This window comes from Diabrotica undecimpunctata, chromosome 4 (assembly GCF_040954645.1).
Source record: "Diabrotica undecimpunctata isolate CICGRU chromosome 4, icDiaUnde3, whole genome shotgun sequence".
In the NCBI taxonomy this organism is placed as follows: domain Eukaryota; kingdom Metazoa; phylum Arthropoda; class Insecta; order Coleoptera; family Chrysomelidae; genus Diabrotica; species Diabrotica undecimpunctata.
Window position 1 is genome coordinate 62328772 of NC_092806.1, and position 576716 is coordinate 62905487.

At 33.3% G+C, this 576716-nt stretch overlaps 9 protein-coding genes and 1 long non-coding RNA gene across 23 annotated transcripts in view; 4 read left to right on the top strand and 6 right to left on the bottom strand.

The window, feature by feature from the left end:
- The first annotated feature begins 36529 nt into the window (after window positions 1-36529).
- On the top strand, window positions 36530-381622 carry LOC140439581 (uncharacterized). 5 transcript variants are annotated; one of them, XM_072529582.1, is made up of 7 exons: window positions 36530-36711; window positions 169953-170085; window positions 335338-335611; window positions 345559-346019; window positions 365572-365769; window positions 378234-378471; window positions 380979-381622. In XM_072529582.1, exons 2-7 carry the CDS (start codon window positions 169977-169979, stop codon window positions 381613-381615), a joined length of 1917 nt encoding a protein of 638 aa, XP_072385683.1. In that variant the 5' UTR covers window positions 36530-36711; window positions 169953-169976; the 3' UTR covers window positions 381616-381622. The 5 variants fall into 5 exon arrangements, with proteins under 5 accessions (XP_072385683.1, XP_072385681.1, XP_072385682.1 ...); XM_072529580.1 differs by lacking the exon at window positions 36530-36711 and adding an exon at window positions 119790-119930; XM_072529579.1 differs by lacking the exons at window positions 36530-36711; window positions 169953-170085 and adding an exon at window positions 262493-262958.
- LOC140438254 (uncharacterized) lies at window positions 218594-244734 on the top strand. Its single transcript, XM_072527949.1, has 4 exons — window positions 218594-218731; window positions 231593-231725; window positions 237154-237445; window positions 243145-244734. The coding sequence occupies exons 2-4, from the start codon at window positions 231617-231619 to the stop codon at window positions 244625-244627; spliced, it is 1884 nt and encodes a 627-aa protein (XP_072384050.1). The 5' UTR covers window positions 218594-218731; window positions 231593-231616; the 3' UTR covers window positions 244628-244734.
- Window positions 259784-261320, bottom strand: LOC140438255 (uncharacterized). The gene is made up of 2 exons (XM_072527950.1): window positions 261184-261320; window positions 259784-260350 (listed from the first exon to the last, which is right to left on the bottom strand). The coding sequence occupies exon 2, from the start codon at window positions 260195-260197 to the stop codon at window positions 259784-259786; it is 414 nt and encodes a 137-aa protein (XP_072384051.1). The 5' UTR covers window positions 260198-260350; window positions 261184-261320.
- LOC140438256 (uncharacterized) lies at window positions 303900-305436 on the bottom strand. The gene is made up of 2 exons (XR_011950470.1): window positions 305199-305436; window positions 303900-304672 (listed from the first exon to the last, which is right to left on the bottom strand). It is a non-coding gene; the product is annotated as an uncharacterized lncRNA (long non-coding RNA).
- A 10471-nt stretch (window positions 381623-392093) lies between the features above and the next one.
- LOC140438257 (protein CutA homolog) lies at window positions 392094-392926 on the top strand. 2 transcript variants are annotated; one of them, XM_072527951.1, is made up of 2 exons: window positions 392094-392362; window positions 392431-392926. In XM_072527951.1, the coding sequence occupies exons 1-2, from the start codon at window positions 392319-392321 to the stop codon at window positions 392834-392836; spliced, it is 450 nt and encodes a 149-aa protein (XP_072384052.1). In that variant the 5' UTR covers window positions 392094-392318; the 3' UTR covers window positions 392837-392926. The 2 variants fall into 2 exon arrangements, with proteins under 2 accessions (XP_072384052.1, XP_072384053.1); XM_072527952.1 differs by having other exon boundaries at window positions 392094-392265.
- Window positions 392927-406577: 13651 nt separating this feature from the next.
- On the bottom strand, window positions 406578-480968 carry LOC140439582 (uncharacterized). Of its 4 annotated transcripts, none has more exons than XM_072529588.1 (9): window positions 480876-480968; window positions 446410-446704; window positions 430655-430819; window positions 428105-428301; window positions 420734-420858; window positions 415850-416064; window positions 413681-413809; window positions 409517-409701; window positions 406578-406789 (listed from the first exon to the last, which is right to left on the bottom strand). In XM_072529588.1, exons 2-9 carry the CDS (start codon window positions 446603-446605, stop codon window positions 406592-406594), a joined length of 1410 nt encoding a protein of 469 aa, XP_072385689.1. In that variant the 5' UTR covers window positions 446606-446704; window positions 480876-480968; the 3' UTR covers window positions 406578-406591. The 4 variants fall into 4 exon arrangements, with proteins under 4 accessions (XP_072385689.1, XP_072385687.1, XP_072385688.1 ...); XM_072529586.1 differs by lacking the exon at window positions 480876-480968 and adding an exon at window positions 447826-448009; XM_072529587.1 differs by lacking the exon at window positions 480876-480968 and adding an exon at window positions 447245-447782.
- Window positions 453906-480882, bottom strand: LOC140439583 (uncharacterized). 2 transcript variants are annotated; one of them, XM_072529589.1, is made up of 2 exons: window positions 480592-480882; window positions 453906-458886 (listed from the first exon to the last, which is right to left on the bottom strand). In XM_072529589.1, the coding sequence occupies exons 1-2, from the start codon at window positions 480791-480793 to the stop codon at window positions 457919-457921; spliced, it is 1170 nt and encodes a 389-aa protein (XP_072385690.1). In that variant the 5' UTR covers window positions 480794-480882; the 3' UTR covers window positions 453906-457918. The 2 variants fall into 2 exon arrangements, with proteins under 2 accessions (XP_072385690.1, XP_072385691.1); XM_072529590.1 differs by lacking the exon at window positions 453906-458886 and adding an exon at window positions 466797-468038.
- Window positions 480969-481256: 288 nt separating the features above from the next.
- Window positions 481257-491249, top strand: LOC140439584 (translation machinery-associated protein 16 homolog). Its single transcript, XM_072529591.1, has 4 exons — window positions 481257-481449; window positions 484537-484613; window positions 484679-484968; window positions 490968-491249. Exons 1-4 carry the CDS (start codon window positions 481447-481449, stop codon window positions 491123-491125), a joined length of 528 nt encoding a protein of 175 aa, XP_072385692.1. The 5' UTR covers window positions 481257-481446; the 3' UTR covers window positions 491126-491249.
- Window positions 491250-498230: 6981 nt separating this feature from the next.
- On the bottom strand, window positions 498231-514447 carry LOC140439585 (BRISC and BRCA1-A complex member 2-like). The gene is made up of 5 exons (XM_072529592.1): window positions 514242-514447; window positions 513870-514186; window positions 511124-511305; window positions 504738-505132; window positions 498231-499881 (listed from the first exon to the last, which is right to left on the bottom strand). The coding sequence occupies exons 1-5, from the start codon at window positions 514336-514338 to the stop codon at window positions 499694-499696; spliced, it is 1179 nt and encodes a 392-aa protein (XP_072385693.1). The 5' UTR covers window positions 514339-514447; the 3' UTR covers window positions 498231-499693.
- Window positions 514448-530872: 16425 nt separating this feature from the next.
- The window catches only part of LOC140439587 (protein wings apart-like), a 103022-nt gene continuing 57178 nt past the window's right edge, over window positions 530873-576716 (bottom strand). For 4 of the 5 annotated variants that reach the window (XM_072529594.1, XM_072529593.1, XM_072529595.1 and 1 more), the window contains 10 exons: window positions 575787-576143; window positions 572243-572491; window positions 567584-567832; window positions 563759-563974; window positions 558182-558404; window positions 557206-557321; window positions 556789-556888; window positions 548908-549081; window positions 548515-548705; window positions 534571-545229 (listed from right to left, as the gene is read on the bottom strand). In XM_072529594.1, coding sequence (XP_072385695.1) covers window positions 545068-545229; window positions 548515-548705; window positions 548908-549081; window positions 556789-556888; window positions 557206-557321; window positions 558182-558404; window positions 563759-563974; window positions 567584-567832; window positions 572243-572491; window positions 575787-576143 — 2037 coding nt within the window. In that variant the 3' untranslated portion in view covers window positions 534571-545067. Of the gene's footprint in view, window positions 531235-534570; window positions 545230-548514; window positions 548706-548907; window positions 549082-556788; window positions 556889-557205; window positions 557322-558181; window positions 558405-563758; window positions 563975-567583; window positions 567833-572242; window positions 572492-575786; window positions 576144-576716 lie in introns of those variants that run through there. The other variant, XR_011950655.1, reaches the window with a different exon arrangement.

Consider the following 576716-nt stretch of genomic DNA (forward strand, 5'->3'; position numbering starts at 1 on the left):
CTTTTAAAAAGTGGAAAAGCATTAAGAATATCAATGGCGTGAGTGAAAAAATACTTCTGGCGTATTTTTCTGAAAAGTCGAAGAAAGCGATGCCATCGTCATTATGGTCGTATTATTCGATGCTGAAGCGTACGTTGTTGGTGAAGGAAAATTGTGACATTTCTAAATCCAACAAGTTAACCACCTTACTAAAAAACCTGAGTGGAGGATACAAAGCTAAAAAGTCCAAAATCCTGGAGTCAGGTGACATTATTAAATTTATGACAAAAGCTCCTGATGACGTCTATTTGTTGATGAAGGTTATTGCTATTTTTGGTGTGCATGGAGCCACTAGGTCCGATGAATTGTACAAGTTAGAAGTGTTTAACGTGGACGACAGAAAATCGGTGATAATCATTTCATTATCTGATACTAAAACCAAGCAAGAAAGGTCGTTTTGTATTACTGACAAGAAAAGTGGACTGAGTTTCTTGGAAATTATGAGAAAGTATATTGCTTTGCGCCCCAAAAACGTACCTCACAGTAAGTTTTTTGTAAAGTAAAGGCCTACGCCCTCAAGATCTCCACATCTTTCAAAATTCTTTTTCTGGAATACTTCTGGGGCTGAGCAGATACCGAGAGCCAGTCTATTAAATTGATACCTATCAAATGGTGTGCCGAAAGTGATTAAATCTGCACTTTCATCATCCAGCTCCACTTGCCAATAACCATCCTTTATGTCTAAAACGGTGAAGAACTGTCCTCTACCAAGTAGAGTTATAATTACAAGACATAGCCTTAAGTCACCATTTGGCTTTTCCACAATGACAAGTGGGTGAACCCACTCTGTTGGTTTATCTACCTTTGTTATGACTCCTTGCGCTTCAAGATCACGCAGTTTATTTTTTAAACGTTTTCGTAAAGCATGTGGAACCCGTCTTATGGTGCTTATTCGAGGTTTGGTATCGTCTCTCAAGGTTATATGGTGTTTTGTTGGAAATTTTCCTAGACCTTCAAACACATGTGAATATTTTGTTACTAGATCATTTAAATTGTTAAATCTAGAACTTACTAATGAATCTACCTGTTTGACTAAATTTAATTCTAGACATTCCTTAAACCCCAGCAAAGGAACCTGATTTTTTGTAACTACAAAAGATATATCTTTTTTATCATTTTTAATAACACCAGTTAATGTAACTCTACCTACAGTTTTAATTTTGAACTTTGAATCACCATATGATACTAATGATATATTAGAGTTACGGATGTGCTGTTGGGGCTATTTCTTTGAGAATACTTAAATGCAATGTGCTTACCTCAGCTCCAGTATCTAATTTAAATGACACAGGCTTATTGTTAACACAAATATCAACTGACCACATATTTTGTCCAACCTCGTGTTTACATTTAGAGTTTACTGACCTGACAAAATAGTGATACTCGCTACCTTCACTCTCACTTCCAGAACTGTGCACATCACTTACACTAGCTTCTGTTACTTGATGCACTTTCTTCTTCTGCTCTTTCATCGCCTTTCTTGGAATTTCTTGTTTCCTTCTCACATTGCTCAAACTAGGTTTATGGTCTCTACAAACTTTTGCAAAATGGTTATGGCCTTGACACTTAGCACATGTTTTACCCCAAGCAGGACATCGATTGTCCCTCAAATGATTATATCCACATCTGGTACACACACGATCACATCTTGGTTCTCTTCGTTGAACTACATTTATTCATGAATCATTTTGTAACATTTTAGACTGGTCTTTACTTATTTCGATCGCTCGACATATGTCAACTGCTTTCATTAACGTTAACTCTGATTCTCTGAGCAGTTTTTCTCGTGTTGCTTTGTTGTGTATGCCCATTACTATTCTATCTCTGATCATCTGGTCTTGTTGGCTATACTCTGTTGTTTTAATGGCTTTCCGTAGTTCTGTAACAAACGAGTCAAATGGTTGCCCTTCTTGCTGGCTAATACTATTAAACTTAAATCTTTCAAAAATGACATTTTTCTTTGGCGAACAATACTCTTCAAACTTCTTTTTTACGCAAGTTACTGTTCTGTCTTTATTTTCGTTAAATGTGAAGGTGTTGTACAGCTCTAATGCTTCGTCATTCACCAGACTTAAGAAAACTGCCAGCTTTTTACTTTCTGGTTTAAAGGTTAGGTCAGTAGCTATCATAAATAGATCAAACTTTTGGCTAAATTTGCGCCAGTTTTCAGATATATTCCCATCTAATATCAGAGATTCAGGTGGCTTAAACGTGGATTCCATGATGATACCAAAAAATGATACTCACGTGTTACAAGGTTACAGTTGAGTACCTATCCAAACAAGAAATGGTTTTACCACGCAAAGATTATTACACCTGACACCATGTATAGGCCTGATGGAAGGTGTAATAAATAAAACAAATACTAGATTGAGTAATTGTATAAGCAACAAGTATATTAACTTCACATGCCAGTAACCTAACCTAACAACCTTGTCTAACCTAATAATCTATCGCTGTCACCTCCTGCCATGCCATGTTGTTACCAATATGACTAATATGATTGTCACTTAACTAGTTGTCATACAGACATCCTCTCTTAAACTGTTGTAGAAGGGATGATACACTGAAGGTATGTAGGGTAATATTATTCTCACATTTTCGAGTTTCTTTTTGCAATCCTAATGGGCTTAATATACGTCTGTTGTAAATCAGATACAGAAAGCACATTTGAAAGTCCCTTCTTGACAACAGTAACGGGGTTGTAGGTACCATTCACAGAATGCTTTTCTGTTATCACTCTTGAATAAAAAGGAAACATCCAAAAATTGCTGGTCATCAGTGCGAGTACTCTTTTTAATGTTCTCTAAGAGTGGTTGTACATTGAGAAAATCTTCCTGCTCAATAACAGTTAAGTTGACGGGCTTCTTTGTATTAGATTCTTTTATAATTTTATGCCTCCTCAGGAGAGTATACAAGCGGAGCATACTTTCTATGTCGGTTTTCTATAAGAGCAAAATGCCTGTCAGAGGAAAGGTGAGTGTGTCCGCTGACCAAAAAATGGTGTGTAATAGACTTAAACTTTTGTTCCTTCACTAGCTGGAACCATAAAGACATTAAAATCCAGTTTTTGTTTTGCCCGGGACAATTATACGTTAGGAAAACGAGATGTTCTACTTTACCTATCTTTGAGCTCAGAAATTTTATGAGTATTGATGCAATTTCATCACTTCCTCTTTTGGCAACGTTTTCCGTTCAGACAAACATATGACCAGCGCAGCGTATTTCGTACAATTATGGATTCCTAGATTATACATTCACATTTTCCTGCAATAAAATGCAGGACCAGTGGTTAATTTGGGAATCGGTAACGCTTGCTGCAAGTCAAACGATATAACACATGTCTTATCAATTTTGGAGCGGGCTGTTTCGCTCTTCAGTAATTGTTGCATTACCTGAGCCTTACACTTGTGCAAGTTAAGTATTGTTGTTAATTCGCTATAATCTTTTTGATTTTGCTGACTCTATTTGGATATTAATTTCATCGCATGCCTTGCAAGTGTCTGATTTTGGTAACTTGAATCCAATATTATACTCGGTACAGAATATCTTACGGTAAGTATGCTCCTTAACTGGTTCAATTTCCGCTTCTTTACACCAAGGGACATATCGATCCAAATAGTTATGGTCTATAAATACTCGTGTTATGGTCCAAGTAAACTTTATTCATGTTCTGTTGTCGACTGTATTGACTTTGATACTTTGAAATCGAATGTATGTGGTAACACAGTATTTCTGAATCAAATATTTTGTTCACACGGTTTGTATGCTTTCCTCTGTTCTCTCTTTCTGGCACTAGATTTCCTTCTATCTTCTTGTAAATAACGTTATTTACTCTGCCCTTGGAAGCTTCAAGTCCATGGATATTTAAAAATTCTGTTTTACAGACACGTGTAGTTTCACCATTAACATTAATGGAGTAGACTGCATTACTCGTTCTATGCGATTCTTGATGTTTTTGCTTCTTTCGGTAGGACCTTTTCTTCTTAACGATATCTATACATCCGAATAAGTAGCTATTTTGAAACTCCCATAAACCAAAGTTCCAAAACTCGTTAAAAATATTGCTCTCGTGGCCCTGAAGCTTTTCCCTACACTTCTTAGTGCAACTTCAAGGCGGTCCCAATTCTCGACCAGGCACATTTTTTTCATTTTATCGCTTACATATAGTTGCTCTAAATTTCGTCGAATTTTTCTTTTTGATCTTGAATAACAGTGTTCATTTCTTTGTCTCTATCCACTTGTTGGAGTTTTGTTGGGTGTGTTTGGTTTTGTCCTTTTTCTTGGCGGACCTTGTTCATTAAGTTACAAGAAAATGCAATAATATAACAAGTCATGTCACAAGCTACTACAATCATACTTTAATCTTGAATGTTAAAAATGTGACAAGCCACATTTAACAAAAAAATTACATAGCGCTGTATTTTCATCAATTGAGTCACTTCTAGTAGATTGTACATAGTCAGGATTACGGTCACTGTCATCAAACGTCGACTCAACTTCAGTATTTTTCTTGCTAGAATCGTCAAAACTCACAGAAATACCCCGAATCGCTTTCGCCCATGTTCGCCATTTTGATGTGGCTTGTCATTATGTCGAGTAGATACTAAGACAAATTAGAACCGAGCTGAAAATAGCTGAAATAGCTGAATAGAGCTGAAATAAATGTTTAGTGGCTTGTTATACTATTACTTTAACCGAGCATAGCATTAACTCTTTTTGAACTTATGTGTGGCTTATCATTGTTTCACATTAAGCCCTTCAATTATTAATTAATTATAAAGTTATTATTATAAAATCTAATTATTAGAAATACAAAAAAAAAACAGTATTCACTCAGAAAATACAATCTAATAACCAAAAGTACTTAGCCATTAAATGAAAAGTATGTAAATCAGCCCTTCTACAAAGACTACCTAATGGTCCCATTAATTATTTATAAACTAACTTTTCTAGCTATATAAGACGTAAAGTCAATAATTTTGCTGATATCAATTTTTTCAAAGAATTCGGATTCGATAGTGATGATGGCAAAATCTGTAAGTCTTTCTTGTGTCGTATTATTTCTTAAGTAATTTTTAATTTACTGAAACTTCTTTCGCCTGAAGCCTCAGAAACAGGAGTGGAGTTAGCGAAGTAACAAGAGAGTATCAGGGTCAATTTTATAATTAAATGAAATTGAAATCGGTTTATTAAAATTTAAGAGCAATATTACATTTTTATACAATACAATATTAGGGAAGAAGCGATATTTATAGTTGGTTTGTTTCATACGGGTAAATAATTATTTTCAAGAATTTATTTTGTTTTATCAATTTTATTGAAATTCATTTTTTCAGTCAGTTTTTATTTAATATATATATATATATATATATATATATATATATATATATATATTTATATATATATATATATATTTATATTTATATATATATATATATATATTATATATATATATATATATATATATATATAATATACGATACCAAACGTCTGGTATCTAGCCGACAACACAATTAATGAACATGCATAATTTTATATTGTGGGAACATTTTAAATGTTATTGTCATTAAATGGCATCGTTTATCTTTCGTGTTTTTACTGCTCCGCCAACAAGCAACATGCATATCTATGTCCGAATATTACGGTTTATATATATATATATATATATATATATATATATAGTATCCTAGAGACCAAAAGATGATGCCTACCGAAGCAGAGGTCGTCCACCAACACGTTGGACTGACGATCTAAGACGTTGTCATAGGAATTGGATGCAAGAGGCACAAGATCGAAATAGATGGAAAATTATGAGGGAGATCTATGTCCAGCAGTGGATAAGCGAAGATTGAATGATGATATATATATATATATATATATATATATATATATATATATATATATATATATATATATATATATATATATATATATATATATTGTTGTGATCTGCTTTACGATGTTTTATTATTAATTAACACTAATTTAATTAATCCAATTATTTAATTAATTAATTCACTAATTTATGCAGAGTCATACAAATCAATTACTATTAAAAATTCTCAGGGTGCCTTTTTAATTTTACTTTAATCAGTTTATATATCTCTTCTAGTGGGTTCAGTATCTCCTAGTTGCTCATAATCGGGATAGAACAGGAAACGGAACTAACATTAAAACAACATAAATATGCACACAAATTATTATTTATTTTCAATAAGCAATACGATGAATATTAATTAATATCTTTTGTGGGCAATTATCTTTAACAACAAACACCTATACCCTAAATTTAATTTTAATTACAAACTATCTATTGATCTGTTTTATAATAATATCTACTAAAAAAAATGACCATATAAAAATATAATTTATTCACAAAAAAAATAACTCTTTGAAACTTGGAATCTTAGTTCGTATGCTTATATTTGATTTTATCTTTAGAATATCTTAAAATTTTCTTTCATTCAAATTATTTGACTGACCTTTATTTTTTTACACCAATGATCTCCTCTCGATCAAACTACAGTTCCTTCCTTGATTGATTATGTCCGGCTACCATCAAATCTTTTCCGTTCTCAGCATCGATCCAAACCGCATACCAGCAAACTACTCCTCCGAAAACACAAGCCCAAGCCTCTTTTGACCGGTACTCTTTATTCACAAATTCTCCTTTCTTTCTTAATTATATCTCGTAGACTATGCAGACTCAAAAGAGGTATTAATCTTCTCGATTTTGATCTGCTCTCAGCTTTCACCTTTTTCACTAACAAACGAAAACACTGGTACTCAGATTGACTACACGAAAACACGTCTTCTCTTCTGGTCTGCCGGTAACATAATAATTCTTTCAATCTCTCCCAGACAACCTTCTCAACTCTCTCATTCCCACCATTCCTTTTTAACCAATCATAAGCATTCATCTTTCCCACTTATTTTCGATTAGAACATTTCCAACATGATATTTAAAACGAATAAACTACTTTCACTCAAATTACTTTTCAGAAACCATTAACAATTTTTGCCTTTTTCAACAGAAATAAGTTTCCAAATTCTTGTTATCTCATATCTAAATCTAATTCTTATTTACTTTCGAAAAATGCCCACCGCAAAATACAATTACAAGTTTATTCCTAAATCTATAATTATACGGGTTCCATTGTCCTTTCACTATTCACTCAATTGACATTTGAAAGAATTTTGTCAAAATAATGTCACGTATTTATTTAGAATAATTAAGTGTTTTTGGATTTACAGTAATTTTTTTAAAAAATTTTTAAACATGAAAATTGTTTTTTTATATATTAAAAAAGATGAGAGACTATGATAAATTTTATCAACATAATACATCTTCTTTGATACAACCTCATTAAGTTTGTAAGTAGAAACAATTTTTAATTAATTATACCAACGCCAACAATTTATTAATTACATTTGTAGCTCCCTGATGAAGGACATAACCAATGTCCGAAAGCTTGGAATAAAAATTTAAAAGAGTACACGTTTCATTTTTATTGCTGCAAACCCACTATTTAACGTTTACTTCCTTACGTTGTCAGCAAATACTTCTGGTTCATTTATATATATATATATATATATATATATATATATATATATATATATATATATATATATATATATATATATATATATATATATATATATATATATATATATATATATATATATATATATATATATATATATATATATATATATATATATGTTGTTATGATTCATTTTATCAGCCAAGAAGAAAAATAAAAATTAATAAATAGACCATTTCAATAAATTTTCAAGACATCCTGGTAAACAAAATTTATGTATTATATTAAGATAAAATTAGATTACCTAACAGAAAGTTTTGCCTGTCAACAACTGATTTTTAAACACTCACAGCAGGTAAAATCTTTTTATATAGAATTAGAAAACCCATACTCATTATAATCTTTTCATTGTTTGTATATGAACTCGGATTAAGATATTTTAATTAATCTTTTGTTATAGGAATGAATTATGTATTTTGTAACCAAAGGGAAGCCAGTTTTAAAGCAAAAATTTTAGTTTCTCTGGAAACAGTAATGGGGTTTATTCTTAATTATTATCAACAAAATAAAGCTTTTTGATTGGACAGTTTTTTTTTTAATGGGAGAATTGATAGTCGATGTAGGTCGAATGGATCGAAAGAAAAGGTCGCGTCTCGATAGAGGGTGTGTTCGTGAGTTTGGATACCGGTATTGTGAAAGGAAGTTAGCAGAATTGTGGAAGGAGATTATAAGTCGATGAAAAGATATCCTTGGATGTAAAGTGGGCAGTTTTTGGAATACGTAGGAAATAGTTTGGCGGCACCAAGTTGACAGAAAGAGGTCCTTGCGTCATTGATAAGTAGCTGAGTGTTTTGGAGAATTAAATTTAAAGTGTAAATTGTTGGAGAATTGAGTCAGGTGTTTCGTACAGTCGCTGTAGGAGGATTGCAGATACGAAATGAAGAAAGCCGAGGCGAATAGTGGCAGATCACATTGCTGTGGGGCGTGGACGATTCTGGGTATGGTCCAAATACGATCTACGAAGGAAAGGTCAGTGATTTTCTGTTCAGAATTGAAAATTTTGTAACTGTGAATGAAGTTTGTTGATATCATTGTCGCTACCATTTTAACTCAAGAGTAGACTTCATTTGTAAAATGTTTTAAAGTTTTGTTTTTGCAATAAAGTAAATATTGAATAATCAGAAAGATAAAAAGTTTTAAAGATATTCATTGAAATTGGCTTTAAATTGGTTTTGTCTTCAAGAAGACTTCAAATATTCTTTTTGTGTAAATTTTATTGTATTCATTTACGCTGATTGATAAGATAACGGCAAAATTTGATAATTGTTTTATTCTTCTTTAAACAAAATAAAGAATACTATTTTTATTATTATCCTTTTTTCTCTATCCCGATAAAGGACAACTAGGAAATCTTTGGACCCACACAACATAGGTTAATATAAGGAGATTTTTCACCCTGAGAACAATTAAGTTATGTTTTTGATTTGATCAATTAATCAAGTAAAAATAATAATACATAATAATATATATATATATATATATATATATATATATATATATATATATATATATATATATATATATATATATATATATATATATATATATATATATATATATGTGTGTGTGTGTGTGCCTTGCGTGTGTGCCTTGCAAATGTGTATATATTTATATATATATATATATATATATATATATATATATATATATATATATATATATATATATATATATATATATATATATATATATATATTGTGACAATTAGGGTTTATAGAAAATAATTTATAAGTTATATACTACATAATATTAGATATAAAAAAGTATTTGATTATTTTAAGAATTTATATACTAGAGAATTTAATAAAAATATATTTATGTGAGGGCATTTTTAATAAATTAGCATATAATAATTGTAAAAAGTTGTATTTTAATATTGTAAATATATATAAGTGAGCCATGTGCATAGGCAACCAAAAATACTCTCGGAGTAATTTGACAGATAGAAATTAATCATAAGGGAATATAAAGTGGGGTTATATAATATATTGTTTGAAATGTGTATTTTATTAAATTAGAGTGTTAGTTACTAATTTAATTATATATTCTGATCTGAAAAGCCTAAATGTAAACAAAATTATTAATAGAAAAGAATGGAATTCTCTGGATCTCCGGAGATGGCCATGTTTGCGAAATGGTTTGTTCCAGAAAATTCAGACAAGTATTTGATAGAACAAATTGGAACATGATATCTTACGAGATGGTTCTAGAAATCCAAAAACATATAAATACCCGTGATTTGGATTCAAGATGGCAGTTTTTGAGAGTTTTTGGAAGTTTTTAGTCAGAAGTCAGGCCAGTTTATTATGAAAGTTATTAGACACATTTAGTGAAGTAAATTGTTCAGAAATTTCAAGAAGTCAGTCAGAAAAGTTTAGTAAGAAATATGAAAGATTATTTGGAGTCAGAGAATCAGGTACAAATAGTCAAATTGTTTAATATAGTGAGTTAAATGAAGATTAAAAATTATGCATATAATTAATGCACATTTATAATTATACACAAATAATTATTGAAGATTATAAAAGTATATTGGAAGAAATTAAATTATATTGTGGTTGGAGATTAGTATAAATCAACTTATAATAATTGGATATTGGTATATTGAAAAGAAGAATAAATATAAATGCTGTTTGCTGGTTTGGTTGGTGGTGTATAAATGCTGGTGAAGAAAACTATATCTTAAATTGGTAGAAGCTGATAATTGGAAAAAGTAATTTCACAAAAAAACAAGGATAACTGAAGTACGAAGACATTCAGTGGTGATTAGGATCTATATACTTAGTGGAAAACAGTTCATTTAGGCATTCAGTGAAAGAAAGGTACAAAATTTTGTTAATATAATTTAGTTAGTGTCATAACAATTTCAATTTTGAAGATAGTTTGTTTAAATTTTAGATTGTCTATAGAATTTAATTAGTTTTATAAGAATATCAGTTTAAAGATAGTTTATTTTAAATTTACATTGACTAGGTTAGATATATATGTGTGTTTCATAATAGTTATAATAAAGATAATTTAAAAAACTACTTACAAGCTAATTCTTTGAGAACCGCGATAAAAACCCTATATATATATATAATATTAAAAATACTCATTGCTCATAATTCAAACAAAAAACACATCATAACAATTTGGCACCCAACGCGGTGGCTCTCTATTTAAAAGAATTAGTTTGGGAAGATAAGTGCTCTCATATAATTAAATTAATTTTCATTAGAAAGAAAAAATTATAGATTTTATTTTTAATTATATTTGAACAAGTAAAGTCTCAAAATGTCTCAAGGAAAGAAAGGTACAAGAAGCAAAAAGAATGAAGAAGATGTGGAAGTAGAAACACAACCTATACAAGAGGAGAGTTTAGTTCAAGTTCCACAAGATACTGCAGAAATGAATCCAGAAAGAGAGGAAAATGTCAATATGGCAGCTTTGATGTCATTAATGATGCAGATGAACAAGACAATGGAAGAGAATACGAAAAAAATGGAAGAGAATTTAAAAGAAGTCAAAGAAGACATAAAAAAAATAGAACAGAAAATGGAAGAGAATACGAAAAAAATGGAAGAGAATTCAAAAGAAGTCAAAGAGGACATGAAAAAATGGAACAGAAATTGGAAGAGAATTATAGAAAATTAGAAAAGAAAATAGAAGATAATAATAATAAAATTGTAAAGCAAATAGAAAAACAAATGGATAAAAAACTTGAAACTGCAGAGAAAAAAGTAGCAAATGAAATAAAAAGTATACGGAATGACTACAAGAAAAGGATAGACAATGAGAGGACAGAAGTAAAGAGGATTATTCAAGATAATAAGATAGATATAGAACAGAAAATAGAGTTACAGAAATGTAACTTAGAAGTAAAAATTAACGAAGACAGGAGAAACACAGAAGAAAAATTAGACGATATACAACAAAATATCCAAATAAATTGTAATCAAATAAGAAATGTGGAACAGAGAATAGATGATATTTCACAAATGAGAGACATAGGGAGACCTTACTTAAATTTAACAAATGAGACTGGGATTAAATTCTCTGGTAATATAAAAAATTTGCATCCTAGAGTATACATAAATAGTTTAAAACATAAATTAAGATTTGTGAATAATATTAATGATATTAAAGATTATATTAGAATGACATTAAATGACAATGCAGCAACTTGGTTTGCTAGTATTGAAAATGATTTAGATAACTTTCAAACATTTGAAAATAAATTTTTAAATTATTATTGGGGTGAATTAGAGCAAGCAAAGTTTAGAGAAATTCTATATTTTGGAAAGTATAATCAAAATTTAAAATCAAATATGGTAGATTATGCATTGAAATTGATAACAGTTGCAAAATATTTAGAACCACCACTTAGAGAGGATGAAACAGTCTTAAATGTATCTAGACATTTTGATGCTGATGTTGTGCAAACCGTAACTGTACAAAATATTCAAACAATAGATAGTTTTATTAATTTTATTCAAAGAATACAAAGAGGCAATATGACAAGTAATAATAACAACAGAAAAAACAATAATAACTTTCAAAATAATAAAAATGATAATCAACAATATAGACAATCATATAATAGATATGGTAATAATTTACAAAATTTTAATAATAATAACAGTAATTATAATAGACAACATTTTAATAACAGTACTAATAATAATAGACAAGATTTTAACAATAGAAGAAATACAGAGCGACCTAACTATAACAGACAGGTAAATTGTGTTCGAAGGAATAGAAGCTGCGAAGACAGGGAACGAAGTACTACAAGGCAGGAAAATGTGAGTAGAAGTCATAGTAGGGAAAGACATAGTACATCAGATCCAAGTGGTCAGATACAATCTGACAATTCTAATAATCAAAATTTTGTGCAGTAAACTTTCTGAATTACAAGTTAGGCCATTGCTATTATGAAAAACCTTCTGAATTTATTTCTCTAGATGAAGATAAAATTATTGAATCTATTAATTTAATTTATATAAATGCTTTGGCCAAAAATAAAATGATTAAGATTATGATAGATACTGGTTCAGAAAGTACTTTAGTCTCGGAGAATTTTATTTTTAATACATTAAAATTATCAGATATAATAAAGATTCCAAAAATTAAAATTGTTGGTGCAAATAATAAGAAGTTGGGTGAAATTGATAAACTAGCCAATTTTAAAATTATTAATATTCTTAATAAAGAAATTAATATGCAAGGATTTATTGTCAAGGATTTATGTGTTGATATATTAATGGGAAATGATGAATTGGAAAAGAAGAAAGTAAAGATAGATTTTGAAGAAAAAATGGTAACTTTGGAAGGGCAAATAATTAAATTTATGCAGAAAGATGAGGTAGAAGAAGGAATAAAAGTTGATAGGATATTATTAAAAGAAAATAATGATGTTTATGAAGAAGAAATGTATTTTGATGATAGGGAAATGTCCCAAAAGAATGTAAAGAATAATTATTGTAGTGAATATTTAAGGAATGGAAATTTTAAGCAGATGGATGCCTACGAGGCGGAGTGCGTAAAATTGGAAGCAAAGAATAATGAGTACATAATGAAGAATAATTTTATTTGTAAAGAAGAAGATATGATGAAAGTTTTAAATTGCCCTGAAGAATATAAATCAATAGTCATTTCCATATTGCAGCAACACAAGGGACTTGTCAATAAAGAAAATAGAATTGCACAGAATTATATCCATAGTATAAGAGTTAAGGAGGAAAAAGATTTTAAAACAAAATCATACCCAATACCATATAAATACAGAGAAGAAGTAAACAAAACAATTAATAATATGTTAGAAGATGGGATCATTGAGAAGGCAGACACACGTTTTATTAACCCCATAGTAGTAGTACGAAAAAGATCAGGTGAAATCAGGTTATGTTTGGATGCAAGGAATATTAACAAGATTACTGAAAAGCAATTTGAAGCACCAATGAGTATAGATGGAATATTAGGAAGAATTACAGGAATGTCATTTTTCACTAAAATCGATTTACAGCATAGTTTCTGGTTAATACCTCTAGAAAGAAAAAGTAGACAGTATACAGGATTTCAGATAGATGGAGTAGTATATCAATTCAAAGTAGTACCATTTGGACTTCAATCATCTTGCAGTGCTCTATGTAGATGTCTTCATGATATTTTGGATCAATATGAACATTTTGTAATTCACTACATTGATGATATATTAATTTTTTCTAAAACTGCTGAAGATCATGAGAAACACCTAAAAATTATAATAAATAGATTAGACAAAGTTGGACTAAAAATAAATCAAGAAAAATGTACATTTTTTCAAAAAGAAGTCATATATCTAGGTTATAAACTTAACACTAAGGGAATCGAAATGGATCCAGAACGGACACAAGTCATTCAAGAATATAAAACACCACACAATTTAAGAACTTTAAGAGGATTTATTGGAATAATTAATTATTATAAAAGGATGATACCAGATCTAAGTATAAAAGAAATTCCATTACTTGAACTACTGAGAAAAGGTGTAAAATGGAGATGGGATCAGAGAAGAGAACTAGCATTCCAAGAAATTAAAAACATTTTTCTGTCAAATTTGAAAATATACTATCCTGACTACACACAGCCATTCATATTAAGAACAGATGCATCAATAGAGAGATTATCAGGGATATTATTACAAATACATGATGGGGTCGAATACCCAATACAATTCATTTCAAGAATTACAAAGCCACATGAAAAGGGTTACTCAGTTTCAGAATTAGAACTAGCAAGTATAATACACTGTGTCACAAAATTAAGATTTTATTTGTTGGGTAATGAATTTACAATAGAAACAGATCACCAAGCTTTAACGTCTATATTAAATAACAAATATGGAAACAGTAGAATACATCGGTGGAGTCTAATACTTAGTGAATACTGCTTTGAAATCAAATACATTTCTGGAAAATCCAATATAGTGGCAGATGCTTTATCAAGGTTAGAAAATACACCACAAAAAGGGCAGCGAACAATAAAAATTGGATTAAATCAATTAGTAGAAAGTACTGGATTATATTCTAAAGAAGAAATTATAAGAGATCAGATCAATTTGAGTGAAAAACAAAAAGTCCTTAGGAAAGATGGGGTATATTATAAAATAATAAATGGCATAGAAGTATATGTAATAACTAGAACTTTAGCAAAGAAAATATTGAAAAATTTACATAACAATTATATGCATATTGGTTCAAGAAAGCTATGGATGCTATTTAGGGACAATTATTTTGCAAAGAATGACATAAGTATAGCAAAAGAAATTACTACCCAATGCCCAATATGTCAACTAAACAAAGAAAAGAATTTAAAAAAAAAACTTACTGATAGATCCATTTCATAGATAGATGGTAGATTTCTTTGTTGTGAATAAATTTGACATCATACTTGTTGAATTTTGTACATATGGAAATTGTTTGGTACCCTAAAAATCATAATTTGGGGTTAGATACAGAATTGATTGTGTAAATGTCTTTATAAAAAGTGTAAAACTTACCAATTTATATTGATGAAAGTTATTTTGAATGGAAATAATTCCTAGATTTTGTCTATAAATAAACATAACACAATATAGATTATATTTTTAATTAAGGTTATATTTTATTCTCTGATATAGATATAGCATCCATTGCTTCATTTGACATGACAGTTTGACCATAGAATAGCCGAACTGTGATCCGTTGTTCTCTGCTTTGATATAGACAGCGAACAGGGATGTATTTAACACATTTTAAATAAAAAAAAAAAAATTTGATTTATTAAATTTAATAAGGTATGAGAAAATTAATATTTAAAAAAATAATAAGTAAATTATTTATTTTAAATATTATTTTTGGGGTATTGTGACAATTAGGGTTTATAGAAAATAATTTATAAGTTATATACTACATAATATTAGATATAAAAAAGTATTTGATTATTTTAAGAATTTATATACTAGAGAATTTAATAAAAATATATTTATGTGAGGGCATTTTTAATAAATTAGCATATAATAATTGTAAAAAGTTGTATTTTAATATTGTAAATATATATAAGTGAGCCATGTGCATAGGCAACCAAAAATACTCTCGGAGTAATTTGACAGATAGAAATTAATCATAAGGGAATATAAAGTGGGGTTATATAATATATTGTTTGAAATGTGTATTTTATTAAATTAGAGTGTTAGTTACTAATTTAATTATATATTCTGATCTGAAAAGCCTAAATGTAAACAAAATTATTAATAGAAAAGAATGGAATTCTCTGGATCTCCGGAGATGGCCATGTTTGCGAAATGGTTTGTTCCAGAAAATTCAGACAAGTATTTGATAGAACAAATTGGAACATGATATCTTACGAGATGGTTCTAGAAATCCAAAAACATATAAATACCCGTGATTTGGATTCAAGATGGCAGTTTTTGAGAGTTTTTGGAAGTTTTTAGTCAGAAGTCAGGCCAGTTTATTATGAAAGTTATTAGACACATTTAGTGAAGTAAATTGTTCAGAAATTTCAAGAAGTCAGTCAGAAAAGTTTAGTAAGAAATATGAAAGATTATTTGGAGTCAGAGAATCAGGTACAAATAGTCAAATTGTTTAATATAGTGAGTTAAATGAAGATTAAAAATTATGCATATAATTAATGCACATTTATAATTATACACAAATAATTATTGAAGATTATAAAAGTATATTGGAAGAAATTAAATTATATTGTGGTTGGAGATTAGTATAAATCAACTTATAATAATTGGATATTGGTATATTGAAAAGAAGAATAAATATAAATGCTGTTTGCTGGTTTGGTTGGTGGTGTATAAATGCTGGTGAAGAAAACTATATCTTAAATTGGTAGAAGCTGATAATTGGAAAAAGTAATTTCACAAAAAAACAAGGATAACTGAAGTACGAAGACATTCAGTGGTGATTAGAATCTATATACTTAGTGGAAAACAGTTCATTTAGGCATTCAGTGAAAGAAAGGTACAAAATTTTGTTAATATAATTTAGTTAGTGTCATAACAATTTCAATTTTGAAGATAGTTTGTTTAAATTTTAGATTGTCTATAGAATTTAATTAGTTTTATAAGAATATCAGTTTAAAGATAGTTTATTTTAAATTTACATTGACTAGGTTAGATATATATGTGTGTTTCATAATAGTTATAATAAAGATAATTTAAAAAACTACTTACAAGCTAATTCTTTGAGAACCGCGATAAAAACCCTATATATATATATAATATTAAAAATACTCATTGGTCATAATTCAAACAAAAAACACATCATAACAATATATATATATATATATATATATATATATATATATATATATATATATATATATATATATATATATATATATATATATATATATATATATATATATATATATATATATATATATATATATATATATATATATATATATATATATGTGTGTGTGTGTGTGTGTGTGTGCCTTGCAAATTGACTGCAAACGTCTGGTATCTAGCCAACAACACAAATAATGAACATGCGTAATTTTATATTGTTGGGAACATTTTAAATGTCATTAAATGGCACCGTTTATCTTTCGTGTTTTTACTGCTCCGCCAACAAGCAACATGCATATCTATGTCCGAATATTACGGTTTCGCAAACGGAGCCTTATGAAAGTTATTTCCCATGCTAGTGAATTCGATAAAAAGGGGTGAGGGGTAAGTTCATTGACTTAGGGTGGTGTTAGGTATAGCACGTGTTGTCTTCGATTCAGTGAACGAACTGTTGAGATCCGCGAAAGGTTTTATATAATTTAGGTATTTAGATGTTTAATATTTTTAAAAGTTGTATACGAACGATGAAAGTGTTTCCACAAATGAGGTAAACATTTAATTTTATATTTTTATATTATATAAGTAACAGCATTTAGAAAATTGTGAGGTTATAAAATATTACAGATGTTTAAAAATATGCAAACGTCTAGTTTGAGTTAGGTTAGGTACTGTTTATGGCATTGAATATTTTTTATGTAGACATTTAGAATTTTTGATGAATTATTAATTTACAGATAAAATTGTACTTAAACTATTTCAAGAAAGCTCACAGAATAATGTAGCATATATGCATAATATATATATATATATATATATATATATATATATGCATATATATATATATATATATATATATATATATATATATATATATATATATATATATATATATATACTGAAATACTAATATAAAATTAGTATTTCTTGGGTTTAGGTTCAATAAAATATATATTACATGAGGAACTAGATTTTATTTTCCATAGCAATCAACGTTTCGGCAGGAAACCCTTGTCTTTGTCAAGGTTCTAAAATGTACATGTATAGGAACAAACAGTTAGTGTAAAATATGTATATGACTTACCAAAACGTAAAACGGGACACAGACATTAATGAACTGACAAATAAAAGTTGATATCTGATATCTCATGGTTTACTGTCATTAGTATATAATTATTTTTATATGAGCGTATCATTGATGTTTTCGAAAAAGGTAAAGTGGAGATATGTTATGACTTTAAGAGCTTTTTATGGTGTTATATTTATTATTACTTAAATCAGATTGAAATATATTTTATTTAGGTTTTGTGTATCTTGTTTGTCAATTATTGCGTTGGTATTTCTTTTTATTTCTATTGATTCGTATATCCCCCTCTTCTTTTTGTTTATTTTTGTTTTTAAAATTTGGATGTTTTCAAAATCAAATTTATGCTTCTTTCCACTTTCATGTTTTGTGAGCGCAGTGACGTTGTTCTTGTCATATTTGTGAGAACGAATTCTGGATTGAAGCAGTTGACTAGTTTGATCGATATAGACACCTTCACAGTTAATACATGGTATCTCGTAAACAACATGTGATTTTTTAAGTTTTGGAGTTTGTGTTTTTAGTTTAGTGAAATATTTATTTAAAAGGTTGTTGCCTTTGTGGGCCACTGTTATATTATGTTTGGCTAAAAGATTTGACAATTGTTCGGATAAACCTTTTATATATGGAAGAGTTGTGTGATTAGTTTTGATACTGTTGGGTTTGTTGTTATTTGTGTTGTTATAAAATTTATTAAGTTTTGATTTGAAAATAGTTTCGATTAGATGTTCGGGATATGCATTCTTTAGAAGGGCATTTTTTGCTTTTTTTATTGCAGTTGGTCTATATTTTGGATCTGTTAGTTGTATAGATTTATCTGCAAGACTTATAATTACAGACTTCTTATGGGAAAATGGATGATGAGAATTGTAGTTAAGGTATCGTGAAGACCATGTTTCTTTTGTAAACCACATGGTTTTTACTGTATTGTTTATGCGATGTAAGGTGATATCCAGAAAATTTATTTTATTATTTTGTTCAATTTCTATAGTAAAATTTAGTTTTGGATGGTAGCTGTTGAAAATATCTAAAATTTCGGTTATTTTATTTGTTGGAATAGCACAGATACAGTCACCGATATAGCGGTAGGAGAATGGTATTAAAATCTAAATGACTCATGACAGATTCTTCTAAGTCTTCCAGAACCAGTTGGGCAATGACACTAGAAATACTTGCACCCATTGCACATCCATCCATTTGTTGGTATATTTCGTCCTTATATAAAAAGTATGTTGAGTTTAACGTTAACTCTACAGATGATTGGAATTCTTGCAATGGGATGTTAGTGTACTCTTTTATGTCATTCCACGTCTTTTTAATGATGTCAGTGGCCAGTTTGTATAGCAAGAATATACCTCTACGTCCTATCGTTTCCTGCATTCAATCACCCTTCAAAAATCTTTCAAAGTTCTTGAAAAACATTATCTCTAATATCACACATAAAAATCCTTATTATATTAAAGATTCCAATGACCTTATTTCTAAAATTAAAAACATTCACGTACCAGATAACCATAAATTAATATCTTTAGATGTCTTTTCACTATACACTAACATCCCAATAAAACTTGCCACTGACATCATTAAAAAGAAGTGGAATGACATAAAAGAGTACACTAACATCCCATTGCAATAATTCCAATCATCTGTAGCGTTAATGTTAAACACAACATACTTTTTATATAAGGACGAAATATATCAACAAATGGATGGATGTGCAATGGATGCAAGTATTTCTAGTGTCATTGCCCAACTGGTTCTGGAAGACTTAGAAGAATATGTCATGAGTCATTTAGAATTTAATATACCATTCTTCTACCGCTATATCAATGTTTTACTATAGAAATTGAGCAAAATAATAAAATAAATTTACTGGATATCACCTTACATCGCATAAACAATACAGTAAAAACCATGTGGTTTACAAAAGAAACATGGTCTTCACGATATCTTAACTACAATTCTCATCATCCATTTTCCCATAAAAGGTCTGTAATTATAAGTCTTGCAGATAAATCTATACAACTAACAGATCCAAAATACAGACCAACTGCAATAAAAAACGCAAAAAATGCCCTTCTAAAGAATGCATATCCCGAACATCTAATCGAAACTATTTTCAAATCAAGACTTAATAAATTTTATAACAACAAACCCAACAGTATCAAAACTAATTACACAACTCTTCCATATATAAAAGGTTTATCGGAACAATTAACAAATCTTTTAGCCAAACATAATATAACAGTGGCCCACAAAGGCAACAACCTTTTAAATAAATATTTCACAAAACTAAAAACACAAACTCCAAAACTTAAAAAATCACATGTTGTTTACGAGATACCATGTATTAACTGTGAAGGTGTCTATATCGGTTAAACTAGTCAACTGCTTTAATCCAGAATTCGTTCTCACAAATATGACAAGAACAACGTCACTTCGCTCACAAAACATGAAAGTGAGAAGAAGCATAAATTTGATTTTGAAAACATCAAAATTTTAAAAACAGAACAAAACAAAAAGAAGAGGGAGATATACGAATCAATAGAAATAAAAAGAAATACCGACGCAATAAATGACAAAAAAGATACACAAAACCCAAATAAAATATATTTCAATCTGATTTAAATAATAATAAATATAACACCATAAAAAGCTCTTAAAGTCATAACATATCTCCACTTTACCTTTTTCGAAAACATCAATGATACGCTCATATAAAAATAATTATATACTAATGACAGTAAACCATGAGATATCAGATATCAACTTTTATTTGTCAGTTTATTATTGTCTGTGTCCCGTTTTACGTTTTGGTAAGTCGAATATATACATATTTTACAATAACTGTTTGTTCCTATACATGTACATTTTAGAATCTTGACAAAGGCAAGGGTTTCCTGCCGAAACGTTGATTGCTATGGAAAATAAAATCTAGTTCCACATTGTAATATATATTTTATTGAACCTAAACCCAAGAAATACTAATTTTATAATAAATATAGTACGGTTCAAGAAACTCAAAACTTTTAGAAAATAATAAAAAACTCTGGGACTCGTTAACTTTTAAATTTAAATGTGCGCTTTTTAAACATAAATTTAAATGTACAGGTTGATCCACGCAAGTCTGGCATAGTCCATAATCCTTATTTTTAATGAAGCACCCTGTATATTTTTATGTTTTTAAAAGATTTTTAAAAGAATATGATTAACAACCTGATTTCAACGAACTATATCATGTAGGGTCTATAATGAATAATACAAGGTGAAATTTTGAAATTACTAATTTATCACGTGTTATGGTATTATTTTAAATATTAGCTAAATACAGACAATACACTTCTACTCCTAGTGTCAGTACCCGTTTAGTAACCGTGTTAACATTTTTTGTCATGAATAGGTAAAAACTGTCTAGATAGTCTGCTAATTAAACTAAATCGGTAAATAATGCGGATTGTTATCAATCAGTTGTTGGTGTGTTGACATTTTACATTAAAATAATAAATTCCTAATTAGAAGCTAATTTCTTGCAGAAATAAAAATGAAATATTTAACTGAGACCCACTGAATTGAGATTTTAATGATGATCGGTTAAGGGGAGAATTGTAGAAGTCAAGTTGAAGTAGCAAACTTATTTAATCAGAGGTATCCTCAGTTGCCTAATATTGCACAAGGTAATGTGTCTAAAATTTATGCACAATTCAGAGAACTTGGACATGTCAAGCCATTAAAAAGAAAACCTAACTTCGTTGAAGATGAGGTGAAAGTGGATATTTTGTTAAGTGTCGCAGAGACTCCAACGTCAAGTTCACGTCAAATTGCACGTCAAAATAATGTGAGTCGCACAACTGTTCTAGGGTGTCTCTATGAAGAAAAACTTCATCCATATAAATTGACTTTCGTACAGGAGCTAACACAAGACGATCCAGATCGTAGAATGGATTTCTGTGAAAGAATGATGGATAAAATTAACACAAATGAAATAGCTCTTGGCACAATTCTTTTTTCTGATGAATCAACATTTACATTGAACAGAAAGGTAAACCGACAAAACTGGAGATATTGGTCAGCGGAGATTCCTCATTGGATGCGTGAGACACACACTCAGTATCCTCAAAAGTTGAATGTTTGGGCAGGCATTATAGGAGATCATATTATTGGTCCTATATTTGTAGATGGTAATTTGACAGCGGAAAAATATTTAAGCATGCTAAGAGACGATGTTCTTCCTCAGTTGGCTAACTTATATCCCAATCCAATAGATCTGACCCTACCGCATAAAACTGTCTGGTTCCAGCAAGACGGTGCAACACCCCATTATGCTTTAATGGTGAGAAATTACTTGAATGAAATCTTCTTCAATAAATAAATTGGACGAAGGGGTACTATTGAGTGGCCAGCTAGTTCGCCAGAACTTACGCCTTTGGATTTTTTTCTGTGGGGTCATCTCAAGAACAAAGTATATGCAACACAACCAACTAGCATTGAAGACCTCAAAGAAAGGATAACTACAGAAATACGGAATATTTCACCTCAAACTTTAAACAAAGTTCTGGAAGAGTTTTATAGGAGACTGTGTTATTGCCAACAACAAGGTGGAGAACATTTTGAGCATTTATTTTAATGTAATCCAATCAATTACCTCGGGTATTGTATGAATTAATTCTCTTGAAGAAAATTATACTTAATTTCAAAATTTCGCTTTATATTATTCATAATAGACCCTACATGATATAGTTCGTTGAGATCAGGTTGTTAAGGAGCTTTTATAAACATAAAAATGTAGAGGTTGTAGTTTATTCGTCTTCCGGGTTTGGACCGTGTCATTTGTGAGTGACCCAAAAGTGGGTTCATCTCGACGTTTCGCTACAATTGTATGTAGCTTCTTCAGGAGAACAAAAAAGAGAAAAAGAAAACAAAAGACAGGAAGATGGGTAGTTAGCAACGGTAACTCAGTTACTCAACGCACCCAGAGGCGAATACTAACTACCAAGATGGGCATTTGGTCACAGTAACTCAACTACTTAACGCAGCCAGAGGTGAAAACCAAATGCCAGGACAGGGATTCACGTCCAACAGCTCAGAACACTAACGCGTCGAGAGGCGGGGAGTGAATCCGATGATTACTCCGCTACCGCTCTATTTATAGTCGCGGTGACCTGTCGTGTCGGGACGTATCGGTGTGCCGATACGTGTGCCGATACGTCCCGACACGACAGGTCACCGCGACTATAAATAGAGCGGTAGCGGAGTAATCATCGGATTCACTCCCCGCCTCTCGACGCGTTAGTGTTCTGAGCTGTTGGACGTGAATCCCTGTCATGGCATTTGGTTTTCACCTCTCGCTGCGTTAAGTAGTTGAGTTACTGTGACCAAATGCCCATCTTGGTAGTTAGTATTCGCCTCTGGTTGCGTTGAGTAACTGAGTTACCGTTGCTAACTACCCATCTTCCTGTCTTTTGTTTTCTTTTTCTCTTTTTTGTTCTCCTGAAGAAGCTACATACAATTGTAGCGAAACGTCGAGATGAACCCACTTTTGGGTCACTCACAAATGACACGGTCAAAACCCGGAAGACGAATAAACTATAATTCTGACTCTGGCCGTGGAAGCCTACGATTTCATATGTAGAGGTTGTTTCATTTAAAATACAGATCTAAAATAACGACACAAACAATTTTATTCCATAAGTGGTTTCCACACTGTATATTATATATATATATATATATATATATATATATATATATATATATATATATATATTTATATGAAATATATATATTTATATATGAAAATTACTTAGTTCTCGGGAAGAACCGCGTTGAGAATTTATTACTCGACGTTTCGGCACCCATTTTGGAGCCATTATCAAGAGTGATACGGTTCGGTTCGAGTTCGGGGTCTCAATCTGCCTACTCCCCTCACTCGAGACGTACCAGTATCGTGTTCTATATTGCAAGAACTGTCTCTCGGCACTGAGGTCTTAATCTGCCTACTCCTCAGTGTCGAGTGACAACCGGTCTTACCCTCTGTGGCTGCTTTTATACTCGCTGTATGCGCGGGAACGGTATGCGCTGACGTGGTCTGAACGTACGTAGCCTGAGCGGTGTGGGCGGGAGTTCGCTGAAGCAGGGGTCGCCGTGTTGCCGGCAATCGTTTCGCGTCATCGCGCGTGTTCAAACTGTTAGGCCGTTTGTCGATTTAGATAGCTTCACGAATGATTCTCGATTTTAAGGAGCGGATGGGGGCGATGGTTTTTTGCTTTTTCGAAATCTATTTTGTGGCCTGTTTGAATATGATGTTGGGCTAGGGCTGAAGTAGTATCGGAATGTTTGACAGATATAGAATGTTCGTAAATACGGTTATGGATTCGTCAGTTTGTCTGTCTGATGTATGTACGTGGGCAACTGGAACAGGGTATCTCGTAGACACCATGGTCTTCATTGGGGATTTGGTCTTTTACGGATCTGACGAGATTGGACAACTTAGAGTGAGTAGTGAAGATGGTTTCGATATTTAGAGGAAGAAGAGTTCTACTGATCTTATCAGTGACACCTTTAATAAAAGGCAGAAAGATTTTGGGTTGATCCGGCGGCAAGGTTTCTTTTTTGGATGGAATGGGGTTTAGATGTTTTTGAATGCTCTTATTGATTGGGTTTTGTGGTAGCCGTTTTGTAAGAGTGTTTGCCTTATTGAATTAATTTCGGATGACCTATGATTGTTGTCGCTAAGTCTTATGGAACGAGAAATGAGAGTGTTGACAACTGAATTGAGTTGGGTGGGGTGATGATGTGACTGGGCATTAAGATATCGGTTTGTATGAGTGGGTTTCCGGTACACGGAATAGGAAAAACTGTGAGGTAAGTTTTTCTGAATAAGAACATCAAGGAATGGCAAAGACGCTTCAGACTCAACTTCCATCGTGAATTGAATACTAGGATGTATTCCATTCAGGTGGGAGAGGAAGAGATCTAACGTGTCTTTACCATGAGGCCAAATGACAAAAGTGTCATCAACATACCGTAACCAGCAGGTGGGTTTGAGATTTGATGACAACAGGGCTGCTGTTTCGAAATGTTCCATGAAAATATCAGCTATTACGGGAGAGAGGGGAGATCTCATTGGGGCACCTTTGATTTGACGATAGAAATGATTTTGGAATGAAAAGTCTATTAGACATGCAGTGTTTTATAAGAGATAGTGTGTCTTGGGGGATTTGATGTTTAGAGTCCAAGATGGAAATGGTTTCATCGATGGGAATGTTGGTGAACAAAGAAACAATGTCAAAACTAACTAGTATATCTTAGGGTGAAATAGAAATATTTTATTAGAAGATCAATAAAATGAAAAGAGTTTTTGACAAAAGACGAAGCTTTTTCGTCTAATGGTTGTAAGGATAAAGCGAGATGTTTTTCCAATTTCTGAGTGGGGCAATTGTATGCACTGACGATGGGTCTTAGGGGAACATTGGGCTTATGGATTTTTGGACGGCCGTATATCTTTGAAATTCGGGATGATTTTTTTCTGGGTATAAGAGATTTTTTGATGTCTGAAGGTAGAGTAGACTTATTTATGATGGATTTGGTCGTTTTTTCCAGATAGATGGTGGGATCGTTTGGGACGCGTTTGTATTCTGTGGAATTGAGAAGTCCGAACTATTTGTCGAAATAATTAGAAGAGTTAAGAATGACGGTGGCATTACCTTTGTCGGCCGGAAGAATAACAATGTCAGGGTTGTTATAAAGTTCTTTGAGGGCGCGTCTTTCTGAAAGACTGATATTTGACGGTGGGGGTTTGGAAGTACGGAGAATTCTGGCGACATCTTGTCTGGCGACTTCGGCTTGGTCGGAAGGAAGATGAGAAATAGCTTCTTCAGTTTGACAAATGATTTTCTTAGTTACGTTTGAAAGAGGTGTGACAGAAAAATTGAAGCCTTTTGATAGAGCTTTGGTAGCTGAATCGGATATGTGGATATCTGAGAGATTGCGGACAACAGTAGAAGGTTGTTGATTCGAAATGGGCTTTGGATTTTGTTGAGAGATAAGTTGGTCCAGTTTACGTTTCTGGGCTTGGGTTTTGTTGTCAGAAATGTGTTGGGCTTTTTGGTGAGAAAGACGATCGAAAGTGTCCCATAATAATGGATGGATATTCAAAGAGTGGATGTCATTGTAAATTTTAAGAAGTTGGGAATTTGTTGTATCTAAGTTGCGTCGGGTGGAATGAATTGAATTTCGAAGAAGCGAAAAACCAGTTGCTCTAAGAATTTTGGAAATTGATGAAGATTTAGTATGATGTTTAACTTGAAGAGATTTTGGAATTACTTGATGGTCTCGACACGATTTAAGAAAAGCAAGGTCACAAAGAAGACGGTATTTGCGTGTTAGAAGATTAGAAAAAGATTTAGTAAGAATGAAAAATTCCTCCCCGTAGAGGGGAATAAAATGTTCGGATAAATGTATTATGTATTACTTACAATGGGCTATATCTCACGAACAAAAGCTGATGTTGAAAAATGCTTAAAACCGTTTCTAGGATAGTAAGGGAGAACTAAAATGAAATGAAAGAGAACTCATCCCCATCAACTACCTAGGCCCCACCCACCACAACCAAAAAAGTTTAAGTTGCAAACCCCTACTTGTGATACATCCTTGAAAAGACTATAAAAAATGCTTTCCAATGGTATAAATAATAATTATACAGGATGAATCAATAATTGTGAAACTTTGGCTTAAATGGAAAATTTAATGAGATTTTTGTTGAACTACAAATTTGTTAAAAATGTCAATTAAGTAAATGTTCAAAGTGGGTTCCGTTGTTTTGTAAACAATAATACAGCCTATTTTCAAATTCTGCACGAACTTTGGCAAATGTTGTTTTAGTAATAGCGCGACATGCTTGCGTAATTGTGTTTGCAAAAACGGCAAATTTTTGTGATAAGTGCCCACGAAGGGCACTTATCATTAAAAATAATATTCCGGGAGATAGCATTACAAATACAAAAGTCATAGTAAGCCGGATGATATTAATAGCCTGTTATTATTAAACAATAAGTATACAGGGTCTTCAACAGAATCAACAAAAACCTCATTAAATTTTTCATTTAAGCCAAAGTTTCACAAGTATTGCTTCAGAATTTGGTTTAATAAATTATATTCCTAGACTTGTTCTTTTTCACTGCCATTTGTAGTGATACTTTTAGGATCGTCGGTGTTTGTTAATGTTTTTGTTTTTGTCATATTAATTTTTAGACTGAGGTATTAGCAGCTGTCTGCAAGTTCCTCCATCATAATTAGTAATTATGATGACATGAGGTGGTTTAACTTGTTGCCATTAACGTTGATGCCATATGTAGACCAATTTGTAGTTTTGCAGACGTCTTCTAGGGCTAGCTTAAAAAGCTTTGAAGATATTACTTCACCTTGTCTCATTCCTTTCTGAATGGGGATGAGATTTGTATTTTTGTCATTTGCCTTCTGTATCAGTGCTCTTATTATTAGCAGATGGTCTGATGTACAATATCCTTTGCGAAGACCAGCCTGTTTAACGGGTTGGTAATTATCCATTTTGTAAGTCAACTGATTGTTAATAACTCTCATAAACAGTTTGTACATATACTTGATTGAGCAACGATATAGGTATATCATTTTTTAGGTCATATTCGTCTCCTTTTTTGTGTAAGAGTATTACTATACTCTCGTTCCAGTCTTTAGTAATTTGACAATTATGGAAACATATATTAAATAGCTCTGTTAGTATAGGTATTATATATGGTAGTACCTCTGATCCCACGTCTTTTATTGTTCTTTTGACGTTCTCCTTTGTTGATTCATTAGGCTGGCTTTGCGAGCTGTACAAGGTTTTGTACAGTCTTCGTACGTCTTCGATTATCTTTGTTATTGTATATTTGTTCTTCTATTCCTTATTATTGGTGTCTTAAATTTTGATAATTTTTTTAACACCCAGTATTGGTCTTAGACGTTTTAGGGCTTTGTTGTTTTCAATGACTTGCTCTATTAAGTTCTCGTTTCATTTTTATATGCGTGTTTTAGATCTCTTCTAATTTTTTTATTTTTATTTTTTTTATGTTTAAGTGTGGCGTTTGTTTGGCGCTAGTAGTTGTCTTCTTTCCTTTATTAGTCATTTAGTTTCGTTGCTTATTTTGTCTTCTTTAGTTCTTGTTTTCTTTGTGACAATTGTGACATGTAGTCCGTCTTCGAGAAGGTTTTTATTTATGTTGTTAATGTCGTCAATTTGGTCTTGAACTTACTTGATAAGACCTTGTGGAATTCCTCTCCATTTGTTCTTATTTTGAAGACATTTATCCGCCTTGTTTTTTAATCCTTTTTCTCTCTTCTTTCATGTTAATATTTATTTTCGCTCTAAATATACGATGGTCACTACCAGTAGTTATGTTGTTTATTGTTGTGACGCCTTTAAATATTCTTTTGTTGTTTGAGAGAAAATAGTCTATTTCATTTTTGGTAGTTGTGTCAGGTACGATCCATTTTAGGAACTGCTGGGCTATAACAGAAAAAGAAATTTATTTTCCAAAAGTAAGAAACTAAAATATATCATCAACGGTATATTTATCCAAAATTTTGAAGTTATCCAAGCTATCCAAATATTAATTAATCGCTTTTCCCATTGTTTCACTGGATGAGAATTGTTTTCGAATTAATTGAAAAAATGCCTGGTTTAAGGCAACAAGCAGAAACATTTTACAGCAATAACGCTGATCTTGAAGATATTTTGAAAGCTGGTACTGTGCAATATTGTTATATGGAGCTGTCAGAGATATACAAATAAATAAATTGAAAAAAATCGAAGATTTAAAAAAGTATTTTGTGTATATACAATATGATTCCTTTATTAAGGCTAGATGCCTTAAATTATATTAAGAGAACGTATTAGCAATTACAAGTGTGGTTTGGCAATAAAAATATTCGTCCAACTGATTGAAGGTGGAAAATTATTGAAACATCTTGCAACCCATCAAAATGTAAAAGGCCTACAACAGAAGAAGTTATAAAAATTATTTTTTGTAATTCCAAAAAAAGTTGTGCGTCATGCAGCTGCCGAAAAGTTGGGCTTTTTTTGCAATCCATTTTGTAGTGAATGTTCGGGAGAAAATAGTTACGTAGTGCTCCAATACTGAATGTGTACTGAAAATATTCCTGAAAATTATACACTCTAGAGTACACAGAAAACTGGAAATGGACATCAATAATACCCAGTTTGGATTCCAAAATGGACTTGGAACAAGAGAGGCGTTGTTTGCACTGAACGTTATGTCTGTTATGTGTTTTATAGATTACAACAAGGCCTTTAATAAAGTGCGGCATGATCACCTAATCAGACACCTGACAGAAAAGAATTTAGATAAACGAGACATCTGACTAATAGCAAATATGTACTACAATCAGAAAGCAGTAGTGAGAGTAGAGAATAATACCACTGAAGAAATTGAAATAAAGCGAGGTATGAGACAAGGGTGTATACTGTCACCAACCCTGTTTAATCTCTATTCCGAAGACGTAATGAATAGAACACTCTCTGAGCAATCCGTAGGTATTAAAATAAATGGTGTTAGATTAAACAATCTGAGATTTGCCGACGACACCATTCTGATGGCAGAAACACTTGAAGAGCTACAGACACTGGTGAATAAGATAGCAGACTGCAGCGAAGAAGACTATCTTTGAACATAAAGAAAACTAAATTTATGGTAATATCGAAATCAACACAAAATGTCCAAAATTTATATTTACACAATGAAATTATCGATCGAGTTAGCAAATACAAATATTTAGGCACTTTTATAAATGAAGACAACGATAGCTCAGAAAAAATCAAAATAAGAATAGAAAAAGCCAGATCCATATTCACTAAAATGAAGAGAGTGTTCTGCGTAAGAGATTTGAGCCTTGAAATGAAACTTCGCCTGATGAGATGTTACGTACTTTCTGTGCTGTTCTACGGAATGGAGTCATGGCCGTTGAAAAAGATTGATACCAAAAAATTAGAGGCATTTGAACTGTGGATGTATTGCAGAATCCTGAGAATATCATGGACCGAGAGAGTCACAAATGTCGAGGTCTTGAGAAGAATGAATAAAGAAAAGTAAGTCATATTTACGATCAAAAAACGAAAACTGCAATACTTGGGACACATTACAAGAGGCGAAAGATATGAACTGCTTCGAATAATTATGCAAGGGAAAATAGCAGGAAAAAGGTCCATAGGAAGAAGACGAAACTCCTGGCTAAAGAATCTACGGAAATGGTATAGCTGTAGCAGCAACGAATTGTTTCGGTCAGCAGTTTCGAAAATACGTATAGCCCTGATGATCGCCAACCTTCGGAACGAAGATGGCACTTGAAGAAGAAGAAGTGCTCCAATTGCAGATCAAACAGAGGAATAGATTGATAGTGACGTTCCCAAGATGATTTATGATTTTGTATTTGTAAATATTTATGAAAAAATTTGTGGATTTAATTTACAACTATTTTTTAATATAAATGTTTTTGAAATGTAATAAATTATTTAAATATGCCATTGAAGAATTCTTTATCATTTTATAATAAGTTATAATAAGGGTGATTGTAGGAGTTGATTAATTACTCGTATTATAAAACCTGCTGTATGGCACAGGGTACATGTTGAAGTACAGAGTAAGTTGAGCAGAACTATAAATTAATGTTCATGCCTTTTAAGGGTGGCAACGTTAAAACTCAGGGTTGAAAACTTACAATACAAAATTAATGACGTTTTAATTATAATAATTATAATAATTGTATTGCATTGTAATAATAAATTAATTAAAAATATCAGTAAAATAATACTTTTTTACTTTAGTCCTAATAAAGGTTATTTTTAAAGTTTTGGCATATTAATAAAATTGGTAAATTTTATTTCAGAGTACCTGAATAGGATCTGGTTCTAGATCCTAATCCAGATCCTAATCAAAGTCAAATACCAAAAGTCCAAAATGTAGGCTTAGAAGACATCCCAGATATAGCAACAGAGGAAATAAAAAGAGCTCTGTTGGAGATGAAAAACAATAAATCACCTGGAGAAGATGAGATAGTCATAGAATAAATCAAATAAGGAGGTGAAACGTTAATAAATGTGTTGAAAAAAAACTTTAATCTTTGGTTGACAAGAGGCGTAACCTCCTCCCAATGGCATAATGCAACAATTACCATAATGCAAAAAAAGGTGACATTTCAGACCTAAAGAAGTACAGACCTATTAGTTTGCTCTCTCATACACACAAACTATGCATGAAGATAATAACAAGACGACTTGTGAACAAACTAGATAGTTACCAACCTTGTGAACAGGCTGGGTTCCGTTCCAGACACGGAACAAATGATCATCTACAAATTAATAAAATGCTAAAAGAAAAGTACACAGAGTACAATAAGCCTATCTATCTATATAAAAGGCTAGGACTATAAGACTTTCCATCTAGGTCCAAAAATCTGTCCAAGTCCAAGTGTATCTAGGAAAAAATCTGAACTACCAACTGATATTTCAATCTACTGAATCAATAATATTTTGTTCTTGAAACGATACGTATAATTAATCATACTAATAATATTAATTACATATTAATATAATTAATAATACGATTATTTTTGTCGCAAAATTGCTGTAATTTTAAGATAACATTTAAATCTAAACTAACATAAAGCTTTAAATTATGTTGTTAACACCCAGTGTCACCAACGAAAGAAATCTGAACTACCAACTGACATGAATAAACTGACAGATAAAATGTAAAATATTTATTTGCCAAATAAAGTACCGAATAAGAAGTTATCTGGAACGTAAATTGTGTTTATTGTGGGTAAGAGACATGGATCCGGTATTAAAAGATTTAATTCGAAGAGTATAATGTTTAATGTTTATATACTTAGTACGAGAATATAATATTTGAGGCAGAATCGACCATTTTAATTTTTGTAATAATAGAGACGTTTTTAGGAGGTTTAGATTAAGTAAACTGACAGTGATCTGTATTTTAAAAATATATTGTAAATAGTTGTTAATAAAAGATTATAAAAGTAAGTATTCTACTTCTTTTTCTTCACTTAGTTTAGTCATTCAATATAATCTTGATAATTAAAAAAAGAAATTAATCATTCGTCTTCCTATGGATCTTTTAGCCTTGATTTTACCTTGCATTATGAGCCTTAATATCTCATATTTTGCACCTCTAGTAATGTAGCCTAAATATTCCAGCTTTCTTGTTTTGATGTGCTTTATGACCTCGAAATCCTTTTGTAGCCTTCTTAACACTTCTGCATTTGTAACTCGTTGGGTCCATGATATTTTCAAAATCCTTCTATAGCACCACATCTCAAATGATTTCAACTTCTTTATATTATCCACTTTTAGTGTCCAGCTTTCCATTCCATACAACAAAGTCGAGAACACGTAGCATATTAAGGCTCTTATCCTCAGCTCCAGAGAAAGGTCTCGATTAACAAACATTGTTTTCATTTTTATAAATGCTTGTCTTGCAATTTCAATCCGTGTCCTTATTTTTCTCTACCTTGGTTATTGTTTTCATTTACCGAGGTTTCCAGATATTTGTAGTTATTCACTCTTTCTACTTGTTTTCCTTCGATATCTAGCCTTCCTACTGTGTGTTGTTTAGAAATAATCATGCACTTGGTTTTCTTAACGTTCATTTGTAGCCTATATTTTATAACGACTTGATATAATCTATTTACTAAGCGTTGCAGTGCTTCTAGACTGTCTGCAAAAACAGCGGTATCATCTGCGAATCTTATGTTGTTCAAGATTTTTCCGTTTATTGATATAATCTGTTGTTCCTCTGATACTGCTTCCTTAAAAATAGCTTCGCTATACAGATTGAATAACAATGGCGACAGCATGCAACCCTGTCTAACACCTCTTTTGATTTCTACAGTTTCTGTATCGACATTTTCGATTCTAACCTTTGCTTTTTGATTCCAGTATAGATTGACAATAACCTGTATATCTCGACTATCCACATTCTTTTGTTTTAACAGTTTTACGAGTTTCTGATGTCGTACTCTATCAAAAGCCTTTTGATAATCTATAAAGCAGACATAGAGATCCTGGTTCATATCTAGTCGTCTTTGCGCGAAAACGTTAAAAGCGAACAGAGCCTCTCTCGTTCCTAGTCCTCCTCTGAATTCAAACTGGATGTCATCTATATATCTTCTTCTATTTTTTTGTATAGTCTTCCATGTATTATTTTGCGAAATATCTTAAGTGTGTGGCTTATTAAGGAAATTGTTCTGTACTGGGAGCATTCTGTCGCATGTACTGACTTTGGTAGTGTTACAAACGTGGACAGCAACCAATCTTGGGGTATTACTCCTATTGTATATACTCTGTTATTAGCCCATTTAATTAGCCCAGTGGGTATCTGATCTGGGCCTACTGATTTTGCAGTCTTTACATTTCTAATTGCCTGTTCTAATTCGCACATTATTATTTTCGGTCCTGTTTGTTCCTGTAGTTCTTCTTGTATCATCCTATCATCGTCGAATAGCTTCATTATGTATTCTTGCCAAAATCTTAGTTTATCTTTCGATGTCTGCAATGAGTTTACCATTATCATCTTTGAATATCCCATAGTGTGCTCGGTTTTTGGTATATGTTAGTTCTTTTATTTTTTTATGCATATTAAAGCTGTCGTATTTTCCGTCATACTCTTCTATTTCTATGCATTGATCTGTTAACCACTTTTTTTGGTCTTTTTTATATCTACTTTAATTCTACTTAAGAAAGTTTAAATGGAGATAAATCGGTTGTAACTGGTTATACAGTGAAGCCATTTTTAAGGAGACCACTAAACAATCTATGAAGAAAATTTCTATAATGAATTCCATATCAAAACCAGGTATATAACAGAACTTTTTGTTTACGGAAGAAAAGGTTTAGGTACTATGTTAGCCAATGGAAGTGGCTGTAAAATTGAAAAGATTCAACCGTTCTAATCTACAGCAACATTCTATAACCTAGCAAGAGATCAAAATAAAGACAATTTAGTCATTTCTTCTTCGTTATTAAATTTTTCTTTACATAATTTAATTTATTCCTGTCACGACAAACTGTATAATTAAAAGAGATATTAAAAATTAGTGGGATTTCTTTGAAAATTAATCAAATATCAGTGTGTTCCGAACTAAATTTTACAATTATCTTACAGTCAAGATACAGTGAAGATAACTATCTGTCAGATAGGACAATATTTATCGGGAGGTAAAAAGGCCGGCCCTTTCATGCAAGAAGTTTATTATTTTAAAAATTTAATTTTTAACTCTTTTGAAAGGTTGTTGATCCTAATATCATACGAAACTCGAGCTTTCCCACCAAATGAATTGCCAAACTAGAATAACTCTGGTTTTGTTCGTAGATCGATTTCATAAGACGACTTCAAAAGTTCGCAAAAGTTCAGCGATTCTCCAAAAGTGACTTATTTGTTATGAAAGTTGTCCAACAGACTATAATATCATTTTGTTTAGATTCTAGCCTTAAATAGGAGAAAGTCAGAAAAAAAATAAGTGGAGTGACTGTAGATGGCAATTCATTGGATCCCCCGTCGTATGGTGACGGGCAAAATCACGAGTCTTTCTTATATTCATAGACTATGAAAAGGCGTTTGATACTGTAGATCATTATAAAATGCTTCGAGTATTGGCTGAATGCCGCATCGACTACCGATACATTGCCTTGATTAAGAGTTTCTACGAAATTCGTACAGCTTGTGTCCGACTTCATGAAGAACCAAAAAGTTCCGAATAGAATGTGGAATTAGACAGGGTGACACTATCTCCCCGAAATTGTTTGCAGCTGTACTCGATTATATGTTCAAGCGAATGGTATAAAAGGATAATATGGGAATCAATAATAATGGAGGGGATCTAAAACCATCTAAGATTTGCAGATAACATCGTTATAATATCTGATCGTTGATAAAACTACAAAAATGCTGGAAACGCTCTACGAAGCATCAAAAACAATTGATCTTAAAATTAACACCTCAAACACAAAATGTACGACCAACCTTGTAGTCAGCTATAAAATTCAAATCGAAAATCATAGCATCGACAAAGTAATAGCTTATAAATATCTAGGGCATGAGATTCGCTTAGGCCGAGATAATCAGACGGCTTAAATACACAGAAGTATAAGTCTCCCATGGGCTGCCTTTGATATATTAAACAACATTTTCAAGTATAATATTTCAGTTTGTTTAAAAAGAGCGGTTTTTAACCAATGTGTTTTACCTGTCCTTGCATATGATGCAGAAACTCACTCTGACAAAAGGGACAATAAATAAAATAAAAGTTACACAACACGCTATGGAAAGATCAATGTTAGGTATTACCATTAGAGATAAAGTACCAAACCTAGAAATAAGAAGAAGCACAGGAGTCACGGATGCAGGTGAAAAAATAGCCATGGCTAAATGAACTTGTGCCGGACATGTTGTCAGATTGACGGATGATAGATGGACCAGAAAGATTCTGTAATGGCGACCAAGACTAGAGCGATATCGAAACAGAAGACGACCACCGACTAAATGGACTGATGATATAAAGCAAATCATCACAAATCGGATGCAAGAGGCTCAAGATAGAAATAGGTTGAAAATTTTACGGGAGGCCTACATTCAGCAGTGGAGACATATAGGCTAGTTGATAATGATGATTTCAGAGTATCAAACAATCTTTGTCCGACATATTTTAGCGTTATTCATTTGTTGTAAGCTTTACTTTTAGCTTATATAAATTTGGAAAATAAGGGGTAGCTTTCACCCTAAAAAGTAATTAGTCCATATTGGCATAAGGTAGATTTTGAAGTGGAGGGTACATTGAGCTTACTCACAAATTTTCATGCAAATCGATAAATATTTACTAAACAGAGGTTTTATACTATTTTTACCGTCTTATCATGGACTAAAATCAAGTTTTAAATAATTATTATTGTCGAAAATGTCGGGTAGAATTTGTTTGAATTTAACTAAAAAAAAAAAACACTTGAATTTAGAACGATGTGTACTTGGCCAGAGCCAATCTAAGACTATATTCTAAATTCTATACCTTTTTCTAACTTATTAAAACACCCCCGTAGTGTACCTACGAGTATTAGCGCTTCTAGAAACATAAATAAAATTCTCTTTTTGGCCTTGTTTATTCCACACAGCCTGATGTTTTTAAAATCATCATTATTAGCCAATCTTGATGCTAGAAATAATTGAATTTTGTGATTCCATCTCTAAAAGGCCGGTCGATAGAGTTTCTCGGTTCATTTCGGAATTTTCTTTCATGGATTTGATACTCTCAGATGTTTATTTAGTTGGCGGTGATTCTAGCAGAAGCAGAGCAAAGCAAAACGGAGACTCGACTCAACTCGGGGAGAGTGCAATCCATGGCGCAATTCGTATGCAGTCATTGCAGTCTCGTAGCTGCAGTTGCACAGCCAACGCAAGGGCAGTTGCGTGTCGGCATTAGGTTCTCGCACTTTGGGCGGACCGGGGAATTCAAGGACGTTTCAAAGTGGTTAAAGAGTAACATTCATGACAATACAAGTTTTGGTGAATTTTACACGGTAAACGCGGAACGTCGCATTCTTCCAGGATAAATGATCACATGTAAGTAAGTGTGCTTAAAATAACGTAACTTTGCTAACGTTTTAAGTTTTTTACTGAAAGCTTTGTCTTAATTTAAGTTACTTGTATGAGTAAATAGGAATTGTAGGCGAACGAAGACAAACATTTTTTTAAACAGAAAATTCTACAGTATGTTCATTCTTTCCGTTTTTTGTATGTGTTTATATTATATTAAAACAACAATCCAATCGTTAAACATGCTTAATATCCGAACTCTCTTCAAACTTTAAAACACTTTTTAAGGCATGAAAATTATAAAACAATATGTATTTAAAATATTTAGGAGGTAATTTTGATTTTTGTAAAGATTTTGGCGATACTTCATGAATATTCATGTTTTTTTTGGTAATATGCTCGTGCAAATTTAGAATCATTCGTAGTTGCAGTTGCAATTCATCACGGTTTTCGACAATTTTACATATATAAGCCCATTTAAAGGAAACATCTTATTGTTTGCCGTTAACTGGGATTCCCCGCATAATGGCCAATATAGATTCGTCTCTCAAATTCGATAGGTATATATTAATAGCAAATTTTTTCTCATGTACTAAAAACTTTTATTTTGCAAATATACAGTTTTTTAGGACAATAATTTATCTAAATGTATGCTGAGCTACTTTACTTCTTATTGTAGTATTTATTGTTTACTGTTACTACATCCAGGTGTACTATAATTACGGTGACCATAATATTTTTTGAAAAAAAAGTAGAAAAATACAAAAATGTAGTAAAAACACAAAATGAATCTTTTTATTGGACAATCATAACTTTTTGGCATTGAAAATAAAGAATAAACTATGCTAAACATTCAAACAATATGTTGCTAAACAATAAAAAATTATATCAAATAAACTGAACATTATTATTAACTTAGAAAAAGTAAAAATCCTGTAATTAAGAGTTTTTACGATGGATTTTGACAGAAAATCGTAAGCGACAAGAAGAAAATTTTACAGGAATTGATTTTTGTGAATAACTATTTTTTTTTAAACTGAAATTTAATAAAAATTTTGGGCAATACGCAATTTAGTACACTCTAACCTAACCAAATATATTTTCCTCAAGGCACCGCGTCACAGTGTTGCCGTATTTATTTTAGTAAAATATGTATATGAATGTTACAAATGAGTCCGCTAGATGCAAAACTTTGTATTTACTGTATAAGTCAAACTGAGTTATTTGCAAAAAACTGATAAATTTTGCAAAAAACCTTAGACATAATAAATGGCACTTTTTTGTGATAGATAAATGCTTTATTAGGTAAAATATAATGATTTTTTTCTTATAAAAGTTATTGGGTTTGCTAAAAAAGGAAGAAAAATATTTGAAAATACCGAGTTTTGCAAGTGAACTATGTAAATACAGATTTATGCAACTAACATTTGCAAATACATGATAATAGTCAACCATTAACGATATTAGTGGTTGTTATATTAGTCTGTTTTCTAAACCTAGTGTGTTAGGAATAAGGAAGAAAGCATGTGGAAGTAAACTTTTAGTGAAGTTTATTTTTATCCAAAGTACAAAAGGTATTACAAATTATAATATGTATATATTTATATTAATTCCTAAACTCTAAGTTCCTCTGAGTCCTCATCATCAATATGATCATTTTCTGCAGCACTCTCGTTATTATTTGCTTGTACGCCAGTATCTATAATTTTATAAAATTTGAGATCCGGCTGGTCTCTCCAATTTTCACCAAAATGGTTTCTAAGGAGAGTGCCTATGGACGATTTATCTCCTTTCAATGAACATCCAATCTGTTGTAACTTTGGTTTCAATAAAGAAATCTTTTTCCCTTTTCGTATTATAGACTTGCTGAACCCTATATCAGAACGATAAAATATTTCCCCCCTTACCGTAGCCATATAATCTTTGTCCTTAGAAAATATAAATCGTTTCGTTGCATTACATTTAAAATGCCACTGGGAAGGTTTTTTAACAGCAACGTCACTCGTCTTTCTCCAGTCTGATATCTGCCACTCTTTACCAAGTCTCAGCACCTTTGAGCGTTTTCCAATTATGTCTTCATATTCTTTTCTGTTTATTACAACGTTCTTCTTTTTTATCTCCCTTTCTATCATACCGAAAATCCTATCTGGTGGCAAAAAGGAATGACCAACAACAGGAAACGTAAACTCCACTTCCTTGATGTGACCAGGTGCTTCATAAACCAACCAGTAGATTATCATAGACATCATCGTGCTATTTTTGTTCTGTCCACCACATCCATCTGCAAATAGGTGAACTTTTTCGATTTGATTTTTAAAGTTGAATTTTATGAGAGTATCATGTACAGCAGAGGCAACAGCATTTGAATCTTTTGGATGTTCAAACTCCAGCCACACATATGACGTCACATTTGCAGAAGAAAGATGGGATTTCGAATTTCCAGCCACGATGGTGAAATTATAAAAATTTATTTGCTGTGAGAAATAAGCCGCCTGGTCGGGAAGCTTTGGCAAAGAAAGATTTTTTTGACAATCAAAAGAAAATATTTGTATGTTATGATTTGATTCATTTTTTAACAAAGAATAAAAGGCTTTAGCTCTTAACGTATGAACTCTCTGCTCTGTTATAACCTTTAACTTTTCTTCTTCTGAATTTTCTTTTCTCAAAATTTCCTTCGCTCTGAGACACGCAGAACAAGCATCTACTAAGGGAGTGCCGAATCATATGTTGTAGTGTTTATTAACGTATGTTCGGAAATATGATAACTTTACGGAATGATGTGGATGACGTTGACAATACATTCTGTAAAGCTTTGTAAAATTCAGATCACATGGTAAATACTATCTAGTCGATCGTCCTCTATTATAATGACTCTCTGCACCGTTCAAACGCCCCATAAATGTTTGGATAGATAATTTTATTGGATCAAATCTACCTTTTGTTGTATCTCCCCCTCTTCTCTCTTTTGGTATTTCACCCCGGATAACAAACGTTCTTACAACACGCTCTATTCTTTCAGAACTTAAATGAGTTATTCCAAGAAATGCTGTCTTGCATACTCTTAAAAGTCCACCCTCTACTGTAGGAACAAAATATTTAATTGAAATTCCATGTAGGTTTGTACCTGATCTCTTGGGCTTTTGACCTTCACAAAATTTCAGCAAAAAAATATCTTGTTTTATTTTGTCAGTTGTTGAATACAGATTATTATGGAAACGCTGAATGTCTCGCATCTTTAAATCTATACAACAATACACTTTCTTTGTATGGTTACAGGTGGGAAAACCTGGTAAATCCTTAGGTTTATGCCTAAAAATATTGACAATAAGTCCCAAACCTATCTAGTTAATTGTAGACACCTCTTACCTCTTAAGTTTCATTACATTTCGTTTCCATTTTTCTGTTTGTACAACTCGTTTTCTCCCTTTTCCTTTTTCACAAGGTCTAATATGCACATGAAGATCCATAATGTGAATTATTTGCAGTAAACTTGGTGTTTTTAGTACTCAAATAACAAACAGTGAAACCGGTAATGTCGAATGATGGAATAATTGACATGTGCACATGAGACGTGTCATGTGACTCAAACAATGTAAGCGATTGGCCAATTGCAATTACACAGTTATGCAACTGGCATAGGCTGACAAATACAGAGTTTTGCGTCTGATTCAAGATTTCTAATGCTTTTTTCTTAGTAAATACCTTACTTTGCTGCTGAATTTCTACATCAGCAGATAGCTATAACATGTGACAAATAACTGTCAGCTAAAACTCAATTTTTACAATTTTTGCAAATACAGAGTTTTGCATCTAGCGGACTCAAATATAAAGTTACTTTTACGAAATAATTTGTGTTATGAGAAGCCACAAATTTTAAATAAGTATAAAACTTGCCATATTTTTTTTATAAAATGTATATGAAGGTTTAAAATATAAGTTACTTTTACGAAATTATAATTTGTATTATGAGAAGCTACAAGTTTTAAATAAGTATAAAATAAATATTTTCTGCTACTTTAAATGCAGTTATTGTAAATTAGCACTTTAATTATACTTTTTTAATTAAATAATTTAATTAATACTATTAATTTTTTATATCATTTTAATCAATTTTATTGTATATGCATTTGATTATTATCTTTAATTTAACTAAAATCTATGAATTTTTATATGCATTTCTATAATATTATGTGAGAGTATGAAATGGAGACTTGGCAACTCTGACACCATTTAAGGGTATGTTAAATGTCATATAAAAGCTTGGTTAGGTTAGAGTGCCCTGAATTGGGTATTGCCCAAAATTTTACAGTAGGTTTCTACATTCCCAAGAATGTCACTGTTTTGACATAATTTCCTCTCATCAATTTCTTTTAAGTATTTAAAAATAACTGTACTTATTTCATTACTACCACGATTACCATCTCACCGATTACCGTTTCACCCAGAGGTAGCAAAAAGCGTCTTTGCTTCCACTTTCATAGACAGTTTCGTTGTACATGGCATATTTATGAGAATACTACAAAAGTAAGTTGTCTCCGTGAGGGGTGTTTAAAACTTTTTGAAGATCAAAACTAACACATAAATAACTAGTATCTTGCTTTGAAAGTTTTTGATCTGAAAGAAATTGTGATTTGCATTCATCTTTATCTTTCAAATGGTTGTCATGTTTTGCTATTTCTTCTGCTGTAAACGTAATATCTTTATCCTTTTTTGACTCACACATGCTACATTTGTCCTTCTTTGGTAAATGAAAACCAATATTGAAATCCTTATGAAAAATGTCACGAAATACTTTTAAAGAAACAGTTTTTCTTTGCAGATTATGGTTTTCTTGCTGATCCTTTACGAAAATTCTATATAACAGAGATACTTTTCTTAACTCAGTAGGCAAATATTTTCTAGATGTACTTGCTCTGCAGTAATGAGAGGGTACTGCTGGTAACTGCTTTATAAATTCGTGAACATAATTTTTATCTAGAGCTTTAGTTTTATGAGCAGGATCATGTCTGCCTCTTTCATCCTTTTTAGCAAATGTTTCGGCAATTGCATTATCTTTGGTGTATCTTAATGTCATTTGGGATATGCACACTGTTTTTAAGAGGAATTGTTGGCATACTGCGACTTTTGTTCCATCCCATTCAATAAAATATTTAAATGTTCGATTTCTTCTTGATTCGGTGCCTGTTCGCCTTCTTTTAATTGTTTTTTCTTTCATACACAGTAAAAGATAATCCCTTTGTTTTTGACAGCTACCCAACCCCCAGTAAAATTCAAAGATCTCATGACGTTGTTCAGTGAAATTTTTGCCACATGAGTTTTGACAAGCTTTGTTTTTGCATGGGTTTTCCTGAATAGATTTTGTGGCACCAAACACCTTTCAAGCAGACTTGACATGGTTTTTATTGTTATTTTTTTGCTTTTTTTACACCAGCATCGTCTACCTTATCTAAAAATTTAGCAAAAATGTCGTGATCAGAATCAGAGCTTGAAAAGAAAAAATCAGAATCCTTGTTTTCTTGGAAAGAATAATCGGAGTCAAACCTTTTAATTTTTTTTGATTTCTGGGAATTATTGGCAAAAGGCAGAGATGTTTCCGAATTAGAACTCGAATAACTTACCAAACGTCTTTGTTTGGTGTTTTTTATAAGTTTCTTGATCTTGATTTAGATCAATTTGATTCAACTGGTAAATATCAGATTTTTCGGAATTTTAGCAATGTTAACCAACTCTTCTAAATCCAATGGATTACTAGGAGTATATGTCTTATCAAGATGATTAGAAATATTTAAAACAGGGCAATCAGTCTCGATATTTTCAATAATGGCAGAATTATCATTGTTTTCTAAAGGTTTGGCAACACTGTTCTTTTTAGCATTCTCCAATGCCATTAGGATTTTATAACCTCTTGAAGAATATGCCATACTTAACCTACAAAAGTGTTGTACAATAACAATCAATAAAATAATAATTATTAAGCATTTAACTCACCAGAATAATAAAAAATGGCATACAAATAATCTTGTAAATAACCACCATAACAATAATAACGATTAATTTGTAAAGTTTTATGTTGATACACTTTATACGCGTGGTTAGTACCTACTACTAACTGTTTTATTTCGGCGAGAACTATTATCAGCAATCCAGAGTCGGGTATCGTAAACGCCTTCCACTCCATCGTATCCGACACGAATTCATGTCGCATAAGATGTATTGTAGGGATCAACTGGTGCTTACGATAATTTTCGGTTCAATTTCTTAGAACAGCTTACCGAATAGGCGCTTACGATACAAAACAAAACATTATTGTGCTACGTCAAGTACGTTTAGCTTACGATGTTCTATGAGGACTGATGTAGAACAACCCCAACAATCGTATGAAACCAAAAAACATTTTATACTTTATTGTCGCTTACGATGTTCTGTCAAAAACCCATCGTTTAGATGAGGGACCTGGAATAGCCTCTCATCTTCTTCCGGTTTTTTGTATCATTCATAATTTTCGGAACTTAAAATTAATTTAAGAAGGTCCGGCTTTGACTGAATCAAATGAAACATTTCATTACAAGTCTCATCAAAATTTACATACACCTGCATCGCCGCCTTAAGAGTAGAAATGGACATTTGTGACTTTTCCGACGTCCAATAATTATTTATTATAGAAAATAAACGCTCGATAGCTGCACTAGTACCCGGAAGACAAAGAATAAATTCGCATAATATTTGTTTTTCAGTTTGAATTGATCTACATACTTAAAAACTTCAAGCTATCGATTCTCACTATTTTTTTCTTCTCTGTTCAACTCGGCAATTTTTTCACTTGTAGCCACGTCTTTCAATATTCCCAGTTCTTCAAAGAGTTAATCTTCATTTAAAATAGTTGCCTGTATATACAATTTAAAAGCTTTGAGAGAATAACAAACATCTTTCCATGTTATTTCACTTCTTAGATCTATCCATTTGAACAGTTTAAATTCATGTAGATTTGTACTCCAATTTTCTAGGTAGTTTACACATCTTGTATAAAAATTGTGGATGACTTCAGAAATTCTAGCATTAATGGAAGAGAGGAGAAAAGCCAAAGGGAGAAATGAACCAAAATATCAAGAACTACAAAGTAGAATTAAAATAGAGATAAAAAGGCCAAGGAAAAGTCGTTAACAGATCAATGCATACAAATAGAAGAGTATGATAGAAAATACGACAGCTTTATTTTGCATAAAAAAAACGGGTGTGGCAGTCCAGTGGGACTGCCGGTAGAAGTTATACTTCTATACACGCGTTCGCCGTTAAAAATTTATATAGGAGTCAATCTGCACAATCATTACATATGTAATGCTACAGGTAAGAGAGAGCAGAAAGAGAAAAATAATTAGTTATATAGGTATATGGTGCATCGTTTGCTGTATATAAACATTTGACCTGTAATAGGAGTATAGTAAATGAAAAATTGTATCTTATTTTTATATATTTATAAAAGGAGTTGAATGCAAAAAAAATTTACACATACTCTGCAGTAAAATTCATTGTTTTTTTTTTGTTATTAATATAAAAACTACAATACAATAAATACACTGCAACATAATTAAATATATTAATACAATATAAATTAAAAACATTAGTTGATTAAACAAAGAGATATACATTTAAATAAATTTAATATTCTATTAGAACAAAAAAATATAAATTAAAATGTAATATTCATAAGTATTTAAAACTGCCAATATACATATAACTTACTTTACGAAGATAAAAATAAAAAACCAACAACTCGGATTATGTTGTAAATTTTTATTTTATTTTAAAATTTATGTTTTTGCGTATATTACATATATTTAATAAGATTAACGTGAGGTTTTTAAATATTTCAAAAATAAAAAAGGAAATTCATAATTGGGATTCGAACTCACAACCACCAGCGTATGAACCAAACACGTAAAGGATTTGCCAATTAGACATGACACTAACGGATTTCAAAATTGACAGTTCCCGGTAAAACAGTGATTATTTTGAAATACAAAAGCCTAAAATAATTATAAACGTTTAATTTTAAATAATACAAAACATATAACATAAATAATAATATTAATACATATTATATTATATGTAATATTATATATATACAATATTATATATAATATATATAATATTAAATATATATACAACAGGAACATTTTTATTCTCGAGAGAGGAAGAGAGAGAAAATATATCTTCTGTCTCTCTCTTACTCATTATCTTACATATGTAATGGTTTCACAGATTCACTCTCATGCAAATTTCCAACGCCGACCGTGCGTATAGAAGTATAACTTCAATAAAAGAACAAATACCAAAAAGCGAGCACACTATGGGATACTTAAAGATGATAATGGTAAACTCATTGCAGACATCGAAAGATAAACTAAGATTTTGGCAAGAATACATAATGAAGCTATTCGACGAGGATAGGATGATACAAGAAGAACTACAGGAACAAACAGGACCGAAAATAATAATGTGCGAATTAGAACAGGCAATTAGAAATGCAAAGACCGCAAAATCAGTAGGCCCAGATCAGATATCCACTGAACTAATTAAATGCATTGACGACGAAACACTGCATATACTTTTAGATCTGTTCAACAAAGTATATACAACAGGAGTAATACCCCAAGATTGGTTGCTGTCCACGTTTGTAACACTACCAAAGTCAGTACATGCGACAGAATGCTCCCAGTACAGAACAATTTCCTTAATAAGCCACACACTTAGGATATTTCTCAAAATAATACATGGAATACTATACAAAAAAATAGAAGATATATGACACCCAGTTTGGATTCAGAGGAGGACTAGGAACGAGAGAGGCTCTGTTCGCTTTTAACGTTCTCGCACAAAGACGACTAGATATGAACCAGGATCTCTATGTCTGCTTTATAGACTATCAAAAGGCTTTTGATAGAGTACGACATCAGAAACTCGTAATACTGTTAAAACAAAAGAATGTAGATAGTCGAGATATACGGGTTATTGTCAATCTGTACTGGAATCAAAAAGCAAAGGTTAGAATCGAAAATGTCGAAGCAGAAACAATAGAAATCAAAAGAGGTGTTAGACAGGGTTGCGTGCTGTCCCCATGGTTATTCAATCTGTACAGCGAAGCTATTTTTAAGGAAGCAATATCAGAGTAACAACAGGGTATATCAATAAACGGAAAAATCTTGAACAACATAAGATTCGCAGACGACACCGCTGTTTTTGCAGACAGTATAGAAGCATTGCAACGCTTAGTAAATAGATTACATCAAGTCAGTATCAAATATGGACTACAAATGAACGTTAAGAAAACCAAGTTCATGATTATTTCTAAGCAACATACAGTAGGAAGGCTAAATATCGAGGGAAAACAAGTAGAAAGGGTGAATAACTACAAATATCTGGGAACCTGGGTAAATGAAAACAATGACCAAGCATTTATAAAAATGAAAACAATGTTTGTCAATCGAGACCTTCCTCTGGATCTGAGGACAAGAGCCTTAAGATGGACACTAAAAGTGGATAATATAAAGAAGTTGGAATCATTTGAGATGTGGTGCCATAGAAGGATTTTGAAAATACCATGGACCCAACGAGTTACAAATGCAGAAGTCTTAAGAAGGCTACAAAAGGATTGCGAGGTCATAAAGCACATTAAAACAAGAAAGCTGGAATATTTAGGCCACATTACCAGAGGTGCGAAATATGAGATATTAAGGCTTATAATGCAAGGTAAAATCAAGGGTAAAAGATCCATAGGAAGACGAAGGATTTCCTGTCTGAGAAACCTAAGAGAGTGGTATAGTTGCAGCACAGTAGATCTTTTTAGAGCAGCCGCCAATAAGGTACGGATAGCTGTGATGATAGCCAACCTCCGATAGGAGAAGGAACTACAAGAAGAAGTGTAAAAATGTTTCACTTGTACAGTGAAAGTTTTCAGTAGCGGCTTGCCCGTCTTCAAGTTTACCAAGACATTCCCTCACTTTAAGCGGCAAAAATAATGCGTACAACCGATGTTCTAACTTGTTTTTAAGATTAAAGTATTCTTGAGCAGCATCTGTCGCATTTGTTTTATCACCTTCTACTTTTAGAATAGCTTCATGAAACTGCGACACCACATTATGAACGAGCCACATCCACATCTCTGCAATGCGATCATTGAAAAATTGCCTCAAAATTGTGGGACAATTCTCAGATGATAGAAAATAGGCTTTAAATGGTTAAAAAGTTTGTAAAATCCGTTCAATTGCAGGCATCATGTTTAGAAATCGTGTTTTTGAAAATGATAACATTTTTTTGTATTCATAATTAACCGATTCACAAAATGACTTTAGTTTATCAACTCTAACAGTGTAAATATTGTTAAATATGTGAGCAACACATCCAATGCCAATTAAAGGTCTCCCGCAAGAATTACTCAATTTAGTGAATAAATTATTAAATTTATATAAGGTTGAATGCTCGAATAAATGAACTTTGATAAAATGAAAGGCAGATATCGAGCACACTTTTCTTAATTTAATCTTGCCCAAGTACTTTCGCTATCTAAAGCATCATCAGGGGCATTTTGTCAATTTTGAGCTATCCAACAAGTGCAGAATGTAATAAACATAACGTTAAACATAAAACTGTACAAACACCACACTAAACAAGGACAAACAGTTTAAAATTATTTAAAAAATTGGTCGAAGCTACATTCTTGTCGGCAGAGGCATGTCCAGATAATTTTTTAATAAAATAGTGGCTGCTGAAACGGGAGTACTTAATTTGACTTTTTATTTGCATGCCTTTCTGGTCAAAATATGTCAAAATCTTTAATTCTTCATCGCTTTGATTTTTTGTCAAATTTGATGACTCTGGGTCTTGATTTTGAAAATTATTTTTTAAATTTAAATTACTGGACACTTCTTTTATTTTATGATCAATTTTATCACCATTTGAACTTAAACCAAATCCTAACTTCTTAAAACGCGGATCAAGAAAAGTTGACTTAGCACATAAATGTTTGGTTTCCATCATGCCTAGTCTTCTACTTATAACCTCCAATAGACGGTCTTAAAGAGATTGTCCAGAGGGTGTTTTTGGCTTTCTTACCTTTAAAGCGTGTTGAACTCCTCTTACAAGGGGAATAATTCTCGACATTGTAATATATTTTTCTGCTGATAGTTCGGTCGGCATCATATCTGCAGGCTTTAAGACTGGCACCAAGTCACTAATTATTTCCCACTCTGAAATTGTTAAAAAAGGAGGTGCTTTTGGAAGTAACACAATTATAACTGACAGTGACTCCTTTATTAACAGCAATCTTTCCATCATTATTAATGTAGAATTCCATCTGGTGGAAACATCCTGCTTTACTTTAAGTAGGGGGAAACCCAGTTCTTGCTGCATCGACTTTAGTTTTTCTGAAGCCACTACACTATGCTTAAAATGTGACACGATTGACCGAAATTTTGTTATTAATTGTTTAATAGTTTAGTCTTTGAAAAGAGATTCTTCAACACTTAGATTTAATGTGTGTGCAATACACGCATGATGACGTAGTTTTAAATGACCTATTATTGCGTTTTTTATGTTAGCACCATTGTCACTTGTTGTGGTAACTGTTCAATGGAAAACGGAATTTTGAATTCTTTCAGTTACTTGTTGCATAATATTATTAGGACTTCCCGTGGTTTTAGTAAAGAACTCAAGACCGTAAATGAAAATGTTTAATCCTCTTATGTAAACGATATAATATAAAAAAAACTTGATGGTTTGTAATAATGAAAATAAAAAATGTAACAAATATAATAATTAATACATGTTGTTGGCTCGATGACTTGAAACAGAATGTGTTTGTCAGAGCAGGGTTGGTTTTAGCCAGGTATCTTCGAAAATATGCCGTAACGGGACTTCTTATCTTGCCTTCGCGACAAGCTGTCGCCGGGATGCAGAATCCGACAGGGGCTTCGTCAGGTCATTTAGGTTTTAACAGTCACTAACAACAGCTAAAATTTTTTTGTCAATATTCCATTCTTTAAAAATTGACTTATATTCCCAACTTATATCATCAACAATTTCTTCATTTTCTGGAATAACGAAAGAAAGATCTGTCACTTTTGCTGCAATGAAATCAGAATCTTGAAAAATGTCTGTTAACCGAAAATATGCCTGTTGTCTAAAAACCTGATAAAATGTTTTTTATGCTGAAAGCTTTCTGATATGCCTGTCCAACTATTTGAGCAATTTCATATATGGAAATTCTCTTCCCAGGATTGAAAAGCAGCCAAAGGCGGCATTCCTCATTGTAATATTGTTTTAGTTAATAAATAGTTCTGTCAATAGGTTGGACTCAGTGACTTGGAGGGAAAGTTAAAAGAATAATTTCGGTATTTTTAGCCAGTAATGTGCTTGCATATGTTATATGTGCCTTAAGGTTGTCCATTAGTAATATCACGGAAGCTTCCTTGGAAGAAGAAAAAACTTCTCGATTAAGTATAAAATATATTTTTATTCATCCATCACAAAACTGATGCCGTTCCTAATGTCTCAGGACGAGCACTGTGAATTATGTGTGCCTTAAAATTAACCCTAGGAAAAATTATCAAAGGCGGGATTGCATTTTCACAAGCATTAAGGCAACAGCAAACGGACACCAAGTCTCCACGTTCTGTTGACGTTATTTGTCAACATTAAACACCTGATGAGGGTCAATAAATGTTTGCTGAAAATATATATTAGATTATCATACAATGCGTTGACAACAGGCTTATTAAAACTTATAGCACGTGCTAAGGATGTATCCTCTGGAATACGCAATGAAATATCTTTGTCTCGTTTTAAAAACGTTGTAAGAACTTCCCCAGCACATTGATCTCTTCACCAATTTTGAGCCATTTTTTGTTATTCGCTTCAGCAAAGTCATGTGCTAATTTGCGCGCCATTGGTGGTGGAAGTCCTTGATGTAGTCGACAAGATTTTTTCAAATAATCAACTAGCAAGCCTTCCTCTTCGTCAGAAAAAATTCTCAGGATAGTATAATTTGGACCTAACTTAGGAATCGATTTAATTGTACCTATATTCCAAGCTATTTGTCGTTCTTTATATTTTTTGATCTAGTTAATGTTGTTCTTGCAACAGAAAACTGCATTACAGTACGTTTAATAGACCATCCGCCATCAATTTTAAGACCAATTTTCGTTTTCCGCTTTCTGTTTTTCACCATAGTTTCCTAAAACAGTTTATATAAAACAAAGGAATTTTCTGATGGTCGCACAGTGGTCACTCCTTGCACTATGAGAAAGTAATGACCACTAGAGATATTTTAAGGTGACCATTGTACCTCTATGACCATTGTATCCCGGCCTCCCTTGGTCCAATTAAGTGGGCACTATATGGTAAACTGTACTGAGTGTATTAGTCTCATTTATTAACTTTGTTTATTATAAAAATGTTCTAACACTTAGTTTATTTAAAGTCTTTATTTGTACAATATAACTAATTTATTTCACACTAATAATTATATAATTTATTTACATTTATTACAATACGCGCGTTACATTTTAAAAACTCGACGCGATATTATCTTCAGACTGCCCCATACAATGAAATTCCCGCTATATATTTCCAAAACAGCCGTTAGCATGAAATCTCTCGAAGCCCATGGTTGTTGACCTGAATTGCCTCGAATGAACGGGAACCCAGACTGGTTTTTATAGCGGTTCGGAGAATTTACGAGAACAGAAGTGAGAATAAACTGTAAACTGTAAACAACATGTTTACAGGTTAAATATGAATCATATATTTATCGCAACAAAACTTTTTTAGTTTGATAAAAAAAGTTATTCTTTATCAAAAGTTCCAAATAATCTAAAACCCATAATATAATCATCAGATATTAAATTTTTCCAGTCATATACGTCAATTCTCAAAAATATGAATTTTATGTAGAACATGCAGAACTTAAAGAACAATTTTTACATAACCACAAACAAAAACTTTTTTAAACACTTTCCCAAAATTTGTATAATAATCTTTTTGAAAACAATTTATGGATTAGAAATCGAAACGTCAAAACATTAGTTAGATAAAAATGTGATTTTTATCACAATCAATAATTATGGATTCTTCTCATATAAACATAATATTTAAACCAAATTACAAACTGAAACAATTACAATAATCGTTGTACACTCTATTTACAAGTATTCTCCAAGTACTTCTAAAGAAATCAAGGTCAATATTTTACTACCGTTTAGAATCATTCTGTTCATTGGAGATTGTTTAATAAAATTACACCTATGAAACTTAACTGTAAAATTTAAAAGCATTGTCGATAAGAATTATTGAAGGTTATACTTTAATAACTGCTTTTTAAACCAGTGTATTATTCATTTCTCCATGGTAATCAGATAGTTTCATAGTTTGATTTTTGAAGAATGTATAACTTGTGCACCGTCAATAAATCCATCCTCACTACCAGCACTGATTATAATATATCTGTAAAAAAAAAAATGAATAATAAACCTAACGCTTTTTTTTATTTTGTTTATGTGTCGTCTTTTACCGAAGGTTGGCGACCATTCAAACGATAGGTTTTTCTGTTTTGTGCCGCATGTATTATGTTCGCAGCTTTTGGTATTTGAAACCATTCTCTCAAGTTTCTCAGTCAGGATTTCTTCTTTCTGCCCAAACCTCTTCTACCTTCAATCTTGCCTTCCACGATAAGCTGTAGCAGACTGTACTTATCATTACGGAACACATGGCCCAGATATGACGCTTTCCTCCTTTTAACAGTTGTGAACAATTCCACCTCTTTACCCATTCGTCTTAATACCTCTGTGTTGGTCAGTCTGTCTGTCCAAGGTATTGTCAGTATGCGTCGATACAGCTACATTTCTAGAGCCGCTAACTTCTTTATAGTTGCTGCTATTAACGTCCACCCTTTAACTCCGTAAAGTAGCGTAGAGAGTACGTAGCATTTCGTGGCACGCCATCGGAGGTTAACGCTTAGGTGGCGGTTGCTTAAGAGCTTTCTCATTTTGATGAATTTGGACCTGCTATTTCAATTCGGATCTTAATGTCTACGTCTGGATCCCACTTATCATTTACCTTATATCCCAGATATTTAAATCGGTGTACTCTTTCATTACGTTCGGCTTCAATATTCAGGTCGATATGTTGAATGTTATTTTTACTGATCACCATAAATTTAGTTTTCTTTCTATCGATCTTCAGTCCAAATTGGTTGCCAGTTGTATTTACTCTATTTAGCATCATCTGTAAATCTTCGATGTTATCGGCCAGTATAACTGTATCATCTGCATATCGAAAATTACTTATTGGTACGCCATTAATCTTGATGCCCTCGTACTCTTCCAGTGAATCTAGAAATATTTATTCCGTGTACAGGTTGAAAATCAGTGGTGAAAGAATACAGCCCTGTCTAACCCCTCTCGAAATGGTTACGTTTTCACTCACCATATGTCCATTCTTCATGTGGGCTGTTTGATTCCAATATAGATTTTTTATAATCTGGATGTCCTTAGTGTCAAGTGCTGTAAGATGTAATAGTTCTATGAGTTTGTCATGTTTGATATAGTATCGAATGCTTTCTCATAGTCATAAACATCTTTCTGTTGATCCACACATTTTTGAATCAAGACTTATATTGCAAAGAGCGGCTCTCGAGTTCCAAAACCGCATCTAAAACCGAACTGTGTTTTACTTATGCTGTGTTCTAATATTGCTCGTATTCTGGAATGGATAATACGCAAGAATACTTTAAGGGTGTGACTCATTATAGCCCAGTCTGGTTAAAAAAAAAAGGTGGAAAAATGTTTCGCAGATATCTGAAGCTTTTAAGACATAGGTGGGGGATACTAGATGATGAATAGATGAAAAGATACTCCTAGTTTTACCTTGCGTTTTTTTTAAGCAATAATTTATGGTCACAATTTGATTTTTTGTCTATAAATTTTTTCCCTTATATTTTAAATAAACAGTATTTATGTCATTTTTTTATGTCAAGAATATCTTTATTTTCCCGTTTTTTTAATTAAAATTGATAAATAATTTACAGAGATATTTGCAAAAAGCAGTTTTTTTATACTAATTTATAAATTTTATTAATTTTTTTATTATCAAAACAAAATGGTATTAATACATTTAAACATCAAGGAATTACCATCTTTTAGATTTGTGCGACATTTCCCCCCGATCAGTCAAATATTTTATAAGTTATTTAATTTGTTTATCCCTGAGGCTAATTATTTAAACTATTGAGCTTGCCCTATGCATGATGCTAGACACATTCAGCAAATTTCATAGGTTTCTTTAAGACTTTGACTATCTCAGAAGTTAAATGCATATTGAGTTTTCATCGAAATTATTTACAAAATAAACGTTTGAAAAAGGGGTATGTTTTTTACTTATAAACAATTATAATTACTTCTATATTTTTCAAGTTACAGACTTGTACGTACAACCATTGGATAGCTGGTAAAAAAGCTCACCTTAAAAAATAAAAAACCTTCTATGACCAATAGGAACGAAGTTAGTGACTATTTTTAAAAAAATCATATCTCCATTGTTTATAAACATTAAGAAGTAAAATTTGCACAAATTTTGAATAAAAATCTAAACTTTATATTGAAACTTATAGCCATAAAATTTATCTAATTTTTCGAAAGATCGACATAGGAAAGTGGAGAGGATATCTGTTTCAGCTCCGTTTTTTTTTTCGGCATCTGAACTTCAAATTGCAACACGTAGGAAAAATTTACATTATCTCGGCTTCCTTTGCAGCTGCAAGCCTCTTTTTTTTATTCTGGGCTAGCTCGTCGAAATATGAATAACTACATAGTTTTCACTGGCCGGAAAATATGGGAAAACTCGGAAAAATTGAGTCCATTTGAAATTCACCCTAAATACTTACTTTTTTTTAATTTGCTCGAATAGTCTGTCGCAGTATTAATAATGATGACATAATTTTCACCCCCCATAAATCTCGGAAAATCCCGGAAAATCAACATATTTTTTCATTTTATATCAATGATGTAATAATACTTATATATATTTTATATTTATATAATATATTTTATAAATTAAATTTCAGGTAATTTTTTACACATTATATTATTATATTCCTTATATTAATTATAATTGTTTGTATTTTTATAATTAACAATATTGATTTTTATTCTATTTTTCTTACAAATATGATATACAATATTAATCTAATCTGCCTTACTGCTTTGATAAAATAAGTAAATTTTTTTATCACTTGCCTTATTAAATTTTGCAATATCTATTGAACTTTACTTTTTTTATTTTCTTTACATACATTGGTTTAAAAGTTAAAATTTGGTTCACTTATTCGACTTCACTGTCAGGTCTGAACCTTTTTGTTGCAGGTTGTTTGTCTTCACTTATTAAGTCAGTCTTTCCATACATTAACATATTAATGGGCGATCTTAATGCCAAGGTGGGTCAAGGTAAGGTAGGAGAACAAGTAGGAAAATATGGGCTTGGAAACAGAAATGACAGAGGAGATTGATTGATTCAATTTTGCCAAAGTGAAGACTTCGTAATAACAAATACCTTTTTCAAATTACCTCCTCGACGGTTATATACATGGACATCTCCACAACATACCAAAGAAAAAATAGTGAGAAATCAAATAGACTACATTATGATAGCAAGGAGGTATCATAATGCTGTTAAATGTACTAAGACGTACCCAGGAGCTGATATAGGCTCAGATCATAACCCGGTAGTTACTGTGATAGAGGCGAGACCAAAAAAGATTAGAAGACCACACAGAAAGTCACTAGATTTAAATAAACTTAGAAACAAAAATATACGACAAGAAACAGGAGAAGAAATAAATGAAAACCTCCGTTCAGTGAGGCAACAAATTAACGATACAAACAACGTTAACCAAAAATTAAAGTACCTACATAAATACAGCTATACAAACAGCAGGAAAGAAACATCTTACAAAAACAACAACAAAGAATAAGGGGTGGATGACACAAGATATACTAGACTTGATGGAACAAAGAAGAAAGATGAAGAATTGCCCAGACAAATACAAAGAAATAAATAAACACATAAAAAAGAGAATAAAAGAAGCCAAAGAGGAGTGGATTAAAGAACAATGTGAAAAAATGGAAACCTATGAGAAAAAGTACGATGCGTTCAATATGCACAAAAAAGTAAAAGAGATAACAGGAAGCATAAAGAAATGCCAAATAGGTAAACTTAAAGACAAAGATGGAAATCTTATTGTAGATCTAGAGAATAAAATTAAAAGATGGACAGAATACATGAATGAATTATTTGAAGACGATAGAAACAACTTAACTCAATACAGATAATCAATGCAACTGGGCCAGACATATTGAAAGAAGAAGTAGAATACGCAATAAGAAACGCTAAAAATGGAAAAGCAAATGGACCTGATGAAATTCCTACAGAACTGTTGAAGCTTTTGAATGATAAATCCGTAACCATAATATTAAATTTTGCAGCGAGGAGCTAAAACAGTTTCCCCTCCACTTTCCTATGTCGATCTTTCGAAAGTAACTTCGTTTCGAAAGGTTTTAAGTTTCGAAAAATTGGATGAATTTTATAGCTATAAAATTCAATATAAAGTTTAGATTTTCATTCAAAATTTGTGCAAATGTTACTTCTTAATGTTTATAAACAATGGAGATATAATTAACAAAAAAATTGTCGCTAACTTCGTTCCTATTGTTCATAGAAGGTTTATTTTTGTTTGTTAAATGTGAGTTTTTTTACCAGCTATCTAATGGTTGTACGTACAAGTCTGTAGCTTGAAAAATATAGAAGTTATTACAATTGTTTATAAGTAAAAAACATACCCCTTTTTCAAACGTTTATTTTGTAAATAATTTCGATGAAAACTCAATATTCATTTAACTTCTGAGATAGTATAAGTCTTAAAGAATCCTATGAAATTTGTTAAATGTGTCTAGTATCATTCATAGGGCAAGGTCAATGGTTTAAATAATTAGTCCCAGGGATAAACAAATTGAATAACTTTTAAATTATTTGACCGATCGGGGGGAAATTTCGCACAAATTTAAAGGACGGTAATTCCTCAATGTTGAAACGTATTAATAACATTTTATTTTGTTAATAAAAAAATTAATTAAATTTATAAATTAGTGCAAAAAAACTGCTTTTTTGCAAATATCTCCGTAAATTATTTATCAATTTTAATTGAAAAAACGGGAAAATAAAGATATTCTTGATATAAAAAAATGGTATAAATATTGTTTATTTAAAGTATAAGGGAAAAAACTTATAGATAAAAAATCAAATTCTGACCATAAATTATTGTTTAAAAAAAACGCAAGGTAAAAATAGGAGTATCTTTTTATCTATTCGTCATCTAGTAACCCCCACCTATGTCTTAAAAGCTTCAGATATCTGCGAAACATTTTGCCGTGAAATCGATGATTTTTGTATAACCAGACTGGGCTATTAAACTTATAAGGCGATACTACACGTCTTAGAATTCGATTTCTTGGGAAGGGGCACAAATGTAGATTTCAACCAGTCAGATGGAATTCGACCAGTATCGTATATCTTATTAAACAGTTCCAATACTACATTCAGGTTGTTCTCGTTAAAAACTTTTAAAAATTCGACTGGTATTTCATCGCATCCTGTTGCTTTCCCATATTTCGTTTGATCTATAGCTTTTATCACCTCACTTTTCAATATTTTTGGTCCATTCAGATCAAGAGTGTTCGTAGAAATATGACGATAATCCGTAAACAAATCTTTTATGTAATTTGCCCAAGTCTGTAACTGTTCTTCTTTATCTACAATAAGTTTGTTGTTCTCGTCTATTAACCTACCAAACTGTTTTTTCTTGTAAGTATAAGTAAACTCCTTGATTTTTTTATTCATATTAAAATTATCGTGTCTTCATTCTAGCTCTTCTATCTCTTGACATTTTTCTCGTACCATTTCTCTTTGGATTCTTTTATCTTTCTGTTGACAGTTCTATCCAGTTCTTTATATTGTTCGGGATTATTCCTATTTTCCCTCCTTCTGTCCAAAAGGTGAAATATTTCATCTGTCATCCATTAGTTCTTCTTCTTTCGCTCGTAGTCACCAATGACTTCTTTCGCTCCGTTGCATATAGCGTCCCTTATGTTGATCCCGTCCCTTTCCGTTACACGGAGCTGCAAAAAAAGACAATTATTCAAATTTAAAGACAGATCGTAGGATACGCGGATGATCTAGCATTGCTAGTGCGTGACATACAAAAACCAAAAGAAACAGTCCTAACGTTGATAAAAGAAGCAAAGAACAGAGAATTAATAATTAATCAGAATAGAACAAAATACTTAATAAGTACAAGAGACTATGTAAACAGACCAACAGAAATAATAATAGGTAAAAATAAATTCCAAAGGGTAGATTACTTTGAATACTTGGGGGTGTTACTGGACGGCAAAAATGGAAGGGTGCATAAATAAGCGAAATAATTAAAGCGGGGAATGGGATGTATTGGATATATCAGCGACTACTTAAAGACAAAAACCTGAGCAAAAAAACAAGGACAAAATTATATAGAGCTGCAATTAGACCAGTGATAGCATATGTTTCTTACAAAAAAAGATGTGAAAAACTAAGAATAATTTAAAAAAAATACGAGAAAAATACACGACCCAATAAATGCAAACTGGAGAGAAAATATTCAGGATCGGAGAGAGTGGAAAAAGATTGTAGACAAAGCAAAGACACATACTAATCTTTGAGAAATAGAATAAAAGAATATATGGGGACTAATCCAACATATTAAATGGATTAAAAAAGCTTAAGGAATATTAAGCGACCTATTGTATAGTCGGACAATTTTCAATTAAAGGTGACTAATCTACAAATTGAACTAAACGGTAGCGGCAACCATGTATAATGTCAGCAGTCTTACCGGGGTCATTTTTATTGTGTATCCTTCGCCCATGTAAATATGTAAAAAAGTAAGATAGTCTCATAAAAATTTGCCCCCGTAACAATATAAATTGGTGCGATTCACGAGTGTATAGTGAGACAAGTTCATTGAATAGTTTGAAACATCGGTAAACTTATCAATATTTTGCTGGTCTATATATATTTACGTTCTTAGAAAAAATATGAATGAGAGAAATTTGATATTTTAGTTTATTCGTTATACATTAAATATGTGCATAGGCGTGGTGTAAGTTTATTCTTTATATAGTATTAACCCATTACCGGCCTCTCAATATAAAAAGAGAAATTTGACAATTAATTTATTAGATTGAAATAAAAACGCATAAGTTAAGACTAATTTACAACCAAAAAGATTTTTTTTCGCATTTTCAAGGAAAACAGTACAATTTTTAGTAAAGGAACATATTGTATCTTAAATGTAAATTAAATTTTAAGGTGTAGTTGCATTCTATACCTTTTACATAAATAAATAGTATTACTTTTGCATATCCTACATTCTTGCACTATCGTCTCTTTTTATAATGTGTCCAATATTGTCGAATCTGGTTTCATCTGGTAAAGCAAATTTAGATTGACGTCCATGTACTAAGTTTGACACTGACGTAGCGGTTTCTTCACTATTATAAATTATAAATATAAATCTATGTCGGCTCATGCTTTCTTTTATTATAGGGTTATTCTGCGATGTATAAATATTTGTAAAATATAGAATGCTCTCAATTACTTTTTTATCAAAAAAGAGTGAAAAAACTTCAATATATGACTTGCCTCCATGTTTTTATATTGTCTAAATATTAATCAGACTGATGTTGAATTACTACTGAGCACGAAGGAATATCTGTTGTTACAACTTGAGACAAATTTGGATTTACTATTTTTGCCTGGTTTTTCAATCAATGTCTTCTACATCAGAAACTTTCTAATCTAATCTCGGCGGCAAATAAACCACATTAAGTGAGTCAGCATTTTCACAATCTGAGTCTTCTTCTAACAAAGCTATTAACTCTTTAGTAGTTAGTGCCGTCTTCATTTCATATTTCGAGAATTTACTGAAATAAACAAATGCACTAATATATACACGTATTCACATAATAATAGTTTAGCTTACTTCATTTTAATTTATATGAACTTCATACTATATTTTTATATTTATATAAACAAATAAACACAAGGAAACTTTAAATTAAGAAAAACAAATACAACGTTTACAGCGCACAGCAATTCTATAAATAGAGAATGATGTGTAATGACGAGATCGTATGTTAAAATTTCAGATTGTTTAGTCTAATGAAAAAAATAAGTATTTTCCAAAGTTTTCTGTTTTTTGAAGTTCTGTATTAGGTTCTCTCTAATAAGAATAAAATTTTACTTTAATTTGTAATATACATAGTAATATACATTTATTTGTAATACATAAGATACCTGTCAAAAGACACATGATAATTTAATAATTATATTGGTCTTAGATTTAATTTTTACGTAATTATTATAAATTCTATATTAGCAATTCTATAAATAGAGAATGAAGTGCAACGACGAGATCGTATGTTAAAATTTCAAATTGTTTCGTCTAATGAAAAAATAAGTATAATATAAATAAATAACTGCATTAGGTACTCTATAATAACAATAACATTTTACTTTATTTTGTTAGACAACTATAAGATACCCCTTAAAAGACACATGATAATTTAATAATTATATCGGTCTTAGATTTAATTTTTACGTAATTACTTGTGTGTTTAAATAATTAATTAAAAATTTTTTTGGTACGCCTCTGCAAAATTGATAAGTGGAATATGATTTCGTTGAAAAGTTATCGTTAAGGGCTTCGTTAAGTGCGATGTTGCCTAGTAATCACCTTCAATTAAAAATTGTTTTAGTATACCAAGTGTCATCGGTCAATATATATTAAGGGAAGTCTAGGGGTGGCACCAGTTGTTGGCAAAATGAGAAAGCATAGGTTAAGATGGTTTCTTTATGTTTAACGTAGAGTTTTTAATCACTTAATACGGAGAATTGCTGATCTGCGGGTTCCTGAAAGTAGTAGGAGATGAAGACCAAAAAAGACCTGGGGAGACGCTTAGGCATGACATGTTAGTGAAGGGGATAGATATTGATATGACCCAAGATAGAAACTTATAGAGAACTGTAATTAGGGAAGCCGACTCCATATAGGGATAAAGACAAAGAGAATTATGAGTCATAAAAAGTAGTGAATAATGATTATTCACTGCTAATAGCGCCTAAAAATGTTTTTTTATAAAGTAGTGTACAAAAACATTTTTTGCGTTTAACTTATTTACCAAATATCATATTGAGCTAAGCATTTATTAATTGAAATTAAAAATATACCATTTGTATCTCTTTTATTTCCGGCAATGTAATAACCTTAATTGAAAGTTATTGCTTTTATCTAAATGAAACGAATGCGTTCGTTGCATGTGATCAGCGAAGCTTGCACTATCGGTTATTAGTATCTAAAACGCTGTTCAGTGTTCAAACATGGGAGCGGCTGAACTTCATTGGCATATAGTCGATTTTATTCATATTAAAAAACTAACAAACAAACGCTATACATCAGTCTATCTGTAAAAAAATAATCTTCATGTAAAAATCTTATACAGGTTTTTTAAAGTTCTAAAAGGTATATGAGAGATATCTGATGATAAATCCATTAAGACGTACAAGCTTATTTTGCTTTGTTTTTTTAAACAAGCATAGAAAGCGAAAAAACCATTTTTTGTCTAAAAAACGTGTCCTATAAATTTAAAAAAAAAACACTACATTTATGCCTTTTAAAACATTCAGAAACCTGTACAAGGTTTTTTTACGGGCCTACTAGGATCTATAATTAGTTTGAGGTGGAAGAAATTAGGGATTGGCTTGAGTGAAATAAGTTTTTTCTAACGTGAAGTACTCAAATTGTTGCGTGAAAATGTTGTTTCTAATTGACAATAATGGCACAAGCGTATAATAAATATAAATTCGAATACAACAGTAATTCACTTAATGCGCATAAACATGCACTAATTTACCCAAAAATATGTATTAAATATGCATTTTTTTAGAAAATATGCATACTGTCAATGGAAACATATATTTATTAGTGGTATATTAATTAATGTTTATTTTAATAATTAGAAAACAATATAAATAGATTTAAAAACTAAGTAGGTAATTGTAATGTAGTAATTAATTGTAATGAAAGTAGTAAAAAAGTAGAATACTATTTCTTAGAATTAAGGAAACAATAAACGACCAAATGTTTTTCAAAATTTTCTAATAAAAACTTACAGCTTATAGCTGTGTACATATATTTGTAAATTGAGAAACTTCTTTCCACATCAACGGACGTAGTGGGAGCATATTTTAATTTCACAAACATATTTGGTTCTAAATCTATTTCTTCGCAAAAATTATCAACAAGAACGTCTGCTACCTCAGTAAGTTTCTAAAAACCATTGTTTTTTTTTAATTATTGTTTTAAATTTTAAAATTTAAAGATGCCTTTAAAGTAAGAACAAATGAAGACTCCTATACTCTACCAAGAGTCATCGGTCAATATATCTTAGGGTAAATCTAGGGGTGGCACCCTACACAAAAAAGGGAACAAATGTGATCTACAGAATTATAGACCTATATCGTTGCTCAGTCAAGTATACAAACTATTTATGAGAATTATTAACAACTGGTTAACCTACAAAACCTAGCCCTAGAAGACGTCTTCAAAACTACAAATTGGTCAAAATATGGCATTAACGGTAATGGCAACAAGTTAGACCACCTCAGATTCGCTGACAACATAGTGATTATAGCGAGCACATTCGAGGAACTGCAAATTATGATGGGGGAACTAGCAGCCAGCTCCCAATACGTCGGCCTAAAAATGAATATGAAAAAAACAAAAATAATGACAAACACAGATGACCCCAGACGTATAACTATAAATGGCAGTGAGAGAACAAATCCAGGAATATATCTACCTAGGCTAAATCCTGAGACTTGACAAAGAGAACCAAAGTGCGGAAATTACTAGAAGAGCAAGACTAGCAGGAGCAGGATTTGGAAAACTTAGTTGGATACTTAAGAACCGCAAAATACCCCAATACTTGAGGAGCAAAATGTTCAACCAATGCATCCTTCCTATCATGACATATGGGTGTCAAACCAAGGCAAACATGAATAAACTAGCCACAATAGAAAGATCAATGGAAAGAGCAATGTTAGGTATACGACTGTCAGATAAAAAGAGGAACGACAAATTGGAAATATGTTGCTCAGGATAGAGACCGATGGAAGGAGTTGGGAGAGGCCTATGTCCAAACATGGACGACAGAAGGCTAAGAAGAAGAAGAAGTTTAAAATTTTTGAAAAATATCTTTTCCAGTGTTACCTTTAACATTTTGACAAGCTGATCTAATTTCTTTTACTAACACGGTAAATGCCACGAGAAGCAAGTGTGCATCTCAGTCACTGAACTTACTGGCGCCATGAGATGCATCGTTGCATCTCATATCCTTAGTGTATTTTAGGCTGAGTGGTACATCAAAGCTTCACAATACCCATTCATTTATTTGGAATACAATTTCTCAATAGCCTGATAAACTATTTTATATATTTATTCTGCATAGACCAACAATATAAAAGAAATTTTACAGATAACGCACGAATATTATACAAATCTCTATAAAACAGAACAAAAACCAACCCAACAAATCCGTACTCAGTTACAACTGAAAATAAAGAACGTTAACTCTGACCAGAAATCAGTAAAAATGAAATAAAAAAGGCACTCAAAGAAATGAAGAATAACAAATCTCCTGGGAAAGATGGAATAACCGTGGAAATGCTAAAAAATGGAGGGGAAACTACAGTGGAAGTCCTTTATGTACTCATGAATAAAATATTGAACACAAAACAAATACATACCACATGGAACGAGGCAATAACACTATTACTATTTAAGAAAGGCGATAGAAAACATCTGAAAAACTATAGGCCCATAACGCTACTGAATGTAATGTACAAACTGTTAACTAAACTACTAACAAACAGATTAACAACTAAGTTAGGTAATTACCAGTCAAGAGAGCAAGCCGGTTTTAGAAAAGGATTCATTACAAGCGACCATCTGCTTACGATAAAAATATTAATTGAAAAGGCCAACGAATATCAAATCTCAATGTATATGGCATTTTTAGACTTTGAAAAAGCATTCGATAAGGTGGAACATTGGGCAGTAAAGAAGTCTTTACAAAATGGGAGAATAGACTATAGATATACGGACTTAATTTCCAATATATATGATCAAGCAACAACATCCATCAAAATAGTTGAACAAACGGAGCTCATTAAGGTACGGCGAGGAGTCAGACAGGGTGACACTATATCACCCAAACTATTCAATCAAGCTTTGGAAGACAGAAGTATTAACATAAATGGCCAATACTTGAATCACTTGAGATATGCAGATGACATTGTATTAATAACAGATAAAAGGGAAGAATTACAAAATATGATGGATAAATTTAATAGCGAATCAACAAAAATAGGTCTACAAATGAATTATAATAAAACGAAAATTATGACCAACCAACCAGAATAATTAATAATTACAATTGCACAAACAACTATAGAACAAGTAAAAGAATATGTATATTTGGGACAACTAGTTAAATTAAATAAAGAAAATCAGACCGGAGAAATAAAGAGAAGGATACGGTTGGCTTGGGTTCCTTCGGAAAATTTTCCTAAGTACTAAAAAATAGAAAATACCCCCAATATTTAAAAACAAGAGTCTTCAACCAATGTATACTTCCTGTTCTCACCTACGGTCCTCAAACTTGAACGTTTACAAAGGAAAACATGGAAAAAATAGCAAAGACCCAAAGAGCCATGGAAAGGCAAATGCTGAACATCAGACTATCAGACAAGAAAAGAAATACTTGGATCCGCAACACAAGTGACCGATGTATTAACGCAGATAGCAAAACTTAAGTGGAAGTTCGCTGGACATACCATAAGACAGAAAGACGACAGATGGAATAAGATAATTATACACTGGAGACCATATAGTTACAAACGAAAAAGAGGAAGGCCACAAATGAGATGGTCAGATGACTTGAAGAAACACGCAGGCCCGAAGTGGATACAAACTGCCTACAATAGAGAGACGTGGAAGAAGGAAGAGGAGGCCCATGTCCAAAATTGGACAGCAAGGGCTGTATAGATAGATGGATCCTGCATTTTTAGGATACTAGTGGTGAGCAATATAACAATATGTTATTATGTAGCTTGAAACTAAGTTTAATTTGTATATAACATAAACACCTATTTTTTAAATGCAAAAGACCAGTAAATGTTATTTAAAATTAGCAATACATGTTTCTAGTTAAGAAATAAATGAAAAATATAATATGTATGCATATACAAATGTCTATAGATTACATGAATGAACCTCGCAAAAACACGTGATACAATAGAATTTTGGGCGAACGAGAAAAGGTACTTTTAGTCTGTGCAAATTTTCTAACATTATCTGCTCTATATTTTGCGTAACATGTGACACATCTTGTTTTGACTGAACTCTGCATTTCCTCTATATGGTGACCTTCACGAGTATTAGGCATCTGTTACTCTGGATTAGTTAGTCTAGAGAAATCTACCAAAAGAGTTTAGTTGGTCGGATATATCTATAGATTCGAAGAATTCGATAGTCGAAACAGAAACTGGCTTTTCAACTATTCCTCCCCTTTGATGGACGTCTACCATTTCAGCAGTATGCTTCGTACTCAGCATAAGCACTTGCGTTTGTCCTTTCACTTAATTACTACTACACCTATGTTACTCTCCATCCCAATAACCTGTTCTTTCTTTAATTTTCCACCTGAAACTTCTTTTGGTTTAAGTTTTCTGTTTTGCCTCAAAGTTCTCACCAAATTTGTATTTATGTTTATCAACCTATGGGCTAATGTAACGCTAGTATAACAATTGCCTGTGTATATAGTACGTCCAACATCTAATAGGTTATGAGCTAAACGAAACACAACACTATCCGAAACTGACATATTTTCAGTTTTATCATTACCGCAATAAATTTGTGGATCATATACAACCTCCATCCAAACAGAGTTTGTATATCTTCACCCCGAATTTATGACTCTCTTTTTGATATACTGCCTATACAGTCCCTAAAATGATGCCTTTATTAAATAATTATAATTCTTATGACACATTTACCTTTGTCAATGCTGTTAGGGGAATGCAGTGACCAAATGATTATGTTTTGATTTCTCTAGATGTGGTGTCGTTATTTACAAACATTCCACTTAATATGGTCACGGACATTATAGAATCAAATTGGAACCTTATAAAAGACTACACGAAGACTACATTATTCAAAGGCAATTTTTTGCAAATTCTCAGATTCATTTTTAACAACCCACAAGGAATCTAAGTTCCTGTAGTTTGGCTGTATACCATATATAACAAAAAATTTTAAAACGTTTTCGGAATCGATGTTCCATCATCAGTGCACTATAATCCGTTCACAAATTGTTGAGAGCACGAAATGTGCCTCAAAGTCATAAAACGGTCGTAAAATTTGTATCATCATAGGCGTTCCTGAGGTATTTATTCATTAAAATTAATGCGTTTTACATTTATTTTTCTTTCCAAAATATTTATCAATATTAATAATGTTTTAATACTAATAAATTTAGCAAAAAACAGTTAAAACTGTCACGGCTAATGTTGGTTATTATATTATATAATAAAAATAAGAATTTAACCATTAACAATTTTGTAAATAAGAATACCTTATCTCTTTGGATATTTCAATACTTCGCGTTTAATCACTTTACTAGAAAACCTGGAATTCATATCCGAAGGTACTATTCGTTGCAAGATAATTAGGATGGAATTCCCCAGATTTTTAATAATATAATGGGTATAATGATGCCGGCTATGGCCACGTGCCTCGTCTGTTCAGTTTATATTTGAAAATAATGAATGCCTTAACTTGAAAGGGTGAAGTTATTACGAACGAAAACAATTTTTTTGTCGTCATCCTCCGTCGCCTCCATTGGAGTCATACGTCGCCATGTTACAAAATCCACTGGTAACTTTAACATCTTAGAATTTATCACAATATAATGTAAAACAAATTTTAAAACACAATTTTTAACGGGTTTTTACCCGCATATTTAGTGGCTCACTACATGTATACCCACCTAGTGCACTGATGATGGAACATGGATTCCGAAAACGTTTTGACATGATATAGCCCGATTGGGTTTTTTTAAATTATTTACCTTTTATAAAGGATTTTTAATAAAAATTTTTATTTTTAACAACACTTTAGTTTCATTGATAAATTATACTCTAAAATTTTTGGAACACTGATTGGGTCTCCGATTAGTCTCCTTGCAACTATTGTTAGTGATCATCTCTTAGATAATGTGATTGGGCAATTACCTGTTGCATTACCGTTTATTTATAAATATGTCGATGACATATGTGCAGTTCCATCGTATCACATCAATACCACACTGAACATTTTTAATTCATTTAATAAACATCTTTAGTTTACAATTGAAACTGAGACAGATTTTAGTATACCATTTTTAGACACGAAGGTAATAAAAACAAATGACAATCTTTTGGCATTGGATTGGTACCAAAAGCCGGCAGCATCAGGCAGGTATATAAATTATTATTAAAATCATACCACCCGTCAAAAATATAATACCGTATTGGGTATGAAAAGCAGGATAATGTCCATTGTTGATGAGAACCTTTTACAAAAAAATCTGAACATATTATACAATATTTTTCGTAACGGCGGCTATCCTAAACAAATTAAAAAAAAACTGATTTACAGCAGTAATTTCTATGATGGTTCCGTCCATGATTCTAACAACAAATCAATCAAGTGTAAAAAACTCCCCTTTATTAATGGTCTAACTCATTCTGTCATTCTGTCTGCCATATTTAAATATGTTCCTAATATTAGTATAGCTAAATATAATACCATGAAGAGAACTATTTTCAAAAATCAAAGACCAGTACCAACCTCATATAGAAGTAATGTATATGCAATACGTGTCTACATTGGACAATGTAGCTTTTTTGACAGTTAAGTACAACAGTGACAACGGAGTGATAAGTCCAGATTTGAAGTGTGTGTGTGTGTGTGTGTGTGTGTGTGTGTGTGTGTGTGTGTGTGTGTGTGTGTGTGTGTGTGTGTGTGTGTGACAGTAGGAGTCGAGTCATTCGCAGGAAAAATGAAGCTTTCCATCCCGACTGTCTGAAGAGAAAAGTCAAATTTCCTGCATCTGTCATGATCTGTGGCAGCATGTCGTCTAAAGGTGTAGGAAAGTTACATTTTATCGATGGGATTGTAAACACGGACAAATATTTGAATATTTTAGAAGAATCTGTTTTACCGATTATGGAACACCGTGTAACATCAGCGGAAGATTTTGTCTTTCAACACGGAGCAGGTTGTCATACATCAAAAAAGAGTTTAAAATGGATTGAAGACCATGGCATACCACTTCTGGAATGGGTTTCTAACTGTCTTGACTTGTCCCCGATAGAGACTTTGTGGCGCGAAATGAAAAAAGCTTTGAGACAACATCCTGCCATCCAACAAGGTCCGTCAACAAATTGAAGGAAAAATTGCAAGAAATATGGGATTCGTTTACATTAGAATTTTGTCAGAACTTGGTAAAAACTATGCCTGGAAGAATTGTGGATGTCATTAAAACTAAAGGGATGTGGATGTCATTTATTTTGATAATATTACATATTCCATGCGTTTTTCTTTTATATTTATTATTATTCTGTTCTGTAATCAATAGTTTTCATTACTTTATAAAATATTTTCTATAATTAGGAAATTCAGAAATGTTGTTCGATACATTAAAACTTCTAAAATTTTCGCTGCGCTTTTATTTTTGTTCTCTAAAATTTAATTTTCTTATCAATCTACCGTTGGGCCAACTGATATGGGAAGGGACTCGTTATAGACTTTTTTAAATATCAGTAGTTTTTAATATCGTATTATGTATACTATTCCATTTTCTTTAGTTCCTACGTTTATATTTACGTTTTGCGCCAATTTGATCAATTTTTTCTGGTTCTCACCAACAGTGTAACATCCTTAACATAAGTAAGACGCCGGTAACTTCAGTTACGTAAGTTAGTCGGTTTCTATATTAGAATGGAAGATTAGTCGCTCACAACATTGTCTTCCTTCCATTAAGACTTTTTTCATCCCTATTTTTATCGTTTCTGTTAATAATGATACATTAATAACGAGGACTTAAAATTTATATATGTATGTACTCTCAAAAACCTACAACCCCAGTAAAAACGATCGATAATGCTCTCTCTTGAAAGTTTAGGGACAATATTTTGGAACTGAGCCAAACTAACATATTTATTTCCAAACTGTTTTTGCGTCGGTTCGAACTAGGTCAGAAATAATTTTGTATTCAAAATAGTTTTAGCAATTAGTTTTATTTTTATTTTGTTCATATAGTATACATCTAGAAGAAAGTTTCACTTCTAACATATTTCTAAAATATAAAACTTTGTACTAATAAATTTGTGGAAAACTAAGGCATCTGTTCATCATTTTGATTACATTTTTGTACCTCATAATAAAAAATACCATACGATTTCATTTTGTGAGATAATTTTAAATATTATCATATGGCAGGTAATAAAACTCCTTTCAAGTTTTTTTCGACGATAAATTTATAATTGTAAGTTTTATATATATATATATATATATATATATATATATATATATATATATATATATATATATATATATATTATTTTTACATAATAATACACTCAGATGCAGAAAAAACGCAACGAAGAAAATTTTGGTCAAATTCAAAGCATTTCAATTTTTTTATTTTTAGCCCTATTTTGATGATTTTTTAACACACTGTGTATAATGTGTTAATGTGTGTACGGGGTTAATTAAAACGTGGTTTTATTATCCTAACTTTGAAACATCATGTGGAATAAATCCGTTTGCGAATTTTCGTAAAACGAAATTTTTCGGTTGCAACTATGTCTCCTAAGCATTGTGTTTTTTGTTTTATGTCAAAATATGTCTTGGTTCATTTTTTATAGCCAAATGAATTTGCCACCTACAATTTAGGACTTTTTTAATTGAAGACACAAGTGCATAAAGGATCTATGTAACATAAACAACTTTTCAAGTAAAATGAATTCAAAGTTTTTTAATTAGAACTTTATTATAGTGTATTTTTATGTATGAGAGAGTAATAAAACAATAAATTATGTATGCAAATCCCTAAACTGTTGATACGGGTGACTCAATGAAAAACAGATATTTGTCAACAAGTTTACAGAAGTATATAGGAAAACAATTTTAAATTGAGTATGACCACCAGGTATAAAGGTTGGAGCAGAATAGAATACAATAGTTGTGAGGGTTACTAATCCCTAAATAAGGTTGCCAGTGTCGGAGTGATGGAGGTTAACAGGTACTAATGAATTTGCAAGAAATGTAAGATGTTTATTTTATAATAAAAGTTTAATAAGTACCTACCTATTTGCAAAATAAAGTTTAATTCTTTAGATAAAATAAAACGTTTTATTTTATCTATTTGCAAAATAAAGTTTAATTCTTTGCCTATTTGCAAAATAAAGTTTAATTCTTTAGATAAAATAAAACGTTTTATTTTATCTGAAATGAGTGCATTCCACGAAGTAAGGGTTTCAACAAACAAACATTTAATTCTTTAATTCCAGGAATCTACGACAGTAATTGACTAGATAATTACCTTCTAAACTTATTCCACAGAAAATGTGATAGTGGGTTTTCCATTTTGTATATAGGAAGGTCCAAGTGGCGTATTCAAAATTCTTAACAGTTCACTAAAAGTAGGTACTTCAGTTGCAAGGTGCAGTTTATTGTGTATACTAGTGTTATGGAAAATTTGGAAGTGCCGTGTAAACGCCGAAAAATTGGTCATCTAACAGTTAATGAAAAAACATTAATATTTAATTGTTTTAAATCATTTACAGACAAACGTTTATGTGAAAGTGTTGATGAGACCGTTGAGTTAGTTAGCAGTACACTTGGTGTTGGGAAATCTACGATTTACAGAGTTATTAAAGAAGAGAAATGTGGTAGTTTTCAAATGCCACGTAATGCTCCAGGGAAACCAAAATTTCAAATAGAATATCATTTTAAAGAAGGACTTCGACGGAAAGTGCATGAATTCTTCTTTAGACAAGAATTTCCAACATTGGATAAAGTTCTTGTCTCAGTTCGAGATGATAAGGATTACCCAGAAATGAGTCGAAGTACGTTATGGAAACTTTTAAAAGAAATAGGCTTCCGCTGGAAAAAGAATCCCAGAAAGTCTATTTTATTAGAAAGAAGCGATATTGTCATATGGAGAAGACATTTTCTAAGAACCATAAAGGAAATGAGAAACCAAAAAAGAAAAATATGTTATCTTGATGAAAGATGGATCAACGAGGGTCATACACCAAATAAATTTTGGCAGGATGAAACTGTTACAAGTCAAAGGCACGCTTTTGTAAATAACTTATCTACTGGTTTAAACCCACCATCAGGAAAGGGACGCAGGCTGATAATAGTACACATTGGCAGTTGAGACGGTTTTGTTGAAGGTGGTTTATTAACTTTTGAATCAACTCGTACCGGTGACTACCATGAATATATGAACGCTGATGTCTTTCAAGAATGGTTCGAACAAATGATAGATCTTCTTCCTAAGAACTGTGTAATAGTAATGGATAATGCAAGTTATCACTCCAGACTTATAGAAGGACTGCCCACAACCAAGTGGTTAAAAAAAGACTTGCAGAATTGGCTGAGTTCAAAAAATATTACGTACCATCCCGGATCTATAAGAAAGGAACTTTATTCGTTGTGTGCCCTTCATAAAGAAAAATTAAAAAAATACGAAATTGATGAAATTGCCAAAAATCGTGGAATGACAGTACTTAGATCCCCACCATATCATTGTGAATTAAACCCGATTGAACTGGTATGGGCACAGATAAAGAGTGAAGTTTCAAGAAAAAATACCACTTTTAAAATTCATGATGTTAAACAGTTGTTTTTGGAGGCCGTAAATAATGTAAAACCTGAAAACTGGGAAAAGGCAGTAAATCACACTATTAAAGAAGAGGAAAAAATGTGGAAGCTGGACAATATTACTGATAAAATGATCGAGCCAGTTATTATAAATCTTGATTCTGAAAGTTCATCTTCTGAATCTGATTTGGATTTGTAACAAGTAGCTGTAAGTTTTATATTAATATTTTTATTCATCTATTTAACATACCTTAGACGGTTTTAAAAACTCTTTTTCTCTTTTGTAATTTTTAAAAATTAAAAAAAATGTGAATTTTTTAAAACCCTTTTTAATGTAGGCCAGTCAGTTCTAATATAGTGTGTGATAAAAGAGGTCACTTTTGTTTACATACACATAACACTTTATAACACTGAAATAATTAATTTATTTTTTACAATTATTCAAAGTAATTTTTCAATTAATCTTGAGCACGCCCATGGAGTGGTCGGAGCTAGCAGTTAAAATTATGCTAATTACTCTCTCGTTCATAAAAATAAACTATATTAATAAGCCTAGAATGATACAATTTTGAAGAAACTTAGACCTTAAAGTACATTTTTTAATAATGATAATTTAACAATAATAATTCACAACTAAAGAAAAATATTTAATTATAAATGTACATAAATCCTTTATTCCCTAAGTAACTTAGGCAAACATTTTTAATTCAAAATGCATAAAGGATACAAGAAACAATAAAACGATGTAAAACCAAATGTTATTTCTAATTCGTTCTTCTTTTTTTTTATTTTTTTATTTATTTCATTTCCGATTTCTGCGCCTTCTTTATTTTCCCATAGACGAGTAAAAAAATGTCTATAAGTTTCCTCTATAAAACAAAGTTGTTATTTTAAATTATTAATTTTTTCAACGGACAGAGTATTCGTTTTGTTTGGTATAACTTTTAATACCAAACCTTCTCCTCAATTCGCCCTTACATTTTTTATTATATCCACTTTTAAGAACGGCGTGTTTGGGTCTAAGGAGTTTTTGTAGTAATATTCACCGTAGCTATCCACACGTATCCATTTGATATCATCTCTAAAATTTATTTTATCTCCACAGCAATTCTTTTTTCTATTTAATAAGTGTAATTTATTTTCTATGTCTGCTATATTTTTAAAATGGTCGGTCATATTTATAATAACAGAACCTTTTTTACTTGATTCTCTTATAATATCTCTATATTGATCTGCGGCATATATGGTCTCAACTTTTCGTAATTTCTTTTCAATTATTCCAAAATCTCTATCAGAATCTAAGAAGGAATGCCCTACTTCTTAAAATTTATGGTCTATTATCTTCACGTATCCCTTTAAAATTAAGTACTGATATAGGCATATTAGGTTAAAAAAAATTTTCTGCCCTGCACACGAGTCAGACCATATGAGAAGATGGTTTATTTCTTTCTTTCTGCTTGTTAAAAGTTGAACAAATGTGTGAAAGCTACTGCCAACTTCAAGACTGCCCTTCGTTGCTACATCTTCGGTCCAATTAAAAAAGTAGGCTTTATCACCCTCTGACGTTATTGAGTGGATTCCAAAATTATAGAACCACATCTGCCTCAAATAAAATGCCTTAGAAGTAGTAAGGCGTGGTAAAGGCATGGTCTGTTGTAGGTCCATGGTTAAATAGCATATTTCTTTATTATTATGTGCCCGTTCTCTATCGACTTTTTCTTGCTCAAAAGCAAATTTAAATTTTTCTTTGTGGATCTCATTCCCTAAATTGGCATCGCACATACTGCATGTATCACTTTTGGGCTGGCCAAAAGACAAATTAAATTCTGATGAGAAAATGTGCGTATAAAAACTTTTTGAAACCAAAAACCGTTTGTCCATCTTAGTTTCTTGAACATATTCTTGATACAATTCATGCAGTTTTGTTATATTTAACAAGGTAGACAAATACGTTTTATTGGCATTTTTGTTTCGCGAATAGTGTGAATGTTCTGCAGGAAAAGAAAGAATGTGTCCTTTTACAGCATCAACCACATCTTTTTCTATTTTATTTGGTCTTTAATTATGATGCCCCCTTTTATCTGGTGAAGGAGCTGTAGTCCCTGATTTTAATTGATTCTGAATGAGTTGCACCTTTTTATTTGATATTTGGTAAAGGGAGATAAAGGCAGTCTTACAGACAGTTTTGATACGTGTCTGACACGTTATTGTGTAACCAAATGTATATGATTTATTTTTACTAATGTTTTTTCTATGGCGATTAACTGGCATAATCGAAACAGATTTAAAAAGTAATGAGTTTTTTGCATTTTGATCTAATGCGTAAAACTTACGAAATATTGTTTCCCTATCAAACTTGTTAAATTGCTCATCACATTTCTTTTTGCAATTTTATTTTTTGCATAAAGATCCTAATTCGGGACTTTTGCTTGGCATCTCTTTTTTACTTTTTAATGACATGTATGTCTCACCTCTCTGTCTCGCTAAGGCAGTCTTATTCTTCTTCCATGTTTCAGGACGGCGTTTCCTTATTCTTGATTTTTTTTTCTGGCAAATTGAATACCTTCTCTTAACATTATGTCTAGATATTAAAAGACTTTCCTTCCTGTCCAATAGATTTTCAGTATTTTCATGTTGAGTTATAAGTAAAACTGAATATTTTGCTGTGACATGTGGTACTGATACGGGATGACTTTCATCCTCACAATGAGAATCTTCAAAACTTTCGCTCGAATCAGTACTATCTGGATTGTAGTCGTCTGAAGTATATTCTGGAGAAATTACTTCATCTTCAGATATAGAATCTACAATTAAAATTTTGTTTAAACATAGGGTAGGTAGGTTACTTTATAATTTTTATCTGTAGACCAAAACCTTTAAACAATTTAATTTTAGAATGAATATATACCGTTAAATGTATCTTGCAACTCCGGTGAAGATATCTGCTTTTCATGCAGGATATTCTCGATTCTTGGTGGAGTTTTATCTTGTTCAGGTAAAGTTTCGGCAATATCTACGACAATAAAGTTATGCTTAATCTCTTTTTATCTGATCAAGTTGTTCTACAATGTTTAAATAATAAAAACATTGCTCAAAACAAGATTTATGCAGGTATTTTGTTACCGTTCCGGTAAACTATTAACCTCAAATTAATATTAAGAAGCATATTTTAGTAAAAAACAAGACTTATTATTAATTCAACATACCTTCATACTGTCCCAGATTAAGTAAAAGTCTACTTCTTGCTGACATTTTCGCAACTTATTTCACTATTTTCACTATAAAAGTACACAGTACGATTTTAGATATAAAGAACAACATAACCTAACTTTAGGGATCTATGTAACATGGCATGACAACAGCAATCCGTTTGGTCAGACATAAAAGATCTATGTACAATATTGAGCACATGGATCTTTTATGCACTTTTGTAATAAAATATTGCTTGGTACATAGATCCTTTATCCCCTAAATAAATCGTTGCTAAAAGTTTTTAAGCCAAATAAATCTTCTGAAGCAAATTTAGGGGTTAAAACAGACCTACTGAGGCTAAAAACTGATTTTTTTTAAAAATGTTACATAAATCCTTTATGCACTTGTGTCTTCAATTATGATTATTTTGGAGGTATTTTATAATACGACGAGGTGGCTTTGGTGACTGTTATCATTATGTCATATTGACACTTACATTTTATTTACCTATGATTGATCATGGTTCTTAGAAATTATGAATATGTTAGAGTGCTACTCACTCATCCAAAGGGTAGTGAAACGTTTTATACGAACTGGAACAAACAAGCGTAAAGCGGGAAGTGGCAGGAAGCGCAAAACTACCGCTTTAGATGATCGTTTTATACGAGTCAGCGCTTTGTGGGATCGTAATTTAACAGCGGTGCAAACAAGAAATCAGCTTCAAGAGGTTCGAGGCAAAATGTAAGTGTATTTACAGTTCATCGAAGATTACATGAATTTGGTTTAAAAAGTTGCAGACCAGCAACTGGGCCCAAATTACTTCCACGACACAGAGTGGCTAGACTACAATTTTCCAGGGAACATTTACATTGGAATTTAGGACAATGGAGTAATGTTCTTTTTACGGATGAGTCGAGATACTGGCTTCACTCATCAGATGGGAGAGAACAAGTATGGCGTCGAACTGGAGAAAGATTTGCGGAGTGCGCTTTCAGTCCCCGCGTTAGCCATGGAGGGGGTTCGGTGATGGTATATGCAGGAATATCCCGAGAGGCGCACACTGAATTCTGAATTGGTATTTATTGAGGGTTCGTTGACTGCACACCGGTATATTAAGGAAATTTTAGCGAATCACGTAGTAAACTTTTCTCAATACATCGGCGATGATTTTCTATTAATGCAAAAGTCGCACCAGCTTCAATTAACGAACTTCGCTTGGCTCTAGAAGAGGAATGGCAAAACATCCATCAAGATGATATACGCAACCTCATAGACAGCAAGAGCCGACGTCTACAGACAGTTATAGAGGCTAGGGGAGGCAATACAAAGTATTAAGTTATTTTTTAGTACTTTTTCTTTGTTATTTGCGTACTTAGGTTAAGTTACATTTAAGTTGTTTTTTTTATGTTCCTTCCTCCTTATGACTTTCCTTCGATATCAGTCACCAAAGCCCCCATCCTCGTATTACAAATTAATACAAAAGATAATGGTAATAATAGGAAAAGTCGTAAATTGTGGGTGGAAAATTCATTTCGGTCCTAAACAAACCAATCCATATTTTCAAATAAAATAAAAAACATAATACTAAGAAGACATGATTGCAACCAACAGACAAGGTTTTACGAAAATCCGCTAACGGATTTATTCCACAGGATGTTTTAAAGTTGGGATAAAAAACTACCTTTCGATTAACCCCGTATAATACGTCAAATACAAAATTTTATTATTTAATTTAATTAAAATTTATAAATTTTTACACGGTGTGCTAAAAAAACATCAAAATAGGGCTAAAAATAAAAAAAACTGAAATACTTTGAATTTGAACAAAAATTTTCTCACTTGTTTTTTTTGCATCTGAGTGTAATAGACTAATAGAAGTAAAAAATTACTTAAAATATTAATTTAGACAGTGTGGGACAGTTAGAATAGCCATCTCAAAGAAAAAGATTTGTCCAGATTAGAAAAAGAAGCTGACAAAAACAGAACGAACGTCATCGTAGCTGTATACGACCTGCAGGTAATCATGTAGGTTCCCAAAGGCCAACGTTATATAAACGTTATTTTTGGGATGAGACTCAAGCCAAGCGTGGTGCCACTGAGATAGGTAGTTGCGTTCTTAATTGCATTCAAATGGTACTTAAAAAGAGTGTTCCTAATACTGACGTAGATATTGTATTCTACAGTGATAATTACTGCAGGTAACAAAAAAATAAATACTTATTACCTGTCTATGCTTATGCAGTCCATAATCTAAGAGTTAATTCGATAACCCATAAATTTTTGATCCGCGGACACTCACAAAATGAAAGGGACAATATTCACAGTGTCATAGAAAAACAGATAAAAAGATATTTAAGGTCTGGCCCTATTTATTGTCCACAGCAATATGCTACATTAATTCGCACTGCCAAAAAAACAGGAACGTTTTATCTGGTAGAAGAGTTAACATTCTATAATTATAATAAGATTAATAACATTTTTACGAGCTTAAAGTTCTTCAAGAATCTTGAGGCAATAATTTCAATACAGATGAGGGCAATAATCAAGTCAAATGGCATGACAACAAACAGATACGCGTTGAAAAGCAACATCCTCTAGCTTTCTTCTACAAAACATCGTATGAAGATACCCAGTTTAATAAAGTCTGTGTACGAAATCGTTCAAGGCGGTTCAAAGACCAAGATTTTTCTCCAATGTTGATTAAAGCATATCCTCAAAAGCCGTCTTTAGGCGAAAATAAAAAAAAAAGATATTAAAGAGCTAATTGAAAAAAATATAATATCCGCTACATAAGACTGCAATAGAATAGTTTATACCATCTAAAAAAAGTTCCTAAGGCGTTAGTGGTGTAAGAAGCTTTTTTCATTTTTATAACAGTTATTTTTATAAAAAAAATATTGTTTACTTTTAGATAGTGAATATACCAGTAGTTTAATCAAATTTGTGATGTTGATACATAAATGATTCTAAGAAGACTTTAATAAGACTGTTTAAATTTACTTAATTAGTAATTACTGGTATATAATAATAATACATAATTAATTATATATTTTGCAATATATAATAGGTACTCAGTAAATACTAAGTTTTTGTAATATGCCATTAATAAAATACTACAGAGATAAACTTATTCATACTTATGTGATAAAGTAAAAATAAGTATTTTGTTGTGTTATTGTTTAGAACTAGTTTTTATGTTGGTTAAAACTGAAAAAAATGACTTGTGTGTTTCTTATTTTATTGTTTGGTCTTACATTTTTTGTTTGTTTAATGTAAGTAACCCTATGGAAAAAATATAAGTTGTTATTTTAGTATGTTTTGGTGTTTTATTTTACTGTAAATGTGTAAGAAATAAACGAATACGTCGTTATTGTAAATTAAATCTCCATCAACGAACAGTAAAACTCGAAATAATTATTTTTTTTTAGTGAAGTCATTTCGTAATAGTGAATTAACTCAAACAAGTTTAAATTTTTTTTTTATTTACTTATTTTTACCTACCTTTTTTTTTCGTCTTAATAGAGGGGGGTCTGGAATCTTCAAAAGACACCTCAGTCCAGGGCGCCGCCTGACTAACTTTAGTGCAGGATTCGTTCTTCGTACTCCCGGCGAGATAGTTCCCGAGGTACTTTAAAATGCCCTCTCGTCGCCGAGTCTACGCCGAACGCCTACCTGCTAAACCAGACCCTCCTCTGTCATCCAGCGATCCGGAAGCGGAATGGCCGCTGTAAGGCCGGCATCACTTCCGAATCACTACCTTTATTCATTCATTCTCCATTCATACACATCCACACTCTATTCATCAGCAAGGAGGTTCCCTGTCTCGTTCCAGGTAGCCCGTAGAAGACACTCATCGCTCCTAGTTCGGCATTATTTCCAGATGGGCATTTTCTCCTTCCCCACAGTCTGACTCACGCATTCCAACTCACACAGTGTGACCCACTTTTCTAGCTTCACCTTTCAGCATCATTCACTCTTACCTTTAGCGTTGGTTTAGCAGTCTTTCTTCCTCTTCCTTTTTCTTGATCACTGCACGGATATAGCTGTGTATGTTAGTCCAAACTAATTTATTTTCAATCATTCTCTCAATCATTTCTCTCACTGTAACAAAATTCACACCTGTCTCTCTCTCCATTCTGTTCCTTTCCACTATCCATCTGCTGCAATCTAACATCGTATGTGTCACAGTGTCCGAGTATCCACAGTATAGGCATTCATCTGTATCAGCCTTTCCGATCCTACAGAGCTAGGCCCTAAAACACCCGTGTCCTGTGAGCACCTGCGTCAGGAAATAATCCAGTCACCTGTGGCCACAGTCCACCCAATCTCTTATGTTAGGGATCAGCATTTTCTTCCACTGTGCCACGTCTTCCGTGTTGTTCCATTCTTCTTGCCATCTTTCAACTGACCTTTCCCATTCCTGTCTTTTCTCTGCCACGGTAAGGTTTGGACCTCTTCTCTCATAAAGCTCTTTTCTTTCCACCGCCAAAACATGCAACGGAACACATCCAGTGATGGTCCATAAGGCTGCCGCAGACACAGTCCTGTAGGCGCATGCCACTCGCAACAGACTTGTTCTGTCTACTCGTGTCATGAGACTCCTACAGGCAGTTATCTCTACGGCCTCGCTCCAGACTGGTGCCGCGTAGAGGACGATCGATTGTACAACACCGTGTAAGACCCTCCTCCTTTCGGATTTGAGTCCTCCAATGTTCGGCATCACCCTCCCCAACGCAGCCGTACTATTCGCAGCCTTCCGGACCACCTCCCGCACGTGCTCTCCCCATTTTCCATTCTGGTGCAATGTCACTCCTAGATACTTTACATGTTTCTTAGGTGTTAGACATGCTCCCGCACATTTTAATTCAATATTTTGCCTATTCCTTTTCCCCTTCAGAATGATGGCTTCGGTTTTCTCTGTCGCAAGTTTCAGTCCGTGCTGCGACATCCATTTCTTTACGACGCCGCCTGCGTTTCTAACCCGGTATTTGAGATCTGGCTCATCCCGAGCCACTACCAGTATAGCGAGGTCATCCGCGAATGCGAAGGGGGTTGTACCCTCTCCGTATTCACAGTGCATAACCCCGTCATATGCCAGATTCCATAGCGTCGGGCCCAAGACAGATCCCTGGGGTACCCCGGCCGTCACGTCCACGATCGTGCCCTTTTCCACCATAATCCTTCTCTCCATCCAATCCTCCAATCTTGCTTCCCTCCATCGCTTCTTTAATGACTCTCTCCAGGCTTTCCACTGTCGGTGATTGACCCTGCATTATGCTCACTCTCCATTTAATTAGTTCCTCGTATACTTTCCAGTCATTCCCATCGCCGCATCTGCCCATCGACGTCCCGGATGCACGGATCGTGTTAGTGGTCGCCTTTCCAGTTATCGAGAAGTCAATGTATTGATGTTCAGTTCCAGTGTAGTCTGGCAAAACCTTCCAACCTACTGCTTTCGCCGCTATTTCTTGTGTCGCCATGGTCACGTCGATGTACGTACCTGTACCTCTCCTAACAAACGTAGGTTCCAGACCTGTGTTCAGAACCACTAGGTCTAGAGCACCCACCCAGTCAGTTAGTATCCTGCCGCGAGCATCGGTGATGGGAGATCCCCAGTCCGCTGCTTTTGCGTTAAAATCTCCCAGCACTACGTATTCTCCTCCTGTGTTTCCCACTTCCTGCATGATCTCGTCTATCTTCATCTCGTACTCGCCCACCGTCACGTTTGGAGAAATATAACAGCAGACCAGTCGCACCCCCTCCATCCGAACAATCACATATCCTTCTTTCGGCTTAATTTCATACACTCGCAGTTTCCTATTGTAGATTCGTACAGCAGCTCTCCCGGTCGTATCTACAAACCATCCTCTTCTTTTCACCGCTGTTGGATTTGGTTCCGCCGTCACTAGCACATCAATGTTCTTTTCTACTGCGGCAGTCTCAGCAAGATCATGTGCTAGTCTTGCCGTTCCCACATTAGTTTGGAGCACTCTCAGCTCTCGAGTCATGTTTTCTTTGTTTGCCATTTCTAAACCTTGGATTTCTTTCGCGCTCTCTTTTACACTCTCATACTCTTGGGACTAGTCCTCAGTTATTTCTATTTTCAACCAGTCGGTTGAACTTTGGGCATATTCTTGAATTTGCCACATGCCCATTCACGTCGCAGTTGAGGCATCTGGTTGTTTCTTCCTTGCATTCCAGCGCTATGTGACCCTCTTTGCCACATCGGAAGCAACATTCTCTTCTGTTCTGCCCCTTGCAGTGCCATTGTTTGTGTCCAAAGGCAAGACATCTCAAGCATCTCTGTATTTCTAACCTTGATTTTATCACTCGGCAGGATGTGTAGTCTACTTTTATTCTTTTCATTTGCAAGATCTTTTCGGCAACATCTTCATCCACATCGATCACGGCACTCATCATCCCTCTTACTGCGCCTCGTGTCTCGGTCCAAATTTTTATAATGTCACAGACCCGCTCTTTTCCAGCTGCTTCCTCTGTGGCCTTTTGGATCTCTTCCTTTGTTGTATTGGGTGTGATTTCCTGTACTAAGATTCTTCTCTTCACGATGCCTCCTTTTGCCACTGCTCTCGACACGCATGTATTATCAGAGAGAAGTTTCTTCACTTCCTCTGCCTTTTCCCGTCCTCCGACCAACTCCAGTGATATTCCTTGGTCTCTAGTCTGTCTGATCCTTTTAATGTCAATGTCCTTTCTTCCTGTCAGCTTGTTTTTTACCTCTGTCATTAAATCCACAAAGGATTTTTCTTTGGTTTTATTGATGATTACGACTCCATTTTGTTCTTTGGACTTGGTGTTGATATTGGTCCACCTTCTTGTTGTTTTTTTTACCTAGGAGTGTGATCATTACATCTCTTCCTCTTGCAGCCCATTCCATAATTTTTCTCGATGTCTCAACTCTCAGTGCTGCCGGTTATTTTTACCTACCTAACTATTATATATGCAGTGCATTCTTCTCATTAAATGTTTGGAACCTTACCAATTACTCTGATATAACATGACATACCAGTTTTTTGTCAATTCTGAAAAATGAGCTATTTGGACTTAGTGCAGTGTTGTTCTAGGCATGCGATATAATAAAACGAGGAGGTCCCTGAACTTATATGCACTAATTCTAAAAATGTTTAAAAGATGGAGATATACCACTAAGGTTTGATTTTAACTTTAGGTAACAAATTGTAAACTAAAAAAATGTTATCAGTAAGTTATCAAAACCACAATGTCAAAGGTTTTAAATTTTCTTAAATTTAAAACCTTTGACAGTACTGTACCAAAAATATTACGTACACAGTTTTTATGGCCCTGACTTCATCTTTGAATACAGTATTTTTAGCCTTCTCTATAATGTGAGTCTGAGTCTGAGTATTCATATTTTCCCATTAACACTTGTACATTCCTTTCTTAAACACTCCACTTACGAGCGATTTTACATAGTCCTTCAAAATTTAATTAGTTCTAGCCTAATTAAGATAAAAATTAGGATTTTCTCATGGGAACCAACTAATATTATAAACATAACCATACTATCCCTCTCAAAATTTAATTAGCTTTGCCGAACGAAAAAATCATACCACCCAATGTCGAGTCAGTTCTTAGTTTTCTATCGAAATGGCTTCAAATATCGATCTAATATAAAGTTTTGCGGTGAAACCTGCATTTTATGCGGTAAGATTAGCCATTTTATTCTTAATTTATTCGATTTAAAGAAGTATTTTCTTTATCTTCATAAAGGGCCCTTCTTTGAAGCCTATAACGGGCCTGTCAACCTTTTTTGTTGTTTGTTTTATTAAGAAGGGCTATATACCGTTACCTAACCAAAAGCGGGATAACCCTATGTGTTCCGTTTAAAGTCTGCACCCTGATATCTATGGATTCCTTTCTTTGGCTTCCGTGTACGGAGTTCCCTAGAAGGCAATGACCTGTTTATGTAAGTGCCATAAATAATATTGATACTTTGTTTTTTTGTGCTGTTCATCTCCTTTTTTTTACGGAACTTTTTTTATAAATATTTTAATTGCATCTCAGAATCGTCGAAAAATAAACACTTAAATTCCGAATAAAAAGACATACTATGAGTGTGGTTCCTCACAGAGCTTCAGAGCACAAAAGAAAATATGGAGAATGATCATAGGACAAAGAAAAGAGATGAACGAACTAATAAAAACGTCTTAGAGTTGCTTCCTAAGACAGAAAAGATTTATTTCACGTTCAGAGCGTTTGCGAAAGCCGTTCTGATGAGGCCTATTGGGCCGAAATACGTATAAACGGATGCGCAAGCTCCCTGTACGTGAAATAAAATCTTAACTGTCTTTTCCTTTTTAATTCTCTTAGAGTGTAGATGATTTACAACGTATGCTGCGCCAATTTAATATAACCGCCAGAAAATGTAACATGTTAATTTCCCCAAAAAAGACAAAATGCATGGTTATAACAATAAATTTACTAAGACGTAAACTAAAAGCTCGAAACAGAAGTGGAAGATCAAGTGGATAGAGCAAACAGGGCCGCAGGTTGCTTGAATGAAGCATTATGGAGAAATAAAAATATCGGGAAGGAAATGAAAGGCAGAATCTGCAAAACAGTCATCAGACCAATAATGGCAGCAGGCCAATAATGACGGAACGCGGCAGAAACACGACCTGACATAGAGAGGACAAAAAAGATGTTAGAAATAGCAGATACAAAAACAAAAAAATTGATAGTAAAACACTATGGGACAGAACTAGAAGTACAGATATAGGACGTAGATGTAATAGATGTAAGGTGGAAAATATCAAGGACTGGGTAAGAAATAAAAGAGTAAAATGGGACGACTATATAAGCCGAATGACAACAAATAGAGTAGTTAAGACGGCAAGAGACGGTTCATCAAGAGGAAGACCATGCCAACGATGGAACGACAACTTACTGGAGGCACATTGAAAAACCGTCATCAGAGAGAGTTTGTAAGAAGACTCGAGTCTTCTTACAAACTCTCTCTGATGACGGGTAGACCCAGAAACACGTGTTAGGGAGTGGTAAGAGACTTAAATTAAATCGAAACGCAACCGTCTTCGTATATATTCAAGATTGTTTTGGTTGGGATTATCTAATCCTGAATGGCAAGTAGAAGACCCTCCGTTTCAAGAAATATCTTTTCTGGTGTCATTTACTCGTAACACTTCATCGTTGTATTATCGACTTCACTGATATATTGCCCATGCACAGGTTTTCCCATCCATATGCGCATTATTTCTTACTTAGAACTATGGTTTATATGCATGTCTTGTTCCCTCAGTTTAAGCGTTGTTGTGTCATATTATGAGCAAGTTGTGCGATGTAAAATATGTCTCAACCTGCTTCTGAAAATAAGATCTTAAATTAGCATCTGCTCACCTTTATCCACATATTCTCTTCCTACTAAATATCACGACATTGTAGTTCTTTCTACTGCAGTGCTAGGATGACGTTTCTGTGTCTTTCTGAGTGTTCTCGCATTCGACTGAAGACTTTCTATATCCGTTTTAGATCACTTAACAATACCAAATGAGTAGTTTCTACAATTTTTAACATCTGATCTAGGTGGCTTCGGGTGGAAACAACTAATTTCAAATCTTCCATATACAATAATAGATGATAAAGCTTCGTCAATACAGTATTATTATTTTTTATATTAAAACCTGAGTTAGAGGAGGTGAGTAGTTGGGATAAAGGTTTAGTCGCTAGACAGAACCACGGTGGACTTTCGTTCACTGTGATGGATGAGTTCTCTTGGAATAGGCAACGATTGATTGGGACATTTTCATTTTCGATATTGTTTTCACCCAGTATTGAAGGTAACTTTCTTTATATGATTTAAAAAGGTCACTCTATATTATCACTGATTTTATATATTCTTAATATATCTATGTCATTTATGCGGATTGAGTCAACTGCTGTGTTGTTATCAATAAATGTAGTAAAACATTCATTTTTTTGTGTATGCCTGATTAGAGATGAATAAAAATCATTTGCAGCAAATAGAACCATTAGCTCATCCTGTCTGTTGAGGCTCTATAATATTGTTTAGAACTCACTGGACTACACAGGATGTGATCAATTTAAACAAATTTACAAGTAATTGAACGGTACCTGGCTGGCTGGATCTTGGGTATTGTGTTGATCTTCTGTATATTGTATTAAATAAGTTGTTCTTTGATTATGAAATGATGGTTTTTCCTGCAGATTAGAAATAACGTTATTAATTAAAAATGCCAAGTACTCATGAGTACTCCACAACTTCTTAAATCAGAACTTGTGTACTTCGTCTGGTCCTGGTGAATTCTAATCATGAAAATCATTGATAACATTCGCAACTCCTTCACGTCAAGGCTTCGCAGAGAATATGACTGTAGTCTTGACAGGCGGGATTCGTTTCTTTTGTCCACCCAGTAAGAGTAGTGTTGTTGAAAGTTGATTTTGCCAAACCGATGAATTTCTTCCTAGTTTGGATACGATTTCTTTACAGTTTCTACAGTAAAATTATGTTTACAGTAGACGACTTCTCTAAATGCATTTCTAGTAGTTATTCAATTTGTATCTCCTTGTACGGCCTATAAATAAATGGGGAGTTTTTATTGTTTTAATGTATGGGTATCTAGGCACTGTTGAGCTTGTTATCGCTTAGATCAGGTTGTGTGTGTACGAAGTGTTTAGCGTTATATGTTCAGTTCGCTTGTTTAACATTCTAGTTCTTACTCATGGGTCATTTCTCCATTATCCTTATGCAGTCATTTTTCGTATTTTATGTCAATTAATTCCTCTGTATATTTTATTCAATTGATCCAAACGGTAGGTTTAACTGTTTTTAAGTTACTATTACTTTTCCAGTATACTAATTTTACAATATTCAGGTTTAATTCAAATACACATTAATTAACCAAGAGCCGTAGCTAACTTGATTTTACGAGCGTACTACATTAACAATGGTTTTGACAAAGTTTAAATATTATATTTTTAGTTACAAAAGTTGATTAAGCAATCTATGTTAATACGGAAAGGTTTTTTTCCATTAATTTAAAACATACAACAAGAAATTTAAATGATCAAATTTGATTGGTCTTAAAGAAGTTATGAAAAAGTAATTGTTTTAGTTTAAATTTAAATTTTCCTAGTTTACTTTCCTTTATATTACTGGGCAGCTTATTATACAATATCAGAGATTTGAATATATGCTCCTCTGCTTAGTATTATAGTCATGTACCGGGTTTCTCATTATATTTTGACTCCCACTTATTTTTCTTAATTTCGGGAATACAAAAAAAAATTCAAATAAAAGTTGTATTATTTTATCTGTACCGACCAACAATGTAGCAACAGACCAAATTTTGTATACAGGGAGTGTCCAATGAAATACATCTTCAATATTTCAAATGGGACACCCTGTATTTTTTATAGTTTTGAGTAGCCCTGCATTTCCTAATTACCAATAAATAACATTATGTAGCATTAGTTTTGTTCTATAATTGCATATGGTACTACAAAAGGGTAACCGTAGGTGGCTATGCAACTGACATTTCAAAATGAAACAATTATTAATTTATTATAAACTGTCAGTCCTCATACCGAAATGGTTTATACTGCAGATGAAAAAGTAGATATATTCTCAATTTATGTAAAAAATAATAAAAACAAGCAAGCGGCAAGAAGAGAATATAGGCTGATTTATCCAGATCGACATACTACTTCTGCAAATACATTTTTATATAATTATCGTCATGTCATAAATGAAAAAATGTTTAAACTCAAGAAATGTACTATCGTAGGAAATGATGATGAAGATCTTAATACTCTGCTTTACTTTGAAGGTAAAAATTAAATACTTAAATAATAGTAACATTTTTATTTTAGAAAATTCCGAAACTAGTCTAAACAATGCTACTAATGCATTAGAGAAAAGCCGTGCGATACATAGAGTTTTTAAAAAGTACAACTATAAGCCGTACAAAATATTACCGGTACAAGAACTTAATGATGTTCATAAGGATAAGCGTTTACAGTTCTGTCAAGACATACTTACAAATTTGAACAATGATCCTAATTATTTTTATAACATTTTATGGACAGATGAATCAAACTTTTCAACTTCAGGCATGTTTAATAGAAGAAATAGGTATTCGTGGGAACAGAAAAATAATAGAAAAAGAAAAAATAAGCAAATAAAAAAGTTAGGAAGAACATCAATAAATGTGTGGTGCGGAATATTTTAAAACAAAATAGTTAGACCATTGTTTTATGATTATAAATTAACTGGGGAATCATATTTTGACACAGTCATTACAGAAGTGGATGAGTTATTAAATCAAAATTATACACAAAATCAATTAAATACTATGATATGGCAACAAGATGGAGCACCGCCACATAATGTCGTAGCCGTTCAAGAACATTTAAATAATCAATTTAATGTATGGATCGGCAATAAGGCACCAAATAGTCCCGACTTAATACCATGTGATAGCTTTTTATGGGGGTTTTTAAAAGAAAAAGTGTATTTTGATTCAAATACAAATATTAACTTAATTACTATTTAACTGGGAATAAGCCACAATTAAAGGTTAAAATACGTTTATTGACGTTTCAATTTCCACTTCGGAAATCGTTCTCAAAATACAAACATTAGTAAATTAAACGAATTTTGTTTTTGTTACTTAGTGAAAAATTCTTCTATTAATTTAATTTTATCTGACTCATCTATATTGACAATTCAGACATACATTATACATTTTAAAGTAGACGACTTTAAAATAATATTGCCAATATTGTTGAGTTGCGTTCCTGGGACGACTTTACTTATAAGATAGTTCATTCGATTACATGAAATCAACTTTAACTTGAGAATATCCGTCAGAAAAGATCATAACATGTAATTCGTCTTTAAAAAGACAAATACATGCCATGATGACAGTAAAATTCTCCTGTTAGTGATTCCATAGTAACCGCGAGCCGAACGGAGTGTATCTGTACACAATTGATCATGACTTACTTTTAGTGCTTGAGCAATACGGAATAACTGGAATGGCTTTAGTCTGGTTGAGGTACTATTTGAGTGGCAGAGTATAAAACGTGCTATGTATCAATGTGCTAAGCTAAGCAGAAGATAATACATGTAGAGTTCCTCAAGGGTCTGTATCGGGACCAATATTTTTCCTGATTTATATGACTTCAATATCCAATTTACAGCTGCAGTCCATGGTATATCTCTATGCTGTGGATACTGGTCTTCTGTATGTCAATAAAGATCCCAGAAAATTAGAAACTAATGTATAACAGGACTTAATAGAAATATATGAATGGCTTATGTATCACAAACTCTCACTTAACATAAATAAGTGCAGTTATATGATAATTTCAAATGTCGATGCACATTAGGGAGATGCAGTTGAAATTTGGAAAATTCAAATTTAATAAAAAGGAGATGATCAAGTATCTTGGATTGTATATATAAATAAATGACTTACTTGGGAACAACCCATATTCCATATATGTCATAAAATGCATCCATCAGTGTGCATGCTAGGAAGAATTGCTAAATTTATAAGTCTGACTCATCTCAACATGGTGTATTATTCTCTAATAAACTTACATCTGTCTTATTTGTCCATTATATAGGGTAATACCAATCACAAACAGCTTCATCCTCTTAGGGTATTACAGAACAGGGCAATTAAATATGTTTTTTAAATGCCACGTCTTCATCCAACAGAAGATCTGTACTGTCCACAATGACCGAAGATGTAAAGGGTTTCTCATTATATTTTTTTACCCCCCATTTATTTTCCTTAATTTCGGGAATACAAAAAAAAGTTTCAAATAAAAGTTGTATTATTTTATTTGTACCGACCAACAGTGTAGCAACAGACCAAATTTTGTATACAGGGAGTGCCCAATAAAATACATCTTCAATATTTCAAATTTGACACCCTACATTTTTTGATAGTTACGAGCAGTCCTGCATTTCCTGATTACAAATATATAACATAGTGTAGCATTAGTTTTGTTCTATAATAGCGTATGATACTACTATACTATACTAAGATAAGAAAAAAAATATATTTAGAAAGTCAACAAAATTAATGACTTACAATACTACATTTAAGATTACAATAGATGATCAAAGTGCTCTCCATTGTTATTATAGTATTGTAAGTCATTAATTTTGTTGACTTTCTAAATATATTTTTTTTCTTATCTTAGTATAGTATAGTAGTACCATCTATTATAGAACAAAACTAATGCTACACTATGTTATATATTTGTAATCAGGAAATGCAGGACTGCTCAAAACTATCAAAAAATGTAGGGTGTCAAATTTGAAATATTGAAGATGTATTTTATTGGGCACTCCCTGTATACAAAATTTGGTCTGTTGCTACACTGTTGGTCGGTACAGATAAAATAATACAACTTTTATTTGAAACTTTTTTTTGTATTCCCGAAATTAAGGAAAATAAATGGGGGGTAAAAAAATATAATGAGAAACCCTTTACATCTTCGGTCATTGTGGACAGTACAGATCTTCTGTTGGATGAAGACGTGGCATTTAAAAAACATATTTAATTGCCCTGTTCTGTAATACCCTAAGAGGATGAAGCTGTTTGTGATTGGTATTACCCTATATAATGGACAAATAAGACAGATGTAAGTTTATTAGAGAATAATACACCATGTTGAGATGAGTCAGACTTATAAATTTAGCAATTCTTCCTAGCATGCACACTGATGGATGCATTTTATGACATATATGGAATATGGGTTGTTCCCAAGTAAGTCATTTATTTATATATACAATCCAAGATACTTGATCATCTCCTTTTTATTAAATTTGAATTTTCCAAATTTCAACTGCATCTCCCTAATGTGCATCGACATTTGAAATTATCATATAACTGCACTTATTTATGTTAAGTGAGAGTTTGTGATACATAAGCCATTCATATATTTCTATTAAGTCCTGTTATACATTAGTTTCTAATTTTCTAGGATCTTTATTGACATACAGAAGACCAGTATCCACAGCATAGAGATATACCATGGACTGCAGCTGTAAATTGGATATTGAAGTCATATAAATCAGGAAAAATGTTGGTCCCGATACAGACCCTTGAGGAACTCTACATGTATTATCTTCTGCTTAGCTTAGCACATTGATACATAGCACGTTTTATACTCTGCCACTCAAATAGTACCTCAACCAGACTAAAGCCATTCCAGTTATTCCGTATTGCTCAAGCACTAAAAGTAAGTCATGATCAATTGTGTACAAATACACTACGTTCGGCTCGCGGTTATAAGAATACGACCGAGGCCAGAAAGCCCTGCCTGTCGTAAGAGGCGACTAATGGGTAGGAATCGAGAGGTGGAGAGCCGTCGCTTGAGGTGTCGGGTCTGTAGAAACGCACTCGGGGCGCTTAGGAGTCACGGTCACCGGTCTACACCAGTAGTATCCGAGACGAGACTCTCGTGGGACCACTCTACTCTCATTCCAAGAGAACCAGGTGAGGTTGAACGAGCTGAGCTCGAACGCACCTCTTTTGGTCCACACCACAATTAGGAGTGCCGGTGTCTCGGCACGTACCCACCTGAAGATTAAAGAGTGGTAGAGGAGAGATCCTCGTCGGCGACCTACGTGCGAGGTGGAATTCCTCTGCCTGCGCCACCTGTCCGCCCTTGGGGAGGATTAACGATGGGTATGCGTAATCGCAACACAGGTACTACGGGGAGGGTGGAACCCCACGATGCTTCACCGACATTTTCAGCTTCAGCGTCGTAGCCCTTTGTCTAATTTGTTGTATGTGTATGTAATTAAGTCAATAGCAACAGAGACTGCTTGAATCATGTCTAAAACCATATTGCTTGTTAAACCAATAGATAGCTGGATGAATTAAAGAATTGTACAAAGTACAATTGTACAAAGTACAAATCTTGTAAAGAATTTGGATATTTACACATGATTCCAAGATCTTTGACATGGCTTTTAAAGAGATATTAGCTGATAAGTTCCAGGTTAATTTGAGTCCTCTCCTTTATAAAATGGTACCACTATCGCAGAGTTTTGGAGTAATCTAGTGATAAGAGAGAAGTTAACTAACTTAGTTATAATCTCTAGCAGCTCCTCTGCAACCTCTCTAATAATATCCACACTAAAGCCATCGCAGCTTGGAGATTTTCCTTTTCTTTTTTAATTTTCTTATGAACTCTCTAAGACTTGAGAGCACTGAGGTGGTATGATATTTGTTAGAGATTTTCCTACATGTGCAAAGTGTTCATTTAATTGATTAGATATGTCTTCAGCTCTATTGAATGTAGAATTATGATTTTATAATTCATAAATTGTTACTGTCTTTTTTGTGTGTTTTGTCAACCATATTTTTTGCTGTTGTTTTGTCCTCTGGTAATTTATTGTAGAAATAATATTTTTCTGCTTTAGCCACTGCATCAATTAACTCTTTTTGTGCAGATTTATAGGTATCCTAAAGAAACTTACTATTTGGAAACTGTATATGCTTCAGGATCTTCCATTCTTAATTTGGATTTCATGAATCTCTAGATTACAGGAATATTCTTTAATTTCTAATCCGCAGATTTGGATATTTACTTTCTTCATATCTCGCAGTTCTTTTAGTGCACTTTGGCTTTCCAACATCAGACAATCAAATTTACCACTTAAGAAAGTAAATGAGCCAATCCAACAAGCCTTGTTCTAATCTTACATAACTTTTATAATCCGATTTCCGGGTTTTACATATTATGGTAATTGTAAATCTACTATGACATTATTAGTATTCTTTTTCAATACTTCAAATCAACTCAGTAATTCAATAATAATATTACAGTATTATCCCGAATTACAGTAATTCGTATTCGAGATTGGTATTGACAGCAATAAGAAGGCAATTAATTCACAGGCTCACATGGAAATTTCACATAGAATATATGTTAAATAATTGTGAAAAAGGCCTAAACTGTCTGAAAATGACACTTGGTGGGGAACAGATGTTCAGACTTCCTTACTTTTTTATAGAACGTACATTCTTTCTATCGTAAATTATGGATGTTGGTTATATGGATCTGCCAGCAAGAACTTACTAAACAAATTAAACATATTTATAAACCAGTGTTTGCGGATCTGTATTGGCTCCAATTTCCCTTAGAAGACATTTCTTGGCCGAAGAATGATTACTGAAAATTAAACACCAGAACACTTTCCTTTATACCGAATTAATAAATTTAAACAATTATGATTTAACGAATAAATATTGGATAAAGAAAAACTCTTTAACCCTATATAAAGATCTTAGAGAAAACACAGTTCCTGTTAATGAAGCTATTAATTTAAAATCACACACAGATATAAATGATTTTGAAACTTTTTTTATAGCGGTAAATTTAATAAACCAAATTATGTAAATACTGAAAGAGCAAATAACAACATTATAACAAGCATATTATCCAATTGGGATCACTACAGTACTATCTACACGGATGCCTCCAAATCAGAAGACGGTACAGGATGTGTCTTTTACATCCCCATGGAGAAGGTAGAAAAAATGTTCAAATTAAAAGCAAATATTTTCATATTTAGTGAGGAAGCAATTGCCATAATATCAAGCCCTACTTTTTGTTTCTAACGGGGAATCCTCCGTTGTTATTGTTTCAGATTCCATGTCAGTTCTCACAGCCATTAACCAACCTTTTTTTCCAATCACGTACTCCAATCCCTACATATGTAACATTAATTAAAAAATTAGTGAAACACTTTAAAAAAATTTAAAAAAAATTGATATTTATATGGGCCAAAGCACACAGTGGAATTAAACATAATGAACATGTGGACCAACTAGCCAAATTAAGTATTTATTCAGTGGATACCACAGAATATCTATCCAGTATTTCTGATTTGGTTGCTTCATGCAAGGCAGTTTTGAAATATAAATGAGTGATGTATGGTCTGAGTTTTGTTTTACCAACCCAAATAGATACACTTCTTTACTCACAACTGTCCCTGTTACACATTGGCATAGAACTTATAATGTCCCTAGGCGTTATATAACAACCATATCTAGGCTAAAATTTGGATATGCTTGTTTTCCTGCTCATCTTGCAAGAATTCATGTGATCGAGAGTAAAAACTTTGTGGAATGTGGAGTAGAAGGTGACCTAGATCATGTAATTTTTGGTTGTGCCAAATATAATTTGGAATACACCTTATTATACAATAATATAGTTCATACTAGCGGACCAACTCGACAACGAGTTTTTTAAATGAAATTTTTATTTTGCGAGAAAAATATACAATATATAAAATGACCGGAAGTAAAAATATTTTTATCAATAACTCAATAACTATAAATGATAATTTCGTGAACTTACATTTTTGAACTCTACGTTGAATTCTCTATTGATTTGACTAATAAAAACGAAACCGGAAGTCGACCTCAAAACCGGAATGCAATTTTTAGTTCATCAAATGTAACATGGATATCATTTAGCACTTAATTTTGCATGCTGATCACGAATCCGGTGTCAGATTTGCTCTAATTTGACGTTTTATGCGCGTTTCGGGTCTCTTCCGGTGTCGGATCGCAACCGGAAGTACATATTTAGATTCGTCTCGACGAGACCTTTTGATCCATATATACATTGAGGGGTCTAAAACTTAAAGTAAAATTTAACTTCCGGTCATCTCAAAACCGGAAGTGAATTTTTGTACCAAAAGTATATCTTGACAATCTCCTACGTAATACTAATAATATTCCGAAAAAATATTTTAATTATCTAATATGGTTTTTAAGTCAAGTGGTGGACAAGAAAAGGGCTTAGCGTTTTAGTATATAAGATTACCGGTAAATCTCCGTTTAACGTTTTATCTGCCCTAGCGACTCAAAATAGATTAATTTACGATTGCATAATCGATTTTTTGACCAAATGTAATATTTTTCTACTACTTCTACTAAGGATTTCCACAGTTTTCACTGTCTTCCTTCACTCAACCGTTTTCTCCAATTTTCCCTGTCATTCCAGTCTCCATCTCGCAGGGTTCTTTTCTCCATAGCCTCGTCGATTTCATCTCTGAATCACCTTCGGGGTCTTCCTCTCTTTCTTCTTCCAATCGGGCTCCATTCTGTGATTTTGTTTATCCAGCGTCCTCTGTCCGCTCTTCTGACGTGGCCGTACCAGGATAGTCTCTTCTCCTCTATATAGTCGATTATGTCTGATTGCACTCCCATTCTCCGCTTAATCTCTGCGTTTTCAATTCTGTCTCTTTTTGTAAGTCTACAGCTTCTCCTCAGGAACTCCATTTCTACTGCTCCTATTCTACCTCTATTTCTCTTGTTTATTGTCCAGTTTTCGGACCCATATGTCAGGATACTTCTTGTCAGGGTTTTATATATTCTCTTTTTTGTCTTTATCGTAATGTTCTTATCCCACAACACTGAGTTTAGTTGTCTTATACAGTTTCTTGTTTGTCTCAGTCTGTTGTTTATATCTTCTTCTGTTGTTCCCTGATTCGATATTATGGTTCCTAAATACTTGAATTTATCTGTTCCATTTATTTGTCTTCCCTCGTCTATCTCTAGGTTTCTCATATCCTTGTTTTCTGTTGTTAGGTATTCGGTTTTCTCTAAGTTTATTTCCATTCCGTTGTTTTTATATTCTTCTTCTAGTTTTCTGAGCATAAAGCTGAGATCTTCTTCATATTGTGCGATGACTACTTGATCGTCGGCAAAACTTAAGGTGTATAGGTATTCGTCTCTTACTGGTATGCCCATTCCTTCGCACTTTCTCCTCCATGGTTTGAGTGTCTTTTCCAAGAATATTTTAAACACAGTAGGGGACGTAGCACAGCCTTGTAGAAGTCCTTTTGTCGTCTTAAATGGATTGTAGGCTTTATTTCCACATTTAATAGCTACTTTGTTTTCTTTGTATAGTGTTTTAACTGCTTTTATTAGTGTTTGTCGGATTCCGAGATCATTCATTGCTTCCCATAATTTGACTCTAGGTATTGAGTCATATGCTTTCTTTAGATCAACAAAGGCCAGATGGACCGGTCTACCTTTTGCCATTTTCTTCTAATCTTTTCTCTAATATTTTTCTTTAGTTAAAAAAAATTTTGCTTTTACTTTTTACCTTTGTTTTCTCTCCTTTATATGTTTATCCTATTTACCGTGGCCTAGTTCTCCTGTGTATGTTATATATTATAATGTCCTGATGGGCCCCTGGACGTGAAGCGAGTGACCCATGTTAATTGTATGTGTTTATGGATATATATATATATATATATATATATATATATATATATATATATATATATGTGTGTGTATGTATATATATTTTTCTCTTCTTTTTATTAATTCTTGTACTGATTTCCCAACTTTAAATTTAACTATTTTAGTCTATTCGATTGCAAATAATTCAATAATTCAAAAAGGCAATTATTTGACTCTATTGATTATAATACATTATTTGTTTGTTTTTAACACGTTAAGCATTTCTGACTTATTAAACGATTTTCTTGTATTCTTCTTATCATTGTATCGTGTCAATTTCGTAATTGTTTCGATATAATATCGATTATTGTCTGCATCAAAACGGAAATTAGCCAAGCGTTACCCAATTGTGACCAGTCAAATGCTAAATTTAAGGCACAAAGGTCATTATCAAATTTTCTGTTTTATATTAAGGTTTACTTAATCATTATCGACATTTAATTAAAAATTTAAAGTTATGAGTAGAGCTCGGGAAATATGCATTTAAAAAAAACCTAAAATATGCATGCAAATATGCAAATAAAACAGTTAAAATATGCACTAAAATATGCTTTTTGTGCTTTTATGCATTTAATGTATATAAATGCATAAAAGCAATGCATTTAATATAAAAAACGCAGTAATTGAAGGTATTTACTTTATTTTATGCTAAAGTTACAAAAAATATTTATTGAAATTTGTGTTATCTACATCATTATATTCATTTATTCTTTGATTCATCATCATGCATCATCATCACTCTTTATTATAATATTACTACAGTTAAAACTATATATTTTTAAATGTTTCTCTAAATTTTCTAGAGAAAAACTGTGCCGTCTATCTGATAATTGTTTATATACTGAAAAACTTCTTTCTACTTCACATGAAGTTAAAGGGGCAAACTTAAAATATTGTATAATTGAGGGTTCTACCTGTAAAAATCGTCACAATTCCCCATCTTAATAATATTATTATTATTTTTTGATATCCCTCATTTTTCTCTAACACTACGCAGAATTTTTGATACACTTTGTTGGTTTTCCCAAGGTGTTCCCCCAATAAATATGTGCCAAATTACTTTTTAATAATGGTTTTTTTAAAACGTCCACACATTTTTTTATAGCTCCTGAGCTATCTACATCGAAACTACAAATAACGTCTCTAATTCCCTCAAAATGATCAGTTATGTAATTTAATGAATTTAACCATGGTCCCCATCTAGTTATTAACGGTTCAGGTGGTAAAGGTACATTATGTAAAAGATCTTTATACGCCTGTACTCGCAGAGGAGCTTTTAAAAATATTTTTTTTTATATATATTTGATACAAGGGTAATGACCTTTGGAAACTGTGTCGGAAATTAGGAAAGATGTAAGAAGATATAATACTAATGTAATTACTCAAACAGTAGGAGAGAAGGTTTAAAGATAATGAAAAGAAAGCTCACACAAAGTAAAAAAGAAATATAGAAGCTGAGAGATAAAGACGGAAAGGTAACAACAGATAAACAAAATATTCTGAAAATAACCTCTGAGAGTTTTATAAAGACCTCTATACCAGCCAAAGACCACAAGACAATTTCCAGACACGAGTAAAGACTCTCATAAATCAGGGATCGAAAATACTTTTACCCATTACTGTGTAAGAAGTAGAGCAGCTTTAAAGGAAATGAAGAACCATCGATCGCCTGGTGATGGTGGACTCGTTATTGAGGCAATAAAAGCAGGAGCAGAAATTCTATTAAAATATTTCATTCTATTAAAAATTCCAAAAGATTGGAACAATGCAGTGATAGTCTTGTTACACAAAAAAGGCGATATTACTAATATAGAAAATTATAGATCCATCAGCCTCTTGACACATATGTACAAACTTTTTATGACAATTTTAACAAAGATAGTGTACAAAAAGGGTGTACATATGTGAAATTATGAATATAATTTCAGTTAATGAGGACTGTATTACATAGGGCTGGTTCAAATAAATTAGGATATGTGGTAAAAGGTTATACAGATTATAGCAAATTAAGTTTATACAAAGTCTTACCAATTCTTCTGCTGCACACACACACACTCGCGGTATTTAGAGGCTTTCAGTCGCGGTTGTTCTTCATACGGGGAAACTGTCCGGTTACCGGTTTCTGAACACGTGTTTCGCGGTACTAACAATGAGATCACGAGATATAGCACATTTGCGTCTGTACACGATTTAAAATAGTATTTGCGGTATTTTCGCGTAACTATAAGCGAGAGAGATAAATTAGAGTGAAACAGGTTAAAGAGATTATACGGCTGCCTAGCGATACTCTGCAGACGAAAAGAGCGCACGACTGTCCCTAGCAACAGTCAGCAATCAAGAGAGACCCTTGTCACCAAACGATAAACAACAGGGGAAAGAGAGTGTCCGTTATCATCGATAGACAACAGGGAAGAGAGAGTCTTTCTTGTTTACTATCTTACAACTGTCTGTATTTCTAATGGAGTAGGGTTAAAATGTGAGTAGGAAGGGTTGGAGAACGGGAAATAATTGTAAAATTGTGGTAGAATGGTAGCTAGTAATACAGCGAAAAATGACATGATTTTTCGCATGTGAAAAAATTGAACAGATAGTAACACCTAAACTTGATTTCTGTCAACCCAAAGAACAGGCAGGCTTCAGGGCAGGATATGGCACAAATGACCATTTGCATACCATAAAGATCTTAATAGAAAAATTTTGAATAAAATCCTTTATAAAAAGGTATATAAAAAACCCAAACCCTTTTATAAAGGATTTTATTCAAAATTTTTTTAATATATGGTATACAGCCAAATACAGGAACTTTGTTTCCTTGTGGATCTTAATAGAAAAGTGCATCGAGTACAACATACCACTGATTCTTGCATTTGTCTACACGTACGACTACACGAAGACACAGAAAAATTCAGCTTAGGTCGAGGAGTTAGACAAGGAGACAATATTTCACCAAAATTGTTCATGGCAGCTCTAGAGTCAATATTAAAGAACACTCAATGGCAAGATATGGGCATCAATATAGATGGAGAAAAATTAAATCATCTAAGGTTTGCAGATGATGTTGTATCAATCGTAGATAACTTACAGGATACAGTTTCTATGATACATTCGCTTAAAAGTCTGTCTGAATGAGCAGGATTAAAGATAAACTTTGAGAAAATTAAACTTATGACAAATCTCGTAATGAGTGGAAATATAACTATAGACAATAATACCATACAACAAACAGACACTTGCAAATATCTGGGACACGAGATCAAAATCAGCAGAGACAATCAAACACATGAAATACAGAGGCGAATAGGCCTGACATGGGCAGCATTTGGCAAATTAAGCCATATTCTAAAAAGTTCAATTCCCATGTGTCTCAAGCGAAAGGTTTATAACCAATGTGTTTTACCTGTACAAACTTATGAAGCAGAGACTCACATAACAAACCAACAAGTCAGGAAAAGATCAGGAGTTCAAGACGTCATCGAAAGAACCACGACGCTTAAGTGGAACTGGGCAGGTCACTTAGCCAGAACACAAGATGGACGGTGGACAAGACGTATTATGGAATGGAGGCCCAGAAACTATAAAAGAAGCCGATAGTGGACAAGACCGATGATATAAAACGTGTAGCGGGAAACTGGCTACAAGCGGCCCAGTGTAGGGAATACTGGAAAGAACTGAGGGAGGCCTATGTCCAGCAATGGACGCGATTGGCTGATTGATGAATAACCATTGGAAACATGTAACGTGTATCAAATTTGGAAAAAATATTTTTAAATGCTGTCCAGCTTTGATCATACATAGCGCAACATCACTTAACAATAACACATTTTTTTCAGTTGTTATCGGTTGAGGTAAAAAAAAGTTACTCAGGCATTTATTTACCGTTTAAACTTCCTATAACCAAATTTACAATATACCGTCCTTTAAGATCAGTCGTCTCTTCAACAGATATCCATATTTGATTATTTCCAATTTTAGTTTTAATTGCTTCAACAGTAAATTGCATGCTGGAATCTATATATTTTTTTTCGTAGAGTCGTAGCAGAAGGAACTTGTACAACATCATTATTGCAGTACTTTTTTAAAAATTGTTGGAAAGATTATCCAATTTTGCAATTGGAATATTGCAACTAATCAGCAAACTGCAGAGATCCTTATTAAAATTTTGTTGGTAAGAAACTTTAGTTTTGTTTGTAGTTATGAGCTGCTGAACCGAACTTTGAGGCTTTTGTGCAGGAGATTTATGCGTTGCAGTGTCCAAGTGTTAATCAACTTAAAACTTTTTTGCACATACAATCTGAAAATTGGAAATAAAAAAGTTAACTAATAAACTTAAGTAGTACTTCGCCACTTTAAAATTAATATTATAATATATCATAATTTAATTTGTTTCACATCTATTAAAATTTTATATACAAGATATTCAGACAAAGGGCGATTTCCTTAGTCAATTTTAAACGGACAAAAAACATTAATCAAGCACACCACATTTTACAATTTTATAAAACTTGTTTCTCGAAATATCTCCTATATAAACTATTTTTTGAGTATTGATCGTACAATTTTTCTTCAAAAATATCAGAGGTTTTAGTAAATTGTCACATTTTTATACGATCATCAAGTCCTCATAGACACTTTGTCTCAGGACCAGCAACTTCATGTATAATCGGTTCACAATTTGTCGATAGCTCACTACAAGTTTAACCCTTTTTAGAGAACTGAAATATAGAGAGGATAGGTAATACGATATAATAGTAAAAACCAACCTGACACTGACGGTTTAAGATGTTTTCGACTAACCCACCTTGTATCTGAAGGAATACAATACCTTATAATCCTATTACGAAGGTATTTTGAATGTTTACAGATGACCGACCAGTGTCGTAGAGTATATGATTGAAACATTTATTTGAACTAAATAAATATATTTTATAAATTGTACTTATGCAAATTGTATTTTTTAATAAAACTTCTTTATTTTATTCAAAAATAAAAAGTTTCTTGCCATTTGTAAAAGAGACATTTATTTAATTAAGGGGAAAGGGGCGAAATTTCGCCTGGCCAAATTTCCAATGTGTTTTAAATGTATCCATTATTTTCGAATCCGGAGAAAACTAATAAATATTTTTGATAAATTTAAACGCAGAATGAAAGATTACATTATTACTGAGGGCAGAAAGTCCCTGAAAACTTCTACAATGTTTATTTTAATATGTTATGTAACAGGGGTGAAAATAAAAGAGAAAATATAGTATAATTTTTAATTGAAAATATTGCATGCAAAAGAAACTTTTTATTTATTCTAATAAATATTTCATTCTGCCTTTAAATTTTTCAAAAATGCTTTTTAGTTTTTTCAGGGTTTGAAAAAAAATGGATACATTTAAAACACATTGAACATTTTGACAGGCGACATTCTGCGCTTTTCCCCTTTAATACGTTACGATTACAACTACTATTACTTACCTTATATAATTACGATTAGAAAACTATTCAAATTCAAAATAAATAGGATCAACTTCGGAATCCGGGTCGTCTTGAGGGTTAATAATTAGCGGTTGTGTCTCTACGGTCGCATCAATTATGTTATCAAGATCCCACATTTTTTGTTCTTCTTCTATTACATGTCTTACTGGATCTTTCCAGTTTTGTTCTGTAATATGTTGTAAAGACTCGTATAACAATTCACGTACAGCTTGTATTTTATATGACGTATTTTTTCTAGCCACATAACTTTTCATTTGTGCCCAAATGAGTTCAATTGGATTGATTTCGCAGTGGTAGGGTGGAAGTCTAAGGACTGTGATGTTTCGCCTTTCCGCCATTTTGTCAACTACGTATTTCTTGAACGTAGATTTGTATTGCCGGCAATTTTTAAAAGTTCTGCTTTTACCATTCCATCTTCGTAAGGCAGATACTTATTCCGCAGCCAGTCAAGAATATCCTGTTTCTTCCACGCAGTCGTTGGAAGTCTTTCTACTAGTCATGAATGATAATGTGCATTATCTAATACTATAATTGAATTTGGTGGTATGTGTTCAATCATCTGCTCAAAATACTCTTCGAAAACATCAGCTGTTTTATTTAATAATAAATTATTATTATATAATAAATAATTATTTAATAATAATTATTAATCTACTGCCTTTACCAGAAGGTGGGGAGATACCAGCAGACCAACCTTCCATAAAGGCTTGCCTGGAGCTTAATATATTTTTAGCTGACCAAATTTTTTTTAGAGCATGACCTGAGTTTACCCACGTTTCATCCTGGTAGAAGATTGGCCTTCCTTCAGCCCGGAATTTTCGTATGGATCTTAGATAATTTCTTCTCCAACATATTATCTCCTCCCGGTCAATCAAAAGTGATTTTCGGTCTGATTTCTCCCACCGGAAATTTAATTCTTTTAAAACTTGCCATAATTTAGTTCGTCCGATATGAGGCAAATTCTTATTTTTATTATTATAATATAATAACCAACATTAGCCGTGAAAGTTTTAATTGTTTTTTTGCTAAATATATTAGTATTAAAATATTATTAATATTATATATAACAGTATTAAAACCTTACTTTATTATTTAATGAATAAACACCTCAGGAACGCCTATGATTTACGACCGTTTTATGAGTTTGAGGCACATTTCGTGCTCTCAACAATTTGTGAACGGAGAATAGAGTCTTACGTTGCCATGTTATCAAATCCACTGGTAACTTTAACATCTTAACATATAAGATCGAATTATGTAAAATAAATTTAAACCAATAACTTTTAACGGGTTTTTACCCAGATATTTAGTGGCTCAAAACATGTACACCTAGACACTGATAATGGAATATGGGAATATGGGAGTATATCCGAAAACGTTTTGTTGTTGTGATATAGCCGGATTGGGTGTTTTAATTAGATACGTTTTATAAAGGATTTTAATAAATTGTTTATATTGATTTATGATTTTATTTAATGCCGGCAACGGGCTTATCGCGTTTTACTGTTCATATTGTCATATTATTATGGGATATTTTTACCTACCTCACTAAATTGCATTACTTGCGTTCTCAGATATTTGTCGATATTGTCGTATACCTGAAAATATGCACTTTTAATAAATGCATATACACTTATACACTTGATCCAAAATATGCAAATATGCACTTAATATGAATTTTGCATATTTCCCAAGCTCTAGTTAGCGGGTATTTTTTGCCCGATAATAAAGTGTATGACACAATTCAATATTTGTACAGTACATTTTTAACTTTTCATATTATTTAAAATATTCATAAGAGGCGGATCCATGAATATTGATTGGTTCATAGCACATTTACAAAATCTAATATTAAATTCCAATACAAGTGTTTATATTACTTTTGATGATAACGAATAGAAATCTTAATGGAAATGCTCACGCAAACTTGACAAACAAGGATAATTTTCTTTTTTGGTTGATATACAAATATAATATATCCTACCTTACCAATGATAAATTGTATAACAACGCTACCGACTACAATAAAACGTTATTTTTGAATGTTATTTTTTAAATTTGGTTTAATAATTTTTGTTACTTTTTTTTTTATTTGAGTCTCGTTCGAACCTTCGTACTGTAAACACGTTATTATTTATAGAAATTAGTGATAATCGATTTTTAATATTAACGAGTTTAACTTAAATCATAAATTGTGAACTTAAGTGATACATTTTTCACAAACTGTAAGTGTACAAACTCTTTACATAATATTCAGTTAAACTAATATAAAGTCAACCAGATTGCAATTATTTGTTATTGTTGCCAATAAACAAATTCAGTTTTATCAGCAAAATCACATCTCTTAGTAAAGGCCCAATGTACTTGTTTTAGCAGGTGTGTAGAGTCGGATTTAGTTTCCACGTAATATTTATCGAAATGGAATCAAATATGAAATCAAACAATAATTTCCCTCCAAAGAACAGGCAATTATTTTTAGTGTTTTAGTGCCGTAGAAAATACCTACCAAACTTCAAGACTACCTTTTGCTACCTTCTCCCAATAGTAAATAAAATTCAAATATATAATTTTATCTTCTAGATTATCTAATAATGGCATATGTAATAATAAAACACTGAAAACTTTGTTTTCAAAACATCCACAAAATTTATTTTAAATTCTTATCACTACAGCTGTTTCGGCTGATTGTCTTTCTCAAGTGATCTGTTTTTGGCATGGGTTTATATACACTTTATAGTCTCTAATGACCGTCGAATCCATCAATTATTTAAAAGAAGTCAGTACAGGACTTTTGATCATATTTTTTCAAGATTACTTTTGAAACGTAGACTGGCGACACAAAACATCTGGTTTTTAAATATGTGTTTACAAAATAAAGTGTTCCCTGTGGTGTTCCCGAAATATATTCAGTTAAAAACCAAGAACCACAGCCCCGCCGCACAAAAAGGGATACATCACGGCCAGACCAGATAACTGAAAGACGACAGAAAATACCAATACAAGAAGCGATATATCATAGCTGTTTATCTTAAGGTATGTCACTCAGAATTAAATTATAGATTAAATAATATAGAATTTGACATCCTAGATTCTAACGTGAGAAATAATATAGATAATATAATAGATAAAAAATTCAATACACAGTGTAAAAAACTAAATAATCTAATTTGCAATAGTAAAAAACCCAATATTCATTATACAAGAAGTTTTTCGAACCATAATTTTTTCAATAGATTTATAAATTTAACAGATACTAAATTTAGTAATAGCGAGATACAACTTTTAGAGAAAGGATCTAAACACAACTTGCTCCAACATAATAATCAGAAAACTATAGAATATTTAGGTGTAGAATGTGAAGTAGCATTAAACAAAACTGCTAACAATATCGAAAAAAGTATAATTGCAAAATCTATTACAGATGTGTGTAGTGAAACCAAAAATTCCTGTTACAAAGAGAATAAAACAGCCATTTCAATTAAAAATAAATCAATAGAAAACAACATAGTGTTTACAAAAGTAGACAAAGGTAACACTACTATTGCTATAGATAAAATAGAATATAATAACAAAACAATAGAATTTTTAAATAATCAAAACATTGAAACGTTAAACAAAGATTCAACAGAAAAGTATCAAAAACAAATTAAGCTAGCGTTAGAAAATTCAAAATCAATAGTAAATCCAATAGAACAGAAATACCTCAGTATCATGAACCTACAGCCTCCTAAATTATACTCTTTCATTAAACTACACAAACCGGATCACCCAATAAGACCTGTAGTTTCTTTTTATACAGCTCCGTCATATAAACTTTCAAAAAAACTGTTAGAGATTATTTTAGAACACACTAAGTTTTCACCTAAATTTACCATAAAAAATACAATAGAACTAGTTAATAAAATACAACATTTTCAGTTACCTAACAACACCAGATTAAGAGCGTAGGCGCAAAATTTCGGGCCAATGCTTTATAAATGCATTCATTTTTTTTTCGAATCCTGAGAAAACTAACAAATATTTTTGAAAAATTTAAACCCAGAATGAAAGATTACATTATTACCGAGGGCCGAAAGTCCCTTAGAATAAACAAAATGGTTTTTTGAATGAAATATTTGAAATTAAAAATCACACTAAATTTTCTCTTTTTTTTTCACCCCTGTAACTTATTAAAATAAACATTACAGAAGTTTTCAGGGACTTTCGGCCCACGGTAATAATGTATTCTTTCATTCTGCGTTTAAATTTTTCAAAAATATTTATTAGTTTTCTCAGGATTCGAAAAAAATGAATGCATTTAAAAAGCATTGGCCCGAAATTTTGCGCCTACGCTCTTAATTTCATTTGACGTAAAAATTCTTTTTCCTAGTATCCCTCCTACAGAAACTTTTATTCTAGTAAAAAACCTTTTAGACCAAAATAGTACAAATCCAATCATTACATCTGAAATTTTACATCTTCTTGAAGTTTGCATAAACCATTCTTTAATCTAAGACCAGGACCTACTTTGAATTTAATAATGAAATATATACAAATAACAGTGCAGGACTTTTAATGGGCAATCCTCTAAGCCCATTGCTATCAGATATGTTTATGGATCATCTAGAGACAAAGATTTCAAAACATCCCATATTCAAACAGTTTTTATATTGGTGGAGATACGTAGACGACGTACTGGTATGTTTCACAGGAACTAACAGGCAACTCGACCAATTTTTATCGTATATTAACTCACTTCATAGACATATTGAATTTACAATAGAAACAAAACAAAATCAATCCATAAATTTTGTAGATTTAAAAATTATCAGACTTAAAAATAAACATGACTTCTCCATATTTCATAAAACTACCCATACTAACACGACTAATCACAATTCATCATCCCATCCCACACAACATAAACTGGCAGCCTATCATAGTATGTTACATAGATTAACAGAAATTTCGATGTCAAAATACAATTTTGAAACAGAATTAAATATCATTAAGCAAATAGCAGTAAACAATGGATACAACGAACAAACAATTAATAAAATGTTAAATCAAAAACTACACAAGAAAGCCCTGAACTTAGTGTTTCCACCACCAGAGAAAAAACCCAGTACCTTCTGCTCGATTACATATACAGGCAAAATATCAAAAAAAATAGCCAAACACATAAAAAAGAAAGGAATAACACCAGCTTTCAGAACAAATAACAACCTAGGCAAATATATTAAAAACAACAAGAGCCAACATAAAAAACACTTTCACAGTGGTGTGTACAAACTTAAATGTGGCGACTGCCCAAAAACTTACATTGGTCAAACTGGTAGAAATTTTAATAAACGAATAGCAGAACATAAAAGTGCTTTCAATAATAGAAAAACAGATTCTACATACGCACTTCACCTTCTAGATCATAAACATTCTTTTAATGACGAATTTAAAATTCTTCACATTCAAAATAAAGGCCTTAAGCAATCTTTGTTAGAATCTAGTGAAATCAACAAATTAAAAAACACAGATATAATTCTGAATGACCAGCTTGAGACAAACAGTTCTCCCCTCCTCAACCTATTTCATTAGAGACTATAAAGTGTAAACTTATGCCAAAAACAGATCACTTGAGAAAGGCAATCAGCCGAAACAGCTGTAGTGATAAGAGTTTAAAATAAATTTTGTGGAAGTTTTGAAAACAAAGTTTTCAGTGTTTTATTGTTACATAAAATGAATTTTCATCAAGTAACGGTCGAATCCATCAATTAATGGCATATGTATGTACTTATCCACTAACCAAATGGTGGATGATTAATACAAGATGAAATTGTCAGAGCAAGAAAGTAAGTTACACCAGCGGAACGACTTGTTCTCTTCAAAGTATGTCTCACACGACTTGCTAATCAATGAGGAAAAAAGCGGTGTAATTCCTGTACCTCCCATGACATTCCTATAAATTATTGCTTCTATGCCGAAATACAATCTCATTATTAGTTTTAGAAAACAAATTTATATCAGTCCTCACAGCCTAACACTGCCAGAGTCATTTACGTTTGTTTTTGATAACCCTTTTTATATAATTTTCATCTCTCAAGACGGCTTAGTTTGCTACAACTGCAAGAAGTCAGGTCACATAGTATCACAGTGCTCCGAACCACCAGCTTAATGAACCTCTAACCAAAGCAATGAAAAATCGTTATTCAGCACAACAAATATATCTTTGCAAAACAAAATGATACAAACTATTTTAATATAAATAAAAATGTCTATTCCTAATGATCCAGAGATACGGAACAAAACAGATGTATCAAATAAGTACAGGCACATAGTTAATCAACCAAAACGTTGATTTGATGAAATTATTTCACCTTCATCTAAAAAAACTAAAGTTAGTTAATTAAAAGCTTTTGACTATTCCGTATCTCACTCTCTTGAACCTGCTAAAAATTTTATAGAAAATCACTCTTCCTCTTTCACTATAAACTTTGACCATCTTAACATGCCACTTATGAATATTACTTGATCTCCAAATCATATAAGCGTGATTGAGGAATATACCAGAGACCTAGAAGTCTTGACCGATATGCTTAGTTAAATTTTTCCCCATTTCAAGGAAAGATCCAACCCAAATTCACGTCTATAAGTCCCTAGTTCAATGGAATATTGATAAATTTTTCCATCGCCTTGCTATGCTCCAACATCTAATTGATGAACAATCTTTTGATGTAATATGCCTACAGTAAACAAACCTGAATCCCCAAAAAACAATACAATTGTTTTCGCAAAGATATGATAACAAATAATAATTTTTATTCAGTTGGTGTAGACACATTGGTAAAAATCACTATCGGCGAAAGCATTTTCAGTAACTACTAATCTGGAGACTGTAGTTGTAGAAATATAATCATCGACCAGATATTTTATTTGCAACGTTTACTTTCCTTTCAGTAGTTAAGTAACGTACAACGATTTAAAGGAATTATTCAGCCGATACCATCCCCTCGCATTATTGTGGACGATTTTAATAGCTATAATATTATTTGGTATTCCGCCTGTACTTATGCTAGAGGAAGAATTCACAAGGAAAATAAATTCCTGTAGCTGGCTGTATACCATGTATCACAAAGTAAACCATTTCAATCAGTTGCTATCAACAAGTCCTCCTAGATATTTCGTCTCAGGACTAGCAAAGTTCCTAACCCACTTGTCACCTGCAGCTTTCATAGTTGAGTTAAAAGGATGTTGAATACCATTTATGACAGCATATTCAAATACAAACTGCTTAAGGTTTTTTCTTATCAATCCATAAAACCTTATATCAAGTTGCCTTGATGTTCTGATAGCTGGATTTACATATTATTAGGAAATACACATTTGACTCTACCTAAAGATATAGGTACACTGCCACATTTTAAGCGCTTGCAAATAGTGACCTCAGGAATATTCAGTTCTCTAGATATTTGCCTTTTCGACATCCCATTTTCAATATCAGTTTGTATTTGTTCGATCAATTACTCTGTAAAAATCAGCTTCCTCTGGGACGCTCTCTTGTAGGTGTGAACACTCATTAAAAAAAACAATGCTAACTGTTAACGCAGCAGAGTGATTTCTTTAGATTATAATATACACCTATTTTTCTTCTTAACAGTAGGTAATCCGCCCTTCAATGTACTTTAATAATACACTGGTCCCAAGACATGCAGTGAAACTTTAAAATGCGTACTCTTGGGGCAGCATACCAACTGGTACATAAAATCTTTTTTTTTTATTTTCGAAACAAAAAACGTAGTAAAACAAGGTAAAATAACTAAAGGCAAACATAATCTGTAGAATAATCATATTCAAGTGTAATAAATATGCCTACTAACACAACACGTTATTTTCAGCAACAACAAAACTATACATGGACGACTTTCTGCAGAAAGGGACCAACCCACAAATAGCACAAGCTGAGAAAAATCAAGTTAAAGTTTCTGCGACAAAAAAAAAAATTGTAGCTCATTTAAATTTATTTGACGAAAGTTCGTAAGTGGGTTAATACATATTAGAATTATGTTTCTTCAAAATGTTAGTGTTAAAATAATAGTGCACCTATGCATATATATGTATAAAAGTGGGTTGGTTACTTTCTGCATTTTAAGAAATGAACTCTTTAGAAAAGTTTTATTGAAATTATTACATTTAATACAACAATATTAGTATATAAAAAATATAATTGTAACACAAAACTAAAATGCAAAAAGCGTATATTCCCAAAACTGCTAATGTGTCATGGTTTCATCTTTTCAAGGTCATCAAGTTCATCAGGACGACCGCTATATCCTTCAATCATCAATAATAATTTCAGAGTTTATTAAACGTTTATAATTTTCTTGAGCATCACCGGGTATTAAATGCATTACAGATTTTATGTCCTCTAATTTTGGAAGAGAAATAGGCTTGGGCCACATTTTTGTGAGTAAATGGCTGAAATTATTATTGGTTGCTGCTGGCCTTCCATGTTTTTTACCGATGTAAACTTTAGAATAATTTTCATCTGCAAAGCTTGTTTTCATAAATATATAAAATGGTTTTGATTTATCTAGCATTATCTCCCTTGTTTTTAACCAATTAATTTTTTGTTTGCTCATGTCAACTTTTCTATTACAGATTTGTTTTTCTGCTTCTGCTCTACCAAAAAAATTAGAAGAAGTCATTCTAACGACATCAAATTTGTTTCTATTTCTGCAATTTTTCATTACAGTTATGTAATCTTCGGGCAGGTATAACCTTTGTTGATGTTTGAGCGTAGACTCTATGTCTGAAAAATTGGCATCGTTAGGTAAAAAGCTATGCCCTGATATGAGGAACCGGATATAAATCTTATTAAGTGACGCATGAGTTTCAAGTGCACCTTTCATCATAAGAGTTAATTTCATATTCCTATTTTGGCCCCCACACGAATCAGACCATAAAATTAGTTTATCTACATCGTTAGATACATGATTTTTAATATATTTTAAAAGACATGGTCCTACCTCTTGGGAACCACGACCAGCTTCATTTTCATAAAATTCCAGTTAATAGGCGTGGAAGGGGCAAAGTTTTTTCCAAGTCGAATGTTAAACATTCTACTTTTTTATTGTTAGTCGCAGTATCCAAATCTTGTTTCATTTTTGCCTGGCTTCTTGCCAATTTTTGATATGGGTATCATGTTCATTTACTAACATTACTTTTACCTCATTATCTTGAGTGCTATCTATTTTTGCCTAATAAGAATCGCAAGTGTTACAGGTGTCTCTTTTGAAACTCTTAAATTTTAAATTAAACTCGGTCATGAAGATACGTCTGTACACGACAAAGCTAACAGGATTATTAGTGTCTTCTTTGTATTTATTATACATTAGTTTTAGTGTCATTTCCAGGGGCAAAAATTGTGCATCACCACACTGTAATCTGCGATAATGGCTCACATATTCAGGAATCCTGCCAATTTGATTAATTATTTCTTGTTTCCGTTCTTGTAATATTTTATTTTTTCCATCCTGTTTTTGTCCTCTTTTGTCTGTCAATGTAGAGGATCTAAGTTTTTTCATGGCAGTATCAACACGCTTAGTAGAAATTCCGAAAGTATTAATTAATAAGTTGCGACATACCTGTATTTTATTTAACATGTATTTTCTGGAATATTTACGATTGGAAGTTGCCTCGCCCTAACTTCGTTTTTTATTGCCTTCATGGACCAACGCACCAATGAAGGCTGTTTGAGCATTGTAGTCTCCCAACTCCCAATACTTGTTAAATTGTTCTTCTCTAACATTTGTTGGTACTTTAACGTAGCAACTCATCTTACAAGAGCAATTAAAATCTTTGAATTTTTTTTTCTCAACAGTTTTCCCTTTATAGTTATAATGAACATTTTTTAAATTTCTCTGACGCTTATTTTCCTCTCTTGTTAAACCAAGATATTTTCGTTTTCGTCCCTTCATTGGCCTACCTGCTTTGACTGGAGTATAGTTTATTACCTGTTCTAGAACTTCTTCTTCTATTTCCGAAGTTACATCACCTTCCTGATAATCTTCTTCATTGCATCTTGTATTAGTTTGATATTCATCCTCTAATCTGAATTCTCGATCTACGTCGGAATGATAGCCATCATATTCATTATCTTGATCATTGTTTGAAGATTCCATCTAATTTAAAAAGAAAAAGTCAGTTAAATGCTAATATAAATAGTCGTGACCAAACTAACCTCATTTTCTGCTTTTGAAACATTTAAAACCAAATTTAGTATACATATGTTGTTCTCTGGAGGATCTATAACTCAATGTTTAAAAAATGTTTTACTGCCCAATAATTGTTAATTAATTAATAATTTGCAATATTTTCACTACTTTATAACACAAACATGCAATCTTAGCCTTATCGCAAAGAAGGCTAAGACTGCATGTGTGTGTTATAAATGTGCCTTATCGCTTAAAACAAAAGTATTAGTCATTGAAGAAAGGAACCAAATCCTAAAGTATTTTATGCTATGTGATTCCCAAGTTTTGCAGAATGAAACCAACCCACTTAGATCTTTTCTGCAGATTACTTCATTGAGTACTGAAGTAATGTGGGTTGGTTCACTACCTGATAGATGGCAGCATGCACTTGCTGCGGCATTTTTAACCACTATTCAAAGCGGTACCATGAATGAAGCAAAAAAAATGTATTTTGTGGGTTGCTTCTTTCCTGCAAAAAGTTGTCCACGTAGACTACACTGCGTTTTTAAACAATGGCCTCTGAACAAAGATGTAACTTGTCAATTTGCCAGCACAGAGTCTGTATTTCTACCGATAAAAGTTAAAAACGTATAGAATCGATGTCACTATTACTTCTAAAATATAGATTTTAATAAAACCAGGTGTGTTCACTCTTGGGCGGATGCGTACTCTTGGGACACCTTAGCCTATCGGGTTTAAGTGCCCAGAATTTATATGAGGTGTAGGAGAGCTTTGTTTTGGTCTAGAGAGTCGGATATTGTTTTGTTCTTGGAATGTTAAATGCTCTGGATACGTTCCTAACACTCCAACAATTTCTGACTGCGTTTATGGCTGCTCCTTTTAAATATTATAGGTCCTTGGCATCTGAAAAAACCATTATTTCAATTAGGATATCTTCCATTACCCCAGAATAACCGTCCACCATAACCCCAAAATGCAGATGTTTTCCTTAACCTTAATAAAATTTTAACACTTCACAAAACGCTATTTACGATTATTTTTAAAGTCTATTGATTATTAAAGAAGCATTGGAATGGGTTTAATGATAACCAAAACCATAAACTAAATATGTTGTCGGGCGCCTTAATTTTAGAAATCGCTGGCTCTTTTTTCGTTAACTAGTTCAGCTACCCTTTAGTAGTAAGCGCCATTGTTAGTTTTCGTTAAATAAATTATATACCATGACATTTGGTGTGGCTTCTATTATTATCCCTTAACTGGCGAGGCGCACAATATGTTGCGTACTAGGTAACGTGGGGTCTTAGCGTACCCCCATAGGCCTCCCATTTTTAAAATAATGTTTTTCGGTTAAAATAATTTTTTATACATTAAATAATTGTTTACATATTGTGTATTTACATATTACTTTAAAGTACAAATAAAAAAAAATTTAGATTTTAAAGAGCTACCTTGATTATTACATGATTATTTAACACATTCTGAATAAAACCATTTATTTTGACAAGCACAAACTTTATTACATTACTAACTAAAACAAATTTTGTTGAGAATTTTAACAGTTAATCTTCAAAACCACAAATTAAAGCATATTTTTATAAAAAAAGATAATAGTAATTCTAAAAAGCCATATTTGTTAAGAAAACTAGATTTATTGGACCAAATTTATTGTTTACAACAATCCGTACCAATTTTTTCGATACATCCCGCACATATTGGTGTATTGACAAAATTTGCAAGATGATACAATTTTCTTATTTTTGGACCTAGGACACTTTCTTTTGCGTTTTCTTTTGTTTAAATTGTTTTCATCGATAGCAATGGGCAACGGAATTTGCAAGATTTTTCCAATGGAAATTCAGAGTTCTAGTGACACCCGTGTGTTATCGATTCTTCTATGAAGTTGAGATTTTACGAGAGAAAAAGGAAGCTCTTTGATAAACTGATATCTAGATTTTTTTTCACAATCCAGACTGGTTTTTGTTTGTTGTTAAAGTCAACTGAATTTTATTAATTATTGATTGCAGATTTATAGTCAAAATTTTCTGATATCTAGATTTGTCTTCATTATTTTTGTGTATGTATATAAAACATATGAATTTATTTAAGAAATGTTCAGGAGCCACCTTCGAGTTCGTCTGCTTATCGAAAAAGTAGCTCATTTTTGGTCTAGACTATCGACCAGACCTGTACTCATGTTATAAAAGAAAATTATTTCTTCTTTTCCAGTCTCAGCATCAGTAGCCTTATTTCTATGCATGGAAGAAATCATTAAAACTGCCTTATTCTTTTTTGGAATAAGACAAAAGTATTTTATTATATGTAAATCCATATAAGGACGAGTATTCAGCTCTATTTTTTGATGGCAGGAATTCGATAGGTCTCTCCCTTTTATTTGTTTTTAGTTAGCGTTTCAACGCAAGTTAACTTTTTCTCTAATTATTTATCAACCACTTGAACGGAACTGAACCAGTTATCTGCAGTTATATTTCGACTAGAACCATAGATGGGTTTACATAACTGCAAAACAGCTTGAGTTGGAACTGATAATTGCTTTTCATGTGCTGTTAGTACTTGACCATCACTACCTCTTCCCGAATAAATATACGCGTTGAATAGAAATATATATGATGTACGAGCGTCACATAAGGTCATAATTTTGATGCCATATTTATTAGGCTTGTTCGGCATATATGCTTTAAATCTGCATCTGCCTCGAAATCCAATAAGCATTTCGTCAATACATGCCAAATCATTCAAGCAGTAGTTTTCTTGCGAGTTTTTAACAATTCTATTGAAAATCCACGATATTGCCGCTGTCCTATATGTCTTCTCTCTTTCTTTTCGACTATCAAAACAGTCGAATCTCAAACATGCCAACAAAACTTGAACCCTTTTTAGCGGAAATGTACACCGAAAAATGTCCTTCCCAGTTATAATGATATTATACATAATAGTTGTTTGCTATGTTAATCTTAAATTAAAAATATGTCCTTGATATGTTGGTATTATCTTATAAATGTTGGTATTTTCTTATTACCTTCTCCTTTTGTTAGCATCGGTAATAAGATCCCGCTGCATTACATTGAAAAGTTTTCTATGCAATTAGCTTCATTCAATAAGAGGAGAGTTGCTATTTTTAACTATTGATGCATATTTCCATTGTACCTTATGTTTGTTTTCTCACTCCTGTTTGCATATCTGAGATCTATCAAATTCCCTATTTTTGATGTATGAATCATGCTTCTTAACGCTATGACGTCAAGTTTTACCCAAGTAAAAATTTTCACTTAAAAAAGGTATTTTATAAACAAACTGTTCTTGTTCATTATTGGATATAAAACATATCTCATTGTTTCGTTGTTTTATAATATTGTATTTATTTCCTATCATTTTAAGTCTTGGTGATAAACCTTTTCTGTATGGTAATATTGTTCTTTTCGCATTGTTTCTTGTAAGTGGTCCAGGATTTTTTTAATGCGTTTTGTTCCATTTTTTCTATACTGTGCAAATTTCTAATTTAAGCTCGTGTGTAAAATGGCATTTTCGTTGTAAAAAATTGTTTAGATCTGATTTGATGGTCACCTTTCTAAATTGTTCTTGTAATTTAAATGTTATTTTAAATATCTGTTAGTGTCTTAAGTCAAGAGGTCAAAAATTTGCAAATCTTCAAAATTAGAAAAAGGAGTATCTATTTGTATAGTAACAGTATCCAAAATTTCAAAATATACTCGTCTTTCGAGATCTGTTTCTGTTTTATACCTTTGTCTTTTTCTGTTGGGTTCGGAAATATCAAGCGCATCCAAAACATCACTGCGTATATATTGGAAATTACTATCATTACAAGAATCTCTGAGATTTTGCACCAGTTTTGTTATTCTATTTTTGGAATAAATAATGTCAGTTAACTGATTTTGAACAACATTGAATATCAAGTAGGTTTGGCAAACATTTTCTTAAAAATATTTGAAAGTATGTTAAAAAAGTAATCATTTAACAAAGTTTTCAAACCGATTGCTTCACGGATCGAGATATTATCACTTTCAAAATCGTCGCAATCAATAATAAAATTAAAAACTTCCAAAAGTTGTTCACGAAAATCTGTTACAGTAAAAACTAACCGAGATTTAAAATTCCATCGCGTCTGACAAACTGTTGACCATTTTTGTCGAAACAAACTGTTCTAAAACATTAGTCCGTTTAGGTGAGCTTGAGAAAAATAAAGCAAATCCGCTTAAACGAAAAAAAAGGCGACATTCTTTTTTTTTGTTACACGTATCCTGCAAAACTAAATTCATTCTATGCGCATGACAGTGAGTAAATTTGCTTAATTGCAAAAACATTGCAATTTTTTACTTATAAACAATAAGAACAACTTTTTCGCTATTAGACAGAAAAAATTATTTTTTCACATTCAAAAAGCTGACATTTTTACACAAATTAAAAAACAAAAAAAAAGTTTTCCTACGACAATTAAGGACGAAGTTAAAGGTCACCCTTTTTTTAATTCATAGCTTGTTTTTTATTACATTAAAGAAACTTAATTAGCGGTATTTGAAAGATCAAGGACTGAAGTTTCAATGTACAGCTTGGAGTTACGAAGGGGAACTTCAAAATCCACGCTCTCAAAAAATCAAATTTTCTTTTTCTGTTTTTTAATGGCATAGGCAAGTGCCATACAGCCAGTCACAACATGAAAATTTTCTACCCAGAAAGAATAAAAAGATAAAATTATTATTAAGGATAGGATAGAGATAAAACATGGACACTCGTTTCTCGTCTAGGGACCCATCAAGACATTGCTTTTAAGACAAACTAGATAGGGTCACGGATAAAAGGTAATAACAAATGGGTAAAACAGAGGTTAGGATTCTAATTACAGTTAAATATTAAGCTTACTTTTGCAAATAAATTCCATCAAACATTCATTTACGACTCTTATATTTAGAGATAGCAGATAGCACATATTGTACGGAGGAAAAAGTTTGACGTTGACTAAATTTTTTATTAGATCTTCAGTTTGTTTTGTGTATTTTTTATATTCGAAGATAATGTGATCTAGATCACCTTCTTTTTGACACTCTGGACATAAATTTGAATTTACGATTTTTAGTTTGGACAGATGACTAGGATAGCAGGCGTGTCCAAATTTTATTCTAATTATGGATGTTATATACCTTCGTGGAACAGAATAATTTTTAAACCAATAATCACTTGGGATTAAAGGCTGTATAGAAGCATATTGCGAGGAAGACTGCGTACTATATATATGCCAAGATTGTTTCCATTTACTATTGATATTATTTTTAATTATTGTTAATGCGTCTTGTCTACAGATTTGGTGTTCAGCTTGCGTTCCGGTATCAATGGCCTTTTTAGCTAATAGGTCAACATGTTCGTTGTATTTAAGACCTATATGTGCTTTAACCCACAAAAAATGAACAACTCTTCGGTTTTTATAAAGGTCATAAACAAGTTTTTTAATTTGAAAGACATATATATTTGAGTTATTACTAGGAAAATTTAAAGTTTCAATGGCTAACATAACAGACAATGAGTCAGATACTATTGTAACAGATGTATTCTGAGTGTTTTCAAAGTATCTTAATGCTTCATATATTGCTACAGCTTCAGCACTAAAGATTGAAAAACTAGGATTTAGTCGACAAAGTAGTTCTGTATTAGTTGATGGAATGTAGAAAGACCACCCAGTACCAACAATAGACTTTGAGGCATCCGTATAAATAACTAAAGAGTCTGACAAACTAGATAAACAGGACCTCAAAATATTCGAGCTAACAGAAGAATTTACATGGTAATTCGGTTGTATCACAGTAATGGGTTGCAAGCACGAATAAAAATGTTCGATGTTAAGATTATCCTCTGATTTAAAGTCATAATCAAAATTTGTCAGGCTTCTAAAAGCCTCACAAAGTGGAGGTGAGTTCTTAAGTCTCCAATATCGATTAGTTAAATCTTCTTCGTTCAGTTTTCTGATATTTGAGTAGAGAGTAGTGTTACGATTTTGTATATTAATAACAAACTTTTGACTGAGGTATTCTCGTCTATAGCCCAAGAGATTTTCTAGAGCTTCCACATGTAGAGCATTAATAGGCGTCGATTTCATGGCACCCAAACAAATACGCAAAGCTGCGTTTTGAAACACATCTAATATTAGAATAAATAAATCAAATATTAACTTCAAACTCTAGCTATAATAGACCAAACAAGTTAGTAAAAAATAATCCTTTTTTCGGCACAACTGTATAAACGGGTTTGACAGTTGAAATGTGTAGTATGAGTACAAAAAGACTCTCACCTAGGGATTCGTAATTTTTTTAGTGGAAATATTTTTAAATAAGCAATTGAATCGTTAAACTCATTAGTTTGCTCATAACTTAATACCTGTCTATTTAGAGATTTGACGATTTTCAAATAAACAAAAAAGTTATTGAAAATGAACTTTTATTATTTATTAAAACTTGTTTAAATGTACCATAACTTGAACCCGAAGAAGAATCAGAACGGTTGAGTGGTTTTTGCGAAATTTAATTTGTTTATAAGGTTTTTTGAAAAATTAGCTAATTTCTAAGGCTGGTCCAGATAATTTGGATAACCCATGAAAGAAGTTTACATTTACGTAAAGTTTACACAAAAAGTAAAGTAAATATTTACCACAATTATTATTAGTTGACTTAAAAGGCTCAAAAAACCCTTTAGCAAGCGATCTGCGACTTGTGTGGGATTGAATAGTCACAAGAAGACTTTGATTTTTTCGGTAACAATTAATGACTTGTAGGGTACGATGTGAAATATCCTCATATAATGTAAAGTTTACACGTAACAGTTTACACAAAATGATTTAATAATAAATAGCACTTTTTATGCTTATAAACATTTACAATAACGCCAGATAATTTGGATAACCTATGAAAAAAGTTTATTATACACACATGTCCAAAAGTTTGGAATACGTACAAATAATATATCTACGCCTATGGTGGTTTTAAAACTGTTGTTGATATTCATTCTAGAGGGCTATTAAATGAAAATGATAAAAAATTTGAATCGTTTTTGTATGATTTTGGTCACATTCAACTGATTAGCGTATTTACACATTATTTCAGTCTTTGTTTAAATTTGAATTGAGCCGTTTAAAAATGCCTAAAAACGTGATATCTCATTTTGACAGATCCAGAGTAATTGCTTTGTTACAACAGAACTTTAGTCAAAGTTATATCGCGAATATTGCTAATGTTACCCAGAGTGCTGTATCGAAAATTAAAAAAAAAATCCAAGATAAAAATGACGTCAAGGATCGTCCCAGAAGTGGTAGAAATCGATGTACAACAGCAGCACAAGACCGGCAAATAACATTTATAGCTCGTAGAAATCGTCTGCAATCTACAAGTGGTATATCCAGAGAAATTTCTAGGCTTCAAGGACTGAATATTTCACGGCAAACAATAACACGCATACTAAATGCGTTAAATTTGTATCGTAGAAGACCGCTACATGTTCCTAAACTAACCTACCAACACAAAATAGTAAGGTTGCAATGGGCTAGAGAAATGGTGCATCATGATACTAACTGGAATAACGTGATGTTCTCTGATGAGTCAAAAATTGACTTGGTATCTGATTCGCGAAGAACACTGGTTTGGAGGGCCCCAGGACGACAGGCCCCACTAGAAACAGCTAAACCGAGTATCCCATTTGAAGGTGGCAGTATTATGGTTTGGGGTGGTATTATGAGTGGTACACGGACGTCACTGCTGGTTCTGGAGAGAAGAGTCACTGGTGCCGTATACATCAAGGAAGTTTTAAATCCTGTCGTACGTCTATTCCAAGGGGCAATAGGTGATGAATTTGTGTTTATGCATGACAACGCACCTCCTCATCGAACATCAGCAGTACAAAATTTTCTTGAAGAAGAAGGAATATCTACATTACAGTAGCCCTCGAATTCCCCCGACATTAACATTATTGAACAGGCTTGGGACGTTCTCAAAACACGCATCAAGAAGCGAAACAGTCCCCCTATTACACTTCGAGAACTTAAAGATGCTGCTCGTGAAGAGTGGGATAGAATTCCGCAAGCCCAGCTCGACCAGTTAATCGGCAGCATTCCAAATCGCCTACAGGCTTGCATACAGGCCAATGGAGGAAATAGTTATTATTAGGTTTATTAAAAATTATTTTTTTCTATACTAATTTATTTTTAAATGTAAGTTCTACACTTTAAGTTTTTCACTCCAAGAAAATAAATATTGAAATAAAATAAAATGATGTTTAACTATTCAGAAGATTTTATATATAAAAATCAATAAAAAGATTAAATATTCCAATATTCCAAACTTTTGGACATATGTTTATATGAGAGCGTGGATTTTGAAGTTCCACTCCGTAACTCCAAGCTGTACATTGAAACTTCAGTCCTTAACCTTTCAAATGCCGCTAATTAGGTTTCTTTAATGTAAGAAACAAACAAGCTATGAATTAAAAAAAAAGTGATTAACTTCGTCCTTAATAATTGTCGTAGGAAAACTTTCTTTTGTTTTTTAATCTGTGTAAAAATGTCAGCTTTTTGAACGTGAAAAAATAATTTTTTCCTATCTAATAGCGAATATTGTTTATAAGTAAAAAATTGCAATGTTCTTGCAATTAAGTTTGGCAATATTGGAAATGCTTTTTTCTTACTTCTTTTAAATTATTCTGATGAAGTAACTCTTTTTATCTCTCTTGCTTATGCTACCCGTAGTATTTTGTAGGTTAATTTTTTTCTGACACATGTTATTGGAAAAAAATGTTGTTTGGGATTACCACTTTGAATAACTTTTAAACTAATGTATGAATCGATCTGAAATTATCCGCATATGTAACAATATAAGAACATTCCATATATTTCCACGTAATATCGAGATTGTAGGTTTATTTTTACAATAGATATTAACATTTAGTGAAACTGAAAAATTCTTAGGTTTTTTACAGTTTTGTAAGTAACAAATTGGTAAATCGTATTTGTAAATCGCCGTTTTACAGCTTTAAACGTGTTTTATTAAATAATTACATCCAAATCCGCTTAAAATGCTTTACTTTTTACTGGTAGATAAAAGTTCTTAAAATTGTGCATTTTTGAACTTAAACTGTTCTATCTATCCAATTAGCCTTCTTCGGTCCATTTTTGGACATAGGCCTCCCCAATCCTTTTCCATTCTTCTCTGTTTGTCGCTATAGTCATCCACCTAGAGCCCACGTGCTTCTTGATATCATCTGCCCATCTCAATTGGGGCCTTCCTCTGGTTCGTTAATATTCCCACGGTGTCCAGCTTATAAAAATTTTGTTCCATCGGTCTTTTTTTTATCTTATATTGTGTCCGGCAAATCTCCATTTCAATTTTGCAACTTCTTGTCTAACATCCCTCACTTTTACTTCTCCTTTGGACGAATAATTTAATAATTTAACCATATAACGCAAAAAACTTGTCAGATACCTGGAGGGCTCAAAGTCATGGGAATATCTTATTTCTCTGTTCTCTACTCTCTACTTTTGTTAGATGTAACGATTACCCCTACATCATGGTAGACGATTGTACGAAGATGTAACTCGTATACAAATACTTAAATAATTGATTTTGAGTTTATGCAACATATATCACTCGCTTCAATACACGCTACGCTTTGGACTCTCAACGTAAAATATTTTAAGTAAGAAACTATCTTATCGTATTATCAATATTTTTGAAGTGCATTAGTATATATTTTTCGAATTAATCGATTAGATAAACAGTAACAGTGACAGTTTGTATTCGTAGTGGTGATTTTTATTGTTGAATATTGTTAAAATATTTATTTATGGTGTATTTAAGTCTAACTTTAGAAAATTTAACAGAAAAGTGTTTTAGTGTATAAAAAATGTCAAAGAATAGGAATAATTTATTTAAAACCGTAAGTAATTTTTTGAATCAATAATATAAAAATACATGTATAAAATATCTAAACTGATATTGATAGACATTGATAAAAAAACGTTCTTCGCGACTTTTGTCGCAGTCCACATCCAAGATCCAGAGTTTTAACCTTGTTTAAGCTTAGCTTCTTCAAGGGAGGGGTACTCCTCTTTTTTTTTCTAGGAGTAGTGTCGGGGAGATGAAACGTGATGAATGACGTTTGTGGCGAAGTAGTGGACTACTAAGAAGCTGGGGGTCAGAAGATGGCGTGTTTATGTAGGCGATGTTTCTGAAGCGCACAAGAGGAATTTGGGTGAACTTTGCCAAGCATGCCAAGGAGGTACTTTCACGGGTTACCATGCAATGGAACGACTCTTGATCATCGTTTTTGGTGTGTAGTAGTTAACTGCGATATTTGATGGGGGTTGATTCTAAAATTTCAAAATACTCATCAGGGAGTTCTTGTCCAGTATTGTGAAGAAGTTTAGCTGGAGGGAACGGAACGGAACTTTTCTTTGAGGAAGCCTGGTGAGTATTTGCCCTCGGCGATTGCATGGAGTCTTTAATATTCGTTTGGCTCTGTTGTTCGAGCCGGCAATGGTTCTAAGGACTTGCCTCCTGCTGAGAGATAGGATTATGTCCTTGATTGGTGTTATGTTAGCCAGTATGTATATAACGTATGGTCCTAAAGTTTTGGGAAAAATTTCACCTGGTCTGATTGAGAAGCAAAATGCATTTAACAAAGAAGGCCATGGAATTAAAATGTCATCAGTTATTGACATTTAATAAACAAAGCAGAATATTTTGGTTTGTGCTCTGCAAAATGTCTTATAAAATTGATATTCGTCGAGGTGTTTATAATATGGTTAGGCGAATGTCGAAACGAGATATTGCTAATATTTATCGAGATCAAAACATAAGCAAATCGACAATTTATCGTACAATCAGAGAATGTGAAGAAGGGATACCATTTGTTAACTTGCGTAAAAGTGGCCGACCGCGGATTTTGAACCATATAAGAGAGGCAAGACTGATTGAAGCAGCTAAGAACAAAATTTGGGTCTCACAGCGAAAACTGGCTAGAAGATTTCATGTTGGAAAGACTACAGTATACAGGACCCTATCGAGTAACAATATTATCTACCGGAAAAGAAGGAAAGCTCCAAAATACACAGAGGATCAATTAAAGAGAATTCCGAGATGTTGCCGCGCGTTAAGGCGAGTGCATTTCGTCAACAAGTCGAAACTTTACTTTACCTTTGTACCGAAAACAGACAATTCCCCTAACCTACCTCAGGCTCGTCCAATTGAAGAGTTCTGGGCAATATTAAGTAGGAAAGTCTATAATAACGGATGGGAAGCACAAAATCAGGAACAGTTAAGACGCCGCATATATACAAAAATTAGAGAAATTGACGCCGAGGTCGTCCAAAGGATGATGCAACGTGTCAGGGAAATTATTAGAAAAATCGAAAATAACGGTCCCTTGTCTATCATTTGAATTTTGATTTATAATAAGGATAGTTAAGTTAAATTGTTGAATAATTTAATAAAAATATAAGATTATTGTGGTCAGAGTTATATGCTTTTGAAATTTTTCCCAAAACTTTAGGACCATACGTTATGCGCTGATTGGTAGTGCCTGATCACCCTCATACAGTCCACGTCGTCAAAAATTACACATAGTGTAAACAAATTTTAGGGAACCAGTTGATGCTACAGAACGATTTTATTTTTAATTCGTACGTTCTTGTAATCTAGGTTGGACAGGTCGAACAATATATCATAATTTTTACAATTTTAATCAGGTTTTCGATATTCACTTTTATTTGCATCGACGCGACCAGCGATAAACTTAAACTGCTGCGTTCTGAACGCTAAACTAATTATAGCCAAAGATCCCACTGCAGGATCCACTAAGTTCATAACGTAGTTAATCAAACTCACATTTTTCCATACATTAAAATTAGGAAAATACATTTATAATAGGTTGCCAGTCAAGTGTCGGCAAATATTTTTAATTCAATTAATAGTAATTAGTTTTTGACAAATATTTTATTTCATTAATTTATTTTTTTTTTTTTTTTTTAATAAAATACGCTACTCATGACATATCTGCATGTTTTTATATCAAATTAAAGCTAATTTTTTCTTAATATGACGTGATGATATAAGTTAGTCTGCGAAAAATGGTCGAAAATTAGAGTTGTTAAAAACTCTTGGTATCAAAGGGAAAAAAAACTGGTTTGAAGTGTCAATTGTGTGAGTTTTTAACAGGTTGGATGCCGCTATTTTGTATGCAAAAAAACGGTATGCTGTTGCTAATAATTATGAATAATGATGTTTTATATGTATTTGCTATTTCAAATATTTAAGAAAAGGTAAAAAAAACTGACGCTCATAAGCGGCAGTGGCACTGAGTTTCGGCATTCATATCCGTATACCGTTGACGCTTATAAGCGTTGCCTATACTCTACAGTTAAACATTATTTATTTCAAAACATGTAACAAAAACCAACCTAAAAAATAATAAAACTTTGGCTGCTATATTCTATTTGTGAATTATGATGCTGCAATTTAGACAATATCCTGGATTTCCAGGACAAGTTTCGCACACGTATGTTGTATCCGTCCGTTTTTTTTTTCTTTGGCACAGCTTTGACATCTTTTTCTGTCGACTTGTTTTTTACCTAGAGTCGGTTCCCTTTTTATTAGCCACATGTTCGATATTAATTGATGCTTTTTTTTATTTAAATTCTCATAAGGAGGTAAAATTTCATTTATGATTGCCATTCTAAAATCAAATGATGACATTTTCTGTCCATAATATATATTATATATGTGAAAAGCATTATTAAGCATCATGTCCATAACATGGAAAAAAAGTTTCTTTGGCCATCTTATTGTTTTTCTTTCATGAAGGTAGTCTGAAATCATTTGATCAAGCTGATCTACACCTGACATATGTTTATTGTATTCGGCGACAGGCAATGGTATAGTAACTTTTTGTTTTCTTTTATTTTCTAATTATTATATATATTTCTACTTATAACCATTGTATTTACATATTTATTTGAAATATATAAAACATCCCTCTTATCCTTCCACTTTCCTATCATTACTCCTTTAGCATATTGCGCAATGGTTGCTCCCTTTTTCAGCTTAGTTGAAATAATAGCTTTGGGTGTCATTTTTCTATTAGACCGAAGTGTGCTGGTGCAGTGAGCCTGATTCTTTAATAGAGTTCTGGCTAAAGAAAAACTGTTGTAATAGTTGTCCATATATGTAAATATGATGGCCAACATTTAATAATCCATCCATTAAATATAGGACAACTTTTTCAGGATGTCCTTTACTGCCAGTATCGTCTAACATACCATTATATACAGCAAATTTCTGAGCAATACCTCTAGGGTTTGTTAATAAATACAACTTAATCCAATATTTCTGTTTTTTGTTTTTAATGTATTGCTTGAACATAAGCCTGCCGTGAAAAAGAACCATGGACTCATCTAAAGGTAACTCACAACCTGGATAAAATATTACTGCCATTTTTTCATTAAAGAAATTTATTATCGGTCTTATTTTGTAAAGTCTATCTTCAGGTCTAGATTCACCTGGTGGGGGATTTCTGGGGAAATGAAGTGTTCGCAGTATCAGTAAAAACCTGTTTCTACTCATACTAGAAGAAATTCTAGTATGAGTTATTGAATAAAGGGTCTCGTTTCCAATAATCGCGCATCCTTGGTTGTCGTACAACACCCATATGTAAAACTATTCCAAAAAATATTAATAATTCTTCCTTCATCACATTTTTCCATGAACAAATTCTAGATTTTTCTTGTGTTTGCACTGATAAAAAAATATTTTCTGTTTTTGTTTCATCAACTATAAATTCTAAAATATCATCAGTAAATATACTACGAAAAAAACAGATTGGAGTCTTTTCTGGTAGAACTTGTATTGAATGACTGATTTTTTAGAAACGGAAAATCTTTCCCAACAGATGTCGGAACATTCATCTACATTTTCTTCAGCCGCAGGTTGTTGTAAATCTATATTTTCTTCAGCCGCAGGTTGTTGCGAATCAGATATTACTTCTCCGATTTCATTCTCACTCTCCGAGTCTGTTCCTGTCCATCCGCGATCAAATTCCTTCTCCAATTCAAAATCACTAAACTCATCATTATTTTTCAACATTTCTAACAATTCTGCTTCAGTGTACTTATGATAACGACTCCTTTTAGGTCTGGAAGGACCAGCCTCGACGTACTTATTTTGTATGATAATAAAACAATAAAAATATGTGAAAAACTTGAACCACGTGTATTTATGAGTAATAAATATCCATCCTTGAGTACCTACTAAAAAAGATGCAACACAACTGCGGTTCCGACTAAGAAACGTAAATAAATATTTAAATACGTACCAAACGCTTATAAGCGACAGAGGCACCCGAGCAAAATACACAGTGACTCTTATAAGCGTCAAAGGCATCCAACCTGTTAAACATGCCTCGATAAATAATATAATTATAATACAGTATACTCCCTCTATAACGAATACGGTTATTACGAGTTTTCGCTTATAACGAGGTACATTAGATGTAACGCGAAATTTCTATTGAACTATAACCCTCTATAGCGAGGTAAATTTGCTTATAACGAGAGAAAAAAGGTTTGAAAAACGTGTTTTTTTTAAGTTTTGGCCCGACCGTAGCTATAAATAAATAACTTTTTTAACTGCCGTCCGCAATAAACTTCTTACAATTTATAATTCTTAGTCGGAAATTTACAATTTATGATTCACAAGTGTCATTGTAGGGGGTTGACCATTCACACCTAATAATATAGGTCCTAATAGACAATATGTGGAAAGTGTTTTAAAGGTTGTCAGAAACTTTATCCCAAGAAAAAACGCAAATGAAGAAGCATAAAACTGTTTCACATCTTTAGAAAATATGATAGATAGAATACTGGACAATTTAAAGCAGACAAAAATGACAGACTTCTTCCAATTGCAGACGCAGTAGTTTATGTTATTCTTGAAAATACGCTTTATACAGATATACAGAGTACAGATTTTTTGTTTTAACGTATATCATTGACAATAAATGTAAACAACTTTTTTTCAAAAACGCCATTCAAACAATATTTATCAGCATCTTATATTGCTCCGAATGGCTTCACTATAGAAAGTTAATGTTTTAGAAAACTACATATTCATATGTATGCACAGTATTATTGTTCTTGGATATAACGAGATCCGCTTATAACGAGGTAATTAGTCTGCCATTTCAGTTCTCGTTATAGAGGGAGTCTACTGTAATATACATGTTATCATTTGTCAAACCACTGTCATTGCGTCGTAATTCTATTTTACTGTATCTTTGATACCTCGCGTTTTTAATAGCTGGTAACAATAATTTGCGACCAGACAATATATTTTGTTTAAAAATAAATAAACGAAATAAAATATTTGTCAAAAACTAATTACTATTAATAGAATTAAACATATTTGGGGCCACCTCTTGACTGGGAACATATTATCAATGTATTCTCCTAATTTTAAATCTATGTAAAAAATGTGAGTTTGATGAACTACGTTATGGACGTAGTGATCCTGCAGTGGGATCTTGTACTATTATATCGCCGTAAATGCCGTAAGAACGCTGCACAACTTCCTTTGATCGCCAGCATGTCGCGAACAATATGTGCTGATTCATTTATTTGTTTCAGACGAGTCTAATCGCGGTCGCCGTCGTGTCGTGATCGCTTAAATGTGTTTTTCACTTAAAGAATTTATACTCTGACAAGAACTTAAGCCGGATAGACACATGCCAGTAAATTGGGAAAGTAGCTGGCATGCCAGTTGCTGGCATAGGCCAGTAACTGACAAGCACAAAACACATTTGCTAGTATTTGGCATGCCAGTAGGTCGCTTGCTATACTGGCAAGGCGAAAAAGCAGGGTAGATTTTTACACATGCCAGTGCTAGAAACAATCGAGTAGTTTTCATCTGAATCTAAAGTACTTGTTTTGTAATTAAAAGTTTTTGCGTTTCCAACAGAAAAAGGGGATCTATGGAAGGTATTCGGAATTAATTCAACAAGTAAATATTGCTGATGACCACAGATATTGTTAGAAATTTAATAATGAATCCGAAGCGGAACGTAAAAAGGAGAAATATTTGGGTGAGAAATTGGATTGGTAGGCTAGAAAATCTTGGAGCAATTTTTTTATTTTTGCCTTTATCTCCTTTATAGTAATACCTTCACCTATTTTCTCTTGAATTTTTGTGTAAGCATTGTCACGGGCTATTTTATTTTTATATAGAGATGATTTAGAATTAAAAAAAAAAACTCCAATTTTCTATATATAGTAATAAATTTGATGGTTTGTTCATCACCCCAACGAAACATTTTTTAAATTAATAAGTTTAAAAATAAAACGATGAATTTTTATCACCAACACAACAAATCTGACAATTATCTGCTAGCTACTGGTATGCACAAGCCGGTCGAGGGAGGAATGATTTCTACTGTGGCGCACCAAGCGGAAATATATCAAACTCATTATTGACAAGTTCGGTTTTATTTTGAATTTGAATTTTGAAAATAACCTAGAACTTTTATATCTAATGTACTCTTTTATTGTTTTATAATTGTTCGTACTGTGAATTTTATATCCTGCATTTTATTTTTACCTTTATACTTTTATATCTAATGTACTCTTTTATTGTTTTATAATTATTCGTACTGTGAATTTTATATCCTGGATTTTATTTTCGGCTACTTCGAGGTTTTGTGTTTGTATTATAATATATTATATTTATAATGGAAACAAAAGCAGTGACAAGAAACCTTTGTAAATATTGTGATAAAACGTTTAGCACAATTTCTAATTTGAATAAACATATTAAACTCTTACATGGAGCAGAACCGGCTACAAGTCGAAAAAAATCTTTAGTGTGTACCTCTTGCTTTCTGATTCTCTCCACATACTCCGAATACAGAAATCACTTAATTACAGATCACAAACTTGAGCTGTTTAAGGAAGAAAAGGAATTCGAAAACTATGCAGGTTAGTGTTATTTATTAATAGCTAATTATATGAACTAACGAAATGTTTTTTTAGATTTTAGAACATGGAAAGAGACTATTGAGAAAAACATGAAAAGCTCTTATGTAAAAACCACTGGTAAAAAAATAACTAGCAAAATAGAAAAGACATACTATGTTTGTCATAGGTCATTTAAAGCAAGCAGATATATGTCTACGTCTCAAAACAATAGACAGAAATTTTTAAAATCTCAGGGTTTTTCTAAGTTAGATGTTACTTGTCCTTCAACTTTGGATTTAATATGTAATGGAAATCAGTTAAAGGCCACTTTGTATACGCCTCATTTTGGCCATAATTGTAATTTAACCCATATAAATTTGACTAAAACTGAAAGAAAACAAATAGCAGGTATGTCTCATTTTTTTCTAATGTAATATATTAACTTTGCATTTTTTTATTTTAAGGAAAAATCTCTGAAGGTGTGTCATTCCAAAAAATCCTAGATGATATTCGTAATGGGATTTACTCTGAAGAATCCCTTGGACGACTCAGTCTTTTAGATCGCCAAGACTTGAGAAATATAACCAGGGACTTTTCTTTAAAAGAATATGTTCAGCTACATCAGAATGATGTCATAATCATTCGTTTATGGGTTGAACGATTAAGATCCCTAAAAGATGAATTTTCAATTATATTTTACAAAGAGCAAGGCTCAGATGATCTCCCTAATGTATTCAACATAAATGATTTCGCATTAATATTCATGACGAAATTTCAAGAAAAACAATTGAAACTGTTTGGCTCAGACAAAATATGCGTGGACTCAACGCATGGAACTACAAGTTATGATTTCTTATTAACAACACTTATGGTTGTGGATGAATTTGGAGAAGGGGTGCCTACTGCTTTCTTGCTTTCAAACAGGGCAGATACCAATGTCTTAACACATTTTTTTAATTCTATTAAAGAACAAACTGGTGACATCAAATGTAAAGTGTTTATGTCTGATGATGCTCCAGAATTTTTTAATGCATGGACTAATATTATGAGTAAACCAGATAATCGCCTCCTTTGTGCTTGGCACATCGATAGAAATTGGCGTAAGAACTTGAATAAAATTAAAGGTGATCAAGTGATGAAAGCAAAAGTGTATAAGTACTTGCGTTTGTTATTACAGTCAACTGATCCTGCCGATTTTCAAGAATTGCTAAATTTTGTATTATCTGAATTATTTGCTTGTGAGGATACTGAGGCTTTTGGTCAATACTTCCAAACTTACTATGCTGGTCGTTGTCATTTATGGGCATATTGTTACAGAAAAGAACTGGGCATTAACACAAATATGTACTTAGAAGCATTGCATCGAACACTGAAACATGTATATTTTCAAGGAAAAAAGAATAAAAGGGTAGACACTTGTTTGTATGCTCTCTTAAACTTGGTACGTGATGTAGTAATAAAAAAACTGAAAAAAAAAGTCAAAGGTAATAACTCATATAGAATGAATTTAATAAAGAAAACACATGTAAGAAGTAAGGATATTGAATTGAAAGACATCTGCAAAATAGATGAAAATAACTGGAAAGTAAAATCAGTTCAAAATAATACAGAGTATCATGTTCAAAAGGTAAATGAGTGTTTAAAAATAAATAAAAGTTGTCATATTTTTTGCAACGAATGTAAGACTTGTATCCATGAATTTACCTGTACTTGCCTGGATTTTTTTATTAAAAGTAATTTCTGCAAACACATACATGCAGTTATTAGAAATAATTTCCAGCCATCAATACCCATTCAAAAAATTGAGACAGAAACTGATATTATCCATACTGTGGTAAACGAAAGTATGATTAAAAAAGGAGATTATGAAAACCAAGATCTTAAAGTTAAGCTGGATATAATATATGAATTAATTTCTTCAAAAAAACTAACTTCTGATGTTAAATTGAAAGTTGGAAAAATGATGGACACTATACTAAGTTTGATTGCAAAAGAAGGTACGACATTAAAAGATGTTTACAATGAGCCTGGCAATAAGAAATATGAAAAACAAGTGAGGTTTGTTAGTACTAAGAAAAAACAAACTCCAAAATCTGAAAATTTACTTCAAAAACCAAGTACCTCTGACATCAGGTTATTACTACAAGATTGTGAAAATAAAATCAGTGAAAACGATCACTCGTATACAAAAGAAATAGGGATTTTTTATGAATAAAAAAATTTCACATTTTTATACCTGTTAGATTTAAGTTTTAATTAAATATTTTATATCAATCCATCATGTTGTTCTGCTTTATTGTGTTCTTCCATTATTTGTAGGTAGTAATTAATAAAATTTAGTTTTTTTTTTAATTATTTATTACATTAACAATGCACCTAATCCTAAGACTAACCAGCATTTTATGTTTAACTTAATCTACTACTGTAGTTTCCTAGGTATTCCCAAGGGTTCACCTTAGAATCTAATAATTATTGTTGCACACTTCACTGTTGTGGCTAGGCTAACTGCCCGAATTTAAACTGACAGTGACATTTATAGATTGATCACTATCACACAAGTTCAAAAGGTTTGGTGAGTTTGAGCCTGCGGACTAGGTCTTGATTATCTAAAAGTTTTAACACTTCCCTGTTTGTATGGTTGTGGAGTCAGTTTTCGTGACCTTTGACAATCTTCTTTATTTCTTATTTAATTGTTGTTATACAAAGTTCCCGATGTAGGTCTTTGTTGCAGATATACAATGGGGCATTTACTATGTTTCTTAGTATTCGGTTTTGGACTCTTTGAAGGATAGCATAGTTACTCTCATTAGTACAGCTCCATAATTGTAAACCATAGGACCATACTGGTTGGAGCATTTGTTTGTAAACTATTACCTTGTTTTTGATTGTAAGTTGTGAACTTCTTTCTAATAACCAATATAACTTCAGTTTCAGTATTTCAGTTTAAGCTCTTGATTTTTCTTTCTGATATGTTCCTGCTACTTTAATTTGCTATCATATTTGAGCATAATCATTTAAATTTCGTAACTGATATTTTAAAATTCTACTGATAATTACTTTACATAAATCTAAAATTCAACATTAATAACTAACTACACTACCACACAATAAAACTGAAAATGAATATTTTTATTTCATTTTTTATCCAACTTATTTTATATCCATCAGTTTTTTCCAGAATTTTTCAACCTTCCCGTCAAAGTAAAGGATGACATGTGACAATGTGACATGAACAAATTAAGAATTAAGAACGCTAATTCGGAAATATTCGTTAGGGGCGTTGCAGTAGGATTCATTCCTCCCGTGACCGGCTAGTCTGGTATGCCCGTATGATGCCCGTAGCGGTCAAGGTTAGTAGATGTTAAGTAGGTTGTCTCGTAACTATGTGGGCGAAGCGAGGGGAAGGCAGAATGCCTACGTCACTCATACGACAAAGTCAAATTTGACAGTTGATGGACAGTTGTCTGCACGTCTGAGTTTAAGTTCACGTTTGTTGTTGTCTTTATTCTATAGTATCATTAGTTCGTTTATTTGTTTAGTTATTGTTTAGTTTTTATTTTTAAGTATAGGTATAAGGACAACATTATTTATAGAGACTTATTATTTAGTTATTTGTGTACATAAACACTTGTGAAGTGTGTTTTCGTAGCCGTGATATCAAGATTTGTCATAACAATTATATGTAGTTTTGTACGTTATAATAATGATATATTTTTTAGATGAGATAAGTATATATAGCTTGAAGATTTGTGCTTGAAGGACTAATAATTTTTTGTATTTTAATCTAATAATAAATTATTTATATTACCTATTGGTTTTTTTTGCCTACAACTAGATATGATAAGAATGCTGCAAATTCCAGGAAAAACATAATAAGTAAGTTCCTACATATTTAGTATTTTTGCTTTTGAACTTTTTCTACTGTTTTTTTGGGTTTTTGTGCGAAATAAACTGTTATCTCCATTTAAAACACACAATATTATCACTATAATCAATTCTATTTTTTGTCATCAGACTATTGATTTTAGAAAAAAAAATTGATATAATTACTAATATAAGAACCACTTAACATCCCTATACCCAAGAAAATCCCAAAATATATTGCAAAACCTAAGTTTTTGAACCTTTTATTCGCATTGAAGCTTATGGCAATTTTAAAAGTGTCGTATGGGTGACGTATTCCCGCCTTTAAAAAGCGAGCATTTGATTGGTCTATAGTTACGAGACAACCTACTTAATATCTACCAACCTTGCGTAGCGGTAGCGCGCGTTCACACATGTCAGTGACACTCCTCACGCATGCGCCTTGCATCTCACAGCATGCTACTAGCCTGAAAAATCAAATTCTTTGCGATTAGCTGGCATGCCAGAAACTAGCATGCCAGTTATCGTACACACTTGCCAGTTTGGGGACAGTAGCTGGTGCTTGCTAGGTACTGGTATGCCATTGTGCTAGTAACAGGCATGTGTATCTCCGGCTTTATGGAGAGTGGCTAATTAATTTAATACGAAATACGAATTGTACGAGTTGTAAGTTAAATACGCCGTTTACTAATATCAAAAAATATCGGTTCACATTTTGACAGCTCTCCCTACATTTTAATTTGTAATATAAATAAGCGCTCTTTTAGGGAGAGCGCACACCAAACTGGCATGACAAGTGGCAAGTAGCGCGCCTCTAGCATGTTACTTAAAATATAACCAATGCAAACGAGTTATTCAGCGCACACCAAAATGACAATGACAGTGGCGTCATGCATTTTGCTACGCCACATCGTTAAAAATAGAGCTTGTTCTACTTTTTGCCACGTGCTACTTGCATTTTGCATGTGTGTTTGTTAAAAAATTTAAATATGAAAGATAGTCCAGCATTTAATATTCGTTTTGTTTTATTAATTGAGAAATTTCGAGGTATTTATGACAACGCAAGTCCGATATTTTGCAGAATGATTGAAATTTTGCCGGCTACATATTTAATTCTTTAAAAACATTAAATCCACTATGCCTTTACATCTCTTTCCAACAAAGGTCTACCCAAAACTAACGTTGCCGACGAGTTTTGTTCATATTGTTGACGTTTAAAAGTGTTAAGCTAATGCTACTTGTATTTTGTATATGTGTTTGTTGAAAAATATATTATGGAAGACAGGCGAGAATTTAATATTCGTTTTTTCTCATTAATTGAGAAATTTCTAGGTATCTATGACAACACAAGTCAGTCAGTCGAAGTTATTCATCAATATTTTTTTTGATTAGCCGTTCTGTTTTAATTCTTCAATGGCTAAAAATTTGACATGTTTTTATTTTTATGTCCAATTTTGATCTAGATATTTTAAACACGACCAGACTTATAGAGTTTTGTCTAGACCAGAGTCATACCTCACAAGCCGGTGTAAAACTAATCTGTTTAACCTAAAATTGAGCCAATATATTGTTTAACAGCTCGTCTATCCGACATTTTCGTAATTAAAAAAAAAGCTGCCTAAAAACCTTTCATTCTAAAAAAATGTTGTTAGCTTGTATTGTACAACCATAATGTTTACAATAATAAAACTATTTGTTACGATGTTTATTAGGAAAAAACGAATAAGGCAACATATGAGGGCTAAAAACACTATACCTTTTTACTAGAATATCTTATTTTGATTTACCTATTTAGGCATATGTATGCATAAAGCTATAAAACACATTGGTTATTCTGCCAAGGCAGGGCACCAGTAGGCTGATTAAAAAAATTACATAGTCCATTTCTTATTTCTAATGCACCATTTGTTTGCCTGTCATACCTCCCTGGTTGTATTGGATAATTATTGGCTATTATATGTACTTTCAATTAAAATGTGGGATTAGTAAAAACTCCATCATGAACAAGCATAAAATTGTGTAACACACAAATAGCTTAAACGATGCTATCTGGCGTCTCCAATACTCTGAACTTTGAAGTTAGCAAACCAAATGCACACTCGCGCTCTAGGAACTCTGTAATTAGATATTCGTTTGCCATTTGTTAATTGTCTTCTGGGATATGGTTTTATGACACGATCTGAGAGGGGAAAAGCTTTATGTGCTATAAAATAGTAGGAAAAACTTGCATTATCATTTATCATTTTCTCCTGGCAACGGTTTAGGTCCGGCAAGATCAAGCTGGTCGCTAACTATTGCTTTTCCAAATGCACTTTCTTTGAATGTTCTGCCATCACTATTTCGTCCATATTTCCCAATATCAACCGACAACAATAGCCCATCTGCGTCAGCCACAGTTAACAATACAATAAAAAAATATCCTTTGTAATTAAAGTATGCTGACCCAGATTTCGGTGGGCTTTAATCCTGATATGCTTTCCATCAATAAAACCACAGCAATTAGGCAAATTCCAACGTTCCCAATATCTCCATCCATCCAATGGCACTACAGCCCAAAACGGGCCTTGGTCTCCTTCAACAGGCTTCTCCAATCATTTCGATTTACCGCTGTTCTTTTCCATGAACGCGTTCCCAAGGCAGTTCCTGGCATCCTCATCGACTTCGTCTTCCCATCTCTTCTTAGGTCTTCCAACAGGTCTTTTTCCCTGCATTCTTGCATTTAGTAATTTTCTGGGGATTCTATTCTCATGCATGCGGACCACGTGTCCTGTCCACCGTAATCTCTGCAGTTTAGTGTATTGTGCTAGAGTTGGTTCGCTATATTGCTCGTATATTTCTCTATTATACCTAATTCGCTAGTTGTTGTTTTCACTTATTGAGCCTTTTATGTATCTTCAAGGGTTAATAAAAAGTTGAATAGTTAATCCTACACTAAAAATTAATTTCTATTCTGTGATTCATACCTAGCATATTTAGCACAAATATAGTAAATTCATTCTTAACCGCTTTAGATAAAAAACTAGCGGACCAACTCGACATCGAGTTTTGATGTAAGTTTTGCTGATATTTAAGAGGGGCGGAGTCTAACGATCCATCGTTTCCGTCGCCTGGTGTAAATGTTCCAAAAATCCTAAAAATAAACTGTATCGACGCCAATTTTTTTAAATTGAAAATCGATACAGTAGTTTTTTAGGATTTTCAGGAAGATTTACATTAGGAAACGGAAACAATATGATTGTTAGACTCCGCCCCTCTTAAATAAAAAACGGAAGTAAAACCGGAAGTAACTTTTTTTTGCATATTTTAGATTGTAAAATGCCACGTTTAAGAAAAAGAAGTCGGTTTGAGAACTCTAACTAACTAACTAACTAAATTTATATTTAAATATTATTTAAATTTAAAAAATACAGAAAACAGTATGATGCTCCGCGCTAGTCTACACTACCACCTACTGTTCCACTTTTTTGAGAATACGCCACAATTTTACTTTATAATAAGTTTATTTTTTATTTATTTATTTAAAATAAACCTAATTTAAAGTAAAATTGTGGCTTATTCCCAACAAAATTAATAAAGCCTTTTAGTATATAAGATAATTCTGAATTCAATCAGTAAGTATAAGAAAAAAGTAGACGCGGGCATATTTTAAAAATACATTGAAAATTAGGACATTAAATTTTGAAGAAACCTGTAAAATTCCTATACTTTACTATAGGAAAAATTCATTTTATGGCCGCCATTTTTAAACCGGTTCGAATTTTTTAAATTTTAAACCTTAGGGGGAATCTACTCAACAATCTGTTTAATTATTCCAAAAAATTATTCTCCTATCTATCACCGTTTAGGAGTATTGCGCACAAGAAAAGGGCGTAGCCTTTTAGTATATAAGATATATAAGATAAGTCTTATGACTCGTTGGCGGCGACCCTTACTATTACAGGTTCAATAACATTTTACATTATCCCATTCAACTTTGACATTTTCTCTTCTATTTTCAATAAATGGGCAATAGCGTTTTTCCAATTTTGAAGGATGTATGAAATCTATCCTACTTTGTAATAGGCTCTTAACATCACCAATTTTTAGTGTTAAGTTCTCCCGGGCAACATATCCCTTCATTTGAGCCAAATGACTTCAATCGGATTTAACTCGCAATTGTAAGATGGAAGTCCCAAAACATTAATACCATGAAGTTTAGAGATAAAATCAACAGCATATTGACGATATCTACCACGATGCTACTTGATTATTGTCATTATTTCTGCTTTGACTATATCCTATGTAAATGAAATACATTTTTCTCGTAGCCAGCTCTGCATGATGGATTTTTCTATCAGTCACCGTTGGAATGCGTTCAACAATGCGGCTGTGATAAGATACATTATCCAAGACTATGACAGAGTTACTATCTACATGCTGTAGAATATAAAAACAAGCAAACCAGTATCGCTGTCAATATGGGCGACAATTAGACGCTGGCCCTTACATGACGGTGCTCGTAATTTTGTCGATAAAACTTAAACAAAGGCTTGTTGTGCATTTGTTACCGTTGTATCTTGCCAAACTTTAGCGACTGTATCCGGCGTTAACCAGATGTCTCGTCGAGGTAATAAATTTTTCGTTTAGCCGCACGATATTCCCGAATTGATCATAAATAATTACGTCGCTACGATATTATTTCCTCCTTATCTGTTAAAAAAAATTCCGTCATCGTTTTATATATGGAAAGTTAAGATCTTGTAATGATCTTGTAATAATTCACGGGTCATTTTAGGAAAATTATCGATTTCGCCTATTTTACTTAATATATATTTGAGAGTTAGAGCCCTACTTTTAAAGAAAAATAATATGCAATTCTGCGAAGGAAATTTTTTTGGGCTTCATCCAACTTGAACAGATTTTCGTCTGTACTGATTTGTAGATGGAGGTTTAAAACCATTTGTTAGTTTTTTGTCACGCATAGTATGTTTAACTGTTGCCAGATACTTCTGTTAAAAAAGAACAAATTCCGTTAAAGGTATTGTGTTTTAGTTTATCATTTACCTTCCAGATAGTTTGTCATTCCTTGTGAGACGGGTCTATGCCGTGGATGTCGTGAAGATATACCACTGGTTATATCCATTTTTTATTCTACGAAAAACTGATGGAATATACGGCAAATGCTTACTCAAACCTAATATTTTGTCTTACTTAGTACGAAAATTATTATGACGAAGCAATCGAACACAAATTTAAGAGCCGATACTATAACAACAATGATAAACACTGATTGCAAAAACTGATTATCCAGGCCATTTAATTTTCAACAAGTCTAAGTATGAATTCAATAGTAATATGATCTTCGCCATCGCAGCACATATTTCCCTGTCGATACCAGTGTTTAGATAACATGAATCTTTTTTAATTATATGTGTGGATTTAAGAAATGTATTCGGTTAAAGCTTTAATCGCAGGAAGTCACGTACCGATATTTCCATAATAGTAAGGTAAGATCGGTTAATTACGAAATTCACAGAACTACAAAGGCACGAACAGAGACATAACGATAGAATTAATTTCTAAAGCGGCCACTATACTACTCGCGAAGTTGATCGAAGATCAGCGAGTATGAGAGTGTACACAGGTACTTGATGCGACTTCGCTTCGCCTTCCATTATGTGTCGGTTTTTCGCGTCCGAGTCAAAGGACCCGAAGTTCGAATATGAAGTGTCACACTACATTACTCGGCTTCTCGAGTATGTAGAGAGTCACCTCGCCTCGATTAACTTTACTTCGACACTTCGTCCGAAGAACTTCGATCGAGAGTGTAGACGACGTTTAATAAAATAATTCTGTAATTTCCCAACAATCGGTAGTTTTAAAATCGGTTCTTATCTAATGAATCACCCTCTCTATTTTCTTGTCAGAGTGTAGATAATAAAATTCATCGAAACACAAACACAAACCTAGAACAACATAATTTATCATTTCCGTTTGTGGCACTGTAAACTGAGATTTAATTAGAGTATTTTTACTTCAAACGATTATAATTTGCATGATTCGCTTGGATAGAGTCTGGGCGTAATCGGATTGGCTGTTCGTTTGTTTTTTATGGTCTGATACCGTTCCATGTGAGTCCTTCGATAGAAAAAGCTATGCTTTAATTAATCAAGATCCAAAAAGAAAGGATTGATACACTAGTAGGAGATTTCAGGAAGATAAATACAGGAATACATGGTATACAGGGTGTTTCATTAATAATTGGAAATATTTCAACTGCAGTTTCCTGAGCTCAAAATTAAAAGTGGGTGTTTTATTTAAAAATTTAAAAATTATTTGTACCCACTACTTTAAAACTACTGGACATATCCTTGTCATACTTGGCAATGAGTAAAGGTACTGTACACTCTACTAAATTCTGCTAAATAAACGTTTCTGGCTACTACCAGAGGCGTACGACAGGTGAGAGTGATAGGTTGACCTTCCCAAATTCTACGCCACTAGCGGAATTGCTATTTTAGCGCAATTTTTTTATTCTCCAATACTTTTCATGTAAATAGTATACTCTTTATTCGGAACAAGTCATTATTTTTCGAGATATTTGAAGTTAAATGAAGTGATGCTGCACAATAATTATTTTGATTAATTTATTAATTATGTCGGTGTTTTTGAGTTATAGAATTGCATTTACTATGCAAATGAAAATTTGATCGATATCAACAATAAGAAATAATGGTATTTATTGGAATTTCTTGAAATGAATAGATGCATTCAATAGTTAAAAACAAACTGTGGTTCTAAAAAGAACTATTTTGTTATAATCTAAATAAAAAGACAATTTTAATAACACGAAAATATTAAAAAACGCATTTTAACTACTAAAACTTTTATAACAAATGTTCAATGTGAAGCCCATTTATCACAAAAAGCTTATGAATTATTTCGTTAAACAACTTCTAACTTTAAAAAATATGTTTGGCTGATCGGTAATAAAATTAGCGAAATGTACTATTTGCTGCCATAGTGATTGACGATTATTTAATTCTTGTGAGTATACCAGTGATATAGCTCCAGAAATAAAAAAAGGATTACATCAGGTGTTCTAGGCGGCCACGGAATTACACTACCTCTGCCATTCCAACGATGAGGAAGTTACTGATCTAGATAGTTCCCTACTATTAAAGGACAATGAGGTGGAGCTCTATCCTTCATGAACCACGTATCTCTTTTTGATTAGGTGACAATAACAATAAACTATCTCCAAATATACCATGCATTAATCTTAAATTTATGTTGAAAATGTGAGTCTCGAAATAGATGGGGATATTCAATAACCCAACTGTGGCTGTTTCTCTAATTAAATACTCTACGGGTAAATGTAGCCTCGTCAGTAAAAAGATTTGTTTTAATGAAATTACGATTTTGATTTCGTTTATTTATCATCCACATTTTTTTAATAGCGATTAAAATGTTGTGACCCAAAAACACCGGCATAATTAATACATTAATCAAAATAACTGGGCCGCTTCATTTTTAGCTTTAAATATCTCGAAAAATAATGATTTTATCCTTCTAAAATAACAATTCCGCCACTGGCGTAGAATTTGGGAGGGCTCAACGATTCACTTTTCCCTGTCGAACGGCTCTGGTAGTAGCAGGAAATGTTAATTTAACATAATTTAGTAGGGTGTACAGTACCTACATACACTTTTCTGCCAAGTACGACAAGGATATGTAAAATAGTTTTAAAGTACTGGGTACAAATATTTTTAAAATTTTTTAATAAAACACCCTGTAACTCAGTAAGGACCCACATTTTATTTAAGTGATTAGGGTTAAACCTCAATATTTTGGGCACATGAATCTACAATTAAAATATTTCCAATTATTAATGAAACACTCTTTATTTCATTAATAATTGGAAGGTCACTCACTAGTCTAAGGTCACATACAAGGCCAGGAAATTATTGTAAGAAACTTACAAGAAATTATCCAAAACAAAGATTCAAGTAAATGTAGGAAGAGAAATAATAGACGTAAACAGATTAGATGATTAGAACCAGAGAAGAATGAAAACAAAATCAGTATTAGTATAAATAAAAAGACACCAAGCAAGAAAGCAAACATATTAAACGCGTTCGTACAGTTTAAAAGTACCGAAACATACATCCAAGTGAAGACATACACAAGATAATTTCCGCAACGAAAAAACTAGTGAAATTAGTGGTTGAGTTATTTAATATATAATTATTACGAGTATTATTTATAAACGTATACTTATAAACGACATTCGTTTGAGTGTAATTAGAGTTAAAAAACAATATCATAAATATCGTAAATAATGCAATTTCCTTCATAACTGGAGAAAAAATGGAGTGATAAAAGTTAACTTTGTTCTTCTTAACAGCTTTCTCAAACCAAACCAAACTCTTAAATTTCGGAACCATGCCATTTTTGTTCTCTCCATACTTTATTTTTTTTTACAGCCTCGGATTGAATAATATTCTTCAGAAGTTGATATTCTTCTCCTCATACATGTCGACATTCTCCTCCAATTTTATCTCTTAACTATTCTGGGTACTTTTTAATATTATATTTTACCCATGCAAGATATTTTCAGTATCCTTCTTATCTAGTTTCTTTTGCATGATCACTTTTTAACCACAAATGTTCCCAAATAATTATATTTTTAAACTCTTTTAATCTGTTCACCGTCAATTTGGAAACTGACATTGCTAATGATTTTATTAGAATCGATCATGGATTTTTTTTGCTGAGCGTTAAACCATATTATTCACTAATTTTTACGATTGGTTATTATTCTTTATAATAATATCGTAAGAATATCTGATCGATTGAAGAAAAATTAGCAACTCATTTTGTAGAAGTTTAAATAAACATCTCCATGAAAACGATTTCCAGAATTACACTTCAAACATTTAGCGACCGTCGTGTTTGGTTATGGATTCTTATATGTATATTAGATATATATTGGAAAGGACTACAAAAAATCAAATAGTAGATGTTAAATGATAGATTAGATTAAGAGAGGTGACCTTTCGGCCTATTCCACTGCGACCTTTTCAGATCTATTATGGTCCTCTAGTCCTAGATAACATTCTCTAGCCTGACCCTTTTTATAAAGTCTAGTAGCTTCGAGACTGTACCTTCCATGTAGCTATTTGCCGGTGGATTTTCTTCTCCTAATGCAAAGAACCGCACATTTGCCAGACTGTCACACTGACATAAAATGTGCTCTGCTGTTTCTTCTTCGAGGTGACAGAATCTGCACAGGTCATCATCTGATAATCCCATCAGCTTCAAGTGCCTATTCAGCTTACAGTGCCCTGTTAGAAGACCTACTATGTCCTTGACTGTTTTCCTGTCTTTGCTTATTAGGTCTGCCGTAAATTTTGGTGAATGTTCTGTAATGAACTGTTTCGCCTGTCTTTGTCCTGGTGAATTCCTCCACCATTCCAGAGATTTGCGAGCTACCCACTTCCTTATAGCCGTTCTTGTTACTGATTTAGCAACTCATGTTTAGCAAGTTTAACAACAATGTTAAATGATAAGAAAGAAGGTCTCTCCCTCTCTCCCCTCACCCTCTTCATCTCTCTCAGTTCCTCCCTCACTATGTCTTATATTCCTTCTTTCTGACAATTCGAACTACTGTCTCCAGTATTGCTTTGTATTTAGGCTTTCCTTTCATTGCTATCTTTTTTTTCTTTTCTGTGGGTAGAAATTTCTAGAAAACCATACCAGGTTAACCCATCCCTAGGGACGGCTGGCATGTATTGGATTCAGGGTAGAGGAGTACATCCGAGCTTATTTCCAACTAGAAGGATGCGCTGCAAACGGATGCCTTCCTCAAATCTTGCCTACCAACTGACGCCATTCTCTCTTACTTGTACGCAGTTAACTGTCGTACGTATCGTACTCCGAAAGTGAGATAGCCACTGTAAGGCTGACGACACTTTTGGAGCACTCAGTTCTTTTATCTAGATCTTATCTCTGTCGTTTGTCCGGCTGGTATTTCTCTTTTTCTTCTTTCTTTTTAATGACTGCTCAGATGTAAGTGTGTACACTTTTCCACCCTCCCTTACTTCCTGTCATCTTCACGATCAACTCTCACGGGTTCAGACTTATTTCTATATACATTCTGTTTCTCTCCTCTGTTCATCTACTACACTCCAGCAGTATGTGAGGAACAGTGTCGGAGTATTCGCAGTATAGGCATTTGTCTGTATCTGTCTTTCTAAACCTATGAAGATACGCCCTAAAACACCCATGTCCTGTGAGCACTTGCGTCTTGAAGTAATTCAGTCGCCTGTGGCCACAATCCACCCAGTCTTAGGCTCGGGATCAGCATATTAGTCCACTGAAAAACATCTTCCATGTTGTACCACTCTTCTTGCCATCTTTCCATCGATCTTTCCCTTTCTTCTTTTTTTATGGCTATTGTCAAAAGCCTTAGTATGATAAGGGGTCTGAGTCTTTGGGTTGAGATTGAGTGGGAGATTGATGTCTGTGGATGCTCCTATTGATGTGATTTTCTCGGTAACACTTTTGGGATGAGGGCTTGTTTTAAACTAGAGATCTCAGCGGGTCTACTTGCATCATCGCAAAGGCGTATTGATCTGGAAGTAGTATTAATGACTGATTTAATTTGTGAAGGTGGATGATGAGAGTTAGCTTGCAAGTACCGATTGGTATGGATTGGTTTTCGATAAATAGAGTGATGAAAACGTTGGGATTGGTTTTTCTTTATGATAACGTCGATAAAATTTATTTATATTTAATATTTAATTAATTATCTCTTTATTATATTAATTGTTTTATTTAAATATTTATTAAAAGAATCGACAAGGTATGCAATTTATAAAAAAACTAGTTAGCTGACCAGAAACTGTATGATGAATCACAGTTCTGTACGACTAAGGAGTGATAAATTTGACACAAGGTAGTAATCTCAGTTCTCTTGTTAAGAGAATTCGGATGTTTAAGTATGTAACATATTTCCAAAAACTGTCTGTAGTGAAATTTTCTTCATTGCAAACAATTTTAACCTCTTCATAATTGACCTTATGTTTAGAAGTGATAGCATGTTGTGCCAGAATATAAGTGTGCTTAGATAAGTTAATATCACTACGGTAGAAGGTTAATCTACCCCTAAGTGGCTGCCCAGTTTGACTTTTGTAACAAGAATGGACGCAGTAGGTTCTACTAGTAATATAGTAAATATTCTAAAAACCATATTATAACAAAATAAAAATCAACATTTAAGAAGTTAAAGTAGCGAATAGTTTCTTCAAAGTACGAAAGGAAAACTAAAATTGAATGCTGATCTCGAATTGTAAGCTGACTCGATGAAATTAATTCATTTACTCTTTCTTCGATCTTAAAATGGTACTGTGTGTTTAGGAGAAATTTTTATTTTAGTCTTTTTGAAACCTCTTAAGGAATAAAATATTTAATTAGATTATGTTGGATGAAACGATTTGTAATGAAGGAGGTGGCAAGGCGATAGTGGTTCCGGAAATGGCAGCAGGCAATTTTCTTTTAGGTTAGCTTCGGTAAATTGTGCTTTAGAGCTTCTTCTAGAATGATCAGGGGGTAAATTAAAGCCAGAATTATAATTACTCATAAAGAAAATGGTTCTTTTCATATTTTGTACTTTCTATGGAAAACGTAGCGGTAGCGGGTAAGTACTCCTCCACAATCCCAGTGGAGGATAGACTTACTTCAGGGATGCGACCCTGCCCTACGCGAGCCTTGATTGTCTCTCAACTCCTATGGAGAGAAATCATGTCCTAAACCCATTCCTACCCAATACCTACTATCCTACCAATTTCCCAAACCAACTCACCAACCCGCCTGGCAAGCGTGGTGTTTAAATGCCAAAACCCCTCAGCATGAATAGACATTCAAGAAAAGGGCCCTCAGTCCCCGGCAGCTCGCTAGTTCCCAACCAAGGTAGCGGTAGGATTCACGGACAGCGGGCAGAGGGTGCAAAGAATCTCCGGGATGTAAGAGGCTACCAAGAACGACGAACGCTGCACATAATTACGTATAATGTAAGAACCTTATCCAAAGATGAAAAAATGACGGAACTGGAGGAAGAACTCAGACATGTGAAATGGGATATTATAGGAATTAGCAAAGTCAAAAGAAGAGGTGAAGATCAGGTCAAACTAAAATCAGGCAACATATTCCACTATAATGGGGAAACAGAATCGACAACTGGACGAGTAGGTTTATTAGTACACAAAAAATTACAGAAAATGATACAGAGCATTGGCTGCATTTCCCCAAGAGTTATGTATATAAATCTAAGACTAAATAAGAGATACAATCTGAAAATAATCCAGGTATACGCCCCCACCAGCGATTACGAAGATGAGATTGTTGAAGCCTTCTATGAGGAAATCGAAAGAGCAAAAAAGCAGGAACCGGCCCATTACAATCTGATAATGGGAGATTTTAACGGGAAACTCGGAAGGAAAAAGGACGAACAAGAAGTAGCAATCGGAGATTTTGGAATCGGAGTAAGAAACGAAAGAGGCGAAATACTTACCAACTTTCTACTGCAACACAAACTGTATGCAATGAACACCTTTTTTAAGAAGAAACAGAGTAGAAAATGGACGTGGGTTAGTCCAGATGGAAGAACTAAGAGCGAATATGATTATATAATAACAGACAAAAAGCAAATTATTCAAGATGTCACTGTACTTAATAAACTATCAGTAGGAAGCGACCGCAGACCAGTAAGAGCTAGAATAACGATAAACCTACAAAAAGAAAGAGCAAAGATGATAAACAGTGGCAAACGCATAGCTTGGAATTCACCAAATCAGCCAGAAGCGTACATAAAAAATATAGCAGAAACTTTACAGAGTAATAATCCCAAACCTCTAAGTATCGACGATCATAATAAATTAATTACAGACTCGGTTAGAAACGCACAACTCAAATTTTGCAAGAAAAATTACACCAAAAGTGAAAAGATTAGCAAAGACACAAAAGCTCTCATGGAAATACGACGAAACCTAAGCGAGAAAGAAAAGGGAAACAAAGAAGAATATAGAAAACTAAATAAAAGAATTTCAGCGGATATTAGAAGAGATATAAGAAGATATAATACTAATGTAATTACTCAAACAGTAGAAAAGAACAAAGGTTTAAAGATAATGAAAAGAGAACTCACACAAAGCAAAAAAGAAATATACAAGCTAGAAGATAAAGACGGAAAGGCAACAACAGATAAACAAAACATTCTGAAAATAACTAGAGTTTTATAAAGACCTATATACCAGCCAAAGATCACAAGAAAATTTACCGACACGAGTAAAGACTCTCATAAATCAGGGATCGGAAATACTTTTACCCATTACTGTGTCAGAAGTAAGATCAGCTTTAAAGGAAATGAAGAACCATCGATCGCCTGGTGACGATGGACTCGTTATTGAGGCAATGAAAGCAGGAGGAGAAACTCTATTAAAATCAGTAAGCGAACTGTTTAATAAATGCTTACATGCGGGTACGATTCCTAATGACTGGAACAATGCAGTGATAGTCTTGTTACACAAAAAAGGTGATATTACTAAATTAGAAAATTATAGACCCATCAGCCTCTTGACACATATGTATAAACTCTTTATGAAAATCTTAACAAAGAGACTAACACCTAAACTTGATTTCTATCAGCCCAAAGAACAGGCAGGCTTTAGGAGAGGATATGGCACAAATGACCATTTGCATACCATAAAGATCTTAATTGAAAAATGCATCGAGTACAACATACCACTGGTTCTTGCATTTGTCGATTACGAGAAGGCTTTTGAAACTGTAGAGTTTGAAACCGTACTGGAAGCCCTAAATCAAAGCCGAATAGATTACAGGTACACGTCACTAATCAAAAACATCTACGAGAACGCTACATCAAGTATACGACTACACGAAGACACAGAAAAATTCAGCTTAGGTCGAGGAGTAAGACAAGGAGACAATATTTCACCAAAATTGTTCACGGCAGCTCTAGAGTTAATATTTAAGAACACCCAATGGCAAGATATGGGCATCAATATAGATGGAGAAAGATTAAATCATCTGAGGTTTGCAGATGATGTCGTATTAATCGCAGATAACTTACAGGATACGGTTTCTATGCTACATTCGCTTAAAAGTCTGTCTGAAAGAGCAGGATTAAAGATAAACTTTGAGAAAACTAAACTTATGACAAATCTCGTAATGAGTGGAAATATAACTATCGACAATAATACCATACAACAAACAGACACTTACAAATATCTGGGACACGAGATCAAAATAAACAGAGACAATCAAACAAATGAAATACAGAGGCGAATAGGCCTGACATGGGCAGCATTTGGCAAACTAAGCCATATTCTAAAAAGTTCAATTCCCATGTGTCTCAAGCGAAAAGTTTATAACCAATGTGTTTTGCCTGTACAAACTTATGGAGCAGAGACTTTAACACTCACGCAGAAATCTGCGAATAAACTAAGAGTTACACAACGAGCCATGGAACGTGCAATGCTGAATGTGAGCCTCCGAGACCACATAACAAACCGACAAATCAGGCAAAGATCAGGAGTTCAAGACGTCATCGAAAAAACCACGAGACTTAAGTGGAACTGGGCAGGACACTTAGCCAGAACACAAGATGGACGATGGACAAGACGAATTATGGAATGGAGGCCCAGAAATTATAAAAGAAGCCGAGGACGACCACCGACTAGATGGACCGACGACATAAAAAGAGTAGCGGGAAACTGGCTACAAGCGGCCCAGTGTAGAGAACACTGGAAAGAACTGAGGGAGGCCTATGTCCAGCAGTGGACGGGATTGGCTGATTGATGATGGTAAACGTGTGGACGGTAGCTGTGGCTATAACCTCACCTAGAAGAAGTGTCGTGCAATATGATTGGAATATCAAAAGAACCGATCACACTATGTACTTTGTGTTATTGACTGTCGTACTCTTAAGGGCTGTTTTCGAGGGCATCGATTCTTCAGAGGCTCGAGTTTATTAAAGTCAGAGGTTGGTAAAGTTTTATGGGAATAGATAATTTAGAGACTTCTAAAGGGCAAGGAGTTTTATGGTCGTAATGGTCGTAAGGGCAGGTACGTTTCTTCGTAATGATGACTTAGTTTGTTGGGGGTGGTTGGAGGGACTTGTCCAATAGGGCATCTGAGAAATAGGCAAGGCGATTACCCTGGCAATTGAGACATTTTAGTGTGTTGGAATGGGACATGCGTTGCAATTTGTGGTATTGCTCGCAGTTGGGGCAAATTGTGATTTTTTGTGCCGACCATAAATTTATCTCTTTTTATCCTCGATATTCTATCGCTCCCTAGAGGATTAATGGTATTTTCAGGTCAGTATGTCAACGCTGTGACGAGTTCGGCATAGGCGATGCGATAGATACACCGATTGGTTAGAAACCTTCCGATGATATTACTCATCAAGAGGAGCTTCTACTGTTGCCAGTTTTCAGGCTTAATTTTAATCAAGCAAAAGTTATAGTATATTTCACGAATTACGACTGTTTTGGATTATCGCTAGACACTCGACAGCCAATGATCTACAGCATAAGTAGAGTAATGAAAATATGAAACAAGTCATTTCTAAATTAAATAAAAAAAATCCTTTTATAGTATTTTTTTACAGTATTAATAAGAAGTTATTAAGTTAATTCTTTTGATATAATTCATGTGCACCGCACATTTAACGAGGAAATGTTTATTTATCTATCAGTTTCACCTTTTTTGCTTAATATTCAAGTCAATTCCATGTTAACAAGGTTATAAAGAGATTAAGATTTTTGATATATATATATATATATATATATATATATATATATATATATATATATATATATATATATATATATATCCTCTAAAATATATATATATATATATATATAAAAACGGGAGACTATTATATATATATATATATATATATATATATATATATATATATATATATATATATATATTTTATATTTACCTACTAATATTTGATACATCCAGATTAATTATTACCTAGAATTTATTGTCGTTCTAATTAGTGAGCTCTGAGAGATTAACATAAGCGTAGATATATATTTATAGAAGGCTATACACTTGAAAATCACCTGCAGACAGAAAAGATAAAATTGTTAGAAATCAAATTTACTTCATTTTGCTCGATAACAACTTCAAGAAGTAGATAATATCTACTAAAACATATCCTGGAGCTGACATTCATAGCGATCAGAATTCAGTTATAATGGATTTTAGACAAAAAAGGTTTCTTAAAGTTAAAAGGGAAAAAGTGCCAAGAAAAATAAACATCTCATAACTAAAGACCCTGAAAAGAAAAATGAAATAAGTATAAAGGTTGAGAAAGAAATAAAACCGCTAGAGAACTTGGTACAGAAAGACGTTAAAGTAACATGGACTGCTCTAAAAACGAAAATAACAAAGATACAAAAAGACGACATCGGGTTTACAAAAAACAACACACAAGAATGGATAACGCAAAAGATCATGGACCTTATAGACGTAAGACGAAAACAAAAAACAAACCCAATAGAATAAAAACGAGTCAATAAAATCATTAGAAAAAAGTGCAGAGAAGCTAAAGAAAACTGGATGTCAACCAAATGACTAGGGATTGAACAACTTCGGGAAAGATACGACACTTTTAATGTCCATAAAAAAGTGAAAGAAATGGCAGGTAGACACAGAAAGAGACAAGAAACAATATTAAGAAATAATAATAACGAGATAATTATAGGTACAGAAGACAAACTGGAGAGATGGAAAGAATACATTCAGACACTTTTTGACGATGATATACCCTGTTCTCCACCATCCACGGATGATCGAATCAATGAAAAAGGGCCAAAAATAACAAAAGAAGAAGTTACTTATGCATTAAAAGCTCAGAAGAACGGAAAAGTCACCGGTCTAGACAGTATCAATGTCAAAATACTTAAATTAATTGCGGACAACGGAAGTAAAAGCCTCAACTTAATAACAACACTATTCAATAAGATATATGACAGGTAAAATACCATCAGACCGACTAAAATCAACATTCGTAACAATACCAAAAAAATCCAATGCCTCACACTGCGATGACTATCGAATATTAAGTATGGTGTCTCATGTCCTTAAAACTTTTCTCAGAATCATTCATACACGAATTTACAAGAAGTGTGAGTTTCAAATGAGTGACAATTCGGATTTCGAAATGGATTGGGAACACGAGAAGCTCTTTTTGCCTTAAATGTGTTAACACAACGATGCAGAGACATGAATATAGATGTATATACATGTTATATTGGTTATCGAAAAGCATTTGAACAATTGACGAACACGACTTGCGAATTATCTCAGAACAGTTCAAATAGAGCACACAACATCCGAAGATATACGAATTCGAAGAGGAGTGGGACAAGGCTGCGTCTTCTCACCGCTATTATTTAATCTGTATTCGGAATCTATATTCAGAAAAGCATTAGACGAGGTGCAAGGTGGAATCAAGATTAACGGAACCATCATAGACAACATCAGGTACGCTGATAATACCGTCCTAATAGCAAGTAACGCACAAGAACTACAAAATATCATATATGCGGTAGTTCGTCATAGCGAAATGTTCGGTTTACATCTAAATGTTTCCAAAACTAAGATTCTAGTATTTTCAAAGATACCAACAAACGTACATTTGTATACCAAAGGACGAATCTCGCTTTTGCGATCCAATATATTCAGGAGAAAAATATTAGATATCTCCAAAAATCGCATAATTATTCCTTATCATCTTTTAACAAACCATCTGTCACTTCACAAACGCCTACACAATGGCAGCCTGGGATGCCCAAGCTCCAATGGCCACAGCCATTCTTTAGGTCAAATCAAATGCCTTTACAACAACAGCCATTTAACAATACTCCAAGAGGGACATTTCAACCACCTGTATTCCAACAAAATCAAGAAATCACTCAATATACACAAAATCCTTGGGGCCAACCAACTAAATTTTCATAAACCAGTTTCATCTCAATCATATTAGCCAACACCTATGAGCGTATCCACACCAAAACGTTTTTAATAGACCCCAATCTCAAAGAAACTTCCGCTTTCAACAAACAGCCAGCCCCCGATTCTCCGTAGAAGAGCTCTTTAATATTGAATAAAAAGAAGAAAGCAATTACGATGAAGGTATATACAATGACACATACCCAGATTACTCTTATTATGAACAAGAAAGCCAAGAATATGAGGAAGAAGATGTAAGATTTCAAGAAGAAAAAGAAGAAACGTAGTAGAATTGCATTCCTATGCAGACAAAAGAGAGCTCCCATACATTACAATTGAAAATCTCCCTCTTAAACTTTTTATTGATACAGGAGCCACTAAATCTTTCCTTAATCTAATTAATTTCACAAGATATTTTGTGGTCTTATCGGCCTCGATAATCTTAAACTTCTGAAAGCAAATCTCGATTTTACCTAAGCTACTCTTATCACAGAGTATTATCACTATTTTTTCTATTTTTCCTATGCCACGAACAAAGCCCAATTCTATACAGTCCAGCAAGAGCCCCAAACAATTACACAAGTCAGATTGCCAGTAAAAGAAACATTAGGTACAATCGTCATCCCAAAACAAAAAGTCAAAGACACCATCCTAAGAAAAACTTTCACCGTCGCATGTAATCAACTTGCCTGGACCGAGCTAGTCAATAACACCGATGAATATATCCAAGTAGCATTCACTGATCCCATCAAAACTCAACCAATAAATCTCTAAGAATATCATATATACACGTAAGATATCATACCTACCGAAGACAATAATCTAAGAGATGTCGATCCTCTCCTTAGAACCGATCATCTTAATACAGAAGAAGAATCTCACCTAAGACGACTGTGCAGGAAGTTTGCAGAGATATTTCATCATCCAGACGATCCGTTAACATTTTCTAACCAAATAAAACACCATATACGAACCAGAGATGAAGTTCCTGTTCATACCAAGTCATATCGGTATCCACACATCCATAAGGAAGAAGTATGTAAGCAAATCACTTCGATGTTCGATCAAGGAATCATCAGACCGAGACAATCGACCTGGTAATGATTTGTAAATTTACTACTAACTGAATATTAAACTCAATCAGTTTAAAGAGAATTTAATACAAATTCCTGGAATGAAAGATATACCTCTAAAGTAATATTTAGCCGCTTCTTATCACACTATAAATGAAACGCCTTGTCCATACATTTTTCTTTAATTTTATCATTGCGATGGTCTCGCTTTAGTCCGACCCTTAGAGATATTTTTAGCGCTCAAAACATTGTCAGATATTTAAATCGTGTTGGAAAGAGGGTAAGGAATGTTGCTCACTGAATATTTAATAGCATATCGATTGATAGAAGTACATCAAATTTACCTAATCTACGGTAAAAGAGTTTCTTTTTGTCCGTATTATGTGGTAGACTGTTAAGCGTGTATCTTTGTGTCTGTTTTCTGGTAACGTCAAAGTAAGTTACCATTTTCTTAGGTAGATAATTTTTTGCTAATTATGTTAATAATATATTACCTAATGGATATGATAAAGGTCCGTTATGTAAAACTGCGAAAACTACGGCAATGAGCGAGCGAGTGTCACGATGTTAATTTTTTTTTCTAAATGGAAAAACTAAAAATTTCCTGAGTGGATAATTGAATTCAATTTCTTTGGGTTACAAAATCGGAACGTTAAAATCTCAGCTGCAATAAATTAATGTTTCTTTGTTCCCTATAAATCAAAACTCTGTCAAATATCATGTCAATTAAACGGAGGAGAATGTATTCAAAATAAATGAATATATACAAATTATTCAAAAATAAAAATTACATTCGCAGTATAAAAATGTATAATAACCATATTTACAACCCAATGGGTACAAGCACAGCAGAGTGACTATCATGAGTTCACAGATCCTTTCATTTCTTAATCTCTCTCTGCTCGATATTCTCACAAATCTTCTGTAAAAATCTATATCTACAGTCATTTTCTTTTTTATTTCTCCTTTAATGTCATACTTGCTGTTGACTTCTTCTTTTAATATTAGCAATCAAAGCCTGCTACATTCTGCCGATGAGTTTGCTACACATTTTTCTTCGTTAAGTAGGATGAGGGCTGCTTCTTTGGCTTTTCTCTTTTTCATGTCTGTTTCTCTCATGATTATTGATGCATCTTTCCATTGTACTCTGTGCTCGTTATCCCAGGCATGTTTGCATATCTGAGATTTATCTGAGAAGCCTCTGTTCTTGATATATGTTTTATGCTCGTATATCCTGACGCTTAGTAATCTTGAGTTTTCTCCTGCATAGAAATTCTTGTATTCACAGGGTATTTTATAGATGCAGTTCTTTTATCTTTCTTGTATGTTGTTGGGTTTGGTTTTGGACATTATAGATGTCAGTGTATTGGTTGTTTTGAATGTTTTTATAATGTTGTGTTTATTTCCTATCCCTTTCAATTTTACTGATAAATCCTACGGTATTGTTGTCATCTTTGAATACCTTTTTGTGAGTGTTTCTGGTGTTTTTTGTTTTCCTTTCTTCAATCTTATGAAATTACTTGTTTATAAATGACACTGGATAGTTATTTTTTGTCAAAACGTTTGTTAGCAGGTGTTTTTCTTCTGGAATAAATTTTAATTCTAGCAAGTGTTTCGAACTCTATCATACAATGATTTGATAATTCCTTTTTGTGTTTACGTTGTGATTTGAGAGGAATATAAATATCACTTGGTGTGGGCTGGTTTTCTGTAAACTTTGGGTGCATATCATGTGTCCCCTTTTGTGATTAACGCATCTAAAACATTCTTAAGTAGTATAATTAATTTATCCTGAAACTTTTGGATATTATTGTAAGTGGACTAAAGGTTGATAAAAGTTATGAATATAGGTAGGCAATTAACTATACAGATATCCGAATTCAATCGTGGAGAATTAAAGATTTTTATAAAAGGCCCTATATGTTTTTTCAACATTTGGTACCTGAAATACGGAAAGCAGATATGTGTAGGAAGTTGGGTTTTTTAATTTTAATATTACAGAGTAAAATTTTAATTGATGTATTTGAGTGTGTTATTAATATAGAAGGTGAACAGAATAAATGATGTAATGTACTGCTGGTATATTACTTAACTTGATTACTTGATTAAAAATTAATTTGTGTTGACAACATATGGAAGAGTAACAAAATTGATGGGTATAGGGTGAATCTGTTTGGCTTAAGTTGAAATTTGTAATGTTTTATAGTTATTGTGATAGGAAAAATTGACTGAATAAGAAATTGAGATCTCTGGATGTCCGATTGAGGTCTCTGGATGTCCGAAACCATAACCTAAGGGAAGCGTGTTGATAAGGGAAGAGAAGTATACTTTAAAGGAAAATAAAGGGGGGCTTGGTGATTTTAGTTAGAGCAGTTATGTTAAAAAGTGTGGACGTTACTATCGTAAATAATAAAAAGAAAATTCTGGTGTGTCTGGTGGTGTGTCTTTAGATGGACCATGAAAAAAAGACAATGAGGAAACAAAAACACATACATGTAATAAAAGACTCGAATGGTAAATTTCTTACAGAGACAAAACATCCAATAAATATCGAAGTATAATTGTTGTCAAAGAATTGTTCAGAGAAAAAAGGCAACAATAACAAATAAGCAAACAGAAGAAACAGGTCTCAAAAATTCTAAGACAAAAAGTAGAATATGCTCTAAAATAGACAAAAGTGAGGAAAGAGCTCAGATGACATCCCAATGGAGTTTCTTAAACTTGATGAGAAAATGGTAGACATTTTGGTAGATCTGTACGATAATATTTATAGCACAGATACCATACCAAAATAATGGTTAGTATCGAGATTCTTAAATATTCCTAAGAAGCTTAGTGCGAAAGAGTGCTCAGAACACTGAAGGTGTTCCTGAGGATAATTCATAATATATTTATAAAAAATTAGATAGTGAAATTAGCAACAACTATTTAGGCTTTAGAAACTGCATGGGCACTAAAGGGACCTTATTATCAGAAATAAGTGTGCTTATTTAACAATAAGTGTGCTATAGAAACTTTAACACGAGCCAAAAGAAAAAGCACTTATACAGTGGTGTATACAAACTTAAATGTGGCGACTGCCCAAAAACTTTCATCGGTCAAACTGGTAGAAATTTTATCAAACGTATACCAGAACACAAAAGGGCTTTGAATAATATAAAAACAGATTCTACATACGCACTTCACTTTTAGACCATAATCATTCTTTTAATGACGAAGTTCAAATTCTTCACATTCAAAATAAAGGTCAAAAGCTATCTTTATTAAAATCTATGGAAACAAATTTAAAAATAGAGACATAATTCTGAATGACCAACTTGAGATAAACAGTTCTCCCCTTCTCAACTTATTCATTTAAAGACTATAAAGTGTAAAAGCATGCCAAAAATAGATCACTTGTGAAAGACACTCTGCCGAAACAGCTGTAGTGATAACAATTTAAAATAAATTTTGTATAAGTGTTAAAAACAAAAGTTTTTAGTGTTTTATTGTTAGATCATTATATTATTTCTAGATAAAATATAAGGTAATAGAGATACGGCTATAGGAAAAATGTCATGAAATTAAAGATACACCAAAGATAAATGATGACTTCAACTTGCATTGAAAACTAAAAAAATGGTATATGTAAGAAAAACCTATTATAGCAGGATAAAAACAGTTATGCTCATGAAACAGAACTAGCAGGTATCTAGTGTCTTTATTTTAACAAAATCATTTAGAGCTTTCAGTAGTTTTACGATATTGGGATGATCCATTCTCTCGTTTATGCTCTAATCATCATTTTGGCTTTACAATCCTGTGTAAATCCTCAAGAATTTTTCTTCAGTTGTCAATATCCATCGCCTTACTCCGCCAAGCATGTATATCCATATTTCTCATGTCGTCATCGATGTTATGAAGTTGCTTTGTTCTGGGCCTTCCTCTTCTTCTGTGACCAATGGGTCTACCAAGGAGCTTTTTTCTAGCTGGGTCCTTTTTTTCCATCCATATTACATGCCCTACCCACCTCAGACGTCCTGATGTGTCTTCATATACTTAACTATATCTGGTTCCTGGTATATTCTATAAATTGAAGTTGTATCGTCTTCTCCTCACTACATTGTCATTCACCGCTCTATAGATTCGCCTTAGTACTTTTCTTTCGAAACATCCTAACAGGTTTTCATTACTTTTTGTTCAGTCTCTCAGTTTTGTGAGTCCAAGTCTCTGAACCATATGGTAGGATTGGAAGTATTGTTGTCTTGTAGAGTTTTACCTTTGTATTTCTTGATATAATTGATCATTTTAAAAGGAGATCGAGTCCAATAACACAAGTAGTTGTCTATAACAAGTGACTGTAGGATTTGTGGTTGCGTACTTATTTTGCGTTGCGTTTGTACTTTTCTGTGATTTTAGTAGTTGTAAGAGAACACATTTTTCTTTTATTTTAAAATTCTTCTTCATATCCAAAAAAAATCCGCAAAGATTTCTTCTTTAGCCTTTATTTCGACTAGTTTTCTGACATCTTCCTAGAGTTGACCCCCAGGAGGAAGTGTAGTGGTCGTCGTGATATCGTGTATGGTCCGTCTAATAGACTTCTGTCTCTGGTCATTTCTATTACATCGTGCATAGGTCTTTTGCAACATTTTGTCATATGTTCTCAATATTTGAGTAAGTATCGTTTAAAAACATTGAATAGAAAATAAACTTATAAGTTAAATATATTAAATAATTATATCAGTTATTAAAATAATCATTCAAAAATAGAAATAATTAATTTGTGTGATGAAAATAAAAGATAAACATTTTTATTTTAAGTCAAAGTTTATCAAAACTTAAAAAAATGATATCTCGTATATAAACTAAACTATACAGGGTTGACCACTTAAAAGAGTCCACCCTGTTTGGTAATATTTATTGGATTTTGTGAAAATGCTAAAATAGGTCGATTTTTATTCTAAAAAGAACATGGTTTAATGATTTGTAAATATCTATCATTTGTCAACTCCCTCTCTTCCTGTAGCACAAACCTTTAATTTTAGATAGGAATCTACCATTTGTGGTACATCATTTTAGACAGATTGCGCTGGAGAATTCAGGCATCCATAACTTTTTTTATATTCCTAATTTAATATTAATTCTTGTGAAAAAGTGTCAGTATATTGAAAGTTTACAACCCCTAAAAACTAAACGTAACGCCTATGTCACTTCAAAAACTGCATTAAAACAAAATTTGCAACATTAATAGGAAATTTTTTTAAACGTAAAGTAAATACAAAGAACTAAATTTGAAATTAAGAAGTTGATAATTTAGAATAGTTTACTCATCAGCTATAATTGTTTAATTAAATGTTCAAAATGATATCCACCAACCTACAATTATAAAGTCGATTTTTGATATTACTAAATTACATTCATGCACTACTCGTCGTTTTAGTTCTTCCAATAAAGCATGAATGGTATTGCTATATAAACCTTGCTTTTTAAATAATCCTATAGGCAGAAGTCCAGTAGAGTAAAATCAGGGAATCTTGATGGCAACTCGATAAAACCTCTTCGTCCAATCCATTGGCTAGGAAACCGTTTGTTAAAGTATCGCCTTAGGTTTATGATATAATGCGGAGGGTTGATTTCTTGATGGAAATGCGTTAGAAATCTTCTGAGTACCTGTTATTATTTTTTAATATATCTGTCAAAATATGTCTAATAATTTTAGATATGCTTCTCACTTCAAAGTTAGTTGCAAAAAAATGGCCTAACAATACGATTCCCATAAATTCCAGCCCATACGTTTATTTTCAATGACTGTTGAGCACATGTTTTGTGGAAAACTCTAGGATTTTCATCAGTCGAATAACGGCAATTGAGTGCATTTAAAAAATAAGAACGTTTATCCGAAAGCAAATATTAAAAAGAAAGTTTGGATTACTATTTATTTTCTCAGTCATAATCTCACAAAACTGTAGTCGCCTTTCTGGATTATCTTAATAATTCCTGTAGCAACTGTATTTTGTATGGATGAAATTTGTAATGTTTCAGTACTCTGCGGACATTATTACTCGAAAAATAAGATTCTGAGCTATTTTTTAGTACTTTAAATAGGTTCTAAATTATCATCACCTAAAATTGTTCTGCCGCTTTAAAGCCCAACCAAAAAGAACGTTATTCCCCCAAAAAAAATTAAGGATGAAAATTCGGGAATAGATCTTAAGAAATTTGGGAATAGAAGAATTAATCTTAAGACACCGGTACACAATAGGCTCGAAGACTCTGTTGCTCAGTACATGATAGATTATGGGCGGGGTCATTCTTAGAGGTAAGTAATACAAGAAGAAATAGATATATAACAACAAAAAGGAAACAGCTAAAAGAACAGCTCTTCAAAAGAAAAAATGGCGCCATTTTTTTTTCAAATGTTTGAATCCCAAAAAACAGAAAAGGGATATTTACAAAACAAAGAGAAAGGCAAATATCATTAAATAAAAAGTAAGAGCCACTAAACCAAAATATATTCAAAAATATCAATATCGAAGAATAAGCACATCACATATATTAGATAAAGTAATCGAATGCACTAGAATGCACATGGATTAATAGTGAAGTGCCAAACTCGAGTTTTGAATTAAGAAATTTACACGCATTATCAAGGGCAGTACCAATTCTTAGAGATTTTTATCAACAACAAAGGAAAAAACAGAGAAAACTTTTGACCAAAACAAGAAAAGATTATTACCAGAAAATCATTATTTCGTCTGATAATCCCAATAAAATCACGTGAAAAATTGTCAATAATTTTTCAAAAAATGCTAATAACAATGCTAATACTTGTTTAATTTATGATGACAATAATATAATTACAGATCCCCAAGAGGTATCATGCACTTTTAACACATTTTTTAAAAATGCATCCATTGATATCGTGTCGAAAATTCCATGTAATACAGTAGAGTACAGGAAAATTTCTTTCAGTTGTATCCATTTACTGGGCAGGAACTGATCGAACTCCTGCAGAGTAAACTTAAAAACAAATCCTCTAGTAGTTTTGACGAGATACCTGCATTTTTGGTGAAAAAGGTTTTACCTTTTATAATCAATCCTTTAACTTTTCTCACCAATTTGTCTTTTTGCAAATGGGAATTTTCCTAATTACTTAAAGACAGGCAAAGTAGTTCCCATTTTTAAAAAGGTAGATCCAAAACTGGTCAGCAATTATAGGCCTATAACAATTCCCAGTATATTTTCAAAGGTATTTGAGTATGGATATTGAAAGAGATTAAATGGTTATCTAAAAAACAATAATATCATAACTATAAATCAACATGGATTTCAAGAAAGTAAATCTACTAATACGGCAGTCCATGCATTTTATGCTGATTTAACCAGTTTGATTGATGCAGGAGAATGTCCTATTGGAATATTTTGTGATCTTAGTAGGGCATTTGACTGTATCAACCATGAAATATTATTTAAAAAACTAAAACAGATAGGTATTACAGGAAATTCTTTACAGTGGATTATGTCATTTCTAAACAATAGACAACAATATGTGAGCCTGCAGATGAGGATCGAGAATTGTGTGACCAGTTGTAGATCTAGTCTTGTTACTACAAGCATGGGTGTTCCCCAATGATCTATAATAGGACCAATTCTCTTTGTAGTCTACATTAACGACATCGTACAAGTGGACAGAGCGGTAAATTTCACTATATATGCGGATGATACGTCAATTATTCTATCTAACAAATCCAACCTAATCCTACAACATCAATGTAATCATTTTCTTTCATCTTTATATTCTTGGTTTTGCGATAACGCGTTGCATCTTAATCCAAAAAAAAGCAAGTTATACATTTTTACAATAAACAAAAATACCTGGAAAATCTTCAGTTTATTTTTAACAACATGCAAATAGGTGTCGTCAGGCCAGTTTTTGGGAATAACAATTGACGGAAGTTTTGATTGGAAGTTGCATCGTGGAGAGTTTGTTTCGAGGTTGAATTCCATTAACTATCTAATTAGAGATTTAAAATATGTTTTGGCGGAAAATCAGCTAATTATGATATATTATGCACTCGTGGAGTCCATGCTAAGATACGGGATATGTTTTTGAGGTATGTCTGGTTGTGCAAATGGTATTTTCGTTATACAAAAGAAAATATTGCGTTGTGGCGCTGGTGTCTCCCGACTAACTAGTTGTAGAGAATATTTTAAAAAATATAAAATTTTAACATTGGCGTGTCTATACATTTTTGAATTATGTGTTTTTATTTTTAATAACTTACATCAGTTTAAAACGAGTGGTGATATACATAATTTAAATACTAGATATTGTAATAAAATTTATATACCATTTTCAAAAGGTAACATTAAATTTAAATCGCCCAGGGTATACGGGCCACAGGTGTTTAATCATTTGCCCACAGTTGTAAATTCCACCAGTTCAATAAATGTATTTAAGAGGAATCTTATGTGATTCTCTTAAATGAGGCAATTTTTATGTGAAAAAAAGTTTTATACAGTCGAAGAATTTTTTAGATCTTAGATATTAGCTGTATTTCATTTAGCTTTTAAATTCATTTCATGTCTTGTTTAGTCTAGGTTGGTGTTTAGTTTTTAGCAATGTATATTTATGACTAATTCTATACAAACTATGTTTGTCAGAAAGAAAATAAAAAAAAGGTAAAAGAAATAATAAATTAGACTTACTCACAATCAATTTAATTTAACTATCCAGACGACCGGTTTCGCTTTCTACAATATGCAAAGCATCTTCAGGTCTCGATACAAAGTTAAATAAATGCTGAAATAATAAACCCATATTAGGGTGTTGTCTAATAAAGATAAACAAAGATAGATGATATAAATTAAATTACAGTACAAATTACAGTAATTATTCCAATATTACATGTGGTACCGGTCGTCTGGATAGTTAAATTAAATTGATTGTGAGTAAGTCTAATTTATTATTTCTTTTACCTTTTGAAATGGACTCACACAAGCAACACATTCATGATTAGAAAATAAAGAATTTAAATTTGAATTTAGTCAAATATATCATATGCAAAATATAAAACAAAATAATCAAATAAATATGATCAGATAGAGTACTCAGATATCATGTCAAATAACGGAAATAAATATCATAGCAAATGAAGTAGATAATTATCATAGGAAATAAAATAATTCATTACCATATCAATTATATCAAGTATCATAAAACATGAGAACTAAATCTAGTGTCTATTCAATAGATTAACTGTTCAAATGAACCAAAACATATCAAAATAACAAAAAAAAAATGTAAAATAAAATTATTGATTGGTTAATCCATTGTGATTTAAACATATGTTTAATATTAGCGACTGTCTTAAAATTATTAATTTAAGTTATATACGTAGTAAAAAAATTATGATATAATTATCAACACATATAATAGGGAAATTAAATATTTCTTTTATAATCTCTCGCATTTTGAGCAAGAACTTAGACTTAGAACTGCCTCCACTTGGACTGGCTGACAATATATGATTAACGGTGAACCATAGTTGGATTAACAGTGTACTGATATAAACAACATTAGACTGATATTTCAGATTATACTCGGATTATATTCGGATAGGCATTGGAATTATATTTCGGATCATACTTGGGATTATATCTCGGATTATACTTGGTATTATACTTGGGATTATACTTGGGACCCTAATTAACACCTTCGCTGCGATTACGAAAAATTCAATTACATATTATGTTGTATGCTTTACCAGTTTTAATTGACTGGTACTATAGAATATTGTATTTAGATACACCAGTCGGAATAGTCTGGTAGTTCTTAATAAATGCGAGTGCGATCTATGTGTAAGTTTTTAAAGATTTATTTGTAGTAATAGTTATATACATACAAGGAATATACAAACTTGCTGAAAACCGCATCAGTACCAGGCTATTTCATCTGGTAAAGCAAAAACTGAAATTTAGAAGTGCATATAATATTTTCAAATAAAATAAACCCAAAACTTTTATTTAGAACAAAATACATATTTTTCATAAAATATAAAAACAACAAATGCTAATTATTAGTAAGTATAAGTTTTAACATTTATACATTGTGTTTAAAATTAAAACAAGGTAAACATAAAGCAGGTTTTTCCTCGCATGTGTTGCAGTATGTAGTAACTTTAGTGACCCTTTTATCAGCTTCTTTACTTTTCATTGTTTCCCTCAGCTTCTTGTAGCATTCCATACAATTTCTCCTTTTTTTGGTACCAGATCCTTCGGGTTTGGTCAGTATATGTTTTCTTTTCGAAGACTGAACCAATGTTTGGTCCGTAGACTTATTGGCTAGCTGAAATGCTACTTCTTCGCGAAATTTTATTAGAGGCCAATTTGTGTTTGAATTTATCGTATTATAAATGATCCAAGAGTTCACTAAAGCTGCCCCAAAAATTAACTCAAAAGCAACTTTTTTATACCACTTTAACGTCTTCCTAAGAGCAGTTTAGTAAGCTGACATTTGATCACTATAATCAACCCCTTTTTTGGCCTTGTTGTAGTCAATAACACAAAGGGGTTTTAAAATGTCTACTTGTTTTCTATTTTTTTGACCAGTATTGTAAAGAGCAGTGTTATGGTTCCCCTTGCTGGTTATCATTAAAACAGACCGCTTATCTTGCCACTTAATAACTTTTATCCCTTGTTTATTGCACATACCTATCACTTCATTAGATTTCATCTTTCTTGTAACAATTGTCTTAGGGAGACCTTTTCGGTTACTTCTTAAAGTTCCACAATACAAAGTTCTTCTCTCTAGCAGATCTTGAACTAATGGTACACTGGAGTAAAAGTTATCAGCTTAGTCTGTTGTACACACTTTATATAGTTTCACACCATACTTGTGACGCTTATTTTTAATATATTGACGCATCCCTAAGCGTCCTCTCCAAGGAACCATACTTTCATCGATAACCACGTTTCTACCAGGTGTCAATATATCTTGAAATCTATTGTTTAAAATGTCTAATAAAGGTCTAATTCGGTATAGTTTATCTGTGGTATTTTGCAAACCATCGTTATCATTGAAATGTAGATATTTTAAGATCAATAAAAATCTGTCCCTTGTCATGATGCTACTTACAAAACTGTTATGGTAAAGAGGATTTTTAGACCAGTATTGTTGTAAAGTAGAGACATTTGTCAGACCTGTACAAATGATAATGGCTAAAAAGCTTTTCATTTCCTGTTGATTTAAAAGTATCCAGGATCTTTGTCTAGATTTAGGTTTGATTGAGTTGTTATTTAATTGTTGAGATGCATATCGATTGGTTTCTGTAACCAGGTCAATAACCGTGTCATTTATAAATAGTGAATAGCTTTCAAGAGGACTAATGGATTCACTCTGAACGTTAATTACTGGGTTTACTAAATGTTCATTTATACCTATGTTTATATCATTATTTTCAGTTATTGGTATCCATTCATCAAGTGTTGCTACGTTTTCGAAAATTTCTCTTGAAGTACCTTGGTCTCCTATAAATTCTTCGTCACTCTCGGAACTGATTTTATATTCGTCATTATCTGAATTAGTTGAACATTCAGAAGGAGCGTAATTAGGATCACAGTCCGAATTGTCGCTAAATGGTTCTTCCTCTGATTCGCTCAAAGTATTTATAGTTGTTTCTTGGTGACGATCCAAATTCTGATTGGGGTCTCCACAACTACCACTTGCAGTTGCATTTTGCAACGCCAAATTTACTAATTTAACAGTTCTATTACTCATTTTACACAATCTTTATACAAATATTTTAAGCACTATTATGGCTCGACCGAGATAACTAAACTAAGCTGGGAATTACAAATAAAATTACTCACCAGTTGAATTCATCTGGTGAGGAATCCCCACAATGAAAAAAAAATAACTTGTATGCGTTACCACTCGAATCCAACTGGTAATAAATGATCCCTCTATTAGATAGATCTCTTTCAGACAATAATATAGGTACCTATAATGTTAGTTTTGACCAACGCGTTTCGTTTGTACGTTACTCGCCAGATGGAAATACATACATGTATTTATTTTTAGCCGTAATTTCTGCAAACGTAGTTACCAGTCTTTTTCAACTGGTGGCGCAGCGAAGGTGTTAAATAAGAAAATATAAAGTCAAAAATAGGCGAAGAGAAAGCAAAAATAAAAAGAAAGAAATACTAGACTTACCGTTTGTCAGGGGTCAGTACATCGTACTGTTCATTGAGAAATAAGTTTACTTCAAACAATATTCAAGGAGGGGTACAGTTAGTTTTTGCGCTTCGTTTAAGGGGTTATCTTTCGATTTTTGCAGACAATTTCAGTAAAAAGAGCGGCATACTTGTAAGAATATTTAATGAATTGGTTATAGCTGACGGTTGTTTTTCTTACATAGCATTTACAAAATGATCATAACACAGATTATTTTATGCACATCTTCGGTAAAACTTCTAAAGAATTACAAAAGAATATTATTTCGGTAAACGATATGCTTTTATTATCGGCGTCAATTTCTCAATTATTTCTCACATGTTAATGTCATTTTTGTCGAGTCCTTTTCTCTTTAGACATTCCTTGAGAATGATATGTTTAACTTTGTCGAAAGCTTTCTCATAGTCTATAAACGCAACGAAAAGATCTTTTGGTCTCGGCATTTTTGTGCAAGAGTTGTCAAACTATAGAGAGCTTCCACTGTTCCGAAGCCGTTACGAAAGCCAAACTGTCTATTACTCATATCATCTTCGCACTTTCTGAATATTCTTGCATGTATAATCTTTAAAAATGTTTTTAATAAGTATGACATTAAGCTGATTAATCTATAGTCATTACAGTGTTTGGTTTTTGGTAGCGGAACAAAGTTCGATATCAGCTTTTCTGTAGGTATCTCACCAGATTTGTATATGTTGTTAAATAGTACAGTTATTGCACTTAAATTGTCTTCGTCTATAAGTTTAATCAGCTCGATATGAACTTCATCTGGCCCAGGGGCTCTGTCAGATTTTGAGTTGTTTATAGCATGTTGGACTTCAGATTTTAATATTATTGGAGCTTCCTCGTTATCAATTTGTGTTGGTTTCGTTCTTGTGTCCATGAAAAGATCTTCAATATATTTAGTCCATACTTGTTTTATTTCAATTGGGTTATTAATAGGTTTATTGTTTTTGTCAACTAATCGGTTAGTTGTATTTGTTCGTGATTTTCCAGATAATTTTCTGCAATTCTTCCACTTCGATGCATGTTTTCATCATCCACTTTTCCTTAGCCTCGTTTATTTTGTTCCTTATTAATTTATGTTTTTCTCTGTACTTATTTAGGTTTTTGTTTCTATATTTTCTTCTTTGTTCCATGATTTCCAGTATTTCTTGAGTCCTCCAAGGTTTTCTGCTTTCTGTTTTCTTTTGTAGAGTTTCTTTCTGTGTTTTTATAATAGAATCTTTAATTTTGCTCCACATAATGTTCACATTCTCAGTGTTGTTCATTTCTGATGTTAATTTCTTCATTTCTTGATTGGGTTTTGGTGTCTTGATGTTCATAATCGCCAGGTTTTCTTCTTGACAAAATTGAGCCAATCTGTCGCCTCTAGCATTCCTTATACCTAAACCATAATCATCTATTATATTGTCGACTCGGCCTTTTCCTATCTTTGCATTTAAGTCACCCATTATTATAGTAATTTCTTCCTTTCTTGTGTATTGTAGAAGTTGTTTGAGTTGTTCATAAGAATGTTCTATTTCAGCTTCCGATTTATCTGCAGTTGGAGCATAGACTTGTACTACATTAATGTTCACTGGATTACCCTGTATTTTTATAATAGCATTCTATGCGAAAAGGGAACAAAATTTACAACGGCTGCTTGGATTCTCCTGGAGATAATTATTCCTCCATATAGATGATCTCGGGTGTCATGTCCGAAGTAGTATATCGTTTTATTAATGACCATGTTTTACCGGAACCAGGCCAGTGCATTTCGCTTATGTCTAATATTTCTAGATTCAGTCTGTTCATTTCCTGAATCATGTTGTGCGTCTGCCCTTGTTCGAACAAACTCCTCACATTCCATGTCCCGAAATTTAAAAAGGATTTGTTTTCACGCGTTTTCTCACGCGTCCTAGGCGTAATATCCATGATGAAATTAAACAAAACAAACTCACTAATTACCGAAAACAATACAAAATAGTACAAAACAACACAAACTTAGAGGAAAATGCCCTAAAACAGCCTCAAAAAAAGGCAGGGGAAAGTAAGGTTATGTTTTCAATGCTTGGTCAGCTGTGAATGTGTGGACAGTGTTGTCAACTATTGAAATATGTCACAATGATACCATTAATTTGAACCATACTGTACATTAAAGGAAAAATATTGTGGAAAACGGTCTGAATTGTGTGTTAATACAGGTGCTATTTCTTTTATTTTATAAATTCTAATTAGCGATTACACGTTTGTTTTCAAAAATTCATTGGTTTGTCAGTGCATCCTGGATTAATAGCATAAATAATTAGCATAATAAACATGTTATCAACATTCCATGTAAAATAAAAAAGCTTACAGCGATTTTCAGTCTAACCAAAAGTAATAATTAATAAAAAAAATATTAAGAATATTAGCGGTATTAGAGAAATATGCGACAATTTTCAATCTTCTACAAACACATTGAAAACTTCTAATTGAATTGTTGCGTAAATGATCCTATGTAGTACAGTACCTAAAACAATTTAAAGGAGAAACAAATAGAAATTTTTACACCATACATTGTACAGGAGAAGGTGCCACTTATAGAAACTGAAGTACTGATTAAATTGGTCTAATAATATAATTCTGATGTTTAATTGTTAAGACAATTTATAAAAACAAAATATGCTCAAAAAAATATATAAATATTAAATTTGTCTTTATATCATTATAAAAAAAAAATATTTACTTATTTAGGAAATGTAATTTAAGCTAGCTTTGTGGGACAGCGGGACAAGACAGTGAAAATAGCTGCGGGACGGGTCGCGAGAAGGGACAGTTGAAAAAGTGCGGGACGCAGGAAAGGACAACAGCCTGTCCCGCACGAAATTCTAGTAAAAAAGCAGCACAAGAGCATAACTTGAAGAATCGAAAGAACTCATGCTGTGATAGACTGCGCGGTTCAATCTAAACAGTAACGTTTGATGTAACAAGTCAGTGGTAGCGACATGGTGTTGTTTTTGCTTTATTTAATTGTTTATTTTTCTTTTTAATTATAATTTTTTTAATTCACTATAACATTAATTCACATAATATTTGAGTTTTTTTATATTATTAACCAAAAAATTCAATAATTAAAGAATATTACTTTATGTGCGCGCGCAGCCGGGTATTAGTTAAAAAATTATTTAGACAAATTTTTAAGGTAAAGTCATACCGTTAACAGTTTTCTAAAAAAAATTATTTAATTTTTCATTATTTTACGAAATACAGCCTAATATATGAAAAGTCAACCTTTTTGCAAAAGTTTTACAAAATTGAGGTAAAACTAAAATTGTAAAGTTTTTTTTAATAATAAACATTTTCAACTATGTATTCCCAAATTTTGTTGTTTTTTTTTTGGGTTTTGGCAACATTGTCTGTTCACTGACTGTGTTATCAATCCTAACCCGTTTATCACACTTCCTTTTTTATTAGCTACTGATCCCGTTTAATGGAATTTTGAACTAATTTTCATACATATAAGTGATGAAGTTGCTTACCTTGATAAAGTTAATTAAATAATTTCGCTATTTTGTATATGAAAATATGTAAATAATATCAACGTGTTCTGCGATATAATAGACCATTTCGAACGAATTTTAAAAATACTTATTTAATATCGCTGTTACACGTTACACAAAACAGTTCAGGTAACTATACTTTTTTCAAATTTCTTTCAATGTAATTTTTAACGTGACGGAAAAATGTGTCATTAACACACGTAAAACATAGGCGTTACGATTAGTTTTTAACAGGTGTAAATGTAGCAATGCACAACAACCGACCGAGGCAGGTGAAAGATAGACGAGACCGAGACACCAAGTGAACTGTCGCTTCTTAAAATGAGTACGCGACCAAGACAAGCGACATACGCAAAACGTGCGTCTATACTTCAGTATATCAGATGTAGGAAAAGGACTTGCAACGGCTTCGAAACTTTTCTTTAAAAGGCTACTGGAAGAAAAAAAAATCGAATTACATGTGCGAAAAAGGATCTTATATTTTCTAGGACGATAACATCCTTGCAGGATTGTACTTGAGGATCAAATAGTGGTGGGTTCTTAGCCACTAACTCCACTACCAATTCGTTCCTCGCCATTAAATTTTATTTCTCAGGTTATTTTTAATCAGAAACTATGTACAAATCAGTGCTAACACAGAAATGTCACGTAGCGATCGTCTTCACTACTGCTCCAGAAGGAGGCTGACAAGTCACATATAGGCGACAGTCCTTTGGAAACATCCATATATTACGTCGTATAGAAGAGGGAGAGGGTGGAGTTTGTTTATTACGATGGTATACGACAGTAGGTTCGTATATTTCAATTTGTCGCTACTGTCTCGATACATATAATTTTGTACTAACTTTTACCTTAATAATATTATGTATTACTATCTCATTTTGATTATACCCCACTGAAAACGGATATCATAAGTTTCAGTTGCGATGTTGACGTGAGGGAAGGTCTTGACTGTAAACGACGCTTTACGATGAAGGGAAGGGAGGGTGTTAAGAAGCCCAAATATTTTACGACGTAGTTTATGGATGTTCCCTTTGTCGCTTGCTTCTGTCTCTGCTGCAGAACGACCTTGATATAATACATTGAGAGTAGACATGAAGAGTCCACAATCGGTCTCGCCTGTGTGTTACCTGCCTCGGTCTTCTGTCTCGGTCACTTGTTGCGGAATGGTACCTTATTACTTTTAGTAAATTGATACTTTTTCACAAGAACAGGGTTAATATGAAAAAAAAAACATCATCGCCAGAATTCTCCAGCGAAATTCCTGTTTAATGATGTTCCACACGCGGTCTATTCCCTATTTAAAATCAAGGGTTTGTAGAGAGGGGGTTGACGAATGTCAGATGTCCATGCCGTTAAAAGATAACCCCTAATAAAAATGACCTATTTCAAAATTTTCTTGATTTCCAATGAATATTGCCAAATATCAGAGTGGGTTTTGAGTGGCCAACCCTGTATAATAATACGTTTTTAAACTTTATGTGTATTTTATTAATTAGTCATGTTCCTTTGTAAATTTTATTTTTAAAACTACCAGTGTTGTCCATTATGTTTAATCTATTGTATTTTTTTGTATAAAAAAAATTTCCTTCGGGACATTTGTTCAATTTCTTTTTACTGTTTTTTAAGATGAAAATCGTTCCGTTTTGGAATTCCCGTTGTTTTTCCATTGTCAATTATTACTTCTTTAAAGCAAAAAGTAAAAATTCACAGATTTCTACTTGTTAGAAACCAAAATTCAAATTCCTACTTAAATCTGTGCCTTGTACGATTTGCAAAGCAAGCAGACGATGAATGGACCGACATGGGGAATCTAAAATTGCATTTCACATCATATTGATTCATCTAAGCAAAAACCTTTCATGAACTGGCTTCTAAAACTCGACATAGGAGTAAATAAAGATATAGAAAAGACAGTTCAAGATTTGATTTCACGTATAATGCATCTGCAATTCACTTATACGTATTTCGTAATCTCAGAACTCATCAGAGCGACTCAGTAAGAAGGCTCCTTACTGACATTATTAGTTCTAGGCTTTAGTCTCCACTGGTAGTATTCTTTTTATATTAAAAATGCGCTTCTCGCTTTCTTAATTCTTTATTGTGATTTCCTTCGTGTTTAACGTTTTTTTTATTCAATTATGTTCCTAGATAGATATATTTTTAACTCTTTTAATCTGTTCATTGCTAATTTGGTTTAAGATATTGCTAAAGTTGTTCTTCGATACAACCATAAATTTAGATTTCTTTATGTTGAATGTCAGGTATATGTTTCATTTATTTCTACTGTTTTTGTTATATAATAGCTTTTGCAAATCGTGGAGATTTTTGGTAATGATGATGGTATCATCTGCGTATCTAATATTGTTAATCGGAATTTCATTCACTTTTATACCAATATTTTCGTTTTCAAGTGCCTTCTTAACTATGTGTTCTGAGTGTAGTTTAAATAGAGTTGGTGATATGATACAACCTTACCTGACCCATCTTTTATGTTTATTTCTGCTTTTGATCTTTCTTTAATTTGTTTTGTAGCTCTTTGGTTAGGTATATATGGTAGTAATGGTAGGTGATTATTCGTATGTCTTTGGAATCTCTTTTTTTGTCTTTAAGAAGTTGTATAAGTTACTTATGTTTCACTTTGTCGAATGCTTTGTTGTAATCAATAAAAAATAGGCATCTTGATTTACATCATGAATCATACAATATATTAACACAACATCGTTGTGTTAATATATTGTATGTACACAGTGCTTATCTTCTTCCCAGACCTTTTCTAAATTGGGTGTGTTCTATGTCTTCTTCCAGTTTGGCTACCATTCCATTTGGCATAAGTTTATAGCTCATAAACTTATCGTGCAATATAATTTCAGTGTTCGCGATTAATTTCTTTGGGATGGTTATTAATGAAATGTGAGCCATTCTTGTGGTATTATGCCAGTTCTATAAATTCTACTGAAGTCTATTAGTCTATATATTTCTCGTCCACTAATTTTATAATGTCTATTGGGAGGTTGTTGCGAGCACTCTTCAGTTTTTCATATTTTCCAAAGCATATTGAATTTTCGCTGTTGTTAGATCTGGTCCTGTTTCGTTTTCTTGCGAGTATCGTTTCGTTTGTTACCTGTAGTCTTTAAAAATATTTGCAATATAGTTCTTCCACAGTTTAATCTTTCCGCTATTGTCACGTATGCTGGAATTATTATCGTCTAACAAAAAGGGGTTTCTTTAGTTTTGTTTTTCATGTTAGTTCTTTCACTTCCTATATTATGTACATTAAAAGTGTCATGTTTTTCTTGTAGTTTTTTTTATTTCTACGCACTTGTAAATCATTTTTTTTGTATTTGAATTTTCTGTCGAATTTTATTTTTGATTTCTTTGTATTTTTTGGTGTTATTTTTATATTTTCGTGGGGTATCCATGAGCATTAAGATTTCCTCGGTCATCCAGTTCTTTCTTTTACCTTTCGCTTGTTTAAGATATTTCAATGATGGTGTTACTACGGCTTCTTTGAAAGCTTTCTACGTTTTATTTATATTTTCAAAGTTATTTTAAGGTAAATACTCTGTTTCCTAAATTTTCATTTTTTTCTGCTATTAATTTTTCTTTCATCGCGTTGTTGTTTAGATTCGTATGTTTATTTTCTTGTAGGTCTGCTTCTTTTTAGTTTCTTTAATTTTATTTTTATTTACCAATAATATTGGGTTGTGATTTGATGTTGCGTCTGCTTCGGGGTATGCCTTTATTGATTTGATGCTGTATTTATATCTAGTGTTAATCATCAAATAATCGATTTGGTTTCTTGCACTATATTATTGATGACTCATTAATGTTTTCTACAGTTGCCTGGTCTTCAGGAAAACCAAACTGATGATTTGGTGCTTCTGGAATAGAATTAAAATTAGTTCTAATCTGGATTTAACTATTTTCTCTGGCAGCTTTGATATTTTGAACTATCCTAAAATATAAGGAAGCAAGCGGCAAGGGGTCAAAGAATGTATTAATAGTTATGAAACTATTTTAAAACACAATAAATTTATTTTCGATTATAAATATTAGATTTGACTTACCAGTCCCAAAGCTGCAGCAATAAGTAACCCTCGTAATATACTATTGGCCATGCTAATTAAATTGAAAAAATTATTATATAAAAATATTTTCAAACCAAACCAATTAACCTTTAGACCTAGTTGTACTACTAAAATCATTTAAAAATATATCCAAAGTTAACAAACATACTAATTTTTTTTTCAGATTTCAAGAAAGCTATATCACAACATGTTCCATCGATCTTCGAAAGGATATTTTGTACTTCTTGTAGTAGTGATTTTGCTGTTCTACGCTATTTATGATAATGATGATAAGAAAACCTATATTCTGCAAAAAGGTAAGACTCGAAGTTATATATTATTCGCCATCATTATCTTTGTAATTATCCCGTGTAGAATAACCTTATGTAATATTAATGTTAATCCCATTAACCAGCATATGTAAGGACAAATCCCCAAAAGTTACATTTCATACATTACATTACATAACAGAAAAAAATCTATGGTTTGTAGAAGTCTGTGCCATCAAAAATAAACTCTAAGTAATATTGTTTTCGTTGCAGATTTATTCGTGATTACTTTTTTTAAGTTACATTTGTTTGAAGTACACTATGGATGTCATATGCCTACCTTCGAAACTTGGCGTGATCATTAGGATTTGTGTTACCTATACAACAATATTCCGAAAATCTAAATCATATACTTAAACGCTGAAAAAAAATGATATTAATTGTTGTATTTGTCGAGGTTTTGATTTTTTTTGAGTGCACCAACTGCATCGGAAGTCATACAAAATAAGATTTTTTACGTTGTAATATATTGATAAAGCTATAGTCCTACGCAATTTGTGTTAATGATTAAAATAGAAATATATATATATATATATATATATATATATATATATATATATATATATATATATACAGGGTGGTCCTTAAGTAGGGTAAGTTCGGGAGAGTTGGACCACATTTCTTTGGACGCTCACTAAAATTATATTTGTCAAATTATTAACATTATTATTTAAGCGTTTGGTACAGAATTTAGTTTTATATCCTTAAGAGTTTACTTTCTAATTGAATATTATTAATAAAGGCTACATTGCATTTTTCCAAAACTTTGCATGGTCCATCTCACCCGGACGTGTCTGGGTGAGATGGACCAGTAGCTTGGGAGAGATGGACCAGGGGTCCATCAAAAAAAGTAGGATCAATGACTACAAATCAAGTATAAATAACAAATATGTATATTTTACATAATAATAAATGTTCAATAACCAAATAAAAAACAAACAAGTCTATTCTTTTGCTTCCTTGACCACAATCTTTCTATTAATGGGAAACTTCCCTTTTTGTGACATTATTTCCCTGGTACCGCAAAGGCCACATTTTACTTCAAATCTAGAGCAACCTTCATGAAACCACCGAGAACACTGTACACACTTCACCCAGTCTTCTTGTTTGTAGTTTCATTGTAAGCCTCTCCACATCCCACACATTCATCTTCATCCCATTCTTCTACTGACATACCGTCATCTTGGACTAAATCTGCATAATCATAGCTTTCTGAGTCTGAACTTTCAAATTGTGTCACTTTGCCAGATGGTTCCTTTTTTGGCTTGAGAAACTTCTTTTTTGATTCAATTTTTTTTCTCAGTTGATATTGTTTTTTTTTTCTTTTTTTGTTTATCTTTTATTGCTTGCTCAACTGCCTTCCTTTTTACAACAGCAATGTTCTGAGCTGAATATAATACTTTTGAAACAGTCATCAAACATCTCTTAACGGTTACTTTCTGCGTGAGAGAAGGGACGGGTGATATATGTCCTAGAAGTTTAAGAGAAGAAGAGTTAGAAGTACTGGGGATACTAGCAAGATCGAATTGAGTTCTTGGTACTGCACAGGAGACAGAAGAATCAACAGTGTCACTTGTTGGCACTTGGAGGCAACAGGATCAACCCCGCCGGTTGGTGCACTAGCGAGAGTGTGCGCCAATACTTGGACAATGGGCACTACACCGGAGGAATCGGGCTTTAGGTAGGTGTAGGCTGGTATTACAGACATATCGAGAGGGACTATGCCACAAGCTTGAAATCAACTCACACCGTTTTGTACACCTGCAGCTTTGGTCCATGCAGAATTGAGAAGTTTTCCAAACTGCAGACGATTGATCTTTCTGGATGGATTGTTTGTAATGAAATAATTGCAAGCACTATAAAAGTAGGACTTAAGTGATTTGTAAAAGGATCGGTCCAAAGGTTGTAGCCAGTGCGAAGTATGGAGTGGAATGCTCATCAAAATGGTTCCTTCTTGCTTCGTGTACACTAGGACTTCTAAGGAACTGGTGTGTGAAGTGTGACCATCAAGAGAAGTATTTTCCCGGCTGGTTTTCTAGGTTGGAAATGAACTTTTTAATCAGTGCAGAAAAATTTCACTAGTGACATAAAAAGATTTTTGCGACATTTTTACAACTAAGCCAGAAGGCATCCCGTCCATGAACTCAACTTTCAAGTTCTTGCCCTTCATTATCTAGTATGGGGGAAAAATGTATCTTCGCTCGCGCAACCTAGAACAGAAACGGTTTCTCCCTTTTCCCCTGACGTAATGGAAGTTACATTTTTGGAACCTTTAATGGCAACATTTCCTGACTTGTTGTTCAGTTGAAGCCCGGTTTCGTCCATGTTAAAAATGTGCAAAGGCTTTTCAACCAAATTGTTTTCCAAAATAACACTTTCGAGTAACTTAAAGTACTCTTCCATATACCACGTGTTCATTCCCTTAGCTCGGGATACAGATACACCTTCTGATTTTCTAATAGTAAGAGTAGGATTTCTTAAAGTTTAGAAAATCATAACCAGCTTTTCTAGTTTCCTTGTTGAATTTGTGAGGTAGCTTTAGCTCTTCGGCAAGTTCAAACGCCATGCTTCTCACTAAATCCGTGCAAGGAGTAGACCCATGAGCTTGTAACTTTTTTATGTAGCCTACAATCTTCTGTTCATTTACTCTTCCTAAAATAGATCAAAACCCTAAGCTGTCCTTCGTAAACTTTTGTTTTTTAATCCTTCTTTTAAGAGTGGTCTTAGGAATTTGATAAGCTTTAGCAGCAGCATTGACACCCATTTCTTTATATTCCACCGCATTAACCGCTTGTATTAATGCATCTTCCGTCCACGCCCCTCTACTGGTATCCTTTCTTACGTAGTTAGTTGGCATTTTTCTGAAACAGATATGTGGCCCATCTGTACCAAAACGTACTGGTCCATCTCTCCCAAAAGTCCGGGTGAGATAGACCACCTCATAATTCGCATTTTTAACGTACTAAAGACATAAGATGCATTGAAAACTTGTACTGGCATCAAACGGCACAGTTAAAAATAGACAATTCTATATCCAAACCCATACATATAAGAAGGGGCGTTCGACAGGGATGTGTGCTTTCCCCTCTTTTATTTAACATTTATTCGGAAGCCATATTTCAAGAGTCTCTGGAGGATGCAAAGATGGGAATCAAAGTGAATGGAGTACTGATCAACAACATACGATATGCTGATGATGGTGTCTTAATTTGCGACAACATAGTCGATCTTCAACAACTTGTCACTATAATCGGAGAATACAGTAAGCGAATGGGATTAGAGATTAATACCAAAAAAACCAAATTTATGATCATCTCCAGAAACTTGGATGCACTTGAAAACTCCACCATAACACTGAATACTAAGTCCATTGAAAGAGTGAGTAAATTTAAATACCTGGGATCGTGGCTTTTTGAGGACTGGGCATCGGACAGGGAAGTAAAATGTCGCATTGAGCAAGCTCGACAAGCTTTCGTAAAATTCAAGAAGGTACTGACTTGTTCAGAGTTCGATCTTCAACTGAGACTAAGGTTTACTAAGTGCTACGTGTGGTCAGTGCTGCTATATGGCGTAGAGGGCTGGACACTCAAAACGAGGGATATAAACAGATTAGAAGCTTTCGAAATGTGGCTCTATCGCCGTATCCTAAAAATACCATGGACAGCGAAAATCACAAATATAGATGTCCTTAAAAGAATAAACCAAGAACGCCAACTTTTCGAAACCATCAAGAAAAGGAAAACGGCGTATCTAGATCACATCATGCGAAACGAAAAATACCAGTTCCTCCAACTTATAATCGAGGGTAAAATTGAAGGCACGCAAGAAAATGTCCTGGCTCCGAAACATAAGGCAATGGACAGGGATTAACGACATACAATCTCTGATACATATTGCAAGAAATAGAGAATTAATGGAAAATGTGATCGCTAACATCCATTAGTGGATTTGCATCTAAAGAAGAAGAACGTACTTATGGCGGCCTTTTTAAGTTAGGTTACTACCTACATGTTTATTGACATCGCTACAAGAATCCTACGTCACGTAATATCCGATATCAAGTAAACTTAAACAGAAAACTATGCTACTACAATAAAAATCTTTTGGACTTACCAAAACAGACATTGAAGTTTTTCTCGACAAATATTAACAACAACACCACACAACTAACAGCATGTCTTCACTGTAACTGAAGCATACTCACAACAAACGATGGTAGCGCTCGAGCGTCACAGTTCGGAAATAATGGACTGGTCCATCTCTCCCGGTGGTCCATCTCTCCCGGTGGTCCATCTCTCCCGGACTTACCCTAATTGTACAAAAAGAAACAGAAGATTCTACACTTTAAAATATTACGATTTAAGCCAAATTGCTTTAATAAAATGTTGATATTAAGAAAGATACGGGGTGTTAAAGGGCAAATTAAAAATTTTATTTTTCGCTATAACTTTTATGTTTGTAAACATTTATGTATAAAAATTTACAACTGGCTACTTTTAAATATGAGAAATTATAATTTGATGCACACTTTGATGTAGCTAATAGAGGGCGCCACATATGTGGCATAAATTTGCACTTAACTTTTTTGCTCTTTAAGTTACCTGTATTTGGGATAAAAAATATTAAACATACATTATTTTAGCAAAAAAAAGGTATACCCGTTAATAACTTTAACACTCAACAGTTTTCGAGATAATCGCATTTTACAAATCAGCTGCATCATTCTGATTTAAGGCAATTACTCCAGACAACGAAGGAAAAATGGACAAAAACATTAATACTTCTGAATTTTGGTATAAAATATCTTTAACTAAAGTTAAAAGTTAACGAAATATTAAATAAAATAAATACATACATCAGTAGCATAATTAATAATAGGATTTGACAAAATAACAGAATAATAGGATTTTACATCAAACATTTTACGTTTTATGTTAAATTAAAGTCATAATCAAAACAGTTTGTTTACAAACCAAATTAAGAAATAGTTAAACTAAATAACTAAATTTTTTGTCAAAGTAAGTGTTCGATATGTCCACCATTTTCTTTAATTCATTTGTCAATATATTCCATACAAGATCGATATTAAATAGCATCATTGGTTGTAAAGAAACTGCTGCAGTATTTATTTCATGCCATAGTTGGTTGCGAGTGTTTATAGGATTCTTATAAACACGTTGATTTAATGCGCCCCATACACCAAAATCAAGCGGATTAAATTCTGGGCTACGTGGTGGCTATAATGTATAATGAATGAATATATTCTTTTGGCTACATATCCAAATCTTATGGTATATTGTGGAACTACATCTTATTTGTCGCAGAGGTTAAATAATGTATTAACCTGTGATGTATCTCGTTCATTGGTTACTTATATAAGTACATATACATCGATAAGGAATAACTTATCGATGACATTACTTATTTATATGATTACGTTACAGCTTACCAGTAACTATAATTACATCTCGAACAAATGGACTATTATGATTTACTAACGAACGAATATTATGCTCAACTAAATTGACTGTGTGTTTGCTGTGTAATGAATAAGTATTCTTTTGGGATTTTTTATGAATTAAATAATTATATCAATATCTCACCACATTGCCAAGGAATATGACTACCACGACCAATTCAACGTTCAGAAAAGTTGTATTTAAGTATGTTCTCACTAACTTCTCTCTAGAATGTGGAGGTATATCATCTTGCATAAACCACATATTTTGGGCTTTCAGCATTTTACAATAGAGAAAAAGTAATACAACGCCAGTATAGAAACTTAAGAAGCGATAGAAAAGGGAAATTGTAAACATGATGACGGCCAACGTCTGAATACGGACACGGCACCTAAAGAAGATGAAGAATCTTTTCTCCAATAAGACATTTAGCAGCCATGACAAAGCATTTTGTGATGTAACATTATCATCTTTGCATCCAAAAGCATCCAATTGTAAATTTTTGTCTAAAAATATTAACAAACGTAAAAGTTATAGCGAAAAATAAAATTTTAAATTTCCACTTTAACACCCTGTATCTTTCTTAATATCAACATTTTATTAAAGCAAGTTGGCTTAAATCGTAATATTTTAAAGTGCAGAATCTACGGTTTCTGTTTGTACAATTACTTAAGGACCACCCTGTATATAATGAATCGTAAATATTCTGTGGAATTTATTCTATACTTTATATTATATCAAATCGAGCATTATCTTTCAATAAATTTATACATTTTTTCCCACAGCATTCAACGTTTCGTTAAATTTTATCACGCGCGATTTTTCCCCATTTTCAAGTAATAATATAAGTAATTAAACTCGTTTAAAAAACCAGATATTTTAAAAATCCCAAAGTTTTTTTTTGAAAATGAAAGAAACAACAATAATACACCATGGTTCAGAAAATAAATAAATTAGAAATAAAATATGTAAAGAGAAACGAGAGGCCTACACTAAGTACAAAACATCAAATACCTCAGAATCCCGAGATACCTATAGAACAATACGAAATGAAACAAAACTGTTGATAAGAAGAACAAAAAATGAACACTGGGAAGAGTTTACAAAAAGGATGGAAAGGGGCTTCTACACTACACCAAAACAAATATGGAGATTCATAAGAAACCAACGGAAAGAAATGGCAGAATTGAAGGAATACAACAACATACCAACAAACGAATGGGAAAAATATCTGACGGAACTGTTTAAAGCAAAGGAAAATAATAATCAACACAATAACGTACCTGGATTAAGACACGAAATAAAAATAAGTTTTCAGCAAGTAGAAATAGCCATAAATTTACTCAAAAATAGAAAGTCACCAGGACCAGACGGAATAATCAACGAGCTTCTAAAACACGGAAGAGAAAGTATAACCCTAGAGATGACAAAACTTATACAAAAGATACAAAAAGGAGATAGAAGACCCCAACAATTATAGAGGTATAAATCTACGGAACACCGCACTTAAGCTTACCACAAAAGTCCTAACCAACAAAATCAATAAACTAACAACTTAATCAGATGAACAAGGATTCAGATCGGGAAGATCCTGCGTAGACGCAGTATTTGTATTAAGACAAGTCACAGAAAAGGCCATCGAGTACAATAAACCAGCATATCTATGTTTTATAGACCTGACAAAGGTTTTGGTTCGCATCCAACTCGAAGACGTACTGCACCTACTGTATAAAAGAAACATACCAATCAATATTATATAAACCATCGAAAATATCTACTTTCATAATCAAATACAGACAAATATAAATGGAAAAGTAACACAGTGTATACCAGTACAAAGCAGAGTCAGACTGGTTGAGTCGTTAAGAACACTTCTCTTTAATATAACAATGGACGAAATAATACAAGCAGTACGTAAAGGTCATGGCTACAGAATTGGGAACAAAGAAATCCAAATATTATGTTATGCAGACGACGCCGCATTAATCGCCGAGACAGAAGACGAGCTCCAAAGATTAACACACATCTTCAATACAACAGCCAAGAAATACAATATGATAATATCAGCAGAAATAACCAAATGTATGACAACATCTAAATACCCACTGTGATGTAAAATCGAAATTGATGGAAAAATAATAAAGCAGGAAGCAAGGTTTAGATATCTGGGAATAGATATAACTAGTTACGGAGATGTTAAAGAAGAATTATGACAACAAAGCTTAAAAGCAAGTAAAGCGACGGGATCTCTTAATGACACAATCTGGAAGAACAAACACCTAAGATAAGACACAAGCATCTATAAAGCAGCAATTAGACCTATATTAACATACACGGCGGAGACAAGACCTGACACATCTAAAACGAGACGACTACTAGAAACAACAGAGATGAAAATACTCCGACGAATATCAGGGAAAAATCTGTTGGATAGGGAGAGAAGCGAAAACATAAGAAGAGCATGCAATATAGAAGAGATAAATGGATGGGTGACAAAACGGAAACAGGAGTAGAACGAACACATTAGTAGAATGGAAGAGGATAGGATAGTACGAATAGCACGATATAAGTCACCAAATGGATGAAGAAGTATTGGCAGACCAAGAAAAAGATTGTGCGACAATTTAAACAATTTAGGAGGCTAATATTGAAGAAGAAACAGGCTTTAAAGCCTATTACAAGAAGGAAGAAGAAACAAGAAGAAAAATAATGGTGATTTGCCCATAAATATCCCACATGTCTTTGCCGGTAATTTGCTTTTAATTTATTTAGGTAGTCGATCATCGCCACCTATTCACATAATCGCAACGTGGACTACTTATGTTATTAAAATATGCGTTACCATTTAAATATATACAGTTTTCTCACCCACACCTCTTCTGGTTCAAGTTTGCTTTTAACTTTTACACTTTTGTAATTTCATTTAAGTATTTTACCAATGAAACGAGCGGTCTAATTTATGTAAATATATTTATTTATAAGTTTCTTCTTCTCTTCTTCTTGTAGTGCCTATCCGTTTCGGATATTGGCGTCCATCATGGCAATCTGTATTTTTCAAACTACTGCTCTAAAAAGATTTGTGGTTGTTGTGTTGAACCACGTATGCAGATTTTTCAGCCAGGAAATTCTCCGCTTTCCTGGTCTTCGTTTTCCTTCTACTTTTCCTTGAAGAATTAATTGCAGCAACCCGTATCTTTCGCTGTTCCTCATGACGTGACCGAGGTATTTAATTTTGGCTGTTTTTATGGTGGTTAACAATCCTTTTCCTTTTTGCATTTTTAATAAAACGTCCTGGTTGGACGTCCCTGGTTGAACGTCCCTGTCGGACTCCACACCATGTCTAAGTTTACAGCACGATAATATCTTATCAACTAAACTAAACTAAGATCAGCGCTGCTTATGTATACAAGTTATCATGTACTAGAACAATCTGGAATAGTCCACTTCTATGTTCGCTTGTACTGACGTCTCGATCTCTCAGCCGGTCGATACATCAGGAACACTCCCGAACACACATCATCGTCTTGAGATGTAGCCGTTACATGGGGTACATCAAAATAAGCTCGTTCGTTACAGTATTCTTATTTCTTCTACAATGTATTTCCCTACTTCTTTAGGTTCCTTCCCAGTTTCGTTGAAGTTTCAAAGTCTTTTCTTACGCTTGAGATTACCACTGGTGATTTTGCCCGTTGCCATGCGACGGAGGATCCAATCAATTGCCATTTACTGTCACTACACTCAATTTTTTCTGACTCCCTCCAATTTTTTCTGAGACCTCCTATTTTATCGTGTCGCCCTCTAATTTTTCCTGATTCGCTTTAATTTTTCTAGTAAATTCCTCACATCCTTTCTGAATAATTTCTTAATTCGAGAGTAAACCCAATCACGAGAGTAAATCCATTCACGGGAGTAAATCCATTCACGGCAGTAAACCCAATCACAGGAGTAAGTTCGTTGTACTTTGAATGTAGCATGTGTGATATGTAGATCATATACAAGAAAGAAACAAAGACCGAAAATGAAAATTACTTCAAATCATTGATTTATTCATTCGTGACAACTCATTTGAATTTCGAAATAATTTTTTAAATAATTTTGCATAAAATTTTACAAAACGTTTTTAAACGTTTTAGTAAAAACTCTATCCTTGATTAATTTTCCATCCGACGGTATATCCACAATTTTGACACTTTTTTTTTTTACTGTTGAAAATGCAACGTACAACTTGTCCATGACGAAAGACGGGCTCAAGGGGCTCAAGCACTTTCGGAAAATCGCTCTTTGCATGAAGTCGTCTTATGAAATTGATCAAGTCAAGTTAAGTCAAGTCAAATTTATTGATCGCATGCGACATTATACTACATGTATGAGACAAGTCATACATCTTAAAAGTATATAAATTAATAAACACGATAAAACATACTTAAAAGTTATTTTTAGAATATGGCTCAAGCTCACAAATGTATTGATGTACACACCTCCGAAAGTTTGGCTGATGTAAATTCATTCGTATATCTATTGGTAATTTGTTAAAGAAACTTATGGCTGCATAATGTGTGCTACCTTCCAACAAAACAGAACGATGTTGTGGAAGCATAAAGTGATTGTCTCTGAATCTTGTTGAATAAACATGGTTAAATTGAAATTTGTTAAATTCATAAATTTTGCTATGTAAATACATTATACACGAAAATATATACAGACCAGGAATTGATCTAATTACAAAAACAAACGTAGCTCGAGTTTGGCAAGTCATGTATTGAAAAAGCTCAAGTTTTGTTTATATTTTTTAGGTCTCACCATATTCGAGGCCAAAATTTTAGGATCAACAAAATTTCAAAAGCTATTATTTATACTCTATCCGAGTTAAAAAAAATGTTGTGTGAAGTTAGGTTTTTAACAAGTTAACTTTGAAGTACAATAAATAAAATGTTGACTTATCTTTTTATTATTAGGAATGTTTTATCTCTTTCCACCTGGTTAAGGATCTTTTTAATAAATCAAGTTTGATATTATAAAAACTATTAACCAAAATAGAAGATAACGACGATTCTACAATATTCTGTTTAGCTGTTACGCCCGTTACGGTGCCAATGTGGGTTGGAGTTAATACCATAGACGTATTGTTAATAGATGTTTAATAATAATGTTTATACAGTGTGTCAATTTTAAAACTTACAATGAGCTATATCTCACGAACAAAAGCTTATATCGAAAAATGCTTAAAACTGTTTCTAGGATAGTAAGGGGGAATTAAAATGACATGACAGAGAACTCAGCACCATCAACCCCCTAGGCCCCACCCACCACAACCAAAAAAGTTTAAATTGCAAACCCTTACTTGCGATACATCATTGAAAAGACTAAAAAATTATATCCAATGGTATAAATAATAATTATACATGGTGAAGGATGACCCTGTATAATTATTGTTTAATAATTATACAGGGTGTTAATATCAGCCAGCTTACTATGACTTTTGTATTTGTAATGCTATCTCCCGGACTATTATTTTTGATGATAAGTGCCCGTCGGAATTTTTTTTGTTAAATAAAAACTTAATTTGCCGTTTTTGCAAAACAAGTTGAAAACATCTCTTTTTTATGTTCTGCCAGATTCAATAATTTTGGTTTATTTTGAGAATTTTAAATATTACTAGTTTTCATCATTTGTACAATCGGTACTGTCATTCAGCTGTAGTTTTCACGATGATTTACAGTATACCTGAACGCGTGGAGATCATTTTCATATTTGCCTCCCAGAACCAGTGTTATTTACGATCAGCTCAAATATTTCATTGTGTACGTCCGCGATTTAGTTGAAAAGTTCAGAAAAACGGGATCAGTGCAAAATAAAAAAAGGGATGTTCCAAGATTACTGAATGAAGAAGCATCGTACATTGAGGTCCTTGGAAATTTTGCAATAGAGCCTACTGCATCAACATGTCAAGTATCTACAATGACAGGACTTTCACATCAGTCGGTTAGAAAGGTGTTGTAATTACATAAGTTTCACCCGTACAAAACACAAATTCTTCAAGAACTAGGCGATGATGATCCAGACCGACGAATTCAGTTTTGTGAACGCATGACTGAAAGAATTTGCGTTGAACCGTGAGCACGTTTAAAATTTCTTTAAATTTTCCCCCTTCTCTTTATCTTCTAACTTCTCGTCCCTTTATCTTCAGTACTTCTCCAACTGATTCTTTATATTGAGCTGTAATAAGAGCCCCGACCAAGATACCTCTACCAGACTGAAGCCCGAGCCTAGTACCGTTCTTTGTGTAACCTCTAATCTGTCATTAAAGAGGGTACAACCGAGAATGTTAAAAAATATTTGTTTCACTGATGAAGTTTTAAAATTGACACACTGTATTATGTCTATTATGGTTAATACAGGATATTGAGTGTTTATTTGCAAAATAAACTAGAAGTAGCTAACTGTGCGCAAAGTCATTTTTAGCTTGAATTATTGATGGTTAAATGTTGTTTTTTCCATCCAATGGGATGGAAATAAACCTAAAGAAAACTGAATACCTAACAACGGAGAATACAGAAATAAAACAGCTGGAAATAGACGAAGGTAAACAAATCAAAGGAACAGACAAGTATAGGTATTTCTTCTTCTTAAAGTGCCCTCTCCTCAATGGAGGTTGGCTACTACAATTTTAAAATCTTCTCTATCTTCAGCTGTTCTTATTAGCTGTTCAAAATTTAGCCCTGTCCATTGTCGGATGTTTCTGAGCCACGATAGTCTTTTCCTTCCTAGGCCTCTCTTTCCCTCGATTTTTCCTTTCACTATAAGTTGGGCATATTATAGGTATTTAGGTTTCATAATATCAAACAAAGGAACAACGGAGGAAGATATAAAAAATAGACTAGAACAAACAAGAGACTGCATACGAAAATTGAACCCGGTACTATGGGATAAGAACATCAGCATGAAAACAAAGAAAAAAATATATAATACCATGACAAGAAGTATCCTCACTTATGGGTGTGAAAATTGGACAATAAATAAGAAAACCAAAAACAAAATAAGAGCAACAGAGATGGAATTCCTAAGGAGAAGCTGCAGAGTAACAAGAAGAGATAGAATAAATAACATGGTAATTAAGAGGAGAATGGGAATGAACTCCGACATAATAGACTACATCGAACAGAAGAGGTTAACCTGGTACGGACATGTCAGAAGAGCAGACCAAAATCGGTGGATAAATAGAATAACAGAGTGGAGCCCGATAGGAAGAAGAAAGAGAGGCAGACCCCGAAGATCTTGCAGAGATGAAGTGGACGAAGCAATGAGTAGAAGAAACCTACAGGAAGGGGACTGGCTAAACAGGAAAAATTGGAGAAAACGGTTGAGTGAAGGAATACAGTGAAAACTATGGAAATCCTTATATATATATATATATATATATATATATATATATATATATATATATATATATATATATATATATAGGGTTTTTAACGCGGTTCTCAAAGTATTAGTTTGTAAGCACTTTTTGAAATTATCTTTATTATATCTATTATGAAACACACATATATATCTAACATAACCAATGTAAAATTTAAAATAAACTATCTTTAAATTAAAATTCTTATGAAACTAATTAAATTATATAGACAATGTAAATTTTAAACAAACTATTTTTAAAATTGAAATTGTTATGACACTAACTAAATTATATTAACAAAATTTTGTACCTTTCTGTCACTGAAAAAATTCCTTTTTCCTATTACCAGCTTCCACCAATTTAAAATATTTTTCTTCTTAATAGCATTTATATTTATTCTTCTTTTCAATATACCAATATCCAATCACCAAATATATTATATAATTTTAATTTTCAATTAATACTTCTTCCATTATCCAATCACCATTTATACATTACATAATTTTTAATCTTCAATAATATTTTCTTTATACTGTTTCTTAATCTTCATTTAACTCACTGTATTGAACATCTGTACCTTCTGACTGACTATCTTGAAACTTACTGAACAACTAACTGTAACTAACTTTCTTACTAACTCTAACTAACTTTCTTACTAACTGGACTGGCCATTTTGAATCCAAATCACCGAGTATTTATACCTTTTCAATCTTCCAGAACCATCTGGCAAGAAATCCTATTCGATTTGTTCCATTTCCTACATATCTGAATTTTCTGGAATAGTCTATTTCGCAAACAGGCCATCTTCTGTGATCTAGAGAATTCTTTACTCTTCTATCGAGAATCTTATCGACATTTAGGCTTTTCAGATCAGAATATATACTTATATGTAAATTAAACGCCTTAATTAATAAACTACTTTACTTCAAATCCGTAACTATATGTAAACTAAACATTTTAAACTAACACATAACCCTATTTCACATTCGCAAATTATTAATTTCTGTAACTGTCATTTATTACGAGTAGGTCTATTTGGTTGCCTAATCACATGGCTCACTTAAATATATTTACAATATGATAATTATTAAAATAAAACTTTTTACACTTATTATATGCTAATTTCTTAAGAATACCCTTATATAAATAATTTTTATAAAATTCTTTAGTATATAACTTATTAAAATAACCAAATATTTTTTATATCTAACATTTTCTAGTGTGTAACTTATAAATTATTTTCTTTAAACACCAATTATCTCAATATATATATATATATATATATATATATATATATATATATATATATATATATAATATATATAAACGTTGTTTTCAGCGTAATTGCAAGTTGAATATTCACAGACTGTTGGTTAAAATTTCCACTGTATCAATAATCAATATCAATCAGTAATCAATCACTATTTTAACCTTTAACTACTTTCGCGACGCGCGTCAACACAAGAGAATTTATTTATTTTTTAAATACGCTTAGTTGTTTGTTATAAATATTGTTTATTAACATAATAATATTGAACATTTTGAGTAATCAGATCAGAATCAAAAAATTGTTTGAATCCAAACAGATATAATACTACTACTAAAATTTAAAAAATAACAGTAAAAATGATAAATATTTATTACATATACTCTAAGCTGTCATCTTTATTTTGACATTGTGTTCAAGTTACAACAGCAACAGATTGATCCTTGCAGAATGATCTGAGACAAATGCTGCATGCTGCATGTTATCACATGTTACCACAAGAAAAACACCTTCCTCGTACTTTTGTTGGTGGTTTGTCATTCTGTTGAGCTATTTGAGGCCGCTTTATGTGTTTAGAAACTTATGTTGGATCGCAAAGTATTTGTTTCAGCTCGTTCTGAAAGATGTGGTTTCATCAATGATATTGATAACGATCTTAAAAAAGTTTTATCTAAAGTTGGTTGGACTGTTGAAGTGAGCAAAATTATATAATAAAACAAAAAGAGAAATCAAACGATTTCTACCTGGCGAAACCGAATTCAAATTTTTACCACTGTGCTTTCTAAAACTTGCAAAGCAAACAGCTTGATAAATTACTCGGCAAGGGAATCTAAAATTGCATTCCACATGCCGTTCATCATGGTCAAAATTCGTAGTGAATTCAGTTTCTGGTACTCCAAACGGAGTAAAGTTATAAAACATAATGACGGTATTAGATTTTTGTTTCGATACAGGGCAGCGACAAGCCGCTTATACGTATTTTGACCTCTTTAGGTCTCCTCACAACGGTATAGCCACTGCTCTGAACCAAAACAAAAATCTTTCCCGTTCTAGACAATAGTTATCAAAATAACTATATACGGACATATATATATATATATATATATATATATATATATATATATATATATATATATATATATATATATATATATATATCTATATATATATATATATATATATATATATATCTATATATATATATATATATATATATATATATATATATATTGTTATGATTGTTTATTTTGAGTTCAAACTTAGTTTATTGAGTCAATAAAAAAATTATAACTTATCTGTTATCAAAAGTAAAATAATCCTTATATTACCTGTGTTCGATGGATTCAAAAGATTTTCTAGTTGTCTTTTATCGGGATAGAGAAGAAAGGATAATAATACAAATATATTATATTACAAAGATTTACGTTTCTTTATTTTATATGAACGAATAAAACAATTATTAAATTCTGTCGTTATCTTATCAATCAGCATACAAGAAAATAAATCAAATTATTATGATAATAAGATTATAAAGCTACATACATTTATATTACGTGAAAAACCAATTTTACTTAAAATTTTCTTTACTTGAAAAAAGAAACCACAAAACTTTAAACTTTTGATTAGCCTAACAAAACCTCAGTTCTTAAATTTGAATGCTAATGACCATGATGTCGAAACGATCCTTCACAGATATAAAATTCAATTGTACAAACACTTACAGTTTATTTTCTTCTTGAGTTGAATGTTGGAACATACCCAGAAAAGTCCAGTCTCCTCAAAGATGTGATCTCCCCTCTTTGGCACCTCGGCTCCTTCTTTACGTCTCTGCAAACCTCCTTCAGACTACACAAAAAACACCTGATTCACTTCTCCAAACTCCGCTACTTATTTATGACACCAGGACCTCCTTTTGTCAACTTGATGCCGTAAGAATACTTTCACATATACTTTATAAAAATGCCCACGGTAGATACAAGGACCTCTTTTAATCTACTTGTTATCTCCTTCTTCAAACTATTCACTTCTTTTCGTTACGCCGGTATCCAAACTCACGAACCACACCCTATCTTGAGACACACGACTGTTTCCTTTCGATGACCAAAATATGACTAACTTCTCCTCTCTCATGATCGACTCACCAAATTCCCATTTTAAAAACGACCGTCCAATCAAAAAGCTTAAATTGTGTTTATCATGATTTTGGAAAAGCCTAATTTCGGTTTCAGAGAAAACTAAATAGCTTACTTTAAAATTGTTTTTTTTTTCAATACATCATTTATACATATTTCAAAAGATTAAAATATGGTCATTTAATACTCGACTATACAAACAATGAAAAGATTATTAACTTGCAGGTAAAATGTCTTCTAATTCTAAACAAAGGTTTTTTGATAATTTTGTTTGCAACGGAAACAGGTCGTTTGCCAAACAAATTTCTATTCTTATCTACATTAAATCTTATCTTAAATTAATATATACATTTTTGTTTATAATGATTTCTTAAAATTTTATTCCGATGGATATTTTATTTATTTTTCTTTGGTTGGGAAAGAAAAAGTATGACAATATATATATATATATATATATATATATATATATATATATATATATATATATATATATATATATATATATATATATATATATATATAAGATTAAAATCCTTGTGGATTTTAAATGTTACAAGTGTAGCTTCCTGTTAAAACTCAAAAAGACATACCCTCTATTCAATTTTTATTAGGTAAAACATTTTTGGGATTTATTTTGTTTTATTTTTCCAACTATTAAAGTATTCTTTTTCGACAGATCTATTGCTAACTTATAACTGGTGTACCCGTTATCACAAGTTAGATTGCGGTTGTTTCCGTTCCATTTTTTAAGGCCAGATTTTTTGTAAGGCTTATCTAGTTGTTGCCCACGGTATACCTCGATACCGCTCACATAAAATATTTCTAAGACACACAGTACGATCGCTTTTATCCCATATTTAGCTGGCTTATTTGGAATATACTGTAAAAGCTGCATTACTCTCGAAAAGGAATAAGCATTTTGTCAATTGTCAGATGTTCACCGAATGTATAGCTGTTATAACAATTATCGGAAAAGCGATCGAGCATAAATCGTACCGGAGCAAGTTTGTCAGTAGCTTTTCTTTGAGCTCTTGTATCTTTAATATCGAACCTAAGAGCAATTAAGAGAAATAAAAATCGGTTGCAGCTCATGCAAGCTCTGAATATTTCTGAGCCCGTTCTATCAGTTGTCCACAATTCCAAAAAATGTGTCTGATCTCTTGTTTTTTAGGCTTAGTTAAAACCAAAAGTCCTATCATTGCCATAATTTCAGATTTGGTTGTATCTCTGGCGGTCTCTTTTGCGATTGTAATTCGGGCGTATATTTTCTATTTGCATTTTGGTATATACCATATTATTGTTATGTTATTATAAGTCTTGTAATTTATTGTTTTCATTTATTTATTAAAGGTTATATTTATAACACTTACAAATTTCTTAAAGTCTTTATTACTAATTTATTTACACGAACAATTATACAATTTATTGTAATACGGGCGTTACATTTTAAGCGCGGCGCGGTCTTCAAAAAAATTAACCAACTGTTTTTCTAAATAAAATGTCCCATATATATATATATATATATATATATATATATATATATATATAAAATGCCGTTATCTAGAAGGATCTGGCGATGAGTCGGTGACCTTCCACCCATTAGACGACAAGGTGACTCATAGACTGGTTTTTTGGCGAAGGGACTAGAGGTTTCTGCCGGCAGGTAAACAAGTCCCGCCGAAATTACTAGAACAGAAAAGATATTAGCAAATATGTTTACAGTTTTGAGTCATATGACACGTCATTATTTATCGTAACATTATTTTTAATGTCATAAGTAAACAGTTTAGTAGAAGCATTTGTCTGATTTGTAATACCGTTAGCGTACGCTTTGGGTCCAGCAGGTTCTTTTACAATATTTGATTTGCTAGTTTTAGTAAACTTAATTTTCAAATAATACTTATACCTTACCTTCATAGAAGTCTTCTGAACTTAGTTCATTTTCATTTTTGCTACAAGTTTCACTTGATTATCCATTCGGATCAGATCTGCGTTCTTTGTTAAAAATAACTTATTCTTCCGAAGTATCAGGATCTCTCTCAATTACTTTCTCGTCTTCTTCTCGAAATAATGCATCAGCGAATGCTTGGAGTTGATTATTAATAAGTGGATTGAGATAGCTAACTAAAATCTCATCCCTTGAAAAATAAAATTACAAATAAAATTTTTTATTTACAGGAAAAAAGTATTGTTTATAAAGAAAAATATATTTTTTGCCATAATGATTAAAAAACAATTGAAAGATTTACTTAATACACGCGTAGCGTATTTTGTACACCACAAACAGTTATAGTCTGGCAATAAAAAATGAATTAGTCAATCAAAATAACGCGCCGTAAGTGGTGAAATGTAGCCAAAATCACATATCCATTCATCCATCCATCACAAAATTCATCATTGGCTGCGAGGAAGAAAATATGTTTCTTTGCTCATCACTTTACATTGTATTAATAAAAAATAATACATTAGATCTAAATTGGCAAATCATTGGCACTGATATTCGTGGACTACAAAAAAGCATTCGATACCATAAGTCAGCAGAAAATGTTCAAAGCGTTGACAGAATGCCGAATAGACCATCGCTACACTAACATAATCAAATATATCTACCAAAATACCACAGCTAGCGGAAGACTATCTGAACAAGAAACAAATAAATTCTGTATATAGCTAGGTGTACGGTAAGCAGACACCGTCTCTCCAAAGTTATTAGAGCATACTTGTATGTAGTATACTTGTAACGAGAATGGTATCAACATAAATGGAGAGAAACTCAGTCATTTGTAATTTGCAGATGGCATCGTCCTTATAGCCGATCGTATGGATGATGCAATAATAATGTTTAAGAAATTATATCACGTTTCCTTGGAGGTTGAACTAAAGATTAATATGAACAAGACGTAAATAAGAATTAATCTGGTGCAAACTCGAAATCTTGCTGTTGATGGAAGGGATATTGTGCAGACTACATCGTATAAGTACTAAGGACATAAAATTGGGTTGGGAAGAGATAACCAGACATGTGAGCTCCCACGTCGTATAGAATTAGCCTGGGCAGTGTTTGGTAAATTAAACTATGTGTTTAAATCGGACCTATTCACATGCCTCAAAAGAAAAATCTTCGACCATATTTTATTCAGTTCAACTTTATATGTTCTGATAGAATCACTTCCGTTGATCCTGCAAAAGTAGAAACTTTTCACTTTTATTGAAATACCATATTATAGAAAAAATCGCTGAATCGGCGTTCATATTAATCTATTTTATTTCTATGGCATAGAATAAGGATATTGATCAATCAGGTGGACTAATGAGAACTCACTTTATATATTACATTATATTACATTATAAATAAATTCGCAATATACATTGATAACAGCGAAAGTACATGACCCTATTTTTATTTGATTATAATTGCATGTTTTTAAATTGAAATATTTTGTTTTCCAGAGCAGGTTGATTCTCCGATCAAGCAAGAAATATCATACTTAATCAACACCTCCCAATGTAGAATACCAAAAAGCAATCCATACAGCGAAGATATTATAAACTTTATTTCTACAGAAAAATACTATAAATGTTCAAATAAACCTTTGCTATCGTACATTAGTAAAACGAATGACGTTGTTACTCTACATTTGAACCACAGCGCACAAGGAGAATACAGTTTTTTCAACATAAAATGCTGCTATTCGAATATTACTCGAATTAATTATGAAAAATTGGTGGATGACCAAATCAAGTAAGTAAATTACATCTTTATGTTATCGCACCGTCTTCTTACTAAGGTGTGTCTTCTCGAAGTTGACTGGATAAATAGTCAAATATAGTCACTTGCGTTTCTTTGCTGAGCTCATCTTGATTACAATATCTTCTCTCCCTCAAATCACGCTATATTGAAAGTATTATAATGCAAGGACATGCAGGCTATGCCAAGGTATCTAAAACATTGAGTCAAAAGTCACAATTGGTTAGCTGCGGTTAGCAGGCCTGCGTCTGCTAGAGGGAGAGGAGGGAAATAGTGTTTGGAAACGCTCGGTTGCCAAATGCGCACTGTTGCCAGCTTGAACTGATGTCAAGCCTTCGATTTCAAGTTTATGTAGTAAAGTCAGATGTTACAGTGGTTTGTTTTAATTTTCTAAACATTATGGTTAATTTAGAATTTTAGCAAGATTATCTAACTTTAATTTAATGTTAAACTTATCTCGCGTCCCCCCTCTGACATGTCCTCATATAGAACCTGTGTTCTATACGGTATGGAGGTAGCCACTCTGACTAAAGCAATGATGAGAAAAGTAAGTTTTCGAGATGTATCTTTACAGAAGAATCCTAAGAGTATCTATATAGACAGAGTCATAAATGAAGAAGTCTTGCGGAGACTTTCAAAAGAAACATAATTGAATATAAAGATAGAAAACTACAATATCTTGGTCACGCGATGAGAGGAAGAAAATACCAGCTTCTGTAGAATATCATGCAAGGGAAGATTTTAGAAACGCGTAGCATTAGAAGGCGACTAATTTCATGGCTGCTCAATCTCAGTGAGATGTTTATTGCTAGTCTAACCAACTTTCTAGAGCAACTGTAAATAGAATACAAGTTGTCATGATGATCGCTAACCTTCGAAAGAAGATAATACCGTAAGAAGAAGTGATGTTATAACTCATTTTAATAATTCCTATTTTAACCCTATTTTTATCATCTTAGCTGTAATTTCATCAAGATAGAGTATTACTATTTCTCCACACGTTTGGTACCATCCTACTAAATGATTTATAAGTATAATTCTAGTTACGGCTAGTTTTTTTTTATAGAAGCCGTCTATTATTGATAGATCCTACTGCAGCTAGTTGACTTATTGTACTGTAATGTATATCCATTCCAGAATTCTGAAACCCTGTACGAACTTGTATAGGTCTACTAGAGGATGGGTACCATGTTTTTTGGGGCACTTTAGAGTCTCCAAAAAGTGTTTCCGTTTGCGATCTAGTGCCTCGCAATATTGCAAGATATGGTTGACAGTTTCAGAATCTCTTAATCTTAATATCGTAAGTTTTTACGAAACAGTCCCATTGTGTGCATGTGACCTTTGACTTTGGTCAGATCTAGTAAGGTAGACTGTTATAAGCTACATTATACAATGAGCTGATTCCTGCATATTTTCCGCAGTATTTCAGCCCTATTAGCGCATGCCCGTCAAATATACATATTTCCCATGTGCTTGACTGGGTATGTTTACCCAGAGTCGTGGCTAGTACTGGCAGTCAAAAGTAACAGTACTGAAATGGCTGAATAGTAAGCTTAAACACAAGGACAATACCAGTTTTAGTATCAGCTAGTATCCTATTGTCTGCAATCATGAGTAGTGCGACATATGCCATGTGATATAAAATATATATCCTAGTAATATTGAGATCAATATAACGATTTAATAATACTTTAATAAATTAAATAGTTGTTTATCAAATTTTATTACAACAACTAGAAACTACGGCACATATTGTGTAACATGCGTGTCGATTATAAAAACATATTCGTTGCAGCAAAGCACAACCTTGCAAGCTCGACATTTTAATGTCAACAATAGTTGTTCCAGTAACGAAGTGATTCGTCACAGGCTGATATAACATAAAAAGTAGCTAACAAGATAAATAATAGGTCGTTAGCCAATCGTTAATTGTAATTCAAGATGTAAGCACTGGTAACTAGAATCGTCAGATAAGTAATATCATCCAGTAAATGTATCCAGTGTAAATAGTAGTAAATACATATGTAGAAACAATTTCATGTATATTTACCAATTCTCTCCCGAGGTCAAGATGTAGTTGCGTAAGAAATATCGCCTATCAATTTTCACATTAAAACTAGTATCTTATCTAAGGGAAGTAAAAAAGTAGTAACTGGGTGCCCGTCTCCAAAGTTCTTAAAACCAAGAATCCAAAAAAAGAGATCGATTACCTTATAAGTATATTCTCCTATATTGAATAATATATTGGTTTATATCATTCATAGTACTTTTTCATTAAATTTCTAATTGCTGTCTTGTTGAATCTGCTTAAAATAATTTATGTCACAAAAACGATATTTATTGTTTTTTTTTTTTTTGTTTTAGACTGTCCGATTGTATTCCCTTCGAAGACTCAGTAGAAATACATTTTCCGTACATCAATGTCAAATGTTCAACAGTTTTTAGTAATGTATACAGCAATGTTCACGCTACCACTTTTCCAGTCTCTAAAAAATCTAAAAAGGCAGTCGGGAAACCAATATTCAGTATTATGTTGCTAGGAATAGACAGCATGTCAAAATCTAATATAGAACGCTCTATGCCAGAAACCTACAAATGGGCCGAGAAAAACATGATTAATCTCAAGGGTTATAACAAGATCGGCGACAACACTTTTCCTAACTTGATGGCTATACTCACTGGATATAATATGGATCAGTTAAGTACTTTTTGTAACCGAACCATGAAATTAAACCATTGTAGGTTTATCTGGGACAAATTTAAAGAATCTCAATACGTAACAGCCTATGCAGAAGACGAATGCCAAATTAACACTTATCATTTTGACCGTCCAGGGTTTTTAGAAGAACCAACAGATTATTATTATCGTCCTTATTTTTTAGCAGCAGAAAGTTTGAGTGTTGTAATGAGAAAAGATATGACCTACTGTACTGGTCCAGAAACTTCTGGAGAAAGAATACTAAATTCAGCTAAAGACTTTGCTGTTACATTTAAGGGAGTTCCATCGTTTGGACTCTTTTGGAGTAACAGTTACAGCCACGATGATATTAATATGCCCAGGGTTATGGATAAGTCATTGCTACAACTGTTGTCTAATAATGAATTTATTAGTGCTTTAAACAATACAATTTTAATATTTTTTAGTGATCATGGTTTCAGATTTGGTGATATTAGATATACTCATACCGGATGGGTGGAAGAACGACTTCCTTTTATGTATTTTAGATTTCCAGATCTTTTCAAGCGGACATACACAGAAGAATACAATAATTTACTAAGCAACACTAATCGGTTAACTTCGCCCTATGATGTCCACAATACACTACAATACATATTGAATATCGCCAATCATTCTTACGTACCATTGTGGAGCGAGGGATGTCCAAAATGCCAGACTTTATTTGATCAAATTCCTGAAAACAGGACATGCAAGGATGCGGGAATCGGCCAACATTGGTGTACTTGCAAAGGTCATACATACATAAACCCAACCCACCCCAAAGTAACGGAAGTATCAAAATTTGTTGTAAACAAAATTAATAACATTCTACACACAACTGATGGTGGTTCCTTATGCGCAGATTATACTTTAACTAAAGTAATGACTTCGGGGGTGTCTGAACCGTATTGGAACGAAGGCCATAAATACGTCCACTTCTTTTTAGTAATGGTGCAAACGAGTCCTAAGGCTAGTTTTGAAGCTACCGTTGAAGCTGCCTACGACGGTGTAGATAAGAGTTTTAAGCTCTTAGGTGATATTAGTCGAATAGACAGATACGAACCTGTTACAGGTTGTATTAAAAATGATGGTCATTTAAAAAAATACTGCTACTGTAATGGATCAGACAAATTTGTAAAAATGTTTCGTATATTTAGGTAGCACTGAATTATACTTATGTAGGATTTAAAATAGATTTTGATATATATATATATATATATATATATATATATATATATATATATATATATATATATATATATATATATATATGTATACAGTTGTGATAGAAAGGTTAATTTCTTTTGTTTGATTTGTGTAATATTGTGCCATATTAGTAAATATATATTACACTGTCTTCTACATAGACCAGGGAAATAAGCAAAAACAGTACCCTGTTTGTGACACTAAACCAGTCAAGCAAACTACGAATGTACTTTATGTTACTTAGAAAGTGGCAAAATAAGAAATTTCGGTTTTTTATAAATATTTACAACTTTTTTAAAAACAAATTTCAATCGTCATATTACAGGATGTGTTGGGTCTTGTAGTGATTAAAATATGACCAAAATTTCAAAGCTATTGGTCAAATTGTTTACAAAGTTTTGTATTTGTTTAGCCCAAATTAAATTTTTTTGCAACAATATAAGTCAGAAAATGCTGAAGTTACAGTAATTCTAAGGAAAGTTTATTCTATTAACAATATTTAAAAAATAAAGAAAAATGATTATAAATATTGCAATATTTTTCTTATAAAGAATTAGAATAACTTTTTAACCATTGCCTGCAAGAAAATTATTTTTACATATTTAGAAAGCCTGAATTTTTTTACAAATTTAAAAAAAAAAGTTGACTTTTAAATTTAGTCCCTTTTTTTAATTTATAGCAGCTTTGTTTATAACAACTAAGAGATCTCATAAGGATCATCTGAAAGCACATACTTTAGAGTATTATTATGCAAAATTCGAAAAAGATTGCAGTTTAATGGAATCATCCACAAAGCTTCAAAAATGTGGTCCTCAAAATCGGCCGGCTTTGAAACTGGCGGGAGCAATGGAGGGGGAAGGAGCTGTTAACTGTATCTCTGGTTCTTGTTTACGGATTTCGACGTTTATCTTTTAATTTGTATAATGTTTGTATGTAATCTTTGCGTACAATATGAATATGTGTTGTTTAAATAATTAAATTGGTAAATAAACCATCTAATTTGTTTTTAAACAATTTTGTTTTCAGTTTTTATTTTTTTCTTATTAATATTTGAGGTAAATTTTATTGTAAAACAAATATTTATAATTAATATATACTTCTTTAATAAACTTCGTAATTAATTTATTTATAATAGATTTAAAAAAAAACGAATTACCCTATTGAACTATTTCTAAAAATAATATTGGTTTATGTAATGCCTTGAAAATAAATAATCCCAAATAAACTAGGTTTTACTTCTGCTAGGCGGGTGCCTTTTGTCGAAAAAGGTGGATTTCATACCCACATGCTGAAACTTGTTTTAATCGATATAATTATGAAAAGTTTACCGAAAATTTTCCATGGCAAACTATTTATGTATAAGAATTTTTAAACGAATTATAAAAAATTGCTCCTTTTTCTAATAATTTGCGTTATTTCAAGGTGATAGTTATTCTCATGATTTTTATGTAAAACGCTTACTTTAAGGGTAAATTCCAAATAAACAAATAAAAAGCCAATTTTAGCGTTTTCGAGGCTATTTTTTAATAGGTTGGACATCAGATGTAAAAAAACAAAAAATACAAGATGAAAGCTTAAGTCAAGTCATTTAAAATTGCTTAATTTTATATATACGAATAAACACAATCGAATCGATATACGAAAGATACACAAGAATAACTTTCCTCTTAGAATAACTCAAATTATTAAAAAAAAAGTAGTTTTGAAGAAAAAAACATTTTTTTATAAATTATTTAAAAAGTGTATAAATAAATAATATTAAATAATTAAATAGATTGCCGTGGAACATTTTTCATCGAGATAATTTTGCCATTGAGATTTCCCTTGCCATCAATTTTTTTTGAGATTTTTTATTTTTAAACAATATGTAGAAATAATTGAATAAGATAATTGGTTTTTTTTTATAAAGTCTATTAAAAATAAATTATGTTAATCATAAACATTTATGTTTTACAATAAAAATAATCTCAAATATTACTAAAAAAAACTGAAAAAAAAACGTTAAAACAAATTAGATGGTTTATTTAACAATTAGTTATTTAAATAATACATACTCGTAATGTACGCAAAAAGTATATACAAATTAAAAAAAGAAACGTCGAAATTCATAAATAAGAACTAAATAAATTTTAAATATACAGTTAACAGAACATTTTTCAAGCTTTGTGAACGATTCCATTAAAATGCAATCTTTTTCGAATTTTACGCTTTAAAATTTTAAAGCATGTTCTTTTAGATGATCCTAATAAGATCTCTTAGTTGTTATAAACAGAGCTACTATCAGTTTTTATTGAGTTTATAATCAAAGCATCGACTGTTTTTGCAAAATTAGTTTGCAATATTTAAAATTATTTTTCTTTATTTTTTTTTTAATAATATTAACAATAAGCCTTCTTTTTTCAGGAGCTACTGGTATAATTTCTATAACTACATAACTTTCTGACATATTGTTGCAAAAAAAAGTTTGGAATAAACAAATTAAATAACTTTTACACTTTTTGACAGATCGATTTGATATTTTGATCATGCTTTAAGCACCACAAGACCCAACATTATATGTAATATAATGGTTATAAGTGTATTTCTAAAAAAGTTATTAACATTTATAACAAACCAAAATGTACGACTAATTTGCAACTTTCTAAGCAACAAGTAAGGATAGAAACATTTAAAAAAGCACCATTGGGAAGGTTTTTTATTTGATTTATAAGTTTCTTATTCTCAAATCTGTTTCTAATGCTTCACTTTTTGCTGATTTGCCGAAAACAGCGAAAATTTACCGTTTTTGACATTAATTTGTTAATAACTAAGTTCAAAAATTCTACTACAGGAAACATATAGGTTTTGTTATAGAGGTCTATACTACTCAAAACTACTGTCTTTTGTCTAGCCGGACGAATTTCACAAGAAAAGCTTATTTTCCTGGGCTAATATTTATATAGACTTTTGAAACTTTTATACTATTTTTATGAATTATTTTCACCAGTCTCATTTCCTCTCAGTTTTATTAGAGTTAAGCAAAACTATGTCAACCTTTCTTTACATGTCGATCTCAACATAAAATTATGAGTAGGTAATCCAGTTAAACAAAGAACACAACATGCTTATTTTTGTATGAGATACTTTATGTTTTCGATTGTTCTGTCGTTGAATACGTTTTTTCTATATTTGGAATATTTTATAGACGTTTCAGCAAATTCTCATTTTTCATTTTTAATACTTTGAAAAGTAAGACTGTTCGTCCTTTGCAGTAATCCAGATGTACAAGGATATACTTTGACTTTCACTTTACTAGTTATTTTTTTAACATGAAAATCAAAAACACGCATACGGTGAGTATGAAAGACAGTTTGAATGTTCGTAATGTATTGAGCTATCCAGACAGGTATTATGTGTGAATATTAATCCTGTGCATGTGTGTGAAGATATTTCTGTGCAAAGCATAACTTAAATACCGTCAAATGAGTGTCGTTTAAAAAACATTATAAAATACTCGTCGACATACCTCTGTTATATTGAGGCAAAAACATGACTATCTTTAAAGCTCCAATCCTAATTTTTCCATGCCAAAATTCCGGAAAATACCCCAATGCAAGTCAATACCCTACTATCAATGCCGGCATTGTAATAGTAGTCCCCTGGTCATCATTTTACAAGTGTTAATAAATCCGCCGGATTGGCTCTTCTTTGTTTTTTGGTTTTGACCAAAAAATCAGTGGATGGTGCTGGTGAGGATAAATCGATTGGTATGCCTACAGTAGAATTTAAGAAACATACACCATTAGTGTTTGTTTGGAAATTGCTCTTAGTAAGTTTTATTTGGTGTATTTTCATGCAATGAGCTGTTTAACTGATAAAGAATTGGTTCCTTGGAACTAAAGCATAGCACGTTGGAAGGAAGTTGACTGCGTCGCCTCATTTATTTAGACTTCTGTGCCTTCCTTATTTTTTAGTAGTGTATGAAGCATGACAAATAAAATATAACTAAATTAAAAATAAAACTAAAATAAAATAAATTAGGAAAGTTAGAGAAAATCCGTCATAGAAAATAAACGGTAGTAATATATATATATATATATATATATATATATATATATATATATATATATATATATATATATATATGTATATGTATATATACAGTGGGCGATCAACATATTAGAGCCATCTCATAAAATTTTAATTTTTTTTATTAATGGTATGTAATTGAGCTGTTAAACATATTTTTGTGCTTAATTCTATTTGACTGTCATTTAGAACAAATATTAAAAAAGAAACGATTTTTTGTTTTTTTTTTAGCCCTTTTTCTATCCGAATTGTCGAATAAAGGCCTCTCCCATTTCTCGCCATTCATACCTGTTGTGTTCTAGGCGTTTCCACATTGGTCCTGCGACTCTTTTGATATCGTCGCTCCAGCGCATTTGAGGTCTTCCTCTTGGTCTCTTCGCATCGTACGGTCGCCAGTTTCCGACTTCTTTGTTCCATCTACCATCTTCGAGACGTTCGTTGTGTCCAGCCCATTTCCATTTTAATTTAGCTGCTTGTTTCGCGGCGTCCTTTATTTTTGTTTTGTTCCGGATTGCTTCGTTGGTTTGCCGATCTATTAGTGAGATACCAAGCATCTGTCGTTCCATGGCTCGCTGAGTTTTTCGAATCTTGTCCATGTTCTTTTTTGTGAATGTTCAGGTTTGAGCTCCGTAAGTGAGAACGGGAAGGATACAAGAATCGAACACTTTGGTTCGAAGGTTTTGGGGTATCTTTTTGTCTTTCAGTATGTATGAGAGTTTTCCAAATGCGGCCCATCCCATTCTTACTAGTCTGCTTATTTCGGTAGTTTGGTTTTCTTTGTTTACCATGATATTCTGACCCAGATATATGTATTCTTCTACATGTTCCACTTTTGTTCCTTGGATGGTTATCGTCGGTTGATCATCTTTATTCGACATTAGCTTAGTTTTACTCAGATTCATTTTCAGTCCTTTTTTTATGGATTCCGTATGAAGCTCATCGATCATCGTCTTCAGTTCTTTCCAGCTGTCGGCTATTAGTACTACGTCATCTGCATATCTTAGATGGTTTAAATACTTTCCGTTTATCGACAGTCCCTTCGTTTCCCAATTTAGTGATTTAAAGATGTCTTCAAGTGCGGCAGTAAATAGTTTTGGAGATATGGTGTCTCCCTGTCTTACTCCTCGGTTGATTTTTATTGGCCTCGTTTTCATTCCGTTATCCATCGTGACTACCATTTCAGCGTGTTGGTATATATTATGTATTAATATCCTATATCTAGAATATATTCTGCTGTTGACCAGTGCTTCCTCAATAGCCCATAATTCTATGCTGTCAAAAGCTTTCTCGTAGTCTATAAATGCTAAACAGATTGGTAAATTGTATTCGTTAACTTTTTCTATTAGGACCTTTAGTGTGTAAAGATGGTCACATGTACTGAACCCTTTTCTAAATCCGGCTTGCTCTACAGGTTGATATACATCGAACTTTGTTGTCAATCTATTTGTAATTATTTTTGTGAATGTTTTATAAAGTTGTGATAGTAGTGATATTGGACGATAATTTTTCAGATCTGTATTGTCCCCTTTTTTGTGTATTAATATTGTGTTAGCAGTATTCCATTCCCTTGGTATGTTTCCTTCAAATAGGCATTTATTAAAAAGTATTTTTAGGTACCTGATGACTTCTTCTCCTCCTTCTTTCAACATTTCTGCCAGAATTCCATCACTACCCGGTGCTTTATTTCTTTTCAATTCTTTAATTGCATTTTCTATTTCTACTTCGCTTATTTCGGGCATTACTTCAGAATTTACGTTTGTTATTTGTCTTTTCAGATTTTGCTTTGAAGAGTCGGGGGGATCGTTTCTTGAGCGGTATAACTCAGTATAGAAGTTTTAAACTATGTTTGATATCTGAGCTTTGCTTGTTTCTAGTTGGCCTTGTTGATTTTTCATAGTTATAATATTTTTCCTTCCTAATTTCGGTTTGGTATATTTCAGACTTTGATTTTTCTCTATCACTCTTTCTACATGTTCTTGTGGATGTTTTTTCATATCGTCTTTTATCTGTTTTCGTATGGCTCGATTAAGTTCTTTGTATTCTGTGGTATTTCTTTTGTTTAGTGACAGGAGCTCTTTTCGTTGTTTCAGCATATTCTTCGATTCTGCACTTATTTTGGATTTTTTGTTGTTATGGCGGGTTGCTACTTCTGAGCTAGCATTCAATAGTTCTTTTGTTATAACTGAGTTAATTTTATTAACGCTGAGTTGTTCTAGATTCAGTGCTTGGGCGGTTTTTAATTTGCTAGCATATTTTTCTTTATCGACTTTTAGCTTTTCTGTGTCTATTTGTATCGTGTTATTAAAGTTAATTCTACGTTTGCTATACTTAATCCTTAGTTTAGCTCTAACCATTCTGTGATCACTACCCAGAGAGACATTATTTATTACTGTTACATCTTCTACGATACCTTTCTTGTTACACATGATGTAATCGATTTCGTTCCTTGTTTTTCCGTCTGGTGATAACCACGTCCACTTTCTTTGCGGTTTTTTCTTATAAAATGTGTTCATTACGAAATATTTGTTGCTATGTAGGAAGTTAACCAGGGTTTCTCCTCTCTCATTTCTAACACCATAGCCGAATTCACCAATATAGTTTTCGCTTTCTTCTAGTCGTTGTCCAATCTTAGCGTTGAAATCTCTATGAATTTCTGACAATTTTGTGGAATTGTTCCACTCCTGTGCCATACTGCTATTAAGCGCTCGAGCAATTGACGCTTTGTGGTTATAATTTCATTAGAAATTTCTTTCTTCATGAGCTTCCAAAGATTTTCTATTGGATCCAGATCTAGCGAATTGCCAGGCTAGTCGAGCACCTTTATCTGATTGTCAGCAAGGAATTTTGTAACACTTTTTGACAAGACGCCGAGTCATGCATTATTCGAGAACCACTCCTGGACCTGGGAAAGCATTTTTGTTTGCAGTACTCTCAAGTACTGGTCCTGCCGCATTGTACCTTCGACAATGTAGAGTCTACCAGTTCCTTGACTGCTTATAATAGACCACACCATTATGCTCAGGGGGTGGTTTACCGTCCTTACAATACAATCACTGTATTTTACATGGAAGCTTTGTATTTTTCTCCAGGTCTTCTTCTCACAAATTCAGGTCTATCCATGAAGATCTGCATGGTAGATTCGTTCGAAAAACAAACCTGGAATATTATTATTATTTTAGAATCGTAGACAAATTAATCAACTCTGAACTACATAAAAGGAAAACAATGTTAAGTAATGTTATTTACCTGATTTCAATCATCAATGATCTCCAATCTTTATGATCCTTAGCCCATTGAAGCCTTTTTTTCTTCATGGCTGGTGTGAGTAGCGGCTTTTTTGCAGGGCGACAGGTTGAAAACTACAGATCTTTTATTCGCTGACGAGCTGTCGTTGGTGAAATATTGGTGCCAGAGTCCTGCATCTTTTTGGTTAAGAGTCAAGTCCAAATTTTCGTCAAGTTTTTTATTCATACAGTCCACAGTTGCCCTTGAAACTTTAGAAATTAATGCTATTTTTCTGTTGGAGGTATTAGTGTTCAATAACAAAGTTTTTATTTCCGCTATTTTCCTTGGTGAAATGTCTTTGGCTTTTCCCTTGATGTTCTGGTACCACTGGTGTAAAGAACATGCAATGTTTGCTAAATTCACAAAAAAAAGTAGTATAAAACTGTCAGAATATCACTAGAGAGCAATGGAAACTATTTATTATAACTCGTAAACACCAAGAATGCAAAATAATATGCACACGAGTTGCCACCTAGGCTGGATAGCACTGACAAACAATGGCATCTAAATCACGTATTGTCACGCCCGCTGTTTTGCCACTGTTGCCAAACTATTTATTGTACTTCCATAAAGTGTTCATAAAGATAATCAAATGGAAACAAACGCATTAATATATTATACAACTGAATTATATACTCTTTTTGTAAAAGAAATTGAATTTTACAAGATGGCTCTAATATTTGATTACCCATTGTATATATATATATATATATATATGTATATATATATATATATATATATATACATATATATATATATATATATATATATATATATATATATATATATATATTATAACTGAAATGGGGAAAGAAAACGAACTGAAGACTAGTGAAATAAAAAGTATGGACTGAAATGATCTCTAAGAAGCCTATATACTTACAAATAATTTGCCCTTTTAGTTATATATTTGTGCCTTTCCATATCTTTATAGTAAATATTCTTTTGTGTAGTTAATGGCAATGCTTGTTTCATTTTTCGGCCGTTGTGTTCATCATATATGATGTTTGACTAAAATGTAAAGTGTGCTGATACACAAACGTTATTGCCATTACCATTTTATTCGAAACTAGTTCCAAATGCATTGATTTTGATTTGTGTAAAAGCGGATGCAGGCTACTGATGGATATTATGATCTGTAAACTGCTTTATAAACGCTGCATAAATACTATTGATTATTTTTATGAAATACGAAGCATAGATCTATCATCGATAAATTTTTCCTAGTTTTTTTTTTTCATAATAGAGAGCTAACAGACGATATTTTTAAGGTTATAATGAGAATTTATAGAAATATATTGTACTTATTAATAAAAACCAACCGCAGGTTATTACCAGTAAGATAGAGTAATTTGATAAGAATCTTAAAAAATCGCGCCACGTTTATTTAACACCTTTATAAAAACTGAGTTTATCTCGATAAAAGACGGAAACTGCATACGAAAGGCACTCTTTGCCTTTAAAACGCATCATGATTTTTGTCGATAGGACACTTGGATCAAAAGATATTGAATTTTTACCGTCGAGCTGATACAAATTGTATTGAACATTGATTTCGCGAGCGTAACTTTTAAAATCGACGGTCGCTTCAAGCGTTGTTTTTGAGAGAATGGTTCATTTTACTCAAAAAGTGATAATAAACATTTTTGTTTAAAATTATATCAGCTACATTTTTGATTTGAAATATTTTTTTCTGCGACGTACAGATTCTTGGTAAATCGATTTTTTGCGCTTTTACCCCCTATGAGGGGAGTTTTAGAGGGAAGCCCGGGGATAAAAGTGGTAAACTTATTTGCATCTTTTTTAGTTCCTAAAATTAATATTCTCAGCAAAATTCAGCTTGTTCGTATGATTTTTTGGTGTCAACTCTCTGACGATTGGACTATATGTATTTAAAATGTGCTATTCTTAGACAAAATTGTCCAGGAAGACATTTTAAACTTAAGTACTTAAAACACCATTTTACACTGTGTATTTAAAAATATGTAATAAAAAGTTCAAATTATGAGTATTTTTTTTCATATAACTAAAAATGAAAAAGTTTCCTACATGGTGCCTTATTGGACACACTGTATAATCTTACCCTGAGTTTCTGAGACTTCTAAGTTTTCTTTCTGATTTTTTGAAGCCTTTCTGAATTTTCAGCTTTCCAATTAAGTGAATTATTTGGTCCTCCTATATATTCTTGGGTCTTTGTCCATCTTGTATTCAAGTCGACGACCCTGTGGCTCAAATGGTTGTCCCATCCATTCTAGCCCTTGTACTTTAATAAATTTGAAGATATTTTCTCATTTCAAGGTTTACCCTTATTCGTGATGCATCAAATTTTAAAATTCACCATTACCTAGATTTATTGGTCCTACCATTCTTTAAATTATTTTTCTCCCTAGGATTATCAAAATTGTTTCTCGCCTTTTTATGTTAAACACACTGTTTTAGCACCATTTAGTACGTTTAGTAGTACAAATTAATAAAAAAAATAACTATAATAAAAATCCATGTAAACAACCAGATAAAAATTTTTTTTGCTTCATTTGAAAATGAGTGAATATTATTTCTATCATAGGCGTGGTCAGGTTTTATTAGTTGGGGTTCCAATGCTGAAAATTGCGCCCTCACATACTTTTTTTTTTAATTTCCACCAATAATATTTTCATGTATGAAAAACAATTTTTTGAAATAATTTTTTAACTTCAAAATATGTTGTTTAGAACAGTAAATTTTTCAAACGAGTTACGTTTGTTTTTGTATTAAATTATTTCGTGATCATAAGACAAATATGTGTGGTCACAGTCATATATTAAACTATATACATTAAAAATTCAGACTAACATTAAAAAATTTAGTCTTTATCTATATCAATTTTTGTTTAACAAAAGACACCATTAGATGTTCAAAAAAGTCTTACAGTATTGTCGATCGAAGTATCGATTTTATTATGCTCAACTTAGAAAAAGTTCTCACAAGTACCTACAACTTTTTGCAGGAATTGTAGCAAATTTTACAATTAGTTGTTTAAACACTGGAAACATCGATTTTCTATTATGCTGAAACTTCGAATCGAGCCAGTCGAGAGGTTTCGAAAGTGGAAAAGTTTTACTTTTTCTTATTTTTAGTCTGTGTTACTGTTACTTAGTTACAGTTAGTGTTACAGTGTTACTTCATCTCCTAATACTGAAGAATTCAAATCAAACTATTCTAAGGTGTATTTTAAATCTTGATTTTCTAGCTCATCTATATTTAACGATATGATTTTGCCTACTAAAAAATATATTTTTTTATTTAAGTATTTGATGCAATATTTCCAAACACATAAAAAATAAAAGGATTATATTTGATGTACTAAATCTTTACAATTAGCTCTAGCTTTTATATCAGTTTCGCCATCAACTGTGTCCTCAATGGCTTCTATAATTGCTTTAACTTGGGCACGAAGCTCAACGTGTTTCAGATAAAAATTTCAAAGTTTTTAACTTATTATTTGTGACCTTTGCAATATCTTCAAAATTGCGTGTCTTTTTGGACTGCCTTTGGATTTGGATAAAAATCTTTGGATTTTGAATATGATTAGTGTAAGCGGTTACCAATGCCATATTAAGGATATGAGCAATGGATACGCAAAATTTTAATATGTTTTTCTTTAGATCTCTTCTGTATACCAGTAAAGTTTCCTGCCATCGCTGAAGCTCCGTCAAAAGCATACAGCTTTAACATTCTTCCACGAAACATTTATATCATGCAAAGTAAAACTTATTCTTTCAAAAATGTTTTCTTCGTCAGTTTAATTTAAACGTTTCTATGCTACTAGCCTCTTAATTGGAAACGTACTACCTTTAGGGATATATCTAAAAACAATAGCCATTTGCTCATGGCGAGTGACATAAGAAGTCTCATCTGCAATCACAGAAAGAGACTGCCCATTTCACTTCCTTCTGAATATCCCTTACATTTGACAGAATGTAAAATATTTTAAATGTAGTTGCAAAGGTAAGTGCAGTTTTTTGGGACCGACTCCAAGTATACCTTAAATAAAACTTCATATTTTTTAAGAAGTACTAAACAATCCTTTTTCATTGCATTCTTCCGTTTCATCATGACAACGAAGAGGTTTTCCGCCTTTTACTAGAACTATAATTATATCAATTAGTTTCTTCATATAGGTATTCTAAATTATTTTGTCGCTGCTTTTCTCTAGCTTTTAGTTCAATCTCTTTTTTCTTTTGGATTTGAAGATCTACAAACTTATCCACGTTATAACTCTTCGAAGTTTCTGTGCTAAATTCATGGCAACTTGTATTTTGATGTAGTTTAAATCGATCTGTAACTTTATTTCATAATAAAATTCCACTAAAAATAAACGCAGTTTCTATCAATCCAAGCTTAGTACTGTGGTTTATGCCAAAAGATCTGTACAAAAACAGATAGCTGCATATTTTGTTGGACTATATTCTAACCATTTGAAGTTGGAATAGCACGTGGGTAAAAACGACCAACTTCTCATGTTTTCCCTTTGCCTATTATTTTGGGTTGAACCTGTTCTAGGTTTGGTTGTTAAGGACCTCTTACTATTCTAGAAGATCTTTCTAATCTTTCATCGGGCACATAATTATGGTATTCTAAAAACTAATGGAACCCTATATAAATATAGTATTATTACTTTTCATTAGTTTGTTTTTACTCTTAATATAATATTCATCGTAAAAATAAAAAAAAGTTCTCTGAAGTCCATGTGTTGTTAGTCCAAGTGGTCGTTAAGTTGGACTCATTTTCCACAAGTTTGTGCTGTTTTTATTGGCGGTTGTCTGGAGCGTAGATGGTTACCGTTACTAATTATCTTTGTTTTGCTTACGTTTATCTTACAACATTATGAACTTCGTCATTAGTACTCGTGGAAACAAGGACGGCGTTTTCTATGTTTTGTTTAGCGTACGTTACTATGCCATATGATCGATGGTACGTAGCACCCAGTAGTTCGAAGCCTGGTATTTTTCATGTTTTTCGCAGTTGTTCTTTCGTTTTGCAGTGTGTTTTCTGTAGAGCGACCAGGTCGATGTCGTTATCTTTTAGAAATTTTGATAAGTACTGGTTCTTTGAATAGCTTATGCTTTCTACATTTAAGTGGCAAATTCGGATCATAGGTCCGAGTTTTCTAGTCGTTGGGTCCTGAGAAGGGCCATCTGTATTACTGTTAATTTGCCTTCTTATAACGTTTAACGCCATTGTTTGCAATATGTCTCTGGTCAGGAGATCCTGAGATTATCTGACCGCTGATAAATGCATAGAGCTACTTTAACTGTTACAAGTTTCTCAAATCTATCACTCTCAATATTTTCTTCGAGAAAAATTTTGTATCCCCGCGTTCAATTTTAAAATACCAACGATGGTCCGTATATCTACCTTATTTATGATTGTTAACTTATTACAGCAGTTTCACTTATTATTTTAATATTTCGTATAAGTATTTAATATTATTTAAAATTACAGATTAGTTGCTTCTAGAAGTGAACGATTCCAATTTTTGCTCCCCTTCAAAGTTATGTATCCATTCTCAATTTTTTACTTTTTTGTCATTCCATTCTTCAATTTAAGCATTCTCATTGTCGACGTGAATATGAATTCGTTATTCATGTTTCTTTTTAACTATCCAACATTCAGTATCGTGCATCATAGCTGGTCTTATGGCAGTATGGCAGTTTTATAGAATTTTCCTTTTCGTTTTATTGAATCGTTTCTTTCACATAACACACCCCTCGCCTCGTTTCATTTTTACCATTCCACTGTGCCTCCTATACATCACTGTGTAATACCGATCCTAGAAACTTTATTATTACTTTTCTTACCTACTCATTTCACCACACAAGTTAACATTTTATTTGTACCTAATAACAACGCCATCCCTTCTAGATCATCTTTCTAGATACTTTGATTTGTCCACCTAAACTTTACACCTTTTTTCTTCGACTCTTTCAGAATGTTATTCTGAACTAAACTACTAAAAAATATTATTTATGACCGTATACTAGCCATGTACTTGTACGGTAAGTTAGTTAATAACAGAATAAATATATAAATTTAAAAGTTGCCTAGTTAATTATAGTTTTTTAAAGTTTTGATTTGGCAACAATGCTATTTCTATAAAGGGGATTATCTGTTACTGTTTTCAACTATTCTAATTACGAAAGAGTAACTTATATTACGTTACAAAACATATAATTTTGAAACTCAATATTAAAAAACTTAGAATATATGTGTGTTTATTTTGATATTGCGTTTTGATATCTCTCGATCTGAAAATCTTAGAGTTTATTTTCTGTTTTTACAGTAGGTATATTGAAGTTCAAAATAGTATGTAATGTTAATATATTCTGTGCTTCGCATTTCAAAAGAAGATATAAATAGTTTTTTATATACTTCTTGTTGATGATTTAGAATAATGTTACCAACTTTTGTATAATTAAGTATTTTTTGTTGTATTATGTGATAATAGCACTGTATTCGAACTGAATGTATATTTTCATACTTATAACTGTTTTAATTGTTAAAATAATAAAAATATGATCAAAAAACCAGAAAGAAAGTTGTTTATTTTTAATACATATACCCTACTATTGAACATAATAATAAGGGGTGTATCAGATGTCATCAAATCACTAAATTTACCGTTTTATTAGAACTATTTTCAACATATAAAATCACTTTTTCGACATCCTCTACGAACCCCCTAAAAGACAAACTACACATTGAAACAATTTGAGAAGGTCCATGTGACAACTAGAAGTATTTTGACAGATTTTGAGCAAACTTCATGTTTTCATTTTCGAAAAAACTCTAAAAAACTACTTTTTTCCAAGTATAGAGCGGGAAAACCAGACATACAATTTTGTTAATTTTCTTATGGCATAAAAATATAACCCTAAGAAATACTTATGATTTTTTTGAAAATTTTTGAATGTACAGTTTTTTCACAATGGGAAAAAATAATATGTTCCGGCTTATAATAAAGCTACCGGTAAGAAACCGGAAAAAATTTTAATAACAGCCTATATAAAACTGTAAAAGTGGAAAATATTTGCAATAAAAGGTTGAATATTTTTTCCTAAACATATGAAAAATCTCGTTAAACAAGAATTATATCTCAAACTGCCGCCATCAAATTGTATCGTAGAGAGATAGCTTTATCTCAAACGTGAGTAATATTTATCATCAATAGATTGCATTACTTTCGGCCTGGAACGCTTCAAGCCTTAGAGTAGGGAATTCTACTCGTCAAGTTGACAGCTAACAGGCTTGCCATATCAATTATTTTGTACAACACTTTGGCAGATTACATCAAGATTTAATAAGAATGTTATCGGTTTGAATGAATTTTATCTGGCATGCTGAAACTTACAGAATAGTAGATACTGTACTATTCCATCTACAAGTAATATATCTATAAAAACGTATTTAGTTTTTAAAAACCTATTTAGGCGTTTTTAGTTAATTATTTTAGTATTTATAAACAATAGTGTTGCTTGAATAACGTATTAGTGGTAATTTTTTCAAAATTCTTCTAAGATTTACTATGTGTTCTTAAAGAGAGGTCGAAAATACAATAATGTCGTCCATGTAGGCTAGATATATTTCTCCTGTAAGTCCTTTTAGTACGTTCTCCATTACTGTCTGGAATGTTGAGGGTGCATTTTTGAGTCCCCATGGCATTCTCAGGTATTCATAGTGGTATCCATTTTCAACGTTAAATGCAGTCTTCTAAATATCTTCTTCCTCCATTTCAATTTGATGGAATCCACTGGCTACATTTAGGGTGGAAAAGTATTGGCAGCGCCCTAGTTTGTCCAGAATGTCTGTTATATTTGGAATTGGGTATAGATCATCGATGGTTTTCTTGTTCACCTTCTTGTAGTCGACAGCTATTCGCCATTTAATTTTTGCTGGGGCATCTGGTTAATTTGGAATGACCCACATTGGGCATGACCAGGGCGATTGACTCGGTCTGATGATTCCTTGATCGATCATTCTTATGGATGTGTGGATACCGATTTGACTTGGTGTAAACCGGAACTTCATCTCTGGTTCGTTGGTGTTTTATTTGGGTAGTAAATGTTAACGGACTGTCTGAATGATGAAATATGCATGATGCAAGCTTCCTGCACTGTCGTCTTAGGTGAGATTCTTCTTCTGTATAAAAATGATCGGTTCTTAGGAAATGATCGACATCTCTTATTGGTTGACTTTTGATGGGATCAGTTATTGCTACTTGGATATATTCATCAGTGTTACTGACTAGCTCGGTCAGGGCAAGTTGATTACATGCGACGGTGAGATTTTCTCTTAGGATGGCACTTTCAACTTCTTGTCTTGGGATGACGATTTTACCTGATGTTTCTTTTACTGGCAGTTTGACTTGTGTAATTGTTTAGGGCTCTTGGTGGATTGTATAGAATTGGGCTTTATTTGTGGCATAGTAATTAATAGGAAGAATAGAATGCTCTGTAGTAAGAGTAGCTCGGGTAAAATCGAGATTTACTTTCAGAAGCCTTAAGATTAAGACCATCAAATGTCTTATGAAATTTGAAAAGATAAAATTTTAAGTTAATATCCGAGTTAAATTCGGAAAAAATTGGAATTTCTACAAAATAATCTTCTGAATGATTCTGAAAAATTGATGTAACAAGTGGTTCATATTTAATATTATTTTTGTAGAATTTATTGGCTATATCAGGATTAAGAAATGATTTAGTGGCTCCTGTATCAATAAGAAGTTTAAAAGGGGGATTTTAAATTTTAATGTAAGGAAGCTCTCTTTTGTCAGCATAGGAATGCTATTCTGTTATCTGTTTGTTTTTTGACTTAGCACGAGCTTTTGAAACTGTAAATCATCCAATACTGCTGGAAAAACTTTATCATAGTGGTGTTAGAGGAACTGCGTTAAAGTGGATCCACACCTTTTTATCGAAAAGGTTTCAAAAAATTAAGGTCAATGTAAATGGGAATATAATATTTTCTTCAGAAGAAAGTGTCCTCTCCGGAGTTCCACAGGGAAGTATCATTGGCCCTCTTTTATTTTTGATTTTCGTCAATGATTTAAATCAACTGATAAACGATAGCTCAACATGTTTGGTTCGGAATCCGTTAGATAATTTTTCTGATGCAAGTGTTCGAGTAGAAAACGTGGAACAGCAATCAGGCTGTTATGTCACTCAATTTGCTGACGATGCCACAGTTGCACTAAATTCCAATAATTTTTTTCATGTAGTACAAAAAGCAAACTGTCTTGTAAAAAGTATGACTCATTACTGTTTAAATAATGCCCTAATCTTAAATGGATCAAAGACCAATATGGTAACCTTTTCACCTTCTACTATGCAGATGAGTCCATTAGTAAAACTTGACAATGAGTCAGTGGTAAATAGCCACTCCACTAAGTTGTTAGGTGTTTACCTGGATTCTAATTTGTCTTGGAGCTCTCACGTTGTAGTGGGAAGATTGTCTGTGCACTGTTATGTTCTATGGCAACTTAGGAATTTTGTCTCCCTAGATATCTTAAAACTTATTATTTTGCTCATGTACAGTCAATTTTGCAATATTGCTTAGTTTGTTGGGGAAATTGCTCGCGAATTAATGAGGTGCTTGTTCTTCAAAAAAAAAAATATTCGTACCATGACGTTTAGAAGGCGCTTAGATTCCTGTAGACCAGTTTTTAAACAATTAAATATTTTAACTGTAATTTCGCTGTATATTTTCAGTTGTGTTGTTTATGTAATGTCACATAGATGCAATTTTATTTGCAGAAATGATGTTTCCTTAATGAGTGGTTACAATTTTCGTTACAGAAATGATTTGGTGACCCCTGTTCGTCACTTGACCGTTGTAGGCAAGGGTGCTTACCCAACATGCGTTCGTTTGTATAATAAATTACCTAATTATGTTCTTCTTCTTCTTTTGGCATCATAACCCTGGATGGGTCTTTGCCTGTCTGGCTATGTCCTTCCATTCAAATCTCTCTTGTGCCCTTCTTCTCCATTGTCTTATGTTCATTGTTTTCAGGTCGTCTTCCACGTCATCCAACCATCTCGTTCTGGGCCTTCCTTTTTTTCGCCTTCCTATGGGCTTCCATTGTAACATTTTCTTTGTTGTTTTTGCATAGTTTTGTCTCTGCACATGTCCCAGCCATGACAGTCTTTGACTTTTCACAAATCTTACAATGTCATAACCTTCATTTAACTCATTAACCTTGTCGTTTCTCCTGATTCTCCATGTGCCATCTTCCTCTTGTACCGGGCCATATACTTTCCTCAGTATTTTTCTCTCGAATGTCCTGAGTTGGGCTTCATCTTTTTTCGTCATTACCCAAGTTTCACATCCATAGGTTACTACGGGTCTAATCAGTGTTCTGTAGATAGTCATTTTGGTTCTTTTGTCTAATAATTTCGATGTAATCAATCTTTTATCAGCATAGTATGTACGATTCCCGCTGGAAATACGTGCATTAATTTCGCTACTTACGGAGTTATTCTGATTGATTTCTGTGCCGAGATATGTAAAGGCATCCACTCGTTCGATAGTATAGTTGTCTATTGTGATATTATTTTCATTGTCAGTTATTCTTTTGACTGTCATATACTTCGTTTTTGCTTCGTTTATTTTGAGACCTCTTTTTCTTGCTTCAGGATCAATTTGTTTGAACACTTCCATTAGTCGTGGCTTATTCCTACTAATGATGGCTACATCGTCTGCATATGCAGTAATTTGTACTGATTTGGTGTTTATATGGCCGGTTATATTGGTTTTTCTGATGACTGCCTCAAGAACTAGGTTGAATAGCATGGTTGATAGGGCATCTCCCTGTCTTACTCCCATGTTGATATTAAACAAGGGAGTCAGTTCTCCATCTACTCTGACTGCGGCTTTTGAACCCTGCAATGTCATTTTTATGAGGCTGATGTATTTCTTAGGTATACCTAGATTACAAAGGTCTTCCAGCATTTTGTCTCTTTTCACACTATCAAAAGCTTGTTTAAAGTCTATATACATATTATATAGGTCTATGTCGTATTCATAAGCTTTTTCTTGTATCGTTCTTAGTATGAATATGTTATCTGTAGTGGCTCTATTTGGTCTGAATCCATTTTGATAATCACCAATTATATTTTCGGAGTATTCTAATAATCTATTGTAGATTATACCAGAAAGAATTTTGTATATTACATTTAGCAATGTAATTGGCCTATAATTCTGGCATTCCCTAATCTCCTTTTTTATATATTGGCTGTATGAGGCCAACTGTCCATTCCTCTGGCATTTGCTCCTTCGTCCATATTAATGTTATTAGGTAATGGATTCTTTCCCAGAGTTCGGATCCTCCATGTTTTAATAATTCTGCCGAAATTCCGTCCGTTCCTGGTGCTTTATTATTTTTTAGTTTATTTATTATCTGAACTACTTCTTCATAACTTGGATTTTCGATGTGCAGCTCCGCCGTTTAATATATTGTCTCGTTCTGATCATTTTCGTTGTCTGCATTTAGATTTTCTTCGAAATATTGTTTCCATCTCATTATAATTTTTTGCTTCTCTGTTAGTAGTTCTCCGTCCTTGTCTTTGCATATCGTTAGTTTTGGTCTAAATGACTGTGTGCTTTCTTTTATGCATTTATAGAATTTTCTGCTTTCGCTTCTGTTGTTATGCTTTACGATTTCTTGTACTTGTTTTTTCATAGCCTCTCTTTTCTTTCTTCTGCATATTCTAGTCGCTTGTATTCTTTTTTCGTTATAAATCTCACTGCTATTTCTTGTATTTCTTTGAAGTTGGTTAAGCCTAGCTTGCCTTTTTTCCTCTACTGCAGTTCTGCATTCATCATCATACCAATCCGCATTTCTTTGCCTTTTGGCTTTTCCGACAGTTTCCTCTGCTGTCTCCGTTATAATTGTTTTTAATTGTCTCCATTCCTCCTCTGCAGTATCTTCCTCTCTAGTTCGGTTGAGTTTTATTTGGAGAGCATTTCTGTAATCTTGTCTTTTTGTTGCGCTTTTGAATCCTTCGACATTCCATTTTTTGATTTGAATATTTTTCCCTTTTGGTACTGTCGCTATTTTCTGCCGTAATTTTGCCCCTACAAGATAGTGATCTGAGTCAGAGTTCGCCCCGCGATACGTTCTGACATTAGTTATGTCTGTTGCCCATCTTTTTGAGATGAGTATATGGTCAATTTGATTGGCTTCGTTAGTTCCTGGTATTTTCCATTTTCCTTTATGGATATCTATTCTCTGAAAGTTAGTACTGACAACTACGTAATTATTTGCTGCTGCGAACTGTGCCACCCTGAGTCCATTTTGACTGGTTTCAGTGTGCAAACTGTGTTTCCCAAATATATTTGCAAACGTTTCTTCTTTCCCCAGTTTAGCATTAAAATCGCCTAACGTTATAACAGCATCGTGTCTTTGGATTTTATCACATACATCCTGTAGTTTTCCGTAGAATCTTTCAACGTCTTCTTCATCAGCCTCTTCCGTCGGTGCATATACGTTAACCATTGTCACGTTATGAAATTTACCTTTAAATCTTATGGTGCCTAATTATGTTAAAGAGTCAAATATTTATGTATTTATGAGAACAGTTAAGGATTTACTTCTGGTAAACACTTTCTATTCGATAGAGGAATACTTGCAGGCATCTTTTTAACAATTTGTATGTTTTTGTGTATATTTTATATGCTTTTATGTTAACTGTTTTTATGTACTTATAGTTTTTTACTGAGCATAGATTGTATTTTACGCATTTCAATACTTGTAAAAGTCAGATGAAATAAAGAATATTGATTGATTAATTGATTCTAGTAAGTTTCTTCTTTTTCTTTCTGAAATCTTTGAAAATTTACATCTTCGTCCTCATATTCTTGGATTTTTTGTCTATAGTAAAAGTAATCTGGGTATGTGTCTATATATATTCATTATAATTGTTCTTGTTGTTCGATATTAAAGAGCTCTTCTATGGTGAATCGGAACTGGCTGTTTTTTGAAAGCGGAAGTTTCTTTGAGATTGGGGTCTATTGCCGGTTTGGCGTGTATATATGCTTATAGCTGTTGGCTTATATGATATAGATGAATCTGGTTTATGAAAATTGGGTTGGTTAGTTGTAGAATTTTGTGCATATTGAGTGATTTGTTGATTTTGTTGGAATCTAGGATGTTGAAATGTGAAATTGCCTGAAGAATGGCTGTGGCCATTGGGGCTTGGGCACCTCAGGCTGTCATCGTGTAGGAGCGGGTGTATAAGTTAAATTGTGTAGTTTGTGAACTGGCAGATGGTTTGTTAGAAGATGATAAGGAATAATTAAGAGTTTTTTTGAGATATCTAATATTATTTTTTTTTGTGAATATATCAGATAGCAAGAGCGAGATTCGGTGGTCTCATGGATCGAATTGTTGATCCTAGGGGTTCTCTTATACCTGCCAAAAATATGGTTAGAGCTTGTTGGAAAAATTCTTTTTTACTTCTTTTAACTTCCTCATATTCTGTGTGCAATTCAATGTGATTTGAAATAGTATTTAAAAGATTCATGATTTTTTCATGAAATTGATGAGGATTTTTGTTTGGAGCTTGACGAAGATTGACTAAATCTCTAGTTAATGAGTTTTCGTTAAGTTGGTCTGCAAAATTTTGGACAAAAATTGATTTTATTGACGGCCAGTATTTACAGCCGTATACAGAAATAATTTTTCTGGCTCTTCCTTTAATTTTGTTCATAATTCCTCGTGTAGGCATATGATTTTAAAAATTTTCGGGATTTATATGATCCCAGAAATGGTTTAGACGCATGGAAATAACATCAATAAAATTGTGATTCATTTTTATTGCTGTCTTACTCTGGTAAGATAGAAAAATCTTTATTAACATCAAAAATGGGTGCCATATTAGAATTATTTGAACTGGATGATGGTGTAATAATTATTGAAGGTATTTCAAACGAATTTGTGGACGTGGACTTAAGAATATGATTATTGTCAACTAAATGTAAATCTGGTTTGATTTATATTTAGTTGATTCATAATTGATCATTGATAACCAGATTCTATGTTAGATTCAAAAATTGTTGCTTTTAGTTGTTTATCTTCTTTTGGTACTACTTCAATTTTCGCAAAGAAATAATACTATAGACATAATAGCCAATTGTGGCTATCAATCATTATCTGCATTATTAAACTCTTTGTATATATCATTTTACCATTTTATAGGATTGTCATTTACGGTTCTAATGATATAAATATGCGTGCAGGTTTTTAGTTTGTTTTTAAATAATATTAGGAGAGGATAGGAGATCGAATCCGGTCGGTTTTTATATTGCCGTTTAAAATTCACATAAAAGGAGTGGTTTCTTCATTTAAAATTAATTTTAAAATTTTAAAAAGTGGTAAGTGATAACAAACGCATATAACAGTTAAAGGGTGAGTTCATCCTACGTATTTTTATTGTGGTTTTTCAATTATTTACTACTTACTGTTTAAATAACGTGTTAAAAAAATCAATAATTATTGTCTGCTGTTAGCCGTACTTTTCCCTGTAGCTTATAGAACCGGAATGTGAGAAGTCATTAGCAGCAATAAAATATTAGGCCAGTCAAGTTTTAGCAACCCAATAAAAGATGAACCAAATGTCCAAATTGTAAGTTGTCGATTGTTAACAGAAGAATAGACTTAATTATATGTCATGCAATTTACCGATTCATATTCAATGTCTAGATATTGCACAAGAAGAAGACAAAATCGAAGTCACTAAGAATCGTCTGTAATAGTTGCTGTACATTCTAAGATAAGTTCAATAAATTAACTGATTTAATTTCTAAGTTATCAGATAGATTCACATCGATTAAGGATCGTCTTGCGGCCTTGGAACAACCTTCTCAAACTAACTCAATGAAGTTCGAGGATTGTATACAAGAAGCAAATATTCGTTATCAGTTTCCACGTTTTTCGTATTGGCAAGGTTAACAATAGTAATAATCCTAGGCCATTAAAGGTTAAATTTGCAGATAATGATAGTCCATTATTTCTGTTGCGCAATAAGATGAGCTTGTTAAGAACCAAATTTTCTAAAGTTCAATTGAAGGATGACATAACTAAATATCAACTAAACTATTTGAATAAAAGTGCGAGAGAAACTGGAAAAACGTAAAGTACTTAACAAGGAACTAACAATAAAGTATATTAATAAAGTTCAACTTCATTAGTCATACGTTTCGTCTTTCCAAAACCAAACGGCCCGTGTTGCTACCAACATCATTAGCTTACCCAAATAATGCTGTAGCCATTAATCCCAAAAAAATTGCAAATATCAAGCAAGTTCAAAACAGCATTTTGGAAGAATATAAACCATTTTACGAGAAAATTTTCCAGTGGCGAGCAAGCCGACGACGTTGCCCCTGAATCAGATAATAAATTTGATTTTGTTTCATAATATTATTATTTAATAATTACCAGTTTTTGTAGTTACTTTTGAAATAAAAATATAAATGGTTCTATATCTGTTTTTTTTTTTTCGTTTCATGCAAAAACAGCATTAGTCCAATATTTCAAAAGTCATTTCTCAAAAAAACCTTTATTTTTTTCGAGACGATTTATAGATCATTATGATTAAAAACACAATTACAATATAACTTTGGATTTTGAAGTCATCCATTTCATCCATCTTTCAACTATTTAGTTTTTTTGCTCTCCTGTAAAATTAGGAATATGTGTGACTCCTGTTATTTTTGAAATGACCGATTCAATTAGGTTGTTTTTTTAATTTATTTTTTCCTCTTGTCACATTTTTTCTATTTAGATGGAAGATTTATTTGTTGTGTAGAAATTTCAATGAAAAAATGTACAAAAGAAAGGTATTTGTCTCAACATTTAATAAAAAAAATTTTTGATTTCATATATAAATTGACCCTAATACCAGTAAGGAGTCTGAGAGACCTCTTGTCACCAATTATGTTAAAAAATTTGGTGTCACCAGCTAAATGTTAAACTACTGTGTGGTTTTTATAGGGGGCCTTTTCTTTTATATCTATTAACGTTGGTTTAATTTACACCTGTATTCTAGGTACTATTTATGTTATACATATATGGTAGTAAATAAATGTAAACTTTGGTCTTACTAATATTTTAAAACCGATTATTTATAAAAGAAATACATATGTTGTTAGCACAGAGATAAAATTACTGGTTTCTATATACAAGAACGTCCTCTAAAGGTCGCGGCATATTATCGTGCACGTATAGTTTCCGGCACGTAGCGTTTCCACTCCAGCAATTGGGCTGCGCGTTCACATTTTCATACATAGAACGTTTCAGTTTGGTTCGGTGAAGATATGATCTCGCTTTTCTCGACAAAAATTATGTGCAATTGCTCTTCTACTTAACGCTGAAGAATGAAAAACTGTGTTAAAAAGAAGGTTTGAAGTACATCCAATGCTAAGAGAAAGGAGGAAGGAATGTGAATACTGGACTTAATACAGAGAATTAATTGATGACGATGAAAAATATTATGGATATTTTAGAATGAATAGGATTCAGTTTAAATATGTTTTAAATTTAATTTCACCTTTAGTTAAAAAACAAAATACTACATTTAACGAAGCCATACATATCAAACCAAAAAGTACTTTTAAAAAGAAGAGGTATCACTTCCGTACAAAAGTCCTAATTGTTTATCACTTCCGTGATTAATTGTCACAAAGCAATAAAAACATAGGCATAAATGACAAAATAGCCTCGAAAATTATTTTTTAAATACTGTGTATAAAAATCAAACAAATACCTAAATAAACAACGGGGGGAAAACGACGGACATCTAATTCACATTATCCTTACCAACCGGTTACGACTCGTTACGTAGCCGTCAGCATCAGTAAAATATTGTTTTCAAATATACTGAACGGAAACGTTAAGTGTCTGAAACGCTATGTTCCGGACAGTGTGCGTTGTTCATATTTAAAACCATCTAAATTATATTTTTCGGAAACTAAACGCTATGTGCTGGAAACGCAACGTGCACGATAATATGCCACGACCTAAAGGATTATTTTCCGCAGCAATTATCTAAACCCACAATTTAGAAAATCAATACCATTATGTGTCATATTATTATTTTCTAAACATATTTCAACTTTCAGAATCGAGTTTAAATTCAAATTTATGATGACACTCAGTAATTCCTGTCATATTAACTATTATTTGCATCACGTCAATATAATTTGCTGTCAATGAAGTTTTTTAGGTACATAAAATAGACAATATAAACAATTTTGTTCAATTCTGTTATGTTTCAATATAATAGATGGTGATATAGCAAAAAACATAATTATTAAAGGTAATATTGTACTTCATTTAAACGCTTAAATTTACGATTATATATTTAAAAAATAATAGAAAATAATTGCTTTTTATTAAATCAACCTTATATTCGATTTCGCTTCTTAAATTATTCTTTATAATTGTCAAAATAACTGTCAAACTCAATGTGAATTTTGGAATTCTCCCCAAAAAATATTAATTTTTGGCGGTTTTCTGAAGATGATTGTAATTGTGCTTACTAATTATTAATCTTCTCAAACTTTGGTATATTTAAATTGATTATTGGTAAATAAATAAATTTTTATTTATCCAGTCAATGTGAAATAAAAGTGAGCTCTAAGTGAAGAGAAAATGTTTCCAACAGGGAACGGACCAGCATCAGATGATTTTCAGTACCCTACAGTGCAGTTTTCAACTGTAATTCAGAACGAGCTTACAAATCTAATACATCCGTATTACCAAGTAACTCAAATAAATACTCAAGATCCACCATTGTGCTCAAATCAACCAACACTCAACCAAATCATACCTTTTGATAATTATCAACAACAATATCAGGTACAGCTAGTAGTTGCCCAGCAAACCAACTTTTCTCATTCTACATCAAACTCTCAATCTAACTTAAACTTAAAAAACAATCCAGAAACACAGAATGAATATGATTCGATATCAGATGAAGAACATGAAGACTCTCAAAATAATAAACACCCATGGCAAACATTAAGATCAAAAAGAAAAAGGCTTAAACATCAAGATTCAAGGGAAGAAGAAGCTCCAATTACACTCCCAAATAGGTTTCAGCCACTTCCACAGGAAAACTCCGTCAATTTTTATATATGGCGTGAATGACTATATTGAAATGATAGATAATTTAGCTCAAGCAGAAGAAGTAGAAACTTACTTCACTAAAGCCTTAACAAACAACACAATAAAAATTTTACCAAAGACCTTTTTTACCATCCTACAGAAAACTAATACATCACGTACGAGAGGAAAATATCGTCCACGATATATACCAACTTAAGGAAGACAGAGCATACAGAGCAGTTATTCGAGATCTACATCACTCTTTTCCGATAGATGAAATAAAAGCGGAAATCCAGAAAAAGGGTCATAAGGTAAGGAACGTTACAAATGTCAGACACAGATTGAGCCGTGAACCGTTACCATTATTTTTTGTGGACCTCGAGCCTCAAACGCACAACAAAGAAATATTTGAACTACAGTATATACAACATTGTAAAATAAGGGTTGAACCACCGAGAATTAAAAGAAATATACCACAATGTACACAAAGTCTAAAACGTACTGTGCAAAACCATATAATTGCGTAAAATGCGCTGGATCACACAACACAAAGGACTGCAAGAAACCAAAAAACACGCCAGCAACGTGCACTAACTGCAATGAAGACCATCCTTCTAATTACGGACGATGTTCTGTTTATCGTGAACTACTAAATATCAGATACCATGACAAATCAAAACAAATCACCATTCAAAATCCTGTCAACAATCCCAATTTAAATATACCTACCCAACATCATGCTCATAATTTCAACAGAATCAGTTATAGAGATGGTACAATTGGATACATAAATGCAGATAACAAAAATAACAACAATGAATTAGCAGATAAACTATCAAATTTCCTAAACGAATTTAAAAATATGTTCTCTGAACTCTTAAACCAAAATAGCATGATTTTAACCATGTTAACTACAGTCATTAACAAAATAGCTTTCAAGTCACTACGAATTGCATCGTGGAATGCAAATGGCATTTCAAACCATATATTAGAGATATCACTGTCTTTAAAAATATATAATATAGACATTCTATTAATATCTGAAAGCCATGCCACACAAAGAACGGTTATTAAGATACCTTACTATACTGTGTATTATGCAAACCATCCAGACGGAGGAGCACATGCAGGTTCTGCCGTTATTATTAAATCAAAAATTAAACACTATGCAGTCCAACCTTATATTACGGAACAAATTCAAGCAGCAATCATTAAAATCGAAACAAAGACCTCCCTCAGTGTATCATCAGTCTACAGCCCACCTAGACATCCAATTTCAAGCGAAGAGTATCATGATTTCATACAAACTCTTTTATCCAAATTCATAGTAGCAGGAGACTGGAATGCCAAACACGGGGTTCCAGATTAATCACGCCTAAAGGTCGAGCATTAATGAATATCATCCAACAAAATAACTTAGGTACTTATCTATGGGAGAACCCACATACTGGCCTACGGATGTCAACAAAATTCCAGATTTGGTAGATTTTGCTGTAACAAAAGGGATACCTGACATCCATAGTGCAATAGAGTCAAACTTCGATTTAACATCAGATCACAGTACAATAATAATAACTTTAAGTACACACATAATAACCACCCAAACTCACAACTAAAGAAACAAACTGGGATGTTTTCCAAAATTCTGTAAATACAAAAATTAGACTAGATATTAGGATAAACGAAAAGGAAGATGTAGAGAAAGCAGTAGACTATTTAACAACAGTTTTACAAACAACAGGATGAGAAGCAACACCACAGCGCCAAAAAACCATAATATCCCCCTTCATATAAGAGAACTGGTAGGAGAAAAAAGAAGAGCTCGACGCATATGGCAACAAACTAAATAGAGCATAGAGTCATAGACTAAATAGAGCATTACATGAAGAAAAAAACGACTTTTTCCAGTTTCCAGGTTTATTTCAAACCTCTCACATGAAGACCACTCTATATGGAAAGCTACAAAAAAGTTTAAACGACCGACAATAACAAATTCACCTTTAAGAAAAACAGATATGACCTGGGCCAGCACAAACGCAGAAAAATGCAACTGTATTCGCAGCACCAGATACTAATAACGATGAAGATGATGATATAAGAATGTACCTCGAAACTCCATGTCAACTATCTCTTCCTCTGACAACATTTACTCCGACAGAGGTTCGACAACAAATAAAAATACTAAATCCTAAGAAAGCTCCTGGCTATGATTTGATAACAGGGGAGTTACTTCAGAAACTACCGAGAAAAGCAGTGGTGCTATTAACAATAATATACAACCGCATACTACGTCTTCGATACTTTCCAATACAATGGAAATTGGCTCAAGTTACTATGATTTCGAAACCTGGTAAGCCCGCAACGCAAGCAAATTCGTATCGCCCTATAAGCCTACTCCCAATAATGTCAAAAATATTAGAAAGACTACTAGTACATAAAATCGAGCAAGTTGTTCCCATAAACGAAATTATACCACAACACCAATTCGGATTTAGACGTGAACACTCAACCATCCAACAATGCCACAGAATAGCAAATATAATTAAAACAACTCTCGAAGAGAAAAAGTTTTGCGCTGGAGTGTTTCTAGATATACAACAGGCATTTAATAGAGTATGGTATGAAGGTCTCCTCTACAAACTGAAATTACACCTACAGACCAACTATACTTTATACTAAAATCTTATCTTATTGACCGTTACTTCCAAGTCAAAATTGAACTTGAATACTTAAATTACCACATCATACAATCTGGCGTACCTCAGGGTAGCGTTTTGGGCCCATTTCTGTATCTGGACGTTCCAATCGACAATGATACCTTCTTAGCTACATTTGCCGATGACACGGGAATCTTGGCAGTGGATATCGACCCTAATGTAGCATCACAAAAAGTACAAAATCATTTAGATCAATTACAAAACTAGCTTAAGCAATGGAAGATCAGTGTTAATGCTAGCAAATCAGTACAAATTACTTTTACAACAAGAAAATCCACATGTCCACAAGTTTATATTAATAATACTCTCATTCCTATAAAACCAGTTGTTAAATACTTAGGATTGCACCTGGATGAAAAACTTACATGGACAACGCACATTAAAACTAAACGGAAACAACTAGATCTTAAACTAAAAAATATGAACTGGCTATTTACTAAAAGGTCTCAGTTATCTCTTGAAAATAAACTGCTTCTGTACAAAGCTATACTTATACCAGTTTGGGCATATAGAATAGAACTATGGGGCTGTAGTAAACCTTCAAATACGAAGATACTTCAAACATTCCAATCCAAAATACTCCGTTTGATAAGTAAAGCTCTATGGTATTTATCTAACCAAACACTTCACAATGATCAGGACCAGAGATGTAACAGAGGCCCCTGCGGCATGAAGCTTGCGAATATATCAGGGGCCCCATCTTATTGTCATCGAATGCCATAGTCTGTGGACTAGTACGCATTTCGATGCGCATCGCCCCGCCTCGAATTTTCCCATTGGCTCTTGACCTGGAAATCCCTATTTATCGCTCAAACAGTGCATATAAATATTGGCGATTTTCAGGTCAGTCAAGTCAGACCCTCACGGGCTCTCCGAGAGCTTAGTGCTCTCAGGGCTCTGCTTCCTGCATTTATTTTCCATACTCTGTGGCTGAGAATTGTTTCAACTTAACTTGGTGTTTTATTTCGACGAAGAAATTGTCATGTAAGAAATATCTTGCCTTTTTCAAGTCAAGATACCGAAGATAAATATTTTCCAAGTCCATAACCCGAAAATGGACTTAAGTAGAGGAGCTCTCGACAGTATATTCGAATCCCTCTACAGAGCACCCGGAGACAACAGAAGGTGGTTAGACCTTTAATTGTTCCCCCGAGGTGACATGATCATCTAATATATGTAAAAATGTTTTATTTTATATTATTTTACGCATGCAGACGCAACGTTTTTTAAGCAGTGCCTGGAAATCTTAAAAACACAAACATAAAAACATTAACTAACATAAAACCTGTAAGTTTAAATTTAAGAATGCAAATTTTTAAATAGGCATATTCGGCATTTCGGCAACTATCATCTCATATCTGCTACTCCCATAAACATAAACTTAATCCTTTCCCGTGTCCCGACCTTTTATGATGACGACTATAAACTATAATGCTTTGTATGTGACTATTGAAATATTTGAAAGGTTTGAGAATTGCAATTTTGCGAATTTTAGAACAATATTTTTCTAGATCTAGAAATGCGTTTTCTGTTTACGTTTAGTATTTCGATACGATATTCGGCAGTAGTATTATATCCTTACATTGTTTGGTTGTTTGCATTTTGTGTTATTTGTGTTGTTTTACGGTTTAGTTGCATCAATTTGGTACGCACTTATTTATCAATTAGTGATGACTTGTGTTATCATTGGACAATCTCTCAACAGATAAACGGTAAGATAAGGAAATTATAACAGTTACACATGTAATAACGTTCTTATTGTAATATATCTGCAGAAGACAGAATGAGTTCTAAGAGGGAATATAAAAGTGGTTCAGAAAAGCGAAAGCTACGTGCTCAAAAATCCGAACTTTTTGTTTTTGTTCTTCATTTTTTGTGACAACTGGTGAATTAAAACATAATTTTTTCGGCAAAAGTATTAAAAAATGGGAACATTTGCTAACAATGCAGAAAAATTTCCAACCAAAATCGCTTACTCTAAAAACGTTATCGGTAACTAGGTGGTCATCCAGATTTCAAACTGTGCTTGGTATAAAACAGATCTACATAACAATTTTAAAAACACTCTAAAATAATATTAACTACCACAGATCGTGAGGAGAGAATGACAGCTAATAATTTAAAAAGTAAAATGGAACAGTTTAAATTTGTTTTTCTAACTATTTTACAAAATAAAGTTTTGGAATCTATAAATTTAGCTGTCTCTTTTTTGCGGTCCAAAAATATGGATCTCTCACGTGGATCTCTTGTGGCTTGCCCTGTACTTTTAAAATCAAAAGGTTTGGTAGAGTTAAGAAGCATTTCGATGAATTATTACAAAATCAACGCATCTCAAACCCTGAATAAAGATATAGAATAGGCGTGTTTTTCGGAAATCTGGATGTAGTCATTCAACAAATTCAAGATAGGTTTTTAAGTATGTACATATGTACAAAGTAAACAACGATTTTACAGTCTTAGATCCTAGAAGTGGATATCTTTTCAAAGCGGATCCAGAATTTTTTGCCGAAGCCAGTAAATTAGTTGCTGCGTACCCGTCAGATTTAACTAATGAGTTTTTGGAGCAACTGCAATTTGTTAGAAAATCAATAAGGACACAGTTGGAATCGGCAAATTCTATTTATGATGCGGTCAAAATTATTCTCATAGATTTTCATTGCACTAGTGCTTGCATACCAGAAGTGTGTCATGCGTACATCTTATTTTTAACTTTGCCCGTCACGACCGCTAGTTCAGAGAGATCTTAAATTAATAAAATCATATCTTCGTAGTACAATGTCAGAAGCACAGTTATCTTCTCTAGCGCTTATAAGTATCGAAAATAAGGTTGCCCATCAGATAGATATTAATAAACTTGTAGATATATTCGTTGATAGTAGTGCACGAAGAAAGTTGTTCATCTCATAGAATAATATTATGTAATAATGTCATCATTTATTAATTTTTGTTCTATTTTATTCTATACCAATAAAGATGAAAAATGTTAGTTGTTATAAACAGTGCATCAATACACTAACACATAATTATAAGTTTTTGTTACACAAGTCGCATTTAGTAATTTTTTAAAGGGGGCCCCATTTATAATTTTGCGGGGGATCCTGACGAAGTTTGTTATGCCGCTGATCTGGACATCCCATTGCTTAAGGACATAATAAAGAATCACTCAATAAAATATAAAGATCGCACCACTGATCACAACAACGAACTGATAAATAACTTATTCACCCAACCACTTGCCGAAAGAAGATTGAAGAGGGTATGGCCAGAAGATCTACCGCAATAATACTTAGAGAACCGTCACTTAACGGTACCTAACTCACGTTAATTTACTTACGGACTATTTACTTATTACTCTGTGTATAGAGTAGATTGTAAACATGCAATGTAACAATTCAAAAAAAATTATTCTTTATATCCCTATTTATTTTACGGAAATACTCCTTCCATTTCGACAATGCGTCAAAAACTCCATTTACAACATGTCCATATTAAATTAAATGTTAAGTTAAAAAAACGAACCAATTTAGCTGCATCTAATCCTAGAATCTATTTTATTATTAATCCAATGCTTTAATTTAAGTTCCGCTTCATCCTGAAACTATGCGGGTAGTTATAACCAAACAAATTCCAGCGAATCTACTGAGCACATCACACAAAAATAAACAATACAACTGAATTGACTCATCATATATTGAAATTTATGCTGCGACAACTAGCCCAAACTGTAGAGAAAAATCGCGCATTTAGGGAATTTTTGAAACCAGCATAGCGTTAATGTAAGTTTACACGTATCCAGTACCTGGCACCAGTGGTACTGGTACGACTGGCATAGTAGTGGCATTATGTAAACACTTTTTTGCGTCAGTCCAGCGCTGCCTCGAATAAAGAGCGAGTCTATGCCAGTGGCCCTCGTCCGTGTCCTCTCAAACCCCGTTCCAGCGGTTGTAGACACAGCCAGTCGCTGGCCTACCTGTAAAGAATACAACAAACGACTGACTTCGCCCAGTGGGAACAGTGGGACACCAGCTACTGTATACGTGTAAATGTGCTTGACCAGCGCTGTACTAATCAAGCACTGGCATGCCAGTGAGACTGGCGTCAGCTAGTGGGTACGTCTAAACGTACCTTTATGAAGGCCAATGCCTGGAGTAACCCCCAAGTGTTTGCAACTCCAAATTGTTGGTTATAATTTCTGGATCATTCTGGATATACCAAGGGCATTAGTGATTTTTCTTTATCACTACTGTATCAGTTTACTTGACAAAATAGTGTGACAAATACCTCAATTTTATGAATCTATCATATTTTTTCAAATTATACTTTGTAATTTTCTTACATGTGTACTCGATAATGTTATTAACGGCAATTCAACAACAAAAATGGTTTTATATGCGTTTACTCAGGACGAATTATATGAACTGCTAACTAAAAAACTGAAAAATACCAAATATTGTGGATCTGGTGTAAGGACTATTTTTTTATTAAAATCTAAGATTTTTTACAATCTGTTTCACAATAAAAACAACAAGTAAAATTGTTTGTCTTTAAAATGTCAGAGAGATGTAAGTCCAGTGACCAAAGCATCAGAACACAAATATTGGTTTGTTTACCTGTGGGATGAACACATACACAGATACACGAACACTAAAAGCGGCACAAATCATAATTGGTAAGCGTTGTTGAAGGCGTAGCTTCCACTAGTGTAGGCACTGTCAGGATCGGTTTGGTAGGCACAAGGAATCAAGTCACTTCAATCTCTTCGCTTGTTGGTTGTTAAGAAGATTGTATGCCAGGGTGTTGGGATGCATACGCAATCTCTTTTGATATTGTTCAAAAATTCTTTTGCACTCTTCAGAGACTGTTAGTACCTGCAGATCATAAGGCGTCATTCTAGATATACCAAGAGGCATTAGCGATTTTTCTTAGAGTTTTAAATTGAGATCTTTGTATTTTCCCAACATCCAGTAAAGTTTTCTGTATAAAATTCCTAGTTATAGTATTTTCATCTATAAATGTTTGGTCCAAGTTAATCGTTTGTCCAGATGAATGCCTAGATATTTTACTTAATTCTTTTGGAGTAAAGGATGTCCATCGAGGTTAACTTGTGGACATATAATACCTCTTCTTAAAGTAAATGTTATATGTGTAGATTTTAAGGGATTTACTTTAATTCTGCAGAGTTTAAACCATTTATTAGTTTTGTTTAGATGTAGTTGCAGTATATCTGATGTTATTGTTGATTACTGTGAGATGTTAGGAAAGCAGTACCATCTACAAATGTTACAAGCGTTAGGTTATAAACGTCACATCTTTATTAATTTATATTTAAATATTTATTTTATTTTAATTTCTTTATTAATTTATTAATTCCTTTACCTCCAGCTTCGTTTTTACTATTTTTTCTTGAAAAAGTAGTTGGCGCCCTCTGTCTTTCTTTTCTCTCTCTTCCTTTCGGTAGAATAAATATTTGCCTTCACTCTCTCTCTGTCGGGTAGACTAAATATTCTGTTCTATGTTGACAGAAAAGATAATTCCATCATAGGCTTACGTCCTATGTCATCTGTGCAAACTTCATATTAGACTCCACCCTACTTTCTGTCAATCAACTTTTCTAACGTAGTGGGAATATAATTTTTTGCCTGTTTTTGAAATTTATAAAAGAAGGCAAAAAATATTATAAGCTTCATTTTATGGTCTGCAGAATTCTCTTAGCTTTACTGGCTGTTGTATTGGCTGTATTAATTGGCCGTATTCTACATTTTAGTGGCCGTATTATAAAGATTTATTGACTTTATTGGAGGACCCAACCACTTAATTGGGAGGCCACACACATAAAATAACTGCAGCTCTCAGAAGGATATAATCATCTAATTGGAAGGCCACACAAACAGCCCATTGATGTCATCGATGCCATAAGTATCATCCACATTGTATTCATTGTAAAGCACTGGCAGGGTTGATTGTTTCCTATTTTTTATAAATATGATTAGTTTTATTTGTTTTATTTGCTATCAGCTAAGGGTTCATGGTTTGATTCCTAATTTAAGACAAGACGAACTCACACTTGACATACTGAGCTAGGCGAAGCATATACGATAAGCTCCCATGGTTGATTGAGATATTATTTTTATAATAGTATTTCGATTCTCTTTGGTAGTCTTATCGTTACAAGGTTATTGCTTGTTGGTACGTCAGCCGTATATATTAGGTACAGGATCGGTCCGAGCACACTACCCTGAGGTACACCGGATGGGGTAAAGTTTTATATAGGCTTTACTATACCTTACTCGATATCTCCTTTCTGTAAGGTACGATTTAAGGAGTTTGAATTAAGTGTAAGGTAGGTTTTTCTTACACTTGTACAGAAGTCCTATGTGCCACACATTGTCAAAAGCTTGGGAGGCATCTAAAAAAGCAGAAGCACAGTATTACTTGTTTTCGAGACTAGTTCTTATTGTTGTGTATCTGTGAACTTGTTCTATTATATCGTGATGGTTACGAAATCCGAATTGATAGTCATGTATGAGACCCTTTTTGTCCAATATTAGTTTGATTTTTCTCAACAAAACTTTTTTAAAATCCTTATACATGACTGGGAGCAGACTAATCGGTCGGTATGAGTTGACATCTTTTGGATCTTTACCAGGTTTTTGAATGAGTATAATCTGTGGCACTTTCCATTGCAAAGGGTAGTAGTGTAGACTGAACATAGCATTAAAGATCATAGTGATTATTCTGTAGCAATCGTGAGTTAGTTCTTGAAGGATCTTACCCGTAATGAGGTTGTATCCCGGCGCCTTTTTGGGCAGAATCTCATTCTTTATTATCTGTTTTATTTCTTGAATGTTAAATTGGGAGATTGGTAGTTCCATTTGATATGGAGCGTCCAGAAAAGAATAAAGTGATTCTTCTTGTTTTAGAAGCACTACTCTGGTAGGACTAAATACTTTCGAAAGATATTCTGCAAATGTCTCGGATTTCTCTGTATCCGTTCTTGCCCATTTACCGTTCGCAGTTTTTAAAGGAGGTATGGCATCTTGTCGCCCTTTTACTTTTCTCGTCGCTTCCCATAAAGAATAGTTTGCATCTTTGAACGGCGTCAGATTTTCTAGATAAGTTTGGATTCCCCTGTTTTTGTCTTCGTTTAATAGATTGTTAAGTCTTCTGGCAATTCTTGTTTAGGTTTGCTTTGTCAATAGGTAAGTGTGTGTACCTTTAATCACACAAAAATATAAGAAATCTGGTGTTTTATTCCGATCTGTAGGCCAATAAGTTGGTTCTCCTGTAGATTTACATTGTAGGGTCTTTCACATTATTGATTACAGAAGTTGTCTACCCCTTGTTGTAATTACCCTAAAGCTCCAGTGGTGATGTTTGCAGTTAAAGTATCCGCCTGCTATGAATTTGTATCCAAGAGAACTAAAATAGGTATTAAAGTTATTTTCGGTAATGGATTGTCCAGGAGGACAGTAGACCGCAGATAAGGTAAGATTGCCTAACCAGACTTCAATGACAATGCTAGTTGACTGTAGGTACTTTTTACTGAACTTATTTAACTCAGGAACTTATATGACTCGTGTGCTTTGTCATTTGGATGTTTTGTGTAGTGAACAATGTATTTTGGAATCTAAATATAATTTTTGTCTGTTAGATGAGCTTCTGATACGAGCATAACATAATTTTTCTTCTCATCGAGAAAAATTTTGATTTCTTGGATTAAGCATAGTGTCCATTGTCTTCATTAGTTTTGCCATCAGATGGCAATTGGAGTTAAATGGTTTGGACCCACATTACTTTGTTGGTTTGTGATTTTGGTCGTTTGACTATTTCCTGAAGTTTTTTAGGCATAAGAAACACCAGGGATTACTGTTTGATTGTTAGTTTTCTTAGTGCCTGTTCTATGGGTCTCTTTTTTCTGGGTGAATTTTTCTGTTTGTATTTGTTTGTATACGCTGCAGCTCTTATAGTTAGCCCAATGGTTTTGTCCCAACAGAATTTTTTTGTCTGGCCGTAGCATTGACAATTGGTACATTGGCGTACCTGACGCTTGGGATGTGGTGGTTCAAAGGCTACAATCATATTTTGTCATCTTACTTCGTATATGTGTTCATTATTTTATTTAAATTTTAGTTCTACATAAAAAAGTGAAAGGGTTGTTTTGGATCCATCAGAATAATGTATATATATATATATATATATATATATATATATATATATATATATATATATATATATATATATATATATATATACATTATTCTAATAACTGAAAACAAAAAATTTATTGGTAAAGCTACATTGGTTACTTCGTGTCCCAGTTTTCCTAATTCATGTTTTAAAGCATCTTTATCTAATGTTTGATGCATATTACGAAGCACCACTCGAAATGTTCTTTCTTCCTTTGCCTGGCAGGTATAATAGTGGGTGTTTTTCTCATTAAGTGCTTTGGTTATGTTTCGGTAATGTTCAGAAGTTGTGGGCTAGATTTTTACGTGGTTGTTATTAAGACATTTGATGGAGTATTCGGATGGGGATATTGTTTCTAACAAATATTTAAGAGGTCGTATATCACCTACGTCTGTAACAAATATGAGTGCGGGTTGAATATTTTTTTATCTTCACCAGATCCGGCTTGGTTGATTTAATCAGGTACTTTATATAAGCTAGCAAATCGTAGCAGACGTCGGGGTAGGTGCTTTGAGCCAGTAATCGTATATTATTGTTTGTTTTAGTTATTTATTGTCTTTAGAGCTGTCATTTCTTGTTCTTTGGCGAGATTGAACAGTTTCCCATTCTTGCTCTTGATTTTCGTGGCTGTCTTGTGGCTATCTCTTACACATCTTTACGTAAATTTGATGTTGATAAATTTAATTATTTTATTTAATTTGAGCATACTCTATACATATTTTGCCTTTTTGTTAGTTCATATAATCCGATGTCTAAATTATTTAGTTGCATTATGGCCAATACAAGTAGTTACATACTTCTCACTATTACACAAAAATTTTTATACGTCACTGGAAGACAAAGAATGGTCATCATCATTTTTGGAATTTAGTTTCTACAATTTCGAAACTCAACTATAGTATATTATTTTTATTTCTTTATTTCCAAATATGTAACCTTTCCTTGTGTTTGATATTTAATTAATTTACGAAAACTGAAGCAAATGTTATGAAACAAAAAAAATAGAGATGATGATAATCATCGTCATCGATAATCGCCAACCAAATTATAATCCTTTTAACCTACTTATGCTATTAAACATATCTAGAAATTAGAGTGTAGATAGTTTTTGTTATAAATATTATTATTTTTAATTCAAAAGTTAAACATACTTTTGTTTTTTGCAGGTTTTAAGACTTCTACATTACATTATGTACAATCGTTTTTCAAGAGTGGGTCTTGTAATTTTTGTAGTAGTGATTTTGATCTACTACACTCTTTACGATAATAAAGAAACTAGTATAAATGTTTTGGAAAATGGTAAGACTTGTATTAACGTATTTTTAAAAATTATTTTAGCTTTTACCTCTGCGTGCAATTCTTGGAGTACAGTATGCTCTTATAGGACGCTGGCGATCATCATCTTATTGACTACATCTATAGCTTGTGCTTGTGTATATAAATGTTTTGAACTTTTAAGCCACGACTTTTCTTTTTCCGACTATTTTACCTTGCAGCACTAAATACTGTGCTTTGGTAGATGCTTCATTGTGTACACATCAATTTGGTGGTTTTAACAGTTTTTATGATTTTTTATCTTTCTTCACTCTAGTTAGCACAGTTTCGTTACGTACTCTGACCATTTAACTCTCAATTTTTCTGTATAACACCAAAGCCCAAAAGCTTCAAGTTTCTTTTAAACCAGACTTTTCTCCAACATGTTGTAATCCAGAAAAAACACAACTTCAACGATTTTAATGCTTTGCAATGATTGTCCTACCTTAAATTTATTGAACCAATCTTCCGATGCTGGAAATCCTTCATCTGTACATTCACCACCATCACTACCACCAGGTTCTTTAAAATATGCGTAAAGACGCCTTGTCTTCTTCGGAAACATTGGACCCACTCAGAGGCACTCTTTTTTGGTTGAGGTCTTCGAACCATAATGACAACGCCACTTCCATTTTTTTTCTATTATCGGATCACGAAAAATTTTCGCTGACAATGAAGTTGAAGCGAAACGACTCTCCAAGGCGTAAACGAGCAAGCAGAATTTAATCTTTTATATTTTGAGAAATAAGTTTATTTTACTAAAACATTCTGTTTGTTTACATTCTCAAAAACACCGACCGCGGCTTACCTCAAAGGAACCACCGAGATAAACAAACAACGCCGATGGCTTTTAAAAACACAATTTAGGCGTAGTTGTAATGAGGTCAATTTTATTTTTTTATTAGTCCACTTCCTGACGCGTTGACAAAGAATATCGAATGCTTTTTATTTAGGTATATCTATGTAATGATGTACCGATTCAATTCGCGAATAAAGAAATCTGGGGCCGCGAATATAGAAATTGGATCGCATTTTTTCAATCCGCGAATAATGAAAAAGAGAATGAGGGAAGCGCGAACAAGGTGCTTTTACTGTATTCTGATCTTCAGTTTGTAATTGATCAAACCTGATTCAAAATTGATTTCGTATTCACAAATCTTACCTTACTTAAAAAAAACTGTTCTTACTTTGCAACGAAATGTTGCCAACTCTGAAGTGGCTGACTTGTAATTTGTATATTGTCGTTAATGATTTAATCTTTAAACATTACCATGTATTCATTTTATTGGTGTTTAACTAACTCTTATTGGAGGTAAACACCAATAACTAAATCCAAACTCGCTATAATTAACTCTTTTTGCGGTTTTTTAAGAAATCTGACCTAAACTGTCTAAAGAAAGTTCAATATACGATATGATGTTTCTTCATATGATAGAACTTTCATATGATATATGAAAGTTCTACGATCTGGATATTTTTTAGCATTTAGGAATAAATCTTTTTGGTTGTGGAGTAAAGGTTGACTTCAGTCAAGCGTTCGTAATTATGTCAATGTTATACACTGCATAGATAAAGTTAGCGAAGGCTGCTATCCCACTCTTATGAATCTTGAATTGACGGTCTTTGCGTTTTTATTACTTGTACGCCAATTTACACCTGTGAGAATGCTTTAATTAAGTTAGGTGCATGAAAGAGTACATGTCTATCATCATCAAACGGTTTCTCTATTTACTGTTTTCATTTTAGAAGTTTTTGTTGAGTATTAAGAGTATCCATTAAATACTCATTTTCTTTTCCCTTGTTTTGTCTTATTTGTTGTTGGTGTTTCGCTGTTTCTCTAATCTTTTTGTGAAGATGCAATCCTGAGAAAACCGTCACGTCCTTACTTTACGTATTTCCATCTTAATTGGTTATTTATTATTTTTCTGAAGCTATTTTCTTGTGGCATCATTGTGATGGGTAGCTCTTTCGGGGCGACAGACTCAGTAAAACACAGGTTGAAATAAAAAAATAAATCTATTAATTTAGCATATATACAATAAATAAAATAAAATGAATTCTACGCCGTACATACTATAAATAAGAATGAAGTGAATTCTACGTCCCCGTCTGGGTCCCGCGATGAATGAACTCCCCGGCGAACGTCTATAAAAAAAAAAGAAATTAATTATTACTAATAAAGAAATGAAATAGGTGAAGTCGATCACACGCAGACTTATGCTCGCTTCCGCTTCAATTCAGCGGGAGCTCCGAACGCACTCGCAAATAAAATATTTTTCTGTGCAGACCCACGGTAATGTTCAATACACAGTACCGATGCGTTCCGCTTGGTTAAGGACAGAGTACGATCCTCAATACGGAAATCTCTCTGTCCGGGTTGGCTCGCAGGTTCACTACACCGGCGAGTCAGAGAGCCTAGAGCGCTAGCTACAAGACTGTCTAATTCCGCTACTCACACGCCTTAAATAGCCGCTACGAATCCCACTTCGTCGTCTTGTTGTAGAAGTGGATGCGCAAATATTGACACTCCCACGGTTCGAATTGTTAAACGATCAGAACATCGTTACATCATTATACAATTTACTAGTTTTACTGGGAGTAAGCCACAATTTTACTTTAAAATAAGTTTATTTTGACGTTTCGATTTCCACTTCTGAAGTCGTTCTTAAAATACAAATTAAAAAAATTTTGTTTTTATTAGATGGTAATAACATTCTTAACAAGTAGTATATTATTATAGTACAAGCAAAATTTGTTTAATTTGAACATTTTGCTTATTTAAAAGTAAAATTGTGGCGTATTCCCAGTGAAAATAGTAAATTGGTTATTTACTTTTTTGTATTCCTCCACTCCCTTATGTTATACTCTGTTCAAAAAGTTTTGTGGTTCGATAAGGAAAAACAATGTTATGGTTTGAAATGCACTTTAATATTCAGTATAGTCTCCCTTAACATAAATACACTTATTCCAAGGAGATTTCAATTTATGAATTCCATCCCTGAAGTGAGAATCTGGAAGGGCTGTAAAATACGGTTCCACAGCTGCTAAGACCTCATAATTTGATATAAAACGCTTTCCAGCCATGAATTTGTTTAGGTATTGAAACAGATGGAAGTTGTTAGAGGACAAGTCTTGTGAATACGGTGCTCCAACAATTCGAACTTTAGTTCATGTCTTTAGCAATTATCAAAACGCTCATAAAAAATGGTGGATTGTCCTGATGAAAAAGGAGTTTTTTCTTCTGCAAACCGGGTCTTTTTTCACGAATTTTTTCCTTCAGCTAGTCTAAAAGGTTACAATAATATTCAGAATTTATTGTTTTACTAGTTCGCAAGTAACCCACAAACAAAATTCCTTTCGCATCCCAAAAAACTTATTTTAAAACCTTCTTGGCTGATTTCTGGATACGAACTCGTTTCGGAGCTGAGGAACGAGGTTCGCGCCACTCGTTAGCCTCTTATTTTGATTTAAGATCACGGTGATAGAGATCATCCATAGTGCTGAATTGACGCACAAAATCCACTTTATCCTTTTGAAAACACTCTAAATGTTGCTGGTAAAGTCACATTCGAATCTATTTTTGTTCCATTGTTAGCGAATGCAGCACTCATTGTGAACACAGCTTTCTGAAACCGAATACTTTAGTCAAAATATCGCTTACACTGCCCAATGAGATACTTAGGGATTCTACTAAATCTCTTTTAGTTACTCGACGATTTTCCAATACGATATCTGGTACTTTTTCTACGATCTCTGGTGTTATTGTTTTTGGTCGTTTTTGACTTAGATCGTCTTTAAGGATTGTACGACCCCGTTTAAATTTAACAACCCATCTTTATACTGTTCTAATTGAAGGTGAAGAGTCCTTACACACTTTTAACATTCGTTTATAAATTGCCTTTGATTTTAAACTTTTAAATAAAAATTTAAATACTGCAAGATACATGATTTTTTTCTTTGTAAAATAATACTGTGACACTGCGATACTAAATGGCTTGTAAACACAGAATGAATTGACAGATTTGAAATGAAACTTGATATATGTTCATATAAAATTGTTCATACAAAACAAACTTTAGATTTGTTTGGCAAGCATCATCTCTTGGTCTCCATTCCAGTATTAGCTTGGTCCATCTGTTATTTGTCACTCGAGCCACGTGACCTGTCCAGTTACACTTCAGTGTTGCTATTCTCTCTACAGCATCAGCCTTTTCTTATAGAACCGCAAAACTTATTGAACAGTATATTATTGTCTCTTTTTCCATAATATTTAAGTATTTCATTAGTCCCCATTTTGTCTTTTATATAACCTGCTTCTCTCATATTTTTAGTAATACTACTCTTAGACATGATTTTATTTATCGAAGACGATCTTCATTCTTCATCTTCATTCGCATATACCTACATTTCAAAGGCCATTATACATCGTGAGTTGGATTTTTTGATGGTCCAAGTTTCTGCAGCATAGGTAGCGATAGTAAAGATAAACACCCGTACCATGAAAAAGTTTGTGTTACTCTGATAATAAAATATCAGCGTGACGCAGGTCTACCTGGCCTTTCGGAATACGACCTTTAGCTAGCTACTAACCCCTAGCAGTCCGACACCATTTGAGGGCGGCGTGTTACACGGGCTCCACCCTCCCCTAGTACCTGCGTTGCGTTACTACCACCCGTCCGTTATCCCCCCACCCCGGGGAGTAACTCGACATCGCACGTAGACAGGTAGCCGCCGAGGAGCTCTCCTTTCTCACACTCTTAAATATTCAATAGTGGGTACGTGTCGAAATCCTACGTCCTTAAAGGGGAAAGGATGTATAAGGGTCGCAGCTCGTTCAATCTTACTTTGGTTATGTGAAATGAAAGTAGAGTGGTCCTTCGAGAGACTCTGCGTGCGTTTCTACAAACCCAACACCTTAAACGACGGCTCTCCACCTCTCACTCCTTCCCTTTAGTCACCTCTTACGACGGGCAGGTATATCTGGCTCCGGAAATATTATAATCTTTATCTCCACTAGCCGGACGGAGGAAGCGCCCGTACCAGGCGCAGTTTCGTGTTGTTGGTTATGGCTGTATCTTTCCAGATTTTAGTAAGTTTGACCGTTGCTGGTCTGCGTTAGCGACGCAGCCAACCGTCGTTGAGTGTAGTATGAGGTCTATTTGTTTCGTAGCGCAGCGAACGTATTAAAGAAATATGTCTTTTATGATTGCCTATGATTAATTGCCAATGAAATATTTGAGGATAATAATCGAAATACAGATTGGAAATGTATATTCCAATATTAACAAAAATTAGACACTAGGAAACATGCAGAATATTGGAAATATCGGAAATAAAAAAACTTTTTTTCAAAACTATATTTATTATATTTTCCCAATTATATATACTTCATACTCAATTGCTTATATTTCAGAACAAATAAATTCTACAATCAAGCAAGAAATATCATACTTAATCAACACCTCCCAATGTAGAATACCAAAAAGCAATCCATATAGCAAAGATATTATTGACTTAATTTCTACAGAAAACTATCTCAAATGTTTAAATAAACCTTTGTTAACATACATCAACAAAACGAATGATATTGTAACTCTACACTTGAACAACAGCGCAAAATGGGATTATAGTTTTTTTGACATCAAATGTTGCTATTCGAATATTACAAGAGTTAATTATAAGAAACTGGTAGATGATAAAATTAAGTAAGTAGTTACATAAATTTATACTATCTTCTTTCAATTTAAAATAGCTACTCTAATCATTTAACTGAGTAAACAGTCAAACCACTCTCTCAAATTATTTTAACGGTGATAGTTTTAAAAGTATTCTGGAGTGTACATTGAAATGTCAAACGTCATAGTTTTGTCTTGTGCTCTATTCTCCTACCAGCCTTTAATCTTTCGTCTTTTAAAGTATAAAGCGCTAGTCTCCTTTCTAATTACCTTATGAACCACTGAATATATATATATATATATATATATATATATATATATATATATATATATATATATATATATATATATATATATATATATATATATGATCTGCTTTTTCTTACTTTTATATTAACTTTTTATTTATTTAATTACTTTAATTACTTTAATTATATAAGTGTCGCAAAAATACATAAAAAAACAATCTCAGGGTGCCATTTTATTATACAAAAAAAATAAATCAGCTTAGTTTATACTTATCCTTTTTCGTGGCTTCCAGTATCTCTTAGTTGTTCCTTATCGGGATAAAATAGGAAAAGGAAATAAATAGAAATAATATAAATAAACAAATACAAATATCTTTTATTATCAAAAGAAATAATATGAAGATTTATCAAATAAATTCCATGGGCTTAACTGTCCCAATGAAAATTGTACCACATAAAATAATTTTAATTTACCAAATATTTATCGGTTTTGTTTTTTTATAACATTAATAAAACAACATAAACAAGAAATTTGGATATTCGTAAAATAATTACACTTCCCATGAAAATTTTGAAATATTGGAATCTTTGTTCATATGTTTTTGTACTCAAAAAAATATAAAATTCTAAATATTATAAAAAGAAACTTTTTAAATTTATTAAACAATATTAATAATTATTCTTTGACGTAAAAAACTTTTATAAAATTTATGGTATTTTGAAATACCGATAATTTTTGATCTTCTGATGGTATAGAGTCTTTTATTTGAAACATACAAAAAATTCTGTCACAAAAAATTATTGACTAACCTTTTAATCCACACACGACGATGTCTCCTTTCGACCAAAACAGCTCCCTCTTGTTGATTATGTTAGGCTACCTTCTCAAGCCTTCTCCGTTCTAAGTATCAAACTATCAGCATCCAGCAACTCTTTCTCCAAAACACGAGCAGGCCTCTTTTACCTGTACTCGTTCAACAAACTCCAAAATTCTCTCCTCTCTTTCATATACTAACAATCTCCTGAGACCCAAGTATTTTTTTTACTTAGTGTCGCAAATATTTTTAATAGTTATAGTTCTTACTTCTCTTTTTCTTCTCCACATATCAATTTTCGTTGTTTTTCTCAGATTCTTTACACATGTTTGTTGTATATTCTGCCTCCTCCATCTCGCATACTTCTTCTTCAAACACCACCGTTTCAATTATATCTTTTCCCTTTTCTTTTATCAAACTTTTTTCTTCTTTTTCTTCTTCTTCTTCTGGGCTCATCTCTTCTTTTGAGGAATCCCATATTTCCTTTTTTAATTTTTTTTTGCTTTTTCTTCTTTCTCTGTCCTTGCTTCGTTGCCAAATTCATTTCCACCGTTTGTTCTTTGTCTAAATCATCATTTTTCCGTTTCTCATGTTCCTTGTCCTTTTCCAACATGTCCTGTTCTTCTTCGTTTTCCTCTGTGATTTTCATCGTGTTATTTTTAAAATCTATCACCACATGTTTTTCTGCCAATTCATCCACTCCTACGATCATATCATGCAACATGTCTGGCATTATCACACATTGTACTGCATAAAATTTCTTACCCAATTGTACTATTATTCGTATTCCTTCATTTATAGTTGCCAAAGTCCGTTTATTTGCGCCCACTAAATTTACCCTTTTTTTTTTAAATTAAATTTGTTAAATTAACCTCTTCTATTAATTTTCTGTTGATCAATGTAATTTCCGAGCCGATATCTATCATAATTTTAATCGGTTTCCCGTTGATAAAACCATCTACAAACTTTAAATTTACTCCAATTCTTTTATCATTATTTCCTGAAAATTCAATAAATTCCTTCGCGTGACAAAAAATTCCTGTTTTTTTTTTGTATCTAGTGAGCGCCTTCGTGAAAAGACGTTTGCTGTTCTTCTGTGCTCCTTCTTCCATCGCTCTGTCTTTCGTCCTTTTATTTGCGTGTTGTGTATCTCTCTTCTATTTTCTCTTGGACTGTCGGACCCGTATCGGTTTCCACGATTTTCCTGTTCATTTCGTTTACTATTATTTCTGTTTTCTTGATAATATGTGCGAGTGTTATTTCTTTGTTCATAATTTCCTCTTCCGTTGTCTCTATTTTCGTTTTCTATTCTGGGAATAAATTCTCTTTTTGTGTAATCTCTCCTAAAGTTTTGTCCTCTATCTCTATAATCTTGATTTTCGCGTTGTCTATAATTTTCTTGCGATCTTCTTATTTTTCTTTCTCTCATTTTTGCTTCTCGTATTTGTATGAATTGGCATAAACTGTCGATATCTTTGTAGTTTTGTAAAGTTATGTGATCTTCTAGGGTATCTTCAAAATGTCTGGCTGTCAGTTCTACTAGCTGTTCGGAAGAATAATTGTATTGCAGGTGTTTTGCATTGTTGTATAATTGTAGTGCGTATGTTTTTTCTGAAATGCCCATTCTATCATGGTATCTCCCATTTTGCAACTCTTTGTTTATTTCTAGCTGTTGTATTTTCCCCCAGAAATAACTCAAAAACTTTTGTTCAAATTTATGCCAATTGTCAAATTCTTCTTCTTTGCTGTCAAACCATAAACTCACCTCATCTTTAAGATGGTTCCTTATCGTTTCTTTTGCTGTTTCGAAGTTACCGATGTATTGTATTTTCTTTTTTAAATTATTTATGAATATTACTGGGTGTAACTTTTTTCCGTCCCCGCCAAATTGTATTTTTATATCACCGGAACTTTGGATGAGTATTTCTCCCTGTCTCCCGTCTCTCGTTATTTTCTGATATCATCAATTAGTTTTTCATTATTTCAGCATCTTTCTTCTATCTCTTTCTTGTCTTCTTGAAAAGCATTTTCAAATTTCTAATTTATTTTCTAAATGTTCTAATCCCTTCATTAATTTCTAATCTTGCTCTTATATTTCTTTCCTAACATTTTCTAAACAACATTTTACTTCCTTTTCATATTTGTCCAGACGCTTTTCCATTTTCCTATTATTTTCTTCTATTGTCTGTTTCGTGTCACACTGATTTTCATCCATTTTTCTGTTATTTGCTTGCTGATTTTCACCCATTTTTCTGTTATTTTCTTGCTGATTTTCATCCATTTTCTGCATTATCATTTGTAACAATTTTTCCATACCTGATAGGTCCTGTTTTTCCGTTTCCATGCTATCTGTTGTTAAGTTTTCTTTGCTTTTGCTTCTGGTGATCGACATGTAGTTAAATTTTATCCCTGCCTGATAAGAAATTCGAAAATACCTTGTATGCTGCACGCAGGGACTAAAATTTTTCTCTCCCCAAATACAATAAATTTATGACACATTTTTTTTTTAATTATCAAAATTCAAATCAATCAAAAATAAAATAAATATATGAAAATTGTACCTAGAGAAAAATAAATCAACCTGTTTTTTCGTTTCCTATCCTTTCAAATTCACAACTAGAGATACTTTCATGCCACACGTTGGTTCGCCATTTTATTATGATCTGGTTTTTCTTACTTTTATATTAACTTTTTTTTTTATTTAATTACTTTAATTAATTATCTTAATGTCGCAAAATCATACATGAAAATATAATCTCAGGGTGCCATTTTATTATACAAAAAAAATAAATCAGCTTAGTTTATACTTATCTTTTCTCGTGGCTTCCAGTATCTCTTAGTTGTTCCTTATCGGGATAAAATAGGAAAAGGAAATAAATAGAAATAACATAAATAAACAAATACAAATATATTTTATTATCAAAAGAAATAATATGAATATTTATCAAATAAATTACATGGGCTTAACTGTCAAAATGAAAATTGTACCACATAAAATAATTTTATTTTACCAAATATTTATCGGTTTGTGTTTTTATAACATTCATAAAACAACATAAACAAGAAATTTGGATATTCGTAAAATAATTACACTTCCTATGAAAATTTTGAAATATTGGAATCTTTGTTCATATGTTTTTGTACTCAAAAATAATATAAAATTCTAAATATTATAAACCAAATTATGGTCCAAAATTTGACCAAAATTTTTAGAATGTATTGTCCATTATTATATTTTATATTTGTGTTTTTAATGTTGAGTGTCAAAGTTTATTTTAAATAATCTCAACGACTAGTAGGTTGCACTGACGAATTGTGATATTTTGTAAATATTTACACATTTTTTTTTAAATATTACAGTGTCTTGAAAAAGGAATAAAACCATTCCGAAAGCTCGACAAAAAGTCAAAAGAGTGTTTCTCTAACATCTCGGCCAACCTTCTGACTGCAGCCCTAATAAACTGGTGGTTTTGTATATATATATATATATATATATATATATATATATATATATATATATATATATATATATTACGAGCAATGTCCGAAATTGGACAATCCTAGCATTGTACAAAAAATCTTGTCCACTTCTAGCATTTTACCCCTTTACTGTACAATCTCCGAAATATATATAATCGGCGGACTTTGTATAAAAGAATTGCTGTACAATGTTCGAATTTCAATAAGTAGCCATGCGTCAAAGTTTAAGATAATATATCAGATATCGATTCATATCGATTTTTACGATTGTTCCCCATTTGTTATTAACGACAAACAAACATCAATTGAGGTTATAAATCCATAATTAACCAGCGTTTTTGACTTTTGGATTCGTATAATTAAATTATTTTAAATTATCATACATCTCTCTCGAAAATCTAAGATGTTTTACAAACATCTTCCCTATATTATAGTGATGTATCTATCTCTTGAAGCTTTGAAATGTTTCACTAACAATATCTCTATTGTAGAACAATTTCTTCTTCGATTCGATTTTTCAATTTTTGATTTGGTGTGTCGCTTGTCAATAATAATCGATTCGAACCGATGAGCGTTTCGACAATTATTTTGATTATTTCGGACATTGTACATTTTGGGGGTACAATGCTAGAAGTGGACAATAATTTGTGTACAATGTTAGGATTGTCCAATTTCGGGCTTTGCTCGTAACATATATATATATATATATATATATATATATATATATATATATATATATATATATATATATATACATATATATATATATATATATACATATACATATATATACATATATATATACATATATATATATATACATACATATATACATATATATATATATACATATATATATACATATATATATATATATATACATATATATATATATATATATATATATATATATATATATATATATATATATATATATGTATATATATATATATATATATATATATATATATATATATAATATATATTCGAAAACCATGATATAGTTTCCACCTCATTTTTAAAAAAAAAAGTCATGCACCTAGTTGTTTATAACTCATGGGATGAAACTCTTTTTATACTGTCCTGCTTAAGGCTTGTCAACAAACAAATTACTGCGACATCATTCGCAGTAATTTTTGGATGTAAATAGTTTCTTGCTTAGACTAACAGTTTTGATTTGTTTTAGACTGACCGATTGCATTCCCTTTGAAGATTCAATACAATTAAGTTTTCCTTACGTCAGTGTCAAATGTTCAACGATTTTTAGTGAGGTATACAGCAACGTTCACGCTATCACTTTTCCAGTCTCTAAAGAGTATAAAAAGCTTATCGGAAAACCTAAATTTAGTATTATGTTGCTCGGAATAGACAGCATGTCAAAATCTAATATTGAACGTACTATGCCAGAAACATTCAAATTTGCCGAAAAAAATATGGTTAACCTGAAGGGTTATAACAAAATTGGTGACAACACCTTTCCTAACTTGATGGCCATACTCTCTGGATATAGTATGGAACAATTAAAGACTTTTTGCAACCGAACCACAAAATTAAACAACTGCAGGATTATTTGGGACAAATTTAAAAAATCTCACTACGTGACAGGATATGCAGAGGACGACTGTAATATTAACACATTCCAATATGATCGTCCAGGATTTTCAGAAGAACCCACAGATTATTACTATCGCCCTTATTTTTTAGCAGCAGAAAGTTTGAGTGTTGTAATGAGAAAAAACATGATCTATTGTGCAGGTCCAGAAACTTCTGGAGAAAGAATACTAAATGCAGCTAAGGATTTCGCTATTACATTTAGAGATGTTCCATCTTTTGGACTCTTTTGGAGTAACAGTTACAGCCACGATAATATTAATATGCCACATGTTATGGATGAATCAATGCTAGAATTTTTGTCTAACACTCAATTTCGCGAAGCATTAAATAATACAGTATTTATATTTTTTAGTGATCACGGTTTCAGATTTGGTAATATTAGATACACTCATACTGGCTGGCTAGAGGAAAGACTTCCTTTTATATACTTTAAATTTCCAGATCTTTTTAAACGTACATATGCAGAAGAATACAATAATTTCATAATCAACACAAATCGATTAACGTCACCTTACGACATCCACAATACTCTTCAATACATATTGAAGATCAGTAATAATTCGTACATGCCGTCATGGAGTGTGGGATGTCCCAGCTCCCAACATTTGTTTGCTGAAATTCCTGAAAACAGGACCTGTAAAGATGCGGGAATTAGCCTACATTGGTGTACTTGCAAAGGACACACATATATCAAACCAAACCACCCAAAAGTACAGGAAATATCAAGATTTGTTGTAAGCGAAATCAATAGCATTCTACAGAGAATTGATGAGGATTCGTTATGCGAAGCATACACTTTAAATAAAGTAACAACTTCCGGGGTGTCTGAACCATATGTTAACGAAGAGCACCAATACGTCCACTTCTTTTTAGTGATGGTGCAAACGAGCCCTAAGGCTAGTTTTGAAGCTACCGTGGAAGCCCCATATGACGAGACAGACAAAAGGTTTAAGATCTTAGGTGATATTAGTCGAATAGACAGTTACGACTCTGTTACAAGATGTATTAGAAATTATGGTCATGTAAAAAAGTATTGTCACTGTAAAGATTACTGAGAAAGATTTTCAAATATTATTTGTATATTAAGATAGCACTAAATAAGATTTAAAATAGTTAAATTATTGTAAATTCCTGTTTGTTACATATTTGTATATCAAAATATATGCACAAAAAATACTGTTTTTAAATTAAATTGAATTTATTTCTCACCTTAACACGTTTTTATCATCAAGTAACAACCGATTTAAGACAATATAATATTTATACAGCAATAAATAAATAAATAATCAGTAGATTCATTTTTCAGACAGCATTTATAATGAGACGTTTCTCTAACATTGATGCTTATCTTAGTTTCCTTCCTATTACATTGTAAAACTTTTATAACTCTTGTAATGATATACAAAAGAATAACTTATTTCTGATTTTCCCATATTTTCGTTCATCGAACTAGATCATATTATCATAGGGCAATTAATTAGTTCAGCTCTCTTCACATATAATTATATTAGAACCTGAATTCGAATATACAGTGAAAGCCAAATAAAGTTGCGTTCACGTCATCATTGGAAACATTTCCAGCGTTGTCAGATGGTTCATGAAGTATGAAAATTAACAGAAAAGAACTGAGTAAACAAAAAACGTAAAGGTAGCAAATTTCACACTATATTAAATGGAATTTGAAAATGAGTGTTTTTTTTTCATTTGTTTTTTGTTAATTGCATTCATGAATAGAATAGTAGAAATTACAAAGTAAGGAATTCCACAATAAAAGTGGTAAGGTTATTACTGAGTTACCAAACAATAAATATAATCCAAATAAAACCACAAGCAATAAAATAAAATATTAAAATAAAAAAAACAATATCAACGAACTAAACATTTTCTGAATCTGATTCCACATTAGTGTCACTCTCTCCACTATTAACATTTATTACTATTGGACTAACTTCTTTGGCGATCAAATGTTCTTTCTCTCTCATACCATTTAAATATTTCTCTCTCAGTATGATTGATATAGTTTTTCCACATATCAGGAGTAATCATGTAAAGTGCCTCATGCCACATGGTTAGGCAGTTGTTAGCGCTGTTACCATCTCTACCAATGTGCCTATTGTAATAATTTTTTGCTATGCCCCAAATTAATTCAATAGGGTTAAAGATACAATGGTAAGGAGGAAGACGTAAAACTTTGTGTCCATACCGTTCTGCCATATCGTTGATTATATACTTGGTTTGTGGTTTATTTCTAAAAAAATGTTTAAAATAAATGACATTTATATGTAAGACTATATCTGTATATTTACTGAGAAACGATGCGCAATAGTTCTGTTTTGAACATCATATGGGAATAGGGAATGTTTTTTTTATCAACCACTCCTCAATAGCACTTTTTGACCATCCTGTAATTGGAGTTTTATGCAATAACATACTGTGATAAGGTGCATTATCAAGTACAATTAGAGAAGGATTCTCTAAGTTTTGCAGCAACCATTTCAAGAAATTTGCCTGGTTCATTTCCCCATGATAATCACTAAGTTGAGTTTTTGAACAAAATATTGCTTCAGCGCGCTCTATAAATCCGGTTTCATTTCCAGCATGGAGTATAATATATCTGCAATGATATTATTTAATTGTTCATATAACAACTTGTTAATACAACAAACCTTTTGCCATTCGTTTTAGTGGTTTTAACACTGTTTATATTCTCATTTTGCCAAGAATGACCAATGATCCCATTTTGAAATATCCAAGTTTCATCGAGAAACACGGATTGGTATATACCTTCATCCTTCGTTTCTTTATAAGTTCTCAAGAATTTTACTCTTTTACAAACAACGTTAGGTAATTCCTCTACAACAAGCGGTATCACCGCTCCATTGGCATACAGAGCTTCATTTGAGGCCATCCTATAGGCGCTATATAGTCTAAGAAGCATTCGCCTTTACGAAGTCTTCATCAACTTGGCGTATTTCGCAGTGTTCAGTGTGCTATACTTTACGTGGGCAGCGTATCTACTGGAAAACTCCATTTGGCATCCTTCTTTTGGTGCTACTTGGGCCTCCAATGTTCGACATTAGCCGTACCAACTTCGGTTTGGCTTCTCCACCGTTTTTTTCGTATTTCGAACCTCAGTTCTTCCGACAGCCAGACTCAGAGATTTATAACCGGTGCAACCTTCACTTCTTCCACTATAAAGCGAAGAGAGGATTTATCCCGGCTCCATTTGAGAACTACCGCCTCAGTTTTCTGAGGTGCTAGTTGTAAATCGTTCTCTCTGATCAACCTACTAATACGACGCAGTACTGTGTTAGTCGTATTAGCCATGTCCGTTTTCGAACTCGCCTTTGCAACCAATGCGAGATCATTGGCATAAGCTTCAAGAGTGCATCCCTTGGCATATGTAGCCTCAACACCCCGTCGTAGAGAACAATTCACAGGGTGGGACCTAGTACCGAACCCTGCGGAATACCCTGCGACAACCTGATGCTGGTATCTTTTTCCATTAAGGATCTCTCAGTAAAGTATCTGTTAACCACGTTGACCAGATACTAACGCCCAATTCTCTCAGCCTGGACACGATTTTTTCCCATGATACATATTAAGGGCATTATTGGCATCAAGCAGGATGGGAACCACCATCTCTGTGTATGTTGCATCACTAAAGAGGTCAATTCTGTGAAATTGAATAGTTTAAAAACGAAAAAAGATTTATTGTGTTTTCTTTCAGCCATAGTCGCAGTAATAGCTGGACTGATTGAAAAAACAGTGTGCTTGAAAAATCCCTCTCAAATGGCCAACGTTTGATCAACGTTTGTGGTTACAGGAAACGAAGTAGGTTTTATCGGTAATTCATATCATCGGATTAAGATGATAATGTGAACTACAAAAAGTGGTTAGAAAAAACATTGTTAAGTAATCTACCTCCCAACAGTATTATCGTGATGGACAATACACTTTATCATAACATTTAAGAGGATAAAGCACCAAGTAGTTTTTGATTCAAGTATTATAAATAAGACATGACGTATTGGGGCTCTCACCATATTATCCAGATTTAAACTCGATAGAGTTTGCTTTAAATGGTACGTTCTTTTCTGCCTTTCTATTCCATCCACTCAGTGATGGATTGCCGTTGTTTCCGCCTGGAAAATTGTGACATTCTTAAATAGAGTTCTGGGAAATGTAGCCCTTGCTTTGTCTCTACGATACCTGCTCCTACAGCTTCCGATGTTTTTGACCCATTACTGTACCAGTTAGCTTTCACTTACATAGGTACACGTTCCTTCTAGTCTTCCCTGCCTGGTATAGTGTTAGCATAAAAGACTGGAATATTTCTCTGACACTTATTACAATTTACATGCCTCTGCGACACACTATAAACTAACAGCAATATCAAGAATTTTTTAACTCACTCGGTTATAGATTGCTTGTTAATGCGAAATATACCTACTGGTATCCAGATTAATAACTTCTAAAGCCAGACAAATATATAAGGCAATTGCTATGGGAAGGTTCAATGTAGCCTTAGGTTTACCAGTGCACAATAAGAGGTCTATTATTGGTGTAGAGCTTATATAGCCGATCTGCCCCGAAGTTCCGAGAAAGTGCATACTAGTGAAACGACATATCAAAATACTGCCGTTGATAAATTTTTGTTCCAAGCATTTAACCACCGTAAAGATGAAGATCATAAAGGAAGGAGGTGTGAAGGAGACAATTCTCGGATCAGCATAACTCCCATATGATGATCCCGAACAACCACCATCAAGGGAGTTGGAAAATCTTAAGCGAGTTTGCAGGAAAAATTTACTACAATTAGTCATCGACTTTGATGCGAATGCCCACTATCTGACCTGGGGCAGTACAAAGACCATGAAAGAAGTGAGTCATTACTACATGAATGATCATTTAGACATACTAAACGTAGGAAACTGTAGATAGAATAGACTGTAAAGATGTCAAGGATCCACAAGGTTTTCTCCCTTCTGTACAAAAGATTATGTATGATACTGCTAGCTAGCTTGTGACTGTGCTTCATACCAAAAGCATGGAGGCTAATAAAGATGGCTTTTATACCTAAATCTGGCAAGACCTACAGAGAGTAGAATACGTTCTGGAAAACCAAGAGGTGGCCTTATGTGCGTTTCTAGAGATATAGAGAGAGCATTCCATAACACCTCCTACGAAGCAATCACAAGGGCGGTTCGTCTAAAAGAAATAGATAAAACAAGCTGCAGATGGATAGACTGCATGTTAAAGATGTATGTGCCGTGTGATATACGCAACGTTATTGGGGGAGACAATGTCAGCTCAAGTAGCCAGAGTGTGTACTGGTAATGATGTGATGGGTCTTAGGTCCTTAGTTAGTAATTGAATTTATAATAAAATGCATTTTGTTTCAGTGCACTGATATATTATAAGATGGACACAAATAGCTGCAACATTCAAGGTCATTCTATCCGGTAATTCAAGAAATTACTTTTCAGTTGCCTAAAAGTCAGAGAGACGCAAACATCTATTTAGTTAGCATTGAACACCAATTTTAGTAGGTTGGCAACTTTGCCAGATAACTTTGTAATTAGTGAACTATTTTTTTGTAGAGTTTTGATATCAAAAACTAAGAGGTGAAATATTTTTTATTAGAATGAATAACGTAAGTGTCGTACAAAATCGGATAAGAGCACAAGCTCGGGAAATCATATACTTTGTTTTAAAATTTACGCAACAGGAAGCAGAAGGAAATCTACTTATTGAGTTATCCCCAGTACAAGAACGAGTAGCTGCTTTCATATGTAAATTGATGGCATATTTATATTAAAAAAAAATATGTTTTGTTTTGCAAACTTAGATTACAGTTTTTTTGTTATAAATCAAATATAAAAAGAGATGCTGTTATATAAAGATATGAAATAATCGAATAAGAGAAAAAAGTTTATATAATAGTAAATGTTTATAGGTGTCAGTATACCCTGCGTAAAAAATCGCTAAAGAGAGTCGAGAGGTTGAAAATGGAGAAACACTTGGATTCTCCACCCCCAATAAACGACAAAAAGTCCTCAAAAATACAGCTAGATGCATATGATCAAGATATCTTACGGAGACAGATATATAATTTTCATCTTAGCGATCAACAAATTCCCAGAATTAAGAAAATTTATCAGAAATTTGTAAACGAACTGAATTATACAGGAAGTAGAGAAAGTATACGAAGGGAATGTCATAGACTTGGATTTCGCTGAAAAAAAAACAGTCTACAATAAAAAAAATGTTAATAAAAACATGAAATTAGATATTTAAGGCTGTAATAGCTAAGAAACATTAAGAAATCTAGAAAAGCAAATACATTTATAGTATTTACTGACGAAACTTATTTATTAACGAGTCATATTTCCAAAAACATTTGGTGTGATTCCAGTAATAGTGGACTTTAAAAACCCGTGTCAAAAGGGCAACGTTTAATTATTGTTGGGGGAGAAAATGAAAACGGTTTTATTCCTAAATCTTATTTGAGGTGGAAGTCGGCGACAGAATCTGGAGCCTATCATGAGGACATGATCTGTACAAATTTTAAAAAATGGTTGGAGGAACAAATTTTGAGTAACTTGCCTCCAAATAGTGTGATTAGTGTTGGATAATGCATCTCACCCTAATATACAGGAAGATAAATGTCTCACATCTTCATCGAAGAAGTGTGTTATGCAGGAATGGCTCGGAGAAAAAAAATATTCTATATACTGCTTCTATTTTGATCCTGATCCTAATGTTAAGCCTGATCTATATAACATAATAAAATTGCATAAACCTCGTTATGTAAAATAAACAATCGATACAAATATACGAGCACAAGGACATGATGTATTTAGACTCCCACTATACCATCCCGATTTGAACCCTATTCAAATGGTTTGGGCAGCTTTGAAATCCTATGTGGGAGCCAAAAATGTAGACTTTACACTTACTTCAATACAGCAGCTATCGGACGAATTTTTTTTTTTGTAGAAGAATGAAAAAAAAAAAAAAATAAGTCATCGCAACTGAACGTGAGTTAATATCAAAAGGGCCACAAATTGATGTAGTTGGGATTAATATGGTTATCAATGTAGACGAAGGTTCTGACAGCAAAGATTTTCAATCAAATTCTGGTAAGTAGGTATAGATCAAAACTGGTAAGTATATTTTTATAAGCATTTACCACTACCGTTGAAAACAATTTATTCAACGTAAATGGCTTATTATTGGCTTTCTAATTTAACAGACTTTTGTTCATTTTAATGATAATGACTAATAACTTCACCTAAAAATATATTTTATCAATTACCTGAAACAACTACGGTATTAGTGCTCTGATAATAAATATAATATAAAACAATTACAGTAATTATAGATTATTAATTTTACAGCTCAAAAACAAACCTCTAAAATAATAATAGATTAGGCAACGCCACATCAATGAGCCTCTATCGTTTCTCTTGTTCGCGGTTTCAGATAAATATGTTGTACCTATAACTTGTTTATTATTAAATTATAAACGAAAAGAACTCTAACAATAACTACTAGCTAGTATAATACTAGCCCAACTACAACTACAAACAAATATTGATTCGAATGATAAATGAATGCACCAGCGTGAATCGTAACGAAACAATAATAATACCTCGTGTTTTAGTACTCCATATTTATTTATATAACTAAATATCAAAATAGCCGTGTCTTCTACAATGTCAACATGTGTGTTTATTTAAGTGAGGAGGTTTCTCGACGTGTTTATTTACGTGAGGGGGTCAATATAAATGGCCAATATAAATGGTCTCTCAGTTGCCCTGAGTTTATTAATATTTAAGAATTAAGCATTTATATTATAAGATTTTAGATAATAATTAAGAGTAATTAATCTTAATAGAAGAGGCTGTTTACAGGAGGGAGTTTTATCTCCTCTCTTGTAGAATATAGTCATGGATGTAGCTAGACCGGCATCATGACCTGAGCTATACGGACGATCTGGTCTGGACTCTAGTTACAGAATGTACTTAAGGCTTAACATAAGCTCCCAGAAGTCCAAAATGAAGAAATTTGCCAGAAGGAAGATTTTATAGAGAGTGGGTCCTTTAAGCCTAAATGGTACACATCTAAATCTGGTGAGTGAAGTTAGGTATATTTGGGGTATTATTAGACTAAAGACTTGTTGCTGTACAATTCAGTAGGTACTGTATTCGATGTAATTCGTTATTTGAACTGTTCTAACGAGTTGGGTTTAATATACAATAAATTTACTAAAAATGATCAAGTTTCTGTTCATGCGTATGCTGACTCAGATTTTGCCAGCGGTGTTAATGACATGGTGTTCTAAAAAACAATCGTTAGTTACTCCAAACAGCTAAACACAACTCCCATAAAAACAAACATTATTCAAGTATACGCTCCTACAGCGGACGCCCCAGAAGAAATCATAGAAGAATTTTACAATGACCTTACTAATATTGTCAAAAGGATTCGGAAAAACGAAATAATACTAATAATGGGAGACTTTAATGCCAAAGTTGGCAAAGGACAAAGTGGAAATTTAGTGGGATCCTTTGGTCTAGGGGAACGTAATGAACGCGGAGACCGTTTGATTGAATTTGCAACTGAAGAACAGCTCGTAGTGACAAACACCTTTTATGATCTTCCTCCAAGACGACTATATACGTGGAAATCTCCCCAGGATACTCCAGATCACACAGTACGAAATCAAATAGACTATATTCTTATTAACAAACGATTTAGAAACTCTATAACATCTGTTAAAGCGTACCCGGGATCCGACATAAATTCGGACCACAATCCACTTATCGCCAAAATGAAACTTAGTTTAAAGAAAGTTCAAAGACCAAAAATTATGAAGTACGATATTAACCAACTGAAAAATAAAACAGTAAAGGAAAAGGTACAAAAACACCTAAAAGAAAAAACGTGGGCTCGTACAGAAAAACCATGGGCCCGTACAGAAACAGATAACACAGATGTAGAACTAGAAAATTTGCACAAAGTAAGTCAAGAAATAACAGAAAAATACTTAAAACCTGAAAGAACAAATAAAAAGGAATGGATGACGGAGGAGATTCTATGTATGATGGAAGACAGAAGAAACGCTAAAGATAATAAGAATTACTACAACAACATAAATAACGAAATAAAAAGGGCTATTCAAATAGCAAAAGAAAATTGGTTTAGCTCGAAGTGTACAGAGATAGAGTCATTACAACAAAAACATGATTCATTTAACCTCCATAAAAATATTAAAGAAGCGGCAGGCTTATATAAACACAAGAACACTGGATTCCTGACAGATAATCAGGGAAACAGTACTGGAAATAGAGCATAAAAGAGATATTTGGATCAAATACGTGGAAAAAACTTTTGAAGATATACGAAGTAACACTGGTATTACAACAAACACCAATTGCGAATCTGGACCACCATTTACAGTCGAAGAAGTAAAATATGCCATCAAAAGCACCAAAGATGTTAAAGCAGTAGGCCCTGATAATTTTCACTCAGAATTCTTAAAACTTATGGACTATGATGGCATAAAATGGTTGACAAATATATTTAACAGTATATATGATACGGGCGTGGTTCCCCAAGAGTGGTTAGTGTCAACTTTTATAAATCTTCCAAAAAAACCCAATGCGAGAAAGTGCGAAGACTATAGAATTATAAGCCTTATGAGCCATTTACTTAAAACATTTCTAAAGGTCATCCACAAAAGAATATATACAAAATGTGAGGAACAACTAACAAGAACACAATTCGGATTTCGTGATGCTCTGGGAACACGGGAGGCCCTTTTTGCTGTACAGGTGCTATTTCAGAGATGCAGGGATGTGAATTGTGATATATACGTATGCTTTATAGATTACCAGAAGGCATTTGACAGAGTAAAACATGACAAATTAATGACTCTAATGCAAGAAATTGGAATTGACAACAAAGATCTTAGAATTATCAGAAACATTTACTACAATCAAACGGCCAAAATCAAAATAGAAGACCAGTTAACTGATAAAATTGCAATAGAACGTGGAGTACGACAGGGCTGTATTTTGTCTCCATTGTTGTTCAATATTTATTCTGAATGGGTATTTAAGGAAGCTTTAGACGGTTGTGCGAAAGGAATACTAATAAACGGTGAATGGTTGAATAACATTAGATATGCAGATGACACTATAGTTTTTGCCGATAATCTGAATGACTTACAGATATTAACAAATCGCATAACACAAGTCAGCAACAGATACGGACTAGCTCTTAACATAAAGAAAACCAAATTTATGACAATTAGTAAAAAACCAATACTAAACGCTCAACTTACAATCAACCAACAGAATATCGAGAGAGTCGAGCAATATACATATCTAGGCACCAATTTAAATAGCCAATGGGACCACTCAACAGAAATTAAACAGCTAATAATAAAAGCAAAATCAGCATTCGTTAGAATGAGAACTATTTTCAACAGTCGAGACATATTATTAAAAACAAAATGCCGTCTATTGAACTGCTACATATTCACAGTTCTGCTCTACGGAATGGAAGCATGGACACTGACTGTTGCATCTATGAATCGGCTCGAAGCTTTCGAAATGTGGTGTTATAGGCGCATCTTACGTATATCCTGGGTTGACAGAGTTACTAATGTGGAGGTCCTGCGTAGAATGGGGAAAGAATGTGAAATTCTCATGACCGTCAAAACTAAAAAGTTGGAATATCTAGGTCATGTAATGAGAAATCAAGAACGTTACGGCCTTCTCCAGCTGATTCTCCAAGGGAAAGTAAATGGTAAGAGAGGACCGGGAAGAAGACGCATTTCCTGGCTTCAAAATTTGCGAAAGTGGTATAACACGACTACCACTGAACTGTTCCGCGCTGCAATAAGCAAAGTCAAGATAGCCGTGATGATCGCCAACGTCCGGAACGGATAGGCACTTTAAGAAGAAGAAGTTGCTCTTAGTAGCAGTGAAGCCGAATATTTGGCTCTGGCTGCGTGTATGACTAAGTGTTTGTTTTTAGGTCAACTTTTAAAAGAAATGTTTGATTTTCAATATCCCATGGACAACCAAGGTTGCATAAAAATTGCTCAACCTTATGAGACCAAACGCTCAAAACATATTGATGTAAAACATCATTTCGTAAATGATATGGTAAATAAAGGAAATTGTGTTATTGAGTATGTTCCTACAAACAAACAGTTAGCTAGAATTATGACCAAGGCATTGCCTATTACTCAATTTGAATTATTGAGAAATTGCTTGATGTTTCTAAAACTAATGTTTAATTTTACAGTTTATTAGTTTATTGTAATTTTGTTTGCAATTTGTACTTAATTCATTTGAACTTTGGTAGAATTGAGAGGGGGTGTTGCTGTAGAATTCAGTGCAATAAATATTTTATGTATATTGGTAACACGTTTTCTTTTTGTTGATGACTGATGACTTACTTGTCACTTGTCACTAGACTAATAGTTTCTGCCCTTCAGGGACGATTTTTAAAAAATAATTATTTAATTTACAAATGCGAGAGAATAAACTTTATTACGTTACTTAACAGTTACAATGTTGAAACCAGAGTTCACTGTACAAAGTTTAAATCAGACTGAATAATAATTAATTAAAATGAAATACATTACACATTGGAAAATAAAACAATAATTCGCAAGTTGCACTTTTATATTCAGGTCGAACATAGTTCAGGTGCTGACGCATCGGATTTAGGGTATTGGCTTATGGGGTCAACGACTATGACTCCAGTTTTTGTACACTTTACAGATGTATTTGTAAAACAATAAAACGTATTTCTTTTCTAATTAAATATAATAATAGTGTTATTATTATTAACCTACTTAAACAAGACTTACTTAAGCCAGAAACACTTAATGGGGTTTAAAACTGGAAATGTTATGGTGGTAAAACCAAATACATATGCATCAGTGATATGGTGGCCAAAGGTGCAGCAAAAAAGTGTCATCCTCAAACTAAGCAAGGTGCAAAGATTTGTTTGTCTTGGAATCACAGGGGCTATGAGGGGTACTGCAATGGCAGCTATGGAGGTCCTACTTAGCCGAACTCGTTTACATATACTTGAGAAATTCAAAAATGGGATATTATAGACTGCAAGAAAATCTGAGTAACGTACCGGTTAGATCAGGACATAGTAAGATTATAAATGAAACTAGGGATACCGAATTTAATGGATGATGATTTCTAACCATATGGCACTCGTACCTTTCCAAGTGGACATATGTCCACGAGCTGGATGGGTCAGAGGTGATACTCGGCCCAGACCTTGTATACAGACGGGTCTAAAACTGCAGAAGGGTTGGATGCAAGAATATTTGGATGCAAGAATATACCGCTGTGTTTCAGGCAGAGGTTTTTGGAATCTTTCAGTGTGTAAGAGAAATAGGGGCTTTCGAACTAAAGCGGATCAATATCTTTACAGATAGCCCAGTATCCATGTGGGCACTCATAAGCCCTAAGGTGAACTCTAGGCTAGTGTGAAAATGTCGAGAAAAACTTTACAGACTGGCGGAACATAACATCGTCCATGACCGGGAAAAAGCCTGGATTCGAAGGCAATCAGCTAAGAGTCAGAACAGGCTTCCTTACTGGACTTGGTTTTATGAAGATTTAAGGTGCAAACCATATCTTGCATGACTGCGAAGCCTTAGATCACAGGTATTTTTTAGTGACTACCAAGTGACTACAAAAACATATGGTACCCACCCACTAAATCTGTACAAGTTGGTACAGGGTTCTAGAATCTTAAAATCGGTATCATATAGAAATAGATGTAAAATAAGCCAACTGGCTGCAGTACGACTGGTGTACAACAGACGACTTCCATGAAAAAAAGAAATTATGACAATAAACAGAAACACCCTCAGATATATAATAACATGTAAACCTACATATTGGCCAATCAATAAAAACAGAATGTCGATTTTTGTGTCAGTAAGGAAATTACTGAATCCGAACTTCAAATTTTACAATCTTGTTTTGAACTCTCGGTTGACCACTCACCAATCATATTTACGATATCCAGATATATTATTGAGAAGGAACATCTGTGATTCTTAACCTTCCATTACTGGTAGCAAAATTTAGGACGTAAGTGCTCGCACACGGTTTAGAGTTCCAGGTTTGCTTTTATCAGTTTGTGACTTATACAGTTTTGATTTTTGCCTTTTTTTATTATGCTATCTTTATTAATTATATTAACTAAATAAAGAAAAAAAACAACTTTTAGTGACGTACTTCTCTTTATGTTGAGGCTTTAGTGCAATAAAAAAGGGAATTATTTACTAACAAAAAGCTAAAGACATATTTGTTGTAAAACGCTACAAAACCTAATTATATTTTATTAACGCCAATTTTCAACACAGGTAGCACACATAGCATATACTATACTATTTTAGGACTCATCAGAGAATGATGAGTCCTAAAATAGTATTTACAGAAGCTCTGAAAGTGAAAACAATCTTTCCTGTCGAAAAGAACGCAACAATACAATGGCTTCAGTATGGACGGTATGTACATCTGATAATAAATCACGAAAGTCAAAATCCGAAGATTTCTATTGACGAAACCAAAATTCAGATTTTTGCTTTAATCTGTGCCTTTTAAGAATTGCAAGGCAAAACAGACGTTGCTAAAGATCTAAAGGCGTGTTATTTGCAATTCTTAGAAAGCACAGATTAAAGCAAAAATCTAGATTTTAATTTTGTCAATAGAAATCTTTAGATTTCTACTTTCGTAATTTAAAATTTAAGTTTATTGACGTTTCTACTTCAGAAGTCATTCTCAAAATACAAAATAGATATTTTCCACAATGATGACAAAAGTACTTACATTTTCTGTCCTTTTTCTGTTTTTTCTTTTTTTCAATTACACAAATTACAGCGACCAATGGCTCTGAGCCTCCTCTCTGATGGTCCTTGTTCTGGTTCCAAACCACAGATTTCTTGCAACCTCAGCTTAATGGTCCGCAGTAAATTCATAAAAATAGATCTCTCTTTGACAGGCATTCACAAGGGACGAAGGGACATTGATAGCATCAGTAGAAATTCTTTACGTGAGGTTAAGAAACCAGGCTTATTACTATTGTAAATTATAAAAGCGTTTATAGCAGCCACATTTAACATGTTACAAAAAAAGTAACATTAGCTATCGTCGAATAGCACGAGCAGAATAATATTGAGCGCATAGTTTATCTACATACCATATCTACGCTCCCTTTTGTTTGGTTACATGACAAAATCATTTTTGCAAAAGTTTTTCAGATGTAGGGTCAATGTTATCTCCATAGTGTATAGTAGATATTAGTAGAACATTGCGATTTTTCTTTGGTATATAAGAAGTAACTGTTATTACATTAACAAATCAAAACATCGAGGATCCGATGGGCCGATCTGAATTTACAGTAAATTCCAAAGGGAGCTGTTTTTTGTTTTTGCTGATGGTTTCTAATAAAGTTAAATTATTTGATTTTAGGTTGTCTGCAAGCTCTATACTAGTGTACCAGTTATCTGTGTTTATATTTCTATTGGTGTCGTTTATATGCTGAAAAAGTCTTTTTACAACTGCTTTTGCACTGTTATCTATTTGGAAGGGCCCGTCTGGTTGTTTACCTACATACACTTCTAAGTGGCTGGTATAAAATAATTTGGTATCAGATATTGTGAAAATTTTAATTCCATACTTGTTCGGCTTGAAAGGGATATATTGTCTGAAGCTGCATTTTCCTTGAAATACTTCAAGTTTTTCATGTATTGTAACACATGAAGAATGAGAATAGTATTTTGATCTGATTTGAATTGAACTTATCCATCAGTTCTCTCAATAAAGCCAATTTGTCTAACTGAATTCGTTCTTGCCCAGTTCGAATATCATCAAATCCGACACATCTCATAAGAAAATAAAATCTCGTTTTATTTATAATAAGTCGAAATGCCGCTGCTATCAGTTCTCCAAAGATCTTTCAAGATCATATGATTGTTATCCCTGTTATTTTTTAGATTTTACATCATTTTTACTCCGGGTAATTGTAGAATAATATTAGCACTATACATTCTGAAGTTTTTCAGTGGACGATGTTTTTCCATTTTGTTATATTATCTTTTCCTACGAAATATGGATCACGGTAATAATTAATTCTCTATATTTTCATTAAACTCCTGCCCGCTGTCACCATCCTCTGATCTTTCTTCAATGTTGTCAACTTCACCTTGTTCATCGTCGTTATCATTATCATTTCATCGTCACTTAGGACTTACTCCATCAATTTTAACCATCTAGCTTGCTCTTTTTTGAAATTCTTATCTACAATAAGCAAAAAGAGACTATAAAAACTTTTAGACAGAATAATAACACGAGTACTTGCACCCAGTCTACAAAACCGTATACGTCAACAATTTTCTGCAGACACCACCTATACGAAACCCACTGTTTCAAGTACTAACACTAACTGACCACTAAATAGAAAGATAAGTACACGGACGGATCAATTCGTAACTGCCTACTCCTACTCCTTAAAGCTGCGTTGACATTTAAACGAGTTCGTATTCGATTAGCTGGAATACGATTGCTATCGAGTACTGGAACAGTTCTTCAAATTCGAGAACAGTTGGCATTTTATTTGAATTTCAACAGTGTGTCGAATTCGAGCTACTAAACACCATGAGTAAAATGGAAGCAACTTTAGTGGTTTGTGAAATAATAGGTCTAGAACTTAGAAAACTCATAAAAAAGAAAAACCGTAAAGTCTGGGTACATGACTGGATCCAAAGATGCGATACATTTGGAGCATCTACTACATTATGTTGTGAATTAAGAACTGAAGATTCAACAAGTTACAGAAATTTTTTAGGAATGGATGGAAATCAGTTTGAATATTTGCTAGAAAAAGTAGCACCTGCAATTAAAAAAAGTTCGCTTTGCCGAAAAAGTATTTCAGCAAGGTTAAAACTGGAAATAGTTTTACGGTTCTTTGCAACTGGTGATAGCTTTGGAAGCTTAAAATATATATTTAGAGTTCCCAAAAGTTCTATAAGTAAATTTTTTACGTTTGCGAAGTAATTTATAATGCGTTAGAGGAGTATATTAAAGTAAGTAAATTACACTAAGTACGTATAAAAACGCATCTATGTTATTGTTAACAAATATTTAATTCTGCTATTCGTCAAATAATAGGAATTCATGTAAGCTGGAATCACTTCTAGAAATATCTGAAATGTCACTTTGATTGTAATTTGAAAGTCTTGATGACGAACTTCCCAATGTTGACGTTTCCAGGTTGACGTTTACGGGATGTGTACTTGGTGGAGCTTGAAGTGCTTGTACTTTTATTTTATGTAATACGTGATGAATATTCATTTCAGCTTCTGCCGCCATCGGAGGTGGTAATTTTTTAAGCGTAGCTGCCACATATTCACCAAATATATCAAAGCTGTCCTTAGTAGGTGCCGTTTTTTTTCTGGTCGAAATATCGTCGAGTTTATCCAATGCATGAGTGATTGCCAACATTTTTCGTTTATAGCCTCCCGATGTTTGTTTTGGCATAGCAGCAGATGATGTTGGCTTTGCCATAGCAGTAGATGATGAAGTTTTTTGAGGCGCTTCTTGTTGGGTATCTTCGCTAAGTTCATCACAATTTTCAGTGGTTTGAGATGTTTCAGTATAATCATTTTGAGTTTGAGATTCTATTTGACATTCTTCCTCTTCATTTTGACGTGGACTATTCTGCAAAGAAAGATAATTCTAAGTTTTTTTAGATTCCAAACACTGAGGAAGAATGGCGAGTTATAGAACATGGTTTTAATACAAGATGGAATTTTCCAGAATGTGTAGGTGCCATAGATGGCAAACATATAGATATACAAGCTCCACCAAATAGTGGATCCGATTATTTCAATTATAAAAACCACTTTAGTATAATATTGTTAGCTGCAGTTGATTATGATTATTGTTTCCATTATATTGATATTGGGTCAAAAGGAAGAGCATCGGATGGTGGCGTATTTAGCAATAGTTCCTTGAAGCATGTCATCGAAAACGATTTATTGTCGCTTCCATAGATACTGTATTTCTTGCGGACGAAGCTTTCCCTCTTACTTCATTTATTGTGAAACCATACAGCAGAAGAAATTTAACTTTAGAACAGAAAATATGTAATTATAATAATTATATTGGCAAGTACTTTTAGGGTTTACAAGAAACCTATTCACTTGACATTAGAAAAAGCAACTAAGTTAGTGAAAGCTACTTGCATCTTACACAACTGGCTTCGTAAAACGTCCAAAAACTATATTTTTTCCGAATTGGTTGATCAAGAAAATCTGAAGAATTTTACTACAACACAAGGAAGCTGGCGAGATTATGTTAATCAAGGTCTACGTCACATAACAAGTTTACGTCCTTCCCGTCCTTCAAATGAAGCTATACAAGTACGTGAAAATTACTGTGCATATTTTAATGGAAATGGGGCAGTCCCGTGGCAGAACCAAATGATAAAATAGCATAACATATTGTTAGCGATTCAGTTATAAATAAATAATATTTAAAATATTACTTACTATTTCTAAATTTGATTCCGTTGGTCTTGACCGCACAAAAAGATGAAGACGATTGTGTAAAATAATAAAACACGGCACTTTCGGTTTATAAACTTTATCTTCTGCCGTACCAGATCTTTTAGATGATTCTATTTTTTTTAAGTTCTTGGTAATACGTAGAACGAAGATTTTTTATTTTATTGGTCACATTTTTGTGGTTGTGAGTTTGTCTCCCATTTCTTTGAATATATCTTTTAATGCGACGTCACGAGCATCTCTATCTTTATACGTTTTTAATGTTGTATTCCACAAACATGGATAAGTGCTATATAATTCAACAAATTTTACATTATCATCTGCCGTAAAACGCGACATACTGTTTGTACAATATTTTTAGGTTATAAATGCTGGTTCTACTCATAAAACTTGTTCTCTCATTCGAGCAACTAACCAACACGTCGTTTTTCTTACTGGCGTGCGTGTACGAATTCGTTTACTAGTATTCCAGCAACTCGGCTGTTTACATTCGTTCCAATTCGTATGCTACTTTAACTCGAATTCGAGTTCGAATTAATGTCAACGCAGCTTAAGATATGCGCTAATCCGTTTCCAGCCGATCTCCTGCACCGTGCGCGAGTACTGGATATTTAAGTAATAAAAGGGATCTACGGATTGGGGCAAATCTGGGGGTCTTCTTGATATTAATTTGGCAGTCAACACCAGCAAAACCAATAGTGAAGCGAAGATTAAAGAAAACATAGCAGAGAACACCCTAAGATTCTCTGTTCCCTAAGATAAACCAAGAGTAAACTCATCTACAGCAAATGTTATAAAAAAACTCATGTTAAATACGCATAAAAATAATAGTAGGTATATTTATTATAAGCAAATGTTACAAATTTGTTTAGAAACTTTGTGCATTGAACTGTACATTGTGAACATGGCATTGGAACTGTGTATTCAACATTTAATGTATGGTGAAGTTTGTAAGTTTTATAATAAATATTGAATAAATTTACAACTTATATTTCGTTGAATTTCATTGTATATTTCACCGTATATATATTTCACTGCGGGGCGACTTATCGAACACTCCGTAAAAGCATTTACAATTTATGTATATAGGAGCTCATTTTCCACAATTCCATTATTTTTATTATTATGTTAAACATTATGTTTCATTTGCAACCATATTTTGTATACAAGTGTGTTTCTGGTCACCTATTTGTCAAATCTAAGAACCGGATACACAGAACACAAAACCGTGACAAAACCCACACGTCATGTAAATGCGCTACCTGTGGGTGTTTAAGAAACTCCCGCTCTCACTCTCCCAACAGTCCCAACCGTTCATTTCTAAAATAACATTCTATTTTCTATTGGTTTTAGCTGGTTTTAGTTTTTAGTTTAGTATAGTAGCGTACACGTGCTGAGTCGAACTTTTTGCGAGTGGTGATGACCAGTTTGGTTTTCGATCTATTTTATTTCAGTAGTTTTAGTTTACTTTGACTAGTTTAATAGCAAGAATAGATGAAAAATAATCAGAACACATTTTATATTCTGCCGCTTTAATTCGAGATCTAATTTTCCTCAAGAAAATCTTAAAATACTTAATATAAATCTTAAAAACATGCGCAAAAAGATGTTACTTTTGTGGAAAACGATGAGGAAACACGATAGAAACGTTTTATATACAGTGTTTTTTGTTTATACTGTTTATGTAATGTTATTTTATGCAATTTTGGAACGTTTCAGTGCCGAAGATAGTGAATTATCAGACAAAATAATTATTAAAGGTAAGATGTTGATGTACCTTATTTAAATTTTTAAACTGTTCACTTATCATTAATACAGAAACTAAATATTTCTTTCGGTCTATGGACTGCTTTCTTTGCAAAGTCGTCCCAAGATTATAAATGGATTGTCTCTGGAACTTAGTTAATTTTATTCATTCATGTTAAGTATAACCTTAATAGAACTATTATTGAGATATGTGCTCCTGTGCCCCTGTGCTCCTCCCTTAATTATAATTCTTTTATTTTAAGTATAAACTTTCTTAAAGCGGATTACACTTCACTGTGGCATATTCCCAAACATAAAAATATTCCATTTAGCACTTTTATTATTGGGAATGAGCCATAATTTTACTTTAAAATAAATTTATTTTGACGTTTCGGTTTCCATTTCGGAAATCGTTCTCAATACACAAAACATTTTAATAAATTAATCAAATTTTATTTTTGCTACTTGGTCAAAAAATATCTTCTAATATTTAATTTTATCTGACTCATTCATAGTGAAAATTCGGACATATTATCTATACATTTTAAAGTAAATGACTTTAAAATGATATTGCCAATATTTTTTAAGTTGCGTTCCTGATACGACTTCACTGTAAGATAGTTAATTCGATTACACGATCTACTTTAACTTAAGAATATCTGTCAAAAAAATCATAGCATGTGATTTGCCTTTAAAACGACATGATCCCATAGTAAATCGTGAGAAAAAAAACACAAAAACCTGATGATATTATCCCGATATTGTAAGTATATTTGGTATTACAATTTAGTGTACTCTTAATATTAACATCAAACTCTGATTTTATATGTATTTGAAAACATAAATAATGATGTATCCTCGATATAGTATTGACTTGCTTCTATGTAATAGTAACACATCTGTGTCTTTGATGACTATACTTAATTCTTCCCATTGAACTCGATGTTCCCGAGATCTAGGTATCAAATTCTCTCTTTTTGATATAAGATTGATGTTCACTTATTTAATGATCTTGATGTTTCACCTAAATAAAAATGTTCGTATTCACAAGGTATTGGATAAATATAATTTTTTGTCCTTTCTTGTCCATTAAGTTTAGTTTTAGATAAAGTATGTTTTTAATTTGTTTGTTGTTTTGAATGTTGTTGAAATGTTGAGTTTATTTCCTATCGTTGTGAGTGTTTCCGATGATCCTTTTATATATGGTTTTGTTATTTTCGACATGTATCGACCACATGCATCTGTACTTTCATCCACAATTACGTAAAAGCTTAAAGAAACAATTTCATCAATTACTCCGTCTTACAATGCATTCACATTGCCCTTTTTCTTTTTCAGATGTCTTTAAAGTTACCATCATCATTATCATCATCAACCTGTATGCGTCCATTGCTGGGCATAGGCGCGTAGGTCTCCCTTAGCTCTTTCCACCTGTCTCTTTCTTGTGCGGCTTGCATCCAATTATTGCTAACACGCTTCAGGTCGTCAGTGTCAGTCCATCTAGTTGGTAGGCGTCCTCTGCTACGTATTGCTTCTTTCGTTGGTTTTCACTCTAAATACGTTTTGTCCATCGGTTATCTGATAATCTGGCGACGTGTCGTGCCCAATTCGATTTTAACGACGCGATTTTTTCGATAGAGTCTGTTGTTTTTGTTCTACGACGTATTTCTTCGTTTGGGATTCGGTCTCTCAGAGAGACACCCAACATCTGGCGTTCCATAGCCCTCTGAGTCACGCGAATCTTATTAACTACCTTTTTTATGAGTGTTCATGTTTCGGCTCCATAAATGAGTACAGGTAACACACATTGGTCAAAGATTTTCCTTTTGAGTCATATGGGTAGCTCCGATTTTAATACAATAGATTAATTTACCAAATGCTGCCCAGGCTAATCATATGCGACGTGGAAGCTCACATGTCTGGTTATCTCTGCCCAACCGAGTTTCATGTACTAGGTACTTATACGATGTCTTCTTCTTCTGGTTCCTATCCGTTTCGGATGTTGGAAATCATATTGGCAATCATGACCTTGCTCGCTGCGGCTCGAAACAGCTCCGTTGAGGTTTTCTTAAACCATGTTCTTAAATTCCGCAGCCATGATATTCTCCTTCTACCGGGTCCTCGCTTACCTTTGACTTTACCTTGCAATATAGACTGCAGCAGGGAGTAACGGTGCTGATTTCTCATAACGTGTCCCAGATATTGCAATTTTATGCGTTTGATCGTAAACACAATCTCTGGTTCCTTCTTCATTTTTTCTAGAACTTCCTTGTTCGTGATCCTTGCTGTCCATGATATTCTCAGCATTCTTCTATAAAACCACATCTCAAATGCTTCAAGTTTTTTAATAGTGGTGTCTGTAAGCGTCCATGCCTCCGCCCCGTACAACAACACAGAGAAAACATAGCATCTCAAATGTCTCATTTTTGTATCCAGGGATATGTTGTGACTTTTGAAGATGGCGCTCATTTTGTTAAAGACCGTTCTTGCCTTTCCTATGCGGCACTTTATTTCCTGTACATTGCTCCACTGTTCGTTTATAATAGTTCTCAGGTAGCAATACTGTTTTACTCGCTCTATCTGCGTCCCATTAATGTACAGATGAGCCCCATTTATATTCTCCTTGCTGACAATCATTTGTTTGGTTTTGTGGGTATTAATGTTTAGTCCGTACTGTTGACTGTACTCGTTTATTCTATCCATTAGCCTCTGAAGTCCCTCTAAACTATCTGCTATCACCATGGTGTCGTCGGCATATCTAACATTGTTCACTCTTTCACCATTTAGAAGGATGCCTTCGTCTATTTCGTAAAGAGCCTCGTTAAAAATTTTTTCTGAGTACATATTAAATATCAACGGCGATAGAATACATCCCTGTCTAACTCCGCGTAGTATTTTTATGTGATCTGTTTCTTCTCCGTTAATTTTCATGTATGCGGTCTGATTCCAGTATAGTTCTGAAATTATTCTGAGGTCTTTGTCATCCAGGTCTGCTTCTTTTAAAATGTTTATCATCTTTTGATGTTGAACTCTGTCAAATGCCTTTTCATAGTCGATCAAGCACGCGTATACGTCGCAGTTAACGTCCCTGCATCTTTGAATCAGTACCTGTACTCCGAAAAGTGCCTCTCTGGTACCCACTGCGTTAATGAAGCCGAACTGTCTGTCTGATATTTGTTCCTCGCACTTCTTATAAATTCTTCCATGGATGACTCTAAGAAACAGTTTCAACATGTGGCTCATTAGGCTGATTGTTCGATATTCTTCGCACTTTTTAGCCCCCTGTTTTTTAGGTATCGCTATGAATTCTGATTCTAGCCATTTATCAGGGATGATTCCTGTATCGTATATTTTATTGAAGACAGCCGTGATCCAATTTATTCCTTCATCCTCCAAGAGTTTTAAAAATTCAGCTTCGATATTATCAGGCCCTACAGCTTTTCTGCTTTTCATCCGTTTTATTGCTTCTTCTACCTCGGATTTAAGTATGTCCGGGCCCGTCATCCTCTCTGAAAATGGATGCCTATAATCCGTTCTTTGATCTTGAAAAAGTGTCTCCAAATATATTCTCCGTTTGTCCTTCATCTCTTGGGTGTCAATGATTAATTTTCCATTGGTGTCTATGAGTTTCATTTGTGTTCTCTTTTTAAAAGTACCCGTTATTTCTTTTACCTTTTTGTGTACATTAAAATTGTCATGCTTCGCTTGTAGTCTTTCTATTTCTTTACATTTCTCTACAGCTTCTTTTTCTTTAGCTTCTCTTATTTTTCTTCTGATGTAACCCTGCATTTTTTTGTATTCATCTTTATTTCCTTTAATTAACCTTCTGCGTTCCATTAAGTGAAGGATTTCTGGAGTCATCCAAGATTTCTTCTTTGTTTCTTTGTTTGGTTTTAGCAGATCTTGTTTAGTTTTCTTAATTATTTCTTCGAATTGATTGATTTCTCGTTGGATGTTATTTTCTTCTTTTAGTTGCTTAACTTGATTGTTAATATATTCCCCCACTTGCTTTTTAACTTCCGGATGTTGCAGGGCTGTCATGTCGTAGTTAGGTCTAGACTTTTTCTTTATTGTCTTCAGTCTCACATCCATGACTCCCACTAAAGGTATGTGGTCAGATTCAATGTCCGCTCCTGGATATGTTTTGACAGATTTAAAACTGTTTCTGAATCTTCTATTTACCAATATATAATCTATCTGGTTTCTAATTACGTTATGGGGTTTATCTGCTGGTGCCTTCCATGTATACAATCTCCTCGGTGGTAGTTTATAAAATGTGTTTAGAACCACTAGCTTGTTATCTTCTGCGAATATTTCTAATCTGTCACCTCTTTCGTTTCTTTGTCCTAACCCAAAAGGTCCGATTAGAGACGTTTTCCGTTCGGCCCCAAGTTTTGCATTGAAATCCCCCATTATGATGCTGACTTCGTGTTTAGGTATTCGTTCTAATATATCCTCTATGCTTTGGTAGAGAGTCTCTACTTCCTCGTCGTCTTTATCTGCAGTGGGAGCGTATATTTGTATTATGTTTACATTCACTGGATTGGCTCTTATTTGCAGTAGTATTACTCTGTTGGACACTGGGACAAAATTTAAAATACATCTACTAATTTTTCTCGTTATTATCACACCAACTCCATGCTCTAGTTTTCCATCTAGTGATCCTGAGTAGAATATTCTGTGATCTTTTTTGTCAATGCTTCCTGTCCCGGGCCATCTCATCTCGCTTATTCCCATTATGTCAATGGTCATTCTTTCCATTTCCTGAATGGCATTGTCTATTTTTCCACTCCTTGCCATAGTTTTCACATTCCATGTGCAAATTTTTAAATATTGTGGTTTTGCTGCTTTTTCTTTTTCATAGGTACTATACTATCACTATACGATGTAGTCTGCACAATATCACTTCCATTGACAGCAATATTTCGATTTAGCACCAGATTAGTGATTATTTGCATCTTGTTCATATTAATCTTTAGTCTGACCTCCAAGGAAGCGTGATACAATTTTTCAAACATTTTTATTGCATCAACCATACGATCGGCTATAAGGACGATGTCATCTGCAAATCTCAAATGACTGAGCTTCATTCAAATCTCCATTTATGTTAATACCATGGTCGTTCAGATGTGCATTCTTACAAGTATGTTCTAAAATCTTCGTGAATAGTTTTGGAGAGACTGTGTCTCCTTGCCGTACTCCTCGCTATATACAGAATTTATTTGTTTCTTGTTCAGGTAGTCTTACGCTAGCTGTGGCATTTTGGTAGGTATATTTAATTATGTTAGTGTAGCGATGGTCTACGGAATTCTGTCAATGCTTTTAACATTTTCTGATGGCTTATGGTGTCGAATGCTTTTTCGTAGTCGACAAAAATATTAGTGCCAATGGTTTGTTGTATTCTGCAGACTTCTCTATTAGGCTCTTTATCACTACTAAGTGGTCGTTAGTGCTCTATCCCGATCTAAATCCAGCTTGTTCTCTAGGCTGATAGAAGTCTAATTTAGCGTCCAGTCTTTTTTTGATAATTTTTGTGAAAAGTTTATATATGTGTGAAAGCAAACTGATAGGACGGTAGTTTTTTTAATCTGTTATGTCTCCTTGCTTGTGTAACAAAATAATGAGCGCATTATTCCATTGAGAAGGAGTTCTTCCTTGGTAGATGCGTTCGGTGAAAAGCTTGGCCAAAGCCTTGATAATTTTATTTCTACCTAGTTTGATCGCTTCGATCACTACTTCATCATCGCCAGGGGATTTGTTATTTTTCATTTCTAAAAGTGCCGTTTTGATATCGTATGGAGTTAATTCTGGCATTAATTCTGATCCCTGGTTTGTAATTTTGGACAGGGGCTGATCTTGCCTTTCGTCGGTGCTCTCATACATTTCGCGATAAAAGGATTCGACAATTTCAAGGATTTTGGTTCTATCAGTAGTAATGTTTCCATCTTTGATTTTTATTTTGTACATATTTTTGTTGCCTATGTTGTTCGTATTTCGCCTCAAAACTTTTAAACTTTTGTTTTCTTAAATTATTTTAGTTATTTCTCTTGTACTGTTTTCTCTTACCTCTTTTCGGATTGACCGGTGGATATCTTTATTTAATGTCTTCATTGTTATGTAGTTGGAGCCGTATTTTTCCGTCAGCTGTCTTCTTTTACCTATTAGTTCTTTGGTCAGAACGGTCGGGCAGCACTCCCTTTCCGTTTATTTTAGAGCCTTCATTATGCCATCATTTGATTGATCTACATCTTCTATTTCGTCTTGCAAGTCTTGTATATGTCTGGTTAGTGTATCTTTATACAGGTCGTTGTTTTCTGGGGGAATCCATTTCTTTTCTCTTGTTTTTGGGATCTTATTTGTTCTTTCCAATTTGACATTTAATAGTATCTTAGATCGGATTAATCTGTGGTCGCTTCCTGTTGAAAATTTGTTGAGTACTTCGATGTCTTTGATTATTTCTTTTCTGTTTGTTGATATGATATAATCTATTTCATTTTTGACACTGCCGTCTGGTCTGATCCATGTCCATTTACGTTTAGGCTTTTTATCGAAAAAAAGAGTTCATCATGAATAAATTTTCCTGTTGTAATACATTTCTTTCGCCATAGCCATACTTGCCCATTGCTACTTCTGCATCATCTTGTTTAAACCCCATTTTCGCATTAAAGTCGCCCATAATTATTGTGTAATATGCTGGTGTGGCATGTAATGCAGTTTCTAAGTCATCATAAAATTTTTCAATTTCTTCATCCGAGTGGGTAGTCGTTGGGGCATAAGTCTGGATTACCTTAAGGTTATATCTTACATTTAGTTTGAAGATGAGATATACAATCCTGGGCTTATGCTGATAATTTCAACTATATTTTGTGTGTGCTTTCTATGTATAATGAATCCTACTCCACCACTTGAAGTGTCTTCTTCACCTCTTAAATGAAATATGTGTCCTAATTTAAGAGTAATTTGGGCTTCTCCTATTCGTCTTATTTCACTGAGGCCGATGATGTATCATTTTATGTGTTTTAGCTCTTCCTCCAGTTCCATCATCTTCTGGTCTGATGTAAGAGTTCTAATATTGTATGAAGTAATATGCATTTGTCGCTTATTGTAGTAGCCTGATTTTTTCTGGGGATTCTTAGCACCCTCTGCTCCAAACTTGTTCCAACCGCTACCTTGGTTGGGGGTGTTGGAGCCGCCAAAGACTGATGGCCGTTCAGTAGTTTCGTCTTTTATGGAAAATAACTTTTGGGGTTTTAAGCCATTAAAACGCCAAGCTTGGCTAGTGCGTGTTGGCGAGTTGGTGTGGATGTGAGGGGAGGAAAGGGTGGAAATGGAAATGATTTGGGTTTGGACATGGTTTACCCGGGGATGGGGGGCTGGGGAAATCCATGAGCTCGTGTGAGCAGGTGTGCTATTCCTGAAGTAGATTTATCCCCTGCCGGGATCGCAGAGAAGTATCCACCCGCTACCCATTAAGGTTAGCATATCCATTTTATAATGTTCAGACCAACAGTATAATTTATTGCTAAATTATTACGGAAAGAAAAAATTTATTGCTGTAGCCGTTTGCAAGAAACAAAGGGTATGCTAACTTTACGATAAATCTAACATATTTTATTACTAATTAATTGCTGTTGATTGGTATATTAACCAATCTCCAAAAACGACCCCATCGTCCGCTAGCTCAAAACTCACCCCCGGAAAACCGAGATATCGGTCAAAAGGCAGACCACAAGGAATGGATTGCTAATTTATTGTCGAATGGTTTACACTAAAAAACAATTTATTGGTGCAACCGTTTCCGGGAAATAATGATTATGCTAACTTTACGGTAAATCTAGCATAGCCATAGCTATATCTTTTGCAAGGAAAAGGGGTACATTGCCCATCTTGACGGCATATTTTATTGCTAATTAATTGCTGTTGATTGATATATTCACCAATCTTCAAAAACTAAGGTAAAAACTCTCTAAAAACGGTGAACCGCAAGGAATTGATTGCTAATTTATTGCCGAAGGGTGATTTTTAGCAAGAAGTTAGCATAGTCATTATTTCTCAGAAACGGTTATAGCAATATACTGCAATATACTACAATAAATAAGCAATTAATTCCTTGCGGTTCACTTTTCTGGTTTCATCGTTTTTGGCCGATATCTTGATTTTTCCAGGGATTAGTTTTGGACTAGGGGATGATGTGGTAACTTTTGGGGATTGGTTAGTATACCAATCAACAGCAATTAATTAACAATAAAATATATCGCCAATATGAACACTGTACCCTTTTCCTTGTCGAGATATAGCTATGGCTATGATTTTACCGTAAAGTTAGCATACCCACTGTTTCTCGTAAATGGCTACAGGAATATTTTTTCTTTCCGTAATAAATTAGCAATAAATTATGTGCGAATTGTAGTGAATAAAGTATGTTTTGAATTTGGCCATATAAAATGGATATGCTAACTTTAGAGACATCTTTTTTATTGTTGTCTCGTTAGGAATATTGAAGTTACAATATGGGCGGCTGAATAGGTCCTAATGCAATATGTTTTAGCTTCAACTTAGGAGTCGCAGTTTTTAAATGTTGGTCGGCTTGAAACTTCTTCTCATAGAAAATCTGTGGAAGAAAAAAGATGATCAACCACCAAAAAGAAATCAATGTTTATAGAAGGAGCACAGAACAAATGCGGAATTGTCTACAATTTGATGAATTTTGGTATTTTGGTCTTTCTCTGTATGTCCGTCTTTATACAAGTAAAAGCAAATTTGTCCAATTAAAATACTCTTTCCTGACAAATTTATGTTGTGAGACACAATGCTTTTGTTTGTAAGGTTCTCATTTAAGAAATGAAATGTGAAAATTAATGATTTTGGAACAGGCCTTGCTTTGTCTTTGTCTTTACTTAGCTTTAACTCGGAAAAATACTTCCCGCTATATAAGAGACCTGATATATAATCCCGCTTCCCGCTTGCTAGTCGGGATTTTGTACTAGATTTGGAACAAATGATCGTTCTGGCTTTTGTAGATTTCCATAAAGCCTTTGACACGGTAAATTTGACAAAATCCCGGAAGCACTACAAGCATACCGCATTGACTACCGATATACAAGGTTAATTTACAATACATACAAGAACGCAACTATGTCGGTGAAACTGTTTACCGCAGTGCAAGAATATGCTCGTAAAAAACTTAACTGGGAAGAGATACGCCTGAACATTGACGGTAGAAGATTTAAAAATTTGAAATTCACAGACGACATACTTTATCGGACAACCTCAAGGAGATATTTACAATGCTGCATGAACTTCAGTCTAGTGTGTGTCTTGTTTTTAAATTTAAGTTCACTAACACTTGTAGAACTTCTTCCTGTGACTTGGGTAATGATGGTGTGGATTTTGGTCTTAGATATTTCTTCAAACGCAAGAAATGTCTTTCGTCGTCAGCGGTAAATTGCTGAAATTTTCCTTCCTCAATTTCTTGTGGACAATCTTTAAAGGTCTTTCACATATATCTTCTACAGCTTTCCTCTTTGTAGAATTACTAAAAATTTGGCGGTCAACGTGGATATCTGGAGCATGAATATGCTCCACCGATGTTTTTTTCAAGAATAACGTAATTTTCATCACCTTCATTTGTGTACACTTTTTGTTGACACCCTTTTTTGATGCACCGCCATCTAACTTTTACATCTTTGGAGACAAGGGCCTTTGAATATTTATATTCATTAATTATTAATAAAAGTTCTCCCCTTTGATTAAACATAGTGGTTGGATTCGCCATTTAAAAGTTACGCACTAACGGACAAAACTATAATAATACTTGCAACTAAAGTGAATAACTGAAAATATTTATATTCTTACTTTCAACTATAATCAAATTTGGAATTTCCAATCATTAAGACTTAATCCCCAAATTTCTCGGCGATGGGGCAACAGGTACTTGGGATTAATGGGCCCAAGTGGTTCGTGGGCAGTTAGATATCGCCGATATAAATTTATTATATACCAAACTCTTCAAAAACATTACAACGTTTACTTTAAACAAATGTTTTGCAGAAAACTAACATAATAATAATTAGACCTTACGAACAGGTAGATACCTACGACTACTCCAATAAAATATTTTTTCTTGGAAAACCCATAATTATTAAATTCAGGTAGTAATAGGAAAGACCAGGTAGATAATCAGCGATAGATAATGAGCTTGTTCATATCCAAGTTATAAAATTTCAACTACGGACGGAAAATTTTAAACTTTTATATAATTTATTTTTAAAATATGCTAAATAAATCGCATTTAAATTATTATTGTGTTCAACTTTAAATGCAAATTACAAATAATGTGCTTAACAAAATAGACAAAAACAAAAACTCTAGATTTTTCATGACTAGTGTTGCCCAAAATCAGTCTTGGTCTTGCAGTCTTGGTCTTGTTCTTGCGTTTTTGCAAGACCAAGACCAAGACCAAGACCGCCTAATTTTAGCAAGACCAAGACCAAGACTGACCATGCAAGATTTAAGCAAGAACAAGACTAAGCCTGCGAGACTCTTGCGTCTTGCAGTTAGGACTGAGTGTGGTTTTAGCGAGTATAGTAGTTCGGGTATATGCTTAAAGACTCTATGAGATGCAAAAAATATGTAATAAAATTTGAAAAACTGGACTTATGCGAATTACAAACAATACCATAAACATACATACCGAATTAAAATATTCATTAAAAAAAACACATTTGACACGTGCTCAGAGGTCATAATTACAATGTAAAAATAAAATATTTTGTACATTTTCCAGCAGACTTCTTCGCTCTGAAATTAATTGTACATATTTTGAGAATAGCCGCTCTCTAATCATAAAAATAATCTTCTTGCATTGCGACGCCGACAGTAATATCGTATCAATATTTTTTAAAATATGTCACCGTAGCTAGTCAGGAGTAATCTAAATAAACAAATCTTATCGGCCTAAGGTTATTAATTGTTTCTACTGAGTGTGCGATGAGATCATTCGGTTAAAGAAAATTTGCTGAAAAAGTCAAAAGTAACGGGACAAATTAATAACAGATAATGTCGCCTACCATCTAAACAAAATACTGAAGTAACGATATATAATTCTGGGTTTGTTATTAGATACTTAGGGTATTGGATAGTAACGAACATAAATTATAGTAGTATAGTAGTTACTTTTTCAACATCACTTAACTTCATTCCCAATTGAGCTTTCCTTTGAGTCTAATGTAATAATTGTTTTTCATCTAATCCTTGTTGTTCCCGGAGTGACAAGTTTACAATTTGACATGAGGGACAAAGATTCAAATAGTTCTAGTCGGAGTAATGAGCGTTGGAGTTATAGATCTGAAAGCCCTAAAAGTAAATTTGATGAATTTTTCGAAATAATTTATGCATCCCAAATTGTTTTGTGTAAATTGTGCCTACATAGGAAGGTTGAAATGAAAATGAACACCAGAAACACGTCAGGTTTAAGGAAGCATCTAATATCTTTTCACAAAAAGGAATTACAAATATTTCTTCCTGAAAAACCAAAATTCGGTGGAGATATTACAAGCTTTTTAATAACCGCTAGAAAAAGTGGAGATGTAAAAAATATACTTATTACCTTAATACCAATTACATATATTATCTACCTACTATTTTAGTTTGGTAAATGAATGTATTTATTAAGTAGGTATCTCCTTAATTTAAAACAACTTCTTTTGATTATCATTGCTTTTTTACCTATTCTTTATTTTTTCTTTATTCTTTATTTTTTCTTTATTCTTTATTTTTTTATTTAACTTGTAACCGTTTCAAAAGATTTAAAAGAAACTCATTATATATTTCGATTATATTTTTTTTTAATAAAACTAATAGCCCCATCTATCTGTCAAGTACCTACCTGTAGCCGACTCAAGGATTCTTCTGTAATTCCCAAATATATCCGGTAGATGAGCATATTTTTCAACTTGTCACTCACGCCCAATTTCCAGATTCAGGCGCCATGACAGCGCTTCGCTCTTTTCTGTTCGGACCGTCCAACCGTTAAGACGTGTTTCCAAAGTTGGTCTCAATTCAGAGGTGAGCAAATAAATCCTTTTCTTGCCCATATTTCAGAGAGATATTTATTTTTTTAGACCCTTATTGGAGAGGCTATAATGCTGATATTATATTTCTAATACTCGTCGCAAGATAGTATTGCTATGGAGTTATTCCAGATCATGGCCCAGTAGCAGTATCTTTTTTTGGAATCCCTAACCCCTCTTATCTAGGATGGTGGTGATTTTATATAGTACGTAGCTGAATCAATGGTTTATTTGGTGACTTATTAAACAAGAAGAGAAACAGAGCAGATTAAGGTTGTACCAATTTTTATTATACCTACTTTCAAGACAACAGAAATGATTATGAACTCAAAAAAAATGAAAATATAGTGAAGTGTTCTAATTTAATTTAAAGGTTTATTTTCTTCATTGTTGCTAGTTGATAAATAACTATATTATTTTCAATGTAAACAAATTTCGAAATTTGGGGTTAATATATATATATATATATATATATATATATATATATATATATATATATATATATATATATATATATATATATATACATTCATTTTCTTTATAACCAATTCTTAATTTAATACGATACAAAGATTTTTTGTTTATGATAATGTTAACATAAAATAATATTTTGGAATCCCTTTGGGATGACGTAACTTTTAATGTTTTCTTTTTGTTCATTACTAAGAAATAATAAAGAATAGTTTTCTTGTAAACTTTCAATAAATCTTAATTTTTTTTCTCTTCCCCTTCGAGGATAAACCAGGGGTGGCGTCCAATAATAAATTATAACTTCATATTATCTAATTGTGCTTGGATTTAAAATACGATATAGTTTCTATATGTTTATGAAAACCCCGCCCAATTCTCTTCCGACAGTGAGCGATTCAGGCCTTGTAATATTATTGTAACACGGCAAGTGTTACAAAAATGGCGCCGCCAACGTGTGGCATGTATTAGATTTGCTCCATTTGTACCTTCGTTACAAAATGTCGCCCAGCGTGTGGGGCTTTTGAATATTCCTGTATCTTCAGTTTTTTTTCAATATTATTAGTTGTTTTGTACCCCCCTGTATATGTGGTTAATTAAGTCTGTATGTTTTGAACCATTTTTTTTGGTTAAATTGTGTATTTGTTTTATCCAATTTTTCATTAAATCAACACTGCTACTATTTTAGATTTTTTTGCAAAGCATTTATATGTATTCGTTTTTAGTCTTCGTAAAATTACGTAGAAATATTTCCGTCTACTTTCTGAGATCAAAATAAAACGTATTTGGAATGATGTGATGTAAACATTCACTGCTTAATTTCTTTTTGTCGGTATTCTTAATGCGAACGATATTAATTTATGTATTTACAGACTCGTCTAAAATAAACATTCCATGTTAGAGAAATGAATTTTGTTTATGTCCATATTTCGAAGTGTTTAGCTTGAATTTATTCCGGCTAATATGTTCAAGCATTTTATATAGTCCTCAATTCATTTTCTTTGCAGTTCAGTTTTATTTTGTTTATAAGAACCATAATAATTATATTCCTCAATGTGTTTATTTTAAATGAACGAAATGGCTTTTAGCGTTTGTTATTTGAAAAATCAATTAAGTGAATTTTATTTCTTGACCTTGATTAATGTTTTTTATTTGTGGCAAACAGCCGGGAATTATACCTATATACAGGCTGTCCCGACCTACGTAATTTTAAAATGTGTTATCTGGTTTCGTGCAGAATAATTACGCGAAATATTTTTTTGCGAGGATTTAAGTTGAGTTCTTTGATCTTGGATGTTTTTAATATGTTTAGTCTGTCATCTGTTAAATTTTCTTTTTAATTTGTCTTTCGTTTATTTTAAAAATTTATTTTTTCATAGTTTAACTTTTTCGTACTTTGAAAAGAAAATTTTATTTCCTGAAAAGGAAAATGCTTTCTATATTTTACAGTCCATTGTTCTTTTGTTTTGAATGTATAAGGAAGTAATGATATGACTTCGTTTCTCTCTGCCTAAGGCGTCTTTGTTGAGAATATAGAGCGGAAATATTGTTATTTTCCTTCTGTTATGTTAATTTTATGTCTTTGTGTGGTCAGATGTAGTAGAAGTATGTTTTTGGTACTGGAATTTATTGTTATTTGTGGTTTTACCTTTTTCTTTTCTCGAGATGTCCTGTAGGACGTACAGGCACGTGACCTGTATTATTGTATCTTGAGTTATTTGTGTGATGTCAGACTACTGGTATACCCAGCAGCTTTCTTTTTTTGTCGTTGACATTTTTGCGGTCTTCTAATAGTTTATTAGACCACATATATCTTTTTGCTTTGAGACTTTTGGCTAAGGCTCAAAAGCTTTCATTTATTATCTTGTGTTCACGATATGGTACAAGTGAGGTTGAAGTAGTTTGCTGTTGTCTATTGTGACTCTTTGTATATACAGAGGTGAAACAACCCGCTGCCGCCTATTGTGAATTTATCTTTTATCTTTATGTCGACGTTAAGACCACGTTTGTTTAACAATTGAAATAGTTCTGGTACTACCGTTAAATGACCCACTGAGAATTAAAAGTTTATATTATTTTGACTCTGTTGGAATTCTGCTAAAGAATGGTAAACATTTCTTTGTGATTTGTATGACGACCATATTGGATTCAATTAGGTGTCAAAAATGTTTTACTGTTCAACTTTTTTATTGTTGTGGTGTTACATCCAACATCATGATTTTTTTATTATTGACGACGGACTGTAATATTTTTCTATTTCTTTGGAAGATTGTAATGATTCTTCCGTTCCTTTTAAGTCTTATCGTAATTTTTGTTTCGTGGAAGACTCTTACGATTTTTTTTTGTTTCTTTTGGAAACAACAGTTTTAGACTAAACTGTTTGTGTATCAATTATGGTTTGTATGCCATATACCCATTTTCTTTCTTCTTCTCCAAGATTATGTATTAACGGTTTGGATTTATTTTCTTCTTTTGTCCTTTTGCCACTCTTCTTGCTTGGAAATTTTCCACTGTGATCAATCCCAGAGGATATTCTTATGGAACTATTGGCCATCCTGCCTTTCTTCTAAAATGTTTAGTCCATTCTTAATTTTTAATTTTTTAGTTGATTCCCTTTACGCCTTTGCGTACTTAATCTTTGCTACCTTCTCCAGCGACTATTCAACCCCTCCGTGGCCCGTGTACAGGAAGAGTTGCGCTAACGCGAACTTTATCCTGGAGAGGATTCGTTTCCTTTCCAAATTTTTTTGGCGTGGGGTCAGTACAGCACTGATACCCTAGTACTTAGTACATTGAATACCACTTTGCTTCGGCAAATCTGTCCCTTAGTGCTTCTTTCCCTTCAGGAAGTTGACACGTTTCAATTTTTTTTTTGAGCTGTCTCGACAACCCTTGTTTTATGTCGGTGGTGTTGACTATTAGCCAGGGAGCATCCTGCTATAGTCAAGTGGATTAGTGGACTTATCCCTATTCCAATTAATAATTTTGTGTATCTCAGATGTTGTCGCAAAGAGACGAGCCTCTGGAAGTAGTGTAGGAGACTCCGCACGTCGATCTCCAGAGCAACTCAGTTTGGCTCGCACCCCAGTTCGTTGAACTGTTTTACTTTTTATTATTATAATATTGATCATTTATTGTGTTCAATATGTCTATATATATGTATATATGTCGTATTTCTTTTCGACATAAATTTTATTTTTATCTTATCTTATTCTACTTCGGTATTATTTTCTCTCTAGTTTGTATTGATCGAGATCTTGAGTTTGTGCTACCCCGACCAAGAACCTATATTGATTTTAAGGGTGTTTGCAAAATTTAATCTCATTTTATTTTTAGAATGCCTTGGTAGAATGTGATATTTTTATGCTTATGTTAGTTTATATTACAATAAATTGTACATACCTTTAGTTGTCTTCAAGTGGATACAAAATTCAATTTATCTTATTTTACGGATTTATAAATCCAAGTAATTTTTTTGGTATCTATACCAAAGATATCAAGATTCCTCTGTCTAGTTACCAATGATAGTTCATTATAGTATCTGTTCATTTGCCTAAGTTTTACTCTTCGTGTGGAGATCTTCGAATTTCGACTCTCTATTCGAAACCCCCCAAAATAATGTTTGAAAAGATTATTGCTGTCTAACATCCTATATTCTGAATGGCCAGACACTGAGGAAGGCTAGGGATGAAGTAAGCGGATTCCCGCTAGTTGACTCGTCGGAATGATAAGCCATTCATAATTGTATTTCAGTAATAAATCTAGAATAACAGCCTCCCGCGTCAGGAAACTTTTTTTTGTTCTCCAATACCTGTTTAGTTATGTAATCTAGAATTATTTAGACCCTACCCGAAGTTGACCCTACCCGAAGTTGACCCTACCCGAAGTTGACCTACCAATGTTGTCCCTATTATAGGCGGATGATACACGTTAGTTATCACAAATTCTAGTTGTCATACTAATAACTAAACATCAGCCTTTTTTTTTGTTTCTAAATATAGATGTGTCTTACAGAAATTCTAATGTCTACCTCTCCCAGTAAACTTATTAAGGTTTGTCTTTGTAGAACTTTAATGTACCCAATTTTGAACTATTAGTAACTCTTTCCTTTTATTTGTGTATTTCTAAATGTGTCTATAATGACGCGCTGCGTTATTACCTTATGTTATTCGTGGATTAAGTCATAGATGAAAGACTCTATGCTTCCGAACAAACGATGACACATTTGTATTTTGTATCTTATGGCGTTAATGATACGATTGTATTATTATTCTTATGTTATTCGTGGATTAAGTCATAGATGAAAGACTCTACGCTTCCGATCAAACGATAACATTATTTTTTTTTGTGTTTTATTGTGTTAGGTCTCATAACGACTACGCAGTAAATTATCTGTTTTGTATCTTGGTGACAACACTAGTATGTTTTGCTTTATATTACTTATGAAATTTCAAATAATAATATCTTAATTATATTGTTTCGATTGAATGCGAGCATTTGGTCTCAAATAATGCTTTGTAGATATGTTTTGTTTTATTCCGCTTTGTTCATGATATTGGTTATAGGTGAAATACCCTATGCATTTTGAGTGTGAGAATGCAATTTTTTTTTTGTTTACATTTTTATAGTTGAGTCATTTCTATGCGTTCTGTTTCGCTTTGTTCTGAAATCTTTGAGTTGTTCCCACGTGAGTTGTGAAAGAAGGATTCTGTGAGTCCAGATTGTAGCTATATTTGTCCATTCTGTTTGTCTTACCTCTCCGTATATCTATTTCCACTTTTGAAAAGGTTAGTATGGTGTGCCACCATGCCTAGTCCGATTCCACGCTGGTACCCAGTTGAAATCGTGGGGAGGGCTGTGTAACCGTTTCAAAAGATTTAAAAGAAACTCATTATATATTTCGATTATATTTTTTTTTAATAAAACTAATAGCCCCATCTATCTGTCAAGTACCTACCTGTAGCCGACTCAAGGATTCTTCTGTAATTCCCAAATATATCCGGTAGATGAGCATATTTTTCAACTTGTCACTCACGCCCAATTTCCAGATTCAGGCGCCATGACAGCGCTTCGCTCTTTTCTGTTCGGACCGTCCAACCGTTAAGACGTGTTTCCAAAGTTGGTCTCAATTCAGAGGTGAGCAAATAAATCCTTTTCTTGCCCATATTTCAGAGAGATATTTATTTTTTTAGACCCTTATTGGAGAGGCTATAATGCTGATATTATATTTCTAATACTCGTCGCAAGATAGTATTGCTATGGAGTTATTCCAGATCATGGCCCAGTAGCAGTATCTTTTTTTGGAATCCCTAACCCCTCTTATCTAGGATGGTGGTGATTTTATATAGTACGTAGCTGAATCAATGGTTTATTTGGTGACTTATTAAACAAGAAGAGAAACAGAGCAGATTAAGGTTGTACCAATTTTTATTATACCTACTTTCAAGACAACAGAAATGATTATGAACTCAAAAAAAATGAAAATATAGTGAAGTGTTCTAATTTAATTTAAAGGTTTATTTTCTTCATTGTTGCTAGTTGATAAATAACTATATTATTTTCAATGTAAACAAATTTCGAAATTTGGGGTTAATATATATATATATATATATATATATATATATATATATATATATATATATATATATATATATATACATTCATTTTCTTTATAACCAATTCTTAATTTAATACGATACAAAGATTTTTTGTTTATGATAATGTTAACATAAAATAATATTTTGGAATCCCTTTGGGATGACGTAACTTTTAATGTTTTCTTTTTGTTCATTACTAAGAAATAATAAAGAATAGTTTTCTTGTAAACTTTCAATAAATCTTAATTTTTTTTCTCTTCCCCTTCGAGGATAAACCAGGGGTGGCGTCCAATAATAAATTATAACTTCATATTATCTAATTGTGCTTGGATTTAAAATACGATATAGTTTCTATATGTTTATGAAAACCCCGCCCAATTCTCTTCCGACAGTGAGCGATTCAGGCCTTGTAATATTATTGTAACACGGCAAGTGTTACAAACTATAAGTTAGTTTTTTATATAAAAGTAGAAATAAGATTGGTAAAAACATTTATTTTGCTTTACTAAGTGGATTATAGTTTGTTATCTGATCACCTAAAAAATCTGTGCCCTTGATACATGTATGTGGATTTTTTGACCATCATGTCCATCAATCCCTTTCTAAGCAGATAATATTCAAGTACAGGCATGCTGATGTCATTAATTTGTTTTTTTTTTGTGTTTTAACCACGTTTTAGCACATGTAAGCGTAGTAAATGCAAACGTTTATTAAGAAACAGATTGACTTCCGTGGGGCATGGTAGATAGATGAGTTAATTAGAGCATAGGCACAGATCGCTTAGATCGTGGCTTCAAACCCCACTCGATGTCAGTTGTTTATACATTTATTAATTTGGTTGGTCTTTATTCTTCTTCTTCTTCTTCTTCATGTGCCGAGCTTGATTGTCGAGCGTTGGCTATCAAATTGGCTATAGTAATTTTGTTGACGGCAGCTCGGAAAAGAGATGCAGAGGATCTGTTAAACCAATCTCTCAGATTTCTAAGCCATGACGTTCTTCTTCGACCTTTATTATGGCTTTATTATGGCTATGTTAATTCAAGCTTAAAATGTACTTACTCTGTTACGTTGTTCTAAGATCTAAAGTAACGTTTAATAAATAGCAATAGGCTAATAGGTAACTGCAAGACTTGCAAGACTCTTGCTGCAAGACCAAGACCAAGACCAAGACCGGAAGTGCAATACCAAGACCAAGACCAAGACCAGGTGCATTGCCGCAAGACCAAGACCAAGACTATCTAAGTCTCGTCTTGTTCTTGCATTTGGGCAACACTATTCATGACAAAATAGGTACACCGATGTTAATTTATTTCAAAATAAATTTCGTTTTTAAACGGATTTTAATAATTTCTATAATAAATTTCTAGTAATTGATAATGGAATAAATAACCTGCTCGGACAAAAATAACTTTTTCCGAGCAGGATATTTATTCCATTATCAATTTAAATAACAGCGAGTTTTACTATCGGGTACATGTTTGTGCGGGAGTATGTTTGGATAGTTTATTGTTAATATATTGATTTCCCTATCTATATATTGTTATATGTTTAGATAATGTGTGTGGCTATTATTTCTGTTCTATAGCTGATGGATTACATTTTAAGCTATAAGTCTCTCCTCTTTTTTCAAGACATATTTCAACGTTTTTCAACCTTTTAGTATTTTCGACCGAATTTTTATTGTACCACAATTGTCATGGTTCTCCGTCAGTTTAATAATTTTCGGACGTCAATCACCAACCTTAAAAATTACACCAAATGCCTAAAAGATTTCGCTGTTGGGCATGAAAAGGGGAATACGTGATAAAAGGCGAAAACGAGAAAAACACTATTTACAATTTTACAACAAAAAATTAAATTGTTTTACAGATGTTTATAGTTATTTATTGTACAAAACGATAAAATTGTACTTGATCTTCGAGAGCGTTTTTTACCGTCGAGACGTCAGTCGAGACGCTAATTATGCTCGAGAAGATAATGCGATTTTATCGTCGTGTGCAATACAACATTTTTTTCTATATCAAGACTTCAAGTTCAGGTGAAAAATAGAATTTCAAAGAAAATTGTAATTTTTAGCACAAAAATCGCAATTGTGTTGCTCTGTTGCTAGGGATATGAATTAGGGTGAAACGTTATCGGTAGAATTCCATTCTTCTTACAGAAATTAATGACACTTACATTCACGTGGCTATCGTGATTATCCAAAAGTAATATAACTGGAGTTTCGACTGTTGGTTTCACATGATTTTTAAAGTGTTGTAGGTATTCCAAAAACAATATTTCGTTTGACCAGCCGGACGAATTTGCACCTCCTATAGTTCCAACTGGACAACCTTTTAGCATGTGAGGCTTAAAATTAACCCTCGGAAATATCATCATTGGCGGAATATGATTTCCGATTGCATTTATTGAGGCTATCAAGGTTACATTTTGACCTCGCTCTCCACTTGTCATTTGACCTAATTGTTTTATTCCCTTAGGTCCTACAATTTTTGGTGGTACATGGACAGTCGTTAACCCTGTCTCGTCACAATTCCAAATTTTTTCTGGGGAAAAATCTCCACGAGACAAAGCTTCTTTGTAGTTCTTAAAAAAGGAAGATATATTTGTTTTATTGAAGGATGTTGATCTGGCCAAACTTGTAGGTTCTGGTTTACGAAGTGATAAATCTTCATGTCTTCTAAGAAACTGCCTCAGCCATTCCTTGCCAGCTATCTTTTTTTGGTCCCAAGAAGGCGGATAAGACTTGTTATTTGCAGTTGCATACTGGTATGCTAAAGTACGAACTTCCATTTTCGTCAAACCATAGTGGAGGCGTGCAGCAGTGAGAAGATATATTTTTAACTCAGCTTCCTCTTCTTTATTAAAAACTTGTTTTACATTATTGCCAGCAACATAAGAAAATTCTGAAGCCCCCGACTGCCTGAAGGATTTTACGTGCCTGATCAGCGTGGTTTTTGATGTTATAGCACTTTGCTGCTTCCCTAATTGATAATTCACCACTTATGCATTTATTTGCAGCTGCAGTTAAATCCTGGGCATTTAAATGTGGTCTTTTGATACCCACTTTACTTCTCGGCATTTTAAAATGACTATCTGAAACAATAACAAAAGGTTTTTTTGGTAACAGACACACCAATTAATTTAAATAAATGTCAAAATAATGTTAATTCGCAATAAGATTGTACCTTGGTCCGGTCCAAGGTACACGACCTACCGGCGACCCAAGGTACACAACGTAACAATTTCAGCTGTTTTTTGTTTTCTAATATTAGGTTATGCGTTTAGACAAAAAATACATTCATGATTATCAAGCGTAAATATATATTGTCCATTACAGATAATAATAAAATATATATATGTATTTACATTTGAAGCGGATTTTAACAGATAACAAATAGGTAAATAATTTACTTACGATCAAACAAAACACAAAACGCTCTGCAAGTCACCACGCTGCAATTTTTTGATAAGTGTATTTAGATGCCATCTACCGCTGATATTATTAAACCACTAATTCAACCAAATCGAAGAGAAATCTGCAGTGGGTAAGAAAGAAAGTCAACTGACCCGAGGTACAACACTCTCCCCTACTCTGTCAACAAATGTTACGTTTTGGTTTTTGCGGAGAATATTGTTGCGTTTTGTGTACAAAGTGAATAAATACGAAATGGACGGAAAAGAATTGACACAAGAAAAGGAAAACCTGCCATCAGATGTAGAAAATGCAGCGTTGGAAGCAGAAATTTTATTGTTGCCACAAAAATCTAGGATGATATATGAGAAAGAATACCAGTCTTTTAAAAAGTGGAAAAGCATTAAGAATATCAATGGCGTAAATGAAAAAATACTTCTGGCGTATTTTTCTGAGAAGTCGAAGAAAGCGATGTCATCGCCATTATGGTCGTATTATTCGATGCTGAAGCGTACGTTCTTGGTAAATGAAAATTGTGACATTTCTAAATTCAGCAAGTTAACCACCTTACTAAAAAACCTGAGTGGAGGATACAATGCTACAAAGTCTAAAATCCTGGAGTCAGATGACATTATTAAATTTCTGACAGAAGCTCCTGATGACATCTATTTGTTGATGAAGGTTATTGCTATTTTTGGTGTGCATGGAGCGACTAGGTCCGATGAATTGTACAAGTTAGAAGTGTTTAACGTGAACGACAGAAAATCGGTGATAATCCTTTCATTATCTGATACTAAAACCAAGCAGGAAAGGTCGTTTTGTATTACTGACAAGAAAAGTGGACTGAGTTTCTTGGAAATTGTGAAAAAGTATTTTGCCTTGCGTCCCAAAAACGTACCTCACAGTAAGTTGTTTTGTAAATTCCCGACAGCAAAAGTGCACTACTCAACCGGTGGGGATTAACACTAGATATAATATCCACAAGACGATTGCAGATTTTTTAAAACTTGCAAATTCATAAATGTACACGGGGCATTGTTTCCGTCGTTCTTCAGCTACTATGTTCGCAAATTCTGAAGCTGATCTAGTAAAAGTTAAACGTTTAGGTGGATGGAAATCGTCATCTGTTGCAGAATCTTACATTGAAGAGTCAATAAGCAATAAGATTGCTGTATCCAAGTGTATACTTGGCGGACCACAAAATCAATCCAGTACCTCGAATCAAGTGTTTAAGCAAACGAGTACAAGTTGTGTTGCTCCAAAAATAGATATTTCTAATAATGTTAATTGTAAAATTTCAGTTGTTTTTAATTAATGTGTTTGAATTTGTAAATTTTATTGACTAAAAAAAAGTTAAAACATTTTATCTACTCTTGCTTTTAAAGTGTCACTTTATCTACCCTTGCGGTTAAAGTGATACTTTATCTACTCAAAAAGTTGTTATAGCAACACTTTAACATTATAATAAAATAATTTACTTTAATAATAATAAAATAATAATTTACTTTAATGTGAACCATAGAGTGAATTAATATACGATAAGAATTGATCCAGTTGTCTGTTAGTTGCAGTAAAACATACCAGTACATCGTCTACGTATCTCCACCAATACAACAACTGTTTGAATATGGGATGTTTTAAAATCTAGATGGTCCATAAAAATATCTAATAGCAATGGGCTTAGAGGATTACCCATTATAAGTCCTGTACTGTTATATATATATATATATATATATATATATATATATATATATATATATATATATATATATTATATATACATATATATGTATATATATGTATATATATATATATATATATATATATATATATATATATATATATATATATATATGAGTAATTCCAATACTTTTCACCCACTTTTGTGGGAGGGGTCTTCGGATTTGCTCCAAATTATATTATGTTATTATACCTTATCAAATAAGACTACAGTTCAAATTTCAGCCCTCTAGTACACAAAAAAGGCCCTTTTTAGCCTATATTTAAAAAGCTATATCTCAATGTCCTATAAACCGATTTTAATTTAGATTAGCTCATTTTTTTTTGTTATAACGTCAGCTATTTACAAAACTATTTTCAAAATCCTAGATCCCAAGATCCATTGTCGGGGACTAAATTAGTGCGGACGAAATTTAAAGATTTTGGTTATTTTTAAAAAATCATAAATAGTGAATGGGTAATTAGAAATACTTTTGATAGGTCTTATTTGAAATTTTTTTTTATTACCTTTAAAATGAGACTTGGTAAATTAAAATTTATCGAGTAGATTCAGAGTTAGAGCTGTTTGAAATTGATCATTTTCGTGAAAATCGCGTTTTTTCGAATTTTCAAGCTAGCAGCAAAAAAATCTTTGAACTTTTAGAGTAACGAAACTTGGTGTGGTGATAGTTCTTCATATGTACAACAACCTGTAACTCTTTATTTTTGGTATTTTAGCCATTATTGACCTTATCTAACTGTTTCAAAAATTGGAAAAATCGAGTATTATGCATCTAAAGTAAGCCAAAATACTCGGCAGTTTTGGCATTCTTGAATCAATTTCATAATACTAACCCCTTTTTCTCAATATAGATAATAAAAGAACTTACCAAGAGCTTTAACTTAAGTGATGGTAGAATTCTCTGGGTGCTCGAAAACAAAAGATTGAATTGTTAAAACGTTTTTTTATAATTCAGGGTATTAAATCTGTGAAAAGTCGTTTTTGCCTATTAGTAAGTTTATGTAAAATTTTGAACAACTTTGATTTTGTAGCATATAGAAAACTTCTTTAGTCACTTTTCAAATCTATTAGCAATTGAAACAGTTTTTTAACCACAAAAAAAATGTACCGCCGAGCGGCCAAGAGTGTAAGGATTAATGCTAGTACGAATTCGTGCACGCATGTGTGCACAAATATTTTTTCTCTAATAATTTTTGGAATTCTAATAAATATAATAAGCTTACAATAGAGTTTTACCATATTATTTTACAAAAATCGCTGGAAAAAATAATAAATTATAGTCCTATGAATTGAACCTGGCAGTAATAGTTACAAATTTGACACTGTCTAAAAAACTGTTTGAATCGCCAATGGCCAATAGGGAATGATTTTAATTATCAACGAAAATTTTTGAATTGAAAAAATATCATTATCTATTAAGATAATGTAAACATGCCGAGTGGAACAGTAGATGCATTATGCTTTAGTATATACAGCTTTAGTATATAGCATTAGTATATGCTTTAGTTCACATTGGAAAACTTTTTATCAAAGTTTTTTATCAGAAATGTTTATTCTCAAAACAAACAGTAAAACGAAAATTTTTAAACTTAATTAGAATATAAGAATATTTATATCGTATATAGTTATATATTCATAAGGTATAATAACATACTATAATTGGAGCAAATGGAGCAAATCCGAAGACCCCTCCCACAAAAGTGGGTGAAAAGTATTGGAATTGCTCATATATATATATATATATATATATATATATATATATATATATATATATATATATATATATATATATATATATATATATTTGATTATTAAACTCAAAGTAGTCCTGGTTTATGCAAATTTCAAGAAGATGTAAAATTTCAGACTTAATGATTGGATTTGTTATATTATTTTCTACAAGGTCTTTTATTATAACAAATATTTCTCTAGGAGGAATAATAGGAAAAAGGTTTTTTGACGTCAAATGAAATTAATTTTGAGTTGTTAGGTAATTAAAAATGTTTTATTTTATTAACTAGTTCTATTTTATTTTTTACGGTAAATTGAGGTGAAAATTTAGTGTGTTCTAATAATCTCTGACAGTTTTTTTGATAGTTTATATGATTGAGTTGTATAAAAAGAAACTACAAGGTCTTATTGGGTAATCAGATTTATATAGTTTAATAACAGAAATACCTCAACATCATGAATCCACAGCCTCCTAAATTATACCTTTTAGGCCATAATATTATAAATCCAATCATTACGTCTGCAATTTTACATCTTTAAATTTGCGTAAGCCAGGACTACTTTAAATTTAATAATCAAATATATACAAATAACAGTGCAGGACTTATAATGGGTAATCCTCTAAGTCCATTGCTATTAGAAATTTTTATGGGCCTTCTAGAAACAAAGATTTCAAAACATCCCACATTCAAACAGTTTTTGTATAGGTGGAGATACATAGACGATGTACTGGTATATTTTACAGAAACTAACAGACAACTTGACCAATTCTTTTCGTATATTAATTCACTCCATAGTCATATTAAATTTACAATAAAACAGAACAGAATCAATCCATAAATTTTCTAGATTTAAAAATTATCAGACTTAAAAACAAACATGAGTTCTCCGTATTTAATAAACCTACTCATACTGACACAACTATACACAATTCATCATCCCATCTTACATAACATAAATTGGCTGCCTACCATAGCATGTTACCTAGATTAATAGAAATACCCATGTCAAAAAATAACTTCGAGATAGAACTGAATATCATTAAGCAAATAAAAGTAAACAATGGGTACAACGAAAACACAATAAATAAAATAAATTTTAAATGAAAACTACATAAGAAGGTACAATACCTAGGTGATTAAGTAGTTTCTTTATGTTAAGGTAAAATACTCGAAAAATGTGTTATTTAGTTAGTACTTATGAATTATTAATATATCATTTAACTTTAGTATTGTATTTTATCCTATAAATGGATTCTGTTGGACAATAAACGCTATTATTATTATTATTATCCAGATTTAGCCATACGGCTCACACTCCCTCTAAGGGGAAAATTCACTCATCCCAGATACCTACGGTATCAAAAGGATTGAGCTCTGGTGGGACTCTTTCCATGTTATCGAGTCCTAGGTGACTTGGTATGTCGGTGTATCTCCCAAAAATTTTCGTACGCATCTGGACGTCAAAAGTAACACAGCTTTCTGCATAATCTTATATAGATGTTCGTTTAGACCCAGCTTTTTTATGTTTTCTAGGAGGCTCTTCGGGATGACTCCAGTGGTAGAAAGAATAATGGGTATCGTCTGGGTACTTTCCATTCTCCATTGTCTCCTGATTTGTATTTCTAGATCTCTGTACTTGGCGATCTTTTCGTTGTATTTAACACGTAAATTATTGGTGTTGGGTATCGCCACATCAATAAGAGTTGTTTGCCTAGTAATTTTATTAACTAGTATGAGATCGGGTCTATTATGGGCCACTGGTTGGTCTGTAAGCACAGTGCGGTCCCAGTATAGCTTGTAGTTGTCATTTTCAAGCATTCTATCAGGGACGTATTGATAATAAGGAAGATGGTCGGTTTGGAGAAGTCCCAGTTTGTCAGCTAGTTCTTGGTGGATAATCTTTCCTACTGAGTCATGGCGTTCTTTATAATCAGTACCGACAAATGCCTGGCAGCCACCGGTAAGATGTTGGATGGTTTCTTGGGCTTGGCATCCATATCGGCATTTGTCATTTTGGACTTGGGGATCTTTAACAATATATTTCAGGTAATTTTTAGTTGGAATAACCTGATCCTGAATGGCAAGTAGGAAACCCTCAGTCTCGGGAAACATCTTTCCTGATGTCAACCAATAGTTCGACGCTGTATTGTCGACATATTCTTGGCTGATCTCATTGAGATGTCGCCCATGCAGAGGTTTACTCATCCAGGTGCGCATTTTGTCTTGTTTAGTCAGGTGGTTTATGCGCATTTCTTGTTCCCTCAGTTTAAGCGGCGTCGTATCATCTACTGCGCAAATTGCTCGATGTAAAGTAGATGTCTCAGCCTGTACCTGAAAATAAGTTCTTAAATTAGCAATTTGTTTATCCAATTGCTCACCTATATCCATAAGTCCTCTTCCCCCTTGATACCGCGGTAATGTTGTTCTCTCTACTGCACTGCGTGGGTGATGTTTTTGCGCCTTTGTGAGAAGTGTTCTTACTTTCCGCTGAAGATCCTCTATATCTGTTTTTGACCACTTTATAATACCAAATGAGTAGCTTAGCGCGGAACAGGCGTACGTATTTAATGCCTTAAACAAATTTTTACTATTAAGATATGACCGATTTAGTTGTCTTACTCTTCGTACGAACTCCGAAGTTAGTTCAGTTTTCATTTGTTTATGGTCAATTTTCCGCGCTTGTTTTACTCCGAGATATTTGTACATATCATTTTCACCCATTGCCTCGATGTTTTGGCCATCTTGCATATCGAAACCTCCGGGCTGAATCTTTCCTCTGACTATATTTAGTATACGGCACTTGTCTAGTCCAAAATTCATACTGATATCATTTGAGAAATTTTCTACAGTTTTTAGCATCTCATCTAGGTGGTTTCGAGTGGAAGCCATTAATTTTAAATCATCCATATACAACAGATGATTAAGCTTCGCTACAACAGTGTTGTTATTTTTGATGCTAAAACCTGAGTCAGTAGAGTTCAGCAGCTGAGATAGTGGGTTCATTGCTAGGCAGAACCAAAGTGGACTCAACGAGTCCCCCTGGAAAAGCCCCCGGTTAATAGGGATATTTTCAGTTTCGATATTAATTTCACCCGGTATTTGAAGGTGAATTTTAGTCTTCCACTCTGCCATTATATTCTTCAAAAAGGTCACGAGATTATCATCGACTTTATATATTCTTAATATATCTACCAGCCATTCATGCGGCACTGAATCAAAAGCCTTCTTGTAGTCAATGAAGGCAGTAAACAGGTTTCTTTTTTTGGTGTATGCCTGGTTAGAAATGACTGAGTCGATAATAAGTTGTTCTTTGCAGCCCATGGAGCCCTTAGCGCATCCTTTCTGTTGAGGCTCTATGATATTGTTCAGAGCACAATGTTGGTAGATACGCCGGGCCACACAGGATGTGACCAATTTGTACAAAGTTGGAAGACAAGTAATTGGGCGGTACTTTGCTGGATCTTGGGTATTACTTTGATCCTTCGGTATTAGATAAGTGGTTCCCTGAGTAAGAAATGATGGTATTTCCTGTGAATTAGAAATAATATTATTAATAAATACTGTTAAAAGCTCATGAACACTCCAAAACTTCTTTAGCCAGAAGTTTTGAACTCCGTCTGGTCCAGGAGATTTCCAGTTATGAAGCTCTTTGATAATGTTCGAGACTTCTTCAGTGGTGAAAGGTTCATAAGGAATATTACTGTAGTGTTGACAGTTGTTCGTCGTTTGTTCAATCCATTCAGCATTGTTATTATGAGTAGCTGGCGTCGAAAGTTGGTTTCCCCAAAACTCATGAATTTCTTCTTGGCTTGGGTAGGATTTATTATTTGCATTTTCTACAGTGGAATTAAGTTTCCTATAGAAAGCCTTCTCTGCTTGCTCAAAAAGTATGTTGTCGCATTTCCGGTGGTTACTAACCTTGTACCTCCTCAGGCGGCCTGAGTAAACAGATAGTTTTTGTTATTGTTGTATTGTTATTTATGTATTATTATTATTATTATTATTATTATTATAAGAAAGCTCTGAAATTAGTATTTTCACCACCAGAGAAAAAACCCAGTACCAAGCAATTACACAGCGGTGTATACAAACTTAAATGTGGCGACTGACCAAAAACTTACATCGGTCGAACTGGTAGAACTTTTATCAAACGTGTTTCAGAACATAAAAGGGTAATCATTCTTTTAACCCTTAATATCCTGAATTATATTTTTGAAAAATGATATATTTTATGGTAATTTATTGTTCGTATGAGTCCTCTAGTCGAGTTTCTGAGCTTATTAAAAAAAAAGTTATTAGCTGTGACATATATGTCACTCTAGGACATACAGGGAGCAAAATAAGAAAAAATGCGAAAGCTTTATTAAATTCTATATTTAAACAAAAAATATGTTTTACGTATATATAGAGAATTATCTTGTATGAAACTGCTCATTACAAACAATGCACAACCCCAAATCACACTTTCTACACATGGTTCTAACAACAGAAGTGCAATTTTCAAATGCGCACCGCCGTCTTTTCTTGTTTGGAATATATATCAAGATGTGATCTTGTCTGTCAAATCTGACGGTGTCGCTGGTTCGACTACCGAGACTACTTGAAATTGAGAGTTTTGGTCGACCTGCACCTTTAGCTTCTGTACCATACTTCATAAGATATGAGGTGGCTATATCTCTGCGAAAATCGATTTGTTTTATAGAATTGCCCGTCTTTTTATAAATATGCCAAGCGTTTTCCAATGATGCGTCTAGTAACCATATAAATAATGCCCACCGCCATTTTTTGGATCTAATACCAATCCTGTACCTTCCAATATTTTAATCCATCAAGTCCGTCCCTCCCATCGATGAGTTATATTTTCCTATAAGACGCGGACAAAGATTGCAATGGGCCGGACATGTGATACGAATGGGAGAGGATAGGCTACCAAAACGAGCACTGAACGCCAGAATGCAGGGAAAGAGACCAGTTGGAAAGCCAAGAAAGCGCTGGGAAGACACAGTAAGCAGCGACGCACAAGCACTTTTAGGAGTCCGTGTATGGAGAAGAGCAGCCACAGACAGACAAGGGTGGAGGCAAAAAATAAAGGAGGCCAAGGCTCATTTTGGGCTGTAGTGCCGTAGAAGAAGAAGATAAGACACGGACGAGATACTTGAATAATTTTCTTCTCTTTCTGAGAAAACCTTTTTACATGTGTCATGGGTTGAATGCCATAAGAGGTAGACGCAGCAGTAACAATATTTTTGTCGGACCAACGTACAAAAATTATACCGTTATTACGTTCAATAACGCCACTACAATCACCTCGATCTGTCTGTTTTTGAAAATTAGTTTTAGAGGGTAAATGTATACCCTTAGGTAAACGATTTTCACGAATGGTACCAGTGCACCAAATACCATTTTCTCGCATATTGGAGAGTAGGTTAACACTGGTAAACAAGTTGTCTACAAAGAGTTTATATGGTAGGTTCCTTCTATTGGTGGGTAAATCACGCAACATGTTTAGCAGTGGAGCAGTAGCTTTTCCATATAATTTTTTATCTACTTCGCTGGATTTTGGGTTATTTCCTTGATATATATCAAAATTAATTAGATAACCGTCTTTTGTGTTTAGCGACCACATTTTAAATCAAAATCTGATTGGCTTTCCCCTTATGAACTGTTTACAAGAATGCTTTCCATAGTATCTAACCATAGATTCGTCATACAATATTTCTTCTTCTGGTACGAAGTTCTTTATAAACTTATTTTGTAAATAATCCATAAGGGGACGGACTTTCCATGCTTTATCCTTTGGGTTTATGCTATTATTGTCTGCCCAATATACAAATTGCATAATTTGCTTGAATCTGTTACGCCTCATTGCATTTTTAATAAAACGATGCTCCATGTCTGGTTTTGAATCCCAGTAATATCCCTTTCCTGGTTTTAGATCGTATCCACTAAGAATCAAAATCCCAATAAAGCATTTCAGTTCTTTAAGTGAGATATGTAGGTCGGCATATTTTTGACAACATTTTTGAAAAGAGCATATTTTTTAGTTTCTGACTCTAAGTATTAGAATAACGGGCCATCCCAGAATAAGTCGAACAATTCAACAGGTGTTAAATTCTCATAATCAGAAAAATTTGGTGTTGGAAAAGTATCCAGATGATTTTGAAAATCACCTCCTTTTAACCAAGAATATGAACATTTTGATGGCTCAGCATTAGGTGCGCTGGCTTCAGTGGCGATAATTCTATCATTATTTAAGTTTTACCTCGGCTTGGGCACGAAGTTGTCTCCCTGGCAAATGGTCAAGATCTCCATCATCAATTTCATCTCCAGATTCTTCGTCTGTGAGGACGTTTACTTCTGGAGGTTCTGTTTCTGTGTAGTTGGCATCTAAATCTAACTCTACATCACCGTAAGCTATTTGAAGTGCTTCTTCAAGGGTAAAACCGCGCCTAAAATGGAAAAAACCCTTAAATGCCAAATAAGAAATACATTCCCATAAAGGCGTTTATGTATTACATAAAAACGAAATAGTTTCAATTAAAATTCTCTGTTGGTAAATCCCCAGATGGCAATAATCGTTGTTCCGCAAATGGCCGAGAATATCGTAATATTTATTATATTATAAACATGTGTGATGACACAGCGACCGTGAAATTGATACCTGATACATGATATCTGGTCAGTGATCATCGTTATCCAACTGGCAGTTATATAAATAATTCACTGGGAATGAAATCACGTCTTGTTTATTTGGTAGTACATTATCCTAGCGTTGCATATAATATGTAATACTGAACTTTAGGGCTACACAGAACACACAGTGAAATATTTAAATAAAATTTGAAAGATGTAGGTTATGTACCTTTACGTAAAGCTTAACTTACTTTTTGAGCTAAAAAATTGCAAGATAAAAAAATAAATGTACTTACTCTAGATTGATGTCCATTTTTTCTAAATATTTATCGACATATTTTAAATGTTTACAGGCACAAAATTTTCGCACACTATGTCTGCAAACTAGTAAACATGCATTAGAGGAAGTGTCAAATTGCACAATACTTACACCATCTATGCGATCCTATCACAAGTTTCCATACAGGGCGCTCTTTAAATTACACAATATTGCGTAACTTATATGTCACGCTGGGATATTAAGGGTTAATGAAGAATTTCAAATTCTTTACATTAAAAATAAAGGCCTTAAGCTATCTTTGTTAGAATCTATGAAAATTAACAAATTAAAAAACACATATATAATTCTCAATGACCAATTTGAGACAAACAGTTCTTCTCTCCTCAACTTATTCAGTTAAGGACTATAAAGGGTAAACACATACCAAAAATAGATCACTTGAGAAAGGCACTCTGGTCGAGACAGCTGTAGTGATAATAATATAAAATAAATTTTATGGAAGTGTTAAAACAAAAGTTTTCAGTGTTTTATTATTAAGTAAAAAACATTATTTTATTAGTTACATTACATTATTAGCATTAGTGACTTATATGTACTAATCACTACGAAACTAGCTAGAAGATACTTCAAACTTTTAATTGTCATTTGATTGCCAGAAAAATCAAGTTCTGCCTCGAGTTCCAGAGCAGAGTGCATACTATTCGCGACAACTGTACAAGTATAATCTTACTATAATCGTTGGTGATTCGAAATGTACACAAACTAAGGAAAATGTATACACTTATGAATGGAATGAAACCGATCATAACAAAGGTCCCAACGAAGTATGTTCTGCTGTGTACCATTGCCTAACGAATATCAACATACCAGAAACTATAAGAGTTGTTCGTTTAGTATCAGATGGGTGTGGGGCACAAAATAAAAATTTCTACATGATGGGTATGTTGAGTTTCGGGTTTTTGAAACATGCGCCGCAAGAAATCAAAACTTTAGAATACATATTTTCTGTTGTTGGACATTCGTTCTTACCCTCTGATAGGGTTTTCGCGAGCATTGAAAAAAGAATTTTGATTGGAAATCCACCAATCGAAAATCCAATCCAATTGGATTTCCAATCAAAATTGGAAATCCAATTTTGAATGTTTCTGCGTCCACCAGGGTCGTGGCATTTTCAATTTAACCCTGCTAAAAGATTCATTTTCAAACGAAATATCGAAAACAATAATATTCTTGTTAAGGGTGAAGTACATTACAGAACGGATTTGGGTAACTACCAATCTGTCTGCAAGAAGGGAAAGAAAATCAAGGATATTACTCCTCCAAATCATGTTAAAGTTGGAGTAAAAGTATCACCTTTGAAATTACGAGACGTATCTGCCTTACTTACAAAACATTTTGGAATGGACTGGCAGAATTTGGTGTCGCTGTAGTACTACAAAAGCATAATAATTCCAGGTCAGGATGAATACGTTGATCAGCAAGAGAACATAGAAGATGAAAATGAGAATTAACAGCGAAGGATGCAGCAGGAAAATATAGGAGATCAACAAGAAAAAGAAGAACAGTGTGAGAATTCTTTGGAAGTTCCCGATTTAATTGTTTAGTTTTAACTGTTTCTTTAGTTTATACCCTAGTAGTTATTTGATTGAAAACATTAAACAGAAAGATTTTTTATTTGAAATAAGACATTTTTTGATATGTACCAAACATTTTTCTTATTTTTTATTTATAAAATCTATATTTAAAGTTTCAAAATAAAAGTTTAAAATAAATAATTTAAAAAAATCCTTTAAAAACCAGATGTATCTACAACGTTTGGTTTCAAAACCAGATACATCCATCTAAAACACAGTCATAACTTCTTTCATAGAAACATTTCATGACCCTAAATATGGCAAAAACATACTATCCCCCACATATAACTGTTACCAAAATTTAGATGTGGTAATGTTTTATCTTCAAGTCCTAATCAATTTTCGTGTTTCCTGTAAAATTTTAATTTCATGATGTATCTGGTTTTGAAACAAAACGACTCGTATAAAGCGTTATACCCCTTTTTACATAGTGTACCGATATGTCCTTGAAGACACAGGGTTTTAAAATGATTAAAACAACATTTTAAAAAAGTTATTTATACGCAAATAATGACATAATCACACTGTTGTAGAACCAATTTTAGTAAATTTGTGTATACTATTTTTGTCAAGGTTTGTTATAGAATAACGGAAATAGCTATTTTGGCGTCATAATATTAGAACACACCCATATTGTTTGAAATTCAGAATAAAATTGTACATTGCAATTAAATTATTTAATAGTTTATGATAATGGAAGCATACACATATTGGTAGTGTTTAGAAAACATTTATCATGGGCTAGACTATTGATTTTATTGTCACGTTAGCATTTAATAAGTCTGTTTCTCCGGGCATCGGCACTTATACTTTATTTCATCAAGTACCTGTGGCGCACCCAGGGGGGTTTTTGGGGGTTAAACCCCTCCCCCAGTGCATATAAAGTAAAAAATATATAAAGAATAGTAGGAAAATGTAACTTGCCTTTCACAATACAAAAAATCCAAAACGCTAATTGAATAATTAAATTACCACTCTAACTATGTAGAACACAATAATTATTGTATTAATACGCAATAATTAATACACAATAATTAATAATATTTTTTATTATATGTAGATATAGATACCTAATATTAGGCTTATGAAAAAGTAGACAGAACGAGTCTGTTGCGAGTAGTATGCGCCTACAGGATTGTATCTGCGGCGGCCTTGTGGACTATCACGGGTTGTGTTCCTCTGCATGTGTTAGCAGTAGAAAAGAGACATCTATATGAGAGAAGAGAGCGTTTGAAAACAGCTATAAAAAAAAAGAAGAAAGGGAAAGATCAATGGAAAGATGGTAAGAAGAGTGGAACAACAAGGAAAAAGTGGACCAAGATGCTGATCCCTAGCCTAAGGGACTGGGTAGATTGTCTGTTTTAGGGCGTATCTTCATAGGTTCAGAAAGACAGATACAGATGAATGCCTATACTGCGAATATTCCGACATTGTTACTCACACAATGATGGAGTGTAATAGATGTACAGTGGAGAGAAACAGAATGTATAAAGAAATAGGTATGAACCCTGTGACTGTAAGAGAGATGATCGTGAAGATGACGGGAAATACGGAGGAATGGAATAGTGTTCCCGGACCACCGACGGAGATAAGATCTAATTACTATTTTAGTGGAAATAAGTCGTAATTGAAGGTTAAAATAAGTTTATTGACGTTTGAATTTTTGATCTTTTATCTTGCACTGATAACCTGATACCGAAATAATAAAATTAAATGTCCAAATCTTCCTTTTGTAGAAACTAATACAATTGTTTGTTAGTGGTGAAGGCAAACATTTTTGCAAATCACTAGATAGTACTTTGTGTTTTGGTGACTAGTTAGCCATTATAAAGTCCAATTGTTTTAAGTTATACCGAGTTTTATATTCAATTATGTGAGCATCATGATCCCTGTATACTGGTTAGTTCATCTGCAGTAAGATTATTTTTCAATTGAACGGTGAATGTACTGCATGTATCGCAAGTGTCTATTTCGGGCAGTTTAAACGACAACTTGAAGTCTTTATTAAAAATATCTGCGTACAACCACTTTTTTGCTCTTAACTTTCGATACACATCTCTTTTATTCCATTCATCAATGTACAGTTGATACATCTTTTCTATTCTAAGTTCTGTGGCCCAAATTTTTTCTCTTGCTCTTTTCTCTGGAATAATGACTCTCGTACTTTGGGAAGGAATTGATATGTTGATGTATGCTATTTATGGGTTCGGTAGGAGTTTTATTGGCGTGTGTCTACCTCTTTGATCAGCTTTTATGAAACCTCCTGGTTCAATTCTTTTCAACATATTCACTACTACTAAATTAGATATACAAAGTGTGTTTAAAAACATAATCTTGCACACTTTTAATCGCTGATTGTTCACTGTAAAATGGTAGTGTAGTGTATTATTTTTAGATTTCTTAGAGTTTGGGTCTCTTTTTTATCGAAGAGTAGGTTGTGTGTCAATACATAAGAAGATAAATTGCTTTTTAACATCTGAAACGTTTGTCTCAGTCCAGTATGAGTTAAAGATTTTTTGTCTTTCGTATTCTGGCCATCTTTCAGTAGGCTTTAATATTTTTGCAGGCATGTCTTCGCCTATTTTACTGAGCTACTCTTTCCCACCAGCTATTTTCCGTTTGCGAACATTACAGGCAAAATTTTGTTCATTCACTACAAGTTTTTTACCTTTTTGTTTGCACTTAGTTACATTTTGTACCGTTCTTTTGACACTTGCCTGTATCACTGCTTAGTGATAAATCGTCCTTAAGAAGATTTTTTGCTATTGCCCCACTTCCCACTAGTGGTAGGAGAAGTAACAGCTTTTTTTTACCTTTGTTTTCGCTGGTTTACCTATACGTCTCACATCATTTTCGTCTGATTCTGAGCTTTCATCGCTTAGAGGCTCATAGGTTTTATCAATATCCGAATCATTATCTCCAAACAAATTATCATCTTCGTCCACTTACCATTACCTTGAAAGTTACTGTAGTGATCAGTTTGTTCTAAAACAAATCCAGCCTTGTAGTAATAATTATAGGTTAATTGTGTAGGCCTAAAATTGGCCAACACAAAAATAATCCTTCTAACCAAAGACCGGAATTTACTCAGTAATTTCCGTTACTCCCATTAAAAAAATATAGATCTGGCAACATCCGTTCACCCCAATCTGTTGATATTAACGACAACAATAATTATTGTGATACCGGTTGCGCTTAACGGTAAATATATTTTGCCCAATCTATTGTAGTATTTTGTTCCTACGAGTATAATACATACTGGGAATTTCTTGGTAAATTCCTGTCTCTGTTTACAACTCAACAACATAAAATGCACTGCATGTTACTTAATTAAGTGACAACAATCATACCATATTATGGTCATTTAAAAAAAACAGACAAAATTTACTAGTAACAAAAACATCCTAACTGATACTTCTATTTTAACAGTAGGTACAGAAAATGTAGGTACTGTTTGAAATTCTGAGACCTATACAAAATAATATCACAGTACTAAATATTTGAGGTTAGCAAAATACTAAATCAGTGTTATTAAACAATAGCTTACCTGTAGCTGTTGTTTCATTAGGGATATTACATAACAATAATTGCAGTATTCTTTTACCACGAGAGTTCGGATCCATTTTGCAATTATTAAACAACGGATGTACCTATGGTACAACTTTTAACCATCTTACACTATTGCGAACTAAATAAAATGGTTACAATTATTTTATTTCATGACAATTCCACCAGGTACCAGGGTACATAACACTATGTCCGGATGGTAAATAACAGTGCACACATTTAGTAGACGTAAACAGCACCAAGTCCACATGGTGTTGTTTACCTCTGACTGGAAGTGGACTTGGTATTTATTAAAAAGTCGGTAACTTGCCATAAAATTATCTCTGGACATAGTATGGTTTACTTATGTGTAGAGTTAGAAAAGTTATATTCAAAAGTGCAATAATCCCAATTTTGATAAAAATGGACATAAGTAGTGTCCTTTACCTCCGGGGTACAGAGATATAAAATGAACAAATACCTATTGGAAAATTCTATGATTATTGTTCTGAAGCTGGTACTTGGTAAAAAAATTCTTCTAATATTTTATTTTATATAATACATTCATATTGACAATTTAGACAGAAAGATGATTTAGAAAGTAGATGACTTTAAAATGATATTTTCAATATTTTTGAGTTGCGTTCCTGGGATGACTTTATTAGAAGATAACTCATTCCATTACATGAAAGATATTTTAAATTAAGAATACCCGTCAGAAAAATCATGCAACCACTTGCAATGATGACAGTAAAATTCTCCTGTTAGTGATCCCATAGTAAATCATTAGAAAAACACCAGGAAAAAGTCTCATGATACTATCCCGAGATACTAAGTATTTGGTCTTACAGTTAGTGTACTCTCAATATTAACATCAAACTCTGATTTTATATGTATGTTATTTTAAAGCATAAGTGATGTCTCTTCGATATTTTATTGACTTACTAATAGTGTTATTTTCTTTCTATTGGTTTCTTCTTTTAAGGCAATAGAACAAGACTTTCGTTGATATTTCCGTGTTTGATTTTGTACTTAGCTCATCTGACCAAGCAGGGATGCTGAAATGACGTCATAATATTAAAAGTGAAACTGTAACAAACCATGAAGTGGAAATATCCAGGTCCAGTCAAAAAAAAAAAAAAAATTTAAGCTTGTAATAAGCAATTTTTTTTATACCTTAATACACACGAACACCACGTGCTTTGACGTCATAATACTCTATTCATACCGATTCAAACACGATAGATTTACGAATTTTGATCTTACGCCATATATTGTACTTTTCAATTCAACAAAGCGATAGCAAGCTTTTGCTAAAAGATGTAAACCTTTGAACATTTCGTTTCGCGTAAAGGACAGAAAACGATATTATTAAATCGTTTTCATATATGTCCATCAAAGTAGATGGCACCTTTTGTATTCTAACCACTTAAACTTGGAAATAAGCAAGAGACATTCGCTTGCCTTTCCGTATTTGATTTTAAATAGTATTTTATCTATAAATATAAATACTTTGTGTATTCAGTAGATAGTACTTAATGACAATTCTTGTTTAATTTTTAAATTAAGTTTAATACCTACACCACTATTCAGAATAATAACTAAAATTTTGCTTTTTGTCACCATTATTGCCATTTTTCCATATCTTACTTTCTGTTGCAGACAGATCTAGAATAATATGTACCTACTATACCCAAAACTGTCAACTCTGAACAATGAGATACAAATAAGAGTATCTTGGAAGACTACATTATTGTCCTATAATTTGTTGATAAATAAACATCAGAAACTACTTGTAAAATTGTAAATATGCAGATGTGGATTATTATTTTAAAAAATTGGTACTAATACCTAATGACCTCATCGTAGCCAATACATTTCGTTGCCTTGCACGTGGGCACGTCTTTCATCTACGTAGATCATCCCCGCTTATATTTAAGTCTTTTATAATATACATACCATGAAAAGAAAAGAATTGAGATGAATTTAGCATTATATTCCTACATCATTACGTAAGTTAGTTCAAATATTTGTATCAATATTTCAATATTAATAACAATAAAGTGGATTTTATCTTATCTTTACTTATTCGGTAAAGAGACAAGGTGTTTTTTTTTTAAATATCAATATACGCCGGATGTTCACCGATATCTAAACCTACATATTTGCTGATTATAATAGGCGTGCACTTTATTTAAGTAACGTCAGAAAATTTTATTTATCACAATATAATATATATATATATATATATATATATATATATATATATATATATATATATATATATATATATGCGGTGGAGGGGACTTATTGCTAGGTGCTAGCCATAAGTCCCCTCCACGCATCGTATATTTTGAACGGCTCAAGGGAGGAAATAAACGGACGTAGGCTTCTCAGCTAGTCATAACGTATGACGTAATAGTCATAGATGACGTTACATAGCCACTGCGACCGATAATTTTAAATATGACATTAGGGCAAGTGATATCTCGTTTGAAAGGTATTGAAAATACCTATTCAATCCTAATAATTTTATTTGGGTTTAAGCTGATTTTGATAAATAAACAAATAAATACTAAAATTGTAGTTACGCATTTAATTAATAAAGATTTAGAACCAGTTCTTATATTAAATGTTCAACATACGCTCCATCTACTTCCTGACAGTAATGCATTCTCTTGTCGTACGCGTTCAAATGTATCGGGGGAAATTGCCCTACATTCTTCAAAAATTCGTTGCTTCAAAATGTAAATACTGTCGGGTGCTGTAGCGAATGGCCGTACTGACTTGAGCAAATTTATTCGCACGAACGCTGTGTGCGCAAAATTGCTCAGGTCTGTACGTATGCCCACATAAAGTTAACGCGCACGAATGCTATCCATTAGTGGTAGGTTTCTGGGCAAGATCAAAGAATATTTACGCATCAATTTGCTTATTTTGGATGGTCTTTGTGAATGTAACGGTTGTGTGCATAAACTGTACAGATTGATTTTAGTTAAAAATTATTTATTCCGCTCTTTTTTCTGTTTAAGTATACTATGAATTACTACGTAGGTTGCACCGAACGTGTGTTCGCACACTACGTACGTGCGAGTTAATTTGCTCAAATCATTACGCGCCTTTAGATTTCAAATACCTTCCCAGAAAAAAATCTAATGGTGTGAGGTCCGGTGACCGAACTGGCCATTCTATCGAACCTCGTCGTCCAATCCATCTACCACGAGATTCACCATCTGAGTAACGTCTTACTGCGCCATAATCGTGTACAGGAGTACCATATTGTTAAAACGTTATTTCCAAGTTGCCGAATTCATCTGGATTATCTTCTAGAATTTCACGAATGCACATCTCAAATTGAGCTTTGTAACATTGTAACAAAAATATGTTATTGTAACAAAAATTGTGCTAGAGGAGTCTGGGTGACTCTATCCAGTGTAGCAAAAGGGTAAACTCTAAAATGTACCTTGATACACCAACGAACTAATATGTGGAAGAACAGAAGATGGAAGGGATTAGATAGAGATAAATTATGTAAAAGAAATAAATATGAATTTTATGAAGTAAATATGAATTTTAAAATATAACAGAATTAAGTGTTGGCTAGCGACTATGCAGGAGAATGACCACTTGACACTCAAAGAAGGATTCGGCCAATTTGCATGCCCTACAGAGACCGTAAGATATAAGAACTAATGACAAGAAAACCACCAAGAAATAAACAGATGAAAAGTAAAAGTTGCTCTAGTGAATGCTTGGGCGCCAGGAAGGTAAATGTTTTCTTCCGAGATATCTTGTATTGCTGAAATATAAAAGATAGGTACTAATTGAAATATTAAATTTTAACCACACCTTTAATAATTACCAAACTTAGGTACAAACTATTTTAAATGCTTATACACTAAACCACCACCTCTTATGTACAGTTAACTATAGCTATATTTACAGTAAAATCCCTGAATATAATTATAAAACAATTTACCCCTGATATACCCCTTAAAAATTTCAAATTGTGACAAAAGTTAGATCCAATAACAATGTATAAATAATAAATATAATTATATACTACTCACTAATAGTTAGTTTTCGTTCAAAAATTGTTTAGGTTTTTAAGTAAAAATTCTCCGGGATATGTGTGCACACAATAACCTAACAAAGAGAAATTCAAGGGAGAGTTATAACCTCATCCCTTGGTAAACAATAAATAATTAATTTAAATTACAATGATAAATGTTTTTTTTTTTAGAAAAAATTGAAGATGTTTATTATTAAGGATAGTTTTCTTTTATTAAAAATTGAACCAAAAGTTAAAACCTTGAAGAGGACATAAAAAAAATTATTTAAAGTAATTGAATGATAAAAAAAAAATAAGTCAGTTCTTCCTGCCGGTTTCCCTCGAAGATGATCCGGTGGAGAACTGGACTCAGGTGGTAACAAGATAGCAAACCTGTATTCCCTGGATCAGGTACTATTGGACAAATACGTCACTTTAAACTGCTTCTTAATATCCCATAAAAAAAACCACTTGAAACTCCTTCCCCTTATCCTTATTAAGTATAACCCCAACTAAAAAATAATTCTTCCCCTGACTTGTAACTGGATTCTTGAGTAGGCTAAAAAAACAGTTGTGTTACTCCATGTTTTTGTACATACAAAAGGTAAGGAAAAACACAAGGGTTATCAATCTTGAAAGGCGATACAAAAAATGTCAGGAAGTGACCTTATTGAAATAAAAACCTTAATGGTTTTCGGTAAATAGTGACCTTCGAATGGTGTGACAATGTTTTTATAATGTATGGATATATTAAATAGATAATTTTAACGGCAAACATGATCTTATATATTATAGAATAGGAAAAAAAAAGAAATATTAGCCGGTTTAACGGTATGAAATTGAAATAAATAATTGTTTGCTTTAATTCTTGAAAGGAAATAAAAATTTGAGATAGATATAGAATCTAATACTTATAATTTATTTAGGTATAAAACTTTTCCTTAATGAAATAAGGTGAAATATAACATGTATCAAATATATGCAATACCTATCAAAGACGAAATTAAAATAGGTCTGAATTTTACTAACAATGGCGGATGATATAAAGGATTTTTCCTTATAATTTATTTGTAATGTTATCTTACCGGCTAGGGTGATCCAACTGAAAATATCCTCGTACAAAACAACAAAATAACTCAAATGGTTTCTTCTAAAATAACAGCTCTTCACATAAAATAAACTTAAACCAAATTCGGGAAAAAAAAGTGGCACTTCCCCAGCCGCCTTGAACAAACGATGTTCACTCAACGAGATTCCAGCAACAAGTGATTTAACAAGCTGTCGGTTGAATGTATTTTCAGAATTTCACCGCTGAGGGCGCAGTTTAATGCCAACATCAGAAAATAAAATTTACTGGGAGTTATTTAAATATTTAGTTTAAGAATATTTCAATATGAATTTAATTTAGAATTAAATTAAAAGATTCCAGTCACAAAAAGAAGGTAAACGATTATTTAAGTAACGGACTCGTTACATTCCCCTCTTACTTGAGAAAAAAAAATTTTTAAGTGAAAAAAATTTTTTTTTTCTTTTACTTGACTGATTGGTTAGATGTAGGTTAACCAATACTTCAACCATATGTGGAGCAATCAAGAATCGAGAAAAAAAAAAAAAAAACTTATATATAAAAAATTATAGCCATGGCAACAATTTGCCAAGTACAGCTATAAACTATATTAACTCACTAAAATACTTCCAAAACAATCTACATCGATTCACATGATTATAATTAACCACAGATTATGAGTGATGTAGGAATAAAGAAATGGTTTCATCTAAAGATACCCACATGTAACTAAGTAAAAAGTCACATACTATTTAGAGTAAAGTTAAAGTAAGGTAAAACTCCAACATAGCATAGTATAGACTAGTAATACAAATACTCAATAAAAATAATCCAAAATAATGTGAAATCGGACCCTGGTTCCAAAATTGACTCATCAATGGACAACAGATTTATAGAAGAGCATATCCAAGAAATAATCAATCAGGCAAATAGGTGGACCGATACACAATAATAAGTAATAGTAAAAATACCAACGTACTTATATAAAACAATATAAGTAACAATAAAAATACCAAATGTATAGACAACAATATAAGTGTCGAATTGGATGGTAAATCCAAAATTGACCATACAGTGGACAACAGATTTATAAAGTAGCATATCCAAAGATAATCAATCAGGCAAATAATGACCCAATTTACACTACTAAACTAACCAACTAAACCAAATATGGTAGGTCCACATATACCCACATCCGGTAATATGTGCCTAACCTTAAAATTCATCAAATAAATTATTGGATCAAAATGTGGGACTAACGGCTTAAACAAAAGGACAGCCATAAAATCGATTCCATCCTGATGATCTGTCATCAGTACATTTGGGATCCAAAATAAAGACCAAAAATAAAAACTAAAAAAAACAACAAAATTAACTTATGCTGATACTCGATAACTATAGCAGGTAGCTACAAAAAATTTATAAGAATATCTAAAATAAGAGCACTAAAAGGAGTTTAATGTGCCAGTAACTCTAACAACCATAGCAAAATAGTAAGAGTTAAGGTAGAGTAGACCAATTTCTGAAGAAACTGCAAATTTATAATTCGTTCTGATATTAATAAAAGAGAACAGGATAATTCCTAGTTCAATATACCAAAATATAGATAAGTGCCTGAGGAAAGAAGTGAAAATAACTATAAATGGTCATTTGTTGCCAAAATATGGAATCACTATCCATAACTGTAATCTAAACATGCTAGCTGTAAAGGGAGCAATCCATGACTTGAATAAACTATTATATAAGTAAGAATAATAAATCAGCTAAGGAACAATTCTTATATTAGACCAAAGTCTGAAAATATTAAGGATTAAAGCTAAATATTCAAATCCTAATTAACATTAACAATAATTTACTGTCTATGGAAGACATTCTACTGCCTAGATAACTGTACACTTGTCATGAAAATGGTGAATTCCGAAATTCATTGAACAACTGGGGCCAACAATTGAACTAAAACTTCGAACCCACGTATTCATTCACATATACACAGGCAGAATAGTCTATATAATATAGGAGTGTACTAAAATTATGCATACTGATTATCTATATAAATTCCTAATGACATAAAAAAAACCATCCCACATAGCACATTCAGATACATGTTCCTATATAACTTGACCATGACCAATAAACGGAATCAAATCCATAAAAAAATTACAACATTCTTTCCAACCTGGCAAAACAAGTAAGCAAAATGGGAACATAGGTTATACAACACATAAACATATAGCACAGTATAGTAGCATTACAATATTTAGTTCCATCCCAATGCAACATCTAATATACGTAAACACTCTAATGGCCTTAATAATTTTAACTAATTATAAACAGATACTAATCAAAGTATAAGCTGTAGATATATCAAATCTGGTGATTAATAACAAAAATCTAAGAAAATATCAAATCGTAACCAAACCGAGCCAAAACAATAACACTCATAGGAATAAGTTAACTTAATAGACATTAAGTTAATCTTCCTCTGAAGATGAAGATGTTGCCTCATCTGTTGTATTATCAGGGAGTAAATCCTTTATATGAAATTGACCAATTCGTCTATTTGTCGAATTGTCTTTTAATTCATATACTAAAGGAGATATTACCCTAACGACAGTACAGGGAACATATTTCTGACAAAACTTAGCAGAAATGGCATCACCTTTATTTGATTTTACAAAATTCCGTTTCAAAACTCGATCGCCCACAAAAAATCGCAAATCTCGTTTCCTCAAATTATACTGATGCTGATTTCTATGGTAAGAAGCTTTCAACTTCTTCCTAATGTCAGCGAATATTGGAGGTAAGTTTTGGAGATCTTCCATACGGTGAAGTTTCTCAGAAATTTGAGGAAGAGTTGTTGAATTTTCAGAAATTAAACCGAAATAATCACCTGACAATGGAACATGCCTACCAAAATTAACATAAGCTGGAGAGCACTGAGTGGTTTCATGAACAGAAGTTCGAATGGCTTGAGCAACTGAATGAATGTACTGATCCCAAGCTCTATGATCAGTGTAAGTGTAAGATCGAAGAGCAGTAACAATGCTACGATTTACACGTTCAGTGTGGTTAGCTTGCGGATGATAAGCTGCATTGTAGAATATCTTTTGGACCTTATATTTACTTAAAAGATCTTTAAAGGCTTTAGAAATAAATTGTGGACCATTATCACATGATACTATTTGGGGAATACCAAATAGTAAGAACACTTGCTCCTCTAAGAACTTCAAAATAGCTGGAGTTGTAGCCTTACGAAGAGGGCAAACTAAAGGAAATTTGGTGAAGTAATCTACAACTACCAAACAATACGTATTACCTGAATAACTACGTGGATACGGTCCAATAAGGTCTAAAGAGATCATTTGCCAAGGAAAATTAATGTTCCTAAACGAACTCATTAATCCAGCTTGAGGTAGGTTACTCGGCTTGCATGTTGCACAAACTCTACATCTAGAGATGTATTTCTTAACTGAGTTGCGCAGACCAGGCCAGTAATATAACTCAGCTATTTTACTAAATGTTTTATAAAAACCAAAGTGACCTGATGTCACATCATCATGAAAAGTTCTCAAGACTTCATCCCTATTTGCTGTTGGGACTACTATTTTCCAATCAGACATATTCGATAAAGATTCAACTGGACTGATTACATGTTTATACAGGATATTATTCTCTACCTTGAAATCAGGATATCTAGTAGGTTCCTGGGTGACATTATGAATCATCTTTCGATACCAATTATCTGGAGATAAAGTGGACAGATCTAAAAGATTGATATCGAATGTACGTGACAACGCATCTGCAACCACAACACCATTGGCTTTGCGATGAACAATATTATAATCAAAGACAGAAAGCCTACAAATCCAACGGGATAAACGTTGTGACGGATTTTTCATGGAATGTAACCATAATAAAGAACTATGATCTGTGATGATAGTAAACTTACGACCCTCAAGATAGTACCGAAAGGCATCAAGACCATGGATAATTGCAAGAAGTTCTCTCTCTGTGGTGGAATAATTTTTCTGTGCTTTATTGAGCTTTTTGCTGGTATAAGCTATTGGATGTTCCGAACCATCCTTCATTTGAAACAGTACACCACCTGAAGCAGTGTTGGAACAATCTGTCATGAGATAGAAATGCTCTTTAAAATTCGGAGATGTCATGACAGGTGCACTAGTAAGAGCTTCTTTTATACGCCGGAAAGCATCATCGGCTTCTGAAGTCCATGTAATAGTTTGGCCTTTTTTCCTATTTTTAAGGAGATCTGTAAGTGGAGACAACAAAGTAGAATAAGACGGCACAAACCGACGATAATATCCACACATGCCTAATATCCTACGGACTTGAGTAGTAGTCTTAGGTATAGGAAAATCTTTGATAGCTGTAACTTTATCAGGGTCAGTCCTTAACCCTTTACTATCGACTACATATCCTAAAAATTTAAGACTAGGACGACAAAACTGACATTTATCTAAATTAATAGTTAAATTAGCCTCTTTGAGACGTAAAAACAACTTATCCAAAATTTCCATATGAAGAGAAAAATCAGGAGTGACAACCAAAATGTCATCCAAATAATAAAAAACATAGGGCTCTAACTGAGGACCAATGACTAAGTCCATCAGACGACACATTGTCTGAGGAGCTGAAACAAGACCAAAAGGCATAGTGACAAACTGAAATAATCCTTTCCCACTAACTGCAAAAGCTGTATACTTTTTACTTTCCTCACTCAAAGGAATCTGTAAAAAAGCTTTAGATAGATCGATAGAAGAAATATACCTAGCATTCTGGAGTTTACTTAGAATGACGTCTATTCGGGGAATAGGATAAGCATCCCGATTTGTAGTAATATTATTCAACTTTCGACCATCGAAGCAAACCCTAAAAGATCCATCTTTTTTCTTGGTTAACCACAAAGGACTACAGTAAGAAGACGTGGAAGGTTCAATGATCTTCAACTCTAACATGGAATCAATTTCCTTTTCCAAGTCAACTTGCCAAGCCTGAGGAATAGGATACTGATATTGTCTAAAAGGTGTGGTATCTCCTACCTCGATAGTGTGAGATATTAAGGATGTACGACCTAACTTGTCTTTCGACGAAAGAGTTGTAAACTTAGAGATCATATTCTCTAATTGACTTTGTTCTGAACTAGATAAACTAGTAAAATCCTGAATAGCACTAAGTAAGGACAGATTAAATTGAGAAATAGAAAAGGAAAAATTAGAACAATTTAGTGTGCTATTAAAAGCATTTAAGAAGTCCATACCTAAAATTATAGAATTCTGAACTGAAGGAATAATATAGAATGTAATTTGTTTACATAAATCTGCTACTGTGATTTCAGTTTCAAATTTGCCTGTAATAGACTGAACTGTACCATCTGCAGTAGACACTTGCAGAGAAGAAATGGGCATAATGGAAACCTCAGCATTTTTCAGTAAAGTTAATGAATGTGAACCTATCACAGAAATGTTCGAGCCACTATCTAAAAGAGCTAAACAAGATTGTCCTAAAATCTTAATAGGAAGATAAGGTCTATTATCATTATGTTTTCTCACTAATAACGAATTCAAATCAAAACAATTATTATCTGATTGATCAAAAATTTTAAATGGTACTAAACTAAACTTATTATCTCTACCTACACAATCAGAGGATGCAATAGGCAAACAAGAAGAATCAGAAATAAAAGAATCCTCCTGAATTGTGGTAGGCTCTGGTATAGATACTGGAACTACTACACTGCTACTATTATGTTTATTACTAAAATTTGGGAAGATAATCTATGCGAATCAAATGTATTATATTGAGAAGTTACTTCTTGGAATGACTTGGTGTGGCGTGTGTTGGTTTTTTTGGAACAACCCCTTTCCATTTCCGACTGGAAGATGGGTTTGGGTGGCTTGACGTGGTTGGACCAGTGGTTTCGTTTGATGTAACGGTTTGATTCCCTGATGGGGGTGTGGACGGAGAAACGCTCAGGGGACGGACCTCCGATCGTTCGTTTCCCGAACACCTAAAACAATTGAGTTTGAGGGTATTTTCTTTACCACAACCGTGGCAGAAAATACGGGTACGAGGGATGCCGCAATCATAAAAAGTATGGCCAGACTCACGACAATTCCAGCACACTACAGAACTTACAACTGAGATATTACGCTCAGGGCCCTTAGATTGCCAAGAACGGTGTCTAAAAGGATTTTGGTGACCGAAAGAGTCAGAAGAGTGTTTGGAAGTGGTGGGAGGTTGAGAAGACCAAGATAAAGTTTCCTCCAAACGTTTACATTTCTCGGTGATGTCTACTATACTGGTGATGTCGACTAAAGCTAATTGTTGGTGATAAAATGGCAATAGACATTTCAGAATAATCTTAATTTTTGCAGAATCTGTTAAAGGAGTCTCAAGGCGACTACACATACCCAAAATGTTATTGATAAACATCGTAACAGACTCATTTGGCTTCTGTTTACGATTTTTGATTTGGTCTAGAAGGTCGTCTTGAAAAGAATATGGTAGAAAATCAGACTTAAGTTTCTGAGCCAAATCAGACCAATTAGAAAAATTATTGCGATTGTTTCTAAACCACGTAAAAGCTGCGCCTGTAAACAATTCAGCAGAAGCTGCAAAAAGATCATCTTCACTTACTCCTCTCGATACTCGAAGACATTCCACCCTATCCAAAAAAGAAATTACTTGGTCATAATGACCTTCACCAGAAAATGTAATGCCCCATTTATGTACCTGAACAGGTTTGGGGTGTAGAAATGAGTTAGCTGCTTGGACAGAAGAAATAGGTGTTGAAGTAGCAATTGGATTTACTCGTGAATCAAGTTCACCCTCTAGGCTAAGAATTCGGATTGAAATTGAGCGTTTATAAGATTGCTGCTCCTCATTCGAACACGACAATAAATGAACACGGCCTGAGACATGAGCTAGACGTGATATCAGCCTGGAGTATAGGCTATCTTGGACAGTCCCTCTAAAATCGGATATCCTTTTAGCCAAATCATCCACAGTCTCATCAATCTCTTCTTGCTGCTCTAGAAAAGGAATACTTGTGGCAGAAATTTGTCGAAAGCTTCTGTTTCCTTCTTCTTGCCTTAAAGCTCCACGCAATAGTTTGCGTTTTAAATCCACATTGGAAGACTCATCAATATTGATGTCCCTAATCCTCAACTCGTAATCCAATTCCTTCACTAACAAATGTTCTACCTTAAATGCAGACATTATGAAAACAAGAAAAAAAAATAATAGATGACTAGATAGGATAGACAAAAGAAATAATGTACTAACACACCACAAAGTCAATCGAAGAATAATCTAAAGTTTCCAAAAAAAATATGAATATATATATACCAACACACCACAAAATCAATCCAAGGAACTAAAGTTATCTAAAAAATATATATCTAGATATAATTAAGTGTTTAAAAAGAATTAAGTAAAGTTAAATATTTAAATTTGAATCCTTGAAGCAACACACAATGGTTTCAACAAGTATATGGTTAACAAATAAATTGAATATAAAAAAACCCACCAATATTGGCTAATATATATATATAAAAATAGTAATATCTAAATTATTAAATTTTATAGGTCAATAATAGTAAAATAACTTGTTAACTGCACACAATGAGATTAAAAAGGTGAGGGTTTAAATATGAATGTAAGTAACCTACAGTAATACAAGTATACCTATAAATGTAAATCTAATAAGGAAAAATAAATAAATAAAGAAGTTAAAAAAATTGAACAAAGAGCAACAGGAGCAAATTAGAAATAATAAAGAATATTTTGCAAAGAGAAATATACTACAGAATGTACGGTCTGAACTGAAAATAGGCACCACGTTGGGCTCGCCAATGTAACAAAAATATGTTATTGTAACAAAAATTGTGCTAGAGGAGTCTGGGTGACTCTATCCAGTGTAGCAAAAGGGTAAACTCTAAAATGTACCTTGATACACCAACGAACTAATATGTGGAAGAACAGAAGATGGAAGGGATTAGATAGAGATAAATTATGTAAAAGAAATAAATATGAATTTTATGAAGTAAATATGAATTTTAAAATATAACAGAATTAAGTGTTGGCTAGCGACTATGCAGGAGAATGACCACTTGACACTCAAAGAAGGATTCGGCCAATTTGCATGCCCTACAGAGACCGTAAGATATAAGAACTAATGACAAGAAAACCACCAAGAAATAAACAGATGAAAAGTAAAAGTTGCTCTAGTGAATGCTTGGGCGCCAGGAAGTTAAATGTTTTCTTCCGAGATATCTTGTATTGCTGAAATATAAAAGATAGGTACTAATTGAAATATTAAATTTTAACCACACCTTTAATAATTACCAAACTTAGGTACAAAACTGCTTCTTAATATCCCATAAAAAAAACCACTTGAAACTCCTTCCCCTTATCCTTATTAAGTATAACCCCAACTAAAACAACCCCAACAATGTTTATTATTAAGGATAGTTTTCTTTTATTAAAAATTGAACCAAAAGTTAAAACCTTGAAGAGGACATAAAAAAAATTATTTAAAGTAATTGAATGATAAAAAAAAAATAAGTCAGTTCTTCCTGCCGGTTTCCCTCGAAGATGATCCGGTGGAGAACTGGACTCAGGTGGTAACAAGATACCAAACCTGTATTCCCTGGATCAGGTACTATTGGACAAATACGTCACTTTAAACTGCTTCTTAATATCCCATAAAAAAAACCACTTGAAACTCCTTCCCCTTATCCTTATTAAGTATAACCCCAACTAAAAAATAATTCTTCCCCTGACTTGTAACTGGATTCTTGAGTAGGCTAAAAAAACAGTTGTGTTACTCCATGTTTTTGTACATACAAAAGGTAAGGAAAAACACAAGGGTTATCAATCTTGAAAGGCGATACAAAAAATGTCAGGAAGTGACCTTATTGAAATAAAAACCTTAATGGTTTTCGGTAAATAGTGACCTTCGAATGGTGTGACAATGTTTTTATAATGTATGGATATATTAAATAGATAATTTTAACGGCAAACATGATCTTATATATTATAGAATAGGAAAAAAAAAGAAATATTAGCCGGTTTAACGGTATGAAATTGAAATAAATAATTGTTTGCTTTAATTCTTGAAAGGAAATAAAAATTTGAGATAGATATAGAATCTAATATCCACAAGGAAACTAAGTTCCTGTGTTTGGCTGTATACCATATATTAAAAAGTTTTCAGTTGATTTATTGAAGTCCTCGTAGACATACCGTCTCAGGACTTGCAACTTATTGCAGAGTCATATGTCACCATGTTACCAATCCAACGGTAACTTTACCATCTAAATTGTAAAACAGACATTATGTAAACTAAATTTCAATTAGCAATTTTTAAAGGGTTTGTAACCCCATATTTAGTGGCTACATCCATGTATTAACTTGGTACTGATGATGGAATACTTATTCCGAAAACGTTTTGCCAATTTAACATAGCCCAACTGGGTTTTTTATATACCTTTTTATACAAAGGATTTTATTCAAAATTTATAGAATCTAATACTTATAATTTATTTAGGTATAAAACTTTTCCTTAATGAAATAAGGTGAAATATAACATGTATCAAATATATGCAATACCTATCAAAGACGAAATTAAAATAGGTCTGAATTTTACTAACAATGGCGGATGATATAAAGGATTTTTCCTTATAATTTATTTGTAATGTTATCTTACCGGCTAGGGTGATCCAACTGAAAATATCCTCGTACAAAACAACAAAATAACTCAAATGGTTTCTTCTAAAATAACAGCTCTTCACATAAAATAAACTTAAACCAAATTCGGGAAAAAAAAGTGGCACTTCCCCAGCCGCCTTGAACAAACGATGTTCACTCAACGAGATTCCAGCAACAAGTGATTTAACAAGCTGTCGGTTGAATGTATTTTCAGAATTTCACCGCTGAGGGCGCAGTTTAATGCCAACATCAGAAAATAAAATTTACTGGGAGTTATTTAAATATTTAGTTTAAGAATATTTCAATATGAATTTAATTTAGAATTAAATTAAAAGATTCCAGTCACAAAAAGAAGGTAAACGATTATTTAAGTAACGGACTCGTTACAACATCTCCATATAGACTTGTGGTTTTCCAAAATATCTGCGCAAGCATTTACTAGAAGTTGAGTATGTTCACGAAATACGTGAGGATTTGTGTCATTCCAATACCTCACATTGTATGTGTTAACATCTCCATTGAGGGAAAAAGTACTTTCGTCACTAACACAAATTGTTTTTTTATCATCAGGCTGTTGTTATTTTGAATGGACATATTGTCACAGAATTCTAGTCTTTGATCGGGGTCATCATCTGAAAGTTAATGCACAATTTTTAATTTGTATGGATGAAATTTGTTTTTAGCCAATACTCCATGTACTGTCCTTTGACTGATTCGACAGATAAACGCAACTTGGGCTGTAGAAGAAGTAGGGCTCACCACCATTTCTGCAATTATTTCAATTTTTTGTCATCACTAATTGTTGGTTGACCAGGTCGTTTTCATCATGAAAACTACCTGATTCTTCAAACTTCCAAGTCTTCGATATAGGGCGATCGGGGTACCTCTCATTTAAAAGACGTTCTGCTGCTGGGAAATTGTATCTACATTCATCAATTATTAAATCAGCTGCTACTTTGTCGGCTACAGTACATACCACTATGTCTATGTAAACATTTAAAAGTCTCGTTAAACAATAATTAAACGAAATGTTCAAGGTATAAACACTTTTACAAAAACTTAGCAAAGTAAAAACAACTAGAGAATTGAAGTCACTGGAGGCAGACTTTAGAATCCTTATTAATTCAATACGAAGTTATTCTTTTTATATCGTCCACCCATCTCATCTGTGGTCTTCCTATTGGTCGTCTACCCTTGCAAGGTCTCCAATATTGTATTGTGGCGTTTCAACGTTAGTCTTTTTGTCTAGCAGTGTGACCTGCGAAGCTCCATTTGAGTTTGGCAATTTTTGTTGTGATATCCTCAACTTTTGTTTATGATCTTACTCAGTCGTTCCTCTTTTTATCTGACTCTTGTATACCTTGTATTGCTCTTTCCATCTCCCTTTCGGTTGTAACTAGTTTATTCATATTTGTTTGGTTAGGATCCAGGTTTGGCATCAATATGTCATGATAGGAAGGATGCATTGGTTAAACACTTTGTTCCACAAGTATTGAGGTATTTTGCGGTTCTTAGGTATCCAACTAAGTTTTCCCAATTCTGCCCATGCCAGTCTTGCTCTCCTAGTAATTTCCGCACTTTGGTTTTCTTTGTCAAGTTTCAGAATTTGGCTTAGGTAGATATATTTCTGGACTTTATAGTTATACGCCTGGGATCGTCTGTGTTGGTCATTGTTTTTGTTTTTGTAATATTAGGCCGACATATTGGGTGCTGTCTGCAAGTTCCTTCATCAATTGAGTAGTTTTGAAGACGTCTTCTAGGGCTAGATTAAAAAGCTTTGGATATATCACGTCGCCTTGTCTAACTCCTCTCTTAGTAGGGATGGGATTTTTATTTTCGTCTAGTTGTACTATCATAACCACTTAAAAAGTAAAATAAAAAACTATCTACAAAAAATAAAAATGTAATTTGATTCTCTATTTTCCATAAATGTATCTAAAATTATTTTCTGGTTATTTGCGAGTTACCTACACTTTATGTCTACCATTTTTTTAATACTCCAATATTCAAATTCAAATATCTTAGCATTAAGTACGAGTATGATTGACATACATCTACGTGGGACGCACATATAAATTAAGCAATTAACACATTTCACAAACAATTAGCACAAAAATTAACACAATCTCACATGAAGAGGTTTTATCACAGCTTCGTTGAAAAGTCATTAAAACTATGGTATCATAGGATGGGTACGGCGACACAAACACAATTCTTAAAAATTATTTTAAATAAACATAGTCGTTTTCCAAGTTAGTCAATATTCAAACAAATGAAAATTCTAGATATTAAGCAACTGTGCTTTGTTAGTTTCGCAACCTACCAGTACAAAAATAAGTACGTTCACCATTCGTCCCATGAACACATTTTTACTACTATATTATTATAGAGACTATTTACTCGACAAATACAACGAATACTAGAATATGTGATTAGTATTATATTTTTTGTATATATATATATATATATATATATATATATATATATATATATATATATATATATATATATATATCGAGAAACAACCGTTAATCATATAAATAAATATAAAAGACCGTTAATCATATAAATTAAGGATCACTCGAAGAGTGGTGGGTTTTTCGGTCAAAAGGTGGAGAATAGAAGAGACCTATAAGAGACAAAGAAGGTGGCTACTTTATCTATTTATTCGAAGACGTTTCGCTCTCTAATCAGAAAGCATCATCAGTTCATCTAAAAAGAATAATATGAAAACGCCAAACATCCATAGAGAAGTTAATACAACAGTGTTACCTCAAAAAGACATGTAGCAGTCAAAGGTATAACATGTAAAAAAGCTTGAGACATTGCATCGTTAAGTTGTAGAAACAATCAATTAAAACTAAGTACAGTTTACAATTTAACACAGACTTAGAACAGCAAAAGAGACATGTGGTTATCATACATGTAATTAAAAAAAAAGTATGTAAAAAACTAATATTCGCCGAGAAACTAACAAGATCACCAGATCAACCTTCCAACAATAGAATATTAATTAAGTTTAATTTTGACTTTAGGTAACATTATTAAAATGATTGCAAAAGTTTGCAGTAGTAATCTTGTAAAAAAATGTATTAAAAGTTACCACAAAAAGCTTCTACACTTCTCAAAAACACTCGGCGAATTGGACCTTTTTAAAGCACAACGAACCATCCCGTGGAAGACAGTGTCCTTGAAGTCCAAAAATGACAACACAAGACGAATTACCGCTCAAATGCATTAGCGGTTGGTATCAGGATTAGAGTAAATATTACAACTTATGCAATTACATAAAAATGGAAGAAAACCAAGAAGAAACAAAACGAGCAATGGATGAAACAAGACAAACCATAAAAGAAAATCAACAAGAGATAAAACAAGGCTTAGAAGAAAACAACAGAAATATAGAGAGTATCAAGAAGGAAATGGTACAAAAAATCGAGGAGATTGTAAAAAAAGTGAGAAACAAGAGATAGAGAAAAAAGAAATCATAATTCAAATGAAGGAAATCAAGAATGTCCAGAAAAAAAGAATTAAAAATCAAATTTGAAAACGCGATACAAGACGATAAGCAAGAAATAGAAGAAAATGTTAAACAGAATAAAAAACTAATGGATGAAAGCCGAAAACAATGAGACACAGGAGACAGGAGAGAAATACTCATCCAAAGTTCAGGTGATGTGAAAATAAAGTTTGGCGGGGATGTAAGAAAATTACACCCGGTTCCGTTCCTAATTAACTTAAAAAAGAAAGTATAATACATCGGAAATTTTGAAACAGCTAAGGAAACGATCAGAAACCATCTCAAAGATGAGGCGAGTCTCTGGTTTGACATCAAAGAGGAAGAGTTTGACAGTTGGAGCAAATTTGAACACAAATTTTTGAGTTATTTCTGGGAAAAATTACAAAAATTACAAGTAAACAAGGAATTGCAAAATGGGAAATACAATGAGAGGATGGGTATCTCAGGAAAAATATACGCACTACAAGTCTACAATAACGCAAAACATCTGCAATACAATTATTCATCCGAACAATTAGTAGAGCTGATTGCAAGAAAGTTTGAAGATACACTTGAAGATCACATCATTCTACAAAACTACAAAGACATCGATAGTTTATGCCAATTCCTACAAATATGAGAATCGCGTATGCAAGAAAGAATGGCAAGAAAATCACAAGAAAACTACAGACACAACTACAGAAACTCAAGAATACAGAGACAGAGGACAAAATTTTAGGAGAGACTATACAAAACGAGAATTTATTCCAAGGAGGGAAAACGAAAGTAGACAAAACGGAAGAGAAAATTATGAACTCAGAAATCGGCAATGGAACGAGGACAGATATCGAGAAATTCAGAACAGAAATAACAACCGCACATATCAAGAAAACAGAAATAATAAGCGACGAAATGAACAGGAGTATCGCGAAAACCGATACGGGGCTGACAGACCAAAAGAAAATAGAAGAGAGGTAAATAACACCCAAATTGAAGAATATGAAGATGAGAGATAAAGCGACGGGAAAAAAGCACAGAAGAACAACAGGCGTGTTTTCACGAAGGCGCTCACTAAAAACAAAAAAACAAACAGAAATTTTTTGTCACCCGAAGGAGTTTATTAAATTAAAACAATGGTGACAACAACAACGGTAAAACAACAACGAGACTGGTGATAGCATACGGAGCGGAAGTAATGTGTCTTGCGAAAATAGATGAAGAAAAACTAAGGATAATTGAAAGAAAAATTATGAGAAGAATACACTACCCAATAAAGACAGAACAAGGAGAATATGGAAGACTAATGAACCATGAAATAAGAAATATAACCGAAGGGGAAGACATAGTAAAATTTATTAAAGCACAAAGACTGAAATGATTTGTACATATACAAAGAAGAGAAGAAGACGCACTAATTAGGAAGAACAAATTGGCAACCAGTAATAAACAGACTAAGAGGAAGACCAAAAATAAGATGGAAGACCAACTACTAGTAGATATATCAAAGATGGAAATTTTAAACTGGAGAGGAAAGATTTAGGACCGAAGAGAGTGGATCTGAAATAATACCAGATCAATTAATTTTTAAATATCAAAAAAATGTAATATATGATGACAGGTATGAAATAAATTAATTACACCTCATTACAGTAAGACCCCTCATTTTTATGGAGTTCCGAAAGTTTATAAAACGAATATACCACTTAGACCCATTTGTAGTACCATGAATTCTCCTTGTAGTGAACTATCAAATTTTTTATTAAATATTTTAAAACCAATTGCAACTAAAAATGACACATTTATAAAAAATACACAACATTTTTTAAATAAATTATCAAATATTGAATTTAATTCAAATAATACTTTGGTAAGTTTTGACATAAATAGTTTATTTACGAATGTGCCATTAGATAAGACTTTAAATATAGTCAAGACAAAATTAGAAAGTGACATTGGCAACTAGAACAAGACTAAACATATCAGCTATAATGGAGTTATTAACATTATGTACTGATAATACATATTTCCAACTAAATAATGAATTCTATAAACAAAATTTTGGTCTAGCAATGGGCTCTAGTTTATATCCATTATTAGCCGATATATTTATGGAAGATTTTGAAACAAATATTATTATTTCTAAACAAAATTTAAAACCCACAGTATGGTGAGGATATTAGATGATGTATTCTCAATATGGCCTCATGGATTAGAGTTGTTGAACACATTCCTAAATTATATAAACGATAAAGAAGAGACAATAACCTTTACCATGGAAAAGAAATATAATAACACACTACCTTTCCTGGATGTTTTAATCTCTAAGAACGATACTGGATATGAGACTCAGGTGTATAGAAAACCAACACACACCAACAGATATTTAAATTTCAAATCAAATCACTATATTAATATTAAAAAGGGAATCATTAAATCCTTATATGATAGAGCCAAAATTACTTGTTCTAACGAAAATTCGTTCTTGGAGGAAAAACATTTGTTAACATCTGTTTTATTAAAAAATGATTATCCTTTATAGTTTATACATAAGAAGTTTTCAACAATCGATCGAATAGAACAGAACAACTTGGAACGATATCCTTCAGCATACACAAGGAATAATACGAGGAAAATATCAATACCATACATAAAAGGATTATCAGAAAAACTTAAAAGGATAGGAAATAAATTCATCATTTCAACAACATTCAAAACAACAAACACGTTGAGATCTATTTTGTCCACAACCAAACCTAACAATGAACAAGAAATAACAAAGAATTGCATTTATAAAATACCTTGTGAATGCGATGAGTTTTATTTAGGTGAAACATCAAGGCCATTAAATGTTAGAATAAGTGAACATCAAACTTAATATTAAAAATAGAGAATTAGATAGATCTCAAATATGTAAACACGCATGGGATAATAAACATAGGATTCAATGGAATGATTCAAATATAGTCCCAAAATAAACGGATGGTAAAAAGAGAAAAATCAAAGAAGCGGCTCTAATGATGCTAAATGAGACCAATTGTGTTGCAAATTCCTCGGCAGAATGTAGTAGGATCTGGTTACCCATATTGAAAGAGGAAGTTATTAAAAGGAAAATACCATTATTAGTAAGTCAGTAACATATAGAGCATACATCATTTATGTTTTTTAAATAACAAACATATAAAATCAGAATTTGGTGTTTATTGAAGGTAAACTAAATGCACGACCAAATACTTACCATGTCGGAAGAGTATTATGAGGTTTTTTTCCTGGTTTTTCCCTCATAATTTACTATGGAATCACTAACAGGAGAATTTTACTGTCGTCATGACATGTATTTGTCTTTTCAAAGACGACTTACATGCTATGTTCTTTTCTGATGGATATTCTCAAGTTAAAGTTGATTTCATGTAATCGAATGAACTATCTTATAAGTAAAGTCGTCCCATTAGCGCAACTCAACAATATTGGCAATATCATTTTAAAGTCTTCTACTTTAAAATGTATAATGTATGTCTGAATTGTCAATATAAATGAGTCAGATAAAATTAAATTATTAGAAGAATTTCTCACTAATAGAAAAACAAAAATTTGTTTAATTTACTAGTTTGTATTTTGAGAACGATTTCCGAAGTGGAAATTGAAACATCAATAAACGTGCTTTAACCTTTAATTGTGGCTTGTTCCCATTTAAATAGTAATTACTTTAAAATGCCACAAGAAAATAGTTTCAGAACAATATTAAGTTTGAATTTCATAGTAATACGATCTAGAGATATCACCGCCACGTATTTCTTTGTCCATAACAGTGTTTATTTTTCTAATAAAAAGATGTTCTTGCAAAGGCATAACGTTGATTATTTGGTAAACCTACATTATAGTCACAAAAAACTAAGAAAAATCAATAAAACATGTTTGTTAATAAATTCAATGTATGAATATGATATACATATTTTAATTCCATAGGTCCTATTTGAATAAAATAAATTTAAAACTTGTTAAGCAGCGCTGATTGACACAACAGAACAGTAAAATGTTATACATAAAGATGTAAATGATATCTTCGCTTACTTGGTCTACTAGTAATACATTTATCAGCATTAAATGGCAAAGCGAACTTTTTTTCAGGTATTTGCTCTTGTTCTCATGCTTTTGCTATAATTTTAAGTATTTGGTTGGCTAGGTGTTCACCTCACTTGCCATTTGGGATTTTATAGAACTAATATTAATCTTCAGAATACTGAGCCTTATATACTGGACACTTTCCGCCACAGTTTCCCTGAGATTTTACCGATAATATTTATGCATTAATATTTATGCATTCATACATATTCATTAGGCATTTATAACAACGGCAGAAGGTCACGGTGCATAGATAGTTGAAAACAGTAGCTGAAAAGTATATCGACGAATCGATAAAAAAAATCAAATTGAAAGTGGGTAATGAAATTTTGAATTGAGAATATAGTAAAATTAATAACTAAGTGTGTATTATTCCTTACACATCTACTGAATCTATAAAATGACCATTCAAATTTAATTTTAATAATACTTTAATACATAAAATAATTACGTATAACAAATAAATTATTTTTCATTATTGTGAAAAGCGTGGAAAGATAGTATATATCTTACTCGTATCGTAACTCCCATTCTATATGTTCCTGGGCATTATTAACTGCTCATAGTATAATATTATTATTGCTTATTCCTGTTAACTTCATATTTTTATTAAAATTTAATAAAATGCATATTTTGTTTTTCTTTTTGATTTTTAGTTCTCTCAACATTTAATCGTTGTCAAAACCTTGTGCTATTAATAGTTTTTTATTTGTATTCGTAAAATATAGGTGCAAAATTGTCTTGTGTTTATATTTCAAGGATTCTAGAAAAACCAACTCCTGCTTTATTCATATTGACATTATTCCACATCGGTGTTTACTTTAGCTGTCGTTGACTATCACCTTATGAGCCTAATGCATGTTGGTGTGACAGATGATGGACAGGAGATATAATGGGGCTTAGTTATTTCAACGTTTCTTACAAACACACGAGGCAAACAGTTTCCTTCTGATAACAATGTTGTTTTTTTTTTAAATTTTTAATATTAGGCAATATTATAGGTACGTTAAGCGCTTTTCGAACAACTACATACGTTTTTCTAAAGATTGATTAGACACAACATCATGTTCTTATTATTTATACAGAAACTATGCTCTTCATTGTCTCGGTTATTCTGGATTATTTGTCTGGATTGTCTCGATATTCAGACTATCAAATTGTTGTTTGTAATTGTCGTGTTTTTTTGTTTTCTTCTTAACATGAAGGTTCCTACGAAGTTTGGCATATGGAATACTTTTACATAATATCTGTCATACCTTTTTTGAACATTGGTCTCATCTTGTAACTTGTCTCGTCCACTCATCTCTATCCAGTGTTATTGTCATTAATCTTGCTCCAGCAAATTTCTACGCCATCACACGAGAGGAGCTTTTTCATTTCCATTGTATTCCCACGGTTGTTAAAATAATATCTGTAATTTTTTTCATCTCTCATCATTTTGCCGAATAGTATAAGCCGCAAGTTTTCGTTATTATGGGTTTATCACTTGTTGTGTAATTTTTGTTACTTTGGTTACTTCTCTGATACATTCGTTTCTTTTTGAGCTTTAAATTTTATGTGCAACATTCGCCTTTCCATTGACTTCGGATCCTTTAAGTTTGATCAATATTTAACTTTACCAGTGGCCTAAGTTGTGAATTTGTCTGATATAACATAATTTTGTGAATAGTAAAAATACAGTGGAACACCTACAGTTTTAAACACATGAACATGAATGCTGAAATTTCAAAATATACACAAAATTTATGGATACCATAGATGTAGTAATAATAAACTATAAATCATAATGATACTACTTTCTCTCCTGTTGCCACAATTGTCTTTGTATATAATAATCTAAATAACAATGAAAATGAGGGACATATATTCCAAATAGAGTAGAGAAGAGGAAAAAGAATATTCTTTGAAGATAATGAAATATAAACTGACATAGATTTAGCAATAAAACACTGAAAACTTTTGTTTTCAACACTTCCACAAATTTTTATTATAAATCAGTATCACAACAGCTGTTTCGGCAGAGTGCCTTTCTCAAGTGAGCTATTTTTGTTATGTGTCCAACACTTCATAGTCTCTTACTAAATACGTTGAGGAGTGGCGAACTGTTTGTCTCAAGTTGGTCATTCAGAATTATATCTAATAATGATAACTTAAGGATTTCATTTTAAATATGAAGAATTTGAAATTGGTTATTAAAAGAATGATTATGATCTTGAAGGTGAAGTGCTTAAGTAGAATCTGTTTTTCTATTATTGAAAGCCCTATTGTGTTCTGCCATCCGTTTGTTAAATGTTCTACCCGTTTTACCCATGTAAGTTTTGGGCAGTCGCCACATGTAAGTTTGTATACCCCACTGTGTAGGTGATTTTTCTTTTGGCTCTTGTTCTTAATATATGATTGGGAATATATGAAAGAATTTGGAAGATGATTATTAGTGTTATGTTGTTATGGTATTTTATAGTAGGGGAGAGGCTGGTACAGTGGCCACTTTTCGACTAAATTCAAGATAACTTTAATATTAATCATAATATATTAATGAGTATCAACTCAAACAACGTCAAAGTACTTTGTAAATTAAAAATGTACTCTGTAATCTCAAAAAAAAATAGAGGTTATGCAGGAGTAACCAATTTTGTTTTTTCAAAAAATGTGGCCACTGTACCAAACTAGATGATACAGTGGCCACAAAAGTAAGGTACAGTGGTCATTACTTGCAATTCTTATATTTTTATTTATAATATTCATAAAAAAAGAAGAGTAATATTAATCTTTAACAAATATTATAAGATGATAAATCCGCTTTAAAAGTAAACAAATTTGCTGTTCGTTGTGTTGCTTCGGCACTTTTTGGTTGGGTTAAAATCAGTTCAACATCTTCTTTTGTAATTGTTTCAGAATCTGTAACTGTAGGAAATGAAAACTGTATTCCGTGACGCCTTAGAAAATTTACATTGTATTCTTGACCAGAAGAAAAAACTGCTGTAACTTGTGCAACATAAAATTTTGAAGTTCTCTTTGTTTGAAACCTCACGAGAACAAATGAATTCACTTCCACCATTCGTGAGAATATGTCTTCATCAGAAATTTCATCTACTTCTGAAAATAGACTAACATCGTCGGAATACATAACATCAACCAATTCAATGTCACTGTTACTGTCATCACTGGGTATGCTTTTATTTTTCTTTGCATTACTTCTATTCGACTTGTTTGAACTATCCATTTTTTTTACTGTTGTCTTAGCTCTCTTCACTCTCTTTGCATTGATATTTTTTCTGCTGTTTCTGCTTCTATTCTTTTATAAATTGGTGTATCAGTTAAAATTTCAGTAGTCTTCTTTTTACTTTGTTTTTTAATGGCAATAAGGTAGCTTTAGGGTATGGTTGCAATAATACAGGGAAAATAAATCGATTTTCGGGTGTGTCCTTGGAAGTTGCCATCGCTTCATAAGAAAGTTTTCTTTTCAGGTGTTATTTCCGATGGATGTTTCTAATTTGTTTCTGGTATTTTATCTGGACAAGTTGATGTTGAAGGGAACTGAATGTCCATTTGTGGTATATCGCTAACATTTGAATTATTTGGTTGTTGTTCTTCTTGATGTATGTTTGGCATGTCTGTTACGGTTAAAGCCATAAAATCATCGTCATTAAAAATGTTATCATTGAATGGAAATACCCTAGTAGCTTTAAAAGCTGATACCACATTTTTGGGACAGAAAACAAGTGGATAAGCGTCGTTCAAAATCTCTGCTATGTCGTAAATTGTTATCCTCTTTCCAGAATTTTTCAATAACCAATTTTGACAATCATGTGAGTAATATTTCTTCAGAGGACCAAATACAGCTTTATCTAGTGGCTGAAGGCAATGACTAGTATGTGGCGGCTAAGTCAACAAGATTATATTATTTTCTTTTAGGATTAGTATGTTTGACAAAATGTATCATCCACTGTTCAAATAATTCTGCTGCCATCCATCCACTCCGTCCGGCTCGCGGAGATAAGAAGACGGCCGGGGTCAGAAAGCCCTGCCTGTCGTAAGAGGCGACTAATGGGTAGGAATAGGGAGGTGGAGAGCCGTCGCTTGAGGTGTCGGGTTTGTAGAAACGCACACGGTCGCTTCGGCGACACGGTCACCGGTCTACACTCCTAGTATCCGAGACGAGACTACTCGTGGGACCACTCTACTCCCATTCCAAAAGAGCCTGGTGAGGTTGAACGAGCTGGGCCCGTAAATACCTCTCCTGACCTCGGTCAGGAGGGGTGTGGATACACCGCTCCTGACGGCGGTCAGGAGTGGTGTAGGTGCCCCGGCACGTACCCACCGGGAGATCCAAGAGTGGTAGAGGAGAGATCCTCGGCGGCGACCTGTCTACGTGTGAGGTGGAAATTCCTCCGCCTGCCGAACCTACCCGCCCGTAGTGTGGGAGTAACGGGTAGGCAAGGTACTCACAACACAGGTACTACGGAGAAGGTGGAGCCCCCGCGGGTTGCGTGTGCTAGACGTGTCGTGGTAACCCTACGGGGTACCCCCACGGGGGGACCCACGGGACGTCTTTGGTACGCGCCCCGTGGCACCTTCACTTTGGTGTCGGACTCGTAGGGGCAAAGGTTTCACTAAGAGCGTATGCCGAAAGGCCAGGAAGCTCAGGGTCCGGCCAAGTTTTTACTTGGAGAGCACGCCTTATCGCAATGCCATCCATCCAGATGGTGCAGCACACCCCTGGGAGCATGGAGGTGCGTTTTTAACCATATAATCTTTAAAAAATTTCCTAGGAAACACTAAAAACGACAGAACCGAATTACTTATAGCGTTTATTGCATTACACATGGTTACCAAAGTGCCTCTTTTATTTGAAACTATATGGCCTACTTGTTTCTGTCCCTTTTTGGCTATTACTTTTCCTGTATCTTGCACAGTTGCTAGTGCTGTTTCGTCAACATTGTATACCTAACTTTTTGTATACCTGACATTGTTAATGCATATTTTTCATAAATATTCTTAAGATTACTAAAAAAATTTGCAAGGAATGGTCGACTAAACCCCATTGCCCTACCTAGTGAAGTTGCTTCCCATGAAGTTGGTAATTTTTTCCTGTTAGCAATTGCCAAATCATAAGCTAGTTGTGTGGCACCTTTCGGATTGAGACCATGATGAAGCTTGGTCATCATCTGTAAATAATTACTCAGTTCTTTTTCCTCGTTTGAAGAAAAAATTTGATTGATACCATAAGTTGGGGTCAATCTTGGAGCTCCCTCAAGAACATCTGAAGTCCAATCTATATTATTTTTATTTTCGTTGCACTTTTTAAAATATCTCATAAACGTAGTGCGTGGAATGTCGTATTTTAAAGTATATATATATATATATATATATATATATATATATATATATATATATATATATATATATATATATTATTGTGATATTTAAAGTCTTGGTGCGCCAAGCAATAATTAGCTAATTAATTTTTTTGATTAATTAAAATTATTTAAATGATATGATTATGACTCTATCACAATTTTTAATTCTTTTATCTCAGGGTTAAATTCGTGCTTCAATATCTATGCTATTACATGTAAAAGGTAAGGTCCAGAGAATACCGGAATAATAAAAAACACATATGATCTAACACTATATATTGAAATAAAAATAATGAAATAATTCACACTCAAAAGTTTTCAATAAACAAATCTCATATAATGATTCTCAAAAATTTTGTTCTATGTACGTGAACAATCAAAATTAATGGTACAAACAATATTAATTGAAATCTCAAAATTCCGAACTATTCTAACTCTCCCAACCAAAATATTTATATCCTTTCTAAATTAAGTGTAAAATTTGTTATCAATAAAAGAAAAAAAACTGCAGAAAACAAAATATCTCTCTCTGATGATGAGTGGTCCAAATCCTTGTTCCTTGTAAACTATATTATCTCCTCTCAACCGCTCCCTATGTAATCAGCAATCTTACACAGATTGTTGCAAGTATATCGTCCTTAATGATCTCCTTCAAAAGCACAAATCATTCAAATTATGATAGCCTTTCTCCTCTCGATAAACTGAATCTCTCGTTGGCCCGAGTGAAAAATGACTCTTGGAATATCTTCTCTTTACGATAAACTGAATCTCTCGTTGGCCTGAACAGTGACTCTTGGAATATAAGTAGAGAAATATGACTTACAATATTTTGCTGCTTCAGCCTCTGTCAGATACACTAACTCCACAAAAACTCACTAACATTCAACACTACTGCTTGCTACATTTCAGGAACCGACCAGAGAACAATCACTGTTCCTCTTACAGACTTGGAAAACCAACTGACTATATCATTTCTCTCTCCTCAATCTCGCTAAACTTTTTCCTACATACTTATCCCACCTTTTTCAATCTCCGCCAATCAAAACTCGTCACAATTCCCCCATTTTTTCATTTCGATAACAAACAAATTTTTACCTATCATTATAAATTTCCTAAAACTTATTTACAAATAATATTTTTCTATAATTCTTAAAAACTAACAAAAACCTCTTTCTATAATCCCTTCTATTGTCTTTAATCACTGCATTAATGTATTTCAATAGTCTTTTGGATTTCACTTAAAATTATGCGGGTCATTCAAGTATAACAAAGAAATAATTTATGCAAAGCTTACATTTTGTTTAGTACAGGTAATTCAAGAAATTAATAACTCTCCTTCTTCGAAATGTTTGTTGGATATTATCCTACTTATCTGAATTATTTTAATGTTTTTTTGAACTTTGAAATATTTTAAACAAACCAATATTTTTCTCGATTTTACATATCATAACAATATATATATATATATATATATATATATATATATATATATATATATATATATATATATATACCTTTTATTGTCACTGACAAGATCAGTAGAACTCTTCTTCCTCTAAACATCAAAACCATCTTCACTACTCACTCCAAGTTGTCCAATCTCGTCAGATGCGTAAAAGACCAAATCCCCAATAAAGACCATGGTGTTTACGAGATACCTTGTTCCAGTTGCCCACGTAAATACATAGGACAGACAAACCGACGAATCCATAACCGTATTTACGAACATTCTATTACAGTCAAACATTCCAATACTACTTCAGCCCTAGCCCAACATCATATTGAGACAGGCCACAAAATAGATTTCGAAAAAGCAAAAACCATCGCTCCCATCCGCCCCTTAAAATCAGGAATCATCCGTAAAGCTATCGAAATTGAAAAACGGCCTAACAGCTTAAATTCGCGCGATGACGCTAAACGACTACCGGCAACATGGCGACCCCTGCTTCAGCGACCTCCCGCCCACACCGCTCAGGCCACGTCAGCGCATACCGTTCCCGCGCATACTGAGAGTATAAAAGCAGCAACACAGGGTAAGACCGGTCGTCACTCGACTTTTACTTTCCTGAAGAAGATTAATCCTCCTGTCCCGTTCGAATTAACTACACAAATGTAACTACTACAAAAATGCAATGAAGTGGCATCATGTCTAGGTGGAAACAAGTCTTTGGAGGCTTGGAGATTCATACGAAACCTAAGTAGAGGACATAAAGACAACAAATCTAGAAACTATCAACATCAATGTATTTAAAAGTCACTATGCAAGAGAAACGAGCTTGTGGACCAGAAGGAATCCCTGTTGAACGTCTGAAATATGCAACACCAGCGCTTGTTAATATGATCTCAGAACTTTTTAATAAATACATAAACGGAGATAATATACTTAAAAGCTGGAAAGAAGGATGGATTTCACCGATCCCTAAATCCCAACTAAATGAAAAAAAAAATGGTTAGGAATAAACCAACTTCTATTAATATTACACTAGTGAAAGCAATGCAACGATTCTACGGTGATCTTCAATCGAAAATAAATATTACCAACCAATTCTTCGAGAATTTTATGATAATTAAGGGAATAATGCAAGGTTGCAGTCTATCTCCAACACTCTTCAAAATTTATCTGAATGAGGCACTGAAGAAATGGAGGTGATCGTGTTCTGGAATGGGTATACTATTACCCGACGAAGCAACCTTATCTTCTTCTTTACGTGCCATATCAGAGTTATACGACGTTGGTGATCACCATTGCAAAGGCTTCTCGATCTTCTGCCACATGGAATATAATTGTCCTGCATTTGATATTTAGCTCAATTCACGAAGTTTTTTTAACCAAAAAACCTATTTTCTTCTTACATCTATACGGCCTTCTATTTTGCCTTTAAGGATCAGTTGTAGTATTCTATTTTTCCGGTAAAACAACCTTATGCACGCTTCATTTCGCGGATGATCAAGTAGTTAGCCCACAAAACCAGGAAGATCTACAGCTGATGGCAAAGCGACTAATACAATAATATGAGCGGTTGGATCTAAATGTTACTTTAACAAAAACGCAACAACAAAACACACATATTAAGTCGTTGTAAGAAAAAGTCATTGTAAGAAAGTTCGAACTGTTAAAGTATTCTGATTGCCGGTATCCCCTCACCTGCCACAGAGGCCCGGTGAAACTTCTCATACGTAGAAGCCGTAATCCCATTTTAACTCCACGAACACGAGGATGGAATCGATGAATTTGAGATCCTCCTCAAAAGCGGCGGTCGTAGAGCGTCCAGAGACCCCAAAGAACTTGGTGGACGCAACGGCCGTACGACAAGCAGTTAACTTAGGATAAGATCACTACAGGAACAATGCGACCAATTTGTGGCATTAGAGTTAGAACACCCTGATGGTTTCCAGGGCAACAACTAACAATAACCACGGAGGAAGCTACAACTACCTGAGGAAAGGAATACCAAACGTTAAAACGTTTAAAACAAATGGAAAAAGGTAATGCGAATGAATAATATAAGTAAAATGTAGTGGCATGTCTCGCAAAACAGGAAAACAGAAAACAAAATAGGTATATCGATGGAAGGCAATCGTATATACGTATTTCTGACTATTTGTCGTCTTCAGTACGGTGCAGCCAAGTTAGAAAAGGAGCAGTTAACTTGGTGAAGAATCATTACAGGAGCAATGCGACAAATTTGTGGCATTAGAGTTAGAAGACCCTGGTGGTTTCCAGGCCAACAACTAACCATAACCACGGAGTGAGCTAGAGCTAGCTACCTGAGGAAAGGAATGCCAAACGTTAAAACGTTTAAAACAAATAGAAAAGGTTACTGCGAGTGAATAACAGATAGAATAATTTGCGAGACATGCCATTATATTTAACTTTTATTATTCACTCACATGAACCTTTTCTATTATTTTAAACGTTTTAACGTTTGGCATTCCTTTCCCCAGGTAGCTGTAGCTTCCTCCATGGTTATTGTTAGTTGTTGCACTGGAAACCATCAAGGTCTCTAACTCCAATGCCACAAATTGGTCCCATTGCTCCTTTCCCAAGTTAACTGCTCCTTTTCTAACATGACTGCACCGTACCGAAGACGACCAATAATCAGAAATACGTATTATATATATATATATATATATATATATATATATATATATATATATATATATATATATATAAATATCCCAACCACGAAAATTTGATGTTTTTAAATTAAATTAAACCTTTAAATTAACAAAAAACAACATAAAAAAATTAATTCGGTTTACAATTGGGACAGTAATAAAAAAAATGTATATATGTTGAATATGTCATGTCAACAAATATGTTTATGACATATACAACATAAAATATTGCAATTTAAAGACCTCATACTAGATAATAAAGTCACGGAACGCCAAAGCGTTACGCCGCATATTTTTAAAACACGAAATGATTTTTGTAACATGACAGCAGCGTTAAATAAATCCGAAAGCTTCGATGACTCTATAGGTTTACCTACTACAAAATATTTTTCTAGACAGGATATTGTAATATTGTTACAAAATTGGAATTCGTAGAAAAGCATGTTATTCTGTTATCGCGAAAGCAGTATAATAGGGGTGGAAGAAAAATTTGGCGCCCCGATGTCGCCGACGTCTCCGTTCAAGGCGTCGTTGATTCTCTTCTGCTAGTAAACATGTAGAATTCATAGGCGTGCCTCTCGGTCATGTTTTTTAAAGCAAGTGTGGTGTTCCACTAGTGACAAGAAATATAATCGGAAATTTATATACCAATGTAGTATCTTTTACAGGGTACCGCAATAATCTGATTTCAATGAAGTGTACTAAAGAGTATATTGATACTGAAAGAAAATTGTTTTAGTAAGTTTTCTACTTTTAAGATGTTCTAACTTCACTATTATTAATATATTTTTGTAAAATTCTAGTAATTTCTAACTGGATCCAGTGGCGTAGTAATTTTGTAATAGAAAAATCGCATAAATTCGCTAAAAATTTCCCATTATGACTACAAAAAAGTATTGAAGTGTGGCCTAAAAATTGTAGCAACAATTTTGACGGGTAATTCTATTAGACACCAGACTCGATAAAACACAAGTTTAATCTAATTAAAAATATATTTAAACAAATAAAGAAAATAAAATTAAGTTCTATATATATTGTTACGAAAATTCCATAAGATTTATCCCACATCGAAAAATCCCTTGACGAAAAAGAAGACGTAGTTCGAGATGACATCGAAAATTCATGAAATGTCTAAATGTCTAGTGAAGTTTGAATATATATACAGTGTGTAAAAGCCAAATGGAATAAATTCATTATTTAGGTTACTGTACATATTTATAAAAAATCCCGAAACACGTCAAATTTAAATTATAACTTGACATTATTTAACGTGAGAATGCAACCCCTACCTTCAACCCCCTTAGAATGACAGGTACAACCCCCAATTTTTAAAATAGGAAGTATAGGCTTGTAATATATCGTTTGAAAGGTCTTTTCATTCTCCATTCAAAAATGTTGTCGCTTTCAAGTTTATTAAGATTAATTAAGATAGAATAAATTAAAATCATGTGGTTACCGAAATTCGCTACAATACAATCAAAAACTAAAATGTAATGCAAAACGTAATAAAATGTAGAACACGAAAAAGAACCATGAATGTTAATGAAGTAGATGTTCAAAATGTTCACCGCGAACGTCTTGGCAAAATCCTAATCTCAAATAAAACTGTCTTCTAACATTATTTAACATAACAGGCGTGATCGACCTATTCGTTCTTTTAAGTCATTTAAATCAGAAGTTTTAGTTTTGTACACATGGCTCTTCACATATCTCCATAAAAAGAAATCTAATAATGTAAGATCAGGTGATCGCGCTGGCGATTCAATCGATCCTCGCCTCCCTATCCACCGATTGGGAAATATTGTATCGAGGTACTGCCGGACATTAAGTTGGTAATGTGGTGGTGCTCCATCCTGCTGAAACCATATCGTATTCGCTGGAACTTGAGGGTTTCCTGGATCAGGATATAAATTTAGGATTTAGGCCATTGTACATCGCTATTGTACATTGCTTCAGTATGTTAATCTTCATTCTATACATTTCCGACATAGCGTTATCCAGTTTGCCTGATTGGTATAAACTTACGTTTCATGTTCCACTTTTTAAGACTATAGAGTTATTCCTATTTGTTTGACAGGGATTTACCTTGATGACGACCTGAGAGGTCCTGTCATCTAAAGATGATTGTCCTCCCTTGCCGGATTTTGGATTCCGAGCTCCTTGACCATTAAGTAAATTATCCATTAGCGAGTCCATGATTTTTACTAAGGATATCCATGCGGATCATTTCCACATCTCAATGCTGTTGAGTAATTTAGTTCTTCCGCCTTCGACGTTAATTTCTTAGCTTCAGGGAAATAAAGTGCCCTAACGCGTGTCGTTTCTTTGCACTCTATTTTCCTTGCACTCTATCTTGGTACTGATGTTGCTGCTGCCCGACATCAGAGTAGGAAATCGGAAGGGAAATTTTGGTAATTAGGTGGGAGAATGGGTTTAGGACATAATTTCCCGCAGGTATCAGGAGATTGGAAGATATGTATGGCTCACGTGGGCAGGGTCGCATCCCTGAAGTAGATCTATCTTCTACTGGGCACGTAAAAGAATATCTACCGGCTACCCCGCTTTAATTAGGATTTTTAATTTTAATGTATTATATTTAACAAATTTTATATTATTCCACTTCAGATATTTTTAAAAATATTGCTCGAACTCATTTTAATGGGAAACAGCATATGTGTCTTTGATAATTTCGTAACGTACCTTCTTATTTTATAGCTTATTATATTTTGTTTATTATTAAATATTTCCTTAACCATATTTTTAATTTTAATATTGTTCTGGTTTTACAGCTTTCCTAATTTCATTCTCGATAAACTGGGCGTCTTTTGTTGTAGACATATCGATTGTGTGTGGGCATTTGCTTGATATAAATCAAACAGCCCATTTATAAAATAAACAAGGATTGATATGTTACTTAAAATATATTATTGCTAAAAGGAAGAATTTACTTTTTAATAAATAAATTTGTGGAGGACATGCAAACTTCTACAAAAACTAAATCAATAATCTTGTGATAATATAGTTTTTTAATCTTTTCATAATATAAGAAAAGTCAACTAATTTACACATACAAACATTATCTTTGATCTTTATTTAAAACAGATAACCACAGAATACTGCAATATAATATCCAAATATCTTCTAAATTCAAATAATGGAGTCTGAGAAGGATGTATACATGTCTCGTTATAATTAATTCAGTGCATAATATAGTAAATATTATATTAAGTATTACCAAACTTCCGAAAGAACGTAAAAACTTAACAGTCTTCACTTAACTGACTCTTACTACGTGATTTTAAGTATTAACAAAAATCTTTTCTTTTCAGAAAAATACATCATAGACACACCAGGTTGTAGAATTGAAAACATAGATGCCTTCAATCCAGAAATTAAAGAACTCGTGTATAAAATAGATCCCATTACATGCAGTGATAAACCCTTGTTAACTTATATATCAAGGACTGAAAATAAAGTTAGTTTAAATATAAATAAAACTGCAGCTAATATATATTATATTTTATTTAATATATTTAATATTAAGTGTTACTACCAAGAGGTTGCAAGAAATCCTGTTGGTCCGAATCCAGACGATAATCTCATGTGAGTATTATTTTTTTTATATTTCTATTATATTGTTGTATTTTTATTAATCTAATTTATTGTTTTTATTTATTACCAAAGTTCTACACTTATAACACTTACAAGTTTATTTAAAGTCTTTATTTGTACAATATAACTAATTTATTTCACACTAATAATTATATAATTTATCTACATTTATTACAATACGTACATTACATTTTAAAAACTTGACGCGATGTTCAAAACTAACTGTCCCTTCGAATAAAATGTCCCGTATATATAAATAACCGTTAGTTATTCGAAGAATCGATGACCTTCCATAGGAAGTATGGAAGGTCATTTTTTTTATATTGTAGGGGGACCCATGGCTCTAGAAATTTCTGCCGGCATGTATATTTATGATCTAGAAAAGACGAATGGGTTAGAAATAATATGTTTACAGTTTTATGCGTCATAATATTTATCGTAACAATATTATACTTCTACTAACCTGGTTTTGAGATTACTCGAGATTACTCGATTACGCGTGATATCTAACTTGAGATTACTCAACATCCTTTAGTAATCTCAACCGAACCCTTTTTTGCTGGCTTAACAATGAACACCATCTTCACATCTATCGGTTGGACTTCTAAGTGAGTCTAAGTAGTTAAAGACTACTATACTATCAGAATATTCATAGAGATAAAGCAACTTATCTTTTAAAAGAACTCGTCGAAGACCAGTGTCTTGTACGAGGATACATAGTCTAGGCCATTTCCAAATATCTGAATGTTGACTATGATTTTCGATGATCTAAGATGTTTCTTCTGATAAAAATCTGCTGAAAAAAGTTCTTGAATCAGTTTTTTGGGATTGTCAAAAGGTAATTATGATTTATTTTGTGGATAACGATAGAACAACAACTGGGAATTACAAAAATTTTTGTTAAAATCCTTTATAAAAGGTATATAAATTAAAAAACCCAAACGGGCTATGTCATGAAGACAAAACGTTTTTGGAATCCATATTCCAAGATCAGTGTCCTAAAAAGTATATAACCACTTTAATTAAAAAGAACATGAAGATTAAATTTTGACCAAGGTTAATACAAAATGTGGTTAATACTTACTAGGTGTACATGTTTTGAGCCACTAAATATCTGGGTAAAATCCCGTTAAAAGGTATAGGTTACAATTTAGTTTACATTATTTAGACTTATATATTAGGATGTTAGAGTTATCAGTGGATATGATAACATGGCAACGTATGACTCCACATGAAGTTGCTGGTCCTGAGACGAAGTGTTTACGAGGACTTGATGATAGCAACTGATTGAAATGACAAAATTGACATGAACAAAGCAGTCAGTGTAAAATGTCTGTGTCTAAATATGACAGAAGCCAGCAATATTTAAAAATTGAATAAGTTACAATTAAAATAATATAACATTTAAAAATTGAATAAGTTAAATTTGTTTAAACTTTTACCAACCTTTAGTCTACCTACAATATTAGCCAATTTACAAATTTTCTAACAAACTTTCGGGATAAATCTTACTTTAAATTACATCCATCAAACATATTGATGGTTGCTGATGTTATTATTAATCAAATTTTAACATATTTAATTTTACATATTGCTGGCTACTGTCACATTTAGACACATACCTCCGATTACATTGACTGCTTTGTTCCGTCTTCGCCCCTAACATGTCATTTTGTCATTTTGTCATTTTAATCAGTTGCTATCAACCTCGCAGACACTTCGACTAAGGACTAGCAACCCCAAGTGGAGTCTTGCGTTGCCATGTAATCAATTCCTTTTGCAACTTAAACGTGATAGTTTTTAATTTAAAAAAAAAAATGTAACTCAAAGTTAATCTAACAACGTTTAAAGCGTTTTTACCCATATATTTAGTGGCTTCAAACATGTACATCCAGTGAGTATTAACCACACTACTTTTTAGGATAGTACTGATGATGGAATATTAATTCCGAAAACGTTCTGTGATATATCCCGATAGGGTTTTTATTATTCTACCTTTTATAAAGGAATTTTTTAAATAAAATTTTTGTGATACGTGGTATACAGCCAAGTACAGGAATTTAGTTTACTTGTGGATTTTGGGTTATTTTTCCTATTTGTTCGCCAACATTGTTCTGTAACTTTTTTCTACGCAGTTTTAGGTATAAACAATGGTGTATTATCAAGAAAGAAAAAAAAACGGGTGTGGCAGTCAGTGGGACTGCCGGTAGAAGTTATACTTCTATACACGCGTTTGCCGTTACAAATTTATATGGAAGTCAATCTGCACAATCATTACATATGTAATGCTATAGGTAAGAGAGAGCAGAAAGAGAAACAGAATTAGGTATATAGGTATATGGTGCATCATTTGCTGTATATAAACAACATTTGACCTGTAATAGTAATAATAATAAAATAAAAATATTGTTTTAAGGCTCAAGACAAATCTGAACAGAATGTAAAAATAATAATAATATTAATAAATATTAAATATATTTACAAAAGGAACATTTTTATTCTCGAGAGAGAAAGAGAGAGAAAATGTATCTTCTGTCTCTCTCTCTCTCTCACCTATATCTTATATATGTAATGATTTTGACGATTCACTCCCGTACAAATTTTCAACGTCGAACGCGCGTATAGAAGTATAACAAAAATCATTACCTTTAAAATTATCTACAGTAGAAGGCTCTAGGACTAATTTTAAGCAAGATACGGTTATTCAAACTTTTCTACTGGTCCATCGAAATTTTCTTTCAGCGTTGAAATTCTTTTAACTGCGTCCGTAATACCAGTTTTTCTCTGTGTCCGTAACTATTTAATTTGAAACTCTGTCTCTGAGGGATATATTCAATATTGATCTCTTCATTGCCCTTAGTGCCACTTGTATCTTATTGATTTCGTTTCTGGTAAGGGTCAATGTTTCTGCTCCATACGTTAGAACTGGAAGTATACATTGATCAAAGATCTTTCTTTTCAGGCATATGGGAATATCTGACCTAAAAACTTCCCTCAGTTTTCAGTAAGCTATCCATATTACACCTATGCTCCTGTTTAACTCTGTTGTTTGATTGTATCTTCCTAATTTAATCGTGTGCTCCAGATACTTATAGGTATAAACTTGTTCAATTTGCGTGCCATTAGTTGAAATGTTTTTGGCCAGTACAAGGTTGGTCATATGTTGTGTTTTGGAAGTTAATTTTAAGGCCAACTCGTATAAAAGAGCTCTGAAGGTCTTGAAGAATTTGACAGACATGATCTACCCGGTCTGCAATAGGGACTATGTCGTCTGCAAACCTTAAGTTGTTCAAAAACTCCCTATTTATGTTGACTCCAATATTTTCCCATCTATTGTTTCTCATGGCACTCTGTAATAAAGCTGTGAATAGTTTAGGTGAGATGGTGTCTCCCTGCCTAATACCCTTATGTATTCTACAACTTTCTCTATCGAGGATTTTTTTACTTATAGATGGTAATTCGTTCCAAAGCCATTCCTAAATCCGGCTTGCTCTAGTGGTTGGTCAAAATCTAGCTTAGATCTCAGTCTGTTAGTAATTATTTTCATCAAGAGCTTATACAAATGAGATAACAAGGTGATAGGTCTGTAGTTTCCAATGTCTGTTACATCTTCTTTTTATTGTGCAATATTATCATAATGCCACTATTCCATTTTTCTGGTGTAATTCTTTCGAAGGGGGAGGCATTATAAAGAGTTTTTAAAGCTTTTATGACGCATATGCCTCCTAGTTTTATCATTTCACTTACACATAGCTATTTTAGTTAGTCCTAAGCCTATTCTAATTACGATTTTTTTATTGCTTTATATTTAAAGTAATAAAAATAGTTGATTTATGCGTCAATATCCAGCAGAAACCAAACTTCAGAAATTGTAATTTCCATCAATGATTGAAAAAATAAGTTTTGGTTCGGTAAAGAAACTGCGTTATCTTAAACTTTCGGAGAAATTTTGGAACGGGATGGCATTTTTGGGAAGTTCGTATAGAGTTGTTTTCTATTCTTGTGTGATGTTTACTTGTAAAATATTTTTTGGAAGCTTCATGTTACAATGAATACTTCAGATTTTTTAAATTTATTATTTTATGCTTTCTTGTATCATTGCCATTGAAATAATTGTTAATGATTTAAAGGTTTCTTCGCATTGATTTACTTTTCAAATTGCTCTCAAAGAGTTCCCAGTGAAACCTCATTTGATGGGACGTTTATAATATGCCTTTATTATAGTTGGAAGTATGTTATGTGGGAATATTACATAGAAACATCATATACCAATATTTCCGCTATTTTTGTTGATTTGATAAAAAACTCGCGAAATTAAATGAAAAGTGAACCAATATTCACTTACATCTGGAAGGATTATATTGATTTCTAGGTTGGCCAAGGCCTCGCGTGATATAATACCACTCAGAAACCTTTTGATGTACTTGATAAGTCTCACAAAGAAAACAAAGCAAGCTTATTAGTATTCGTCGTTTCAGACACGCAGCACATTTTTCTTTTGAAATATGTATAACGAAATGAGGAAGCACGTAACACTGGAGTGACCTCATTCGTCGGCTATCCGCATAAACGACAAAAGTGTTCTTTTAATAAATTGAAAGCATTAAGACCATTAAGTAATTGAGGAGTTTTTGTGCCGTTATTTTCTACTACATAAAATGTTCGATACTTTGCATGCTATAAAGACAGGGTGATACAATTGGCTAGCTCTAGTTAGATATTCGGTGGCGAAATTCTGTTTTTAAAAACTTTATTATTACTTAATTACAACTATTCTTCCAATTACTTCTTACAAACTATACAAAGAAATTTACCTTTGAACTGATATGGAGACTCATTATATGTTTATCTGCCATCTGACCTAAATGCACTAGGGTAGATAATTGGTTAGGTAATTAAGAATATTAAGAAATATACTAAAAGCGCAAAAGTCCATTTTATCAAGTTAATTAGCTAAAAAGTTAAGGTAAATATGGTCATATAAGTTACGACAATATAATTCATCCCTCGGTAAGTTCCGAAAATAAGGTTCCACTGATTTTCGAACCATCTTTGACATCTTTCTTTTTTCTTATTTTTCTCTTGTGGAGTCTAGCTCGTCTCAACTTATAGTAGGAGTATTGAAATATGGAATAGCATCCTAATAAAATAGCAATAATTGTAGTATTTGACCAGAAATGATGTCTTGGGGTTTAAAAACTCTGTAAATGTCTGCCTGTTTGAAGAAATTACTCCAGAAAAGTGGAATAGTGGCATTATGATAATACTGCATAAAAAAGAAAGAGATATAACAGAAATTGGAAATTACAGATGTATCACCTTGTTATCTTATTTATATAAGTTCTTTATGAGAATAATTACTAACAGACTGGGACCTAATCTAGATTTTCATCAACCACTAGAGCAAGCCAGATTTAGGAACCTACAACTAAGAAAATCCTTGATAGAGAAAGTTATAGAATATAGTCAGTTCTGGATAGCCTCATATTAGAACTCTTACAGAGTGCGGTATTGATCATAGGTACACAACTCTTCTTCGAAATGTATATTTCCCAACAGCTTCAGTCAGAATGTACTATGGCGACACAAACACAGTTCCTTGGATAAGGGTATTAGGCAAAGAGACACCATCTCATCTAAACTATTCACCTCTTTACTACAGAGTGCTACGAGAAAAAATAATTGGGAACATATTGGACTCAACATAAATGGAGAGTACCTGAACAACTTGAGGTTTGCAGACGACATAGTGCTTATTGCAGACCGGGTAGATCATGCCTGCCAACTTCTACAAGACCTTTAGAGCTCTTGTACATGAGTTGCCCTTAAAATGAACTTTAAACACAATATATGACAAACCTTGTACTGGCCAAGAACATTTCAACTAATGGCACATATATTGAACAAGTTTATACCTAAAAGTATCTGGGCCACGAGATTAAATTAGGAAGAGATAATCAAACAACAGAGTTAAACGGGAGAATAGGACTGAGATGAGCAGCGTACTGAAAACTGAGGGAAGTCTTTAGATCAGATATTTCCATGTGCTTGAAAGAGAAGAGTTTCAAATCAAATAGTTAGGAGAAAAACTGGTGATACAGATGCAGTTAAAAGAACTACAACGTTGAAATAGAACTGGGCAAGATATGTTGCCAGAATCAGAGATGGAAAATGGATCAAGAAAATTTTAGAACGGACACCTAGGCACGATGCTTATCGTAATCGGGGATATCCTCCAATATCCTCATCGATGCAATGGAATTATTTACGGCAGGTTTCTCTAGTTCCTTAATTTTTTGTCACATTTGCTTCCATTTGTACTAGTTGAACAGATATAACGGTCTTCTGTCTTTTACCTCAGTGGAGACGCTACTTAACACTGGCACGTGATTGTGAGACTTTCTTACCTCACCCTGTCGTTACATTAAACGCCACCAATAAATCCATCCTCTAAATAAAAGCCATTAACTTTCTTATAGGGCCTTTAAGGAGTTCTTCTTTCGACCCATACCTCTTCTTTCATTTATCTTTCCTTCCAAAATTGTATCTGTTCGTATTAGAGTGGCGCATGATATGACCTAGGTAAGCCGTTAATCTGTTTTAAACCATTTTAAAGAGAGGCGTACTATTTAGGACATCGTTTCACCAGATGGAATTAGAACTGATCTAGAGAAGATTTAAGTTATAAAATATTGGCCTACACCAGGATATAAAAAGGAAATTAGAAGTTTTCTTGGACTCTATTTATATTACCGAAAATTTATTTAAGGATTTTGGCCGCGTTGCTAAGTCCCTTTATCGACTAACCAAAAACAAAATTGAATTTGACTGGACACCTGGTGGTAAAAATGCCTTAGCAAATTTTAAAAAAATTACTTACATCACCTATCCTAGCCTATCCGCGAGAAGATTGCAAATTTCTGTTGGATTGTGACGCATGTCAGCATGGTATTGGCGCCGTATTATCACAAGAACAGGAAAGAGGAGAAGAAGTTATTGCATATTTTAGTAAAACAATGTGAAAGGCTGAAAAGAATTACTGAATTACCAGAAAATAGCTCCTAGCTATTATAAAAGCCCAGAACATTATCTTTTTTATAACATAAATTTTATAATTAGAACTGACCATATCGCTTTGCAGTGGCTAATGCATTTTAAAAAGCCAGAAGGACAAGTTGCTCGATGGATAGAGGGACTCCAACAATATAACTTCGACGTTCTTTCTAGGCGACCCTATTTGGAACGACAATGCGAGTACTGTAAAAAACTTGAAGATAAAGAGAACATAACCAAAGAAATAACTCTTCAGGTAACCACAGTTATACAGATTGAAATTAATGATCAGACTTCCCTGGAAAACCTTAAAAAGATTCAAAAGAAAGATAATGGCTTAAAATTCATACGAGTAGGAACATATAAAGGCATACTAGGCTCAATAAGAATCTCTGTATCTTTTTAATGGTCTATTATATCAGAAGTGGGAAAGTCCCCATGGAGTACGTACACGTACAGTTCAACAAGTGGTACCACGAAAATCACACGTTGAAAGTGTGTTGCAAGAAATTCATAGCAGCCTTTCTGGAGGATATTTTGGTGTCAAAAGAACACTGGCCAGAGTTCGAGACAGATTTTACTGGATCAATTATCGCCGAGATGTAGAAGATTAGTGTAAGAAATGTGATTTATGTAACGGTTGAAAAGGCTCTAGAACAAGAAGTCATGGTAAAATGGCACAATATGTTTCCAGAGAACCTTTTGAATGACTTGCAGTGGATATTCTTGGTCCACTTCCGATGACAAATAGAGGAAACAAGTATTTAATGGTCGCAATGGATTTTTTTTCAAAATGGCCTGAAATTTTACTTTTAACTTTCAATTAGATAACATACCCTATAAATTATAAAATAGGCAATAAAAATAAAGTGTTTCATTTAATAAGTAATGGGCAATAAAAGTAAAGGTGTAATAATATCAATGTTTTATTTATCCCATGCCTTTAAACCAAGGAAATTCACATTAAGAATTATTTCTATGTATTTATAATAATTATAGATAAGAGTTTATATTTTAAAATTATATCACTTTTGTTGTTAACTTAAAGTATTTATCTTTTAATTAACGAAATTAAAATAACAGTTTTAGGCTAATCTAACTAACTATTAATCAATTCAACCTTAATATTTTTAGATATATCATCTATACAGGCTGATTCATTAAGAATATCCAATGTTTGGGTTATAGATTTTGGACCTCAAAATATATTGATTTTGTCCAGCATGCCTTTTACAAATATGGCTAGTTTTCAAGATACAACGTGTTTTAAGTTAAAATATGGATTTTAATTTACGCAATAATTTTTACGTTTTCACAATTTCTATTTGAAAATTCGCTATTTTACCTTATTTATTGGCATGAGGATTGCTAATTTAGACTCTAATTTGGCATTGCTACTAAAGATTAAGCTTGGGACTATGTGCTGGCCAGCCTTTGTTTCAGTTAACTTCCACGGGGTAATCTCGAACTATTCAGGCTGTAGGAGGTCTAGCAACATAAGGAGATAAAGGCACTACATGATCCTGAAGATGTCTTATGTGTAATGCTTAGCAGTAAAATGTTCATTATCATCACCTCTATGCGTACTCTTAATGAAATGCCTTCCCACATAATAAACGAGCCTCTACCAAATAAAATGATATTCGTTATGATACATTATGATATCGTTTTTTGACCTTCAAAAAACATGAACTCGTCTATCACGTAAACAAACAAAAGTGTGACTCTTTCGTCCACAGAACTTGTTGCCAATTGGCTCCTTCCCAATTCACATGCTCCCTGTCAACATTTAACCGTGCTCTACGGTGATATCTGGTTAACGCTGGACCTCTGGCAGTAATATGAGGGTGCAAATTTACTTTTAGAAGACGTTGTCTAACTGATGTTAGGATTTTTTGGATGCCACTTGTGTTTTGAAGCTCAGATTGAAACTGTCGGGTTGTTACAAATCATTATATTAGAGCGGAAAGCCTTAGTCTTAACAAACGATATGGAGCTGGGATTATGACACGGTTTCTGTCTTGCCTAGCTCTTCTGGTATTCTCGCCAGTTACCCTGTATCAGTTAATTATTAGCAATACTGATTTGTGGGGCACACCAAATTTTTCCCTTATTCGGCTATAAGATCAACGTTCTTCTTGTAATACAACGCTCTGAGCACATTCCTCAGATTTCTGGATTCTTGTTGCATCTTAACAGTTTAAATTAAACAAAAGAATTCCGATATGCGCTAAAATCAAACCTTAAACAGACTTAAAAGTTGATTTAACATTAACCGAATTTAAAAAAAAAACACTGATAAAGATAAAAATTCAACAGCAAAAATTTTTAGCGCAGTTTAAAAAGTTTGTTTTTTTTTACATTTACTACATCATTTAAATTTAACAGGAAATATGTATTAATTAACAAAGTTAACATAAGTTAAAGGGGTTTTACCCACACATTTAGTAGCTTCACTCATGTATACTTGCTAAGTGTTCAATCACGTGTTCTTTGACCTTGGTCAAAATTTCATATTTATGTTTGCTTTAATTAAAGTGTTGACACTTATTTTAGGTAACTGCACTGATGATGGACTTATTAGTTCAAAAACGTTCTGCGATGTAACCCGAAAGGGCAATTTTAGCATGTATTTATACCTTTTATAAAGGATTTTTTGAATAAAAGTTTTTATGATACATGTATACATCCGAACTACAGGATTTCATTTTCCCTGTGGATTTTAAATATTTACAGTTTACATTTAAGTATATTTAAATTGGCAATAATTTTATAAAAGTATTAATTGGTGCTTTAATTTCTTGAAGCCGTATATATTATGAGCCATAAATTGATATAATTTTTTTTTTATTTTGTTGTCTCCAAGATTCATCTTATATTTTTAGTTTTTCAGACTGTAAATACTTCAGAGATTCCGTCCAAATACAATCAGAAGTAGTTAAAGTAGAATGCTTCAACATGTTCTACAAAGTATACGAAAACGTCCATGCTATATTCAGACAACCAGCGCAAACCGTCCAAAACGTGGACAAACCAAATGTAATCCTGCTTGGAATCGACAGCGTTTCAATGTCCAATTTAATAAGAACAATGCCAAAAACTTATGAGTTGCTAGAAAGTACCAATTGGATACGATTGACAGCATACAACAAAGTGGAGGACAATACATTTCCTAACCTCATAGCAGTGTTGGCAGGGGTTAAATTTTCGTATCATGAGAACTATCCGGAAAATACTATCTGCAATCCTTATGATACGAAGTCGCTGAAAAACTGTAATTTCTTGTGGAAAGCTTACAAGGAAAATAATTATAGCACAGCATATGCAGAGGATACGCCAGAACAAGGTAAGGGTTGTAAATTGTTGCGTGTGGGAAAAGGGAAGGTTTAATTTTATTATTTTAATAGACATGATCGATTTTAGAACCTTTTAAAATCTTGGAATCCTCTTTAAGGTTAGCTTTGCTTTTAATTGGTTTTGGTGTTTATAAGGGTGGCGGTGATTATATGTATATGTGATGTATTGATAGCAGGTTTAAGAATGGTGTTCTTAATATATTGTTCAGATATAAATTTCTGTTAGATGTATCGTCCTTATAAGAAATGCGATTCTTCTTCTTCTTTAGTTCCTTTAATATCGGGGATTAGATATCACCAAGGCTAATCTAATCTTCACTATATCAAGTTTCTCATCCAAGACATTCTTGTGCAGCCTAGATTCCTTCGTTCTTCGATCTATCTTTGTATTATTGTAAATGTGTATTTTTAGTTAAGTTTGTCCATCTTCCACCTGTATTTTTACCTCCTCAGTTCTGGCTTTAGTATTGTATTTACCTGCAATTTCTTTCTCTAATAATGCCGTAAGGGGGGATTTATTTTTTTTACTCCAGTGGCAAATATTGGTGGTGGTTTAGGTTCTTTCTTGGTGCCTTCATCTGGTATTTCCGTAGTTTCTTTTTCTGACTTTTCACTGAGTGTTCCAGAAACGAACATTAGTTTTTAAAATATAAAATAATAAAAATGTAATTACTTATACTTAAAGTTATCTATAAATCTTTAGACTTTTCTTAGTGTAGAACAGTCTTTGGTCAAGTTTCCCCGCAACACCCGCCAGTCTGGAGTCTGACTGTTTAAATATTTTTCACACCACGACAGTAATAAATTATCAATTCACGTATAAAGTACTTGCTCGCCGAAATCGAGTATTCTCAAACCGGTGTTTTCATATATTTTATAAAAGAAAGTGTATTTGAAATTGTATAGTAATGTACGGCCTTTCTACTCTAAAAGTTTTAATTATAAGCCGTTAAATTCACAAGTGTTTTTATGTCTGTGGAGCTGTATTTGCTCAAAACAAGAATCCTCATCATTCAAGAAGAACCCAACCTATGGAGATACATCCATCAAAAGTCCTTTGAAGTAAGGCTTGGAATCGCAAGAATTTCAAATCTCATAATGTAGTTAGCTAGTTACAAGGCTCCCTACACTGAGGCTACCAAATTTATTGCTTAACCAGTATTTATTGACTTTGGTTTGTCTTGTCGATTTTCTATTTTCTTCTTCTAGATTTCTCGGGCGTTTCCTACTGGGAACTACATGCCATTCGTTATTAGGGTTAGATGAAGGTAGTGACGGAAATGAGGTAGAATATGTCGTTTGGTTTGGTATTTGTGTAGACAATTGGTAAACAAATGGGGGTAAAGCGTTAGATGTGATTAGTTGAGATTGTTTTAATATTCATTGTACATCTGAATTTGACAGGGGCACACCACTGACTGGTTTCCAAGAAACTCTTTTTTCCATCATAGGTGCAGATGATATCTAATTTGGACACATTTCAGCAATTTAAAATCAGATTTTAGTTGTTACGTACAAAATAAATATGTTGTTTATTTACTATTCTGTTTTCCGATATAGAACAGCACAAAAACATATCTTTTAACAATTCACTTAATTACCGTTTAACAGCTATACTTTAATTATCGCAACCGACCGTACGCTTTGATATATCAAGCTATACCGCTCTTTTATAGATTCAGTATTATTTCTGGCTTTTTTTATCCATTCGACCTAGTACTTTTCCACTTGTAATTCTGTTGACCAACGTTATTCTCAATATTGGACGATAGCACCTCGAAATTGTCAATGTTTTTGTATTATTTTGGATAAGAGTCCATGCTTGTACGCCGTAAAGTAAGGTACTAAATCTTCTTATTTAGAGACATCACGTGTATTAAACAAGTTCTTCACTTTTATGAAAATGGAGCTGACAATTTCAATAAATCTTCGAATTTCAACGTTTTGGTCACTTGTGTCATTTATCATAGTCCCAAGGTATTTATATTATTTATTTTTTTTTAATTGTGGTAATGTTTGTAACATGAATAAGAGGGTTTTCAGACGAGGATACTGTATGCGAGATACAGAATTTGCGATGGCTGCTGTATCGGATTCACGGGCATGCTCGTCAGTATGAAAATAGTAGCAGTGCAGTGCGGTTATATTTTTGGATTATGGATGTAGAAGAGTGTGTTATGCTGTGGTACATATTAAATAAAAAGAAAAGGAAACTGAAAAGACGACGTAATTTGTGGGTTCATCCTATTGTAGAATTAAGAGAAACCAAGGGAACGTATAATTTGCTGTATCAAGATTTATTGCAAGATCCATCGAAGTTTTTTAATTATTTTCGAATGTCTGTGAAGTCGTTTGAAGAACTTCATAAGATTTTGGAAATTCAATTGAGTAAAAAAGACACAACTATGCGTAAAAGTATTTCATCAAAAGAACGGCTTTCTATGACTTTAAGTTAAAGTCTATGACTTAAATTTAAAATAAATCTGTGTACTTATCTCCAATTTGTAAATTGTTTACCTCACCCTAAATAAAAAATGACCGTATTCCTTTCACAATAATGTAGTTTTATATTCGTTAAATAATCAAAATTCCAATTAACAAACTTTTAAAACTAAACTGTATACGTATGAAACAAAATACATATGTATTTATAATAAAAACATGTTTATTTCTTACCATATTCATTTTGCTGTACTGCAGTCATGGCCTGAAAATTGTCGCACATTTGCTTAGAAATTTCGACCCAGCACTGCTGCTTTTTATTTCTATTGCAGTAATCTGGCGATGCTGTATCCCATAGACAGGGATTTGATTGTACCAAACAAATAAATTTGTCATTATCAAATACAGCACGTTCCATTATTTAACTATATTCAGAAAACACCTTCTTTCTTTCGTTGCTCATTCACAATTATTCGACAGAAAATCGCGCGTGTATGGAATGTGGTGCAAAAGTATTTGTGTCTGAAAGCGTTCATTTAAGGTAATGTTTCTTCTGGATCTGGCATACGCATTAAGTCGTCGGCGAGATACTGAATTCAGTATCCCTCGCGCGTCCCGTGTGAAAAGCTCCATTTGAGTCTACGTAATATCTGCGTCTCGGATACAGTATCCTCGTCTGAAAGGGAGGGGGCTTAGATTCTTACTGAAAATCATATACTTAGTTTTCTTGACATTAATCTGTATCCTAGTTATTACTGCATCTTATATTTATAAATCCAGAAAACCGCAAAAATCTGTCTTGTGTTTCTTAGGAAGAGAATCTAGAAAAGGATTCTAGAGTGGTTGATTAGAGGAAGATCATATATGCTCTTCCGGTAGTTCATGAGTTATAGTACGCGATAAGAGAAGGATTTTCTTCTGGCACGAATTACTTCGTTTATTATTAACTTTACAACATTAATGCATGTAAACAAAAATGGAGAGAATTATATTTTATACAATTTTGATCTCTTCCATTTTTTGCAGAAATCAATATTTGAGGTCGTACGTATGCGGTAAAAGTTCTAGCGTAAGACCTTGGAGGGATTGGTTTCATAGGAGTTGTTTTTATTTAATATCTCGGCCATTTTCAACTTTTCGACAAAATCGTAACAACTTAAATTATTGTAGTAACGATTTCTTACAATTTCTTCTTTGCAAATTTTTTCGTGCAATCGATATTTTCTGAGTTAAGGGGGAAAATACTGACTGAATATAATTATTAAATTAAATCCTTTATTATTACCTTCACGACATGAATGTACATAAACAAAAATGGGGAGAATTACATTTTAGGCAATTTTGATCTCCTTTTTTTTGCTGAAATCAATATTTAAGATCCTAAGCCTAACGAACCCTAGACAGTGAGGTCATTAGTAGCAAGCCATAAACAGGAACGAACCTACGACTTTAAATATTGATTTTGTACCCTCTTTGATGACAGATTAGAGGTTACACAAAGAACGGTACTAGGCTCGGGCTTCAGTCTGGTAGAGGTATCTTGGTCGGGGCTCTTATTACAGCTCAAATGTAAAGAATCAGTTAGAGAAGTACTGAAGATACGGAGACGAGAAGTTAGAAGATAACAGACGAGAAGTTAGAAGATAAGAGACGAGAATTTGGAAGATAAGAGAAGGGAATTATTTGGGCACCACCCTATTTTTAGAGGAACAGGGAAACCTTAAGACATAGAGAATACGATAACGAGAAAGATAAGATACAGTTAAGATACGGGAGAATAAAATAAACCGTGAGAGAAAAGGTATTTTGATCGTGCGGTACACACTTAATATTTCGACACATACACTAATTATACGATAAAACAAATAATATAAATCAGTAAAAATGCCTGAAAGAGATACACCATGCACAATAATATATATTCATATCAAAACAATAAAAATAAAAAGCAAAAAGTTCGTCAACAAAATTATATTGAGGTATATAAAAAAAAATACACTATAACAATCTTTACGGCACAGTTAGATGACACGAGATAAGTGATTGATTAATTTATAATCGAATAAAAACAAAAAATATCTTTTTTGGAAAATAATTCTGCATAATGTAGTATTCTCAAGAATAGAAGAAAACAAGGAACATTATAATAGTCAATATTCGTCAAACAAATTATTATTATACCTTGAGAACACTTAAACGTTTACCAAAAATTTTTTTATTGAATGTGATCACCTCAAATCTATATATGAAATTTAACATAAATATACCCTACATTAATATAAAAGAAATGGTCCGTAATTTATACATATATTACATCGTAGGTTCAAACTCATAATAGTTCGTTCCGTTTAACCATAAACAGCAAGGTCACTAAACTGAACGTTATAAATCAAATTCTTACGGTTTAGGTATCAAAGTTGAGCTTTAGTCAATAAAATTTACTACTCACAATTAATATGCCACAGGTGGATACAGATAGTGGCGTTAGGCCTTCAATAAAGTCACTTGACACTTGGTCCTCGGAACAGGGAGGTACAGCAACGAATTACGGTTTTCAATCCGTAATCCCTCGGTTTGATTTCGGCAGACGAGAAGGTAAACAGCCAAATAGGAATAGCACAGGTAGTAATCGGTAGTAGAGATGAATGATGAATAATGCACAATGAATAGTGAATAGTGAATAATGAATAATGGCTAATGGCTAATCGTTAATGGCTAATGGTTAATCGGCAAACAGAAGTGACCTCGTTCCTTTGAATTGAAACACGTCTGTTGGACAAAAAAGAAAATAGTTAATATAGGACTCACTGTGTAAAGATATTTTATAGAGATAAGGGTGAATTGAAAATACACTTACCGCCGTATGATGGAGACAAACCGCTTGCTACTGGAACCAACTCGAAAATGAAAATGAATTCTGAACTTGAGCGAGCTAAAGATAAAAACGGGGTGGGAGTATTGCTACTGGGTGCCACACGAAATTGATATTCAATAACAGGGCTACTGTGATCATTTTTGTAACATAATCACCCTCTCCCGACAGGGAATATACTTTCTCCGAAAAACAACTCTTCTGGTTTTCTGAGAAGGTAGGACGGAGATTTCACAATAGGCACTGATTCCTTTGTTACTAGGAAAGATTTCTATTTAGCAAAGACTAGATAAAGAACTTGTTGCCAAAGTTGGCAAAGGACAAAGTGGAAATTTAGTGGGATCCTTTGGTCTAGGGGAACGTAATGAACGCGGAGACCGTTTGATTGAATTTGCAACTGAAGAACAGCTCGTAGTGACAAACACCTTTTATGATCTTCCTCCAAGACGACTATATACGTGGAAATCTCCCCAGGATACTCCAGATCACACAGTACGAAATCAAATAGACTATATTCTTATTAACAAACGATTTAGAAACTCTATAACATCTGTTAAAGCGTACCCGGGATCCGACATAAATTCGGACCACAATCCACTTATCGCCAAAATGAAACTTAGTTTAAAGAAAGTTCAAAGACCAAAAATTATGAAGTACGATATTAACCAACTGAAAAATAAAACAGTAAAGGAAAAGGTACAAAAACGCCTAAAAGAAAAAACGTGGGCTCGTACAGAAAAACCATGGGCCCGTACAGAAACAGATAACACAGATGTAGAATTACTACAACAACATAAATAACGAAATAAAAAGGGCTATTAAAATAGCAAAAGAAAATTGGTTTAGCTCGAAGTGTACAGAGATAGAGTCATTACAACAAAAACATGATTCATTTAACCTCCATAAAAAGATTAAAGAAGCGGCAGGCTTATATAAACACAAGAACACTGGATTCCTGACAGATAATCAGGGAAACATAGTACTGGAAATAGAGCATAAAAGAGATATTTGGATCAAATACGTGGAAAAAACTTTTGAAGATATACGAAGTAACACTGGTATTACAACAAACACCAATTGCGAATCTGGACCACCATTTACAGTCGAAGAAGTAAAATATGCCATCAAAAGCACCAAAGATGGTAAAGCAGTAGGCCCTGATAATTTTCACTCAGAATTCTTAAAACTTATGGACTATGATGGCATAAAATGGTTGACAAATATATTTAACAGTATATATGATACGGGCGTGGTTCCCCAAGAGTGGTTAGTGTCAACTTTTATAAATCTTCCAAAAAAACCCAATGCGAGAAAGTGCGAAGACTATAGAATTATAAGCCTTATGAGCCATTTACTTAAAACATTTCTAAAGGTCATCCACAAAAGAATATATACAAAATGTGAGGAACAACTAACAAGAACACAATTCGGATTTCGTGATGCTCTGGGAACACGGGAGGCCCTTTTTGCTGTACAGGTGCTATTTCAGAGATGCAGGGATGTGAATTGTGATATATACGTATGCTTTATAGATTACCAGAAGGCATTTGACAGAGTAAAACATGACAAATTAATGACTCTAATGCAAGAAATTGGAATTGACAACAAAGATCTTAGAATTATCAGAAACATTTACTACAATCAAACGGCCAAAATCAAAATAGAAGACCAGTTAACTGATAAAATTGCAATAGAACGTGGAGTACGACAGGGCTGTATTTTGTCTCCATTGTTGTTCAATATTTATTCTGAATGGGTATTTAAGGAAGCTTTAGACGGTTGTGCGAAAGGAATACTAATAAACGGTGAAGGGTTGAATAACATTAGATATGCAGATGACACTATAGTTTTTGCCGATAATCTGAATGACTTACAGATATTAACAAATCGCATAACAGAAGTCAGCAACAGATACGGACTAGCTCTTAACATAATGAAAACCAAATTTATGACAATTAGTAAAAAACCAATACTAAACGCTCAACTTACAATCAACCAACAGAATATCGAAAGAGTCGAGCAATATACATATCTAGGCACCAATTTAAATAGCCAATGGGACCACTCAACAGAAATTAAACAGCGAATAATAAAAGCAAAAGCAGCATTCGTTAGAATGAGAACTATTTTCAACAGTCGAGACATATCATTAAAAACAAAATGCCGTCTATTGAACTGCTACATATTCACAGTTCTGCTCTACGGAATGGAAGCATGGACACTGACTGTTGCATCTATGAATCGGCTCGAAGCTTTCGAAATGTGGTGTTATAGGCGCATCTTACGTGTATCCTGGGTTGACAGAGTTACTAATGTGGAGGTCCTGCGTAGAATGGGGAAAGAATGTGAAATTCTCATGACCGTCAAAACTAAAAAGTTGGAATATCTAGGTCATGTAATGAGAAATCAAGAACGTTACGGCCTTCTCCAGCTGATTCTCCAAGGGAAAGTAAATGGTAAGAGAGGACCGGGAAGAAGACGCATTTCCTGGCTTCAAAATTTGCGAAAGTGGTATAACACGACTACCACTGAACTGTTCCGCGCTGCAATAAGCAAAGTGAAGATAGCCGTGATGATCGCCAACGTCCGGAACGGATAGGCACTTTAAGAAGAAGAAGAAGAAGATTTCCTTGTTAAAAAAGGCGTAACAAATTTCTCGTTGGTGTTGGGTTATTTTTACGGCTTTTAACAAAATATTTACACATAGGCGGCGTGAAATTAATTTTCTAATGGGAATAATTTAAAGAAATTTTAGACATGCTTCAATTTTAGGAAAAACAGAGATCAAAATTGTATATAATATAATTCTCTTCATTTTTGCTTGTACATTCATCTCTTAAAGTTAATAATAAACGAGATAATTCGATAATTATGCTTCCTCCTTTTCAACATGTTTCCCTTAACTCGGAAAATATCCACCGCACGAAAAAAATAGTACAAAAGAAATTGTTGCAAATCGCATTTGCAACAATTTCAGTCCTTACCATTTTTGTAAAAAAGTTGAAAATGACGAAGATATTGAGCAAAAACGGTTCTCGTTTAAAATCAATATGGCGGCTAACGCGACGGCGGAATTCAGTTGCGATTTTAAATTTACACTACTATTGCAACATATACATGCAAGGTCATATGCTATCCTGACTGGACTCTTATGGGAGTTTATTCCCTTGATTATTGTTTGTATGTTCGAGATAGTATGGATATTGCCTGGATACTATGGATAGTATTATGCATGTCTCATTACTAATAGTTGTCTTGCTTGTGCTCGGTGTATATTTATTATTTGTATTCAATAAGCTGTAGAATATATTCCTTTTTTAGTTTTAATGAGAGTTTTTAGCTGTAGACTACCGAATCTGCACGTATTAAAGAGTCTGGCTTTATTAGGAACTCTATTTAAAGTTACCTTTAGATCAAATTCATAATCGAGGATCCCAGTGGATAAAAATTTTCAAGATTGCTTTGTCCGGCTGAGTTAGCACCTTTTTTTCTTTAAGATGCAGATGAAAGAAATGTTATACATGATGAATTATCTTGCCTGATTGCGAGGTGTTTCTGGGCAAGATGGTTTCAGTTTAATCGAGATAATTCTCTACGTATTACACGATTTTTCTACAGCTGATGATATATTTTAGCACTTACAAAACAACAGGATACAATATTTGCTTGTGCCGAGGAAAGCGGGGTCATCAACATAAACTTAAATTTTGGTACCGATGTTTAGGTATAAATAACTAGAACACAACTTTGTGGGAATCCACTTTGAGTGTGAATGGATCAGAGAATCGATCAATTTTACTCTTATGATTCTATGGCTGATATAAGATTTGGCAATATTGAAGACGTATAATGGAAGGCCGATGTCAATCAAATTAATTATGAGACCGCCACACAATGGGACGAAATGTTGTAAACGTGACCAAAAGTCCCAGGAACAAAGTTTAGTATAGAGATTATTAAGTTGTCTACGGGGAGGTTCGCCCTATTGAATTTCGATCGTAGAAACAGCCGGCTGATTCATTTTTAAGTTGCAGAGTAAGTCTAACACGGCATGTTTTCGTTAATAAGGCGTGGGACCAGCTTAGCGTAAAAGGTAGTGCGTCTTTAAACGTTGACCAACTTTTTCTGTACAGTGATGCATCAGATATAAAACATGCGTAATATTTCTCCATGTATGTGCCTTATTTTTCAATGCTTTACGCTTGTAAAAAATATAGTAACAATAGTTTGTTTATAAACAATTTCTGGCTAATCGACTTTTGAAACTCTGGCTAATAACTTTGGAAAATTAAATTTTAAAGTGTCAATATTTATGCAATGTTTAAAAACTGATATAAACCCATAGTTATCGTTTTAATTCGAAAATTTATGAGTTTTTTATACTCCTAACATAGCCAAGAAATCAAAATGAAATTCTGGAGCATCACTGAAACAGAATCTTCGTATCGTTATTAATTATGCGAAGTAACATCCACTAAGTTCAACGATATTGACTCAATGTTAAAAACAGCCGTAAACCATAGTGACACACAAAAATGACAAGCACGCTAAAGTGAAAACAAAGATGTGAAACAAAAAAGAAAGCTTATGAAAGAATTGGGACTCCTTATAGACATGATAAAACCGATTTTGGCAGTAATATTGATGGAAACACAGTTCGAAGCTTCTTTGAGAATAGGAATATATCATCTCGTATAACCGAAATCGCCGAAGAACTGATCCATCGTTTTCATATTATTTTATCAAGAATTTCGAGTGGTGAAGCAATTGATATAGAAAAATTTCAGAAGTATACTACAAAAACCGACAGGTACTTGATTCAACTATATCCCTGGTACAATATACCCACCGAAGGTCACCGATTACTGATCCATTATTATCATAAGCGAGAGCTCTCTTAAGGTCGCGGCATATTATCGTGCACGTATAGTTTCCGGCACGTAGCGTTTCCACTCCAGCAATTGGGCTGTGCGTTCACATTTTCATACATAGAACGTTTCAGTTTCGTTCGGTGAAGATATGATCTCGCTTTTCTCGACAAAAATTATGTGCAATTGCTCTTCTACTTAACGATGAAGAATAAAAAACGGTGTTAAAAAGAAGGTTTGAAGTACATCCAATGCTAAGAGAAAGGAAGAAGGAATGTGAATACTGGACTTTATACAGAGAAGTAATTGATGACGATGAAAAATATTATGGATATTTTAGAATGAATAGGATTCAGTTTAAATATGTTTTAAATTTAATTTCACCTTCAGTTAAAAAACAAAATACTACATTTAACGAAGCCATACATATCAAACCAAAAAGTATTTTTAAAAAGAAGAGGTATCACTTCCGTACAAAAGTCCTAATTGTTTATCATTTCCGTGATTAATTGTCACAAAGCAATAAAAACACATGCATAAATGACAAAATATTCTCGAAAATTATTATTTTAAATACTCTGTATCAAAATCAAACAAATACCTAAATAAACAAGGGGAAAACGACGGACATCTAATTCACATTATCCTTACCAACCAGTTACGACTCGTTACGTAGCCGTCGGCATCAGTAAAATATTGTTTTCGAATATACTGAACGGAAACATTAAAGGTCGCGGCATATTATCGTGCACGTATAGTTTCCGGCACGTAGCGTTTCCACTCCAGCAATTGAGCTGCGCGTTCACATTTTCATACATAGAACGTTTCAGTTTGGTTCGGTGAAGATATGATCTCGCTTTTCTCGACAAAAATTATGTGCAATTGCTCTTCTACTTAACGATGAAGAATAAAAAACGGTGTTAAAAAGAAGGTTTGAAGTACATCCAATGCTAAGAGAAAGGAAGAAGGAATGTGAATACTGGACTTTATACAGAGAAGTAATTGATGACGATGAAAAATATTATGGATATTTTAGAATGAATAGGATTCAGTTTAAATATGTTTTAAATTTAATTTCACCTTCAGTTAAAAAACAAAATACTACATTTAACGAAGCCATACATATCAAACCAAAAAGTATTTTTAAAAAGAAGAGGTATCACTTCCGTACAAAAGTCCTAATTGTTTATCATTTCCGTGATTAATTGTCACAAAGCAATAAAAACACATGCATAAATGACAAAATATTCTCGAAAATTATTATTTTAAATACTCTGTATCAAAATCAAACAAATACCTAAATAAACAAGGGGAAAACGACGGACATCTAATTCACATTATCCTTACCAACCAGTTACGACTCGTTACGTAGCCGTCGGCATCAGTAAAATATTGTTTTCGAATATACTGAACGGAAACATTAAAGGTCGCGGCATATTATCGTGCACGTATAGTTTCCGGCACGTAGCGTTTCCACTCCAGCAATTGAGCTGCGCGTTCACATTTTCATACATAGAACGTTTCAGTTTGGTTCGGTGAAGATATGATCTCGCTTTTCTCGACAAAAATTATGTGCAATTGTTCTTCTACTTAACGATGAAGAATGAAAAACTGTGTTAAAAAGAAGGTTTGAAGTACATCCAATGCTAAGGGAAAGGAAGAAGGAATGTGAATACTGGACTTTATACAGAGAAGTAATTGATGACGATGAAAAATATTATGGATATTTTAGAATGAATAGGATTCAGTTTAAATATGTTTTAAATTTAATTTCACCTTCAGTTAAAAAACAAAATACTACATTTAACGAGGCCATACATATCAAACCAAAAAGTATTTTTAAAAAGAAGAGCTATCACTTCCGTACAAAAGTCCTATATGTTTATCACTTCCGTGATTAATTGTCACAAAGCAATAAAAACACATGCATAAATGACAAAATAGCCTCAAAAATTATTTTTTTAAATACTCTGTATCAAAAGCAAACAAATACCTAAATAAACAACGATAGGAAAACGACGGACATCTAATTCACATTATCCTTACCAACCGGTTACGACTCGTTACGCAGCCGTCGGCATCAGTAAAATATTGTTTTCAAATATACTGAACCGAAACGTTAAGTGTCTGAAACGCTATGTTCCGGACAGTGTGCGTTGTTCATATTTAAAACCATTTAAATTATATTATTCGGAAACTAAACGCTATGTGCTGGAAACGCAACGTGCACGATAATATGCCACGACCTTAAGTCTACCTTCCGATTGCTTCAGATACTGATGATAATTCAGAAAAGGATTTTTGGGGAGCCACAGATTCTTACTAAGATAAGGACCCCCGCGGTATATTGGCAATTTTGAAGGTGAACCTGAAGAAACGCCTACACAAGATATCAGCAGACTTGGAAAACATAAAGATTAGAAAAAATTATTGTATACGATTGTAGTATTTCTAATGTTTTATATAAATAAATTTATTCATTTGACATGGCGTGGAGGAGAATGGCTGCAGATCGTAACGAATGAAGAGGTTTCCTGAGGGACGCCAGGGTGCGAATTGGGCTGTAAAGCCATAGGATGGATGGAAATTATTCCTGTTAATAAATTGTACTTATTGACGATTGCAATTTCTTAAGCTGACGAAGAATTATTACACTTGTTAAAAAAATTAAATATTTTTTATTACACAATGTCAATATTACAACTGAAACATTTTGGATCCAATATTTTAAGTTTTTCTATTTTTTTTAAATTTCATTCGGTATTTAGAATCTGCCATTTAGAATATTCATCGAAAACCTTCCAGTACCAATTAATTCAAATATTGAATTTTTCAACTTTTACATCAAATTCGTTATCAGCGAGGTCGAAAACATTATCGTCTCACTGTGTGTCATGCCAGACTTGATCGAAAACCCTTTGAACATCAAGAAATGCGGCAAGGAGATTTTGTTATCGTTATAACATCGATTAAGGTAGTTAGATAAAGTCGACACCTGATATGAAAAACATTGTAACTCACTTTTCCTTAATTTAGAGGAGAGCGATTTATAAAAATTTCCATATTTTATTTTTTTACTTCGTCAGTTTTAATATTTTTTTGCAGTTTTCTTAATCCATATTTTATAACTTTTCCTCAGCTTTTCACTTTCACGTACCGCATTGTTGTTAAAATTACTAGTTCTCATTTAGGTCGAGTTAGGATACCAAGTTTTTGAAGTATTTTAGGTGAAGATCATTACTACAATGATATTTCAACATTAATACAATGATATTTCAACAAAGTATGTTTTTTTGATTAGGTGCATATAAATGGAACTTATGAGTACATATATGTCAAAATAAAGAGAATATTACTAGTTTTTTTATTGATTTTGCCTTAACGTGATTTTTTACTCGAAAAAAGTATCTCAGAATTCACATCATACATACTAACAAGAAGTAAATAAAATAATATCTGTTAGATTTGCATAGTTTATAACAGTTTGCATTAGCAGTTTATAACATTTGCATAACAATAACCTTCCTCAGATCCAATATCAAAGATAGTAAAATTATACACTTTAAACTTCTTTTATAACAAAACAATGATTCCTCTAATTGGGGTGTAGTTAATATTTTTTGCAAATCAAAGCAGGCAGTTACAACTGTGGCTGTTTTCTTAGAAATCTCTTTATCACGATTTTTGGTTTCATGTGCAACACATTTGTTTGCAATCCCTCTCTCTCTCTCTATCTTTCTCTCTCTCTCTCTCTCTCTCTCTCTCTCTCTCTCTCTCTCTCTCTCTCTCTCTCTCTCTCTCTCTCTCTCTCTTCAATCCTGACCCCCCAGAGGGAGTGTAGTGGTCATCGTAATGTTGTGTATTGTCCGTCATAGGTCTTTTGAATATGCCTGTAATTTAATCGGTTCATCTTGTTGGAGATCTTTCTCGTGATCTTTGGCCTTCTACCTTTCCTTGGATAATAAGTCTTTCCATGTTTCCTATGTTTGCTCTCATAACATGTCCAAAGTATTTTAACTATTCGCACACTGATACTTTGGTGCAAAATCCCGATATTAAACTCAATATTGAATATGTGTCTGTATTGACTTTTGGTGGCTGGCTTATCGCATGGGTGATTCCCTAACATCCATTCATTATACAGTGAATACAATTTGGTTTATATATGGTTTACATTTATTTACTTATCGTATGGCACTTGTCACATTTACATTTAAATTTACATATATTTTGTATAAAACATAATGCATATGTTTACAAACGAACATCTAACTTATTTATATGGTCTATCGACTCTGGAGTCGCCATTAAGAAATCCTCTGGCCTGCCATGATAGGATCTTGTGGGACGCTGTTCTGTGATGTGACAGATGGTTTGTGGTTGTCCGCAGTCATAGAGCGGGGATGGTCGTTTACCCCATTTGTGCATCATGTAACCGCATCTGCCGTGTTGGGTTCTGATTTGGTTCAGCATAGTCCATGTGTTACGTGATAAGTCAAAACCTGGTGGTTTTTGTGTGATGCAGGGTACGCTGCTATTTTGTTGTTCCATCCATTCTCGAGTCCAAGTGGTCGTTAAGTTGAACTAATTTTTCACAGCAGTCTGTGCTATTTTTATTGGCGGTTGTCGGGAGCGTAGATGGTTACCGTTGGCAGCATCTATATCTTGATGGATTGGCAGGATCTCGTTACTAAGTATCTTTCTGTACTTACTAGTGAGGGAGTGTATGAGCCCTAGTTTGCATGGTGGAATGTGGCTCAGTACTGGGAGTCATTGCGTAGAGGTGGATTTGATAACGTTAACAATCATTCTCATCGTATTGTTCAATTGGGCATCTACTTTGTGTATATGTGGACTGTTAAGCCAGGCTGAAGAGCAGTACTCCACGGTTAAGAAGATAAGGCCCAGGGCAGATGATTGCAAGGTGGAAGCCGATGCTCTCCATGTGCCGGCTTCTGTCGATGTGCCGCACAGCTTCTGGATGATGTTGTTTCCGGATTTAAGTTTTTCCGCTGTTTTTGACAGATGTTCCTTGAAAGATAGGGTTCTGTCAAGAGTCACCCCAAGGTACTTTAGTGTTTTATTGTAGGCGAGTGTGGTGTTTTCGAATTGGATATTGAGTGTTCTTCCTGCAAGCTTGTTATTTAGGTGGAAAATGGAAACCTCTGTTTTGGTAGTGTTTGGTTGGAGCCTCCATTTACGGAAATACTTTCCAACTGTGTGTCAGTCCGCCGTGAGGATTTCTTCTGTTTCTTCAAATGACTTACACCTTGTTGCAAGGACCCAGTCATCGACGTAAAAAAAACTTCCCTGATCTTGTTTCTGGAATATCAGCGATGTACAGGCTAAAGAGGAGAGGAGCTAGGACAGATTCCTGAGGCAGTCCATTCTTCAGCTTTCTTAGGGTGCTGATGTCGGTTCCCATGACTACTTAAATCGTTCGGTAGGCTAGCATGCTGTTGATTATTCGAGCGGTGGATTTACAGGAGATTGTACGGAGGAGCTTGTATATCATGAGACTGTATCGTAGGCCGCTGTTAAGTCTATGAGTGCGGCTGCAGTTTTAAGTTTTCTTTGGAACCCTGCCTCAATAAATGAGGCAAGTGAAAGAACCCGATCTGCGCAGCTTCTTTTCAGTCGGAAACCTGCCTGATCAACCCCGTATTGTTCAAATAGCTTTGGACTAATTATGTTGTAGATAAGTCGTTCTAGTAGCTTGAACGTCGCAGATAGTAGAGCTATTGGTCTGTAGTTCTTAGGGTTGTTATCATTTGGTTTCCCTGGTTTTAATATGGCAATGACCTTCGAGCGTTTAAGTTCCTGAGGTATGATACCGATCTTCATAATGTCTGTGGAAAAGTAGGCCATCCGTTCACTCGCATATTTGCCGCTGTTCATTAAGAATTCGGGATGAATATTGTCAAAACCTGGGGCTTTACCTGGCTTAACATCCTTGAGAGCTATAGTGACTTCTTCGCAAGTGAAAGGGCGGGAGTATTCGGTTTCTGTCGATTGGAATTTGAAAGTTTTGAGTTCTCATTTTACCTTGATTGTGTGTGGCTTGTCTTTCGGGGCCCTAGACGTCGATATCATATGTAAGGCAATAGTGGGTTAATTGTTGTTTTTTTCCTTGTTATAGGAGTTCCGCTTCCTAATTTTCTTAGTAGTGTCCATGCTTGCCTACTTGATGTTTGAAAATTAAGACTTTCTACAGTTTCCGTCCATTTTTGTTGTCTTGCTGCTATCTAGGCTATGGAGCATTTCATCGGCTAAATCTTTGATCGCCGCTTTCAAGGAAATTTTGGTACAGTTCTTCGCTGTTATGGGACCAACCAGGAATGTATTTTTTTCGATAGCCTCTTGGTATATGTTTTTTAGCCGTGCTTATTACGGCTCCAACGAATCTTTTGCAATTTCTGATGGTAGGGGGTATCCGGCCTAGAGTCTTGTCCAGTTCCGCAGAGCTAGTCCGTAGTAGTATACTATACTATAAATGAACTATCAAATACTGGCGTTCAGATAATCTCAGGATCTCAGAAGGCAAATTAACAGAAATATGGTTACAATTTGGGAAAGACTCATCAAAATACATCTTAGTTGTTCTTTTCTTACCTAGTGGGATTCTTTTGCTGGAATAGAGTTTATATGCGCACGAATGGAAGTTTTAATATTTTCATCTACAGCATTTGATCTGTTGCGTGCAGGCGACCACGCATATCTCCAGGTATAAAACCTCCACCTTCCTGACTATCAATTTTGTGAATAACGTAGTTAACAACATATCTGTTATGTTCTTTTTTTACAAATTAAGAGTCGGTGTTCTGCTAACTGCAAATTATATTCATATGTCCAGTTTCTTCCGGACCATTTTAACTTTGCAACCTTTCTCTATTGTCTGAGAACATACCTACATAAATATTCGCTTTGTTAAATAAATTGAATCATATCATTTTTAGATAATTTCGATTTACATTTTTTGTTACATTTATCGTTACATCCAGGTCCCAATTCTCTCATTTTAGTAAATTTTCCAGTTTTACTAGTATATTCTTGGCCAGAGTTTTACAGTTTCTTGAAGACATTCATTTTCAAAACACTTGGATCCCTTTGTCTCTCCCTTCCCAGATTTTTCTTCTTTGGGTATTGTTTTTTCTTAACGGACGTATTTAATGATGAACTTGTATCTTTGGTGCATGTAGAAGTTTCCGCTGTCGATATGTCTTAAGTATGTCGTGCACTGTGAACATTTAGTACCTTATTTTTATCAGCAGAAGTTAGGTCGGTCGTAAATGATATAGGCGTTATTATTTTTGTTTGAAATTTTAAACTAATATTTTCACGCGAGTTTTTAAGATTTAAGACATGCTCACTATGCTCAGCAGTTAATAATACAGCATTTACTTCTTGTGTGTCATCTTCCTGATTAGAAGAGTCTGGTAAATTGACTTGAATGTTATTTACAGTAATATTCCACAACTTTGCTTTATTGTATCACAACTTACAATAAATTTACCCAATAAATTTTTCGAGAAAAACATTGTATACAATGTTACAATTTGTTTATAAAAAATATTCATCAATAATAAAATTTTCCAATATTGTAACATTGGTTACAACGTTTTTTTCTACCAAGTGGTTTAAAATTTGCACTTACAGTGAGGTTATTTTGTTAAATAACTTTATATTTAGATAAGAACGGATTAGACCAAAATAAAGATTATCCTTTACACATGTTATTTAATCCATAGTTGAAAAACATTGTAAGTAGAGTTACAATTTTATTCATATCAGGTATCGAAATAATGCTTTGATATATAGTAAAAAGAATATTTCTCTGGGAGTTGTTAAATACATTGTCTGTTGGTGTTTTTTTTACCGTATTGACAATAATTTGCCATAGTGATGGTGTTAATAGGACCCATAATTTCATCACGGGATTCAATGGTATATTTTGACAGGAAGTTTCTAATAATGTACTCGGTTGGAATTTAAATATTTTATCGAATCTGAGATTTCGGGGCATTGATAGGTGATCTGAAAGAAATCTTTAAAGCCTTGGTCTTTTCTTTATTTGAATGTATGATCTGATTATTTAGATGCAAATTACAATAAATGAAGAAATAATAGAACAAATATCGAAATTTAACTATCTGTTATAAATACTACTACATTAAGGATAACATACGAAGAAGTAGAAGAAGAACTTTAAACGAATTATAAATTCCTGAATGTCAATGATGAAAAAAACGTACATAGTGTTTTCCAGAAGCTGTTTAATTTTTTTTGTAAAATTTAATTTCAATAATTCCCACGGCCTATAAAATATTAAATTGTTTCCAAAAGTTTTTAACAAAGCTTTGAATTTTGTCTTTTAGCTTCATGTAAATATCCATCTTCTTGTGCCATAGTGTTTAAATATATTGATGATTGTATTCTAACTTTAAAAATTGTATCCTTTCTAGAATACGCCAATTTCATCCGCAAACAGAACTTTTTCGATAATTCCTTCTTCTGCCAGTTTTTTTTTTAATATCAGTTTTAGTACTTTTTTAATCTATTGTCATTTAATATTGCATGACATAGATTACAAATCACCTACCTCTGTGTAGGGATAGATATTAGAGATTGCATTTTTGACATATTGAAAAGACTTCCATGACTTTCAAACTTTCATTTCTTCTTCTATAACAGCCGTTAGTTTTTCTGAATAGACACAGACAGACACAGCTCCTTATCAGCGCTTGCCATTTCGACACTTTCCACTATACCAATTATGAATTTTGATTGACTTCAAAAAGGAAGAATAGTTTTCGCAGTAATACAAAACAACAATATAGATGCCCATTCTACTACCATTTCTACTTTAAAACCTATTCATTGCTCTACACATAGAAAAAAGATTTCTTTGTCAGACTTAATTGAAGTTATTCCAATTAACTCAACATGTAAACACAGTACTCACAAATTTGTTATACATTTCCTTTGGCCATTCTTCATTTCTAATTCTATTGAACAGCGACATCTCGGATAACTAGAATGCACCTTCTCTAACTAATAAAAGAATTAACTCGTGACCTTCAAGTTTACAGCCGCAGATCCTTTGAATTGTATATACTGCTGCGTTTGAAATATTTCTCTGGTTAGCTCACTGCCAGCTCACTAGTTCATCAACCGACTCGGGAATAATCTTTTTCATAAATACTTCGACATTTTTTAAACACTCTCGTTAGAATGATCTCTTATGTAGTTATCATTTATTGCTGATTTACAAGTATCAACTTAATGATACTCGTTTTTGGTGACATTCTATGCTTAATTTTACTATATAATTTTACTATAAAATTCATTATTTTCTTTTAGGTACATTCAACAGTAACAAGGCCGGATTTGTATCATCTCCAACCGACTACTACCTACGTCCTTACTTTTTAACGGCCGATACATTGACTCCAAAGTACTTGTGTCTAAAGCCTTACTGTACTGGTCCAGAAAAAACTGGAGTTAGAATGCAAAATCTTGTTATTGACTTTCTTGAAACTATAAAAGGAAAAACACCAGGTAAGTTGACTTTAGGGCTAACACGTACATCCGAGCGATTCTAGTCGGCTTAAACAGTACTTATAAGAGGGAGCGCACTATCCAATCTGCCACATACTATTCACTTCACACAACCACTCTACACTTATTTTGTGTCAACAATACTTTTATTGTAAAAGTTGTCGTGAATTGAAAGGAGGCCAGAAATTTTATACAATAAAATCTTAATGAATATTCTGATTTTTCTTAATGATCTAGATGTAAAAAAATATAAATAGATAGGGGTAATTACATGTATGCCTTTCATCATTTTAAAACTAATTAATGTACAGGTTGACCATTATATCTATGCGGGTCAAATAGCCAGATGCGCGTGACCGGGAAACGGACAGTATTGGGATAAAATGAGATAGAATATCGCCCTGTATTGCATCGTAGATCGTTATTTTGAATTTTAAATTAGAATGTATATTAATATCAAAATTAAAATTTCAAAAGAGATTATCTATACATAAGAAATAAAATAATATTATATATCGGTATATCAATAAAACTATTGGAAATGATTAGTCATAGGTAAAAAGATCTAAATTATTGTGTTAATGTTATATTTTTAATTAACAATTCAACTATTTATTAAAGATAAATTAAAAAGAAGATATTATTTTGGGACTAATAATTTTGTTTATTAGATAGGAAATTCTGAATATAGAAAAGCAAAAAGTAACAACTAAGTTCCTTTTGGTTATGCTACGTGCGAGTTTACCCGTGATTTTCTTTTGCTTTTTCATAATTTTGTTTATGTATGCAAAAATAGAATCACTGCACAGTATAAAAATTATACAAAAATTGAAGAACACTATATTCTAGCAAAAAAAAATGAAATTGGTCATCCAAAATCAGTCGTCGTAACTGGTCGAAAATACCCAAAGTCACGTGTCAATCATAAATTCTCGGAAATTTTGAATTCGTGAACGAAAATATGTTTCGTTGCTGGTCACTTTGCATTGTAACAATAGAATATTATATTTCTACGTATAATAATAAAAATAATACACTAGATCTAGTTTATAAAAAGTTTTCATGAATCATATTGTTACAAATACAATTAATCCTTTGTATTCGGCAGTAATCAGAATGAAAGGCAATTATCAAGATTCGAAGTTTATTTCTAAGAAAAATTTAATTCTCTTAAGTGTCAAAATATCCGAGTCTATTAAATAGCGTAATTAATCAATATCCTGACTGTTTAAATTTAAATATGGTTGTATAAATTAATCAATACATTTGTCCTCCCTGTATTCCTACGATCCCTATAAGTACCGCCATCGGGCTCGTGGAATGTGTCCCTTTGAAAGAGAAGAGCACTAGTCGTTGAAAAGAAAAGACGCAACCCGGCACGTGAACCCATGCACGCATACTGAATTGATTTCGTTCGTTGTTTTGTAGTGCAAACCCTGGTAATTAGACCCAGCGGTAAGTTTTTACCTAGTTTTACCTAAACCTATAAATTGTCTTTGATTGTTTATTGCAACCATTTAAATTTTAATAATTATTTGCACATATGAGGAAAAGTCCATTTTTCTCGCCAGAGTTATCGAAGGAATAGTTCTGTTAATTAAGTACTATTAATTTGTAATAGTACATTTGTTTGTTAATACCCCACATTGGCCTATCTAGCCGGATTTGAACTCATTTATTGAAAAAATATTTTTTGTTATATTTAAATTTGAATGGTTGGTTTCGTCTCGTCGTATTTTTTATCGTTTTGAGGGTTCTTATCTTAAGTTTGCGTCTCTTGTCGTGGCTCGAGAATAATTTATGACCTTTTTGTAAAGTCGACCATATGGGACTTTTTAGAAGGGAATTATCGTCGTTTTAATAAAGTATCGAATTACAAATCGGTAATTTCGGGGTTTTAGACCACATTTTGTACATTTTCGTTTGTATAAATATTATTGGAACTTGTTAAAAATTTAAAATGGAGAAACTTGAAGAAAAGAATAGGAAACTCAAATTTTTAAGAAAAACTGCGTTAAATGATATTCAGTTAATTTTCGATTTAGGTTTTAAGTCCCTTTCAGACGTTTCTATTCGCCCTTTATTTAAAATTAGACTAGAAGATTTAGATTCGATTCGCGAAGAGTTCTTAAAACATCACACTAATATTATTAGTAATATTCTTTCTGTACCAGACGCGGATACGAGGGTTGAAGAAAATGTTCGGGAATTATTTTTGGAACAATTTTATAAAATAAAACTATTTAGTGCGGAATTATCTGAGCCACAATTTGAAACTCCAGAACCGTTTAGATCAGTAGTAGTTCCACAATCAAATATTCGCTTGCCTAAAATAGAGCTGCCTAAATTTAAGGGTGATTTTAAGGAGTTTAGTTCGTTTTTAGACTTATATAATTCGGTTGTACATAATAACGCAGGCCTAGCAGACGTAGAAAAGTTTAAGTATTTGAAAGGATGTTTAGAAGGGACTCCACTTAGTTTGATTCGTAATTTGTCAATAAATAGCGATAATTATCAAATTGCTTACGATCTAATTGTTAAACGCTACACAAATGTTCGTCGTTGTGCGACCGCGCATTGGGATGCGATCTTGGGCGTACAGAAAATATCGGTAGTTAATTCGAAAAATCTGGCTAAATTAGTAGATACGTTTTTAGAAAATTTAGCCGCATTGAAAACATTAGGTCTTCCGACAGAACATTGGGATTTTATTATGTTTAATTTACTTTTGTCGAAATTAGACGCGGATTCAGTAAAGTTATTTGAGTTAGAAAATAAATCGAATAAAATCCCGTCATTTCAAAAATTGGTAGAGTTTATTGAAACTCAGTACATTGCTTACGATAATTTGAATAGTAGCTTAAGTGAATCTAAGAAATCGTCGAGGGCTCCAACCTATACGGAGCCAAAGTGTAATTATAAACATTCCAATGAGTCAAGGCATAATAGTAGTTCATCCTTTGTTACAAATTCGTCGTCAATATGTTGTGCTTTATGTAAACAAAGTCATTTTCTTAACCATTGCTCGTTGTTTTTGAAAAAATCTCCAAAAGAAAGATACCAATTTTGTAAAGAATCTTCCTCGTGTTTTAGGTGTCTTAATCAGGCTAATCATTCTGTCAAGTCGTGTCCAAAGGCATTTAAATGTAGTAAATGTAATAGTCACCTTCATAATAGTTTGTTGCACTTTGATAGAAATCGTTCCAATAGTCAGTCGTCCATAGAAAATACTAATAATCTAGGGGCATCGGGAGTCGAACAAAATTCGCCTGAAATATCACATTGTGCTGCTAGTTTTATAGGGAAGAAAAACGAGACAAAAAAGGAAATTTTGCTCGGTACCGTTTTAGTTCACACGATTGATAGTAAGGGGTGTAAACAGCCCTTGAGATGTCTGCTAGATTCAGGTTCAATGAGTTCGTTCATTAGTCGTAAAGCTGCCAGTAGATTAGGTTGGCCTAAAACTCCTTGTTCATTTGAAGTTAACGGACTCAATTCGATGCAAACGAAACTGAGTCAAGGTCAAATAAGTTTTTCTATCCAACCTCGTCATCAGGAGTCACCGGTGTTTCACTTGGAGGCTATTATTACAGATCGGGTTTGCTCGGATTTGCCGAGCACCAAAATTGACATATCGACGTGGAATTATATTAAAAATTTGAAGTTAGCCGATCCCGAATTTAACTGTAGTCAATCTATAGATTTGTTAATTGGTTGTAGCATATTTTCGAAGGTGTTGTTAGAAGGTAAAATTGAAGGTAAAGCGGGACAACCAGATGCCCTCAATACCGTTTTTGGTTATATTTTGTTAGGACCTACTAGCACACCTAACCTTTCGTCGACTTCGCTTGTTTGTCTTTCAAATATTGAAGACCCACTAAATTCTTCGTTAACGAAATTTTGGGAACTGGAAAACGTACCGGAAAAGCCAGTTTCAGAACCAGAAGACGTTCTGTGTGAGAACATTTATCGGGAAACGCATAATCGGGACGTCTCGGGTAAATATGTTGTGTCTTTGCCTTTTCGTGAATCGCCGCCTTGTTTGCAAGATAGCTATGATATTGCTTTAAATAGATTGCTATCATTAGAACGACGCTTATCTCGTCAACCAAGTTTGAAAAAAGAATATTCTCTTCATATGCAGGAGTATCTTGATTTAGGTCATATGCAGTTAGTCTCTAATGCCGAAAATAAAAGGGGAAAGTATTATATTCCACATCATTGCGTTGTGAAACCAGATAGTGTTTCAAATAAAATTCGGGTTGTGTATAATGCGTCTCAGAAAAGTCCTAGTCGCGGTAAATCTTTAAACGACTATTTACTGGTCGGTCCTAAGCTGCAACAGAACATAGTCTCGCTGTTGTTGAATTTTAGACTTAATCGTTTTGCGCTGTGTGCGGACATTCGTCAGATGTATCGTAATATTTTAGTCGCTCCTAAACACACGGATTATCAACGCGTGTTATGGAGATTTTCTAGCGCTGAGGAAATTCAGGAATATCGTTTATTAACCGTTACTTTTGGAATAGTATCTTCGCCGTATCTCGCTTTAAGAACTCTCCAACAATTAGCATTAGACGAAGGCTCTCGTTTTCCTAACGCCGTCTCGCTTATTCGTCACGCTTCGTATATTGATGATTTTGTTTTTGGTGCTTCGACTCTCGAAGAAGCACAAACTTTAGTTGACGAATTAGTCGCTTTGTTAAAGTTAGGAGGCTTTGAATTACGGAAATGGTGTTCGAATGAATCCAAATTGTTGTCGCAATTTCCTGAATCCCATATTAATCCTCACTCCATTAATTTTGATCCAGAAGCAAATGGTCCTTCATTAAAAATCCTTGGTTTGAAGTGGATTGCACAGTCCGACGTCTTTCAATTTTCAGTCAAATTGCAAGACGTCCCTTGTACCAAAAGATCGTTTTTGTCCGAATTAGCTCGAATTTATGATCCTTGTGGTTACTTAACACCTATTACCTTTTTTATTAAACATTTAATCCAACAACTTTGGGCAACCGGTCTTAAATGGGATGATCGCCCTCCTTCGGAAATAATTCGTGTATGGGAACAATATAAGAGCGAACTATCTCTTATTTCACAGTTCAAAATTCCTCGTTTTTTGAATATTTCCTCATGTCCCATCTTAGAGCTTCATGGATTTGCCGATGCTAGTGAAAAGGGATATGCTTGTGTCGTTTATATTCGTAGTATTGATACTCGTAACCTAGTTCAAGTTAATTTACTGTGTGCCAAATCGAAAGTAGCTCCTATAAAACAGATTACTATACCTCGATTAGAATTGTTAGCTGCTGTTCATTTGGTAAAACTTATGTCGTTTGTGTTAGAGTCGTGGAAGCATATAATATTTCAAAATGTGTATGCTTGGTTAGATTCTCAAATCGTATTGCACTGGATTAAAAGCTCCCACTCGAGATTCAAAACTTTCGTCGCAAATCGCATTTCGTATATCCAGTCCCATAGTCAAAATTATTCTTGGCATTATATCGAATCTCGAAATAATGCAGCCGATGCGCCTTCGCGAGGCATGCTACCGGCCGCTTTTCTATCAAAATTAGACTGGTTAACAGGTCCTTCGTTTTTGTATAATATTCCATTCATTTTTCCAGAGGTTCCTCCCTCATTGCAGGAAAAATCCTCTTTGGAAGAGATAAAGAAAGCTTTAGTGTTTGTTTCCACTCGTGAGGAACATTTTCTGTCTTGTTTGCTGAAAAATAAATCGTCTTTTACCTCGATCCAAAGAATTTTGGCTTTTATGTTGCGATTCGCGCACAACTCTCGTTATAAAAGGTCGAAACGGTCAGGACCCTTGACTTTCGTAGAATTAGAAGACTCGTTGATTATTCTTGTCAGATTTACACAAGAAAAGTATTTTGAAGAACATCTTCAATCAAATTCTTTTCCAAAACCATTTCGTAAGTTGGGAGTATTTTTAGATGATAGTACTCAGTGTTTAAGAGTAGGTGGTCGTCTATCTCAGTCTTCGTTATCGTATGAAGCAAAACACCCGTTTTTGTTACCAAAAAAATCTCGTCTTACTACTCTTCTAGTTCGTCATTATCATGAGAAGTATTTACATGCTGGATTTAAGAGTACTCAGTTTTTGGTTAGTCAAAGGTTTTGGATAATGTCTTCTAAACAAGCCGTTAATTCGGTATTGTCCAAATGTATTAGATGTTGGAAACAATCTCCTAAAAACTTACAACCCCCTATGGGTAATTTGCCTAAATTTCGTCTCGGGGCCATTAAACCCTTTTCGATTTGTGGGTTAGATTATGGTGGACCGTTTTCGATAACCATGTCTCGTTACAGGGGAGTTAGAACTCAAAAGCCCTATTTGTGTATATTTGTATGTTACGCTACAAAGGCTTTAAATCTTTGAATTAGCTAGTGATTTGACCGCGGAAGCTTTTTTGGCCGCTTTACAACGTTTTTATTAATTTTGTTTTGTTCGGCTTTTGTCAATATAACCGCGACGAAACCACCATTTTAATTTTAATTTTTTTATTGTAGTTTAAGTTTTGAATATTTGTGTAAGATTTGTATAGGAATTGTTTGTATTAATTATCGTTTTAGTTGTTTAAGTAATTATAGTATTTGGAATTCGTTTTGTTTTTTAAAGACCTTATGGCCTTTAAAGGGGGGAGAATGTTTAAATTTAAATATGGTTGTATAAATTAATCAATACATTTGTCCTCCCTGTATTCCTACGATCCCTATAAGTACCGCCATCGGGCTCGTGGAATGTGTCCCTTTGAAAGAGAAGAGCACTAGTCGTTGAAAAGAAAAGACGCAACCCGGCACGTGAACCCATGCACGCATACTGAATTGATTTCGTTCGTTGTTTTGTAGTGCAAACCCTGGTAATTAGACCCAGCGGTAAGTTTTTACCTAGTTTTACCTAAACCTATAAATTGTCTTTGATTGTTTATTGCAACCATTTAAATTTTAATAATTATTTGCACATATGAGGAAAAGTCCATTTTTCTCGCCAGAGTTATCGAAGGAATAGTTCTGTTAATTAAGTACTATTAATTTGTAATAGTACATTTGTTTGTTAATACCCCACACTGACATTATGTCGAAATCTGTTTACACAGCAAAATAATGATACAACAGATGAATAAACAGCTGAATTAGCAGCTAAATCAAAGATTTCTGAAACGATGCAAAACTTGCATTTTACAAGCGTCAATAAAAAACTGAAAATTCCTCTAAAGTAGAACTGGAATACAAAATAAACGTTTAACTTGCATGGTATAGAACAGAAATGATAACAGTCCAACAAAGTAAAAAAATTTGGTACTTGAGAAATAACGAAATTCTATAGGGTATGTGATCACGCGTATGACTCATTTCATTTTTTATTTGCCTGAGTATAAAAGGCACCCAAATAAAAAGAAGAAATTAAGTGTTCAGCTCCCATACAGGTTCAATACCTGACATATCAGTAATGAAGCAGAGGCGGCGTAGGGCGTGGGCGACGTGGGCCACAGCCCACGGCCTCGCGAACCGAGGGACCTCGCGCCATGGAGATTTGTGTATTGCAAGGCAAAATATATTTTTTTGCTTGACTGCACTAGAGACTGTAGTAAAGTAGAACAAATGTCTGTGACCTTAAGATTTTGTAATACATCAACGGGCACAATAGAAGAACACTTTATTGGATTTCTGACTGAAAGTGAGACAACAGGAGAGTATTTAAGTAATGCCATACTGGGCGAACTAGAAAAATATGGCTTAGATAATCAAAATTGCCGTGTCCAAGGATACGACAATGGCACAAATATGGTAGGCATAAATAGTGTAAAACTGGAGTATTAAATATAATTCCTAGCGCATTTTTCACACCTTGCGGTTGTCATAGCTGGAATCTGCTGTTGGTAGACGCCGCTAATTCTTCGGTGATGGCAAAAACATTTTTTGATTTTATCCAAAAAAATTATTTGCTGTTTTCAGATTTCAGCAAACACTGGGAATTGGTCAAAGACAAATTAAAACTTACCATGAAGCCTTCGGACACGAAATGGGAAAGCAGAATCGAGGCAGTTAAGTCCATACTATTTCAATTTGATTATGTTGTAGGATGCAAAGAAAGTTTGAAAAATCAAACGGATCAATCAGACACTCTCAGTGATTTTGATTCAGTATTAAATGGAATGCTTAGTTTAGAATTTGTAATATCTTTACATGTATGGTATAAATTGTTATCGCATGTTAATGTGATAAGCAAACTACGGCAATCTGTACAAGTCCATTTGAGCATTGCCCTTAAACATTTGCATATATTTTGTGACTGGATTGAAGAAAATCGGCAAACTGGATTTGAAATGTGCTTGTCTGATGCTCAACAACTTATTGACAGAAGCTGTTATGATCTGCCAAACGAAATTTAAAACCATAGGAGTAGCGAAAAAGAAAAGGGGCTTTGATTATGAGGGCGAGGATCAACCAATACAGTGTCCTGAAAGCCAGTACGAAGCAAATTTTTTTTAACACTGTGCTTGATTCAATTATTACCAATATCGATTTGAGATTTATGGCTTTAAAGCAACATCATGAAAATTTCGGTTTTCTGTATAAGTAAATTAAAAAACATTTCACCTGAAGAAATATTAAAAAATTGTCAAGATTTACACACAGTCCTACGAGTGCGTGAGAGTAGTGGCTTTCAACCTTACGAATTATATGAAGAATTACAAACTTCCAAACATTTACATCGTTATTAGAATATTATTAACGATACCAATTAGTACAGCCTCCGCTGAAAGGAGCTTCTCAAAATTAAAACTCATTAAGAATTATTTAAGGAGTACGATGTCACAGCAAAGACTTTCTGCGGTCACAATTTTGTCTATCGAGGCTGATATAGCATCCAAGCTAGATTACAGCACGCAATTAAACAATTCAGCAGTGTAAAAGGTAGAAAATTTCTGTTCATCTAATATTTAAATTAAATTGTTTTTTATCGTTGGTAGGTCTTTATATCTTAAATATTTTTAGGTTAGTTGTAAGTTTGACTATTAGATTTTGCATGAATAAAAGTTTAATAATAAAATGACACAAATCTGTCTTTATGCGCGAGCAAATTATGATCTTGCGCCGCCACTGTAATGAACTATCAAATCACCCAGTGTCATCACTATTATCACAATGTACCATACATGTGATCTAGATTACTAAGAAGTAGACACAAGAAAGAATAGATACAAAAGAACAAAAAAGAAATAGGGAAGAGAACAACTCTTCGAAAAAAATGGCGTCACTCTTTTGAAATGTTTGAATAAAAAAAAACAGAAATGGGATATTTATAAAACAAGGAGAAAAATGCAAATATCATTAAAATAGAAGATAGTAAAATTCTAATCAAACTATATTCAAGAATACCAAAATCATAAGTATCACAAAAGAAGCAAAATAATCAGGTAAAGAAATCAAATAAAGTAATTAAATATATCAAATATCAGAAAGTTATATATCATAAACAACGTGAGAACTGTCTTACTAAATAGTTCAGGGAAATAAGCAATAAAAGTACCCTGTTTGTGACACAGACCCCTCCAGCCAAACGACAGTTGTTTTGAGTGGTATGGACCTGTATAATAAGAACTTATATGTTTCCTGCAGTCGATTTTTTGGGCTTACTTAGTTATTAATCAATTATGGTTAAAAGCGGACAATTTTCGTTTTTTCATATATCATCAAATTTTTTTTGAAAATAAAAATAATTTTTAAAATCAAGTTTATTTGCGTTTCGATTTTCAAATCAGAAATCATTCTCAAAATACAAAACATTAATAAATTAAACAAATTTTGTTTTGGTTGCTTCGTAAAAAATTCTTCTATTAATTTAATTTTATCTGACTCATTTATATTGACAATTCAGACATATATTATATATTTTAAAGTAGATGACTTTAAAATGATATTGCCAATATTTTTGAGTTGCGTTCCTGTATATTCTGATGGATATTCTTAAAATAAAGTTCCAACAAAAAGAAAATATGTTTAGAATTACTTTAACTATTGCCTGTAGGAAAATTATTTTTTCATATTTTGAAAGCACGCATTTCTTCCCAAATTAAAAAAAAAAACTTGTCCTGGGACAACTTGGGACGAAGTTAGTCTCTTTTTATTTATAATTCACAGCAGGTTTGTTTATAACAATTAAGATTTAGCATCATTTAAAAGCGCACACTTTAAAGTTTTAATGCGCCAAATTCGAAAAAGATTACCTTTCAACGAAATAATCCACAAAGCTTCAAATTGTGGTCCTCAAAATCGGCCGGATTTGAAACTCGCGGGGCCGTTGGAGAGAGAAGGAGCTTTTAACTGTATCTCTGGTTCATGTTTATGAATTTCGAAGTTTCTTTTTTTTAATTTGTATGCGTTTTTTTGTACATTACGAATATGCATTATTTAAATAAATAAATTCACAGCAGCTTTGATTATAACAATTAAAAGATCTAATTAGCGTCATTTGAAAGAACGTACTTTCAACTGAATCATCTACAATGCTTTAAAATGTGGTCCTCAAAATCGGCCTGTTTTAAAACTCGCGGGAGTGATGGAGAGATAAAGAGCTGTTAACTATATCTCTGGTTCTTGTTTATGGATTTCGATGTTTCTTTATAATTTGTCTGTATGTACTTTGTTGTGTACATTACGAGTATGCATTATTTAAATAAATAAATTGTTAAATAAACCCTCTAATTTGTTTAAACATTTTTTTTTCAATTTTTTATTATTTTTAGTAAAATTAGAGGTAATTTTAATTGTAAAACATAAATATTTATAATTATAAAATATTACAAAAGTTAATTATGTAGGTACAGAGTGATTTTAATAAAATTTAATAAAGTAAACGAAAATTTGATATAACGGATCGGTTTTTTGACACGTTACGATAATGATGATGTTCCATAAGAAAATCTTCTGCACGAATCGAATGCTGACATCACGATTTCCGTTAATTCGCGGGAAATGTTTCAAACAACTTGCCGAACAGTTTTTCCGCTACTTTTAACCTAAAGTCAACTGTCGGACACATAATGTTTCATTGTATTTCAAACAAATTCGGTTTAAATCCGAAAACTATTTTATAAAATGATCACTTGTTTATTTAATTTTACACCTTGAACAATAGCACTCTGCTGAGCTGAATGTTAATGAGTCCCTAAAGGAGCGTTTTCACAGAATGTGGAGTGGTGTTCTTCATCCACGAAGAGAAATAGAAAATACGTAATAGAAAAAGACAAAATATAAAGACGGGAACCAACACAACGTGGAATACCGCATCTCTTCTCAATATTGTGGTTTACGAACCCTGTGATAGGGCAAAACTGTTTATTTGTAGCCGGTGCACACTATCACGTTGTTTGTCGGTAAATCGAAAAGAATTGGAAGGTGATGCACCGCATGTCCAACCCTTCGGACGCAGTTAGGAGAGGTACGGTCAGTGTCGTGGTAATTTTACTATGGAGTAGTCTAACGAAATTGTGTTGGAATTTTTACCATTTTATAAATTACCCACCTTAATAAAATTTTTGATCGCCAACACTGATGTGTTGACTCAATACTCACCATCGGAATGGTCCGACTACATTTTAGGGTAGGTCGAATGCATTTATCAAAAAGCAAATATTTACTAATTTCACAGTAACGTGGGGTTATACCAATCGTTGTCTCTTTTCTGATCATTAATATCGATTTTTTGTTTCTCTTTGCCGACGTAAACTAGCGAAAAACACTATTCCACAAGCTGTGTGATTCCTGCTTTAGAAAGATGATATTACTACAATACGTCTTGTGAAAGCTCGTTTCAAGTTCTTTTCAATGAAGTCTTTACAATACATACTACAATATGATTTTTTTGACGGCTTTTTAATTAATATTTCACTGAATTCCATAAAAAATGATTAGCATATATTTTAGTTCAGTTTATTATTCATGATGTAGGCGGCAATTGTTTATAAATCAAATGAATATTTTGAAATTTTTGGGATAAAAGTGATAATTGTATACTTATCGTTGAAAATAAATTATAACAAGCCTTTATATGATACATTATTTGCCATATGATCTCATTTAAAATAGTTTAACAAAATGACGAAGTTAAATAGTTCAAAAATAGTTGGGTATAATTTGCATACCCACTGTAGAGTTTGCTGCTTAGTAGTGAAAAAATCAGTTGTGTATTTGAAGAATGTATTTATTTATTTTATATTGTTTGTCTCCCTTTACTTACTAGAGACATAAATAAGGTTTATCATACCTCTTCCCCTTTAATAGAAGAACAAAGTGAAAAAGATTTTCTAAAACCATTTCTTTTGTCTAAAATCATGCTTTTGTTCTCACATCTAACCTTCAGATATGATCACATTCTAATAACTTTAAAATCTTTTTTTGTGCTTGATGCTTCTTTTTATTATATTATTACATATTTTTAGGATTCGGCCTATTCTGGATGAACACGTTCAGTCACGAGAACGTCAACTGTCCATCTTCTATGGATGGTGATTTTGAACTTTATTTTAAAAAGTTGGCAGCTAAAGGACATATGGACGATTCAATTATAATATTTTTTAGTGATCATGGTTTTAGATTTGGTAAAATAAGACTGACTCCTACTGGTTGGCTTGAAGAAAGACTTCCATTCATTTACATTTGGATACCGGAACGTTTTAGGTAAGCAAGAGATACAACAAATAATAAATTAGCCTCCAAAAGGCAAGATATTTTTTCATCTTCTAGTGCACTGCATTATTATAGGTTTGCGATATTGCAAAGCCATGACATTGTTCTTCTACCTACTTCTCTTCTGCCTTGTATCTTACCTTCAATTATTATTCGTAGCAGGTTATATTTGTCATTTCTCATTATATGGCCTACGTACGAAGTCTTTCTCTTCTTAATCATTGTTATAAGTTTTAACTCTCTATTTATTTATGTGTTTATACTGTTCAATTCGTAATGTATTGTCTCCATGATATTCTGAGTCGTCTAGCCGTCTCATGGTATTTAATTTTAATGTTCAGGCTTTAAATCCATACAGAAGGACTAGAACGTAGCATTTAATAACTCTAATTGATGTGTAAGCTTAGTTTTCGGTTATAGATCATTTGCTTCCATTTATTGTATACATTCCTAGTCCGTTCTAGTCGTGTATTTATTTCTATATATCTGGATCCCATTTATCCTTTAGCACTACTGCTAACATATCCATAGGCTGTAAACAATAATATATAGCTGGTGCTACACAGAAAACAGGAACTCTTATGAAAGAATACAAAACTTCTATCGAAAGGACTGTCGAATGCAACACAACATTGCTTCAGGCACTAAGAACACAAGAAAATAAGCGTATTCTACAGAACGAAAGAACATAATTAACGTTACCGCAGACCGGATGGTACCACAACAACTGCTATTGAATGGTAACAGAAGGCGAAAACCCAACACAAACAATAATAAACAAGACAGCGTGCCATTTAAAATCGTTAAAATAATCGGAGGCATACAATTCATGAAATACAGCAAGATGGCCGGGCTTAGACGGCATTAAAATACATGAAAGTACATAGAAGGCAGTGGATTCCAAGCTCATTGCCGAACAATCAGTATTTAGAGTCCACTTTGCTCTGCTAAAGCTAACAGAATAGGAGATTCTACGTCATATGACATGGAAAGAAAAACATATGGAGAAATTAAGAAATGGCCTGCTCCAAGGAAACGTACTTTCTCCAGTTCTGTTCAATATATACACAAATGACCAGGTAATCACAAAAGACTCAGATATACCCATATACTGACGACCTGACTATAGCGGTACAATCAAAGGACTTTCATCATAATATCGAAAGAGAGCTCGAAGCTGCGCTAGACAATATGTCCAAATACTGCAGGAAAACTACATCAAGCCTAAACCCCAAAAAAATACAAGTAACCGCTTTCCATCTAAATACACACAATGCGAAGAGGAAATTACAAGTCACATAGAAGCAAAAGGTCCTGTAAGACACAGACAGACATAAATACCTAGGAGGAACTTTGGACAAGTCTTTAACATATGAGCATCATTACCATATACAAGACAAAAGTCGCCACCAGAAATACGTTACTAATAAAATTGCTGGAAGTCACTAGGTCCGAAGGGCACTGCAAAAATAACTAGTCGGGCAATGCAATGCAATTTTTTAATAGGAAAGTACGCCTGACCAGTCTGCAATCGATCGGTTCACACAAAACAAGATGACATTGCTAGAATGAAACATACAGGATAGTAACCGGATCTATAAAATCTATACCACTCAATCTCCTATACAAAGGTTCCTCACTACCCAAAGAACGTAAGACAGCTAATGAACATATAGAAAAGTTTAAACAAACCTATAATGGACGCCACCTATTATACAACACGGAATCCAATCACTTATGACTAAAATACAAAAAATGTTTTTGCATTGTGTACCAGTCGACCAATCAGAAAACTATCTTTACCTTGAGAAGAAAGACCCTCAGGGAGAAGTCCCGACTTGAATCCTTGGAGGACTTTAAACCGTATACGAACCGGCGTTGCCCCAGTAAAGACGAATAAAATTAAGTGGAACCCACAAACGACTAATGGTTACCTGATGACAAAACAGCTTCTGTCGTGTTCCATGTACCGTCGACAATCTATGGTTTATCAGCGACAAACTGCTGACAACGTGCTGTAAAAACGTGGCCCGTTACTGAGCCTACAACCTCAGTCCGGATTCAGAAATATAAAAAAGTAAGTGCAGCAGATCCACAGGAATTTATTTTTCTCTTTGTTGTAAAATACTTAACTTTAATATTATTTTTAAAAGGAATATTTAGTCAAAATCTACAGAAAAAAACTATAAATTGTCAATTAACAAAGTTCGAAACTAATTTGTTGGGGAGATAATCAAAAAGATCAAGAGCTGTCCAAGTGGAGGAAATACGAAACGAAATAGCGACCTATTCTGACACGAATTAATCGAACCATAAAAATAAAGTTTAATTCCCGAGTCTTTCCGTTTGATCTAGCAGTTACATCAGTTAATATAGGATTCATAGGTGTATCCGTTCTCAAAAATTATTTATCTGAATTATTTTTGTCTAATAACTAACAATACAATAACTTTGACCTAGCAATCTATGTTATAAGTCAATATATATTTATTTTTTAGGATTGCGCACGCAGAAAAATATCAAATCCTTGCAGAAAACTCCAAACAACTGATATCTCCATACGACGTCTACATGACTCTCCAAGACGTGCTATCTTTTTCCAATCCAAATTTTACTGTTCGGCCTGCCAAAGCCTGTAGTACATGTCATTCTTTGTTCAAGCCAGTATCTCCAGAAAGAACCTGCAAGGAAGCCGGAATCCCGGAACATTACTGTACTTGTTCTCGATACGAAAAAATCAGTAAAGATCTTCCAATGTCTCAAAAAATTGGGAAATTTTTCGTCGAACATTTGAATAACGTTATTAGATCCTATGGATCTGTCTCGACAGGCTGTGCGACTTATTCTCTAGAGAAAATTTCTCATGTCAAGTATTTAGAAATGAAACCAGGAGTAGAAGAAAACTATTTGATTGGTATAATCACCAATCCAGTGGCCAATTTTGAAGCAACGGTAAAAGTGTCCTACCAGAATAATAAAGAGAACATGTCAGTCAACGAGATCAATAGACTGGACAGGTATGCTCCAACCTCCTACTGTGCTGTAGGTTCTCCTGTTCAAATGTACTGTTACTGCAAAACTACGCTTAAAAGAATAACTAATATATTTTGTAATAATAAATATTGTTTTTTATGATATAGAATTTTGTTGTTTAGTCTATATACCTTACATATTGGTCTGCGTTGCCTTTGATTGGCAAACATTTTTTTTGTAATTTTGTGGATTAATTACCTATCAAAAATTAATTAAAAGTGATGATCAGCGTAATGTTAAAACTGCAAAGGTAATACCTAATAGCGGCAACAAAAAGTGAATCCAGTTTATGAAGCAAAACTTCGAAGCTGTGAGAAAGTTCATCTATCTGGGCAAACAAGTCCGCTCCAACAACGTATCAGGATAAATAAAAAGACGTATAATTAAGAAAGCAGGTACTATTATAGCCCAGCAACAGATGTTTATCTCAAAAACTAAAATTAAGTCTGCACTGCACATAACGCTGATAGTCCCGGTTCTCAGTTCTCACAAGCATGGAGCATGGATCCAGTCTCGTTCGAACCTTTAAGTTGGAAACAAGTATCGAAGAAGTAATTGTGTATAATTATTTTATTTTTTTGTAATTAGTACCTATAATTAGTATAAACTGTTCGTTATCAAGAAACTTAAACACAATACCCAAAAAAAGTGTTTGTGTTCAATGTTCTATAATTATCCAGCAAGGAACTAACACAAATTTAATTATCACATTTATTAACATAAATATAAATGAAATAGTCCGGTATATTAACAAAATATGTCGGAGCGTCTTAATAATTCCCAGTTGTTGTAATTAGTGGAAAACTATGGATCACCAACTAGATAACCAAGAACGAACTAGTTATCACTGCATCGAGGACATAAATCCAGCCATTAGAAAATCCTGCCTAGCCCGGACTCCTCCATATGAAAGAAATCAAAAAAACAGTATAACTCACTAGATGAACAGCAGAAAAAATTTAACACACGCCACAACGATCTTCATACAAATTTAGCAAACTTTTAAATAGATAAACCACAAAAAGATCTCCCAGATGCAGATGAGGTAAAAAGTGATAGTGAATATGTATCAGTCCACCACAAGAAACGTCAACGCAATGATAGTCGTAAATTGAAAAACACCAAACAAGCTACACTCAAAGATTATTGGCTGAGCAAAACTGTTCATACATTAAACAGATACGAGGTACTTGAAAATGATAAACCTCGTGAAGAGGTTGAAATGCTGTACGACCAAAGGGATGAACAGCCTTCACCTATATTTATACAAAATGTCGAGTGTATCAAACCGTTACAGGAGTTTCTACAGTAGATAACTACAGGTAAATATACTTTAAAATGCCTTGCTAGCAACCAAATTAAAGTTTAAACTGACTCATCCAAAAACTATCGTTAATCGTAAAATCTTTAACAGAAAAACATATTCAGTACCATACATACCAACTAATACAAAACCGTGGATTCCGAGTTGTTATACGTAATTAACATCCTTCAACAGATCACTATTTAATATAGAACTGGCTTATCACAGTGATAATAAGGATATATATGATATTACGAAATTACTCAACTCTATTGTTACAGTTGAGCCACCGCATCCAAAAAGGGAACTACCCCAATGTCAAAGATGCCAACATTTTGGTCACACATACAATTATTACCACAGTAGTCCGCGCTGTGTACAACACGTGGGCGATCACCTATCGTCTTAATGTAAAAAAATTCCAACACTTCGAGAAAAAGCACAAGTTCTAGAGAGAAGAGATACATCTACCGCAGATCGGACTTCTCATGTAATAGAAACTACAACTTCTCAACACATACAAAATAATCTGGAACTAGAAGTACATGTAGTACAGTACAATACAAAAGTACAAGTACATACTAGAAGTTAATGGAAAGAATGGATAAGATGTTTGATCTCATAATGTCTCTGATATCTAAGCTTAACCTTCAACACTAAACTAGAGATGTGTGACATCCATTAGGTAAAGCCCACGGAGGTATGGCAATTATTATAAGAAATAACATGAAGCTTCATGAAATAAATAAAAGTAGTAAAGTTAACATCCAAGCCACATCAGTGTCGGTCGAAGATTTAAAAGACCCGATTATTTTATCTACTGTTTATTGCCCACCGAATAAAATCATTAAAGCTGATCATTTTACTGAATACTTTAAGATGCTAGGACACCGTTTCATTACTGCTGGCGATTATAATGCCAAACATCATAAATGGAGCTCCAGAATCATAACCTTACGTGGACGAGAATTATTAAAAAGTATTAATGAGAATCATTTAATTCCTCTCTCTACTGGACAGCCTACTTATTGACCCACTGATAGACAAAACACCGATTTTGCTATAGTAAAAGGAATATCACATACCTACTTCCAAATGTCTCCTTCATTTGAACTCTCATCAGATCATTCCCCTTCAAAGATTCACAAAGCCAAATTCGTAACTGTTCTAAACATTTAACACTCTCGAAATAAAGAACAAAGTGTAACAGATATAGAGAAGAAATAAAAACATCCATTAACTTCTTAAAATGATAGTAGCGATATAGAAAATGCAGTTGCTCACTTAACTACAGTTATTTAGCAAGCTGCTTGGACGTCCACCCCAGAAATTACCTACAAACACAACTCTGAGTCCTACCCTGCTCACATAAATACACTTAGGTATATTGGAAAAAAGAAAATTGCGAAAGAGTTGACAGCTCATTAGGCGTCTAGAAGATAAAGTAAATCTTAATAGAGCTTGCAGACTACTCAAAAGAAAATTAGATAATGGAATCAACAAATATTTAAAGAACCTCTCACCTGCAGATGATACAAATTATTCGCTGTGAAAACTACCAAAAAAATACAACGAACAAATGTATATATGCCAATTAAGAAACAAAATGGCAATTGGGTTAAAACTGACATGGATAAAACACATCATCTATGTGTGCAAATCATCTATGTGAGGTATTTCAACTCAGAGGGAAGTCACAGTTGAAGAAGAGGAAGCTATTAATGAAATGACTCCGCTTATTAAATCTGTTAAGAAATCTGAAATCAAAGAACTAACTGATAATCTGGAAATTAAATCTACCTAACGAAGGCGTAAGTTTAATTACTTATATATTTAATTCAATATTAAAAACAGGTTATTTTTTACTCCAATGGAAACTTGCTCAAATTGTTCTTATTCCATAAGGATCACACGGAAGTAAAATCGCTTCATATATTATATATTTATCTTCATATCGCCCAATTGGCTTGTATACTATTATATCCAAAGTGTTTGAACGGCTTTTTCTGAGAAAACTGGAGCTTATTTTGACAATAATGTTTTACCGAATTATCAGTTTGGGTTTAGGAAAAAACATTGTAAAGAACATCCCAGAGGTACTTTTCAGTGCGTCATTAATTATGACGTCATATAATGAATTAGGTGTGTCGAGAATTATTAGTATTAGATATTTATCTCCTCTCATCACATGACCCATATATCCCACTTTTCTCCTCTTAATTGTTAGTACTTCTCTTTCCTTATGCATACGTCACATTACCTCAATGTTGGTTATTCCATCTACCCATGAGATCTCTAGTACTCTTCGGTACATCAGCATCTCGAATGCCTTCAGTCTCCTCACGTCAATTTTCTTCAGTGTCCACGCTTCCATCCCGTATTATAATACGGATAGCATATAGCATCTCAGCAGTCGTATTTTTAACTTAAGGTTTAAGTTTCTACAGCAGAGAAGCCTCTGTATTCTTGTAAATGCACTTCTGGCCTGTTCGATTCTGATTCGTATTTCTTGAGAGCTGTCATTATTTTCATTAATAGTTGTATATAGGTATTTGAATTCTCTTATTATTTCAATAGGCTGATTCTGTACATATATCTCACGAATGTCCTGAGTTGTCTTTGTTATTATCATATATTTCTTGCTCTGTTGAGTGATGGTCCATATTCTTCTTCGCTTACTGCGGTCTCCTAATTAAGGAATATCTGTAGGTCTTCATGTAATTCGGCTAAAAGAACTGTATTATCAGCGTATCTCAGCAATCTCTATATCAACAATATAGTTCTGTTTAATCACGGAACTACCGCTTTTTCCGTCACACCCAACTTGATGCATTAGAAAGAAATCGAAAAACTGTGACGCACTGAAAAGTACCTCTGGGATGTTCTTTACCATCGAGCAAATTCATAGGTTGGTAAAGACTTAGAAATTCGTTCGAATACAAAAATTACTGTACTGCTGCATTTTAGATGTCTCTCAAGCATTCGATAAAGTTTGGCATGTAGGTACCTATTATCTCTAAAATTCTATAAGTCCTTCATCCCATAAGTTCACTTTTAAGATTCTTTCTGGCCGATCGATTTTTTCAAGTCAAAAGAAGTGGGGAAATCACTAACCTGTTTCCAATATGTTCCAGAGTTCCACAAGGAAGGATACTAAGACCCACCCTTTACTTAATATTTACATCAGATCTCCCAATCACGACCAATACAACAATCGCTACATATGCCGATAACACAGCTATCATGGCTTCAAATTCTACAGCAACTGAAGCATCCCAGGTATTGCAAAATCACCTGCTTAAACTAGACCCTTTTAACCTCTAGTAAATCTGTAGAAACAGAGCATAGTGCGGTGAAATAACAGGTTTTTATTCTGGTGTTTTCTAAAACTTTTCTCGATTTTTTTTAGAAAGCACGTGGTGTTCGTGTGTATTAAGGTATAAAAAATGCTTATTAAAAGCTTAAATTTTTTTATTTTAAAGAAGATCTTTTCGGAATTAAATCATTCCCTCATCAGTTTACTAAAAGAGAGAGTAAAAATACCAGTATTAAAAAACAAGTAAGTTAAAATTTAAATATATAGAAATAACACGTTGGTTTTTTACTACTTACATAAAAAGTTGTTAAAAACATTGTATGGCCACATAAAAACATTGGAAGGACATCCGTATTAAAAAATAATCATCATGGTATTTATCAAGGTAAATGCAATAGACTGTTAACTTGTTGATTATTAAAAACTGAAAATGGGGGCATCTTACATGACCCCCTGTAGCTGGTGAGGTTTTATCGACATGTAAGTCGACTTAGATGTCGATAAAACCTCACCAGCTACAGGGGGTCATGTAAGATGCCCCCATTTTCAGTTTTTAATAATCAACAAGTTAACAGTCTATTGCATTTACCTTGATAAATACCATGAGGATTATTTTTTAATACGGATGTCCTTCCAATGTTTTTATGTGGCCATACAATGTTTTTAACAACTTTTTATGTAAGTAGTAAAAAACCAACGTGTTATTTCTATATATTTAAATTTTATCTTACTTGTTTTTTAATACTGGTATTTTTACTCTCTCTTTTAGTAAACTGATGATGGAATGATTTAATTCCGAAAAGATCTTTAAAATAAAAAATTTTAAGCTTTTAATAAGAATTTTTTATACCTTAATACACACGAACACCACGTGCTTTGTATTCAACAGGTATACTAGCCACTCCTGGATATCTCCACTTCATGGTTTGTTCCAGTTTCACTTTTGATTTTTTTTAGACTTGTAATACTCATACTTGTTGTCAGTATTGTTTATCTGTATTCAACTTTGTTAAGTTGAAGTTTAAATCAATTGTAAGCACGGATCTGCTCAACATTTCACACGAAAGAAGATTAAAACGACTAGACCCTTTGGATCTCAAGTAAATCAGTAGAAACACAGCATAGTGTCATACTGCGGTGAAATAACAAGTTTTTATTCTGGTGTTTTCCAAAACTTTTCTCGAATTTTTTTTAGACTTGTAATACTCATATTTGTTGTCAGTGTTGTTTATCTGTATTAAACTTTGTTAAGTTGAAGTTTAAATTAATTGTTATATCATAGATTAAATTTATACTTATATGTCTTACATGGATGCTCGCCACTGGACAGCTTCCCACTATGTTATTGTACATAAATTATATATTGCTTATTGTTTGTAATGAGACAGATTGCAATACACATTAGATATTGAAAAAAAAAGTCTGAACAGAACGCTGATAGTCCCGGTTCTCACATGTGGATCAGAAGCATTGATCCTAACCAAATTCAATGAATCGTCTCTATATTTAAAAGAAATATGCTTCGCAAATTGTTTGAAGCGACTTGTGAAATAATAATATGGAGATACAGAATATATAGTGTGTCCCAAAAGGTTTTATAAAATTGGAGGAAAAGCTTACCTTACATGTCCCAAAAAAATAATAATTATAAAATGCTCTGCTTGATCTGGAAATCCATAATAAAGTATAAATATTTCAAAGCACTGGCTCAAATATAGGAAAAATAAAAGATAATGACAAAAAGAGAAATCAAACGATTTCTACCTGGCGAAACCGAATTCAAATTTTTACCACTGTGCCTTCTAAAAATTGCAAAGCAAACAGCTTGATAAATTACTCGGCAAGGGAATCTAAAATTGCATTCCACATGCCGTTCATCATGGTCAAAATTCGTAGTGAATTCATTTTCTATTACTCCAAACGGAGTAAAGTAATAAAACATAATGACGGTATTAGATTTTTGTTTCGATAAAGGGCAGCAAAAAGCCGCTTATACGTATTTCGACCTCTTTAATAATTCTTAAATCACAGGTGTTTATTCCAATATTTGTTAATAAGTATCTCCATCAGCTTGTCGTGTTTTACTGTATCAAATGCTTTATGGTAATCAATTAAGCATGCATAAATATAGCAATTCACATCTCTACATCGTTGAAATAGCACTTGTATGCTAAAGAGAGCCTCTCTCGTACTCATTGTGTTCCGCAAACCAAACTGTGTACGGCTGATTTTTTCTTCGCATAGTCTTATATCCTTTGATGTATAATTTTTACAAATAATCCGTTCACTCAGCTTGTGAATATTTTTGGGAAATAACTTTTGTAACTCCTTAAACCTGCGTTAGTGTGCCTAGATAAATTAGCATGAGAGGTGTTCCGGGATATGTCATACCCCAAACTAAACTAACGGAGGAAGTTAACATTTTTAAATTTAATCATTTAAAATGGTTAATCTTGTTTTTTTACTTATTTATGACTCAAATAAATTAAATATGGTATACTTTTTCCAATGTCAGTTTGCCAAGCGTCGGCTTTTGTGATTCTTTGATGCCAATGCCGACCATTGGCGTGGAAATTAAGAAAAGGGATCAGTTATCAAACGCATATTTCAAGAAAAATCATATAATTTTTATTAATTTTTACATAATTATATTCAGGAAAATTTCTCAATTTTTGGGCAGAAAATGTTTAAACAATTTTTTAAACAAATTCAAAATATCACCTTTTGTGCTTCAAAAAATATTTTTTAGGTTTTTGGGTGACTCTAAATAAGATCTATGTCATTTTTCTCAACAGTTAATAGTTTTTGGAGATATAGGCAATTTAAAATCCGAAAAATGCGATACCTAATATGCATTTTCGAGGCTTGAAAAATATGTAAATGAGTATTTTTGAGATTCAAGAGTATCTAAACTAAAGTCTAAACATTGATTTTGGTGAGAAATCGGAGCAATATTTTCCGTAGCAGAAAAAGGTGATCTTTTGAATTGGAATTGTTTCCGGCAAAAATGTCCGGCACCCTTCAACCTTCGATTTGTTTAAACGGGGCATTTTTGAATAGGACTCTTCAAAGGACAGAATCAGTTTTTTTTTCAAATGGGAGCGGGCTCACAACATCGAATAAATAACAAATAAATTCTTTCAAATTAAAGCTTGTTAATTTTAGTGATTTATAAGAATATTGGACTTATTATTTAGTTTTTACATAAACCATAATATTTTTTTACAATTATCTGTAAATAATGGCTCATTCTGTCAGAAAATTTTAAAAGATTGTCTATTCAGCAATTAAGATAGTCAACTGAAAATTAATTTTTAAACACGGCCTACTGTTAATGCACAAACAGGGTGAATCTTCAATATTTTGCTTCGAGTTAGAGATATCTGAAAAAGTTATTTGGAAAAGATGTTCCAAATATTATTATAACCCCACATAACAAAGGTTTATGTCAAAATTCGCACTTTTACTTTTTTCATTAATTGAAGAGCTTATTTCCAAAGTGTCTTAAATCCAAAATTTCGATTTTTTTAATTTTCTTTTTTTAAATTTCATAGATTTCTTCAAGTCTAGAATAAAGTATACTGCAAAAGTCTTATGTTTAAATGGTAAACATTATTTATCCAACATATTGCAATTGTGTTAGTCAAAAAACACGAGTGGACAATAATACACTCAGATATGAAAAATTTTATTCATCACACAACTCTAAATAAACTTATAGCCTAGGATTCTACAAACTAAAGAAAAAAATTTTCGCCAAAATACATTGAAAAATAAAAAAGTTACAACTCCTCAAAATTGTCGCAATTTGAACACGTCATTATTGCTTGTTCCAAACAAATTGGAGTATCACATCGCATTCACATGTAAAAAGTCTTCCTATCTTTATTTCTTGGACAAACAGAACATCTACTGCTTGTCCTACGTCGTTTAGGTCCCAACTTACGTACCTCTGGTTGCTGATTATCACGTAGTGATCAAAGCAAGGAAGAGTTTTGTCTTCGTTGGTTTAGAAACTCAGAAATCAGCTGCACACCCAGTTGTTTTAAAAAAATTCGTCTTTTTAATTTATCGTTTTTTGTATTTGTTTTATATACAACTTGATCATTCACTCCAGCTGTATTCATAAACGAAAAAAATAGTGTCCAACGACGACTATTTCTTGATACTCTGTAATTAGCAGATAGTTCATCCAATGTGTCTACACCGCCTTTGGTTGAATTGTAAAAGTCGATAATTTCAGGTAAGTTCTTTTCACCAGTTTGTTCAATTATAGTATCATCATGATGCAATGTAGAAAAGAGCAAAACATTATTTGAAGGCAAATTTTGAACTTTTGGAATTTGTCTTTTGTTCTTCTGTTCCACGTCCCCTGAACGATTCCAGTTTTTCGTCTATTGTAAGATGTTGACTTGGTATACAGTGTGTCTTACAGTTGACAACGAGTTAATTAAATATACGTCTAATTGCTGCCAATTTGTCGATCTGTTTCCGTTCTACTCTATTTTGCACATTGTGGAATCGCAAACATCGCAACAAAATGGAATATCTTTGTTCTGACATTGTTGTTCGAATGCGATCAATACCGCTTCCATCAGTATTCCAAAGATCTGAAATATTTTGTCGGTTTGACTTGTAAAGTCCCGTCAAATAGAGCAGGCCTATAACAGATTTAAATTCTATTTTGTCAGTCTCTTTGACTAAATACTGATGTCGTGCATCGTACCGTGGGCTTTCTTCGCTAATTTTACATTTGTATAGTCAACAATGTCATCTAACATTTCTTCTGTAAAAAATAACAACCAACAATCAAGAACACTCTGCTTTTCTCGTGCTATTCCTTTTACACCAGGTAAATATGTAATTAGATTGTCCGATCTTGTTCTCACTTGTTTGTTTTTTGCTACCACTACCACTCACTCCCACTTTCTGAACCACCTGAAAATTCACTTTCTTCTTCAGCCTCCTTGAGCCCCTTTTTCCAATATGATTGCCTCTTGACTTTCTAATGCGGTTTGTTCTTCCTCAGATTCACTATCAATGAACGATTTATCATCGTCAGAAATACTGCCAAACTCCGCCCATAAACGTTTTAACCTTTCCTGCTCTTGTTCGTAAGACATAATTATTCTATAATTCAGTATCGCTGAAAAAAAAAAATAAAAATCATGGTACATCTCGAAAAAATATCAAAAATATGATGTAAATTTACCTCTAGAACACAAAACAACTAAAAGTTACAACAGTAGTGTACCGGGGTATCACACACCCCAACTGTCTTTGACCAACTCCTAATTCAAACTGAAATTGTATGTTGTACAGCTGGTAACAAGGTCATCGTGAGAAAACATGTATAAACTACAGCTACCTACGAGGCGCTATTTCGTCTTTGACCAACTCCTAATTCAAACTGAAATTGTATGTTGTACAGCTGGTAACAAGGTCATCGTGAGAAAACATGTATAAACTACAGCTACCTACTAGGCGCTATTTCATCTACTTTCGATTTTATAGAAATAAAAGGAGTACCTGGGGTATGGTATACATTATACATTCCCCAGAACACTAACCGAGGGTTAATTGAAAAAAAAAAAAGAATGTTCATGAATAAGGGAATCTTATATTTAATAATTTTGATTAAAAACTTTCTATTTCTAACACTAATATCTAATCGACTAGTTTTTACTTATTCGACGAAGTTTTTACGTATTATTAATAGTTATAATTAATATTGGGTATGAGCACATGTGCTTTGGTGTATAGTAACTTCCAGTCAAAGTCAAAATTTGACCAACCAACGTAGCAAAAAATTAATTACTACCTATATATTATTTAGTAGACAGTTAGGACTGATTTCCGTGAACAGAGTGTATTTACATTTAAATTATCAAAAATGCGTTTTTTGTGTATAAAGATAATTATTTTGCATATTTATGTACTTCTTGATATGCATTAGAACCAAAGAAATCAAACTAATAACAGAGGTAGTTCAATATCTCTAATTAGAATTATTTGTTTTGTTATATACAACTTTAAATACAGAAATGTGATGTCAGTTGTGTTGTGTAGTAATTTAACTTCTGATATTTGACATTTGGGCAGAATCGATTAAAATTAAAACAAACATTTATTGGTAAGTACATATTACCTTTTAGCGGTCTCAACGTTACTGATTTGATTACTGGAATGATATTCCAAAAAGGATTGTTAATTTCTACATTGTTTCTTGGGTATGTGTAATTTTAAAATAATTTGACAATCATGTTGAGGTTATGTTATTATTATTTTTTTTTTGTAGATTTTTTAGAAGATCCTGTGTAATAGCAACCAAAGAAATGTCTGGTGAAATATCGTTGTTAAATCAAACTGCTCATTATACGAGTGGCGAACATTCCGTAGCTTATGTAACGGCTCCCAGTGAAGATGTTGCTAAACAATTGGCCCATGGAATCGTCAAGAATAAGTTAGCTGCATGTGTTAATATTATACCGAAAGTTACATCAATTTACGAATGGGAAGGTAAAATAAATGAAGATTCTGAAGTACTAATGATGATTAAAACTAGGACATCAAAAGTAAATAATTTAACTGAATTTGTAAAATCAAAACATCCTTACACAGTTTGTGAAGTTATATCTCTTCCTATTCAGAATGGCAATGAGGCTTACTTGAAGTGGATAAGCGATGTAGTCCCTAGTAAATAAGTCATAACTGATTAATTATTAATTCTAATGTACTGATATATTAAAACGTAAAATATTGATCTGATTAAATTACTATAAATTTTGGTTCTATTAATTGTGTTATTCCTTATAAGTATCAAAAGCTTATGCTGTTAGAATTAACATCAAAATATATATGACAATGGAGAGACATACACAGTGTGATTTATTCTGTCCACTCAGATGGGGAATATTTTGACAGAATCGTTGGTGCAATTATACAACACAAAAATTTCTACCCCTTACTATTAATAGCTCAAATAAACTTACTGTTGCAGACTTTTTTAATTGGAAAAAGAAGAATAATGGGAAGTGTCTTCATTAACGTTCATTTGTAAATACTGATCTATAAATGGATATAAAATTTCAAAAATGATCATTTAAACCATTGTTTTAATTGATGCAGTTTTATTTTGTTAATAAACTGCATGTCAATATTTTTATTTACAATTAATGTGTTGTATAGTAATTTCCAGCCCAGCCACTTCTAGTAGGTCAAAATTTAACTAACATAAAAAAATTATTACTAAATTTACTAGACACTTAAGACTGTGATTAGTGAACGGAGTATGACAATTCAATCATCATTAACAAGTAGAAAGGAGCAAATGTGTAACAAAAACATATTTTTAATAAGATTTAAACACAATTTCAACTTAAAATATGTTTATTTTGATGTTTCAAGTACAGAAGATGATTTTGTAATATTCCAGTTTGGTATATAGTTAACAAAAAACCACTTTTACAAGGTGGCCAGCCTTTATGTCTTCGAACTTGTGTTCAACATACCACTAGCTGTTCAGCGACAATGGCGACTGTAGTTCAGCCACAGTAGATTCATGGTACCAAAATGTGAACTTGTATTCAAAAAGTAATGACACCACACATTTTGGATATTTTAAACCAATAGAAACAACTAAAAAAAAATAATGAAAATATTTTTGAACCCAGAGGACCAGAACAAGAAAAAAAAACAACTATTTAAACTTGCAAAAAACTTTAATCAAGAAACAAAACATGCTAAGGAAATTAACAGAGTTTAGAAATAACATTCTAAATAGAGCAAAAAATATATAAAGAAACACTATATAAAAACGCATCAGATGGTAGGTAATCTTTGAAACATGGAGGGGCACAAAGGCCTGGCTGCACAGAGGATTTGCTTCAAAATAATGGTTCTCAAATAAAAGTTCTCCAAAACATTGTTCTGTTTTACATTATTGATTGGTTTCACCAATCAAAGCCATTATAACTTTTTCTCTAAACTTTAGAAGTGGGATATTTGTAATTTTTTCGTTTATGTAACATCTATTCCATATGGCCAAATCCACTAAATGGAAAAATATTTTCTGATACCAATGTATTGTTTTTGAGGGGTTGAATAATAAGCTATCATTTGGTGCGACCTGTCTATGCCCTATGTTCCTGTTGTAATTATCTACACACAATGGTTTTGGTGCCTCTTTTACCTTGAATTTCCTTCATTTCATGTTTATGTTTTGTGCCCTTGTGTAATTAAAACTGGCCCTTTTCTTTTCCAGACCACCTCTCCTTTTTTTAGCTTTGTTTTCATCACTTCTTTGGGATTTTCTTTTCTGTTCTCGCTAATTGTTCCCACACAATTTGTTTTTTTTTTTCTTGAATAACTGTTCAGCCAAATTCACGTTGGTATAGTAGTTATCTATATAATATATATATATATATATATATATATATATATATATATATATATATATATATATATATATATATATATATTATACCGTGTGACCTTTTTCTTAATATTTATTTGGAAAGTAATGTCATGCCTACAGAATGAATATGGGAAACGTCACTTTCTTTTATTGTACCCTTTCCTGTATATACAAGAACACTGTTAATAAATCCATCATGCACTAGTAGTTAGCACATATAATTTTATACCATTTTTATGGCTTTTGTTGGCTAAATACTGCTTAAAAGATAAGCGCCCCTGCCAGTTTATCATAGACTCCTCTATCGATAAATTTAATCCGGGATAGAAAAGTTTTTCGATATTTGTCAATATCATGTCTAAAACTGGACGAATTTAAAAAATTTTATCAGTATGATCTAGAAACTCGTAAGTTTTTAGAATCATCTGTTTCTGGACATCGTATGTCCAAAAATCGGATGATAGTAAGTATAGCGAATATTTACTCCATTGTTTCGAGAGTTGTGGGAAAACTACTGTGCCACTGAGACAGCAAAGTCCAATAAACTTTATTTCCTCGACAGATTTGTTTTTCTCTTTGCGACCTACTATTACGACGACACCGAATTACCTCATTACTTCTTCTATTTGTTTCATTAGTAATTAGTTGAAAAATGTTGTCAAAAAATTGATAAAGGGTTACGCTTCAGGCGTCAAATTGACATTGATTCCAGGATTTCCAGTAATAGGCATATCAACAGAGTCTTCTTCCATATCCGTCCAATCAACATTATTGGGTGGAGGCGATACTCTTGGAGGATTACCTGCTACTGGATCTTCATTTTGGGTATCAGTCAGAGAAAGGTAGAGGTTTATTTTCTGCTGCATTGTTCGAGTTCAAACTGCTTCTACTGGATGCATTTGAGAGAGGCAGTAGTTCTTGTCAGCTATGTCATCACTAGAAAAATCCCATTCACCTTCATTAGAGTTATCCCAATACTTTTCTAATTCTGTCTGCGTTAACGGTTTCTTTCTAGCATCCCTTATTTCACGCTTTCTCTTCGTTACTAGACCGCTTGTCCTGAAAACAAATAATATTTTTGATAAAAAACAGACTACATGCATTTGAAGAAAAATAAAACAATCTGGCAACATCGCATAATATACTGATAGAATCTACTTAGTGGGACAATAATACTGCAAAGAAACAAATACACAAAAAGCTGTTTCTATTTTACTCCATTCCATACGAACTCACACCCAAAAGAAACATTAAAATTAAATTCATAAATATTTTCACCTAAAACAATATATGCTACAAATTACTCTTATAAATAAAATTCTCTCATATGTACTCTGATAAAGTCACGAAAATATCCGAAGTAGCCGAAAATATCGGTTAACTAAAATATTTCTAGCATAAATCTTAGGCCAGGGCCCGTTTCAAAATCTGTAATATAGTGCTAGATTCCACCGTTTAAAGGAACACGTATATTTAACATTAAATGGGCGTCCAGTTAACTGGACGTAGTCTCTCATTAGAAACCCTTGCGTCCAGTATACTGGACGTTGGCAGCCAACCTGTTAAACAATCAGGTGATATCTTTGGTATTTGTATAGAATCGGACATCCAATGTTTGTGTAATTGTTTCCGAACTTTTCAATAACAAAAGCAGACAGAGAATTGTGTACAAACTCAGTAGAAGATCCCACTGCAGAATCGCTGCGTTCATAACGTAATTCATCAAACTCACATTTTTACATACATTTAAAATTAGGAGAATACATTGATAATAGGTTGCGAGCCAGAAAAAGTAACCGCAAATATTTTTAATTCAATTAATATTAGTTTTTTCCCAAAGATTTTATTTCGTTCATTTAATTTTTAAAAAAATATGCTGCTCATGACGTATATGCATGTTTTTTATATCAAATTAAAGCTAATCTTTTTCTTAATATGATAATATGTTTGTCTGAGAAAAATGATCGAAAATTAGGGTTACCAGCTGTTAAAAATGCGAGCTATCAAAGATAAAGTAAAATAGAGTTAGGGCGCAACGACACTGGTTTGGCAAATGATAATATGTATATTATTATATATCTATCGACGCATGTTTGTCGATGTCTGATGTCGTGAAGAGTTTACAATATAAGCGACTCTTTGCAACAATTTTAGTGACCAATCACACAATATTATAAGGTAGAAAGTAGGTAGTGGAAATCCAGTTATGACATTTATATTTATAAAGTTTCTACACGACCTCGCTTGTATTAATATATAACTAAACATATAATATTTCTATTTTCAATCCACAAGCCAAAATAAACATCAAATTATACAGTACAACGAGAAACAATAAAAGCAGTAGTGTATGCAAATCTGCTTGTATGTCATGTGTATCATCTTGCCATGCACTGTTCTGTGATGTGTCTGATGGTTTGTGGTTGTCCGCAGTCGCAATGGTTGTTTATTCAATTTGTGCATCATGTAGCCATATCTGCAGAGTTGGATTCTGATTCTGTTCAGCATAGACCATGTGTTGTGTGCTTGATCAAACCCTGGTTGCTTTGGTTAAATGAATTACTGGAAAATGATATTTCCTAGAAGAGAACCCAGTTGGCGATTGAAAAGAGCAAAATATTTGAAGTACTTTGTCAGTTACGTGACAGTCTATCAATAGGCTATTTCGGTGTAAAAAAACCCTTCAAAGAATTCGTGAACGTGATTTTATTGGATGAATAGTTCCGTCGATGTAAAGGACTAATAAAATGTTGAAGTCCGTTTGAAAAAATAGCTTTGGACATTGCCTGGCCATCTCCAGAAAGTGAATTATTATTATTTAGAAAGGGATTAATTTACGAAGTGAGTCGAGATCTACCCAATTCCATACCAGAAAGCCGCCACTATTGCAAATGTGTTGATGAAAGAGTATATCTGCCGATTTCGGGTGGAGTGCCTTTGGAAATCCATAGTGACCAAGGAAGGAACTTTGAGAGCAATCATTTCAGGTAATCTGCGATAGACTAGATATGAAGAAAACTACAGCCTATCACCCGCAATCGGAGAGAATGGTAGAGCGGATGAATAAGACAGTTGGCAAGTATTTGGCAAAACTGGTGTCCAATCACCAGCGAGACTGGGACCAGTACTTTCCGTTCTTCGCAATGGCCTACAGATCCGTTGTTAATGAATTAGGAGACCAAACACCAGCAAAAGTCCTATTTGGACGAGAGATTCGACTACCTTATGATCTAAACTTTAAATGTTGGCCTGCAGAAGATGTAGCTAGTGATGATTATGTGAATTACGAAGAAGAATAGATGATATACACAAGATAGTCCTGTTTCATCTTCAGATCACTAGCGATAGAATGAAGAAACGGTACGATACCCAAATCAAAAAGGAATGTTTTAAGAAAAACGGCAAGGTTTGGCTCTATAATTCAAAGAAGCCAAGCTGTTCTTTTTCCAAGCTGCTAGCAGTTCTGGGAAGATCCGTACCTCATTATGGAGAAGAATAACGTTGTCATCTACCGAATAGGCAAGATTCCGAGGAGAAAACCAATGATAGTACATCATAACCAGGTAACCAGGTACTAATAAAGCAAGACATATGACTGCTCACTGGCCCATACGATTTCGGCCAGTATTAAAGATGCACAAGGATTGACATCCATCTTTCGAGGAAGTTTCGTCGAGTTGCAGAACTTAAATGCCAATTGCCAGCCTCCGGAAAAGCTTTGAAACTCCAACATGCATCACGTTATCTTTTCGATCGGGTAAAAAAAGACACTGCTAATGACTAACCCACCTACCAAGATGTTTGGGAAACGTTACTTCAATTGAGGGAGCACGTGCTGGATTCCAACGGTCAAACATTAACCATGCCGCCAATTGGATTGGAAGATTATGCAACAGGTACTAGTCTGTTGCAATCCGAATGGTTACCGGTGCGGAGCGAAAACCGTCCCTTGTCATTTGTTGGCCAGTTGTAAAAGAGGGTCCAGTTGCTGATACCAGCCTTCGTTTCCAGTCCCCACAAGGTTCCTGGAGGAACCATCTCTTAAGGAAAGGGCACTGTTACGCTAGCCCTTGCTACGCCCCTGATCGTAGTTCTGAGATCTACGGCTGTTTTGACGTCACGAGAATTCTACTGAATTATAGAAACATTTCGAGGAATAAGACCGACTATATATGAGGGCAATTAGATTTTAAATAACTAATAAATATATTTGTACCTTTAAATAAATAAACGTTTAAACGTTAAAGTAAACTTTTATGTGAATTGTAGTAATCCTTGTTTCAACAAATTTGTTTTATCGCGGTGATAAACTGTTAGACTTACTAAATTCAGTGCCTATTATAATAAAGTTGTAACAGACCCTTTCGACGGGTAAGTAATTATTTTTAATTTTGTTTAGTCAATTAGATCGTATTTTTGGCGAGCATCATGATAGAGAGACATCGATAAAGTAAAAAGCGCCTGAGAACTAATAACGTTTTAAGGTATTTCTATAAAATTAAGCAGAATCATATTTTAATCATACCTCAAAAGAGGCGAGATATATATTTTAAGGTTATAAATATATAATGAAGAGCTTATGCGCGGCCGTCTTTGTCTGAGCAGCACTTTTGTCTGTGTTTATTCGTCTTTTTACTATTTACGTTTAATAAGGTGTACATCTTAAAAAAATCCAGAAATAGTTTTTATTATTAAAAATACTTAAAACTAACCCTCTCTTCCCTTTCAGATTCAATGGACATAACACAAGGATTTCGAGGAAAAAAATTGGTCATAATGGCGCTGAACAAGGAAACTAAACAAGCCTTCCAACCCAAGGAAAAAAATAAAAACCGTAAGGTTTCAGGAGATTTAGATTATTATCCAACTGACCCTGATTCGGAAAATGATAGTAGTAGCGACACGGCAAGTAAGTTCAGTGAAGAACTTAATATTAATAACGACATTAATTTGAATAATGACATAAACTCTGGGAATTGTGTAACAGAAATCGCCCCTGCCATACACGTAGAATCGGAAAGGCCAGTTCTTCTCGATATTTCTAGGTCTTTTGTGCCAGTTCACTTTGAGGCTCTCGAAGAAGAAGACTTATGCCGCCTTACGTCAGAAGTAGAAAATGTTGAGTTGGAAACAGTGACTGAATTATGTGATCACATCACGGAAGCAGCCGAGTCACAATTGATGCATGAACCTATTCAAGACGAGCCTGTTACATATTCTGACGATTTTGTAGAACCCGACGGAACTGAAGTAAATAATACAGCACATGTAGTTCAATACACTAAAAAGGGAATAGTTCGAAAAAGAAAGAAGTTCGAATTATCAGTAAGTTCCAGAAAAAAAGCTAAGCATGAATCACTTGTGAAAAAGCACAGCGTTAAAGAAGGTTGTGGAAAAGATCGTTTAAAAAAATGTCTGTTGAAGATAACAGAAGAGAGAAGAAAATTTTTGGACAATGAATTTTGGAAAATTTCAAATGATAAAGACAGAAAATCTTTTATTTTACATCATGTTTCATCAAAACCTGTGAAACAGAGAACTACTTCAGTAGGTGATCTCGGTTATCAAAGAAATAATACTTATAACTATACGCTTAAAAATGAAAAAGGAGCATCTGAAAATGTATGCAAGGAATTTTTTTTGACAACTCTCGGCTTTAATAAACAAAGTGACAAAGTTATCCGTACAGTATTGCATAACACTAATAATAATTCTGTAGTACCTGTGGCTGACTTAAGATGCACGAAGCAACCTCACAATAAAATGGACGATGAAGATTCGTAATTATATTAATTCTTACAACCCAACTATTTCACACTATCGGAGAGAGCATGCACCCCAACGTCTTTACCTTCCAAGTGACCTTACTTTTGCGGCAATGCATCAGGATTTTCTAATTAAATATCCCAATATACAAATTTCTTATGAAAAGTACCGTGTAGTAGCTAAGAAGATGAATATTTCGCTAGCAAATCTTGGACACGAAGAATGTGAAAGTTGTGAAGAGTTTTCTCTACATGATAAAAGTCACACAAAAGATAATCTTGACGAAACCTGTGATAATTGTAACAGTTGGAAAAAACATATAGACAGAGCATACAAAGTCGCGTGAAAATTACAGAGATGATGGTAGTCAACCAGATGAACCAGGTAAGATTATATACTGCGCAGATCTTGAAAAAGTTATTATGCTGCCAAAACTGGAAACATTTAAAACTGCAATTTTCACAAACAGACTAACAGTTTATAATGAGAGCTTTGTACCAATTGGCAAGAAAATAATGACAAAACGTTTGCCGCTGTTTGGCATGACGCCTTGTTTAAACGCAGTAAAGATGAACTAATAAGCACATTTTACCAGTTTTTTCTTGTGAAGAGAGACGCTGTCAAAATAACATTATGGCTTGATAATTGCTCTGCGCAAAATAAGAATTGGTCATTCTTTTCATTTTTGCTATACATTGTTAATTCTCATGAAATTAATGCTAATGAAATTATTATAAAATATTTCGAGCCCGGCCATACATTTATGGCCGCGGATTCGTTTCATCACAAAGTTGAACTGTCAATGAAAAAGATGGGCAACAAACTATACGATTTTGCAGATTTTGTTCAAGCCGTAAAACAATCCGCACGGCAAACTGAAGTTCTGCCAATGGAGTTACAGCATTTTTTTCTTTGGGAGGATTACACCTCGCAATATAAACTTAGTAAAATTAACCCCCGGCCATATCTAAATAAAATAGTCCAAGTATCTGTCCAAAGGGGTTCCCATATTATGACATACCAAAATGACTTCGATGGTCCAAAAATTGCACTTGATTTTCTTACTGCCAAAATTACAAAAAATAAAATACTGCCCCCGCCAAAAAAACAACAAAAAGTCCTTGGAATTTCATCTAAAAAGAAAGAGTTAATAATAAAAAAACCTCGATGCAATAATGAAGAACAACAGGCTTCAGTTTTGGTAAGACCTTCCAGTTTCCCAAGACGATGACTCAAACTAAAATGTTAGTATTTTGTTGTAAGCTGATATGTTAAACTTATTCACTTTCAATAAACCTTTGTTTAAAAAGTATGTAATAAAGCTGTCCATTTCTTTTGTAATATTAGCAAATATATAATAATATTAGCAAAATGCAATATCCTTGACTTATCTAGAATTTGTACTAAAATCCTAAGCGGAATAGACGCATCTCATTTTTAACTAAAAAGCACTTTCTAAACAAATAAATCTTCAAAGTTATTTTAAAAATCACATGAGTGGGCGCGCGACGGCACTTTATGCCGCAAGCAGAAAAACGTATAGATTAAACTCAAAACATACATACTTGTCTCCAATATAGTTTTAAATAATAGTAAACTTGAGGTAGGTAAATGAAATCAATATTTCAAAAAAGTACAAAAATAAAATATTATTTTATAACATAATAAATCTTATTCCTAAAAAAGAAAATGTTTTCCTAATATCCTGTTCCACTACTTGAATTTGTACATAAGTACACAGTTTTGACAGGTGGTAGTTTTAATGTTATGCCTCTTTCATACCAAATGTTTACAGATATTTTAGTCATGTTTGGCAATGTAGAATAAATAATCAAACAACAATAATCCTGGATTTCCATAGATTCCGGATTTTAAAAATCTTCATCTCCGGATAGTTCTCTGATCTAGAGATAGATAAGGTCACTGTTGTACAATTTCTTCAACCTCAAGTTACTCTTAATCGCTAAAGTATACTATATCCTCGATATCTGACAAATTATCAGCCAACTCTTTTAACTCTGTGGATGTCAAATATTTTTTAGAATTTTTATACCTAGAATTTTTTTCTTAAAATTCATACTTAACTACAACTACCTCTAAGATCTTAAACTAAACTAAACTACTACTAAATAAAAGGTAATAAAAACATATAAATTTGCGTCGTAAGTATCCTAATATAGTCATTTGAGAATAGCGGGACGGACGTATTTAATAATGCTTTACGGAATGTTGAAATTAATAAAAAAGCGGCATACCGCACCGCTAAGCACCCGCCGTAGGGTTAGAGTGCAACAAAAAGAGCTATCAGTAAAACATTTTAAGTTTAATTTTCATATGTACATTTTAGAAGAGATTTCTAAAAGAGCACATTAAATATGGCTTTTTACGAAATAGCCGTTACAGTAAACAGTTGGAAGAGTGCCATTACCTCACGAAGAGTCCGTTATACAACATGTAAACTTTATCAACTTTATTAAAGTTTATAAAATTAATACATAAATAATAAAATTATTTAATTCAATTTTAAAAATGTTTTTTTAATGTTATTGTTATAATTTTAATTTTAAAATTGTAACAGCTAAGATAAGAATGGAAAAGGAAGACCTGAACATCATCCGAGTATACGGCTCAAAATATAACAAGCCTAAAACAACAAGGGAAACGTTTTATGACGAATTGCAACAAGTAGTAGATCAAGTGAGAGGAAAAATGATATAATTGGAGGATTTTAACGCTCGAATAGGCAATCAAGTAATACTCGGAATTAGGCAAAAACATAACGAGAAAGTTGAAAATGAAAATGGGGAACTGATGATAAACTTCTGCACGAATAACAAACTTAGAATAAACAACCCATTTTTCGACCACAAAGACCAACACAAATATACATACATTAACACCCGTGGACAAAGATATATTATGATAGATTACGTTATAACCAACAGAGATATACATCCATCAAAAATAATCGCCGTAAGATGCCACAACTCAGCAGATGTAGGTAGCGACCATAGCCTAGTATTATGTAAAATAATAATCATCATGAAATACTTCACACCTAAGAAAGCGACGTCACAACACAAACAAAAATAAGAGTCAAATGACTAAATACGGAATCCACGTAATACTTATACAGAAAAAGAATATCAGGGAAGATTGCTGGGAATAAAATATTAGAAAACAAAACTTTGTAAAAAACTTATTGGTTTTGTATTTTGAGAATGATTTCCGAAGTGGAAATTGAAACGTCAATAAACTTATTTTAAACTTAAATTGTGGCTTATTCCCAACTAAAATAGTAGTTGAAATATTAGAAAACGATAACATCGGGGAAAACTGGGAAAAACTCAAAAATAACATAATTAACGCAGCAACAGAATTACTTGGAGAGAGGAAAGTAACGAACACTAACATATCAACGAAAGAAAACACCATAGTTTGAAAACATTGGCACAGCTTCTCGAAACAGATGGAACACGACTTCTACGGAACACAGAAAGCAATATGGAGAATGATCAGAGGACAAGGAAAAGAGATAAACGAAACACATTTAGAAGGGAACATGGGCAGACTGCTTTCGATCTCTATTTGCTAAAGGTGGTGTATATTTATAATGAGGCAAGTGCAATAGAAATCAATAGAATACAATAAACCGGCATATCTATGTTTCGTGGACCTTAAGAAAACATTTGATCGGGTCAAATTAAAGGACGTTATCCACTTATTTAAGAGAGAGATCAAAAATGTTTGGTTATAACAGCAAATTTACACTGAAATTACTAACAGGAGAGTGCTTTCACTCCCACATATTGAAATTGATGTATAGCACCAACAAATGCTAGTCATATACCATCAGTACTAATTAAATAGAAACTATTAAATTAAAGTCAATTTCATGTACTTAATCAAATGCACTAACCTTAAACATAGTCATTCAGGGAAACCCACCTCAAAAATATTGACAATAAATGTGTCGTCGGCGGACATAAGCAAACAAGTCAATTTTTGTAGTTATTAAAATCACCTAAAAAAAATTATCTACCGCTGGAATAAAAAAGACAAGTCAAATGTTATACCTGTGGTTCCCTATCAAATAGTGATCTTTTTCATACTCACAGTTTTATCCGTTAATTTGGGTATTGATTACATTCCGTTTCTCACGTTTCTTATCACTTTCCTAATGGCTGGACAAAAAATGGCTTCGATATACGAACGACTTGGCAATCGTTCAATTCAAAGACAGCCTTAATAGAGAAGACCCATTTAAGACTATTGATTTCAACAGAAGAGTGGGTCAACTAATATAACTAATCAGCCGTTCAATATTTCTAGACAGAAAAAAGGAGACATTATCTCGCTACTGCCTCTAATTCCTATCTTATTTCACACTTTTTATCAAGGCTTGCTACAATTCCAAATACTCACCCCGATCTTGTAAGTGATGATGAAGAAACAAATTAATTCAAACTTTATGCTTTTGTTCTTTTAAAATTGTATTTTTTAATGTTTATTTCGTAATTATAATGATATATTTGTTTTTTTTTTATTTTAAAATTTGCACTTCATTTGTACCTTATAAGATAAGTCAATAAAGAAAGACGTACCTAACTGGACAAGTCAATCAAAATCCAAAATTTTTAACATTCATGTTGTTGTTAATTTGTATTGTAATACATGTATCCTATATACATAATTTTAATTAATAAAAGCTACACTTACTCATGCGTTTAATTTTAAAATAGTTTTTATCACTTCCTGAAAAAACTCAAATTTGGACTTGTCTGCTTTTGTCCACCGACCACCAAAATTAAAAATGGCTTAAGCGTTAAAAAATTATGAATAGAAATAGGAGAGACTTCTATAAAAGATGAAGAGAAGCATATACTCACAGCATGAGAATATTGCCTCATACTGTTATATAGCAATTTGTTGTCACGATTTTATAGTTTTTCGAAAAATGAAATATTAAAACCCATTGAACCTTATCCCCAACAGTGACATGACGCCACAAAAAAAAATAATGTAGAGAGAGTGCAGATCTAGAGTAATAGTAGAGTTTAAATATCTAGGCATCACATTATCTTGCTACGGAAAGCTCGAAACAGAAGTGTAAGATCAAGTGAATATAGCAAACAGAGCCGCAGGTTGCCTGAATGAAACAATGTGTAGAAATAAAAATATCGGGAAAGAAACGAAAGGCAGAATTTACAAAACAGTCATCAGACCAATAATGACATACGCGGCAGAAACAAGACCTGAGAGGACAAAAAGAATGTTAGAAACAGCAGAGATGAAAACACTTAGAAAAATTGATGTTAAACCAATATGGGACAGAGCTAGAAGTAAGATATACGACGTAGATGCAAGGTGGAGAACATCAAGGATTGGGTAAGAAATAGAAGAGTAGAATGAAACGATCATATAAGCCGAATGACAACAAATAAAGTAGTAAAGACGGCAAGAGACGGTTCCCCAATCAGTAGGAAGACCACGAAAACGATGGAACGACAACTTACTGGAGGTACATTGGAAAACAGACAGTTTTGTCTACATAAAAAGAATTTTAAATATATTTAAAAATACAGAAAACATAGTATGAAGCTTCGCGCTAGTCTACTGTAGCACTTTTTTAGATTTTTTTACAAAAATATTAATTGGTCGGTAATTTTTGAATCGTGAATGTGTTCTTATGAAGTTGCTTAAACATAGATATTGTTGATACGAGAGTTTTATATCTGTAGTCTATGCGCCACGTTATGAGAGGGGAAAAATATGTGTTGCTACAAACCATAATGCAGGGAAAACGAAGTATTGGAAGAAGACGCATCTCCTGGCTCAACAATCTGAGAAAGTGGTATAATTGCAGTTCCGTCGACTTGTTCAGAGCTGCAATCTCAAAAGTGAAAATAGCTGTGATGATTACCAACCTCCTTAGAGGAGACAGTACCTAAAGAAGAAGTCTATGCGCATCGTCTAACTCTCGCGATGTACATAATTTATAAAGATACATCACAAAAAAAAATGAGACATGGCTGTGTAAAGGAAGATAAAAGAGCAAAGGTAAATACTGAAGAATAATTCAATTTCGTATCGATAATAAAGTTATAGTATTTAAGCCATCGTACGTCTTGTGTGGCAATTGGTAATCCCGATCATAAGAAACCATTTTTTTAATGTGTAAAAGCTGCAGTATATTCTTGTTACATGACATTAGAACGACAGAAATAAGTTTTGATATCCATGAATCAAATAAAACGAGTAAGATTTTGAAACTGTTTTATTGAGTATGACAATGTTTAATGTGCGTTGAGAGAGCTCCATTTTGAGAAAATTCTTTTCCACAATACTGACAGTTGTAAGGTTTTTGTCCAGAATGAGTTCGCATATGATTTTTGAGTGTCTTTGAATCAAAAAACTTCTGCAAGCATATCATACACTCGTATTTGCGATTATTGCTGTGTGTCTTCATATGATCCTAAAATAAAAAAAATAGTAACTATCATTACTAATGAACCGGATAGCTCAAATAATAATTTTGTTTATCTGATATATTTATTTATGTTTAGATATTTTGAAAATATCTAATAAGCAACTCAGCCCGAATAAAATGAGTATCTTGAAGCGTGGCCCTGACCCTGTTAACTTGCTTGTATACCGTAGGCCCAAGAAATAGCAGACTATCTTGCTATAATCTTAAAATGCACTAGCGGTATAAAGGATATAAAAAGCGGTATATAGTTACTATTATAACTATTAGTACTAAAGTAGTATTTACGTTAACAGCGTAGTTATGTAATTTTTGTAACTTTTAGTTTCTTAAATTTTCATGTATTTGATTTATAGTGGAATTAGTTTTGCCGAGTTATTACAATACGATGTTGCCCGTTATACAAAAAGAAAATGTCCGTATTCGCTATGTGCAAGTTCCGAAGAGCGACACCTAGTGGCATAAATCAGCGAAGGTGTTAGCACTATTAATATTTTAGTCGTATATTAGCTGCAAATAAAGTACCTTAAACTTGTTTATTTAATATAATTATTTTAATCCATATCAACAATTAACTTTTTAAGTAAAATAGTAAAAATTCGTAAGTATATTTTTTATAATTAGATTTCATTATCTGACATTTAAAATTGTGGTTATGAGGTTAGTAAAAGGTAAACATTGTATGTAGTAAATAAAATTAATTATTAAATTGCAGTATTACTATTAATATGGATGCAATAATAAAAACTGGATTGCAGAAAATAAATCATAAAATACCTTTTCAACCAATTACTACTGAGTCGAAGGGAAAAGCTTTAATTGTGGCAAACCATGTTAAGAATGTAGACGAATTAAGAAAAAATGGGTAAAGCTATTTAATTCCAGCAAGTGTTATTAGACAAACTTTAGTCACCTCTGAGCCATATGATGCAAAAATATATGTAAGTTACTATTTATTAAATGTTCTACAATTTTTAGTAAGTAAGTAAGTTAAGTGTCCAATTCCAGTATTTAATTGTTTATTTCTTTTTTTTTTAAATTGACGACAGAAGAATAATTACAGATGTGTCTTGCAATTGTGTGTACAATAAAAGTAAAAAGTGCTGCAAGAATGTTGCTGCTATTAGGCCAGCTCCACACATGGGATCCAACGTTGGGCCAACTGTGTTCCCACGTTCGATGAGGCATCTACACATTGGGTTGAGTATTGGGGCAATATCATTTTGTTTCCTCTAGAGCCCACGTTAACATGTCCAACATGGAAATTGTAGCGACTGCGACGATAATGAGTGCATATGATTATATTTTCCTACAAAAAAGGCGAATTTTACGTCATTTTGTCTATAGCGTTACTTAAAGCTACTAGATCTTTAGAGATGCCGTATTTGGCAAATGTAGATTGAATATATGAACGTAAACCTGACGTCCAGGCCCTCAATCCCATTTATTCTTTTATTAACTCAATTCCCAAATTTCTTAGCCTTCTATTTTGAGTATATTCTGCATCAAACCTGACTTTAATCCACAGCCGATATATGGAAGTACATATTTTAAAAGTTACATGACAACACGACGGTGGTCTATTAGGACAAAATGATCTATATTTCAATATTAAAAGCATATTTTATACTTTTGTAAAATGTTTAGATAAGTACATTTTTTTTGGGTGCCTGAAAGGTACTGAAACTGTTATATAATTAATATATTAAATACTTAATTTAAAATTCAAAAGGGAAATTCCCAGTGGTTGGCTGTATACTATAGTTTTAAAAAACTTACTATGAAGTAAGAACTTCTTTTGTAAAATGGTATAAAATCTATTAAAAAATTTTAAAAATGATCCAAAACGGATTTATAAATTTTTAGAACGTTTTCAATCCTATCGGATCATCATCAGTGAAAAACGTCTATAAAGTAATTGGAACTAGCCATATAATGAGGTCTCATTATGTAACTCTTACCAATAGGTGGTCGCTTCCTGTTCGGAATCAATTGGCCGTTACATCTTGTACTATTGATTTATTTGTATTAAGTATATAGTCAATTTCATTTTTTGTTCTTCCATTTGGACTTATCCATGTCTATTTTCGTTGTGGTTTCTTTGTATAGAATATATTCATTACATACAAGTTGTTTTCTTCTAAGAGAAACGTTTGTTTTTTTTCTGTTTTTTTCTAATTCACGAGGGTATCATCTCTATTATTTCTCTTCCCATGTCCATATTCCCCTATTTTATTTTCCTCTGTACTAGTTTTCACTTTTCGTTTTTGATAGTTCGCTCTCTAGTTCACGTATTCTATCGTCGTCGGTCATAGTTATGTTGTATGTAAATATTCTAAGCCTTGTCGCCTTTTTTATACCGGCCTAGCCCAATCCATTGATTCTTAGAACCTTTGGTCTCTCCACTTTGTAGGTCACTATCGTAATCTTCTTCTAATGCTTTCAACATACCGGATACTGAAGGCCTTATATTTTGATTTCAATTCGGAGTTTTTTCTTTCAGTGCCTTTCGATTGAGGCGCCAATTATGGATCAGACGCTTTTCATAACCGCTCACTATGAGTAAAATACCACTGCGCGAGTTTTGATTTGCCCGGGTATCTGGTGTCCCAGGTACTACTCATATCTGGAAGACATTCGTGTATCCCCCACCTAAGAAGGCACCCGGTAGGAGATTAGAAACCCCGGGCTTGCTTTATGTTTTTGATTACTTACCCTTAAATGACTTGCAGCTATATATTTCTTTGAACATATCTGACAAGAATATGGTCGTTCTCCAGTATGGTATCGGACATGGGTGTCCCTTGTTTCCTTTCGGCGAAATGCTCGTCCACACTGCCAACAAGGATAAGGTTTTTCACCTGTGTGTATCATCCTGTGCTTTTTTAATTGTACGTTACCTAAAAAAAATTATACATAACTTTAGAAGAAACATTGGGTAGAGTTAGAGGGAAACTATGGTCGATAAAAATTTTGCTTGTGTTTGATTGACAAATTCACGGAACTTAATTGTCACACCTCGTATATACCTAGAATCTGCCTCTTGAAGTTTTTGAAATGCGACAAAAAGATTCTTAAATGTAGTCATTCCATGAATGTGAATTAAATGAATTAAAGTTACCCAAGACGATGAGTTTTAATTGTTTTATTTTGAACTATTCGCCCAACGGATCTGACAGTTAATAATTTATAAGAAGCTATAATCCTGTTTCTATGAGCTGTATGGTTTTAAAGTCTATCAGTAGGGTGATAACCTGGCTGTAGACCCCCTCCTCCTTTATCCGGGGTGATAACAAAATACCAGAATACACCACAAAGATAAAACTCGAAAGCTTACAGGATGACTCCACAAGATACCTATTCAAAAAAAAATAACCGAAAAAAGCAGAAACACATATATCACAGAAAGTGATGGAGTCGAAGAGAGCTGGGCAAAAATTAAGTCTAATATCTTAGCCTCGGCCAAGGAAGTTCTTGGTGAAAGAAATATAAATAAAAATAAATCGTTCCCAAGACAAAGAACTCCATGGTTTTGTACAGAATAAAAGGAAAAAGCTTACCGGAAATACATGTCAACCAAAACACAAGAGGCATACCATAATTACAACACAATTAGAAACGAAAAACATGCACCTGTAAGAAAAATAAAAAATGATCACTGGGAACGCTTTTCGAAAGAAATGGAACATAATTTTTAAGGTCAAAGAACGGAGGTAAAGGAACTAATAGAACCAAAACACATAGAAAAGGATACGGGATTGACTACCTAACAAACTCTATGCAGAGGAAGAACAAATGACGCTAGAACCGGAAACGCCAGAAATTACCACAAATGAAGAACTTAATATAAATGTACAGGAAGTTCGGAAAATACTTGAGAACCTGAAGAGCAGAAAAACAGCAGGTAAAGAAGGGATATCAAACGAATTACTAAAATATTGTGGAGCAGCAATGACAGAACAATTGACAACATTAATTAATAAAATTATAAAACACAATAAAATACCGGAAGAATGGAGAACGAGCTAATTCTACTACTTCAAAATAGAGATAAAAACAGCCAGAAAACTACAGAGGCGTAAACTTGTTAAAGACTACGCTAAAACTTACAACTAAAATTTTACAAGTGCTAATAAATCAGAGGATAAGTTTAGCAGATGAACAAGGGTTTCGTAGTGGAAGATCGTGTACAGATGCAATATTCGTTATAAAGCAAATTACTGAGAAATCACTAGAGTATAATAGACCAACATTTCTGTGTCTGATTGACCTAAAAAAAGCGTTTGACAGAGTAAGACTCAAAGATGTAATTCATCTTCTGTATAATAGAGAAGTTCCCCTAAATATTATAAAAACTATCGAAAACATCTACCAAAACAACAAAATGGAAGTCAGAATAGATAGACAACTTACAGAACCTATAGAAATAGGCAGTGCTCACGCTCTTCATATGACAATATCATCTCAGAAAACTAAAACAATAGTAGTCAGCAAAATACCTAGGAATTACACTGTCTAGCTATGGAGACCTGGACAAAGAAGTGAGAGATCAAGTTCAAAAAGCAAATAGACTGACAGGATGCCTTAATAACACTATATTGCGAAACAGACACATTAACACTGAGATGAAGTCAAGAATTTATAAAGCCAGTGTAATACAAATAATGACGTACGCCTCAGATACAAGACCCGACACAGCCACAACGCAAAGGCTACTGGAAACTGCAGAGATGAGAGTACTGAGAAGAATTACAGGAAATATGTTGAGAGATCGAAAGCGAAGTGAAGACATTAGAAGAAAATGTAACGTACAGTGTATAAATGAATAGACACATTGGAAAATAGAAAAAAAGAATGGATTAAACACATAAGCAGAATGGAGGAGACCCGTGTCGTCAAAATAGCTAGAGATAAGTCCAATCGGCAGAAGAAGTATCGGACGAACGAGCAAAAGATGGAGTGACAACGTTCCATAGAGGTATTAATCCGCCAATGAACAAGCAGAATTGCTTATAAAGAGGAAGAAAAAGAAGAAGAAGCTATAAGCAGAATATCCTGGCTTCATTATTCTTCTTCTTTATAAGCAATTCTGCATGTTCATTGGCGGATTAATACCTCTATGGAAAGTTGTCACTCCATCTTTTGCGCAGTCGTCCGATACTTCTTCTGCCGATTGGTGACTTATCTCTTGCTATTTTGATGACACGGGTCTCCCCCATTCTGCTTATGTAGTTATTCCATTCTTTTTTTCTATTTAGTGTGCATTCATTTATACACATTTTCTTCTAATGTCTTCTCATTTCTTTCTATCTCTTACCGTATTTCCTGTAATTTTTCTCAGTACTCTTATCTCTGCCGTTTCCAGTAGCATTTGTGTTGTGGCTGTATCGGGTCTTGTTTCTGAGGCATATCTCATTATTGGCCTTACACTAGCTTTATAAATTCTTCACTTTATCTCATTTTTAATGTGTCTGTTTCGCTACATAGTGTTATTACAGCATTTCGCCAGTCTATTTGCTTTTTGTAGTTGATCTCTCACTTCTCTGTCCAGGTCCCCATATCTAGACAGTGTAATTCCACGGTATTTTATTTCCATTACTTGTTCAATAGTGATGCCATCAATTTCTATTTTACATCTGGTTGGTTCTTTGCTGATTACTATTGTTTTAGTTTTCTGAGATGAGATTGTCACAGTAAATTCTTTTGCTCTTATGTTAAATCTGTGGACTAGTCTTTGCAGACTATCTTCATCTTGAGCTATAAATATTGCGTCGTCTGCGTAACAGTGTATTTTGATTTCTTTGTTTCCCATTCTGTATCCTTTGTTAACGCTTTTGATGATTTCATCCATGACTAAATTGAATAGCATAGGGCTCAATGAGTCCCCTGTCTTATTCCATTGCCTATTTCTATAGGTTCTGTAAATTTTCCATCTATTCTGACTCCCATTTTGTTGTTTTGGTAGATGTTTTCGATAGTTATTATAATATTTAGGAGAACTTCTCTATAATCATGGATTACATCTATGAGTCTTACTCTGCTTTCTGCTGAATGCTCTCTTTAAGTCAATCAGACACATAAATGCTGGCTTCATAACCTACGATAATAGTTTAACCACTACCGGACTTTTTAGGGCAGCAGTTAACAAATTCAAAATAGCCACGTTAGTGCCCAACATCCATAACGGATAGAAAAGATAAAAAGAAGAAAACGGACATGACCACAGGATCTAGAAATAGTGAGAAGACTCTAGAAGCGTTTGAAAGTTACCAAAATATTTTAAACTAAATCATTACTATATGAAGAACCCGACATGTTAACAACAGTTAAGTTGTATTGTAGTTTTAGCTGAATTAATGTTGTAGTTTCTAATTCCAGTGTGTTTTTCGACAAGCCCCACGCAAGATTTGGTGTCAGAAGTGGGATTCAATGCGTGATTAATTTAAAACGTTAAATCCAGTGATAGACGGCAAGTTCTTACTCCAACAAGTCTTCCATATTATCTGCGTTACAAGGTCTGATCAACCAAATACTATAAAATCAAAATAAAATGCAAGGAAATCGGAATAAAATACAAGCAGTGTCAAAATAAAATAGATGAAAAAATAGGAAAAATCAAGCATTTATTCTTGAACATTAAAGTCTTACACAAAGGTAGAGATGCAATATGTCATTAATAACAACACTACGCACCGGTGGACAGAGATGCAAATTGCTATTAGTGAGACCATTGCACAGCTACACACAGAGATTAAAATGATGCAAAATGCTACCGATGGAAACACTTGCACACAGATATACAAGATATCATTTCACATACCTAGTTGATTGAAGTAATTCGAGTACATAAAACTTGATTCAAGTAACAATTATACTTACTAGCAAATGACATTTCGCAAAAATCACAATTATAAGGCTTAATTCCAGTATGGGTTCTCATATGCACAACCAGTTTTGAGTTGATAGTGAAGCGTTTTCCACAAATATTACAAATGTGGGGTCTTTGCCCTGAAATAAATAAGAATATAAAGCGTGTGTACTAGAACAAGTATAATATATGTATCTAAATCTAGGTTTAAAGTAAATACATTTCTAAATTAAATGAATTGCTGATACCCGACTTATCTTGTATATGCTCTTCAATATCTGCAATTTAGTAGCATCCATCAACCAAAATCGCTACCGCTTTTTGTCAATATAGTAGTAAAACTTACGACTTTCAATGTTTATATACACTTTTATATAGTTTTTTTCACTTTCAAGTTTTCTTGATAGAAGGAAGTAAATGACAATGGAGATAGGCTCATAGAAGCTGAATGGAGATGGGAGCATATATACATAATGGATTTTACAAACATAAAGACATTCACACATATACGTTGACTCAGCCTACACTCCAGTAAAAATCGATAATATGCTACATTATATCTAGACAAACTTCCCGGCTACGTATGCACGATATCAGAGTTTATCTTGTAAAGACACGAACCTTTTTCCCATCAACAACACATTCTGAGAATCTATATAATAAATAAACTAATAATAAATAAACTAGAAAATAGAAAATTGTGAGAAAACTATGGTTTTTGTGAGAGGAGAGTGTAACAAAAATGTGCTAGTAGCAACAAGAATTTATCATCAGAAATTCCCTGACAGACGACAAACAAGAAAAAAAGCTTTTCAAAGAATGTAAATTAAGAAATAAATTAAAAAATACAGATATAATTCTGAATAACCAACTTGTAAACATATAGTGTAGACGCATAGTAAAATACATCAGTGATGGATTCGACCGTTACTTGATGGAAATTCATTTTATATAACAATAAAACAATGAAAACTTTGTTTTCACAATTTCCACAAAATTTATTATAATATTTTATCACTACACCTGTTTCGGCAGAGTGCCTTTCTCAAGTGATCTAACAATTTATACTGTTTAACGAAATAAGTTGAGGAGGGGAGAACTGTTTGTCTCAAGTTGGTCATTCAGAATTATGTCTGTGTTTTTTAATTTGTTAATTTCCATAGATTCTAATAAAGATAAGGCCTTTATTTTGGATGTGAAGAATTTGAAATTCGTCATTAAAGGAATGATTATGATCTAGAAGGTGAAGTGCGTATGTAGAATCTGTTTTCCTATTATTTGAAAGCCCTTTTATGTTCTGCTATACGTTTGTTAAAAGTTCTACCAGTTTGACCGATGTAAGTTTTTGGGCAGTCGCCACATTTAAGTTTGTATACACCACTGTGTAAGTGCTTTTTATTTTGGCTCTTCTTGTTTTTAATATATTTGCCTAAGTTGTTGTTTGTTCTAAAAGCTGGTGTTACTCCTTTTTTATGTGTTTGGCTATTTTTGTTGTTATTTTGACTGTATATGTAATCGAGCAGAAGGTACCTACTAGGTTTTTTCTCTGGTGGTGGAAATACTAATTTCAGGGCTTTCTTGTGTAGTTTTTGATTTCAAATTTTATTGTTTATTCGTTGTACCCATTGTTTACTGCTATTTGCTTAATAATATTTAATTCTGTCTCAAAGTTGTATTTTGACATCGGAATTTATATTAATCTACGTAACATTCTATGATAGGCTGCCAGTTTTGTTGTGTAGGATGGGATGATCATAGTCATTCTTTTAATGACGAATTTTAATTTAAATTCTTCACATAAAAAAAAGGCCTTAAGCAATCTTTATTAGAGTCTATGGAAATTAACAAATAAAAAACACAGACATAATTCTGAATGACCAACTTGGGACAAACAGTTCTCCCCTCCTCAACTTATTTCGTTAAACACTATAAATTGTAAACACATCCAAAAATAGATCACTTGAGAAAGGCACTCTGCCGAAACAGCTGTAGTGATAAAATATAATAAAGTTTGTGGAAGTTTTGAAAACAAAGTTTTCAGTGTTTTATTGTTTTAAAAAATACATCACTTGAGAAAGACAGTTGAACTATGATGTCAGTTATATACATACTACTGATAAACCATGTATATTAAAAAAAGTCTATAATACTACAAAAAATAATCGAGAACAAAGACTGACCTGCATGTTTCCGTATATGCTCATTGAGGTGTGATGATTGGCTGAACTTTTTATTACATATATTACAAACAAATTTTTTCTCCGCACTGTGGATCATTTTGTGCTTATGCAGTGAAGACGGTAGAGCAAAATTTCTTCCACATATATCGCAACTCAAAGGTCTCTCTCCTGTATGCAGTCTCACGTGAGTGGCTAAAAGTTTATTGTGCCGATATCTAAAAATATATTTTAAAGATTTTGAAATTTTTCATCTGATTATTATATACATATGGTAAATAACGTAGTTATGGTGTTAGATGATACGTTTATTTGAAACACTAACTTTACACTCTTACAATATTACTTATGCTACATGTAATTAGTACTTAATTGACGTTGCAGCTAGACTACTTCATAATTACCAATACGTGGTATATATACGAGGGTTGTGTTTTGTCACCCACTCTTTTTAATCTGTACTCTGAAGAAATCTTTAGGGAGGCTTTGGATGACAGACAAGAGGGAGTAAGACCAGGTGGAGAAGTAATCAACAATATTAGATACGCTGACGATACAGCCATTCTTGCAGAAAATTTACAAGATCTCCAAACATTACTAAATCTAGTCAGTGAAGCAAGTTATCGGAGAGGCCTAAAAATCAACATTTCAAAGACCAAGTGGATGGCAGTTGGAAAGATCAATATAGATCAAGGTCTGATTTCTCTTAATGGAGAGGAGATCGAAAGGGTAAATCATTTCAAATACCTTGGCAGCTGGTTAAATGTAAATTGTGACTCTGATTAAGAGATAATAACCAGGATCGAAATATCACGTAAGGCTTTTATGACCTGGAAACCAGTTTTATGCAATAGAAACCTGTCGATGAATATTCGTAAGAAGGTCCTGAAATGTTATGTGTGGTCCATCCTATTGTATGGTTGTGAGACATGGACGTTAAAAACCACAATGCTAAACAAGTTAGAAGCATTCGAATTGTGGTGCTATAGACGAATCCTAAAGATATCGTGGGTTTCGCACACTTCCAATGAAGATGTTCTTAAAATGATCAATTCAGAACGTCTGCTCATAAACACCATAACGAGGAGAAAAACAGAATACTTCGGCCATATAATTAGAGGACCTAAATACCATCTACTTCGCCTTATAATACAAGGAAAAGTGGAAGGAAAGAGGTGGATTGGTCGAAAGAAACTTTCATGGCTGCGTAATATTAGACAATGGTGTGGTTCCACAGTAGAAGAATTATTTCGCGCAGCAGCCGACAGAGAAAGGTTTCAGGAAATTGTAAACATGATGACGGCCAACGTCTGAATACGGACACGGCACCCAAAGAAGAAGGTATATCGACTTGCCATCTTGACGTTAGTTTAGTTCTGAGGTCTGAGATAATAATTGTCGTCCTTGCTATATCAGCAGTCGTTCACAAGTGGGTCGAGTTTATTTTGTCAGCCGACGACAACAAGTTCGCACTTCAACATTCTGATGACTTGCACATTCCGACCGACGCTGCTTCTTGTGTATGCTCTCAATTTGATTTATTAAAAACATATTTTATGTAAACAAATGCGAAATGTGTTACACGTTTCTTTTAACTTATTCTTTATATGAATTGTAATATTTTAGGGATAATACCACGTACATAAGACGTTAAAAAGGCAAAACCAATCCAGAAAATTTTAAAAATCTATGAATAATGCAAGCAAATAGTTTAAACCAAGGCTCAGAATATGTAAAAATAAGTAGGGACATCTACTCAATACAAGAGAGGACGTATTAGATAGGTGGGTGGAACATTATAAAGAGCTACTTTCCACCGAAATTGAAGATGGAAATCCACTATCTTCAGAAGCAAGAAACAATACACCATTATAATTTAATTTGGCTAAGAAGTACGGGAAACAATAAAACATCGAAAAAATAGCAAAACTCCTGGAAGTGGCCTGCAGAACGTATTAAATATAAGGATGATAGTCTTACTAATCAGATACATAAAATAAGATCTTGGAACGAGGAACAAATCCCGGAAGAGTGATGTACTGGAATTGTTTGTCCGTTACACAAAAAGGTGATCAATTGGAATGCAGAAACTAAATGTGTATAACACAGTATTCAAAATATTTTCGAGTATCTTGCATAGTCGCCTAAGTGCGTATTCAGAGGAACTTCTTGGCGAATTTCAAAGTGGTTTTAGGTCTGGTCGATCTACAACGGACCAGATTTTTGTGCTGAGGCAGAAACTGGTAAAAACCAAAGAATTCAAATTGATACCTACCACCTCTCCCTAGATTTTAAATCAGCCAATGACAGTGTGCTACGAAGTACATTGTATGAAGCCATGAACGAATTCTATATTCCTAATAAACTAATACGACTGGTAGAACTAATAAGAATCCCAATCGGCAATAAGCAATGGGGGTTCCTATTTAAAATTCAAAGTTGGAGTGGGGTGGGAGTCGTATTTGCTGTGATTTGATAGATTTTTGAAAAATATTGAGCAAGTGTTTTTTAGTTTTTCATTTGAAAGTGTATTTCTCGAGATATGGACCGTTTACATAATTTTCCGAGGGTATCAGGATAAAACGTTTTTTTTTTTCCAATTATAGAGCCATCTATCAACAATTGGGAAAGATATCTCGAATAAACATTACTAATTTTTGCATAAGGAATTCAAATCTGCAATAAAAAATGAGGTAATATTACTTCCAGTGTTAAAGAGCACTCCCATATATATATATATATATATATATATATATATATATATATATATATATATATTTCCTATAAAGGTTTACAGGTTCCTATTTAAGATTTTAAAGTTGCCCCCACCACATCCCTAGGGGTCGGGTGAAGATCGTGTTTGGTGTCATTTGATAGATTTTTGAAAAATATTGATCACGTGTTTTTAAAGTTTTGGATTTGATGTAAATTTCGCGAAATAATCGACCGTTCCGCTTCTTTTGGCACGACCTATATATTAATAATCAATTAATTGCCCAAAGAACCCATCATCCTGTTGTATATTATGGCATTAAAAAAAATGAAAAAAAAAACAGCACAAGTCAAAAGTGATGAATACTGACCCGTAGTGTAAAACTGGTTCGTGACAACACCAGTGCCCGACTTATTTGGATGACATACCTAGTCAAGATAAATGACATACATAAAGCATTGACCTCAACGACAAATATGTTCCAAATCTACGGCAAATGACACTTGTTTAATCCAGATTTTTGATCCAGAGATCCAGAGATTTGACCCTTACAAATTATACGAACAAGCTGAATTTCAAGCTTAGAATGTCAATTTTGAGACCCCAAAAAGACGCAAAAAAGTTAACCACTTTTAGCCCCGGGTTCCCCCTAAAACGCCCCATTGCGTGAGGGGGGGGGTGGAACGCACGCGAAATCAATTTTAAATAAAATTTTTATCAACTCAACGGTAAAAATTCGATATCTTTTGATCTGAATGAATTTGTGAATAGTACATCCATCTTATGCAATTTTTTTATTTTGCCGCAAATGAAGTAAGTTTTTATAAAGTGTATACATACGCATTCCCACCACAAGGTCCCCTTCCATCGATGTGCGCTAGAGGAGATGGAAGGCGTTCGACCTTATAAAACAGTAGCCGCCGCACGAGAAAGGCAAGTTCCGTCAGAGTATTGATCTGATAACAACTCCACTGGCCCCTGGGGTATTGACTGAAGGTCACCGTACTGTAACTGAGTACTGATCAGTCACCGTACGTTTCTCGCCGGAGCGAGTGTGATTGGCCCGTTCCATCTCTATTCCTTCAATCTGCATAGTTGACGATGTCAGAAAATGGGAAATAGGAGTTAGTGTAGCCTCGTGAGGAACAGCTAAAGATAGGGGTTGCTACAATTATTTTTACAATGAAAATAGAAGGAAAACGAGGACTAGGAAGGACAAGGATTTCCTGGTATGTGGTTCAACACAACAACTACAAATCTTTTCAGAGCAGCAGTGTGCAAAGTACAGATTGCCGTGATGGTCGCCAACATCCGAAACGGATAGGCACTACAGGAAGAAAAAGAAGTAGCCTACTGGGATAATATTCCGGGCTAAAGATAAACAAAAAGGTTATTATAACCTTCTCGCTATGCAAAAGTTTTCTTTGGGCTTCAGAAAACGGAACTCATGAGTAATCACTGGCATTCTCACTTAATGTTGCTCACTCAGATCTCTAATATCTGTAAAATGGGCAAAGTGAACAGAGCAACATGGATATTTTACGAAAATGCAGAGAAAATGCCAAATATATTGTCTGCCACTACAGGCAATTTTTCGCTAATTGTTTAGAGCATTATCTTTCATAGAAGCCCAGATCTGTTGGACTGAAGATAGAGAAAGGCATCCACAAAAGATCTTACAGATCACAGCGTGGAAACATACCCACATTCTACCTTTCAGATACCTTGTGAAAAAAGGTAGAATGTGGAGTGAAACACTGTCATAAACTAATCAGAAGAAATTGAAGAAGAAGACGATAATCATTCCAGCAGGAAGGGAAAGCTTTGATGATGATTTGAAGCTAATTTCTTGCAGCATTTTTACATTAACTAATATTTTTTAGAATTAAATCCAGCAATAACTAGAAATATTAATGTTTCATATTTTCATTGCCATTCGAAACATCAAAAATATAATATCTTTAGGTATAATTGTGGTTTATTCCAAAAAAACACAGTGTTTAATTCCATATTTTAAATTTCCTTAGTGAAGGCTTCGAAAAATTTTACAAACAATTCAGTTTCAATTTCAAGGTTAAAATGGTATTCTCAAAGTATTTGCTTGCCAATAAAATGTAATTCTTTGGACGTGACTCTAAATTTCCAAAGATATTTAATTTTCACATCCTGCCTACCTTTTCCCACATATATTGCATCCAAACTTTTTTTCTATTTCTACCTCAGGACCGGTCTCAATAAAGTGAATTTCTTTCAAATGTCTTTTTAAGTATTTAGAATCTGGAAAATCTCGATCACATATCTAAAAATAAATAAAAAAAAACATGTACATGTTACAAACCTTAGTAAATTATTTATTTAAACTTTGATCAAATAAAAGGCATATATCGAGCACAGTTTAATTTAATCTTGCCCAAGTACTTTCGATCCCTAGATCATCTTCAGGGGCATTTCGTCAATTGCGGCCTATCCGACAAGAATAAAATGTAATATTCATAAACATATAATTGTACAACACACTACACTACACAAGGACAAACAAACACTTATAATATATATATATATATATATATATATATATCAAACCATACCATATCATACACTATATATATATATATATATATATATATATATATATATATATATATATATATATATATATATATATTGTTATGATGTTTTGTTTGTGAATGATGAGCAATGAGTATTTTTTAATAATATAGGGTTTTTATCGCGGTTCTCAAAGAATTAGTTTGTAAGTAGTTTGTAAATTATCTTTATTATATCTATTATGAAATACACATATATATATATATATATATCTAACCTAGCCAATGTAAATTTAAAATAAACTATCTTTAAATTGAAATTCTTATGAAACTAATTAAATTCTATAGAAAATGTAAAATTTAAACAAACTATCTTCAAAATTGAAATTGTTATGACACTAACTAAATTATATTAACACATTTTTGTACCTTTCTGTCACTGAATGCCTAAATGAACTGTTTTCCACTGTATAGATTATAATCACCATTCAATGTCTTCTTCGCAGCTTCGGTTATCCTTGTTTTTGTGAAATTACTTTTTCCAATTATCAGCTTCCACCAATTTAAGATATTTTTCTTCACCAGCATTTATAAACCACCAAGCAAACCAGCAAACAGCATTTATATTGATTCTTCTTTTCTATATCCCAATATCCAATCACCAAATATATTATTTAATTTTATTATTCAATTAATACTTCTTCCATTATCCAATCATCATAACATAATTTTTAATCTTCAATAATATTTTCTTTATACTGTTTCTTAATCTTGATTTAACTCACTATATTGAACAATTATAACTGATTGACTGACTCTAACTAACTTTCATACTAAAAAACTGGCCATCATAGTAACTGTAACTCATAACTGATTGACTAGCTGAATGGACTTTTACTATAAATTTCTGACTGACTTCTTGAATCCAAATCACCGGGTATTTATATCTTTTTGGATGTTCCAGAATCATCTAGCAAGAAATCCTGTTCGATTTGTTCCATTAAACACATGTCTGAATTTTCTGGAAACAGTATATGTTCGATCCACAGACATAACCATTATTCGAGAATGTTCGACCGTAAACAAAGGTCAAATTCTGTAATCTGGAGAATTCTTTAATTTTCTGTTGATAATTTTGTTGACATTTAGGCTTTTCAGATCAGAATAAACACTTAAATCAGTAACTATATATAAATTAAACATTTTAAACTAACATTATTATTATAACCCCACTTTATATTCCTAATTATGAATTTCTATCTGTCACTTTAAAGAGTATGTATATCTGTCTGTCACTCAAATGTATAGTTGGTTGCCTAGTCACATGGCTCACTTAAATATATCTACCACATTATAATTACTAAAATACAACTTTTTACAATTATTATATGCTAATTTCTTAAAAATGCCCTCACATAAATATATTTTTATAAAATTCTCTAGTATATAACTTAAAATAACCAAATACTTTTTATATCTAATATTATCTAGTATATAATTTATAAATTATTTTCTTTAAACACCAAACATCTCAATATATATATATATATATATATATATATATATATATATATATATATATATATATCAAACCTAGAGCTAAGATTAATACTATTATAAAAATTAATATCAAACTCACCAGTCTTCCGGGTTGAACCGCGTCGATATCCATTGGGCCGAGCTTTCGACATCCTCTCTGATGTCTTCTTCAGGGCTTCCGAGGTCTCAGTCTCCCAAGCCCCCAGACACTAATACACTCACTAGTCCTCAGAAGCCCTGAAGAAGACATCAGAGAGGGTGTCGAAAGCTCGGCCCAATGGATATCGACGCGGTTCAACCAGGAAGACTGGTGAGTTTAATATTAATTTTTATAATAGTATTAATCTTAGCTCTAGGTTTGATTGTAATAACCGCGGAAATCTTTCCGAGCATATGACTTTTAAAGAAAGTTGTGAGTTTTATTTTTCTACATTGGCTCCCAACTGGGTAGTTATATTGTTGCCCATTGGCACCTATCGTTTCTAATGGGTCGTTCAAAGGTTACACAACAATAATGTAACACATAACAAATTTTGTAACTTTTTAAAAGTTTTTAGCAATATATTTAGTTTCTTGACCACTTTACAACAACCACAACCTTAGACAAAATTCAATAGGTCTGTCTCAGATCAATACTCCAAGACCAGGTACGGAACGAAGAAGAAGAAGCGTTGGCCTTCGGTCAACATCCTAGGGTCAATGGAGTTGTTATCAGATCAAGACTCTGACGGAACTCCGGACGGTTGGCCTCCAGTTAAAACCCAGGGGCTCGGTGAAGTTCCCACTAGATCAGCACTCTAGCGGAACTCAGTTCTCTCTTGTGGCGTACGCTGTTTTATATATCGTAGGTTTTCCATCTCCTCTAGCGCGCGTCGATGAAAGAGGACCTTGTGGTGGGAGTACGTGTGTACGGAGCGCTGACGGGACGGAGGCGATGCACATCGTTACAAGCTCAAACAAAAATCAAGCAGCTAGGGAAAACTTAACTCTTAAAATGGATGATGTGAAAGGCCATAGACAGACCATAAAGGAAAAATTAGAAATATATATACAAGATAAAATCGGAGAAGACCAGGCAGGTTTCACAGCGGGGAAAGCATGCTTAGATCACATTTACACGGTCGAACAACTAATAGAAAAAAGAATGGCCAAACATAGATCCGTCCATCTGGCTTTTGTTGATCTTAAGAAGGCATATGACTCAATACCTAGAACCAAGCTATGAGAAGCAATGGAAGACATCGAAGTTCCACGAAGATTAATAAACGCGGTAAAAGCACTCTACAAGAATAACGAAGTAGCTATCAAAACGGGCAATAGAATATGCAGTCCATTTAAGACGACAAAGAGACTACTACAGGGTTGCTCCACATCCCCCACCCTGTTCAAAATATTCCTGGAAAAAACCCTGAAACCATGGAAAAGAAAGTGCGAAGGAATGGGTATACCAGTAAGGAACGAATATCTATATACGCTAAGTTTTGCTGACAAATTTTGTGAGACCAAATAGTGATCTCACAAGACGAGGATGACCTCAATTTTATGATGAGAAAACTGGAGCAGGAATATACAAAGAATGGGATGGAAATAAACCTAAAGAAAACTGAATACCTAACAACGGAGAATACAGAAATAAAACAGCTGGAAATAGACGAAGGTAAACAAATCAAAGGAACAGACAAGTATAAGTATTTAGGCTTCATAATATCAAACAAAGGAACAACGGAGGAAGATATAAAAAATAGACTAGGACAAACAAGAGACTGCATACGAAAATTGAACCCGGTACTATGGGATAAGAACATCAGCATGAAAACAAAGAAAAAAATATATAATACCATGACAAGAAGTATCCTCACTTATGGGTGTGAAAATTGGACAATAAATAAGAAAACCAAAAACAAAATAAGAGCAACAGAGATGGAATTCCTAAGGAGAAGCTGCAGGGTAACAAGAAGAGATAGAATAAATAACATGGAGATTAAGAGGAGAATGGGAATGAACTCCGACATAATAGACTACATCGAACAGAAGAGGTTAACCTGGTACGGACATGTCAGAAGAGCAGACCAAAATCGGTGGATAAATAGAATACCAGAGTGGAGCCCGATAGGAAGAAGAAAGAGAGGCAGACCCCGAAGATCTTTCAGAGGTGAAGTGGACGAAGCAATGAGTAGAAGAAACCTACAGGAAGGGGACTGGCTAAACAGGAAAAATTGGAGAAAACGGTTGAGTGAAGGAATACAGTGAAAACTGTGGAAATCCTTGCATATATATATATATATATATATATATATATATATATATATATATATATATATATATATATATATATATATATATATATATATATATATATATGTGAAAGGCCTGCTAGCTACTCCTTTGGAAAACGTCACTCCCAACTCGTGGAAAAATTGCATTACACATAATTAGAGTGGATGTTTCGGTTGAACCTTTAATTGTGTGTGAATAATAGTGATTGCAATAAGTGATCTTCAGACAATAGTTAATATTTTGCTCTTTTGTAGATGTCTAACTACTTTATCAATATTGCCTCTTATTTATGGGTCAAATTAAAATACTTACGTCTTCTATAACTCCTACATATGTTACTAAGTTTTAAAAGCTTCATGTGATCTACTGTTCTTTTCTACTGGTCAGCGTTGTCATGTTTTATTAATAAGATACTTTAACAAGTCCGATATTCTATGACTATTTGACTATATATGTGTCAACTGTCAACAGTGTTGTCGTTAAAACTCGATTATCATTTCTCAGAATTTAGTGCCTACAATTTTGAGACCTCCTACAATATAAGAGAGCAGATTCCAAACCTATATCATCTTATACTAAAATTGGATTTTTTTAAGCAAATAATGTTTCAAACACATTTTGCAAAGTAACTTAGAATTCGCTCCGCGATTGAATGTTATTTTTATCCTTTTATGTACTCAAAAAAGGAAAGCAACTTAATTTGAACATTTTTCTTATCAAAAAACATTTTAACTTCATATATGAGCCCTAACAACTAAATATTTGGACAAACGAAAGTTTATTGAAAACGTTTATCTTTACATCCTTGCTAATTGAATTAAAGAACGAGATCAACAATTCATTAAACTCTATCATTAATAATAAAATATTGAAATGGCTTGGTCTCTATAAACTTTGAATTGCAGTGTTGGCGGTAAAATAAATGAAAATTTTGTATAATATGGTCACAACTAAATGTTCGGAAAATTCAAGAAATTATTATTTTAATATGGGGTTACACATAGGATTTACACAAGTCAGGGTCGAAACTATCCCCCAATTCACCTAATTTACTCCTCAAATCAGCGATGGTTCTCTGGGGATCATTACGCAATTTCTGTCTCACCTTATGCCACAATGTCTCAATAAAATTAATGTCTGGACTGTTCGAAGGCCATGAGAAGACTTTAATGTTATTGTCTCCAAACCATTTTTTAGTTGTTTTAGCTGTATGGCATGCAGCACCGTCCTGTTGGAATATAAAATTCAAGTTCTAGTAGAGATCGTGAGCACTTGGTACAAGACTATTTTTCAAAATTTCTTGATACTTTGCTGTGTTGTATATTCCACCACCTCATATCTTCCTAGACCCGCTGATGACAAGCACCTCCAAATCATAATTCCTTTAAGACAGCTTTTTTGAGGCAATCTTTATGGAATGCTTTATTTTTACTTATGGTAACTTGTTTTCGAAAGTCCCCCACGCAAACATCAAATTTTGATTCGTCACTGTATATGACTCTGGACCAGTCATCAACGGTCCATGAAATCTTCGATCTTGCCAAATTGAATAGGTTTGTTTTTTACTTCTCTGTTAGCACAGGTTTTCTTTCGCCTAAAACATTACGAGTAATGAAAAAATTACGCATTCAATAAAAAATTACGATTCAACCATATAAAAATTGAGTCCAGATTTGTGTATCCATTTTCTGCAGCTCTCCCTTGATATTTTTTCCCGTTTCTGCGGGTCATTGTAAAGTGTTCCGACGCGACGGCCTAATTTTGCAAATTTTCACTAGTAATCGTCGATCCTTATCAGACACAATTCCCGGTCTACCCGAACTTTTGCCTTTAGGTTGTTGACTTCTACTCTCACGATAATGCTTAAGTACGTTCTTCAAAAATTTGTCGTATTTTTTACCCTGGCAGGACATGTTACCAGAGTCAGAGATGGAATATGAATCAAGAAAATTTTAGAATGGAGCTAGACACAATGCTTATCGTAATCGAAGACTTCCTCCAACAAAGTGGTCAGACCACATCAAGCGCATCCAGATCACCTGAATTCAGGGTGCTCAAGAACGGATGCAATGTAATTATTTACGGGAGGCCTATGTTCAGCAGTGGACTCAAAACGGATGATGAATGTCAAAATTATTTATTTTATACACGGTAAATAGATAATTCCGAACATTTCCGAACATTCAGTTGCCACGATATTATGCAATATTTCCGTTTATTTTATCGCCAATACTGCAATTCAAAGTTTATAGAAACCAAGCCATTTCAATATTTTATTATAAATGATGAGTTTGATGTATTGTTGATCTCGTTCTTTAATTCAATAAGCAAGGTTGTGGAAATGAACGTTTTCAATAAATTTTCGTTTGACCAAACATTTAGAAGAATAATTTGCAATCAGTAATGGGTTATATGTACTTATCTATAAGAGAGATAGAGTTGAAACGGGCGATAAGTTTGGAGTCTACTTTATCAGGTCATCAAATTACTGTAGTTAACGGATTATACAAATATATCGAATAAAATCAAATTAGAGTAGTTTGTGCAATTTAAATAACGCAGGTTGAGATTTTAGCCACTGTAAATAAAAGAATATGCACACAACTTGTTTATAATTTTCATAAAATTTTGAACAATATATGTCTACAAACAAATTTTGTAACGACTTCCAGAAATAGACACGACTTCTCAAATAGTAACACCTTATAAACAGAATGGGCTTCCTGACTTACGATCCCACTGCCTTTCTTTCCAGTATAGTAGCAGTTTAAGGTCTCGAAGATATTCGGTAGCAGAGACCCGTGTGTTAGCGATCACAAGGATACATGCTTACAGTGTACTGAGCTGGGAGCTGAGGTCTTCCGAATCAAAACCGATTCGTATACAGCGTGGATAACTGGACTTTCGTCAAGGGAACGAAGGGTTGCTGTTTCCATCCGGGATGAGTATAAGGTTAATCTCCGAAGAACAATAAGGTATTGTTAACAGAATGTTGTTTGTAAATAGTCCAGAAAATAAAAGCTTGTTTTACTTACAACTGCTGAGTTTCTCATTGAGACAAGTCATAACTGTTTTTTACAGACATTTATGAATTATAAAATGATTATATTGCCAATAAGTACTATTTAAATGTATTTCCACAATCTACCCTAATCTGATTTTTCTCGATTGCTCGGTACTTACATGGCAATTAAAATTTTTAAACACTTCTTTAGAACTGGTATGATCAATGTCCTGGCTCTTTTGATTGTCAATAAGTGTATGTTCTATGATATGTTTATTCAGTTCATTTGAATCGTCATATATCTTGTCACACATATTACAAAAGTATCTGTGTTGAATAGTGTGAATTTTAAGGTGCTCTGATAAAGACCATTCATCTGCAAACACAAATATAAAGTACATATTCCTTCCTAACAATATTTAACATTAAATTCATTATTTTTTTTTTAAATGTTCAATAGCCTTAATGATGTTTCAATAAGTTTTATTAATAAGCTGCAATAACTCCAGTGTACAGATCTACCATGACGTGGTGATGGGACCTAAGTCGTCCACACAAAACCTAACAAAACTACGCTACCGAACAGACTAAGGAAGAGTTATGTCTCAACACCGGGACAGAAAACAATATTATAGGACGATTCGAGTGTTTTTACAGAAAACACCGAGACACTTAAGGTATCTCGGCAATGTTTATCCGTAGCTCAAAGAAAGTAGTTCAAGAAGATGAGGGTGGAGGAAGCTGAGGGTCAAGGAAGCTGAGGGTGGATGTAATCTGACGACAAGGTTGTCAAATCACGGAAACACAGCTACTTCTCGAAAGAGAACTGACGTGACATGAGCTGATAAGCGGATTGCGTCTACTAGAAGTACTCCGTACGAGAAAAATTACAAAAAAGGACAAATTTGTAATGTCCTCCCCAAAAGACTGTAGTAGTGGAAGTTAGATAGATAGACAGATTCAATGAGGTGGCTTTTGGCCTGTTTCACTGCGATCTGTTCACATCCATTGTGGTCCTCTAGTCCTAGATTACATTCTCGAGCCTGGCCCTTTTTAAAAGATAAGTTCATTAAAAGGTTCAGTCTAAAAGCTTCAAAATTGGACCTTCCGTGTAGCTCTTTTTCGATCGCTTTTCTTTGCCTAATGTAAAGAACCATACATTGGCCAGGTTGTCGCACTGACACTCTGCTGTTTCTTCCTCTAGGTGACAGAATCTGCATAGATCATCATCTGCCAATCTGATCCTTAAAAACCCATTATAGTGAGATGTTGAGATTATTTTTAAGGTCAAATCAAAGACCACTTATTACACATTATGACATTGCTGAACTATTTGAAAAGGCGTATCTTAAGGTGCAAACTGGGACAATTGCCGTTAATGGCTTCAGAAAGACCGGAATATTTCCTATAAATCGCCATGACTTTAACGAAAGCGATTTTCTTACTGCAAAACAAGAAAATACCGAAAAAGAACAATATATGCAGTAGTTGAAAATATTGCCGACAATAGTGTAGATGAAAATGAATTTGTTGGACTCGAACATATTACACCGATGCCGACCTTTCAAAAACAGACAGGACCTCGAAGGGGTAGGGCACCTGGAAAAGCAGCGATTATTACCTCGTCTCCATACAAAGACGCTTTAAAAACTTTATTAAAAATTCTTCTTCACAACAAGCCAAAACAATAAAGCGGTACTAATGGAATCATTAGATAACCAACAACCATCCTTTAGTTACCAGCATCTACGTAAGACGAAGAAGAAGACAATATTTCAAGATTCCTCTTCAGAATCCGAATCAGTAAGTTTCAAAGACGATTCTTCCGATGATGATGACATGATAGATATTGCAGCAGACAATTCTAAAGAAGAAGATGCTACTTGTTTCTATTGCGATGGAAAATTTTTGGAAGACAGAAAATGAGAGAAGTGGATACAGTACATTGTCTGCAAAGAATGGTGCCATTTAGATTGTTCCGGGTGTGAAACTGATATCTTTATTTGTGAGATTTGCAAAGACAATTAACATGTTTTGTCAAGGGATAGAAAGTATCTAAATCCTAATAAGTTAAAATATAAAAATAAAGAATTTCGTAAAATAGATAGTGTTTTATTTTATATCTTATTTTTTTTATTTAAATGCATATTACTGTGTTCCATATTAGGATCACAGCATATTCCATATTAAGTACATATTCCATATTAGGTGCAAAATTTATCTTTTTCATATGTCACTTTTTGACTATCCCTGTATGCAGATTTTCCTATTTTCAATATTAAAATCTGATATATAAAACATTAATGTGTATTTATGAATAAAGAATCACACATTATTTTAAGAAACAAGAAAAATACAAACCAAATACAAAACGGTATTCCATATATGGCGCACTTCCTCTATGGTTCTTTGTTTTTAAAAATCACACTTAAATGAATAGTGTGTTTAACGTAAGATTAACGTAAGAAAGTACGGCTTGGGCACTAGGAACCAAACATAATATTTGGATAATGAATATTTCCTTTAATCTATCTAAAGTCACTCTATACACCGGAAAGTCCCCAATAGATACTTAAGAGAATATAACTCAAAATAGTAATCGAACAGAGATTTAAAAAATGTTATCAAAGCAGTTGTTATCAACATTTATTCGGGAGTAGATGTGCAACCTGATCATAACCTACTTCTTGCCAATACATTGTTCAAATTTAGAATAAAGACTGACTTACCTTTAAATATATTTTCACAAAATTGGCACTTGTACAACGCATCTAGACTGAAATTATCTGTTGCTTCATCTGAATTACAGGGAACAATATTACCATCACTTTCCCATGATTCTGGTAGACACTGTTCAGCAATGGTTTGGAGACTCTGCATAGTTTCAGCCAGATCTAAACAGAAGAGAAACGATTTTTAAAAAGAATTTTAATCATTATTACGAGTTTTATAGAATATTTTCATTCATTCCAGAATTATTTGGTTTAAAAAAGGCTTGTGGCAGTAAGGATATATATTTTTAGTTTGAAAATTTGTGATATAAGGGCCGCATAGCTCAGGCGGTAGAGAGTCTGACTTCAGAGCCTCGTAAGCGGGAGTGCAACGCGTGCGACGCACGCTAATTATGAATGTTCTTGGGAAAAACACTTTTTTAAAAACTGAACTTCACAATTAAAACTTTAATTTCGACTTACAAAGATTTTAGTAACAACAATAATAATTTAAATCAGACTGAAAAATATTGATTTTAACATGGTGTTTTATAACTTATTAATTGCTGATCTTGCTGTTCAATACGTCGCAATTTAGTCCAGAATGTTCAAGCGGTAGCCCCGTGTTGGAATCCACGTGGTGGAACTTACTGGATGGTAGCGGTCATTGTACTGTAACTACTCCATCCCCTGAAGAAGTTTTGTGAGGGACGAACAGAACTGTTGAGTTGGCCTCTTCTGGAGTTTCGTCGCTAGAGTTGGGTTTTTTGTTGTTTGTTTTATACCTGTAACATATATAGAGGCAGATTATTGTAATAAAGATATATAAAGGAGTCATCCAAAAATGGTTATGGCTATGGTTCCATAATTTCGGGTTAATTGTGTCTAGATGTTCCTCTTCCTTAGAGAGTTCATGCAGTTTGTCTAAGGGGATGTGATCTATCCTTAATGGTTTGAATTTAATCGCTGTTTGAATATCTATGGTCCTTATTTTGGGAAGCATTAGCGGTTGCTCTGGGATGGTTGTCCTTGAATTTATGTAACTCTGGATTGGGGTTTTGAATTCGCATCTGGGCGGAAGATTGATGAGATAGGTTCCTTTTAGGCCCAAAATTTTTGTTGTAGAACATCGAGTTGTAATTTTGGTTGATTCGGGGAATATTCCTATATAGTGGGCATCTGATAATCTTTGAATGATGACATCTCGAGTTTGGACGGGGGTGTATTGGCAAGAAGCTTCTTGGGTGCTCAACTGCAGGATTTGTTTGATACAGTCATCAGTTTTCGTTGCTTCTAGTATTGTTTCCTCTTGGCAAAGATATCTTGTGTCGATTCGGGCACATGGTTCTTCCAAATATTGAAAGGATTTTTCGTTTATGAGGAGATATGGTTCAGGAGGAATGATTGTAGTAGAATTTGCGGTAGGTATAGGAAATAAATGATAATAAGTAAAGGAATCAGGGTGTAGGACAGGAAAATGAAGGATAAATATAATAGTACGGTTTGAATAATAGGCATCTACTTTGATGATGTCGTAGTACTTTAGGATGTCCTCGTCTTCGATGTACACAAGTTGGTCTGCCTTGTGGTGTTCTAGCATTTTATTGATGATCCATTTTATTTCGTCTTTCTTAATCACACTGTTATGGAGAGTGTTTACACGAGAAAAGGTAATGGCTTCTTCTAGGTCATTAAGTAACTGAAGTATAATTTGAAGGGTCAAATTTAATTGGTCCAGAACATTCCTTGCTTGCAAATAATGATTGAAGTCAAAAAAGATTCGTGCTGATATTATTTACTTCTTCTGCTATTATTTCTTGGTTATGTGTTAGTAATGTGATAGTTTCGTTGAACTCTTTTATAATCTTCTTGTTCAAGCTAATGTGACAATTAAGATGATTTATAAGATTTTCCTGATTCGTCTGTAAGGTTTCTATAGCATTGTTGTATTTTTCTGCGTCATCTTGATCTAGATTTCCAGAAATTGCTTTGATAATGCTTCCTATTCCATTAATTAACCCTCTTTCTGTTCTGCTATAGGGGTAAATTGTTGAGAATTTTTCTTGAGCTGATTTTAATTGATATCTAAGAGCTTGGTCGAAATTTTGTAAACTGCTAAAATATGGATGGCTAAGTCCATTTTGAATTGCTGTGGTCACTGCAACGTACTGGGTTTCAATTCTGTCTAATTCTTCCTTTATTGGTAGTAGTTTGAAAAGGTGTATAAAATCGTGTGTACTAGTATGAATCTTTGCTTGTCCCAGGTTGAGGGGAATTATTCCTGGGTTGTCTTTCAGGTCCTTGATCTTCACTTCCTCTCCCGTCGTCAGGGTGATCCTGTGGGGAAGGTTCAGAATTAGTTTTTGATTTAGGTTGGTGTTTTATGTTTTTCTTGTGAACTGTAGTTTTTGATGTTTTTACAGTCACTTCGTTATTTCTTTTTATATGTTTTGCGGAATATCGCGGAAGTAATTTATTTCTGGTAACTGTTTTCCGTGTGTAGATTTTTGTACTTGGTTTATACGTAATAGGGTCTTGTCTCGATTTATTTCTATTTTCAATGACTTTATTTTTATTCTCTTGTATTTGCTGGTTTACTTCCTTATATAATTCCTTTGTTATCTCTCTATGATTTTGGATATAATTGTTCAGTATTACTTTCTGTATGTCAACGTCAAAGGGATCTTTTGCGTCGATATGTCCGTTTAATATGTCGATGGGTCTTAACTTCGTTGCTGAATGTATGGAATTATTGTACCCAATTATAGCGTATAGCATTTGTTCTTTAATCGAGAGCTTTGCTTTGGTGTTCCTTAGGATTCGAAGATGTTCGATTAACGTAGAATGAAATCTCTCAATCATCCAGTTGGATTGCGGATTCTCTGGTGTTGTATAGTGGATTGAGATTTTATGAGAGTCTACAAATTCTTGTATTACTCCATTTTTAAATTCCGTACCATTATCGGCCACTATCATTGTTGGGAGTCCATGATGTGTTATAAAAATCAATAGGGCGTTGAGTACATTGATTGCATTTCCTCCATGTATTGGGTAGGCTTGCCCATACTTCGAAAATGCGTCTATTATGGTTAGAAACTTCTGTCCATCAGCCTGGAATAAATCAATGTGAACTATTTCCAGTGGTTTAGTGGGAGTTGGTGTAACCATAAATTTTGGTTTGGGAGGAAGTTTGTCGTATTTATTTTCTTGACATATATCGCAAAAGTTTATGATATCTTCTATGTCCTTCTTCATATTAGGCCAGTAATATCGTTTTCTTATTTGACTTTCTGTTTCAGCTATTCCTCTATGGTTCGTTTTTCCTTCATGATAGTTTTTTATAATCTCTTTTTGTTGTTCTTCTAGGTTAACATCTTCCAATAAAAGATTGCACTTTACTAAGTCATATGCGTTGTGTTTAAAAGTTTTCCTGATAATTTCGCAAATTTCTGCAAAAATTTCTTCTTCTGCTTCAAATAAAATTGCATACTTCTTTTTCGGGTTGAGGTGTTCCTTAAAAATTTTTATGGTATCAGCTTTTAACTGATCTTTCGACAGCTGGATATGATAACGTCTTTTATTCGGAAAGGTTTGTATAATTGCTGGAGGTCGTGGATTGTAGTTGACGATTTTGACTATAATTTGGTTATTGTAGAAGTTAAGTGGTTTTTCCGAAATAGGTATACCAAGAATTGGATTTTCTACTGCTGTATGTATTGTTTCATTTCCGTCTTCGTCCATGTTTTGATCTTCGTTTTCGACAGTGCCTTCTGGGATGTTTTGATCTTCGTTTTCAACAGTATCTTCTGGGATGTTTTCTGGAATTAATTCTGTTGCTTTTTCTTCTACAATCTCGTCGATTATTCGATCTGCATCTGGATTATTAGTCGTTGACCATCCATCGTCTTCCATGTCTACTAAATCATCAAAGACTTCCTTAATTTGTGAATCGATGTCCTTCGTTTCCTTTGTGTGTATTTCGATTCGAGACAGTGCGTCCGCATTTGTATTAGCTTTGCCTTTTTTGTAAATTACTTCGTAGTCAAATTCTTCTAATTTTAATCTCCAACGTACTAGTTTGGAGTTGGGTTCCTTTAGGGAGAATAGATATTGCAAAGGATGGTGGTCTGAAAGTATTTTAAATTTTCTTCCAAATAGGTAAGGTCGAAAATACTTAGTTGCCCACACCATTGCTAACATTTCCTTTTCTATTGTGGAGTACTTGGTTTCGGTTTCATTTAGTGTCCTGGAAGCAAAGGCAATTGGTTTATCACTGCCAACTGGTCCTTGGGAAAGTACTGCACCGATAGCGAAGTTACTGGCATCTGTTGTGAGGTTAAACGGTTTGGCAAAATCTGGATATTCCAATAATGGCTCATTCATTAATAATTTTCTGCACGTTTCAAAGCATTCTAAGAATTCGGGTGTATGTTCGATCTTTGCATCCTTTTTTAAGCATCTTGTTAGAGGTTTTGTGATTTTTGCGAAGTCTCGAATAAACTTCCTGTAATATCCCAGTAGTCCAAGAAATCCTCTTATTTCTTTCGCTGTTTTCGGTATTGGATATTTTTCTATTGCTTCAATTTTCGCTGGATTCGGTTTTATGCCTTCTTGTGTGACTACGTGTCCTAGAAAATTAACTTGTTTTTTTAAGAATTCGCATTTTTCGACTTGGATTTTTAGTCGGGCTTCTCTTAGTCGTTGAAATACTTTTGTGAGATTTACTATGTGTTCCTGTAGTGATGTTGAATATACTATTACGTCGTCCATATAGACGAGGCATATTTCTCCTTGAAGTCCCTTCAATACGTTGTCCATCATACGTTGGAACGTGGACGGAGCGTTCTTAAGTCCAAAAGTCATTCTTAAATATTCATAGTGTCCATTTTCCATATTAAATGCTGTTTTGGGAATGTCTTCTTCAGCCATCTCGATTTGGTGAAATCCGCTTGCTAACTCGAGGGTCGTAAAATATTGACATCTTCCCAATTTGTCCAAAATATCGCTAATGTGAGGAATTCTGTATCGGTCGTCAATTGTCTTCTCGTTGACCTTTCTATAATCTACCACTATTCTCCACTTTATTTTACCGGATGAATCTGGTTTCTTTGCCACGACCCAAATAGGCGAGGACCATGGCGATTGACTTGGTCGAATGATCCCTTGCTCTAACATTGAAGAGATTTGTTTCTTTACTTCTTCCTTGTGCACATACGGATACCGGTATGATTTCGTATATACAGGTTCTTCATCCTTGGTTCTGATGTGGTGTTTAACTTCGTTCGTAAAGCTGAGAGGAGTGTCTGGTTGGTGAAATATATCGGAGAATTTTCGGCATAGGTGGCGAACTTATTCCTCTTCTTCTTCGTTAAGATGTTCGGTTTTAATTAAGTCGTCGATATCTTGTCTGTAGTCTGGTCCGGAGGTTGTTTCCATGGAATATATATGGATATCTTGAATGTCTATTTTCTTGCTTTCGAGTGGTTCCATAAGAGAAAGATGAATGGGGTCTGACGTGAAGTTGGCAATTTCGGTCCAGGCGAGGTGGTTCTCGGCGTTAGTAAGGGCTTCTCGTACTACGACGCCTTGTACTTTTTGGGTAGGAATAATGATGGTTCCTTTTTCTTCTTTGACAGGAATTTTCACTTGGCTAATAGAATTTGCTTCCAAATGAATGGAATAAAATTGTGTTTTATTTGTTTCGTAATATTTAATGGGGATTGTAGAATCTTTTGTAACTAGAAGCGATTTAGGGAAGTTTAATTGGGCTTCGAAGAGTTTTAGATTGTCGAGGCCAATAAGACCATCGAAAGTTTTGTGAAACTTAAAGAGGTAAAATTTCATTTTGCTGTCAGAATTAAATTCTGAAAATGAAGGAATTTCGGCACAATATTTTTGGGAATAGTTTTGAAAAATTGATGTGACGACAAAGGGTTCATGTTTTATGTAACTTGGAAAATATGAAGAAGCTATTTCTGGATTAAGAAATTACTTTGTGGATCCTGTATCGATTAAAAGTCGTAAAGAAGGCTTAGAGATTTCGATGTAGGGTAGCTCCTTCTTGTCGGGAAATGAATGAAGTTCAATTACGTTCCGATTGCTTCTGGTGGGTCCTCTCGAAAATTTACGTTTTCTTCGTACTCGATTGGTTGATTTTCATATGTATCTTGTAGAAAATTGCCGTAATCAGGTTCGTAGTAATCATTGTAGTTGGCATTCTCTTCTTGCTCATCTCCGTGGCATTGTATATTGTAAAGTTCTTCTACGGTGAATTTTGGCTGCGCCCGGTAATTTGGTGTAAAATTTTGACGGCCTCTGGTTGTGGTTTCTGATATTCCACTCATAGGTGTTGGTCTAGACTGCTTTGACTGTCCGGGTTTGGGTGCCCATACATTTGACTGGTTCTGGGTCCTGAATGCTGGAGGGTTTGAATTTTGTCTAAATTGATCGAAGTTTTGTTGCCGATGTGGTTGCTGAAATTGATTCTGCGGATAGAATTGTCTCATTGGTTGCTGCCATCGTGGAGGTGCAAAATTTGTCTGCTGGTACAATGGTTTCTGGATTTGTACAGGCATCTGCTGTCTCTGAGGTCGGCGTTCTTGATAATTTTCGCTTCTTCCTGATGTTGAAGGTTGATTTATTTGATTTTTTTGAAGATATCGAACATTATTTTCTTCCTGTACGTATTGTATTGCCGTGGCTAAACTTCCTGGTCTCATTGCTCTAATAACAGAGCCCATTGGTTCTCGTAGGCCTGCTAAGAATGTTGTAAGAGCTTGTTGACGGAAAAATTCTTGTTTGCTCCTTTTAATATCGGCATTTATCGTATGTAATTCTAGGTAATTATTAATACAGCTTAAAAGTCCCATGATTTTTTCATAAAAATGCATAATGGATTCTGTTGAGCCTTGTCTTAAATTTACTAGATCCCTTGTAAGCGAATTTTCGTCTCTCTGGTCTCCAAAATTTTGAATTAATGCGTTTTTTATTTCGTCCCAACTTTCGCATCCATATACAGATATAACTTCCTTGGCTCTACCTGTTACTTTACTGATAATACCATGAAGCAAAAATTTGTTTTGTATATTAGCTGCATTAAGTCTGTCATAATAATGGTCTAGAAGTATTGTAGAAACTTTAATAAATTCATGTAATTCATTTGGATTTCCGTCAAAATTTGGAAGAATGCATAAATTTTTAACGTCAAATTGTGGAACTGCCATATTTTAAAAATTTTCAATATAATATATAGTCAATAGTCAAATTGGTATAGTAATTTTCAATAACCAATATATAAATATATAAATCTTAATCTACTTTATTTTCTATCTATTAATCTCTATGTTTATTAATATATAGTATTTATTAAGCTATTCAATTTTGTCTAAATCTGACTCTAAAGTCAATCTAAGGACTTAGAGGAGATATTTTTAAATTACTTTAATCTTTGTGTTAATCTATTCAAATCTTTGTTTTATTTATCTTCTAATTTAGCTCTGATTCAATCTAAGGACTCAGGAGTCTGATTTATTAAGAATTCTTTCAAAATTTAATCTTCTTAATTCTAAGTAATAATAAAATCGCTTACAGGATAAAGACGATGCCGATGTGCATTCCTTTGCTCCTGAAGGCTTCTTCTAACTTCTAATTCCCTCGGGTGAACTCTGCAGACGGTTTCCCTGGGGCTGGTTCTTGGAACAGTGGACAAACACATGAAAGTGACGAGGATCTATAAAGACTCTTCCACTATCCTACTGACTGCGCCAATTATGAATGTTCTTGGGAAAAACACTTTTTTAAAAACTGAACTTCACAATTAAAACTTTTATTTCGACTTACAAAGATTTTAGTAACAACAATAATAATTTAAATCAGACTGAAAAATATTGATTTTAACATGGTGTTTTTATAATTTATTAATTGCTGATCTTGCTGTTCAATACGTCGCAATTTAGTCCAGAATGTTCAAGCGGTAGCCCCGTGTTGGAATCCACGTGGTGGAACTTACTGGATGGTAGCGGTCATTGTACTGTAACTCGCGGGTGCCGCTCCAAAAGAGCGTCGTAAATAAGAAATATTTGTTTAATGAGATATTCATTTTTTATACAATTTTAAATTTTAATTTTTCATGAACACCTGGAAACATCTCAAAGATCAAATATTGTAAATAGGTAAAAAGAAATAAAACAAGACTTACTCACAATCAATTTAATTTTACTACCAAAACGACCGGTTTCGCTTACTACAATTTGTTAAGCATCTTCAGGTCTAACGGTACCAGGTAAATTAAATGGTGCCGGTACAAGAATTATTAATTAATGATTTGTAAAACATAGTTCATATTGTAACTATTTGACAATTAGCGGGGAAGTTCTTGAGGGGAGAGATATTGTAATTGTTTGTTAAATGAAAAGGATGTTTTATATTAATTAAATTATTAAAAGTTATTTACATTTATTCCATAGATATATTTTAGAGAAGTGTGTTAATTTATTGAAGTTTTATTAAAAGGATAGTTATATGACAATGAATGAAGGTTGATGTATATTGATGAGGGTGTGCAATTACTTTAACTTGTAATTATCAAATTTTAATAAATTGAATTTGGTTTCTGTTTTGGCTGAAAATTGTGTGAAGTCAAATATATTAAAATTAAAATAAATAAGGACAATCAAAGACACTTGGGGACAAACAGAACACAATCAAAAAGACAAAACAGACATTAATTTAAAAGGGGGCACTTAGTGGTACTGTCTAGTCTTATTTTATTTCTTTTTTACCTATTTGAAATGGACTCACACAGGCAACACATTAATGATCAAATATTGTGTTATTATTAAAAAAATCATTAAAATCCTATTTTATATTTGGTGTTAATAATTACTACCATTATTTTATTTTTGATTGAAACTTTCGTGGTTTTTCCTGTCGGAACTAAAACATTTACCGGTATAAATTAAAACAACAGAAGACGTTTGCGCGTTTGTCAATCAGTTGATACTTAATATTCAGACAAGAAAGCGGGAAGATAATTACGTAGCAGAAAAATTAGACGCATCTTGTGAGTGGTGGAGAAAATATTTGAGGATCTTTTTTATTTGTTTTTATTTTTCAGCAATAAAGTGTTCCGTGGCATAAAACTTCAGAATTAAATTAGCAATTAATTCATAGCAGTTCACTTTTCTGGTTTCAACGCTTTTGGCTGATATCTCGGTTTTTCGGGGGATGAGTTTTGCGCTAGGGGGATGATGTGATAATTATTGGGGATTGATCAATGTACCAATCAACAGCAATTAATTAGCAATAAAATATTCCGTCAAGATGGGCCCTGTACCCCTTTCCTTGTCGAGATATAGCTATGGCTTTATCGTAAAGTTAGCATACCCACTGCTTCTCAGAAATGGCTACATCAATAAATTTTTTCTTTCCGTAATAAATTAGCAATAAATTATTATGTTGGTCTGAATTCGGCCTTAAAAAATGGATATGCTAACTGTACAGACATTAAATTAAGTGAATATACTACCCTTTCCAAATATTCCTGATTGTCTGAAATGGTGATGTCAAAGAGCAGGTTAGGTTATCAAAACAAACAAAAGTTTGCTGTTTTATTTTTTTTTTTGAAAGCATATTAAAAATAATATTGTGCGTAATAGTTAATTCGGTTATTGCTTTTTATATTTCATACCGCAAAAAACCGAGTATTGTTGAAATATTTTAAGGTAAAATTTTGAGGTTATAATGACCAATAATTGTAGCGCTTGTTCCCATGTTCCCAAGATCTTGGTACTGATGAAAAGCAAATAATAGCATCTGACAGTTGCCGTTCAAGGTCATTGCAGAAAAATGCTCTGGCTTGTCCACATCCGAGATACGGGCAATTGTTTTGCAGAAACGTCTACTTATATACTTTTGCGCTACCTGTTGTGATGCATTTAAGAGTGTTCCTATGTTTGTACGAAGATTTGCCAAGCTGGAAGAAGAAATCACCAGTCCCAAAAAAAAAATCTCACCACCTGTCGCAATTCACAGACAACAGCCAATTCGGTTTTTTATGAAGTACAACAACGTATAGATAGAGCTCAAAATATTATCAGGATATACCGTATAGATCGGCTCAAAAGCCGATTCCATTAGCTATGACATATCTCAGGTGTGTGAGGTCTTTCGTTAACTTGGCTTACAATAAGAGGCATCCTCTATATCACATGTTATCCGAGTTGAGAGACGTTTTCCGAGTCCATGAGAGCAGCCCAAAATCGCAAGAGATGGAGAGAATTGACCGCATTGTAGGAAATCACGATCCTCAGCAATGAGGAAACGACAAGAGAGAGATCCGAGTTGGCAAAGTGTCCAGTTACAATCAAGCTAGACCAGTCAAAGTTATATGTAATGCTAACACGGTGAAATTGGCTGTTAGGTCTAGTAATAAGCTTCGAAATAGTATTTATAGAATCTCTAAGGATCAAACTAATATGGAACAAGACGCTTACAAGGCAGCTAAAAAGGAACTAGAGGAAAGAAAATCTACTGATGATGAAAATCTATGCATTAGGTACCGCAGTGGTGTTCTTACAGTTTGTGAAGTTAAACGATAAAAAAACTGTTAATGGGAAGAATACTAGTTGGAGGCACTTGTACAAAGATATCCGAGATCCTGAAAAATATTTCCTGCTGCTTGTACAATATAATTATTTTAGTGGAGAGTAACTTGAATGATAACATAACTGATTGTGAAATTAAATGTGATGGTTTTAGTATCTACATATGTGATAGATCCCAGAGAACTAGTGCAAAGTTGAGTGGCGGTGGTGTACTAGTCTTTGCTAACAACAAGTTAAAATCACAAACCATTAGTATTTGTGAAGATCAGGTTGAGCAAATATATCTTATGAAGTCAAGTTTGTGGTCGGTGGTTTTTACATACCTCCACAATCACCTCGCCAAGTATACAACTGGAACTGTCAAACTGTGGAAAATGTGGTTCTGCAATACTCAGCACAGGACATCTATGTTTTCAGTGATTACAATCTTCCCAATGCATCATGGAAGAATGATGAGTTTGGAGTAAGGGTGCATTGTCCTGAAGGTGATCCAGCTGTGAATATTACTCAAGCCTTTGGTTTTTTAAAATTGTATCAACATAATAATATTCCCAATAATTGTAATGTCTTTTTGGATTTGATTTTTTCTAATCTTAGGGAGCTAAATATCTTAAAAGCAAGTGATCCCCTTGTAGATCCTAGCATCCATCATGTGGGTTATGAATGTTGCTTAAATCTGGATGTGAAAGAAACAAATAGAAATAAGTTGGTTTAGATGAGTTGTTTTATGATTTTCGGAATGGCGATTACATTGCGTTTAACAACTTCCTTGCTTCCATAGACTGGCAGGTGTGTATGGTTAATGATATTGATGTTGCTACAAAATTATTCTATGAAGTTCTCTCCATAGGAATTGCTTACTTTGTGCCATTGAAGAAATATACAACTTCAACTTTTCTCAAGTGGTTCTCTGCTGATCTTAGAAGACTGACTCTGGAGAAAAAATATGTTCACTATATTTATGTTAATAATCGTTCTGATGATGACTATATTAGATTTTCCCACCTAAGAGCTGAATGTAAACACCTGTCTGAAATTTGCTTCAGCAACTATATTAAAGGTAACGGCTAAGTAATGATTTGGAAGTACATCAATGATAAGCAATCTAGTCATAATCTACCTAACTCCTTATTTTATCAAGTCCAATCTGCAACAAATGGTCAAGACATAGCTAATTTATTTATGAACTTCTTCCAAACAGTGTATTCACCAAATAACAACAACCTTTACATACCTATCCATCCATTAAATAGCAACTTTAGTACAAATATTTGTCCTTCTAAGATTACTTGGCTGATATTTTTAATGGCATAAATGAACTGCCCAATAAGCTTACTGCTAGTCCAGATGGAGTGCCTAATTTTTTATTAAAAAAGTGTGTCTGTACCCTTGTAATGCCATTTGTTATATTGTTTAATAGATCTCTGAAAATCTCTATGTTTCCTTCTTCATGGAAAGAAAGTTATGTTGTTCCTATATTTAAAAATGGTCAGAAAGAAAATATTTGAAAATGATCGCAGCATATGTATACAATCTGAAATCCCTAAGCTCTTTGACTGTCTTACAGCAAAGCAACTTCCTTGGTTATGTAAAGGCTGAATATCTCAATCACAAGATGGTTTTCATAGCAAAAATTCCACTGCAACAAACTTGGTTTGCTATCAATCTGATATATTATCTTATATGGAAGACAGGAAACAGGTAGATGCAATATACAGAGATTTTTCCAAAGCATTTGATTGTGTAGATCACCAAATACTTTTGGGCAAATTAATTAATGTAGGCTATCATGTCAGGTTTGGTGAATGGATTAAAAACTCTACATCTGGGAGAAGTCAAAGAGTCAAGATATGTTGTCATCTGTTTGACAGTATCTCAGTAACATCTGGAATTCCTCAAGGAGGCCACACATCTCCACTTCTTTTTAATATCTTCATTAACAACATCACTTCCTGTTTCCTAAATAGCAAATGTCTAATGTTGGCAGATAACTTAAAATTTTGAAAAGTTATAAATAGCTTAAAAGATCAAGCCTTGCTACAAGATGACTTAGACCAACTACAAAATTGGTGCAATCAGAACAAGCTTCACTTAAATGTAAAAAATGTTGTTTTATAAGTTTTTCTCGTAAATTCAATAGAATTGGAACAAGCTATACTATTAATTAATCAACCACTGAATTATGTTTCTTCTATTCGGGATTTGGGTGTTATTTTTGATGAGAAGCTTACTTTCTGTGAGAACAGAAACTCCTATTTCAATAAAGGCATCTAATCTTCTTGGTTTCATTGTTAGGAATTGCAAGTATTTCTTCATTTATTCAACAAGATTAGTATATTGTTGCTTAGTTAGAACTATTTTGGAATACTGTTCAGTTATTTGGTCACCCTATTTTCAGGACAATATTGATACCATAGAAAGAGTCCAGCATAAATTTTTGAGATATTGTGCTTACCATGTCCACACTACTATTGAAAATCATGATTATTCCTGTATCGAACAACAATTATCTTTACCCTCACTCAAGAACCTTCGTGATATGTCAGGAGTTATATTTATATATAAGATCATACATGGATATATTGATTGTCCAAACCTGTTAACACAGATTAATTTAATGTTCCCATCAAGCTCTATGTTATTACAATGTTTTCGATATTCCTTTCCACAGAACAACCTATGGTATTCACAACCCATTGGATAGTTACATATGGTCATTAAATTCTCTCGATTTTGATATGTTCAATATAAATCAGTTAAAAAGATCTCTTGCTTTGTGATATGTATATTGGGATTGTTGAATTTTGTTCTTGGTATATTTTGTTTGTTTGTTTTGGTATGTAAGATTTTTTTCAACTTCAAACTGGACCGAGTGTGGCAGCAGAAAGTATAAATATTTTCAAAATAATTTCAGATGGTAAATGGTCATGTTAATAAAACAATTTAATAAACTGAATGGTTGGAATAAACAATCAATGTACCTTGCCTGCCTTATAAGCAGTGTTCTCAGAAGATGCTGATAGGCTAAAATAAATGATAAGGGGCTCATTTTCATGATTGTTTTTATCAATGCAAAATAAGTTTTAAAAAAATATTGGATAAATTAGGTGAAAAGAAGTGTACAGGTATGGTTTTATAAATGTGAAAAAAGTCACAGTTTGGAATAAAAATTCAAACATTTATATCCCAAAATAGCTCAATTTAAGAAATATATACATGTTTCATAAAATTTCATCCTGGAATTAATATATTATATGAACCATAGATGGTAATTTTTAGTATACAGTTTAACATAGCCTTCTGCTATCCAAAAGATGATATTTATTCCTTAAGTGATAAAACACTGCTGGTGTTATTGCTATAAATAAGAAATTAGCCACAGGGAACTTAGCAAGCGAAGAAAGAAATAGCATTCTGGTTAATCTGAGAACTAAAACTTGTCAAGAAATTTATTTAAAATAAACAGGAACTTTCTATCTACAAATCCATGTAGAATCTTATATATAAATATAGCTCCTGACATATCACCACGGTTCTTGAGTGAGGGTAAAGATAATTGTTGTTCGATATGGGAATAATCATGATCAATAGTAGTGTGGACATGTAAGCACAATATTTTAACAATTGTTGCTGGACTCTTTCTATGGTATTAATATTGTTCTGAAAATAGGGTGACCAAATACCTGAACAGTATTCCAAAATAGTTCTAACTAAGCAACAATATACTAATCTTTTTGAATCAATGGAGAAATACTTGCAATTCCTAGTAACAAAAACCAAGAAGTTTGGATGCCTTTAACGAAAGAGTTTATGTGCTCACAGAAAGTAAGCTCCTCATTAAAAATAACACCAAAATCCCTAATAGAAGAAACATAATTCAGTGGCTGATTATTAATAGTATAGCTTGTTCCAATTCTATTGGCTTTACGCGAAAAACTTATAAAACATTTTTTACATATAAGTGGAGTTTGTTCTGATTGCACCAATTTTGTAGGAGGTCTAAGTCATCTTGTAGCAAGGCTTGATCTTTTAAGCTATCTATAACTTTCCAACATTTCTTCAAAAAGTTCATTACTATTCAATTACCCTGATTTTATCTTCGTGAAACTGTACATATTACAGTATTACAAAATATAAACATTTATATTAAAAAATATTCGAATGAACATGAGAATCTGAAGGTAGACAACCATACCTACAAATATGCCTCCACTTTCCCCTACCTAGGCTCAATAATAAATGACAACAACAACATCAGTCAAGAAATACAAGCACGGATTCTTAGCGGTAATAAGTGCTTTTATGCATACAAAGACTTAATGAAAAGTAAGTTACTGAATCGTGAGTCTAAGCTGAGAATCTACAAAACAGTAATTAGACCAGTGGTCACATATGGATGTGAAACGTGGACCCTCTCAACCACTGATGAAAATCAACTGAGAATATTTGAGCGCAAAATACTAAGGAAGATATTTGGACCAACCCAATGCAGCGATAGTTCGTGGAGAATTAAAATGAACCACGAGCTGGATGAACTAATGCCGAGCGCAGATATTGTCAGATTTGTAAAATCACAAAGACTAAACTGGCTTGGTCACCTAGAAAGAATGCCAGATAATCGAGCTGTAAAAGTAATCCAGAGATGGAAGCCCCAAGGAAACAGAACAAGAGGAAGGCCCCGTAAAAGATGGATAGACGACGTAGAGAGGGATCTTAAAACCATGAACATCAGGCAGTGGCGAAGGAAAGTATCCGACAGGGCAGAATGGAAGAACATTGTTAAGCAGGCCAAGACTCACAAAGGGTTGTAGCGCCATTAGAAGAAGAAGAAGAAGAAGATATTAAAAAATATTAGAGATTTTAAAGTTAAAAATAGTTTCATTGTCACACTTGACATATTATATTGCACATACTATGTAAACAACATAACAAATGTGAAAGTTTTATAATGAACAAACAATACAAAAAATAAGCCTGCACAATTAATCTTGAATAAAAAGGTTAAAAATAAGAAAAAGAAAAATGTGAAGAAACGTAATATGATTGAACACAATAAACCAATTTGTTCCATTTAAGGAAGTGCATAAATAGAAATAGTTTTGTTGTTTTGACTGCCAACCTGCCCTAGTAAAGATATTAAAAAATGAATATAAAGTGAAAAAACATTACCTGTGCTAGTATTCTGATTTGTAAAAGTTTCAACAAAGGAATGTGTAGTGGCATCATTAAAGATATCTTGAAATAAAGAACTCTGTTGTAGAACTTCACTTGTACTAAATAAATCACTCTTTACTTCATTAATGAGATTTTCAGTAGGCAAAGCAATTGGTTGTAAGTTAATGCTTAAATAACTTCTCAATGTCATGTCAGATTTTTCACAGAGTTGTTTAAATGTATAGGCCCTATTTACACTTTGTAGACATTGGGTACATATCTGATTAGGTAAACCATCTCCTTGTATAACCTAAAATGGTTTTTAAATATCACTAAAAATAAATGGTATTGTTTTTTAAATAAAAAAATTCCCTGGAAAATTCAATTTAGACATAATATACATCAACATTTCCACACATACTATATGGCTAGATGTGCAACCATTCCCTTAGCCGTAATATCTACCTTTGATCAAAAATCAAAGAAATTCTGGTCAAGAATTAAGAGAATATATTTACTTAACTATGAGATTGATTTTTGTGTGGATTATTGCATTCCAATAATTCCTGTAAAAATTTAAAATAAGTATATGATTGTAATTATTTGGTCTCTTTTCCAAACAGGGGAGATGCAGGACTTGTAGATGCATTGGCCTGTTTTAGTTTGTGAAATTTGCATCTAGATTTTGTCTTTGATATCGTGCAGTAATTCATGAATTCTTAACTTGACATTAACAATTATGTCCTCAACCAGTAGTGTGCTTGATGTAACAGCAGTGTTCTCCTTCATATAAACCACTCACTCCTCATGTTGTCAGTTCCTGTTCTGAGAAATTGGCACTTTTTCTTACCATATTGTTCATTCTGAAAATTGGGTTGAACTTCTAAAAACTATCAACTTTGTTTTTCTGTCTCTCTGATAAGGAAGCCATAGTCATTTCCATAGTTTTGGCACTGAGACATACACTAATACCATGGGATTAATTTTAATTGTAAAAAAGAGGGTGGGTATATAAACATTGGTGGCTGTCAACATTACGAAAATATAAAAATTCATCCCAGACTGCTGAACTGGACCAACTGAAAGATCCCGGAACAAATATGGAGACTAAAAATGCACAAATACTTCAGAAAGCTCATCACTGATCAATTGAAGCTACAGAATATATTTACGACCGGTGCATCATTGCCTTTGGTAATACTGCCGCAGTTGTATACGAAACGTTTGAAACATAAATGCTGGATCAGGGCCTCCAATCCCATAGTAAACATTACAAAACACCGGCTGAGAAAACATACATTCCACACAATTATCTTTCTATTCTTGACATTTTTGGATTCATTAGTTTTCACTGTACTTTTGTTTTCTTATCATATTTTGTTATATACTTGTCAGTAACTGATGTGTTAACGGAGAGAAAAATGCAATTACCTGTATAGCAGAACAAGACATTAACATATTAGCAACACAAGCTTCAAATAAAGGTTTCAAATTTGCTTTTTCTAAAAGGCAAGTCCTACAAATTTTATTAAATTTCATTTTTAAAAACTATTTGTTTTTAACATGTTTACTATTTTTGGCATTATAAATTATTCTTCTTCTTCTTTTTTAAAATAAACTATAAACTCAACCTATTTTTTTCTCCTTCTTCTTATCTATTGGCTTGCGGCTTGCATATGTGCATTTGCCAGCGCATTTTTGGGTACACTGTATTTGTCTTGCTCAGCTCTTGGCAATAAAATTGTACAGTGTAGATTTATTTCTGAAAATAATTATATTTATCAAATATGTTACAATATTCAGATTTTGTTTCACTTCAAACTTTATCTCATATCAAAGAATATAGACGCTTACTCATATGGTATGTGTATTCCTTGTGAGGGAGTTAGTTTTTAACGAATTACAACAGAGGAAAATAAACTTTTCTGGCTCCAGGGCAAGGCAGAGTGTCACAGAGCATTCCACTTCACACAGGGAGTTGCCTCGTACAGATACCCAGGAATAGGAAGATTAAAAAAGAAATATTTGACTATTTATATTACATTTGTTTATGGAAAGAAATTTGTTTATTATATCCATCTGATTTGGGTTAATATTTTTTAATATGTCAGTCATATTTGCATCTATTTGTAGTCCCGTTTTTTATCATTTCAGTAATGAAGTCATAATTATTCTTCTTCTGCTGTCCCGATCGGAGGTTGGATATCATCATCACTATCTTTACTCTATCTACTGCTGCTCTGAAGAGTTCTACAGAACTGCATTTAAACCAGTCCCTTAAATTCTTCAACCATGAAACTCTCCTTCTTCCTATACTCATTCCTCCTCTTATCTTTCCCTGTATTATCAGCCTTAGCAGTTCATATCGCTGTCCTCTTATTACGTGTCCCAGATATTGTAACTTTCTTATTTTTATTGTGTTTATTATTTCGCATTCTTTGTCCATTTCTCGCAATACTTCCGTGCTAGTTTTCTTCTGTGTCCATGCTACTCTAAACATCCTCCTGTAACACCGCATTTCAAAGGACTGTAACTTATTTATGTATTCTTGCTTTAATGTCCAGCTTTCAAGTCCATATTGCAGTATCGAAAACACGTAGCACCTCAGTGCTCGTACTCTCAGTTCTAATCTAAGGTCTTTGTTGCAGAGAATTGTTTTCATTTTTACAAACGCATTTCTTGCTATTTCTATCGTTGCTCTTATTTCGGTTGTTTGATCATTATTGTCTGAAATCCTAGGTAATTGTATTTATCAACCCTTTCTATCGGTATATTTCCCAAATGTATGTTTGTTGGTGTATTTGTTTTCTTTGTTATTATCATGTATTTGGTGTTTTTTATATTCATTTTTAGTCCATATTTTTCACAGAAACTGTTTGTTTTGTTTAGCAGTAATTGGAGTTGTTCAGCAGAGCTTGCCATAATCACGGTGTCATCTGCATTTCTTATGATGTTAATAGATCTTCCGTTAATTATTATTCCTTCACTTTGAGATAGTAATGCTTCTTCAAAAATGGCCTCACTATATACATTACATAGTAATGGGGACATAATACATCCCTACCTAACTCCTCTCCTGATTTCAATTTCTGGACTGGGTTCGTTATCTATTACGATTAGTGCTCTTTGATTCCAGTAGAGGTTTGTTATTATTCGTAAGTCCCTATGGTCTATGTTTTTGGTCTTTACAATTTGGACTAATTTTTCATGTCTTAGGTACTTTGTCAAATGCTTTTTCAAAATCAACGTAACAAACATGCACATCAACATTCATATCCATGCATCTTTGAGCTAACATATTAAAAGCAAATAACGCTTCTCTGGTTCCTAGTCCGTTTCTGAACCCAAACTAACTATCATAAATCCTTCTTCCAGTTTTTTATTTATACGACCATGTATTATTTTTAGGAATAATTTGAGAATGTGACTTATTAGTGATATTGTTCTGTATTCACTGCAATATTTAGCGTTTGCATTTTTAGGGATAGCACAAAAGGTGGAGAGTAACCATTGTTTCGGTATGTGTCCTGTTTTGTATACTGAGTTAAATAAGTCTACTATAATGTCTAAGGTTTCATCATTTATGCATTTTAAGGTTTCTATAGGAATTTGGTCTGGAGCTACTGCTTTACCATTTTTGCTGTTTTTTAATGCCGTTTTAATTTCTTCTTTTAATATCTAAAACCATATCCTCTTCTACTTCTATCTCCATCTGTTCTGTTCTATTGTCTTTGAACAGTTCATTGATGTATTCTGTCCATCTTTTTAATTTGGCGTTAGTATTCAACACAAGTTTCCCATTAGCATCTTTCAGTATTCCCGGTTTTCTTGTTCTATTGTGGTGAGTTATTTCTTTCATTTTTTGATGTGTGTTAAAACTATCATGTCTTTTCTGGCATTTTTCTATTTCCGCGCATTGTTCTTTCGCCATAATTATTGGATTTACGAATTGGGCAGTGAATAAAAATATGGTCTAGATCCATGGTACAATGAATACAATGTGTTCATTGTACCATGGTCTAGATCCTCTAGTTGTCCGCATTCACAAAAAGGATATGGGCTTGCATTGATGCGGAACAGGTTAGCAGTAAATAATGGATGGCCAGTACGTAATCTGATTGTTTGTTAAATGTCTTCTGTCGATAAAATGAAAGGATTTGAACCAAGGATTTACCTTTTGTTTGGAATGTTGATTTCCAAAATTGTTTTGAGATTTTTTAATTTTGTTTTTTATGTGGAGTAAGATGTCATTTTTATATTGAGTGGTATGTTTAATGAGCTTCCCACTTTTGTCAACAAGTCAACATGTACCATTATGGCCCGGGATCCATGCCAAACTAAGATTAAAGTTGTTATTGGATTCAACTAGTAGCTTTTTATTTTCTAGAGAAAGATAGTCAGCTTTGGCATCTATGCTTTTACGTTTTAGCTTATCAATTGCACTTTTGGAGTCACTAAAAATTATACAGTTGTATAATTTTATTTTAATGCAGGTATTGATACCTTGGTTAATAGCCATAATTTCTGCATTACAGATAGTAATAAGGGGAGGAAGTTTAGTGGAAAAACTAAAGTCAATTTTAGGAATGTAGAGGCCAAGACCTATTCTAACTGAACCATCCTTGTCAGTGGATCTTGAGGCATCTGTATATACAAAGATGTCCTTTTCCAGAGAGTCTGTTTCTGCTCTAAATGCTACATTGTTGAGAAGGTGATTGGGTTGAATATATTTTTTTAAGTTAAGCGAGATTGTCAGGGTGTGATAATAAAGAGTTTTCTCATCAATTTTGAAACAAGTATATCGTATATATATCGGATCTATAAAGTGTATCTTTGAATGGAAGAGCGTAGGCGCAAAATTTCGAGCCAATGTTTTTAAATGCATGAATTTTTTTCGAATTCTGAGAAAACTAATTAATATTTTTGAAAAATTTAAACGCAGAATGAAAGATTACATTATTACAGAGGGCCAAAAGTCCCTTAGAATAAACAAAAAGTTTCTTTTGAATCAGTTATTTGAAATTAAAAATCACTTAAATTTCTCTTAAATAATAATCTTTCATTTTGCGTTTAAATTTTTCAAAAATACTTATTAGTTTTCTCAGGATTCGAAAAAAATGAATGCATTTAAAAAGCATTGGCCCGAAATTTTGCGCCTACACTCTTAAGGGATTCGATAACATATGGGATCCTATTGTTGTTATTCCAAAAGCCTAACTGTAATCTGATTTTCATACGGATATATTCAAGTAAAGGGATGAGAGGGTGATTAGAGAAGGTGTAGATTTTTGGTTTTGGTGGAGAAGTTTAGCTGATAACCTTCTACGTCTAAATTCCAAATACCATTCCCCTGCTTCTGCTAATAATGCGTTTGTTGGAGTTAATTTCATGTAACCCTAAGCTACTCTTAAGTACTCTAAATTGTACTGTGTCTAATTTTCTTAGTAGTTGTTGATTAGTTGGTTTTAGGAGAATGCTCCCAAAATCTAGATCTGATCTTACAAGACCATAATATGCTTGGAGTAGTGTGGATGGATCAGCACCCCAGCAAGTTCTGCAAAAAGATCTCATGATATTTATTATATCCTTGGTTACTTTTCCTATTATGTGATCAATATGTTTTTTCCACGAGAGGTTGTGAGTTAGGAAGATACCTAAATATTTCACTTCCTTTTTGTAGGGAATTATATTATGATTAATAGTTAGATCTGGAAGATGGCCATAATGTTGATTTTTTGAGAACCATATGGCCTCACTTTTGTTTACAGAAATTTGGAAGTTGTGGATGGTACACCATTCATTAATATCAGGTAAAACATGATTTATGTGGGAAGGGTCTAAGCTAGGATTTTGGCTATTAAAAAGGAGAGCCAGATCATCAGCATATGAGAGTAGTGTAACATTATCTGGTATTAAATCATATATCGATTTTTTTCTCCTTCCAGAGTATTACGTAGGGTTATCTCATAGTGTTCTATTTTTCTTTCTCTTTTTTGGATTTTATTTCCCTGAATAATCAGCCAATTATTTTATTAATTTTTTAACCTCCGGATAAGACAACCGCACTATATGAGCATCATCTGCTTCAAATTCTTGCAAATTTTCACTTGCTCGTTGACTTCGACTTCTTAGTTGTGCTTTATAAACTTGGTGTAGATGGGCATCTCCATAGCGTTTTTCTAGTCGAGTGAACAAGGTCTGGTAACAGTCCATAATGTCCATATTATAGAACATAAATTGGCGTGCGCTCCCAAGCAAATCCCTCACATCTCGTCGAGAAAAAAACTCCTGGTTATAAAGTAAGCAAGGACAGAATTACAGCCATGGTATGTTTAAATGCAAGTGGAACGCATGCAATGCAATTAAACAACGCAAGCTTGAGTACCTCGGCCACGTGATGCGGAACGAAGAAAAATATCGAATTCTTCAACTTGTTATGCAGGGTAAAGTATTTGGCAGAAGAGGACCGGGACGCCGTCGTATCTCGTGGTTGAAAAATCTCCGACAATGGTTTGGGATGACCTCAGCGGAGCTGTTTCGCAGAGCAGTCAACAAAACCATGATAGCCTTGATGATCGCCAACATCCGGACCGGATAAGGCACTGAAGAAGAAGAAGGAACGCATGCTCTTCCTTTGATGGTAATAGGCAAAAGCAAGAAACCGCGTTGCTTCAAAAACATCGCATGTCTTCCTGTCACATATAGAGGACAAAAAAGTGCTTGGATGGATTCGGAAATCGTCATGGAGTGATTTTCTAAGATGTTTATACCCGAAGTAAAAAACACAGGGAGAAAGAAGAAAAGACGGGAAAAATATTGCTGCTTATTGACAATGCGCCGACTCATCCTGGATTAGACAGTTTAAACGCAGTTGACGAAGATTTTGTGGTAATGTTTTGCCCCCCAATATAACGGCTCTTTTGCAATCCATGGATCAGGGAATCATTGTTAAATGTAAGAAACTGTACCGAAAGCAAGTGTTACAACGTTTGCTTATCGCTGAACGAGACGAAGATAGCGTGATCACTTTTTCGAAACAGTTAAATTTAAAAGACTGCTGTCATATATTAGCGGACTCGTGGGATAGTTTGACTAATAAAAATTTAAAAAATGGATGGAATAAATTATGGAAAATACAAGATGACAAACAAATCGAAAGCGTTCAGGGCGAAAATATGACAGATATCGCTGCAATATGTCCTAATATACCTGGGTTCGAAGAATGTGACGAACAGGATGTTAATGAATGGCTCGAATTCGATCATAATCTACAAGGACGATGAAATTGTCGATATTGTTTCTAATATGGTTGACGATAAAGCCGAGGATAGCAGCGACGATGACCATGATAATGATGATCCAAAGCCTTCACATTCCGATGTATATAACTCATTGGAAACTGCTATAAAGTGGTTCGAGAACCAGCCTGAGTCTAATTGCACAGTTGCTAGTGCTCAGTTGTTAGTGCTGAAAAGAATCCGCGATTTGGCAGCAAAGAAAAACAAATTAAACTTATTACATATGTATATATTGATCTCTCACGTATACATATGTACTATACGAGTATGTATGTACATATTTTTTTACAGTTTAAATTTTTGTTTTGTTTATACAGTATTTTTGCAGTAATTTTGTGACCTGTATGAAGATGGTGCTGACCTAGAGCTGAGATTGAATCGGAGTTGTGAACAGAAATGGAATGTACATAAATTCTATTTTGGATTCTACGATTTGTTTGGCCTATATAGGATCGGGGGTAGTCTGCACAAGGAATTTCATAAACTCCGTCTTGTTCATTTGGAATGTTGTCTTTGATTTATCGGACAAGAAATGAAAGTTTTTGATGGGGATTAAATATTGTCTTTATTCCTCTTGATTTAAGAATTTTGTCAGTGACACCTTTGATGTAAGGAAGCAAAGAAAAGCTTTCGTATGATGAGGGTCTGAGTATTTGGATTGAGATTGAGTGGGAGACTGATGTCTGTGGATGCTCCTATTGATATGATTTTCGCGGTTTGGATGAGGGCTTGTTTTAAACAAGAGAGCTCAGCAAGTATACTTGCATCATCGCAAAGGCGTATTGAACAATACCCTTTGTGATGGTAAATTATAATGAGTTTTGTGGAAGTGTTTAAAACAAAGTTTTCAATGTTTTATTGTTAAAATAAATAAAACAACTTATCGCATACACGAGTTTCACTACTGAACTGAACAATTAAAAAAAAACTTAGAAGGTTACTCAACAAGTGTCTTCACTACACACCAAAACTGCTCTGAACTAATAATGGCGTCTGGGGGTTATTTATAGGTTCAACCAGGCTAATTAAAAGTAAGGGTGATATAGACACTCCTAATAGATGTTTAAAGAAAGAACGTACAGCTATGTTTGCAATAGTAGTTTGTTCTCATGAGAACGTCTAAATTCTTATCCTAATTATGCACGAACTAATTTTATTTTGAGATTGATTTGTAAGATCGCTTTTGTGTGGAGTAATTTAAGAAGCGTTTAAGTGTTTATGAGAAATTACAAATACTCTAACCCAGACATAACTTATAGGTGAGACTGAAGGCCACAAAAATTGTCCACGTAATATGTTTGTACAGACTGACCGAAATTTTAAATTTAGGAAAATTGGATTGTTACACGTTATTTAGAGGGGTCTATGAAAAATATTCGGGGGATAAAGGGGTAGAATGCGAAAACATGGAGTTGATTCCAGGTTACTCCAATTAGCCCCTTCTACTCAAATCCGGCTCTCACCATCACTCTGGTGTCACCTGTAAACCGAACAACCCAACTGGAGATCCGGTATCCCACCCGGGTGGAAAGTTAGGTCGGGAACTGACGAGAGCGAGTGAAATAGCCCTCCGAAAAGGGGGTTGAGTAGTTATCCCAACGCCAAATTGCACCAACTGTACCAAACTGTAAAAAACCTTTTGTTATGAGAGCTACAAAGAAAGAAATCGAACTGTCTAACCTACGACGAACTCGCAAACGAAATAGGGATAATGATTTAAAAATTTGCACGTGGAACGTAAGAAGCCTTTATCAGCCTGGAGCCACGGCTCTGCTCATACAAGAAATGAATAAAGCCATAGCAGATATCATTGCTTTACAGGAAATGAGCTAGCTCAGGCATCCTGGAAAAAAATAACTGCAATATTTACTACAGTGGACATCCTACCCGACACGAATTTGGTACCGGATTTATTGTAAGCAGCAAGGTCAAACATAGTATAATTGATTTCAAAGCTATTGATTATACAATAGGTCGAATAAAACTTATAGGGAAGTTCGCTAATATTTGCTTTATTAGCGTCCATCCTCCAGCGGAAGAAAAGGAGGATGATGAAAAAGACATGTTCTATGAGGAACTAGACCGAGAGTACGAGGAGTGCCCAAAAAATGACATCAAAATAATAGCAAGAGAATTTAAAGTAGGAAGAGAGAATATATTTTCGCCTACCATCGGAAAAGAGAGCCTACACGTAGACTCTAATGATAACGGTCTCAGGATCATAAACTTTGCGATTCCTAAGAACATGGTAATAGCTGGGACACGATTTTTTTATAAAGATATACATAAGGGAACTTGGAAATCTCCTGATGATGAAACGATTAACCAAATAGATCATATAACCATCGAAGCAAGACACTGCTCTAACTTATTAGATGTTGAGTCTTTTAGAGGAGCAAAGATAGATAATGATCACTATTTAGTTAAAACACGATTTAAAGAGAGAATATCCAATTTAAAAAAAGATCGGGAAAAGTAGAGAAAAAATCGACATTAATAAACTAAAAGATCCCGACATTGCAAATGTATACAGACAGAAAATAGAAGATCAAATAGGGATAGAACTTTGAAGAAGAACAAGACATTAACCAACTGTGTGCAAATATACAAGATATTGTGTAACAGAAATCGGTTGAAATATAAGCGTGATCATGAGTGCGAAATGGCCACAAATAGAAAGAAACATATCAAGCAGCTTATCAAAAAATAATCGACGCAGGTTGTACACGAAAAAAAAAAAGAGAAGAGTATAGACGTCTTAGAAGAGAGGACAAACGTATTCATTAGAACACTCTCAATGGGATACAAAGTTTATTCGATAAAAATGAAACGAGAAAATACTACAAATCCTTAAATAATAGTCGTCGAGAATTTAAACTATGATTAAAAATTTGTAGACACTAACGGTGAAATTCTACATGATAAAAACTCAGTTCTTAACAGATTGGGTACAACATTTCAGCGAACATCTAAATATAAACGATACTGAAGGGGGTTACAACATAGACAATCAACAAAATCTACGACGTCAATTACACACTGAAGACCCAACAAGAGAAGAACTGTCAAATGCCATCCTAAAACTTAAAGACAATAAAGCCTCAGGAATCGATGAAATCTATACCTTTAAGCAAGTCAAAGAATTCACATATCTTGGATTGCTAGTAAACGCAACAAACACGATAAGCGACGAAATAAAAAGACGCATAGCAATAGCAAACAGAACTGTTCACGGTCTCCAGAAACATTTAAAAAATAAAAATATAAAACGTGCAGTAAAGCTCACAAGACCTTAATAAGACCGGTTTTATATTTTAATATACGGGGCTGAAACGTGAAGCTTATCTCAAAATGATGAAAGACTTGTTGGTATTTTTGTGAGAAAAATTATTGGAAAGATTTTTGGGGCCGTAAATGAAAATGGGCTATGGCGTCGAAGATACAACTTTGAACTATATCAGTTATATACCGAACCAGATATTGTGAAATTCGTTAAAGTGCAGGGACTTGGACGGGCTGGACACACTGCTAGGATGTCAGATCACGAATACACGAAGAGAATAACATTTTCAAAACCAGAGGGCACAAGAAGTAGAGGACAACCACGAAGGAGATGGATTCATGATATGGAAGAAGACCTACAGATTCTAAGGGTGAGAAGATGGAGGGAAGCTGCCAGGAGTGGCAACTTCTTTGTGAGCAGGCCAAGATCCTCAACGGATTGTCGAGCCACTTATGATGATGAAAAATATTCGAGCGAGCTTTAACTATATCTAGAGATTTTTGGCGATGGCGCTAGTTACAGTACAATGACCGCTACTATCCAGTAAATTCCACCACGTGGATTCCAACACGGGGCTACCGCTTGAACATTCTGGACTAAATTGCGACGTATTGAACAGCAAGATCAGCAATTAATAAATTATAAAAACACCATGTTAAAATCAATATTTTCAGCCTGATTTAATTTATTGTTGTTACTAAAATCTTTGTAAGTCGAAAATAAAAGTTTTAATTGTGAAGTTTAGTTTTTAAAAAAGTGTTTTTCCCAAGAATGTTCATAATTCGCTGCAGGCGTATTTCCTCTTCAAAGCTGAAACTTGATTTGTCTGTTCGAAACTGTCATTAATTCGGCGGATGGTCAGTCTTTAGCTACATAATTTAAGTATGAGTTTTCATAGGTACTCAGCAGAGTAAGTTTGCATATGTGCTTTTTTAAACCAGAATTATGTAATAATTTTTTCACCAGTATGCACTCTCATATGTGATTTTAGAAATTTCTTCATTGAAAACGATCTGGTGCAAATTTCACATTCAAATGGTTTTTCACCACTATGCACTATCATATGTACTTTTAAATTCTCCTTTGTTGAAAATGGTTTAGTGCAAATTTCGCATTCAAATGGTTTCTCATCAGTATGCACTGTCATATGTTTTTTTAAATAATTCTTTGTTGAAAACGGTTTGCTGCAAATTTCACATTCAAATGGTTTCTCATCAGTATGCACTGTCATATGCGATTTTAAATAAATCTTTTTTAAAAATTGTTTGGTGCAAATTTCACATTCAAATGGTTTCTCACCACTATGCATTCTCATATGCGATTTTAAAAGTCTTTTCGTTGAAAACTGCTTGATACAAATTTCACATTCAAATGGTTTTTGATCAGTATGCACTGATATATGTATTGTTAAATTACCCTTACTTGAAAATTGTTTGTTGCAAATTTCACATTCAAATGGTTTTTCCCCAGTATGGACTTTCATATGCAATTTTAAAGTTCCTTTCGTTGAAAATTGTTTGTTGCAAATTTCACATTCAAATGGTTTTTCCCCAGTATGGACTTTCATATGCGATTTTAAAGTTCCTTTCATTGAAAATTGTTTGTTGCAAATTTCACATTCAAATGGTTTTTCCCCAGTATGGACTTTCATATGCGATTTTAAAATTCCTTTCGTTGAAAATTGTTTGGTGCAAATTTCACATGTAAAAGGTTTTTCGCCAGTGTGTATCCTCATATGTAGTTCTAAACGATAATTGTTTGATAACAGTTTCTTGCAGATGATACATAAAAAACGTTGTCCTCCAGTGTTCACATTGGTAGTAGAAGTTGGATATTGGTTCAAATTACTGTCATTTCTATTATTTGTTACTAGGCTACTGACATCAGTTTTCATATCTTTACACGAGAAACCTAAAATTATAATTACCTGTTAAATCAGAATAATGTAATTAAATGATAATTAATAATATATAACCACAGAAAATATATCTAGGCTGAGTTGAAGAAATATGTATGTGTAAGTCGTACAAATTTTAATAAAATATTAGGTATTCGAATTTTCTATACTTCTCCAAGAAATTAACGCACTAATTATTATTTTTAGAAAAATATGGCAATTTTAAATAAACTGTACAATATTTTACTATGTTTTGAAAGACCTCCGTGCAATTTGTCTTTTAACGACAAAATACAATGGTACTGAAAAGATTTTGCAATTTTAGAATTTTTAACTTTATCAGTATTATTTTTCAGTTCCTTTAATGGTAAATTGATTTTAAGTCAGTTTAAGATTTGATTTTTACGTATTTTGGCATCCTTTTGCTTAAAGTGTTAAGATGCAATGAGAATCCAGAGATCCTAAGAAATGTGCTCAAGGGGTTCTATTATACGAAGAAGATTGGCGTTATCGCCGAATAGTGAAAGATTCAGTGTGTTCCACACATCAGCATCGCACTGTGGTTGGATGGAAGGTGTCTGGATGAGAATACCAGAAGAGCTGATCATGGCAGAAACCTTGCAACGACCCCTGTTCACAGTCGTTTGTTAAGGCTTTCAGTCCGCTAAGACAACGATTTGTAAAAACCCGTCAGTTGAAATCTGAGCTTCAAAACATAAGTGTAAGTTACCAGTGTAAGAGCACAGTTGCATTTTGGCAGAGATCATGCGAAATGGGAAGAAGTGGATTAGCAATAAGTTCTATGGGCATATACTTCACGCTTTTGGTTGGATACGAGTGATAGTCTAGTTCGTGCGTTTAGAAGACTAAATTAATGATATGCATTACGTAACACAACAAACACCATTTTATTTGGTGGAGGCTTGCGCATGCTGTGGGAACACATTTCATTAACAAGACGCATGGATTTGGTATTGAATAATGACAATCTTACTGCTAAGTGTTATATATTAGATATTCTTCAGATTCATGTTGTGCCTTGTGCTCCTTGTATTGATCAAAAATTTTTCTTAATGCATAATAATGCTAGAACTGAATGCAGCACGAGTAGGTTGAGACTAGTTTTTGGAAGTTGGCACTGAACCAATCGGTTGGCCAGCCCGTAGTTGCCTCTTGCGAGGCAATTAAGGTCTCAACCGAACTAGCAGAACAATTTGGAGTGATTAGAAGCAGAGGTGGAAATGCACCATATTACGGTTAAGACAATCAGTATAAATATTTTCTTCTTTTAGAAAATAACATTTCTAATTTTTCTTTCCTAAAGATCTGTGCTGAATGTTGGCTATGCATTTTGTAAAAAATATTTACTTGAAAGCACACTAGCCCAAGATAGTGAAGAGACGCAAGCTCTGGACGCGCTTTGGTAAAATTCGAAAAAGTGGGGAAAGCTCAATAATACGCAATAACTAATTTATAACGTTTTAAATTTTAGAAAGATTTAACCAGAACTTGGACAATTGTAAACAGATTTAAGAAAAGTTCAGCAACATGCAGTAGGTAAGTATAAAAGACAATTCGGACCGAGACCGAATTTTTTCATTTTCCAATTGTCTTTAATTTCTTACCTTAACCGTAATTTGTTAATTTAAAAGCCCACAACAAATTATGAGTAATCAGAAATTATATTCTCAGTGTAAATAAAATAGTTATAACTGTCGGACAAGACTTATACTTCCTTTTTCTATCATCTGCGAACCTCGCGGCTCTTCACCATCTTGGACTAGTGTATATTGTAACGAAATAAAACTTAATATGTATGGTGTAAAATCTTAATTGAGAAAACCAATGAATACAACCTTCCGCTGTACTTAGCATTCGTAGATTATGAAAAGGCTTTCGACAGCATTGAACACTGGGCGATGGAAGAAGCTCTGGTCAATAGTGGCATAGATTTAAGATACCGACAATTGATACATGATATTTACCAAAACGCAAACATGACCGTAATTCTGGACGACAAATTAATAACGGATAATATAAAAGTTAAACGAGGACTCCGACAAGGCGATATAATTTCACCTAAACTGTTTACCTTGACCCTCGAAGATATAATAAAATCAACAGATTGGGAAAACAGAGGAATATGTATTAACGGAAAGTACCTAAATCACCTTAGATATGCGGATTATATACTCCTGATCTCCTCGGAACGACAAGAACTAGAATTAATGCTGAATGAACTTCATGAAAAATCACTGCAAAAAGGCCTAAAAATTAACTTCAACAAAACAAAAGTAATGACAAACACGGAAGACCAAGAGGCAATAAAAATACAAACAGAAAAAATAGAACAGGTAAATGAGTATATCTATCTAGGACAAGCAATCAGAGCTAACAGAGAAAATCAAACAGCCGAAATATCGAGACGAGTAAGAATGGGATGGGCAGCGTTCGGCAAACTTTCTTACGTTCTAATAAATCAAACAATCCCTCTATACTTACGAAGCAAGGTATATAACTCCTGTATAATACCGGTGCTCACCTACGGAGCACAGACATGGACATTTACACAGGCCAATTTGGATACGATAAGGAAGGCACAAAGAGCGATGAAGAGACAAATGTTGGGTATACCACTTAAAGATAGAAAACGTAACCAGTGGATCAGAACCAGAACAAAGACAGTAGACGCGATAGAACAAGCAGCAAAACTGAAATGGAAATGGGCTGGACACAATGAACGTCTCCAAGACGGACGATGGAACAAAGCCATCGGAAAGTGGCGTCCTTACAATGCAAAGAGATCAAGAGGCAGACCACAGATGAGGTGAAAAGATGACATCAGGAAACAAGGAGGTCCCACATGGCAGAGAACAGCTCAAGATAGGGAAAGATGGAGAGAACTGGGGGAGACCTACATCCAACAATGGAAGGATAGAGAATAGGTTCAAAAAAAATGTATGGTTATAGAAATCAAAGTTAGGTTGGTGAAGAAAATATGTTCTTTTACGTCGCGGAAATCGTAATAATAAAAAACTAGGAACTCGTGTTTAATATATATTAATTATATAAGTAAACGTATTCACAAGCAGTTAAATTGAAACTTTTATTATAGAGTCAAATAATGGCAAATAAATATAAACTTATTTAGAGGGGTCTATGAAAAATATTCGAAAGAGTTCAACTATATCTAGAGATTTTTTCATAATGGTTTTTCATCAATATGCACTGTCACATATATTGTTAAATTACTCTTTATTGAAAATTATTTGGTGGAAATTTCGCATCAAAATGGTTTTTCATCGTATACAAAATCATATGCCATTTTAAAACTTGTTTCGTTGACAAATGTTTGGTGAAAATTTCACATTTAAATGGTTTTTGATCAGTATGCACTGTCATATGTAGAGTAGACCGGGAGAATCCAGACACCTTCAATTTGAATTTTCAGATTTATTCTATATTAGTTAGGTTTTTTATGAAAATCTTCTTTGTCAACCATTTTCCATCCACTCCTGAATGTAGGTCTCTCCCAATTGCTTCCATCTTTCTCTATCTTGTGCCAATCTAATCCACTGTTTGCCTGCCACTGTTCTTATGTCATCTACCCATCTTTTTTGAGGTCTTCCCATGCTTCTTGTTGTTGTCCTTGGTCTCCATTCTAGAATTCTCCGTGTCCACCTGTTGTCATTATATCGGGCTACGTGACCTGCCCAGCGCCATTTCATTTTTGCAATTTCTTCCACAATATCCCTAATCTTCGTTCTACGTCTTATCTCGGTGTTTCTAATCTTGTCTCTTAGTGATATTCCAAGCATGATTCGTTCCATTGCTCTTTGCGTTGTTTCTAATTTTTTAGCAGATTTTTTGGTAAGGGCTACTGTCTCCAAGCCGTAAGTACAAACTGGTAGTATGCATGTGTTATACACCTTTTTCTTTAAGTTTACAGGAATGGAAGTGTTTTTCAAGATATATGCTAATTTGCCGAAAGCGCCCCATGCCAGTTGTGTTCTTCTTTTAATGTCAGCATCTTGATTTGGCTTTCCTAGTTTGATAGCATGACCTAGATATACATAATGTTCATTATTTTCTATGGTATGATTTTGTATTGTTATATTTGTCTGGTCTCGGCTCAGTATTTTTGTTTTGCTGTAGTTCATTTTTAAGCCTACCGCTCCTGAAACTGCATTTAATTGTTGTAACATATCATTTAGTTCTTGGATATTATCGGCTATTAAAACTATGTCATCTGCGAATCGCAAGTGGTTTAAGTATGATCCGTCGACGTTGATACCCTTATTGTCCCATTCTAGTTGCTTAAAAATGTCTTCTAGAGCAAGGGTAAATAGTTTGGAAGAGATGGTGTCTCCTTGTCTTACTCCCTGTTGTAGTCTTATGGGATTAGTTTTTATGAAAATACCTATATTATAATTGGAATTTTCCGCATCCATTGGGTATGTAATATTGGTAAAACAATGTCATTTACGTATTTAAAAACAATATTTCCCTAACTTTAGCAAAGTGTTGGTCAATTCCGACAGACGTTTGGGGTAACGCCGACAGTAGTAATAATGAGAAAATAAGGAGACAACTGATGGTATTGCTTTATACGAAAACATTAAATACTTGAACGAAAATAAGATAAGCAGATACATAAGTAGATATATTAAAAATCAAAAGTTGTTTCCACAATAAAGAACTTAGTTCACAGAACAAAAGTCACACTGATAGTTTTCAGGGCAACCATATCCACTGCACTCAGCGTGAGCCCATTGTCCACAAAACACACATCTGTACCATAGTTCAGCTGTTACACCAGACTCACCACAAACCAAACACATTTCAGTGTTTAGGAAAATAATTCAAAACTGTCATAACATTCTGTGTCATCATATATTTTTGATTCATGTATAGCTTCTTCGGAAGACGATTCTTCAAAATTAATTTGTCTTCGACACCTTCTTTCTTTATTTGTAGCCTTGCGTTTTAAGGCGCCCAATTTTATATGGGATTTATTTTCAACTTTTAATTGTTTACTTTTTTCACTCTTCCAACATTTTTAGCTTCAGATTCGGGTTGACCTTTGGATCCTGTATAACTTTGTTTAGGCTACGCTTGGTTTTTAGGTCACTAATTTCTTTTTTCTTCTTTGTGTCTTCCAAAACCGTTTTCATAAGAGTGCCAGACATAATTACTGAGTCTTGTTTTCTGGAATTTTTTGGATTTGGTTTATCATCATTAAATGATTTTGGAAGAGGTGATACTGATTCCAAAATGTCTTTGAAATGCACCAAGTGCACGTTCATAAACATTTTCAGAGTCAACGATGACTGGAGTTTGAGTGTCTTGTTCAGTGACAAAGTCTATATCAGTAAATTTTTCAGGGCTGTACAGTAAGATCCCTGAAGCACTAAACCCTGAAATGCTATGGCATACATAGAAATCTTCTGAAATTGGTTTTCCCTCAAGAACCTGTCACACTGTATGTTGAATGCTTTCTTCAGGGGGCCATAAAACTACAAATCCAAAGGCTGTAGTTTATTTAGATCTACAATAATCATAACTATCAAGAGAGATGTGACTCCCGTGGTTGTCCATGATCAATAAGATGGGATATTCCTGTGTTGGTTTTACGTTGTCTTTGAAATGTGTGAGCCACTGCATGAAGAAGTCTTCATTTGACCAACCATTATTATGGGAACATTTGTAAATGGCTCCAGCTGTCCACCTTTTCTTTACTGAGGTGACATTATCTGCCTAGGATACATAAACATGGGCGGTATATTTGCACCTGAAGCACTGAAAGTGCAGACAATCGTACTGTTTCTGCCTCTTTCCCAACTTATGAAAGAGCCCACCTGATGTTGGCCCTTAGTAGCTAAAACCTGTCCAGGTTTTTAGACCGTAGATATACCGGTTTCGTCCATATTAAATATTCTTGTGAACTTAAAAGGATGTTTCTTGTAAACTGCTTCGAAATTGGAAAAAAATAAATCCACTTTAGATTTGTTAAAGGCAATAACTCCTGAGGGTTGTCTTAGACTTAAGGTAGCATTCCTATTATGAAATCCGAAAACCCAGTCCTCCCCAGCCATTTTGGTACCTTTATTAAAATTATGTTTTATTTTTAACTTTTCAAGAAGATCATACGCAAGTCTCCGTAAGTCTATCAAAGTAATTCCATACAACTGGTTTGATAGTTGTTTGATGTGATCAGCTAATATAGCTTCTTGTTCTGCTCAAAAGTAGGATTTCCTTCCCACGGCTGGTTTTTCGGAAGAATTAGATTTGAGACGATCATGAAGCGTAATTCTTGGAATATTCAAATCAGCGGCAACACTTTTTACGGATTCTTCACAATTCCATTTGCCCCTTTCTGTTGTTCTTTTTTTCGATTTCACCATCTAAAACACATCAAAAGTAACGTCTTTGGTATCAAATAACTGCATATTTAATTTTAAAATAAATGGGGTAATACCGACACCAGTCGATATTTCCCCCCATTGGTGTGTCGGCAATACCCCTGTAGGACAAGATGGCGGTTATACAATTCTACAGACTTAACTGAATGTTAAAATGTAACATGAACTATACTAAAATTATCTTTATAATATGCACTTTCTATTTATCTAAGTGTATCTATGAGTGTTTTTATAATAATATAATTTGTTATAGGAGTACCTTCATTTGTAGAGAAGTCAATAATTAGATTAAAAACTAATAAAACACATAACATTTCAGAATAAAATAACTAGTTTGCTTGGATGACAGAAACTAACTGAGCCCTAACTGTGGTGTCACTGGCTAAGCAGCAGCACTATACAGTGACATGTTCAACTAAAAATAAAACCAAAACCCCCTGTGTCGGTATTGTCCCGTATGTCGGGATTCCCCCGGTCTACCCTATTTTAACATTACCCTTAATGCAAATTTTATATAGAAATGTTTTATTACCAGCATGCACTGTCATAACCAATTTTAAAACTTGTTTCGTTGAAAACTATGAAGCAAATTTTACAATCAAATGGTATGCACTCCCACATGCGACTCTAAATATCGTTTCCTTGAAAACTATTTGGTACAAACTTCACATTCAAATGGTTTTTCATCAGTATATGTAATATTAAATTACTCTTTGTAGAAAATTGTAAGGTGGAAATTTCACATCCAAATTTTTTTCATCGTATGCAATATCATATGCCTTGTTAAAACTCTGTATTGAAAACTAGTGCATATCTCACATTCAAATGGTTTTTCATCGGTATGCAGTCTCATTAGTATTGTTAAACCACCCTTTCTTGAAAACTGTTTGGCGCAAATATCACATCCAAATGGTTTTTCACCAGTATGCACTCTCATATGCCATTTAAAACTTGTTTCGTTAATAACTGTTTGGTACAAATTTCACATTCTAATGGTTTTTCATCAGTATGCACTGTCTATGTATTGTTAAATTACCCTTGAATGAATATATTCTTTTGCAATTTCGCAACCAAATCGATTCTTATCGGTATGCACTATCATATTATTGTTGTGTCCCTTCGTTGAAAATTGTTTGGTGCAAATTTCGCATTCCAATAGTTTTCCATTACTATGCACTGTCATTATGCCATTTTAAAACTTGTTTTGTTGAAAAAAGTTTAGTGCAAATTTCACATTAAAATTGTTTTTCATCGTATGCAATCTCATGTGTATGTTAAACTACTGTTTCTTGAAAACTTTTTGGTGCAAATTTCACATTTAAATGGTTTTTCATCAGTATGCACTGGCATATGTATTGTTAAATTACCCTCCGTTGAAAATATTTTTCACAACCAAATGGTTTCTCATCGGTATGCACTGTCATACTCTTTTTTTAAAAATTGTTTCGCACAAATTTCACATACAAATGGTTTTTCACCAGTATCAATTCTCATATGCCATTTTAAAACTTGTTTCGTTGAAAACTGTTTGGTGCAAATTTTATATTCACATATAGTTTTTCATCAGTATGCACTGTCATATGTATTGTTAAATTACCCTTTACTAACATTTTTTTTGCAAATTTCACGACCAAATAATTTCTCATCAGCATGCACTGCCATATGTATTGTTAAATTACCCTTCGTTGAAAATTGTTTGGTGCAAATTTGGCATTCAAAAGGTTTTCCTTCAGGATGCACTATCACATGCCATTTTAAAGCTTGTTTTTATGAAAACTGGTACAAATTTCACATGTAAATGGTTTTTAACCAGTATGCTTTTTCATATGCCATTTTAAAACTTGTTTCGTTGAAAACTGTTTGGTGCAAATGTCACATTCAAATGGTTTTTCATCATTGTGCACTGTCATATTATGTAATTGTAAACTTTGCTTTGTTGATAATTGTTTGGTGCAAATTTCACATTCAAATAGTTTTTCACCAGTATGCACTCTCAGATGCGATTTTAAATGACCCTTTGTTGAAAACTGTTTGGTGCAAATTTCACATTCAAATGGTTTTTCATCGGTATGCACTCTCATATGTAATATTAAACAACTCTCTTAAAAATTGTTTGGTGCAAATTTCACATCCAAATGGTTTTTCACCAGTATGCACTCTCATATGCCATTTTAAACGACCCTTTGTTGAAAACTGTTTGGTGCAAATTTCACATCTAAATGGTTTTTCACCAGTATGCACTCTCATATGCCATTTTAAAACTTGGTTCGTTGACAACTGTTTGGTACAAATTTCACATTCAAATGGTTTCTCACCACTATGCACTTTCATATGCGATTTCAAAAGTCTTTTCGTTGAAAACTGGTTGGTACAAATTTCACATTCAAATGGTTTTTGATCAGTATGCACTGTCATATGTATTGTTAAATTACCCTTTGTTGAAAATTGTTTGGTGCAAATGTCACATTCAAATGGTTTTTCCCCAGTATGCACTTTCATATGCGATTTTAAACTTCCTTTCGTTGAAAATTGTTTGGTGCAAATTTCACATGTAAAAGGTTTTTCTCCAGTGTGTATCCTCATATGTAGTTCTAAACGATAATTTTTTGACAATGTTTTCTTGCAAATAATACATATACAATGTTCTCCAGTGTTGACATTGGTAGTGGAAGTCAAATTACTGCCACTTCTATTATTTGTTAATCGGCTACTGGCATCAGTTTTAATATCTTTATAAGAGAAACCTAAAATTATAATTACCTGTTAAATCAGAATAATGTAATTAAATGAAAATTAATAATGTATGATTGCAGAAAGTACATCTAGATTATCTTGAAGAAATATGTTTGTGTAAGTCGTATAAATTATAATAATAAAAAATTAGGTATTCGAATTTTATATACTGCTCCAAGAAATTAACGCACTAATTAATTATTGCCAATTTAAATAAACTGTACAGTATTTTACTATATTTTAAAAGACCTCTATCTAATATTTCTTTTAACAATAAAAGAAAATGGCACTGAAAAGTTTTTTGTCGTCGAATGTTTAACTTTATCAGTATTATTCTCAGTTCCTTTAATGGTAAATCGATTTTAAGTCAGTTTAAGGTTTGATTTTTACGAATTTCGGAATTCTTTTGATTAAAGTGTTAATATGCAATGAGAATCCAGAAATCTAACACCTGAGGAATGTGTTTAAGCGGTTGTATTATACGAAGAAGGTTGGCGTTATCGCCGAAGAGTAAAAGATTCAGTGTGTTCCATATATCAGTATTGCAATGTGGTTGAGTGATACAGGGTAACTGATGAGAATACCAGAAGAGCTAATCATGGCAGAAACCTTGCCACGACCCCTGCTCACATTCGTTTGTTAAGGCGTTAAGGAAGAAGTGAATTGAGAACAAGTTCAATGGACAGATACTTCACGCTTTTGGCTGGATACGACTGATAGACTAGTTCGTGCGTTTAGAATACTAAATGAATGATATGCATAATGTAACATAACAAACACCATTTTATTTGGTGGAAACTCGCGTATGATGTGGAATTTCATTAACGTCACGCATGCCGATATTCTTCAGAATCATTTAGTGCATTTTGCCCCTTGTATTGATCAAATTTTTTTGTTAATGCACGATAATGCTAGACCTAATGCAGCACGAGTGGTTTGTGGCTTGTAAAGAGATTTAATGCGTCTGTCCCGTCAGCGCTCCATACGCACGCACCACAAGTTCCTCTTCCATCGACCGACGCACGCTAGAGGAGATGGAAGGCCTACGACGATATAAAACAGCGTATACCACAAGAGATATTGAGTTCCGTTAGAGTACTGAACTAGTTGGAACTCCACCGGTCGTCTGGGTATTGACTGGAGGTATTGATCTGATAACAACTCCACTAGTCCTAGAGTATTGACTGATGACCGACCGCTTCTGCTAGAGTGTTGATCTAGTGGCAGTTCCTTACCCGGTCTTGGAGTATTGATCTGAGACAGACTTATTCTTTCCCGTAACTAAGTACTGATTATACCCTGTCCGCTTCCGAGTGTTGAGGCCCGTCGAGTGAGTGACAGCGGGAGAGAGATTCTCTCTCCTGCTGTCACCCACTATGTAGCTTCTTCAAATTAAAAAAAAATTAAACTGTCCTTTGTCTAGTGTTGTGTAAATGTATTATTTAATGTTTATGACATTCCTAAAATTGTATGATAGCCTATAATTTTAACAAAATGCCTCTGAATATGCTCTGAGCGAAAGTACTTGGGCAATATTTGAAGGGCTGAGTGGATGAAGGAGGTATGTAACATTTTTACAAAAATCTAGTTATTCTCGTAGATGAAGGAGGTATGTGTTAATATGTTTTGTGGAACTAACAGTAGCACTCTAAGAGCCATATTAAGAGAAATACTAATGTCCAGAAGGAGGTATGTATCAACAACTACTTATATTTGTAGTGGATGAAGGAGGTATGAAACATAAATAGCACATACCTCCTTCCACTAGTGTCCTGATCAAGTTCTGTAACATACCGCCTTCATGCACGCAACAGCTAGCTGTGAATGAGCTGTTCACCATTTGACAAAAACGATTGTTGTGATTAACACGTGTTTTGCGAATTTAAGTTGTGTTAAGTAATATTGCTCACATTGATAATTGAAATGACTTCAAGGGGAAAGATAATGTTACAGTTAGCTTTAAATGATAATATTTTAACTGCCAGCGAGAGTATTGACAAAAATATAATACAAACCATGAAAAATGAGAATTCTAACCTACAAATGCCAATTTCATCAACAAGTAGTGACTATTCTACAGGCAAGAATGAAGTTCGCCAAGAAGAATGTAAGTATCTTTTTTATAAAATATGAAATTCACGTAGGAATATTTTGTTATATTCAATGGTACCTATTTTTTTGTTGTTATAGGGAAAGTGCCATATACTTTCACAATGTGTCCAAGTGTTAACTTGGAGGTAAACAGTTCTGCTCTGACTTCAAATGTATAGTTTAATATCTTTTGTTTTTTTTAATCAAACAGATATTCGAAATTACAAGTAATACTACAGTTTTCCTTATGTAAAAACTGACATTAATTAAAATTAAAAAATCTAACAAAATATTTCCAACTGTTATTATTATGAATATGGAAATTAACAAATTTGGCAAAAGTTTTATGTCATGACTTGGTCAACTGTTTTGTTATGATTATTATGTAATTTGTCATAGCAAGACACGACTTATAATGTGCTAAGAGTAGATTAAGGGCCTTATAACTACTTCAGTAAATTGACTATATCTTTTGTTTTTCAGATGATGGAGAAGACAATAACTACGATTCAAGTTGCGATACCTTATTCGGGGACAACTATAGTGATGAATACGTGCCAGATCCGGAAGATTACATCAACTCATCATCAGACAACGAGATTGATAATGAGATGGTAGATGCACAGAGTAATAATGAACCGATGGAAGAAGAGAATGATATACTAATGGAGAATAATAACATACTAGTAAGTCAGGCAAAATCTAATGAAAATATTGTTGGACAAAATGAAAAAGAGCATATATTGCCTACAGTCCATCGCAAAAAGAAACATTTCCAACCAAAAATAAAAGTAAGTAGAAAAAGGCAACGAAATGTTGATGAATGGAAGAAACGAAATGCTACACTCTGCAGGCAAAGAGGAGAGGCCTACAAAAATTATAAAGGTGAGTTGAAACCTGCTAAGAATATTGTCAAAGGTACTAATTTATGCCCCGAAAGGTGTCGCCGACAGTGTTCCCAGGTATTTACAATTGAAGACAGGGAAAAAATTTTGTCATCGTGGTACAAACTGGATATAAATGCTAAAAACTCTTTTCTGTATAATAGTATCAAAATAATCCCCACACACCGACAAAGAACTGGAGCTTTAAAACACAAGACCGCCTCATTCCAATATAACGTAACATACGGGGCAAAACAAACTATTACATGTAAACGAGCTTTTGTTTCGTTATACAACATTAGCATGAAGAAGGTTGACTTAATCCAAAAGCAAATTAAGATGGGTTTAGCTGCTCCTCTACCAGACAAAAGAGGAAAATACTCAAATAGACCCAATAAAATTCAAGATGATGTTGTAGCTTATATAATCCAGCATATTTCAAGTTTCCCTTCAGAATTATCTCATTATTCAAGAAACTGCAATATCCATAAGAAATATCTGTCTCCGCTTTTATCGCTTCCTATTATGCATAAACTTTATTATGATACATTTAATGCAGACAAAGTCCAAAATCGATTTAAAGTTAAAGAATGCACGTACCGCAATATTTTTAACAATGAATTCAACTTATCGTTTGGACACCCGAAAAGTGACACTTGCAGCACTTGCGATTCTGGTGCTGCAAATGAGGAACATATTGAAAATTATAAAGCAGCGTTTGAGGCTCAGAATATCGACAGGGAACTAGCCAAAAATTCAGATGGTGTTGCATATATGACATTCGACCTCCAACAAACGATGCCGTTGCCTAGACTCAGTACTTCTAAAGCATTTTACCTCCGCCAAATGTGGTTCTATAATTTAGGCATACATATTATAACTAAAGAAGTTGATAAAACCATTTTTTGTACATGGACTGAAGACCAAGCATGCAGGGGTAGTAGTGAGATCGCTAGTTGTCTTTTAAGCACCATTGAAGTTGAGCTGGCACTTAAACAAAAAAATCATTTAATTATTTGGACAGATTCGTGTGCAGGGCAGAACAAAAATGTCCTAATTGTGTGTGTTTATGAGTATCTTATACAAAAAGAAATATTCCAAATAATCGACCATAAGTTTCCTGAAGTAGGTCATTCCTACTTGGATTCAGACCGGGATTTTGGCCGAATTGAAAAAAGATTAAGGAAACATCAAACTATTTGTACTCCACAACAATACCGTGAAATTATTGCATCTGCCAATAAAAAGAATAATATGGTTATTGATATGCAACATCATTTCAAAGACACCGAGAACCTTCTAAATAAAATGCAACTGATGAATAGAAAAAAAGATGTTCTAAATGAAAAAGTATATTTCCGTGATGGCATTAAATGGATCCGTGTAGATACCTATGGGTCCTACCTCTTCAAGGAGAGTTTCGATTATGGTACTCCTTTTAAAAAAGGCAATATTTTTAAAAATTTGAAAAAGCCCTCCACACTTTCCGAAGATTTTGACATTCCAAGACTTTTCAGGAAAACCGGTGCACTATCAAAAGAGAAAATTGATAACTTAACACAACAACTTCCCTTCGTTCCAGAACAACACAGGTGGTTCTATGAGCTTATTTTGCGTGAAAATAATGAATAAACTTAAGGGGTGACAATTTTCGATATCCTTGGTGTTATTAAAATATGTATACGTATTAAAAATAAATATTATTTTAAATATCTACACAACAGTATTTTCAATTGTATGCATATAACCTGTTTTATCCTTTAGACAAAGATGAAATATACAAAATATTTGTGGAAGAACGAGGTATGTACACAACATCTTTTTTTTGTCTGGTTAGCAGATATTTAAACATTTTCTCAACTTCCATATTAATTTCACCACTCATGAGAACAGTATGATTATTTAAGCATTTGAAAACCAATAACTACAAAAAAGTTCTACAATGAAAACTTTGGGGTCAAATATCTCAAAACTTACTTTTTGTTACATACCTCCTTCATCCACTCAGCCCTTCATTTAATAAAAAAACGCTGCAGACGTATTTACTCTTCAAAGCTGATGTGTGTCTGTTCGGAACTGCGATTAATCCGGCGGATGGTCAGTCTTACGCTACAGAATTTAAGTGAGAGCTTTCATAGTTACTCACCGCTGTGAGTTTGCATATGTGCTTTTAAACCAGAATTATGCGAAAATTTTCTGGAGCATATTTTGCATGTGAAAAGTTTTTCAGCGACATGCACTCGCATATGCGCTTTTTAACACTTGTTTCGGTAAACTCTGTTTGGTGCAAATTTCACATTTAAATGGCTTTTCATCAGTATTCAATTTCATATGTATTGTTAAATTACTCTTTGTTGAAAATTATTTGGAGTAAATTTTACATTCAAATGGGTTTTCATCAGTACCTATGCACTGTTATAGGTATGTATTATTAACGATACATCATATGACAATGCATTTCAACAACTCCCATAATTTTAACAATACTCGAAATTTCAGTAGCCATCCAAACTTATATAACGTTCAAAATAATGGCAATGGATTTAATTGATAGCCAGGACTATCAGCATTTTCTCACAGTTTGGAACCAGAACCACCCACCAGATAATGACAGTTTAATAAACGAATCGTTGCCTCAAATTCATAATAAGATCCAAACTCGGAATTTGGACGACATGAACCTGTCTTTAAACTTTGCAGAACTGAATTTTCGCTGAGTCCTTTTCTTGCTGTGAACCCTAAAAACCTATATTATATAAAGGACGCATCAAATATGATTAAATTACTCATCGATACCGGTGCTGGTATCTCTATATTTAAATAAAATACCGCGAAAAATTTCAAACCACGTTTTCCCGAAATAATTGCCATACAGGGTATTACAGACCAAAAGATTCTTGTCACTGAATCAACTTTGGTCCCGTTTCAAGTGGGAACCCCCATAAGGTGTTCATCTATAATTTAGATATTGATTTTGATGGAATCTTACGAATCGATTTTTTAGAACATTGCGGATGTACAATAGACCTCAAGAACAAATAACTAATCACAACTTTAAAACATTACCTCTCTACAAAGTAGAAACTAACTCGCGTAGCACTGAACCTGCTAATAAAAATAAAATAGATTCCAGATCCGAGCAAATATTCAAGTTAACATGTCATCTGTCGAATACAGATGCAATTGTGTACAAAAAAGAAAAGGATAAAGTCCATATCCTCAACGCGTTAGCACACGCGAATAAAAAGTGAGACATCCGTAGTAAATGCAAACGCAATCCCCAAAATTATAAATTTTTTCGATATTGTAATTGAACCCTATTCGAACTACCCTATCGTAAATTCACAGTCAAACGATAACTTGGTAAATTATTGCTTTGATAATATCGACCGAACCAACAACATCAAATCTCGACTTCGAACAGATCATCTTAACGAGGAAGAACGAGTACTAGTTACAAATTTTTGCTTAAAATATGAAGACATATTTTATTTATAGGGAGACAACCTGACTTTCACCGTAAGTTCAAACATCAAATTAAGACCAATAACGCCAAACCCATTTTTCCGAAGTCATACAGATATCCTCAGGTCCATAAAGAGGAAGTAAAATCTTAAGTGAATAAAGATGGTCAACGAAGGCATCATCTGGCCCTCTACTTCTCCTTGGTCATCTCTTGTTTGGGTCGTTCCCAAAAAAATGGACTCTTCTCGGGAGCAAAAATAGCGAGTAGTAATAGACTACCGCATGAGTGTACCATTGACGATAAACATCATCTTCCTAATATCTCCGATCTCTTAGACCAGCTCGGAAAGTGTCAATATTTCACAACTCTAGATCTTACCTCCGGGTTCCATCATATCGAGATCGATCCCAAAGACATTCCTAAAACAGCCTTCTCCGTTGAAAACGGACACTATGAATTTACTCGTATGCCTTTTGGACTTAAACATATACCATTCACATTCCAACGTGTCATGGACAATATTCTTCTAGATATTTTAAACGAACGATGTCTTGTCTCTTCGGACGACATCATAGTATACTCCCCTACCATTCAAGAGCATATTTTCAGTCTTAAAGTCTTCAAACGTCTTCGAAAGGCTAATCTTAAAATCCAGCCTGACAGATGTGAATTTCTGAGGAAAGAGGTGGCGTATCTCGAACATCTCATTACCCAAGATGGCGTCAAACCTAATCCTTCAAAAGTCGATTGCATCAAACGATTTCCTGAACCGAAAACACCAAAGACATAAAATCTTTCCTAGGTCTAGCCGGTTACTATGGTCGTTTTATTCCAAATTTTGCCAAACTCTCCAAATCTCTCACTAGACTACTCCAGAAAGACGTTGCTTTCAATTTTGATCCAGATTGCAAGTAAGCTTTTGAATATTTGAAAAACGCTTTAATTTCCGACCCGATTCTGACCTATCCAAACTTTGAGGAACAATTTTTTCTCACAACAGACGCAAGTGCATTCGCCATCAGTGCTATATTATCCCAAGGTCACATTGGCAAAGATCTGTTTATAGTATACGCTTCACGTACCTGAAACATAAAATTCGTCCATTGAGCGAGAGCTCCTTGCTATAGTATGGGCTGTAAAACATTTCCGACCCTATCTGTTCGTAAGAAAATTCACTCTAGTATCTAATCACCGTCCGTCGGTCAGATAGCCAAGCGGGCTGGACGGCCGGCTTCTCATTCGCTTCACTGCGAGTGGTTCAGTGGACGTGGGTTCGGTCCCCAGCTCGGTGTACAGAAAAACAAAAAGTCTAAAGCAGCAGTTTAAAATTCTAGATGAATCTGCGGCTTAGACTAGAATATGCTGGTGTCTGATCGGCCTATGGTGGAGCAGTACGGCAAGAGATAGAGGTTGCGGCTCGGTGATACTCTTCCATAGATCCCTACCGGAAGGGCGTGACGCCTAAAATACCGGGTATATATATATATATATATATATATATATATATATATATATATATATATATATATATATATATATATATATATATATATATATATATATATATATATATATATATATATGAAAATTACTGAGTTCTCGGGAAGAACCGCGTTGAGAATTTAAAACTCGACGTTTCGGCACCCATTTTGGAGCCATTATCAAGAGGGATACGGTTCGGTTCGAGTTCGGGGTCTCAATCTGCCTACTCCCCTCACTCGAGACGTACCAGTATCGTGTTCTATATTGCAAGAACTGTCTCTCGGCACTGAGGTCTCAATCTGCCTACTCCCCAGTGTCGAGTGACAACCGGTCTTACCCTGTGTGGCTGCTTTTATACTCGCTGTATGCGCGGGAACGGTATGCGCTGACGTGGTCTGAACTGACGTGGCCTGAGCGGTGTGGGCGGGAGGTCGCTGAAGAAGGGGTCGCCATGTTGCCGGCAATCGTTTCGCGTCATCGCGCGTGTTCAAGCTGTGAGGCCGTTTTTCGATTTCGATAGCTTCACGAATGATTCTCGCTTTTAATGAGCGGATGGGAGCGATGGTTTTTGCTTTTTCGAAATCTATTTTGTGGCCTGTCTGAATATGATGTTGGGCTAGGGCTGAAGTGGTATCGGAATGTTTGACTGATAGAGAATGTTCGTAAATACGGTTATGGATTCGTCGGTTTGTCTGTCCTACGTATGTACGTGGGCAACTGGAACAAGGTATCTCGTAGACACCATGGTCTTCATTGGGGATTTGGTCTTTTACGGATCTAACGAGATTGGACAATTTGGAGTGAGTGGTGAAGATGGTTTTGATATTAAGAGGGATAAGAGTTCTACTGATCTTGTCAGTGACACCTTTAATAAAAGGTAGAAAGATTTTGGGTTGATCCGGCGGCAAGGTTTCTTTTTTGGATGGAATGGGGTTTAGAAGTTTTTGAATGCTTCTATTGATTTGGGTTTTGTGGTAGCCGTTTTGTAGGAGTGTTTGTCTTATTGAATTGATTTCGGATGACCTGTGATTGTTGTCGCTAAGTCTTATGGAACGGGAAATAAGAGTGTTGATGACTGAATTAAGTTGGGCGGGGTGATGATGTGACTGGGCATTGAGATAGCGGTTTGTATGAGTGGGTTTCCGGTACACGGAATAGGAAAAACTGTGAGGTGGATTTTTCTGAATAAGAACATCAAGGAATGGCAAAGACGCTTCAGACTCAACTTCCATCGTGAATTGAATGCTGGGATGTATTCCATTCAGGTGGGAGAGGAAGAGATCTAATGTGTCTTTACCATGGGGCCAAATGACAAAGGTGTCATCAACGTACCGTAACCAGCAGGTGGGTTTGAGATTTGACGAGGACAAGGCTACTGTTTCGAAATGTTCCATGTATATATCTGCTATTACGGGAGAGAGGGGCGATCCCATTGGGGCACATATATATATATATATATATATATATATATATATATATATATCTAATCACTTATCCACTTACCTGGTTACCTTCCATAAAAGACCCTTTAAGCAGACTAGCTAGACGGCGCCTCATGCTTGAGGAGTACAATTATAAAATCGTTCATAAACCGGGAAAAATCAACAAAAATGCAGACGCTCTTTCTCGAATAAAAATCAATAATTTCAAGTAATGTGCGAATTTCCATAAGAAAATATCAATATTAGGATCAATCTTCGAATGATACGGAATCTGAGGAAGAGCTAAACGAAATCGCATAAAACTAAATCACTCATTGATTATTCTAAAATTGAAATAACTAATGATCAATTACTAGACAAATCCCATAAGAAAATCATCACCTTTCTTAGGCAAAGTAAAATGGAACAGATACATCACAAAATCTTAGACGACGTCTTCGAGGAAAACAATATAGATTTTAACTTGTCAAAGATTAACATATTTGCTAGTAAAACTGAAAAATCGCAACTATTTCATCATTCCCCTTCCTTTTGGCCCCGAAACGGTAGTACAACACCTATTCTACATATATCGTTTATGTTGAACAAAATGAATTTGAACTATCTCAAATATATTATGTTGAAAACCATTAGAAATACCAATTCTAGAAATATTTTCGTTTACCCCAAATGCTACATCATTATCACCATGGTAAAAGTAATCTCCATCGGGGTATAAATGACACTATACGAAGAATAAAGACAAGTATAATTGGCAGGGCACAAAAAGCTGCGAAATATGTCAAAAAGTGAAGATCTGTAGAAAAAACCTAAGTAACTTGATAGTCATCACCGAAACACCTAAAACACCGTTCGAAAAAATTAACATAGATCTCTTCGAATACTCTATCAGAGACGAGCTCACTAAGTTCATACAGGCGTATCCCCTTGAAGACAAAACAGCTAAATCAGTCGTCAATAATCTTATTGTCCCAACACTATGACACCCCATTACACATACACTGTTGACCATGGACGTGAATTCCACAATGTTTTCATGCAAGATTTTTGTGAATTATAAAAATTTAAAGATCAACAAACTAAAGTTAAATGTGTTAAAGACGAAGGCTATGATAATAACAACTAAATACAAATACTCAAATATTGATATAAATACTATTAATCTTCAAATTGGCAATGACAAAATAGAAATCATCACAACAATTAAGTACCTTGGTTGTCAATTGGATAATTTATTGTCTCTTAATGACCATTTTAATTTTGAATTAAAAAAGATTTCTAAAAAATTATACCTTTTTTCAAGAATATCTAAAAATTTGTCAACTCCAACTAAAATTATAGTTTTTAATGCAATTATTCAACCTCACTTCGATTTTTGCTCGTCAATTATTTTTCTCTTCAATTTAAATCAATCGACCCAGTTGCAAAAATTACAAAATCGTGGAATAAGAATCATTCTTGGTGGAAGCAGATATACACCTATAGCAACAATGCTTAGCATGCTGCAGTGGGTTTTTAGTTCAACAAAGGGTCTTTTACCTTTCAATGGTGTTCATTTATAAAATTCTAAATAATTTGGCCCATGCTTACTTTTGTGAATTTATTACATGGAATAATAATATTCACAATTACCCTACTCTAGGTAAGTGCAATTTACACATTGTGAAAACAAAAAGGACGGCTTCAAGAAACTCTTTGTTGTTTAAGGGTTTCGATCTTTTTAATAAGCTTCCTCAAACTGTTAAAAGTTGTTCATCTGTACAAATGTTTAAAAGCAAATTAATGCACCATATTAAAAGCACCAATAGTTAGGTAGTTGTTTTGGAGTCATGTTTTATATTATATATTATTGTTTTATATTTTTAATGAGTGTAGGGACTATATTTTAAGTGTAATTGTTATTTTTATCTTATTATGTATTAATGTTATAAATTGATTACTTTTATTAGGGCTTTCCCTATTTTTGAATAAATAAACTTCTTCTTAATTAAATTGCATTCTGCTCGGATCCTTCAGCTTAGCCCTTCTACATTACCCAGTTTTGTTAACATACACTTTAAAGTAAAATTGTGACTTCAGTAAAAATAGTAAACTGTAGTAAGATACCACAAGAAAATAGCTTCAGAACAATCTACTTTAGTTTTAATACACCCCACAGAAAAAAGTTTAAGGGTGTTAGATCAGGTGATCTCTTTGGCCATGCTATCACTCCTTTTGTCTGGTCTACTGATTACTAGGAAACAACTAATTTAAATATTGGCACCACAAATATTGAAACCATAAATGACTGTCGGGTATGTCAGGGTTACCAACATTGAAAAAAAAGCAGAACAAAGTTCATTTTGTAAAATAATGTAAATATATTGGCACTGTTAAATTATCATGGAAGAAATAGGGCATATTTTATTTTTAACAATTTTTGACCAAGCATTTACTTTTGGTATAATCAGTATGATGTTTCATGTAGTGAGTATGAGACAACTTATTATAAAATGTGTTGACTTTCATAAGGTGACACGTTAAACAAAAAATTCTTCATCTATTGCTTATCTTATAGCAAATAGAAATCTTTCAATAGAAAATATCAGAAAAGCTCCTTTGTTTTGATCACAATTCCTGAATGAATTTGAAATTTGTAACAAATGTGATAAGTAATTATTGAGAATGATCATTCCAAACTATGTTTGAATTTTACGTTACAATTATACTTAAAATAAATGCCCTACCCTATAATTTTTCCTTGTAAATAAATTTACTCAACATATTTGATAGTCATGTTTTTTATCACAATTTCTAATTTAAGTAAACCGTTTAGTTATATTTTTAAGGTGATAAGTAGTAAGAGTATAAGTCAAATAATTGTTTTCGAGAAAGTATACTGATACTGTTTATTCTTCATAATATAATTAGATGTTAGACTTATATGGGACAATGTGAGTTCAATGTATGAGCAACAAAAATTATGGCATGAACTGACTGGCACTCTGGAAGAAGGTATGAAGAGCCAAATGACAGATCAGATGGGGAAAAATTCTCAGAACCAACAAAAACTGACTTTTACTACTTATCACTTTAGATTTACGATCTTTATCTTGATCCTTGTCGAAAATTCCCAGTATTAGAGGATGAAAAGGAATATTTTATTAGTCTGCAAGATAATAGTAGCTTAAATGTAGATAACTATTCTTTATTTACTTACAGTCATCTTTTTCTATTTCAGTTTTTATAGAATATTTCTTAACGTCTAAATAATCAAACATATCATTTGCACTTTCCCTGGCAGGTTCCTCCTTAATTTCAATTTTAAAACTATCCTGTAGAACTTTATCTACTTCATTATCTATTTCTCTTTTGCAAGTCGTCTCACCAACTTCTTGTTTTACTTCAGTTTGATTAAACATACTTAATTATATCTTTCAGTTTCAGTAATATGTTTATCTTGTATTGAATTATAAAAATACCAGAAAAATACAGTAAACTAACCCTCAAAAATAATCACATTCCTTACTTCTACTTGTAACTCATTGTAACTTTTCAACTTTTATTTTGTAATTTGTAATAATAAAAGGTGATTTGCATTTGTGAAATAATCCAATAATCAAAACAATCTTCTTCTTCTATTTATTGTTTTAGATGTAACTCGATGTATTACAGCTCGTCTGGCTGTAGGCCTTGTCGACAATGCCACAGAACGGAGAGATCATAGCACTCTACCATATAAGATCATAGGTTTCCTATCTATGGGAGAGATAGGAAAAAAGAATTCTTGTGTTGTATGAAGTCGAGTTGTCTTTTTGCTCAATGAGTGAACCTAATTATGACATGTCCATTAGTTGGATTACATATAGCTAAACAGGCCATTGAAAAATCAAGAAGAAGAAATTTTAAGGTTATCAAAAAGTGCAAAAGAAAAGGTACTTTGAGGTACTTTCCTTGCTGGCTGCTGGTACAAAACAGAAATCTGTGCAATAGCACCTGGTCTCGTTTATTTTTTTGGGCTTTAAATTACCAAAAGTAGTGATTAAAAGCCATTTTATAACTAGCAATAATAAAAATGGTAATATTCTAAAATAAGGTAAAGGTGCCAGTACCTGATAGATTCATTATTATTTTTGCTGTAAACAAATAATTTCCTACTTAAAGCTAGGAGCTTTCCATCACTGACTAAGAAAGTTGCCAGATGAAAGACAAATATTAAGAGGAAAACCGGTAATACTGCATATTAGTAACAATAAATGAATCTTTTTATTTTTTTTGGGCTATTCTGAACAAAAAAGGTCTTCTGTTATTTTTGTCGAAAGGTGATAGGTAGTTTTCGAGTTATAAGCGATTTAAAATCAAATCTGAAATATGCATTCTCAAGGCTTTGAAAACTCATATGTTAATTATTATTTTTGAGGTTGCCAAGTGTCTAAATTAAAGATTAAACATTCAATTTCAAGATCCTGAAGAGTAATTGAGGCTTATTTCAATTTAGAACGTTGTTTCCAATTGCCAAGTATGTGCGTCCACTCTACCACATACACAGACATACCATAGAGTGGACGCACATACTTGGCAATTGGATCAACGTTCTAAATTGAAATAAGCCCCAATTACTCTTCAGGATCTTGAAATTGAATGTTTAATCTTTAATTTAGGCACTTGGCAACCTCAAAAATAATAATTAATAAATGAATCAGATCTCTAAGAAGAAAGTCACAAAAATTTAATTAGGAAAAATAAAAATCTAAGAATATTTTCCCAGGAATAACTTAGAATTGTAACTATTTTCAAATTTATATCCCAGGTTTAGATGAAATAAGCTCTGACTTTCTAAATATTTTGCCAGAAGTGCTTCAAGGTTCCATCTTAGGTCCAATTTTGATTATTTTATACATCACCAATATTGACACTATGACACTCCCTCAAATGCCTGTAATTTTCATCTCTATTCATTGTAATAGTGATACATTGTAAGGTAATCTTGTAAAAACCACTAACCTCAAGGAATCCATATCCATAAATCAGCCAAAAAGGGTTAAACAGATAATACCTACCTAACAAACAAGAATGTAAGTAAGGATCAGTCCTCAATATTCAATAATGTTTATTCATGTTAAAAATATAAAATCTTACACATGTTAAATATGTATAAACCACAAAGAAACTAAATGCCTGTAGTTGGCTGTATACCATGTATCACAAAAAATTTTTATTTAAAAAAATTCCTTTATAAAAGGAATATTAGTATAAAGACCCTATTGGCCTACATCACAGAATGTTTTCAGAATAACTATGCCATCATCAGTGCTATCTGGTTTTACATGTTTAAAGCCACTAAATCTGTGGGCAAAACCCTTTAAATGTAATTAGACTAACTTTGATATTTAAAAACTATAATGTTTGAGTTATAAATGGACTTAGTTACATACTAACGTAGGACTCCACAGGGGTTGCTAGTCCTTAGACAAAGTGTCTGTGAGGCAACTTGCAAAAATTATAAAAATTAAAAACAATTCAATAAAATTAATTAAAACAAGAGTTTATTTTAGAAATTTTAAAGTTGTTTATAGATAAGTATTTATAAATGGAAAGTTTTTAATAAAAATTAATTAATATACCCTCCCATTATTCATGATTCTTTTTAGAATATAATGATAATCAAAATGAAATAATTAAGCATAAATACAATTTAATAATAAAAATGTATATGATGACTAAATCCCATATTATATTTAACAAATTTTGAAAATTACTAAAATCATTAAATAAAATTTTTAAAGAAAAAAATTTAAGATTTTTAAATTTTAAAGAACTTAAATGTGTAGTGTTATTGTGTAAAATATCAACAATTCAGTAATAAGCAGACATAAAATTTCATTAACCTGCACCTACTAATAACACTTCTGTCACATAAGAAGTATTCACTTCTGTCAGTATTCCCCAAGTGCTACACTCTTTTTTTTGCATAAGTTATTAATTTATTTATTAAATAAAGTTATTAATATGTGGGCCTCACTTTAATTTTGGGACCAAAATAACTCCTGAAAATCCAATCTCGCAGACTTCATCATTCCTATTCTATGACACCCACATCTCTCATTGTGAAAATCACTTGTTTGGCTCCTAAGCCAATATTCACCAATCACAGATATGCACAAGTCAATATCAACTAGTGGTGGGCTAAACTGTGATTGTGCAATCACAGGTATAACTCTGATAGAGATTCATTGTGATTTTTACTTATGATTGTGATTTAACAGAGCAACGAATTAGTCACATATTAAACTCTGAATAAAAAGGTGTTGCCATTATGGACCATCATAAAATTCTACATGTTATTATTTCAGTATATCCGATATGGTCTTGTGTACTTGCATGTGTTTTTTTAAAGTAGATGTGCTCATTTTATAAGACAATTTTGCCTTACAAATATTGCATGACTCATAATTATCATCCACTTCTATAAAAAAGTTGCATAAACTACCAATTTTTCCTTTTTTATTTGGCACTGATATCATTTTTAAAACGTATGAGAATAAAAGTGATTGAATATCCATACAAATATAACGAGTTACACAAATTTAATAAACTGAAACTCTAAATACCCTTTTCATTTTATTCAAATATTTGTTTACATACTAATATCACACTAATGTTCATATCCCTCCAAAGACGATATAATATTATTTTTGCCTTTGCATTCCTCATTAGAAAGAGACTTCACAATACCGCCAACTACCTCTATCTCGTTCCTTGTTATCTTGTTACATGTCTCTCATTTCACAACTTTGTGTCTGAGACGAGAATGTTATATATCATGTTTTTAGCAATCAAGAACTAGACATAGAATAAGACTGAAATCACAGTCACAGTATATTTTATTGTTATTCACAGGTCGTGATTGTTATTTTCTAATCACAGCTGTTAAATCACAGGGTAGTGATATTTAGCCCACCTCTAATATCAACCAAAATTTGTCATTTTTCATTCATATTATGTACCATTTTGTGCTTACTTATTTCATAATATATTGTATAAAGAAATGAAAGGCCTTTATTTATCATTCAAATATCTGGCAAATGATGCAACTTCAGCTACTGGTGCCTCAATTGTAGATTTTGCTTAGTTTTACTCATACTATATTAAATTTTTTATTTAGGGAAAGATAAAGCAAATAGAAAAACTAAAACATCCTAACAGTAGGCAAACCAAGATGTTAGCAAAGCAGATCCAAAAGTAAGTATTTCAGTAATTATAAATTATAAAATAATCATTATCACATATAATCAAAAAATTTTTAGAAAGAATTCTAGAGACAAAAGTAAATTGGCCACAACCTTAAAGTTAAATGCAGTAGGTGAAAAATGTAAATGGTTTGGTGAAATGTTGGATCCGGAATTTACAAATTTGACTCCAGGTGGTTTACACAAACTGATAGAGCTGTATTTATCTAGATTTGATGAAGAAATGGAACAAATTAGGTTAAAACATTCGATAGGAAACAGAAAAAATAGACAACATGCAAATAGGGAAGACATAATTAGAATGACCATTGAAAGAGAAAGAGGGGATTATAATACCTGTGGAATTGGTAAAAGCTTGATTAAAATTATTTAAAGTCATTAAAAATATGTAGTTTAGAACAATGAAAAATGTTGAAATGATCTCAAATCCCCAATAGACATAAGAATTTCAATATGTCCAATAGAATTTTACTATCCTAAAATTTTGAAAATCACGAGAAAGCTTGCATCCCTCATGAGAAAGCCTTGTAACTCCAAAATCCAAAATTTAACAGAGAATGCAAAAGCCTAATAATTTTAAAACTTGACTTCTTTAAAATGTTCTGTCTTGTAATGTTTTAGTTTATTATAGAAATCTGATTTAATTACATACTGGGAAATATGACCATAGAAAAAAAAATAGAGAGGTTACAAGTTTTGTATTTGTATGTCCTACTTTGGATTTATATGTGTTTCACAGTATGTAAGTTTTTAAATAAAATTATTTTGAAGTTTACTGGTAGACAATAAAATTGAAAATAGTAAGAGTAATTTATTGAAAAAAACTGAAGAAAGAATGACAAATTATTGAATGACTATTAAGGTGAACCCATCGAAGTGTGAACTAGTTTTCTTTTAGATGATTTAGGAGATGTTTTAAGTCATGATAGTTTTTTCCTAGAATGCTTACGGACTTTACTACATATACTTAAATTTGGGCACGTCTGTAACATCAGATTGTGGAAATTATGTTAAATTTTTTTTAAGTATACATGGTTCACACTTTCCCGTCAATTTGGGGTAAGTGTGACAATGGACTTTAGCTTACAACAGCGTGTGTTATTTTTGGGGCAAGTGTAAATAATCTAAAATTGCAAGAAACAACGAATTTTTAGTGTTTGAAAAATTTTAATTTATTTATTTTTAAGCAAGTTACAAACTTTTTATGATTTAAAGGTTCAACCCGACAAAATTTACGTCAAAAATAAAATGATCCCTTCTGTCTTTAACCGGTTCTGGTAAAGTTTTTACGATATCGTCTTCAAATATCATATCCGTGTCTTCTATATCAGTCCAAAAAAAGGTGTTACTACTCTTTTTATATTTTAAAAAGCACTATTCATTTTCAATTCCAATAAAATGTTTAAAATGTTTTTTAGATGTGTACTCTACAACAACCCAAACACCCAGCACAATTTGGGTCTTTCCCAACTCTCCAACTGTTGGCACGTCTTTCTCAATTATTTGCTCGTTTTCTTCAAATATTTCAGGATCTAAATCATCTTCAGAGTTAACATATTCTACCAAATCTTCTTCCGATTCTGAGCTACTAAGTTTCTTCTCGTTTCTTAATCCTCTTCGGTTTTTGAATTTTTGCTTCTTTTTTCTTTCTGCGTTCTTCTTCTTTTGTTTGTTTTTCTATTTTCTTTTATGTTCTTCAATCTATTTTCTTCTGTACGTTTATTCAGAACTTCTTCGGAAGTAACGACTTCTGTCCCTGCAGCTACTTTTTTTCTTTTTGAGCCCGAAGGACTTTGCTTATTTGTCTGTTTAACAGTGTTTAATAGCAGCTCCTCAAAACTTATTTTTGAAGAACTACTACTTGGAGTTGCATCAAAAATATTGGTATTTCCACAATCTGGTCTTTATTTGCCGACTGATCAATATTGCCGGCGGTAATAGCATCCATATTAGTATTTGCGGTTTAAGCTACAACTATTGTTTGGTCTTCTAAACTCTTTTGTTCTTTCCATCTTTTTAGGCTTTCAGGGTGGTATTTTTCCTCTCTGGTATGACATGACGGTTAAATGGATATATACCAGCTTTTCTAAACCCGTTTTTGATAATTTCTACGCTTAAAAGTTTTTCCATGTCTATCGTCAGAGAAAACTCTTTTTTTTTGGAATTTAAGGCCAGTATTATGTATCTGCCAGGTTACGAGTTGTTGGTCCCAAGCGTCTTTTAGAGACTTAAATACGGCTAAATCCAAAGGCTGCAGGAGGTGGCTGGTATGTTTGATGATTGTGATATCATTCTGTCGTTCTAATTCAACTAGTTCAATACTAATATGGGTACTATGACCGTCATATATCAACAGTACCGGCCTATTGCGGGAATAAACGTTTTTTTAAAATAATTAAAAAATACGTCACTCTCCATCCATCCATTGGGACTGGTAGCATAAGCAGTTCCCGGAAATGACTTCTTGTTATCTGGTAGCCAGGAATCCCAAATATTTTTTCCCGAAAGTAGTTCTGGAACTTGGTTTACCTTTAGCTCCCACGACTTTGGTTTTTTTGGGGTCGTGAGAAATAGATGTTTCGTCCATATTCCACACGAGTTGCGGCTTGTCGTCTAATTTTAGCTGAACTAAAGTTTTTTTGAGAATGTCAACATATTCTTGGATGTTGAAAGGATCTGTCTTTTTTTTTTCTTGAGTACTCCACAGCTTGGGGTTTTTTATGCTAAGTTGGCGACGTCTTTTAAAACTCCCGAAACACTCATGCCCAGGAGTGTTATCCTTAAATGGAGTTTTTATGTCATTTTTGGTAACAAATTCGCGAACAATCACTAGTAGTTCCAATCTGGATATTCCAAATCCCCACTGCTCCATAGTTTTTAGTCCTTGGGCCAATCTAGTCTCATCTTGGAGTGGATCGCTGGAGCCCTCACTTTCGAGTTGCTTTTAACTCCTCGAGTACCAGTCACATGGTAGAATAATGTTGTTTTAGGAATATTATAGAATTTATGTGCCCGGTATATCGAACAAACCCCTCTTTTGATCTCTGACACTGATTGATTTAAATCATCTTGGGTATATTTGGTTGCTCGATCCGACTTCCGTTTATAGTTTCTCACCATGTTAAACCTAGAATTAAAAATTAAAAGATAGTTTTGCAAGTTCACAGTTGCCCTAGTACACGTGGTCACATTTACCCCAGTAGGCAATATAAACGAGGTAAGTGTGACCTAAGTCATAATTAAGTTAAAAATTAAAATTGGCAATTTTGTAATACATACAACGTAATATAGTTGTTAAACAATCCTGCATACCATAAAATATTTACTTACCACCTAATACTCGCTTCTCACAAAATTTGTAAACAAAGTCTGCACACTAACATTAAGTTAATTCGTACTAACATACGCCAACGGTCAAATATCAAATTACTTGTTTTCTACAAACTGCGTATTTGCATAGATCGCTGTTTCAATAACTTAAGTTTCTACTCACAAGATGCCGCTGGCATCCCTAAATTGTAGAAAATTTTATATAGTATAGTCAAACTTGCCCTACAATCACACTTCCCCGAGTTTACCTTAATATACCTACCTAAATATACATAAATAAACACAGAATAAGGATATTGTTAGTCATGATGCAGATAATCATAGTACAAGTGATAATCATATTCTAACGAATTTTTAATTTCTTGAAGGTGTTCATAATATTTTTTTAATTTTAGTTTTTCATTATTAGCTTTTGAAATTTCTGTATTATCAGATTTATCAATTCTAATAGTAAAATTTTACATTCATCAGGATGTCCTAACTTATAATCTATAGATCCATCTGGATTATAACGAAGGGCTCAAATGTTCTGTACAGTTGAGTCACCTACTTTTTTTCGGGTCTTCTATTTACATACCGTAGATTTCAAAACGACGTAATTAGCTGGCACATTAATTTTTTCTTTAGGGGCGTTCAACTACTATGTAACACAATTTTTAAAGATTTTTGACCCCTCTCCTTCCCTCCCTCTCCAACTTTTCCTGTATTATCTACTAGTTTTTTTCAAATTATACAGGCCAGAAGCTTCACGAACTTTCTTGTGCTGCAAATTGAACATGTAATGCTTCTTTTATAATTCTTTCATTTCTGAAGCCACTTTACTTTAGCCGCTCGTATTTTTGTTCTGTTTCTCTTTAGTTTTTCGTCTGCCTTGTCAGTAGAAGTATTGGCAGACCAAGAAAAAGATGCTGTGATAATTTAAACAATTTAGGAGGCTAATATTGAAGAAGAAACAGGCTTTAAAACCTACATACAAGAAGGACGAAGAAGAAGAAGAAGTCTGCCTTGTCCTTGTATTGCCTTCTTTTTAGAAAAAGGTCTAGTCTTTCTACCGTCCTCCATTGAATCTATTAGTTACAGTTACACTATGTTCTTTTATTATCTTGGTCTGTGTACATGAAATAAATTCTGTTTTCTTAATATTTTCGGTTGTTCTTATTTATTTCATGTGATTGTTTACATCATTTTCTATTTTATTTTTGTTGACATCTGAAATAGTAAAATTGTGTTGCTGGTGTTTTTCTCTATTCGTTTTAGCCTAACTCTTGCTTCAGCGAGTAAAGGGTTGTGATTAGATCTAATATCTGCTCCAGAGTATGTCGTAACTCTACTGATGGAGTTCGTAAATCTTTTGTTGATAATGGAAGAAAGAGGTAGGTATTTAAATAACAATTCAGTTGGAGTCAATAAGTACTCCTCAGTCCATAGCTTTGACAGACACTCAGATGCTTTCAATACGCATCTGAATATGGTTCTGACATTATTAAACCACTTGCATCAACTTCGTTGAGCCAATCGGCATCCTAAGGCGATGTTTTTTTGTAGCACACGATGCAGAGAACCTTATTTGCCCTTTTCACATTTCACATTAGTGTGCAATGTGAAATATATCCTACTGGTTGCACGTATTCTGTTGTTGAGGTCGCATTGTAGTGATAGATAAAAGAAATCGTTTGGCACCTGCTTAAATGCTTTCAATGGAGGCGACAGATCAAATTAAAACCTCACAAGAAGTGGTGAAAACTTGCATGATCCTTTATCTAACTGAATAAGTACCACGAGCTTACTTGGAATTTCAAGGATTGAGCAGGCTTACTGCAGGAAATCCGGAAAGACAGATTTCAATGCACTCGAGTGGCAACAGCAGCATTCGTCCGCGCATTTAATCACTTACAAGAAATATTGTGATTTGCGGATGTGAGTGCTATACCATGCCAGATTAAGTTCTGCTAGACCCCCAAAGCTATTTTCAGGCTTTCTGAATTTCGCCAAAACATCGTAGTTATCAATTTGCACGTTTTTTTTTCAACTTTTGATGGCATTACAGTATGGATCCAATTTAACAACACTGACTAAAGCAACGTGTTTCTGTGTATGACTGACAAGGAAAACAAAATAAAAAGGACGTACAGTACAGTCGAAGGATTTTCCGTGAAACATAAAAAAAAGGAACAAAATAACAACATTGTACAATACAATCGATGGATTCCCCATAAAACATAAATGAAAAGGATTGTTAACTTAAGATATTTTAATTGCTAAATTTATTCTTTAAGAGTGTAGGCGCAAAATTTCGGACCAATGCTTCTTAAATCCATTCATTTTTTTTCGAGTCCTGAGAAAACTAATAAGTATTTTTGAAAAATTTAAATGCAGAATGAAAGATTACATTATTACCAAGGGCTATAATGTTTATAGGACTATACTGGACTATAATGTTTATTTTAGTAAGTTACAGGAGTGAAAAAAAAAGAGAAAATTAAGTGTGATTTTGAATTTCAAATATCTCATTCAAAAGAAACTTTTTGTTTATTATAAGGGACTTTCGACCCTCGGTAATAATGTAGTCTTCCATTCTGCGTTTAAATTTTTCAAAAATATTTATTAGTTTTCTCAGGATTCGAAAAAAAACAATGTTACGTAACGCACCGTAACATTTTACAACACCTCCTCCCTCCAATAATTGTGTTACGTAATACTTGAACGATCCCTTTCAATCGTAAATCATACATTTTACCCGCAATTCTTACAACACACTTTATGTAATAATTATTAAAGTGCTTTGTATACACTGATGAAATTGTACCTATTTAAGTAAAAAAAACTTTTTCTTATTCTTCATTTTCCCTTTTTATGCAACAAACCACTATCCACGTGTATCGCCACTTTTCTTTTATTATCTATTTTATTTTACAACAATTATGTATCTCCATTTCATCCTCAGCGTTTCTGATTTTTCTTTTGATTTCGAATAAGAGGTTTAGCACTTTTTTTTAAATATAATTTTAATTTTTAGAACTACCAGATGTGTTTGATATTAATCAATTCAACTACCTACTACAATGGAAGGGAGAACTTAGGTATTTACAAAATTTTAAATTCAAAAAATTTAGTAAGAAATCTTTAGAAGACGAAGAAGGAAAACGTCACAAAAATGCTAATATCATGGAGTAACTAGCCGATTTTTGTTAAAGTAAATAATTTAAAATTTTAATTGAAGTATAAATATTGCTTTGTGTACATATATACATAGGTTTGTTAAAAACTGTTCTTTTATTAAAGTTATATATTTGATACATTTTTTCGTTTCTTTCCGGTCCTGAAATATGTTCGATCTAGATAGAATACTACGAAAAAATAAATATAAGAAAAAGCGCTGAAGAGTAAAGCGTTGAAACTTTGAAGCGTTTAATACTTAACCTTCGGAGTACGGAGATTATTTTACTTACTAATATTACGATGATGTGTCAAGCGTGACCCATTCTCATTTTATTTATAAGGATGTTTTAAATAGTTGGTATTATTAAACAGTATCTTTAATTCAACTAAAAACAAAGAAACATAAAAATTATAATCCTAAATTATTATATTTAAATGTTCACCAAGACCAAGTACCATGGTTCACCATCCTGCTCTTTTTGGTAGTAGTTGCATTTAATTTTGACAATATAGACTTCGCGTTTTGAATGAGTATTAAAAACAAATCTTTTACACATGTCACACCTTTTTGAATATTTATTGTCACTACCCTACAAGAATAACAACGACCTTGTTTTGTTGCAGATTGCGACACTTCTATTTGCTTTTTTACACTAACACAGGTGGTCTCTATTGCAGCGATTACGGATTTATGGCACCCGGTAGGTTCTTATTGTATTGCTTGTGTACTCTCGGATCAATTTATCTAAAATATCAACTCCACTTTTGGTTTTGTTGTAATCCAAAATAATCTTTACTTATGATCTTCACCAGAAATTTCATGTTCATTGTGTAAGGTCAATAATAATACAACAAACTTGTTAGGCTTGATTACATATGAAACTAAAGTAATGTTTCTAGTGAACAAAAATTTTGAAGAATACAGTGAGCGATCTGTCATTTCAAGCAATGATTTGAGTAAACTCTTTCTATTTTTTCTGATAGTACCCAAAAGAGTTAAATTTTTGGATGGGAGTTCTTCAGATAAAGCAATATCGGTAAAAAAATTATCAATTGTAATATTTCTACCAGACCTATACCAATGTTCTGCAAGTGTTTTGACAACTCTTGGGCCTTGGTTACGTTCAGATTGATCACCAATCTTTCCAGTATATATCTCAAAGTTACAGCAATAAAAATTTTCAGCGTCACATAGGGTCCAAGCCTTTATACCGCATTTTTCGGTTTACTAGGTATATACATCACGAACTTATATACCTATACTTCAAAATACTTATAAATCTATCCCGGCTTAGAGATGCTTTATAAATAGGACGCGTAAATGCATTATTTGTATTGGACCATAAATTATGCACCTTCTCATGAGATTCTCTGAACTTTCCACATAATATAAGTATACCAAAGAAAGCACGCAGTTCGACTAAATTACCGTCAATCTAATCCTTAATTTTTTTCTCGTACTTAATCTTATACGCAGCTATGGACTAAATAGCTCTCTTATTGGTATACTCGAGAATCATTGACATTATACTATCAGAAAAAAAAATTAAGGCATCCATCCATGTCTCAATATTTTGACTTTTCGTAGTGAAGCCTAATAAATTACATGCCAACGTCTTACCCTTTTTTGGAGCTAAATAACGCCATGTTCGTCCTTCGCACATAACATCAGACACGTTAGATCTGTATTTTCAGAAGTTGTCGCTAAAACCTCGTTTTCGAGTTCAGTAATTACCTTCATGTGGTTCTGGCTCATAACCGTTATTATCACTCGCTTCACTATTGCTTTCATCCAGCTCTGCAACGTCATCTTCTTCACTATCTGATAGGAGTAAGGCATACAACTCAGCTTCACTCAAAGGCTTATTCTTTTTCCAAATTTTGATATAATACTGCACACTTCAAGATTGATGCTTGAATTAAATTTATAAACAAACGTGAAATACCGCTTTACACCAAAGTTAGACCTCTCGTCTCGGAAGTTCTCATAGAATATGCCTATTAGACACTACATTTACTCCCAAGGCTAACTTCTATCAACTAATATTTCTACAAACATAATCATTTGGCCTTGAATACGTTCACTAGTAAACAGACAGCTGCGTTTTACGTGTACCTACAAACATATTGAAAATATTCTTCAAAATCCGAAGACCGGGTCAAGACTGACCCGGTGTCATAGATGAACTTACGATCAATCGGATTTGTAAAAAAATTATTTCATGAAATATTAAGAAATCGGTGAATTTCGGGTCACGCTTGACCCAGTCTTCGTACTCCTAAGTTTAAAGAGTTAAAGCGTATCTAAGAATTTGGACGTATGATCGTTTGAACGCACGATGACATTCCAATAGTGGCTCTAGCAATCACATGTATTGATCGCTAAGATTGATAGTGAAATATGAATAACATTGGTTCAAGTGAGACCTGTTCTTTGGGACAAAACAATAGAAAGAGATTATTCAAGTCCACAGTTTTTTGGATCCAACTCACCGATATCAATGTCTTCGTTTCCGTACAGTATTGATTTTTCCAAATAAATAAGTAAATAATTACTCTTTCTCGTAATGCGGCTCACTTATTTTTATATTATAGTTATGTATGTACTTTTGTATTGGTCATTTCGTTGTTTCATTTATCGTAATTTTCTTTGTACCTTTTATAAATTCAATAATCTGGATTTTAGATATAAAATTTCCTTTTAACATTGAACCATAATACAATCAACCTATAAAACATTTTGGTGGCTGTTACTTAATAGCCATCATTCTCACTAGTTGAAAACAGTTTCTTATTTTTGTATTTTGACGCTGAACTACTTTTTTCAGCCAACCAAATGATGAAACTGACATACGGAAATAATTAAAGAATTTTACTTCATCATACCTTAAATCTCCAAATAATGTGGCAAACAACCTAATATCGTATCTTTTTGCGTTAATAGGATGGACCCGATAAATTCTGTCCCTCTTATTTCTCTTTCTTCGACGATAGAGTAACCACAACGCTACAATTTGATTTTGTACCATTTATATACTATACCTTTTATTTTACGAAATTATTTAAACGTACGTCAAAACTACCGAACGTCCAAATTCTTAGTGTGTGAAACGACCGTAAAGCTTTGAAGCGTTTTATCGTTGAAGTTAGTGCGAAAGGAGCGTAAAGCATTTAATCGTTAAAGTGTTAAACTGTTAAAGCGTTGAAAGGTTGAAGCATTAAACCGTTACAGATGTGAAACGTTAAAGCTTGAAAGTGTAAAGCTAGCTAGCTAGCAAATTCTGATCTGTACAGAAAATTGTAAGCAGGTATGGAGTAATACTTCACTTTGGTGTATTAGTAGTGTGTTGGCTAAATCCGAAATCTTTTCAGTCCTTAATAATAAAAAGATCTCTAGGTAATGTAACAAAAATTATACTGAAATGATGACATATTTTAAGGTAAAATGTTCCGTAAACAAACAGAGCCTCCGTTCAAATTTGCAGGTGAGGATTATTTCAGGTTAAAAAAAAATCAGGATAGGGTATTGGAATCTTAAAAGTTTTACAAAGTTACAAGGAAGAGGATGGAGAAAATTGTAGTATACGGGGCAAAGTAATATTAGGAATGGAGTTTGTATAATTTCTGATAGAGAAATGAAATATAACGTAATAGAATTTCTAAAAAAGAGTAATATATTAATGATAGTGAAATTTATACATGATAAAGAATTGTCGAATCTTGTGTGTATGCTTCTCAAATCGTATCTGGGGAGAATAAAAAAAAAGGTTTCTATGATCAACTATACCCCGTTGACGTCTCACGTTTTTGGTTCAGTATGGGCTCTTGTTCTTATGGACTATATACCTCTTTTACTATTTTGTGCATTTTTCAATGATTCTATCCTTATGATGGAACTTTGATTGATCTCCACCAATTGTTCGAGGGAAAGCTTATTAAATTACTTTCCCCTGTGGGTGTACAGTACCAAATATTTTAGGACCATGGACTGTAAAAGAGTTTCCTTCGATATAGGCAAGCAGACTTTACGGCGATGGTTCCTTATGTGTTTGGTTTTATAGGGGTTTGTACTTAAAGAAAAAGAAGCGCAATTAATCGATACTACACATTTAATAACGAGAATATTTACAAAAGCATTATTACTAATTAAAAAGAGTTTGCTTTACCACATTGTTCATTATTATACCGGCGTTTTATGGGCGAGCGACTATAGAGAAATCTAATGCACTTTTTCACTGCATTTTTTAGGCAAAGAGATAGGTACCGGCGAGTACCGCACACACTGAGCGTTCGGCTATTAACTTCAGACTCACAATCACATCTGCGATTCTTTTTTGGCTTGAACCAAACCTTATCTTGTCTACCGATCGGCGTCAGTTTAACCCAAGGAGGCCCTTCTAAGAAATTTATGGCACAAACACCCTGCAGGCAAAAAGTACAGTCTGTCGCATAAGATACAATTCAACATTTGTGGAAACGAAAAATAAACTAAAATTAATATAAAATGTTGTTTTTACAACACCTTATTTACCGTTGCGTTGTTGCCAATTCCATTTTCTGTCAAGCATCTGAATGTTGGGTTTTGTGTTCTGTGGCTATGGTGTCAATTATTCAGTTAAGCAAACTACAAAACTGTTACTTTACCTTTTCAGTTTTTTGTTTTCATTATTTTTCATAAATCGTTCCTTTCGGAACTTGTTTCAAGATTTTTTACTCCATGCCCCAACATGGAATATTGGTCAGTCTCCTGGAAAGAGACATAGGTATATTTGGGAGATTCAGCCGTAAAAAAAACAAATGATTGTTAATATTTTAACTTCTTATATATATATATATATATATATATATATATATATATATATATATATATATATATATATATATATATATATATATATATATATATATATATATATATATATATATATATATATATCGGTATTTAGGCGTCACGCCCTTCCGGTAGGGATCTATGGAGGAGTATCACCAAGCCGCAAGCCCCTCATTTCTTGCCTTACTGCTCCACCATAGGCCGATCAGACACCAGCATATTGTAGTCTAAGCCGCAGATTCGTTTTAGAATTTTAAACTGCTGCGTTAGTCTTTTTTATTTTTCTGTACACCATGTCGGGGCTTGAACCCACGGCCGCCTGGCTCGCTTGGCTATCTGACCAACAACTTTTAACTTCTTTAACGTAGCATATATGGTGTAAAAAATAAATGGAAAGCGGGCAACTTTAAAGTCGCAAGAAACTTAATGAAATCAAGTCAATTCAAGAAAATAGTCCTATGAAAACTTATGATGCCTTTATAGAATCGTTAATAGAACGTAAAATACACGATTATTTTTTCAAAATTCCACCTACACTAAATTCGATCCGCTCTGCAATCCATAGTGACGAAAATCTTCCCAATGTTACAGGTCCAAGTTTACATAGGCTTTTACATGATTTTGGCTTTGATTATAAGAAAGTTGGACTAAAAACCAATTTTGCTTGAATGAGATGAAGACATCCATTATTTATAGGTAAATAAGTGATATTCCATCAGATAAGAAAATTATATTAGGAGGTGATTTGAATGCACATGTGGGCCATTCTAACAGAAGATATGAAACAATACATGGAGGATTAATCTTTGGAACTAGAAATGAAGCTGGAGAACATGTGCTGCAATTAACATCAGCATTAGATATGGCGATTGTTAACACATTATTTTAAAAAAGAGAAACTCAACTTATCACATACAAAAGTGGACAAAATCTATCCCAAAGAGATTATGAGACTGCAATGTAACAGTGATACTGCGAGCCAATATCATAAGTTACTTGTGCTGGACATCGAAGTAAACAAGCGAAACATAGGTGAGGATCACAAAAAATCAAGTGGAGGATGTTAAGACAATAAAGAAGGTCTAGTAAGAGCAAAAATAGAAGAAAAAATTTGCTGGATCAAAAAAAAAGTCCCAATATAATTTGGAGGAATATGGCCAGTAATATTAGAGATACTTCTGTTTAAATACTTAAGAAAACTTCAGGAAAGAAGTTTGAGAATAACGGGTACGTATGGTAGTCAAACGAAGTTAAAGAAAAAATGAAGGAGACGAGAAAATTATATGAATATTGAAAAGAAAATAGGTATGATCTTCAAAACTGTACGATCGCTAAAAAGAGAGCGAAAGTAGTAGCAATAGAAGCGTATACAAATATATACGATCAACTTTATACCAGGGAAGGTAAAACAAGATATATAAAATAATTAAACAGAGAAAAGAAAGCAAAAGAGGTTAGATGCACCCGAGATGATAATAAAATATTAATCCAAGAAAAGGATGTCAAAAAGCGACCGAAAAGTACTTTGGACAGTTTTCCAGATGAAGAATTTGACAGAAAACTTTTGAAATTAAAAAAGATTCCACACTAAATGATTGCTAAATCAAGGACCCGACATCGCATTAATCTAGGTTATTTTGAAGGTGACGATGTGTCACGTTGACGCTTTTGGTAAAAGTTATATAAGTTTTAGCTGAATAAAAGTTTTGATTTTAAAAGTATTGAGAAATTGTATGGCTGAAACGGCAAATCAGACAAATATTCTTCAATTTACCCCTATTAAAATACCACCCCCACATTCGATGATAAGAATGGTTTATTTAATACAGTTTCAAGCAGCTGCAAAAGTTAACTTGTGACCCGACGAAGAATTTCGAAGGACAGCAAAAGAGTTTGTCGAGTTTAGTGTCCCAACAAGAAATGAGATTGGTGATACATATCTGCTGCAAATATGCCAAGATCAACTAAGAACCAATCAACAAAAGATAGGTAAATATCTGAAGACCTGTACAAGCTGGTATAGGTTCGTTCAATAAAGTGTCGAAGTATTTTTTCTATCGCATTTTCGTGAATTAGAATTTTATTATTTTCGTTTCGGATACATCTAATCTGATTAAAATATGTTTCTTTCTTTGTTCTGTATTTGGCTATTTTTTATATCCTCATTTCAGGCAACCTTGGTTAGCAACAAAAGGTATTTTTTTAAATATAATTTTTCTTTCGTTCATGTTGCAAATAGTTAAATGTATAGTTACACATTCTGAAAGGATATTAAGAATAAGAGGACGATTTAAGTAATAAACTTTAATACAAAATGTTTACATTTACAAAATAACACTATACTGTTAGAATAAATTGGGACCAACATGTTTTCTGGTATGACTTAATATGTAAGTACTGGTGACGTCCCGAACTGCCACAAACCGGATATATCTGCCTAGAGACAGATCGACTTTGACTATAATTTACTCGTTTGACTGATTTTAAAGAGTCAGCAGTTCAGTTGTGAGCCTTTCTGCGTGGCAGTCAGTGGAGATGTTGTGTTCCGTGTGCTTCATGTTACTCTTGCTTGTTCAAAGATGGTTACTCCTACGAAGCATCTTGAAGTAAGTACGTCTATGACTCTGGGAGATATAGCTAAGGCAGTTGGTCTGGGAAAATCAAATGTTTCAAGAATGTTAAGAATATTTTAAGATTCCGGATGATCGTCTCCAAGAGGAAAAAGAAAATATGGGCGCAAATGGAACAAAACTCCAAGAACTGATAAAATTCTAACAAGAAATAGCTAAATCCAAGAAAGACAAGCACAGACCTTCAAAGGGATTTATTGGATTATGGTGTTGGAAGTGAGTACTTCAACCGTACGGAAAAGGCTTCTCGAAGTTGACCGGAAGAAAAAGAACAAAGGCGAAGAAAAAACAATTTCTACCACAGAAAATGATAAAAAACGCTTAGCGTGGACCAAAAAAATAAATGCCGATAATCGCTCTTAATGCATGTACATCTCTGACTTTGGGAGATATAGCTACGGCAGTTCGTGTGGAAAAATCAAATGTTTCAAGAATGTTAAGAAATTTCAAGATACCAGATCTTCTCCTCCAAAAGGAAAAGGAAAATGTGGGCGCAAACTAAAAACAACTCCAAGAATTGATAAAATTTTAATAAGAAATGCGACGCCGATGAGATCATATCCAACAAACTGTAAAATACTCTTCTAAACATGTTTTGGGTTTTCTTAACAACAAATGGTACTAGAAGCTTAGTTCCTATTAAAAGCATGATGATTTTGTCAAATACATTGAAATATTACGAAGAAAAATTGTTCCATTTATGGAAACATTTCAACATGACTTGCCTACTTGTTACAATTCGAAATTGGTCCAGACTTTTATGCGGGAAAATACAGTAAAAGTGCTTCATTGTCCTGGTAATTCACCAGACCTAAATCCCATTGAGAACTTATGGCAAATTCTCAAGAAATATTTAGCTAAGATGAATTGCACCACAAAAGAAAAATTTATAACAAATGCTATACAAGTTTGGTTCAATGAAGAACATTGTGTGCTAAACTAGTGGAGTCAATGCCAAGACGTGTTGAAGAGATAATTTCTACTAAAGGAGGACATATTTCGTACTAGTATATATATTTTTCAGTCTACTTATGATATTACTGACTAAAATAATGATTACAATCTGTTTTTTTTATTTGTCTTAATTAATTCGAACAGTATAGTATATATAAAATATGATAATTAATGTCTATGATTCTTGAAATCCAGAACGGCATCGTGTAAGAACTCTATTAAATGTTCCACATTAGCTTCTGGCTTTAACGTGGGGTTATAGGGATATTTGGTAAGAGTGTTACTGCATGCTTTTGATTCCGGACAATATACCGATGACAGTACTACAGCAGGTTTTTCTACAGGATATTTCTGACCTGAAAGAGAAAAGAAAATGAGAATTTAATTTCACCAATGTGTATAACAATACTATTTGATACTGTCCATATGCATCTTCACCAGAACCAATGGATTCTGGAAGGATTATATATATATATATATATATATATATATATATATATATATATATATATATATATATATATAAGGAAAACTAAGTTAACATGCTCCTTTTCTAACTTTGGCTGCACCGTACTGAAGACAACCAATAGTCAGAAATACGTATATACGGTTGCCTTCCATCGATATACCTTTTTTGGTTTCTTGTTTTGCGAGACATGCCATTACATTTAATTTTACTTATATGTATAGAGCTGTGAACTACAAGAAAGCGTTTGATTAAATGGACCAAGACAAAATAATTGCTGCACTGGATGATTGTAGAGTAGACCATATATATGCAACATTAATTAAAAATAGATATAAAAGCTCAACAGCAAGTGTGAAACTTCACACTAATTCTCTCCAATGGCGCTACAGCTCAAATCGGGCCTTGGCCTCCTCCAAACTATGTCTCCAACCTTGTCGGTCCCGCGCCGATCTTCTCCAAGTTGCGCCGATCTTCTCCAGTCTTGCGCCTGCATTTTACTATCTAGGGCTCTTTTCGGCAATCTTTCTGTCTCCATTCTTACTACATGACCAGCCCAGCGAAGTCTCTGAACGAATTCTGAAATCGGTGTCTCTTTGAACATTTGGTAGAGTTCATGGTTGTACCTGGATCTCCACATTCCGTTTTCGTTAATAGGTCCAAATATCTTTCTTAGGACTTTTCTTTCGAAGACTTCCAGTTTTCTTTTTATCTCTTCTGTCATCACCCATGTCTCGCATGCATAACATACTATTAGTCTGATAATAGTTTTGTAGACCCTGATTTTCGATCTTCAGTGTGTGTTTTTGGAGCGGAACACATGATCGCGTGAAAAATAAACTTTGTTTCCCTTTACTATTATTCTTTGGATTTTTGGTTCTTCTGTTCCATCCGTGTTTAATGCAACTCCTAAATATGTGAAACTTTCTACCGTTTCAATATCGTCCTCTAATTCAACTGTGCGTCTGTTTCCCCTAGCTCTTGCCTGTGTTAACTTTTTTGTCTTTTGAATATTTATTTCTAGTCCGGTCTCTCTTGCCTTTGTTTTAAATTGTGAATATATTTCTGCCGCCTCTTCTGTTCTGCGACAGACATGATGCTGATATCATCGGCATAGGCGGCAATCTGTATTAATTTATTTGTTAGGAGATTACCTCTTCCTATATTCAGCTGTCTTATCACATATTCCAAGGTCAGGTTGAATAGTGTCGGTGCCAGCCCGCCTTCTTGCTTTAATCCTTGGACTATTGTAAAGTTTTCAGTGAGCTCATTTTGGACTCTGACAGTTGCTATTGACGCATCCATTGAACAATGTTGGCGACAAAATGCAACTTTGTCTGACTCCTCGTTGTATGGAGATTTCATCGGTGTAGTGTAGTGCCAAAGTGCCTCCCTGGTTCCCATAGCATTTCTAAAACCAAATTGGGTATCTTCGAGATCTTCTTCGCATTTGCGTCTAATTCTGTTGTGAAGTATTCTTAGGAAAATTTTAAGAGTGTGGCTCATTAGGCTAATTAATCGATATTCTAAGCATTTTCTCACATTGTGTTTTTTAGGTATTGCGACAAAGATGGATTTGAGCCAATCTGTGGGAATCACTCCGGTGTTATACATTGAATTTAAAAGTCTTCTTCTTCTCATTGCGCCGTCTCCTTTCGAAGGTTGGCGATCCAAATGGCAATTGTAGTTCTGGAAACTGCTGCGCGAAAGATCTCTGCGGATGAGCGGTCGAACCATCTCCTCAGGTCTTTCAGCCACGAGTTCTGGCGTCTTCCTACTGATCTTTTGCCCTGTACTTTTCCTTCCAGTATAACTTGAAGTAATTCATATCTTTCGCCTCTCAGCACATGACCCAAGTATTGCATTTTCCTCTCTTTGATTATTCTTAGTAATTCTTTTTGTTTACACATGCGACGAAGTACCTCAACATTAGTAACTCTTTGTACCCATGGAATCCTCAACATTCGTCTGTATATATACATCTCAAAGGCATTTATTCTTTTTTCTACTTTCTACTTTTTAAAAGTCTTACTACTACTTTTATGTTATCATCCTCGTCATCTTCAAACAACTCTGATATATAAAGCTGTTATTCTTTTCTTATTTCATGCTCATTTACAATAATTTTGTTATTATTGTCAACGAGTACTGAGGGAACTCGTTTTTTAAATATGTTACTCATTTCTTTTAGTTTTTTTTTGCATATTAAATAAGTCGTGTTTAGATATTACATCCTTCATTTCGTCGCACCTTTCTCTCATCCACTTTGCTTTGGCTAATTTGATCTCCTTTTTTATTCTTCTCTGCAGGTGTCTATATTCTGTTTCATTAAATTTTATCAGTCGACATTGTTCCATTAATTTCAAGATGTCGTCTGTCATCCATTTATTTTTCTTGATTTAGTTTTTTCTATAATCATTGTTTGTGGAGATTTCGTTAACTTTGTTTTTAAATTCACTCCATAGTTTTTCTGGATCTTCTAGTTGTTCTCCGATGTTTTTTTATTCTATTGTTAAATTCTTTTTTGATGTTATGTTTTATGTTTAACGTTAAGTACGTGTACAAAGTTAAGTACGTTTTTGGTCTTTTGTAGCTGAATTCGTTTTAACCTTAGTTTAATATCTGCTACAAGTTGTTGATGATCAGATCCAATATGCCCCAGGAAATGTAGGGACTTTTTTGACGGCATTTCGGAAACGCTCATTTACAAGTATATAGTCATCGCTTGGGTAGTTTATACCAGGTGTTTGCAATGATCATATCGTTTTTTTTACAAAATTCATACAATCTACCATATAGACCATCAATAGACCATAAGGACCTACAGTCTGACCTCGTCGACCTTCCCCAATTTTTGCATTGAAGTCGCCTATAATATATAAAATTTCGTGTTTATTAAGTTTCTGTAAGATGTCTTGGATCTGATCATACAATGATGATTTGAAGTATGTTAGTTTTAAATGGTTGAATATTTATTTGGAGTAATATTATTATATCCGAGACTGGTACATATACATACAAATTGGTCACATTTTTACTCAGTTCTGATGTTACTAATATACCTACACCATTTTTGTTATGCAGGTCTTCTGTGCTGTTACCGGAATAATATAATACACTTCGGTCCTTTTTACATAATCCTAACTCTGGCCATCTCATTTCGCTGATTCCCAGTAGGTCTATTTTCATTTCTTGAATTGCGTTGTCAAGTTTCCCAGCCGCAAATAGACTTCTAACATTCCATGTGCACATTCTAAAATTAGATTTCTTTATTTTTAGGATTTCTTCACGAGGTTTTCGCATGTTTACGACCTGAGAATTGCAGTATCAATTCTATGGGATTTTCCTGGGGGTGCTCTATGAGCCGTTAATGCAGTGGTTTCCCTTTGCCTTCTGTATTCTTATGCCGTTGACCATAATAGAGCCTGTCGTACCGGAAGGGTAATACTTTGGAAAAATAGCATCAAAATTACCACTCCGGACGCTCTATGTTTCGATATTGTCTTGAAAAAGACAAGATCTATTTGTTTTATAACTGTTAAGGTTAAATAAAACTCAGGTTTGTAGGTAGAAAAGACTCAGCCACAGAGTCTAAAAGAAAACAAGCAGAGCCCCTAGAGCGAAGTGCTCTAGGAGAGTCCGTAAAGGACCGACTTCGACTGCCTTGAGATCCGAATAATCCCATATTTAAAGACATTTTAATATTTATGAGATTTTCGGACCTCTTGGCCAATAGAAAATTGAATAAAATGCAAGAAGGCGGGCGATGCGCATCAAGGTGCGTATTAGTTTGCTACTAAAGGCACCAGGATGACAAGCCATAGCAGGGGTAAAAAATGTTTTACAAACTCTTAATAGATGTTTAGAATTCCTTTTTTTTAAGTAGTATGTTACTACTTAAAAGTAGTAATTTACGAAATTTTAAAAGCATGGATTTTCTTCGTCTGTTTACTTCAGAGTCACTCATCATATGAAACAATTTTACATCTTGCTCATTTCTATTAGTCGAGCTGTAAATTTTTTCCTTATTCCTTTTAGTATTACCCAGTATAATAGTATTACACTGGTAACTACAGCCGTCATGATTACATGGTCTTTTGAAATTTGTCAAAGCTACATCTGAATCACCATATTTAAAAATGCAAAGAAATAACTCTAAACTGGACATTCCATTTAATAAAAAAAACATTTGATCTTGGGCGTTTCCTACTCGCATGTTCAGAAACACTGTCACTCCTTATCCTAACACTTTTTTCTTTAACAGTCACATTTAACTCCTTAGAATCGCTCATTTTACATGCAAAATGAAACTACAAAAGTATTAACACCACAAACCAAAACAATGTAACATATTATTTTTAGGTTAGAATTATAGAGACAGAATATCGCCACAAGTTATTGGGGAGTACTTGCCCCCTCTAGTAGACAAATGCCAGATTAATCTATATTAATTTCTTTAAATACATGTACCTATGAAAGATTTATGGCACTTTGACGCTAGGAACACAAATAAATAGATTTATTGCTTTTTGATTGATTTGCACACTTTCGATAGCTATTTTCTATTGGAAATATTGCATTTGTAAGGAATTTGCTGTGACCACTGGATATATTTTATGACAAAGCTATTGAGTATTAATTTAACCCAAATTCTAAAAAAAAAAACAGGATTTATTGCGTGTTGATTGATTGCTCCTCATTTATTACTGCGATAATGCATGTGTAATATAGAAAAAAAAAACTTACCTATTGTAACTGTAACCAAACAGTTATAGTCATCTAAATTATAAATAAAAACAGCCTTATTGTAAGTGAGTACATCATATTCAATTATACTTCTGAAACAAGCTGCTGCTAAATTAGTAATAAAAATTTTCTTCAATTTAAAATGATCGGCAACTTGCTGCAATCGTGTGTCTAGAGTTTTGGAAACCAATGAGACGACATCTGACAGTGAACTATCTTTCTTAAAATCTGTAGTATTGAATCGGAACCCTCCTAATACTTGTTCTAATCTAGGAGATAGGTGAATGGAGTGGGTAGAGCGAGAACCATCTAGCTTGGAGATTGTGACTAAATGTGCAAAATCCTCTCCTTGATTGTACAGCATATGATCCAATAAGTTGGATCCTTTGTATATGCTAAAAGTGTAAGATTGAGTGGTAATTGGTGCAACATATTATTAACAAATACTATTATTTCAATTCAATAATAACGATGGTTACTACCAGATATATTTTCACTAAATTTTTTCTTTATTCAGGATTTAATCTTTTGGGAATCTTTGTATTCTATTATTCTATCGAGCTAGAAATTCTCTATAATAATTACTATTTTCATAGCCAAGAAAAGGCGCGAGAAATGCATTAACATCCATCGGCATATTTATTGCCTTTGTAGGCGGGAATCGCGATTTGTTCACGTGTAGCTGTTTAATCGCGCTTTTTCTTAGCTGTGAAATCGGATTATCGATATTTGCGAAGTTAATTACAACTTCCGTTCTGAATTAAGTATCTTATTCGTATACTTTTCAAATATTTTTAATGGGAATTAACCACAATTTCAGTTTAAAATACGTTTCGATTTCCACTTTGGAAATCGTTCTCAAAAAACAAATATAATTAAGTAACTTAATCGGAAAACCTTGATAAACTGGACTATTTTACACTTTTTGAAAGCAGTATGTTACTTGTTTCTGCTTCTTCAATTGAAAAACGTATTTATTAATGTTACTTGCTCTTTACACAGCATCAGTTTTTCAGCGAGGAGAGCGTCGTTCTAGTCCTCTAGGTATTCTATAAGTCGCTCGTCCTCAGGTGCAAACTCTTCTTCTTTCATCACGACTTCCCTCTTCGTTTTCTCACTGGCATTTTCTTAGAATGTCTTCATCAGTTAGATACTCAAATCCCTGGTCAGTAATGAGAATACATAGGTGTATAGGTTTCATCCCAGCATAACCTTCATCTATATATCGAAAAGGCGCCCCCTGTACATAGTCGTAAACCTTATATAAATCCATACCTGCAGTCCTGTCATGTTTGTCGAGCAGGTTTTGTAATTCTTTTTTGACTAACATAACTTTTCCAAGTAATCCACCTTTAATTCGTACATTATATTTTTCAGAGTTTCGCACGCGCCTTTTCCGTTTCTCTTCTCTCAGTTTAATACTTTCACTACTTGCATCAGAGATATCAGACATGATGCTAACGAATATTGTTAAAAATAAAAAAAATATTAATATTTATTGGCAAAATTACTAATACACACACGTGTTACAGCTAACGAGTAATAAAACAAACAACTGCAAACAAAATGACAGAAACGATGGTGGCGCCAAAAGAATTACTGCATAAAGGTAATAAGTCCCGGACTAGTTCCCTTTATACGTTAAACAAACATTTTATTCTGGGATATTTCGCGTATAGCGAGTGAGACCAAATTCCCTTAGAGACTCATTGATCCGTCAACTTTAATTTAACAAAATGTATATCTTATTTTTAATTTGTACTGATGTGGACTTGTTCCTTTTATGCAATAACCGCTTCAATTGTACTTATGAGTTTTAACTTTTGATTGATCCTCAACACTATCTTTTTTCTTTTCTCGGACATGTTAATAAACCAATAAAAAAATGCACTGTAGCTCAAATTAAAACACTATCTTACAACACACGATCAACTCAACGAACTGCGAACTAAGGCTAGGTCACAACAGCAGCACGTTAACAACCCCTTTCCACCAGTGCCGGCAGTCGTAGTCAAATTGCCAAGGTCTTTGTTTCACCACACACCAGACAAACTCAATTTTGCAAAAAAAAATAAATTAGTCATCTAAAGTCAAGCGCCCTAATTGGTCAAAAGTAACTGAAACCATGTGTCAATCATGGATTCTCGGAAATATTGAACTCGATAACGCGCATAAGACCAAAAAGGGTTCAATAGCGGTACTGTAGACTAGCGCGAAGCTTTATATTAATCACCAAATTTGCTGTTTTTCCTATTCTCTTTACAATATCATAATATTTTCAAATTTCTGTTCAGCAGCAGTTTTTGTAGGTGTATCTTTTTTAACCTTTTTTCATGCTTTATCGCATTCGTTAATAAGATTTAACATGCCTCCGACTGACGAAGACGATAATTTTAAGCGCGTGTTTGAATGTTGTAAAACAAAAACAACTAACAATATTCAGTGCATAAAGTGAGGTGAAATATTTCACTACAGTTGTGCGAAAGTAAAAATAACTAGAATTTGTAAACGAAAGGTTCCTTAAGTGCTGTGACACTGAAAATGATAAAAACTGTGCCAGTTCTAACAACGAAAATGGAAATATAATATTTTTTTTGACTAGTCAGATAAATTTGTATAATGTATACTATATTGGAAGAAGATATCGGAGAAACTCAGTTTGGATTCCGGGAGGGATATGGAACTCGTGAAGCATTATTTGCCTTTAACATCTTGACACAGAGGTGTTTGGATGTGAATCAAGATGTATTTGCTTGTTTCATTGATTACAACAAGGCGTTTGATAACGTCAAGCATGACCAACTTTTAGAGATCTTGGAAGCTAAACAGTTAGACACTCGCGATATAAGAATAATATCTACTCTGTATTATAATCAGAAGGCAGTCGCACGCATCGAAAATAGCACAACAAATGAAATTCAAATTAAAAAAGAAGTTAGACAAGGATGTGTGCTGTCACCAATGCTATTTAATCTCTATTCGGAAGTAATTATGAAGAAAGCATTGGAGGAAGAAGAGATTGGGATAAAAGTTAACGGCCAACCAATTAATAATATTAGATACGCAGATGATACGGTTTTAATGGCGGAGACAGTAGAAGACCAGCAAGCCATTTTAAACAAGGTAGTCACAGCTAGTGAAGAGAAAGGGTTAACAATGAACGTCAAGAAGACGAAATTCATGATTATTACAAAAAAATATAAATAATTGGGAACAAGCGTTAATAACAACAATGACATCACAGAAGAAATAAAAACTAGAATTGGAAAGGCTCGAGCTGCTTTTGTTAATATGAAGGACATTCTGGGAAGTCATGACATTAACTTAAACCTGAAAATGAGATTGGTTAGATGCTACATCTTCTCGATACTGCTGTACGGAGTAGAGACTTGGACTTTAAACAAGAGCAATACCGATAAACTAGAGGCCTTCGAAATGTGGATATACAGAAGAATTTTTAAAATACCTTTGACAGACAAAGTAACAAATAGTGTAGTTCTTCGAAGAATGAACAAAGAACGGGAGCTGTTGATCACCATCAAGAGAAGAAAGTTGGAATATCTTGGTCATGTGATGAGAGGAAAAAAGTACCGATTGCTCCAGTTAATTATCCAAGGCAAGTTTCAGGGCAAACGAAGCGTGGGGAGACGACGTATATCTTGGCTGCGCAATTTAAGAGACTGGTTCCAGTGCACATCTTCTTCTTCTTTAGGTGCCGTCTTCTTAGCGAAGGTTGGCGATGACCTCTGCAAAGTCTTCCCTATTTTGGGCTTTCCTTATTAAACTTTGAAAGTCTTATCCTGTCCAATCTTTGATGTTGCGCAGCCAGGTCATTTGTCGTCTACCCGGGCCGCGTCTGCATTCTATTTTCCCTTCTATAATAAGCTGAAGAAAGTTATACCTTTCGTGTCTAAATAGGTGTCCAAGATAAGACGTTTTACGCTTCTTGACAATTTCTGTGAGTTCACGTTCTCTATGCATACGCCTATGCACATCTAACCAATTATTTAGAGCAACAACTTCAAAGATACGAATAGCAATGATGGTTGCCAAACTCCGTAGCGGAGAGGGCACTTGAAGAAGAAGAATGTTGTATACATTGTATAAATTTCTAGACGAATAAATTCTATCTATCTATCTATGATCTTTTTTACATTTCCTGTACAAAAAATTAGGAAACATTTCAAAAATCAAACTAACAAATTATGATCAATTTTGACATTATGTATACCTAACGGCCACCCCCCGTTAGGTACACAAATGGACTCCTCCGCTGTGATTGTATAAAATATGAAAATGTTTTACTAATAACTCATTTTATCGCACTTTAATTCAATAGTCGAACTGATAATTGCAAAAATTCAATATTGTATTTATATGAAATAATATATGAAATTATGAAAATATAAATAAATATCATTTGAAAGTAAATTTAATTATTATATAAACTAAATTATATGTTTAAAAATAATATTTGTATTTATAAATTATTTTAAAACGAGAATGACATAATGACATGTACACGTACTAAACTGTTATTAAATTTTGAAAATCGTTACGAATCAAATCTTTTAGTGACAGATATTCTTTTAATTTTTTACTTCTCATTTAATATCTATATTTTGTTAATTATTTTTCATGCAGGTTTTAATTGAAACCTGCTTAGAGTAAATATATGATAACTAGAAACTAATTGATCTAGAGTAGTGAATCGATGTCTAGAACTGCTATGATGCTACCCGTGACAATGCCATTTCGTGGTGCTAGTTCCATAACGCTCGCCTCGGCATTTTACTGTAGAGAAAAAAAAAGTAATACAACGCCAGTATATAAGCTTCGCTTCAAAATATGTTTCTTTGTTGGTCACTATTAAAAATACTAGATTAGATCTAGCTCCGCTGATCATCCTCTCATAGATGTAAAATATCTCCTTTTAACTTGTTTTTTGAGTATTTCGCAAGTTTTACCCCGACAATTTCATTCAGCACTATTATTTATATGTTATAAACACATTTATGCACGTTTTACAATTTAATTTCTGCTGGTTCCATAATCACGACGTGCATCATATTTTTATAGACTTCAAACAGGCTTGATTCAATTAATCGTGCAACATTATGGAAGGCAATGATCGAGCTCGGCGTACCCAAGAAACTAGCTGCGGTAACACAAATGTGTGTAGGTAACTCTTTTGCACAAATTAGAATAGGGGGAAAAATATCAAATGCTTTCTGCGTAAATTCTGGACTGAGACAAGGAGATCCGTTGACCTCATTGTTGTTTAACCTGGCCTTAGAATATGTCTTGCGAAAAATATATCCAAAAATCAAACCAGACATAACTGCTCGGGAAGCAAAAATCATACTCGCCTTTGCTGATGACGTAGACGCAGTAGCACAATCAACATTAGAAATTAAGGATATTTTCTCGAGCTTTGAAGAAGATGCATTAAACATCGGTCTAAAAATAAATGAAGACAAAACAAAATACATGGTCGTCTCAAAACAAGAACGACGGCGAATAAGGCAAAACATTACTATAAATGATCACAACTTCGAAGTGGTTAAAGAATTTAAATATCTAGGAGCAACAATCACAAATGACAACAAATTAGAGCGAGAAGTTGAAACGAGAATAATGGCAGGAAACAAATCTTTCTTAGCAATGCAACAGCTAATGAATTCAAAACTTCTTTCACGACATACAAAAATCCGGATATATAAGACCATAATACGACCAGCGAAACATGGACGCTAACAAAAAGAGAAATAAATAAATTGCTGGTGTGGGAACGTAAAATTCTTCAAATAATATATGGCCCTTGCAGAGACAGCGTGACAAACGAATAGAGGGGCAGATACAATAACGAGCTAGAGTCTCTATTCGGAAAAGAAAATCTAGTCAGATATATCAAGGCCAATAGACTCAGATGGGCAGGGTATGTGATACGCAGTAACGACAATCGCCTTATAAACAATGTGTCTGGGAAAGGCCAGAGGGAAGAAGGTCTGTAGGGCGACCTAGAAAGGTGGAAAGATGCCGTCAAAGAAGATCTAGAGAAAATGGGAGTGCGACAATGGGAATTACTGGCACAGGACCGACAAACATGGAAGGCAATAGTAAATGCGGCAAAGACATGAAGAGTTGTAGCGCCATTGATGATGATGATGATGATGATGGTTCCATAATATTTTTGGTAAAAGCCATGTAACATTTTTAATTGCTTCCTACTACATAAGGGTTTTATCTCATTTTAATAGTCTTTAATCATTCGAATAGAAAGATTTTCTAATGGTATTTCGGGTTTGTACAATTATAATTTAATTATTACGGACTGGAAAATCTCCTGATAGTTACAGTTCATTACTATTATGTGATATACTTACATTGGTTGGACATATTCTGGTAAAGATGAGCAATCTACCTTAAGGCAGATCAGAAAATGTAAAGTATTGCCATCTACACTAACTTCAATATCCTCAGGTGATATACCTTCTGTACCCTTTGTTAGAATTTTGAATTCCTCAGAGTAGCGAGAATAGATATTGTCAAGGTGTAATTTTTCAATCTAAAAATCAGAATAAAATGTGCATCAATCCTATTTATCAGAAATTGCTTAGAATTGTTGTTTATATATTGGTAGAAATTATCCATATAATAGAGAAATATTGCAGCATAAATAAAAAAATATAAAACTTTTGTATACAGATGAGAAATCAAAAGATCAATATATAGTCCAGGGTAACAGAGCTGGGTAGTATCCAGATACTTCTGTATCCGGATACTTTTTATGTATCCGAAAGCTGTATCCAGATACTTTTTAAATTTTGTATCTAGTATCCATATCTGTGATCAAATTTTAAAGTATCCCACATCCGGATACTTTTTTTGATATTCGGATACTTTTAAATATTTATTGCCCGCCGATAATGCACCTAACGTAGGCACAACACTGCCATTCTTTCAATCCAGATGTGTCTAATATGTTAAATCCCATTTTTCATACTCGTCACCGTTATAATATATTATTATATAGCTAATGGAGCTTTGTTTTTACCTAATCAGTTATAAATCTTCCTAAGTACGTTGTTTAATTAATTACTTACATTTATTTTTTATATTTTCTATATCTCTCTTTTCAAGAACCCCTTTTTGTACCCTGTATAATTAGAAGAAATTATTTTTCGGATTATAATAAAGTACATCTTAATATTTATAATTTTATTTTAGTGTACCTACATGCACATCACATAGTTCTAATACTAATAATTTATGTCCTTCTTAAAAAAAGTATCCTTCAAAGTATCCTAGGAAGTATCCGAAAAAAATATCCGGGTACTTGTATCAGAATACATTTTTAAATAAGTATTCATACTATTTTAAAAAGTATCCGGATACATTTTGAGTATCCGTATCTGGTATCTGGATACTTTTTTTCAATATCCGACCCAACTCTGCAGGGTAATAAGATTATTGTTGTGACACTCAAAAGCCCAGGGTACTGAAAGGTTTTTTTGATGTATAATACTTATAAAAACATATATTCTAACCATTTCCTGAGTGAGATTGAATGATAATATTTATTTATAAACAAATTATTGTGAAAAATATACTTTCTGATGTTTTTATTTTATTATTGAAAAACATAGGGTTTTGAAGGTTTATCAGCATAACTATCTTTCAGAGCATGTAAAAAGCTTTAAAATGATGATGTCATCTCTTTTATTGAGAAAATTTGGCCTTTTTTCAATATCTATGATTTCTTTTAGAATAATTCTTGGTTTATAGAAGCAGATAGAGGCTATGGTTCTGGAGTTATCAAAATCAGTTTTGTGACCTGTATGAAGATGGTGTTAACCTAGAGCTGAAATTGAATCGGAATTGCAAACAGAAATGGAATGTTCATAAATCCTATTTTGGATTCTACAATTTGTTTGGCATATATACAATCAGGGGCAGTATATACAAGGAATTTCATAAACTTTGTGTTGTTCATGTAGAATGTTGTCTTTGATTAATCAGACAAAAGATAAAAGTTTTTGTTGGGGGTAAATATATTGTCTTTATTCCTCTTGATTTAAGCATTTTGTCGATTTTGTCATTGACACTTTTGATGTAAGGAAGAAAAGCTTTCATATGATGAGTGTCTGAGGCTTTAGGTTGAGATTGTTTGTTAGTTTTGGCAGGGTCAACTGCCAATGGTTGAGTAGGGCAGTTGTGTGCACTGACAATTGGACATAGGGGAATATAGGGTTTGTGAATTTGGGGTAGGCCATATATTCAAGATGTTTTGGCAGACTTTTCTCAAGGAATTAGAGATTGTTTTATGTTAGCAGGAAGAGAGGTTTTATTTAGTGTTAGTGGCAACATCACAGGTTGCTCTATCATGTATTACATGAATGTGAAGTGTGTATAGGGATACTCTAATAGGGGTTAGATATATGACTTGGTCACATTATTTCTATTGATTATTAAATGTACAGATATCATTTTTTCCTCTAAAACAGTTATAAACAATATATATATATATATATATATATATATATATATATATATATATATATATATATATATATTCCAATTTTGGGTATTTACTCTATAATCTTAATCTGTCTAATTATTATTTGATTAATACGTAATAATAGATAACTAGATAATATAAAAAAAAATGATATTGTCAGTTCGCTATTTCCAGTCCGAACTGTCTAGTGAATTTAGTAATTATTTTTTTGCGAAGTTAGTTACTTTTTCACAGACTAGAACTGGCTGGAAATAACTATACAACCAAACACAATTACTCATAGCCAATATTAATGGTAAACAAACTAAATAGTAAATAAAATACAACTTTACGAATTACCTACAATCAATGTTTATTTATTTGCACCATATAATAAATAGTTATGTTAAATTATAACAACTGAAACATATTTTTTAAATATAAACTACCCAAAATTTCATGAGTTTAGTATACAATTCCACTATTTATAATAATTCTTCTTTTTTCAATGAAAGGAGTCTGTAATAAAAGTTTATTTAAGCTGTTAATACTGTGAGCTAGGAACTTTTTTGTTGTAGGTTTCCAGCTATGAATCTGTCAAAATATGCCCGAGTTGAGCGAATGGACCTTACCTGGTGTTTTTTGTACAAAGTTAAAAACTCATTAAGAATCTGTGCTAGAGCTTTGGGATTTTTTAAATTCCAATTCGTCCAGCTAGGAACGACTTCGGAAAGCGTGTCAACATCTGGATAATTCAAAAACTCTTCATCGTTAAAAATAAAATCTGGAGCGAAGTAAAAATCTTCTGGATCAAATATAACTTCCCATCTTAGTCTTTTTCCTGCATAAGGAACTTTTAAAATGAAATGGTAATTGTTGAAAGCATTTTCTTCAACGTTGTTTCTAACTTGATTTATTGTAATATCATTTAAATTTATAGGGAGAAAACCTAAAATCATCAAATTGATAAAAAATAGAATGAATCATTCAATAATAATATTTACCGACTGTACTTCTTAAACATAATTCCTCTATGTTTTTTCTAAGACAAGCGGGAAAGATGCTTAAAATATTATCTGTATTGTTCAATATTTCACTCATGTCTAGGCAATATTATAAAAAAAACTACATAACAATAAAAAATCTGGAATTATAAAAAAAATCAAAATAGGTTTTTGAGATTTTGGCATTGACATTGACAGTTTCTATCTTCTTCTAATTGATCATCATAGAAAAGATGGTTGGATGTTGATCATTTCAGTCTGGTTAGTCTGGTATTATAGCCACTGCAACGTTTCCAAAATTCTGAGGATTTAATATATCACATATTATTTATATTCATTTTAAAGTAGTTAGTACTAAAGTATATATTGTTACTGTAAGACATACGTATTTGAGAATGGGACAATTGGCAATGTTCTAACCATTTGTTCAAAGTTAACTATTAGTTGTACTGGAGCCAATTGGCCTACTGTACATCTTCTGTTTATGCATGATACCCATTCCAGAATTCTGAAACCCTGCACTACTTAACTGGATTCATTTCGCATAATGTGTCCAGGGTATTCGGAGCATTGTTCTATGTAATCAGATCTCAGACGCCTGTAGGCAATTGATCGTATCAGCTTTTGAAGTCCAGGTCCGGGTGCCATGTAACAACAATGACCAAAGGTAGCATTGGATCATTCTTTGACGTAATTTTAGGTTTAAGCTGTGATCACAAAAGAATAATTTACTTTTTTAGAAACGTTGTGCATGCTACTTCAATCGCTACTTGATCTCTTTACTTGGGTCTAGTTGGCCTGGCATCCTTAGATATTTAAAGTACCTTAGATATTTAAAGTGAGTAACTCTCTCAATTAAAATCAAATCAAAATAGTAATTAATCAAATTAATCAAAATTATGCATGCTTCATTGGTTACCATAAAGCGTTCGATACAGTAAAGCACGACAAGCTGATGGAGATATGAACAAATATTAGAATAAACACCCATGGTCTAAGAATTATTAACAATCTTTACTGGAATCAAACATCGTCTACCCGTACAGAGCTAGAAGAATCAGATGAGATCAAAATCAAACGTGGGGTCCGAAAGGGATGTATACACTCACCCCTGCAGTTCAACATATACTCTGAGGAAATCTTTCAAGAAGCAGTAGAGGACGTGGAAGCCGGAATTCGAATTAACGGAGATTGTATCAATATCATCAAATACGCGGATGACACGGTGGAATTCGCTGATAGTTGTGAAGCCCTCAGTAGTTAATAGAATCACCGAAATAAGTTAGAGATATGGACTTTCACTAATCATCAAGATCATGAATAATCAAGAAAACAAAATGTATGATGATCTCTAAGAAGGAACAGCAAATTAGGAGAATCAGTGAGAATGGTCAACCAATAGTAAAAACATACACTTATCTTAGTACGAACCTCAATAAAAATTGGGACCATTCACTATAAATCAATTGTAGGATAGAGAAAGCAAGATTTACATTTCAAAAAATGGCTAAGCTATTCAAATGTCATGATTTATTCTTCTTCTCATTGCGCCGTCTCCTTTCGAAGGTTGGCGATCCAAATGGCAATTGTAGTTTTGGAAACTGTTGCGCGAAAGATCTCTGCGGATGAGCGGTCGAACCATCTCCTCAGGTCTTTCAGCCACGAGTTCTGACGTCTTCCTACTGATCTTTTGCCCTGTACTTTTCCTTTCAGTATAACTTGAAGTAATTCATATCTTTCGCCTCTCAACACATGACCCAAGTATTGCATTTTTCTCTCTTTGATTATTCTTAGTAATTCTTTTTGTTTACACATGCGACGAAGTACCTCAACATTAGTAACTCTTTGTACCCATGTAATCCTCAACATTCGTCTGTATATATACATCTCAAAGGCATCTATTTTTTTTTCTATTTCAGAGTCCATTGTCCAACTTTCACAGTCATACAGTAAGACAGAAAAAACGTAACATCTGATCATTCGGATTCTAAGCTGTAGACTAAGGTCTGATCTTGTAAAAAATGTTTTCATGCTCATGAATGTTTTCCTTGCTTGTTCGATTCTTGAAAGGATTTCTTTTTTTGGATTACACTGACTATTGATACATATTTGTTCCAAATATTTTCCCAAATATTTTGGGAACTTATTTATTAGTACTCGAACTAGAACATGATTTATTAGTACTCATAAAAATCAGGTTGCTACGATGTAATATATTTCCTATAATGTTGTACGAAGTTGAGTCGTGGACACTCACAGACGCTATACCTGCAAGAAAATTCAGGCTTTCGAAATGTGGCTTTATAGTCGAATCCTGAAGATATCCTATTCCGCACACATTACTAACCAGGACGTTTTATTAAGAATGCAAAAAGGAAAAGAGTTTCAGCCAAAAACGAATACCTCGGTCACATCACCTTTCCTGGCTGAAAAATCTACGTACGTGCTTCACCACAACAACCACAAACCTTTTCAGAGCAGCAGTTTGCAAAATACAGATTGCCATGATGGTCGCCAACATCCGGAACGGATAGGCCCTACAAGAAGAAGAAGAGCGCTCTTAATGTTTTGTCGATCTATCTGTAGGGAGCCATTGCCTTAAGGTTGGCGACTGAATATCATACATTTCATCTTTAAAAACATTAATTTTTAGACCTATTTCTCTTCCTGTCATCTTTACGCAATGCAACAACTCTTGAATGCCCTGGAGACTATAGTATAAGATAAGAGTGTTGTCAGCGTATCTAAGATTATTAATCAGTTCACCATTGATTTTCACTCCAAAGTCTTTATCTTGCAAAGCCTGTATGAAAATTTTATCCTATTAGATATTAAATACCAGCGGGATAGAATGCATACATGTCTGACTCGCATGCTCATAATCCCGTGGACAACACTTACATCTAACGAACGTGTGCTAGAGACCATTCACAGAGAGCTAGAATTGATCAACATCATCAAAATGAGAAAGGTCCAATACTTCAGTCATATAATGAGAGGACACCAAATATCGTTTACCCTGGTTAATCATTTAGGGCAAAATTAAAAGAAACCGCTGGGTCGGAAGAAAGCAACTGTCCTGGCTGCCTAACATTAGACAATGGACAGGTTAGGTCGAACGGTCGAGGAATTGTTTCATCTAGCTGCCGACCGAGAAACATTTCATCAGATTGTTAATATATCATAACAAACGGTTGAAAACAAGAAGATGTCTGACGCCTCTTTGAATGTAACATTCGTTGGTTAATCTCCTATCGACTCGTACGGCTGCTTCCAATATAAGTTTTCTATACGTATATCTATATCATCAATGCATTTGGTTATTAATATGTTCAAAAGCGTTCCAGGCTTTACCTTATCGACAGCATTTTCGTAATCGATGAAAGCCACATAAATATCTTTTTCGCAATGACTTCTTATTCTTCCATGTATAATGCGAAGAAAAATTTTCAATGTGTGGCTTATGAGACTAATTAATCTGTATTCACCACATCTTTTTTTCAGCAGAAAAGAGACATTAGCCATTCCTCAGATATTTCACCAGTAATATATACATCAATAAAAAGCTTAACTGGAACACTAGAGTACTATAATTTTCGTTTATCAATGATAACTTTTAGTGCTTTAACTACTAGAATATTCGTGTTTTGTTATCATACAGGTCAGCAACTTCACGAACTTTCTTACATGTATTGAACATGTCAGTCTCTTTTTCTAATTTCATTTCTGAACATCTCTCTACCATCCACTTTTGCTCGTATGCCGCTGCTCGCATTTTTTGTTTTATTTCTCCTTGTTTTCTTCTGTATTCGTATGCCTTGTCCTAGTATTGCCTTCTTTGTTTCATAAGATCTAGTATGTTTTGCCTTATTCAGTTTTGTTTCTTGAATCTATTAGTTGTACTATGTTCTTCTATTATCAAAATTGATAATACATCAAAATAATGGCAATACATCAAAAGAAAATTGAAGAAGGAATTCTTTTGGCTGTGTTTAGAGTGTACGCTTTCGAGCGAAAGTGACGAACATCGTCGCGATTTTATTTTGATTTTCTAATTTGCAATAATGAAGGAGTAATTCTTCTTGTTTAAAACTTATTGGTTTATATCGAGAGCGGGAATCAACTGAATAAAACTTGTATATGAGTCACCAGAAGCTAAATATCCTAGGGTTGACATTAATCTTTCTGTTGGCGGTATCGTTTCTCTAAACTTTGTATCTTCTTTCGCGAGTTTTGGACCAATTTCATTTAATAACCATTCAAAATCTGTAGACTTCATTCTACAAAATTTTTGAAAAAGACCGTATTCCATTTCAGCTTTTAGATCATTACGCGCCTTAAGACATACGTGACACTATTCCTGAGCCAAGAATACACAGGAAATTGACAATGGACAATTTTCTACAAAACATCATATTGTTGTCGCATCAGCCTTGTATCCTCAATAAAATACAGATTGGGTAAAATAAAACTAAATGCTAATTAAAAATGGTACTCATTTATATTTACATATTTTTAAACAATCCTTGGAACAACGCTATAAGTTTATTTAAAATAAATAAAAGGAAATATTACATTTTATCAACTTAACTAATTTAAAAAATATTTACAAGTTCATTGAAAAACTAGATACATAAATAGAAATCACTTATTAAAAATATAATTATTACGTACCGAACATAATACACCATAAAACTTTTCAAGTATTTATATTTCAATAAAAAAGAGAAGAAACAGTACAAAGTAATACTAACAATTGTAAAATTATAAATATATGTTGGTTTGTTCGCATAGCGGATCACTGACAAGTTCTGAAAAGGTAAGTGTGCGCAATCATCTCCTGTTATATTCCTAACCTAAACCGATTTCAAATATACAAAATTATCAATTAAATGTGATATATTGCGTATAAAACATTAACTTGCGAATATTTCGATTTCTGTTAAATTAAAAAAAGTTTGCAATACATGTTGCTTTGTTCGAAAAATTATATTTTTATTTGTCAATCAAAATGTCGAGTAATTAGCTTCATTTAAAAAGTTTAGAAACAATACTGAATGCATCATTACTCGAAAATATCGTAGATAGATATTTTTTATGTATTACATTCTATATTCTATAATAAAAAAAGGAACCGTCAAACTTGCACACTCTTAATTGCATAAAGTTTAATTAAAATATAAAAAACACGAATGACAACTCTATACTCTAAATACATTAGCAATTGGCAAACGCGGTTTTTATAGTATTAATGCGATTTATATTCCTGAATGAAAATACACAAAATGATTAATGCTTTCACACTCATAGTTATTAAAAACCAGCAAAGCCTTCTTGAAATCCTGTTGTCTCTCCGTCTCTTTTTTAGAGTCAGTTTCGTGAGAAATTAAGTTAATTAGAACTGCCACCACCGTCTTTCTCTAGCTAACTCCTGTCAGTCAGCTAAGACAGTTCCTGTTTGTATTAAGGTAAACAATTATTTTTATCTATTAAGACTTTAATAAATTAAAATATGATTATTTATATAGCTGTACCTCAGAGCTAAACTGTATTAACTTTATTTTTTTGAACAATTGTAATATCTCACTTTGTACATAACACACTTCAAATCTTTCATATGGAATACGATATTAGATCCTATTTAATGTGGTTCCAAAGATAGACAACGTGAAAGTGTATTAAGTACCTCAGTAGTTCCGAGCTAAACAATCGTTTACACTTAATACCCAGTAAAATAAAAGTATTAGTGGAGTTAATATCACCTGCACATGTAAGGAGTATTAACTCCATGGAATGAAGTAAAACCACGTTGTGGCACTGTACACAAGCAATACACCCGAACAAAACATTACTAAACCTTGATTGTATTCCGAAATATATCACACAGAATTTAATCTTTCATGTAAACTTCCATACATTGACACGTGTGATGAATGTGACACATTAAATGTGGGAAAAATTCAGATCATGGAAAGACAAGAAAATATTAAACAAGATTATCAACAACATCTTCCTAGAGGCTAGCAACAGGTATGAATTAAAAGTACTTGATGAGAAAAGAGCAGCAACAAGTGGTAGAACAATAAAATTATTGACACTTGGTTTACAGAAATGTCTGCCAACGTCTGTTCTAAGTAACCAGCAGTCTTTATAAGCTTAAGTTATGGACATACAATTATATGATTTCAGACACTTCAGGAAATGTTACTTCTTACATGATGTGGGATGAGTCTGGAAAGTCTGGACGTGAGGTAGGCAAACGAAATGGCTTCAAAATTTTTGAAGTGGACTGAAGCTTTTAAATGAAAACGTAAGAAAAGTTACTCTGTGGTCCGACAATTGCCCATCCCAGAATAGAAATATGGTAATAGTCATACTTTACTTGTGGATAATTCACAAGCATCTATAGATAAAAATTATAAACCACAAGGTTTTATTACGTGGCATACCCATTTACAAGTGCATAGTGATCATTTTCTTTGCACAGCGATAATTTGGGATTACCTTTTTCAAAACTAATTTTAATTCGGAAACATTCCAATCTGTTGATCTTCACAGAAATACTAGACCTGTTTAGTTTCCTGGGCACCTGCCTGCGATTTTCCGTAAGCTAAAGGAAATATCGGGGGGATAAAGGGGTAGAATGCGAAAACATGGAGTTGAATCCAGTTTACTCCAATTAGCCTCTTCTACTCAAATCCGACTCTCACCTTCATGCTGGTATCCCCTGTAAACCGAGCAACCCAACTGGAGATCCGGTATCCAACCCGGGTGGAAAGTTGGGTCGGGAACTGACGAGAGCGGGTGAAATGGCCCTCCGAAAAGGGGGTTTGGCGTTGGGTTAACTACCCAACCCTGTAAAAAACCTTTTGTTATGAGAGCTACAAAGAAGGAAACCGGACTGTCTAACCTACGACGAACTCGCAAACGAAATAAGGATAATGATTTAAAGATTTGCACCTGAAACGTAAGAAGCCTTTATCAGCCTGGAGCCACTGCTCTGCTCATACAAGAAATGAATAATGCCAAAGCAGATATCATTGCTTTACAGGAAATGAGGTGGATTAGTTCAGGCATCCTGGAAAAAAATAACTGCAATATTTACTACAGTGGACATCCTACCCGACACGAATTTGGTACCGGATTTATTGTAAGCAGAAAGGTCAAACATAGTGTAATCGATTTCAAAGCTATTGATCATAGGATATGTCGAATAAGACTTAAAGGGAAGTTCGCTAATATTAGCATTATTAGCATCCATGCTCCAACGGAAGAAAAAGAGGATAATGAAAAAGACATGTTCTATGAGGCACTAGACCGAGAGTACGATCAGTGCCCAAAAAATGACATCAAAATAATAGCAGGAGACTTTAATGCCAAAGTCGGAAGAGAGAATATATTTTCGCCCACCATCGGAAAAGAGAGCCTACACGTAGAATCTAATGATAACGGTCTCAGAATCATAAACTTTGCGATGTCTAAGAACATGGTTATAGCTGGGACAAGATTTCCCCATAAAGATATACATAAGGGAACTTGGAAATCTCCTGATAATGAAACGATTAACCAAATAGATCATATAATCATCGATGCAAGACACTGCTCTAACTTATTAGATGTTAGGTCTTTTAGAGGAGCAAACATAGATAGTGATCATTATCTAGTTAAAACACGATTTAAAGAGAGAATATCCAATTTAAAAAAGGAGATGGGAAGAAGGAGAGAAAAAATCGCCATTAATAAACTAAAAGATCCCGACATTGCAAATGTATACAGACAGCAAATAGAAGACCAAATAAGGACAAAAAACTTAGAAGAAGAAGAAGATATTAACCAACTATGGGCAAATATACGAGATATTGTGTTACAGAAATCCGTTGAAATATTGGGCAAAACCAAGTCAGAAAAAAGAAATCATTGGTTTGATCATGAGTGCGAAATGGCCACAAATAGAAAGAACGCAGCATATCAAAAAACCATTGACGCAGGTTGTACACGGAGAAAAAAAGAAGAGTATAGACGTCTTAAAGAGAGGAAAAACGTATGAGTGAATACGAACAGAACACTCTCAGTGAGATACAAAGTTTATTCGATAAAAATGAAACGAGGAAATACTACAAATCCTTAAATATTGGCCGTCGAGAATTTAAACCACGATTAAAAATTTGTAAAGACACTAACGGTGAAATTCTACATGATAAAAACTCAGTTCTTAACAGATGGGCACAACATTTCAGCGAACATCTAAATATAAACGATATTGAAGGAGAGTACAATATAGAAAATGAACAAAATATACAACGTCAACTACACAGTGAAGACCCAACAAGAAGAGAAGTGTCAGATGCGATCCTAAAACTCAAAGACAATAAAGCCCCAGGAATCGATGACATCTGTTCGGAAATGTATAAAAAAGGTGGTGATCAACTTTTTGCAGCAATCCATAAACTAATAGTACTTATATGGCAGAATGAATGGGTACCAGAAGAGTGGCTGAAGGGAATAATATGTCCATTGCATAAAAAGGGGGATCAACTGGAGTGTAAGAACTATAGAGGCATTACTCTGTTAGCATCTGCGTATAAGATCTTCGGCAATGTATTATCTGAAAGACTTAAACATTTTACAAAGGATATTGTTGGTCAATATCAATGCGGATTAGTGGGCAGAAGTATGAGAGACATGGTGCAGTGTTTTACAAGGCTTGCGGACGCAGCAAGTGAATTAGGACTTGTGGTAAACGAGGAAAAAACCAAATATATGTTGGTTTCTAAAAACCCTCGAAATATCCAACAAAGAATTCAAATTAACAACCATACCTTTGAGCAAGTCAAAGAATTTACATATCTTGGATCGCTAGTAAACGCAACAAACACGACAAGCGACGAAATAAAAAGACGCATAGCAATAGCAAACAGAACTGTTCACTAGAGATGTGTAGTTCACCATCGAAATAGTTCAAATGAACGATTCTTTAAACTGAACTAATTGAACTAGTTCATTAATTTTCATAGAACTAGTTCACTGCGAACGATTTGCATTATAAATTGTGTCTCAACTTTTAAAGAAGAAAATAATGAATGAATGAGATCATATATTTATTATTTTGTGAATGGGATGGACTGACCGACTGACTAGTTTAAAAAAAGAAGTGCCGATTAGTCTCAGATAACAGATCATAATTCTTATGAACGTGACAATAACATAAACAGTTTTATCTTAATATCATAATGGTTCGGATCTTATGCCATGCCCATGCACTGGCTTAAACGTTGACATGCTGTACTGTTTCTCGTATTGTAATTTTGAAATAACAATTTTAAGTTGTGGTTAAAATGATTGATGCATCTACATAAAATATAATTTTATGTAAAAGTGAGAATGAAAATGTGTTATTTAATGTTCCTAAAAAATTCACTGATTTTTTTTGTAAGGTTCTTTTAGAAATAACCTAATATAGATACCTATGAGTATACGTAAATATAAAAATAAATCATACGTGAACCATATTTATATTTAAAACGGTTAATAAAAAACAAATCTTAATAATTTTTTGCAAATAAAAAAAATGTTATTTGCAAAACATTTGAGAAATAAATTTAAAACATTTAAACCTAAACATACGATCGAAAGAAATGGTTCCGAACGCGAACTACTTGTACGGTAGTGAAAGAGTGAAAGACTGACTGAAAACCGAAGAAAACGCGCGGCCGGCGCCGAGCTTGTGTGATGATAAGACGAGACATCTGGCAACCAATTATGTTAGGGTTGGATTTCGATTTCGGTCCTACAAATAGTTCTTTCGCGAACTAGTTCACTGAACTAGTTCATTTTTGTGAAATAGTTCGCTTGAACTAGTTCGTCTAAAAGAACTAATAAGCACACCTCTACTGTTCACGGCCTCCAGAGACATTTAAAAAATAAAAATATAAAACGTGCACTAAAGCTTAATATACACAGGACCTTAATAAGACCAGTTTTGATATATGGGGCTGAAACGTGGATCTTATCTCAAAATGATAAAAGACTTCTTGGTATTTTTGAGAGAAAAATTCTTAGAAAGATTTTTGGGGCCGTAAATGAAAATGGGCTATGGCGTCGAAGATACAACTTTGAACTGTATCAGTTATACACCGATCCAGATATTGTGAAATTCGTTAAAGTGCAAAGACTTAGATGGGCTGGACACATTGCTAGGATGTCAGATCACGAATACACGAAGAGATTAACATTTTCAAAACCAGAGAGCACAAGAAGCAGAGGACGACCACGAATGAGATGGATTGATGATGTGGAAGAAGACCTACAGATTCTAGGGGTTAGAAGATGGAGGGAAGTTGCCAGGAATCGACAGGAGTGGCGACTTCTTTGTGAGCAGGCCAAGATCCACAACGGATTGTCGAGCCACTTATGATGATAATGAAAGGAAATATCGACAAAAAAAATACATACATCTGCAAAGTTTGCTCAACCAAGTGAATTTCATAATTTTTATCAAAATTTATCCCACTCTGATAAAGTAGGTGAGGATTTAAAAAATTTGTCAAAAATGATTTTAAGTGAACAACATACATGATCCTTTGAGTTTCGTTTTGCGTTAGTTTTGTTGATTCATTTTGTTTTATAGATATGACTTGTTTATTTCATTTAATTAAATACAAAGAAGTGTTCTTGACTACATTTTGGTTAATTTACCGTATTATCTCCAGATTATTTATTCATGTCTATCAACTTACCATTGTATTGTTGTGAATTTATTAATTGTTAAGTTTTTAATTTATAATGTCTTGTTCTTATCTTAATTCATTAAAAAGCACAATAACTGATATTTATTTATTTTCACTAAACATACATAATTTATTAAAAAGCGAACGTAACATTTTATCGCGAGCGCGTCGTCCGAATTAACTGTTCCTTCCAAATAAAATGTCCTTTATATATGTCATTGCCTTTACGCTAGAATCATCGAACAGCCTTCTCGATTAGCGGCGAAATTATAACGGTAAGGCAAACGGGTATTTTTACATCGGCTCGACCGTTTCTGGAAGGTCCCTTCAGGTAAATTTCTGCCGGCTAATAGAATACTCTCGTAAAATCTAAAAACAGAACAGCATTAGTCATAATATTTACGGTTATTTTAGGCCAGGATAATTATCGTAACATTGCCCCCCTCTTAAAAGATGGTTCCTCCTGGAACCTTGTCGGGACTGAAACCGGAACTGTATGCTGGTATCGGCAACTGGACCCTCTTTTACAACTTCCAGTTGTATAAAAATGACAAGGGACGGTTTTCTCTCCGCACCAGTAACTATGCGGATTGCAACAGACTAACACCTGGACTTCGGTGTCTTTAAAGATCTCCTCCACCATATTTCGGATAACCCTCCAATCTAATTGGCGGCACTCCAACTTTGGCATGGCTAACTTTTGCACGTCGGACTCTAGTACGTGCTCTCTCAATTGAAGTAAGGCTTCCCACACATCTCGGTAGGTAGGTTGGTCACGGGCAGTGTCTTTTGTTACCAGGTAGAAAAGGTAACGTGATGCATCTTGGAGTTTCAAGGTTTTACCGGGAGCTGGCACCTGGCATTGAAGTTCTGCAACTCGACCAAACTTCCTTCGAAAGACGGATGCCAACCCTGGTGCGTCTTTGATACTGGCCGGGATGGTAAGGGCCAGCGAGTAGTCATCGGGGAGCGCGAGTAGATCTTGCTTTTCTTCAGTGGTAACACCATGTCTTGCTTTACCGGTACCTCCATAGGCACCCATGAATTCCTCAAACGTGAGGTCAGACACGTCTTGGACTTGGTTTACTTCCACTTCTTCATCTACGTCGTGGTCACCTTCGAAAGACGCCAGCCGGTTATGGTGTACTATCATCGGCTTTCCCCTCGGAATCTTGCTTATTCGGTAGATGACATCGTTGATCTTCTCCATGATGAGGTATGGACCTTGCCAAAACTGCTGCAATTTGGGAGAACAACCTTTTCGCTTCTTGGGATTATACAGCCATACTTTGTCGTTCTTCTTAAAGCAACCCTTTTCGGCTTGTGTATCGTACCGTTTCTTCATTCGGTCGCTAGCGATCTGAAGGTGGGAACGGACCAACTCATGTACATCGTCCATTCTTCTTCGTAATTCGATCACATAATCTTCACCTGCTACATCTTCTCCAGGTCGACACCCAAATTCTAGATCACAAGGTAGTCGCATTTCGCGTCCGAATAGGACTCTGGCTGGTGTCTGGCCTGTTGATTCGTTAACAGCAGATCTGTAGGCCATTGTGAAGAACGGAAGGTATTGGTCCCAGTCTCGCTGATGATCGGACACCATCTTTGTCAAATACTTGCCAACTGTCCTATTCATTCGTTCTACCATACCATCCGATTGCGGATGATACGCGGTAGTTCTTGTTTTCTTCATGCCTAGTCTATCACATATTCCTTGGAATAGATCACTTTCAAAGTTCCTGCCTTGGTCACTATGGATCTCCAAAGGCACTCCAAATCGGCTGATATATTCTTGGATCAACTTATCTGCAACGGTGGCGGCCTTCTGGTCTGGAAGTGCGTAAATCTCGACCCACTTAGTGAAGTAATCCATTACTACCAACATGTACTTGCCCCCATTTTCACTTTCTGGAAATGGCCCTGCAATGTCCAAAGCTATTCTTTCAAACGGGCTTCCAACATTATATTGTCTCATAGGAGCTCTCCTTTTCCGGTGAGGCCCGTTACTCGTAGCACAAATAGTACATTTCTTACACCAGTCTTTTACGTCGTCGGAACTGTTCATCCAATAAAACCGTTCCCGAATTCGCTGAAGGGTTTTCCTTACACCAAAATGCCCTCCCGATGGACTGTCGTGTAACTGACGAAGTACTTCGGCTATTCTGCTCTTTGGGATCACCAACTGTCTTCTTTTCTCTGAACCGTCATCATTTTCCAGGACTCGTTTGAGCAAGCCATCTTCGATGATAAATGAGTCCCACTGGGCCCAATACGTCTTAACTACTGAGCATAGGTTTGATATTTCCTGCCAAGGTGGCCGACGGTTTTCCTCTTTCCATTTTCGGATTTTCTGTATAACTGGATCTCTCTCTTGTTCTTCCCTTATCTTAGTAGGCGTCCAGTCGTCGTTGACAATCGTCGTTTTTAGCACTGCTGCTTCCTTGGATTCCGTTTTGTTGCAGTGGGAACACTCTGCTGGGCATGGCCTTCTGGAAAGAGAATCAGCGTTTCTATGGCTAACTCCGGCCCGGTGCTCAATCTTAAAATCGTATTCTTGGAGTCGTTCGATCCACCTGGCTATCTGATCCTCTGGGTTCTTAAACTGCATCAACCACTTAAGGGCGGCATGGTCGGTTCGGATTAGAAACTTTCTGCCATAGAGGTATTGATAGAAGTGCTCTACTGATTTCACTACTGCCAGAAGTTCTCTTCTCGTGACGCAATAATTCCGTTCAGGTTTTGAAAGAACTTTACTAAAATGTCCGAGGACTCGTTCCTGTCCTCCTTGAATCTGAGACAGCACTCCTCCAATTCCCACATTACTTGCATCCGTATCTAAGATGAACTCTCCTTCTGGCAGTGGATACCCTAAAATTGGTGCTGTTATTAAATGCTTTTTCAACGTTTCAAAGGCATTTTGGCAGTCTATATCCCAGCGGTAATCTCTTGCTTCCTCCGTAAGTCGCGTTAATGGCTTAGCGATATCTGCAAACTTCTTAATAAACCTCCGGTAGTAAGTACATAGTCCAAGAAAACTTCTCACTTGATGTTTGTCAGTTGGTTTTGGCCATTCCTTAATGGAATCGATTTTTCCCTTATCCACGGCCACTACTTCTTTACTGACTATATGACCCAGATAATTGACTTTACCTTGAAATAGCTGGCACTTCTTGGGGTTTAGCATCAATTGGGCAGCTTTAAGTCGATTAAAAACGTTTTCTAAATTCCTCAAATGATCTTCGAATGTCTCCCCCAAGACGATTATGTCATCCAAATAAACCAGGCATGTTTTCCAAGATAACCCTCTCAACACATTTTCCATAAGCCTCTCAAATGTCGCAGGAGCATTACAGAGTCCAAATGGCATAACGTTGAATTGCCACAATCCAGATCCTGTGGTGAAGGCTGTCTTTTCTTTATCTACTGGGTCCATTTCTACCTGCCAGTATCCAGACTTCAAATCCAAAGTGGAAAACAATTTACTTCCAGCCAATGTGTCCAATGTGTCATCGATCCGAGGCAGAGGATAACTATCTTTCTTGGTAACGTTGTTCAGCAAACGGTAATCCACACAGAACCTCGTCGTTCCGTCTTTCTTCTTAACCAGGACCACCGGAGAGACCCATGGGCTCGTAGAAGGTTCTATCACCCCGTCTTTCTTCATTTCCTGAACAATCGTTTCAGCTTCCTCTCTTTTCGCCTGTGGTAATCGTCGAGCTGTTTGACGAATTGGCTTAGCATTACCAGTATCAATTTTATGCTTAACAACCGTAGTTCTTCCCGTCTTTCCTCCTTTCGGTACGAAAATATCGCGATACTGCCGAAGAAATTCCCTTAATTTCCTTTTCTCCATCTGATTTAGAGACTGTCCTGCAACTGCAACCATTTGGTCGAATTTATCGTTGGAATTATCAGATGTTGTCGCCTGACGGATTATGGATGTCACAGGTACACAAGTTCCTACTTTTGTCTCTTTCTTTATGGTCACTGGGTAGTCGTTGACATTGATAAGTCTCACAGGAATTTCCTTAGCCGAAGTCACCAATTCCTTTCCAATTATGATTCCACGGCCAACCTCATCGTCGTGGTTCCAAGGCTCCATCATAACAGGTCTCCCTTCGTCCACAAATCCCTGTAGCCGCGCTACTATGATCGTTTCGCTTCTTGCAGGCACGACTGTATCTTCTGTAATGGCTGCTTGCACAGTGTTGTCATTATGTGGATGGAGAAATACCTCCTCGTTGCCAACTTTGATTACCTTATTCTTAAAAACCAATTGGAATCCATGCATATTCATTACGTCCATTCCTAATATAACATCCTCTTCGATGTCAGCAACTATAACAGTATGGACGAACTTTTCTGCTCCAATTCCCAATTGTACCTGGATTTCTCCATGAATGTTGGCATTTTCACCTGTAGCGGTCCGAAGTCGCAACCTCGTTGGTAACAGTTTCTTTCGGCTGTTTATAACTGTCGGGCGTATGATGGTTCTGGTCGCTCCGGTATCCACCAACAACGTATGCTTTTTACCATTTATGTCTCCATCTACATATACACTATCTTCACGACATTTCAAAGAAGCTATTAGTATAAGAGGGTCTTTGGAAGAGTTCCGGGTCGAAGCTGCCCCCCTAAGGTTGACTCGTTCTGGTTTTCCTGATGGTAAGTTTCTTGATTTTATGGTCTTCTTTTTCTTGCATGTCATGCTTTTCATCAAATTAAAGAGCTGGTCAAGTTTATCTTCCTCTCCTTCCTCTTTTACAGTCCTAACTTTACTGTACCCGCCAGAGGCCTGCGTAGCTGACTCGTATTCGAGGGCGGCGGATAGGACATCAACCAGCGTCTTGTGACGAGCTAATCGCAGTGTTCTCTGCATTTCATGATCACGAAGACCATCAATAAACGTTTGAACGGCCAATTTTTCCATCATGTCTTCGGGAGCTGTTGGATAAGCATATCGTACTAATCTGGCAATATCTACCTCATATTCTTGAAGAGCTTCATCTTTCTTCTGTCTACGATTTTTAAGCTGTGACTGATATACATGCTCCAAATGTTCGTGGCCATATCGCATATTTAACCTCTTCTTCAGTTGTTCGAAATTATCGGTCTCCTCTACGGCTATGGTCTGAAGCACATCTAAGGCATCTCCTCGAAGAGCGATAGTCAGGTTTACAGCCTTTTCTTTTTCAGACCATCCATTTGCTCTTGCGGCTGATTCGAACTGTTTCATGTAGTTGTTCCATGATGATTTTCCGTCGAAAGTTGGGACTTTCACATGGACAGTACCTCCACTTCCTTCAAATTTCGGTCGTGTTTCCAACTTACATTTCGTCTCAACTTCTTTTGTCTCCACTGTAATTGGATTGTTTCCTCTCTCTGCTGTCCCGGTTTCCTCCAGCTTCTTTTCCATCTCTTTCCATATCTTTTCTTCGAAGGCCAACATATCGGCAGCAACTTGGTTTTTTAACGAAGATATTCTATCGTCCAGGGCAGACATCTCAGAAGTGACTTTAGAGATTTCCAAAGAGATATTAGCAGAGATTTTGCTTTCCAGCGAAGAAATCTCGTTAGAAACTTTGTCTTCCAAAGAAGCGATGTCGCCGGAAACTTTGTTCTCTAATGATGCGATGTCACCAGAAACTTTCGAAATCGACGAGAGGACAGCATCATGTTTGTCTTCAAATATATAAGTCTCTGGATCTAGTCCTTCTTCTAGCAAAGCGTTCTTTAGTCGTTGGACTAACTCAGCCTTTTTTCCGGTAGAAGCTAATTCTCTGTCTTCTAGATGTCTTCTTAAATTAGTCACTGTCAGCTCATAAATCGTCGTCATTTTCACAATTTACAAATATTCACTTGTATTATTATTATAAGTCTAATTTATGTTCGATCCCACTCTGACACCATTTGTTGTGAATTTATTAATTGTTAAGTTTTTAATTTATAATGTCTTGTTCTTATCTTAATTCATTAAAAAGCACAATAACTGATATTTATTTATTTTCACTAAACATACATAATTTATTAAAAAGCGAACGTAACATTTTATCGCGAGCGCGTCGTCCGAATTAACTGTTCCTTCCAAATAAAATGTCCTTTATATATGTCATTGCCTTTACGCTAGAATCATCGAACAGCCTTCTCGATTAGCGGCGAAATTATAACGGTAAGGCAAACGGGTATTTTTACATCGGCTCGACCGTTTCTGGAAGGTCCCTTCAGGTAAATTTCTGCCGGCTAATAGAATACTCTCGTAAAATCTAAAAACAGAACAGCATTAGTCATAATATTTACGGTTATTTTAGGCCAGGATAATTATCGTAACAGTATTATCTCCCGAACATGATAATTTCTTTTTAAGCTGCTCTCTTTTAAAATTTCAGTTTTGTGCGTTAATACAGTTCAGCTCTGAGGTACAGAAGTGTATTGTATTTATTATAATGATCTGAAATTATGGTTCATTGAAACGGTCGTAAGAATTCCGTCGGGTCCTTTGATACTGTGTTGTATTGGTTTATTTATTCTCCTTAGTAACAATATGATATTAAAATCACGCGACTGCGGTTTGGTTATAGTCGCCTTACGCATGGACATCTGATGACACGAGATCCCCAACCGGAGTGTTATGCTTGAGAGGCGAGAATTTATTTTTATTGGCGATATTTTAGGCAACACTAAATGAATGACAATGTAGTAAAAAGTAATGAATTCTTCGTTCAACATCGAACATAGAACAAGGAAGACTTTTTGAGCGGGTACATAATAAAAAATGAATGAGCTGTTTGTTATCGGTACTCAAACTATTTTGTTGTGACCTGTCTTAAATTGACTATTATATTTTTCTGCGAATACACTATTTGTTCTTGTTAATTCGGTTGGCAACAAAATGTTTCTTTAATAAAGCTTCTTTAATAACCTTCGAACGAATAAAATTACAGTTTAAATGGAAAATTTTTAATTTACTACACTGATGGAAACTTTACAAAGAAAGACATCTAATTTACTATTTAAAAAATATAATTTACGTTATTTTGAAGTAATGGTATATTCGCTATATTTTGATTGACATATAGACATAATAACCTTTTCTTTAAAATATGTATTTAGATATTTAAAACTTTTTATTCAAAATATATGTAAGTTCTATTTTTATACACACTATACTTACAGAGACTAAAACGATATAAATAGTAATTCCACAGTATTATTTCAACAATAAGACGTACATATACAGTATATGCAGCGCGAATAAAGAATAATCAGGAGTATGCTGTTCACACAAATTCAAACATTTCTGGCATGTCTGTAAGTAAACATGCGCACAAATTAAAATGTTTGCTACCGGCCAGTAACTAATGCGGGATCGGTTACGCGAACTAACCTTTTATGTATATATTCTCTGTTGCAATAATAATCTAAATAAAACCGAAGAGAGTGTATATTTCGACAATAGCGCATGGCCGATTTTTTAAGGCAAAACTGCAAGTAATAATAACCAAAATGTTACCTACTATAAAAGATCTTTTATCGACCTCGAGCCTCTAAAATTTATATCGTTTAAATAGCGATATGGTTCCTCCGGTTAGTTATTAATATACAGAGAGGCTTAGAAATATCTTAGTACATATGCACAACAAAATGTGGACAGTAATAGTGTATTTTCACAATGTTGAAAAACGATTACCGGATTGGAAATTAAAACGTCGAAAGAAAACAAAAAAATTTAATTTTTATTACAATTAATTGTGATTTATTACTATACAAAATATTTTTTGACGTTCTATTTGGCCTTGAGTACTGCTTTGAAAATGTCGCGACCAACAAAAACACGTACTTATCGATTATGAATTGACACTTAAACGAGATAAAAACTCAAATATTTAGCACACACACACCATTAGCTATGATATCTAGTACAAAAATATTTCTAGTAAGAATTTTTAGTGCGAACAAACTGGATCTGTTAATATGGGTTAATATTTAATAGAGGACATGCCGATAAAGAGAATGAGTATGGCAGAGGTATGTACTTTCTTATCTTCTATTCAATATACATTTAGAACAAATGTTTGCAAGCACAGGTAACAAAAGTGATGGTCGACACACGCATCACCCGAATGACATCTTTAATTCCAACAAGCAGTTAGTAGTTAGTACTCAGTTTCAGTACCATTGACTGGTACTCTTTGAAGGGGATAACAAACTGTCAATCCCGTAAAACAAAGTTTTAATCTAACTAATTTTATTGCAGTTTTGTTCGTTATTTATAACAAACTTTTCAAGTACCAATTTTTTCATTACTTTTATTTTTAAGTTTGTGAACTATCAGTTTATGCCTGCTATGATCTTTATATGTTAGGCCAGCGATATACAGGATCTGCTGCAGTCCGTAAAAGATCAGTTTTTTCATTGCTAGTTATTTCTTTATAAGCTGTCTGTCACATAAGGATTACTATTTTCTTTCTGCAACTTACTTTAAAAAACGTTTATAGTATTATTCATTTCTGTGATGTCTGGATTTGATCTTCATCACTATTATAACCTACTCACTAACTGGAGAAACCATCTCGAAGTATACCGAATCAAAATATATAAAATAAATATTTCAGATATTAAACTAGATCGAAATATTATAACATACTCACAACAAATCGTACATTTTTGATACTTTATTCACAACAACGCAACATAGAAGTAATAAAAAATATAATAAACGCGGGGAAGTAAGTAAGGATTGGCCCTAAAGCTTTGTACTATCACCTATAAGAGAAATAATTGTGATATTAGTCAAACCAAACGGCATTGGTATGGTACAATTTGAGTAGATAGTTTCATTTTAGGTATTTATGGGATTGGCGTTTACTTGATGGAAATTTATGTTCAATAATATAACATAAAACACAAGTCCACTTGATATGGTTCGCCTGAACACAATTTAAAATAACCATTTTTCTGGGGAAGCTGATAGTGCAGCGAACTGTGTCAAGGTGACTATATTCTATGGAAATTAAAAATAGTGTTGAGTTTTACGTTAGATTATTTTATTTTTGCAATGTATTGAAATTTCACTCTACCGTGATAACAACTTACCATTTGCATAATTTTATCAGTTAAACTGCAATACCTTTCGCTGCTATACAGCGAAGATATTTTAAGTACAAACAAGGGTGTGTTCCAGGTTGTTGATGTCTTGTGTTACTGGAAAATATGTTTTATCAAGTATAAAACATGGCAACGAAAAAGAAAAGTAATTTATTCAATTATCTTAACGATATATAATTTTAAAACTGTTTTAAATTAACATAGGCAACAAAAATGAACTAAGATGAGAAAACATAACACTGGGATTACATACAAATTAATTGTTCTTCTCTCTTTTCTTTATTTGTATACACCGAGCATTATTACGCTATAAAACATATTGTCTTAAAAGTTCAATTCGAGAAAATGTGTAAATTGTCAGAAAGGTACGCCACCGTTGCTTTTCGAGATATTTAAACGTTATTCTATTTTCGTCGTTTGCATTCGTTTATAGCTTCTTGCTTTACAAACGGATGATGAAACGATATTAAAATTTTTTTTTTATTGTTGTTCAAGTTGTTCAATTTGTTTTAAATCAAGAGATAAATATATGAGGAGGTAACATGCAAACAGTGTTAAGTCACACAAAAATCAAAGTTGAGTTAGATGTGCCAATGCATTGTTCTGTTGTAGCCAAAGTGGTTTATCCTATCTGATTGATGCAAAAAAAAAAAATTCCAATGATAAACCACCTATACATGCAAAACAACTTATTTCCACTGTAATGGTCCATGCAAACCAGCTTATTTCCAACCAACCAATAGAAGCGATGAAACTGTCACTCAACTCACCCAGTGAGTCTTGCAAGTTTGAGGTTATTTAAGGGTTTTGTATTAAAAGTTTTTGTGACTACTGTTTAAATTGTCAACGTATTTAGCAACAATTAGTAATTACGTTATTATTTAAAGGAGAATGAATGGTGCAGATGGAAGTATAAGTGTTGGGGAACGAAATAAAGGGACTAGAAAGAGAAGAGTTACACGAGGAAAAAGGAAAAGTGAAAAAATTACCAAGTACGCAGCTCCTAAAAGCCCTAATTTTTGTACAGTGTAAGCACAACAATAAACGTTTCGCGTGCGTAAAAATAAGGTCTAATTACATCAAAGCTTTCAAAGAAGAGTTTTTTAAAGATCCAGACAAGAAAAGAAAAGACAATATAATTGCCAGTTTGATTCATACAACACAAATCAAAAGACATAGACCTAGGCCGGTAAACAAAAACTAAAAGAAAAAACTTGGACCCGAGCGAAAGTACTCAATACAATACTTTGTCCAACTGTCTCTGATGCTAAAACTTCTGTATGTTTAAAATGTTTCGCACTGTTATTGGTGTTGGAGAAACTAGAATAAAAAACATAGCCAAAAAAGTCCATTTTGGGTTTGCCGTTGAAGACAGAAGAGGAGGTGACACTACCAAAAATAAGAACTATCTTAAAAAGGAAAGTGTTAAAGAGTACATAAAACAGTTCAGGGGAACTAAATCACATTATAACAGAAAGAAGTCCAAAATATTGTATCTGAGCAGTGAGTAAAGTATTAGTAAACTAAGTAAAATGTATATTGATCAGTGTGAAGAGGAGTTAAAACTGAAATGCAACATGTTTAGGAGGATACATGTTTAGAAGGCACCTCCGATACTTCCAGTACGTGCTGCCTTCTCAAAGAACAAATTAAAAGTGCACCAGCACGGTCTGATGAAAAGGCGCAGCTAATGGTTGAAAAGCGGATTCATTCAAGAAGAGCGGAGGCGTCTTATGAGTACATGAAAATAGATGTTCCACATTCTGTTAGCCTTTGTTTTGATCTTCAACAAATTCAGCCGCTACCGAAAAGTCCAATTAAAGAAGCTTATTACGCGAGACAAATTGGGTTTTATAACTTTTGTATTAAGTACTGATCTATAAAACTCAAAACCCCATGTGAGCAGACAGGAAAAGGCAGTGTGGAAATATCATCGGCTTTCTTTAACTATTTGACAGAAGCTGATTTTCAGGGCTGTTCTGTACTAAGGTTGTTTAGCGATCGTTGTGTTTCTCAAAATAAAAATCCTATTGTCCTGAGAACACTGATTTATTTTTGGAAACACACAAAACATCAATCCAAAATTTTTTATTGTATTTCAATGTACACAAAGGAAAGAAAAAAGTTGACACGGTTGAAATGGACTACCTAAGAAGAGCTTGCCGTATATCAAGAGTAGAACGTATACCTAATTCTGAAATTAGAAGAAAAACAGATAGAGTACATACAACTTCTGAAAGAATAGAAACTAGACAGTTAATATGGTATGGACACGTACAGAGGATGGACGACAACAGATGGCCAAAAAGAGCTATGGAATACAATCCAAGTAATAGAAGGAAACGAGGAAGACCAGCCAAGTCTTGGATACAAGGTGTTATGGAAACCATGAAAGACAGAGCCATTGATGAAGACACCTGGAGAGATAGAAAAAGATGGCGATCGAAATGCGGGAAGCGGCAGAAGCTGTAGGATCCCCGCTTATATATATATATATATATATATATATATATATATATATATATATATATATATATATATATATATATATATATATATATATATATATATATATATATATATATTTCAATGTACGCTTACATAGTTTTTTACCCACCGACCGTATTTTTGGAAGAGTAGAAAAGCAGTTGCGAAAAAAACCCATAATTTTAATTAAATAGGAATACCATGACATCTACAGTAGTATAGGCAAGATAAAAGCACTAGAAAAAGATTGGCCACTACTTGATACTAAGAAGCTTAGTGAATACTATAAGGACATCCAATCAATTAGTGAACTGAAGAGAATTGAAATACGTTACCAGACACAAGAACAAATCGAACACCTCCGAAAAAAGGGAAAAGGAAAGTCTTACAAAAAGATTGTGTTAGTAAGAGGCTTAAAAAATTACAAGTATGAAGGAGAATAGTCTTTTGTATTTTTGAGAAAAAAAAGGAAAAAGAATCTAAGACAAGTGATACTGGAAGAACTACCACTTTATCATGTGTTAACCAAATATGTTGACAAATTTTTGAAAAAAATTGGATTCTAGAGGACTGGCCTACTTCTGATCCAAGCCTTAGTTGGTACAATAGTTTGATTTTGGATGAACCCATTACAGCAGCTGCTGGTGAGGAGCTGAAAGAAATGTGTGACTGTCTCGACGATGAACGCTGTAACTTGCATATTAAAAAAAACTCTTTGTTGCATTAACTACCTATTGTGAAAATGTTTGTCACTTAGGTAATGCCTATATTATTGAAGTTAAATGTGTCGATAGCAATTAAAGTAAATTGTATACTCACGCTTAATCAAGCCATTAAGAGCGATGCTGGGAATATTTATATTCCACTATGCATCAACAATTTACCCATATAAATTACCATCTTTCTTGTACTCATTGCGTCGAGTAAGAACTCAAATTAAATCGAAACGCAACCATTTTCGTATATGCCTATATTATTTTGGAAAAATAAGTTTATTCAGAAAACTATTATTCCTTTACTTTATTGCTTTATTACTTCATTTACATGTAAATCAGCTTATGTGCACAACATTTTACATGCAAAATGCCAAAAAACCAATACTATTATATAACATTAATTAGAACTCATTATCATTTTCAGATCAAAGCTACAAGTTTTTCGCCCTCCCTGAAAAATTACTTATTTGTGACTTAAGTCTGTTTTAGACTATAACATAAAATGATATAAGAAAATGGTATAACAAAAACTTACATGAAATGATTGTGTACAATATTAATACAAGAAGTTTTGTGTATTACATTGTCACATTTTGGTATCAAAATATGTTATGTGATTCTGCGCATTAGATGCTAAAAAAGTCCTTTTTTAAATTATTATGTCGGTTTACATGTACTGTTAATCTCAATGTTCTTATTCTTCTTTTTGTTATTGTAACGTAACCTCATTTTCTTCAACAAAACCTAGTTTTTTACCCACATAAATACCTAGTTAGTTTTACCCACGTTTTACATTTGCTTTAACAAAGACACATATATTTATGATGGATAAGAAAATTCTCTCCTATTATCTGCTGCTTCCATTGCAACATTTCTTTTAATTCAGACAAGCAAGAAAAAAAACCGCCAACGAAATATGTGGTCTAGAGCTTGGCTTCAAAAAAAGACAGGAAGGTCGTGGGGTTTTAAGTATGTTGGAAACTGAATTAAAAGACAATGATTCTGAAAAATATAGATAATTTTTAAGAATGTGAGCCACAATTGAATGAACTTCTTCAAGAAGATATTACCAAACAGGATAGAACCTAACTGCTCATGCGTGTGTACTAATAATTGGTATGAAAATAGGACATGTTCTAATTTCTATAACATTTTTTGTTAACAGATTTTGTTTTCTGTTTTACATTATGACAAAACTTAGTATACCATTTTCTTATATCATTTTATGTTATAGTCTAAAACAGACTTTAAGCTTGTTTGCATTTTACCTCCTCATATAAGAAAACTTTTGTTTTGTATCGCAACAATAATTTTGCATGCTGAGCCATAAATATCATAATGGTACTAATTTTCCAAATTCAAGACACTACAAAGCCTGGAATTGTTGTTTCTAATTATGACGTAACGGCATAATTAAATAAAATTAAGCCTCCTATCCTAAGAGTTGTTTTAACTGTAATAAACTGTTTCTGGTCCTGCATACAAATCATCACTTTGATTTTTTGGATGTGAACAGGAGAAATTAGAAATCAACAACCTATAAAGCGAATTAAATGTCAGTTTTAACTTTAAATTATATAACAAAATTTAACAAAGAACAAACTAACTAACTCGCTTTACACGTGGTTTTATCTAATCTATAATATGCTATAGTTAGTTTAATAAAGATGTCAGAAGCAAAATCTTGGCTACATACCTAAATTTACTTTTTCCCCATTGGAACTGATTGATCTCTTGCTATCCATCGAATAGGTTTCTAATTACCAATACCTAGTAATGTCCGTTTTTTTAACCAACCATCTACATAATACTCTACTATCTAATCAAAAAGTACTTTAACTCATTTTGTGCCGTTTGACTGGAGTAATTACTTTTTTTTTTCAAAAAATTCGGTGACGCTCTATTCCAGAAATGTACGGAACAGATCTACCTCTTAAAATTGTGTGGCTATTATATGTATTCTTAAAATGTATATTTTTTCAATTCGTTTCAGTGAAATTGTACCGGATGTCCCAAGAAAATTCTGTTACAATTTATCAACAAACTAGTTTAAAATGATATATTATATTTACAACCTTAACTATAAACATGTCCTTAGAGATCTTTTATCTTTTAGTCAAAGCCAGTGGTTCGTGAAAAGTTCTTATTGACTTGAGCGTGCACCATTTTATTCAATAATGATATAATCAAATAAATATAAGCGACGATTATTACAAAAGTTACCCAAACTAAAATAGCGTCATGGAAGAAGATTCTTCAAGAACAAACTGCACTTTTCAGGTATATCCACAAAATATTGCCTTAGCTTGCTTATTTGACAACAGTTGTCAAACAATTGTCGACAGCTTTTTTGGCTCCAATGTTTGTAGAGATATTACATTTTAATACAGCAATGAATTGTAAAAATTCTACTTCGATCTATGCTTTTTATTTTTATGTTGATGTGGTATTGCAAGATATTGAAAAACCAAGATGTCACAGAGCTTTCGAACAACTTTATAATCTTTATTTTTCTTGAACCTATAACCTATAGTTTCGGAAGTAGTTTTAGCCTGAGACTAAGACTCAGAAACAAAATATTGTGTCAACAATCTACTGTATCTGCTTATTTCGCACCATGCCAATTTTATCTGTTGACACAAAGCAACATAATCCTTCAACGATCCCTCCTTAAATAAAAACCCTTACACATAAGGATAAGTTGTAGTTATTAAGAAATATATCAAGAAGAAGATTAATATATATATATATATATATATATATATATATATATATATATATATATATATAGGAGAAAATAAAGACATTTGGGCCAGTAAATTGGTAGCAATTAATTTGTAAATGATAAAGGTAAGCGTAAGAGCCATGATAGCATAAATAATATTTAATAAAAATGCATAAGTACGAAAGAAATAGTACGAATCGTAAGAAACATATGACTAAACTAAGATATATCCAAAAGACATATTGCCAACTAAAACAAAGTCTTCTAAACGTTAAGTTAAATAGATTTTGTATTATAATAAACTTAACTGAATAACTGAATAGTGTTTCAGTGTAGCAATATTGATACACTACACTATAAACAGTAATTTTTAGAGGATTTAAGGCCATTGAAAATTTTAGCACCTTATAATAATTAAAATACATAATAAATTCACATATTTTATAGCAAATAAAATGCTAGAACTGGTCAGCAAAAAATCGCAATTCCTGAGTTATTTTCATTATTACAACAATTAATAAATGTTTAATGATTATAACAAGCATTTTAAAGGCGCTATGTACGTTATCTGGCTAGCACACATGAGTTAAGTATAATTTTAAATTAAAGAGCCGGAGTTCATGTTAAAAAATTATTAATAAATAATGTAATTTATTATCATCTTGTCAGGCAAAATTGAATTTAACTCACAGTTATGCCAATTACGACCCTTTATTCTACTAAATCGACACATTTCAACATCTCCACATATCGACGACATAGAAGATATTCATATTAATATAGACACTTTTGATTCGCTTGTTTCAGTTTTTTATTTAATATGTTTACTAACAATTAGTAGATTTATCTTGTATTTTAAACATAAAAGTGTTTTTTAACCTTTTCTCCTGGACTAAAGTTCTAATTGGCGCAGTTATTAGGATGCGTACGGACCGAAAAATATTTTTCCAGATCGAGTGAAAAATAAATTTTTCGATTTTGGCGTTCAAACGTCAAATGCGTATATACATCGAACCTACGCGCTTCAGTACTTTTATACTGCATTCCTGAGATTACATAATTAAGAGAAGGGAACACGGTACTCCTCGCTAAGTTGTAGTTCCAAAGTTCCTTTTGCATTTCCTTTGCTTAGTGAAGTGACATATATTTCTTCATATTATTACTTTATATGACAATGCTTTTTATTATTTAGACTATTTGACAGATAACTGGGGAAATTAGTACAATGGTTTGTAGACAGACGTGACTGCCTTAAGTAAACGAGAATAAAACCATTATATAATGAAAGTATATAACACATTAAGATTAATTTTTTAATTATCAACGTTTATCTGAACAGTGTAATAATAATTTTCAAGAAGTTACTTTCATTTTAAACAACGAAATTCTTTTAATCGGTCTATGAATTCTAGAAAATCCTAATTCTATGTACAAAATCAAAATCAGGGTTAACAAAACAATATACATTAAATTCTAGAGCAAACCTCCCTGGTTAACCAGTCAATCTACAAAGTACACCACAAGGTAATGTATTCAGACCAAATATAATCCTCAATAATAAATTGTAGACTGCAACCAATATTCCATATTCCAATAGACCAAATTCAAATATATTTAATAATGATAGAAGAAATGTCTTAATCAGTAAGGGCCAAAACCCAAATGTTGTATTTTACGAGATACTCTTATAAACAATTCAATGGTGGGCCGCAACAATGTTGTAAGCGACAGATTGGGTCAAAGTGAGGTTTTAATGCAATATTTTATATCCAAAGACCAATGCGAGCATCTTTCAATCTGGCTCAGAACATCTTGCCTTCCCTGAGTTTTTCGTACCGCAATGTTGGTATCCGTGCAAAAACGTTGTATGTACGTCACTGTCAAACTACTATCACTGTAAAAATGGAGGTTAACGTGTCGCTGTCTACCCTTTTGCACATAAATAGAGGGAAAAAACGCAAAATCAATATTAACCAGTGGAAGAGAAACATCCGTAAGCGTCAGAGAAATGCAGGTGAAGCATATGTATCTGTTAGAAACGAGAATGTACCAGCAAATACCCCGTCCACATGAGGTGAGTGCAACAATGTTGTATATATTGTTAGGAAGCACATTTTATGTAGCCTTATCATTGTCGTTAGCTTTGTTATGATCTGTGCTCGTCCGTAATGAGTGTATGATTTGAAATTCGGCATCCTTCGATAATTTCGATAACTTCAAATAAGTATTTTTATATTTTAGGAGCGACTATGTAAGTGCAAATCTGTTTGCGAGACTGCTACAATTTAAGGCCAGTTTGCACATCTCTTTACAACATTTCATAGGCTGGATTATAATGCACACACTGCGCACCTGGCCAGATGTATGGAACTTCAAGGGCCATAACGTAGACGAACTCCAGAAGACATCTCCAGACGACAATGTACTGTACGATACCACATCCAGATTGGACTGAAGAAATTACCAGTGTGCCAAAAAACTATATGTCAAGCATTTGGAATAACATCTCGAAGAATCCAACACATTCAGCAGAAGATAAAAACAGATATGCCGCTACGTGATCACCGTGGTAAACACAATAATAGGTATAATAAAATCAACGAAACCTACAAAGAACGTATAAGAGAACACATAAAGTCGTTTCCGCATCAAGAAAACCATTATAGTCGCGCTGCCTCTACGAAGAACTGCCTTCCTGCTGAATTAAACTTGAAAAAAATGTACAAACTGTGTTGTGAAAAGTATCCGCAATGCAATGTTTCCCGGTGCACTTACACTGACATATTTCAATCAGACTTTAATCTGCGCTTTGGTCTCCCTAGCTCAGATACGTGTACGTGATAAAATGTATATCAAACTTGTGGTTACTCCAGACGGTCCAGAAAGAAATGATATTCTTGTTGACAGTGAACTCCACCATGCACGTGCGGGGGCTGGATACAAAGCATTGAAGTTGGATGCTGAAAAGGCTAATACAAAACTCGTCGTACTCTTCACTGATCTTCAGCAAGTGTTGTACTGTCCAACATTGACATTCTTCAGTGTTCTACCAACGTCAGTATGCCACTTACAACTATTATATTCACGATGCAGGTTCAGACGATGCCACTATGATGCTGTGGCATGAATCTATTGGTAATCGTAGTTCTACAGATATCGCTTCAGCTTTCCTGTGTTACATAAAACTTAACTTTCGTCCGTTGAACTCAGGAGAAATAAAAAAAAACTCATAGTCTGGTCTGACCGATGCGTCGGCCAGAATAATAACTGGATAATGCTGTCCATGTTCCGTTTGCTGATTGTGAATAGATATTTCACTCAAGTAGAACAAAAGTTCTTAACTAGCGGTCATAGCTTCTTAACTTGCGACCGTGACTTCTCGCTCATAGAAAGAAAAAAAGAGCATTGGTGAATGTACCCTTCGACTGGGTGGCAGTGATTGCCAACTCACGTCCCAGAAAGCCCTTCAATGTGTACTACATGGAGCAAAAAGACTTCAAAGACTTTTCAGCATGTGAGAACTACTTATGGAAATATCCCAAATGTAAGATCACTGAGTACCGTTGGTTCAAATTCGACAGCGATGATCCTACGAGAATAATGGCTAGAACTTCTCACAACGCCATGCAACCTTGGCAAACATTCTCACTTGTGAATAAAAAATGGGATGCACAAGCCATCAGAGCATTCAACTACCAAATTGATGCGTTGCCGAATGTGTATCACGGGCCTATAAAAATAAAAGAAGAAAAACGCAAAAATCTACTGGATATGTGCCAGTACCTGAAACCCGAATACCCAGAGTTAAATGAAAAATTAGAATAAGATGGAACACTATTTTTAAGTTTAAATTTAAGGAGCATTAAACTGTGTACTTAGCAGATAAAACATATTAATAAACATTTTGAATGGATTATAGTTTATTATTAATATTAGATACTTTTTTTCAAACCCTAAATAAGCCAAAACATCGCATAGTAATCAGGTGCAACACTGTTATATAGCCAGTATATACAACATTGTTGTTGGGATATTTTTTTGAAATAATTGTTTTCTGCTTACTCTGTGTAAACCTGCATAATTTGTTTACACATCTATAACTTTATCTTGTTGTTAAGTGAAATTGATTTTTTTTTTCAGTGCTTATTTTCATAAATAACTTGTCAATATGTTTTTTTCATCTCTTGCATAATCCCAGTTCCATTCAATTATCAAAGAGGAAATCCAGGACAACTACAAAGAAATATATGAAAAAGATTTTGGAAAATTCACTTATGACGTACAATAAAATGGAACTCAAGAAGACCAAAATTTTCTTATGTCATATTGAAGTAGACGATCCAAAATTAAAATTGTTAATCGATACCAGTAATTCCAAGTCTCTACTACTTCTAAGGATTCCTGAAAAATATGATCCTTGTTGCATCAACCAGCAAACTATTGATTTTAATATCTAATGGTTTAAAAGAAACCATTAGATACCAAGCCAATATATCCAGAATTTAATAGTGCTTTACAGTTTTACATAATTTAGCTAATCCATAACATTTTATTTGCTGTAAAATATAGCAGTTATTATATATTTTAACGAACGTAAGCTTCTAAAAATGTTAACCTCATTAAATTAATTGGGTAAATCGATCGGATATTTTAGATAGCAAATTTTTAATGTGCACCGGGAAGTTATATCGTGGAGTTATGAGAATTTTTTGTAAGTTTGAAATTTGAGAGTGTTTTGAAAAAACCCTCAAATTTCATTATAAATACATCAAACTTCAAATCTGTCGGAAAACGTCAAAACTAAAAACATGAATAAAATGGCACACGCTCATTCTAAATATTACCGGGAAGTAAAAACCGTGTGAAGTTTTATCAAAAATTTCTAGCAAAGTTAAAATTTGTACAAGACAACTATAATCCGTAGAAATATATTATTTCTTTGTGTCACTTCTACGGTACTCTAATATAACACATTTTCGCACGTTTGAGACAACCGGTGGTACTTACACCATCATCAAATCCATTTTCACGATGAGTTATTTTCAATTAGTAATTAACAGATTCTACGACGTTAACCTATAACTCAAATCCATACCAATGGATTCGTAAAAGGCGGGAGGATTTTCGGGGGCAGTCGACTCGACTGGCGGGGGTTTATCACACTCTTCCAGGAATTTTATCACTTTTTCCGTGGCTTTGATCGCACAGACGCTCGAAGCCTCCGTCTGAAAAGTAAAAACAATGATAATTAACAATTTTTCAGGGTTTATTTAATGATTTCAGACAAACAAACACACATACATAAAGATGTCAATATATCAATTAATATAAGATTGCCATTAGCCGATTATTCTTCACACTAACCAAATACATGAACTTATTGACTTGTTTTTGTTTCCTTGGGATGCTTTTCTCTTTCTAATTATGTATTACAAATCAATGTGCAATTTATAATGTATACAGGGTGTTTCTTTAAGATTTGTCCATATAGTAACTGGAGCAACCTTAGCGCAAAATACGAAGATTTAACCTAAAACACTTAAATGAAATATTCCTCCTTACCGAGATACAGAGTATTTTATTACAAATATTTTAAAATGATTTTATCACAATCTACTACAGTGTCAGTTCGGCATGTTTTTTGATTCTTCGTTACTTTTTACGTAAATATCATTCTTTCGTCTCCACGCGATAGAGTAAGTAGTTTTCATGTTATTTGCATCTAAAGATAATGTTTAAAATACATAATCTTATTTTTGCTTATTTCACATAAGTGCTTTAATAGTTTACCCAAGTTGCTGATAATTTTTGTTAATTCTAACAGTAAATTTTCATGAATCTTTAATAGTAATTATATTTTTTCAACTCTTCATCATCATCATCATCAATGGCGCTACAATTCTTCGTGAGTCTTTGCCGCGTTTACTATCGACTTCCATGTTTGTCGGTCCTGTTCCAGTAATTCCCATTGTCGCACTCCCATTTTCTCTAGATCTTCTTTGACTGCATCTTTCCACCTTTTTCTATGCCGCCCTACAGACCTTCTTCCCTCTGGCCTTTCCCAGAACACATTGCTTATAAGGCGATTGTCGTTACTGCGTATCACATGCCCTGCCCATCTGAGTCTATTGGCCTTTATATATCTGACTAGATTTTCTTTTCCGAATAGAGACTCTAGCTCGTTATTGTATCTGCCCCTCCATTCGTTTGTCGCGCTGTCTCTGCAAGGGCCATATATCATTCGAAGAATTTTACGTTCCCACACCAGCAATTTATTTATTTCTCTTTTTGTTAGCGTCCATGTTTCGCTTTCATACGCGACTGCTGGTCGTATTATGGTCTTATATATCCGGAGTTTTGTACCTCGTGAAAGAAGTTTTGACTTCATTACATATTGCATTGCAAAGAAAGATCTGTTTCCTGCCATTATTTTCGTTTCAACTTCTCGCTCTAATTTGTTGTCATTTGTGATTGTTGCTCCTAGATATTTAAATTCTTTAACCACTTCGAAGTTGTGATTATTTATAGTAATGTTTTGCCTTATTCGCCGTCGTTCTTGTTTTGAGACGACCATGTATTTTGTTTTGTCTTTTTACCATGTATTTATTTTTAGACCGATGTTTAATGCAGCTTCTTCAAAGCTCGAGAAAATATCCTCAATTTCTAATGTTGATTGTGCTACTACGTCTACGTCATCGGGAATGTTCCCCCTGAATTCGAACTCTACATTCAACTTTTTCAAGAGTTAGTTTTGTTAAATTTACCAACTGATTTGGTATTCCTAGCTCTTTCATTGCTTTGAACATTTCTCTTCTATTCACAGAGTCGCAGGCTACTTTGTAGTCTATAAATATGTGATGAGTATCAATGCCATATTCCAGTGTTTTTGTCAAAATTTGTTTCAGGGTTGCAATCTGATGAATTGTAGGTTTACCACCTCTGAAACCAGCCTGGTATTTTCCTACTATCCGCTCTGTATATGGCGCTATACGGTAATATAGTACTGTGGAAAATATTTTAGAAAACGCTGCATTTAGAAACGTAATTCCTCTGTGGTTAGAGCATTCTACTGTATTGTATTAAAAAAATAATAACTCCGCCAGGAGTAATTGACGCAAAGTAACCATCTAATGAAATATATGATTTTATCGATGTTGTTACTGGCATTTCTTTTAAGTATATGCCCTGTTTAATTTGGCAGAATTTGTGCAGTCGTCCATTAAAAGGTGCTAGTTAATAAATCCACATCGCGCCAATCAGAATACCAGAGAGCGTTGATACAACAAATTGTAAAACAGTTTCTCTCTATCGGTTATATTATGTAATCAGATTCCCAATAAAACCGGAATATTTTCGAATACGTGTTTGAGCAAGCCAAAATATAAAAATGTTTTATCTTAACATTTAGTCACTGGTTTGTGCTTGGATATTTTATGGGAAATGTTTGAATATTTCTTATCTATTATTGAATCAATTAGGCATTCTTATCAGGTAAAGGGTATGTTTTACTTGACCTGGTAGAGTTTATGTATGTCTTATTAATGAGAATATAGTCAATTTTATTGATATTATTTTGTCTTAATAAAAAAGAGACAGTCCTTTTCTCTCGATTCGAGTTCGCAGTCCGAGGTTTCCATACATTCCACTTCACATCGTTTTCCAATTTTTGCATTCCGATCTACCATGACTATTATGATGACTTTATATTTGGGCACCTCTAATTCTTGTTCCAGTTCATCATAGAACTGTTTTATATACGTATAGTTTTATCTGATATAGTTAGACATTTATATTTAAAACCGGTTACATTTTTGAAGGTTTCATAATTCCATATTGGTTTTGAAGTACAATAATAATGTTTTTTAATTGGACCAATTACTAGTTCGCTTGAATAGGAACATCTAGCTTCACTTAGTCCCAATAATATATTGTATTTCCTGCAGTCCCTGAATTTCTTAGATGGTATTATGCACTTTTTCTGGATGTACTTACTATTCTATACTTACCATTCCATCTAAACCTCACATTCAACATATTTTTAATTAAAATTGTGTTAAAATTCCACTTGCCGGGTTTTCCATTTCCAAACTACTTGTTTGTCTTCGAGACATTATTAGTGAGCATTTCAAGCAGATTTCGCTTATTAAAGCACAGAGTAAGATCTTTATAATTTTATCTCGGTATAATCGTAAAAAATATAAGTTGTTTGTTTGAAAAAATGAGTGGAGTACAGAACAAAACAATTGGAAACGATAAAAAAGAGCAGATTATCAAATAAGGCTTTGAACGGGATATTTCTTAGCAAAAAGAAAAATAAATAAGAGCATACAAAGTTAGAGAGCCAGAGAAAGATATAGTAATGGATGAAACAATTTAAAAACTATTTAAAAAGTAATAAATAAATAAATAAATTTATCTGATACTCTACAGATACCTATAAAAATGTTAACTATTTTTGATTAAACAACATTAAAAACAGTGATTAGATAACTACAAAAATTAATACTTACCGAAGCCGTTAAATTCATGAAATTAAAGAACTTCTTGAGCAACTCTACCATATCGGCGAAGTTATTTCCTTTCAGGAATTGTCTAACAAACTGCTGCCATTCGAGATTGTCTGTGATGAGGAAACCAACAAGCATGACAATGTACGAAGCGAGGAATGTAAATTCCATATGGGTTCCAGCCTTCTGCAATACTAAAAAACAACAAAATAGATAATAGTGTTCGAAACTAAACTTGAAACAAATTTTATTTTAAATTAAGTCTGAAAAATGTTATTGTGACGAAATTCAGTTTAATTGAAATTAAATCATCAATTTAGAGGTAAACAATTTACATTTCTGTATCCAATGAAAAGGCCTTGTATGACAATATAATGTAAATACTTTTTTACTTACATTTCGCGACAGTCTCTTCAATGAATTCTTCATTCGATTTTGGTGTCGATTTTGGCGGGTCTTCGCCATCTTTCTCTCCGTCTAAAATAGCGTTCGTCTTGTTTTCCGCTACCATAGCACAACCTTCCCAATGATAGAACTGGGCTATTAAGGCTTCCACCGCACTCTCTTCACCTAAAAATATAATCGTTTGTGAGTAGATTCAAAACAAGGAATATATTTTCGATCACGACGCAAGCTAAGAATTAACAAACAATGTACAATAAAACAACGTTATACAACTGTGTTGGTTGGTTTAAACCCAATTTTGTAAAAATTTAGAAACAGCTTGCTTGAAGTAAGATATTTATAACAAATTTTATTTCTATAAAACAGTCATGACAAATCAAGATGACCTCAAATTTACAAAACAATAATTGAAGACCTGAAATGCTACTCGATCTAAGTGCCATATTTACCAATTTCATTTTATTCCTACAAAATGATCTATGTCCTGACGCCAATGCACTGCTGAAAGATCTAAGTGCCTAACCCCCTCCAAACGGTTTAAATAAATTCCAACGGAATGCGCTGTGCGCAAGTCCCACAGCAATGGAAGTGCTAGTTGATCTATGTGCCAGATGTTGATGTACATCAGAGCGTTTCACCACGGTTAGTAATTGTTTACATGTTTAAAAGTAGAGCCTTTTGTGATGAATCTGAAATTAGTAGGAACTTCAGGAAGAAACAGAAAACCGCCAGATTAAGTGGTAAATCATATGTTACCCTAAACAAAAAGAAAGAAATCCCAGCAAAGCCACTGTCGTGTGAAGAGGTTAGTATAATATTTATTTACAAAATTTTGTAATTTAGGTCATTCTGCTGTTTATGTACATGTGTGATTGTTGATAACAGTTTTATTTATCTTAACAGTTTCCTATTAGAATCTAATGAATAGGTTTAAGCTACCGGTATCACTATTCGCTCCACATTTTACACATTACCATACAAAACATATAACCTAACTCATTTCTTTTTTTTTCAGGTAATTTGCAAATGTAAAAACAGATGCAATCAAGTTTCATTTGAAATGAAGAGGAAACTGTTTAAGTCTACCACCAACTTGGATTGAATGACCAAGGTTCTTATTTGATGGGTTTGATAGACATTTTTCCTATTACCAGACGGCGACACGGTTCTTACGATGAGCCAGAAAGCAGCCGAAGGCAAAGCACTCTAAGTTACAGGGTACCTGATGGGGAAGGGGAGTTCCTTAAAGTATGTAAAAAAACTTTTTTAAATATTTTTGGAGTTTCACCTCAAAAAATCTCACGTATTTTGAAGAAAAAAAGTGGTGACGTGGTTTTTAAAGATAATCGTGGTGGCCCCACTACATTTAAATTTACGGAGCATGACAGGAAACAGATTCAAAACCACATTATTTCTTTGCCCCGAGAAGAGAGTCACTAAGGCCGTTCAAAGTCCCGACATGAGTACTTAAGCTCCGAATTGGACATGACTAGGCTTTTCGCTGCTTTTAAACAGAAATGTCCAGATAGTGTTGTAAGTGCCAAATTCTATCGAAAAGTATTTTTAAAAGACTTCCCAAATTTATCGTTCAAAAGACCAAGGGTAGACACTTGTAAAACGTGCGACTATCTTCATATTAAACCAAAAACAAAGATGTCGCTGCAGCAAAAAAAGCCAAGACAGAGCTAGAACTACATCATAGAAAAAGTGAAAAAGCCCTAAGTACATTAAAAAAAGATGCACCTGACAACACAATGCCTAATAGTGGAGTGTGTTGTGTAGTGATTGACCTTCAAAAGGCATTTTCTCTTCGAAAACTTACACATAGCGATATGTATTATTTAAGGCAATTATCTTGCTACAATTTTAATATTCATATTACCGATACCAATGATGGTATTATGAGTGTATGTCATGAGGGCCAATCAGGGAGAGGATAGAGTCAGATGGCTTCCTGTATATTGCAAGCCTTAAATACAGGTATGTTGCTGGCTTACAAGAAAAAACTTGTTGTATGGAGTGACAACTGCGGTGGTCAAGTCAAAAACCGTATGTTGGTTTTCTTGTACATTTACATAGTATCTTTGGGCCTATTTGAGTCTGTAGAGCATAAGTTCTTGGTACCTGGTCACAGCTTTTCTGCAGCAGACCGGAACTTCGCAGTTATAAAAAAGAGATCTAAGGTAGCAAAAATGCAAACTGTTAAAGATGTAGAAAACGTAATTAGATCAGCCAGACCATCAAGACCATTCCGAGTGCTAAGCATGGATAGATTTTTTAACTTTGACGAAGCATCTGCAATGTGTATCAACACTAAAGATTTAATGATATTCAAAATGTCGTATTTCAAGATTGATAAAAACGAACCTGGCTACGTACTTACCAAGAAAAACTTCAGCGAACTGTATAGATTTGACAAAAAATACTACGTCCTCAAGAAAAATATTTCTATTGAATACATAGCTTCTATGGAGCTTACTACTCTACCAACAAAGGTCCCACTAGCAGAAAACAAAAAAAAAAGACTTAGGAAGCATGTTACGTTTCATTGATAAAGAAAACAGAGATTTCTACTATGAAATACTCTGTGATGTCTCTTAAATATTTAGAAAGTAAAACATACCAATGGACTTAGATCTCTTAGAAGTGAAACCTATCAATGGACTTAGATCTGTTTGAAAAAGTATATGGTTAACATGAGTTTGCTCTTTTTCGTTTTTGTAAAACTGTACAAAAATTACAAAACCATCTATTTACATTAACTTGTTTGATTAAAACCACTTTTTGTAAATAAAATTGTATTCTCTTGAAATCTGTACAGTTTTTTTACTTTTCCCAATAATTTTACATTTGGCACTTATATCTATTAGCTCTTCAGGACTTCAATTGAGCAAGTAAGTAAAGTAAATTAGACTGAAGTAAAAAATAGTAAGAAAATATGGCTTAAAAGCTTTCTTATAAACCTAAGAATATCCTTGGATAAAAAAAATCCTTTAGATAAACGAAATCTAAATATTTCACGGTCAGAATCAGATTTATAAATAATTTGTCTTCCACGTTTAGACCTTGTCTTGTTTGGAAGATCCGTTTGTGGGTTCTTCTTCGACACGTTTCGCTACAATTATATTTAACTTCTTTAGTAGAACGACGGCATGATGGTCACGGCAACTCAGGTACTCAATGTGTCCATAGGAGAAAGCCAACTGCCGGGGGCATTTAAGCAGAGTAAATAAATTAAGTATTCAACGCATTCGGAGATGAAACCTGAGCCCGCTGGAGTCACTCTGCAAAGTTTCTCATGGAGCTGGTCGGTGGGATCATCGACTATGGACTACCTAATCTCTGATGCCACCATGTGCAGGGTTTAGAAAACCTTTCCAAACATTTCTAATTTCTGTATATTTGTCCCATATGAAGTTGAAAATATTGGTTTTTTTAATTGTTTAAACAGTATATAAGGATTTTTGGTTACGAACATTCATTCTGTGCGATTGGTATTATTTGTTGTTGTGAATTTATGAGGTAAGAATATCAAAATATTAAGATATTTACTCTCAATTTTAAGGTTATATTATTGTTTGATTAAAACTTTAATTATTTTTTACTATATTTCAAGGTATTTTGCTGTTGTTTTTATCGCGGTTATTTCAAAATTAATCAACAAATCATTGAATTTATTTACGAAGTTGAAAAATATTTATTCTTTTTTAGGTGCTAGTGATTTTATCTTGTAAAAGACTAAATATATTCGTTTTCTCGTAGATTAAGTAGTTAATAGTAGTTTTGTTGTCATTACTGAAAAATTCATCAGCATATCAAAATCAAAATATCTTCAACACATGTTTTGCTAGCCACTATATGCTCAGATCTAAAAAAAAATAAACTCAAAAACTATTACAACATTAAAAAGAATTTTTTTTTAACACTCACTATGACAATTTGATAGAAAGGTTTCCACAGAATGTTATATTAAAACTAAAAGTCCTTATTCACTACTTAAACTACAAAAAAACGAATATCTTTAGTCTTTTACAGGATAAAATCACTGGCAACAAAAAAATTCAACTTTAATTTAAATATTTTTTAACTTCGTAAATAAATTCAATGATTTATATTGAAATAACCCTGATAAAAACACCTTGAAATACCTTGAAATAAAGTAAAAAACAATAATTAAACTTATCTTATTATTTAACTTATATTAAATTAATCAAACAATAACATAACCTTAAAACATGAACATTAAGAGAGTAAATATCTTAATAATTTGATATTCAAACCTCACAAATTCACGAACAAAAAATAATAAAAATTGCACAGAATGAATGTTCATAACCAAAAAGTCCTTATTTACTCTTCAAACAATTAAAAAAAAAAAAACGAATATTTCCAACTTCTTATGGGACAAATACACACGAATAAGAAATGTTTGGAAAGGTTTTCTAAGCAACGCCCATTGTGACGTGAGACTTAGACAGTCCATTGTCACGTCCCATCGGCTGATGCAAATTGCCATTACTGCGTGTGTTGGCATCCCTGTTGTCGTCTGGCGACAGTGCAGAGTTGGTTTCCAGATGGAGATGAGAAGTAGCGTTCGTTTTTGTATATATTCTGGAGGTACCTATTGATCTCTCCTATTCACATAAATTTTCCTACATTAGTACACATTTTTCGAAAAAAATATAGGTTTTTTTTTAAACAATATAGAATGTCTGGTTTCTTGGCAGTGTTCTGCAACTGAGAAAAGAATGGAGAAAACATGAAAGAAGACCAGATCTAATGCATCTTTGCCCTTTGATGGATTTGGGTTGTGACGGAACCACCACTTTTGCCGATGAAAACGTAGCCACAGTAATAAGGGTTCGAATATGCAACAAAAGAAGAGAGAAGTGATAGTAGATCTTTGAGAGCAGGTAAAATGATCAGAAATTTTCCTGGATGGTTCTAGTCTCATTTGTGAAAGATCTTGATGATTCTGTCTGTAACGGAATGAATATAGAAAAGTACAGCGACATATGCAAGAACAGCATGTAACTAAGAAGCACGAAGACACGAAAAAGGGCCTGTTGGAGATTGGAAAGTTCGTTTTTGAGGTTATCGGATTCAGAAATAGGAATAGACTGATAAATGGGAAAATTAATTACCGAATTCTTTTGGGCTAGATGGTAGTAGGATATTAAAGCGTATAAATACCAATTTTGATAAATCGGTTTTCTTACACTGAATGCCTAATATAAAATCAGCCAACCAGTGATGTTGTTCAAACAGAGACCCAATAGCCAATACAGATCGCCATATGCGTATATAGGATAATAGGAGAGGCGTGTGTAAGGTATTACCAAATAAACATGCACGTTTCAACTGACAACATGGCATAGGGGCTGCAGCTATGCTATTAAATGAAGGTTTGTTGGTTGAACATTACACACACACACACATACGTTTATAAACTTTTAAAGCATCTTCAGGCCCTCAAGAAACTTAGGCTAAAATACATAGTGTATATAAACGAATATGTATAATATACATCATATACATACATCATATTATGACGGAAGAAACAAACAATTATTTCAGTAGTAAAGACGACTTAATCAATAGTCAGCCAATAATGACAACAAATAGATAAAATAAAATAGAAGTGTTTACATGTGTTTTAATTTTAAATTAGATATTAAGATACTATGGACCAGCTTAGCTCTGATGTTAACTGTATGATGAAAATACTTACATATTAGTACAATTCTTATCGATACATCCAGTGTAAGGTGATAATGTTGTTATTAATTTTTGTAATATTGTTCTGAAGCTATTTTCTTGTGGCATTTTAAATTAGATACTATTTTATTGGGATTAAGCCACAATTGAAAAAAAAAACAAAAATTTGTTTAATTTATTAATGTTTGTATTTTGAGAACGATTTCCGAAGTGGAAATTGAAACGTCAACTTATTTTAACCTTCAATTGTGGCTTATTCCCAATAAAATAGTATCAGATTTTTGTAAGTTGTTCTACTATAACCTCTGCCTTCTAGCTACTCACGGGGCTGAAACATACACAAACATACAAACACAAATATGAAATAATAAAATAGTTTCACATTAATATAAATATATATGAATGCATGTAGAATACCCGAACACTGTCAGACCAAATAAGGGGTAATAATGTGAAAAAATGTTATTATTTCATATTTATGTTTGTATGTTTGTGTATCTTTTGTCACGTAAGTAGCTAGAAGGCAGAGGTTATGCTAGAACTACTTACAAAAATCTATAACTAAAACTACTATCACCTTACACTAGATGTATCGATAAGAATTGTACAGATATGTATGTATTTTCATTCATTTATCTTATACTATTTTATTAAAAATGACTCACAGTTAACATCATAGCGAAGCTGGTCCATAATATCTTTTTTTTTAATTATATTTATCTAATTTAAATTTAAAACACATGTACACACTTCTATTATATTTTATCTATTTGTTGTCATTATTACTGACTATTGAAGTTCTCTGTACTACTCAAATGAATGTTTGTTTTTTTGTCATATACACATTCCACAAGGAATCTAAAGTTCCTGTAGTTTGGCTGTATACCATATATAACAAATTTTTTTATTAAAAATCCTTTATAAAAGGTATATAATTTAAAAGACCCAATCGGGCTATATCACAAAACGTTTTCGGAATCCATGTTCCATCATCAGTGCACTAGGTGGGTATACATGTATTGAGCCACTAAATATGTGAGTAAAAACCCGTTAAAATTTGTTTTATAAATTTGGTTTGTTGTGATAAAATCTAAGATGTTAAAGTTACCAGTGGATTTGGTAACATGGCGACGTATGACTCCACGTGAAGTTGCTGGTCCTGAGACGATGTGTCTACGAGGACCTAAAAGAGTTGCTTTCATTAGGTCCTCGTAGACACATCGTCTCCTCAGGACCAGCAACTTCATTACCAAATCCATTGGTAACTTTAACATCTTAGATTTTATCACAACATAATGTAAATCAAATTTATAAAACAAATTTTAACGGGTTTTTACTCACATATTTAGTGGCTCAATACATGTATACCCACCTAGTGCACTGATGATGGAACATGGATTCCGAAAACGTTTTGTGATATAGCCCGATTGGGTCTTTTGAATTATATACCTTTTATAAAGGATTTTTAATAAAAAATTTTGATATACACATTCGTTTATACACACTATGTATTTTAGCCTTAGTTTCTTGAGGGCCTTAAGATGCTGTAAAAGTTTGTAAACAGCGAAACCATTAGCCCATTATTTTTTCAACTTTAATGAAACCTATTACGGATTGTGAGTAGTAGACTTATTTTCCTAACATTCATGAATGTGCTCACACTAGCAACCCTTTCATAACTTAAATATGCGATGATCATGTCGTGTATCTTCGTAAATGTTGCTCTAAATAGTGCGGGCGCTGTGGGGCCACGGAAATATAAGCTCAGTATGATTATGCTTATTATTAAAAATAAGCAAACTGACTGCAGTATGACCGGTTTATAATAGACTTCCATGACAGGTTTCCATAAAAAAAAATCGAGCGATTTCAATCACTTTACTTCATTCGCAATTTACTTTTCGATCATCTTTCGAGCACAACACTGTGCATATTGTGATATTTTCTTAGGTAAGTACTGTATAATAAGTACTTACATTTCTAGTAGTGTCATCTAGAAGTCACCCAATTAATCAGATAATTTTTAAACTTATCCTCATAGTTATGAACAAGATGTATGACATATATATATATATATATATATATATATATATATATATATATATATATATATATATATATATATATATATATATATAAAAAAAAGTCACTCACGTGAATATATGCTTTCAAGTTTAGAAGGTGCCTTGGCTGCCATAAGAAGTTTCTTGTTCGCATCTTGGTCCTGTATGAGATTTATTAACAACATGAGAACCTAAAAGAAAAAACACCTATTAATATAACAGAATAGTTATAAATCTCCATTTTATTTGTTGCAAGACGTATCTTTAAAGCCCATTGACATTTACCATATGATTTTACTACACAGGTTACAGACCCCTGAACCTCTTAATACATTATTCATTGTTAAGACATTTTTATTGATCTGAGATCTAACTAGTTTAATTTATCTGTGATTTCGGTGTGATTATATATGTTACGTATTACTACCCAAATCGGTACTATCTACGTTAAATAAAATATAGCGACAAACATATTTATCTAATAAGAATTTCAAAACTAAATACTTACTAGAACTCCCAATTCAAACTTCTTCTGTTCGGGAATGTAATTAGGCACCTGCAGTAGTAAATGAAGACTGGTTTCAATAATGCCAGGTCTGGTACCAATCAATTGGCTACCAATTGCTAAAACGAAATATAAATTAAATAAAATTGGATTTAAAATAATTATTGAACTTGTAATAAATTAATAAAACTGTTGAAATTCCAGTAAAATTCCATAAAGAAATTTAATCCATTGAAAACTTGTTCTCATAGTGATCTTTTCTTCTCCTATTCATAAATGCCCGACTAAAAAATACGAGGTTTATCTCAAAAATATTCGACCTTTATTCGTAACTCTACCATACTTATTCATCATCATCCAGCTCGAAGCAACATACACATACCTTTGAACATTTGATGCGAAGTTATAAACGAAGATCAGATACTTTTCAGACACATTTCACAGTGTAGTTTTAGTCCGAATTCTCGCAGTCCAACTTAGCAATTGTTGGTTCTTCTAGTAAAAGGTTCAAATATTGTATCTTTCATATTTAATAATCCCTTGCTTTTTAAGTAGTGTCTTACTTCAGATTCCTAAGTTAATAATGCAAACACTGTACTCCTCATCCTTCCATGAAAAATATTCGTTATTCATCAATGAATGGTAAAAGAAGTTTGCATAAAGGATTTTCGCCATTTAAAAATTTCTATCTTGTCGTACTTGTTCGTGTTCCGGTATTTTATTCTCTTCCTTGTACTTTTCTATAATTTTTATCCATCATTTGATCTTTTCTTTTTTCTCTAACTGAGCGATTTTTCTATAAGAATCATTGCTAAAACGACTAATTTTTTATATGGAAATGGGCAGTTCTCTGTGGAGGAATTTTTATATTTGCGTCCATGTATATATGTGAAAAATAAATAAAATGTAATAATATAACTAGTAAACCTTGAAACAAAGCTATACCAGTAAATGAAACAAAAAATATTAACATACTTACACTGGTTGTTAAAATGGTGAGTGAGATTGATGAGCACCTTCAAGGTAACTAATAATGCCTCCCTGATTATTGCACCAGTAGAAGTCTTATCTGTAATATCAGTCACTGGATATAGTGGTATTTCTCCATCACATAATTTGTACAAGTTAACTAGAGTATCCAATATGGCACCCTCGTTATATTTAAGGATATAGTTTTGGTTTTCCTCATTATTATGCGTTACCTAAAAATGTTTATTTATATACAATAACCTAATTAAATAGTTTGGATTCTATACTCTACTATATAGCATATAGTCAATAATTCCACAAGCAATCAAAAACAAGCAACCATAAGTGTACAAAGAAAGAGATGCGTCGAAGATCCTTCAAGAAATAAGAAATTGTGCTACTAGCAGTATGAATTTAGAAAAGTAGTTTAAGAAGGAGAACATAAAGGTAGTAGTACTCCCTTGTCTCCTTTTTTAGTATCAATCTTTTGTAACGTGAACGCTACATTTTCATCTCTTCTTCAAATTTAATATTGTCTTCATAATTTTCTTTTAAATACTTTAGCATAAAATAGTCTTAATGCATGTTTTAATATTTTTCTTCTAAAAATAGTGGCCAACATTTCCTTTTCTTACGTATTTCATTTTATTTATTTAATTATCTCGAATTCCATATGTTTTCATATTTGATGCCAGCTTTCGTTGTATGAAAGATCAGCCATAAACATAACGATCAGCTCGAAATTTTAGATGTGATGGCGCTTCCAAAATAACCCCTCTAATGGGCGTATTAGTTCAACTTTTGGCCACTTATTGTATTTATTAAGAGCCTCTATCCTACCTGGAAATCATTTTTTATATCTGAACTTATTATATACGATTCTGAAATAGATTATAAGTGAGTTTTGGCTTTTATTTATCATACCATAACATTACTTGTTTCTGTGTATATTGTATCGATACAATTGTAGCAGTTTACTTCTTTTAAATATCTAGCAATTCAGTAAATCACTGTTTATAATTTAGATTTAATATTCCGATTTTAAAATTCTTTTATGCGAAGAATATGAACTGTGATTTTATTTCCTGTACATTTCATTCACTATTATCAATTTTGGAGTATCAATAAAAAACATAGCTAACTCATTGCTATTTGCTTAAATAATTTTTCTTTTGCAGCATCCCTTGTGTATTTTTTTATTTATTTTACTTACTATATATATATATATATATATATATATATATATATATATATATATATATATATATATATATATACACATATACTTCTTCTTCGTGTACCGTGCTTGTTTCCAAGTGTTGGCTATGGTCGTATTACAAGCTGATGAAATGTTTCTCGGTCGGCAGCTAGATGAAACAATTCCTCGACCGTTCGATCTGTCCATTGTCTAATGTTACGCAGCCGGGACAGTTGCTTTCTTCCGACCCAGCGTTTTCCTTCGATTTGCCCTGAATGATCCGGAGTAAGCGATATTTAGGTCCTCTCATTATATAACCGAAGTATAGATTTTATTGTAAATCCATGCTTATCCAGTTGATACTGTTTGAAAAAGTATGTAGTATCTACTCAAATATTTCATATTTAATATTCATTTGATCCTTCGAGCCGGATGAATATTAAATATAAAATATTCGAGTAGCTACTACATACTTCTCAAAACGCTCGTATCACATACCAACCAAAATATCTCTTCAATATATTTGTCAATCATGCAGGCCCATCCTTTTCGAGCCATCAAGCCACACCATAGCCCTTAATTCAGATATACTAGCTCCAAGTTATGGTAAATAATAAAACCCCGTGAGACATTTAAACACACCCGTATCGGACGATACTATAACCTTTAATAAAGATATAGCCGCTTTAAGGTACAGCAAATAACAAAACCCATGTGACGTTTTAAACATGCTATGATACCATGTATTAGGAAATAAGACGAGTCTCACCATTTGTCACCATTTAATGAAACTGCAAATGTATTGTAGACCAAAATAAAGAAATTAAGACACGTATTGAAATAGCAGGTGCATCATTCGGTAAACTTAAAAAGTTTCTTTATTGTCGGGACATAAGGTTAGGACTACGCCCAAGAATGCTTTGGTGTTACGTATTCACTACTCTCCTTTACGGCTTGGAAGCATCAACATTAAAACAAGTGCATCTAAATAAGTTGGCCGCCTTTGAATTTTGGTGTTCAGAAGAATCCTACGAATATCATGGACTCAAAGAATATCAAACGCAGAAGTTACTAGAAGAATAGGAAATGAAGCTGAAATAATAGTGACTATCAAAGGAAGAAAACTTGAGTACTTAGGCCATGTTATGAGAGGGCAAAGATACTCATTATTACAGCTTATTATGCAAGGCAAAATGCGAGGAAAGCGAAATGTGGAAAGACAAAGAATATCGTGGCTTAAGAACTTGAGGGAATGGTTTGAATGCAGTTGTGTAAAATTATTTAGACCGGCAGTCAACAGGGTCCGCATAGCCATGATGATTTCCAACCTTCGATAGAAGATGGAACTTAAAGAAAAAGAAGAATATATGAATGTATTGAATATATAATAAATTTTTCAGTTTAAACTAATCTTATTTATTTAGTTTCTGTACGCATGAATGTTGTTATCCTGATTAGGTGAACCTACTCCTGAAGAAAACTAGCTAGCGTAGGTTTCATTGATACTTTTAGATTTGTGAAGGTTATAAAAGACTCCATATGTAACATTTTTTAATTTCAATTTTTACTTCTTTATAAATATAATTCTCCCACATACTACTGATGCGCTACTGAGTTCATGCGTTTTCAATTTTTAACTTGTTTTTTCGCTAACTTGTGAAAGCGTAACAAATTTCCATTCGTGAGTAAGGGGTTTTGAGATTGAAACCCTGTTACATCTCGGGGGTTAGGTTCTAAATAATCTCCAATTAGACACACTATGCTTTAGTAAATTTTAGTGCCTCTTTCTAAATTAATACATTTCAATGGGTTCGAAAGTTTGGCCATGTTTGCTAGCTAACAATTTTCGGAATTAGACAAAGTGGATATGTGTCACTGGTAATTTCTTAGGAGCGTTGGTAATTTTCTGAATTGAAAAGCACCACTTCCGGTGTAGCTGTCTCTGGGGTCAGACTTAGCTTGCTCTCGCGATCTTGTTCGATTTTAATTTAAGTGCATAAATCTTAGTATAAATATTTCTACTAAGAAATACACTCACGATCATAAAATCCGGGTCACTTTGAAAATCACCGATATTTCATTTTTAACGAGCTTTATCGTAAATAATAATAATACAAATACAAACTAATGCATGCTTCTGAGAATTGTTGTAGTCTTAGCGGTTTCCTTTGCAACAAAGAATTTCAATAGTGCCGATTTCGCGGGAAAGCGCACACTTCCCAAAATGAACGGTACCTGTAACTGCCGCTTGTTTTAAATGTCTCATTTGTGCTTCGACTTTCTGTTCAAACGCAACGAACAAACGTTTATTATTGCCACCATTAGTGTTTATTAGTGCCATTATTAGTGTTTATTATTGTTTATTTTTTGCCAAAAATACCCTTGACTGTTGTTGAAACGGCACAAATTGTTGCTCTTGTGAAAGACGGTCACACTCAACGGCAAGTCGCAAGAACTGTTGGCGTAAGCCTTTCTACGGTTCAACGAGTGCTTCAACGCTTTCAGGAGAAGGGTTTGCTATCCAGACGACCTGGCTCTGGACGAAAAAGAATAACCACGGTACGAGATGACCGTTTTCTTGTGTTTCAGGCTTTACGAAACCGGACCTCAACTGCGATTATGCATCAAAATCGTCTACAGGAAGTACGAAATGGCAATGTTAGCATTGGAACAGTCAGGAGAAGACTTCGTTCTTTTGGACTATCTTCTTGGGTAATGGCTAGAGGACCGCTACTTCGCCTGGCGCATCGAGTTGCACGACTAGCTTTTGCTCGACAATACGCGCATTGAGGAATTAACGATTGGAGCAAAGAGTTATTCTCAGATGAATTCCGTTTCTGCCTAACTGGATCCGATGGACGTGTAAGAGTTTGGAGGAGAACCGGCGAATGATTTTCACAAGCTTGCATTGCTCCAAGAATGCCATTTGGTGGAGGCTCGGTCATGGCTTAGGGAGGTATATCTTCCGACTTCCGCACAGAATTACCCTTCATCGAAAATGGGTCCTTAACTGCACGAAGGGACATTACGGAGATTCTGGAAGAACATGTTATGCATACCATGGAAGGGCTTGGAGAAAACGTTGTTTTTATGCAGAACAACGCGCGAAAGCACGTTGCCATGATCAATATGCAATACTTGGACGAGGTTGGAATTACGAGGTTACCCTATCCAGCTAGGTCTACGGACCTGAATCCCATCGAACATATCTGGGACGATTTGAAAAAACGTATTCAACCCCTAACATCTCCTCCCTAACAACGGACAGGAGCTTAAGGATCTGTTAGTGAGAGAGTGGAATAACATACCACAACATGTAATCCGGAGAAAAATTGAGAGTATGCCCCGTCGTCTGCAAGAGGTCATTAGAGCAAGTGGAGGCAATACACGATATTGGTAATTGAAATTTCACTGACATTTTACCACGTTCTGTATTTTCCATTTTTTTTTGTATGCCTGTTTTATCAACAATTTGGTTTGTTTTCAGCTTTTTCAATAAAAACAATAAAAAACCGTTTTTTTTTTTCTTTCAAAACAAACATTGATGACAAATAAAAAATACGTTAACCTAAAAAAAAGGTTATTACTCCACTAGAGGCAAAAATATTCCAGAAACTTGAAATTTTCCAGGTGACCCGGATTTTATGATCGCGAGTGTATATACCCGTAATTCCTTAAAATCAATCTCTAAGTTAAATACAGATTTATTTATTTCTAGTAATAGAATAACTCTCCCTGTATTTGTTTCTGGAGTTTGTTAGTTGAATTAGTTACACGTTTACTAGAGTCAGTGAATTTTTAAGGAGCTGACAGACATCAACAACTGTAAGTTACATCCTTATATTACCTTTAAATAGCTTGAGAGTTGCTGGAGCTTTGACAAATTCAAGACCAGGTGAACCTACTCCTAAAGCGAGCTAGCTAGCGTAGGTTTCATTTATACTTTTAGATTTGTGGAGGTTGTAAAAGACTCCATATATCTAGAGGTATAGGTCACAAAATCACGTGGAGGTTTTACTACAATTTTTACTATAAATATTTTTTAATTATAAAGTGTTTAATAAAAACTACATTTTTGTCAGACATATAATACCACAGAAACGATATGTGTGAATAAATATTTTTGGCCGCATAAATACTAAATATTAACCTCTGTGCTGTCTATTAAACCTCAATACTATGTTATCAACTTTATTTATTGGTAATAAACTACAATTTTAATTCAAAATACGTTTAATCTGACTCTGATGGTTAATTCCCCCTAATAGTTTCAGAACCTGAATACTATATTTATCGTTTTCAGAGCTTTTGCCTCTTTCAATGTTACCCCATTTTCATATTATATTATCTTTTATAGCTTTGAGTAAATAAACAATAAAATCTACTTACATTTTCTAATACCCTTAAACACCTATCCACTTTTTTCAGCTTATCTAACAATGTATCAGTCCATGTAACAACATAGTCGGAAACTTGCCGACAACATTCGTGAATTGTCTTCATGATATGTTCTAAACCGCCCAGTTCCCGAAGCTCCTCCTTAAACCACTCCCCTGCTCGTTTCGATGTCAGACTTAATAATGTCTCCATAGCCAACTGTCCAACCTGAAAAACATTATAAAAATGATAAAAATAGCAAAAGGTATTTGACCTATTTTGTGCAAGAACTAAAGGCTTTATAAAAACATAAAAAAATTGCGCATTGTAGGATTAAGTATCAATAACATACATATATAAGCGCATCCAAGTTTACGCGTGTATATATGAGTACACGCATGTATACAATAGTTGGACCAAGGAGAAGTTGACGAAAAATAATTTCATGTTATATAAAAAGTAATAGTAGCAGAATGTGTAGATATTTTGGTTGACAGAGCTGCTATCGACAATAAAATTAATTTTCTTAAATTGGGAAAGTAAAATTTTCCTTCTGTTGTTTACTCATAAAAAAATTGTGGAGAACTCAAACAGTGTGAATTCAATAATTTTTTCACATTGTTTCACTGGGTGTGATACAACATCTGCATTATTCAATAAGGGAAAAAAAAACTTTTCTCGATCTCATCGAAAAGCGATTAGAGCGAGAGATCGTATAGAGATATTTTACAACAGTAGCTCAGAATTAGAGGATATTTTAGAAGCCGGCATATAGTATACGACAGTACTGTACGGTCCTGCAAAAGAAATACACTTAAATAAAATGAAGACTTCTCAGTATATCTCGAACAGACGCAGATATGTGGTCAAACCATCTCCTCACTCAAATCATTCAATAATGAGTTCTATCGCCTTCCTACTGATCTTTTGACATGTACTTTACCTTTCAATATGATTCGAAGTAATTCATATCTTTCACCTCTCAACACATAACCCAAGTATTTTCCTCTCTTTGATCACGCTTGATAATTTTTTTTAAGATCTCTTCTCTATTCGGATTGCCGAATATAGGCCTCTCCTAATTCTCGCCATTCCTATCTGTTGTTTGTAAGACGTTTCCACATTGGCCCTGCAGTTCTTTTAATATCGTCGATTTCTTTATTCCATCGGCCATCCGTAAGACGTTCGTTATGTCCAGTCCATTTCTATTTCAGTTTAGCTGCCAGTTCGACAGCATCTTTTACTTTTGTTCTATTACGAATGTTTTCATTGGTTTTATGGTCTTTGAGTGAGATACCCAGCATCTGTCGTTCCATAGCTCTCTGAGTTTTTCTGATCTTCTCCATGTTTATTTTAGTGAATGTCCAGATTTGAGCTCCATATGCAAGTACAGGTAGGATACAGGAATTAAATACTTTGGTTCGCAGTCTTTGAGGTATATTTTTATTTTTAAGTACGTATGAGAGTCTTCCGAATGCTGCCCATCCCTTTTTTACACGACTGCTTATTTCGGTAGTCTGATTTTCTTTGCTTACCTTGACATTTTGACCCAGATATGTATATTCATCTACGTGTTCTATCTCTGTCCCTTCGATTTTTATCATAGGTTTGTCATCTAGTTTAGTTTTGTTGAAATTCATTTTCAGTCCTTTTTTAGGGATTCTATGTGTAGCTCCTCAATCATCGTATTCAGTGCATTCCACGTGTCGGCTATTAGTACTACATCATCTACGTATCTAAGATGGTTCAAGCATCTTCCGTTAATAGGGATTCCCTTATTTTCCCAGTCTATTGACTTACATATATCTTCTAGGGCAGCTGTAAATAATTTTGGAGATATTGTGTCTCCTTGTCTTACTCCTCGGTTGATTTTTACTGATCTTATTTCGATTCCATTTCAGCTAACATTCGTTAGTCTTTTCTATTAGGATTTTTAAAGTATATAGATGGTCACAGGTGCTGGACCCTTTTCTAAATTTGGCTTGTTCTACTGGTTGAAATCCGTCTAATTTAATTGTTAACCTGTTTGTAATAATCTTTGTAAAGGTTTTGTAAAGTTGTGAAATAAGTGAACTTGATCGATAATTTTTCAGATCTGTAGTGTCTCCTTTTTGTGTATTAGTATTGTTTTAGCAGTATTCCATTGTTCGGGTATGTTGCCTTGGAATAGATTTTTATTAAATAGTATTTTTAGATATGTGATGACTTCTTCTCCGCCTTCCTTCAGCATTTCTGCTAGTATTCCATAGCTTCCAGGAGCTTGATTCCTTTTTATTTCGTTTACTGCTCTTTCTATTTCTTCGTGGCTTATTTCGGGCATCACTTCTGAGTTGACATTTGTTATCTGCCTTTTCAAGTTCTGCTTTGAGGAGTTAGGGGAATCGTTTCTGGAACGGTACAGATCGAAGTTGTCAATTGAGTTTGCAATATTAGATATCATAAGTAATTCTTTTTATTCGTCTGTATCTATAAATCTTAAAGGCATGTATTCTTTTTTCTATTTCAGAGCCCATTGTCAGAGAAGACAGAGAAAACGTAACATCTGATCATTCGGATTCTGAGCTCTAGACTAAGGCCTCATCTTGTAAAAAATGTTTTCATGTTCATAAGTGTTTCCCTCGCTTGTTCGATTCTTGATAGAATTTCTTTTTTTGGGTTAAAATGGTTGTTGATATTTGCTCCCAAATATTGTGTGGAATGTACTTGTTCTATTATTTGTCCCTTGGCATACAAATGTACGTTTATTGGTATCTTTGAAAATATTAGAATTTTAGTTTTGGAAATATTTAGATTTAAACCAGCCATTTTGCTATGACGAACTATCGAATTTATTATATTTTGTAGTTCTTGTGCGTTGCTTGCTATTATAACGGGATCATCAGCGTACCTGGTGTTGTCTATGCTGGTTCCGTTGGTCTTGATTCCACCTTGGAGCTCGTCTAATGCTTCTTTGAATAGACTCCGAATACAGATTAAAGAATAGTGGTTATAAGTGGCAACCCTGTCACATTTCTCGTTGAATTTCAATTGTTGCCGTTTGGTACTAACGTAATAGGTTGTTCAATAAATTTAGCGGTTCGATACAGGGCGTTGCTGCTAGCCTACATTTTTTTGTATGTTGGTACAAATGTGATGTTTTATGTGGTCGCACAAGCCTTGAAGACGATCCACGTGAAGGACGTCCAAAAACAGCAACAACATCAGAAATCGTAGAAAAAATAGAGGATATCGTATTGGAAAATCGTCGAGTGACTGAATAGAAGCCCTAGACATCTCATTGGGCAGTGTACGCAATATTTTGAGTGAAGTATTGGGTTTCCGAACGCTGTGTTCACAATGGGTGCCGCATTCGCTAACAATGGAACAAAAACACATTCGAATGCAAGTTCGAAATGTTGAAGCATCCACCGTATCACTAGATATGGCCCCTAGCGCTAAAAGAACTCTTGCGTGGAAATCGTTTTTCCTCTTTTTACATTTTATAAACAATTTTCGTTTTTTGTTAGATTTAGATTATTTCAGAAACTTGTAAAATGTTTTTCATATATGCAAATATAATTTTTGAAAATTAAAAAAAAAGTATATGCGGAGGGGGCGCGAAAAGTATATACATGCGGTTCAGCATTGGAATCCAGTCCAAAAAAACTGGCCACATCTATGTCTGAAATAGGTTAGTCTACTACCTATTACTTTTGCTTTCTGACGTTAGTAAATATCTACTAGTATTATATCTCGTTCACCAAAAACTAAAATAAGTTCAGCTGCAATAGTAACGAAGTCATCAATACCCTAAGCATTGCTCCATACTAACATAATGATGTTTAGTTTTTTGCTTACCGTTATAGATTCCAAATTCAAATGCATAGCATGACCCTGGCTCTGTATTTCTGCGCACAACTCCCTCACTTTCTGCTTATTCTTTTCTAATTGTGCACTACTAAGGCCGCATTCGTCCAAAGCTTGTTGATAGCTTACGTCCGATTCTAAGAGATTCAACATCAGTTCCAGGCAATCTCTGTCGAGATCCATGTTAAGTCGGTCTTGACTGAGAACGAACATAACTGTAGCTGTACACAGTCCAAGACTCTGAAACAAAAAAAAAAATACATTTCAAAAAGAGTTAGTGGCAGATAATTCTGTTGTTCATTTTACAATAACAAGTTTTTTTTTGACACCGCCTTAAAGACTAGTTCCTCGTTAGGTCAGAAAGATAAAAGAAATAAAGCCGGTGATAGTCGACGTGATGCAGGACTGTAAAGATTAGGAGACGGGTTTTGTCGTTAATAATACGTGGCCTAAAAAAATGAACAACTAAAGGTGGAGAGAAGAAATATATAATTTCCTGTATAATTTAAATACCATTCTGAGAGGGGAAAATATTGAAAAAGTAAGGTTATATATGACCGAGAATACTATCAAAGAGTTTGACAGAAAGATCCTTGAGTATCAGGCAGAAGAAAGAAACGCAACGCTACCCGAAACGACATAAGATATAAGTACAAAGAAAGGAGAAAAAGAGCTAAATAAAGAGATCAAAACTGTAAAACGCTCGTGTTGGAAAAATCTGGGTAACTCATTCGAAGAAGATATGCTTTCAAAATAGCGAATAGAACTCTCAAAATTACGGAACCCGTACAATTTATGTGTACAGTGAGAAGATGGGAAATTGCAAAAGATCTTTTTCACAGTAAACAATTTCCAACCCGAAAATATAGATGTCGTACAGGAAAGTTTCACCAGGAGCAAACAAAATACCATCTAAAGCGATAATAAATAGTACAAGAGAGACCTGATAGGTAATAACCCAATATTCAATGGTCTATTAAGTGAACAAATGTGGACTTAGTTCTGAAGCCGGGCAAATCCTCGGACTACAATAGGGTCTATAGCTCCTTATGTCTTTTTGTCGGCATTGGGAAAATGTATGAATCACCAATAAAGAAGCGCTTAGAAAGAAAACTACACCAACTGCAGATAATAAAAGACATAATTCGGATATAGAAAAAAGAAATCTGCAGTGAACGCGGTAAAATACATTGTAAACAAGGCCAACGCCTCCAGGTAAAAATACTTTTAAAACAGCAAACTGGAATAGGATTATCACAAAGCCTAGCATTGCAGGGATATCCACAGATCTGTTAAACACAATCAAGAGTTTAGAATGAATAGAACAACGGTAGCATAAAAGGATAAACAATTAGAATTACCAGCTGGAGTACCGCAAGGCTCAGTACTAGGGCTGACATTGTGAAAAATTCTGTACAACTGGGTAATGACAACAGTAAGAGACACATATGGATGGTGTTCTGTAATATTAGTCTAAGCCACATATATATGGTTCAGAGTAAATGAGCATAACGTATCTACCTACTTTAAAAAATTCACTGATAGAAAATAAGGCTTTATTTTAACATTTTTATATTTTAATAATTACAGGCTACCTTAAAAAACTTACAAAAGCAAAATAAGTAAAAACAGTTTATTGCAAAAATAACTTAAAGCGGCTTAGACGGTTTTTGCAAAATTGTAAAAATATAAGTTGGTCATTTTGTAATAACCGTCTATCCATCCGAAATGGTAATTACACAGAAAAAAACTTCGAATTCGAGTTCATTACTAATAGTAAGTAACTGTTACTGATTAAATTCCTACTCGATTTGATCTTGATCAATCTCGAAATCAGGATTTAACCCAATTCCTTCCAAATCTTCTTCGAAATCTTCATAGCTGATGTTGCTCAAAAATAAAAGCCATAAAAATGTTGGCCATAAGGGAGGCAACTCTACATTCTTTAAAACAGGTTTTCGACCTTTACCTGATTTTTCAATATTTACTTCCGAAAATTGTTGATCTCTCACATATTTTTTCATGTAAAAAACTTTCCTTTGTAATATGTATTACATGTGTTTTTAGCAAATTAATAACATCCTTATTTATATCTGTTTTGCGATTTGTTGTGGATTGCAGCAAAAGACTAACTGAAACCATTTCTTCTGATCTTAACACGGTTTACAACAAATTTATTTTTTACTCGACATGATATCATTATTTCTATGTAATCGTTGTCAGTGTATAGTCTTTGATGGGTTTTAAGAGCGCATTCGACATCTCCGAAATGTGAATCATAAGGCAGGAAACTGTGCCCAGAAAGTAAAAATTTTAACAAAATGGATTCAAGGGACGTATGGTTTTGAAGTATGTGAATAAGCATTAACACTAGCTTAATACTTCTATTCTGCCCCCCACAAGAATCACACCATAGAATAAATTTCTTTACGGGGGCCTTTATATTTTCATTAATATATTTACGCAGACATGAACCGACTTCTTGTGCTCCCCTGCTTGCCTCTTGCTCTGTCCATACATTGAAAATATCTCTTTTTGTACTGCCGACATACATACCTAAATTAAGTAAATTTAATTGTCTCTTGTAATATGCGACTCCAGTCGGTATTTTTGGTATAGGATGAGTTTTTTGTAGATCAAAAGTCAGGGTCTCCAGTGTTTCATCCTCTTGCGCGCATATTAGATCAGCCTTCATTTCACTTCTTAACTCATTTGCAATTTCAAGATGTTCCCTGTGATTTCTTTCTAGATTCTCCTTCTGTGTAGCCTGTGCAGAACTAATTTGGGCTTTGTATGTACCACACATTCGACATGTATCCTTATGTGGTGTCAAACTTTAAATTAAAATTTGAATAAAAGACGCTTTTATACTTCGTAAAACTGGTCATCTTCTTATCCCTGGTCGTCATCCCAGATCTACCTCCAGAAATTTTAATAGATCCAGTTTCCGACCTCAGAAAATATGTTAAGTAAAGAAATTTAGTGCAACCAAGGTAACTTTTTTGCTTTAAATTTTCAAAAAAAAATAAATAAACATTAAAATAATAATTACTTTCATAATTTAAATAATAAATATTAAAAATAAAAGGTTTTAATAATTAATATTGTAAATCTTAGGGTGTAGCTATGCTCTCATTTTAATTGTTCTCTGTTATAAAATTCAATGTTGACATATGACAGCTAGATTCATATTTTTGTGACATTAGCTTGTTTTGTTTTTAGAAAAGGTTGATCTTTATGAATAGTTTTATTTGAAAAGATAATTCTTTACTTGTAATAATTTTTTATTAGCCACAGTTTATAGCCCAGTAACATTTGTAAGTTTTGTTGCAATTCCCACTTGTAAACGAATAGGACACATGTAAGTTTTTCTTTGTTATTTTTATATTTACTTTTGTGACTATTAATATAGTCTTTATGTATTATCTGTATTTGTAACTGTTTGTGCTGAGACAGTAATAAATGTTTAATTTATCTCTCTGAACCATTTTGTTTATTTTAGAAAAATCTCCTAACCCATGTTTGTGTTCTTTATTTTAGGAAAGAAGAGCCCTTTTTTCCTTTATCCAGCAAGATTAGGATTCTTCGAAGCGGCGTCCTTTTTCAAATAGCTAGATGTCTTTCTTGTTGTTTTTATTTGCCCTTTTGTCCAGGAGATTTATGTAAGTATCCATTTGTTTCATTTTTTTTGTAGTTGCCCCAATCCAACCCCATTGCCATTCACTTATCCACGACCCAGCTCTCCAAATAAGCCCTGAGTGCCGTTCGCACAGTATCGTTTATTTTGCTTGCCCTATCTCCACCCCAGTAACTTCTGTCCCAATTTTCAAACCCCAATAATTTTATACCCTATGTGGTAGGCAAAATATTACGTTACAAGTTTGGTTACGATATAGAATTTATTATTTAAAATATATAAAAAGTATATATTTCATTATTTTTATTATTTGATATAAGAACTTTAATTATTTAAACATTACATAATATACAATTTATATGATGTCTGCATTTTTAAAAGTTTAACATGGAATGAAACTCTAAATCCCATCTAACCCTAAATATATCTGGTAGGTACTTCAAAATACGAGTGGTTCAGGGCCGTATTTTAAATGTCTGCCAATGGTGCATTTAAAAATAACTCACTTTATTAAATTATGATACATATTAGAAAGATCTTTGATATCAGTCTTATTATTGATAGATATTTGATCTTTTTTATGTGAATTATCTCCAATATGCATCTTTTGTTGTACTTTTGTTCTTTTTTCAAAATCTGTAGATTTTCAAAATCAAAAGAATAGCTATTTCCTGGAGAATGCTTGGCTACTGGCTGTATGTAGTGTAAAAGGATATAGTGTTTAATTTGTAGGTTTGTTCACTACATTTGCGTGCAACAAACCTTCTAAGTAGATATTGTACTGTGTGTGTATTTCTAGACAAAGGTGCATGGTAATCTGAAGTTAACTTCTATTCTGAGAACAGAGAACGTGTGTTTTTAATTGGTAGGCAGATCGACGGGTGTTAATTGTAGGCACGCCTCTTCACAAGCATATATACTATTTATATACCGAAAGCTGAACTTAAAATTGAACCAATCATTTTTTAAATCTATTAAACCTATACATCGATTATTAAGTAGATAATACTTACTTGATTTTTGGGCGCATCGTGCAATGCCTTAAAGAACTTCGCGACAGTCCCGTGGGCTCTGACGTGCATCCTGAAAGCGGGGGCCATGCATTTCGAAGCTAACGTTATTGCTGAAAGACATCTAGTGCTGATAGGGTTGTTGTCCTGCAGAGCATCCTGGATGTACTCGACGTCGTCGTTGAATTCTTGGAATTCACCAATTTCTTGGATTTGATGCGCCTTTTTTACATTCCTGACTACTGTATAATACTGAAAATAAAAATATCCTTAATATTTGTGCAGATGTATGAGTGTGCAAAACTAACCCTACGATTATGGAGTGTTTGCTAAATGTGGAACATATAGAATTGATTCTCTTAAAGGAGAAAACAAAACCAATTAACTCATTTCTAAATAAGGGCGAGTATACCAATACAGGAAGAGAACCAGCTAAAGAGCTCTTCAAGAGCACTTTCCTGGATCACAAATAGTTGAATTACCAATTGACCGGGGATCAAAAGGCAACGAGGCTTTGCAGAGGTCCTCAAGAACTAACAGACATACAGTAGAAAATATTGTTAACTATGAAAAAGTAGCATGAGCAATAAACTCATGGGACCCGTATAATTCACCAGAATGGATGTTGTAGATACCTACAGCATGGAGAGAAATTAAAAGTAATTTTTATTAAAAACCGGGGACAAGAGGACAGAAAAAGGCAAAATCTCTAAGACCAATAAGTCTAATGTCATTCCTACAGAAGACATTTGAGAAAGTGGTCAACTGGTATATCAGGGTGTTGTTGAAAGGAAACAAATCTCAAAGAAGAAATGGCGATTTAAACCGGATATGGTGCACTGGGTGTGCACCATGGTGATAAAGCGCTTAATTATCTCTATCCAGCGACGATGTGGTGGACTAAGACACTTCAAACAGCTGCAAAAGCCAAACTCAGCAAGGTGCAAAGACTTGCGTATATGGGGATAACTGGTACCATGTGTACTACTACAACAGCAGCTATGGAGGCTCTACTAGGGCTGCCTTAATAATACAAGAAGAGTCATGAAGGGAGCTTACAGAATAAAACAATCACTGAAACTTCGCAATGAAGACCAAGAAGATCTTTAATGCGGAACCAGAACACATGACAAAAAGATACAATTTTAAGAATTCATACAGGGTGTCTATTTCAGTCAGGAATTTATGGATAAACAAAGAGTATCATAATCAATAGGGCAAGATCTGGTATAGTGACGCATACAAGATTAGAGAGGGTGTGGGGGCAGTGATATACTCCAAAAATCCAAGAATAAGCGAAAACTTTGCCTTGGAGAGGAACTGCACTGTTTTCAAGCGGAGATTTACGCGATATTGCAATGTGGAAAGAGAAATATTGAAATGGGAGAGCACTTGAAAAAGAACAGACCCAAATAATGTATTGACATTATATGGAAGGCACTGAAGGCACTGACGAGTCAGGAAGGTCCAGGATGGTGTGGGACTGAATCAGAGAACTGAATGAACTGGGAGATCGGAACAAGGTTGATCTGGGTACCAGAGCATCGAACGGATCAAACGGGCCGGTTGTGACTTTGGGAGTAGCAAAGGCTGTGGTACCTAGGGCTGTAGAGGACGGGATCCGAGAAAGTCATGAGCGATATTGGGAGAAAATCCCAAAACAAGCACATAGGAAAATCTTCACTGGTGGACTATATACAGGAACAGAGGAACTGCTCCATATGGGAAGGAACAAACTGAGTAACAAGGAATATTGACCGCGCATGAACCAGTAAGAGAATTCCTGAATAAAATAGAAATTTACAATGGAGACCTTAACTGCACACGTATTATGCAATTGCGAGACCACAAAAGACAAAAACTATATGGGTCACCAAGAAGACACCCTCGTATATTTAGAATACACCAAGCAAAAGACCTGTACAAACTTCTAAAGATAAAAAAAAATGTAGACTGGGTATAGGAAATTACAATGGGCAGCAAACACAATAAGCTTCAGCTTCAGTGATAACCGAGATCTTTTTGGCTTAGACGGTCCCAGGGAAGAAAAAAATATAGAATAGTATTTATTTTGAAAATGTTTGAAATTATAAAGGAAGAAATGAAACTTAAAGCAGTCTCAGCTAAGAAAATTTAATTATCTGTGTCCAGATAAATAAAAAATTTAATTAAGGTACAGAAAAAGAAGAAAAACCAGCTACAAAAAAGCAGTTGTACGTTCTTTAATACATAGTAGCAAATTGAAATGTTCTTGGGAAAACATATGGAGCTATCCATGTAAATAGATAACTCGGGCTTCCTTAATCGATGGATAAGAAACGGACTATGGCGATGGAAACTGGTGTCAAAAACCAAATGTGTGGGAGAGCAGTGTAGGTAATCTTGGACAAACAAGAAAAATCGGAATGGCATTCACATATATTCACGAATAAAAATAACAACAAAGTGTAAAGAACAATATGCATAATTAGAGAGTGGAAAAACAACCGATAAAAATATACGAGGGGAAGGTGGTGAAAAGTTCCCATGTTTCTAGAGAAAAAATTATTATAAACATTGCATTTCATGATCATCATCAACCTGCATGCGTCCATTGCTGGACATAGGTCTCCCTCAGCTCTTTCCATCTGTCTCTGTCTTGTGCTGGTTGCATCCAGTTATTGCTAACACGCATCAGATCGTATGTCCATCTAGTTGGTGAGCGTCCTCTGCTCCGTAATGCTTCTTGCCTTGGTCTCCACTCTAAAATACGTTTTGTCCATCGGTTGTCTGATAATATGGCGACGTGCCCTGCCCAATTCCATTTTAACGACGCAATTTTTTCGATAGCGTCTGTTGTTTTCGTTCTACGACGTATTTCTTCGTTTGGGATTCGGTCTCTCAGAGAGACACCCAACATCTGGCGGTTCATAGCCATCTGAGTCACGCGAATCTTATTAACTACCTTTTTTGTGGGTGTTATTGTTTCCGATCCATAAGTGAGTATAGGTAACACACATTGGTCAAAGATTTTCCTTTTGAGGCATATGGATAGATCCGATTTAAATACATAGTTTAATTTACCAAACGCTGCCCAGGCCAATCCTATGAAACGTTGCATTTAGAAAAGTACAAATATTGATACACCCGTAGAGGAGCAAACATCCATGATAAATCGAGTATTGTATTTAAAATCTGAAGATCTAAAAAGAAACAAAGTCATCATGGAATAAGCAGATACTATTTTGGCGACTTAGGATATAAACGAGGAATAGAAAGACACCAAATGAGATGAAGCTGCGATCTTAAGCAACATGCAAATGCAATATGGATAGCAATAACATTGGCTAGAGACCAATAGATAAGAAAAGTCTATATTCGAAACTTAATAAAGTAAGGTACGATAGAGAAAAGATAATTAAGTGTAATAATATTACCAACAAACCACGCTATTTTGACGAACTGTAAAAAAATATTTGTCTGATCAAATTAAAGAAAAAACAGTTGTTTTATTCACAGAGAACTTCTGGCATCATAATCTATAAAAATTCAATGTCAAATAACTTACCCCCTTATTATTTCTGGTACACTTAACACTAGTAATTTCCTCTTCATCTACTTCTTTCACCACTCTCTCCAAATTCTCTTCTTTAAAGTCGAAGTCCTCGACTTTTTCTTCTTGATTTGACGAACTCTCTCCTTCGCCCTCTTCTTTTTCTTTCGAAGGTTCTTTATTATCGTCCGTCCACTTATGTTTATACAGAGCACGACGTTTTTTACTTACACCATCGTCTACAAGTGTGCGACTTTTGAAGATGCTTCCCTTTTTTTTCGAGATGACGAGCTTGACTGGCGGCGTAGGGTCCGGAGGTTTCTCTAGAATTTTATCGAGTATTTCTGACTTATGCTCTTCTATGGTATTAATCTGCAAAAAAAAAAAATACGAAATTAGGCACCTATTAAAACGGTGTAGGCTCTGAACATTAAATGTCTTGCAATCGAACTTTCGCCATTTGTATTTATGTATTACGAGGCCTTCCCATATATGTTGGCCCACCTATGGAATTTGCAGTTTAAGTTGATTACCATAGACAAATTATACTCTGCATGTTTTTATAAGTTCTCATATTATTAATATGGCATTTTTATTAATATTTATTAAAAACATTACCCTAATGGTTTTTTACTTATTTTCAACAATAAAAAAATTTACTAAACCCTGGCTATGCATTATGTCAACAAGCACTTATGTCAACAAGCGTTGATTTTTTCATAATTACGTTTAATCCAGACGTTGGCAACAGTTGGCAATTTATAGAACTGACTGGCGTAATAGACTTGGGAAGGTCGAGGCTCTTTTATAGGGCTGTAGCACCAATGATGAGGATGATGACGTTTAATCCAGATGTGGGTATGGAAAAATGACATCAAAACAATAATATTGTCAGTTAATGTAAAATGTAGTATTGTAAAGCTTTTTGCCGTTTGTGGATTGTAC

Excerpts from the sequence above, each read along its gene's own strand:
- LOC140438257 (XM_072527951.1), top strand. The coding sequence starts at position 392,319 with ATGATATTCCAAAAAGGATTGTTAATTTCTACATTGTTTCTTGG. Across the intron at positions 392,363-392,430 it reads ATTTCTACATTGTTTCTTGG|ATTTTTTAGAAGATCCTGTG; the intron begins GTATGTGTAATT and ends TTTTTTTTGTAG.
- LOC140439585 (XM_072529592.1), bottom strand. The coding sequence starts at position 514,338 with ATGAGTGAAATATTGAACAATACAGATAATATTTTAAGCATCTTTCCC. Across the intron at positions 511,306-513,869 it reads CTTTGTACAAAAAACACCAG|ATTGAAAAATTACACCTTGA; the intron begins GTAAGGTCCATT and ends TCTGATTTTTAG. Across the intron at positions 505,133-511,123 it reads CCAGAATATGTCCAACCAAT|CATATACAAAGGATCCAACT; the intron begins GTAAGTATATCA and ends TTACACTTTTAG.
- LOC140439581 (XM_072529580.1), top strand. The coding sequence starts at position 119,898 with ATGTCAAAGAATAGGAATAATTTATTTAAAACC. Across the intron at positions 365,770-378,233 it reads TATAAAAGGAAAAACACCAG|GATTCGGCCTATTCTGGATG; the intron begins GTAAGTTGACTT and ends ACATATTTTTAG. Across the intron at positions 378,472-380,978 it reads TGGATACCGGAACGTTTTAG|GATTGCGCACGCAGAAAAAT; the intron begins GTAAGCAAGAGA and ends TTTATTTTTTAG.
- LOC140439584 (XM_072529591.1), top strand. Across the intron at positions 484,614-484,678 it reads TTAGCAAAGCAGATCCAAAA|AAAGAATTCTAGAGACAAAA; the intron begins GTAAGTATTTCA and ends AAAAATTTTTAG. Across the intron at positions 484,969-490,967 it reads TTATAATACCTGTGGAATTG|AACTACCAGATGTGTTTGAT; the intron begins GTAAAAGCTTGA and ends TTTAATTTTTAG.
- LOC140439583 (XM_072529589.1), bottom strand. The coding sequence starts at position 480,793 with ATGTTTAATCAAACTGAAGTAAAACAAGAAGTTGGTGAGACGACTTGC. Across the intron at positions 458,887-480,591 it reads TGAAATAGAAAAAGATGACT|GTTTCTCGTGTAAAGATATG; the intron begins GTAAGTAAATAA and ends TTATAATTTTAG.
- LOC140438255 (XM_072527950.1), bottom strand. The coding sequence starts at position 260,197 with ATGGCAAAGCCAACATCATCTGCTGCTATGCCAAAACAAACATCGGGA.
- LOC140438254 (XM_072527949.1), top strand. The coding sequence starts at position 231,617 with ATGTACAATCGTTTTTCAAGAGTGGGTCTTGTAATTTTTGTAGTAGTG. Across the intron at positions 231,726-237,153 it reads TATAAATGTTTTGGAAAATG|AACAAATAAATTCTACAATC; the intron begins GTAAGACTTGTA and ends CTTATATTTCAG. Across the intron at positions 237,446-243,144 it reads CTGGTAGATGATAAAATTAA|ACTGACCGATTGCATTCCCT; the intron begins GTAAGTAGTTAC and ends GATTTGTTTTAG.
- LOC140439582 (XM_072529585.1), bottom strand. The coding sequence starts at position 447,043 with ATGCATCTACAAGTCCTGCATCTCCCCTGTTTGGAAAAGAGACCAAAT. Across the intron at positions 416,065-420,733 it reads TGCAATATATGTGGGAAAAG|ATATCGGCACAATAAACTTT; the intron begins GTAGGCAGGATG and ends ATATATTTTTAG. Across the intron at positions 413,810-415,849 it reads GCATATACGGAAACATGCAG|GGCAAAGACCCCACATTTGT; the intron begins GTCAGTCTTTGT and ends TATTTATTTCAG.